This window comes from Crinia signifera, chromosome 1 (genome assembly GCF_055691185.1).
Source record: "Crinia signifera chromosome 1, ASM5569118v1, whole genome shotgun sequence".
Lineage (NCBI taxonomy): Eukaryota > Metazoa > Chordata > Amphibia > Anura > Myobatrachidae > Crinia > Crinia signifera.
Window position 1 is genome coordinate 342,260,260 of NC_139217.1, and position 576,716 is coordinate 342,836,975.

General features: G+C 43.2%; 2 protein-coding genes across 4 annotated transcripts; one reads left to right on the top strand and one right to left on the bottom strand.

Moving 5' to 3' along the window:
* Positions 1–24,042: 24,042 nt before the first annotated feature.
* Positions 24,043–475,589, top strand: MYO18B (myosin XVIIIB). 2 transcript variants are annotated; one of them, XM_083146506.1, is made up of 40 exons: positions 24,043–24,540; positions 28,553–28,619; positions 30,871–30,983; positions 33,023–33,199; positions 41,497–41,695; positions 41,953–42,095; positions 44,070–44,170; positions 55,459–55,522; positions 93,121–93,265; positions 131,623–131,793; positions 136,797–136,887; positions 139,639–139,831; positions 141,145–141,225; positions 150,928–151,072; positions 158,462–158,621; positions 165,755–165,938; positions 167,996–168,206; positions 183,585–183,694; positions 199,647–199,712; positions 206,867–206,995; positions 207,627–207,770; positions 207,860–207,949; positions 231,741–231,860; positions 234,683–234,791; positions 236,023–236,147; positions 249,208–249,362; positions 258,653–258,776; positions 261,788–261,988; positions 263,069–263,179; positions 271,199–271,303; positions 292,217–292,369; positions 356,758–356,871; positions 364,969–365,085; positions 366,500–366,583; positions 372,632–372,769; positions 378,949–379,134; positions 432,372–432,505; positions 443,503–443,655; positions 455,684–456,885; positions 475,401–475,589. In XM_083146506.1, the coding sequence occupies exons 1-40, from the start codon at positions 24,109–24,111 to the stop codon at positions 475,412–475,414; spliced, it is 6,561 nt and encodes a 2,186-aa protein (XP_083002632.1). In that variant the 5' UTR covers positions 24,043–24,108; the 3' UTR covers positions 475,415–475,589. The 2 variants fall into 2 exon arrangements, with proteins under 2 accessions (XP_083002632.1, XP_083002641.1); XM_083146515.1 differs by lacking the exons at positions 24,043–24,540; positions 28,553–28,619; positions 30,871–30,983; ... (2 more) ...; positions 41,953–42,095; positions 44,070–44,170 and adding an exon at positions 54,994–55,347.
* LOC146030025 (uncharacterized) lies at positions 312,747–314,535 on the bottom strand. Of its 2 annotated transcripts, XM_083158388.1 has the most exons (3): positions 314,423–314,535; positions 314,175–314,213; positions 312,747–313,957 (listed from the first exon to the last, which is right to left on the bottom strand). In XM_083158388.1, exons 1-3 carry the CDS (start codon positions 314,451–314,453, stop codon positions 312,903–312,905), a joined length of 1,125 nt encoding a protein of 374 aa, XP_083014514.1. In that variant the 5' UTR covers positions 314,454–314,535; the 3' UTR covers positions 312,747–312,902. The 2 variants fall into 2 exon arrangements, with proteins under 2 accessions (XP_083014514.1, XP_083014515.1); XM_083158389.1 differs by lacking the exon at positions 314,175–314,213.
* Positions 475,590–576,716: the final 101,127 nt, after the last annotated feature.

Here is a 576,716-nt window from a genome sequence, read left to right on the forward strand (position 1 = left end):
CCTAGCTGTTCTTGCAGGTGAAGCTGAGGAGCATGAAGAAGCGTGTGACATGCCTGAGCTAGAGATGTCCTGTGATAATTTTGGGACTGCTCAACTTAGAGATCCCACCTTATTAAGAGCTAGGGAAAACCCTAAAGTCATAAATGGTGAGCCCCAATACCCCAATGCTGACAAAGAGTTCCCATATATGGCCATTAACCAGGATCTACTGTATCGGGTAGATAAAATCCGTGGGGAGATAGTTGAGCAGCTGGCGGTGCCCCGGCCATACCGTAGAATGGTCTTAGACCTTGCTCACAAACACGCAATGGGAGGACACTTAGGTACTGAAAAGACCACACAACGCGTGTTGCAACGGTTTTACTGGCCCGGGGTTCACCGCGCAGTAGAAGTCCCCTGGTTCCGTTACCTATTATTGAGGTGCCCTTTGACAGGATTGCAATGGACCTGGTCAGCCCTTTGGTAAAATCCTCAAGGGGATTTCAGTATATTCTCGTGGTGTTGGATTACGCCACTCGTTACCCTGAGGCTATTCCTTTGTGGAATACCTCTTCAAAGTCCATAGCAAAAGAGCTCTTCAACATGTTTACCCGTACCGGCATACCCAAAGAGATCTTTACCGATCAAGGAACCCCCTTCATGTCTAAAGTCACGAAAGAGTTGTGTAAACTATTGAAAATTAAGCATCTAGGTACATCGGTGTATCACCCACAAACTGACAGTCTTGTTGAAAGGTTTAATAAAACATTAAAGGGGATGTTGAAGAGGGTAGTGAGCAAAGATGGGAAGGACTGGGACTGTCTTCTGCCTTATTTGATGTTTGCGGTCCGTGAGGTGCCCCAGTCATCCACAGGTTTTTCCCTTTTTGAGCTAGTGTATGGCAGACATCCTCGTGGACTGCTTGATATAGCAAAGGAAACTTGGGAACAGGAGACTTCACCCTACAAGAGTGTCATTGAGCATATTTCTCTTATGCAAGACAGAATTGCTGCGGTCATGCCTATAGTCAGGGAACACTTAGAGCAGTCCCAAGAAGCAAAACGTCGAGTGTATAACAGGTCAGCCAGGGTAAGAAGCTTTAACCCAGGTGACCGCGTGTTGGTATTAGTACCCACCGTAGAAAGCAAATTTCTTGCTAAGTGGCAAGGGCCTTATGAGATCATCGAAAAAGTGGGAAGTGCAAATTATAAAGTGTATCAACCAGGTAAACGGAAGCCAGAACAGTTGTACCATGTAAACTTAATTAAACCCTGGAAAGACAGAGAGACTCTGACAGCTGTAAGTGCCCCCCCTAGTGATAGCCCAGAGGGGCAGGTGTCAGAGACCCTGTCCAAATCCCCAGAAGCAGGAAACTAAAGAGTTAGTACAAAGGAATTATGATGTGTTCTCAGAACTTCCAGGGCGCACCACAGCCATAAAACATGACATTGTCACCGAACCTGGAATTCGGGTACGCTTAAAACCCTGTAGAGTACCAGAAGAGCTTAGACAGGCCATATCTGGGGAGGTCAAGAAATTGTTAGACCTCGGGGTTATCGAGGAGTCTAAAAGTGAGTGGTCAAGCCCCATTGTGTTAATTCCAAAACCAGATGGCTCATTGCGCTTCTGTAATGACTTCCGGAAGCTGAACGAGGTATCAAAATTCCTACCCAAATTCCTACATCAAAGATGCCTACCCAATGCCAAGAGTTGACGAGTTAATTGAAAGACTTGGTCATGCTAGGTATTTCTCTACCCTCGACTTAACTAAAGGTTACTGGCAAGTACCTCTTACCAATAGTGCCAAAGAGAAAACAGCGTTTGTCACCCCCGATGGTCTGTTTCAATATCTCTGTTTGCCTTTTGGGTTGCATGGGGCTCCAGCAACTTTTCAAAGGTTAATGGACATTGTTTTTAAACCCCATCGTCAGTATGCCTCGGCATATCTAGACGACATCATCATTTTTAGTGATGACTGGAAGAGTCATTTACCCAAAGTCCAGGCGGTGTTGAATTCCCTCAGAGAGGCGGGGTTGAAAGCGAACCCAAAAAAGTGTACTTTAGGCCTCGAGGAGGCACGTTACCTGGGGTATGTTATCGGGAGAGGTATAATAAAGCCGCAAATAAATAAAGTGGAGGCTATCCAAGACTGGCCTCGTCCTTCGACAAAAAAACAAGTCAGGGCTATTTGGGGAATTCTGGGGTATTACCGTAGGTTCATTCCCCAGTTTGCAACCATAGCAGTGCCCCTAACCGATCTTACCAAAGGAGGTAAGGCAGTTATGGTCAGCTGGAACCCAGAGGCTGATCAACCAGTCCTGATCACTCCGGATTTTAAAAAAAGAGTTTGTCGTACAGACTGATGCTTCTGATGTGGGACTAGGTGCTGTCCTCTCCCAAGAAGTTGGTGGAGAGGAACACCCGGTAACATATTTGAGCAGGAAGCTCACACCTGCGGAGAGAAACTACAGTATAGTCGAGAGGGAGTGCTTAGCAATCAAGTGGACCCTTGACTCCCTAAAGTACTATCTCTTAGTACGCTCCTTTAGATTAATCACGGACCACTCCCCACTTACATGGATGTACCAAGCCAAAGAGAGAAACGCAAGGGTCACGCGATGGTTTCTCAATTTGCGAAATTTCAAATTTACAGTGGAACACAGAGCAGGAAGGCTTCAGGGTAATGCCGATGCCCTATCCCGAACTTACTGCCGGTTGGCAGACATAGGCCCTTATTCTGGTTGGTGCGTTAATATCCGTGTGCGTTCGTGCCGCCGATGTTTTGTGTCTGTGCATGTGCAGAGGAGTCTCTGCGCATGTGCGAGAGGGGCGTACGGCCAAATCCCGCATGAAATGTGAACACTCCGAACAGGGGGTGGAGAGGGGCGTGAAGGGCTATTTGGGCTCATTACCATATGCATACGCCCCGCGTTTCATGGGCGTTCCCATGCAAACGCTGGGCGTACGTATGGTAATGCGGCTGTGACGCACGTGTAGGGGGCGGACATATGACATCGCCGGATGTCAGCTGCCCGCCCAGATCTCTGCCTTTGCACGGAAAAATGTCCGTGTGGTCTGAGGTTGCGGGAGCTGGTGGACCACTCAGTCCTGCATTCGATGGTCTGCAACCATCGAATGATGGGGGAGGTTCCCTGAGATGGAGGAGGCGTATTCCATGAGAAATACACATGCGGTCCGTTCGGCCAGCTTCTTACCGCGTACGGACGGAGTTGACGATCCGTATGGAAGGCGGGGTTTCGCACCAACGGTCCTGGCCGCATATTCGGATCCGACCACACCGATCAGAATAAGGGCCAGTGTCCGACCCCACAGGTTCGAACAGAGGGGGAGGGTATGTAAGACAGTGGCAGGGAAAGTCATAGTCGGCAGGTACCTTTCCCCTAGAATCCTGTCTTATGGCATATAGACTGCAGGCTGTTTCAATCTGTGTGGTAAGCTCTGGCTTACAAAGGGTGTTCTGTCCTGGGCTGGTAATCAGGAGAGCACCTGATTCTTTAAAAAGGAACCAGCCCTTCAGTACGGGATTATACTTTTTACTCCCATGTGCATGGCACTTACTCAAGAATTGATCTAGCCTTGTCTGATAGATGGTCCCTGGATTCCTTTAAGAAAATCAGTATTCTTCCCAGATCCTGGTCCGATCACTCCCCTATATATATTGAGTGGGAAATAATGCGTAGGACAACTGCCCCGGGCCCGTGGCGCCTGGGTCGTCAGTGTCTCGTTCAGCCGGAGGCTCGACAGGCTATATGCTCGACAATAGACAACTATTTACAGGAGAACTCCCCCGAGGACACCACAACCTTCACCCACTGGTGTGCCCTTAAAGCGGTGGCTAGAGGCTCTGCCATACAAATAGCAGCTAAGCTAAAAAGAGAGTATGCAAAATCCTTAGCACAAGCCGAATCTGAGCTTTCCACTCTAGAGGCCGCGCACAAGTCCAACCCAGCAGATAAAGCCTTGTGTAAGCTATTGAATGCAGCAAGAGATAAGGTGAACAGCTTTTATTTGGCAGAAGTCCAGCGCAATGTAAACAATCTAAACCAGAAATTTTACCAACTTGGAAATAGGGCAGGTAGGCTATTGGCGAGGAAACTGAGGGGAAAGAGAGCTAAGGAAAAAATCCACATGATCCATTCGGATCGGGGTTTAAAAATATATGACCCTAACGAGATAGCCAACGCCTTTTCTGAATACTATTCTAAACTCTATAACTTGAAAGATGATCCGTCCACCTGCCAGCCCCAACATGAGAAGATAGTTAATTTTCTGGATAAAATCAACCTTCCTAGCCTATCCCCAGAGTCCTATCTATCCCTTAATGCCCCTTGGACGCTGAAAGAGGTCCAAACCAGTATCGATTCCCTTCCATCTGATAAAGCCCCTGGGCCAGATGGGTTCCCCTCAAACTTCTATAAGACCTTCAAAGCCCAATTATCCCCGGTGCTACTCCAAGTCTTTAACGAGGCCTCTTTGGCCAAAAGCTTCCCCCCTGAAATGTTAGAATCCCGTATCATTACTATCCCTAAACCGGGAAAACCCCCAACTTCAGTTCAGAATTACAGACCTATTGCACTTCTTAACTCTGACCTGAAACTATACGCCAAATTAGTAGCTAACCGCATTAGTCCTCTTCTCCCCTCCCTCATTAAAAATGACCAGGTTGCCTTCGTTATGGATAGACAAGCCCCAGATAATACCCGCAGAGAACTGGGGGTGATTGAATACTGTTCTTCAAAGAACATTCCCCTCTTAGTCCTATCGTTGGATGCCGAAAAGGCTTTCGATAGGCTCCACTGGGGGTACATGAAGGCAACCTTGGAAAAATTTGGCTTTCATGGCCGGATACTTGACTCCATCCTGGCCCTCTACTCGTCCCCATCAGCCAGGGTGTTTGCAAATGGTTGTTCCTCTGCGGGGTTCAAGATATCTAACGGTACCTGACAAGGATGCCCGCTTTCTCCTCTAATCTTTGCACTGGCGGTCGAGCCTCTGGCTGAACATATTAGGCGCAATGAAGGAATCGGGGGCCCGATAATAGGCAACGCATCTCATAAAATCAGCCTCTTCGCTGATGATATTCTTGTGAATATTTTAGATCCTGACGGCTCCCTGCCAGCCCTTCATGGAGTTCTACATGAATATTCTGAAATTTCATTTTATAAGTTAAATACCAGTAAGACAGAAGCCCTCCCTCTGGGTTTTTCCTCTGAGGCCGTTGACAGATTAAAAGCAGAATACAACTACTCGTGGCAAACGCGGTCACTTAAGTATCTGGGAATAAACCTGGCAACAGAACGACACCTGTTTGACTGTAACTACGGCCCCCTGTTGAGGGCATTCGCAGGGCTGACTGGAGATTGGATGATGCAGGACGTGTCATGGCTGGGGAGAGTTGCTGCGGCCAAGATGGTCCTCTTGCCGAAAATAATGTATTTATTTCGCTCCATTCCGAGAGCCCCCCCAAAACAGTGGTTTAATAAATTCAATCAACTCTTGTCTAAATATATCTGGAGAGGGACTAAACCTAGAATAGCAAAGAAAATATTAGCTCGGCCTAAAACAGAAGGGGGTGTGGCATATCCAGACATTGAACTTTATTACGCCTCATGCGTGTTAAACCAGGCTAGGGATTGGTTCAATCTTAAAGAGCCCAAACCCTGGGTTCTACTGGAGAGCACACTCGCCCACCCTACCCCTGTTGCGGACCTAATATGGCTCCCACCAAGTGAGTCTAGGAAACCCTCAGCCTTATGCAAATCCATCAAAGCGACCTTAGATGTTTGGTATAAAATGACAGCCTCCATAGCTAATATAACCCTTCCTGCTCCTTTTTTATCCTTTAAAGCTCTAAAATCCCTAATTCCCAATCTACCGCTACAGAGATGGATTAACCAGGGAGTTGAATCAGTGGGAGACCTGTATGTCGAGGATAATCTTGTCCCCTTTAGCTACCTACAACAGAAATTTAATATCCCTAAACAGGATTTTTTTATTTATCTCCAAATCAGAAGCTGGCTACACTCACACCTTGGTACACCCCCCAAAAAGCCATGCTTTCCAGCCTTTCTTAAAACAAAGACCTGTGACTACTCACTTAAAGGTGGCATATCATGGTGGTACTCATACTTATTATCCTTGGATAGTAAGACCAAATTGAAATCTCAAAGCCTATGGGAGAGAGATTTGAACAAATCTTTTAATGATGAGGACTGGGAGAATATTTTTAAATCCTGTTTTAAGATCTCCCGCTGCATTAACCACTCCGAAATGTTCTTTAAACTCATTCATAGGGCTTACTTTACCCCAGCCAGATTACACAAGATCTGGCCTACGTCCTCCAACCTATGCTGGAGAAAATGCGGTAATATTGGGGACATATTCCACATATTTTGGGCATGCCCACTGTTGAGGTCTCTCTGGGGGGAGGTATTTCATCTTATGAGCTCAATCTCGAATCGTCCCATTCCTCCTGACCCATCCATAGCGCTTCTTCATGTTTTCCCAGTACAACTCTCTGTTGCAGACAGGTATGTCCTGGGACACGTCCTAATAGCCACCAAGGCCTGTATAGCTAAAGGGTGGAAATCAGAGGCTGTACCAACTATAGAAAGTATACAAAACAAGGTGCACAAACATTTTATTTATGAAACCACCAACGTCAAATACTCCTCCTCTACAAACTCATTATGCATGAAGTGGTTCGGATGGTCTGTCTTACTAGAAAGGACGGATCACCCGAACATACACAGCAGCACCCCAGACCTATCAGTACTAAACTCCCAGTAGCTCCCTGCTATCTTGTCTAGTGATGTTTCCCGATCATAATAGATGCAGACTATAACATTGGTGTATTATTCTGATTTGCTGATCTAAGTGAGACAATGATATTTATTATGTACTACCTCTTATGTGCCCCCACCCCTCCCTTTCTTTTGTTTTGTTTCCTTATATACCCCCCCCCCCCGCTTCATTGTTTATGTTTCTGAAAAATTTACAATAAAAACTTAATATTAAAAAAAAAAAAAAAAAAAAAAGGAACCAGCCCTCTCCATAGGTGTCTCTCTCTCTCCCTGGGTGTTAGAGGCAGTAAGCTGCTGCTAGAGAGAGACAAGGCTGTAAGTACTGCGTTACTTGATCTATATCTGCTGTGTGTGTCCAGTGTCACATAGTGTGGCCCTGGTATAGAGAGGGATGTTTATTCTGTTTAGTTAGAGCTCAGACGAGCAGGTTTTATTTTTCTGTTTTGCCTGAAGTGTAAAGGCTGATTTTTTTTAGTTTCTTGCTCTGGGTGCTGCAATAAACTCAGGCAAGCCCTGTTTTGGACCCAAGCCGTGATGTCACTGTCTAAGTCTGTGCCAAAACCTCACCTGTGCCTACCCGTTTGACGCTAAAACCCCACAATATATATATGTATGTGTGTGTGTGTATCTATCTGATCTGCACTTACCCCACCACAAAATGGATACAGTAAAGAATTAGCACTCAGATTCAATGCAACAGGAACTTGTATTGAAAATAGTTACGTTATACAATGGTGTATACAAACAGCAGTCCCAACAGATGTTTGTACTGGCCATTTTCAGTTTTCCTCAGGGGTTTCAATGGCCAGTTGAAACAGCTCTTTGTGTGCTGGTTCATTACTATATACATTTCGTGGTGAAGTAAATGCAGGTGCATTATAAGTTGTTTATGGACCCTGCACCTTTATTAATATTAACATTAATATATATATATATATATATATTTTGTGTGTGTTTATTACTAGGCAAAGCACTCTTCTGAATGCATCTAATTAATTTCTTGTAGTAATTAAACTCAAACTCTGACCTTACATTTTATTAATATTTTCCCTGTGTAGTGCTAGCAATTACCAGAGTTGCAAGTCTGTTAAATTAGTTGACAATATTTATAACTTACATTGCAACACAAAAATAGTATTACAAAACTCATTAGAGCCCCGGGGAGGAGGGCTGTGCAGATGTGACATGTGCAGAGAGATTTAGATTTGGGTGAGTTATTTTGTTTCTGTGCAGGGTAAATACTGGCTGCTTTATTTCTACACTGCAATATAGATCTCACTTTGAAGTAAAATCCCACCCAACTCTAATTCTCTCTCTACAAGTTACATCTGCCAGTGCACATGGTTTGTCCATGTGAGAAGGCATTTGCCTTTGTGAGTGAACCAGAATAAGGGCCACTGTGTATGGGGCTTTAATGCAAAAAGTTTTGAGTTAACGGGAAACCAAAAATTTGCTGTAGCATACACTTGCCTACTTTTGACAATTAGTTTCAGGAAGATTATAGTTGGTTGTAGAATTTTGCACAGCACCCCATTGAGGGGGCATGTCATGCTCCACCCAAAGTGTGTGTCTAGTTCCATATATGGAGAGATTGTGAACATGGCACCTAGAAGCGTGGGTGTGTACTGCTACATCTGAGAGGAATCTTTTAAAATGAGTTATATCCAAATGTAGATGAGCCCCAAAGTAGTTATTAAGAGCCACTATACAAACTGTACTTGCTAAAGAAAAGTAATAGCTGCATAATGTGGCCTAGGTGAAATGAGGGAGATCGCTAGACTAATCATGGAGAGACGGAGATTGCTGCTATTTCAGGGAGTCTCCTGCAAAATGCATGCGGGTAGTTAACTATGATATAGCATCACCTTTTTTAGACAATAAGATTGGTTTGCTCATTATTCTTAATAGTTTAATGTTCTCTGTCAAGGTCTCTAAGACTGGGTCTGTATTGAAAATTGGTGAGAGGATGAGAAACTGCATGGTGCCACCGCCCCTTTTTACCAACAACCAGCCAGGCCCTGGAGCCATGAAAGTTTAGGTGAGGTCCAGGAGCTCAGCTCTGCAGTGAAAAAGAAAAATTGGTAAAAAACAATGTTTACAGTCCTTTGGAGTGGTGGATTCCCCCCGTTGGAAAACCTAACTGTCCCTACCTTCCGGGAGCCTGTTTGCGGCGCAGCTTGGCTGCTGTTGTTTGTATTTCACCTGCGGCTTCTGGTCTGAAGTCCTGCTACTACAAGCAGCCTGAGGAGGAGGCCAGATGCCTGGACACCGGACGAACATACCTACGGCTGCACCTAGGTGGCTGCTGTACACAGGCCTACAGACAGGATGCTGTGGCTGAAGTACAAAGAACAGCCACCGAGCTGCCAGTTTGGTGGCTGTTGTTTTGAAGTAGGCATCCAGGCACATAAGAAAACAAACTGAAACACGCGTAGCCATTACCGGACAGCAGCCGAGAATGTTCTGTTTACATTCTCAGCTCCTCCCCCCAACTGGGGGTTAGTCCCACCGGCAGCCAATCAGGAGCAGCCCCCAGTTCAGGGGAGGAGCTGACAATGTAAACAATACATCTGATCTGACTGATCTGTGCAGTCTTCTGCTAAATATGGCTGGAGAATGAGGAGTATTTTCCAGCCATATTTTTCGGGTCAAATACTAGTCATATGTAAAATACTTTAGTAAATTTGTAATCACCATTCGTATTTCAGTAAATTTCCCCCATTGTGTCTAAGAACTATAATTAAATCTATTACTTATTAGCCCTGTCTGACAGAAACATTGATTATCTTAGTGCGGTATAAAATATAGGAAGCAATATACAATAATCGCCTCACAGCCACTTCACCCCTCTTTGCAATGCAACTGAGAAGCAACTGCAATGTCGCTTCATTGATACAGAAATGAAACAGAAAATATTTTCTTGAAAATTATTTAAATTCAGCCTCATCTGATTATACTAGGACAGTCTGTACTTGTCATATAGGGGAAAATCAATGCGATGCACCCATAAAGGTTGGTGAGGTACAGTACCTATGTGCATATTCATATTATGCCACACAGTAGAGCCCCTTATACTCATCACGCCACATAGCAGAGACCCTTATATGTTACACCACACAGTAGTACCCCTTAAACATGTTCTGGCACATAGCAGAGCCCCATATACATGTTATGCTCCACAATAAATAGTAAAGCTCCTTATACACATTATGCAACAGTAGAGTCCCTTCTCCACCTCATTCTTATAATGATCATTCCTCTTCTTCCTTCTCCTCATTCTTTCTCCTCCACATTCCTTCTCATCATCATTATTCCTCTTACACATTCCTTCTAATCATAATCATCATCATCATCATTCCTACTCATTGTAATTCCTCTCCATCCTATCCTGCTTTCCTTGTTCGTTTTGCCCAGCCACTGAACAGCTATCCTGTTTGTACCCAGCAGTAGTCACTCTACACATGGTCTTCAACCATCTGAGTATTCACCAAATGCCACCAACAATCACTGGTCATCTTACATCTGAGACCCAAGAGTGAGTAAGGAACCCACCCGCTCACTACTTGTTTCACTTGGGAGGACTAATTATTCATCACTATCCCCCATATTGTGTTTTGGGAATTTATCCCTCATCGTGTGACTGGAATATCTGTCCAGTCTGCGCAATCCAATTGTCCAATCAGGACTTGGTAACTATAGGTTACATTTACACAAATACGCAATTGCATTGATGTGGTTTTTTTAACTTAATTTAATTGTGTTATTGCATGCATGCAATTTATTGTTTTATGTTACAGTATTTATTAATTCAATTGTTTTTTAGTGTACAGAAGGCGCCTACTGGTTTTTTTTCTCTTGTATACTCTACATATTGACACCATGACATCTCTCCATTCAGACTATGGGAGTTGGGGAGGGAGAGAACATTTAGCATCAGCCAGGACTGCACATTGCACACTAAAGGTGTGGGGTGGTGGCCGTGGCTGAGATGTATATTAGTAATATACATCACGGCAGGTGCTTGATAGACTGCAACAGTTCTGCCCACAGGGCATATGCACTTTGGCTACATGTGTGATGACGGGACATGTAGAGGGGCATTTCCTATAAGGAGACAACCCTATTAAGCACAACAACATATGCTGTTTTAACATAAAATGTATATCTTTATAGGGTAATCATAGTTTCTTGTCTTGCAATTCAGGGTCATGTAAGGTTAATTACTCTGTCTATGATTCTGTTATGATGAGGGATAAGATTTCTATGTTTCATTGGAAATGTTTTAGGAGGGCAACAGCTGTACACCATATCATAAAACTGTGCACCATGCTTATCTTACAGTGTGGGTGTAGTTCTTTTACTGTGGACATGACTTGCTAGCCGTCAACTTAGATTCTGGGTCTCAAGATGCCAAAGGAGAATTTTATCCCTATATATAGAACCTACATTATGTGTAAAACTGGAAGCCCTGAGGTAATGATTAAGTGATGGTGAGTATTTGGCAGACCTTATTGTAAGTACTACAGGATTCTGTCAGGTAGGATTACAGCAGGTCACACCAAGTCCATAGCGTTTCATGTCTGACCACTGTGTCCTCTGATTGTTTGGACTTTGTGTATACCAGCTTTCCTGCCAATTGGAAACCGTTTTTTGAAGGGCACGCTTTAGTCTAGTACCAAAATAAATTGTTAATGTAAAGTCTGTGTTACCTGTATTTTGCCATCATGTGCTCAAGCATTTTATTTTATTGTAGTTGGCACTGGCTTCCTCCTCAATGTTTAGTGTTTTTTAATGATTTTTTTTTCTACTGAAAAATCTTTACCCATACATAATGCTAAACACTACATACTGTAACATTGTTTAATACTGGGACAACAGCACTCCGCTGTGTCATGTAAAAATCCGGCCTCCAATAAGAAGTATGAAGCCCCTGATACATTTTTATCCTTGTCCGTCCTCTCCTTGATATATGGTCTATGCAAGTATATAATCAGCCGGCAGGTGTATAAAATTGTATTTTATATACTGTAATAAGAACATAAATTACAAGTAATATTATAGTTAATAGTTATCTGTAATTTGATTAGGATAACTGGTAATGAATACAACAATAATAGAATACCATATGGTGAAGAGCCAGCTTTCACTTCCCCATCCTCATCTCTCACTGACCCCTCCAGGCCATAGATCTCTATAGTGCTTCTCAATTGCTGTGAGATCGCATCATTGCTTACACCAAAAAACCTGGCAGTTATATTGAAATCAATTAATTATCCAAGGGGACTGGGACCCTAGATGTGTCTGCCATTCAGAGGCAGATTTAGACTTCATGGGTCCATAGGCTAGTTACCGGTTTGGGGCTCCCCTTCCTCAAACACTCCATTGCACTATATTTTTGTTCCTGATACAGTACATGCCTCTTATGTTTGTCATTTTATCACCTTATAGAAATGGCCCTTACACATAATGCCACATACCATAATGCCTCTTCCACATTACTCCACACACCGTAATGGCTAGAGAGGATTATATGCATTTGCATATTTGCATATGTATTTGCATATTTTGGCCATTCTCACTAGATATTGCATAATTTACCTAAAATCTAGTGACGGTGCATGTTTTAGGCCCCGTCTCCTTTCCACCCGTGAATCATGGCACTGCTTTGCCCTGATGCTTCTGGCTAGGTAGCGAGTATAATTTTTGTTTCATGTATTTGTATGTCACTGTATATGTGTTGTAAGTTAATTTTATTCTTTATCTAAGATATAATTAAAAGTTAAATTTGAAAGAAATTCTGAATAAGTTGTGCCCCCAAAACCAGAGAGTACTGTTCTGTCTGTCCTTGTACTAATGGCAGAGCCCCCGTTAAGCCAGGCAAAGCCCCCATAATCTGTTATGCCAGGCAGAGTTTGCGTTACGCATTATGCCAGGTAGAGCCTCATTATACCAAGTAAAGCCCCTGTTACACCATGTAGAGCCTGTTAGGATCCGGGGTTGGTTGTGTTCCTGGCTGTGACCGTGGTGGTCCAGTGGAGGGTGCTGGAAGGAGGAACTTGGATTTTCTTGGTAGCTGGGATACATACACAGGACTGCACGATGAACTGGACACAAGGGCACAGCTGGGACAGGGTATTGACTAATACCAGGAACAGAGGCACGAGGTCTAACCTGCCGATGGTCTTCGCCAGGGAACCCTGTAAGGGGCTTTGGTCTTCACTGCACCCGGCAAGCAGGTGGCGACCCTCTGTCCTGGTCTTCTGATCCCAACTGTGTGTGTGTGTGACTGAAAGTCTTGACTCACTGGGAATGAGTATAGACAGTCTTGGGTATCACTGTCGGTCTGGAAACTGGGGGCGCTGTCTGGGAGCCGGTAGTAGTCGTCTGGGTACTATAAAACAGGGGACTTGAGGTGTTGGCAGTTCATATGACACTGGGCAGGAGTTAACGTGACTCTGATCAGAGGCGCGGAGCCTAACCCCACCGATGGTGTTCACCAGGGACCCCCGCAAGGGAGTATGGACTTCGCTGCATGACTGGGCAGGTCACAGCCCTCAGTCAGAGTACCTCACCTGCTGTGCCACTACTGAGGAGTGCATACTGAGAGATCATTGATGTTCGGGAACTGATGGTGTGCATTATCGGACTGGGAACGGATGGTGTGCAGTATCGGACTGGGAACTGCCTGGGAGAGGAGGATCCGAGTCAGCCTGGAAGCTGATAGTTTGTATCAGACTGGGAGCTGAGGGTATCGGTCAGCCTGGAATCCGATGGTTTGTAGAAGCTTGAAAGCTGATGGAGCCGAGGACTGTGTCGACTTGGGAGCCCAAGACTGAGTCGACCTGGGAGACGGCGTCGACCTGGGAGTCAATGGATTCATTTGAAACATGCGGTTCATTTGACTATATATCCAAATTGACCAGCATGTACTGTAGACCTCAATCATCATTAACGATATTGAGTGTGCTCCCTAGACGATGTCACTCAGAAGCCCCTTTCTGAGTGATAATATCCTTTTTATCAACACAATACATGCATAGCCGATTTAGACCTGTTCGTACCAGTCTGAGTTCGGCCCTGTCTCCGATGGTGGGGGTGTGCGCATGCACATAGTCGCTCATGCGCAGAGCGAAAGAAAGCCTATGGCAGCGAATATACGCAGCCTAGTGAGCAGGTCTGAATCAAAACCTAAGTGAGTTGAAATGTACCCCACAAAGTTCTTTCTCACCCTCTAGTCTCTGCTTCACTTGTCCTCTGTCCACAGGAGTTACTGTGTGAAGAAGTTTAATGTAAAAGAAGGTACAGGGCCAGCAGTAATCACTCCCATTGTCCCTGCAGGTTAACTTTAGTAGATAATGGAGATATTTTCATACAGAATAAAAATATCCATTGCCCCCAAGTATCACACCAGTGTTTCTTAAGGGCATACTGTATTTATCACAGTATATATCTTGGTCTGTGGAAGGGGTGTGATACATTTGCCTAAATTCACAATGCGATATTTGAATATATCACAAGAATACAGTATATCAAATATTGCATTCAGAGATTGTGCTCTTCACCTGTCATGACATTTTTCATAAAACAATGTATTTGCACATTTGCTGGTGGGGTTATTGGTGGGGTTATTATCTCAAGGCTCCCACTCCTCACTATTTTTAACAATTTATTTTAATAAATGTGAAAGTTTGAAGTTCCCAGTACAAGTATGCAGTGGCGTAACGGTGCGTGATGACTGCCCAACAACCAGGATTCCGACGGTCAGTACCCCAAGCAAGGGGCTTCTTTGCACTTATCCCCCTGTCAGGACACCGGCAGTCTGAATTCTGATGTCGGGATACTGACTGTCGGAATCCCCACTGTCGGTCAGTTTTACCACAACCCTCTGAGTAGACATTGAGCAGACATTCATGTAATTTAGAGCAGAGGTAAGCAACCTTTGTGTCTGAGCACCAAGTGTGGCCACGCAATTTGTTTTTGGTTTCCGTTGAGTGTAAACTGTGCAATAATTTATACTGGAACCCAAGAAATGTGGCATCCCAGAACCAGGCTACAGACGGACTTTGGTTCCCAGAAAAATAGCCCAGTGACACATCGGATAACAGCATTATACGGAGGTTCAGAATCACTTGTTTAGTGGTTGCCTGCTAATGAGGCATAATAGGAACGGACTCACCAGGGCACAACTTCCCTACCAATCCAGCTGGTTACTTTAAATACGGTAACGTATGGACTCTCTCAGTCACTGATGTTTTTAAATTTTGTCTCCGTTTTTTTTATACAATATCTCCTTTATGACACACATTTTTATTTCATGCTATAAATGTATTTTATCTTAAGTATAAGTATCTTTAATAATTTTGTCTGAATAAACCCTATTACAATATATGAAGGTTACTTGCATAGTTCTTTTTAATTTTTAAAGAAATTTGCTATAGTAATTTTGTTAGCGCAGTCACACCATATCTTTCTGCCTATTTAATGTCTAGCATGATTGCAAGATGGTGAAAGCTTATCCAGTACCTTTGTACAGTGTGATCCTGACTAGACACAGTACACATGGTTGGCACTACATAATAAAAATAGGAAAGAACAAATAAACAGCAGAGCTATTACCGTGGATGCTATGTGATAGCACTGAGAATGTTTTTTACTTCAATATGTCACGTTAATTTCTAGCCTATCTAACCAGTGATGTGCGGTGAGATAAGTGGTTGGTGAGGCACTGGCTTGGTGGAGCTAGCACAAACGGGGTCTGTGGGGAGCTCTGGGTCCGCATTGCTTCTGCGCTGACAGGCAGGTGTGGGACCTGCCGTCTGCATAAGCAGCATAAACCAGCAGAGCAGCTCCTGCCTGTCAGCGCAGAAGCAACCTGGACCCATCGCTCCCCGCAGACCCATCAGCGCTGGCTCCACCAAGCCACCACCAGATTGCACTTAATATGTGATATTTAATAATTAGGCCCCATCTTCTCACAGATATGCTATCCTTTAGGGTATCCCTGTACATACTATAGGGTCTCACAGCACATACCCTGAGCCAGCCCCGCCAAGTCTACTGCAGCCCACAGATGGCACATGAGCGATGCCCGGGCACAGAGCGGCTGCTACAAGTGTGAATTATAGAATAGCAGAGCCTGGTGGCCACTATGACAGGTAGCAAGAAGGCGGCATGTCTGGATGGAATTGCTGGCAAAGTGTGACTGTCAGCAGGGCTTCTAGTTAGCAATCTGAGTGCAAGCTGACTGTGCTGCACTCAAAAATTGCTAGTGACAATGAGCAAAAGACTGTCTGTCACTGTCTGCTATGGAAGGGGTACATTGAGGCAGTCTATTAAGGCTGGTAATATCTTAATGACAGTTTGTCAGTTTTCCAGCATTTCCAAGTAAATGGTCAACTGTCATTTGCTCACATTCATAACCATGTTTTGTTCCAACCAGCCAGATCTGAAGATAAATCTGTAGGTGTATGGGCAGCTTAACTCTTCTGGTGGGATGGATTCGGGCCTGCGCTCCCATCCCACCTTCTCCCACACGACTGACGTCTGCGTCCTCTCCCCTCCAATCTCTCTGGTCTGTCCCAGCAGCGCTCCTCTCCGTCCACACCAAAATAAGGCTGTGGCTAGCAGGGAGGAGGGCACCGGCAGCGAAGAGGGCTCCAGCGGGCGATCGCAGTGAGGGGAGAGCAGGCAGCGAGGAGCCAGCAGGCAGGACTATCGCCCAGTAGCATGGAACAGAATCAGCAGACCTTCATCTGTAGAAACGGCAGCTGTAGAAGTGCCTAAGTGACGTGCTTACTGCCTATATGACAGCACGAATGAGCAATCACATCTGCCTCAGTGACAGGGGTGTGCTGTCATATAGGCAGAAAGCATGTCCATGTCACTGAGGCACTTCTACACAGGGCCGCCACTAAGAATCTTGGGGCCCGGGACTGACCTTCAGTCTGGGCCCCCCCCGAGTACCATTACTTCCTAAACCAACCCCCCCAATACCAATACTTCCTAACCCCCCCCCCCGAGTACCATTACTTCCTATTGCCCCCCCCAGTACCATTACTTACCTTCCTGCACGCCTCCACTCTCTCCTTCCTGCACGCATGTCCTCGGGACGGAGCGCACACTCCACAGTGCAGCCTGCAGAGCGCCGAGCCCCTCTGTGTCCTAGGCTTGGCGCTTTGCAGGTTGCACTGTGTATTGTGCGTGCGTGGCTGGGGGCCCACCGGGTGGGGGAGGCAGTGTGCGGCCACGGGAGTGACACCATGCCACTGTTGCCGTGGGCAGCTGCCAGGGCCCCTCCAGAGGCCGGGGCCCAGGACAGCTGTACCCACAGCACCCCCCTGTTGGCAGCCCTGCTTCTACAGGTGCCGTTTCTACAGCTTTCTTGAATGGGCTTTTAAAGCCCGGTGCTTTGCCTTGCCCGCTGCCCGCCCCCTGTTTCTGGCTCTTAACATTGTCGGTGGGAGGCACCGCTCTTGGTGCCTCCTAAACCAATAAAAAATTAAAAACAGGGGGTAAAAATTATAATAATAATATAAAGCATATATTTATGACACATAATAAGTATTTGCTTTGTATTATTTTATTACGTTGCTCAATAATGACAGGGGAGGCACTGCCTCCCCTGCCTCCACATCCCTGTATCTAACAAGGGAAAAGTCCTACACAATGCTACCATGTCCACTAAGGATCACATGCGTAGCAATATTGGATGAGGTCTGTGGCTAAGGGACTTGGTCACTGGGATTGTTAGGGTAGTAGAAACTAATATTCCTCATTTTAGACTGAACAGTGCCCTGCTTGCCTTCGCTGTCTAGCCTACACCTCCTATGTCATCCTTGCTGGTACTTGCTCTGTTGTTACATGCAGCGTATATTTTATATGATTGGTGACTGAAAAACAGAAAGAAAGATGGCTGTATGCATCATATGTTTTCAACATGAGAATGGGTTTGTACCGCGCGCTGATTGAAGCTGCTTCAATAAATTATTAGTAATGGGTTTGTATGCAAGGAGTGCTAATAAATAAATAAAAAATATGAAAATAAAAATAAGTGATTCAAATGAGTTTGACCTGTAAATTAAAATTGGTTAGATTTAAATGTTTACACTCTTTTGGAGTGGTGGAGTGCCTGTTGCCAACCTATCTCACCCTGCTAAAAGGCTATGATCTTCAATCAGCTCTCCAGGCAATGTGCCTGGAGATTGACAGCGGGAGGTGGCGGGATCTTCTGCTGGAGGTTGTTCGTTGAGGTGGTGTTGCTTTTCCGTGGCTCCTTTTGATTCGGTGGGGTTGTTTGTGGAGTGGCTGTGCCGGCAGCCCGGCGTGCAGTCTCTCTTGGTGGTCGGTGATGGTTGCAGGGGGCTTCTCCAGTCTGCTCCAACGCGTTTCGTGCCTTTAAGGCACTTTTTCAAGTGTCTTTTACAGGTCACACTCATTTATATCACTTATTTTTATTTTCATATTTTTTATTTATTTATTAGCGCTCCTCCCATACATACCCATATGTTTTCAACATGCCTGATAACTAGCCTGTCTTTTTGTTTTGTTTTGTTAATAAGGTCATTATCAGCTGTATTAGAGAGATCTGCGTTTTCTGCTTTTGTCATCCTGTGAAATAAATGACTTTAATGTATACACTATTAATATATACACCTACATTCTTCTGTTTACTAATTACGCATTTCTCTTTTCTTGTTTCTCTCCATATCACCTCATCCTATCTACCCAGTACTGATTGAAAGCCAATGTTTCACTCTTCCTGCGTGTGTCACTCCTGAAGCAACAAGCCACCTCCAGACCCTGTAACAGCATGGCTATCTCCTCACGCCTAGCACTATGGGAACAAAAGGAAAGTCTCACTTCTCCCGCACCGTCGGCTAGTCACACCTGCATGTGTTCTAGTGTAGACATAGCCAGATGTCGCCATATTCATCCATCACCGTAATATATCCATCCTTTACATCACTATGTAACTGACACGTACAAAGACCTTACATCCTTGGCTACTGTATCTTTTTCTAACCCCCACCCAAGGGCGTAACTACCATAGGTGCAGGGGGTGCAGCTGCTATAGGGCCCAGAGCAGAGAGGGGCCCACTTTGCCTGTCCAAGTATCATGTGTTGTATACATTTTTCAGCATTAGGTGATAAATAGGGGCCCTTACAAACTTTTGCTATTTATCTAATTACACCACTGCCCCCACCCCTGACGTGTTCCCAGTTTCTGAATGTTGGTTTTGGCTGCATACAGTGGGCAGCGCACCCGCCATCACTCTCTTACTAATTTGGAGCAGTGTCAAATATATAAAAAGAAATGCAAAAGACATTACATGCAACCAGAGAAAGAAAAACGGAAAATAGATATTATTACATTAATAGCCTCAGCTTGGGAAACATCTATCTATCTATCTATCTATCTATCTATCTATCTATCTATCTATCTATCTATCTATCTATCTATCTGACTCTATCTATCTATCTATCTATCTATCTATCTATCTATATGCAGTCATTGGATCTACAGTGCCTAGGTTGAAAGTCAAAAGGTCAACAACTATTGGTTGACATTTAAAAGGGCGACAATCAAGCGGCCGACAGGGTCAAAAGGCCGACCACCAAAATGGAAAAGGTCAACATATGCTTTAAAATATTTTTTAGAGCTTACATGTGTAGACAGGCAGTATTTCATACCTTGCCATCCGCTACGGTGTTGTGGGAGAATATAACAGTGTGCCGAGCACAGCGGGGCACTGTGCCCGAAGCATAGGGAGCACTCCAAGCCGTGCGAGGGGACGTGGTACACTTAGACGGCGTCCATGCCGAACTATGTGGGCATAGACACCGAAAAAAACATAAAAAACTCATGTTGACATTTTCCACGTCGACCTTTTCAATGTTGACCTTTTGACCATTTCGACCTTATGACTCTCGAACTTTGATCCTGTCGACCTTTTGACTTACGACCTTTTGACCATGTCAACCTTTTAACTGTCGACCTTTTGACCCTGTCGACCAATAGCGGTCGACCTTTTGACTGTTAACCTAGACATTGTAGATCTAATATACCGTAACCCTATCTATCTATCTATCTATCTATCTATCTATCTATCTATCTATCTATCTATCTATCTGTTCTTGTTACCAAGGTGGAAAATATGTACAGGGCAACTATACAGTATATGAAGTAGGATTTCTTCTAACCATATTACTGGTCATATTATCTAATCATGTAACTGCTGAGAAATGTAAGAGAACCTCTATTACCAGTGTTGAGCCCCACTATGTACTGCATGCTGCAAGCTAGCATCAAGGTCAGAACAGAGCTCTTGTACACATAAGCATCTAATGTGTTATGTTTTATGCACAAATAGATCAGGGAAGAAGACAAGGGGCCAACAGCTACTTCCCCTCCACCGATATTATCAGTAATTCCTGGTGGCTTCATCAAACAGCTTGTTCGAGAAACTGAAAAAGAAGCAAAGCAGAAAGAAAAAGAAGTGAAGGAAAAGATAGTAAGTGCACCCTTTACTAACAGGCTGGAAACTTTTCAAGCTTAAAGAGGACCTCAGCCTTCTGTACATTGCTTCTAAAGGCCACAATCCACCAGTCCGACTTGTCTGAGCTGTATGTCGTCAGATTTCTCTTGATGCTTCCAGGGAAATGGATTGGATCCTGGCCTTTAATTTCACTAGATTCACTTCAGTTATATCTGATGTGATCTATCATGTGCCGACAGATCGCAGGCCAGATGCACTAAGCTTCAAAAGTGATAAAATAGAGAGTAATAAACAACCAACCAATTAGCTCCTGTCTAACATTTTTCAAACACAGTCTATGACATGGCAGGTAGGAGGTGATTGGCTGGCTACATTCTACACTCTCCATTTTATCAGTTTTGAAGCTTAGTGCATCTGGCCCCCAATCAGATATATCTGATGCACACATAACACATGTGATTCATCTGATGCGATATTTAAATATAATAAGCTGGCATGTGGACTCACGCTTCAGCATACCCTCCAACTGTACCGATTAAGCCGGTACAAACGGTCTGTACCGGCTAAAATAAAGCACACCGGTTTGTGGGGCTCAGGTGGCTCCTCCTCGGCTTGACAAGTGTTGATGATCGATTTGGCCTGGTGGTACTTAGAGAATGTAATCTGACCCTTGCAAACAGTCCTGGATCCTTTCCCAGGGGTGCATTGCTGCTCCTGGCCAGCGTGCGTCGCTTCATAGTGTCACACAGTAGCCAAGTACCCAGGGGTTGTCAGCATAAATGTTAAGCCTCCTTGAGATGCCGGCTCATGCGCTTGGAGCAGCATCAGCCTCTGGGAGGTGAGGGAAGCACGCCACTCAGCGGCTGGGCAGTCAGAACGCAGAGCCCAGAATTCTATGCACAATCTGGCAGCTTGGAGAAGCAGATGACATGGGCCGGAAGCATGGCGTGCAACCTTCTGTCTTCTGGCCGGGTAATAGCAGGTGGCGGCTGGTGGGTGAATGTCACCATACACATATGGTGAGAGGGTCACATAGATACACAGTCAGTTTCTATTTGATGCCTGGGAACTGCTGCTGCTGGGGAGAAGGCACCACGTGGCCCCACATGTACACCGAGGGGTGACGCAACAGCTGCCAACAGTGACTAGGGCCTGTCGCACCCCCTGTCAAAGGCCTGCCACCAGCATTGATGTGGCCCACACATCACAGCATTCAACTGGTTATTTTATTTTAAATGCCCTGTACACATATTGAAAGGGGGATGACAATGCCCCCTTTACCAGTGGTCACACCCACTTTACCCATGGCCACCCTCCCCTTTCTGGGTGGGTACCGATTTCTACCCTTCAGATGTTGGAGGGTATGCTTCAGATGAATCTGATGCAATACATATGTGGTAAAAAAACACTCCGATCTGATTTCTTCAGATTCAGATAAATCCTTGGTGCAGCATCAATGATCTGTAGTTCAGACATATCTAACACAGGACTGTGCATCAGATCAGAGGAGACATCTATATGTGACACTTTCCATCAGATTTTTCAGTCAGATGCATCAAAATCTGATGAAAAGTGTCCAAATTGTACTAGTTAATGAGGCCTTTACAGTTTCACGCCTCTAATCAAATATACTGTATTTCATAAGCAATAGGTGAATGTGGCACACTTATACTACCCATAATGGACTACAGCTTATTTTCTATTTTACTGATCTTATCACTCTCCACTTTATCACCTTTGAAGCTTAGTGCAGTTGGCCCTTTATAATAGTGCTACAGATTTGAATATGAATTAGATTTATTCATTTATTGAAGAATTGAAATGTTACAAGTGATAGCCTTGTGATAATGTAAATCATGATTTTGCATTAGTTAGCAATGCGTTTAACACCGGCAGCTTTCAAGCATGCAGAAGCAATGGCATGTAATGGACAGTTAAAACTGAGTAAGTAAACACAAAATGATAGGGATCAGTTGCTATCAGATGTAATCCCCTGTAGCTTAGTATACAATACATTATCTGCTTCCCATATTGCCACCTAGTGGAAAATGGAAGGCTTTGTATTGTTTTAGTAATCACTTACTTACTTTTTATAAAGAATGTTGTTTTCTTCTAGGTGAAACAAGAACAACCACCAGATTGTTTAAAGGTAAATGAGCAATGAAGGTCATGTAGATTTCTTCATGTACTGTATATGTTTGATATGAATGAAGGATTTAAAATAACACATAGTATGAAAAAATAACACAAGATAAACACATCAGTACGGTAGTCCATGTATGTCTATGTGTCTCATACCAGCTCTCAGAGCTGTCATAGTGCTCCAAGTATACTCAAATTACATTACCACTGACATGGCTAATTGGCTCGTAAGGTTCCCATCCCATTCTCGGACATACAGCTCTTGGCTTTAAATACTGTACATCTAAATACATATAAATATGAGAGAGAATATATACACGGATAGTCATAGTCACCTGGTTCCAGGGATTTTGAATTGACCATTTTATTTAGAATAGTCAGTTTTCGTTGATGATGATGATGAGATGAAGATACATTTCCTATTGAATGATTATTGTACCTGAGTACACCCAGTCACCAAAAGGTAACTTTCTTTTACATCAATATTAAAATATTTATTTAAAACACATCTAAAGTATACTTTACCTCACTATCCGCTAAAAATGTATGTAACACTCATGTACATGTAAATGTATGAAACACTCTAGTTATTGCCGGCAAAATGATCTGAAGTCAGTTAAATGAAGTCTAGTTAAATATTGCGCTCCCCCTCCCCCCCCAAAAAAAAACCCAGTCGCTGTGAGCGAGGCTGGCACTCAAAGGGTTAAGCTTGCAGTCACCCTTAATGTAAATTATTTGTGGAAAAACTGTATTCCCCATTATAAGTTTCATAATTTGATTAAGTACTTTGCCATCCAGAAAAAGTCTACAAGCTCTATTTAAATGACCGTACTGCTGGTCTGGTGAAAGGGCCCAGAGAGATACCAGCACAAAGAGAAGTGATGTATTGTTCCTGACACAACAGCTGTCACTTAGCAGCAGCAGGTCGCCAGATAGCAGCTGCACTTTCACATACCCAAGCTGATTTCCGCAAGATCAAATAACAAACACCTATTTATCAACAATAAAGAGTCAAATGTTGAGACACCATTGAACAGGATTAACCATTTAACTCATTCTACAGTATAAATAGAAAGGCCACAACACAGACTACTGTAAACATCTGACTGTCCCTATAGATCAGTAGTCAGCAAACAGGGGTAAATGACCCCAAATAAGGTAAAAATTTGTAGGGTCAATGGACGATTGCGCTGCGGTGACACAGCCGGGCATGCATATGAATCTATATGCATGCCTGGCTGTGTCTAGGCAGAGCGACCATACATTATCCCCAGAATTACATTTCATTGCATATAGAATCTATATATAGATTCTATATGCATGCCTGGCTGTCTGTTCCCATGCATTTTGGATAAGGGATCCTCAACCTGTACTACATTGTATACAGGATGAACTTCTTCTAAAGGTGCCCATACATCTCATCGCACATAACAATTGTACCGTGTATGGGCACCTTATGATTTATATAACATACTGTTATACTCAAAAATGATTAATATCAGATTACCTTATGTTTAACATAACTGAACACCTTTTTAGCTTTAGCTACTAGACTGTTTGTTTTATTAGCTTGTTTCTTTTTATCTTAGTCTCCAGGTAAATTGGATAACACAGTTGTTCAACAGTTTGTGTATAAGGACGAGAATATTCTCACTGTGGAGGAAAATATGGCAGGTAAAAACAATGTCTATATGAATGGACTTAATGGGGACAAGCACCTAGGACCAGCAAAAGTGTCAGAAAAAGCAGGCAGGCGAAGCATCAATTTGAAGCCTGTTAGGATCCCTACAAAGAGACCGACCTCCCCAGAACCCAAAAAAGCTACAGAAATTAAGTCTCCTCCAGTAAATAAGCCCGATGAACCGACAGAGTGCAGGTCTCCAAAACCTGTAGAAGAGGCCAAACAGTGGACACCTGAAGAGGAAAAAATGCCAACAGGCAATACAGAGAGCTCTGTCCCAGACAATAGAGCCGAACAAGTTCAGGAAAATACCGAAGACAAGAATGAAAATACTGAAGAAGAAAATAAGGAACAAAAAAACAACCAAGATAATGTGTTAGCCCAAAGCATTGAGGAACAGCAAACAGTATCAAAAAAGGTAAGCTATGTTTGTTTTTTGTTTGTGGATATATGCAAGGAAGTGTAAAAGGTTCCAAATATGCTGGAGGTGCAGATGCTGGATGACCTCAAACTTTTTGGAAAACTGCAATTATTTACAAAGCAAATCTAAGTCTGGTAAACGCTTAAAAAAAAGTCCCCAAAGATTTTTATTAAAGGTTGATCTCAATCATAAATGATGAATATCTCATATTTAAAATGTAAGCTCTCATGAGCAGGGCCCTCTTCCCTCATGTGCTTTTCCTATTACTGAAACCTTCTTTGATGGCACCAAATGCTGAGTTTTTCCGGTCCAATGATACTTATTCCATTGTCCTCTACTGATGCAGCTATGGGTTATATACTGTACCCTGCACTTGTCCTGTATTGTATTCAAATGTAAGTCACTATTTTGCTTATTCGTTTATGTACTAGGGCGCTGTGAATCCCTTGTGGCGCCATAAAAATAAAGGATCGGTAATAAAATTAGTGTCTAGAAATTGGAAATTACCTATATATTGTGTAAGCTTTGGTTTTAATTGTAACTTGTGCAAATTCAGTAAGCATGTCACTAAAAAGTGACTGTTCAGCCTTTCAATAAGTCGCCTTGGCAAATTTGAGGCCTACAGTATACTGTAACTACTGTTATTTTTCAATAATCCATTCAGATGCGATATCTGAAGAATGGTATTATTTATTAATCACGAATATATGCGATAATTGATGAGATGATGTAATAAGCAAAGCAGGGAGAAATTTACTAAGATTTAAATTCTAATTCACATGTGATGTTGCTATGGGCAACCAATCAGATCCTGTCTACTATCTTCTAGAGCAGGGGTGGCCAACCCGCGGCTCTCGAGCCGCATGCGTCTCTTCCCTCTCTCATGTGTGGCTCCCTCCCTTTCATGTGCCTCTCAGCGGCGCCGGCTAGACAGCTGTCCCTCCCTTTGATGTGAGCCACCTGCGTGTACAGCGCAAGGGGCTGCGGTGACCCAGCGCATGCGCAGTTGCGCTAGGAATCAGCATCCCAGCCGGCATCATTTTAGACACTGCAGAGTGCATAGCCGTATGCCGTTTTGAGCTCTCCTGCTCTTTCCCCGCCTCAGCCTCCTGCTCCGCCTGCCATCCTGAGCCCTCCTGGGCTAAATTAAACACGTATGTACTGTTATCTTTATAATGCCAATATATAGATATTTATACAGTTTGAGTGTCGCACCCTGGGTTACTTTTTAGATATCACATTTGCTGTGAGGGCACGAAGTGCAGATTTCTGCAGTTACCTGCAGTGGTTGGGGGTTCCAGAGCCTTGCCATATATAAATATTATACATCAAGTGTGTCTGCATTATAAGCATCACATATGTTTCATTTAGCCCAGGGGGGCTCAGGATGGCAGCATATGAAGTTATCTGCAGTGCAAAGTGTGTGTGTGTGTGTGTGTGTGTGTGTGTGTGTGTGGGTTTGTGTATGTATGTATACATGTATAATATATATATATATATATATATATATATATTACACACACACACACTTGATGTACAATATTTATATGCACTGCAGATAACTTCATTTGGTGCCATCCTGAGCCCCCCTGGGCTAAATTAACAGTATGTGATATCTCTATCTCGCCACAACCCATTTAAAAATGGGGTGTTGCCTTCTGGGAGCTAGGCCACGCCCATTTTTAAATGGTATCGGCTCTTTGTCTTGCCAGAACATTTTTTTGGCTCTTTGGCTCTGATTAGTTGGCCACCCCTGTTCTAGAGGTTGCTAAAGAAATAAGAAGTAGATTCTGATTGGTTGCCCATAGCAACATCACATGTGAAGTAGAATTCACATCTTAGTAAATTCCCCCCCGCAATGTTGCCATATGTTGTGATGTGATATTGTGATGTTGGTAAAACTACAAATAGAACAATTTTTTTTATAACAATATGCATATGAAAAGACACGGCAAACGTGCAGTACATATAACATAGAGTATGCAAACATTAACAACTGGTATCTAGAATACAAACATGACATTACATGTAAAGGAATTGGGAATACGTGGGGAGCTTAATTATATGACAAGAATCGTAAATTATAAAAAAATCAATTTATTGTCACAGGCTAGCTAAACACATTGGTAATAAATTAAAATACAAAACATACGTCCAATAAACAGATTGGATTAATGGCACAAACAGCAAAAAACAAATAAATACAACTGTACCTCTCAGGGGTCATAAAAACTGTAAAAAGGTCATGTAAATTAACTGCAAGCTTGCTGCTAATACTTAAGCATTTGATCTCTCAGTGGCATCTAATCATCAATGTGCTGGAGGGGAAAGCACTGAGGTTTAAATGTGGGGGTAATAATCTTCCCGTGGCTAATGGCACATCCAATTCCCAATATGTTGTCACAGGGGTCTATCACTTGTTATAGTGTAATGTAATAGATATTACCTCCAAGTGTAGGGGTGAGAAAGTGCCAGTGATGGCTGCAGAGAGCGTCCTCAATGTCTGTAGCAAACTGGATCTTCTGGCAAGATGTGAGGGCTCACACGGCCCGGCGGGGTAAATCTTAGGCGTTTGAACTGGGCGCTGTGAGTAGAAGCTGCAGACGTCACATGCATAGACCCTTATGGCAGCACTCTTAAGGGGTTGTTTAAACCCATCTTCAAACTTAGATTGTCCATTAAGATGATAAGGTAGTGTGCAAAGTTTGAAGACAATTAGTTAAAGCATTCGAGCGTCATCATGGAACATCCATACACACACATCATTCCATTATACTTATGTAGAAAATACATTGCTTGTACAGCACCCTGGTAAAAAATACACTAAGGGGGGTATTCAATGTCAGGGGCACGGCTGCCGAGCAAGCTCGACAGCCGTGTCCCTCTCCCGTTATCGCTTTGCTCGACTTGAGCTCGGCGGTCGGGATTCAATGTCCCGGCCGCCGAACGGCGAGAAAGGGGCGTGGCCGCGAGTTGAGGGCAGAAATAGACGAGCTCCGGCCGGGAGCTCGCCTATTTACGGCTTTTTCTCGGCAGAACGGGCCCGACAGCTTGTGATGTCAGACTCGTTCTGTCGAGAACCCCTGTTTAATGCTGTCGGGGATGACAGCATTGAATAGGGCCCCGCAGCCATCTCCCCTGTCGGGAGATGGCTGCGGGAGCATGCCAAACATTGAATTCCCCCCTAAATCTGGGTACACACTAGATGATAAAATAAACGATTTTGCTAATTCCGGCAGATTAAATGACAAAATCTTCAAATCCACCATTATGTACACACTATGTTGCTGACTATGCGTGCTCCTGTCGGTTGTCCGTGACATGTTCCGTAATCTGTACATGCAAGACATCATAGTGTGGGCCATACTGCAGAATGCAGCAAGGCCTCCACCTGAGATACACCTCTGCCATCATCGGCTAGTGTGTATGCACTTGCCAATGCCAGGTCCCCCGGCTGCGATGTCTTGCTGGGTACACATTATGTAGTATGTACCCAGCATAAGAGAAGCACCATTCTGTTGATAGCTGCAATGCATTATCGAAGCTGCACTACTTCTGCATGAAGAACACATTCATATATTATATTTTCTAGTAGATTTATATTATAATTCACGTGTGTTCTGTATCTGGAGTATAGCTGAAAATGAAAGGTGACTCCGAAGTTCCTCCTGGTAAAATGCTTTATAAATAATCACATATTTAACTCAGCAATGCATAATTTACATTAAAATAGAGACAAATGGGAGGAAATGTGTTAATGTTCTACTTTTCATCATTTTAACATTTTTACGATCTTCATAAGAATGCTCTTAATGTTCTCTTTGTCCTCTCAAATATCTTTAGAAAAACAAAGTGATAAAATAACTCCGACTGAGTAGTGCAGACTGAAAATGTTCCATTGCAGCCACTTAATAATGCATGACTGTAGCGGAATTATTTGTTTTGCAGTCTTTCCTGGTCTTGGTTCAGCATCTGCTAGATTAAACCTTAATTAAGGCTCTTTTCACAGGTGCCTGAAGATGTGTGGTATGAGACGGAGCAAGTCTGGTTCGTTCACAAAGATGGCTTCACAATGGGTATGTGACATATGGGGGTTCTCAAGAGATTGGTTATTGTCATGGCAATTTATTGACGTGTGTAGCCTGATTGTGGCATGACAAAACAATAGTGTAACACTACATACTGTAGTTATCTCCTATTATAGTGGCCACTGCTACTTTTAGGCAAACCTAGGCAACTGCTTAAGATGCCAACTTTTAAAAGGTACCAATCATCCAAGTGCTGAATCATACACCGCAGTGTCGGTAGGTGCGTCTTTTGCTGTTGTTGCTTTGCAGTAGGGCACTTTCTTAATGGACATACTGAATGTTACAAATTATGTAATTCTTTAACTATTGTAATTCCCCACACTTGCCACCACTCCTTGACCCTTTATCTCACCCACTGCAAGGGTTGATAAAGGCCAAATAGGTCTGAGGATAATTAAGACTCCTAGGTTTTTTCTGATTGGCTGAGTATGACAGCCTTGTTACCGGGCATAATAGCCTAATGGGGTAAATTTTGAGTGTGAGCCAATGGTCAAGTCTAGACATTGAAATGAATTAATAGGTGTTTCACACTGTAATCAGCCTCTTTGATGTTTTGGAGTAGCGTACAACCACCCAAAAACTATTTTTGTTTATTTTCTTTCTTGCTCTTTGATTGTCACTGCTTGTTATGTTATGCCATCTGTTGAGGCTTACAAACTTACGCCACTGCTATCATTCTTGATAGCAGTGGTGTAAGTTTGTCCCAGTTGCCCAGAGGCAAGATAAATATTGGTGCCCCCCTCTTCTCACGCATCCCACCCGGGGCCAGGAGTTGGGACTTCCCCTGCCTGCTGCTGCTCTGCCTAGCAGAGCAGCAGGGAAAAGACATGCATAGGAGGAAGGGGGACGGGGGCATGGCCAGCTGCACACAGAGTGCTTGCCACACCTACAGCTTTTAAATAGGGTCATGGCTTTGCAGGGCAGGCTTTCCTGTGAAGCCATGCCCCATTTGTCAAGACCTTGCCCCTTTTCAGGAGCTCGTCCAGAGGGGCCACCAGTGAGTCCCACCTTCAGCCAGGACCGTGTTGGGAGGTATGCATTGTAGAAGCGGGAAATTAGCTCTGTCACTGGCTGGTTGTCACAAAGGATGGGACATGTATGAATTGTTGAGATAGGGGAAAAGCGGTATCAGCACACGCTATGCGCCCCTGTCTATATCACCAATGCTATCAAAAATATAGGTCATGGTTATGCAGGGCAATGTATGATTTCAACAGCTGCAGGTGTCCTTGCCCTTTCTCCGCAGCTGTAACAGCACTGCCTCTTTCTGTGGCGGGTGTTGGCTCTGTGGTGCACAGGAGATCTTACACATGGCGGTACAGCACATTGCACATGTTTTCACTCCCCTGCACTGGCAAACAAGATGTTTATACATCCTGTTGATATAGTTTCCTTTTCCGACCTTGGTAATGATGCAAAGCGGGATGTAATATAGAAACATACATCTCCCCCAGGGTGAGACCAGTATCTGTGTTGTCTGCTACCACTGCTGACAGGGTGACTTACTGTTCATTGTCCTCAGTGGGAATAGTTTCTTTGGTACTTATGTATTATCTGGGGTCCCATGTTAAATGCACCCCATTTTTTCATACCCCTACTATCCAACTACGCATGGAATTGATTTTATATAGTGTGGCGAGCGCAGCGAGCCACCGTGCCCGAAGCGTGGCGAGCGGACGCGGTCTCATAAGAAAAACGGGAGCCCAGATATTACATAAGTACCGTTTCTTTATCAACACTTGCAGGAGCTGGCTTCTGCTTCATAGCAATAAAAGGCAAGGCATGATCTGCTTATTCTCCTTGATAATTGTTACATTTTCATGTGACACAATAGGGGTTTCCCCCCCCCCAAAAAAACATCTAAAAAAAACCAAATGAAAACGGGAAAGTTGGGAGGTATGTAACTGTGGCTGATTGAATATGCCCTATGTGTTCATGAAAATATGGGTAATACCTGCAGCAGAATCATGCATATAAGCCTGTTGGAATACATTTTGCTCTTGCTACAGAGCTGGTGTGAATGCATTTGATGGGGATGCTGATGAGGTGTACAGTTGATACCTATGCTGATGATGTAGAGCTGGATGCATCTTGAGATGTATATGGGTAGAAATCTATTATTTTTCACATGCATTATTTTTTAGTAGTTTTTGCCCAACTGTACATTAACCAAATGTACTACTACTAGCTACTGAACTTACTGTAATCCACTGATTTTTTTTGTCTTGTGTGATTATAGCCACAGAACTAAAGCCTGATGTGGGAACACCAGAGATAGCAGATGGTAAAGTCAGGATTCGTATAGATGCAGAAAACAAAACACTAGAAGTGGATGAAGAGAATATTCATAGAGTGAGTATGTGACGTTAGTACAATGACTGTGAACAGTGATTGGTCAGTGTCTTCATAAGGCCTGCTGCTGTAGCTATGATACACAGGCAAGACTTTACACTATAAATTCCCAATGCATTTATTGGTCATCAAGATCAATTATTTGCAAGGGGGGTGTAATGATTAGCATTACTGCCTCACAGCACTGAAGTCATGGGTTCAATTTGCATATTCTCCCTGTACTTGCGTGGCTTTCCTCTGGGTACTCCGGTTTCCTCCTACAATCCAAAAATATACTGGTAGGTTACTTGGCTTGCAACAAAAATGAACCCTAGAATGACTGTATGTGCATGTCCATGTGGTAGGGAATATGGATTGTAAGCTCCACTGGGGCAGGGACTGATGTGAATGTTCAGATATTCTCTGTAAAGCGCTGCGGAATATGTGTGCGCTATATAAGAAACTGGAAATAAATCAATTATTTATTTTATGGTATTTCATGGTACATGTACCATAGTCATGAGTATCTAATGGTTTTTGTATGCGGAGGCAGGAGAGACCTTAAATGATAAAAATTAATAAAATAGCTTTTCCTGTCTCAGAGGAACAATTAGTGGCTTTTATTAGGTATAAAGGGCAGGCTAGATGGGCCAAGTGGTTCTTATCTGCTGTCAAATTATATGTTTCTATGTTTTGTTCCTGTGCGACATCCTGCGGCCTGTTAAGTGTGATCATTCAGAGCCAACCTTCTGAACTCCGGCAGACTTTGTATTGTGATACTACAGCAGAAAGCTCCCAGTACAGGGGATCAGTGGTGTATCTATACTGGGTGCAGTGTGCGTCCCACACTGCACTCATCTTACTTACTGTACCCTTTGGAGTCACACAGGCAATCTGCCCATGTACAGTGGAGTCTGAGTGCTCCGACTCCAAAGTGCAGCGGAGGTTCGCCACAGAGCAAATACGCAGCCACAGCGCAAATACGCAGCCATGCAATCAGGTCTGAATTCGGCCCTCAATCTGGCTCTGCATATTAGGACATGTAGTTCTACATCAGCTGGGGTGACACTTGTTGCCTACCCATGCTCTTGTCCAGTGTTCCCAAGTGCAGTCCTCAAGGCACTCCAGCGGTCCTAGTTTTAGGGATATCCATGCATGCGCACAGATTGCACTGAGGACTCCCTGAGGACCGTGTTTGCGAACCACTGCTTTTGCCTATTGTGCTGCTAACTTCAGACTGTATTGAGCTGGAAGTGGATACTTTGGAGATGTACAAGATTGTGATATAGCACTCAGTAAACTGTACACTCTCTGCACATGTTACATCTGCCCCCCCCCCCCACAGTGCTCAAGATGTTGTCCATTAAAGAGAGAATTTGCTTTTGCAATTGACAAAGCAGTGGTCACCACTTTGTGTCCAATCCATAAAAAGCATAAAATTGTTTTTGGCAATTTTCCCAAAGTCTTTACAGTTGCTTGAATCAAATCACAGTTTGTATAAGTACCCAACGCGATTAATCTCATAGAGAATTCATCAGGGGCATACAACTGTGTACAACTATGATTTGATTCAAGCTTATGTGAAAACTCTGTAAAAACTGACACAAACAATTTTATGCTTTTTATGGATTTTTTTTAATAAACTGAATTGAGAGTTATTTGGGTGCATTATTACGTAGACCTTGTTTGGGTCACAGAGTGGTGGCCATTGCTTTGGCGCCGGTCCTCCAGTGTTGTATGTATTTGGAGGTCATTGGGCAACCTACTAAACTGATTTCTTAAAAATTTGTGTGAAATTAGGATATTGTTACTATCTATAATTGGTAGGGCTGGTTGGTGTTCTTTGAAAGTGTGATATGTACAGTAGAGGTCAAATGCACCAGATTAAGGTGATCTTGATATGCTACAAAAAACTGTTTCTTTCAAATTAGCCATACAGTATGCTTTTATGTAATTCAGATTTGTATCTCCAACAATACAACTTCAATTGTGAAGAGCATTTTTGTGTAGAATAAAACCTTGTAGACTAATTGGGTGTTTTGTTTATTTCCTTCCAATAGACAAATCCATCCAAATTTGACTATGCAGAAGATTTGACAGCACTTATTAGTCTGAATGAATCCAGTGTGATTAACACTCTGTGGCACCGTTACCAGTCCCAGCTTATTCACACCAATGCCGGACCAAACCTGATTGTTCTAAAACCAAGTGTGCCCATCCCCAGTTTGTCTAACAAGGTTGGTACCATGTTCTTTTTGGTCTTTTAAATGATAACCGGGACATGAAGTTTCATACATACCAGATTTGGCTCTGGTAAGTGAAATGATGAAGGCCTGTGTTTTATTTTGCACAAGGGGATAGACAAAATATTTCTAGAAGGTACTGTACAATGTAATTCATGTTTTTGTTTTATATTAGCCTTACCAGCTGTGCGGTTAACACATTTGTTGTAGATGTTTGAGGTCACTTTTGTGAGCTTTTCTCTTCAGTGGTTGAAGAGCTCCTAGGAATAAGCTTTCCTTTACTTACTGTGAGTCAGAAAAATAATAACATTTTAAGTGATAGTATGAAACATTATAGCTTCCACTTCACAGTGCTGGAGAATGAGGGGGTAAATGTATGAAGCTTAGAGAAGTGTTATGTATCCCCATAAAGAACGTTTTGTGCAAGGTGATAATGTTCCAGCCAATAAGCTCCTAACTGTCAATTTACATATTGGAACTGATTGGTTGGTTATTATCACCTTGCATGTTTTCTTTATGGGGGTAGATACCACTTCTCTAAAGGTGCCCATACACGGTGCGATGCGATGTGTGCTCCCGCGGGAATCATGCGATTAAGTACAAAACACACAGGAAAAATCTCACCGTGTATGGGCACCTTAAGCTTCATACATTTACCCCTGAGTCAATGGTTGTGACTAGTTACCCTTCACCTTAAGGACCCGGACAGGGGGCTGGGAGAGGGAGCAAGGTCGGAACAAAGGACGCAAACGGACCCTCGCGGGTTTTCTTTGCTCACCACGCTTCGGGCATGGTGGCTCGCTCCGCTTCGTTCGCCACCTGGCTACTAAAGGCAACCAGTGGTGGTGTGGATAGTGAAGGAACAGTACAAGCCCTGCATGCCTGAAGCTATCTAACAGTCAACAGATTCAATAGGGCAACACACAAATGGTTGACAAAACTTCTTTTTGTTCCAACTTTACCATCCATGTGAAATACAATTGTGAATAGTAACCTGTACAGATCACATTTCTCCTGAAGCAAGCGTGCGATTACATTAACGACAGCACTAAACCAGAATTTCAGTAAAAAACAGTGATTTTTTTAGGGTTTCTGCCACATTTCCAAATATACTAAAGCCCCGATGCCAGGGCTTCAATGTGGAGGGTAGTGCCAGCTATACAGTAGCTGGTGTTACCCTATAGCAGGGGTGGCCAAACCTGTCCTCAAGATCTACCAACGGTACATGTTTTCCAGGTGACCTGTGGATCTATAGTAGGAATGAATGCAGCAGGTTTTAAAATGTGACAGTTAGTAATGACTACAGCTGTGCACCAGCTAGGTAACCTGGAAAACGTGGACCGTGGGTAGATCTTGAGGACCGGTTTGGCCACCCCTGCCCTATAGGAAGCCTATGGGCTTTTTTTCCACATCGCTCTGTGAGGGATTCGATTTAAGCTTTCCCAGCATGCCTTGCAGCCACCCTCATCACTCTGCACATGCACAAAGGGACTCCAGGGTCACAAACCTGGAAGTCCAGATACCAGAACGCATCAAAAAAGGGCAGCTCGTCTCGGGAAAGCTGCCCTTTGCGGTACTAATTGCATATGTTAGTACATATACCATTAGTATTGGCACGATGAGTGGCAGGATGTAACACAAGTGGATAGTACATAGTGGTCACAGGTGATGAATGATAGAAATGACCTCCCAATAAAAGAAAATATTCTTATGTCAACCATTTTTTGTCGATCAATTTCCATGACAACCTTTTCATCCTGTCAACCTTTTGTACCTGTAGACCTATTACATGCTTCCCTTTTGGGGTTCTCGTATTAATTATCTACTACCTGTAATACAGTATACTGTATATAGAGATGCATCCAATTGCCAGCTTAATGAATTTCTTGTGATAATACATTTGATTTCCATCTGTACTTTTCACTGAATACACTGGGTGGCGCCATATATCTATCAAATACTATTGTTTAATAAAGTACAGCAAAGGACACGTGAGGTACAAACATGTTTATCTTTTTTGCTAATTGGCTGCAAAAGGATTAGGAGTACGGCTGGATAACCTTAGCACTAATATTATCTTTGCAAATAACAGCTACTATATTTAAACTTGGCATTTCACTTTAACCTTTTTATTATAACATTTTCAGGACTTCTCATTGAATTTTTTTTAGGCTACTTGCTTTGTTATTTGCAAAACGCATGCAACTATTTATGATAAAATATTTTAACATTATTCACAACTCATTAAATCAAGAGGGAAAAAAAAACACTTTGCATACAGATTACTCAAGGGGCACATATATATCTATATGGGAAGGATACACTTATTATTTTTGAATCTCAATTTTTTTCCCATTTTATTGTGCTCCCTAGTAATGCCATGAATACCAGGGCTAACGTGGGGATGGCCCTGACCGCAGAGTGGAGTAGCACCATAATATGGTCCCTTGATATAATGCAAATGCGCTTGCTAGCTTCTAATTGTTCACTTGTACAAACTAATTAGGAACAGCCATAGGGGATGCACCAAACATCGCTTTGAAATTGTCACTAGGCTTTCACACAATGTGTGGTATGTAAAAGAAAGTGAAAGTGAAAAGGTTCACGGCAGCCATTGGGGGGATGGGGGGACGGGGGACGGGGGGGGGGGACTGCGGGATCTCCTGTCTCAGGCCCAGACAGAAAGGGGGCCCAGGACTGGCATTTATAAAGTGTAATTTTTCATAAACAAAGTTTACATTTCCCTTGAAGCAATGTAGAGGTTGAGTATTGCGGCCAGTGTTGTAGACACTGGAGATCTCACCTGGCATTCCCTGGCCACACAATTTCTGATGCCAGCCTTGTCTGGGTTGCCAACCTGCTGATGATGCACGTTGGGATACAAACCTACCCATCGCAGGCAATCTGGTATACTTTTACACAGCAAATAAAATACAAGAACTTGTAGAAACCCACCATGAAACCAGCACTTTTCTTAGGTTGGCATTGGAAACATGTGGGGGACACATTTAATTCACAACATAAGGTACTATAGCAGGGGTGGCAGTCACTGGGGGACAATCAGTGTATTTACTACTTTTCTACTGTAATGCACATGAGTGACCTGCCGTTAGCATCCAGACTCCTACAGTTGGATTCCCACTTTGAAACAGATGGCTTCTGCTTTCTTATCTGCCAGAGGAATCTCTTTTATCCTGAAAGTATTTATATGGCATTTTCATTGACTTTACAACTCACTGCCTTTTACATCTGGTAACTTATACCTTTAAAACTAAAAATAATTACAACTTGCATTGCTTCAATATTGATTCTGTCAGGTTTTACAGAAACTATTCTCATTCTGTTGCATATGTCATATAGGCAGCACGGATGGTGTAATGGTTAGCATTACTGCCTCACAGCGCTGAGCCCTAACTGTGCGGAGTTTGTATATTCTCCCCGTGTTTGCGTGGGTTTACTCCGGGTACTCCGGTTTCCTCCTACAATCCAAAAATATACTGGTAGGTCATTTGGCTTCCAACAAAAAAAAAAATTAACCCTCGAATGTCTGTGTGTGCGTGTACATGTGGTAGGGAATATAGATTGTAAGCTCCTTTGGGGCAGGGGCTGATGTGAATGTTCAACTATTCTCTGTAAAGCACTGCGGAATATGTGTGCGCTATATAAGAACTGTTAATAAATAAATAATAATAAATAAATAATATGTTAACTTAAAAGTAAAACTTGCCAGAAAATCACCAGAATAACACAAGTTATTCAAAAGGGAAGGCTTTTACATTCCACCTACGATCATCATACTGTATATGACTGTACATGTTGCTGAGTAGCACTCCCATTAGCAGACAGTAGCTGGACACCCATAGATGGGAATGTAGCTGAAGAGGCACTCTATGCCTCTACTCCACTCTATGGTACATTTCCTCAACCGTATTGATTATTGTACTGGGCACTACCATTACTTCAAGGGTGTAGTAGCTAAAATAGGTGCAGGGTAGCTGGCTGCAATGGGGCCTGGCCCTCCCCCTGCACCTAATTGCTGCGACCTCCTGAGCCCCATAATTAGCTGGTGTTTATTTCTCAGCAGTGTGGGTACATACAGATGACCGGCGTGTGGGAAGCTGGCATTCAGAATATCGTCAATGGTATCCCAAAGCAGGGAATACTCCCCCTGCCACTATAACCCTCCCCACAACCTAACCCTCCTCCCTGTAGCCTGATCATAACACTCCCGCTAGTGCCCAACACCAATACCCCCATGTCTAACCCTAATTCCCCTTTTAAGTGCCTATTCCATATCCCCCGCAGCCTAACCCTAACCTCTTCCCTGCACCGCACCCTAACCCTAAGTCCCTCCCTAGTGCCTAAACCTAACAACCCCCTTCCCTGTCCAAACCCTTACTGGCCCAGCCAGAACCTAATTGTGAGAGCTCTGAGTAGTCTGTGTGTGTGGTGGGGGTTGTGGGTACCGTATGGGCACCTTATAGATATATCTACAACTCTTCCATCATTGTATGAGTCTTTGCTGCTACTATTTATCATCATACTGGATTATACTCCTACATTCTGTCATCTTTCTGGACATTACCACTACTGCTTTAAACTGGCGTCTTTCTGGATATTCGTTGCACTGATTGAGAGCTTTCTGGATATTACTTTTATCTGACATTTTTCTGGATAGTTGCAGGTTTATGGATATGGTTACTAAAGGTAATGGCTGAGCAGTATTACTGATGAATGCCTTATTGAAAATCATCACTGGCATATTAAATTTGCCTGCGTTATGGGTATTATATGTGATCTTGCTAGACATTCTCACTCATATATTATGTCTTTAGGCATTATAGTTGGCCTATTACGTGTCGATGGGCATTAAAAATGCAAATTAGATCTTGATGGCTATTATCATTGATACAGTAAATTTTGCAGGCTGAGGGTGCCACTGGCATATTAGAAGCATGTTGGGCATTCACAATGGCATAACAAATCTAACAGAATTTTATTACTATCATATTTCACATTGAGTGATAAGATCTTGCTCATAACCACAATATCCATATTAATGGCACGTTGCAGGCATAATAAGTTGGGCACTGCTCTATCATATATGGCAGGCATGTCCAAACTATGGCCCTCCAGCTGTTGTGAAACTGCAAGTCCCATCATGCCTTGCCACAGTTTTGCTATTAGTGAATACTAAAACTATGGCAAGGCATGCTGGGATGTGTAGTTTCACAACAGCTGGAGGGCCTTAGTTTGGACATGCCTGATATATGGTCACTGCTGGCATCATTTTCTGTCCCTTCAATAAATGCACTGAGGTAAAAACAAACTCATATAAACAGTACATTATTTATGTAGGACTGGTAAACTGGGCAGTCCAGTTATAATGTCTGTACTGGGCTCTCAGCTGTCTTCTTCGGACACTCAAATGTTGTTTTATTAATTTACCTGTATATTTTTTTGCAAACATTTGTATACAATTCACTTATAAATATACTGTTTGTTATTCTTAGTATGAGTGGAAGCACAGTAATGATAGTAAACTTTGCAGTAAGTAATTTATTCCTATGTAGTCTTTTCTACCTCAGAGACTGTAATAACCCTTTACTATGTTCCGATACAGTTTCATTTATTTGTAAAGCTGTATAAGGTAAACTATTTTATACATACAGACAGTACTATATGGAATACAAGCAATAATGTAATAATGTACACACGGGGTGATTGTAGCTCTATTTCTAAGCATTCTGACTAGATTTATACTGCGTCGCTATCGCCTGACTAGGTTATACTCAGTGGCCAGTGGCAAACGCAGGATTTTCAGAAGGGGGTTTCCAGAGGGGTGGAGCAAAGCACGGAGATGGACACTTAGGTGACCCAGTATATGCCAGGTCAGTTAAAGTATTATAGATAGACCAAATGTATATAAATAATAATATACACACACACACACACACACACACATACATAACAGCAGTGTAGACCCCTGGGCATAGCAATGTATTGGGGCCCCTACCGATCCTCCAGCAGTAGGGGTTGGGGAAGTTTTCATGTCCCACGGGTGGTAGGGGGTATTATATCAACCGCTCAGCATGTAGGGCCTGGATCAGTAATTTCCACTAATTACCCCTTTACTGTACAGATGTGGGAGAAGGGGGCATTGGGCAGAATGAAGGGGCCCTGATACATAACTTCCAGGGTGGTAGAGGATGTTTAATATGCAGAGGAGGGGTGTATAGTGGAGTGGGCTTATTATTCATAATTTTCTGGTGGGAGGACAGCTTGCTTGACTGCAGTTATCTCCAGTTCCCAGAAATAGATTTCTTAGATTTTAATGGAATTAAAAAATAGAGAATCCCACCTACCAAATGGTACTGGGGACTAGGGGATCAGAGTTCAGGAGGCAAAACAATCTGCCAACAAGAATATAAAACTACATACCAGGTGTGTGGAGCTGGAGCAGTAACCAGCTGCTGGAAGGCTGATATTTCTGGTTTTGTGAATAGTAGAGACAAGCTACTAGTGTTCCTCAAAGGGGGAGAGTCTCAGCTTTTGGAATATATCCTCAGAAAAACTCTAAGTCAGACAGAACCTGAAATATCTGACTGGGCAGAGCAATTAACAGGCTTGGATGGGGACCACTGCTTTGAAGTCAGATATCTCCGGTTCCCAAGGGCCGATTTTTAAAATTCTTGTACCCATGGAAAGAGGAGACCCTCAGCTTTCAGCCTAGGGCCCTTAGACTCCTGGGGGGGTTTCTGGGTACTCAGAAACCCCCCCTGCGTGCGCTACTGCTGGCGTAACTATAGCACCGCAGCCCCCGCGGTCGCGGGGGGGTGCTGTGCATATGGGGGCGCCGGGGGGGCTGCGGTGCTATAGTAATCCCCCCGCCCCCCATCCCTTGCATGCTTACCTGTCCGCTCGTCCCGGCTCCCCTCCTGGCTTCAATCAATGCTATGGAGACGGACCACGATAAAATGGCCGCCCCATAAAGCAGACTGTTCTCTGAAACTGTCTGCGGTATGGGAGCGGCCATTTTATCGTGGTCCGTGTGCATAGAATTTATTGAAGCCAGGAGGGGAGCTGGGACGCGCGGACAGGTAAGCATGCGGCAATGGGGGGAGGGGGCACAGGTGGCACGGGGGGCAGGCACAGGGGGAAGGCACGGGGGGCCGGCCGGACGGGGAGGGGGGGCGCCCCCCCATTAACGGCGCGGGGGGGCCCCCAAACAAAGCTACGCACCTGGTTATACTGCATGCAGTATAAATCTAGTCATCGCCAGTATTCCCTCACTCAGGGCAGCCATCAGGGGGGGGACTGCGGGGACTCCAGTCTCGGGCCCAGAACTGGAGTTTGTAAAGTATAATTTGTCATAAACAAAGTTCACATTTCCCTCGAAGCAAGCTAGAGGTTGAGTAGAGGGGCCAGTGCTGCAGACACTGGAGGTCTCCACAGACATTCCAGGCGTTCGAGAAAAGGAAGGGGGGCCCTACCTATTTTGTCAGTCCCGGGCCGCACAATTTCTGATGGCAGCCCTGCTCTCACCAGAGAACACTGACCATGACAGATCGCTCAGCACACATTGCTGGTGCATTGATGTGCGCTGAGCGATCTGTGCTAAGCAGTATCGCTCAGCACGTGGCACCCGTCACTGTGTGTGTGTGCGAGGCTTAAGTCTGTAAAACACTTGGATGATGCAGTTACAGTATTTCAGCTCTTCAGCATATCTATTGATCTGTTTTTCTTTTTGTTTTGATGTTTTGATTTTTTTTTTGTATTTATTACCAGTAGATTCAGATAAGGAAAACATGTTAAATGAATAATAATGCACAAATACATGAATTTACATTTAAATATACAGTAAAGGAAATCTTTATATTTAGCCAGCAGTTGTAGCATCATTTGTTAGAAAATGCAAACTATAACCTTATACAGTGGATGGCGTCACATGACTCATGAAAATGTTCTGTAATGGATTGTCTCAAATTGAAACTTGTGCATTATGAATAAAGGTGGAAAATTCAAAGGATATTAGGAGTGACTGGGAAGTTTCATGACCTGTATAAAAGCACTTGTCCCCTGGCCTTGTCTTTTTATATTTACTGAAGGCTATAAATGTTAGCAAAGATTGATGCCTATTGTATCACCAGGAGAGCTTCTAATATCATGAGTTCAGATTTCTTTAACACAGGACAAAGGATTATTCAAGGTATAGGAATCGTGGTGTGTGAATGTCGGCCTACTGCAGAGCTTATCACAGAGATGCTAACTCCCATTACGCTTCACACTAGGTGTTCAAAGGGAAGAAGGACGGAATGTCCCCTCACATCTGCTCGGTGGCTCAGAAAGCCTATTGGAACATGCTCACCCAGTGCCAGGATCAGACAATTGTGCCGTTGGGCAGAAGTAGTGCAGGAAAATCAACATGCTGCCAGACTGCGTTGGAATACCTGGTAGATGCTGCTGGGAGCGTGGGCAACAGAGTAACAGGTAGCAAGCTGCTTAAGCTATCCCACTACATTGTTTGCCTTGTATTTAGTTACTATTATGCTACTATTAATAATCGAGCAATGTTTCTACTATTTGCAGTGTTACAACTTGTAGTACTTGGTTACAATTGATCAATTAGTAACTCTAAAATGTCATTTCATTACTGTGTACTGTATATTTAATCCGAGTTTGCATTAAGACACAGATGGGTAAAGCTAAGCTGCTCAGTCTCAGATAACATCTCTGTGTTTTCCCAGTGGAGAAGATTCAAGCAATGTTCACTATTCTGAAGTCGTTTGGTTGTGTGTCGTCAAGTGACTGCAATAACTCTACTCGCTTCTCTATGGTTATGTCTCTGGATTTCAATGCTGCTGGACGCGTAACAGCGGGACACCTGCAGGTAATCAGCCACAGTTATTACATCACCACATCTGATGGAGAAGTATGGGCCCCACTCAGACCTGCTCGCTAGGCTGCGAATGTTGGAAGCCCAGAGATTAGGTAAACGCTGCCCCGCCAAACTCACTCCCTGCCCCTGTGAACACAGGGGGATAAATCATTCACCAGGAAATGATTTCCAACTGCTTAGAAGCGTCGAAAAAGTCTAGACTTACTTAGTGCTACGGAGGTCGTGGGGAGAAGGAAACCGCTGATGACGACAGCGGTCCTTGCTTCCTGGCCTGCATTTTCTGGAACACTCCCAGAAAATGCTAAGTTATCACCCTAAAAGGGTGCAGGGTGTCAATCGCACTGCGAGCAGCCTGCAATTGCTAACATTCGCTGGCTGCCTTTGTACAAACGGCTCCCATATATAGGCACAGTCCAATAATCGCTTGTGGTGGAGTGCATACATGGGGAGGAGCTGTGCAGTGCAGTGGAGTGCATACATGGGCAGGAGCCTTAGGTGCCGATTTTATGTTTTTGCTGATGGGTGCTCAAGCCAAAAATATAAGGGAGTGGCTTCATGGGGAAGGGGCATGGCTACAAAATAATACCAACTTATATTACACAGCACAGTTGTCTCCAATTTTCAAATTACGGCAGCAGAGTTCCCCTTTTTACACATTACAGCACAATGTAACTATACACACCAAGAAACAGAGGCAGAACTCTGGGAGGCAATGGAGTCATCTGTTGCCGGACTCCTGCTCCCAAGGTGGCACCTCTGTTCCCCTGCATATTTCAATCACTTAATAGAAAGTCGTTGATAACGGTTAAGTGGCCCCCTCCTAGCAAGACCATAAATGTCACACTCTCTTAATTTAAAACATAATATAGAAAACATGTATTTATATAAGGTGGTGTATATGTGTATGGGGAGCACCAATATTTATCTTGCCTCCGGGCAACTGGGACGAACTTACGCCACTGCCATGAAATGCATTGAAAGTAATCGATGCCACCAAAATGATTTAGTATTAATACTCACATGACTATACTGTACATCACAGAGCAAATGCACAATCCTAAATCAGCACGTCTGTGAGACACTGCTGATATAGTGAACACATATAGTGATATATCTCCCGCTGCACTCTGCCCTGTACTGCCTGCAGTATGAGGTCAGCTCCCTCCCTCCCGGTGTCCCGCCACACTCTGCCCTGTACAGGCTGTCGTTCTGCACGGTTGGACATCAGCACACACTCCCTTCTGCCCACTCGCCACGCTCCCTCCGGCCCTGCGCTGTACAATTGTCTGCAGTCTGACGTGCTGACAAGCCTGGTGGGTGCTTAACATTTACCATGTGTGCTCAGGCCCAGGAGCACCCACGGAATCGGTGCCTATGGCAGGAGCTGTGCATTGTGATGGCACAGAACTTGCACTACATATACTGCGCTAACATGATGCAAATCACATGAAGTGGACAGCTGCATAGATATAAACTTGTTATTTGTATTTTGTTGAACTAATCTCTACCCATTTGCTGACTTTGAGCTGAAAGCCGCTCAAAACAGCAAGTTTGAGCAGCTTTCGGCTCAAAGCCGGCCAGTGTGTATGCCCCAGCAATGATTGGTGAGCGGTGATGCGTGCTTCCACATCATCGCCGGGAAAGCCGTTCCTCTGCTGGTGATACCAGCAGGTGAGCGGCTTTGAGGACGGCTTTGCATAGCGCTGACCCCCCCCCCCCGCTGATGGTGCCGGGCAGGGGAAAAGTAGCTCAGTGTGCATGCACTGAGCGGCTTTCCCCCCAACGATGATACCGATCATCGCTGTCCATACACGCTGGCCAAAGTGGCCCAGTGTGTATGGACCTTAAGTTACTTTTGGTTTCATGTTACAAAGTAGAAATCTCTGCATTGTCTGTCTTGTGTGGACAGAACTGATCATGTTGTACAGGGTGGAGAAGCTGTAACATTTCTGTATTTATTTCCAGACCATGCTCTTGGAGAGGATTCGTGTTGCTCAACAGCCAGAAGGAGAAAGTAATTTTAATGTCTTCTCACAATTGCTGACTGGAGTAGAGTTAGATCTCAGGTAATGAAATTGGAATGCTTGTCTAAGTTTTACATACGTGTAGTCTATAGCTCTTTTTCTATACTCCACAAGTCCCTAAAGTATTTGCTAATGTTTTGTCTTTCTTTCATTCCTTAGTCACCGTTTCTTTTTAGATCTGTTTATCTTCATGCATTCTCATTTCCCTTCACCAAATCCCTTTGATCACTCTTTGTTCTCCCATATGTTCATCACTTCCTTTTATCCATTCTGATAATCCCATCCCTTAATTATACAATTAAACCTCTAGATCAGTGTTTCCCAATTTCGGTCCCCAATGCTGGGTACACCCTATTCTGATGATTGGTAAGTACATACACACTTACTGATTGTCGGCCCATGTGTTGTTCCTGGCATCACCCCTGGGTGGGCATTGACATTTGCCAGCCCAGTTGTGCTTTCAGTCACTGTCAGTCCCTGCAGCAAGTGTATGGACCTTCCGTAGACACGGACGATATATTTGCAGATATATCGCTAACCGTTGTGCTGCAAGGCTGACACAATTTGTCTGTGAACAGGCTTGTTGGGGTTATACACCCTCTGACGTGCTCACAAGTGTGTACTTAGCATAACTGGCCAGGTTTGAAGGATATCCTTGCTAGCACAGATCGTTACATCACAATAACTGAGTCACTAATTAAATCACCTGTGCGGAAGCATTACTGTCCATAAAACCTGGACTGCTGAGGAGAGAGGCTGAATATGGCCGTGTACACATCAGAATTATGTATATCCAAGCCAACCTGACACCAATGGCAGGATAGTTCAATTGGCCGTACATGCTGCATGATCCAATGTATAGTCGTGCGAGGTTATGTATCCTGCAACTAATAGCCTATACAACTGCATTTTTTTTTTAAATTTTGCAACAACATTCTGCTGTCTTCAGATTATGCTATTAGAGAATTTCCCTTTAATGGTGTTACAGCTTTTCAGTGATTATTTTCATGTGACATTTCTGTAGTTCACGATTTTCAGCACTAGGTGGCGTAGCATACATGCAGAATGCACATCATAAATCAGATTTTCATCTATTGAATTCCAAAGTATTGCTGTAGAATTGTGCAATTATTGGGAGCATAGGGGAGGGGGGGGGGGTGGTCTATAGATGCACTTTTCACATATAACAGAGAGCACTGTGTATGTCATATGTATTGTTGCTTATTAAATATGGGTTATTATCATAACAATAATTTATCTATTTTCATTAGATTGACCCTATTACCAGCTTCAATAGACACAATCTCCCTATTGCATAGTGCTGCAGAATGTGTTGGTTCTTTATAAATAAGTAATGAATTTCTATGGCAGGCACGAGAATTGTGTTTACATTGCTCCTTCACCAACTGTATGTTCACAGTAGAAGAGTCCTCCTGGGACCTCTTAGGGTTCTTGTGTTGGAATGTAAATAATGCTTCATTAACCATGCATTAGCATCCACCACTTCAAATTGCACTTGATAAAACCTAGACTGCTCTTGTGTGTGTTTTTTTTATTATTAGCCAGCAGCAGCACTTTAGCTGGCAGTGATAGAGCCCAGGAGGTTTTTAGAAAAAGCTTCCAGCCATCGGTTATCGGCTTCATGTTATATTGACATTGTCTGTAAAGGATTTGATACATGGTTCAGGCGATGGGCTTTTTACAGCCTGGGAATAGCCTGATTAATGTCCCATGTCAAGACAACGTCTAATGGTAATCAAAAGGAGGCCGATGCATAGGAAATGGGTAAACAGCGAGTCTCCTTGTCCTTAGCTGTGACATTGCTCATCTGACACTGGAGCGGCTTCTGCCAGCTTAGTCGTGGTGGGATGTGTAACAGACAAGACTCTGTCTTACTGTCTGAATAAGGGACTCTAGTGAATTCAGGCGGCGGAGAGGAACCTGGGAGATATGTAAATATGTATTTGTCCCTTGGATTTGAAAAAGCTTAAAAGAAATCATTCACTTCTCTTGTTGAATATATTCATAAAATATAGACACTAGAATGGAATGAAACACTATTGTGATTAATATTTACTTGTATATTCTTATCCTTTATACTGTTCCAAAGTGTAGCACAGCTCCTTAAAATTAGGGAGACAATACAACCGCACAACCTTACTCTCATTTTGTTGTTTTTCTGAATTTATATTTGCAATGCACTCACAAAATAGTTGTTTTCCTTTCTGTGTGTCCAGTGGCTTCCTGCTCACAGTTCACTGCTAATTCTCTTATTAGCATTCCATACTGAATAAGGCCCATAATTACGAAATTGAATTGTATAAGCACAAATGGGGCAAACTTTGTTGTTGCACTTACACCGTGGTATAACCCACTGTTATACAGCTCACATTACACTGAATTGGCAAATACCAGAGCCATGTGCCCCAGGAATACCGTACTGCTCACACAAACATGTATGCAGTTTTTCCATAATCCAGTTTGGCCTTGCCGACAGAAATATAGATAACAATGTTTGTGTTGCTAACTCGTGGAATATCTTTAACTATACAGATACAACATCGATTTTCTGGCACCTGCTTTAATCTGGACACATCAGGTGGCAGGGGTAGTTAGGATTTATGAGGGTTTAGAGGGGCAGCAGGAGAGAGGGATTTACTCAGTGGGTGGGAGAAGTGGCGCTGCTGACAGAGAAAGAGTTGTACTGCATGGGGGGTGGCGCTGCTTGCGGACAGAGGGAGTCGCGATGCGTGGCAAAGGGGAGGGGGTGAACTGTGGGAGGGAGTCGCACTGAGGGTGGGAGAAGTGGTGCTGCTGTTAGAGAGGAAGTAGCGCTGCATGGTAGGGGTGGAATAAAACACACTGCTGGCAGATAGAGGAAGTCAAGATGCTTGGGGGGGGGGGGGGGTGGACTGTGGGAGGCAGTCGCACTGAGGGTGGGAGAAGTGATGCTGCTCTCAGAGAGGGAGTTGCTCTGCATGGTAGGGGTGGGAGAAAAGGCACTGCTGGCAGAGAGAGGACAGATGTTTGGGAGGGTGGACTGTGGGAGGGAGGCATGTGGGGGCATTAGAAGTGTGCGGGTGTGAGACAGGTGTGTGTGTGTGTGGGGGGGGGGGGGGAGGAGGCACTGTGGTGATACCACTCTTAATCTGGCAAAATGGCCAATCCAGCATAGTAATTATACTCAGGGTGCCGGATTATCGGTGGTGTATCTGTAACAGGGATAATAGATGCATTTTATTTCTCAGCAGATTGCTGACTTGTACTGGGGGTCCCATGCTACACTGTTATTATGAAGAGGATGGTAGAGATCAGTGCCGAAGCTGCCCCTTATCAGCCTTGGTTTTTGCCCTTTGCCTTGATTATTAGGCCTTTTATATTCTTTCTTTTTACTGCAGGGCCGGTTGTAAACAATTCTGATCATTTTTACTATGCGAACTTCCTTATTTAAGTCATGAAAGCTGCACTGCAGACATGGCTGCTAATTAGTATGACTTGGTGAAGTAGAATAGCATCTGCTAATATAATTTTACTATCTAAACTTTTATACTACTTTTTCCCTATTCCTATTCCCTTATAGGCCATATGGCCATATGCTGGATATATCTGGGAGAATAAAGTGAAGAGAATTAGGAAGATTGAGCTATTTATTTAGAAACAACTGATATTATGGTACCCCTTTAGCTTAGACGTACGCTATGACTTCACTTCCAAAAGCCGCTATGGGTTGACTTCCAATCTTAAATTTTTCTGCCTTTTTTTACTTAACCCAGTGGTTCCCAAACTGTGTGCCGTGGCTCCCTGGGGTGCCTCGGAGCACATGCAGGGGTGCCTCAGGTTGGTGGTCAAGAACCAATTCAAATTGTTTATGGTCAATGTAATGGGCAAAATCAGTGCTTGTGGCTTTCAGTTATAAAATATGTGGATAAACAGAAGTGAATCATGTTTCTCACCACACAACTGGACCTAAGGATAACATTTAAGCACAACTTATTTAATTATTATTTTTTATTCTTGGTAACTGTCACGGACCCACCAGTCGCCTGCTCCGATACGTCAATCTGAGCAGCTCCGGCCGTGACTGGGGTTCACTTTGGACTCTCGGGTCCTTTACTTGAGGTACACTGCCACCAGCCAAAACCTGATTTTAGCGCTTGAAACTGCGCAAGGGGCGGCTTGGCTCGCACCTGACCGCACAATACAATATACAAATGGTAACACGCTGGAGCGTTCTCTTCTGAGAGCTAATGAGTCTTAAGAACACAGAACCAGGACTGAGAATATGTATTATTTATTCCTAGAAATACTACAGAGCTTTAGAAAATAGTTACAAGATATTACAATGATTTTAAAAGTACACACAAGATTAAATGCAATTTCAGAAATAAAATAAAAGGGAAAAATGACAGAACCGTATCTTACACTTAAGTACCAATCCTGACGTGGGGGGGTTCTCCACAAGAAATCTCTGGTCGCTTACAGCCTGTTTGCTACACCCCCAGGTAGTGACACTGACTATAGGGAGAAGGGTCTTAGTTATACCTTGAAGACTCCGTCATCCCTCCCACCCTTGGGATTTTTAACCATTCCCTTGCTGAGCCTAGTGAAGGTCCCTAGATATAGGATCTTTCCCATAAAGAATTTGTCCCTGCTTTGAAGTAGATTTTATACATTCCTCAAGTGATAAGAGGTAATTTAGTGGAGGGCCAGAGCAACTTTGGCCTGTTGGCTGGACACTATTGCTCTCCCCCCCAATCTGGTTTATGAACGGTCTCAGATCTTTATCTTACATCCTAACTCCAGAGGAGTCCACAGATGTCAAACAGAGGGAATACAGGCCTCAAACTCAAACCAGGGTCACCTACAGTTTACCCACATAATAAAAGACATGTCCTGATTCCAATACTCACAGGAGACATAATTTTACAACAATACCAGACATACATTGATCGAACAGATAATCATAACAGGAGGCATACGTTAATTTGATCGATCACCTGATCTGATCGTTACAGTAACAAATTTTTGGCCTAGGGGTGCCCTGAAAAATACTCTGATACTCTAGGGTGCCGTGATTCAAAAAAGTTTGGGAACCACTGACTTAACCACATTCTGCTTCAAGTGATTACAAAACGATTGATATTTCTGCTAACGTATGATGGAAAATACTCTACATATAGGGTATTTTTCAATTATTTACTTGCAACCTGGTGATTTGGATCTTTCCTCCTCCTCCTCCTTCTTTACCTATTCATTGAAGTGGAGCAGGAAGGCTGCTACTAGGGCATGTAGATTTGTCGACAGTCAATTTTGGGTACATATGTTTTTGGGGTTTTTAACAGCAGTTCCGAATGTACCAAACCTCTGTCGCTGAAGCAGACAGTCAATCATACCTCCCAACATGACCCACCCCAGGAGGGAAGCAATGCTCTGTTCCTGGACTTCCTCTTAATGTATGATTACCAGCACCTGTGGTAAAACACCTTTCTTTTTCAATTAACCAGTCTCACACAGGTGCTGGTAATCCTAAATTAAGAGGGAAGCACAGGAACAGAGCATTGTGTCCCTCCTGGAGAGGGTCGTGTTGGGAGGTATGGTCCATGGACTTCACTCAGCAGCGATGTGTGAGGGATCTGACATGGCTACTTACAAGCATACCCTCTGGCCGCTTGTGTCGCGAGTGTGAAATGATAAGGGTTGTGCTACTATATTTCAGATGTGCCCACCAGTATCTGAACGGTCAGTAGTACTGACTGTTCCGACACCTGCAGCTATTGATTTTGATAGTTGCACCTGTCATTAGACCCATTGTCAGTTACTGTCTATGGTTGTGGCGCCTGCTAAGCTCTGGGTTGCAAAAGCAATTTTGCAGTGCTTGCGAGATCTTGCGCATGCTCAGTGCAGCCGACCTGGCAGTGAGACACAGCGCATCAGCACTGGCAGGGATCGCTGGAGGGGTGAGTTTTTTTACTCCTCCAATACAGCAAACAAGATGTTAATACAGCTCATCAGCATTACTTCCTAATGAGGTGAAGCAAGAAGCACTATAGGGGCACAATATGTGCTGCAATAATATATCTCCCTCACAATTACTTCATTCAAAAAAACACATTTCACCAGGTGTTTTCCCTAACACTGAGTTAACCAATCAAAGCTCATTCCATCTGCCTCAGCTGAAAAGCAGAGGCAAACTGCATGTTTTCTATGTTATATTGTTCGAATGTGCAACAAAAAATATATATAGTATATCTATGCTTGAGTACAGGTGACTTAATTAGTGCTTAAACTAAATTAATCAGTCAATTTAATTTAACCATCTGCACCAGAGGAGCTTCTAGGGAGGAGAAGGCCCCTGTCAAGACTCAGACGGGATGCTCTAATATCTGCGCCCCCCGTCCGCCCCACATTGCCGGCTACCGCAGATATAATTATCACATATGCACTAACATATGTGATAATTATGGCAAAGGACAGCTCTTGCGTTAAGAGCTGTCTTTTGCGGTGAGCCAGCGATGCACAGCGGGTCCTGGCGGCTCCCCCCTCCCTCCCTTACCCAGCTTATGTGCTGCTGCTACGAGCGGGCGGCCTCTCCTCCTCCTCCTCCTCCCTGCACCTGGAAGAGGATTTACAGTGAAACGAGGAGGAGGTCACAGGTCCGGGCAGCACAGCGCTGTGCTGCCTGGACACAGGTGAGGGCAGTTGGCGTGAGGTGGCGGGGGTCGTTGCGGGGTGGAATGGGTCACGTTAAGAAGCCCATGTGCCGTGCGGGTTTTCCTGCATATCAAAATGCAGTAAAATCCCAGATAACAGTGTTTTTACCGCATATTTTGATAAGAGAATCCCGCCCTAAGTCAGGGACCCTTCCTCTCTAGCCAGCAGCTCTGTAGACACTGGAATCATGGAAAGTAAATATTGAAAAATATGGGTGCAATGTGTGTGGTGTGTGGGCTGTCTGGTGGCACTGATCAAGACTCAAGCATATATAACCTTAAAACCTGGATTGTAATGACAGAGTATTGGAAACTACATCATCAAGTTTCCACGAGATTTCATATGAGACTGTCCCAGGGCGAGATTCTCTATTACAGAAATGCGGTAAAAACCCCGTTATCGGGGTTTTTACTGCATTTCTGTATTCTCTAATGTCCCTCCGCAGTGTCACCGCTGCGGAGGGAATCGCCAGCAAAAGCTGGCGGTTCCCTGCAGAAGCCTATGGGCTTCTTACCGCAGCGGTGTGTGAGGGATCCGTCACGGATCCCTCCCAGCATGCCCTGCGGCCGGCGTGTCAGTCTGCGCATGCGCAGATGGACTCCCGGGTCATAGACCCGGAAGTCCAGCAACGGCGCTGCATCGCAAGGGACAGCTCTTACCGCAAGAGCTGTCCCTTGCGTTAATGACTGCATATTTTAGAGAATATGCGGTCATTAGAAATGCGGTGGCCGGCGATACTGGGCTGCGGATTTTAGAGAATCCCGCCCCTAGTCTCCCAAAAGTGTGCAAAGATTACCTCAAGGAATGTGTAAATGTATGAATAAAAGTGTTGTGCATGTGCGCAGATTCCACATACTGCACATGTGCTGACAACATTAAGGGGTGCTCTGCATTTCTGAGTGAGTGCATACTGCCTCACCGCAATATTAGGCGAAGAAGGAGCAGCGTGTACTCCAGTGCAAGTGCTGACACTTTATGTTGCCATGATGCTTTAGTATCATGTTTAAAGTGATAATTCTTATTTGGGTAAGTGCTTTACCTATCATTACAACCGTGGCAGCATACTGCTCTCGGCTTTGTCTTGTTGAACATATAGTTGGTACAGTAGTCATAGGGGGAGATTCTCTAAAAATCTCTGCCGCCCATCGCAATTATAATTATCGCATATGTTCTAACATATGCGATAATTATAGCAAAGGACAGCTCTTGCGTTAAGAGCTGTCCTTTGCGGTGAGAGTCGCCGGGTCCCAGCAGGTCCTGACGGCTTCTCCTTCCCTCCCACACCCAGCGCTGCTGCTGCTGCACCGGGCTCTCCTCCTCCCTGCACCCGGAAGAGGATCAGTGCAGGGAGGAGGAGGTCACAGGGAGGAGGAGGTCACAGGTCCGGGCAGCACAGCTCTGTGCTGCCCGGACACAGGTGAGGGGGCGATGCGGGGCAGCGGTGGGATGCGGTAGAAGTCCATAGGCTTCTATGGGGCATCGCCATAAAAATCTGGCGGGGGATGCTTACAGCATTTTTAGCTTAGAGAATCTCCCCCATAGTGACTGTTGGCAAACCACATGTATTCCCCCTAGTATTGTTAATTGCTCATTTTGTTGCATCAGTATTGCAGCACCAATCATTTTAAATGTTATTTTTCAACCATATTAGGTGTGGCACTTACTAGTGACAACTTTTTTTTATGTGTTTACGTTGCTTCAGCTAATACAGTATCACATATAAGCAGGCAGTGGGGGAAAGTTACTAAGATGGGGAGTTTTTTCATGATGTTTTGTCAGATAAAAATACCTCATCTTCTATTCTGTTTAATATTCAATATTAATATTCGAGTTCACACTTGCACAATGCACCCCTGGGACCGGAGATGCCGCTGAAGAGGATCCCGAAACTCACCGTGGACGACTTAAGTATGAAAAAAAAAACATACTCATGTATGGCCATACATTGCTGCTAAATGAGTTGGCCTCCCAAACGAATATTCCATCATTAAGGCCTTTGTGATCACTCTTTTGATTTCATGTTTAGATTTTCCTACATGCGGCATTCAGACTGATTAAGGGCGGTATTCAATGTGAATACCCTGCGAGGTGCAGCGAATCCTTTTTAGGATTCGCTGCACATTCGCCACGTTCCGGAGCCAGCGGGCTCCGGTATTCAACGTGTCAGGGGCTCGCTGCCCCTGACAGGCGAATATGAGCTCCTGCGGCGATTGCCGCAGGGAGCCTGAGGAGGGTGCCAGGCAGAGAGATGGAAGTCTCTCTGCCTGCCCCTGAACGTTTGTGGGAGGCAGGTGGGCTCCCCGGGTGCCAGGCAGCACAGGCTGCCCCCCGGGGGTGCCAGCAGGGGGCCACGTATATTCACTATACCCGATTGTAACATCGGGTGCAGTGAATATATGAATATGTAATGAGCGGCTCGGCTCCGGCGCCCCCTGCTGGCTGCTGTGTTAAAAATATTTTTTTTTAAATTAAATATATATTCATGTGCTTACAGCACATGAATAAAAGTAGCATGCCCCTCCTCAGAATAAAATTCCTGATTTTTAGACACCAAATGTAAAAAACAAAACACTTTATTTTAGAAGTTCACATTCCACTTCACCATAAAAAGATAGCGATTGCTACTCGGTGAATCATGGCGAAAAAAAACCTGAACTGTATTCGCCATGTGGTCATTGAATAGGGTGATTCACCGTTTTTGTCAAAAATTCGCCAAACAGCACAAATTCGCCATAAAAACATGGCGAATCAGGCTCATTGAATACCGCCCTAATAGTGAATTCTAGAAAATATATCATCTCATTTGATGACCCAAGAAAATTTTAACCCTTTGAGAGCCAAAATCTCTGTGAGCGATATGCAAAATACCAGCAAAAATGCCAGTGTCGCTCACATTTGTTATATAAATTTAAATACAAAATGTTGTCTAAAAAGGTATTTTTTTTCCTAAAGAAGGTAAACATTTCAGGTCATTATGATGAAAAAAAAAAATATTTGGCAATTTTCACACCTATTTTGACAAATTCACTTGACACTCAAAGGTTTAAAATATAACTTGTTATTATTATTATTATTATTATTATTATTATTATAATAACAAAATTGCTGTTAAGCCACAAAATATTAAAAATGTAAGAAAGAAGTGAATGGTTAATATTACATTAATAAATTAATAGTATTTTAATATTCACCATTTACTTCTTTCACATGATTTTTATTTTGTGGCTTAACAATCATTTTATTGATTATAATAAAAGTTATGTTTTAAAAAAAACATTGTTGTGGGTCACTAAATGAGATGATATATTTTCTAGAATACACAATTAATTAGTCTATGAGTGCCCCATGTGGGAATACTTTGTCTATATTCTTTTTCAGAGTATATATAACTACTGTATTGCCTGGGTTCACCTCCCCATCTAACAAATTCAATGTAATTGTAAAAGAATACAGGGGAAGGATTATGTGATAGAGTAGTCTGTGTGTACTTAATTATTGTACAATTGCTTCTGATATACTGTAATGGTACAAGCCTTAAGGTGCATACAGATTCACTCCAGGAGTGATATTGGGCCAGATGCAAGAAGCTTCAATAGTGATAAAATGGAGAGTGATAAACAGCTAGCCAATCAGCTCCTACCTGCCATGTCACAGACTATGTTTGAAAAATGTCAGGCAGGAGCTGATTGGTTAGTTGTTTATCACTCTTAACAAGAGCAGGGGGAGAGGCGGGTGTTATTAAGGTAGGTAGTGAAAACGTCCAATCAGGTGTAAAGTCAATCTAAACACATACCTCCCAACATGACCCTCTGCAGGAGGGACACAATGCTCTGCTCCTGCACTTTCCTCTTAATTTATGATTTCCAACACCTGTGGCTAAGTACACACCACAAAGGTGTGTACCTAGCCTTAATCATGGAATATCAGTTTGGGAGGCCAACTCATTTAGCAGCAATGTATGGCCAAACATGAGTATGTTTTTTTTTTTTTATGCTCACCTCGCCCCCTGATGTCCGCGGTGGCCTTCAGAATCCTCTTCAGCACCATCTCTGGTCCCAGGGGTGCATTGCGCGAGTGCCCGGGCATGCCAGTGATTTCACCGTGCAATGCACCCCTGAGACCGGAGATGCTGCCAAAGGTCACCGTGGACGTCGGGGGATCATCAGGGCACCACCAGGGGACCAGGTAAGTACTGTATGGAATTTTTTTTTTTTCCGAGAAATCCCTTATACAAAATGTGTACACCCAGTGTGTATGAACCTTAATAATCATGTTTGGAAAAATGAAGGGATAACCACTAAAAGCGCTTTTGAGCGATATCCCCACCGTCGTAAAGTGCGGCAATGTCACGCAGATTTTCCAATGAATCTGCACCCTGTTGCTTTTAAGATGCATTATAAAGTAAATTTTCCATACAAAGTATTTTGACGTTGCATATAAGCAGCACTATGAAATTAAATGCAATCTCTATTTCTTTCTTTCTTTACATGCTGTTTGCTGGCTGGCTTGTATCCTTTTTGTATTAAAGTAAAAAGCATTTTGGAATAGCTTAATACATGAACTGGGTTTATGTGTATTCTAGGCACAGTGTAATTGTAATATTTCTTAACTGTTCCCAGGTCGGAGCTGCACCTGCACCAGATGGCAGACAGCCACTCCTTTGGAATCTCGCCATGTGTGAAGGTAGGGAGATGGCTCATTATGCAAATAAGCACGCTTTCTGGATTAACTGCTGCCCCGTTCCTCTTTTGTTCTTGAGTGCTCGCACGCATGATATGTGGCCGATCTGACAGGGAATATGTATAAGCGAGAAAAGAAATGTTATCTAGAGGACATATTCATAATATCGCTACATTCTGTGACAGGCTTTGCTGATCACTGTAGGGTGTGAGAACAGTATGGTGTTATTGTTGCAGCATTGTCAGAACACTACACCATCTTGTTGCTGAACTGCCAGCATTATATTAGAAGTTACAATGCTCTTGTTTTTTAGTGTATGCGTTAATATGAAATATCTCTTGTGCTGACCTTGCTAGCTTCTCACTCTGTCTGTGATTACTTGTGTTGTTTGTTTCCCCTCAGAAGTTACATAATAGCTATATTCCTTACGTGATGCACCTTTTTCCACTCCATTGTAAGTGGGGATCGCTAGGGAAATTACAAGTACAATAAACAAGTCTTACTAGTTAAAGGAAAACAATCTGTACAATACTGAGGATAATGGATAAAATGTCATTTTCCTTGTTGTAGCAAGATGTCTGGTGGCTGATGAGGATCTGGAAGTAGAATGGGCATACACTACTCAAAAACTAATGTTCAGTGAAATAGCTAATTTACGTACATATGCAGAGCGGTATTTATTTCAAGATGCATAAGCAGCACATGCACCTAATTTGCTACAAATCATCACCTTTATTGTATGCTTGAACCTGCACTATACTAGGGACAACAGATATTAGGGGTTATTCGGACCTGATCATAAAGCTGATTTTTTTCCTCTCAAATTGATGAAGCTATCTGCACTGCAGGTGGGGCAAATGTAACGTGCTGAGAGATTTACATTAGGGTGGTGTGTGTTGAAACTGAAATCTAATTTACAGTGTAAAAATAAAGCAGCCAATATTTGCCCTGTACAGAACCAAAGACCTCACCCAAATCCTGCACAAGCTCCAGGAGCCAAAAACTGTAGAGGGTGCTGTAGACCTGGCGCTAGCTGCTCAGCAGAGGATGAAGTGCAGAGAGGTGCTCTCCCTGCTCTGCATCCCGGCTGCTGTACAGGCGACCTCTCGGCTCCCAACTACCAAAAGGGGCAGAGCTACATGGATCAAAGGTGGTGGAGCTACATGGATCAAAGGGGGAGGAGCTACATGGGACTGAGGGGGGTGGAGCTACAGGGGAGTATGTTGATGAAAGTAAGGAGGAGAGGATGACAGCCAGAATGAGGTAAATAGTGTGAGAGAGTACTGCTGTTGGCAGCTGTGGGTGTTAGGTATAAGCAGTGCTTCTTATGTCAGCATCGCTTCTAGTGCCAGCAACTGTGGGCATTATGTATAAGCAGCGCTTCTAGTGTCAACAACTGTATATGTATAATTATGTATAAGCAACATTACTACTGTCGGGATACGTGGGCATTATGTACAAGCAGTGTTACAACTACTATGGCAACTGTGGCTATTATATATAAGCAGTGCTGTTGCTGTAGGCAGCAGGGGTGGGCGGTACGGGGTGGTACGGCGTACAGCTAAAGCATATGGTGCCGGTACCCCGTACCGCCATAACAAATACCCCCTCAAGTTTTTACTGCACATGCGTGCATATGTGAGTGGCGGGGGGCTTGGCCTTTCCCAGGTCTGCCACACCGCCACAACTGATTCCCTTCAGAGGGGAAGGGAGTTGAGCACATTGCGCATCTCTCCTTCCCGTCCCTGTGTCACTGTGACTGGGCTGTCAACCAATAAGAGCTCGCGGGCTGGCAGCCAATCAGGAGCCAGTCCGCGAGGTATGATTGGCTCATGGCCCAGTCAGGGACACAGTGAATGGAAAGGAGAGATGCGCAGTGCGCTTCCCTCCCCTGTGAAGGGAACAAGCAGTGGCGGAGGACTGGAGGCCGGAGGGGGGACAACCAAGACGAGACCCAGAGACAGCCTGAGCCAGCAGCACTGCAGGACAGTAAGTTGTTCGGCTGGCTTATTCTGGCACTGTGGGGGCATTTCTGTGCGGCACTGTGGGGGCATACCTAGCACTGTGGGGCATATATGTGTGGCACTGGGGGGGCATGCCTAGAACTGTGGCGGCATAAGTGTGTCACTGTGGTGGTATATCTGGAATATATTTGTGGCACTGTGGGGGCCCCAAGGGAACCTACAAAACCAGTCCTACCCTGTACCTTTGCCACTATTACCATTGGGCTCCGGACCAGTCTCTAAAAATCTTTCTGTGCTGAACGATTAACACTCAGCTTCCACTTGGATTACAAACATACCACTTGGTTCCACATACCCGAACGGAGGTTTCTTGCAAATCTGGAAAAGCCATCCCTTAACAAACACATACCGCTGGCCAGTTGGACCGACTACAGTACTACTTTGCAAAGTGCTGGGAATACCAAAAGTGAGCTCCAAGGAGCTCCCAGAGACACTATAGGAACGGACAGGCCTTCGACAATACGGTACCGTATGGACTAACAATAATTGGTTCCCTTTTGTCATCTTCAGATTTTTTATCCATTTATAAAAAAATTTACAACATAATTTGTTTTTTTTCATCACACCTATCTATCTATGCATTCATTTATTGGCTCTATGATATATCATGTTTTAACGTCTGCATGTTTTTCTTATTAAATGTCATTGATTTAAAAAAAAAAAACCTGAATTGGCACTATGAGAATTGATTTGAAACTTAATTGCATATAACAATATATATTCCTTAAATTATATAATTATCCACCTAATACACAGCACAATGTGCCCACTGTGGGGGCATATATGTGTGGCATTGTGGGTGCATATCTGGCACTGTGGGGGCATATATGTGTGGCACTGGGGGCATACCTAGCACTGTGGGGGCATATATTTGTGGCACTGTGGGGGCATATCTGGACTGTGGGAGCATATGTGTTTAAGTCTATGGGGGCATATCTGTCACTGCGGGTATATATGTGTGGCACTGTGGGGGCATACCTAGCACTATGGGGGCATATGTGTGGCACATCTGGCACAGTGGGGGCACATTAGAAATGGGCATCAGTTGTGTGGCAGAGGCGCAATGGCCATTATGGTGTGGGGCATAATGTGTAATGGGTATTATGGCATGGGTAATATGTATTGGGTGTTTGACGCGTAACAGGCCTTACTGTGAACATTTTGGCCACACGCCTTCGGTGTGCAATATCCCTGTTTGTAGTTTATCTGGCTCCTATATTTTGTGTGCAGGATGCAATGCACAAGCCCAAACAGAAATGTCATCATGTTCTAAAGTTTTGTCATGCAGCCACTCCCCCTCGTGTCATATGGCCACACCCCTTGCCACACCCTAACCACACCCATTTTTTGCTGCGCGCCTTCGGTGCTTTCACCACTGGTAGGCAGCCGTGGACATTGTGTGTAATCAGTGCTACTATTGTCAGTATCATGTGTTTAAGCGGCTCTAATTCTATGGGCATTATGTGTGTAATCAGCATTACTACTGTGGGCATTATGTATACAGTATAAGCAGCACAACTACTGTAGGCATTTTGGGCCTTATTCTAGTTCACTCTTTCTGACAAAATCCTTCTTAGATGGATAAAACCATGTGCACTGCAGGGGGGCAGATGTAAAATGTGCAGAAAGAATTAGATTTGGGTGAGCTATTTTGTTTCTGTGCAGGGTAAATACTGGCTGCTTTATTTTTACACTGCAATATAGATCTCACTTTCAAGTAAAACCCCACCCAAATCTAATTCTCTCTGCACAAGTAACATCTGCCCCATCTGCAGTGCATATGGTTTTGTCCATCTAAGAAGCATTTTGTCAGAAAGAGTGAACTAGAATAAGGCCCTTTGTGTGTAAGTGGCACTACTACTGTGCCCATAATGTGTAACTGGCGCTACTGCTGTGGGAAATATGTGTTTAAGGGGCACTACTACTGTGTGTGTAAGCGGCTTTGCTACTGTGGGCATTTTTTTGTATAAGCGATGCTGTTAATGTGGGCATTATGTGTGTGAGGGGTGCTGCTACTTTGGGCATTATGTGCATTAGGGACATTAATACTGTGGGCATTACATGTATAAGCTACACTACTAGTTTGGGCATTATGTGTAGTGTTATTTGAATAAAGGCAACTATGTGCTGTGTAATGTGAATATGATCTTCTGTGTGGCATTATTTGAAATGGGGGTACTGTTGTGTGGCTATGGCCATTCCTTGTGTGGGGCGCCATGACATGAGCTTGCTACAGGTACCGCGGCTTCATACTACATCTCTGCCCAAATCTACATTTGACCCACCTGCATTGCAACATGGTTTTGTTCTTTTGAGAAAAAGCAGCTTTGCGATCAGGTCTGAATAACCCCCACTGTGTTCTAACAGAAAGGTATGCACTTTACAGTATATGGTATTCTGGAAGGGCCAGGTTCTGGTAACATTGCACCATAGAAAACAATACAGTTACACCTTTTTGGTCTAAGGGTCAATGCCTTGTATTTGTACATTCTCGCATTTGTGCGCACTACTATCTTATACCTCCACACTTTGGAGTGGAGCATAAAGTAGGGAGACATTGGGGGCATGGCCTCATGACCAGGGTCATGGGTTCAATTGCTGCACTTCTGCAAGGCCACAACCCTTTTTCAACACTTGGGGGGCATGGTCAGCACTCTATGAGCCAAGATATTGGGCTTGATTCAGCAAGTCCCACAGAAGTGTGAAAATCACTATTGGGTCACATGTGCGTGGGCTAAGAGTCAAACTGAGATTGCATCCCAGAAGGATGCAATCCCAATTTGTTGGTCAGCAGGGGAGAGGAACAGGGGGATATGGTCATTGGGTCACCAGCTAGTTGTTAGACAGTCATTAGGTCGACACCATTAGGTCGACATGTGTCTAGGTCGACATGCAGGAAGGTCAACATGAGTCTAGGTCGACAGGGTCATTAGGTTGACATGGGTAAGGTTGACAGTCCAAAGGTCGACATGAGGTTTTTCACTGTTTTTCCTGAGCCAACATGTGCCGACAGGCGGTATTTCATGCCCTACCATCCACTACGGCGTGGTGGGAGAATAAAAAAGTGTGCAGAGCGCAGCGAGCCATGCGAGGGAATGCTGTGCACTTTAACCTGTGTCAATGTCGACTGCGTCGACATTCGGACCAAAAAGCAGTGAAAAATCCCATGTCATCCTTTTGACTGTTGACCGAACCCATGTCGACCTAATGACCCTGTCGACCTAACCCATGTCAGCCTAGACTTATGTCAACCTTCCTGCATGTTGACCTAGACACATGTCGACCTAAATACATGTCGACCTAATGGTGTTGACCTAATGACTGTCTAACCACTTGCTGGTGACCAACTGATATATCGGATATCGCCCCCAATTGGAGGTGTTTAATATCAGATCAATCCGATGCGCATTGCTGTGCACATTAGATCGGAGCCTTATTTATTTATGTATTTATTAACCGTTTCTTATATAGCGCAGCAAATTCCGTTGCGCTTTACAAAGGGGACAGTGATACAACAAAACAGGGTATTTACAGACAGTCAAAATGTAGGAGGGCCCTGCTCACAAGCTTACAATCTATAGGGAAATAGGCATTGATACATAAGGATAGATACTGTATTCTTTATTGCATCGATTCCATCAGAATGCAAGGTTCTATGACTGGTTCTGGAATTTGATAAGCTTGCCTGAAGAGATGAGTTTTTAGGGAACGCTTATAGGTTTGGAGACTGGAGGAGAGTCTTATTGTGCTTGGGAGAGCATTCCACAGAGTGGGTGCAGTCCGTAGAAAGTCCTGCAGTCGGGAATGGGAGCGAGTAATGAGTGTGGATGAGAGACGCAGATCTTGGGAGGAGCGATGAGGTCGTGTTGGATGATATTTTGAGATAAGAGAAGATATGTATGTTGGTGTAGTTTAGTTTATGGCTTTGTGTGTAAGTAAAATAATTTTGTATTAAATACGGTAGAATACAGGTAACCAATGAAGTGACTAACAGAGTAGCTTTGCAGACGATGAACGTCTGGCTAGGAAGATTAGCCTTGCAGTTGCATTCATAATGGACTGTAGTGGTAAGAGTCTGTATTGGGGAAGGCCAATAAGGAGACTATTGCAATAATCAATGCGTGAGATGATGAGAGCATGGTTTAGAGATTTTGCAGTGTCTTGTGTAAGGTAAGGGCGAATTTTAAATATGTTTTTTAGGTGCATGTGGCATGATTTTTGAGACAGATTGAATGTGGGGTACAAAGGAAAGTTCTGAGTCAAGGATAACACCTAGGCAGCGAGCTTGAGAGGTAGGAGTGATTGTCATCTTATCAACAGCGATAGAGATATCAGGTTGGTAACTACTATTTATTGGCGGAAATATAATTAATTCTGTTTTTGAGATATTAAGTTTGAGGTGGCGAGATGACATCCAGGATGAAACAGCAGAAAGGCATTCAGAGACACGGCTCAATACAGATGGGGACAGGTCCGGGGAGGATAGGTAGAGCTGAGTATCATCCGCATACAGATGATACTGAAATCCAAAGGAGCTGATTAGTTTGCCAAGAGATGAGGTATAGATTGAGAAAAGCAGGGGACCTAAAACTGAACCCTGAGGTACTCCAACTGAAAGAAGTAGCGAAGAGGAGGTAGAATCAGAGAAACAAACACTAAAGGAGCGGTTAGATAGGTAGGATGAGAACCAAGAGAGGGCTGTGTCTTTAAGACCTATGGATTGTAGTGTTTGTATGAGAAGTGTGTGGTCAACAGTGTCAAAAGCAGCAGAGAGATCTAGAAGAATTAGTAGTGAGTAGTGGCCTTTAGACTTAGCAGTGACCAGATCATTCACAACTTTAGTCAGTGCTGTCTCTGTGGAGTGTTGGGCACGAAAGCCTGACTGATGCTGGTCCATTAAGTTGTGCGAGTTAAGAAAGTGTGTGAGGCGAGTATAGGCAAGTCTTTCAAGTAGTTTGGAGGTGCATGGAAGTTGAGAAATGGGACGGTAGTTTGAGAGAGAGCTTGGATCAGAATTCTGTTTTTTCAGAATCGGAGTAATAACTGCTTGTTTGAACAATGAAGGAAAGACACCAGTAGAGAAAGAGAGGTTACAGATTTTAGTTAAGATTAGGATGAGCACAGGAGACAGAGATTTACTTATTTGCGAGGGTATAGGGTCAAGAGGAGAGGTAGTAGAGTGGGAGGCAGAGAAAAGTGCAGATACTTCAACTTCATTTGTGTGATCAAATGAAGCAAATGCTTCAGAGGGCTCAGGTATGGAATTGAGCATATCACAAACTGAGTTGGAGCATACCAATTCATATCTGATCTTGTCAATCTTATCCCTGAAGTAGGAAGCAAGATCTTGTGCATGGATAGTGGTTGGTGGCTTGGGTGAGGGAGGGTTGAGAAGGGATTTAAATGTATTAAAAAGACATTTTGGGTTAGAAGCTTGAGCAGAAATGAGAGTTTGGAAATATGTTTGTTTGGCAGTTTCCAGGGCATAACTGTAGTACTGGTAGATATTCTTATATGTAAAGAAATCCATTGGACTGTGAGATTTACGCCATTTACGCTCAGCTTTGCGTGAGATATTTTGTAGGTGTCTCGTTAATTTAGAGTGCCACGGTTCCGTCTAGGCCTACTTGAGATCTTATGTGCAGCACATAAGATGAATTGGAATCGGACCATTAGCGGCACATTGCGTGTGCTAAAAAGCATGGATGTATCTTTTCCAATTTCCTTTAAACTCCCCTGGCAGATCACGGGAGCCGTTTTGCATGCAATTTATCGTATGTAAAAAATGGCACATCATGTGCCAGTGAGGGAGCTGCCGGGGTGGTTCAGGGGAAGACAAGTCGGACCTGCGTATGTCCACCATAAGGCTGTTGCGATAACCTATCCACCATTTTTCCGGGTTGGGATAATTTGGTCTACAGCATGATGGTCGGCAGTCATTAGGTCAACACCATTAGGTCGACATGGGAAAAGGTCAACATGGGGAAAGGTTGAAAGTTCATTAGTTCGACAGGTCGTCAGCTTGACAATGTCTAGGTTGACAGTCAAAAGGTCGACATGGGATTTTTCACAGTTTTTTTACCTGAATGTAAACACAGTTGACACGGTGCCTCGCTATGCTCGGCACACTAATTTATTCTCCCACCACGCCCTAGTGGATGGTAGGACATGAAATACCGCCTGTCGGCACATGTCGGCTCAAAAAACAGTGAAAAACCCTATGTCGACCTTTTGACTGTCGACCTAGACCTTGTCAAACTTATGACCTTTCAAACGAATGACCTTTCGACCTAGAACCATGTCGACCGTTTCCCATGTCAACCTAGACCCACGTCAACATTTTCCCATGTCGACCTAATGGTGTCGACCTAATGACCGTCAACCATCATGCTGTAGACCAAATGACCGCATCCCCATTTTTCCATCCTGACCAGTAGAAATGATGTCTATGCTGCATTATGTTTCTAGAACAGGCAGTATTCTTACCTACATTGTTTTTCACATTTCTTTCTTGAGCTAAATCTGTCACATTCGCGATTTATTGTCCTCATTTTCTTTTTTTTTACTTATTTAGTATTTTAAATAATACACTTCTGATCATTGTATTAAGGAACCAACATGTTACAGCAAAAAAACTGTTTTATGATAATATTTTAATATAATGGTTGAAAGTCATAAAATTCCAAAACAAGGGAAGTGTGTGAATAAAACTACTAATATACATGTGTAACACTGGTGAGAACATGCTATTAAGTGAATCTATCTCAATGTGTGGCTGCCTTAAACCTTTCAGATCAGAAGTTTATAGTGGCTATAGGCATGGGATAAGCAATAAAACCTGTTAATGTGTGAAACGATTCATGTGAAAGGTTTTTAGTAAATGTAGCATGAAAGACAGCCCGACTGCCTAGAGCAGCTCCTACGAAATTTCCTCCTTGACTCCGCCAGTCACTTAGAATTATTCCTCTGCGTGATCCTCTCACATGACAAAGCACTAAATAGCTGGAACGGATCTTCAAATACCTGTCAGAAAGAAATGTTGCAGCTGAATCCAGTATTTTAGAGCAGGTTCAGTTTTAGTTTTAGCTACTAGTTCCAGCTACTGTATATATCACTGGCCCCTATGTGACAGGCGTGGTTTGTGTACAGTTAATAGATCTACAGTACATAGCTGCCTACCCTCCTGCATTCTGCAGGAGACTCCCTGAAATAACAGCAATCTCTCTCTCTCCCTTATTAGTCTAACAATCTCCCTCATTTCACCAAGACCACATTACACTGTTACATCATAGTTACCTCCCCTCCTGTATTCTGCAGGAGACTCCCTAAAATAGCAGCCATCTCCCTCTTTAGTCTAGCAATCTCCCTCATTTCACCTAGCCCACATTACACTGCCACATTTTTTTGGGAAAAAGGAATGAGAGATAGATACATTTACATTGAATCCTCAGCGCCATTTAGCTGATAGTACATCTTACTAACTGCTTTGGGGCTATGGAACTAGACATGCCATTTGGGTGGAACATGACATGCCCCCTCAATGGGGCCCTGTGAAAAATTATACTACCAACTATAATCTCCGTGAACTAGTTTCCAAAAGTAGGCAAGTATGCTACAGTATCTAGATAGAGAGTCAATAGTTCTACCCCCAAAGGTTGACACGAAAAAGGTAGACACATGGCAAGGTTACTAAACATGCATGTTCACCATTAATGTTGGCATAGAGGGAGAATATAAAAGTGTGCTGAGTGTAGCAAGGCACCAAGCCCGAAGTATGGCGAGTGAAGCGTTACACTGATTGGGGTCCATGTTGATAGTTATCAACATTGACGCCAAAAAAATAGAGAAAAACTCAGTCAGTCTTTTCATGTGTCTACCTTTTTCATGAGGACCTTTTGACCTTGTTAACCTTTCTTTTGTTGAACTTTTGACCCTTTGGGGGTCGACCTATTGACTGTTTATCTAGACCAGGGATCGCCAACCCGTCGCTCGCGAGCAACGGGTAGCTTGCCGGGTAGTAACAGGTAGCTCGGCTGCTCCTCTGCCATAATCGCACTCCTCGCTCGGTGGCAGGAGGTCAACTAACGCAGAAAAGCGACCTCCTGCTGCTCCGCCGACGTGGTGCGGTCCTCACTTGTCGGCAGGAGGTCATCTGCTGCTACGGCGACATGGGTCTCACTTTACAGCCTGAGGTCACTGGGCGCGCTTTCTGCTACAGCAGCTGCACTTCGTCCGGAGTCACACTCCTGAACTCCGTTGACGCCGCGGTCATCTCCCTGGGCCTCCGACTTCTATACCCAGCTGTGAACGCCTCCGAACGCCTTCATGGATCTGGTACATTTCCTCTGTGTGTGTGTGTGTGAGATCCCCGCTGGCTACATTTGCTGTGTGTGTGTGTTCCCAATGTTTTTTTTTTATCTTTAATGCTGGCTATTACAGGGCACAGGGTGTGTGGGCATGTACCCTGCCAGGTCTGTTAATTAAAATCTGCTGGCTCACAGGGTTTTTTTCCTGGTAAAATATGCTGAATATTTGAGGGCAGAGGGTGTGTTTGTGCATGTGTGTGTGTGTGTACCTGACACTTTGGGGGCATACCTGACACTATTGGGGGCATATGTGTATCTGGCACTATTGGGGGCATATGTGTATCTGGCACTATTGGGGGCATATGTGTATCTGGCACTATTGGGGGCATATGTGTATCTGGCACTATTGGGGGCATATGTGTATCTGGCACTATTGGGGGCATATGTGTATCTGGCACTATTAAGGGCATATGTGTATCTGGCACTATTGGGGGCCTATGTGTATCTGGCACTATTGGGGGCATATATGTGTATCACACCCCCATATTCATTGGCCGCATCCCATGTGGCTACAGCTCTTAGAGTGCTGACCTTACCCCCATAGCGGAAAAAATGGGGGATGTAGCCTCGCAGGAGTTCCACGGTAGTAGGTGAACCCCCTAATTTCGGCACGCGCACATGTCCCTTCTCCTCTGCCTCCAATGTTGGGAGGTATGTATGCGACATATTGGACATTGCAGTTTGTGGCATATTGCGTCTGGGGCATTGCGGTGTGTGGCATAATGTGCCAGGGGCATCACAGTGTGGGGCATTTTTTGGTTAGTATGCAGATTTTTTACATTTTATTATTTTTGGTAGCTCTTCGGGCGGTTTATTTTTTCGCGAGTAGCTCCCGCCGCGAAAAAGGTTGGAGACCACTGATCTAGACACTGTCTATCTAATAATCCACACACAGCGTGGTTAAAGTCTGTGTTACTGTCTGTATTCATTTAGCGCATTCATCAATGTATTTGTGTTAAATATAGGCAGGTTGTATTGGAACCTTGACATAACTCAATTATCAAAATTCAGCATTTTATGAATTGGAAGTGCTGTTTTTTTTTCTTTTGGAAAAATATGTACTTTTGCGAGTAAAACTGTGTTTAGTAGATAACATAAGAAAGTGATAGTGAGGAATAAAATTCAAGCAACATTGACATTTTGACAACGTGAATTGGACACTTGTCAGAAAGTGCATGTACACGTCCATTCCTTCTAACATTATGCTATACACTGAGTGGCCAAATTGACACTTATACGCAGATCGGCCATAACTTCAGGTTGTTGCCGCTAGAGGGTGAGATAGCTATAAAAAGGAAATGCAGGACAAGTGAAGCATCAATTGCACTGTGTTGCTTGCAAAGAAATGGGCCAAAAACGTGACATAACTGAGTTTAGTTTGAATGCAGGATGATTGTAGGCACTCGAACCGTCGGAACCAGTATCAGCAAAATGGCTGCACTTATGAAGTGTTCGAGAGCAGCAGTTATTAATGTTTACAGAGAGTGGACTACCAAGCAGAAAACCGGGTCTCAACGTCAGGCTTGTGATCATCACAGGCTACTGAATGCTTGATCTGATCTTGCCAGAGTCGTCCAGTCCAACAGAAGAGCAACAGTACGTCAAATTGCGGGGAATCTTAATCAACGAGCAACTGTGAAAGTCTCTGAATGAACTGTTCTCCGCACATACACTTTATAGGCTATGGAAGCCAACGACATATTTGAAAGCCTTTACTGTCTACCTTGAACAAGAGCAGACCTCTCCAGTTCGCAAAGGAACACAATGATTGGACAGTAGATGACTGGAAAAGGGTCATGTGGTCCAATGAATCGCATTTTCAATTACACCATGCAGGGTGCGAATATGGAGAAAACAGCATGAAAGCATGGACCCCAACAGAATTGCCACAACACTTCGAGCTGGTGGAGGCAATATTATGGTTTGGGGGATGTTTTCTTGGCATTGTAGGGGTCCTTTGATTCCTGAGGAACATCTGAATGGCCAAGGGAGTGTTATTGCAGATCAAGTACATCCTGTTATGTTAATGTGTACCCTGCCAGGGATGGATACTTCCAGCAGGACAATGCTCCCTGTCATAAATCTGGCATTGTCCGCAGATGGTTTGAAGTGCATGACAGACACTTTACCTTGCTTAGTTGGCCTGCACAATCCCCAGATCTCAATCCAATTGAGAATCTTTGGGATGAGATCAAACGGGCCATCAGGCAGCTGGATCCAGTACCATCAAATCTTAAGAAATTGGAAAGTGCAGTTCATTGGATATGGTCTCAAATTCCTTATACCTCTACAAACATCTCATAGAGTCCATGCCAAGAAGAATCCATGCAGTATAAAGGGCAAAATGTGGTCCAACATTGTATTGAGGCGGTGGTCATTATAATTTGGCCACTCAGTGTATACTATCAACAATACAGTATAGCATATTTTTCAGGTATTAAGGTGACTTTAAACAATGTTCAATGTGTATCTCCCTCTCTCTCTATCTATAATATATATATATATATATATATATATATATATATCCAGGTTTGTCAAGTAGCACTCGCAAAATTCATCAATCACATCTGCTGGGGTGCATGCAAAAGCTCAGGTCACCACAAAGTCCTCCTAAGTGTGCCATAAATATCCACATAAGTTGTTGGTACAACAGAGCGCACTCACCAGACTTCTTCAGCAGTTAAAAGTATTTCTTTATTTCATCTCAATTAAAATCCTCAATCATGGTCGACGTTTCGAGTCTGGAATGACCCTTTGTCAAGACAGCTTATGTTGTCATAACTCCACTCTAATGGAGTTATGACAACATAAGCTGTCTTGACAAAGGGTCATTCCAGACTCGAAACGTCGACCATGCTTGAGGATTTTAATTGAGATGAAATAAAGAAATACTTTTAACTGCTGAAGAAGTCTGGTGAGTGCGCTCTGTTGTACCAACAACTTATGTGGATATATATATATATTATATATATATATATATATATATATATATATATAGTCTCATAGGAAGGAACAGACAGCGGCACTCCAAGGGTTTTCAAAAGCGTGTATTAAAGCAAACCAACGTTTCGGGGTATCATTCACCCCTTTGTCAACATTATTGCACTTAAACCTTGACAAAGGGGTGAATGATACCCCGAAACGTTGGTTTGCTTTAATACACGCTTTTGAAAACCCTTGGAGTGCCGCTGTCTGTTCCTTCCTATGAGACTACCTGTTTGTTCCAGAAGGCACCCAGGTACTGAATCCCAGCTGAGGGAGTGCCAGGCCGTCTACCTCTCTCTCTATATATATATATATATATATATAGTTATCACACACACATGCCTCTTATCCACAAGCACTCACACCTCTTTTACACAGACACACACCCTTTTCACACAGATGCGCACACAAGTCTCTTTCACACACACATATGTCACTTTCACACAGACCCACGCATGCTTCATTCACACAGATGCACACACCTTTAACAAAAAAAAACACAAACACACCTCACTTGAAAACATGCATACACACAAATTATTGCTGCCAACATTAAAGACATCTCCGACCCCCCCCCCCCCCACACACACACACACCCAAACCAGCTGCTTGCTCTCTATGGGGTAAAATCACTAAGATGGGAGTTCTATAAAAAATGGGATGTTGCTCATTGCAACCAATCAAATTCTATCTATTATCTTCCAGAAGTTGCTATAAAAAAAAAAGTTGAATTGGTTTCTATCCGCAACATCCCATCGTCAATTTAGCTCCCATCTTAGTAAGTTTTCCCTTGTGTGAATAAGAGGAGGCAGCTGCCATGACACACAGCTACTCTGTCTAATAAAAAAAAGCAACTGTGGTGATGCATCAGTGGGGAGTGGGAGACAATGGAGGAGAGGTGGCCCTTTCGTGCCAGGAGCCAGACGACAGCCAACTCCATTGTCTTCCACTGTTCTGCCCCTAACAGGTAGTATTTACCATGCTACATTCTTAGTTTATCCTGTACTATCATTGATATTTGTCATTGATAGTACCCCTGCACAATTATTTTAATAAGACAGCAAGGAAAATGTAAGAGAAGAAATTACACTGCCGAGAAGGTGAACTTGGAAGTGGTAGAGAGTTACCAAATGACACATCAAGACAAATTAGTTGCTACAGGCAAGTGATTATTTGAGAACTAAATGGGAGGAGTTTACATCTCTGAAGAGGAACACATTAGCAAAAGATGTAATTGCATTCTACACTAATCAGCTTCAGTATTTCCGTAGAGTGTAACTGGGCTTTCTGACCATGAAACCAGGAGTTAATGAGAGAATCCCATTACAGTTTAGTCACTCTTCATTGCAGTTGTCTTATATGATTACTTTTTTTTTTTTTTTACAGCTCTTGACCGATATTTTAGAGTTAATAGTGTGCACGTGATACACATAAAGCCTACACAGGGATATCATCCTATATAATAAAAGGCTAACACTGCTCCTCACCTCTATGGGGAGAATTATATTCGGCACCCAACAGAGCAATTCAAATATTGCTTTGTTTGGACATGCACTGTCATGTGCTGTGACCACAGCCGTCACTGTTATTCATGTGCTGTGTGGGTTTCGTACTCAATGGATCAGCACTCCGGGTTTTGGTTGTTCCACTTTGCCATGTTTCCATGCATGCCTTAGTCTGTGTTGGGCATGGCTGCTTCTAAGCCACTTGGTATATAGTTATGCTGTAAGCACTCAACCCTGTCGTTTATACTCCTGTGATATTCTTGTTATACTCCTTGTTCCTGGCCATTTATACTGTCCCAGAGATTCCTAGTAAACTCCTGTCTAAGATAATCCCAGGGTCCAGTGTATTCCAGCCTGTGGATCTAGTACCTCAGTGCAGCAGCTGTGTCCTAGATTCCTCCAACCTGTGTCAGAGAACCATTGCATCAGGTCTTTGAGATCTTGTCTGTGTCCAGCTTCTGTGAGTACCAGTGGCTTGAGAACCATTGTGGAGGAAGTCCACACCTTTCATTACTATGTGCCATTGTCCAGCTGGAGCCATAGGTCTTGTCCCGCAACAGAGTCACAGAGGCGGTTAGGGCGCAGACCTAACCACATGTTATTTGTCTTGTTTGTTTGACTCATGGCAGATGCCGGATACATTGGTCTAGCCTTGTGACGGTGTTGCATAGGCGGTTAGGTTGCAGACCTATCCACAATATCATGGTTTATTGTGATGGATTCAGCGGTAAAAGATGTAAATCCTATGTTCAGTCCTTGTCTGCAAGGTTTCATGCTCTAGTCTATGTTCATGTGCAGAGCCTAGTTTATCTTTGTGTTGTCTAGTCAGTGTATCCTCTTACTAGTACCCTGACTCATATAGTTACATAGTTACATAGTAGGTAAGGCTGAAAAAAGACTTGCGTCCATCATTGGCGAATCTAAGGGGTGGTCCGGGGGTGCACCGGACCACCCATTAGACCACCAGCCGCATACATTTTTAAAAATGACACGCTCCCTCCCTCCATCCGCCGGCGCCTACCCGTCCCTCCATATCCCACCGGCGGCTGCCCGTCCCTCCGTCTCCCGCTGCCGCCCGCCTGTCCATCAGTCTTCCGCCGCCTCTGCTGCAGCAGCAGCCTTCCCCTGAGAGACAGACACTAGAGGTCATATTTCACCTCTAGCGTCTGACAGGGAGCACAGCGCTAAGCGCTGCAGCGCTGTGCTTCCTGTCAGACGCTAGAGGTGAAATATGACCTCTAGTGTCTGTCTCCTCAGAGGAGGAGGAATCATGTGCCCCCTGTCATTCTAAGGCCACATTGAGAACCACGGCCACAGCCTCCTCCTCCATGGGACCCGCCTCAGCCTCCTCCATGGGACCACTGCTGACTGACACTGACCATCGAGCTGCTGCCATAGGTACAACTCTTGTAACCCCCATTCACTATCTCTCTTTCACTCCCTCTCCCAGAGAGTGTGTGTGTGTGTGTGTGTGTGTGTGGGGGGGGGGGGGTGGGCACTCTCTCTCTTTGCACTCTCCTGTCTCTCTCTGTTTCTCCCCTCTCTCCCTCCTCCATCTCCCCCTCTCTCTCTCCCTCTCCCCTCTCTCTCTCTCTCTCTCCCCTCTCTCTGTCTCTCCTCTCTCCCCTCTCTCTCTCTCTCTCTCTCTCTCTCTGTCTCTCTGTCTGTCCACCCTCTCTCTCCCCCTCTCTCTCTCTCTCTCTCCCCCCTCTCTCTCTTTCTCTCTCTCTCTGTCTCTCCCCTCTCTCTCTCTCTGTCCACCCTCTCTCTCCCCTCTCTCTCTCTCTGTCCCCTCTCTCTCTGTCTCTCCCCTCTCTCTCTGTCTCTCCTCTCTCTCTCTCTCTATGTCTGTCCACCCTCTCTCTTCTCTTTCTCTTCTCTCTCTCCCCTCTCTCTCTCTGTCTCTCCCCCTCTCTCTCTCTCTGTCTTTCCCCCTCTCTCTCTCTGTCTGTCCACCCTGTCTTTCCCCCTCTCTCTCTCTCTGTCCCCTCTCTCTCTGTCTCTCCCCTCTCTCTCTGTCCCCTCTCTCTTTCTCCATCTCCCCTCTCTCTCTCTGTACTGTCACTGTCCCTGTACTTCTGCTTTTCTAGGAGGGGCGGTACCAGAAACTGTTTTGGTTTGGGGGGAGCAAATTTCGCCACTGCCTGGCGTAATTTGCCCACGTGGGGTGTGCTGGGTCTCCTACTGCTGCTGCCGCCAGGCACACAAGCGGGAAGAGCCCAGGTCGCTGTTCCTGCTGCCGACGGGCACCCTGGTGTGTTGAACCCGGGTCTCTTCCCTGCTGCTGATGGGAGCCCACATGGGGTTTGAATTTTGGCTCCGTCCGTGTAACAGAATTTGAATTATGGCTCAGTCTAGGGGCATGATGTGAATTTTGGCTCAGTCTAGGGGCATGATGTGAATTTTGGCACTTTCATTTTGGCAAGGTGCCCACACACAGAGCGATCCTGTTTTGTGAGGCGAAGGGTGGTCCCCCAAAAAAGTATGTGCTGCATGTACTTTTTAAACTAGATCGCTTTGCATGTAGTTCAAAATGCATGGAGCACATCCCTCCATGTATGGGCACCTTAAAATTAAGTTTTGCTCCATCCGGGTGGTATAATGTGATTTTTTTTGAGCATTCCATTTGAATTTTGGCTCATTGTGTGTCGATTAAGGTGAATTTTGGCTCGTTCCATGTGGCAACTACTATTGAGTTGCAAAATGTATATAAGAGGTATATGGCGTGGCACACTACACTCAAAGACACGCTCCCTTTTAAGTGGCCACGCCCCCTCTTCCCTGGAGCGCGCGCGCCTTAGGCGCGCACATAGCATGGACCCTCACTTTTCCATACCCCCACTTTAAAATTTCCACTTCGACCACGGAGTATATGTGTATCTTGTTTTATGTGAGTGGACCAAATGATACTCCCAGCCCTCGGCCCAGGGTATATGCCGTATGGGGAGAGGAGGAGGTTTCTGTATGTGCCATGTTGGTGTTGCGGAGTTTGCTAAAGGGTGTGGTATGGGGCTCCGACAGTCGGGATCCCGACAGTCACTATCCCGACGTTGGGATCCCGACTGCCCGGAGTCAGACAGCATGGCGAGTGCAAAAAAGCCCCTTGCGGGCTCGCTGCGCTCGCCACGCTGCGGGCACGGTGGCTCGCTACGCGAGCCACCTATTCTATTCTCCCTGTATGGGGGTCGTGGACCCCCACGAGGGAAAAAAGCGGGTGGCCGTCGGTCACCCGGCTGCCGGCGTTTTGACAGTTGGGATGCCGACGTCGGGTAAATGACTGTCGGCATCCCAACTGTCGGGAACCCATCCGGCACCCTTTGCTAAAATGTGTAATGGGCATTACGGTGTGTTGTCTAAAGTGTAATACCACGCCCTTTTTTGTGATGCCCCACCTCCTTCCCATGAGGCCACGCCCCCTTTTTGCGGCGCGGCTTCGCCACGCAAAGGTCCACCCTGCTTTTGTGTTTGGATTTGGGACCACCCATTACCATAATTCTAGATTCGCCTATGGCGTCCATCTAGTTCAACCTGGTATAGATATCCATTGCTGATTTGGTAGGTTCTGATATTTTACAGACAGATTATATTTCTTATTTTTACCCATGGATGTTTTTCTCCAGTAAATGTTTGTCCAACTTTGCCTTGAACGCATTTAATGAGCCAGCCGTTACCACCTCTCTGGGAAGAGAGTTTCAGAGTTTGACTGTTCTGACCGTAAAGAAATTCTTTCTACTAGCTGAATGAAATCTTTTTTCTTCTAATCTATACTCAAGCCCTCGTGTCCTAGATTCCTTTCTAGTAGAAAAGAGGGTGTGTGACAGTTCCTTATATTGGCCCTTGATATACTTGTACATGTTGAGCATGTCCCCCCTTAAACGTCTCTGTTCCAATGTAAATAGTCCCAAATTGCTTAATCTCTCCCTGTAGCTTAAATTCTCCATTCCCCTAATAAGCTTTGTTGCTCGCCTTTGGACTTTTTCTAATTCTATGATGTCCTTTTTATAGTGTGGGGCCCAGAACTGCACTCCGTACTCGAGGTGAGGTCTCACCAATGCTTTATACAGTGGCATAATTACCACTCGGTTCAGACTCTGTGTCACCGCAAAAGACCAGGTGGCATCCGAGTACGGGGTGGAGCTAGTTGGGTGTGGTATGCTGTTCTGACAGTCGGGATCCCGACAGTCATTAGCCCGACGTCGGGACCCCTACTGGCCGGACTCAGACAGCGTGGCCAGCGCAAAAAAGCCCCTTGCAGCCCGGGCTCGCTGTGCTCGCCGCGCTGCGGGCACGGTGGCGAGTTCAGTCCTTGGCTGCAAGGTTGCATGCTCTAGTCTATGTTCATGTGCAGAGCCTAGTTTATCTTTATGTTGTCTAGTCAGTGTATCCTCTTACTAGTACCCTGACTCGGTTGGGACTTTGTGTCACTGTAAAAGACCAGGTGGCATCCGAATATGGGGTGGAGCTAGTCTGCCCTGGAAAGGCGGCTATTAGTGGCGAAGTCTAAGACCTGACATGTGCACATGCTTTGGAAAGGAAAGAGTAGCATTACCCCACCCAAAAAAATAGCTGTGTGATCCAGAATTTGCTGCTTCCATTCCTGGTTGCTAAACTACATCTGTAACTTTGTCAGCATTTGGAAAACAAACACAAATCTTTTCACTGTAGCGTTATCTCCGGCTGTGCAGCGTGCACACACATGATGTTGTAGACCTGCAATAGTTAGGCAGGTTATGGACGGGCAAATGATGCCCTTTGATAGCGAATACAAATATGCCAAATTGTGGCTGACCGCCAAACAACTTTACATTGTGTTGTAGCCTAGGTGAAAATAATGGCCTTTTTTATTCAATCTAGTGAAATTAAGTTTTCAGTATTACAAATAATAGTACAATTAGCTATTTAACCATCAACCAGCAGCCTGCGCAATCTTCACTGATATCCTAATATGTGTTCTTTTACACAGCAGCCTACCTGTATGCTCTATTGGAGTGAAAAATTACAAGAAAAATGAAATTAGCGATCTAGCTGTACGATGAAATAAAACTAAAAATGACCCAACAAAATCTCATTAAAACACAAATAAATTGTACACAGTTAATGTAATTTTCTTCTGTGAGCTTATCTTAACAAATCCTGTTATCAGCGGTGGCTTCTGCTGCCTAAGCAAGTTATAAACATTAAACATTTAAGGTGGTGATTCATTTGAAACAGCATAAGAATGCCAATAGCTGAAAAGAAATGCTTCACCAGCATTCACTTTAATATTACCCAGACTGCTACAGTATGTCCGTTTAATAGGGATTGGACTTCCACATCCATTGACAAATAAACACTGGTTGAGAAGCTCTTTTCAGTACCGCTTCCCTATGTTCGGACACTGTTCCCTGGCATGCAACTAGCTCTTAAACACACAGCTTCCATGTGACAACCTGGTACGGCTTGGCCTTATTAGAAAGGCATGCACTGTTTTGAAGTGACCGGTTTGTAGGCCTGATTCAGACCTGTAAACTCTGCTCGACCGAATGCACCCCCCCCCCCCCCACCACCACACTAATCCCCACATTTGAATTCGAGGAGATGTGTACTCTTACACATCCCTTTGCATGTGTCCGAACAGAAAGATAGAGAATAGGGATGCCAATCCTGGGATCAGGATCAGTGGGATCCTGCGATTTTTGCTGAGATTTATGCATTTAAATCTTTACAGAGCCGAGCACCTGTTCCCATCAACCAGGGTGTGCAGCTGTGCAGTGTGATGTTAGAGGTCACCTCCCCGCTCACAGCGCCACCCCTGCCCACTTAAGGACTGCTACAAAGTAGTTCCTGGCATCCAGAGGCCAATCTTGGGGATCCCGAGATTGAGAGTTTTCAATTCCGATTCCTGGGATTGAAAAATTGGCCCAAGATTGGACTCCTTAATAGAGAACTAGACTGTAAGGTCCACAGAGGTAGGGACTGATGTGAGTGGACAAATATATTCTATAAAGTGCTGTGGAATATATGTATGCTGTATAAGTAACTGGTAGTAAATAAATAAAGCATATTGCTTTATTTTGAAACCGAATGCACGGTGGTATATTTTGTATGATTTTACTACTGATGAACAAGGACCTCAACAATTTTGCCAGGCCCCAGTGAAAAAAGGGGAGTTGCCAATGGGAGGTTCGTGGCCACTGGTAGGGACATTGCCAGAATTTTTTGTAACGGTTTTAAAAACAACCCTTTTGTGCAGGCATGGAGCCAGACGTGCTGGCAGATGGCAGGATGCTGGTGTGACCCCCACATCTGTGCAGGGAGAGAGAGGACAGGCTGCAGCAGGGTGCTGGTGTGACCCCACATCTGTGCAGGGAGAGAGAGGACAGGCTGCAGCAGGGTGCTGGTGTGACCCCACATCTGTGCAGGGAGAGAGAGGACAGGCTGCAGCAGCTGCCTCTCCCCTGCTCAGCACATACTGTAGCACTGAGCATTATGTGCTGGGCTGGGGGGAGAGGCTGCTAGGGGGAGTCGTGGGACCCAGGATTCCCCATCAGACCCAGGCCCTGGGTAAAGAGTACCCCCCCCCCCTCGCCTTGGTGCCACTGCTCCTGGACCCCGTTTAGGCATTCCAGACCATGTTTCGCTTTTTTAAATATATATATATTTACTTTATACTAATTCTCGTATTAATGTACACAGAAGTCAGTTTATAAAACATTTACTGTCTCTATTAAAAATAATTTTAAAAAAGAAAAAAATTATTCTTAAAAGAAAATAAATTCTTAATGCATTTTGGCAAATACCCCATTAATAAATTATGCCTAGCTAATGTTTACATCATGAGCAAAGGAAGGATTTTCTAGAGGGGATTTTCCAAATGATTGACTTTACAACTTAGAGAGAAAAATCTTGGTGCAATAATAGTAGAATTAAAAAAGTTCAAAGTATATAAATGTAATTAACACTTTGAGTGCCAACATCTGTGCGATGCAAAAAAAAATGCCGCAATCCTCGGGTCTCAGAGGAGGGGGCGGAGCTAAAATTACACAATCACGACATTTTAGCCCCGCCCCCTCCATGGAGATCCGTGAATTCTGCAGTTTTTCCCATCATGGGGGCAGGGCTTAGTGACGGCACACTTAAGCCCCGCCCCCTGAGCGGCTGCTAGAGCTCTTCTCTCCGGGCTTCTCCCGGAGAGGAGAATTATAAAGTCGGCAACCCTGCTTTACAGCAGTGGTCTGGGAACAGGGTAGTTTCATATCATTGCATATCTAATCTATATATAGATTCTGTATGCATGCACAGCTGTGTGTGTTACAGTACTGTAGTGCAGTGTAGTGCAGTGCATCAGGCCCTTGCAGTGCACAAATCCCTGCATGATGCCCCAGGCTCCGCCTCCAAGTCCGCCCACTTCTTCAGTAGAGTCGACTAGTTGCTGCGCCATCTCGGCGGTACGCAGTCTGTACTGCTGTGGCACCAATTTTCTTTGCCTGGTTATAGGCTCCTGTCAAGGTATACCCATCTCTAGTCTAGGGAAAAAATTTGCACAGACTGTCACTAATGTAATATTTACATTGACACTAATAGTTGCCAGGCATCACATTATTAATGGCTATAATACACACAGCCTGGCAGCCATGGATGATGATTATTACCATGTATGGCTGTGTGTGGTACAAATCAAGGGGGTAATGTCGGCTTATCTAAATATATTTTGGGCATAGGGGCTGACACAGCCAAAGCAGGATCAGGATTACTAGCAGCCCTCCTAGTGCACTGGTCATCGGTCCCTGGGTCTATCACTAGTTTGTCATGGCGTGTGGGGGCAAATGGTAATGGCGATAACGGAGCATGTGCAGCACATACATGGAAATTGTTCACAAAGAATACCCCAATAAGGCTGCAGAGTGCATTTGTAGGGACAGAGCTTTCTCTCAAGCTGTCTCTGCATGTTATAATTGATTTAAGCAATGAAATGAACTATCTCCATGTGGCCTGGGGCAATGTAATTACATCACATCTGCATCCCCAGATATGAATTCAATATAATCTTCCCACTTTCTGTGATTCTCCCCTAATGTAATACTAGTAGCGACCTCAGGAAGAAAGGAAAAGATCATGGATTTAATATTTTTCCAACTTACTGCAATAGGGATATAATAGAGTCATCTCTAATCACAGGCGCTGTAGAGGCAAATTTCTACAGTTGGAGCTACCAAAAGAAAAGCAATTTTGGACCCTGAAATTGTTCAAAGGATCTCAGGATACCATCTCAGAATAGTTCTCAAAGGGAGAAAACACCTAAATGAATTCAAAGAGAGACAGCTTCCATAAATGGTAATTCACCAAATTACTGAGGATGACAAAAATCCTAGTTTCGGCCCTGGCTAAATACAAGACCCAGAAAATCCACACTACTATCTAGCCACATCTGCATAGTGGTTCAACTTAATTAGAAGCAAGTGTTCCACATTAGGGTAATACAGTACCATAACAGAAACTGACTGTCACACTTGCAAGTAGCTACTTGCAGTTCTTGCCGAATTGTCAGGGATGGACCTGAAGTGTCTGCCAGATTCTCCCGTGAATGACTGACACGGATATGATAGAAGTTCATGTCCACAAACACTGAAGCTGTAAAATAAATTGGATGAGAGGACAGGTCTACTTATAAAAGTTTTTCAAGAGCATAATCATGCATATAAAATAAAAACTATAATCAGGACCATATTAACAGCATGGTAGATAAAGAATAATAAATAAATAAGTCTCTCTGCAAATGTTACATCTGCCCCACCTGCAGTACAGCATGGTTTTATCCATCTGCAAAAAGTCTGAATCAGGCCCTTAATCATGGTTGCCTATCTGACCCTTTCCTTCAGGGAGAAAATGCTCTGCTCCTGGACTTCCCTGGTAATGTATGATTGCCATCACCTGTGGTGAAACAAGGGGTGACATTCTATGGGATGAGATTTGTGTTTTTTGGCGATAAATAGTAAACAAAATGGCGCTATCGCATTTTTCCGTAAAATCGCCAATTTAATAGGATGCGCTAAGGGACTGAAATCGCATATTATGTGCGTTAAGGCATGCGGACCAAAAGTGCGAGATTAATTCACATTTATATCGCATCCAGATGTTTTCGAACAGAAAAGTATACAAATCGCTTATTTAATGCACTGCGTTTTCTCAAATCGCACTTTTTAGGTGTCTAATAATCGCACTTATTTCAGACCAGGTTCTGTTTGGCGATTTCGCCCAGAACTCATTTTGGTCAAGTGCACACATGGTTAATTTCAGCACAGGTGCCCTCATTTTCACTCACAAACACCCCTACATAAACCCCAACATCAGTAAGGACACCTGTGAGGGTTTCAGACATGGAGATTTTGCAGAGTGGTTTGGAGTTGCTTATCTGTGATGTGGCCCATTTGGAGGAGCGGCGCAGGAGGGAGGAAGCTGCGCGCCAGATCCAGGTAGCCCCCCGACTACTGCGTACCCCACGTATGTATCGTGCTCGGCTGTACCTGGACTCCCTCTCGGATCAACAGGTTGTGGGGATGTTTAGGCTGAACCGCATTAACCTGTTGGACTTATATGAGCAGGTGAGAGATGATTTGGACCCTTTTGGGGGAGGCAACTATGCAGTGTCTGGCCTGCACAAATTAATGTAATGTGTGCCCTCTACTATTTGGCCACAGGCTCCACTCAGTCTGTGACCTCATGGTCCTTGGGGGTATCACAGGCCACTTTCTCTAAGCATTTTACTCAAGTGTTACTTGCTTGAAAGAAGTTGTGGTGCACATACATCAGATTCCCCAGTTCTGAGTTGGAGTGGCAGGACCACAAGTTGCCTTTCTATAGACTCTCAGCATTCCCGCACGTGAGCCCAACGGATGCAGCTGGTGGTGCTGACCTATCCCTTGCTGGTATCAAGCTTGTAAGTACATTTGATACATGTATGAATTACGTTTGCTGTCAAACATGGCTCACTGGTGTTGTGGAACTACACGTGCCAGCATGCCCTGACACACTATAACCATTACAGTCCAAACCATGAGTGTCAGAGCTTGCTGGAATATGTAGTTCCACAACCTTTGACGGGCCAGGAGTTACCCCACACTACTTTAGAGCAATCCCATTGTCATATACCATTACAATATGTCATAATTCACACAATAATTGTTTTAAAAATAAGACACAGACACAATGGTATGCGGTTAGACTTTTTTACTGCAGTCTACTATGTGAGAACCAATCTGCATTTTTGCAAGTGAAACATCAAAACTGTCGGGGGATGTAACAAGATGTATTGCATATGACAAAACTATCAAACATATGAGCTATCTTCTCCTAGCATCAGGCAACCCTACACCACTTCTAGAACCTGTACCCAGCCCACCACGGGTCCTAATACTCCGACGGGGTGGGGAAGTGGGGGAGCCACTTATTGGGGTGCTGGATACACTGCTGAGGGTTGATGCTGCGCCACCTCCGACATTGGCTTCCAGTTGCTGTAGTTGGGCCTGCATACCTATTAAGGCATTGGTCTGCGCTGTGCATGATTGGCTTAGTGCAGCTATACTTTGCGCAAGGCTGCCAATATGGCTATTCTGTTCCCTCACAGCAGAAGTTAGATCTGCAAAACGGGTGTCAATGCTGTTAGCAATGCACACATGAGTGCCTACACCTACCCGTACACTACGTGCAATTTTTCGTAATTGAAGAAACGTGTCACGCATGTACCCCTGGATGTTACCTATTTGCAGGCTTTGGGAGGCCATGAATTCTATTTGTTTGTCCTTCAAATTGACCAAGGAGTTAGCTACTTGGGAAGCCACTTGGGGGGGAAGATCACTCTGTGATGAGGTCTGTATTTCTTCCTCTGCCGCAAAGGTCTCCACCGGTTCAAGAATGATGTCCATTTCGTCCAACACCATCATTGAAGAATCAGTTTGGTCTGTCCCTAGTTGTATAGTACCTGTGGATACAGATGAAGAGGTAAGTACTGATGCATATATAGGGCAGACTCTCTTCTGTACTGTTTTCAAAAGGGCTTTAGATGCTGGACACACATACCTAGGGGTGTTATGTACTTACACATGTACCCCGACAGAGCATGTAACATTGACATTAATAATAAGTCACATGCCTAGCTCAGATTACATTAATTTCCGTTGCAATGTAGCAGCAGGAGATGAATGTAGTGTGAGATATTGTTGATGTGACATGGGTGTGTGTACTGTATGTGTAATGGCGTGTTTTTTGTTCATTTACCTGCTTCCACAGATTCTGCAGCAACGGGCCTTCTTTTCTTGGATGCCGCAGCACTTCGGGATGGACAATCTGTGCAAGGAAAGATGGGCAGGCATTATGGACCTTGCAATGGCTAAGCATTTTCAGCAAACATGCATTGAAGTGACAATAATGGACAATACCCTTTGGATATGGACTGCATTATTTCTTCACCACCTTTTTTTTTTTTTTTTAACCAAAAGATTTTTTAGATAGATTATTATTAAACTATTGTAAACATGACAACTATTGGATAATCTGTGGTATGTAGGCATGGCAGCTAAACCACCAGTACACCTATGTGTTTTTGGCCACATACATGTTAGGCTGCTAGAAAGAATGTTACAGTGTTAATCAATATGAGCAGTTGGGGAACTACAAGGGCCAGCATTATGAGCAATTTTAAAGTAGGAGCAAGCAATTTCTTGTGCATGACCTTGCTGGGCTATGTAGTTCCACAGCAGCACTTCACTTAGCATAACAATTCAAGTGAATAATACAGTTAGAAAGCATTGGCATGTTTATTTTAGATTGCATGTGGTCACACTTACCAGCTCTGGATGGCGTTTGCGGCCTATCGATATCCGCCACGTGCATGCCAGGCAGGACCTCAGGGGGTATGATGCGCTTCAACTTCACCTCGTAGCACACAGTGGTGGGGCTTCCTCCGACAGTCTTGGTGGCCTCCTCCAACTCCATGGCCATTTTACTTTTCAGCTGCCTTTTGATGTCGTTGAATCTCTTCTTGACATTTCTGACCAGGCGCTTGTGCTGACTTACAGCGTTCACCGCCTGGGTGATGTCCTTCCACATAGCCCTTTTGCGCTGTGCAGTGGTCTTGTGGTGACGTTTCCCGAGTAACCGGTCAAACACTGGCATGATAGCCCGGACAAGTGCAGCATTTTCGTCATAGGAGAATCTGACCTTTCGGCCACTTTTTGTGCGGCCAGCTTCTACCTCCTCCTCCTCCTCATTTTCGACTCCAGCCATGTACCCCTCCTCCTCCATGCCAGTGTCTTCCTCCTCCTCACCTCCATCTTCCTCCACCTCTGACATGTGGCCTTCCTGCAGCTGCTGTGGGGTATGGTCAAGGGCTTGGCTATAGGATGGGGATGCCAGCGGATCCTCCACCTCCTCCTGCTGGGGCTGGACGGCCAGGGCATGGACTGGGGCTGGCCTTGCTGTGGCCATGCTGCCTGCCACACTGCTGGCTCTCCCACTTGGCTGGCTGCTGCCACTTCTCCCTCTGCCACTGCTCCCTCTGCCACTCCTCAATCTGCCACTGCTCCCTCTGCCACTCCTCACTCTGCCGCCAACACCTCTTCCTCTACTCACACTGCCACTGCTCCTCTCCATGCTCCTTACTTCCTATCAAAGAGTGAAATGGCGCCAGTGCCCCTTTATATAGGGGTGTGTGATGCATAATGGAGGGGACAGAGGTGGGCCAATAGGTTGGGGGGTTCTTAGTCATGCGGAGACAGTTTTGTAAATCGCACTCCGGTTGGTCCAAAACTCGCACATGACCGGCGGAATAAATCACACTTTTTTGTGTCTTAAATTCGCACCACTTCGCCGCAAATCGCACCACTTTGCACTTTTCAGCCTCCAAAGCGCATCCCATTAAATATGCGAATTATTACCAAAAATTGCGATTTGAAAAAGGGCGAATAGCGGCGATGTGGTGCGCTAAAAAAACATGCGCATTTATCTCATCCCATAGAATGTCACCCAAGGTGTTACATTACCAGGGAAGTCCAGGAACAGAGCATATTCTCCCTGAATGAGAGGGTCAGGTAGACAACCATGCCCTAAGTGCAGTAATTGACAAGCAACTATACTTTTATGTTTAGAGGCTCCATCCTAACTGGGTCACTGCCACAAGTTAGTGGACGTTAGATGTGATGCCAATCTTTAAAGAAGCAACAAAACTGTAACCAGGAAATTACAGGTCCATGTGTGTGACTTGCATACCTCCCAACATGATCCTCTCCAGGAGTGACACAGTGTTCCTGAACTTCCCTGTTAATGTATGAAAACCATCACCTGTGTAAAACCCTTTTCTTATCAATTTACCTGGAACAGAGCATTGTGTCCCTCTTGGAGTGGGACATGTTGGGAGCTATGGACCTACAGTATGTTGTAAGTGAATTAATTATCTGAGTATATTCCAAGGGAAGAAATTCTTAAATGTATTGTATATTTCATCATACTGCATGGTTTCAGTATAAGCTGGTCACATGATGTAACAAATATACTTTTTATGAGGAGATAACTTTCAAAATGGATACTGGTTGTGCAGTTGATGCGTTATATTTGAAGTTTGCAAAAGCATTTGATACTGTCACACATAACAATCTAGTACATAAAATGATATAATGCCTAGTTGACAAAGTATTTAATGCATAGGGAAATGACAGAAGTACAGTAAAAGGTGTTTATTCAGGAATAAGTGAAGAATTGAGAAATTGCCCATGGCAAACAATCAGCTTTGAAGTAACATTTATCAAGTGCAGTCTCTAAAATCATTGTTAGCAGCTGATTGGTTGCCATGGACAATGTCGCCACTTGCACGCTTTTTCCGCTTTTTTTTTTAACTGCCTTATGAATAGAACCCAAATGCAGTAATAATTGTAATAAATTCAGGCTGGGCTAAAAACATTTCTAGTTAATATGGTTTGGAAAATAGTTTTTGTTTCCTTTAGAAAGTACTTATTTGTGAACTATTTTGTATGTACATAAATACAATAAATCACTAGATGACAAGGTTCAACTAGAAAAAAATGTGTTTCTCCATAGATAAAAGGAAATGGTAATTTAATGTAAAGGGAGGTTAAGATCTAACAAATTATCAGCTGATTTTTACAGTCAGGAACTTTTGTTTTGCCCTGGGAGACTTACTAGCCAACACTGAGGGCAAGTGGTTGTATTGCCTATAGCAACCAATCAAATTCTAGCTACAGTATTACTGTATATCTCTATTGCATTCTAGAAATGAATAGACATAACCTGATTGGTTAACACCACCTCTCCTCTGTTTTAGAAGCATTAGTAAATCAACCCCTTTGAATGTGTTAAAAGTTGAACTTCAAAGATTTAAGACAGGTTCAGCTTAGGCTGCCATTAGATCTGCTTGGAGTGTGCTGCACGTCAGGCTAGTTTATTACCATGCAGCCAGCAAGCATTTATTTATAGCCTAGATAAAACACATGCATGAACTATTTGTTTGCACATTACTTCAGGCCATAAAACTCATGTAGTGTTCCATGTCAAAATCCTTTGTCTAGCTAGGTGAAGTAGTTCTATAAGAAATGTCCTATTTCCCACCAGTGAGCAAATATAAAACACTCCTTATTTAACAGTACTAGCATTATTACTGTGTTATGCATGTTGCACCTCTTTTACGCCGCACAAATAACCCGGGTCTGACCAGGGTCACTGCGGTGTGGAAGTGCCTTTTGAAAAATACTGGGTCCAGCAAGCTGGCAATCAAACCCGGGTAAAAAGAAGGGTTTTACCCGGGTTGCTGGGCAGTGTGAACAGATCGAGTGACCCGGGTCCCGTTCACTGCTTTGGAGGAGGCAACAGCAGTACCTTAGTGCTGCCTCCTTCCCCACCCCCTCCTGATGCAAAGCCACTCTTTTCTGCCCCATGGATGACATCAGTGACCTGGCCATAATTATTATTCATAAGGTCATCTCTGTCTTTGACAGTCTATTTGCACTTTAGAACAGTATTCCTTGTTATTTGTTCCTCTGGATTCCCCAGAAATGACTGCAGTTTTGCATATTGTCTTTTGTCCGTACTATTTGGGCCATGTGCCCTAACCGGTGTTGCTCAGTGATTTTGTGAGGTATTCTTCAAGAGTGGCATTATTCTATGTTTGGGACTAGGTCGCCTCAGGTTGTTGCAAGACTTGGTGGCACCGGAGTTGGGGCGGACCTAATTTGCCCCTCCAAATGTGGCTATTCGGTGAATTTAGTTCCGCAAGTGCCAGGCACCTTTTTGAGAAGACAACAGAGGCGATGTAGGGTTAGCCGTGGCCATCCTAAACAGTGGTCATGGCTGCGGGTTCACACTCAAAACCATAAACAAAACTGTAATAAAATTATGTTTATGTGCATGAAGGCACTTGTTTTGGGGCAGCACTTAAATGTTTGTTTTAGTAGTCAGGCCAAAATTTACCAGTAACTGCTAAATATTTCCATTCTACTGTATCATACAGCATCTTGAATGGAGTGTAAATAGACAGGACTTCCCCTGTAAGCTGTTCTACTTAGTAAGGAAGAGTGGTGACAGTTGATCCCCTGAGAGACACAATCCCTTGATACAATCTTGCATTAGAGAAAGTGATTATTTAAATTAGTGATACCACAAAAAGGAAAGAACAGAGACAACAACTCAACCACATTTAAACTTACTAGTGTACGCTGTACACATGTTTTGCACAATATTATAAGTTGTTGACTGGAGATGACAAATATTTGTGGAAAATAGACGTGACTGGTGTTAGTGTGTTAGTGTATTTGTGTTTGAAAGTGTGTTCGCATGTTTAAGTTGAGTTTTCTACATCTAATAAGGTATTTGCTCTCAGGAGTGCACTAAACTACACTTAAGGGAGACCTAATCACACAGGCTGCTATTATTATTATTATAATTATTATTATTATTATAGTTTATTTATATGGCGCCACAAGGGTTCCACTGCGCCTGACAATACATAGATGAGAAAAAGAACACAACAAGAAAAATTGTGATTTACAGTTCAAATGCAAATATGACAAGTACATGGTAAATAAAAAAAAAGACAGTTGCAACAGTGGGCACTGATTCATTTATAACAGTGGCAGAGATATATTCTAAGAAAAGCACATGAGGAGAGAGGGCCCTGCTTGTTAGAGCTTACATTCTAAAGGTAAGGGCTAGACAAACTGGGGTGACACAGCAGGGATAGAAGCGAGCATAAACATAGGGTTAGGATGAGAAATGGTTTGATTTAATGAAGAAGTGGGTCTTGAGAGCCTGTTTAAAGTTTTGTAGGGAGATGGTGAGTCTGATAGGGAGAGGTAGAGAATTCCACAGATACGGAGCACAACGGCAAAAGTCCTGGAGGTGGAAATAGGAGGACCTAACCAGTTTGCAGGAGAGGCGACGTGCATTTGAGGAGTTGAGAGGGCGGGTGGGAGTGTGAAGAGTGACAAGGTCAGATATGTAGGTGGGAGAGGAATGGGTGATGGCTTTGTATGTGAGTGTAAGGAGCTGGAATTTTGTTCTGAAGGGAAAGGGAAGCCAGTTCAGGGCTTGTAAGAGAGGGGGGGGGGGGGGGTCGGACATAGTACATTTGGAGAGGAAGATAAGCCAGGCTGCAGCATTGAGGATAGATTGGAGGGGATAGGGGTGCTTCACAGGGAGGCCAGAAAGTAGGAGGTTACAGTAATCCAATCAGGATATGACTAGTGAGTGGATGAGGGCCTTTGTAGCATCCTGGGTGACATAGGGTCTGATCCTGGAAATATTTTTGAGGTGGAAACGACAGGACTGTGATGCTGAATTTTTTGTTAAAGGAAAGAGAGGAATCAACAGTAACGCCAAGGCAGCATACTTGGTGACTGGAGGAGATCATTGTTCCATCAATAGAAAGTGAAATTCTGGAAGGTGAGGTTATGTGGGAGGGCAGGAAGATGATCAGCTCAGTCTTAGACATGTTACGTTTAGGAAACTGCTGCGACATCCAAGAAGAGATAGCAGACAGACAGTTAGACTTACGAGTGAGTAGATCAGGAGAGAGGCCAGGTCGTGTTCCGGGATCATCGCTCACAACATGAAGGCCGGATAGCCACGTGGTAACGTGCCGGGCTGTGAATTGTGAGGACTGTGGATCGAAACTCACTATAGTTAAAAGATTTTTACTTCAACCTATATTGATTTCTACAACACTGCAGAACATATTTGCATGTTTCTGGTGTACAAAAGACAAGTTTATTGACATTTTTCTACGTCACAATTCAGAATAGTATCACTTTCTGGGACAGGGATATATATGGTAGGTGGATGACAGCCATAAGTCAGTCGTAGTTTAGAAATTGTCAAGTAAGACAAGGATGGGAAAAAACTACAAGGCTAAGGATGGAGCAAAGAAGTGGACTCTCCTCGATCTGGCAACCATAAAGAAGACTGTTGTTGCTGTCAAAACTAGAGTTTTTTTTAAGAGGAACGGCAAAATATTTTGTGCTGAGCGTCATGACCTTGAAACATGTAGTAAGAAAATAAATACTAATTATTATTATTATACCCCCCCCCCCCCCCCAAAGCTTGGTATTGCATTTTTAGTTTATATTTTACCACATTTTTTTATCTTCTACAATTATTAACCCTTTACAGAGCAGCTGCCATTACATATACCAGACGCAGAAATACCATTCTGTATCGCACATACATTCTAATAAACATTAAGTCGAAATTGCGTTATTTGTGTCCATTTCAAACTGACACAACCACACAAAATGCACAATTTTTTTATGGGATCATGTCTCCTTTACAGAGGGATCACATCCCCGACGGAGTGGGAAATTTGATCTGTTTTTCCAACAAATAGCAAATATTGATTTTAAATGGAACTATTCATTGTTGTCAACTGACAGGTTTTGCTGTTGTTCACACCATACAAGACCTACCCTTTGATTTTCAATTGCCACAGCTTAAATTAACCGTTTGGCTGGTTGGCTGTCACAAGCAAAGTGGGGATCAACTGTCACCACTCTCCCCTAAATATGCACACATAAATAAATGTCATAGTTGATGGCTATTTTTTATCATTTTAAAATTGCCAATCATCAAATGTGGACTTATAACCAATCAACAAGAATAATACAATTAGGCATTACTGTTGTGCCTAGAGGTGCTATGACCTCTAAATCCACTTCTGCATGTTTTATAGTATATGTAATATATGCATATTGTATATAGAAAATGACCAAATGTACAAAATATATTATTTTACCCTTATCTTGTGTAGTGGCATACTGCAAAATGTTAATACTGCAAAGGCCGGCATATATTAAATGCATTTCCTCTAATAAAAACCAGGTAACACGCTGTGTTGATGGGTAGCAGTTCAAGCATGCATTATTTACTTTGTAATTTGGCTTACACAGAAATGTTAAACATAAACCAAAATCGGCAGAGCCATAAACTCAGTGGCCTAGTTTACAATGCTACATACAACAGAGAGATGGGTTTTATGGACTGGAAAAAGCACTATATTTTATGCAATCCCTAAAACATTAAACAAATTTTCCCTCTTGACTGCTTAAAAAAATATCAATATCATACCAGAAAAATGGGATTTTATTGTTCAGATTTTGTTTGTTATTAAATATACAATAATTGTAATTTTTAATGGTATAATTGTATTCTTCATAATATTAAGCTTTTCTGTTCATCAGTCATTAGTTATTGTATTATTCGATGTATCTCTTGTTTTTGCTACATTTTGTAATAGTGTAGTATACTGTCATTTTATAAGGGTTTATATTTTCTGTTTGTCCCTTGTAAACCTCAGAGCAAATGGTATTAAATGTTGTGTTTATGAAAAGAAATATTTATGCTAACAGAACATGTAGTAAATGTAGTGGACACAAAATGGAAAATGATGACGCAGTTATTGCTTTTTTCCCCCCAAATTCCCTTTTTCCCCCAAAAAATACTTTTTAATGCTGTTTCTTGTGCAGACACCTGCCTACATGGCTTGCAGCAAAGCAAAGCCAGCAACCGCTGTATTGACCACAAAACATAGCACTCTCCCGCCAAAAAAGTGGGATGGTTGGAAGATTTACTTTGTGGTCAAAGTGATCTAAAAATATTAATGGACTGTTGCCGATAATTGTGACTAGCCTGGGTGCCAGGAGAATTCTCTGTGACTGAAAGGTTGGTAGTGTTGGGACACATATGACATGACCTCCAGTGGCTAAGACAGTTCAACCTGCTAATATTTTGCAAGGCACTGTAGTATTCTGCCAGTTCTGTGCATTGTGGGATGAATTTTGCTGGCATGGTTTGGGTCATTTCCTTACAAGCAAAATGAAATGCTAATCATTACCTAGTATTGAGTGATCATATTTACCCAATATTGTAGCATTTCTTTTCTGGCAATCGGTTAATTCCATGGTGACAGAGCACATGATGTGCTTGGACAATATTTTGCTGAGCATGACACTGTTAATATATCATTGGACTTTTCAGTCACCAGATCTTGCATTTAAAGCTGTGTACACACGCAGCAATATATTGCTTAGTGTCTGCTGTCCATCAGCAACCAGAGATGGTCACTGATGAACAGGACTCTGCTGGGAGAAGAGGCAGGGAAACAGCTGGACCAGCGACCATTAGGCGCTGCACACGGGAGTGCGCACCTGGCGATTTATCACTGACAGCACAAACAAATCACTTGCAATATGGTCGCTCAGCGACCTTATTGCCAGCGATATTGGCTGAAATCGCCCCTGTGTGACATTGCTTAATGGATACCTGGGTACATCCCTGACAGATATGTTGGTGGACCCGCTGTCACACTGATCAAAGTAAGTGTACACAGAGCAGTGCCAGATTAAGCCTTCGGGTGGCCCAGGGCACTTCAGACAGGGGGGCCCTTTGCACTTGTCATTACTGGCCGCAAACTGCATGGGAGAATATTACACTGTCAAAACACAGAGTAAAGGCAGTATAAACTTGGTCAATGGGTAACTGCAGGTACATGCATACCACATGAAAAGCCTGTGTTTGTCCCTCTGCGCCTCACAGGCTCAGTGCTGCCTCTGATTAAAAACCCTCCTACTGTATGCTTAGGCTGCTGCTGTTGCTGTCCTCCATGGGCCTGAGAAGCATGTACTGAGCTCCACCAATCAGAGCTCAGCACAAACCTCTCAGCCTCTGCCCTCTTGTAAGTGTCATAGGACTAGTCAACTCCCAGTAATGCACTGCACACTTGTGTGGTCAGTGTACCTTGGCTCCCAATGCTCAGCACCATTAATCATTGTCACATTGGCAGATAGGTGAAGCTGCAGCACTACCCCACTGCCATGCACAAAACCTTTAGCTAAAAAAACAATACATGCCAACCACAGGGGGCCCCTAGCTAGAGGGGGGGGCAGGGGTACTGACCCCCTTTGCCCCCCCCCCCTTTAATCCGGCCTTGACACAGAGGCACTTTAAGAGAGGATGGGGCCCGGAGGTGCAATAGTCTCTGGGAACATGACAACTGTGCCATGTTCCCAGGGCCGGCAACAGAAATCTTGGGGCCCGATACTAAGATATGTCTGAGGCCCTATATATACACAAATTAGGGCCTGATTCAGAATAAGTTATACACAGGGTGTCGAGCAGGAACATAAGGATTTGAAATGGTGAAGACGGTAAGAGAAGATTCAGGCAGTAGGGTGTTCAGCACCGTCTGCATCAGTGGGTGTGGGGTGACATTCTAGAAGCTGCGGCTAGCGGGTGTGAGGTTACAGGATGAGTAGGGATAATGGTTGTGAGGTGACAGGCTGTGAGTGGGATGGTGGGGTAGTGGGTATGGGGTGGCAAAATGAGTGTGCCAAGGTCAATTTTAGCTCTGTGCCAGGGAGAGATGACAGGGGTGAGTAGAAGAAAGGAAGAAAAAAACATTAGAAAAGCCAGATGCAAATAATGCTTATAGGAAATGAATAGATATGTAGCCGGCAGATGCCAGAAGTCACTTACTGTATGGAGCGCTCCTCCGGTGTAAGTCTGGAAACATCTCCACCAAGGCAGCAGGCTTCTTCTTCCCTGACAGATAGTGACGTCATCAAGTTGCGTCTGTCCCGGGCTCCTATTTGCAATAAAAGCCTGGGGAGGCAGATCGGCTGGGAGGAGACGCTGCGCCTTGTCCTGGATGTCGCTCCGTGGGGCGCAACACAGTGCGGCGGCGAGTAAACCATGAATGATCATAGACATCATCATCTCTGTCTCAGTCAGTGAGTGCAGGGGAGGGCCTTGGAAGCGGCAAGCCAAGTGTTGCAGGCAGTCAGAGCAGAGCAGCTAGAAGCCGCACCCCCTGCTCTGGCCGGAAGGCGAAAGCGCCTCTCTCCCTCACCACCTTACCTATAATTCAGACCCCGTATTAGGGCAATTGCAGCAGAGCTCCCGACATTGCCCCAGTCTCCCTTCTGCGCACTCGCAACTCAGCTGGCCGGGCCCTGCAGCTACTTGTTTGGTTTCATTATTAATTACAGTGCGGCCAAGAGCGCACAGTTTAAAAAGTCCCAATGTATGTGCCTTTGATCCCTGGGGCCCCTCCGACCCTCGGGGCCCGGGTCAAGTGTCCCCTTTGACCCCCCCTGTCGCCGGGCCTGCATGTTCCCGAAGGACACCTCTATTGCACATACACGACTTACTGGATAATGGCCCTGGTGACCATTTTCCTAGTGATTTTTGAGCTGTGCAGTTGGGGCCAGTCCAACAAAGTTGTCAATATCGTTAATTGCGTGCAGAGTGTACTGTTTGTGGGTCCCCCTGTGCACCATACACCTCGCACCCATGATGCACCAGTGAGTGTACATACCAATCGGCTGCTACTGTAAATATGTTGGTTCCTGTCATGCAGCAGGGTGTGCATTTGAATTTGCCTATCCATTTGTGATGTTGGCTCCAGTATTAAGTGTGTACACACAGCATGATGCACCAATATATCAGTACTACAGGGCTGACACAATATGTCTGTGAAATACTTTGTTCACAGACATTTCGCTGGTACACAGCCACCAACGTGCCCATGATATATTGACTGTTCAATTGAATTGCCAATTTATCGCTCTCTGTATACACAGCATAAGACTTAATTTTCCAACACCATCAATTGTGCATCTGTTGAGTGACTGCTGTATTTTGTAATAGAACGGTGCTGGATTCCTCAAGGACAGTTCCAGACATTGGTAATACCTGTGCTCTTATAGGCCAAACAGGCCAAACATAGAAGCCTTGTTAAGGGCACTACTTATACTGTACATACTGTAACACACTGTGAATGTGCGGCCCCTAGAGAGAATTAATGGAAGCCATTATTTAGGAAAATGTGTATATTCCTCCTGTGGCCTCTCAGGCTGGAGCCAGTTCTATTAGGTGGGACTAGACTTTTTTTGCAATAATGTTATAGCCAGACAGTTCAAGTACACAAACAAAATAGTTTTATTTTATTTTAATTATAACAAGAGTTTGAGAATGAATGTTCAGCTCGTAAATACCACTATTTAATCAGTTTTGTTAATCTGTTGGTTTGTTATCATTTTGTCTTTTTACAGTTATTTACAGGTATGTTATGTTATTTGTTACCTGACTTGTTATCATTACTTATAATTCATGTGCAAGAAGTAATAATAAAGCACATTTTTGCTTTGTCTAGTTATTTTATAATGTCTGTTGCCTGTTGTCTTTCACAGCCTGAGGAGAAGCAGAAGGCTACTGTGGCATTTGTACAGCTTCAATCTGCCATGGAGGCTTTGGGATTCACGGTGAATGAGCAAAAGGCTATTTGGCATGTCCTAGCCGGCATCTATCACCTTGGAGCAGCAGGTGCTTGTAGAGGTAAGGGTTAGAACTTATAGCCCGTATTCTTTTTCCTTGCCAGTTGAATGCCCATAAACAAACACATAAAAAGCAATGACAAGTTTGAGCAAAAGATGGAGCTAGTGCATATACTGTAAGTCTTGGCTGGAAAAGCATTTAATCCACATCCGGTTTTTACAAATGTTAGGTTATTTATTAGTTACTTAGCCATTGGTGTGATGCTAAATATTTTTTTTATATTATGATTTTAACCTATAATAAGTGCCTTTTTTTTGTACGGATTTATCAATCGAAAGTCATGAACTGTTAATTTAAATGTCATAGTCTGCCATTACAGGCTAAAGGTGCACTGGCCGACATATCACTGGACCATCGCCGATATATCGGTGCATTGTGCTTTGTGTACAGGAAATCCGCTGGCCACCCGTTCACCCACTCCAGGTTATTGACAGCTGAATGGGCAGGAGCATGCAGATACGTCTGCCTAGTTGTGACTTCAGTACCGCTGAATCAGGCAGCGTGTATGGAGAACACACTGCCCAATCCGTGTACTAGTACTAGTGTGTACCCAGCCTGATGCAAAGGTAAGCTGAGTACACACTAGACGATATTTTGGCTGTTCAATCGAACAGACGATTTACAGATGTAGCTGTTTTCATCGTTACAGCGATCTAGCCGCTTGTGCCCTTTTTAAGCCATATTAGAGAGAGGGAGTGAATAAGATGCACATGCATGGTGACTGGATCATGCCAATCACCACAGGAATCACAGGTGGTAATTGGCGCAACAACGATGAGCATGGTCACATCTGTATCGCTGGGCCATCGACCAGTGTGTACAAGCGATATGTCTGTGAACGGTGTCAGATATATTGTGTCGGTAGTGCAACGTAAAGATATAGATAAAAATATATCAGTGCATCATGCTGTTTGTATATGGGTGATCCACGGTCACCCGTACAGGCGCTGGAGGAGAGTGCAAGAAGAGAGAGAGAACATTTTAAGACTACACTTTGATAGAAAGAAGATCAATGTGTGAAGTGGATAATCCAGGATATTAATCTATTAGCTACAGCAGTGGTACTATAATATGGTGATCAGCAAAGAAGCGACACCTGGATATCACTAAGTTCTTTGAATTAAACTTTATGGCAAAAATAAACCATTTAAAATGCTCTGTAATCAGAAAAGCAATTCAAGTGTGACACTACAAAATCAATACAGCATCAAAAGATAAACCAATCAGAAAATGATATTGATGTGTTAACATATTAACATTTGTGCACCATAAAAAGCATCTATTGCTGCAGCCCATCAAAATCTAGATATATTATTTATCATCATCATCAGCAGCAATACGACGATACAAGATCTGTTCTGCCTGTGGTGTACTGGTTAGCATTACTGCCTCACATCACTGAGGTCATGAACCATCACCTGATAAAGTTGCTATTTTTGGGGCGTTATCCCCTGTTTTATTGTATTTCCTCCCACACTCCAAAACCAGATTGGTACTGTAGGTCAATTGTACTTCTGACCAAATGTAGCCCTGTATATTCCAATAGGTATGTGAGCCAGAGTGGGATAAAGGGCTAAAGAATAAGTCCTGTATGCCTTACATACATAATAGTTTATTCTTCTTATGTCACACATTAAGGAGTCTGAATTACTTCTGCCCCACTATACTGTGGAGATGATGTAATTATGTGACTTTATAGCATTAGTAACTGACATAATTAACTGACAGAATTAATTGGAATAGGACACCGGTTTCTAAACATAGTCCTCAAGGCAATTTCATGGTCCAGGTTTTAAGTATGTCCATGGCTCTGTACAGATGGTCAAATCAAATTGACTTAGGTACCTTTTGAGTGACAACATTTCTCAGCTTCCATGCACCTCCAAACTACTTGAAAGACTTGCCTACTCTCTCCTCACACACTTTCTTAACTCGCACTACTTGTTGGACCTGCTTCAGTCAGGCTTTCGTTCCCAACACTCCACAGAGACAGCACTGACTAATGTGAATGATCTGGTCATTGCAATGTCTAAAGGCCATTACTCACTACTAATTCTTCTAGATCGCTCTGCTGTTTTTGACACTGTTTGACACTGTTTATCATATACTTCTCATACAAACAGTACAATCCCTAGGTCTTAAGGACACAGCCTTTTCTTGGGTCTCATCCTACCTATCTAACGCTCCTTTAGTGTTCGTTTCTTTGATTCCACCTCCTCTTCGCTACCTCTATCAGTTGGAGTACATCAGGGTTCAGTACTAGGTCCTCTGCTTTTCTCAATCTACACCTCATCTCTTGGCAAACTAATCAGCTCTTTTGGATTTCAGTATCATCTTTATACGGAAGATACTCAGCTGTACCTATGCTCCCCGGATCTGTCCCCATCTGTATTGGGCCGTGTCTCTGAATGCATTTCTGCTGTTTCATCCTGGAGGTCATCTCTGAATCTCAAACTGAATATTTCTAAAACAGAATTAATTATATTTCCACCAATAAATAATAGGTACCAATCAGATATCACATTAGCTGTTGAGAATATGACAAACACTCCTACCACTCAAGCTCGCTGCCTAGGGGTCATTCTTGACTCTGAACATTCCTTTGTTCTCCACATTTAATCCGTCTCAAAATCATGCCACATGCACCTAAAAAACATATTCAAAATTTGCCCTTACCTAACACAAGACACCGCACAAAACTCTAATTCATGCTCTCATCATCTCACGCATTGATTATTGCAATAGTCTCCTTATTATCCTTTCCCAATACAGAGACTCACCACTGCAATCCATCATGAATGCAGCTGCAAGGCTAATCTTCCCAGCCAGACGGTCATCATCTGCAAAGCTACTCTTTCAGTCATTTCATTGGTTACCTGTATTCTACCGTATTCAATACAAAATTATTTTACTCACACTCAAATCTATAAACCAAACTACAGTACACCAACATACATCTCTTCTCTTTTCTTAAAATATCTTCCAACACGACCTCTTCGCTCCTTACAAGATCTACGTCTTTCAGCCACACTCATTACTCGCTACCATTGCCGATTGCAGGATTTTCTTTGGGCTGCTCTGTGGAATGCTCTCCCATGCACAATAAGACTCTCCTCCAGTCTCCAAAACTACAAGCGTTCCCAGAAAACTCACCTCTTCAGGCAAGCTTCTCAAATTCCAGAACCAGCCACTTAACCTCCATATACTGTTCCTATCTATTCACATCCCCACTGTACAGTCCACACATATCCACTCTTTCTTTTTCACATTTTCCATCCTCCTGACCCCTGGCCAAACTGTTGGGTCACTACATACATACAGCACACCAGGAACCTTTGCATTCTGGTAGAATCAATGCCTAATTCCCTATAGATTGTAAGCTTGTGAGCAGGGCCGTCATACATTTGACTGTCTGTAAATACCCAGTTTGTTGTATCACTATCTCCTATTGTAAAGTTCAACGGAATATGACACACTATATAAGAAACTGTTAATAATTAAATAATAATCTCTGTGAGAGATGTGCAAAATATTCGCTAAAAATGCCAGCATCGCTCAGATTTCTTAAAAATATGATTTCATAAAAAAATGTGTAAAAAAAAAAAAAAAAAAAAAAAAAGATTATATTTCCTATATTGTTACCCTATATAGGAAATGGTCATTATGATGAATAAAAATTTTTGCTTGACAAATTTTACACCTATTGACAAATTCACTTGGCACTCAAAGGGTTAAGTCACCTGTTGTGGGGCACTTTGAGGTCCACGTTTTGGAACCACAGGAATAGTACAGATGGAGGAGCAGCTCTCATTTGAGCTGCTCCTGGTGATTGTATCCGTCGCCAAGGACAGAAGGTGGAGCAGTGTGCGCCCCGTTCTGTCAGAAGGCTGTAGCAGCCCTTCCTCTGGCTTTGCCCCTCCACCTGCTCGGCCCCCCTCTCCCCTCGCTCCCCTGTCCATCTCCCTGAAGCGTGTGAGACGCTCACACTTCCCTGTCAGATGGAGCAGCTGTCCACCAGCCTGCGCAAGCACAAGAGATATGGCGATGGAGCAGGTTGCCTGATGGCTGCTCCATCTGTATATTACTGTCAGATTCTGGGACGGCGATGCATTGCACAGGAAAGCACTTATTGCACTGTCCTTTGCGTTACTAATCACGTGTGTGATTAGTGAATATGCGATTAGTATAAATGCGGTAGCAAGCGATGTGGGGCAGAAAGAGGTGGAGGATGTTAGAACATCCCTCTCAAAGAGTCCTAAGGACTTATTGTATTGGTAATGTACAGGTGGCCAGGCATATTTTAAAGAGGGAGCTCTAGCAGTGGATTGGATGTGTGAAATAAAGTGATGCTGTGTATGGCTGGAATTGCCTAGCTGACTTTTGGCAAGATGGAGACCGCTACCAGAGAGTCCTGACGTGACTGGCCAGCTGACATTCACAAGCCAGTGAATTAGCAGTAACAGGGAGGATAAGAAGGTTTATGTACTTGTATTGTGACAATTATTACATAACTATATTATTGCAGGGTTGCCTACCTCTGAAAATTCATTTCAGGGAGAAAAGTAAAATGCATGGGGCGGGCCTTGCGTTGTCAGGGGGCGGACCTTGCTTCGCCAGGGGGGCGGTCCTTGCATCACCAGGGGGTCGGCTCGGAGTAATCAGGGGACGGGTCCTGCATCACAAGGGGGTGGGCCATGCATTGCCAGCTTCTCATTTTAGTGTGTGTGTGTGTGTGAGTGCAATACAAAATTTACTGATCAGAAGTTTGGATGCATGTTATACTGTATGTCATCAGCACTGTCCAGTGTCTCACACTAGGGACAAGAGTGCAGCAGCCAGTGGTAGCAGGGTGGCTGGGAGACACCTCCTCTCCTCCTCCTCCTACTCCCCCCTCCTCCTTCCCTGCTCTGGATGGAGCAGCCAGCCAGGCACTAGTGAATGAGTGTGCTGGCTGAGTGAGTGACGTTCCTGGACATACTGTATCTGTGGGAGTGTGCCCTGCACCTGGCTCCCATCTCACAGGGAGAGATGCAGGGACGGAACAAATTCCTTGCCCTGGCTCCTGTGTGTGACGGCGGGTGAGAGAAGTACATCTTACCCTGGTCCCCGGTAAATACACAAAGTTCTTCTTGCCCTGTCCAGTGTCTCACACTAGGGACAAGAGTGCAGCAGCCAGTGGTAGCAGGGTGGCTGGGAGACACCTCCCCCCTCCTTCCCTGCGCTGGACGGAGCAGCCAGCCAGGCACTAGTGAATGAGGGGTAGATTTATTATAGAGGCGCTAAGAGCGCTACTATAACACTCCCTGCTTCACCTCATTCCCGAGGCGAAGCAGAAGGGGACACCGACAAGATCTACTAAGATCTTGCCGCCGAAGCGGGGGAGCGCTAACTCCCCCCTCTGGCGATGTCCCCTCCAGCTGACAGCGCGTCAGTTAACATTGACACGCTGTCTCCTTCTCCCAAGCCGGCTGGACTGTGCATGCGCGGGATCTCGCTACTCACGCGAGATCCCAGCGCAGCTCAGTGCCAGCAGCAGGGACAGCGCTGTCCCTGATGTAGGTATAGGGCATCGCCGCCTGCAGCTGTTGAAGTCGATAGCTGCAGGCGGTGGAACAGTCAGCGATGCTGACCGTTCATAAATCAGGCAGGAGGCAGGGGCGCAGCACGAAATATCGTAGCTGCGCTATGCCTCCTGCCCCACACCCCCGCCAATAAAGTACCCGGCCAGCAGGTGTGATAGATCAGGGGAAGCGCTATCCAGGGGATAGCGCATATTCCCCTGATCGCCATATAATAAATCTCCCCCTGAGTGTGCTGGCTGAGTGAGTGACGTTCCTGGACATACTGCATCTGTGGGAGTGTGCCCTGCACCTGACTCCCATCTCACAGGGAGAGATGCAGGGACAGAACAAATTCCTTGCCCTGGCTCCTATGTGTGACGGCGGGTGAGAGAAGTACATCTTACCCTGGTCCCAGCCGGTAAATACATGAAGTTCTTCTTGCCCTGCAGTCCCGTCTGCGGCGTCACCGCGCCCTCAGCGTGATCTAGCGCATGCGCAGTATGCATCGCGGAAGATCACGCTGCGGCTGCGGGAGAAAAGGGTCCTCTTCCGGGAGTCCGTGAGATGTCCCAGGATTTCGTGAGTCTCACGGACATTCCGAGAGAGTCGGCAACCCTGCATTATTGTATATAGCACCCAAACCAAAATAGCGGGGCAATACAGAAAAAGGGAACATCAAGTCCCATTGTCATGCTTCAAAAGTATAATATTTATATTATTCAGAAATCACTAATGTATCTTCAATGTTTTCCTAATGAATGTCCGGATGACTGGAATGACTACATCAGGCATGTCCAAACTATGGCCCTCCAGCTGTTGTGAAACTACAGGTCCCATCATGCCTTGCCACAGTTTTGCTATTAGGGAAAGCTAAAATGATTGCAAGGCATGCTGGGATGTGTAGTTTCACAAGAGCAGGAGGGCCGTAGTTTGGACATGCCTCGACTACATACAGGATATGATGTTCACCATATTCTGCACTGTTAAGAGCAGGGCTGGGCAACACCGGCCCTCCAGATGTTGATGAACTACTCATCCCAGCATGCCTTGCATCAGTTTCAGCATGGCCACATAGCAAAACTAATGCAAAGCATCCTGGGATGTGTAGTTCACTAACATCTGGAGGGCCGGTGTTGCCCAGCCCTGGTTAAGAGTGTTCAAAGCATTTGCAACTGCCATCTGTGATGGGCAACACACTGATGTGCATCGCTTTGTAATCAAATGCTGGAAACCTCATATGTACAAACATACAAAATATTCTGTGCTGTGCTTTCTAAATGTACACAAATATATGTACATTTTGTTACGTGCAGTTTAAATTGGCGCAGATACATTTTTTCCCGACCCAAAATTAAATAATGTTTTGATTTTATATAGACATATTATTGATTTTAATTAGTTATGCTAATATAATACTGAAAAATAACAACATTAAGGCAGATTAGATAGAAGAGAAATCATTCAGACTCCATACTAGATAGAATTGTAATGCAGCTGCTGAGAAAAAAATTGCTACCAAATGAATTTAGAGTAATGGGATTAGCATTTATCTAAGGGAAGTTCAATTATTCTAGCAGTAGGGTCAGTGGGGGAACTGAACAATTCCATAAACCTGTGAGCGTATATATCTATTCTAATTTTATTTATTACTCACAATCATCACATCTGTCTTATTTTTATCTTTTCAATATAATTATTTATGGCTGAAACCACAGATTTCCAGTAGGGGAGTTGATAAATCTATAAATATCATGTGCTAAGCAGCACAGTTGCCAGTCAAATTACTTAAGAGTTCCTGCAGCCTTCAACCAACATGCTAAGTATACAGTACATGACTAGAATGCAATATAAAATGGCTGGTAGTGTCCCTGTAAACCAGAACTTCATAGCTTGAGGTTTTTTTTTTTTTATAAAAATTGTTAATAACCTATTTTGACTAACTGACCACTGAATAAGCCTTCTAAGGGGGGTATTCAATCCCCCGCCGCTATTCCCGACGGGGGAAATAGTTGCGGGGCCCTATTTAATGCTGTCTTTCCCAACGGCATTGAACAGGGATCTTGGCAGAATGGACACGACTTTAGAAGCAGCCGGGCCCGTTCTGCCAGGAACGGTCGTGGTTTGTCGAGCTCCCTGCCATAGCTCGCAGATTCACAGCCGTATTTGCCGGCCACGCCCCTTTTTGGCATTTGGCAGGTGGGACATTGAATCCCGCCTGCCGATTCTTAGTTGAGCCGCCCGAGAATGGGATAGGGTCACGGCTGTTGGGCCAGCGCGAAAGATGTGACCCGGGATTGAATATCACCTAATGTCTCTTATTCCATTTTTGCTGCATCGACCAATTTTCGCTCAGTATACAGTATATCGCATTAAGCATCTATGATTTTTCATGGTTATATGATGCACATTATGGCCACTCCAGGGTGATTGCAGATGCACTCACACATGTGTACTCTTTGCTTATGGTATATGATAATTTCCCCCTTTACCACTCACATAAAACGCCTGGGTTTTTGCACCTGAACAAGCCGCATCAATCCTGGATATCACATGGGACTAACTTTAAATCCACTCTGTCAGATTTGACACTAGTGATACCATATAGGGGGCATACTCTTGAGACGCATATATATATACAGGTGAAGGCTTGGTCCATTATATGGGGACACAGTGATACACAGGGTTATAATATGGTAAGCGTCCATAAAGCACAGCATATTTTATTTATTTATTTATTAACAGTTTCTTATATAGCGCATACATATTCCGCAGCGCTTCACAGAGAATAATTGAACATTCACATCAGTCCCTGCCCCAGTGGAGCTTACAATCTATATTCCCTACCACATGTACACGCACACACACAGACATTCTAGGGTTAATTTTGATGGGAGCCAATTATATTATATTATACCAGTATATTTTGAGATTATGGGAGGAAACCGGAGTACCCGGAGGAAACCCAATCATGTACGGGGAGAATATACATACTCTGCCCAGTTAGAGTCATGGTGGGAATCGAACCCATGACCTCAGAGCTGTGAGGCAGAAATGCTAACCATTACACCACGCGTACTCCCCAGCATATGGAGTTTAATCAATATAGGACTGTCATATGATAGAAGATTGTAGGAGGAAACCAGAGTACCCACAGAAAACCCACTCAAGAATATACAAACTAATCACAGTTAGAGCCATGGTGGCAAACCATGGGTCGAACCCATGACCTCCACGCTGTGAGGCCGTAATTTTAGCCAGTACACAATCCATGCTGCCCCACTCAATAATAATAACCCCCCATGTTATCTAATGGTGAAATGCAATAATAAGCACTTCCTAGAGTCAACTATTATCACACTAAAGATAATCCTAGGGAGTGCCAATTACACAACCAATGTGTCTACAACACCTGTTGGTATGATACACTTACAATATTTTGCCACATTAGGCCACCTACTCTGACATGCTCCACAGTTTGTTGGTATATACAATTGAATGCACATTGTCCTCACTTAATACTTATGTGGCTAGACATAAAGGTGTACTAACCTTTCCTACATATATGGTAGAGACAGTAGATCTCATCCTGCCTACATGCTGCCTCTTTTAAAATGTTATCCAGGGCCTCTTTCAGTTTGCAGTTTTCTGTTCTGTGTCAGCTCAATAAACAAGCTGCTTTTATTAATGGTTTGAAAGTTATTCAACAGAATATTAAACAAAATCAATTACTGCAAGAGCCATTTAATATGAGGAAATCAAGAATTACATCTCTTCATCTGATCTTGGTATTTCCCATCGACTGTCACATAATACTGTGGTGTTGAGCAGCATAATAATTGGGCAGGTGTGAGTGCTGGAGTTGGCTTTACTCTGAAATTAGACATTTGAGCCCCTGTTCTAACTGGAGAGCAAATGCCAAATGAAGTGTCCCGAGAAGCTTCTGAGGGAGCAGAAAGAGAGGAGTCAGAAGGAGGCACTTCAAAGGGAGTCAAAAGGAAAAGCAGGGAGAGATGTCTAGATGTCTATCAAATCCTAAAAGGTTCTGTGCTTTCAAAGGGTCTCCTCTGAGACTTGTTTCCTACATTGCTTTGATTCATTTTTTATTCACATTTTCTTTCATTTCATTTCTCTCTCTGGCACAAGGCTGGGGGATCGATAGCGGAGCAGGGGATGCCGAGTTCCATGCTAATACACACTCGTTTCAAGCTCCTGCTGTTACAGGGGACGGCAATACATTATTTGCAGTAATTGCTCTAACTATCCTACGGATGGAAGCATCTTCAAGAGCCAAATATTATTGAATAATAGATTTTTTAAAGCTTTTTTTTTTTTAAGTGATTTTCTCTGCATTTACAGTATAGTATTTCTCAGTATTTATGGTATAAATATAACTAATTATAGGCCTGCAATCTCCAACAAAGGTGTATACAAAGACTTTTAAATAACTAATTCACATTTTATTATTACAAACTAATTTTACCAAAATTTAAATGTATTTTTTTTAACTGAAAGATTTGCACCACATATTTTAAATTTAATTTATATATATATATATGTATATGTAGCTGGCGTCTGGCGGTCGAATCGCCAACTGCCAGCCCCCACCAGCCACCGGAAGGGGACGCATGTGCATGAGACGCACACACGTCCTCTTCCAACGGAGCCCAGCGGTCCCCCGCCGGTGCCTGCAGCCCCCCGCATCCCCCTCTAACCCTGCTCATCTTACTGAAACGGAGACGAAGCAGGGATTCTTTCCCCTGCTGCCAAAAAACTGGTGTGTCAGACACTCGCGCATCCTAGTCAGATGGAGTGCGATCGCCAGCGGTGACATTCTGGCGATCTTCTGCGCTTGAATGAGAGGCACTCTATTTGTATACACACACACACACACACACACACACACACATACATATGCACACACATACATACTGTACAAGCGCACACACATACATACATACACACATACACACACACACACACATATATAAAGTTGCTTATGTGTGTGCGTGTGACAGTTCCATCACTATCCATTCACAAATTTTAGAAACGCTAGACCAAGTTAATCTACCTACCTCCTTTCTACCACAATTAAAAGAAAATTTGGTACTTGTGTATTATCATGGCGCCCACTAATTGCATGCGTTTTTTGTGTGCAATGCGATGCGATTTTCCTATGTAATTTATTCACTGCTCTCTGCCCGTGAGCGGTGCGATGCGATCGCACCGCACGCTAAAAAAAATGCATGCAATTTTATAGGGTGTGATGCCATTTACTTTGCTATACAGTTCTATGCGATGCAATGAGATTTTGGCACCCCCCCCCCCCCCCCACTATCCACACCACCCTGAAGAGTGGCGAGCAGCGGCAGAACGCGTCCTCCCGACCTTTTCATACCCCCACTATCCACGTCGGCGTGGAGTTGATGTTATATTGTGTGGCGAGCGCAGCGAGCCATTACGTGTCCCAAAGCGGCTCGCCACGCTTCGGGCTCACTATAAAAAATCAACTCCACAACGACTAGTGGATAGTGGGGGTATGAAAAGGCCGGGAGGATGCGTTCAGCCACCCCTCGCGGGGGTGGCGTGAATAGTGGGGGGTGCCTAGAATCTCATTGCATCTCATAGAAGTGTATAGTAAAGTAAATGGCATTGCACCCTATAAAATCGCATGCGATTCAGCATGCGGTGCAATCGCATGCGATGCAATGTCATCGCACCGCCCGTGGGCAGAGAGCAGTGAATAAATTACATATCGTATCGCACCAAAAAAACGCATGCGATGCGATTTCCCTACGGTACTGTACGTATGCAAATAGGGCGCCATGATAATACACAAGTATCGACATTTTTTATTTTTATTTTAATTCCCAAGCAGCACCCTAACCCCTAAATTGCCACAATTTTTTTCTCTATTTCTATATATTGTAAGCTAGCAAACAGAGCTAGATCAGGTTAGTTTAGAATTTAGCATTTAGCTTTCACAACCGACTCCTTAAATATTCTATATTGTTTTAGTACTGTGTTCTGTAAAATAATATGTTGGCACTATATAAATATAAGTACATTATTATTGATAATAATGGTACTCTTTACCTAGAAGGGCGCCCACGATTTTGATCATGGGCATCGCAGGTAAAAAAATCGCGTCGATCGCATCGCATGCGGCCAAAAATCGCATGCGATGCGATCGACACGATTACCGCGATTTCCCATAGGGAACAATGTTAAATGGGTCAATTGACCCGATTTAACATTGGGAACAATGTTAAATGCCCCACAGACCCCAAATAGCCACCCTGGGCCCCCCCAATTGTTAACGCCACCCCACGATCAACGTGAACCCGAAGCGTGGCGAGCGCAGCGGTACGCGTCCTCCGACCTTTTCATACCCCCACTATCCACGTCGGCGTGGAGTTGAGAATACATAGTGTGGCAAGCGCAGCGAGCCACCGAGCCCGAAGCGTGGCGAGCGGACGCGGATACCTTCACAGGTAAACGCGTCCCTTTGCGGGCTTCACAGGTATCCGCGTCCCCTCGCGGGGCTCGCTGCGCTTGCCACGCTTCGGGCTCGGTGGCTCGCTGCGCTCGCCACACTATCTATTCTCAACTCCACACCAACGTGGATAGTGGGGGTATGAAAAGGTCGGAGGACGCGTACCGCCGCGGCTCGCTGCGCTCGCCACGCTTCGGGTTCACGTTGATCGTGGGGTGGGGTTAACAATTGGGGGGGCCCAGGGTGGCTATTTGGGGTCTGTGGGGCATTTAACATTGTTCCCAATGTTAAATTGGGTCAATTGACCCATTTAACATTGTTCCCTATGGGAAATCGCGGTATTTGGCCGCATGCGATGTGACCAACACGATTTACATTTTAACATGGTTTTCAATGTAAATCGCGGGCATCGCATCGGTCGCATCGCAAATGGCATGCGATGTACATGCGATGCCCGCGATGGGCGCCCTTCTAGGTAAAGAGTACTGTACCATAATAATAATATTAATGTGGCTTTAAACAAATGTTCTTGTTATTACATAGAGTATGCACGATTAGTCAGTTATAATTTTTTTCCATTTAGTTTCCTAGATGTTTTTTTTACACTAACAATGGAAAATACTTCCAGTTTCTGTATTGTTTGGACAATGCTAGTAATGATTAAGTAGAGAGTACATTTTCCATGTCTCAGATATGTCACTAATATTCAGTTTCGCTATTGAAGTAGAACAGCACAGGGTCAAACTGTCCTGAGTGTGCTCTGCTTGCAAATAGCCATGCAGCAGCCAGTGAAATCAATCATCCTTGGTTCAACTGGTACCAACCCCAAACTCGCAGGAAGATAGTTGGTGATATAAAGTAGACATTTTTCTCCATGTTAGAAAAGTCTTCCCAGAGCCAACTATTTGCATTATGAACTCTAAGAAAAATCTTATTATTATTAGTTGCTGCACTTGTAACAGAAAGCAACAAATAAACTCATTATCTTGGTGCTACTGTAAAAATTAATGTACAATAAGTAGAAAGTATAAGTTCACCCAGTGCTTAAAGTGGTCCTGAAGAGGTGTTGGAACTACTTTCCCCTTACACGGAATCCCCCCCCCCCAATTAGGCAGAGCATAGACCAGTGCCAGGGTATATACCTCATATAAAGGGATAATGGTCCCACAAGGAAGGAGTGTGGTCACACAATTGTAACTCCAATTAAAATGACAACACACAGTAGCACTATCATATACATATTACACCGCATGTAGTGCCCTTGATCCATATTAAATCACACAGTACTGCACCTTATACACATAATGTACAGCTATAATACTTGGTAAAGTGCAGGGAAATGTTGCTGATGATTCAATGTAAATTGATCTCTCTCTCATTCCTTCCAACCCTAAACGCTGGCTTCCTGTCAATCAAACTGCAACTACTCTGTGACTTCTATGCGTACGGATATTTATATATTAATTGACTCTGTCCATGCAGTGCTTACATTCAACACGCGCAGTTGTTCGATAATCAAACGGATAGTGAATTCTCTGATTGCTGAATTAGGCCCAATGTCTACAACCCCCAAATTGTTTGTGTTTACATTTCGATGATGCCATTGATTATGCTCTTCATGCCTAATTCATCATTTTGATCAGTTCATTTTCTGACTCATTGCATGTTGCTTGCTATGCATTCGGTACCCGTTTTCCTAAGTATGAAATACTATACGATGACAAAGTCAGAGTTCCATAAAACATTTACTGGAGGAAATAGTTAAATATATCAGTTTTTGCAGTGAAACTGATTAAATATTGGCGGCTGTTTAGAGATGACAGTAGGTATTACTTGTGGTTTTAAATGAACACAGTGTTTGAGCTCATTGATACTGGCAGCTAATCTCCAATGGGCAGATGCTGGTGAATGTCACAAAGGACATTCACTTTATCCTCTATACAAGTCACTGTATGAATCCTCTTTGCAGCCATTTTATGTTGCCTCTCAGATGTACTGACCTTTGAATAATTTATATGGAAAAATACATTTTATTTTCATTATTACTAAAAGTTGGCAGCCCAGAAATATAGTAAGCTCCAGCATTACATGAACTGATGAGATTGGCTGCATTAATAATTGCAACTACAGAGGAACGGGTTTTGCAGCTGTGATATCACAGTAGTGTGACTGACCGTCAATGGGGAGTAGGGGCAAAAACGTCGGCATGTCATGACTATCTCCGTAGCATGTTTCCGCTTACATCTGTGATAGCCCATGCAGGAAACATAGAGAATAATTCACACCTGCTCACTAAGCTGCGTATATTCACTGCCTTAAGAGCAGGTAAATGCCGCCCCACCAACGAATCCCCACACTACGATGCATGCGAATGTATACGAATAGACGAGAAATCATTACTCACTGTCGAATGATTTCATAGATAAAAGAAAGCCTGTGACGTCATCCATCCGCCCGCCCCAAGCAGTCTGGGGCACGCCTGTGTTCGCAGGTGTCCACCCAACATTTCCATGGGCATTCCCACCATTTTGGTGGACCCCAGCAACCGCCCCCTGCCTGCCACTCATTTCGTAAAAGCCCTGGCGAGTGTAAAACTCGCTGAAGGTGATCACTTCGGAGGTTTGCACAAGCGCATGAGCACACCCCCATCATCGGAGATCAATTCAGACCTGTACGAACAATTCCGTCAGCCCACTCTGCAATACCATAGACTCACCCGAGGGTGAGTCTAAGGTATTGCATTATTGCTGATGGCTCCGGTGGGCATCTCTGGTCATCTTTGGACAGATGCTTCACTTGCATAGTTTCTTAAGTCCATAGCATGAAAAATCCCAGCTGTGTAGTCTTGTGTGTACAAATTGGTATCAAGTCCAGTATGTACAGATGTGCCCTCTTCTGTTTTTGTCAGCAACGCATAGTCAGTGCCGAAATTCACATTAGGCATGTGAGGTGCGGCAGATGTTTGGGGGCGGCACTTGGATGCATGTGATAGTGCTGTCTGCCTGAAATGTACCAGTAACTGCAAAATATCCACTGTATTGTACCATATTCCATCTTGAATAGAGTGTAAATGGATAGGACATTTTAGTTGTTCTACTGTGTACACAATGGAGTTATTTTATAGTGCATAGTAAGTTTTCATAGCATATTGCTCATGTGTTTTTAAAATAATTTATTTCTTAATCAGAAACATACAAACTAAATATCTATGAGCCTGATTCAGAGTTAATCGCAAAAGCAAAATCTTTCTCAAATGGGCAAAACCATGTCCACTGCCGGTGGGGCAGATGTAACATGTGCTGAGAGTTATATTTGGATGAGTTATTTTGTTTCTGTGCAGGGTAAATACTGGATGCTTTATTTTTATACTGCAATTTAGATTTCAGTTTGAACACACCTTACCCAAATCTAAAGCTGGGTACACACTGGGCGATATATCGTCAATGATATGGACGATATCGATATTGTTGACAATATCACATCACATGCTACATTTGCCCCACCTGTAGTACACCATGGTTTTGTCCATTTGAGAAAGATTTGTTTTTTTGCGATCATCTCTGTATGTATAGTAAGTTTATACCATAACAGCAAATAACAATGTAAGGCAGTGGAACTAGGGTGGCCAATCCCGGGATCGGGATCGTCAGGATCCCGGGATTTGGCCCCAAAATGTCCGGGATTTCAATCCCGGGATTGGAGTATACAATCCCAGGATTTCGGGATTAGACTGTGAACGCGCAGTCTAATGCCGGGCAGCGTCTGAGCACTCGCTCAGACGCTGCCCGGCTGTCCCCGTCCCGGCGCGTGGCCTGCGCAGCGTGATTAGGTCACGCTGCTCAGGCCGTAGCACTACACCCTCACCGTCGAATCCGCTAGCCGCCGAGCCTCCCCCAGCCGCCTGCCTCTTCACCGAAGCCACCTGCCGCAGTGCTGCCTGCTTCCCCCGCTCACCAAAAGTGTGTGTCCCCGGCACCTGCTTGCAGCCGGGCCACCCACGTCACGCACCGCTGCCACCTGCCCCCCTCCCCAAAACTCAGTTAGTGTAGCGGGCACAGGGGCAATCTTCTTTTAGGCATGCCAATCCCAGGATCCCGGGAATCCCGGGATTGAGCATTTTTCAATCCCGATTCCCTGGATTGAAAAAATGCCCCGGCATTGGCATCCCTAAATCGAACACTGGAAAATTTTATTTTGTTAAAGGCCCAGTTACACTGGAAGAATGAAAGTGCCTTTGTAACCAATTTACAGTACAAAAAGCTGGTAAATATTTCATAGTTTGCTTCATCCATACTACATTATTTTCTTCTATGTTTATCTTAAACATTAGTATTTAATGTTGATTTTTTTTCATGAATCCTACAAAGTGCTCTTGGAGACTTTACACTGAAGTGGGTAGGTAAGCAGCACACTTTTAATTAACTCTAATAAAATATTTAGGGAGAGAATAAGTTTATAATTAAATGTGCATTAGAGACCTACAGTATATCCCTAGGGTTGTCAAGTGCACAAATTATGGCACAACACGTTCTTAGCAGGTAACCACAGTCTTGAATCTGCAATGACATACTGTATATGTTTCTTTTAGACATTTTAGTGATCTTAGAATTTATATTTTTGCTTCAAATAAATCAGTGCATTTTATTACATTTCTACTTATAATCGTCTATACTACTATCATTGATTCCAAACATTGCCTTGATTTTAAAGTGGCCCTAGAAGAAAAAGGTGGCCCCCCATCACCAGCCTGCGACCTTCTACTCCCTTACACCCCCATGCCACTACTGCCTAACACACCAACACTACCATCTATCCATATCTACCCTCTCCTTGCCAAAAGCGGCTCCACGAGCATGCCATCCCACCGGGAATCATATCTGTAGACAACGCAAATTTGCCCTGAAGCCACTCCAACAGTCCATGTTTTAAGGATATACATGCATATACACAGCCAATTTTAATTAGTATATCAATATGTTTATTACACTGTACCATCTGTGCACAAGCAGGGATATACTTAAAACCTGGACTGTTGCAGTACCTTGGGACCCACTTTTGGGAACCACTGCATTAGGGTTAGCCTAGGGTGCAAATTGTTAAATGGTTCCTTAAACATAAGAACCACCAACTACTGGCATTTAGGTGATAAAGCCTTGGTTTGGTCTATATAGACAGTCAATAGGTCTACCCCAATAGGACAAAAGGTCAACGTGATTAAAATGTCGACATGCAAATAGGCTCAAAATGTCGACATGAAAAATGTTGATGTGGATTTTTCATGATTTTTATTAAACTGGCTTGTTTTTACTTCACCATCCATGTTGGCATAGATGGATAATATAATAGTGTTCCAAGTGAAGCAAGCCATCTGAGGGTACGCGCTACACTGATTGGGGGTACATTTCGACAGTTGTCGACATGACACAAAAATGCAAAAACCTTTTTTCAATTTCAATATTTTTACCCTGTCAACCTTTACCACGTTGATCTTTTGACCCTGTCGACCTATTGCATGTCTAGCTTATAATCCACACCCAAAAAGCCAGTGGCTTCTTACATACAGTATGATGTTTTGAGCAGTTTTTTCCCTCAATAATTAAAGGATCAGTGACTGACATTATGCAACTCTTCCTACCTTCCATTTTCTCTTCACGCAAAAGAAAACCTGACAATGAGTTGCTGATTATTAACATAATTAACCCTTTGTGTGCCAAGGGAATTGTCAAAATAGGTGTGAAAATTGCCAGGCTAACATTTTTATTCATCATAATGACCTGTAATGTTTACATTATATAGGAAATATAATCTTTTTTTACACAACATTTATAATTTGAATTTATATAACAAATGTGAGTGACATTGGCATTTCTAGCGGATATTTTGCACATCTCTCACAGAGATTTTGGCACTCAAAGGGATAATGTACAGTGCCCTATCATAAGGAAATACCTGCACCAGTACTTTATAAATAACACCTGTCATACATATTGAAAATAGTAGAACAGTAACTGAAATGTGTGGACTGTAACAGACATAAGAGTTATAGATTCCTACACAATACTGACATCTGAATCAAATGATTGTGATTGCATAAACAGTGATGATATGAGTACACATCTGCAAACTAAATCTAAAGGTTCATACACACTGGGTGATTTTGGACAGCAATGATGGGGGAAAACCACGGAAGTGCATACACCCTGAGCAATTTGTCACTGCCCAGCGATTTTTCCAAGGGTGAACGACATTCAACAACATGGGGAAGGTTCACAGTCAAAAGGTCGACATGGGGTTTTTCACTTTTTTTTTTGCGTCAACTGTGATTGATCTAATGCTTGTAGACCTAATGTCTGTCTATCCAATTATTCATTCCCATTATAATACTTAGAAAAGGGCACTTTAGGAAAGAAAAGCTTTCACGGTGCTAAAAAAGAAGTATAGCTGTCACATGAAAAAGGACAAGTCAGAACTCTTCAAATAGAACACTAAGGCCAGTATTCAATGCTCTTGATTCACTGCTTTTTTCTCCGAAAATGATATTCGCCGTATTCAATGATCACTGTTCGCTGAAAGTGAACAGTGAATGCTGGCCAATTCTTCGTTTCATAGCACAGTTCGCTGAAAGTGAATTCAATGGCAAAATGGAAAACTGTTCACTGTTTTTCTGCGTTCGACATCTTTTTTTAGGTGAAGTGAAATGTGTACTTAGAAAATAAATGCTTTCTATTCATTTTTTTGGTGTTTTAAAATCAGTTTATTTATTATTTGAAGGATCTTGCTATTTTTATTTCTTAACAAGCAACAGACAGGGCCGGCGCCACCACTAGGCAAATCTAGGCATTTGCCTAGGGCGCCGGCCACTGGAGGGTGGCATTTTGTGCCGCCCGGGTACCTGTCCTACGGCGCTGTGTATTTAAATCTGGCGACGGAGGCAGCGGGGGTCCCTGCAGTCCATTAGAAATCACGAGCGCTATCCGCCGGGCTATGCGGAAGCGCTTCTAGTGTGAAAACTCTGGCAGCACGGCGCACGCTGATCTCAGCCAATCAGCGTGCTGCCAGTGTTTTCACACTAGAAGCGCCGCAGGACAGGTACCCCCCCCCCCCCCGGCACCGGGGCGCCCCCACCCCGACTCGCCTGGGGCGCTCCGGTGCAAGGCAACAGATAAATATATTTTCCCATGAAATATTGACTGCATTGGGTCCCCCTCATACATATGCATGGAGCGGGACCAGCTCAGTGCTCCCAGCACCTCCCCATCAGCCCTGTCTCCTCCCCGGCTGCAGCTTCATTGAGGTGCTCTCTCCTAATTTGCTGTAAAATAAATGCTACTATAGTCCACATTGCAATTTTTTAAAATAATCTATTGGATAAATCTATAATTCTTTCTAAATTGACTGAATTTTTTTTTTTTTATTGAAGTTGGTGATACTGTAGGAACAAAACAGGCCCAAATTACATTTATAGATTTTTTTTTTTTATTAAAAAACAAAACCGAAGTAAATCCAAATGACATGATGGTGGATTTGCCAATTTAGAACCATTACACGAAATTAATACAAATCCAAAACCAAACCAATGTGGCTCATTGCACTTCTCTAACCACAACAACTATACATCTAGATATACCCCCTTTTGTAGGTGGCCTTATTAAACCTCTCGAGAATATATTTAGGCATCACTAAATTAGATAACAAATGCTGCAATTGAACAGGCTTTTAAAAATCTGTAGAAGGGATAGAGTATTTATATCGGACCTATGTAAAGATTACCTTTTATAAGGATAGCGCTCCTTTAACCCTTTGAGTGCCAGCATCTCTGTGAGAGATGTTCAAAATATCTGCTAGCAATGCCAGCCTCGCACACATTTGTTATATAAATTCAAATACAAAATGTTGTGTTAAAAAAAATTATATTTCCTATATAACGTAAACATTACCGGTCATTATAATGAATACAGATGTTTGCTTAGAAATTTTCACATCTATTTTGATAAATTCACTTGGCAATCAAAGGATTAACTATTAAGAATTGACTGTTCAATTTTAAATAAAAAGTGCTAGACCCACTGACAAAATAACTTCAAATCTGACATAGTTTACAGACATAACATTTAGCTGAATTCTAGCTTTGGAGAAGCGAACGTACACTTTCTAGGCAAAGACTTTCTAGCCAATCAGGGTTTTCCATATTTCCATACATATCTAGTAAAGACAATATTAACTGAGATAATTCTATAGGAATAGTTCTAAACAAATAAAGTAATTTCGGCAAAAGAACCATTTGTAACAAAGCTATCCGCCCCAGCCATGAAACCTCCTGTAACATCTTATCAGATAATTTACCAAACAAAGAAAGGGAATTACAGGCAACTAAATCAGACACCTTTGGTGTAATTTGTATCTTGACAAACCTAGAAGAAAGAACAGTATATTTATTCACACATTTTAAAAACAAACTTAAACTAAAACTGGGCATGCATTTAAATTACAATATTGTTTTATATGCTTAACACACTCTAAACATCTATCTCCTATGTTTTGGAAAGCATTGTAACAAGACTGCTTGTCAATTAATTCCATTAAAAGGCCTTTTACTTTCTTAAAATACCAGCACTGTCTTGAGTTTACTGAAAAGATCCATTTCATTAAAATATATTGATTGTTGTTACACATTTGTCTTTGTTGTATAAATCCTTCCTCCTGCAGCGTCTGTAAATGTGAGAGCCTTTTGACAAATCCCACTTTAGGCAAAGAGAACATTACCATATTAGGGTTATAGATCAACAGTAAAAGGATGTAAAACTCAATGGGCTTCAAACACAGTTTTTATATGGCAACACTTCCAGCCTTTGAAACTGTCATACGAATTTCCCTGATGCAACCACTTGGTGAGTCATTACCCTCTTTTGTGGAAATTACATTTAGTGACTAAGCATGTTGGGGCAGATGTATTAAGCCTGGCGAAGAGATAAACTGGAGATAAAGTAGAAGGAGATAATGTACCAGCCAATCAGCTGTGTTTGAAATATGACAGTTGGGAGGTGATTGGCTGGTGAGTTATCTCCTTCCACTTTATCTCCAGTTTATCTCTTCGCCAGGCTCAATACATCTGCCCCGTTGTAACATACTGTAGTAGTTCTTTTATTAAATATACCGATGTGTCCACATACATCTATCTGATAGGCAATACAAGTCATGTTATACATGCTGCATACTACTTATTCTGGTGCATTCGCTCCCCTGCGTGTTTGCGCAGGGGAGCGATGGTGTGCGACTGTGCATCGCATAAACTGTTATGCGCATGTGCATCCGCTTGGTGCAAGCGACCACGGGCAACTTGACTATTCGCTGGCCGCTCGCACACAGCACTGCGGATGGGGGTGTAAGGGGGGGTGGCGGCGAGCAGTCGCGCCCATGGGAATTTATGCAAAACATCCATTTGCATACCTGCGGGGATTTCGGTGTGCGAGGGGGGGACTGGCGACCGTGTGAGCGGCGTTTGGTGGACTCGCAAGGCTGCGAACTTTGCAGCCTTGCGAGTCAACCAGGATACGGTCCACTGTGTGAGTTCCTTGTGACTCTGTATCATCAGGCATCTTTTTTGTTTCTTTTTTCATTGAAATGCATCTTATTTGCAAAACGCACAAGCATTCTGCTGGCTAAAATGATATGCAGCATGCCTGTATTCAGTAAGTGACTGCCCCTATATCTTTGACATAGCAATACATATGTACTGTAGATAGAGCTGGAGCTGCTTGTGCATCCCATTCAGTCCATTTTGCATTCTGAAGTAAAAAGTTGCAAAAAAGACGCACTGTGCAGCTAGAATTGCTGTTTAGCCGGAAAGAAGGCTATATGTACAGGGGCACATCTGTATATGCTGATGCTGACAGATTTCTGCAACAATAAAGCTTTATACAATATACTAAGGGTTAATGCAGAGCATACTTACTGGCTTTCCGGTTGCCCCATGTGTGAGGGGTAGCCAGGTCAGTACCACATGGGATGTGGCCTCACCATGGGTGGGTGGCGTGGGGATGTGGGCATCATGGTGGACCCAACCCCTGCTATGCCCAGATTACTGGCATTGTAAAGTGGACTTTCCAGGTGGCTGGGAGTTTCCAGGAGCCTACTGGCTGTTCCGGGGAAGAAGGAAAGTAAGATGCAAAGCTGAAGACAAACATGTAAATAAATAATGCTTATATTTTACCTATATTAAGCATTGTGTGCATTTTGTTGTGCACTTTCTCCCTGTCCCTATGCTTGGTTTAATACCTTGATACCTATGCATCTGATAACATGGATAATTACACTTCCTCAAGCTCTGCACAGCCCACGTTGTACTTTAATCATGTGGTCAGGCTCTGTGAAAGCCTCATACTCAGATAAATACCTCCTGTGGCTCCTTTACCATTCTCCTCGCATGATAATCTTTTTTTTATAATATTTAATGCATTTTGCTTTTCATGCCAGGTAAGATAGGCATCCTTTCTTTTGTAAGAATAAATCTGATTTTTTTGTTGTTGCTGCTAAGCATTTAGGACTTTATTCTGGTTGCCACGCAGCACTGGGAAGTTCGCATCGCTACGTTTCTTTTTTAGCCTGCCCGCCACTCGCACTGCCACCCGCCTCCCTTCGCAGGGTGAATTCGCAGACATGGCTGCAAATGGATGCTTTGCATAAACATCCTTTCTTAGCCTATGGGGCGACCCCCACATCTTTCGATGGTTGCTGATCATTGAATGATGTGGTGGGTACACGCAAAACTAAGACACTCTCTAATGTCTTTAGTTTTGTGTGTGTCCTTTGCGAGGACAGGGCGGGCAGCTGACATCCAGTAATGTCAGCTGCCCATCTCCAGCACCCACGTCATCAGGGCATTAGCATGAGAACGCCCAATGTTTTCACCCATGAAACACTGGACGTTCCTATGGGCATATCCCCTAGCCCGCCACCCCATGCCCCCACTGTTTTGTGCATGCACCTGGTGAACACTCGGTTGCCCTCACACAGCACATGCACATGCGCAGAACAAAAACATCCCTTTCCTGTGCGAATTCGCATGGGAGCGCATTGACGAGAATAACGTACACAATCTAAAGCCTAGTGATGGCTAAACTTGACACTCCAGCTGTTGTTGAACTACACATCCCAGCATGCCCTGCATCAGTTTTAGCATGGCCAAAAAGCAAAACTGTAGCAGGGCATGCTGGGATGTGTAGTTCAACAACATCAAGATTAGCCATCACTGCTCTAGCCTAAGTGTTTTCTGCATTCCACAGATGATAAGTTGTTTGTGCTGTCTTACTACATGGCTTTGTTATAAGTTGAGCACCCACTATATATACCACTAATATTTATATATCAATATTAAGCGATTGATATCCTATCCCTAGTGTTGGCACAGTGATGCCTCTACCATGCCAAAGCAGTGAATACTCATCATTGGTATATCGCTCCCTAATAGCGATAGCCACCGATAAGTCTGCCATCAGTGTTAAATTGAAGGCAGCATATCATGGATGTGAGTTCATCAACAGTTTTATCCATTGATGGGCATCACTGCTGGCAGCCACAGGAAAGTGGTGTGCCAATAAGAATGCTGTCATCATGGGATGTGCCTTTCTGAACCTGGCCCCTTGTCCATACTGTAGTCCTTGTTTGATCTGTTAAAAACTACATACAGTAAATCTTTCTGAGCTACAATGGGCGGAATGTATTAAGCTAGTTATGTACTTAAACCTGGCCACACCGTTACCTCCGGGCAGGGTATCGCCACCTTTGGGTGGCAATACCCTATAGAAGCCTATGGGCTTCTTTTCGCCCGTCCGCCGCCTCCGCCGCCTCACCAACCCCCCTCTCCCCCTCCCTCCAGCTTACCTTCCTGCAGGTCCTCCACGACCCCAGAAGGTAAACTCCTCCTCCCCCTAGCAAGGCAGCCGGACATCCTTCCGGCTGCAGGAGGTGGCGTCGGGGACAGCCACGCTGAGCTGTCCCGGCGTGAGGGGAGCAGTAGGTGGCTGGGAGGTGACAGAGACCCCCTGCACACCACAGTACAGGTATGGGCTTCTTTTCGCCCGTCCGCCGCCTCCGCCGCCTCACCAACCCCCCTCTCCCCCTCCCTCCAGCTTACCTTCCTGCAGGTCCTCCACGACCCCAGAAGGTAAACTCCTCCTCCCCCTAGCAAGGCAGCCGGACATCCTTCCGGCTGCAGGAGGTGGCGTCGGGGACAGCCACGCTGAGCTGTCCCGGCGTGAGGGGAGCAGTAGGTGGCTGGGAGGTGACAGAGACCCCCTGCACACCACAGTACAGGTATCGCGGGGGGCCTCCGTCACCCCAACGTGATGCCAGCCGCATATGTTAGTACATATGCACTGGCATCGCGGCGGCGATGTATATTAATCCATTCTGCCAAATGTCTTACATGTACAGTGCATGTTCTTTATCTAGACCAGTGAATGACAATGGAACATACTCTCAGATAGGATTCTGCATTGCAGCAAATATATTATTCTCTTTTATTGACTTTTTCCTATCTATCTATCTATCTATCTATCTATCTATCTATCTATCTATCTATCTATCTCTCCTACACAAAAATCTTTTATATTACAGTCATCATTTACCAGTAGACAACGAGGATGTAAAGGACATTTTCTGACCTCTGAGTCACTGCCCGTATATTATATTTCCAATTGATTTTCTTTAATATTGCTGAACGTCTTACAGGCTTTCAGCATCAAGTAGACAAACAGGTGGTTAGTGAACATATTTTTGAAACCCTCTTGTCTGAATCACATATTCCCCCTGCCATGCATTATTATCCAAGATAAGCTGCTCTCTGATTGACAAGATAAACAATGGTACAAGGCATCATGTTGCCATGGTAACAGTATTTGACTCCTAGTGACATGAGTAGAAAGGAGTACAACAGACAAGAGAGAACTAACCTGAATGATACCTCGTCACTAACCTATACACTGAAAGATTTATCAATCCAATCTGTCTGGAGGGAACAAAAATTTGTATACCAGCATATGACAATCAACCATTTGCTCCCAAATGCTGGAAACATGGACAAATATAAATAACCATTGTCTACCAGTATTTGGGAACAAATGATTAATTGCCAAATGCTCCCATACATTATCAGATTTTTGTTCCCACCAGACAGATTGGACATCTTTAGGTGTGTACCCAGCTTAATACGCATACAATTTTTTTTTTATATGCTGCTCTATATAAGAAACTTGCAGTTGCACCTGCATCCCATAGGTAATTCATGATGGCAGTGCGTGAGTGACACATCACCCTCTGCACCAAAGATGAAGCTTGACGTATCTGTATTTGTCCTTTGAAATGTTCCTAAATGTTTTTTTTTTTTAAATTAAAAACAGGGGCAAGGGGGTAGGAGTGGTCAGTTGCACAGGATTATGGAAGTCAATTTTCTGAATGAACCCTCAATGGAATTTACTTGGGTATTCTGTATATAGTGTTTGGAGGGTGTGCTACCACTGGACATGCAGAAATTGAAATACCAGGGAAAAGAGAAGAATGTCTCTATGTGGTGCACCAAAGAGAACAAAAAAATATAAAAAATAACCTTTATTTGATACATTTAAAATGAGTAGCGAAATATTGACACAGAGTGAAAAACATGAAACACGGACAGTGTAATAAAAAAGATAAAATATCCTCCCTCAGTGTGGCCCGACCCATTATGATCCCCTATTATATATGATATATTTTGCAGTATTAGCCAGAAGTAAGCAAATTGGTATTTTGTTGCATGGTCACAGTGATTTATAATTGACACAATTGCTCTCAATAAAGTCATCTGTGTGCATGTAATATGAGAGCCAGATTCAGGGATTCAAGGTGATAGACCCCGATCCTGCTTGCAGGAAAGCCTTTGAACAGTAATGAAGCCCCAGTGCAGGTGGATCACAGTGAACTGATTACCTCCCGCAGAGTATGTGAGTGGAGAGAACTGCCACTTCTACACCAAACTCACTTTACCACTGCCAGGAGGAAGAGAATAATATATGAGGCACAATAGACTGATTGCCTGTATTTTTATTAATATAATGCAAGAATCAGGGATTCAGGATTAATAAACCCTGACCTTGCAGTAGGTTACAATGACAATGGTGATATACCAGGTGTAAGCGGGTCACTGTGGGGCCTGTTATCTCCTGCCTGGTCAGTGACTGGCGTGGACTGCCACTTTCTCACCAGTACACCGCACCGCTGCCGGGAGGAGAATGAGTAACGTGTGGCTACTGGCACAGAGCAGGGAGGATTGCGGCGTGTGTGATACAGCGCCGCCCGTCCTTCCGTCTGCCTGAGATCAGAGAGTAGCGAGGTGGACGTCACACGCCACATCTCTGATCGAGCGCACCCAGTGGAAACTGGCAACCGCTCCGACTAAACTTTAAACTGGTGAGGAAGTGGCAGTCCTTGCCAGTCACTGACCAGGCGGGAGATAACAAGCCCCACAGTGACCCGCTTATACCCAGGTTATCACTATCATCATTTTAACCTACTGCAAGGTCAGGGTTTATTAATCCTGAATCCCTGATTCTTGCATTATATTAGTAAACATACAGGCAATCATTCTATTGTGCCTCATATATTATACTCTTCCTCCTGGCAGTGGTAAAGTGAGTTTGGTGTAGAAGTGGCAGTTCTCTCCACTCACATACTCTGCGGGAGGTAATCAGTTCACTGTGATCCACCTGCACTGGGGCTTCATTACTGTTCCAAGGCTTTCCTGCAAGCAAGATCGGGGTCCATCACCTTGAATCCCTGAAGCTGGCTCTCATATTACATGCACACAGATGACTTTATTGAGAGCAATTGTGTCAATTATAAATTACTGTGACCACGCAACAAAATACCAATTTGCTTACTTCTGGCTAATACTGCAAAATATATAATATATAATAGGGGATCATACAGGGTTGGGCCACACTGAACAAGGATATTTTATCCTTTTTATTACACCGCCTCCTCTAGCATCCTTAATAATTGTCTGCTGTGAAGAGGGTGGTCATTTTACAAAAGACCTTCTAACAGGAGGAGCAGCAGCGCCGGGGCTTCAGACAGCAGGAAGCACTGCTGGTCCCAACGTTAGGAATGGATTCGGCGGTGGCCCAAACATAACAATAGCTTCCGCAGACCCCACGGCGCCCACCCCTGCGGAGCTATTGTTATACCACTAAGATGGGGGCAAGCTGTGCAGAGCAGGTCTTTAGGGTAGATGGTGGCACGCCTGCACCCTTCCTTGGCTTGACTGTTTTGAATAATATTTCTACCTCACCTTGGTCCAACTGACGGGCCCGAGCAGTACGGCCAGGGTGTTGAAGAGATGGTGCAGCATTGACATGGTTTGTGGAAGGGCTAATGCATGGGGATTCCTTCTCGAATCTGCAGTAGAACTTGTCCAGTTCTTGGTGCACTGCGGTCGGGCTTTGTGCTTTCTTACAGCAGGTAATGGCTTGCATGCCTCTCCACACTGATGCTAGGTCGTTGGCTGAGAGGTTGTCTGTCAGCTTGTTAGCATATTGCTTTTTTGCTAGTCTTATCTCTCGCGATAAGGTGTTCCTGGCCTTCTTGTACTGTGCCCAGTCCTGCTGCTTGTACTTTGGTAACTCCTGGCACAGGCTGGCACTATTGAAGTCTCCTAGCACAATAAGCAGAAAGCCTTTGGTTTTGCCAGAGAGCACATTATTGCAGTCAGCCCTGAAAAGGCCCAACAGAGTCTCCATGTAGTTAGTGACGAGGTCATCTAACCACTTTTCCGTAAAGCATACAGTAGGATGGAGGACTCAGCAGTGCCCGGCCTTGCATCGCTTATTAGCAGAGACAGCTCATCCATCTTGTTTGCCAGCGATTGGGTGTTTGAGAATAGGATTGCTGTTAGAGCTGATCTGTGGCCTCTGTGCCTCCACCTTACTAGGACCCTAGCACGGCAGCCCCTCTTACGCACCCCACGCCAGTGTACCCTCTCATGCACCCTGGTGGTTGTTTCACTATCATTGTAGGTGATGCGGTTTTGGCTGTAACATTGGGGTCACATCCTCGTTTTTCATGCAGGGTGCTGCATCCTCACTGTTGCCTTGGCATTGTGCCTCTGTTTAGTGGTGTGTGCTTGTCTACTGGGTCTCCTGTTTTGGCTGCTGAGGGCATCTGCCACACTCTGGCTGCTAGGGCATTTACAGTGGGTGGGACCAGCAGGGCCAAGTGGCTTGGCTGGGGCAACTGTGTCCAGGGGGAGGACTTGCCTAAGGGGGTAGCCTGCATGGCTGGGGGCCTGCATGAGGGGAGTGCAAGCAGTGGTGGACGGGGGACCATCATTGGTGTCTCCAGGGATGTGGGCCTCCTCACCCTTCCTTTGTTGGGGCCCTTCTGGGAACCGCTGCCAGAACCTGTGTGGGTTAGATCGCCAGGTAGTGGGATGGTCCTTCACTACCATCTCCCTGACTAAGCTCCATTTGGGGGCCACTTTGGGGGGGCTTGAATGCTTGGGTAAGTCAGTTTGGGGGGTCACATTTTTTGGGGGGCCTGCCTGCTGGGGTCACCCGTGAGGCTGGGGGTAATCATGGGGCTGGGGGCCTGCATGAGTGCCTCCTCACCTTTCCTTTCCACTAATTTCGGTGCCTACTCCACTGGGGCCACCACTGGGACAACCGCCCGATTGCTGGAGCCGTCGGGTGCCAGGTTGTCTGGGGGCACCAGGAGGCAGGTCATCGGGATACTTCTCCCCCAAAGCCAGGTTGTCTGGGGGATGCTGGGAGCCTGATCGACCCTGGTGGGCTTGTCTTGGGCTGTAGAGGCCACAGTTGGGTCCTTGCCATGCCACCCATTGGGGATCACTCCTCCGCTTCTCCTCTTGCCTTGCCAGGGCCGACAATCTTCTCCCCAGTCTCTGCTGCACAACTATCCTCCAGGGGCCTCTTCTCCGCTGCATAGATCGCTGAGGGCTGTGTGGGCAGCGATGGCCACTGCCCTACCTGCCGTCCACTCTGGTGTATGTGGTCACAGATGGAGGTACACACAGGGGAGGTGGGTGATAACAGGGGGACAAGGGATAGTGGGTATCTTTGTTGAGCTGCACAGCTCTGAGGCAGCCTTCAGCGGCACCATCTTGGTAACAAGGTGGTCGAGGGTCCCCAGCTGCCGCTCTCACCTCGCTCCACCGAGAATCCAACCACCTTACCCAGCCTTTGTTACTAATGCATTCACATTTTCTACTTTCTACTGGCTTCTCAATTTTTGTGAATGCAATTCCCACGAAAGCACCCATTATATGCCCAGCATCACAGAAATCCTATCCCAATGACACGCCTCAGCACTCCTTTCCCTCGTTATGAAATGTGATCGCTCTTGCTTGGAAATCTTGGTAAGGTGATCCATTCTTAAACTTCTGAGGCTATTAGCAGTAATAAATACAAAAATGATTTGCAGACATTCTGTTTAAGCAAAAAGGAGAAAAATAGCATAAAATTTAGCTTTTATTAACTTATATTAAAAGACAAAGAGGCGAAATATAGACAAAACAGTGAAACATAAAACACGGACAGTGTATTAAAAAGGATAAGCGAATTTATCCTCACTCAGTGTGGCCCAATTCCCCTGTGGTCCCCTTTAAGAGTTGCAAACGGTGTTTCTTTTTTAATTAGAACCGTGCTGACAGGCAGTGAGTACTAGTATTGTGGGAGTACAACATGCTTTACTATAAGTGCCCTGTCAGATTGGAGTTGTGTCCAGAAATCTGGAAATGCCTATCACCTTAAGCACTATGGCTTGGAAACTGTGTAACCAATATAACAATTAATCCCAGATAGTGTGGTATTAATTAGGGAGTTACAGAGGCCCCTCCAAAAAGCACACCAGTGTCTGAGCAATCACCATACAATTGGGACTGCAGATCTCCCCAGCCTGCGGTAGCCAATGAGGACTGCCACTCCTCTGGCACCCCGTGTTAGCCGGGGGTATAGAGATGATACACTGGTGGTTAACCCTTCAAGAGCTAAGGCATGCGGTGGCGTGTCAATTACAGCGCCGTCCGAGTTATTGCCCGCTCTAGAAGGTAAGGAGGGAGCTCATACAAAGCGAGCAAGGCAGGCGGCAGCGTGTCAAGTACAACGCTGTCCGTCTTATAGCCTGCTCCTAATAAATACAAGGTAGCAGGAAAAGTAAACAGAGACTATGGTGAGCGGCGGCGTGCCAAATACAATGCCGTCCGACTTAACACCAGCTCTGTAAAACAGCAAGCTGCAGCGCAGACGTCTCACGCTGAAGCCTGAGACAATTAGTGAGCCCAGTGGAGACTGGCGTTCACTCGGTCTAAAAATAAAACTGGACACAATCAAAATGCAGTATAAGTGGGGAGGGGAAGAGGGAATAACACACTGAGGGTTTGGTCAGTGTACACTTCGCAAACGGAGCTTCATCAGGACCAACCTGGCAGGTCCCCGGGTTGGTCCTGTTTAGTTTCCCATTTGTGTCTGGGGAGGAAACCCATGCCTCTCTACTGGGTCGTTGCATGCCAGGCACCACTAGGGGAGTGGGTTAACTACAGGTGACACCTGCATCATACCATCTGTATCCCCCCCCCATTGGTGGCTATTACATACATCTATAAATATGTACCTTTCAAAGTATAATTACTATGACTACATGGCACAGGTCCAGTTTTTTTAAGATGATGACTAATATGTATTTACTTTGGATGCATTTCTGTTTTATATTTAAGGATTTTTTTTTTAAGGATGCCTGCATTTTGACTTAAAATAGGAAAAGCATAGGTGCATATACACAAACATGCAACATTTCTGTTTAATTCTAAAATGCTTGAGAGTCTCCTTATACTGGAGCAGCCGATGAGTCTTTCTCCATTTGTAGTGTGTGATTTTTTTTCTCCACCCCCTTACAGTACACCATTGTACATTGTGAGACATCTCTTTGAATGTAGTAATGAGATACTGTAGTTACCGCAAATGTCAATTATTCTTAAAATGTGTCTGCAACTATACTCAGAGCCAGGCAAAAAAATAAAATAAATTAAGGTCAGTAGCACAATGATAATTGCAGTTATCATAGTTTGGACCACCTGTATCACTTTTATCTGGGGTGGATGAATATGTTAACATTAGAATGTTGGCATGTTTTGAATGTTCACATTCATATTATCCACATGTACAGAAGGTCAGTGTGTCACTTGTCAACATTCATAATGTTGACACTGGCAGAATGTTGAACATGCGGATTTGTGCCAAATTGTGTGTACCTAATCGCAGCAAAACCCTAATACTAAAATAGTAGAAAAATTGGCTGTTGGGCCGCCATAACTGGGGCAAGAACATCGCACACAATTTAACCATAATTGCCTACTTGTGATTGTGCCTCTCCATAAAAAGCCCTGTTAGGAGACCAGACACCACATGTTGGGGGTGGAGGGTGGTAGGGGGTGGCGACAAGGATGATGTCACCCAGCCCCGCCCCCACCCCAAATTTCGTGATTTGCAGGTCTGCAGACAGGGGATGGGGCTTAAATAACACTATTCTCTCCCCTCCCTGAAGAGTTGCAAATTCCAGCATTTGAATTAGCGGCTCCAGGGGGTGTGGGGGCTCCACCTTCTCTGGGGGGGAAGGGGGGGGGGGGCGGAGTATGAATTAGACTGAACCCATTATCAAAGATGCTGCCCTAGCAACAGTTGTTTATTAAATAAGTATGAGAAACATTTTGTTATTGCTGAAATTTGAAATTATTAGTTCTTGGGGACCCACTGGCAGCAATTATAAATAGACCCATATTATTCAAAGGTCCATCTACATGGAGCAAGAAGTGCTATAAAAGTTTGTGTGTGTGTGTGTGTGTGTGTGTGTGGGGGGGGCTTACTCTGTGCCGCTACTGTTTGCATTTGCTTATATGGAGGAAGCTGAGGCCCATGTGTAACAGGTGCATACATACGTATATGAGTAATGTTTAGGTAGTCTATCCTGTTTTATACGCCTACAGTCTCTTCTAGTAGGGGAGCTGTACTATATCAAACCTCTGAGAGAGAAGCTGCCCATAGTGGCCACCAGTTTCTAGCTAGCATTGATTTGTCTAGCTAGACAGAAGGTTGGTTGCTTTGGGCTTTTTCTACATCTATCTTGAAGGTTTGATACACTCCCCCCTGTGTCTACGGAAAGGATCAATTAACTCTAATTGTAGTACGGGCAGTTGACCTTACATTAGCATTGGGGCAATTGCCCTCTATAAATAGTGATGTGCTTTATACAACTTTCTACATTACATTGCTACTGATGTTGTTGCTGCTGTGATACATAGTGTTTTTTTGCTATTTTGCACCAATATGTCCATCAGATTACATCGAATACTTAGAATCATTGAGACAGTTGAAAAGCAACACTCCATGAAATATGTATATTTACTTGTGAAATTGTAATTTTTGCGCTGCGCCAGGTAATTTGTTGTCATTTTTTTCTTAAAAGTGTATGCTTGAATGCAGTCATAGCATTCCCTTAAGGGCATTAATCATTTGCTCATTAACCTCTCACCTAAATTGTCTTCCGTCTTCCATTCATAGCAATAGACTAACAGTTTAGCGCTATGTTCTGAAATCACATTATAATTTCCCTTAATTATCTCCCTTTTTGTACTAACTGGGGTGGAAGTGTAAAACCTCCATGTTTGTGACAGCCTAGTGATTTCTCAAGGTTATTAATTAATGTGTATGAATTTAACACATCTTGCTGCCATGAGGTTCAGCACTGTCTGTGATTAGCTTTGTTTTATGGTTACAGTTACAGTATATCATCAGCGAGCAGTCTTGATTATGTGTTCCTGTCGAGTTGCAAGAATGTACATGTGTCTATGTTTAAAAAAAAAAAAAAAATTCTGGTAAGCTCCCATGTTTGGTGAATTTGCGTTTTCCGATGGTAAAGTAATTTGTGTTTGGGTGCGGAGTTTAGCCCAAACACTGCCAAACATGTGGCATGCATGGATAAGGGTAATCTGTGTAATGCTTCTGTGTGTAAGCATAACCAGTCCTGGCTTCTTTGAGCCGGTGATGGTCCTAAAAATATAGGTAAAAAAATTGCTTAGAGACCTCCAGTATTTAAAGATACAGCACTAGGCTCTCTGGCCAGTCCTGGTTCAAAAAATGCAGGGTAAAAAGATAAGGAGGTCCCCCATATTTAAACTAGCACCAGGCTCCACTAGTCCGTAAGATAATGCCATAGTTGAGGGACACATTGATAGTGGTTCCTGTGAACGAGTCAGCCCTGTCCAGGGTTCCTGAGGGAGTGGGGACCCCCAATAAATGCCACCCAATCCTTCAGGGCACCCAAGGGCCATGGCTGATGCTTGGTGCTATGTAGGCACCCCTGGGCAATGGGTGCCAAATTCGTAGTCATTAACTGTTAAATTAAGATTTACTATTGTGTTTTTTTGTGTGGAACTACAGGTCCCAGCAAGCCTCACTCGCATTCTTGTACTTGAAGAATTACAAGTATCAGCAAGCAGGGCATTAATGGTCCCACTGTTACCCTTAGTTCCACCTGTAAAACAAAAATGACAATAAACACAGGACACTCTCTCCGTGACAGCCATACTCTACCATACAGTAGCATATAGTAACAGCAGAGATGAAAGCATGAGCGAATGAGTTATCCAGTACTGTCAATACTCTAAGATCGTATAAGGAAATCGGCAGCCCTGCATTCATGTGGAACACAGACAGTACAGTACTGTATATTTACATTTCAAATGACTGTGCATGATCTGCATTCAGCGATCCTGTAGCCCAGCGCTCATAACTGCGTGTCTGCTGCCACATCTGTATACTGCATTTAACATACAGTAAATTAGTTTTTGCCCTTTATTACTGTACTGCATTTCATTGACCTCACACATGCACAATGGTGATTTTCAAAAGTGACATCTGGTGGTTGAACATAAGTATTACATTCACCGGAAACTCCATCTGCCACATTAAACCATGTTGCGTTATAGGGCGACATAATATGACACCCTGTGAAAAGGTGCAGTGCACATCCTGTATTAATCTATGTGCCAATAGGAGGAGAGGTGATTGTGACTACATCTGTAAGCAAGTATGATACACAGTCATACCATTCAGATCTGGGCAGTGGGTATAGTGGTGAACCTCCTACAAGCAACCTGCTATCTAGTTTAAATACAGCTATATTATTGGGGTGATTTATTGAATTATAGCCTCAGATGCCACTTTATATCATACGCTATTAGGATTAGGTATACATATACATATATACATATATATATATATATATATATATATATATATATATATATATATATATATATACTTGGAATTTGTTTTCGGTTTGCTGAGCAGCCAGCAGCATACAGTATAAACAATAAACAATATAAACAGGTGGGTGAACATGTACAGTCATACAGAAAGTTATTCCGAGGGGACACCGTGTTAGATTATGTGCAAAGGGTTATTTTGCAACTGGACAGTGAGGTGTTCATGAGTTCACGTGTCAACAGGTGAACCGCTTGAGGGAAGAAACTTTTTAGGCTTTGTCAGCAACTCGGGGGTTTGTTGTGTTCCCGGCTGTGACCGTGGTGGACCAGTGGAGGGCGCTGTGTAGCGGAATACAGGGGGTTTGACGATTGACATGCACCAAGGGACAGGAGCACAGCGAACCAGAGTGTTGGCGGAGACCAGGAACAGGGGCGCGGAGTCTAACCTGCCAGCGGTGTTCACCAGGGAGTCCCGCAAGGAACTTTGGGCTTAGCTGCGTCTGACAGGCAGGTCGCGGCCCCCTGTCCTGGTCCTCTGGACGCAGGCTGGGAGTGAGGACACAGGAGGTATGAGAGAATGTCTTTTGAGACGGCTTGAGAGCCGGTGATGACGGTTGGCAGCCTGGGAGCTGCAGGATGGCCTGGAAGCCAGAGGTGACGACCTGGGAGTCGTTGGTATACGATGTCGATGACCAGGAGAGAATAACAAAGTCTCTGGGGGCACCTGTGGTAAACAGTTGACACGGGATGTTGACAACAGATGATCCTGCGACAATACTTAGAAGCAGCAACTGATGGATGTCCGGGATGACACGGATGTTGTTAGTCAATGGAGGACGACAGAAGCTGAGTGTCGACTGTGGTGTAGACAGTATCTGTCGACAGATCAGGACAAGATGGTGTAAGTCTCTGATGGTGATAGCTGGCTTAAGAGCCAGAGAGGTGCTCGGCAAAACACCTGATACTCGACTGCAGGAATGGTATCGCAGGAGTCTTCTGGAGATGGAATGAACCAGGTAAAACAATAACAATAGCTGGAGAAACGCTGGAGACAAGGACACAGGTAAACCTGGATATCCTAGAGCCTTGGGAACTTCCTCTGAACACAGGAGAACTCTCTGGAACAGGTAAAACAGTTGTTCAAGGCAAGGAGGACTCTGGGAAGCTGGCTTATATTCCTCCAGGTGATTGCTTGATTGTCTGCAGCTTGCAGCAGCAGACAGAACCAGGAAGTATGCCTTGAGTTACCTGGGATCATGTGACTGGTGCTGAACTCAGGAAGCTTCACTGGAGTTCTAATCACTGAAAATGCAGAGCAGCTGCAACAGCAGCAGCTAGGAAACAAACAGGCATGGAAACCTCAGGAAATAACTGTGAACCAAGTCAGGTTCGTGACAGGCTTCTGGTGGACCTGGTGGGAATAGGCCTGTAGCGTTTGCCTGATGGCAGCAGGTTAAACAAGCCATGGCCAGGATGTAGTTAGTCCTTGACTATCTTCGCTGCCCGTTTTTTTGCTCTGGACAGGTACAGGTCCTGGACAGAGGGAAGGTCCGTCCCGATTACCTAATACACAGTTCTGACTCCCTTTTGGAGTCAGCATTTGTCTCTCTCACTGGCGGAACCGTACCAGATCAGTATTGAGGAGTACAGTACAGACTCCACAATAGCGGAGTAGAAGAGGAGCAAAAGCTTCTGTGGGATGTTGAACTTCCTCAGTTGCCTCAGAAAGAATAGCCTCTGCTGCGCTTTTCTAACAATAGTATCAGTGTTGGCCCCCATTTAAGGTCCCGAGAGATTGTGGTTCCTAGGAACTTGAAGGAGTCCACTAGCAACAGCACACTGACAGCAATTGTTAGCGGAGGAACACCAACATTCTTCTTCCTAAAGTCCACTACCATCTCAGCAGTTTTGAGGGTTGAGCTCTAGATGGTTGCTGCTGCACCATTGGGCCAATCAGTCCACTTCTTGTCTGTAGGCCAATTCATCCCCGTCCTTGATAAGGCCAATGACGGTAGTATAATCTATGAATTATATTATCTTTACTGATTGTGCCTCTGAGTTGCAGTCGTTGGTGTACATGGAGAAGAGCAGGGGTCAGAGTACACAGTCCTGGGGAGCTCCTGTGCTGATGGACCGCACTTGGGAGGTGAATTTTCCCGCCTTTCACAACTTGTTTTCTATCAGAATGTCCACAATCCAAGAACACGTAGCTTCAGGGATTCCTAGGCGGAGTAGTTTGGGGTGGATGATGTTGGGAATAATTGTGTTGAAAGCCAAGTTGAAGTCAACAAACAGGACCCTTGCATTTGTACCAGGCATATCCAGGTGCTGCAGAATGTAGTGCAGGCCCAGGTTGACTGCATCTTCTACGCATCAATTCGATCAGTAGGGGGTCTAGCTGGTGGCCAGTCACAGCTTTCAGGTGGTTCAGTACCAGGCGCTCAAATGTTTTCATGATCTCAGACGTCATAGCTATTGGCCGGTAGTCGTTCAGATTTGAAATAGTGGATTTCTTAGGGACTGGAACAATAATAGAGCTTTTGAGGCAGGATGGAACCTTGCGTAGCTCCAGGGATTTGTGGAAGATCCTGGTGAATATGGGGGCAAGCTGACCCGTGCATATTCTCAGGGCAGATTATGCCTGTGCGACTCACGAAGCTGCGGCCGGTGTCTTCACAGAGGGGAGAGATATGGACGTGGTGGTGCGGCATTCATAGCCAAGGTAAAAGACTGTAGACTGTTATAGAGGCTTTGTCTACAGTCTTTTACCTTGGCTATGAGTGCCGCACCACCGCGTCCACATATATATATATATATATATATATTAGCAGAAGCAAGGTTGTGTAATCAGCAGCACCATTGATCTCCTGATATAAGTGTTTCCACGGCAAAGGGCAAATGCTCTTGATGGTATATTAGCTGCCCAAGCAATAGGCCGGGGTGTGGGCTATGGTAGGGACCACTGGAGCATTTGCAAGAGCTTCGAAAGCTAGTCTGCTACATTCTGTCTTTGTGCATGTGTGAGAAAGAGATGTAGTTTCAACTCTCTGCCAGCAGATGGCAGTGTTTTGGAGACTCACGGACACTAGACAATATATAGATGAAATATATATATATATATATATATTGACCCGAATGTTGACTCAGTTTCCAGTGCACTGCATCCCCTCGCTGCGCTTGGCACACTATTTTATTCTCCCATCACTCCCTAGTGGTTGGTAGGGCATGAAATACCACCTGTCGGTACATGTCTGCTCAAAAAACAGTGAAAAACCCCATGTCGACCTTTTGACTGTCAACCTAGACACTGTCAACCTAGTGCTTGTTTCGACCTAATGACCTGTCGACCTATCCCCATGTCGACCCAATGCTTGTTGACAAAAATGCTGTAGACCAAATTACCGAGCCTGAGGAAAATACAGTTTTGTATTGAAACGTTGCTAAATAAATAATTAGTTTTTTCACATCATTGAAGGCTGGAGTGCTGCAGCTTCTGTCACGTATATTGCTGTTTGGAGCCGTCTGCGGGCACCTGCCGAAGTTTCTTATTCCAGTGGCTGTGCCGGACCAACCCGTTGTCTATATATAAAGACCGAAACGTTGCTTAAGACAGTCTCTGCCTTATTCATTTCTCTCAAGTCCTCTGAGTGCTGCCGTCATCGATCTATACATATTCAGTGTGGAAACACTGTGGAAGGCACCGGGGCACGTACATTGCTGTATGGCTGGAGTGACGATCATTGCCTCCTTATAAATATATATATATATATATATATAGATATATATATACTTTTTTTTTTATTCTAATCACCATGCATTTAGTCATAAGCAGGCAGATAATGCAGATAGATAACAAAGATCATTAATAATCATAATGTCTTAACTGCAAATTAATGTCATTTTTCCTGTGGCTGTATGTTAATAGTGTATATGATATAAAATGGTATCTATTAAAGACTTAAACATGATTCACTTAAACGATTTTTCACCTTTTCAGTGGGCAGGAAACAGTTCATGAGATTCGAGTGGGCAAACAGCGCAGCCAACGTGCTCGGGTGTGATTGTGAGGAACTTTCTACAGCAGTCTTCAAACATCACCTTAAGCAGATACTTGACCAGGTCACACTGGGAAACAGAGGTGGCAATCAAGAAGAAGAAACAAAGTCAGGTATAGCGACCGTTTGTTGTACCTGATGTTCATACACTGATGTTATTATGTTCTTACTGTCATTTGCTCAGGCAACTTTGGGTTGCCATTCCCTAGCTAATTCCAACTTTTGCAAACACCTGATCCTAAGTCGTCAGATCAATGGAACAAAGTTGTAGCACACTCATGTCTTAAAAAAGCAAGTAATACAGCTTTACACAATGCAATATTAATTGTTCACGAAGGTAGACAAACATTTCCAGAAATGTAATATACATAAGGTTTATTTGTACAAACTCAGCAATATCGAGCAACCTATTGGTAATGTGTGCAATAAATAAAATGCCTAAAAATGTCAAATAAAAAAGGAACAGATACAGTATTCATGCATTGATGTACCTACCCTCAGAAATATGGTATAATGTAGCATCAGGGGAGTGTGAAACAATATTATGACTGCACACATATGGCATTTAAAGTTTTCTTATTTACGGTTTTAAGAAGTTAGTGTACCATATATATAGGCTCAAAAGTAGTGCTACAGATGGAGCGGGAGACGTCTTTGCAGGGGATGGCGGAAGAGTTGCCATCCGCCATCCCCCGCCAGCCGCCGTAAGGGGAAGCCCTTTACAATGGGCCCCCCCCCGGGTCCCCGCCGCCTCGCTGACGGTCTCCCCGGGTCCCCGCCACCTTGCCGCACCCCCCTAACCCTGTCCGTCTCCCTGAAGGGGAGACGGACAGGGTTCCCGTCCCCCCCCCTCGACGGGAAACTGGGACGCACGTGCGTGTGAGACGCATGCGCGTCTCAGTCTCTATCGCCGGCACTCGCCAGTGCAAGGGATCTGGCGAGCACCGGCCAAAGATGTCTCCCCCTCCATCTGTATACAAGGTTTTATTATAAATAAAATAGATTGCAGCAAAGCTGTCTTATATCAGTATGTAATACTGTACAGCGAGACGATAATGCCTAATTTCTTCTTTGTTTGAGACTTAAATCAAACATTAACCCAAAACATGACATTTCAAAGCAAATACAAATGATGGATTCAAGAAAGTTAAGGTGCATGTAATTTAATAGGATGAGAGACTCAGAAAGTGAGAGATTTGGTAAGTTGGTACTTATGTAGTAACTGGGCTGCCGATTTTGAAATCGGGTCCATCGCATCGCATCGCACCCGACCAAATCGCATGCGATGCGATGCGATGCGATGCGATGCGATGGACCCGATTTTTCCATAGGATTCAATGTTAAAATGGACTGAGTCCATTTCAACATGGAATTCAATGGGAAATGGGGTCCTTTTCATACCCCTACTATCCAAGTGGGCATGGAGTTGGATATAAACCTGTGGCGAGCGTAGCGAGCCACCGAGCCCGAAGCGTGGCGAGCGTAGCGAGCCCCGCGAGGGGACACAGAATACCGTCCCCTCGCGGGGCTCGCTTCGCTCGCCACGCTTCGGGCTCGGTGGCTCGCTACGCTCGCCACAGGTTTATATCCAACTCCATGCCCACTTGGATAGTAGGGGTATGAAAAGGACCCCTTTTCCCATTGAATTCCATGTTGAAATGGACTCAGTCCATTTTAACATTGAATCCTATGGAAAAATCGGGTCATCGCATCGCATCGTATCGCATCGTATGCGATGCGATGCGATATCGCATCGCATCGCATCTGATTGTATGCCTTAACTTAAGGCATACAACCAAAAAATCGGCAGCCCAGATACTACATAAGTACCGGTAAGTTTTTTAAAGCGGCAATCATTTACACTTCAAAAATCAAAATCAAAATGGTTTTGCAGTGTAAATGATTGCTGCTTTACAAAAACTTACCAAATCACTCACTTTGAGTCTCTCATCCTATAAAATTTCACCCAATGAGTGTTTTTGCGATGATGATGTGAAAATCACTGGCCGGTAAATCATTCATACACACGGAACAATTTTTACACGACACAGGGATTTCCACTGTGGCTTAACCCCTTACAACAGTAGGAGACTGTGGAAAGTGGGTCACTCAACCTGCAAAACAGGCCGACAGTCAGTGGTGGCCGGCAATGATGCGGGAGCGCACATCAGCACTCACCGCTCATCGCCCTCCAAGGGCGATGAGTGGTGCCAAAAATGCCAAAAGTGAGCTACTTTGAGCTCAAAATTGCCCAGTGTGTATTGTTAGTTCCTATATAGATATGTGGCAAAATCATAGTAATGATAAATATGTTTCAAACACCTACATTTAAAAAGCAGTGTAATGAAATCAGTTGGATTTATGAACTTTGAAGACGCATTTGGTACCGTCATCTCTGCAACAGTTTGTTAGGAGCCAGACATCACAAGCATAAAAATCTGATTCTTCCATTACTCTCAGTCAATGGCTTACTGCTTAATGACATCATGGCTATGTTCCTGCCACATGCAGCTCTTTGCTGTCTTAGACCATTTGGGGGAGATAACTGGATGATCGGCAAAAATTCAGTTATGTTTGCGGCCATTTTCAGGTTGTGTTTATAGCTGCAACTGTGTTCCTGTAGTCAGAAAGCATGGAGCCAGAATCTCCGTTCCTGTGGTCATTCTGCGTGACCATAGGTTTACTAAGATGGCCGATTATAGAATGCTCTGTGGCAGCTGCTTGGATTTGTAGTGCTATCTGTGTGCGTCTCAATACAATTCTAGCTGGCTATTTGAGTATATTTTCATAAAGTTTCCGCATTCAGATTGCAAATGCACCTCAGAATCAGGACTTTAAAGCGCCAAAAATGTATTGTAGACTTTGATGCACAAAAAAGTGTGGTTGAGCGCATGAATGCATTTGACCATGTATGTCATCACTGTTCAGTGCAATCTGCAAGTTTTCTATTAGTAATAAAGTCTTGCCTCTTGATGCATTGTTTGCAGAATTTTGCAGCAAAATTGGTAACGTTTGGCAAAATTGGACACGAGCTAAAGCAACAATTATGTGTATTGGGTATAGGATACTTTTGACATCATGTCCTTGTTATAGACCTTTGCTTGGAGCTATATCTGGTTCCCAGATGAGTTTAACTCTGTGCATCGGATGTCTGGCCTGGGACCTTTTGGTATTTGCGCTGTAATGATCAGCGGCCTTATTATTCAGATATCTGCCAAGCAGAGAACCCAGAATAGTCTCCAGGCTGATCTAAGGTGAATGGTATCCTAGCAACCAGCCCAGGTGTGCAGATAGTCTTCTGCCAGGATTTCAAATGTTTCAACATAGAAATTGGCATCGCATAAAGACCATTTGGCTGGATTATACTCTATCTTCTGCTGTTTTTCTTTTCTCTGTTAGAACTAATTTTGGCCCACAGATATGATTACTAAGTTTAGCGTATTAGCTGTAAAGATCCTTTGCAGTGCATCTAGTTCTACATCCTGTTAAAAATGACACAATATCCTCAGCCTTCACAGTTAATTTACATAAACCAATTTAAATCCTAAAATAATAGTTATCTACAAATATGTATGTTTTATTGTGCAAATGTTTCCTTTTATGTTGTCTTTCTATAACCTGCTAAAAATATATTTAAAGTTACATTTTTAAAGCCATTTTACAGATGAAATACATTTCTATAAGAACAAAAGCTCAATTGAGCACTTTCTGCACAGTAAAAAAAACAAAAACTAATGCGCTTAGAAAAATTAAGGTAATGGTATCCCAGAATATATAAAATAGGTATTTATTTAGGTATTGAAATGTCCACAATTTTCTAGCTCGCTGCCACAGTCTGTGGGAATCTCTGTATGGGTTCCCCTGGACTAGGAGGGAAGCTATATTATGAAAAAAGACTGTTCACCTTTGTAATGTATGTAAGTTGTCCAGCAATACAGGATAATTAAATCCTTTACATTACAAACCGTGAAAACCATGTCCCAAATTTCTATCCCAATCTGTGATCAAAGTGTTAGGCCACCTACTGTATTTGTAGACATTTGCAGAAATCCAGCCTCTCCTACTCTATTTCAATGCATGCAGCATTATTTGCCGCTGGGCACTCTGCTGTCAGGTATGTAAACATCTTCCAATGTTACCTATCTGCCTATGTACACAGTTATCTGTTCCCATTCTTACATGTTATCTTCCAGTTACAGAAACCAGGGATAAATTAAGTGATGAAACAAAAACCCTCTCCTTCGGCTTAGACTAATTAATTCAGGCCATGGCCCGGCTAGTGGATATTAAAGACGAAGAACAGGATCAGATCCTTGTGTAGTGAATAAAATAGAATGTGACAGCTCACATTGTGCTTAAACAGAATATTCAGGTTGTAGTAGAGTCTGGGGATTTAGGAAGCGACAGCATGAGAAGAGACAAGAATGGACAATAAGGTAGAGTAGAGGGATGAATGGAAGATAAGGGGAGAGAGAAAGACATCATTATACAACAGGTAGTACAAAGAAAAGACCAGCTTGCTATTATTAGAATGTGTTTTACTTCATCTTTATCTTTACTCTTATTGTCACTAACATATACCTGTATCTCCAGGATTCAGTACTTCAATGAAAATGATTAATTTTGGGGATCATTTTACACAAAAATAAAAATACTGATCAACTATAAGTCACTCAAGTAAGAACTGGGAAAGGTCAACCAGTGCTAATGATCTGCAAGGAGAGATGATGATGGATAATGGGCACATCAGTTTGTTTAATGACTATTGTTCAGAAATACAGTAAACTGGGGCATCCTTTCTCTAGTACAGTAGTTCTCAAACTCTGCCATTGAGACCACACACAGTTCACGTTTTCCAGGTCACCCAACAGGTGCACTCATTACTGACTGACACATTTTTAAAGATCCACAGGTGGCACTAATTATTTCACTTGATTCTGTGAGACCTTCAAAACATTAACTATGTGGGGTCCTAAGGACCGACTTTGAGAACCTGTGCTCTAGTATATTGCCTGAATTTGCCAATTTCTTTGAATGCACACATTCCATTGCCCTATAGTATGCTACAGTGATTTAGTTCCCTGGAAAACCATAATTCTGTGTTTATTTGCCCCAGGGCCCAAAATGAGCGGAGTGGAATGTGTTGAAGGCATGGCCGCCGGACTATATGAAGAGCTTTTTGCAGCTATTGTCTCCCTTATTAACAGGTACAGTATATTGTTTCCTACATATTAATATCATTTCATGCATATTATTTCTTTTAAATACATTTCATAATTATAGATATCATCACTATGTATTAATTTTGTGTTTCCAAATAATAAATATGCAACATTTCCACTTCAAGGGAAGTACTGTAAATTGGTCTGTGTGCAAATCACCACCGGAGGCTGCAGAGGCACTTCCTGTGTAAATAACACTTCCTGTATAACAAACACTTCTCATATTACAAGTTGATGGAATGATCTACAAGCACCATCAATAACATCTATAAAATATATATAATACAATTCTACTGAAATGTGGTAAACGACATAAAATAGAAATAATTAATTTTGTTGCTAAACAAACCCTCTGCAATTTTTACAATATTTATATAATTTACTTAAAAAACACTGAATATACAGTAACTGTGACTGTAGTAAAATGTTGGAATTTACAAATTATGTAAAGGAAAGTGTTTTATCTTCCAAAACTGATTTCACAATTATATATATTGCTAAATATACAACTCAATTTCTGCCATTGTAGGGTTCATCGTACACATTGGTGTGGCCTAAGAAAGCTTTATCAGTCACATAAAGTTTTTACCTTTAAGTTCCCCTCTTACGGCAGAGGTGTGCAGTATTGTGACAAAATCAGTGCTATAATATAAACAAGCTACTATTGTGATTTTAGCCCAATGGTGTTTATTGGGCTATAGAATTTTAGCCATTTTCAAGTGATAACACATGTGATCTGGGAAAACCTCCTGGGCCTATCTGCTATTGCGGCTCTGAGAATTGGTTACTGAGGATTATAATTTTTGTACATCAGGTGATAACGTGATAAGTGCCGGCTAATAGGCCTAGTTGGAAAGCATGCTCGGAATCCATTGGCCATAGTAATTTACTGAGAGCAATGGAATATCCCTCATAGTACTAATAGACTTTCAGATTATTTTGAACCAGCACTACTATGTGAATTGAAGTTTACTCTGCTCAAAGAAGTGCATTTATTTTACTAATCATTTGCCAAACATGATAATTCCTTCGAGTGACTATTCCAAACAATCATGGTATCTCAATTCCTTTGGATGATATTTAAATCTTGATTTAAAAATCATAAAATCAACAATTTAGTCTGGTGAATTATATTCTGCCTTGAAAAGCCATGTCATCCTTGCCAAAAATAAAATTTTAGGTTGCTATCTGTTGGTATTGTTTATTTTAACTTTAAATCCCATAAAGTTTAAGGCAATGGTCTATTTTTTTCGGGTAAACTCTTCCCAGCCAGAGTTAAATTCTGTCCTGTGCAATTCTTCAAATTAGTTTGAATTGAGATTAGCTGTAACTCCATTTGTAAACTGCTCATCAGATGATTTTTTCAGTGTGTGCAGTCTGTGCATTTTTCCGCGACTGCTATAGAAATAGTAAGCATAGGCGTGCACACATTGAGTGTTAAGGGGGCACAGGCACCCCCAAATGCTGTGACCACCCTTATAAAAACCTCCCTGCCGCTAGCAATACCTTTTACCAAAGACTTTTGCTTTTTAGAACTGTATGCCATTAAAAGAAGCACCCATCAATCAATTATGTGTGTTTTGCATTGTTACTTGTACTAGACCATTGTCATATCTCTACATACCTGTGTCATCCATATATGTATTTTTGACTTTATTTGCATGTACTGTTACACAGAGTAATTAAAAGATTAAAACTGAAGTAGGCAGGAGATTATGGTGTGGCTGAGAGATGCTTTATATTGTAGCGCATGCCAACAGATGGTTGACAAGCCTGATTGGCAGTATTAGACACATCCAATGGGCATGCCAGACACACCCAATAGGTGGTGCTAAGCACACCCCTTTAACGGTGCACCCCCGTCATTTAGTAAAATATTGCAGGACTCCTGATTGGGCCACAATTTAGCAAATTATGAAAATAAAAAGGTAGTTTCCTAAATTTTACACACAATGACCTTTTTGCATTTTTCTCTGCTGTTTGTTACACTTACTGTGCAGTGAACAAAGAAATACTCAAGGGTAAATCAGGGCTCATTGATTACAATGGTCCCAAACTAGTCTGAGCTACAGTACTGTGAACTCAATGATTGGTGATAGCACACAGGGACCAAGGATTGCACTGTGATAAATACAGGTTATACAGACCATGGATGAAATTTCAATGCATACCTCCCAACGGGATGCGGTCAATTTAACTACAATAAAAATCCTGACAGTCAAAATATCGACAACCATTGACCGACAAGGTCAAAATACCGACTTGTACATACTTTACCATCCCAGTGGACATGGAGGGGGAATATAATAGTGTGCCGAGCATAGCGAGGCACTGTGCCTGAAGAACGGGGTTCATGTCGACCTATGTCAACATACAGACCCAATAAAATATGAAAAACGTGTCTAATTTTTGACCTGTCTATATTCTAAATGTAGGTATTTTGACCATGTCGGTATTTTGACCGTTGGTCAATTGCTGTTGGTATTTTGACAGTTGGGATTTTGATTGTAGGTAAATCATACCGAACCCCTCCCAACATGACAGGAGGGACAAAATGCTGTGTTCTTGGAATTCTCTCAATTTATAATTGTTTGTTCCTGGACCTCCCTCCTAAATTATCATGGTTTGTTCCTGGACCGCCCTCCTAATTTATAATTGTTGATACCTGACGTGTATGCAGCATAGAACTTGAAAGAGTGATTTAGTGAAATTTATTCCAGATTTTCTTCCTCTAAGGTCTTTGTCCTCCAGTATTTTAACACTGGCTTCAATTATGGTAGTGGATGTTCCTGGGTTTCAGAATCCTCGTCACCAGAAGAAAGAGAGAGCTGCAACATTTGAGGAGCTTTGTCATAATTACATACAGGAGCGCCTGCAGTGCTTGTCCTACAAAAGAACCTTCAGCACTCCTCTAGAGCGGTTTAGAGAGGTAAGATTAGCTATCACTAAAACTTTCAGGACTAAGGCCCTAATTCAGTATGGATCGCTAAGTTGAGTAAAAGAAGTTGCTGCAATCAAATATTTGCCGCCCAGAATGAAAGAGAAAACGCCCATTGTAAAAATTATGGATGCATTGCAAAACACGATGCATGCGCAAATCCATTGAAGAAAATTGGAACATCAAAGAGTACTTTCCATCTATGTCAGTCATAAGCTTCCAAAATTCAGCTAAAGCAACAGGCTGGAAGTGGTCATCACTGATGTCAGAGACCCACTCCCTAAAACGACTTGGCATGCCTGCGTTTGGGCAAACGCTCCCACAAAACTCTGTGTTTCCTTTCCTTAAACTCTGACTTCCTGTTAATCATAATGCGATTTTATCTAGCAGAATGTGCATGCAAAATTGTTTGCAGATGTTCGATAATTGACCGGACTGTGTTTTCTCAAGTTACCGATCCATGATGAATTAGGCCCTAAGATGTAAAATTTGCAAAGAAATTTTAAATTTATTTAAAATAATCAGTTGTAGTAGAAAGTGTCTGCACCAAATTATTTAGGTTTTGTTGTATAAATATCTATTTAATTGAGAATAAAGATTTTTGGAAAGTTATCAATTCTCCTTTTAATAGCTATTATTATAGAAAAACGTCTAGGGTGACTTACATACTGGGGGATATTTACTAAGATGTGTATTCGACTTCACATGTGATGTTGCTATGGGCAACCAATCAGAATCTATTTCTTATTTATTTAGCACCCTCTAGAAGATACAGTAGTAGACAGGATCTGATTGGTTGCCCATAGCAACATCACATGTGAAGTATAATACACATCTTAGTAAATTTCCCCCACTGACTCTGGGGTCATTGAGGTGCGGTTGGAGTTGCTATCACTGCTGCTTCTTTGGAAGCACCAGTGATAGCAATGTACAGTATGTTGATGCAAAAGGAGGTGTCTATTACAAGCAGATGCCTCCAGCTGCAGTAGTGATCTGATCCGCATCCTAGGATGCAACATCAGATCACTCAGCCACCATTGGGCTGACATCAGACTTTGCAATGATGGACGCAGGTGCAACTGCACTTAAATGACCTCCCTATGACCTTTTTTTATACAGTAATCTATAACTTGAGCAGTAACTTCCATAGACAGAAGAATTGTAGCCCGTGTAGCCAGCTTCCTTTTTTTTATGGACATAATGTTGGAAGATTGGGATGTATTAAGATTGGACTTGGTTTATTTGAGGTTTATTTGAGTTTCGCTGAGTCTGGACTAATTGCAATGACATTTTATAATCCATAGGAAAACATTGAAGTGTCTTTTGAAATTCCTGAAGATTCTCCATTCGCCACTGTATCTGTCATAGATCAGACATCATTGCAGGTACGGAGCATATTGCAATCATTTTTACATATTTATAAAAAGTGCTTATTAAATATTGAATAGTTTAAAAGATAGAAAACATGTTTAAAAATCCTCTTCACTAAATTGTTAAAAAGTGCAATTGCCACTAGGTACTCAACAGAAATGGGGATTTTGAAACCGCTGAACAGATGACATTTTTCATATACAAACCTAATTTCTTCCTAATCTGCGGTTTGCATAAACTCAGTACTGTGCAAGCAGTCTGTTGATATAATGACTGTCATACATGTGTTCTGGATGCATTTGTAATATAAAATGTGCCTAAATTTATTTTTGTGATTTAATTTTAACGATCAACTTAGTCAACTGAAAATCAAGCTCCTTTTCATCATATTCATTACACATTGTATACACATTGTATACACATTATACCCGACATTATAACCTGACAGCCAGGATTCAATGTTCCGACTGTCGAGTGACAGAAAGTCAGAGATTGTCTAAAACGTCCGCGGATTGTCAAAAAGTGACTACCCCATTATCTCCATCCTTGTCTTTGTAATAGACCCCATTATCTATATATTTGCCTGTTGGTCAGTACTTCATCTCTCTCCAGGTCAGTGGCGTAGCTACATATGTGGCAGACCCCGTGGTGGCTTGGGGGAGCAGCACCAGCGGGGTCTGTGGTGGGCGCCGCTGGCTGAACTGACAAGCGATCCAGAAAGCAGTGAGCGCTGAGCTGGTCCCACTCTGTACATATCTAATGAGCGGGGACACAGTGCAGTGCATATTGAATGAGCGGGTCCCCACTTTGTGCATATGTAATGAGCAGGTTCCGCTCATTACATATGCACGGAGCGGGACCAGCTCAGTGCTTACTGCTGCCTGGGTCGCCTGTCAGCTCAGCCAGCGGCACCCGTAGTCCATCGCCTCTCCCCTTCTTCAGGGGGAAGGGGGGCAGAATTTTTTGGGCAGGTGGGAGAAAAATGTCTAGCTACATCACTGCTCCAGGTTGTTTGTTTTAAGTTTAGATAGGCAAGTAAACATCTCCTAGCAAGAACCATCTTTGCTCTTTATAATTATTGTGACATTTTTGTTCTGCAAACCTTTTCACTTCTGTGCAAAAATAGGAACATCATGTCACCAAAGATAATAGTGCACTATGACTAAGTGATAAACAGCTACAGTAGAATTTTCAGTACTGTAAATCAGTTTAAGCAGGTAGCAGATTTTTTTTTGCAGAGGTTCAAATTCTGGGGAAACAAACCCGAACCCATAATGCCAACCTGTTAATATTACAATTTACAGCATCTTAAATTGTTAATATGCTTTAAATTGCATTATTAACAAGTCAGGATTACAGGCTTATAGTGTGCCTATTCTGAGTCAAACTCCTTTAATGCCGTGAGTAGAATTGGCACAACATTTATAAATTCTGCATTGTGTAAAATGTATAATATATTAATAGAAGTGGGATGACGATGGTGTCAGTTTATTCCTTTGAATGTCATTGTGTAACAAAAATGATAACATTAAATGTTGAAAACAATATAGGAAATTCTGTACTTTCCTTATAGTGTAGCTATGGTATGTGCCTTACAAAGCTGGAATATAGAAATATGTTGGCTAATTAACAAGGGCCATGTGCATAAGAGAACATGGATAATTCAGCGCTGATGTCCCTATATTTCACTGCCAGTTATTTCATCAAGAAAAAAACAAGCATATATTCTTCATGTTCTTGATTTGTAATGTGGCGAAATTCAGGCAGAAATAATTCCTAGTGAAAATAGCTCACAATACCAATATGTATACCGTGAAATGGTTGTGTATCACATGTTCTTCTGCAGGTGCACTAAGGACTTTATTCTGCACCATGTGCACCGTGCAAATTTGCATGGGTGCGCAATGTTTTTGAACTGCACATGCACATTTCTGCACATGCGTTGTGTGCGAGCGACCACGGTGAACATGCGCTGGGCACTCGCACACAAGACTGTGGGCGGGGAGCATGGGGAGGCGGGCCTGGGTATGCGGCCATGGGAACACCCAATATTTTGTGGGTGTTCCCATGAAAACACTAGACGTTCCCATGGAAATTACTCAGTGACGCAGGTGCCAGGGGCGGGCAGCTGTCATCACTGAATATCAGCTTCCTGCCACGTTCTCCTCGAGAACACACGCAAAACTAATACACCTCAGAGTATCTTAGTTTTGCGTGTGCCTTGTGGTGATGATGGATGTGGGTGTTTTTCCCTAGGCTGCAAATGGATGTTTATGCTAAACATCCATTTGCAAACGTGCGGGGGAATTCGCCCTGCAAATGGTGGGCGGCGGCATAGGTGAACGGCGGCCGGGCAGAAAATGACACGCAGTGCTGCAAACCTCGCAACGCTGAGTGTCAATCAGAATAATCCCCAAAGTTCCTTAGTTGTAGTGATTTAAAAATGAAATACCTCTATTATTAGCATCAAAGCGTGGCAGTGGTGTCTAGCTTCCAAGGTTTTATGCTTCATACTCAAAAGGGTCATATGCAGTGATATTTTTCTGAAGAAACCAGCAGGAATTCCGTTCCCGAAACTGTCATTAATTATGATCATGACCTGCCCTTGCCAAAAATGTACTTTCCACAAAATCTTTTTTCTTTATTTTTGTTGAGTACACTTTTGTAAATAATAAGTGTGTGTGTAGGTATGTGTATGTATATATATATATATAAATGTATTTTTAAAAACTTATATAGTGATATTATGTTTATGAAAATAAAGTATAAGAGAAAATTATATTAAAAAATTACGCAAGCATTATTATATACATTGTTATAATAGATGGAAGGTTTTGATAAATGAGATGGTTCTGAAATTTTTTTTAAAGAACCAATTTAGATCAAAGTCCTGATTTAGACCAGATGCATATAGTGTTTTTAAATTAAAAATGGTTTTCATCTCTGTTTTTGCTAATTGGTTTCCTGTATTTTTTTCCTTCCATGAATTCTTAATGTGCTCAATGCCAAGGAATTTTGTAATATGATTTGAAAAGCAATTATGGTGTGTCTTAAAGTGTTGTGACAAATGGTGCAATTCTAGGCCTTTGCGGATGTTTATCAGATGTTCTGCTATCCTAACCTTTAGTGGTCTAGTGGTTCTTCCAATGTAGGTGAGACCACAGGAACATTCCACCATATACTGTACACTACATTGGCTGTGTTGCATGTAATAAAATTGTTGATCTTGATCTTTTTGCTGTTTATTGTCACTTCTGTGTATTTTGAGGTGGAGTCTCTTATGCTCCTGCAGCCTAGGCACAGTCTGCACGGATGGATCCTTTTGTTCTTATTGAAGATTTGGTTGGCATTGGTAGTGTACTTCTTACTAAAGAGTTTTTTTAATGTTTTGCTTTACGGCAGGGGTGTCAAACTCAAATTCATCGGGGGCCGCATTAGCAGTTTGGTCACCCTCAAAGGGCCGGTTGTATCTGTAGGTCCCCCTGTATAATTATAATGCCATGACACCACAGGCTGCTCCCCCTGTATAATATAAAATGAATGCCATGACACCACAGGCTGCTCCCCCTGTATAATAATAATGCCATGACACCACAGACTGCTCCCCCTGTATAATATAATAAAAGTAATGCCATGACACATAAATGATTATACAGGAGGAGCAGCCTGTGGTGTCATGGCATTATTATTATTATTATTATTATTATACACGGGGACACCTCAGGAAACAGCAGATATATATTTTTTTTTATTGTGAGTGTGATCCTCATCCTCACTTACTGTTTCTCCGTCTGTCCTGCAGCTGCTGCGGCTTCCAGCTTTTCTTCACTGCTTGCTGCGGCCACACTGTCCCCGACTCCCGGTCCAGCTTCCCTGCCTGCTCCTACTTCTCTACAGACGCATGGGCGGGAGGCATCATCGTCATGACGTCCACACCCAGTGTCTGTCACTGCCGGGCATCAGAGGGAACAGGCGGCCGGGCCCTCCTCCACGTAGCCGTGGAGGCCGGCGGCCATGTTTCTGTAGCAGCATACATATGTGCCTACAGGAACATGGCCGCCCACAGTGGAGGAACAGGTAAGGCAGCCGCGGTGGGGTGGGTGAGAGGAGGTGGCCTAGGCAGGAGCTGGGACACACTGCCCTGTGTGCTATCTCTTCGCGTGGGCCACATGACGAGGTTTGGCGGGCCGGATTTGGCCCGCGAGCCTTGTGTTTGACACCCGTGCTTTACGGTATATGAAAGATGGTTTAGAAGGGATGATGGATTTCAAGATAGGGTCTCTAGTTAGTAAATGCCAGTGTTTTTTGACAATCCTTTCGACTTGTTTAAGTTGAGTGTCATGTGTTATTAGAGACCATTGTTGTTTATTGGTGATGGTTTTTGTTTCTTCCTTTCTGTAAGTACTGTTGAGGGTATCTTCGTAACCTTTCTCTAGGAAGTTTTGTTTCATTGCTTTCATTTGTTGTTCACATATGTCTTCCTTCCTGCAATTTCTCTTGTTTCTTAAAAATTGACTTTTTGGTACACCTTTCAGCCATAGGTTTTGGTACTGGCTGTCCATAGAAATATAAGTGTTGGAGTCCATGGGTTTATGATATGTTTTTGTGCTTATTTGATTATCCTAAATGTACAGGGTAAGATCTAGATATTCCTATCTGGCTTTGGGTGGTGGTGAAATGTATGTTGTAACCATTTTGATTCAAATGAATAAAGAAATCCAGAAATTCTTGTTTGGACCCCAGAGTATGAGGACATAGTCTATGTATCGATGCCACTTCAATAGGGATTTTCCCCAAACTATGCCTCCGTATATGAAATCTTCTTCCCAGTAGCTCATAAACAGATTGGCATAGCTTGGGGAAAATTTAGTTCCCATTGCTGTTCCGGTACGTTGAATAAAGAAGTCCCCATTCAAAAAAAAGAAGTTGTTTTCTAAAATAAATTTTATTGCATCTATGATGAAGTTCTTCCTTTCCGTTGAATATTCGGATTAATCCAGAAATTTCTTAACTGCTCTTATGCCCTTATCATGATGAATGCTGTTGGGTTTCCATTCAAAATCTTTGATTTTTAGAGTATCGCCGGTGTCTTTCAGATAAGATTGGTTTGTGATTACGAGGGGTTGTAAAGTACTGTCTATTAAAGATGAAAGATTTGATGTGAGGCTGTTTGTCCCTGCGATTATTGGTCTTCCTGGTGGGTTATTTACATCCTTATGTATTTTTGGTAATACATAGATTGTTGGGGTTATTGGATCCTGTATGTTGATGAAATTATATTCATCTGATGTGATTCCTCCTGCGGTTGGATGTTTGTCCAAAAGTTCTTGAAATTTCTTTTGTATCTTGTTGGATGGATCTCCTTTTAATGTGGTATAGGTGGTTTCATCAGTAGATTCGGTAGATTTCTTTCACATAATCCTCTCTTCGTAGTATAGCGATGCCTCCTCTTTTATCGCAGGGTTTAATTACGATATTCTCATCCTTGCCGAGATCCTTTATCATGTTTCTTTTATTCTTAGTCTAATTGAATTTAACTTTGGGTTTCTTTAGATGTTCTATTTCTTCTAGAATAGTTTTTTTAATGATTCTATGAAATTCCCTTTTACATGGGTAGGGTAAAAGATAGATTTTTTCTTCTTTTTCCTTTTCTCCGGTGATGTTGCTTCATCTTCTTTTCTTATTGGTGTTCTGTGCTGGCCTCTTTCATGGCAAAGAATCTTCTAAGGGTAATTTTCCTAATTAATTTTTGAATGTCCACAAATATGTTAAAGTGATCCATATGTGATGTGAGTGCATACTTTAGGCTTTTTTTTTAGAATTTTTTCTTCCATTGGGGTGAGTATTCTGTCACTCAGATTGAAAATGATTTGTCTTTCTTTGGTGGTGTCGATGGTAATAGTTTCTTCCTTTTCTTAGTGGTTGGGCTTTTTGGTTTCTTTTTTCCAGCTCTGCATCTTCTTTTGGTTTTAATGATATTTTTTGTGTTTTTTTCTATTCTTTTTAGGTTTTTAGTGGTTATAGTTAAAGGGGGCATTGTTTCATCTTGTGCCACAACTATACCCTTGACGGTCTTTCTCTTGTCCACCTTTCTTCTAGAAAAGGGGTTCCTCAGGATGTACAGTAGTTGATTGGTCTCCCTCTCTGTTGTTTTCTTCCCTCGATTTTCTTCGATCTGATGGTCTAATGTTCCACCTTCTATGGTGATTTTCTGTGAATTCATTTCTTCTATGGTTTCATCTGGTTGATCTTGATCTGTGGTCTCTTTCTTTATGTAAATCTGGTTCTCTGGGTGTTTTATCTCTCCTCCAGTTAGCATACTTTTTATTTAAATGGTATGGTTGTCTTAAATGTTCCTCCCTTCTCCAATGGTCGTGTTGTTCTAGAGGTCTTCTCGAATATGTTATGGGGTATTTCTCTCGTGATTTATGCCAGTTGTTTTCTCATCTTCTTCTGTCGGGTAAGTTTCCGTATCTTTCCTGTCTATATATCTGTTCTCTTTGTTGGTATCCTTCTTCTCTTCTTGTTTTCCTTTCCTGATTTCTTCTTTTTGTTTGGCCCCTGTGTTGTTCTCTTTTTTTATGATGCCAAATTTATAATAGTCGTAATCTCTTTGTAGTTTCCTTGTTTCTTCTTTATCAGAAAATCTGTGTTCCAATTTTTTCTACGATGTCCTTCTCTAGAGCTTCAAATGTCGGTAATTTGCTATAAGGGTTGATCAGGGTCCTTAGGACTTCAATTCTTTTGTTGATGTCTTTCACTTTTTTTTTCTTTCTTTGAGGATTATTTTCATTAGCGAGAAGGTACATATGTCTAAGGTTTCGTTCCACTGTGTAAGAGTGAGTCAGGTGCATTTTAAAAAGTTGGGGGTTTATTTTTCGTAAATCTTTGGGAATAATTTTTTCTCTCGTGTCTTTTTCTAGTGTGGTGATTTCCCACCATAATTTATTTTCTTTGAGTAGCCATTCGCCTAATCGGTCCATAGCAGTCTCCAGATTGTCATCGGTCATTTCAATGTTCTCTTCATTAAAATTTATTTTGAAAACTTCTGTTCTTTGATTTCTTGTTTCTCGATGGTTGAACATGAAGCTGCGTAGTGTTTCCCGTTTGATAATTTTGAAGTAACTGTGAAAAAATGGTAGTGGGGATCACTTTGGCGCTTCACTTGGGGGTAGATGCCTCACTATACTGTGGGTAGAATCCCTTACACCCACAGAGATGAATCAAAAAGACAAAAAAGGGTACAAATATAAATTGGGATGAGAGAACCAGTGAGGAGGAATACCGCCAGGGAACACCAGGACCTCAGAGATCCCCCAGAGCTAATTATTCACCACAGTACTCTTTCACATTTTTTATTTTGTTGACAAAGATGTAGCGCCATTCCACTATACGTACCCTTTTTTGTCTTTTTGATTCAACTTTGTGGGTGTAAGGGATTCTACCCACAGTATAGTGATGCAGCTACCCCAAGTGAAGCGCCAAAGTGATCCCCACTACCGTTTTTGCGGCTCTAAGTGACAGCAGAAAGGATGCAGCCTCATAGAGCTGCACTAGTCTTGCAAAGAGGTTTCTGACCTTGAGCACTGTTTATACATGTGTGTAAACAGTGCCCCACGGAAGTAGTGTAGCCTTTGATACCACGATTTCCTTCTCTTGTTGTATAGTACCGTAATTTTACTTACACAGAGTTGGATAGAGGCATGGACATAAGTTCATCCAGGCATACTGAGATTAAAGTTTGTCCCCTCCCCCCCCCACATAAAAGGAAAAACAAATATACATGGATTACAGAACTTTACAGATCGCACTTGTAAGCTGGTCTACATAGCCCATATTCAATTGGCCTGGCTCCAACTATGTGTGTGACTTCTTCAGCCTTCAGCAGGCAGAACCAGCACTCACCAATGGGTTCTATCTCACAGTCCAGCAGCTGCACCATCACTTACTGCAGCACATGCTGAGCGGTACCATGCTGGAGTCATCCTGTCCCCTATTGCAGTTGTCAGTCGGTCTCCTGGGAGTGGGCCAAGTAACTGAGCAGCAGCAGCTGGTGCATTTCAGAGCTCCATTGGTGGAGGAGCAGTCACACTTTCATTACACTAAGAACAACAAAGGTGCTGCTGTACATGCAGGTTCCCCTTTATACGATCGTCCCCTTTAGATGATTGTCAAATAAGATTTAATGATCTGATGGATATCGCATGTTCACATACAAGTAAAGAGTTACTTGTTGAAAACATCCATTATTTACAGCATGGAAAAAAAAACAAAAATACAAAATTGGAGCTTCATAAAGTTTATGAATAGATATTTTATCTGAGTGATGAATCTCATGAGACAGAGACATTATGCAGAATAACATTAAGTAAATGTGTCTTGAGCTATAAAGATGGCACTATGTCTTCCAAACTATATAAAGGCAACTGGAAAAAAATAGATTTAAGTGGTGCCAGGAAGCAGAGACTGAAGTCATTATGGAGCTTTCCCTTATTTATGACTTTGCTTGACAGATCAGCGAGGACACATAAATATGCAAACTGCTTGGAAGTCTCCCTGGGTGACTCACACATTTCAGGATAGATGTTGGTATATCGGTTATTAGGTTAACTAATACAAAAAAAAATGGGAATAAATTACATTATACTGTATGCAAGTCTTAGAAATGGCAGGAGATTCTTTGACATATACATATGAGTATAAGTAAGATATACAGCAAGCTGGCAGACAACATACTGTAATCCAAATGAATAAAAGTAGAGTGCCAATATGGGGCTGTGAATGCTAAACACATAAGAACAGACTATTAATAAGTATTCATAAACATAAAGTTTGATGTTCTGGCATGGTTAGTTCGATTTCATCCACAAGCTAGTAACTTTTTAAAAACTTTGGTAAGACAGGGTCACATAAAAAACTATGGCCTAAAGTCAATTTCCAACGTTTACCTTTCGCAGTCCTAGCAGCTAGTACAAACTACAGACTACAGAACAAATACATGACCTATGACCATGGGTGCCTGGTGGCTGACAGACAGTCGGGATTCTGACAGCCATTGCACCGACGTCGGAATCCCGACTGTTAAAACCTCAACAATCGGTATCCTGATGGCCACCAGCTATTCACCTTCGTGGGGGTCCACGACCCCTATAAAGGGAGAATAGAACAGGTGGGGAGGATAGCGAACCACTGCCCGCAGAGTGGCGAGCGCAGCGAGCCAGCAAGGGGCTTTGTTGCGCTCCCCCCGCTGTCTGAGTCCAGGCAGTCGGGATCCCGACGTTGGGCTTATTGACTGTTGGGATCCCAATTGTCGGGGTCCTATACCACACCCATGACCATGCTCCCTAGCAATTATAGTGGATCCAGTAAAACTTGAACTCCACATATTTTCAACAGAACTTAATATTACACATCAAAAAGTACCCCACCTTGGTGAGCAGCTAATAGGGGAGTAAATAGTCACCTGTTTCACACTGCTTTTAGAATGTAGACTTTACAATTAGAATACATGGATATGTTTGAATTTATACAGTATATCGCTGTATGTGTCTCTCCCAATGTACAGTGCTCCACAGATTTTACAGGAGTCATTTTGGTTTTTGTTAAATGTTGGTTATATCATATGTAATGTTTCATTTGACTGTTTCTGGGCCAATTGCAAAAACACTGTTATATCATACAGTGTATATGTATTTATTTTTTGTCATTATTCACAGTTAAATGTTCAAGCCAGCAATCAAATGGAAGAGAAGAAAGGTCTTCTATGGATTCTTGATGAAGAAGTTTTAATCCAAGGTTCCACGGATAGTAACATTATTGATCGCCTGTGTTCTTACTATGACACTAAAGATGATAAGCAAGGTGAGGAATAAAGGGCAGAAAGGAAAGACTGCTATGTATTATTAGTTTTCCTACTTTGAGACCAAGAACTTCAACATCTAAACTTGGAAAGCTGTAAGGGGACCCATTCCTTACCCATGTGAGATAATCGATTGACACCTGGACCTTTAATGCTGCAGAGCTTCCAACTTAGAGTTTCACTGTAAACTCATATAGTATATATATATATATATATATATATATATATATATATTAGAGATGTGCACCGGCCACTTTTCGGGTTTTGGGTTCTGATTACCTTGAGGTTTTGGGTTCTAATGGGTTTTGCCAAAACACCTCCTAAGTGTTTTGTGTTTGGATTTCTTGGGTTTTGGTTTCTGATTTTTTTGTTAAAAAAAGCATAAAAACTGCTAAAATCGCAGAATTTTTTTTTTTTTTGCTCCTACGCTATATTAACCTCAATAACATTCATTTCCACTTATTTACAGACTATTCTGAACAGCTCACACCTTACAATATTGTTTTTAGGGCAAAAGGTTGCACCAAGGTAGCTGGAAAACTATGATAAGCCACACAAGTGTGCGGCACAAAGACTAGACTGATATGGCACACTTAGTATACCCTCTAGGCTGATACTGCACACCTAGAATTACCCCTGGACTGATATGGCACAGGTAGCATCACCCCTGGACTGATACGGCACATTTAGCATCACCTCTGGACTGATATGGCACACTTAATAGCACCCCTGGACTGATACGGCACATTTAGCATCACCCCTGGACTGATATGGCACACTTAGCATCCCCCCTAGTCTGATACGGCACACCTAGCATCACCCCTGGACTGATATGGCACAGGTAGCATCACCCCTGGACTGATACGGCACATTTAGCATCACCCCTGGACTGATATGGCACACTTAGCATCCCCCCTAGTCTGATACGGCACACCTAGCATCACCCCTGGTCTGATATGGCACAGGTAGCATCACCCCTGGACTGATACGGCACATTTAGCATCACCCCTGGACTGATATGGCACGCTTAGCATCACCCCTGGACTAATACAGCACACTTGGCAGCACCCCATGAATTATACGGCAGACTTGGCTTACCCCAGGAATTATACGGCACAGATGGTGGCACCCCTGACCTGATACAGCACACATGGAATTATACGGCACAGATGGCGGCACCCCTGGACTGTTACGGCACACATGGCGACTGGCATGGAATTATACGGCAGACAAATTCCTGCAGTAAAAATAAAAATGTGTATTCTTTTAATTATAAAAAAGAGCAGCACACCTTACTTAGCAACACCCCATGAATTATACAGCACTCTTGGCTCACCCCTGGACTACAGCGCATTTAACAGCCCTTGCAGTAAAAAAAAAAAAAACACCTTCATTTTATTTTCATTAAAAAAAGGGCAGCTCCCCTGGTCTGATATGGGACACATGGGGCACCCCTGGAATTATACGGCACACATGCGGGCACCCCAGGACTGATACAGGACACATGGGGGCACCCCTGGACAAATACAGCACACATGTGGGCACCCCTGGATGGATACAGCACACATGTGGGCACCCCTGGACTGATAGTACTGGTAGCCAGTGGAAACAGCAGATTGGAATTATATACTGCAATAAATACTGGTAGCCAGTGGCAACAGACTGGAATTATATACTGCGATAAATACTGGTAGCCAGTGGAAACAGCAGACTGGATTTTTATATACTGTGATAAATAATACTGGTAGCCAGCGGCAACAGCAGACTGGAATTATATACTGCGATAAATACTGTTAGCCAGTGGAAACAGCAGACTGGATTTATATACTGTGATAAATAATACTGGAAGCCAGCGGCAACAGCAGACTGGAATTATATACTGCGATAAATACTGGTAGCCAGTGGCAACAGCAGACTAGAATTATATACTGCAATAAATAAAATACTGGTAGCCACTGCCAGTGGCAACAGCATACTGGAATTATATACTGTGATAGGTACTGGTAGCCAGGGGCAACAGCACACTGGAATTATATACTGCAATAGGTACTGGTAGGCACTAGCCAGTGGCAACAGCAGAGAGCAGACTGCAGCAGACACTAGGCAGTGCAGGACAGGCAGTGGCACTAGCAGCACCAGTGGACTATCACACTGTGACTGACCAGGGCCGAAACTAGGGTTTCCGGCGCCCGGGGCAAGGCAGTCTTTTGGTGCCCCCCCCCCCACCCTAGTGATGCTGCGCGCCGGAGGCGCGCCGAAATTTTCGGGGGGCGTGGCCTAATTTGGGGGCGTGGCCTATAATCGCTGCTCCCCCGCGAGGCCACGCCCCCATTTTGCCGCTATGGGGGCATGACCCAGAGGCTCTGTGAGCCTCTAGCCATGCCCCCAGCCCCCATGCCCCCAGCCACACCGTAATGCCCATTACATACTATACAACACTGCAATGCCCATTACATACTATATAACACTACGCAATGCCCATGACATACTATATAACACCGCAATGCCCATTACAAATAAATACTCCGTAATGCCCATGTCATACTTTATAACACTAAGCAATGCCCATGTCATACTATATAACACGACGCAATGCCCATGACATACTGTATAACACACCATACACATTTGACACATAAGTGCCACTTACCTATATGCTCAATGCCAGGGGCTTCATGCCGATGCCAAGGTGGACTGAATTTGCTTGTTGCCGAGGGGGATAGATCTGTGCCTCTGTGCTCGTTGCCGAGGGGGATAGATCTGTGCCTCTGTGCTCGTTGCCGAGGGGGATTGATCTGTGCCAGTGTGCTCGTTGCCGAGGGGGATTGATCTGTGCCAGTGTGCTCGTTGCCAAGGGGGATAGAATGCCAGTGTGCTCGTTGCCAAGGGGGATAGAACCCCCCCCTCCCCCGCCTGCGGGAGGCAGACAGGCAGGCAGGCTTGTCAGTGTGCCTGTGCCTGCCTGCCCGTCCCCTCACGTCTCCCCCGCTGTATTCGCGGGAGAGACGTGCTGCTGCTGTGCTGTATGATTTTAACATTTCTAACTCCCGCTGCTGGACCGCTAGCCAATGGCCGTTCGCGGTCCAGCAGCCAATCAACTGGTGGCTGCTGGACCGCGAGCGGCCATTGGCTAGCGGTCCAGCAGCATATGCAGCACCGCAGCAGCACGTCTCTCCCGCATACACAGCGGGGGAGACGTGAGGGGACGGGAGCAGGGCAGCCAGCGGGGGAGCGGGGAGACGAGGGGGCGGCGGCGGGCGGCCATCTTTGATGTGGCAGCGGCTGCGGCGCTAGCTCCCCGCTGCTGCCGCTGGTCACACCAGCGTCCCCCTGCCTCCAGCGCCCCCTGCCTCCAGCGCCCGGTGCGCGTGCCCCCCCAGCCCCCCCCTAGTTACGGCCCTGGACTGACTATACAGGAGCAGACTCAGCAGAGGCAGGCCCCAGCACAAAGGAGAGACAGAACACAGCACCAGTCATCCTTGCAATGGTGATGTCTTGATCACTGAGCAGAGACACAGTACACAGCAGCATGGGCCCCAGCAGAGACCACACACAGCAGCAGCACACCCTTCCCTACCCTTCTCCGAGACTGGAGTGAAGATGGCGGCGCGAGGTTGCGGAATTTAAGGGTTCCGTGATCTCGCGAGAATCAAACGCCGGGCGATGACGTTTTGCCCGTGCGCCTGGATTCGAGTCAGGCGGGAAGCGCCGAGCGCTGCTCGTATCCGGGCCCGGATTGATGACGTCTGTGCGGGCTCGGATCTGGGGAATCCGAGCCCGCACATCTCTAATATATATATATATATATATATATATATATATATATATATATATATGTATGTATATATGTATGTATATATATATATATTGTATAGCACTCTACAGTGAATGTTTACCAGTCCACATTCAAGTGGAGCTGGCAGTCTAAATTCAGTGATACACACATATTTATTTATTTACAGTTTCTTATATAGCGCAGCAGATTCTGTTGCGCTTTACAATAGTAGACAGTGATAAAGCAAACTGGGTAACAGACAGACAGACTTGGGGGTTAGAGGGCCCTGCTGCAAGCTTACAATCTATAGGGACATAGGAGGGAAACACAAGGACAGGCACCAGTAATAGCATAGCAGTCCCACCAAGTTACAAGTCCAGAAGGGAAGTTGTATAATACATAAGTGCAGGGCCGGTGCTAGGGTGTCCGGCGCCCTCCTGCAAACCATACATTTTGCGCCCTTTCACATTGCCACTGCAACAAGCTGCAGCCCGATTGTGAGAGTGTATGCAACATGCGATCCTATGGAGGATCTCGGGTGCATGTACATGTATGCATGCACCATCTCAGTGCTGTGTCCGCAAAATGTTGTAGGCACTAAAGATGCCCATACACACTAAGAGAATCGCATACGTTATGGGCTAGATCGCATCGCATGGCATGCAAGAGGGGAGGAGATAGAGGTGGCGGAGTGTTGAGGACTGGCAGTGCACTGGCACAGCACACTGAGAAGAGGGAAGGAAGGGGAGGCGGCACTGCTGCCTGTTCATCATTTGATTGACAGCTGACAGGCGCAGGTAGCAATGGGTAGGGGGCGGATCCAGACATGACATGTCATCCAGGCATTCACAGACAGAGCTACATGCCTCAGCACAAGTGTCCGTGAGGAAGAGGGGGCAGGTCACAGGAGGAGGACAGTGTGTTCGCGGTGCAGGGAGCTGCTCAGCCTTTCCATACTGCCGCCCGCTGTCAGACAGGCGCTGCGGGTGGTGTGCAGGAGTGCAGGAGGCAGTGACAGTGAGGGATGAGGCATCTTTAGCAGAGCAGGGAGGGAGACAGCGCCTTTTCAGCATGGCGCCTCCCTGCTTTGCAGGAGCTGCTGAGTGGGTAGCGCCGGCCCTGCATAAGTGCCTCAGAGGGTTATGCGTGTAGAACTTAAATATGATAGGCTTGCCTAATGTTAATTGACGGATATGTTATGTAGAAAACCGGATATGTTATGTAGAAAACCATGCACTCATAGGAAACCCATACAAGCACAGGGATAACATACAAACTCCACACCGATAGTACAGTGGTAGGAGTAGGACTCAAGACCCTTATGCAGTGATGCTGCAGTACTGCCTGCTGTGTCACTGTGCTTTAGTAATGCAATATTTTACATTAATATTCCCCTGTACACTTTTAGTTTTAGTTTTAGGATTAATTGTCCAAACTAAAATTTCAGGTGAAGTTTTCTTTTTGATCAGTTAGCTAATGATTAGGGCTTCATTATAAATAAGAAAATAATGTAGTCATAAATGTCATAATTGCTTCCATAGATACAGTGTGTCATCCTGTGATATCCCTGTATGTACAGTAATATCTTGGTGTGTTGTGTCACCATGCAAGAAATGTATTTGTATAGTTGCCTGAATGTCACTGGCTATATTTATTTCTTTTTACTGGATATGACTAGTGATGCCATTCTGAGGGCATTACACAGTATAGTCATAATAATACTGACCTCACTCTCATAGATGTATGTCACACCTTACATGTGTGATCTGCACAATGTCGGGACAGACCAGTCAGAAAAGAGGATCAAAAAGAGCAGGCAAGATGGCTCAGGTGACCTGATGTATAGCAGGTCCATTTACTAGTGTAGCCATATGGTGAACATAATACATCAAAGCAATACCTTTTACAAACCATGTTTCAGAAGACATCTGTGAAACTAGCCACATGAAATGCATTATCAGTATACGCCATCACCATGATGAAGCATGGAACATCTAAACTTGGAAAGCTGTAAGGGGACCCATTCCTTACCCATGTGACAGAATAATGTAAGGGGACCCATTCCTTACCCATGTGAGAGAATAATTTCCATATTACATATTGCATAATGCTGTTTTCCAATCATGTCTGTGTAGAATCACATGTAGATGATATCATATCTATATCATGTCTCAAAAAGAGAGGATGTAGACCACTTCTCATTGGTCAGAATAATGATGTTTGTAAACCAGAAGTGGGATCCACACAGGACAAAATGTAGACAAGCTCAAATGGTGAGCATTAGTGTTAGGGCTGGGCTGCAGGTGGGGGAGGTGTTAGGGTTAGGTTTTCAAATTGAACAGTTAGGGTTGGGCTGTAGGAAAGAAGAGGCGGCTAGAATTAGGTTGCAGCACAGTTGGTTAGGGTTAGCCTAAGAATACTTACGAAATTGCTGGCATTATCAACGTACTGTATGGATCTCACTGCTTGCTTATGCTGTATCAATACAATAAAAATATCCTAGATATAGAATTTCTTATTTATATGGGTTTGGACATAAACAGACCTAAAAAAACGGATTATCATACCAATACATGTCTCTAAGTAACCTCACAAGACAGGGATATAGAGGAGAAAAAAATGGTTTCACACAGTGATAAACATAATCTTTGAAATGATCAGGGCTGTGGTTCAACCTTACTACTGGTGAATTAGCCTTTTAATGATTTCAATATTTTTTAGGATTACATTAGTTCTAAAATTGATGTTATCTGCCAACAACTAATGCAGGCAGCAAAATCATTACACGTTTTGTAGCTGTGTATATATTGCTCATAATTGTCTCTAACCTCTAGAACACAGACATGGGGCCTTATTCTGATCGCCGTGACGCGTGTGTAGGGGGCGGGCATCTGACATCGCCGGATGTCAGCTGCCCGCCCCCATACATGATTTCACACGGACAAGTGTCCGTGTGGTCTTGGGTGGCGGGACATGGTGGAGCGTGCGGCCCTGCATTCGATGTTCGGCGACCATCGAATGCAGGGGCTGCTCCCAACATGGAGGAGGCGTATCCCCGTCCACTTTCATGCGGACCGCCACATATCCGCATACGGACGGAGGTGGCGATCCGTATGGAAGGCGGGGATTCGCCTGCACGGACATGACCGCATATTTCTGATCGGGCCGCACCGATCAGAATAAGGCCCATGGTCACAAACCGAAATGATCCTGTGCAAACATGTAGCAATTGTAGACTATGTAGACTATTGTCTGTATACTGTATTAGCCACATTACAGGTTGCAGTAATGAAATAGTTGCACTATAAAATGTTGTGGATGTTTTGTAATCACTGTGTAAATAAAAATACAAACAATATAGAAATAGAAAGTCTTTGGCTTGGCTATGCTAATCTCACATACAGTATAGTGGTTGATCAATATGACCAAAATGATCCCCCAGAATCATGACCAGCATAATTATTTTACATCTAGAGGACACTATATACATATAGAGGACAACGTTTTTCTATGAATATAATGACAATAATGCATTCTTGGAATGTCAGAAGAATTAATAAATAAATGTAGTTTCTTAAATCCGCATTCTACTCATTAATACTAATATGATTTTCAGATAATGGTCCCCTCCGTAAGTGTGAACAACCCCTCCAGTTTGAAATCTTCCACCAGTTGGGCAAAGACCCTGTCCGATATGATGCCACTAATTGGATCCATAAAGCCAAATTAAATTTGTCTGCAGAAAATGCTGTACAGATTTTGCAACAGTCCAAAATGTAAGTAGCATGATTTAAAACGTACAGTAAAACACTAGTTCCATAAAACTGATCACTGAAATATGAGGATATGGGCATGGCTAATCTTCTCATTCTTCTGTGACTATGACTTTGCTAAATATGTGCTTTATTTGCCGTTGCAGCAGTTTCTGTAGGCACTGAAGTGGATCTCCATTTTTGATTATGAAAGTTGTTAAATTCCCTCAATTTAGAATATCATGTGGGCATTTAATGCCAGACCTTATGTAGAGTTCTATGTATGGCATTATATTACCACTTTGAGGTCCTAATAATAGAGATAATTCTTTATGAACAAGACGAGAAATGTACTATTTAATACAAAATGTATGGCTAGCATTGAATCCAGCATTCTGTTGCATTGGCCATTAAATGATCTGCTCTTTGCTGTGCTAAAAATGCTCCTACGAAACCGATTGCATTTGTTTATGTGTGTAGGAATCTGATAAAAAGTTATCAGAAATAGGGGCGCGGATTTAGAGGTGCTTCGTCAAGCTGCGGTGCACCTAATGGGGTTGTCACACCCGTACACAGATATACACAAAAAAGGTTTGTGCTCCGCGCTACAGTAAATAGATATTAGTTTTGTATATTAAATAAGTTATAATACAGTATGTATACTCAATTTAATAGCGTTTAATAAAAAAATATTTGTGACATTAAAAACATATAATAGGTGCATTCAATAACAATATAAAATAATTGATATAAAAAAAAATAATTAAATTCAAGTATAGGGGGAGTAACTGAAGCTCCGGCTCTTTGAGCCTGGTGCTGGTTACGGCCGTGGGGGGACCCCATGTCGTTTTTTAAATTTATTTATTTATATATATATATATATATATATATATATATATATATATATATATATAGTCCAAAAAGAGGCCGGCACTCAGGTCTTAGAGGTAGATGCCCGTGGGTACTTGCTCCGGTGCCCTCTTAGCCAGAGGGGAAGGGTCCTCAGGGTATGTATAGAATGAAAAAATCAGCGGCACTCGGAGACTGAAGAATCAGATGAATGAATCTGGAATATTTATTCCATGTGCAGAAGAAAACGTTTCGGAGCTCGAGGGCTCCGTCGTCAGTTCAAAGTGCTTACTTTGAACTGACGACGGAGCCCTCGAGCTCCGAAACGTTTTCTTCTGCACATGGAATAAATATTCCAGATTCATTCACCTGATTCTTCAGTCTCCGAGTGCCGCTGATTTTTTCATTATATATATATATATATATATATATATATTTTTTTTTTTTTTTTACACACTGCAGTCTGCACGGATCTGACTGATCGGTGTAGACTGCCCATACGAATTCGTATTAGCGGCCGCTAATACGAATGTATACACCAATGGGGGTTACAAAGCAGTCTTATTTTCTAAGCTTAGAGGTGCTGTACCATTAACGTTGTGGAGCTCACGGACCAACTTGGGAGTGCTATCCCATGGGTGTACCCCCCTCCTCTTACATCGGGACTTTCCAAGGAGAACTATTAATTTCTACCAAATAATGTTGGTTTACAATTCCAAGTGATGGACTTAACCTCTAGAGGCAACATAGGAACGGACCTGGACAAATTAGTGGATGCCAAAATACGGTACCATAGGACTTTTCTTCAGTCACTCCCCCTAGGCCAGGGGTGGCCAACCGGTCAGAGGTAAAGAGCCGAAAAATATCAGTCGTCAAGCCAAAGAGCCAACATCATGCGCGCGCCGAAGGCGCGCACGCCAAAAAGGGGCGTGATCGGGGGAGTGGTCAGGGGCATGGTCATATGACACAAGGAGAGTGGCCACATGACAAAACTTTATGCCCCCAGTGCCAGATATGCCCACCACAGTGCCAAACATCATATGCCCCCCACAGTGCCAAACATCACATGCCCCCCACAGTGCCAAACATCACATGCCCCCCACAGTGCCAAACATCACATGCCCCCCACAGTGCCAAACATCATATGCCCCCCACAGTGCCAAACATCATATGCCCCCCACAGTGCCAAACATCACATGCCCCTCAAAGTGCCAAACATCATATGCCCCTCAAAGTGCCAAACATCATATGCCCCTCAAAGTGCCAAACATATGCCCCCCACAGTGCCAAACGTCATATGACCCCACAGTTAGGAAGCTGGGCCCTCCAGCACAGGTGTTGCCCACAGTGCAACACCTATGCTGGAGGGCCCAGCTTCCTAACTAAAGGGCCCACCTAGAGGGCCAGGAGGGCCCAACAAACAAATGAGCCACGGGCCAAGAGGGCCTGACTAATGCGCACACAGGCCAGAAGGGCCTGAATTTGCCCACGGGCCTAGTGCCCGACACCCGGTGGTCTAGGGTGGATGGAGGGTAGGAGGCCAAAGGCCCCTACCTGGTGTTGGGAGAGGCCGCTGGGAGGAGCTTCGTCAGCTCTTTTGCTTCCCACCCCCGCTGGCCTCTCCGGGAGCCATCTTCTTTTTTCTTGCAGAAGGCGCCGGAGATCTTCTCTCTTGATCCCGGCGTCTTCTGCGGCGCCGGAACTCTTCTCCCCGCCGCCGTCTTCTGCGCCATCCTCCGGTGGCTTCTCGCGTCTTCAGGAGCGCTCCTGCGCTCCGCCGGCGTGGAGAAGACTTTTCGCCCTCCCGCTGCCGTCTGATGTCAGACGCCGGGGGCAGGGCGGAAACGGCGCGGCGAGCGCTGATTGGCTCGCCGCGGTCGTTTCCTAATGGCCGCCGATGCGGCGTTTTGAATTTGGCAGCCGAATTGGCGCCAAATTAAAAACCCCGCTTTGCAGACAGGAGGCTGGAGCCGCAATTTACAGCGCGGCGAGCCGCATGCGGCTCGCGAGCCGCGGGTTGGCCACCGCTGCCCTAGGCAATACTTGAATTTAATTATTTTTTTATATCAATTATTTTATATTGTTATTGAATGCACCTATTATGTTTTTAATGTCACAAATACTTTTTATTAAACGCTATTAAATTGAATATACATACTGTATTATAACTTATTTAATATACAAAACCAATATCTATTTACTGTAGCGCTGAGCACAAACCTATCTTTTTTTGTGGATTTGTTTATGAGTCTGTAGGCCTAGAGGATGTACCTGTGTTAGTTTCAAAGATATGATATCAAATTAATGATCGGGAAGTTATGAGACATATTGCTACTGGATATTTGTACTGTCTGTTCTATTCATAATTCTCTCATTCCATAGTAACTAATGAAATACTCTGTATGGTTGCTTTCAACATGTTTCATATTTTTAAAACATCAAAAGAGATAATGGCACTTTTGTACCTGCCTGTACCCTTAGCTGCATTGAGTTGCCCCTGTTAAGGTGCCCATACACTAGGCCAGTGGTAGCCAACCCTAGCCCTCGAGAGCTACCAACAGTGCACATTTTCCAGACAACCTAGCTGCTGCACAGCTGCAATCATTAATCACTGACACATTTTAAAAGATACACAGATGGAGCTAATTAGCTCACTTGTGATTCTGTGAGGAGACCTGCAAAACATGCACTGTTGGTAGCTCTCGAGGGCTAGGGTTGGCTACCCCAGCCCTAGGCGATATACATGCAATTTAGATACTTTTTATGCGACTGCGGCAATCAATCATATAAAAAGCAGCCAAATTGCATGTATTTGACAGCAGTCCGATGAGATGTGAGGTCCCGTGCGCATCGCACCAGAGCTTACGAGTTGGAGCGGCTGCAGAAGCAATCTGCAGGATCACAGCCAAGCCAGGAAGGCAAAAGGACTACATATGATATATCACATGCCATCCTGCCGCCCAGGAAGGTTCCGGGCAGCTCAAGAGAGGATTGTGGGCGACTTCTCTGAGGGGATAAGTCCTCCTAGTGTTGTCCAGCTTTACACTCTCATAGAACACCCAAGCATGGATGGAGCACAGGGGAGCAGCTGGTACAGATGCAATACAGCCACAGTCCTTGTCTTTGTTAGTGGCCCATTTTGTTTGCTTACTAGAAGAAATACATGTAGAAAATAAAAGCATGAAGATGTAAAAACATAATGTCGGGCTAACAGAGGAATAGAGTCTAATGAAAGCGGCAGGAGAAATATATTCCTGTTCTGTGTTCTGTCAGCCTTCAAATGATTATCTTCATTAAAACTCACTTTGAGTCAGCTGACATTTACAGCTTTATGAGGAGAGCGGGTACATGCATCTCCAATTGAATTGTAATCAGAACATTATGCTCTTTACACCTCCAATCAATATAACCTGCAATGAAATAAGTCAGGCTGATTTCACTTTGTTCATTTATTTTAGTAATGGTTTTAATTCTTGTAGTGGGAGAGAAAGGAGGGCGATTAGCAGACGCTCTGGAGTCAGCTTTATACAAGCTTTGCACAATATGTCAGACACATTAGCACAGATCTCCTTGCAATTGTTATTTTAGTTATTTGATCATGAGATTGCCACAGTACACAGAGATGTCTGGAACTCTGCTTTCTATTGATTCTTCCTGATTATACTACCTACTCTATAGGTCCATACACACTGGGCGATGACCGCTGTCATCGCTGATCGCTGAGGGGAAAGCCGCTCAGTGCAGACACACTGAGCGGCTTTCCCCCTGCCAGGCACTGTCAGCAGAGAGCACACGGCTTTGCATAGCGCAGCGCTATGCAAAGCCATCCTCAAAGCAGCTCATCTGCTGGTAATACCAGCAGATTAGCTTCTTTCCCGGTGATGATGCAGGAGCGCGCATCACCGCTCATCACCAGGGCATACACACTGGGCGACTTTGAGCTGAAAGTTGCTCAAACAGGCTTTTTTTTAGCAGCTTTCAGCTCAAAGTCGCCCAGTGTGTATGGGCCTTATAAGCCCTTTGAAACAGCCCCTTGATGGGTACATTATTAGCTATACAACTTTATGAGGTAAAAGAACCTAGAGCATATTTACCATGCCAACGTTATAATGTATGAATTGGGCACACTTTCTGATGCATGTCATGCACAACACACAGGAAACAACAAAGCTTTACTTACAGATTTACTTACAGATTGTCTTGCTCTGGGCCTCTGCTAGAAAGTTCTGTACACCCTAAATTATTTATCACGCATTCTGTATGTGCATGTTGAAAAATACCAATCAAAACAAAACAAGTAAAAAAGAAGAAGCTTACTCATAAACAGCCACAGGTGTGTGTGCTTCTGTTTCCTAAAAGCCATCTTACTACTTCTTTCGTAAACCTCACTGGCTTCCTTTTCCTTGTATTTTTCCTAACTCATTTAATAAAAAGTTCAGTGGCCTTGAGCATATGGCCTTACTTTTAGCATTGCATGAGGGGCACCGCCAGCGCTGTGAGAGATGTTGGCTATGCCCGGTGTCCATCTGCTTACCGAGAATAGATACACCGGGTACCAGGCGACCTTTATAGGACCTGTAAAGCTGCGAATTCGGGTCAACCAGAATCAGGCCCTTAGTACAACTACTAATACAAAACAAGAAATTGGTTATCAGCGCTTAATATTTTGTATACTGTGAGTAGTCCCTCCCAGCAACAGGCAGCTCATGAAAACCGCACCGGTCACAGGAGTTCTGGATAGGATCCTTCTTTGCAGCACAAGTCAGCTGGGATATTGTAGGATGTGCTTAAGCAATTTTAAGCGGTCAGCAATTCAGAGGTCCCTTAAGTGTCTAAAGTGTATCGTTCCTAACGGGATCTTTATCAAAGTGTGTCCATTTCCTTTTTGGAACCATATCTAAACCATCCAGTTAATTTCCATTGGCTTAGATTTAGTTATCCAATTTCGAGCACCTGTCCAGATCCACTTCTTACACTTTAAATTAGATAAACTGTGAGTTTCTTGACTGAATTAGATTTTTTTGTTGCATTTACATTCTTATCTTCAAATTTATAATAAATCAAAGACAGTCATCGCTATACCCAGGAGAGGCTAATATACAATAAAGCCAAAAAATCTATAATATATTTATTGCGCAATGTTACAAATAAATCTAAACATAAACGTATATAAATTTATGTAATAAACAATTTTAAAGATAATCCACCTTTTCTATATATGAAGGGCTAGAACAAATAAAATATATTTTATTATATACTGCTGTTCACACCTGACTCCTCATCTAATAAATGTCCCACCTAAAATGGCCATCTCTTCTGAGGTAGTGGCTATTTTTGGTGGGACATTTTCACAGTATTCCACACCAAATGGAAACTGACAGTGTCCTTGGCTGCAGGCACACTGTCCAATTGCGCAGGTCACCTGACCCTGGAAATGGCCCTGCTAAGGTCTTCTAGTGTTTCTAGAGTGCAGGTTGATATTGTTCGGTGACTACAGATTATAACTAGGCAATAACCAATATGGCACCTTTTCATAGTATGTATGATCCACTCATGCTAATCACTGAAGTGAGTAAATGTGGTTACTTGGCATTACTCTAGCGATCTGGCTGCTGGGGAATATCTTAATTGGATGCTGGCAACTACAGATGTGTCCCAAGAGACTCTTATAACAAATTGTTATTCGCAACACAGTGTGACAAAGATGCATGAGGAGAATTTTCTGGTTACTATACTACAGTATATGACATTTGTATATCTGTGTGCGACTGAGTCTCTGGGCAAAATTCACTAATATGGGAGTTCTATTTCACATGGGATGTTGCTATGGGCAACCCATCAGAATCTACTTCGTATTTACTTAGAATCCTCTAGAAGATAATATATAGTACCTGATTGGTTGCCCACCCCATGTGAAATAGAACTCTCATCTTAGTAAATTTCCCCCTCTGAGTCTTTATACAAAGTGCTATGATGCAGTGGCCTTTATCTATGCCAAGTTCCATTGTTTTTCAGATACACGCAGTCGCACACAGATATACAAGTGTGAGCATCCCGTATGCACATTACACCCTGCAACCATTATAGATACTGTATATCAAGTGTACATAAACAGACACATGTTCAAGTCAGCATTTGCCCCTAAATACTCCTATTTTCTAAAGCTTTCATTCAGTATTACATGTGATTTTAGTATGGTGAGGTTCCTGCGTTCTACATCTCACTCTCCATATTTTGATGAGCATTGTGTTATCTGATCTGGCATTTTTTTAAATCTCTAACTATATTCTTCTCAATCTGCATGCCAGGAACTACTTGAGGGACTTGTTTTCACCTCGAGCTAAATTTCCACTGATCTGTCGCTCTGTGGCTGGGATGGAGGGGAAATCTCAGCAAGCCATGCAGAGAGTAAGCTGTGTGAGGAAGACTTTTGCCAGCAGTTTTGCTGCTGTGAAGAGGAAGTCAGTGTGTGCCCAGATCAAGCTGCAAATGGTGAGTGCCCATTATTTATCTAATGTTTACACATTATGGTATGCTCAAGCCCCAGTACAGGAAGGAAGGTGTCTCGCTTCAAGTTATTGGGCCAGATGCACTAAGCTTTAAAAAGTGGAGAGTGATTAACAACCAGCCAATCAGCATCTCAGCTCATCTTTCAAACCCAGACTGTAAGATGGCAGCTAGGAGCTGATTGGCTGGTACGCTCACACATCCATATGCATGCAGCCGAGCAGAGGAGGAATCATTCGATGGTTACTTACCATCAAATAATTTCTCTTCATCTGCCTGGTGCTGGACCCAGGAGTCACTCGGCAGCTGCTCATATGGACGTGACTTTGGCAGGCAGGGGTAAGCCTGCATATGCTGGGGCCATCCCAGCGTTTGTCTGGGCATGCCCACTGTTTTTGTGTGCACGCCCATGAAACACTGGGGGCCACCCTGGGATGCCCCCTGCCTATCAACTACCTAATGTATGGCAGGTGAGGGCTACCCTTTGCATGGTATGTACATAAGGGGACCATGTGCACAGCATAACGTGCACATGTGCGATTTATCGGTGTTTAGATGGGCAGCAAATTCGCAGCCCTCTAAACGGGTCTGAATTGGGCCCATAGTCAGTCCCTTAAACAAAAGGACACAAGTAGCAATTTTATAGTAGTGCTAATACAAATAATGCTAAAACACTAAGATATATATCATATAAAAGGGATGGGAATAAAAAATGTATATTCAATAAGAAAAATGCATTAAAATTCATGAGCCAAAAGCTAAGAAAAAAATCACCCAGATTGTGCAGCATGACCAGTTTTTACATAAGTTGAAGTCTGATCTTCTGTATACCTCAGAAATATTCTGTTAAGGAAATAACTGAGAGTGAGCCTCCTTTCTAGATAGAGCTGTCCCATAATGGTACATGAACCATGTTCAATCACCTATACAGGGGTAAACCCTCGGGCATGTGATGCTTGTCACGCAGCATTGCAGGCTTCCATTGGTTCAGTAGTGGAGGTAAAAATGTCCCCAATATGCCATCTTTTAGGCAAAGTCCTGAGATTGGTCCAGGCAAATGGTTAGTAATGGTGCAATCCGAATAGGCGGGTGGGGATAGGAACACTTGCCTGAACCAACCTACGGGCATAGGAAATTTTATTTCTGTTTTTTGTTTCAAAATACATAAACAAATATGTATTTAAATACACAAATACATTAATATACTATTTGTTAGGTTTTGTTGAGCATCTGTCCCTTTTTAATGTAATTCAAACATATGTGGCCAAAAGTAATAGCTTCATAATTTGGCAGCCATGCAGGATGCCATCCAAACTCAGAGTTTTTTTTTTTTAAAAAGGCAATCATTTACAAGGTATGGTTTTGCCTTGTAAATGATTGCCCCTTTAAAAAGATCTCTGAGTTCAGCGGGATTCCTGCATGGCCCCCACACCCTGAGGCTATTACATTTGGCCATAGATGTTTGCATTTATAAGATACAAATATAACTGTGCAGTGCCAATATTCTATGTACATTAAAACCATTGCATGAAAATGGTAGGGTTGTAAGATGTCAACATATGATCTTAGTGTTCATTCTAGCACCTGCTATCTTTGAAAACCCAGGCAGTTCCTGTTGCCTGCCTGGGGTGTCGCTGTCTGCTGTAGTGCGTCTAGCAAATTGTGGTCTGTATATCAGCAATGATATGCAAACTAGACCTGTGCTAGAAACACCAGAGTAGACAGCGACACCCCCAGCAGGGAAGAGGAACTGCATGGGTTTTCAAAGATGGTGGGTGCTAGATTGAACACTATGATCTCATCATTCGTTTTCCATTATCTGCCTCCCTTCTGAGCATTTTGTTTGCTCTTTTTATAAAGTCTTACTCATTTACATAAAAGTTATATACCTGTATTGAAGTTCTCATTGTATAACATAGGGAAAGTGCAGACTATGTAAAATAAGAGACACAATTGTACAATGTGGTTAAGATGCAAGAAGAACATGTCATATCAAAAATGATCTTATACAATTTCCTTTCTGCTCTCCTTGTTTTCCCCAGGATGCTCTGATGAATTTGCTAAAACGGTCCCAGATACATTTTGTATACTGTCTGGTCCCCAGACTGGGAATGGATGGCACAGAATGCAAAACCTCACCGCTTTGCAGAGGAACAGCAGGAGATCCAATTAATGCTGCTATTGATGTCCCCACTGTAAGAATTCAGCTTGCAGGAGCTCAACTATTAGATGCTATGCGTCTCTGCAGGATAGGTAAGAGATTGGTGTATTTATTGGACAGTGAAAGCTGCTTTTAAATGGTGCATATATTATGTGTACACAGAGCATTTACAGAACATTTCAGGTTAGTCTTATTTTGTTTTGTAATGGTTTCTGTTAGAGGTTAAAATATTCAGCTGAATGTTTGAGCTGTAGTTTGTAAATGAACAGAGATAGATGTTTTAATGTAATCCAGGCTTCTCATTCTACTTACAATTTCATGGGAGTTAGATAAAGCTATATTTTTCTAATGCAGAATGGGCCTGATTCTTTCTCAAATGGGAAAAACCATGTGCACTGTAGCAGAGGTGCCGATCTCTGATTTGCTGGTGGGTGCTCAAGCCTGTTGAAAGGATGTGTGGCCTTGTGAAAGGTGTGTGTTTCTTTGGAAAGGGGTGTAGCCAGGGCCGGAACTAGGGTTTCTGGTGCCCGGAGCAAGGCAGTCATTTTGTAACCCGTGCCCCCCCCCCCCCCCCCCCCCAAAAAAAAAAACACCACCTTGATATGGACTGTCACTAGGGCCCATGAGTGTTGCTTGCCAGTGAAACATGTCATCTCCAACTGGACCTGTAGAACATTGTGCTGCCAAGCTGGAGAACACGAGCCAGATCGTTCAGTTTCTTGTGGATCCACTTTGGCACCATTATGCTCTAGCTTCTGTCGGTGCCTGGTGGGTGTTTGGGTGAGCGGGGCAGAGTGCAGAGCAGAGGAAGAGGTAGGGAAATAGCCCAGTGCTGACTTCGAATAGTAATCACCAGTGTAGAGTAGAGGCGCTCTCCCTGGTCTACATCAGTTGCTGTCCCCTGCGGCTGCTGGCTGCCACTGTGCCTGCACGGCAGGCAGCGACGCCGTCAGCACAAAGCTCCCTCCCAACTCCTACCCCTCTGGTCAGCGGCAGGGAGTTGACCGAAACAGATCGGGGCTATACGGATGGAGGTACAGGGCTACATGGGACAGAGGGGTGGAGCTACACAGAAGCAAGACTGATGGGAAAAAAGGAAGGAGGAAAGGATGAGCTGCCAGCCTGAACTAGGTACTGTAAATAAAGTGTGAGAGAACTACTGTCAGTAACTGGTGTGGACATATGTATAGGCAGCGCTACTACTGTTGGTATCTGGTGTGGGCGTTACATATAGGCAGAGCTATTACTGTGTGCAACTGGTGTGGGCATTATATAAAAACAGCACTGCTACTGTCAGCAACTGGTGTGGGCATTACGTATAGGCAGTGCTATTACTGTCTGGAACTGGTGTGGGTGTTATGTATACGCAACACTGCTACTGTCAGCAACTTGTGTGGGTGTTACATATAGGCAGCGCTACTACTGTCAGCAACTGGTGTGGGCATTTCATATAGGCAGCGCTACTGCTGTTGGCCACTGGTGTGGGTGTTATGTATAGGCATTGCTACTACTGTCGGCAACTAGTGTGGGCGTTACATATAGGCAATGCTAGTACTGTCGGCAATTGGTGTGGTCGTTATGTTTAGGCAGTGCTACTACTGTCGGCAACTGGTGTGGGCATTATGTATAGGCAGCGCCACTACTCAGTAATTGGTGTGTGCATTATGTATAGGTAGTGCTACTACTGTCGGCAACTGGTCTGGCCGTTACATATAAAAAGCACTACTACTGTCGGCAACTGGTGTGGGCCTTATGTATGAGCAGTGCTACTTCTGTCGGCAACTGGTATGGGCATTATGTATGAGCAGCGCTACTACTGTTGGCAACTATGTCGGCAACAGGTGTGGGTGTTATGTATAAGCAGCGCTACTACTGTGGGCATATGTAGCATAATGTGTGTCATAATGTCATACAGGCATTATGGTGTGTGGCATAATGTGTAATGCGCATAATGGTGTGCTGCATATTGGCCCTTATTCAGATCTGATCGCAGTACTAATTTGTTCTCAAAATGGGCAAAACCATGTGCACTGCAGGTGGAGCAGATGTAACATGTATAGAGAGAGAGTTACAGTATTTTATAAGGCCACGCACCTTCCCCATGAAGCCACGCTCCTTCACTTTGCTGCGCGCCAACTCCCGGTTTTTACTGTGGTGATGGGGCAGTCGCCAATTCCCTTTCTTGCACAGGACATCAAAATGGCTAGTTATTGCACTGGTGCTGTGTAAGGTGAATAAGATTTGTGCTACTGTGTGGTGTCATTTGAAATGGGATTTTTATTGTGTGGCCACACCCCTTCCTTGTGAGTCTTCAGTGTGCGCTGTCCCTTTTTTATTGGGGGGGGGGGGGGGGGGGAATGTACAGCATCAACTACTTTTGCTTTGCAGTACATATCTAATTATTATCTCAAGGGCTCTGCAAGAAAAAATATTTTTATAACCATGTAAACTCCGTGAAAGATCGTATACTCAATAAGTCACAGTGCATGGGTGAACCTTTAGCTTAACCCTGTGAGTGCCAACATCTCTGTGAGAGATATGTAAAATATCAGCTACAAATGCCAGCGTCGCTCACATTTGTTATAATAATTCAAATAAAGAATGTTGTGTAAACAATATTATATATCCTCTATAAGGTAAACATTACAGGTCATTATAATGAATAAAAAGGTTTGCTTGGCAATTTTCACACCTCTTTTGACAAATTCACTTGGCCCTCAAAGGGTAGAACAGCATCTTCAAAATGAATATGTCTAATGCCTAAAGACAGCTAAAGTAGCAATGTTCCTGAATTTGTCCTATGATGACATTGGCCATGGTGAATTCAAGTAGATAGTAATTAAAGATTATTGGTAATATTTTTCTTACATTAGTGTGAGACCCATCAGACTTCTGACAAGCTGTTAATAAATATCTGCATTCCCTGGAAGAAAATATATTGCTAATGTCTTAATGATTTTCTGAGAAAATTCCATGGACTGAAGATGTGGTTGCTGCATACAGTAGGACAAATAATTTACTGGCACATTACGATGAATAATAAGTTGACTTCTACTTAATTAATTATGTCAACAAATAGCTTCTAGAAACTTTGCAGTGAAACGGCTATATCCATTTATTTTTAAAAGTGAAACTGAAGTGCATTTGACACGGAATCTCAGAGTCTTATGTGCTGTAGCTTTCACCAAAACTGCAGAGAATATATGCTGTTCCATATGCAATTCTTTTTTTTTTTTATTAAACACTATTGTATTATAAACTGTATGTGCTAGACATTCTTTTGAGGTCATTTTTAATTAATGACATGTGAATAACCTGGCTTTTTCTATGTTTAACAGCCTACTGCAGTGGTTCCCAAACAGTATGCCTAGAAACTCTGGGGTGCTGCGAGACACTTGCGGGGGTGCTTTGGGTTGGTGGTCCACGACCAAAATTATTATAGTCAAAGTGATAGGCAAAGACAGGCCTGGAGGCTACCAATCATAACATTTGTGGACAATTAACCCCTTCAGTTGTAATTGCGGCAGTTTTCCGTGCTATGCTTCAGTGCTACAACACAGTGCATTCCCGGACATTTTCTGGCATTGCCACTGTCTCCCCCTCCTTGGCGCCGGGCATAGCCACTGAGCTGAGCAACAATCCGGCCCCGGTTCCTTCTTCCTGGCTGTGTGCGGCTTGACCTTGCTAACACAATGCGGGGTTACCGGCGGGTTTTTTTTTAGGGAGCGCTCTCCAATAAAACCCTCCCCTAAACCCGCTCCCTAAACAAAAACCCACCACTGAAGGGGTTAAAACCACAACAATGTCCACCACCACATAATTGAACCTAAGGGTGACAGGTAAGTATAATTTACTTAATTTAATATATATATATATATATATATATATATATATATATATATATATATATATGTATACACACATACAGAGTACCACAACACTCGCCATCCCTGCGAATGGGGTGCAAACAGCACTCGCCATTCCCAGGTTGGGGTGAAAGTGGCCTGTGACCACATGCTCTAATAAATACAAATACAGGGACTCAACACTCTCCATAATGAACTAACTCACCTTAGTATACAATCAATCAAATAAATAATGGGGTTTTAGTTCATGAATTGATCAATGCATTTAAGCTTGCAGCCCATCGCCAAGGGACCCCATTTCACTGCAAGTCCTACACTAGCATTTGTTTCTCAAGAGCCTGCCAACTGCCGACACATCATAGCTAAAGTGGACATGTGTATTTTCCTGGTTTAAAGCTCACCTGCCAAGTGCCTTATGGCTTTTAAAGATGAGGCAGTCACCTAACACAACACCTGACTTAGAATTAAAGGGGCAGCTGTAACAGGTTACAGATAAATTAGCTCATCTGGGGTGAAAGAGAAAGCTATGATCACAGTAACAAAGGTTAATAAAAATTAACCCACATATATACACACATACAGAGTACCACAACACTCGCCATCCCTGCGAATGGGGTGCAAACAGCACTCGCCATTCCCAGGTTGGGGTGAAAGTGGCCTGTGACCACATGCTCTAATAAATACAAATACAGGGACTCAACACTCTCCATAATGAACTAACTCACCTTAGTATACAATCAATCAAATAAATAATGGGGTTTTAGTTCATGAATTGATCAATGCATTTAAGCTTGCAGCCCATCGCCAAGGGACCCCATTTCACTGCAAGTCCTACACTAGCATTTGTTTCTCAAGAGCCTGCCAACTGCCGACACATCATAGCTAAAGTGGACATGTGTATTTTCCTGGTTTAAAGCTCACCTGCCAAGTGCCTTATGGCTTTTAAAGATGAGGCAGTCACCTAACACAACACCTGACTTAGAATTAAAGGGGCAGCTGTAACAGGTTACAGATAAATTAGCTCATCTGGGGTGAAAGAGAAAGCTATGATCACAGTAACAAAGGTTAATAAAAATTAACCCACATATATACACACATACAGAGTACCACAACACTCGCCATCCCTGCGAATGGGGTGCAAACAGCACTCGCCATTCCCAGGTTGGGGTGAAAGTGGCCTGTGACCACATGCTCTAATAAATACAAATACAGGGACTCAACACTCTCCATAATGAACTAACTCACCTTAGTATACAATCAATCAAATAAATAATGGGGTTTTAGTTCATGAATTGATCAATGCATTTAAGCTTGCAGCCCATCGCCAAGGGACCCCATTTCACTGCAAGTCCTACACTAGCATTTGTTTCTCAAGAGCCTGCCAACTGCCGACACATCATAGCTAAAGTGGACATGTGTATTTTCCTGGTTTAAAGCTCACCTGCCAAGTGCCTTATGGCTTTTAAAGATGAGGCAGTCACCTAACACAACACCTGACTTAGAATTAAAGGGGCAGCTGTAACAGGTTACAGATAAATTAGCTCATCTGGGGTGAAAGAGAAAGCTATGATCACAGTAACAAAGGTTAATAAAAATTAACCCACATATATACACACATACAGAGTACCACAACACTCGCCATCCCTGCGAATGGGGTGCAAACAGCACTCGCCATTCCCAGGTTGGGGTGAAAGTGGCCTGTGACCACATGCTCTAATAAATACAAATACAGGGACTCAACACTCTCCATAATGAACTAACTCACCTTAGTATACAATCAATCAAATAAATAATGGGGTTTTAGTTCATGAATTGATCAATGCATTTAAGCTTGCAGCCCATCGCCAAGGGACCCCATTTCACTGCAAGTCCTACACTAGCATTTGTTTCTCAAGAGCCTGCCAACTGCCGACACATCATAGCTAAAGTGGACATGTGTATTTTCCTGGTTTAAAGCTCACCTGCCAAGTGCCTTATGGCTTTTAAAGATGAGGCAGTCACCTAACACAACACCTGACTTAGAATTAAAGGGGCAGCTGTAACAGGTTACAGATAAATTAGCTCATCTGGGGTGAAAGAGAAAGCTATGATCACAGTAACAAAGGTTAATAAAAATTAACCCACATATATACACACATACAGAGTACCACAACACTCGCCATCCCTGCGAATGGGGTGCAAACAGCACTCGCCATTCCCAGGTTGGGGTGAAAGTGGCCTGTGACCACATGCTCTAATAAATACAAATACAGGGACTCAACACTCTCCATAATGAACTAACTCACCTTAGTATACAATCAATCAAATAAATAATGGGGTTTTAGTTCATGAATTGATCAATGCATTTAAGCTTGCAGCCCATCGCCAAGGGACCCCATTTCACTGCAAGTCCTACACTAGCATTTGTTTCTCAAGAGCCTGCCAACTGCCGACACATCATAGCTAAAGTGGACATGTGTATTTTCCTGGTTTAAAGCTCACCTGCCAAGTGCCTTATGGCTTTTAAAGATGAGGCAGTCACCTAACACAACACCTGACTTAGAATTAAAGGGGCAGCTGTAACAGGTTACAGATAAATTAGCTCATCTGGGGTGAAAGAGAAAGCTATGATCACAGTAACAAAGGTTAATAAAAATTAACCCACATATATACACACATACAGAGTACCACAACACTCGCCATCCCTGCGAATGGGGTGCAAACAGCACTCGCCATTCCCAGGTTGGGGTGAAAGTGGCCTGTGACCACATGCTCTAATAAATACAAATACAGGGACTCAACACTCTCCATAATGAACTAACTCACCTTAGTATACAATCAATCAAATAAATAATGGGGTTTTAGTTCATGAATTGATCAATGCATTTAAGCTTGCAGCCCATCGCCAAGGGACCCCATTTCACTGCAAGTCCTACACTAGCATTTGTTTCTCAAGAGCCTGCCAACTGCCGACACATCATAGCTAAAGTGGACATGTGTATTTTCCTGGTTTAAAGCTCACCTGCCAAGTGCCTTATGGCTTTTAAAGATGAGGCAGTCACCTAACACAACACCTGACTTAGAATTAAAGGGGCAGCTGTAACAGGTTACAGATAAATTAGCTCATCTGGGGTGAAAGAGAAAGCTATGATCACAGTAACAAAGGTTAATAAAAATTAACCCACATATATACACACATACAGAGTACCACAACACTCGCCATCCCTGCGAATGGGGTGCAAACAGCACTCGCCATTCCCAGGTTGGGGTGAAAGTGGCCTGTGACCACATGCTCTAATAAATACAAATACAGGGACTCAACACTCTCCATAATGAACTAACTCACCTTAGTATACAATCAATCAAATAAATAATGGGGTTTTAGTTCATGAATTGATCAATGCATTTAAGCTTGCAGCCCATCGCCAAGGGACCCCATTTCACTGCAAGTCCTACACTAGCATTTGTTTCTCAAGAGCCTGCCAACTGCCGACACATCATAGCTAAAGTGGACATGTGTATTTTCCTGGTTTAAAGCTCACCTGCCAAGTGCCTTATGGCTTTTAAAGATGAGGCAGTCACCTAACACAACACCTGACTTAGAATTAAAGGGGCAGCTGTAACAGGTTACAGATAAATTAGCTCATCTGGGGTGAAAGAGAAAGCTATGATCACAGTAACAAAGGTTAATAAAAATTAACCCACATATATACACACATACAGAGTACCACAACACTCGCCATCCCTGCGAATGGGGTGCAAACAGCACTCGCCATTCCCAGGTTGGGGTGAAAGTGGCCTGTGACCACATGCTCTAATAAATACAAATACAGGGACTCAACACTCTCCATAATGAACTAACTCACCTTAGTATACAATCAATCAAATAAATAATGGGGTTTTAGTTCATGAATTGATCAATGCATTTAAGCTTGCAGCCCATCGCCAAGGGACCCCATTTCACTGCAAGTCCTACACTAGCATTTGTTTCTCAAGAGCCTGCCAACTGCCGACACATCATAGCTAAAGTGGACATGTGTATTTTCCTGGTTTAAAGCTCACCTGCCAAGTGCCTTATGGCTTTTAAAGATGAGGCAGTCACCTAACACAACACCTGACTTAGAATTAAAGGGGCAGCTGTAACAGGTTACAGATAAATTAGCTCATCTGGGGTGAAAGAGAAAGCTATGATCACAGTAACAAAGGTTAATAAAAATTAACCCACATATATACACACATACAGAGTACCACAACACTCGCCATCCCTGCGAATGGGGTGCAAACAGCACTCGCCATTCCCAGGTTGGGGTGAAAGTGGCCTGTGACCACATGCTCTAATAAATACAAATACAGGGACTCAACACTCTCCATAATGAACTAACTCACCTTAGTATACAATCAATCAAATAAATAATGGGGTTTTAGTTCATGAATTGATCAATGCATTTAAGCTTGCAGCCCATCGCCAAGGGACCCCATTTCACTGCAAGTCCTACACTAGCATTTGTTTCTCAAGAGCCTGCCAACTGCCGACACATCATAGCTAAAGTGGACATGTGTATTTTCCTGGTTTAAAGCTCACCTGCCAAGTGCCTTATGGCTTTTAAAGATGAGGCAGTCACCTAACACAACACCTGACTTAGAATTAAAGGGGCAGCTGTAACAGGTTACAGATAAATTAGCTCATCTGGGGTGAAAGAGAAAGCTATGATCACAGTAACAAAGGTTAATAAAAATTAACCCACATATATACACACATACAGAGTACCACAACACTCGCCATCCCTGCGAATGGGGTGCAAACAGCACTCGCCATTCCCAGGTTGGGGTGAAAGTGGCCTGTGACCACATGCTCTAATAAATACAAATACAGGGACTCAACACTCTCCATAATGAACTAACTCACCTTAGTATACAATCAATCAAATAAATAATGGGGTTTTAGTTCATGAATTGATCAATGCATTTAAGCTTGCAGCCCATCGCCAAGGGACCCCATTTCACTGCAAGTCCTACACTAGCATTTGTTTCTCAAGAGCCTGCCAACTGCCGACACATCATAGCTAAAGTGGACATGTGTATTTTCCTGGTTTAAAGCTCACCTGCCAAGTGCCTTATGGCTTTTAAAGATGAGGCAGTCACCTAACACAACACCTGACTTAGAATTAAAGGGGCAGCTGTAACAGGTTACAGATAAATTAGCTCATCTGGGGTGAAAGAGAAAGCTATGATCACAGTAACAAAGGTTAATAAAAATTAACCCACATATATACACACATACAGAGTACCACAACACTCGCCATCCCTGCGAATGGGGTGCAAACAGCACTCGCCATTCCCAGGTTGGGGTGAAAGTGGCCTGTGACCACATGCTCTAATAAATACAAATACAGGGACTCAACACTCTCCATAATGAACTAACTCACCTTAGTATACAATCAATCAAATAAATAATGGGGTTTTAGTTCATGAATTGATCAATGCATTTAAGCTTGCAGCCCATCGCCAAGGGACCCCATTTCACTGCAAGTCCTACACTAGCATTTGTTTCTCAAGAGCCTGCCAACTGCCGACACATCATAGCTAAAGTGGACATGTGTATTTTCCTGGTTTAAAGCTCACCTGCCAAGTGCCTTATGGCTTTTAAAGATGAGGCAGTCACCTAACACAACACCTGACTTAGAATTAAAGGGGCAGCTGTAACAGGTTACAGATAAATTAGCTCATCTGGGGTGAAAGAGAAAGCTATGATCACAGTAACAAAGGTTAATAAAAATTAACCCACATATATACACACATACAGAGTACCACAACACTCGCCATCCCTGCGAATGGGGTGCAAACAGCACTCGCCATTCCCAGGTTGGGGTGAAAGTGGCCTGTGACCACATGCTCTAATAAATACAAATACAGGGACTCAACACTCTCCATAATGAACTAACTCACCTTAGTATACAATCAATCAAATAAATAATGGGGTTTTAGTTCATGAATTGATCAATGCATTTAAGCTTGCAGCCCATCGCCAAGGGACCCCATTTCACTGCAAGTCCTACACTAGCATTTGTTTCTCAAGAGCCTGCCAACTGCCGACACATCATAGCTAAAGTGGACATGTGTATTTTCCTGGTTTAAAGCTCACCTGCCAAGTGCCTTATGGCTTTTAAAGATGAGGCAGTCACCTAACACAACACCTGACTTAGAATTAAAGGGGCAGCTGTAACAGGTTACAGATAAATTAGCTCATCTGGGGTGAAAGAGAAAGCTATGATCACAGTAACAAAGGTTAATAAAAATTAACCCACATATATACACACATACAGAGTACCACAACACTCGCCATCCCTGCGAATGGGGTGCAAACAGCACTCGCCATTCCCAGGTTGGGGTGAAAGTGGCCTGTGACCACATGCTCTAATAAATACAAATACAGGGACTCAACACTCTCCATAATGAACTAACTCACCTTAGTATACAATCAATCAAATAAATAATGGGGTTTTAGTTCATGAATTGATCAATGCATTTAAGCTTGCAGCCCATCGCCAAGGGACCCCATTTCACTGCAAGTCCTACACTAGCATTTGTTTCTCAAGAGCCTGCCAACTGCCGACACATCATAGCTAAAGTGGACATGTGTATTTTCCTGGTTTAAAGCTCACCTGCCAAGTGCCTTATGGCTTTTAAAGATGAGGCAGTCACCTAACACAACACCTGACTTAGAATTAAAGGGGCAGCTGTAACAGGTTACAGATAAATTAGCTCATCTGGGGTGAAAGAGAAAGCTATGATCACAGTAACAAAGGTTAATAAAAATTAACCCACATATATACACACATACAGAGTACCACAACACTCGCCATCCCTGCGAATGGGGTGCAAACAGCACTCGCCATTCCCAGGTTGGGGTGAAAGTGGCCTGTGACCACATGCTCTAATAAATACAAATACAGGGACTCAACACTCTCCATAATGAACTAACTCACCTTAGTATACAATCAATCAAATAAATAATGGGGTTTTAGTTCATGAATTGATCAATGCATTTAAGCTTGCAGCCCATCGCCAAGGGACCCCATTTCACTGCAAGTCCTACACTAGCATTTGTTTCTCAAGAGCCTGCCAACTGCCGACACATCATAGCTAAAGTGGACATGTGTATTTTCCTGGTTTAAAGCTCACCTGCCAAGTGCCTTATGGCTTTTAAAGATGAGGCAGTCACCTAACACAACACCTGACTTAGAATTAAAGGGGCAGCTGTAACAGGTTACAGATAAATTAGCTCATCTGGGGTGAAAGAGAAAGCTATGATCACAGTAACAAAGGTTAATAAAAATTAACCCACATATATACACACATACAGAGTACCACAACACTCGCCATCCCTGCGAATGGGGTGCAAACAGCACTCGCCATTCCCAGGTTGGGGTGAAAGTGGCCTGTGACCACATGCTCTAATAAATACAAATACAGGGACTCAACACTCTCCATAATGAACTAACTCACCTTAGTATACAATCAATCAAATAAATAATGGGGTTTTAGTTCATGAATTGATCAATGCATTTAAGCTTGCAGCCCATCGCCAAGGGACCCCATTTCACTGCAAGTCCTACACTAGCATTTGTTTCTCAAGAGCCTGCCAACTGCCGACACATCATAGCTAAAGTGGACATGTGTATTTTCCTGGTTTAAAGCTCACCTGCCAAGTGCCTTATGGCTTTTAAAGATGAGGCAGTCACCTAACACAACACCTGACTTAGAATTAAAGGGGCAGCTGTAACAGGTTACAGATAAATTAGCTCATCTGGGGTGAAAGAGAAAGCTATGATCACAGTAACAAAGGTTAATAAAAATTAACCCACATATATACACACATACAGAGTACCACAACACTCGCCATCCCTGCGAATGGGGTGCAAACAGCACTCGCCATTCCCAGGTTGGGGTGAAAGTGGCCTGTGACCACATGCTCTAATAAATACAAATACAGGGACTCAACACTCTCCATAATGAACTAACTCACCTTAGTATACAATCAATCAAATAAATAATGGGGTTTTAGTTCATGAATTGATCAATGCATTTAAGCTTGCAGCCCATCGCCAAGGGACCCCATTTCACTGCAAGTCCTACACTAGCATTTGTTTCTCAAGAGCCTGCCAACTGCCGACACATCATAGCTAAAGTGGACATGTGTATTTTCCTGGTTTAAAGCTCACCTGCCAAGTGCCTTATGGCTTTTAAAGATGAGGCAGTCACCTAACACAACACCTGACTTAGAATTAAAGGGGCAGCTGTAACAGGTTACAGATAAATTAGCTCATCTGGGGTGAAAGAGAAAGCTATGATCACAGTAACAAAGGTTAATAAAAATTAACCCACATATATACACACATACAGAGTACCACAACACTCGCCATCCCTGCGAATGGGGTGCAAACAGCACTCGCCATTCCCAGGTTGGGGTGAAAGTGGCCTGTGACCACATGCTCTAATAAATACAAATACAGGGACTCAACACTCTCCATAATGAACTAACTCACCTTAGTATACAATCAATCAAATAAATAATGGGGTTTTAGTTCATGAATTGATCAATGCATTTAAGCTTGCAGCCCATCGCCAAGGGACCCCATTTCACTGCAAGTCCTACACTAGCATTTGTTTCTCAAGAGCCTGCCAACTGCCGACACATCATAGCTAAAGTGGACATGTGTATTTTCCTGGTTTAAAGCTCACCTGCCAAGTGCCTTATGGCTTTTAAAGATGAGGCAGTCACCTAACACAACACCTGACTTAGAATTAAAGGGGCAGCTGTAACAGGTTACAGATAAATTAGCTCATCTGGGGTGAAAGAGAAAGCTATGATCACAGTAACAAAGGTTAATAAAAATTAACCCACATATATACACACATACAGAGTACCACAACACTCGCCATCCCTGCGAATGGGGTGCAAACAGCACTCGCCATTCCCAGGTTGGGGTGAAAGTGGCCTGTGACCACATGCTCTAATAAATACAAATACAGGGACTCAACACTCTCCATAATGAACTAACTCACCTTAGTATACAATCAATCAAATAAATAATGGGGTTTTAGTTCATGAATTGATCAATGCATTTAAGCTTGCAGCCCATCGCCAAGGGACCCCATTTCACTGCAAGTCCTACACTAGCATTTGTTTCTCAAGAGCCTGCCAACTGCCGACACATCATAGCTAAAGTGGACATGTGTATTTTCCTGGTTTAAAGCTCACCTGCCAAGTGCCTTATGGCTTTTAAAGATGAGGCAGTCACTTAACACAACACCTGACTTAGAATTAAAGGGGCAGCTGTAACAGGTTACAGATAAATTAGCTCATCTGGGGTGAAAGAGAAAGCTATGATCACAGTAACAAAGGTTAATAAAAATTAACCCACATATATACACACACATACAGAGTACCACAACACTCGCCATCCCTGCGAATGGGGTGCAAACAGCACTCGCCATTCCCAGGTTGGGGTGAAAGTGGCCTGTGACCACATGCTCTAATAAATACAAATACAGGGACTCAACACTCTCCATAATGAACTAACTCACCTTAGTATACAATCAATCAAATAAATAATGGGGTTTTAGTTCATGAATTGATCAATGCATTTAAGCTTGCAGCCCATCGCCAAGGGACCCCATTTCACTGCAAGTCCTACACTAGCATTTGTTTCTCAAGAGCCTGCCAACTGCCGACACATCATAGCTAAAGTGGACATGTGTATTTTCCTGGTTTAAAGCTCACCTGCCAAGTGCCTTATGGCTTTTAAAGATGAGGCAGTCACCTAACACAACACCTGACTTAGAATTAAAGGGGCAGCTGTAACAGGTTACAGATAAATTAGCTCATCTGGGGTGAAAGAGAAAGCTATGATCACAGTAACAAAGGTTAATAAAAATTAACCCACATATATACACACATACAGAGTACCACAACACTCGCCATCCCTGCGAATGGGGTGCAAACAGCACTCGCCATTCCCAGGTTGGGGTGAAAGTGGCCTGTGACCACATGCTCTAATAAATACAAATACAGGGACTCAACACTCTCCATAATGAACTAACTCACCTTAGTATACAATCAATCAAATAAATAATGGGGTTTTAGTTCATGAATTGATCAATGCATTTAAGCTTGCAGCCCATCGCCAAGGGACCCCATTTCACTGCAAGTCCTACACTAGCATTTGTTTCTCAAGAGCCTGCCAACTGCCGACACATCATAGCTAAAGTGGACATGTGTATTTTCCTGGTTTAAAGCTCACCTGCCAAGTGCCTTATGGCTTTTAAAGATGAGGCAGTCACCTAACACAACACCTGACTTAGAATTAAAGGGGCAGCTGTAACAGGTTACAGATAAATTAGCTCATCTGGGGTGAAAGAGAAAGCTATGATCACAGTAACAAAGGTTAATAAAAATTAACCCACATATATACACACATACAGAGTACCACAACACTCGCCATCCCTGCGAATGGGGTGCAAACAGCACTCGCCATTCCCAGGTTGGGGTGAAAGTGGCCTGTGACCACATGCTCTAATAAATACAAATACAGGGACTCAACACTCTCCATAATGAACTAACTCACCTTAGTATACAATCAATCAAATAAATAATGGGGTTTTAGTTCATGAATTGATCAATGCATTTAAGCTTGCAGCCCATCGCCAAGGGACCCCATTTCACTGCAAGTCCTACACTAGCATTTGTTTCTCAAGAGCCTGCCAACTGCCGACACATCATAGCTAAAGTGGACATGTGTATTTTCCTGGTTTAAAGCTCACCTGCCAAGTGCCTTATGGCTTTTAAAGATGAGGCAGTCACCTAACACAACACCTGACTTAGAATTAAAGGGGCAGCTGTAACAGGTTACAGATAAATTAGCTCATCTGGGGTGAAAGAGAAAGCTATGATCACAGTAACAAAGGTTAATAAAAATTAACCCACATATATACACACATACAGAGTACCACAACACTCGCCATCCCTGCGAATGGGGTGCAAACAGCACTCGCCATTCCCAGGTTGGGGTGAAAGTGGCCTGTGACCACATGCTCTAATAAATACAAATACAGGGACTCAACACTCTCCATAATGAACTAACTCACCTTAGTATACAATCAATCAAATAAATAATGGGGTTTTAGTTCATGAATTGATCAATGCATTTAAGCTTGCAGCCCATCGCCAAGGGACCCCATTTCACTGCAAGTCCTACACTAGCATTTGTATATATATATTTTAATTTACAAAATTTAACTTTCGCACTAGGGGTGACCTGTTACTCTAGGGTGCTGTGATTCAAAAAAGTTTGAGAATGATTGGCCTACAGTATGTATGTATGTATGACTACTAGGTGTCCTGCTGTATGCATTGTAGAGATGATGTCATGTCGATGACTCATCTCTTTTACCAACATATGTCTCTTGAGTTTCTGTGCCTTTGTCTTTTCATGCACTATTTAAGGATCATATTTGTAGAAAGCTAAGATAAACTGAATATACAAAATGGAGTTGACATCCATACTAATGACCACAGTTTATAGACAATATGTATAATTATTTTTTTATTGTTCACATTGACAGGTTATGCGGACCGCATGGGGCTCACAGAGTTTAGACTTCGCTTTCAAATCCTGGCATCACAGGTTATGAAGAAGTATACTTCTACCTATGAACCCGTGGATCAGAGAAAGGTATAAAAAAAAGCAAGTTGTGCATCGTAATACAAGATTAATATCCTACTTTTCAGCATGGAAACATATTGGTATAATTAGAAGAAGTTTACCCAATACAAAAAGGCATCCTGAAACATTCACAAACCATTATACCGACATGTAGGCGAGCATTAAGTTGTTTGATATTGTATTTATTTTAAACTTCATGTCATTTTTTCTGCAAGGAACTATACTCTGCTGCCAGATATCTGCAGCATCAAAAATAACCTTTCATGATGTGTATAATAATGACACCTGAACTGGTTATAATGAAGACCTTATCTCTAATATCTTTTATTTTCATAGAATGTTTTACATTTTCCAGGTATCTTTGTGAATCTCTAAAGTGGCAATTTAGTGGCCGATTCAGACCTGCACGCACGGCTGCGAAATTGCAGCCCTGCTGATTACAGTACGTTGTGCGCATGTGTGATCCGTCTGTACGAATGAAACCAGCGAATGCTAGCAGGGAGATTGACGCTCTGTGACCATTTGGGGGGCGGTAACCCAGCATTTTCTGGGAATGCCCCAGAATATTCAGGCATTAGCCGGCCGCTGGGAGGAAGGGCCATTGCTGATGTTATCAGTGCCATCCATCTCCCTATAGCATTCACAGCGCTAAGTAAGTCTAGACTTATTCATCACTTGCGAATGGATTTCCCCCTGTGTGCCCAGCTGAGGTTCCTGGCTGTGGGGGAGGTCTGCTTGGCGCTTAAAAGGCATATATGGGGTTTTGTTTGCATCTGGGGAGGTGAGAGAATTCCAAAACTGAATTACTTATATTTGCACCTACCAATAGTACTGCAGTTACCAACCTGATATCTCTATCACTGTTAAGAACTCAATAACCAATCCTACTCCTCAGGCTTGTTGCCTCTGTGTCATCTTTGAATCTGAATGGTCCTTTGTTTCCCACATTCAATGTGTCTCAAAATGATGCTACATGCATCTAAAAAACATATCCAAAAACAACCATATCTTCAGGGACTAATTAAAGTTCCCAGGTGCCCAAGGTTTATACACAGTTAGCTTTCTTTGTAGTGCTGCTAGACACACATGTAGGGGCACTCAGGGACCCGCCATTCTTACTGTCCATGTGCATGTAACGAAGGTTATACAGCTGGCATGTATGATCTAATGCAGTGGTTCTCAAACTGTGGGTCCTGACCCCAAAGTGGGTCCCGACCTTCTCAGCATGGGGTCGCGACTCCATGTTGCTAACCATCAAGCTGGTGACTTCTCTAATCTCAGTCAAGGAGTCCGAAAAATCTGTTGAATTGTCTGTTATATTAGACTCCTCCCATTATTTTGTGCCTCTACAATGCTGCCATGTGTGTGCTGTCTGCTGCCTGCACATGTGATGTGATGACCATCTGCAGTAACTTACTCGGGTAATTATTTTTATTGTCTGATGAGGTCTCAGAGCAAAATAGTTTGAGGACCCCTGATCTAATGCTTGTGGTGTGTGAAGGAGCCTTTGGCTTTAGGCTGCCCAGCTGGCGCTGTAGCACAGTGTGCATAAATGGTTCAATCAGTAAGTTACATTGGCACAGCCATCTGTCAGTTACCATAAGAAAGTTACCCCCACAGTACATTGGAACGGGTGATAGCTAACCGGCATGAAATAAATTAGACCTTCATTTTATTCCTCAGCTGTCACCTGCAAGCCGCCCCACCCAGTCCTGGCGCCCTATTCTGCAGCCTAATCAGCCTATTGGTTAATCAGGCACTGCATAGCTTACACAAGACACTGCATAAACTCTAATCTCATCTCCCACATTGTTTAGAGACTCTCCCTACTACAATTCTGAATGCAGCTGTGAGGCTAATCTTTATAGCAAGACATTGATTGTCTTCTGATCCACTATGTCAGTCCCTCCACTGGTTACCTATATTCTACCATATTCAATATAATATACATTTACTCACACAAAAGGCCATTAACCAAACTACACTTACTGTATGTACATCTCTTCACTTATGTCAAAATATCTTCCAACCAGACCTCTTCACTCTTCACAAGAACTATAAGTCTCACCGACACTCAATATTTGTTTCCATTTAAGATTGTAGGACTGTCTTTTGGCTGCACCAACTTTATTGAATGCTATCCCACTCACAATAAGACTTTCCCCTAATCTCCAATCCTCCAATCCTTCAAACTTTCCCTGCAAACTCATCTCTTCAGGCAAGCTTAGCAAATTCTGGAACCGCCCACACAACCATCATAAACCTTTTCTATCCCATTACATCCCCACTGTAAGAACATCTCCTCACATATTTTCCCTTTCTTCTCATCCTAGTGACCCCAATGCAACATTGTTGTGTGACTCATACAGCACAACAAGAACCTTGGTAACCTGGTCGACCATTATGCCATAGATAACACCTATCCTTGGGTGTCAGTGCTTATTTCCCTATAGGAGAACCTTCGGTACTTATGTAGTAGCCGGGTGCCCACTAAGCCCCCCACTATCCACGCCACCCTGGAGCATGGCGAGCGGCGGCGGTATGTGTCCTCCGACCTTTTCATACCCCCACTATACACGTCAGAGTGGAGTTGATTTTATATGGTGTGGCGAGCGCAGCGAGCCACCGAGCCCGAAGCGTGGCGAGTGGATGCAGAATACATGTAAAGTAATCCGCGGGGCTCGCTGCGCTCGCCACGCTTTGGGCTCGGTGGCTTGCTGCGCTCGCCACACTATATAAAATCAACTCCACACCGACCTGGATAGTGGGGGTATGAAAAGGTTGGAGGACGCGTTCCACCGCCGCTCGCCACGCTTCGGCGTGGCATGGATAGCGGGGGGGTGCCTCAAACCTCATTGTATGTCATACAAGTGTATATGTAATGTAATGGCATCACACCCTATAAAATCGCATGCGATTTTGCGGGAGGTGCGATTCGACCCCACGGGGCCAAGAAAGCAGTGAATAAATTACATAGGAAAATCGCATTGCATCGCATCGAATGGCCCATAAAAAGGCACATGAGATGCGATTTCCCTAAGTAAGCGTACTTATGCAAATTGGATGCCTGGCTACTACATAAGTACCGAACCTTCCTACAGATATAGTCCGCAGCATCTATCCTCCAACTTGTCGCTAGCATAACTCATTGAAAATACATTAGCCGGCAGCCCAACGCAGGGTGGAACTGCGTGGTGTAGGTGCGACTTCCTTTTTGTCTGTAATATACTCAGGGTTGCCTACTTTTAAAATCTACTCTCTGGGAAAAGCCCGAAGAGGAGACTGTCAGCAGCACGTCCGGTGGTGGGGCCCCGCCCCCAGTACAGCAAACCCTGCAAATTGCGGGTCTTCGGGGGAGGGAACAGGGCTAAATGACATGATTAGCATCTTTAGCCCCGCCCCTCTTCCCGAAAACCCGCAAATCACAGGAGATAAAAGGCTGCCGTGGGTGAGATGCAGGGGGGCCGCCAGTATCCGGGAGGGTTGCCCACCTTTCCGGGGGGCATTAAGTGGACTCCATTTTCGGGAGCCTTCCGGCCATTCTGGGAGGGTAGGCAGCCCTGAATAGAACTCCTGATTACAATTTTTACTCTGCAGACATGAAGAAACAAAAACAAATCTGCAAATACAGTTTCTCTTTCATTATTGTATTTTACAACATGCATTCTTATAAGCAATTATCTTTATCTGTTCCAAATGAATCCTCTATGTCTGTTAATTTTTGTTACTTTTCATTGGAAATGTGAAAATTTGTAAGCAAACACCCAGTGAGAAACAGAGCAGATGAAAAGACTATTCATTGAGTTCCATGAATAATTTAGGTGTAGAATATAGGGGAAAGCAGTCATTGCATGAAATGAGAGATTTAACATGCAGGTTCCTGTAGCACTAAGTAGAATAAATTCTGGAGAATGGATTTAGTGTTCTGTCAGAGGAATGTCGCTGTTGCAACAGAGCAGCAATTCCTGCTGCTTGACATCAATATTGAAATATATGTGATTATTGAAGGTACCTTCTGCATATGTGTTCAGTAATATCGCCTCTTCTAATACCTCTAACTACACTCTGGATATATCAAGCTATGAAAATGTCTCTTCTTGGGAGTTTTAATGTACTGAATATAATTGTTTTAGCAGCTCCTCAGAATGATGGCTAAAACTGCCTCTGAAAAGTGAAAGTGATGGTACCACAGGAGACGCTGATCAGCATTAATGTATGATTTACAGGTCTACACGTGATCATTATGTTAGATGAAATTGGGTTTATGGAAAAAATGCCCTATATCTTATCCTCCTATAGGTTAAATGAAGCTGGCTCATTTTACACTTATTGAGCTCTTGAGATGACTTATTCAGATGTCTTGTCTCTGCATCCAGGCCCCAGTGTGGTTTAACAGTTATATAGCATGAGTGCCTGGTTAGCGGTTAATCTTTTCTGGAAGACTATAGAGACCCTGGGAAGGTTATTAGGGAAGAATGATGCAGAAGGCAAACAGCAGTTATGCATTCAAGGCATGTTGCTTAGTGAATAAGGTCAGAGTTTTTGTAATGCCTTCTACTTTTGAACATAGACACCTGTTTTTGTGCATAAATGCCCACTTAGGCATATAGGGTTATTTCCCTCCAGAGGACCAGGAAGTCTCTGTTCATCTACAGTTAGTAACAAAATATGCAACGGTGTAGTTTATAAATATCACACATATTATGAACAAAATATATACATATATATATATAGTCCAGGAATCTGCACACTGTGGAGCAGAACGGCGAGCACTCGCCAAACACAAAAATCAGATGGTTTGTGAAATCCAAGATAATAAATAATCAGTTTATTAAGGAGTCAACAGATTCCAGCAAAGACACAAAGGTATATTTGTGTGACAGCTCCGACGTTTCGGTCTAAATCATGGACCATTATCAAGGAGCCTAAGGCACACAAAAAGAAAATACACATGGCATAAATACACTTCAGTATAAAACAGACAGTGCATTAAGTACAATAGGATATAAGTAGGAGCTTACATAGTCATCATAGGAGCATGGTAGTCAGCGTTGAAGAAAAGGTCTGCCAGGTAAGTCAGATCCAGAGTCAGCTACCAACTAAGCGCTGTCCAGGTCCCGCTATTTATGTGTTTAAAAAATGGGTGGGAGGCATGCAGCGCGCGCGCCGAATTAGCCTGTGTGACAGGCTGCTGGTACGCGCGCTGATTTCCGGAAAAACCGGAAGCTGTCAGTGGAACGCATATGGAACGCACAGCTTCCGGGTAGTCCGGGGCTGTGTGGCCAGTGCGTGCATACATAGAGAAATGCGCTGTGGTATAATATTAATATTGCGAATGCCAGTATTGGACCGGTGGCTGTATAGTTGCCACTGTGACTGGCGGAGTATAGAGGATAAAACAGATAACGCGCAATATGTAGATAGCGGGGGCTGATTATGGGTAAAGGCAGTGGAGAGAGGTAAAGTAGGGAGTGCTAAACGGAAAGAGATATATACAAAAAAAACGGCAAATGAAAGCCGGTGTGCAGGACCAGGGGTGCAAAACCCAAGGGATATAAGGGTGAGACCAAGCAATGCGGGGTGATGGAGAATGCGGTCACCCAGTTAATAAAATGTCGCTGTGTGTCAGCGGTGATCTGTCTACTGAGGTCATATGTCGACAGCTGTGATGGTGACATAATATACACAAATGATATGCAACAATAATAATGACCAAGTAGGAGGACAGGAGCGTACCAATATTCAGATATAATGATAGTATATTAAACGATCGCACCGGGTCAATGGAAGGATATACATATATATGTATATATATATATACATATAAGTATATACATGCAAATATAAACATATATATACACCCACACATCCATCACGATGTGTGCATCAGTGTATACATCAGATCAAGCGAAGTAGCTCAGAGGAGTGGAGAGATACATGCATAAAGGAGTATACATATAAAGGTCCATAATAAAATGAAATAAATAGAATGTAAAAGGGGAACACAAAGGGGAACATATATACTTAGAGAATAGGAATAATCATGATTGTTTTAGAAAAATCGACAGTGGGTTGTTCTCGTTAAGTCCACGGGGTGCAATAGTGTCTAATCGATAGATCCAGCGGCTCTCAAGTTTGCGCAGTTGGAGTCCCCTGTCGCCACCTCGGGGTGAGGGTGGTACCCAGTCTATGAGTCGGCAGCGTAGGTTTGAGTTTTGGTGGCCTGCCGCGAGGAAGTGGCGTGGTATGGGCAAATCAGCTTTTTTAGTCTCGAGGGCAGAGCGAATAGAGTTCCTGTGGTTCGCCATCCTTTCTCGGAATTTCCTGGTAGTCATTCCTACGTAAGCCAAACCACAGGGGCAATTCAACAAATAAATGATGTGGTCCATCTGGCAGTGGAGGCGGTATTTGATTTTGATGGGCTTACCGGAATTGGGATGCGGAAAAGTGGGGCCGGGGGTCATGCTGCTGCAGGTTGTACATCCAGTGCAGCGGAAGCATCCAGGGCGTTTGGAGTGGAGCCAGGTCAGGTTGCTCTCGGGTGAGGGGCTCAACATTGGACGCATGAGAAGTTGTTTTAGATTGGGTCCTCGTTTGTGGGCAATCATTGGTGGACCGAATTGTTGAAGTTTCAGGGTTTTGTCAGACGAGATGATGGGCCAATGTTTCTTCAGACTTCGCTGAACATTGGAGGAGACATGGTCATATTGGTTCACAAATACCATCCTTGATGGGCTCTTATCTGTAGTGGGTGTGTTGGGTCGTGGAGAAAGCATATTCGTCCTGGCCTTACCAAGGCACCGACCCAGGGTGGTTGCTGAGTATCCTCGCTGGGTGAATCGATCGGTCATCTCTTGAAGTTGTACTTCCATGGTGTCATGGTTGGAGTTATTTCGGATAACCCGCATGTACTGGGAGATGGGTAGGTGCTCCTTCAGAGCTGGGGGGTGCTGGCTCGTGGTTGATAGCAGCGTGTTCCGGTCAGTGGGCTTTCTGAACAGGCTGGTTTGAAGGGTGCCTTCATTTATGCAGATGTTGATATCAAGAAAATTGATGGATTGGTTGTCGGCAAGATGAGTGAATTTGATGGGGCTGTTGAGTAAATTCAACGAGTTCACCATCTGGTGGAATGCTTCAGTGGTGTCAGACCATATCAGGAACACATCGTCGATGAAGCGTTTGTAGAAAAGGATCTGGTGGCCATAGTGTGGCATGATGTGGGTGTCCTCATAGTCAGACATATATAGACAGGCATATGACGGAGCCAGGTTAGAACCCATTGCGGTCCCGGATACCTGTATGTAATACTTTTTCTGGTAGAGGAAGTGGTTACACTTGAGTATTACTTCTGCCAAATCAACCAAGAAGTTGGTGGGGGGATCCAGTGTTGGTCTCGCCTCGAGTCTGTTTCTCAATACTCTCAGGCCATCAGTGTGTGGTATAACAGTGTAAAGCGAACACACATCCATAGTTGCTAGTAAGATCGGGCTGGTTGAGAAGTTGATGGATTTAAGTTTCTCGATAAAGTCGGAGGTGTCTCTCACATACGTAGTGCCAGCGGTGACCATCGGTTGCAGGAAGCTGTCTACAAAAATTGCTAGAGGCTGTAGAAGTGAGAGTCTGGCAGAGATAATTGGTCTGCCTGGTGGGTGAGAGTGAGACTTATGGATCTTTGGCAGGGTGTATATTATGGGACACACCGGGAAGTCTACCGTCAAGTAGTCGTGGGTTTCTTTGGTGATCCATTTATTATTTAGCGCATCGAGAAGGAGTTTGTCAATTCTCCTTTTAAACTCAGGGATGGGGTTCTGGGGTACCAGTTGGTAGGTCTCAGTGTCGGTCAGTTGGCGTTGTACCTCAGCATGGTAGTCAGACCAGTTTTGTACCACCACCGCCCCACCCTTGTCGGCTGGGCGAATCACCAAGTCAGGGTCATTTTTCAGGGCCTTTAGTGCTGCCCGTTCGGCTTGGGTCAAGTTGTCATATTTAGGCTTGAGAGGTGACCGTAAGATGTCGTTTTCAACAAGTCTGGTGAAGGTCTTAATGCTGGGGTTGAGGGAGGTGGGATCAAACACTGATGGTTTATGAAAGGTTGATCTGGGGGTAGTAGAGGTGGTGCCAGCGAATTGCTCATGGAGCCGTAATTTCCGGCTGAATTTGTACATATCAATGGTTGTTTCGAAATTGTCATGGGGACAAGTAGGGACGAATGACAAGCCCTTGGCTAGTAGCGAGGTCATGGCTGGGGTCAGGGGAGTGTCAGATAGATTGAATACTAGGTCAGTACTGGTTTCCTGACCCGTTTTCCCAATTCTGCCGCACCGGGGGTGAGGTCTATGCCCCTTCCTCGTCCTCTTGGTGGTTTGCGAGCTTTGGAGGTGTTGCCAGGGTCTGACCCTAAAAAATCAGACTGTGTGCCAGATTGCTCAGTGTCTGAGGCCGATGTGGAGGAGCCCGTATTAAAGCGATATGGGTTGGGTTGGCGCCTGGGTCTATAGGGTCTCTGCGTGCGACCACTACCGGAGTCTCCAGCTAGCCACCTGTATACGGTGTGGTTCTGGTAGTCGGAGGTTACCACAGTTAATTTATTGCGCTTAAATGAGATCAATTCTTGTTTGTAAGTGTCCACCTGGGTTCGTATTTTTTCTAACAGATTGCAAGATTTGTCGCTTTTGATGGCTGGTAAGTGTGCCACACCAAATTCATCAATTTCTTGTTTAACCTTTTTAAGCTCTGTGCCTACTTCTTCTATCACTAGTAGTAGGAGGTCAAAAGAACACTTATTAAGAACGCCGCACCAACGACTGCAGAAGGTCGGGTTGCGTCTACCGATAGTGGGGATGTTGGAAATACGAAAACCTCTTGGGATATATTTCTTTCTATGATATTCGGATAGAAAGTGGCCGTGCAGGGTTAGATCCGTCTCGCGTTTTTTAAGTTTGAGGAGTTTTTGGTATAAATCGGTAGGTGATTCAGTGAGAAGGGTTTCAAAATCAGAATGGTCAAATAGTACTTTTTCAGCATCATCATCAGTCAATGAGATGATGCCCTGTTCAGCTTGTGACAATAAGTTGTCATTCAGAAAACCAAGACCTCCAGAGGCCATGCTGTGATTCGTACTGGCGTGGGGGCAAGGGGTGACAATAGTTTAAAGAAAAGAGAGAAGGGGAGACAAACCAATAGGGGTGGTGGGGGTAGAGTGGAGCAGTATAAGGTGTGCTGCGTCACAGAGAGTGAACTGCCAGTATCCAATAAAGCGCTGGGGAGGTACCTGTCAAGGAAAGGACTCATATGTCAGGCAGATGCTAATGTGGGTGTCAGGTCAAGAGGTCGTCGTGAACAGGTCACTAAACCCCAATATACAAATACAGGTAAAGACCGCACTCTCACCCAGAAGGAAACAACAATGGGGTGCCCAACCAAAAGTGTAAACCCGGGAGGGTGTACACTCAAAAATAGTCCAGGAATCTGCACACTGTGGAGCAGAACGGCGAGCACTCGCCAAACACAAAAATCAGATGGTTTGTGAAATCCAAGATAATAAATAATCAGTTTATTAAGGAGTCAACAGATTCCAGCAAAGACACAAAGGTATATTTGTGTGACAGCTCCGACGTTTCGGTCCAAATCATGGACCATTATCAAGGAGCCTAAGGCACACAAAAAGAAAATACACATGGCATAAATACACTTCAGTATAAAACAGACAGTGCATTAAGTACAATAGGATATAAGTAGGAGCTTACATAGTCATCATAGGAGCATGGTAGTCAGCGTTGAAGAAAAGGTCTGCCAGGTAAGTCAGATCCAGAGTCAGCTACCAACTAAGCGCTGTCCAGGTCCCGCTATTTATGTGTTTAAAAAATGGGTGGGAGGCATGCAGCGCGCGCGCCGAATTAGCCTGTGTGACAGGCTGCTGGTACGCGCGCTGATTTCCGGAAAAACCGGAAGCTGTCAGTGGAACGCATATGGAACGCACAGCTTCCGGGTAGTCCGGGGCTGTGTGGCCAGTGCGTGCATACATAGAGAAATGCGCTGTGGTATAATATTAATATTGCGAATGCCAGTATTGGACCGGTGGCTGTATAGTTGCCACTGTGACTGGCGGAGTATAGAGGATAAAACAGATAACGCGCAATATGTAGATAGCGGGGGCTGATTATGGGTAAAGGCAGTGGAGAGAGGTAAAGTAGGGAGTGCTAAACGGAAAGAGATATATACAAAAAAAACGGCAAATGAAAGCCGGTGTGCAGGACCAGGGGTGCAAAACCCAAGGGATATAAGGGTGAGACCAAGCAATGCGGGGTGATGGAGAATGCGGTCACCCAGTTAATAAAATGTCGCTGTGTGTCAGCGGTGATCTGTCTACTGAGGTCATATGTCGACAGCTGTGATGGTGACATAATATACACAAATGATATGCAACAATAATAATGACCAAGTAGGAGGACAGGAGCGTACCAATATTCAGATATAATGATAGTATATTAAACGATCGCACCGGGTCAATGGAAGGATATACATATATATGTATATATATATATACATATAAGTATATACATGCAAATATAAACATATATATACACCCACACATCCATCACGATGTGTGCATCAGTGTATACATCAGATCAAGCGAAGTAGCTCAGAGGAGTGGAGAGATACATGCATAAAGGAGTATACATATAAAGGTCCATAATAAAATGAAATAAATAGAATGTAAAAGGGGAACACAAAGGGGAACATATATACTTAGAGAATAGGAATAATCATGATTGTTTTAGAAAAATCGACAGTGGGTTGTTCTCGTTAAGTCCACGGGGTGCAATAGTGTCTAATCGATAGATCCAGCGGCTCTCAAGTTTGCGCAGTTGGAGTCCCCTGTCGCCACCTCGGGGTGAGGGTGGTACCCAGTCTATGAGTCGGCAGCGTAGGTTTGAGTTTTGGTGGCCTGCCGCGAGGAAGTGGCGTGGTATGGGCAAATCAGCTTTTTTAGTCTCGAGGGCAGAGCGAATAGAGTTCCTGTGGTTCGCCATCCTTTCTCGGAATTTCCTGGTAGTCATTCCTACGTAAGCCAAACCACAGGGGCAATTCAACAAATAAATGATGTGGTCCATCTGGCAGTGGAGGCGGTATTTGATTTTGATGGGCTTACCGGAATGGGGATGCGGAAAAGTGGGGCCGGGGGTCATGCTGCTTGACATATATACAACCTGCAGCAGCATGACCCCCGGCCCCACTTTTCCGCATCCCCATTCCGGTAAGCCCATCAAAATCAAATACCGCCTCCACTGCCAGATGGACCACATCATTTATTTGTTGAATTGCCCCTGTGGTTTGGCTTACGTAGGAATGACTACCAGGAAATTCCGAGAAAGGATGGCGAACCACAGGAACTCTATTCGCTCTGCCCTCGAGACTAAAAAAGCTGATTTGCCCATACCACGCCACTTCCTCGCGGCAGGCCACCAAAACTCAAACCTACGCTGCCGACTCATAGACTGGGTACCACCCTCACCCCGAGGTGGCGACAGGGGACTCCAACTGCGCAAACTTGAGAGCCGCTGGATCTATCGATTAGACACTATTGCACCCCGTGGACTTAACGAGAACAACCCACTGTCGATTTTTCTAAAACAATCATGATTATTCCTATTCTCTAAGTATATATGTTCCCCTTTGTGTTCCCCTTTTACATTCTATTTATTTCATTTTATTATGGACCTTTATATGTATACTCCTTTATGCATGTATCTCTCCACTCCTCTGAGCTACTTCGCTTGATCTGATGTATACACTGATGCACACATCGTGATGGATGTGTGGGTGTATATATATGTTTATATTTGCATGTATATACTTATATGTATATATATATATACATATATATGTATATCCTTCCATTGACCCGGTGCGATCGTTTAATATACTATCATTATATCTGAATATTGGTACGCTCCTGTCCTCCTACTTGGTCATTATTATTGTTGCATATCATTTGTGTATATTATGTCACCATCACAGCTGTCGACATATGACCTCAGTAGACAGATCACCGCTGACACACAGCGACATTTTATTAACTGGGTGACCGCATTCTCCATCACCCCGCATTGCTTGGTCTCACCCTTATATCCCTTGGGTTTTGCACCCCTGGTCCTGCACACCGGCTTTCATTTGCCGTTTTTTTTGTATATATCTCTTTCCGTTTAGCACTCCCTACTTTACCTCTCTCCACTGCCTTTACCCATAATCAGCCCCCGCTATCTACATATTGCGCGTTATCTGTTTTATCCTCTATACTCCGCCAGTCACAGTGGCAACTATACAGCCACCGGTCCAATACTGGCATTCGCAATATTAATATTATACCACAGCGCATTTCTCTATGTATGCACGCACTGGCCACACAGCCCCGGACTACCCGGAAGCTGTGCGTTCCATATGCGTTCCACTGACAGCTTCCGGTTTTTCCGGAAATCAGCGCGCGTACCAGCAGCCTGTCACACAGGCTAATTCGGCGCGCGCGCTGCATGCCTCCCACCCATTTTTTAAACACATAAATAGCGGGACCTGGACAGCGCTTAGTTGGTAGCTGACTCTGGATCTGACTTACCTGGCAGACCTTTTCTTCAACGCTGACTACCATGCTCCTATGATGACTATGTAAGCTCCTACTTATATCCTATTGTACTTAATGCACTGTCTGTTTTATACTGAAGTGTATTTATGCCATGTGTATTTTCTTTTTGTGTGCCTTAGGCTCCTTGATAATGGTCCATGATTTGGACCGAAACGTCGGAGCTGTCACACAAATATACCTTTGTGTCTTTGCTGGAATCTGTTGACTCCTTAATAAACTGATTATTTATTATCTTGGATTTCACAAACCATCTGATTTTTGTGTTTGGCGAGTGCTCGCCGTTCTGCTCCACAGTGTGCAGATTCCTGGACTATTTTTGAGTGTACACCCTCCCGGGTTTACACTTTTGGTTGGGCACCCCATTGTTGTTTCCTTCTGGGTGAGAGTGCGGTCTTTACCTGTATTTATATATATATATATATATATATATATATATATATATTATATATATATATTATATATACACACACACACACACACACACACACACACACACACATACACATTATTTCTAAGCCCCGCCCCTCATTGCAAAATGATGCGATTTGTGGGCAGACTCAAAAATTTGGGCTAATTTCCAGGGACACAGTCAATACTTCTGTATCCTACCTACTTCTTCCATAAAATGGGTAGGGACATGATTCTCCATGAATCGTAGAATCATTGCCCCTCCCCCAGTTACTCAATGCTGCAAATAGTGCATTACAATGGCAGGGCTTCAAATTACACATTTGATAACCACCATGCCTCCACTCCTGCCATCTGGCCCTAACCTTCCTCTTGTATCCCTGAGGAAAAAGGAGGGAAAATATGGTAAATACAGATGCATGCTTATGTACTGTGGCTACAGTCACACCAAACTGTCCCACGGCGCCAAAGGTTTCAGACAACTCTGTTTATATTTCTCACTCAAAATGGTCTCCTCTGAAACTCACTGGCAGGTATTCAATGCTGTTTGCGAGTGGTGACAGCGAGCAGGTCTTCCTGCTCTCTGTCACCACTCACCCTGACAGCATTCAACACACCCTCCGCATACGCCAATTCCCCCTCGCTCCGTTTTTTGAGCGAGGGAGAATTGGCGGATGCGGCTCCAAAAGCACTGAGACTTGTGGCTAAAAACTGCAAGTTTTCTGCAGTAGCCGCGGGTCTCGCTGTTTTGGGGAATTCTCGCCGTCCTGTGACGGCGAGGATTTCCCCAGAACGTTGAATAGAGCGAGCGGCCGGCGCGGGGGTTAAACAGCGAGGATCGCTGGTTTTCTGCAATCCTCGCTGTTTAACCCCCTCGCCGGCCGCTCGCTGCAGCATTGAATACCCAATACAGTAATAATATACTCTACAAATTATCCAAAAATAAACACATTTCATGATGAATAAATATAGTATTGTGTAAAGCCATCTACAGTATTTATGTTTATTATGCACAGTGCTATTTTTGAACAGAAAAAGCCGGAACGCTGTTCCTGAAACTAATATTAACTACATGACTTAATCATGGAGCAGCATTCCTGATCCTACAGTATCTTAGTCCAAGATGGTCATAAGTTCAATAATGTTTTTTAAGTCCCTTTGGAGGAGCTGAAGCTGGAACAACGATACCTCTATACTTTCCCAGAATGACAGGGATACTACAGAGAGTGTAGGCCTGGCTAGCCACCCTCATACACACATTCTGAAGTGAGTGTCCTTGGGGCTTGATGATGCTCTTTGTGGGGAATTACATCCTCATGGTTCCGTCTCCTACTGCTTGATGTCATGAATCGTAAATACAGTGGCGGCTCCTGCCTTTAGACTTATTGGGGGCTGCAATTTCCTGGGTACTGCTCGTTGCAAACAGTCATTAATTATTTGCAGGTTATTAGTTTGATTTGTGCTGTACTAGTGTTTGTATGCATGTACTATAAATACATGATGTACTCATATGCACACAAACACAGGTGCAGAGCAAAATACACACTTTTAATAACTTTAATATTAATTAAAGCACACAAAATTATACTATTTATAAAGATCTACACACAAATATTATTAACATAAAATAAACTTCCATGCACCTCTCTGGTGCAATGCATACCTTCCTTCAGCTGCATCACACTGAGTGGCTCACTGAAGCCTGGGCATGCTCACTGCAGAGAATTGCTTCTGGGCTGCGCAGACAGCAGCCCATAGAAGCACTGTAGCTCTGGCGATTTGAACAGAATGGCTTCCTGTTGGAAGCTATTGCTGTCATCACTCCATGTACTGGCAGCCCAAGAGGGGGAGGAGTTTCCAGCTCTGTGTATGATGAGCAGTAGCAGCTTCCAATAGGAATCTACTATATGCTGAACTCCTCCCCACAGGGTTGGGCTGTTGCTGTGTCTGTCTTGCTGCTTTATGAAGCCTGGTGAGAAGAGGTTACCAGCATGTCAGAGACACCAACAGCCAGAAACAGAGCTCCGGAGGTAGGGGAGGGTGCCCGCAGGGGGAAGCACCGGAGCTCTGGTGCTGTCTGTCTCTGGTGTTGTGATTTTAACTGGAGGGGCTGCAGTCCTGCAGCTCTATAGCAGGAGCCACCTCTGCGTAAATATGAGTAGCAGTGTCACAATGATGCAAGACATGCCACCTGCTATTCTCATCTGTGCCTGCCCTCCTACTGTGTATCTCCTGGATAATATTACATTACTGTGCATGTTACTGTAATGCTGGGTACACACCAGGACGACTAGGGCCCGATCCCCTCAATCTAGATCCAATTCCGACCAATTGGATGTAGATTGGGCGGTGATTGGGCCTTTTTCTGTCCTGGTGTGGACCGATACCGATCCGATGCGCGGTCCCGCGGGTCGGTCGGTCGTTATTGAGATCCTACCTGCTGCAGGTAGGATCTCAATGACGACCATACAGCCGGGTGCGGGTCGCCATCGGATCGGACCCGCTCACGGTGCACATCGTGAGCGGGTCGTGCCCCCCCGCGTCACCGTGAGCGGGTCGGACGAGACACTGACTGTGCATCGTGAGCGGGTCGTCCTGGTGTGTACCCTACATAACTCTTATCTTTGCTTTAGGACTGTGTAACAAGGCCAATCTGAAGCTGCCCATACACGTACCAATTACCCGGTACTTTTTGTGCTAAAATAGCATCACATCCCATGCACAACATATGCACAACAATGCTATTTTAGCACAAAAAGTACCGGGTAATTGGTACGTGTGTGGGCAGCTTTAATGCTGGCCTGTCTAGCTAATTACAGGAAAGTAGTAATGATTCCACACAGCACACTTTACATCCTGCATTACAGAACCAGCAAACCTTGGACATACATTTAATGTGTTTCTTTTCTGCAGGCAGTGGAGGAACTGTTCCAGCTACTTGACCTGGAAAAGAGGAGTTTTATGATGGGCCGCAGCCAGGCAAGTTCCCAAATATTTCTTAATGGACACAAAAAAATCTTTAGCAAATCCTTATAGTTTGTGAAGGATTCTATATTTCTGTAATTTGTTGTGTGACAGAAACCCCAAAATATGGTTTGTGAAATGATTTGAATTGTATTGTGGGCCAGATAATTGGTTTACTCGCAAAAGCAAACTCCTTCTTTTATGGACAGAACCATGTGCATTGCAGGTGGGGCAGATGTAATATGTGCAGAGAGAGTTAGATTCGGGTGTTATTTTGTTTCTTTGCAGGGTAAATACTGACTGCTTTATTTTTACACTGCAATATATCAGTTTGAACACTTCCACGTAAATCTAACTCACTCTGCACATGTTACATCTGCCCCAACTGCAGTGCAGCATGGTTTTGTCCATTACAGAAGGAGCTTGCTTTTGGGAGTGAACCAGAATCAGGCCCTTTATGTGCTACACTATATACGCTTTACCCTACACTACACAGAATATCTACGTCCTCTATTTGTAAATGACTTTTCATTAATGTTGGGCCTAATTTAGACCTTATTGCGGCAGGCTGATTTAGCAGAGCCCTGCAATTTAGATAGCTGCTCTGTGGGTTTCAAAATTAATAGCTTGCGAAAATCACTCCGGACGGGGAATAGCTGCATATCCATTAACAACTCACTCACCATTTATTGGGTTTTACAGTGTGTGCTTAACCCAGAGCCTACTCTGCCTGTGCGATAAACAGGCTAATCAAGGCCCGAGTTGACGTCACAAACCCTCCATGAATGTGTGTGCATGTATATATGGCACGGAATATAGAGTGTAAGCTCCACTGGGGCAGGATCTGATGCGAATGTTCAATATTCTCTGTAACGCGCTGCGGAATATGTGTGCGCTATATAAGTAACTGGTAATAAATAAAAACAAATAACACAGGTAAGTTGATGAGATTCTGATATTTACCAATTTTATTTTTCACAGGGAAGTATAACTGGTATATCCACATGTGCTGGGGCATTGAGGTCAAATGTATTACTTTCCCTATTTAAGTTATTTAATTTATTCTGGATCAATGGCCTCAAGCTCCTATTTATTACATATGGAAAATAAATAAGTTGAATAGAAAAATACCAACCCAATGCTCCTACACTGGCACTATCGGTAACTCCAAATAGTTATTCTCATGAAATATAATCTCTAGGAGTATAATAAATATCTCCTTCAGACCACCGCTGTACATTTACTTTCCTGGTAAATACCTACAGTATATTAATAGAATCATTTTCAATGCACAGGGACTGAGGCACCAGCACACTGACTATTATCCTTTTAATAAGAAAGACATACTGTAAAATAAACCCTACAGCATATATACAATTCTGAATATAATAATAATAATAATAATAATAATAATAATAATGATATTTATATAGCACTTTTCTCCCAATAGGACTCAAAGTGCTTCACACATTGGGGGTTATTCTAGTTCATTCTTTCTGACAAAATCCTTCTTAGATGGACAAAACCATGTGCACTGCGGGTGGGGCAGATGTAACTTGTGCAGAGAGAATTAGATTTGGGTGGGGTTTTTCTTCAAAGTGAGATCTACATTGCAGTGTAAAATAAAGCAGTCAGTATTTTCCCTGCACAGAAACAAAATAACTCACCCAAATCTAATTCTATCTGCACATGTTACATCTGCCCCCCCTGCAGTGCACATGGTTTTGTCCATCTAAGAAGGATTTTGTCAGAAAGAATGAACTAGAATAAACCCCTTTGTCTTTACAGCTCGAAATACAAAACAAGCTTAACAGTAGATGTCAGTGAAATGCTTGAGTAAATAAGTATGTCTTTAGTCTATTTTTAAAGGATTCTATAGTGGGCGCTTCTCGCACTGTGCGAGGAAGAGAGTTCCACAGAGTTGGAGCAGCAAAGTTGAAAGCTCGACCCCCAGATGAATTCAGGGAGATTCTGGGTACTGTTAGTAGTCCTTCTTCAGTGGATCGTAGTAATCGAGTAGGACAGTAAGGGATCAGCAGCTGTTGCAGGTACCTTGGGTCCTGGTCATGTAGGGCCTTGAAAGTGAGTAAGCCAATCTTGAAAACGATTCGCCATTTTACAGGTAGCCAGTGAAGGGCGTAGAGAATGGGAGTTATGTGGCAGGAGCGGGGCTGGTTAGTTAATAGTCTGGCGGCTGCATTTTGTACCAGCTGCAAGCGGTGCAATTCTTTTGCTGGAAGACCCAGGTAGAGAGCATTGCAGAATAAACACTTTAGTTAGTGTGGAGGGACTGCTATGCTAGTACTGGTGCTTGTCCTTGTGTTTCCCTGCTATTTCCCTATAGACTGTAAGCCATACTTGCCTACTTTTGAAAACTAGTTTCAGGGAGATTATAGTTGGTAATAAAATTTTGCACAGCGTCCCATTGAGGGGTGTGTCATGCTCCACACAAAGGACATGTCTAGTTCCATATATGGAGAGATTGTGAAAAGAGATTGAAACATGGACCCTAGAAGCATGGATGTGTACTGCTACATCTGAGAGGAATCTTTTAAATGACTTGTATACAAATGTAGATGATCCCCAAAGCAGTTAGTAAGAGATATTATACTTGGTAAAGTGCTGAGAAATGGTGCTGATGATTCACTGTAAATGTATCTGTCTCTCATTTCTTTTTCCCCAAAAAAATGTAACAGAGTAATGTGGTCTTGGTGAAATGAGGGAGATTGCTAGACTAATGAGGTAGAGAGGGAGATTGCTGTTATTTCAGAGAGTCTCCTGCAGAATGCAGGAGGGTAGGCAGCTATGCTGTAATCTTGCTGTCACGTTCTTAGAAGCATCAGCTGTAGAATAACGGAGGCTAGGTGCTTTAACGTATGGGGGTTGCATCCACGACAGAAGGGAGTGAAACAAATAGGATAAAATGAATTTGGTTTAATAAAGATATTGCAAGACAATAATACTGATGGCACAAATGATATATGGCAGATTATGCAAATTTAAAGTCAATAGTTCAATATGTTATTATAGAATATGATGATGCTTGGTACTTAAAAGAATATTGTAATGTTGCTTGAAGAGTAGAAGAATGAATGAAAAGGATTTGATTGGATAATTGAAGATTGGATGATTGGTTAAAGATTGGATGATTGTATTGAAGGTTGGATGATTGTATTGAAGATTGGATTGAGGATTGGAGGATTGGATTGAAGATTGGATAATTGGATTGAAGATTGGATGATTGGGTTGAAGATTGGAATTCAGTCACAGGGCTAACCAGGCACAAACACACATGGTGGCACGCCACTCATACCCTGCATGGAACCAGAGCACACATCACCGGTGTCACCACGCGGTGACAGCACGGACAAATGTACCCCACCGGAACCAGGGACATCAGCAGAGATGAGAGCCATGGTATTATAAGTGCAGTTAGAGAGCCTAGGGCTGGGCACAGCACAGGGGATTTGAGTAAACGCCATGGTGGATATGACACTTGCAGCAGGGTCCTCTTACCTCCAAGTCTGTCTCTGTTGTTGTTACCCAGTTTGTGTTATCTCTGTTTACAATTGTTAAACAAAACATAATCTGCTGCTCTATATATGAAACTGTAAATAAATAAATAAATTAATAGTGTAGATCAGTGGTTCCCAAACTGTGCGCCTAGGCTCCCTGGGGTGCCTCGGAGCACTTGCAGGGGTGCCTCTGAATTGGTTCTAGACCACCAACCTAATTATTTATGGCCAATGAAATAGGCAAAATCAGTGCTTGTGGCTTCCAATTAGGAATATGTGGGTAAACAGAAGTGAATCATGTTTCTCACCACATAACTGGACCTAAGGAAAACATTTAAATCAAAACTTACTTAATATTTTTTCGTGAAATTAGTAGCCAACTTTTGGCCTAGGGGTGCCCTGAAAAATATTTTGATACTTAAGGGTGTCGTGATTCAAAAAGTTTGGGAACCACTGGTGTTTCTACGGTGCTGTGCAGTAATTGACACAAGTAACACTGCAACCATTATTATTATTATTATTATTATTATTATTATTATTATTTGAGTAAATAGTATACTAATGAAAGGGCACAAAGAGATGAAAAAATACTTTATTATCCAGATATTATACAGATAAAGGACTTTTACAGTGGTCAATATAGTAGTTTTAAAATATGTGTATTTTTTATATATATTTCAAAACTAATTTTTAATCTATGTTGTCCCCACATTAGTGGACCCCAAAGCCTATATCTTGGATATAAATTCTACTGCACATGCTCTCACTCATGCCTGCTGTTCTAGAAACTGGCCCAGGAAAGCAATAAAATATTTCTTACCTACTGTAGCCAGTAATGCCGGGCTGCACAATGTATACGTAATAAACGGTAGTGAAAGTATTTTATTGCAAGACTGCTGCATTGTATTATATCGCCCCTTGTGTCTGATCTAGAAGAGGACATTCTGGGCACCTATAATCCCCCTCTGCACATTCTTTTTAGTGTAATGTGAGACAGAAACAACAATGTCATAGACTTTATTCAATCATTAACTGTCTACTGTGCTAGCCTTCAAGAGAATTGAGAGTTGGTAAAGGCCATCAGGGTGTATCGCATACCTCCCAGCTGTTCCAATTTCAAGAAGACAGTCCCATTTTTCAGGCACTGTCCTGCTCTCTTACCCGCAGGCCACAGTGTCCCCCAGGTGGTAAGGAAGCTTGGGGGGCACAGCTACTCAGCATAATGAAAAATGGGTGACAGACATACTCTTAAAATGTCATACAAAAATGGACATGGCCTAGTTTGGCACAAGGCCACACCCCCTTATGCATAAAGTATGCATTCACTGCTGATCTGCTATGTGGTGACAGAGTGTCCCCCAACCTCCCGAGGGACCCTGAGGCCTGTGGGTTGGACAACTACCCAGTGCTTGAAAACATGAATGTCTCCCTGAAATCGAGATGGTTGGGAGGTATGTTTGTTTAGTTGGCTTTAAGATTTGTAGTGATTTTTATTTTCAGACATGCCTTGTTTCACACAATGTGCACTAGCTTGTTGATTTGTATATTTTTTATTGATATTTTTATTATTATTATTTTAAAAAATCTGCTTAAATACCTTTATTATTAAAGCCCATTTCACCTTACTGTGAAATTGCCTCGTGCTTTACGTGTTGATCCTGGCTTTTCATCGTTATGGCATTGTGCTACCCGGCCTGTATAATAAGGGAACTGGCACAAGTAGCCTGATCACTGAGAAGGAAAACCATTAGTATGAACATTGATTTTGCAGCAGCTTTGAAGAACTCATCGGGACTGTGCAGTTAATGCAGTCATTATTGAAGCAATCAAACTCTTAATGAGGCATTACTCCGTCTCTACTAATTCTCAATCTATTGTTGCTGGGTACATTTATGTCAATGCAATGGCAGACCAAATTGAATAAAAAGAGACAAATTTGCCTATTTAGCATTTTTCTTAGCAGCTGTTGATGTTTTTATTATAATGCTTTACATAGCTTGGGCAGGAAGAGAGAATGTGCTCTTTTTTTGAGCATTTTTTAAGGTAATTTGTAGTTTTTATTTTAATGCCAGATGGCTAGTGTGGTGTTTACATGACATAAACTCAATCTTAGACGCAACTCAGATATTATGTGTTGGATTGTGGAAAAAAGGATTTGTGTTATTACTTTGTTATATTGTATGCTTGCAAATGTCAGAACTTTATTTGACTACATTTAGAGACTTGGACAATGCCTTGGGTACGTTACATGAAGGGTAGGGCCATGGCACAATGAGCATCTAATTTAAGATGCATTTATCAGTGGGACATATCTCCCAAGTATTATGGGATTACAGAAAAAGTCCTGATTGTCAGTGGCAGGTCTCTTAATAAGGACTGTCCCTGCTAAATACTGTAATCTTAAGAGTAATGCTCTCTGTGAGTAGAGAAGCAGGCAAGTCTATAGGTCCATACACACTGGCCAATTTTGGCCAGTGAGTATGAACAGCGATGATGGGAAAAATTGCTGTGATAAAAGTCACTCAGTGCATACAAACTGAGCGATTATCACCCATTTTAGCAATTTTCCCAGGGGTGAATGGGTGCTGGATGACTGACTGACAGACAGGATTCCGACAGCCATTACACCAACGTTGGAATCCTGACTATTAAAACCCTGACAGACAGGCAGCAGCTATTCTCCCTTGTGGGGGTCCACGACCCCCATAGAGGGAGAATAGAATAGGTGGCGAGTGTAGCGAGCCACCGTGCCTGCAGTGTGGCGAGCGCAGCTAGCCCGCAAGGGGGTTCTTTGTGCTCTCCCCATTGCCTGAGTCCTGGCAGTCAGGATTCCGACATCGGCCTAATGACTGTCGGAATCCCAACTGTTGGTGTGTTATACCACACACGGATGGACGGCTTTCCATAGCAGGGTGCTATGGAAAGCCACCCACCCTGTCTCTCATCTGCTGGTAATACCAGAGGGAGGGCTAGAGTAACACATGGAGGAGCTGAAGTGTATATTGTGAATCTCGTTTTTTAAGTGAATTTTACAATAATTTGGCTTTTAAGATGTATTTTATATGAACATGGCTCTTAAAATGCCTTTTATATGAATATGGTTATTAAAATGTATTTTATGTGGATCTAGCTTTTTAGTATTTACTATATTGCTCAGCCTTTTTTGTTTACTTCATCAGTTTTTTTATTGGAAAGATTTTGTATCCAGTGTGACTAAAAGCAAGAGTGTTCATGCTCCTACAAAAATCATACCAGAAGTTGGCTAGGGTTAGGCTGAAGGGAGGGTTAGAGGGTTGCATGGGGAAGGTAATGCCTAGGTGCCAAAGTACTGTTATGTTGTTCTGTAATTTTGGTGACTATTGCTGAATAATACGATTTCTAGACATATAAAGAGCTTGTCTGTATGCAGATAGTTTTCTAATTACAAGCATTACAATGCAATACAGTAAATTTTATTTAATTTGCTATATATTACGTAACTTTCGTTGTTATTTCTGTTAGTCTTTTTGTGAATTTAGCTACCTTGATTTTTTTCCCCTCTGTGCTTTTCCTCAACATGTTAAACCTGCCATTTTCGTCAGCTTATTTTGTCACCTTGTGGTTTTGTATTGATTGTTTGTGTAGCATCTTCTGACCATGTATTATTCACTGTAGGTGTTCATGAAATCTGGTGTGCTATCCAGGCTAGAGAAGCAGCGGGAGAAGATGATTTCCCAAAACATGATTCTTTTTCAAGCAGCATGCAGAGGGCTCCTTTGTCGGCAAAAGTACAAGAAACTAAAGGCAAGCATATATCTAACACATATCATTTTATTCTCTACGGTACTATCATTGCACCTAGTCCAGAAAATCGACAAACATTTCATCCAGAAACACTGTGAGGTTATCTGCATTTGTACATACTGATATTATCTTCCCATACCAACCTACACAGTGGCGATCTTCCCATTGAAAGATACAAGTGTTATATACATTTTTCACCATTGGATGGTACACAAGGGGCCCTTACTAATTTTTTATATGGGGGTCTACAAATATCTTGTTAGCCCTGATTGATGCATGAGATTACATTTCTGAATACAATTGTACAAATGTGCTTTGGCATTGATTAGGGTACTACTGAGGCTCTCAGAAGTATGTTAATATAATTAAAAAATGAATGAGTTCTGATGTCATCTCAGTATTCAGGAGAAAAATGATAATAATGATGGCCATTAATACAACCATGAACCCACATTAACGTTTTCTTGGACATGAGAAAACTCTGAGACCTTTATAATTGGTATATACTGTTTGTTTACAGGAAAAAATGGTTTCTAATATGTGTGATAATTCAAATTACGAACCACATTATCCCATACTTGATTGTTCCATACAGACTCCACTTAAAATCATTTTTATTTACTCTGTTCAGATTCAAATGGTTGCCCTGAGATGTATCCAGAAGAATATAAGGGCATACTATTGTTTCAGAGACTGGCTGTGGTGGAAGATCGTTTGTCAGATTCGTCCCTCATTGACTGTCAATGTAGATGAGGCCAAGTTTCTAGCGAAGGAGGTAAGTAACAGAACGTTTCCTCTATTCAAACACATTAGACCAGTGTATACAGTATGGTGCCAAGTACTCTTATTCCGTGTATTCTGTAGGAAGAAATCATTGCTTTGACAGCAAAATTTGTGAAATCAGAAAAGTCAAGAAATGAACTGCGCCAGAATGTTGACCTCCTGGAAAGCAAGGTAAGAGCACATTTATTTATCTGAATTCTAATGACAGATCTAAAATAAGAATTATAGAGGTGTTATTTATCCCTCTGCTTACATTTACCCTTAGACACCGTGGTATTACTACTGTACATACTGTACAAGTAATGGTGTGTACACATGGTTAGATGTGGATATGCCGTTCGAAACGATCTAGCATTCGATTTGATGTCGATTTCGATTCGATTTTTACTATATAGTCTTACCTGGCAAGACTTTTTTCTTTTCGATTTCCACTAAACGGATCGAATGCTGCTAAATGCATTCAATGTACATTCAATTTTGATTCAATTTCCCCAGAGGTGGGGCCGCAGCACAGTTCAAACTTCATATAGGGGAGCCACCAACTTCAATTCCAAACTGACTCACTGGCAGTGGGTGTGGCTCCCCTATTACATTGACGGAAATTTCTCTCACAGTATAACTGCAGGTTGCCATTATGGTCTTTGGTTGATGACACAACCTGAACCCCAAGTTATTTAATTACACAGTTTGAACACTATGCCTTAATATGGAATACGATTATGAAATATGTCCAATAAAAAAAGTAGAAAGACGGAGGCACTACATCTTACGTCCATATCCAATTGGAATATGGTAAATAATGGTCAAAAAAATTACCTGCCAAAGGAGAGAAATGTTGGGCAATAAGGAATCAGGGCCAGATGCACTAAGCTTCAAAAGTAATAAAATGAGTGATAAACAGCCAGCCAATCAGCTCCTGCCTGACATTTTTCAAACACAGTCTGCGACATGGCAGGTAGGAGCTGATTGGCTGGCTGTTTATCACTCTCTATTTTATCACTTTTGAAGCTTAGTGCATCTGGCCCTCAGTCAGTTATTCAATGCATTTACACAGTATGTTGATCATGTCAGAATAAAATCTATGTTTAGTTGAATTACACATTTGTTAAGGCCTCATCTGGAACTTTCTTATTCGTGTTCTCTAACAACAAAAAAGCGAAGGTATGACAGACATATTTTCAATTGACTTATAGCCAGTGAGTGCTGCAGAGGTCTCTAGCAATACATAAGCACCAATACATGGATCAAATCCTCTGACAACGTCTATAACTCTGGACTTGGACAACTGTTCATCCTGTTATTATTATTGAGGCTACCAGGGTATTGTCTGTTTCAGGGGCTGACAAATCTCTCTAATTCCATGCCTCATGGCCGCTATGCTAAATGACACTGCAAGGAAACTGTTCTATTGTTCATTCCAAAGCCAGATACAGGCCAACGTGTTTATTACTAAGCCCTCTCTGCTTCTTTTGCTGTCAAAATTATTTATTTTAATCTGGCAGCCAGATAGATTTATCCAGATCACACTGGATGTGTTGAAAGCAAATGTGTCTGATAGAAGAGCAGTTAATCTAATTGATGGCACCAATATTATACTCTGTAAAAACAAAAGAGAACCAAACAATCACAGCCTTATATGCAGGAAAGCTTTTTCCTCTCTGTTTAGGCTAGGATACTAGCTATAATTGTACTTTAATGTGTATTATATTAAAGTAAACTATAATGAAAATGCCTTCGAAGGCTATTTGAATATGTTTGTACCCATTAATAGAACACACACTGTGTAGGACAGAGGTTCCCAATCTTTTTTGATTCACGGCACCCTAGAGAATCAGAATTTTTTTCACGGCACCCCTAGGTCCAAAAAAATTAATTATATTGGGTTTATATGCGATTCTTAGCGGCAGTTATGTGGTAAAGGGCAGGATTTGCTTCTGTTTGTACACATTCTATGATTGGCAGCCACCAGCACTGGTTTTGCTCCTAAATAATTAACCATTAATAATTTTAGTTGGTCCTGGACCACCAAGCCGCGGCACCCCTGCATGTGTCCCGAGGCACCCCAGGGAGCCACGGCACACAGTTTGGGAACCACTGGTGTAGGACCATTTTTTTTTCCCAAGGCAAATACAATTTCCGGCTCTTTGTCCTTTACAAAAAAACATTGGTTATAGTTTGCAGTAGAAGGTGATAAGGGCTCCCACACATTATCCCCAAAAACGGTCGTTGGTTTAACATTAGACTTCAATGTGAAAAATAATATGAAATAAAGCAAAACAATTACACAGCACTAACAAATATGATAAAAAAAGCTTTTACAACTTAAAATGTGCTGCATGTTACATGCTCATAGGGCCTTATTCTAGTTCACTCTTTCTGACAAAATCCTTCTTAGATGGACAAAACCATGTGCACTGCAGGGGGGAAGATGTTACTTGTGCAGATATAATTGAAGTAAAACCCCACCCAAATCTAAAGTGAGATCTATTTAGCAGTGTAAAAATAAAGCAGTCAGTTTTTACCCTGCATACTTCAATTATATCTGCACAAGTTATATCTGCCCCCCTGCAGTGCATATGGTTTTGTCCATCTAAGAAGGATTTTCTCAGAAAGAGTGAACTAGAATAAGGCCCATAGTTTGAATGTGTCAATATTAATTAACTTAGGACTTAAGCCCCATACGCACGGTTTGATTTTGTCTAACTTTCTATTAGATTTTGCTTTTATAGGCAAAATAGGATCAAAATCTAATCAAAATCGAACAGTTTTCAGCCACATTCAATCCAATTCAATCCCATTGAAATTGAATACTGCACTATATAATCTGAACCGAATGTGTACACAGTGCCGCGTGATTCGATTTTGATTCTATCCTGATCAAATTGGAATTGAATAGAAAATAAATTGCACCATATGTATGGGTCTTTACTAAGAATTAAAACGGCTTTGTTTAGGTTTTTAATGATAGTAAAATATCAACGGTATCAACAAATTAAACGGTTTTATACCCCCCTCAACTCCATTTATATTCCACCACCTATAATGGCAGGGGAAACTCCGTTCCACCTCCACCACAGTCACGCACACAAAGTCCAACAGAAAATCCTGACCCATTGGCTCCCTTTTCTCCAATGTCATATGTAATGTCATGCCATCCCCACTGCTGAAGTGAAGAAAAGAGGTGATGGAGGGACAGAGACAGATACAGTATGTGTAACTGGCACTACTGCTGTTTGGATTATGGACCTTATTCTGGTTTTTAAGACCACCCACCACTCGCATTGCCGCACAGAAAATTCACCCATGTGGCTGCCACTTGATGTTTTGCATAAACATCTATTCATAGTCTAGGGGGCGAGGCCCACATCATTCGATGGTCGGCGACCTTCGAATGATGTGGATCGTACATGTAAACCTAGGACACTCTCTGGTGTATTAGCTTTGCGTGTGTCCTGTACGAGGTGAGGGTGGGTAGCTGATACGATGATGTCAACTGCCCGCCCCCAGCACCCACATCATCGGGGCATTACCATGAGAACGCCCAGTGTTTTTATGGGAATACCCATGAAACGCTGGGCATTCCGATGGGCGCTCGTACACAGTGCATGCACATGCGCAGAATAAAAACATTTTGCTCCTGTGCAAATTTGCATGGGAGCATAGCAACCAGAATCAGGCCCTATGTGTATAAGCAATACTACTGTGGACATTATGTCTAAGCGACGCTACTGTGTGGCATACATTTTTAAGTAGTACTATGTAGCATAACTTAAATAAGGAGCACTAATGTGTGTCCTAATGTAAATAAGGTGTACTACTATGTAGTACAATATGAATTGGGTTCACTACATATGTGTGGCTAAGCCTATCAGCGCCTGTTTGACTCCGCCCACACACACTCACAGAGTGACAGAGAGGCACCATAAAGAGAGAGTCACCCCAACCAGCCCGCCGCGGTGCCAGAGAACGCAGTGCCTCCTCACCCTCCCTGTGCTGGTGGCTCCCCCATTACCCTTCGTTGGAGCACCGGGTCAGCATGGGGGAGCTCTGTTTCAGACACATCTGACAGCCGGAGGGATCTCTCCCTGCCTTCCGGCTTTTAGTACAGTATGAGGCTGCCGCTCATAGACGTGCGCACGGGGGAGAGGGGTAATGTGTAATGGCCATCAATGCGCATCACGGTGTAAGTGTAGTGCAGAGATGTGTGACCACTCCCACCCCCACAGAATTTACCCACCCGCCCCTCCTACACAAACCACATTTGACAGTTCACAGATTAAGAGGCGGAGCCCCTAACGCGAGTGTGAAGAGCGCCCGTAGGGCGCAATTAATCACCTAGTAATGAAATACAAAGCCAGCAGGAAAGCAATTCAATTTCAGAAATAAAAACTTTACATCAATAGGAAGATGACCCTGGTTTGATGTGCACGGGACCACGCATCGGACCCAATGGCATGTCATACATATCCAATTGGGCTGATTTCTTGACCAGATCCATCAGAAATGGCCAAAATCGCTGTAGGGTATGGGGCCTTAAGGACAAAGACAAGGCTGATACAAAATAACAATGTGCATGAAAATATATATTGTTATACTGTACCAAAATAAAAGGGACATTTATTTATTTCTCTGCAAGTTAAAATGTCTAGAATGAATTCTAGCTGTGACCATTCATAGTTGAAGAATACACTTTCAGTATGCATGGTCTTTTTTTTTACATATAAACCTAGTATATTCATTCTTGATTTTGCAGATGTCACAGTGAAGTTTTCAGTATGTTGAGTCAAGTGGCATTGTTCTGAATATCATTTGTCTGTTGCTGCCATGGTAACTGTACATATTGCTCTACGGCTTTGGACATACAGTTTAACCTTGCAGCACTTCATAATTCATCTCCCCATTGCTCTCAAATGAACTATAACATGAAAAATAGCATACAGAGGATGCATGAAGGTGTTTTTTCTTACAGATAGGTTACAAAATAGTACCAGGGCTTATTTAGCAATATTGCATTTTGCATATTGATTTCATATCAAAATTTGGGTTTAGCTGCTATCTATACGGCAAGTCAGAAAATGAACGCAATTGCCTGATTTGTTGCTATGGTTTTGCGCAAACTGTTGGGTTGGCAATCTCTTAGCGCGAAATGACCACAGCTGTCTATGGTTGAGATTCCTGTGGGGAGTTTCTCTACACAAAGAACAAAGAAGACATGATTTATATTTGTATGCAAAACTTCCAAAGGCAATGGAGTCACCTGCCTCTGGGCTCCAAGCCCTGAATGGGCACCTGCATGTATAGCAGCACCTGTGTGGTCCACAGTAGGATCCAAATGTGACCGCTGCTCTTCCCATGGAACTCTGTGGTACATCCACTGCTGCATACTTAGGTCATTGGCTTTATTCTAGGAGCATGTGACACATCAAGCGATAGTGCACCCTTCGCTGCTGGACTGTGAGATGGAACACACTATGAATCACAGCATAGCTGGAGCCCTGCCAATTAACCGTCCCTGTAGACTGGCCGAGAGCAGTATCTCAATAAATTGATGTTGTCTTGCGTGTTTATATGGGGGAGGGGGGGGGGGGGGGGGAATCTGTGTTGTCAGACTCAGGCATCCTGGCCCCCAGATTGGAGAGTAATCTTTGGTTTACACAGGCTGGCTGGTGACTGTAACCTTTGTGAATTGCTAATCCTAACCATTGTAGATCCTCACTAATGCAAACAGGAGATGTTATCTTCTACAGATGCCTCCTGCTACAATAGAATTTTAAGTAGATGAAAATAAGCAAAAGTGCATAAAAGCACTGATTAACAGAAATACAAATTAATCAATCTTAATCAGTCATGCCATCTCCTTTTTCTCAGTACATTCCAGTAGATTAGAGGTGATCCGCCAAAAAAATTATAATTTAATCCAGTGCTCCTTAATAGACTTCCTTCCTTCCCTAAATGCCTTCTATCCATCATTGGGAACATTCTACTGTGACTGAAACCACCGTCAAACACTGCTAATCGGGGCGGATATCCTGGTAATATGTTATACTATTACGTCTTAATGTTCTCCAACAGTCACTACCTGATAACAGGCTTACCATGAATAGCGGTGCGGTGCAATAAGAACTGTGTTCCAACTTCCTATGACAGTGATCACAGCATCCCAGTTTTTGGTGATTTCTGGAAGTGCTTCTGTTATGAAAATGAAAATAAATGACGCCACAACAGCACAGTGTGGTTTGAAAAGTCAAAATGAAGTCTGATTGCAGGATATGTTGCTTGGGGCGCAATGGGGATAAGGTTTCTATAAATAAAAAATAGGTACTTGTTTCCTAGCAGGGCGCCCAGTACGCTGTAAGCGTACAGGGCTATTCTCCGTAGTAAAATCGCATTGCATTGCATCTCATGGGCCATTATAGTGCCATGCGATGCAATGCGATTTTTTAATGTAATTTATTTACTGCTCTGTTGGCCCTAGGGTATTGCATTGCATTGCATCGCACCTCCCGCAAAATGACATGCGATTTTATAGGGTGCAATGCCATGCCATTAGCTATACACTTGTATGACATACAATGAGGTTTCACTGACCCCCCCACTATCCACGCCACCCAGTGAAACCTCATTGTATGTCATACAAGTGTATAGCTAATGGCATGGCATCGCACCATAAAATCGCATGTGATTACATAAAAAAATCACATTGCATCGCATCGCATGGCACTATAATGGCCCATGAGATGCAATGCAATGCGATTTTGCTACGGTAGCGTACGTAAGAAAACTGGCCGCCGTGCTAGGAAACCAGTACCAAAAAATATACTAAAACTATTTTGTAAAATAGTTTTTGTATCCCCTGGGGCCCCTGCAATTCCATAAATACATTGCATAACCAAGAGGAAGAAGATTCCATGCTGTCATAAAACTATGGTTTTTGGATTCAGCAATAAAGGGTACATTTACTAAGATGGGCGTTCTCGTGAAGATGGGATGTTGCCTATAGCAACCAATCAGATTCTACTTTTTATTCACTAAGTATCTTCTACAAGATAATATATAGCATCTAATTGGTTGCTATTGGCAACATCCCATCTTCAATAGAACTCCTACTCTGTTTTGTTGGGAGCACCCACCGAAAAAAAGGAAATCGGTGCCCCTGGGTATGTCCAAGCGTTTGAGGGTAAGTTCTGAGATTTTAATATTCGTCCCCAATTCGACCGCTTCTATCGCAGCCACCGAGTAAGTTCTGGGCTACGCACAGACTGCACACACTGGAAAAATGTTAGGATAGTGACCATCTTGAGAATGGATTTGGTTCTAATCACTGATCCACAAGCCATGCTAAGTAACTTGCAGGCTTGCATGGGGCGGGACTTCATTCTATCTAGGTGGTGATGAATTGATTAGCCATGTGCCCCCCAGGCCGCTGTAACCGGAGTGTTGAGGGCCGCGGCTGCCATACCTCCTCCTCCTCCACTATCGGCGGCCATGTTCCTGTAGGCTTTTAAATCATGGCGGCAGTTACAGGAACATGGCCACCAGCCACCAGGGCTACTTGGAGGAGGGCCCGGCCGCCTGTTCCTTCTGATGCCCGGCACCGGTGGTGACAGATGCTGCGGGTGGACGTCATGACGATGAAAATATGGGTGCCTTAGCAGCTGCACATACAACAGGGGAGGATCTAACTCACAAAACCAAAAATATTTCTGCTGTTTCCTGTGGTGTCCTCCTTTTAATGTGCAGGGGGAGCAGCCTGTTGTGTCCTCCTGTTATTATGCAGGGGGAGCAGCCTGTGGTGTCATGGCATTATTATTATTATACAGGGGGAGCAGTCTGTGGTGTCCTGTACTTTAAGCAAGGAAGCAGCCTGTGGTGTCCTGTTCTTTACGCAAGGGAGCAGCCTATGGTGTCCTGCTCTTTACGCAAGGGAGCAGCGTGTGGTGTACTGTTCTTTACGCAAGGGAGCAGCCTGTGGTGTCCTGTTCTTTACGCAAGGGAGCAGCCTGTGGTGTCCTGCTCTTTACGCAAGGGAGCAGCCTGTGGTGTCCTATTCTTTATTTATGCAGGAGAGCAGCCTGTGGTGTCCTGTTCTTTACGAAAGTTAGCAGCCTGTGGTGTCCTGTTCTTTACGCAAGGGAGCAGCCTGTGGTGTCCTGTTCTTTACGCAAGGGAGCAGCCTGTGGTGTCCTGTTCTTTACGCAAGGGAGCAGCCTGTGGTGTCCTGCTCTTTACGCAAGGGAGCAGCGTGCGGTGTTCTGTTCTTTACGCAAGGGAGCAGCCTGTAGTGTCCTGCTCTTTACGCAAGGGAGCAGCCTGTGGTGTCCTATTCTTTATTTATGCAGGAGAGCAGCCTGTGGTGTCCTGTTCTTTACGAAAGTTAGCAGCCTGTGGTGTCCTGTTCTTTACGCAAGGGAGCAGCCTGTGGTGTCCTGTTCTTTACGCAAGGGAGCAGCCTGTGGTGTCCTGTTCTTTACGCAAGGGAGCAGCCTGTGGTGTCCTGCTCTTTACGCAAGGGAGCAGCGTGCGGTGTTCTGTTCTTTACGCAAGGGAGCAGCCTGTGGTGTCCTGTTCTTTACGCAAGGGAGCAGCCTGTTGTGTCCTGCTCTTTACGCAAGGGAGCAGCCTGTGGTGTCCTGTTCTTTATTTACGCAGGAGAGCAGCCTGTGGTGTTCTGTTCTTTACGCAAGTTAGCAGCCTGTGGTGTCCTGTTCCTTACGCAAGGGAGCAGCCTGTGGTGTCTTGTTCTTTACCCAAGTGAGCAGCCTGTGGTGTCTTGTTTTTTACCCAAGGGAGCAGTCTGTGGTGTGTCTGTAGGTGATATAATCAACTCCAGGCCTAAATTTTTTTTTTTATTAGTACATATTTTTTAAATGAAAAACCTGCATTTAACAATGCGCTATTACTTATGGGCCAGTGCTCTGGTCTTGCCCCCCCAGGCTAAAATTTGCCAGCCAGCCCCTGATGCAGGGTTGACCAAACATTTTTGGGTCCCCTGACAAATTTTCATCCTGGCCCACTTGATTGAAAAAAATATTTAAAATTTGTGAATATTTTTAACAATAGTTGGTAACCCTAATGTCACACTGAGTGGCACCTTGTCAACACATTCACCAGCAAAATTACATTCTTCCAGGCCCAAATACTTACATTAATAACCGCTGGACTGTGCTATGGGCCTCCAGCATGTATCCCAACTATACCCCAAACGAGAGGCATGGTAGAATAAATATATTTCTAAAAAGAAGAATATTAATCCATAACAGATGCCCAAATCTATTAAACATGGAATAAGCCTGTGTTGAGATACTGTAGTTTGAGAATTTGTGTATCTCACAATAGACAGATAAAAGCGTTGTTGTGGGTTTTATTGTACTATAAAAACTGAACAAAAACAAAACATTCACACAAGAAATGTAAGAGCTTAGAATAAAAAGGAAAGCGATAATGTAATTACCTCAGTCGGGACAATTCACAGAAACACAGCAGAGATCCGTTCTTTAGTATACACCACCTGCTCAATGACAATACGTCCCTTGGAGGTGTACTTCTACTCATCAGGGGTTATCCTACTGTTAGCTTCACTTTACCTTTCCCATCTGCGATGTGAATAAACAGCACAGAGAGTTATGGAGATAAAGTTACTAGTATCTCTTTTAACATCTTGTTAAGAACACTGCTGCTGCTGGAATATGTGGTCTAGCACAGAACATTGCAATTTGCACAGAACAGTAACAGACTTTGATCCACCTGAGCCCCTGGTGTTACATACAACAAGAATACAAGAGACTCAGCAGAATAATCCAGTTACATTACAAGATGGACCATGCAATATTTATCTACAATCGCATTAATAATCATTTGAGTAAATATGCATAGCTATGCAAAGGGGAATGGATCATTAGATCTCCAGAATTATGGTCGACAAGCATTAGGTCGACACTATTAGGTCGACATGTATTTAGGTCGACATGAGTTAAGGATTACATGACTTTAGGTCAACAGGGTCATTGGGTCGACATGGGTAAGGTCGACAGAGTCATTAGGTTGACATGGGTAAGGTAGACAGGGTCATTAGGTCGACATGGGTAAGGTCGACATTGAAAAAGTTGATTTTTTTTTAAACCGGAACGTCAACACAAACACTAAAACGTAGCATAGCATCCCCTCTCATGGATCGTTGCGCTCGCCATGCTTCGGGCACGGTGTCTCTTTATGCCCGGCACACTATTTTATTCTCCCCCCATGCCCTAGTGGATGGTAGGGCATGAAATACTGCCTGTCAGCACATGTCGTGTCGATATGGAAACCGAAGCATAGCACCGCATCCCCTCGCATGGCTCGCTGCACTCGCCATGCTTCGGGCATGGTGCCTTGCTACGCTTGGCACACTATTTTATTCTCCCACCACACCCTAGTGGATGGTAGGGCATGAAATACTGCCATGAATATGTGCAATCGGCACATGTTGGCTCAAACAACAGTAAAAATAACCCATTTCGACCTAATGACCCTCTCGACCTAACTCATGTCAACCTTCCTGCATGTCGACCTTAAGTCATGTCAACCTAAATGCATGTCAACTTAATGCTTGTCGACCATCATGCTGGTAACCCAATGACCGTATCCCATGCAAAGAATGGTTAATTTTGCCTTCACCTTTTTGGGTATTCATATATTATAAAATTCTAATAGCAATATAATCAGCACCTACAGTATTTTATGAAGGCATAAATAATTGCAAATTCTGTAAGTCATGTTTAAAGCTTGCAGGGATATGTCAGAGACAGGTAGTGTGTTAACTGAAGCATTTATTTATTTATTTATTTATTTTAGAAAATGGGCAGAAACTAGCATACCTCCCAACTATCCTGATTTCCGCAGGGCCGTCCCATTTTTGGGAGCAATCCTGTGTCACACCCGGGGCCAACAGTGTCCCATAGCGGTGGTGGGGCAGTTGGGAGTCCCTCCTGCTACACAGCTACTACAGGCTGTATTTCCCTGTGGGCGCTAGCGATGCACGGGACTGCGCATTGCCATCAATGCAGGGCATACACACAAAGCAATCAGTGCTCCATATCTAAGCAATCTAGTCAGATCGCTTAGAAAAGGGGCTGAAATCTCACCATGTGCATGCCCCTTAACAGAATACATCTGGCTAATGACAGACAGGCATTGATAGAGGTGTGAAGGCCATGCATGCAAGAATAATTGTAAAGTGTGCATACATGCACTTTCTAGCATAGTAACACTAGAGGCCTGATTCAGACCTGATCGCAAGGCCGCAAATTTGCAATGACATCTACAGTGACATCCCACCTTGCAAATGAATCAGCTCGCTGCGCGAATGGATATGTATGGCTGCACATCTGTTCACACCTGAGCAAATGTGTCCAAGTCATGTCAGAAGCTGCTCACGATCTAATGATTTTTACACTGGGCACCAATCATCACAGCCTATCTATCTATCTATCTATCTATCTATCTATCTATCTATCTATCAGAGGGAGAGAGAGAGAATCTACAGCTAGATATATCACACATTTTTGCACAGGCTAAATTAAGAGAAGAGAGGCGTTTAGCCTCAGGTGGAAGCAATTCATAAAGGTTATTAGTCAAAGCACATGAATCAAAATTTGACCAATAACACAAAGGAGAGATGGCTTTTACAATCTGTGGATTCTGGCCAGGATATAATTCTATGATAATGTATTCTTTCATACACCAGCAGAGATTCAGTTCCAATATGTGATGAAATGCCTTTTCCCTAGTGTACAAAAAACCTACTGATAATTTCTAAAAAGCATAATTTATCTATCTTATCATGTCTTAAGCACCTTGTTAGCATAAGTGGTTTGTCTTAATATCCCATTCTTTTTCCAGCTACTTTTTAATTATTTTGGTTTTGTGGTTTATAAGCTCATTTGAAGCTAATTGTATCCCCTTGTTGGTCAAACTCAAAATATGTTCAGAATTACGTTCTTGGAGATCTAGACCATTCTCATGGTTTGGGAGGCTGGGTTTCTCTCCCTAAGAGTTTGTATCTTCTGCAAACCTTACCAATAAAGATACCCATGAGATGTTTTCTAGAAGTTAATATTTGTATTAATCCTTGCCTGCAGCTAGCGTTTATGTATAGGCAGATACATAGAGGGGGTCTTCAGCTTCCCAATATTCAAGGATACTACCATGTTTGTCTCATCACTGGAATCCTGGAATGATCTAGAGCTGACACACCACTGAAATCATGGGTACAGCAGGTTGAACAGCAGGCATTGACTCTCCATATTTCTTTAACTCCACGGCTGCCCACCCTTTCAAGTTCTTCCCATCCTACCAATATGCACACATTATCCTTTTGGTGGTCATAAGAATAATTTCATCACCTCAAAGGCCTACTCTTATTTGTTGTTTATATCAAACAATAATTTCCCTCTTGAGATGGACCTTAAAACTTTTCGATGCTGGCTGGAGTTGTGGGGGCCAACTGTGCCAAAATAGTTTGTTTGACTCATGCCTGCTCTTCTAGTTTAGGTTTTCGTGAGACCCAGTATATGTTAACATCCTGTAGGTGTAGGTGTAAATATGCTTTTATGATGGGAATTGCAGTACTCAACATGCAAATGTTTCTATTACAGCCTTGCTGCTATTAGCAGCATGACATAGTGGGATTGCAATGTGAATGGATTACGGCATGTTGCAGTGTTATATATGGGAATCTGGCACATTTGTTGTATTGGAAGTATATGGGAAGCTGGTGCATGCACACACCAGCTCCCATTCAAGTCTATAGTACAGTATATTATACATATGTATTCTGACATTGCTTAAACACTCCTGCCAACCAGTTTCCCATATGGTGGCAATCTCCTAGCCTTTAACCATTTTAAACAGAAGTGATTAACTTTCGCTATTATTATAGGGGAACTGGTTCCATCAGGTCAATGCTGGTTGTTTCTCCTACCCTCCACACCTATCTTGTGTTACTTCTCCCAACTGTTAGAGACTGGTTTAGTAAAATTGATTCTTTTATGGAAGTTGAAGACTTACTGTCTTCTGCAGATGGTGACACTGCAGACTTTAGGTATACATGGTTCTGATGGATGAACTTTATGGATTCAGTCACTTTTAGGGACCTTTTGCAACTTTGGACATCTGGTTTTGATGCTTATTTTACATTTTTAACTTTAGCTGGTCTTTAGAATTGATTGGGCAGTACACACTTTATTCTTTCTGTAAGGTTTCCTATCTGGACTAGGACTTCTCCAATATGACAGTAAGCAGCATTAATTACCAGATTACCATAGGAGTCCACAATAACAAATAGCATAAGATGTTGGTCCCCTTTGGGAACTCTTGGGGTCATCCAGATGGGTGATAATAATACTTAGAAGCTTATGCAAAGATCCATTTCCCAAAAGAGTTTACTTGGGTGGAGGATGTGCAGCATCATCAGCCTGTGCACCATCATGCAGCCTGTGCATCATCAGCCGTGCACCATCAGCCTGTCATGTAGGAACCCTGCTGACGCGCTACTGAGCGGTGCCTCCTCCTTTCACTCATGACACTGTCAGCGGAGATCAAACTGACCTTTTTCTGTTATATGCTGGCTCTTTCACCCCTGATGAAAACTGCCTGTGAGCAGTTGAAACAGCTGTCGGGTTAGCAGCTGCTACTGTCTTCAACACTTATGCATTAAATCTACTTTCTTGTTTCTTGTGTGCCGGTTCCGATCCTTCCCGTCGTGGGGGGGTAAGTGCTTATTATGTGCTTTATTTATGTACCTGGCACTGGGACCATTCTGATCATTTGGAGTACAAACCTGGGACCACATATCTATACACAGTATCTATCTATTTATCTATCTATCTATCTATCTATCTATCTATCTATCTATCTATCTATCTATCTATCTATCTATCTATCTATCATTACTGATTTACGCCTCTGTAAGCTTCCTAAATATGTATATGCCCCTCTGTTTATTGCCTAATGGAGAAAAAGCTCTAGAGACACATAAGGGGTTGACAAATTATTAGAAAACTACTGCAAAAAGATGATAAATGCATTTTACATAATAGCAACATTGTAACATGTAAGTAACCTTGAAGTAGAGGACTTTATAATGTAAATAATAAACATTAGAATATATTTAATGTTTATAAAAATAAGTAAATACAAATTACCAAGCACATTATGTGTATGTTGAGATATGCCACATTAAACTACCACTTTGCAAAATCATTTTACAGTGTATTCTTAACAAAAATATTTGCATAATTTGCAGTGTCGGTATTCTTAGGTGTCAGGAAGGAATTATTAATTACCACATTTAACTGAAGAACAGTTTTTTTCCCATTTGCACAATTCCCCAATGTCCATTAGAGACAGGCTTTGTTTTTAGCTCTTAGAAGCTATGATAATTTTTTGCAAGCCCTGGGACATTGCAACATAATTGGATTATTAATGACAGAATTGTTAAACAGTCTTTTATGTAATAAACAAAGATTGTGCCAAATACCATTTAGAATGTTATTGCAGGCTGAACATTTCCCTCTGTTGCGACTAAATCGGGTAACAGGCAGACTAGGCAATGTGCAATATCGAAAGGACTATTATTAACGCGAGGATTGTTAGTTAATTGCTCATGTTTAATTGCACTAAAGACATGAATAAAAATCTTTGAGATCTTGTAGGTTTCCAAAGTTCTCATCTCTTTATACTTTCATGATATATGTTGTGATGTAATAGGCACAGAGTTCAGATTTATCTAGTTCAGATTTATCTAGTTCAGTGATCCCAACATGCCCTGCTACAGTTTTACTCTTTGGCCATGCTTAAACTGATGCAGGGCAAGCTGGGATGTGTAGTTCAACAACAGCTGGAGTGTCAAGGTTAGCCATCACTGATCTAGTTATTCATTATATGTTGTCTACAATCTATATATTCTTCAGTTCAGTTCAGTGGCGGATTCAGGGGGGGGGCACCTGGGCACGTGCCCCCCTGTCATTTTGTAGCTGAGGACCAGGGCTTTCCAACGAGCCCAGCCCCGTGTCTCTAGCCCCCCGGGAACCGGAGATATCGCCTGGCAAAGCTGTAAAGTTTTTTCCCCATAGGATAATATGGGACCCGTCAATTCCGACCCCCACCCGGTTCCAACGGCTGCCAGTTCCCCCCCTGGCATCACAGAAGCTTATGGTTGATCTCATTCAATTCCAAATCGCTAGGCCTTCAATATGATACCAGGCTCGTCCATATCGATCAATCGGTTGCAGAGATATTACGTGTAAACCTTTTTTTTATTTTTGAAATGTAATTTCATGGCTGTTCATGTTCTTTGAGGGCAGATTACTCTGGAACCAAACGTTCCAGTTTCACTGGACCAAAATCATTCAAAGCCCACTAAAAAGCTCTTCAATATGATACTTGTCTCATGTAAATGGGTCAGTTGGTTCCGAATATATAGCCGGTTAAATGAGATAACTGGTTAAAGGAGGTGAGGGGTGGTTTTCTCTCCCCCTCACACCAGAAAATGCAAGGACTAGGCTGGTGTAAAAGGGGCCAACCTGGGAATGCATTTTCTGGTGTGAAAGGGGTATTATTTCAAATAGCCGGGACCTGCAGTGCTCTGAATACAGCCAGGCTCTGCCACTGTCAGTGGCTATCACTTCTGCTTGGTGGCGGCTGTCCCCCATTTACCACAAGCATGTATTACCCCTTGGCAATGAGCATGTAATCCCACATGGCAACGAGTATGGAACCTCTGGCAATGAGCATGGAACCCTAGGCAATGAGCATGTAGATAAGCAGCACTTACAGTATGTAGCATATTTTTTAATAGGCATTATGGTGTTTGGCATAATACATAATGGACATAATGGCGTGTAACTTAACGTGTAATGGACATTATGGTGTAAATGTTTAATGTGTGCCTTTGGTGGACAATGTCCCTGTTTATGAAGCATATTGTGAATTTTGGCTTAAACTGTGTGGCATTATGTGAATTCTGGCTCAATCCGTGTGGCATTATGTGAATTTTGGCTCAATCAATGTGGCATTATGTGAATTTTGGCTCATTCCATTTGGCATCATGTGTAAGGGGCAAGTATAATGTGGTCTAGTATTTTGTTGCATAATGTGTAGAATTTGTATATGGTGTACACTACACTATGGTGTACACTACACTCAAGGACACGCCCCCTGTTGAGTGGCCACACCCGCTTTTCCGGAGTGCACCTTCGGTGCGCGCACAACTACATACTTCATTTTTGTCGCCATGGTGGGCCTGCATACTTTAAATGCCAGGGCCTATTTTTAATCCCATTCCCAACATCTCTCTCTGCCGCTCTCTTAGCATGTACACTGGCACCACTAACACCGCCCCTCCCCCACCTAAACCGTCTTTTATCATGGTGCCCCCCCTGTCATTTTATCCTGGATCCGCCCCTGGTTCAGTTTGACTTACAGTGTGAAGCTATTTACAGAGCCTTTATTTAATTAAAATAGTTTCAATTTTTTACATCAATGACAAAATTACAGTTCTGTATTACCTTTGGTGATCTAAATTTTTGTTATAGACTGACAGCAGGTTACAGTATGTGTCACTGCTGTAAAACAATAAGAAGATGCTAGTGCATTATTGTGGGGAGAATGTGATGATAATTTTGGTACAATCCGGCACCACTGGTCCCAGCATTTTGGCCGGATTATTCATTTTGCCATATTATCAGTGGTACATCCCACCAGCCTTTCTCTCCAATCCCCAACTACCTTAAACTAATCTCCCACAATCTAACCAAGACCCCCTGCAGCCTAACTCCCCCTGCAACATCCAACCTCCCACAGCCTCACTACCTAGCCTAACTGTACCCCATGGACTAGCTTTGCAGTCCCATAGCATAAATGAGCCCTCCTGCAGTCTATCTGAGCTATCCTGCAGCCTAACCCCAGTTCAGCCTAACTTCCCTCTGGCACCTGGTATGTCCAGAGTAAATGAAGTGCTGGACCCTCAAATGTTGGATAATCGATAGTGTACCTGTATACAGTTGTGCTCATGAGTTAACATACCCAAGCAGAATTTTTTATTTTCTGGCCATTTATCAGAGAATATGAATGATACCTCACAAACTTTTCTTTCCTTCATGGTTAGTGATTGGGTGAGGCCATTTATTGTCCAACAACTGTGTTTACTCTTATTAAATCATAATGACAACAGAAACTACCCAAATGACCCTGATCAAAAGTTTCCATACCCCAGTTCTTAATGTATTGGCCCCTTTAACATCAATGACAGCTTGAAGTCTTATTTGGTAGTTGTGGATGAGGCTCTTTATTTGCTCAGATGGTAAAGCTGCCCATTCTTCTTGGCAAAAAGCATCCAGTTCCTGTAAATTCTTGAGCTGTCTTGCATGAACTGCAAGTTTGAGATCTCCCCAGAGTGGCTTAATGATATTGAGGTCAGGCGACTCAGATGGCCATTCCAGAACCTTCACTTTATTCTGCTGTAGCCAATGACAGTTCTACTTGGCCTTGTGTTTTGGATCATTGTCATGTTAGAACGTCCAAGTACGTCCCATGGGCAGCTTCCTGATGATGAGTGCAAATTTTCCTCCAGTATTTTCAGATAAAATGCATTCATCTTGCCATCAATTTTGACCAAGTTTCCAGTGCCTTTGTAGCGCACACATTTCCAAAACATCAGCGATCCACCTCCGTGTTCCAAAGTAGGAATGGTGTACCTTTCATCATAAGCCTTGTTGACTCCTCTTCAAATGTAACGTTTATGGTTGTGTCCAAAAAGTTACATTTTGGTCTCATCACTCCAAATGACTTTGTTCCAGAAGTTTTGAGGCTTGTCTCTGTGCTGTTTGGAGTATTGTAAGCTGGATGCTTTGTGGCATTTACGTAGTAATGGCTTTCTTCTGGCGACTTGACCATGCAGCCCATTTTTCTTCAAATGCCTCCTTATTGTGCATCTTGAAACATCCACACCACTTTTTTCAGAGAGTCTTTGTGGATTTTTCTTTGCATCCCGAACAATTTTTGTGGCAGTTGTGGCTGAATTTTTTTGGGTCTACCTGACCGTAATTTGGTTTCCATAGAATCCCTAATTTTCCACTTCTTAATTACAGTTTGAACACTGCTGGTTGGCATTCTCAATTGCTTGGATATCTTTTTAAATCCCTTTCCTGTTTGATACAGTTCAAAGTACCTTTTCCCGCAGATCCTTTGACAATTCTTTTGCTTCCCCATGAATCCAGACACGTCAGTACAGCACTGGATGAAAGATGCAAGGGTCTTTCAGGAGACCAGGAACTCACTGACCTTTTATGCACACAAACAAACAGATCACAGGTGAGGATGGTTACCTTTACAAGCAATTAAAACCCATTTGTGTCAACTTGTGTGCATGTTATCATGCCACAATCTCCAGGGTATGTAAACTTTTAATCAGGGTCATTTGGGTAGTTTCTGTTGTCATTATGGTTTAAAAAGAGTAAACACCGTTGTTTGACAATAAATGACTTCACCCAACCACATACCATGGGCGGTATTCAATGTGAATCGCGGTGAGGTGCAGCGAATCCTGTTTAGGATTCGCTGCACATTCGCCACGTTCCGGAGCCTCGCCGGATCCGGTATTCAACGAGTCAGGGGCTCGCTGCCCCTGACCGGCGAATATGAGCTCCTTCGGCGAACGCCGCAGGGAGCCTGAGGATGGTGGCAGGCAGAGAGATGGAAGTCTCTCTGCCTGCCCCAGAACGTTTGTGGGGGGGAGGTGGGCTCCCCGGGTGCCAGGCAGGGGCGGATCCAGGATAAAATGACAGGGGGGGCACCATGATAAAAGAGGGTTTAGGTGGGGGAGGGCCAGTGTTAGTGGTGCCAGTGCACATGCTAAGAGAGCGGCAGAGAGAGGGTGGCAATGGGATTAAAAATAGGCCCTGGCATTTAAAGTACGCAGGCCCACCATGGCAACAAAAGTGAAGGATGTAGTTGTGCGCGCGCCGAAGGCGCGCTCTGGAAAAGGGGGTGTGGCCACTCAACAGGGGGCGTGTCCTTGAGTGTAGTGTACAACACCATGTACAACTTCTACACATTATGCAGCAAAATACTAGACCCCATTATACTTGCCCCTTACACTTGATGCCAAATGGAATGAGCCAAAATTCACATAATGCCACATGGATTGAGCCAAAATTCACATAATGCCACAAGGATTGAGCCAAAATTCACATAATAACCCATGGATTGAGCCAAAATTCACATAATAACACACGGATTGAGCCAAAATTCACATAATAACACACGGATTGAGCCAAAATTCACATAATGCCACATGGATTGAGACAAAATTCACATAATGCCACACGGATTGAGCCAGAATTCACATAATGCCACACGGATTAAGACAAAATTCACAATACGCTTCATAAACAGGGACATTGTCCACCAAATGCGCGCATTAAACATTTACACCAGGCATGTTAAACGTTGGCCCTCCAGATGTTGTGAAACTACACATCCCAGCATGCTTTGCAATAGTTTTAGCATTCTCTAATAGCAAAACTGTGGCAAAGCATGCTGGGATGTGTAGTTTCACACCATCTGGAGGGCAACGTTGGACATGCCTGATTTACACCATAATGTCCATTGCACGTTAAGTTACACGGCATGATGTCCATTGTGTATTATGCCAAATACCATAATGCCTATTAAAAATTATGCTACATACAGTAAGTGCTGCTTATCTACATGCTCATTGCCAAGGGTTCCATGCTCATTGCCAGAGGTTCCATGCTTGTTGCCATGTCGGATTACATGCTCATTGCCAACGGGGAATACATGCTCGTGGCAAATGGGGGACAGCCGCCGCCAGGCAGAAGTGATAGCCACTGACAGTGGCAGAGCCTGGCTGTATTCTGAGCACTGCAGGTCCCAGCTATTTGAAATAATACCCATTTCACACCAGAAAATGCATTCCCAGGTTGGCCCCTTTTACACCAGCCTAGTCCCTGCATTTTCTGGTGTGAGGGGGAGAGAAAACCACCCCTCCCCCTCCTTTAACCAGTTATCTCATTTAACCGGCTATATCTTCGGAACCAACTGACCCATTTACATGAGACAAGTATCATATTGAAGAACTTTTGTGTGGGCTTTGAATGATTTTGGTCCAGTGAAACTGGAACGTTTGGTTCCAGAGTAATCTGCCCTCAAAGAACATGAACAGCCATGAAATTACATTTCAAAAAGAAAAAAAAAATCGATTTACATGCTATATCTCTGGAACCAATTGACCGATATGGACCATCCTGGTATCATATTGAAGGCCCAGCGATTTGGAATTGAATGACATCAACCACAAGCTCCTGTGATGCCAGGGGGGCAGCCGTCGGAACTGGGTGGGGGTCGGAATTGACGGGTCCCATATTATCCTATGGGGAAAAAATGTTACAGCTTTGCCAGGCGATATCTCCGGTTCCCGGGGGGCTAGAGACACGGGGCTGGGCTCGTTGGAAAGCTCTGGTCCTCATCTACAAATTGAATGACAGGGGGGGCACGTGCCCGGGTGCCGCCCCCCTGAATCCGCCACTGGTGCCAGGCAGCACAGGCTGGCCCCCGGGGGTGCCAGCAGGGGACCGGGTATATTCACTACACCCGATCGTGCATATGTAACGATCGGGTGCAGTGAATATATGAATATCTAATGAGCGGCTCGGCTCCGGCGCCCCCTGCTGGCTGCTGTGTAAAAAAATATATATATATATTTTTTTAAATTAAATATATATTCATGTGCTTACAGCACATGAATAAAAATAGCATGCCCCTCCTCAGAATAAAATTCCTGATTTTTTGACACCAAATGTAAAAAACAAAACACTTTATTTTAAAAGTTCACATTCCACTTCACCATAAAAAGATAGCGATTGCTACTCGGTGAATCATGGCGAAAAAAACCTTCAAATGTATTCGCCATCTGGTCATTGAATAGGGTGATTTACCGTTTTAGTCAAAAATTCGCCAAACAGCACAAATTCGCCATAAAAACCTGGCGAATCAGGCTCATTGAATACCGCCCCATGAGTGAAAGAATAGTTTGTGAGTTATAGATTGTAAGCTTGCGAGCAGGGCCCTCATACCTTTAACTGTCTGTAAATACCCAGTTTGTTGTATCACTGTCTCCTTTGTAAAGCACAACGGAATCTGCTGCGCGCTATGAGAAACTGTTAATAAATAATAAATAAATAAATCATTCATATTCTCTGACAAATGGCCAGAAAATCAAAAATTCTACTAGGGTATGTAAACTTATAAGCACAACTATAATTATATAAAACCAATGGGAAGCAGTCTAGAATTTAGATGTCTGCCTAAGTTTGCATGTGTCTTCTCATGTATGCTGGAAAAAAATGTAGTCTCCTAGTAGTGTTGGTTCAGTGTTACAATGGGTCCATGTCCATCCAAACTCTGCTCCCATTAGTTGCGTCGTACTGGGTTCCCATCATACGTAAGTTTTTGGCAGTGGCAGATCAAGTCAAGTGTTGCTCCATTCGGGCGCGCACAGCCCGCAGGCCCTGACATTACATGTTACCATGTTGTTCCATCATTTTGACAGGCTGGTAACTGGTAAATATATACTGCCATTGCATATATTCTGTCTGTTTCATCTGTGCAATAGTTCGGAGTTTTCTTCTTTTTCTTTCTCTTAAGAATTTACAGCATCTGCTACTTTTGAGTTTACTGCTACCAGCAGGAAGGTGATGCGTCACCTTATTTTCTAGACAGAGTTTTGTTGATGGTCTACAGAGACTGTGTATTATCAGACATCTGCACTCATTGCTGAATGTGAAATTATTCAATCAGTGCTGATTACTCTCAGTGTTACTGAGCATTAACACTTTTTTTTTAGTACAATTACACCAGCATGTTTTGTTTTGGTCAAATGTTCAGTTGTTATTGAACCCATAATTATATATATATATATATATATATATATATATATATATATATATATATATATAATTATGGGTTCAATAACATATACAGTATATCTATTGATATGTATTGATATATAGTGTGTGTGTGTGTGTATATATATATATATATATATATATATATATACTCCGACATAGAACTATCAATTCAGCACAGGTCTCCACACCCCAATTTGCATATATATAAAAGAATATAGATATACAGTATGTCCAGAGAACGGGTGGCACTCTGCTGCAACAATATCGTAGGGGACACAAGGTCTAAGGTCAACATTTCAGTGATCTGGTCACTTTTATCAAGACATGTCACATCGACTTCCGGATCCTCCTTTCAACATAATAAAATATATATATATATATATATATATATATATATATATATATATATATATGTCCAGAGAATGGGTGGCACTCTGCTGCAACAATAACGTAGGTGACACAAGGTCTAAGGTCAACCTTTCAGTGATCTGGTCACTTTTATCAAGACATGTCTTGATAAAAGTGACCAGATCACTGAAACGTTGACCTTAGACCTTGTGTCACCTACGTTATTGTTGCAGCAGAGTGCCACCCATTCTCTGGACATATATATATAATTATGTTGAAAGGAGGATCCGGAAGTCGATGTGCGTTTCAGCACTACTTCCTGCGTTCCACACCTACTACCTTGTTCTTGTTTAGCACAGGTGAGTCTTGTCTGGCTAATTATGGTTGGATTAGGAGTGCTATTTATATCTCAGCTATTTAGTTAGCCTCTAGCTCTTGACAAAGGTGGATGTTCCACCGAAACAGGCTGTGGGGCTCACTGGGCTGCATGATGTTCTACAGGTTTGGACCTCCCCGTGCATGAGTGGAACCTCTATAGATAAGTGTACCTGTATTATGCTACTTTTTTGTACCCAATATGCTGCCATGTGCTCTTAAATCCCTTTTTGCTTGATGCAATACAGATATACATTTTTTGAATATTCATTACAAAGTGTGTGGATCTCTTTCCTTCCCAGTGGAGGTTACCATATGCAATTGATTATGTGATTGGCACCCATACTTCTGGATGAACAGTGTGCGTTTTTTCTCTTTTTAAGTATATATATATATATATATATATATATATATATATATATATATATATACAAAGTCTGAGCAGGCCCGCCAACAAAATAAAGCCTAGGTATCTCCCTAAAAGAGAGTAATTGCTGAAGTGGTGCCCCCCGTGCTTGCAGCCTAGATGGACTACAATGAATGTAGAGGTATGTGTGGGCGGTGGCACTCGACGGAGAATAAAACACAGCAGCCAGGTGATCCCGACGTTTCGAGACCTCTAGGTCTCTTTATCAAAGGTGCAAATTTGCCCACACATACCTCTGTATGTATATATATATATATATATATATATATATATATATATATATATAGAATTTTGTAGGGGGGATCCGGCTCTCCCTGGATCTGTGTTGCTGCGCCGGGTGCCCGCTCCAATAGTAGAGGGGGGGAAATGCAGCACTCCAGGCGTCTTGGCAAAAAAACACACTTTAAGGCCATCCTTACGGACAACGTTTCATTGCTTTTTAATAAGCAATTTCTTCAGGTCATGGTCTCTGTCGAGTGCCACCGCCCACACATACCTCTGTATGTATATATATATATATATATATATATATATATATATATATATATAGTGTTCATTCTAGCACCCACCATATTTGAAAACCCATGCAGTTCCTCTCCCCTCCCTGGGGTGTTGCTGTCTGCTGTGGTGTTTCTAGCACAGGTCTGGTTTGAATATCAGTGCTGATATACAGACCACACTGTGCTAGAAGCACTACAGCAGACAGCGACACCCCAGTCAGGGAAGAGGAACTCCATGGGTTTTCAAAGATGGCGGGTGCTAGAATGAACACTAATATATGTACATACACAGTACTGTAAAGTGTATAATGTTTCAAACATTGTTAGTTAAAGAGATGTTTTTTCAGATCACAGATTTAACGACTGAGCTTTCTGATGAACGATTCAAAGGCGAAGTAACTTGTCAAGTTTTAGAAGGGGAGCGAGCAGAACGGTTGCGGGTAACGCGAGAGATTAAGGAGATGCAGGTAAGTCATTAAATGTGATATACTCTATACAGTATTTAATAGAGAACTGAAGCATAGAATATACAGATGTGGCCGATCCAAATCTGGCAGTACTTTAGTTTGTACTTGTAGTACATGCAAAAGATACACCTCCCAAATGGGATAACTACGCTTGTGTGCTGTCTGCATGGGCCTCGTTTTTGGGAAGTTGCTAAACTATTAGAATCCTCATTGTCCATATGATTTAAGTCAGACATTAATGAAAAAACAAAACTACATTCAATCTTGTAGCTTCATACTTCTATTAAATTTTGTGAAATAAAACTTGCCATCTTGATTTATTATTTATTTAGGGAAGCACTGGCCATAGTTATCTCTTAGACCTTAGGCCTTATCATTCAGTGATACACTAGGGACCATACAAACATTTGCCTGGGGCTTACAATATATCTAATAATGGTCCTGACCCTGCTTATTGTAATGTGTTGTTAAATGAACTGGAGGGTATTATAATGTTACATAATAGGAACTGGGACGCTGTACTGTGGCATAAAATTAACGGGGAGCATTGTAATCTGGCATAATATAAACTGGTGCCACTGTATATCACAATGTGAACTGTGGATACTGGGGCACTTTCAAAATGTTGCTATGGGACCCACAAAGTTCTGGTTACACCCTTGTTTAAGGTATGGTTGTTTTCAGCTGAAGTAGAACTTGCCTCTCAAATGTTTTCTTTCTTTTTTTGCTGACTGTACCAATGAAATATACATCACAGTCATCGCCAGAGCTTTAATGTAGCATATTACAATGATATTCTTTATATTATACACACCAGTCATGAAGCCATAAATTCATGATATATCATTCTTAAATGAGATCCAGTTCATATACTTGCCAAAATATGACCCCAAATCTCTCCTGCAGAAAGTAGTAAACTTAGCTGGAATTGCTAAATGTAGATTTACATCTGGTTAAATACTCTACAGCCTACTGTAATACTCTAAAACATTGTCATTTCCATCCATTACAGTACATTCCTTCTGTCAACAAATGCTGATACATTTTACCATGACCTGGATTGACCAATGACCAGTCCAACTTGTCCCTAGAAGCATTTGTGAGATTTTACCAGCGGGTGGACGACTTTCCATAGCAGGACGCTATGGAAAGCTTTCCACTCCATTGCTCATCTACTGGGCCGAGTGTCTCCGATCTGCGAGCACTGGAGAAATCATTCAATGGTTGCCGACCATCAAACCATCTGCAAATCTGTGAATGGATGATTATGCAAATCATCTATTCGCAGCCATGTGCGGGATCGCGGCGTGTGAGGGGGAGGGGGGGGCAGGCTTGCAGCCATGCAGGTGGCCTTTGTTGGACTCGCAGCCTTGCGAGTCAACCAGAATAAGGTCCATAATACATTTGGAAAGGAAGATAAAGCAGACAGTAGCAAGAAGACAAATTTGAGTGGAGTGAGGTGGTAGTCAAGAAGACCAGATGGGAATAGATTACACTAATCCAGGAGTTTCGAAACGTTTTTCGATTTATGGCACTCTAGAGTTTAAGAATATTTTTCACTGCTTATAGGTCTTCTTTAGGTCCAGTTAAGTGGCGAGGAAGATGATTCACTTCTGTTTATCCACATATTTTATTATTGAAAGTCAAAAGCACTGATTTTGCCTAATACTTTGACCATAAATCATTTTAATTGGTTCTGGATCACCAACCTGAGGCACTCCTGCACGTACTCCAAGGCAACCCAGGGTGCCACGGCACACAGTTTGGGAACCACTGTAGTAATCCAATCTGGAGATGACTGCCAATGTATGGATGTAGCATTCAGGGTAATCTTGGAAATATTTTTGAAATTAAAACAGCAGTACTACAAAAGGTACTGAATTTGTGGATTGATGGAGAGGGAAGAGATGAGGAAAACTCCAAGACAGTGCACTTGGGGGCTAGAGAAGATAGAAGTGCCATTGATAGATAATAAAATTGTGGGAGGTGATGTCATGATATATGGTGGGAAGATGATCATCACACATGATCTTAGACTTGTTAAATTTAAGAACAAGCTGGGATATCCAACAAGAAATAGAAGAGAGACAGCTGAAGAATAATCTAGGAACAGTGAGGATCAGGGATTTAAGGGGGTATGCAATCCAGGATTACGGCTGTCGATTCCTCCCGACAGCCGTGATCCTGGCTTATTTGCGGTTTGCCCGACAGCAAATCTGCAGGCGGGATTCAATGATCGGCGAAAAGGGGGCGACAATCCACAGCCGTTATCGGCAGAACAGGCCCAAAAGCTTTTAAAGTCGGGCTCATTCTGCCGTGATCCCTCTTCAATGCTGTCTGTAAATAGTGGCAGACGATTGCTATCCCCCTTAATGTCTCTTCTATAGGGAATACACCTTTTTGTTGCATGCCAATTCATTTCTGTTTTACATACACAGTGATTGGTCTGATTTTTTATTCAGGTATTTTTTTCTAGCCTGGTTAAGTTACGGGAAACCTCTCAAATTTTGACAAATTTCAGAAACGGTTAAATTTGTTACAACTTCAGTAGCTACTGACATCAGTCCAATAGCTACTAAAGACTGAAAATGTACCTGCATTGCTCTTATGTAATAGTACATACACAAGTTCATGCTGCCCATATACAATACTTAATGTACCATTACTATATAAATACTACTTTTAACATTAAATCAAAACAAGATTAATTAATTATAAATCTAAGTATGATTTTTTTACATTGTTTTTTGTAATGAACAATTTCCGTACTGTAGCTTTGTGTCTTATACCTTTGGTTTAGAATAGTTTTGTTATATACCTAGATGAAATATGAGCAAATGCAGAGAAACCTGGAGTCTATATCAAAACAGCTGGATGAAGCAAATCAGCAAATTCAACTTCGGGAACTTAGCACAGGCAGCCCAGGAGGAGGTAAGAAGTGAAAATGATTATCCTATGTTACTGTGAGTCACTCCTGTGTGATAACGGAAAATACTTTTGTATTAAGGAAACCAATGACTACGGTAATCATATAAAGTACTTTGTAGATGGCCTCAATCAAATGTGTTTTTGTTTGTAAAAGTAAGTGTGCTGTCATCCTAACATCCTTCTGTACTGTATGCTTATCCGATACGTTAGGCTAATTATGATGTGCCATAATTACTGTACTTTACAAAACAAGAGATAAAAAAAGAGAACAAGATTAGATAAAGATTGAGCAATCCTCTCGGGTATTTGTTTGCCATGGAAAGCGGTAAATTTATATAATCTGCCTAGCGTAATTAGTGTTTTTTTTTAATGACTCTGATCCATTATGTTTAATTTACTAAGCAGGACATTGATGTTACTTTGCATACACAGTGTACCTTGATGAAATCAATAATGCTTTAAATTACTGTACAATGGTTATAGCAGTTTTTTTCAAGTTTTCTAGTTCAGCCTTGTAATCATTCACAAGTCATCATTCACAGGCCAAAAAGATCGTTGTTATTACAGTGCATTTTTTTTTCTTTTTGGGAGTGGAGTAAAGGTGGTCAGAACTATACAGTATGAGATTGTAGCAACAATGTAAACTTTGGCACCCTAAGCCCCTACTCATACAATAGCTGCACTGCTTTTGCACAGAGCATTCTACAGACGTACTAGTTCTGTCACAGGACAAACGTGTGCAAATCTGGAAAGTTAGTTATATTTAAAGCTGCAATTAGTTTAAAGGCAAAACAAGGAGGATTTTGATTTTAAACCAATTTCGGCTTCAAATCTAGTGAATATTTTACCAAAAATCGCTCTGGTTCTTGTCATGGGCTATTCATTTGGCTCAAAGTTTGGTAGCACTACCCTACATAGTCCAACTTTAGATGCATATCTTTAGATATATTTAGTCCATCTTTAGATATTTCATGCTATTGGGTGCAGTGTTACTTCCCGACCATTCCCAAACGGAAGGGAATGTTTTTCCCATTCCGTACTTTATTTCTTTATGCAGAAGAAATGCATAATTTATTAAAGAGCTACTCCATACATGCAAAACCTCCGAACATCCGCTGCTCCTTGCACGTAAGGCCTTTTTGTTTAGTATGTTGCTATTATGTAAACATTTATGTTTTGAAACATGCTACCAAACTATGTTTTATTCAATGTGTGAATCTTTTGTATTAAGCAGCAGATGAGTGGCAGGTACGCTTTGACTGCGCCCAGACTGAAATAAACTTTTTGAGGAAAAGGATCTCACAATTTGAAGAAAGACTGGAATCTGAAAAAACATATAGGAAAGAACTGGAGCAGAAGGTATGTCATAAAAACAAATATGAATTGAATATCAAAGCCTAATATTCTGAATGCCCAATAAAACGTTTGCATTTGTTTATTTTTGTAAATCTCTGTCAGCCAGCCAAAAGAGTTGAATTAGAATTATCTCATAAACATCAGAGCAGGTTTTACCATCATACAGTATGAAATGTCCTTGTGTTTCCCCCTATATCCCTATAGATTGTAAGCTTGCAGCAGGGCCCTCCTACCTCCAAGTCTGTATGTTGTTACCCAGTTTGTTTTATCACTGTCTACTATTGTAAAGCGCAACGGAATCTGCTGCGCTATATAAGAACCTGTAAATAAATAAATAAATAAAGAAATAAGTAAGAAAATTATATATATGTACTGTATGTGATGGGAGCAACAATCAGCTGTGGTCACTGAGTAGTACCGTACATAATACAGGTTGAATATATGACCAGAATCCTCGGGACCAGAAGCATTTTACATAATATTATATTCTGTATTTTGGAATATTTTTATTCGGTGAGGTATCTTGAGGACGGGACCCATGTCTGAACAAAAAATGCATTTATGTTGTATAAACACATGAAAAACACACAAATATTTTATTTGTGCATGAAACAAGATTTAAAAACATAAAACAAATTTTGTGTACTGTTTCTGGCACTGAATCTGTTTTGAAACTGCAGCTTCCTGTAACTGTGGCTGCAGGTTACTCTGGTTACAGGAAGTTGCAGTTTTGAATCCCATAGGGACATGCACAATGCTCTGTTCGGAATTTAAAGGGCAAGTTGCACAAAACATGGCGTCACATGGCGTCATTGCTAGAGGATTCAGGGCTTATTTATTAAGAGGGGAGCTCTATTGAATATGGGATGTTGCTATGGGCAACCAATCAAAATCTACTTATTTATTTACCACCTTCTAGAAGATAATAGATAGATTCTGATTGGTTGCCTATAGCAACACCCCATCTTCAATAGAACTCCCATCTTAGTAAATAAACCCTTTAGACTCACTGCATGATATCCACCATCTGTTCCTGTTGGTCTCCTTGTGTAACTTAATGTACAGTACTCTGATGTGATCCTTCTAATGTTTTTGCTCATCTTTCCCATTGGTACTGACCACTATAGCAACTTCCTGGTTCCTACTTTGACTATTCTTTGTATTTGCTTTTGCATGGCCCTAGTACCACATTGCCCATATGAACCCAGAAGGCCACATCCTGTGTTTCATGCGTAGCAAAGGCCATACCCCCCTAGTGGAAGTTCCTGCTGTATACCACCAATTTGCTGTACCTCTGTTCTAGGTCCACACCAATCCTAATTGGGTATTTAGATTCCCAGCAACTTGCAAAAAGCTAAACAGTAGCATTAGAAAAAAATGTACATATGAAATTAATATATTCTTAAAATAATGACAATGGATAAGAACCTTGAGTCCATTTTTGAGAAAAGTGCTAAATAAATAAATTGAATATTATTATTGCTAATATGCAATATGCAGAAAATGTCCTCCATTACTGTAGTACCTAAGTACCTCTTAGTAAAGTGTTTGATTCTTGGCTTGGTATTCTCACATAAGTTATTCTTATAGCATAAAAATAGTATATAGAGTAGTGTCACATCGGGTTACATGTGGTGTGTACTCACTTGAATGTTGGTGAGAACTAGTAACTGCTTTAAGTTCATAGGTTATTTTCATTAGGAAAGGGGCAGCAGAGTGGGAAGCATATTGGTTAGAGAGGGGTTGGGGCCATGTAGAGATGGGCACGCAGAGCAGATGACCAAGCATATGCTGCCTTCCTTTCCTAATTATGTAGAAAATGTCAGTATAATAAACTGTATTGTAAATTTGCATGTGAGTTATTATATATATATAAACAAATGACACATAGTGACAGGAAATGAAAGGTAAAGAAAGTTAACTAGAAATGTTAAAATCTGAGAGATGTGTGTTACTTACTCTATAATACATAAAAATAGCGGAAAACAGTAGAGGTACATGTTTCTGTATATAGGCACTTTGCTAGTTACTGGCTCTAGTCAGTGTAGCATTGGAGCTACTCAGCAGCTGCTAGAATTTACCAAACCTTTCCATAATTTCGTGTTTCCAACTTCTAGTGGTAGATGCTGCCTACCCAAGATTGCCATACCTCGTGCTTTGGAATTGTAAGGGAAAAAAAAATCCTTCCATTGTATCATAGAAAGTTGTACAGTCTCTGCTGGTTTTATATGTATTTCCTGTAAAAAGGATAAATCAAGAGAGGTTTTTTTGAGATATAACAAAATTTAAATCCTTTTGGTGGGGGAGTTATTTCCTCCATGTCCCAGGAGCCAATTCTCAGTTCAGGCATGTGTCAGCAAAGACAGCAAAAACAGCAAAAACAACATACTATGTAAGTACCTGAACAGATGTACAGCAGTAAACCTTCTATGAAAAGAGTAAGCAAAAAAGGAAAGGCATAGTTAAGAAGGCGAAGGAGGACACAACATTCAGTATTGGGATGGACATAGGAGAACAACATACACATTTTACATTCACTGTAAAAGTACAAGGGAGAAAACACATATTAAAAAACCCCCACAAAATATGACAAGCAAAAAAATATATATAAGTAGTAGGAAATACTTCTGGGAATCACTAGTCAACTAACTGAGGCAGGCATTTGGTTTTGGGGAAAAAAAAATGTTGACTCCAGGAACATATAAACACTAATGTTATAAGAAAGCTAAAAAGAAGGGTTATAAGAAAGCTAAAAAGAAGGGTAATAACCTAATTATTAAAACTTCACCTGGTATTAAAGAGAAATACAGAAGTTATAAAAAGGCAATATCAGTTTAGACCAGGGGTGGCCAAACCGGTCCTCGATATCTAACAACGGTCCATGTTTTCCAGATCACCTAGCTGGTGCACAGCTGTAGTCAATACTAACGGTCACATTTTCAAACCTGCTGCATTTATTCCTACTATATATCCTCAAGTTGCCTGGAAAACATGCACCGTTGGTAGATCTTGAGGACAGGTTTGGCCACCCCTGGTTTAGAAAAAGCAGTGTAGACATAGTTGTACATAAACTCAAAGTCAGGGCAGCAGGTCTCATTAAATCGAGCTGTTCTCAATAAAGTAATATAGGAGTAAAAAAATAAACCTTGATTAATTAAAAATTAGCAGTTAGGGAATGGTTGTTATCTGGTATCATTTACTGTAGATTAGCAACACATTGTCATCATCCATTAGCAGGAGGCGGGTCACTAATATTGAATGTTTCTGCTTGTGACAAAACACAAAGGTATGCTGAGGCATCGGCAGGGTTGGAGAAATCCTTAAAACAGTTTTCCATCATAGATGTGTGGTCTTGCTGGACGCAAAAATCCAAATTTGCAGCCCTCTGAAATGTTTGTTTAAAAAGAGGAGTAAAAGATTTCGAGCTTTGGTAAATTTTTATAAAACATAGCCTATGTCATCCCACATAATAATTAAATTGTTGCGAAGCCTTCCACATTGTCATTTTGTGTAAATATTTGTAGTAGCAAAAAAGGGTGACCATGGGGTGAGGTTTATGCCGGGTGGGTGGTGAGCTTACCCTATGCACTCTTTCAATAACAATATCGCAACATTCCTCTGTTATATTCAATAAAACTTGTAAGGTACAAAGTGATCAAGTGATGCGCCTTTAATGGATTCCGGCAGTCCTACTAAGCCAATGCTATTTCTACCTGACTTATTTTCAAGGTCATCTATTTTATTGCACTGTTGACAATATTCAGAAGCCAAATCAGCAAAAGCAGTTTGCATTCCAGCAATATCATGGTTAACGGCTCCCAACTGTTAATGTGACCATTCATGAAGTTGGACACATATTTCTTGCACTGCCTGAGCTAGGAGAGGGCCCATGGTGTATTTAATTGCGTTCACAATATTCCCAAAGGTAGGTGCATGGCATACCTGAGGGTTGGCAGCAGAATCCAGCTCAAATGCTCAGCACCTGGAGCCATATAAGCGCACACACTGCGTTTTCCTACTGCTGGGGGAGAGAAGCAGGCAATGGAGGCCCTGTGTGAAACCTCTCCATAAAGACTCAGAATGAAGCGTGTGTGTGTGTGTGACTCAGTGGTGGTAGGTAGCGCCGTGTATTGGCTGTGTTTTGGCAGGTGAAATCGGAGCAGCAGGATGGAGCCTCCTCACTCTATCCAACCTGAACTGGAAGTCTTATTTGCTATTTTAATTACTTTTTAAAAATTACTAACAGCTTAACAATTATTTTATTTATTAACATTTACTTACATAGTACCAGTTGTGCTTTCTACTATATAATGATTTTAAGTCATGTTTTGTTTCAATATAATGTCACCATTGTAGCCACTAATGTTGTTATATTTCAACAATATTATATTGTAACAATAACATTAACTCAACTAATTTGACAATATTACTTAATAATATCAACTGAAACCCAAGAGACAAAGTGTATTTCTGGTGCACACAGAGCTTAGCCAGCTATTGATGTGAGACAGTGCTCTCAGAATTGGCCTAGACATGCACTATACTGTTATTAATGCATGAGCAAGATTGAAGCTGGTAAAATATGATGCCATTAACTGTATCTTTATGCAGAGCTCTCAGCATGTATTTTTGCATAATCATATTTCTTGTTTAAGATTTCATCTGACAGATAAATTACTCTTATTATATTCCAGTAGATTCTGGACTTCGCAGTGGGTACCAAATGTTCAGGAAGGTCATTACTGACACAGTTCCCTGCCATAGGGGACAGATGAGCTGTTATATTTATTTGGCATCATCAGGGTTATTATAGCATTATTTATGTCTCGGAATTATTGTGTCAATAACATTTTTTTATGCAGTGCCTAATAATGAATGTAATTATTGTCGCTGAACGTCTGATGTCTATAAAAGTTTAGGTACATGTACTTCTACATGGATAGGTACATTTAATAAAACTTGGCTTTACCTATTTAGCATCAATGTCAGATGTTTTCTTTTTAGGCTCTTGTTTTAACCTTTGTTGTGGATATTTATTTGTATTTCTAGAAAAATAAATTAGAGCGCTCCATAGTGCAGTATATCAAAGACATTTATTTTGTAAAAAGCCATTTTAGCCTTGCATAAAAACAAGCGGTTATAACGTACCGCAACAGGCGGTTCAACAACCGCTGGACAACAGCATATACAGTGATCTCACACACTGAGCAGTAGGAGCGGTTACACTCATCAGACGCTTGCTTGCATCAAGTAGGTAGGGACAAGGACTCCAACGCCAGGCCACGCCCCAACGCGTTTTGTAGTCACGTACTTCGTCAGAGGGCTGCCTCTGACGAAGTGCGTGACTACGAAACGCGTTGGGGCGTGGCCTGGCGTTGGAGTCCTTGTCCCTACCTACTTGATGCAAGCAAGCGTCTGATGAGTGTAACCGCTCCTACTGCTCAGTGTGTGAGATCACTGTATATGCTGTTGTCCAGCGGTTGTTGAACCGCCTGTTGCGGTACGTATTAACCGCTTGTTTTTATGCAAGGCTAAAATTGCTTTTTACAAAATAAATGTCTTTGATATACTGCACTATGGAGCGCTCTAATTTATTTTTCTAGAAATCCCACACCTGTGAATTCAGGTGATTTGGAGCTGCCGGGCTAAATTGAAAAGACCCAGAGTGCTTATTGAAATTGGCTGAGACGGATTATCTCCCGTTGTGTGTGCACAAGTCACACTATTTCTACCTGGTCTCTAAGGTTTTGTTTTTGGGCACTTATATTTTCTTTGTGTATTTATTTGTATTTATTAACAGTTTCTTATATAGCGCAGCATATCTGTATCTGTATCTGACAGTGATACAACAAACAGGGTATTTACAGACAGTCAAAAGTTATGAGGGCCCTGCTCGCAAGCTTACAATCTATAGGGAAATAGGCATTGATACATAAGGATAGATACTGTATTCGTTATTGCATTAATTCCATCAGAATGTAAGGTTCCTGGTGTGCTGTAAGATATGGTGACCCAGCAGTTTGGCCATGGGTCAAGAGCATGGAAAATATGAAAAAGAAAGAGTGGATATGTGTGGACTGTATTGTGGGGATGTGATTAGATAGGAACGGTATATTAAGTTTAAGTGACTGGTTCTGGAATTTGATAAGCTTGCCTGAAGAGGTGAGTTTTCAGGGAACTCTTATAGGTTTGGAGACTGGAGGAGAGTCTTATTGTGCTTGGGAGAGCATTCCACAGAGTGGGTGCAGACCGAAGAAAGTCCTGCAGTCGGGAATGGGAGCAAGTAATGAGTGTGGATGACAGACGCATATCTTGTGAGGAGCGTAGAGGTCGGGTTGGAAGATTTTTTGAGATAAGAGAAGATATGTATGTTGGTGTAGTTCGGTTTATGGCTTTGTGTGTAAGTAAAAGAATTTTGTATTGAATACGGTAGAATACAGGTAACCAATGAAGTGACTTACAAAGTAGCTTTGCAGATGATGAACGTCTGGCTAGGAAGATTAGCTTCGCAGCTGCATTCATGATGGACTGTAGTGGTGAGAGTCTGTATTGGGGAAGGCCAATAAGGAGACTATTGCAATAATCAATGCGTGAGATGATGAGAGCATGGATTAGAGTTTTTGCAGTGTCTTGTGTAAGGTAAGTGGATATGATGTACAATATTCTGTCTGGCCATCTCATGCTGAGTGGACTTTTCTTCCCCTGTGACATAGGGCCCAATTCGAGCCTGATCGCATGCCTGTAAATTCTCACAATGGCTGATTGTCAATGAACTGCGCACATGTACAAGCCGCAATGTGTGTGTGTGATGCCCAGCTGCAATGAACTCCTGCTATTCTTTCTGGTCAATGGCTGTACGCTAGATGATTGACAGGAAGTGGGGGTGGAAACCTGCCATTCATGGGAGTGCTTGGTAAAACACATGGGAGTGCTTTGGCGTGCCAAAAAATTGCTAGGAGTGACAGGGAAAACACAGGTGTGCCAAAGGCTTTTAGGGAAAAGTTTGTGATGTTAGCTCCAGGCCAGATATGCCTGTTTTTCATTACTCCATTGGGTACTTCTCTGGCTATTCTGATCCTGTGATGATGTGCCCAGTGTAAAATCATTCGATAATGAGCCTGTTACAATGGATTTTGAAAATATGGGCATGGCTGCAAATGGATGTGCAACCATACACATCATTCGCACAGCAAGCATATTAATTCACAAAGTGGGATTTCACTTTTGCAGGGCGACATCTTAACTGAGTGCTGTCCGTGGAAATTTGCGGCCGTGCGATCTGGTCTGAATCAGTCCCATTGATCCTACCCTGTTATGCCACACCTGAACTGTGCATTCTCCTTATAAATGGAAGAAGCTGTAGAGTTCTCCGGGCCTGCAGAGTTCTCCGGGACTCAATCCTCTCTGTGACTAAATCCATCACATAATTGCAAAGGTCTCTGATGTTACCAACTTATTGTATCTATCGATACATATCAATTACTATCAGAAAAGACACAAATAGTTACACTCAGGGTCGGATTAGGAACTAAAAGTGTTGATAGAATTTTTTTTAGAAGCGGCCTCACGTCGGCAGCCCCAAATTAAATGTAGGCAGAAACAACACCAAAATAGGCTGAATTAATACATCTCTAAACCTGTGTGGAAGCCATTGGTAGTCTAGAGGCCCCCAGACCTTTAAGATGCTTTGACAAACCACAAAACCTCCACATTTTCTAAATAATACCCCCCCCCCCCACATACCCTAAACCTCCATGAAGCAGAAAAACAACTAATTACGTAATCCCCCAAATATCACATATCCTCACACCTCTCCCAGTGGAGCCCAGAAACACATAAGTATTCACACATCAAGATAGCACCCACTCCTGTACCTTTAACAGATGTCACAATGGATGTAAATGGGTGCCCACCTTAGATAAGTATTTGCAACATTGGGTGCTCTCTGAATCAGCAAATGGTGTTTGTGTGGGAAACAGGAGGGGGACAAGGCCACTACTCTGGACAGGGCCATATCTTTAAAAAAAAAATTCATTGGTTGACAGGTGGTGTCACAAGTGCGTTGGACTACTGGGATTCTTCCCTGTAAGACCTATGGCCAATCGACCCCTGGTTACAATACAATTTGTGCCAAATGAACTGTAATTTGTGATCTTCTTGTTAATACTGATTTACCCTTAGCCATCTTTAAGGATCATCTTCTTTTAGTATACCGCTTCATTTGTGTGGGGTACAGTTTCCTAGGTGGGATGAGGCATTCACTTGCTTGCTTAAGTGATCTGAACACTGAGACTTTCCACCATGCTAAGTGGTGCCACTCTCCAGTTGTACACTGGCACTTGTTACACAGAACTAGTTCTGAGATTCTCAGGGGCTACTTTGGTAGTCACATCCTTGGCTTGGCAGAGACCTTAACATACAGGGAACTTTTGGGGATGGACCCTTATCTCTGCACTGTCCACCAATATGTAATTTACTCCCATGTCTCATCACTTAATTTAGGGTATTTTCCTATTTAGCGGACTGTCTTTATGGCCATTGTTTCTTCTAGCAACATTTGTGCTATTCCGCTAATGTACATGGGAGCTGATTTAATGGCTGTTGGGTAAACACAACTGGAAGTGATAGCCCAGCAGTTAATTATTTTGGCCTTGCAATATAGAAAACAAAAAAAACACAAAACAAAATAGATCCACTAACAAGTTAACAAGGTAGCAGATTTATAACAAAACACAGCGCACCTGGTATGTCATTTGTGCTGTGATGATTGCTATCTATTCACATTGAGGCCAGTCTCACCAATATAAAAAGAATAATCAATATACATAAAATTCTAATTAAAGTTTACTTTGTCTTTATAGATTTGGTGAAAGGAATTATCTGCTTTAGTATGAGATGTTTGTTGTTTAATTACAGGCTTCATTAGCTTAACATTGTGCTTATTTAATTCAACTTTTTAATGATTGCAGTTTTTTATTTCCATCATTATATCTTACATGACCCAGAGTAAGCCCAAGATCATTGTTTACTTTGCATTCTGTCTTGTGGAGTAAAATTGAAGGTTCTAGGTTGCTTAAATCAGTACTATCCTTGTTACTGTTTGCTTCATATTACACTCAATTCAATTGAGTAGATTAAAGTGTAGTTGTGACAAACAAGAACATAGGGGTTTATTCTAGTTCATTCTTTCTGACAAAATCCTTCTTAGATGGACAAAACCATGTGCACTGCAGGGGGGCAGATGTAACATGTGCAGAGAGAAAACATAAGTAATGTTTATAAAACAGAAGACATAATTCTGGATGGAGAGGAGCACAATGGAGAGGGAACTCAATTATTATATGGTGTTAATAATATACCCCAGTGGGTGACACCTTAGAAGAAAAATCACAGCTCTACAAAAAATTGAGCAAAATGGGAGTAATCAACCTTTATGTAAAGTGAAAATTAGAAGGAAGAAGAACACCAGCACCATTTGTAATTTATACAGATGTCTGTAGGACCAAGGGTGTACACAATGAAAAAACATATAATCGTACCATAGTGAGTCACTGAAAACAGTCTCCTTAAAATGTGGCAATCCTTAAAACAGGTTTCTGGACAAAATGGTGACAAATCTGAAACTAATGGTTTAAGAGAAAAAGTCTATTTTCCTTATCTAAAGACATAAGATAAAATTGACCAATAGGTTTAAGATGAATTACATACCACCAGATTGCAATTGAAAACCACTGATGACAGAGTTTAAAACTTCTTAATATCAGTGCGATCTGGGTCACGAAAAAAATGATTCAATAATCACCAACCAATCTATGAACAGAGGATCAATGGCCAAGTTTGCATCAAACATACAATTTCCAATAGTATTATGCAACAGTGATCAAAAATCAAGAGGGGTGTCATGGATACTTACAAATTGTCCACTGAAACGGGGTGTATGTAGCAGGAGTCCTAAAAATGGAATGAAACACTGCAGGCTGTGTGGGTTTATATAAGACACAGGGAGTGACATCACTTCCTGTGAACTCGTCCAGTGTAAAATAAAATACAATCCAAAATCCAAGGTAAAAAGGTGTACATCAAGCCCTAATATTGGATGGTGGGTGGCGTTAATATGCACACCCCATAAGTCATAATGCCTTACTGGTGCTGTGTCCTAGAGAGCCACAGGAATCTAATAAGTATGGTGGAACGCATGGGGCTCCCGCCATGCATTCCAAATGGCGGCCATATAATATATATATATATATATATATCTCCACATGATCCGGCACTGCCCACCAGTGTAATAAGTATAGCTTGCCCGGGTGCTCGTCCAATAGTCAGGGGAACCCTGACCACACACAGCAATCCCAAAAAGACACGTCACTCCGGGTCTGGCAAATTCAAAACGTAGTTTTACTGGTGTCTACGGCGTTTCGGGACAAGCCCGTCTTCAGGACATACTCAGTATGTCCTGAAGACGGGCTTGTCCCGAAACGCCGTAGACACCAGTAAAACTACGTTTTGAATTTACCAGACCCGGAGTGACGTGTCTTTTTGGGATTGCTATATATATATATATATATATATATATATATATATATACACATACATACTATTTATTTATTTTTTACAAGAGAAAATGGGAACAAGTAGTTTCTTTTTGTTGGGGGCACTTTAGTTTTAAAATGTAACCTTTTAATATTATGTAATAAAGGTTAAAGATCAAAATAGGGGTAAACGTCCCTTTTGAAACAAACAGAATACAAATAATAACGCAGGGTGCGGATGCTGAGAGAATGCGCTGGAAGCAGCAGTACTACCGATGGCTGTTTCATCCTGGCTTTGTCAGTGTGTCATACTGTATATGGTTGTCAGATTTTGGGGGGAAGGAGCTATCCATCTTTTATTCAGGAGGGTGAATATTTGATTTAGGATAGTCAACTTTGATTATAACTATATGTGTATACACCTTGTAGAATTATACCACTTAATAAAATAAATAATAGGTACTTGTTTCCTATCTGGGCGCCCACGATCAAAATCGCGGTGATCGGGGGTAAAAATCGCGGTGATCGCGGTCATCGCGGGCATCGCGGGTAAAATTGGATGGTCGCGATGCCCGCGATGACCGCGATCACCGCGATTTTCCCATAGGGAACAATGTTAAAAAGGCTGATTGACCGCGATTTCACTGTTAAATGGCTCAATTGACCCGATTTGGCCATATTAACCCTGAATTAGGCCCAATTAACCCTTAAATGTCCCCCCCAATTTTTGACGCCACCCCACGATCGACGCCAACCCGAAGCGTGGCGAGCGCAGCGAGCCCGCGAGGGGCGGCGGTACGCGTCCTCCGACCTTTTCATGCCCTACTATCCACTAGGGCGTGGTGTGAGAATATAATAGTGTGGCGAGCGTAGCGAGCCACCGAGCCCGAAGCGTGGCGAGCGCAGCGAGCCCCGCGAGGGGACGCGGATACCTTCACTGTGAAGGCCGCGAGGGGACGCGCATAATTGTGAAGGTATCCGCGTCCCCTCGCGGGGCTCGCTGCGCTCGCCACGCTTCGGGCTCGGTGGCTCGCTGCGCTCGCCACACTATTATATTCTCACACCACGCCCTAGTGGATAGTAGGGCATGAAAAGGTCGGAGGACGCGTACCGCCGCCCCTCGCGGGCTCGCTGCGCTCGCCACGCTTCGGGTTGGCGTCGATCGTGGGGTGGCGTCAAAAAATGGGGGGGACATTTAAGGGTTAATGGGCTCTGTGGCCCATTTAACATTGATTCCTATGGCCAAATCGGGTGGATTGAGGCATTTAACAGTAAAATCGGGTCCATCGCGGCTTTTAACATTGATTCCTATGGGAAATCGTGAGCATCGCGTCGCGGGCATCGCGGGTACATTTATGGCCGGCCGCGACGCGACCGACGCGATTTTTCAGGTTTAACATGGTTTTCAATGGGAAAATCGCGGGCATCGCGTCGGTCGCGTCGCGGGCAGGCATAAATGTACCCGCGATGCCCGCGACGGGCGCCCAGATAGGAAACAAGTACCAAATAATACAATGGATTCAATTCCCACCCTGGACCTAACTGTGCTAATTTTTTATATTCTCTATATTGTGTCAAGCTGGGGGGATGGGGGTGGGCAATAATTATCTGGGCCCTGGCTTTTTAGAGGGGACCCGTCCTGGTTATATTCTGAATTAACCATGGTCCTCCTGTGTGGTTGCCTATACAGATATGAGGATGGGGGACATTGTGCATGCAAGAGAAATCTCTTCCCCATAGGTGCTGGCACAAAAAGGTAACTTCCTTCCAGTGACTCCTGTATTTACACCTCTGTAACTTACTACTATTACTGTGAAGCGACATCGTCCTACTATGAGGAGTGTGTGTACACACTCTTGCAGCTGATATACAGTACTGTATTTAAGGTTTAACTGCTACCAATTTTGAGACTCATTAATTTGCGATAGAAAGAAATGTGCCCTATTTTGTGTGCTTCTTCATATAAATAAGCCTCTAAATGTTTTTTTAGTACATTTTTATTATTATTAGTACATTTTTTATTATTATTATGTAACTCTGCTATTAATCCATAATTGTAGTGTTAAATCAGTACAGAATATAAAACAAAAAAAACATTTATTTTATTATGTGTTAGTTTGGTATTTTGTCGTTTTTGTATTCCATTTTTCTTGTATAAAGTTTATTCTGTAATCATCATATGACTTTATGCAAAACCATAGGCGGGAAACAAAATGCTTGACCGCTTTCTAAGATTTATGGATTGCGATGACAATATTTTACTGGAACATACCAGTATTTTTCAAATGCATAAAATGCAGTTATTTCCATAATCATTTCTTTGGCTAGTGACTGATTTATAACGGAGGTTTTTCTTGAGCATGTTTCCAGCGCAGATGGCAATAAAACAAAAAACAAAAAATGAATAATACAGTTGCTCGGGGGTTATCTGTCCATTAAATGACAATTTCTTCTGTACAAATGTGTGCTGTAGAGCATAAATTGTGGACTAAAATTGCTGATATAATTCACCTTCTACCTTGGTTCCTCAGCTCAGTGATTTGCAAAGTGCGTATGAGAATACCAGACGGGCAGCTCAGCAAGTGAACAGGAAGTGCAAACACTTGACCTCTGATCTTGAGGACACTCGAGTGTTGATGGAAAATCAGCAGATCCGCAACCATGAGCTAGAGAAAAGACAGCGAAAGTAAGGGACACCTTTCATCAAGTTGCCAGTTTTGTACTCCATTTGTCTTATGCTAATAACACATGTAGCTGTTTTTGCAATATCTGAGCAGTTGATGTTTGACATGAGAAAGCAAATTGAAATCAGAAATGGTCCAAAATAGCTTACAATTCTGTTAATGCGGTATAGGCATAAAGAATGGGGGCGTTTTGGTTCACTACTTAAAAATGACTGCGGAATGGATGATGTGAATAGTAGGTGTGTGGATAACGGGTGTTAGAACCGTAGTTCGCTAAATTTGCCCCGATCTTTATGTCCAACAATCAAAGGTAAGAAGGAGAGAAATGTAGGAAAGCAACTTTATTGCACAAAAGGTACACACGAGTGCATACAATACTCTAAATAACCACTGCAAACTTTAAAACATTAATGTCAGGTAATTAACAGTCTCATTAATATCCCCCATAATGACTAAGAAGTCCAGAGGCAAGCAAGCAAGTACATCTAGCTATGGAGCAGATGCAGCAAGTACAGTATAATCCAGTAAACCGGCTCACTGCTGCCCCCCTTACACTGCCTCTGTTTCATTCATTCTTTTAAGGGTCCCACCTGCTTTGCTAAGTTTTGCATCAGTGTGTTTGGGCTCTCAACCAGCACCCCTCTTCCAGCACAGCACCCATCACCAAGCAGCACAGATTAAGGCAGCAACCCATCAACCATCACCAATAATAATCCTAATTTTGATTACATGAAAAATTATTGGTCCCCCCCCCCCTCCCCCAATATGTGAAATAAGGACAGTGCATGCTGTAGGTGTGTGGGACAAAAAAGGGAGTGTTTTTACAGGGAAGGCATGTGGCCACACAATAGTACCCTCAATTGAAATTACACACAGATTAGTGCAATGCTTTTTACAGTATATCACACGGTAGTATAATATATTCATGTTACATCACATAATTGTTTTCTCAATCCATGTTACCTCACACCAAATTGCTCCTTGTAGATGATACACCACACCATATAGTGCCTTGAATATGTCACACAACACCGTATGGTTGACATTATACCATACCATATTGTTCCTTGTTGATATTACACTACACTGTACTGCTCCTTGTTGACAACATCGCACTGTATTGTTCCTTGTTACGAATACACCCCACTGTATTGCTCCTTGTTAACATTACACTGCACCATATCAATCCCTGTTGACATTACACCACACCATGGGCCTTCATCAGACCTGTTAGCAAAGCTGCAGTTTTTTCTGATGGATACAACCATGTGCACTGCAGGTTTGGCAAATGTAAGATAGAGGTAGATTTGGATGGGGTGTGTTTAAACTGAAATCTAAATAACAGTGTAAAATAAAGCAGCCAGTATATGCCCTGTAAATGAACAAAATAAATCACTCAATCTCTCTGCACCTGTTATATTTTTCCCATCTGCAGTGCAACATGGTTTTGTCCATCTGCAAAAATTGCAGCGTTGCTGACAGATCAGAATCTGGCCCCATATTGCTCCTTGTTGACATTACACCACACCATATTGCTCCTTGTTAACATTACACTACACCATATCACTCATTATTGAAATTACACCACAATCACTCCCTATTCACATTACATTACTCAGTAGTGCCCTGTGTACACATTATGCAACACAGTACTAGCGCTCCTTATACACACATTTTCAAACATTAATACCCCTTACACATATGCCCCACATTAATAATGCCTTTATGCACATAATGCCATACCGTAGTGCACCTTACAGATATGCCCATAACATAAGTATTTTCTTATACCCATAATGCCACACATATGCCCCACATTAGTAATGCTAGTGCTTTTTTTCTAAATTTAACTTTTTTTTGCTGCCAGTCACAATGTCTGCCCCTGCATCTCCCTGAATCTTTGACTGTGCTTTCTGGGGTGGGAAGCTGGGCTGCATCATGGCTGCAGAGAGACAGCATCTCTGCAAAGGTCATCTTAACAGCAATGTATGCCCCTGGGCAAAGCCAGCCCAAAGCCGGACCTCCATCAGCCCTAGGCATTTGCCTAGCTTGCCTATGCCTAGAACCGGCTCTACCAGCAGGTTAATAACACATAACTAGCTACTATGGATGGAGTGATGCCTTGCACATGTCCTCTTTGGCAACACAGATTTTCCAGCAGTCCAGCAGAATGTCCGACATGTATATCCTAGGTGCTGGTAGAGGTCAATATCTCAACACCAGACCAGTACACAGTGAACACAGTTTACTAAAACAACTACAAACTGTATATCAAATATAACAGAAACAATATAACAACACACCTCTAACATACTGTATTAGTCTTTATGGGGACCATGAATAATAAGTAATAAGTAATAAGTCTTTGATCCTTGTTCAAAATGAGGTACAGCTTAGATGAGCAATAAGGAAGGTACCTCTCGTTCTGTCACAGTAGGATATATTAAAAGCTGCAATAAGCTTGATTTACGCCTCTGATTGGTCCTAGATTTAGAGATACACTTTATCTATCCTATGTACTGCTAAGGTGCACACACATGGATATATATCATGTACAATCCAATGTCTTTCCAATTCCCTTGAAATCCAGAACATTCCAGATTATGCCCACACACATAACTATTGAGTAAACGATCTGAGGATAAAGTTAGGTCGTTTAAGGACTCCAAACCATATACTACATCATTGCCACATTGTTCATCATGCCTACACACTGAATGAAATGGCAAATCATGCATGACAGATCATTCATCTTTCCACTTTCTGAAGGGATCAGTAGACTCGATGAACAACCAGTGTTCACCCGCATTGAATCGTGATCATGCCCACACACGGAAAGGTTTTAAATGATTGGTAATTAAGATCGGTCGGAATTGGCATTATCTTTTAATAAACCTTACCATTTGTGGGAAGCTTTACTCTGCAAATTAGTTTTCGTTTACAGCAATGAGACAGACTGTGGAACTGCAGGAAGAACAGCCGCATGGAACATCCCTCAGATCGATTGTAATGCTTTTATACTGCTGTTGTATCAATATTCTAAAAAATTTTTGGTACTTGTTTCCTAGCACGGTGCCCGTCGCAGGTGATCGCATACCTTAACTTAAGGTATGCGATGGACGCGACCAACGCTTTTAGCCTATTCCCCGACAATTAAAAAATCGCATCCATCGCATGCCTTAAGTTAAGGCATGCGATGCGACCGATGCGATGGACGCGATTTTACATAGGGAACAATGTTAAATGGGCCAATGGACCCGATTTTTCATAATATAACCACTCTTATGGGTATTTTACATGTGAAATGCCCCCCCCCCATTGTTAATGCCACCCCATGATGAACGCCAACCCGAAGCGTGGCAAGCGCAGCGGTACGCGTCCTCCGACCTTTTCATAACCACCACTATCCACGTCAGTGTGGAGTTGATTTTATATAGTGTGGCAAGCGCGAAGCGTGGCGAGTGCAGCGTGCCCCGCGAGGGGACACGTAATACCTGTGAAGTAATGCGCGCCCCCTCGCGGGGCTCGCCACGCTTCGGGCTCGGTGGCTCGCTGCGCTCGCCACACTATATAGAATCGACTCCACGCCGACGTGGGTAGTGGGGGAATGAAAAGGTTGTAGGACGCGTACCGCCGCCCCTAGCAATGCTTCGGGTTGGCGTTCATCGTGGGGTGGCGTTAACAATGGAGGGGGGGGGCATTTGACCCATCAGGGTGGGTAAACAATGAAAATTGGGGTCTGGGGGGCATTTAACATTGGGCCCAATGTAAAATCGGGTCTCAGGGACCATTTTACATTGGTTCCGATTTAAAAATCGCATCGATCGCATGCGATTTGGTTGCATGCGATGCGATCGACGCGATTTTTTAGGACCCGATGGATACAATCAAAATCGCAGGTGCCGTGCTAGGAAACAAGTACCCATTTTTTTCACAGATCTATTTGGTATATACAGTACCATCCTATAAATTGACTTCCTAGATCACAAATATTATCTTAACACATTACTTTGAAATATAACCTTATTAAGAGGTCAATTTTAGTCTGTGTTCCTTTTGGATGTATAAACAGTATAAATAAATGTTCCAGAACAAACATAGATTATTTTGTGGCAGTGCAAGTGTAATCAACTATACATATGCCATTCAATAGACTGACGCATTAGAGTTATGTCTCTGGCAAGTTGCTTATGACACCGTAAGAATATCCTAAACAATATTGTGGTAGAGAGCAGATATTTCTCTTCTTTACGGTATCGTAGTTTTAACGCCAGAAGTTTAAATAATAAATCACAAATGTATGTGATATGCAGTAAAAAAAAAATTTTTAATTACAAAAATAAATATATTGACATATCTAAAAATATATTTATTAAACCAATCAAAACTAACAAAATAACAAGATTGTTAATGTTGACAGATGATTTTATGGGTAGGGTTATACTGCAATTAGGGTTAGATGACAATGCAATGCAAAATTCATTGCTGGTATATACTGAAGTTGACATTCACAATATCGATATTTTTTCAACGACGACAAGACAAATGCCAACATTTCAACATTTTTGTGTCAACATTCTGAATGTCAAGTTAATATTGCAAACCCATATATAGATAAAAATAAATTTTCTACCATAGTCAGATACTTTCTAAAAAAATGCACGGCGTCAGACATGTATTATGGGTTTACTTGTTTGTAGTGGAGTTTACACCAGAGGCAGTAATTATTTGACAATAAATTAAGTAAAATGTACAGAAATAGACTCCGATAAAAAAATCTTGTTGCAGGCCTATTATTACATTTATAGGCATTAATATACATGAAAAAGGAAATAAATGTAAAAATGAAAAAAGCAGGTATCTACTACAGTATATACATTATGTGTGTACAGGGGAAGGGGTTTTTTAACTACCAGATAAAAGGTCCCACTTAGGCCGGTTTCACACACTCCGGCTCCTGCCGGACAGTGAAATCCCACATGGCCAGGGAGCCGTGCCGCACACAGTAGTTTATCATGGAGGGGATGGCCACAGCCCGGCAGCTGTCCCTTCCAGTGGCGGGATCCGGCTGCAGCCGTGCGGCCGGCCATGGCCGTCCCGTGTGAATGGACACGATAGTGTCCATTCACAACTAATGTGTGCGGCACGGCTCCCTGGCCGTGCAGGATTTCGCCATCCGGCAGGAGCCGGAGTGTGTGAAACCGGCCTATCTGTACCAGGAGTCAAGAATAATGGGGCCGGATGTAATGCTGTCCGAGTCCGGCGGCAGTGCAGTTTGCCGGGCGATACTCGTTATCGATATCGTTCAGTGTATACTCGCAGATCATTTTCATGGAATCATTATTATTGTTAAAGATATTGGTGGTGCCAGGTATTTTACAGTGTGTACAGACCATTAGAGTGACAGCTCCCTCAATATGCAGGTAACATGGATGGCAGCACTCAGAGATTTCATAATGTGAAAAACAGCAGTGCTTTATTTTGACGCTTCACCCCTATATTAAATAACATTTATATCTCACAAACACACACATATCAAAATAAAAATATATATACAAAAATAATTAGAAATGTGTAAATTAAACCAGAATGTTATATATGATAGTTTTCACAGCTGTAATTACTGTGTTAATTAAGCACAGGGCATCAATGAACGATGTTTTCCTTTTCTTAAGCAATTCTGGGGCCACTCAATCAAACAGTACAAAAAACTTTGTCAAATTTCAGAAATGAAGCATTTTTAGTAATTGTCTTTTCATTCTCTATGGATTAATCATTATATTGGTTTCATCTCAGTCAGTAATAATCCCTCCTGACATTTTTCAATGGGGATATAGTTGGTATTCCAACGCTTAGGATGTTAGTGCATGGATGATTGATGCCAGAATCTCAACACCTGTCATGATACTGACATTGGAATTCTGATAGCTGATATTCCGAATGTATGAGGGGTAGGTAAGAGTTAGGCTGCAGTGGGAGGGTTAATGTTAGGCTGTAAGGATGGACGATTAGGTTGCAGGAGGGGAGGTTGGGGTTAGACTGTGAGGAGGGAAGATTAGTGGTAAGGAGGGGAGAAGGTTAAAATACTTACCTTACAACTGTCGAGATCTTGGTACTCGGAATGCCAGGGTTAGGGTCTATGTAACGCCGACATTCTCAGTGCTGGGATCCCTTATCCAACCCATAGTTAATTATTACAATCAACTTTTTGTATAGGTTATTATAACATTATCAGTAATTTTAAGACCTTATACAGGACGTAGAAAAACAACAAAATGTGCCAGTGATTGTCCATGTATAAGAATTCATATTGAGTATTCAATTTTAACTGTGGTCTTCAGAATTCGGGTTATAGCACTAGTCTTATTTTGTGCTCTACATCTCTTTCCTGAATGCCTGGAATGCCTGGTGAGACCTGTATTGGCAACATTGGCCACACTACTCCACCTCTACATTGCTTCAAGAGAAATGGAAACTTTGTTTACGAAAAATTATACTTTATAAACTCCAGTCCTGGGTCCCCTTTCTGCCTTGGCCCGGGACCGGAGTCCCCACAGACCCCCACCCCTGAATGCTGCCCTGTATATATCTCTGCACAGGGCAGTAGTGCAGAAATTAATTGCTATCTGAGTAGAAACAACATTGATCCAGTCTAATTTATTCGGTACTTGTGCCAACTAAGCAAATTGATAAGTGGGCAATTCTGCGTAAAAAAATTGTGATGTGATTTTCCTATGTAATTTATTCAATGCTCTCTGAGATCGCATGGGATTTTATAGGGTGAGATGCCATTGACTTTACTATACACTTCAAAAAAATACAATGAGATTTAGGCACCCCCTCACTATCCACGCCACCCCGAAGTGTGGCGAGCGCAGCGGAACGCATCCTCCTGACCTTTTCATACCCCACTATCCACGTCGGCGTGGAGTTGATTTTGTATAGTGTGGCGAGCATACGTGGAATACATGTAACATAATCAGCATCCCCTCGCGGGGCTCCCTGCTCTCGCCACGCTTCGGGCTCAGTGTCTTGTTGCACTCGCCACACTATATAAAGTCTACTCCACGCCGATGTGGATAGTGGGGGTATGAAAAGGTCCGGAGGACGCGTTACGCTGCGCTCGCCAGGCTTCGGGGTGGCGTGGGTAGTGGGGGGGGGGGGGGGGGGGGGGTGGTGGTGCCTAAATCTTATTGCATTTCATAGAAGTGTATAGTAAAGTCAATGGCATCGCACCCTATGAAAACGCATGCGATCGCGGAGATCAGTGAATAAATTACATAGGAAAATCGCATTGCACGAAAAAAAAATCGCATGGGATGCGATGCGATTTACCTATGGTGCCGTGTGTATACAAATTGGGCGCCCTGCTAATACACAAATACCCTTTATTCACTGCAGGATTTGAATGATTTTTTGGTACTTATGTAATATCTGGGCTCCCGTTTTTCTTATGAGACCGTTTCCCCTCGCGGGGCTCGCTGCGCTCGCCACGCTTCGGGCACGGTGGCTCGCTGCGCTCGCCACACTATATAAAATCAACTCCATGCGTAGTTGGATAGTAGGGGTATGAAAAAATGGGGTGCATTTAACATGGGAGCCCAGATAATACATAAGTACCGATTTTGTAATTTATTCTAGCACATATGGAGAGACACCATTTCTTCTGCGCATGAATCTGTCTCTGCATAAGCTACAGTAAATGTAATATCATGGGATAAGACAACAGAAGTAAAGCAGTTCAGCGTCCACTAATCTCCACATGAAACATCAATTGCCCACTGACAGGAGACAGCACCTTTTTAACGTCTAAATTCCACCCCAGATTTATGCTAATGGGTTACATTAATTCCATGTTTTCTTAAAGCTAACCGTTCCATATTTCCCTATATTAAGCTGATTAGGCCAGGTGCTTTGTTTGTCTTCTACATATCCACCCTGCACTTTGCTAGTGTTGAGAGATTTGTTTGCTGCAAAGGCACATGGTAAGTCCCCAGCTTTGTCATTAATGCCCCCCGGCCTTTCCCCACAGGTTGGCAAGGGATCCTTTTTGAGCAAAAACACTCCTGACTTTGTACTTTTAATATAATTAACCCAATATCTATTTACTCCTAAATCGGTGCAGAAAGTTCTCATTGCTAATTACTATCAATGACAGACTGTATCTGCAAAAAAACAAACAAAAGATGATCTTTCAGATACAACAGTATCCCTTTATTTCAAATACCATATGTGTTTTTTAATGGAAATATCACAAAGGAGGACGAGTTGGGTGGTAAACATGAATTCGAATTTTTTTTTTAACGTAACTCCAATGAGAATTGTATATAGCAACACAATATACTGGTAGTAAGTTCATTGGCGTAACTACGTTTTGGGCGCCCCCCCGCCGTTAGGGGGGGGCGCCCCACCCGTCGCCGCCCCGCCAAGCACCCCTACCCCTCCGCCCATGCAAACCCCCCCTCAATCCCCCGCAGACTTAGCTATCGCGCTGGTCCCGGCGGCTCCGTTCTTCTGCTGAGGACCACCAGAAAATGGGAATTGCAACTACTGTATATAAGTTCTGCTCTGTATGCTTGGTGTCTGTCATTGTGCAATGTGAGGCGGCAATCCCTATAAACCTTGCTGTAGAAAGTGGTTACTTTGCAGCATCGTGCCGCCAAACTCTTTGAAGTTCCTTTCTTGGAGAAAATAGTATTTAAGATTTAATAGAATACAACAAAAACAGCTTCAAAGTGCTGTAAATAGGTATACACAGTATTACTTTCATCTACTCTACAGTTTGTGTTATACATTTTCTCTGATTGATGAATTGTGTTCATATTCTGTAAGTATGTTAACCAGAGATATAAGTGAACCTGGAAAAAAGAGCAGTTTAGGCAATTTTTGATGGTGTTTCAAAGCTGTATTTCTAAATAACAAGTTGTTTGAGATAAATGCAGAGCTGCTGGATACTGGTAACATTGCTTTAGGGAGGACTTTGTAGGATTAAATGTTAACACTCTTTCTTTGAATTGAAACGACTGATTTCAATAATTTTGTCACTTCCTTCTGCAACGTATGATTCATGATTCTAGTATTTTGCCATCCAGGGATATTTTATCAGACTTTATAGTGACAGAAGCGAAATGTCACCTGACAAACACATTAGAAAGTAACTCGTGGAGTTAATGATATTGCTTTAGCCTGCTATATTGCTGAACATTTAAACTCCCTGTAACACTCTCTGAAGCACTCAACCCATTTTGCAGCCGTGTAAGGAAACAATGTAATTGGATGGTTTTCTGTGCAGGTTTGATATGCAGTTAGCCCAGGCGATTGGAGAAGCAGTGTTCGAGAAGAGCTTGCGTGAGAAGGTGACACAAGAGAATGCATCCTGCCGGTGGGAAGTGGGAAAACTTCGTCAACAGTTAGAGGTGAGATTGGTGACAAAGGGCGAGATGTACTAAGCCTCAAAGTGATAAACTAGAGAGTGATAAATCGCCAACCAATTGGCTCATTGCTGTCATTTTTTATACCCAGCCTGTAACATGTCAGTTAGGAGCTGAATGGCTGGTGGTTTATCACTCTGCATTTTATTATTTTTCAAGGTTAGTACATCTGGCCCAAAATGTCTGGATGAAGGCTCATGCGTCAGTTCGTTAGATTGATGTTCAGCTTTCTTGACCTGTCGGGTATTGTAAGGTCACGTCAACACTATGTTGCGGCGAATTAGAAAACTGTCAAGTAATTTAATTTATAGTTTGTATACAGTATCTGGTTATTTTTATGGTGCCTGGGGGTATGCAAAGTTGTACAAATTATTTCAGGACTGCAAGAATCTTATACAATACAGGGGAAAAAAACTTCATGTGTTTTGACTTGCATTAAAGATGCATGATAAAGAGATCAATACCCTAAAACATTAAGACACAGACAGTGTGCTAACTTTAATGTGTTTTTCAATACAGACAAAATGCATTTAAATACAAACAACAATCATATGTTTACTTAATAAAGTGACTCTGCAAATAGCTATTGGATTATGTCAAGACATTACCAACTACATTAGTTGAGTGTTCTGCTGAGGTATGGAGCCGTGTAAGTAAATGGCTATTAATGAAAATTTTAGCCAGGTGAAAGCTTGAAAGTGAGAGATACAAAAAAAAAAGGTACTTGTTTCCAAGCACGGCGCCCTCGATTTCCATCGCAGAGCATCGCAAGCAATATAGCGGCATGCAATGCAATGCGATTTTTAATTGTACAAGCACCCTGATGGGTGCTTACAATGTTAAATGCACCCCCATTGTCAACGCCACCCCCACTATCAACGCCAACCTGAAGCGTGGCAAGCGCAGCGAGCCCGCGAGGGGTGGCGGTACGCGTCCTCTGACCTTTTCATACCCCCACTATCCACGTCGGCGTGGAGTTGATTGTAGATAGTGTGGTGAGCGCAGCGAGCCACCGAGCCCGAAGCGTTTCGAGCGGACGCGGATTACTTAACATGTATTCCGTGTCCCCTTGCGGGGCTCGCCAACTCCAACTAAAGTCAACTCCATGCCAACGTGGATAGTGGGTGTATGAAAAGGTTGGAGGACGCGTACCGCCGCCCCTCACAGGCTCGCTGCGCTCGGGGGTGCATTTAACATTGTAAGCACCCATCAGGGTTGTACAATTAAAAATTGCATCGCATCGCATTGCATGCCATTTGCTGGCATGCGATGCTATGCAATATTTAATTGTACATTCCGGGTCATTTACCTGAATATCGCATACCACGCGCATACCTTATGGCATGGTATGCGATGGGCGCCGTGCTAGGAATCAAGTTATTAATAACATTATTGTGCACATATAAAAAAAAACTATTTCTTAAATTGTAAAATAAAATACTAGAAGGCAGACCGCAAGGCTTGCTGTTGTTTCCATTAAGAAAGATCTACAGTATGATAAACATATTAGATTCTGAAATCAAAGTAAAAAGGGGACCCAAAAAATCCTCAATGACTACACTGCAAGTCCTCAAGCAAAAGCTCTCTAATAAAATACAGTATACTCAAACCTCACTGTATCATGCACCATGTAGAATTTAGTCCCCAGCTACCCCAGAGAAATGCACCACATGGTAATAATGAGTTGCTATGACAGTTGGTGATTTGGGGAATTAAGGAGCCTCACAATTATGCTGCTACCTAAAGCTTTCTGGGGATTTTGAAGCACTAGACCAAACATATTAAGTCTTTATTTTTGGTACCTTCATGTTTATGTAGTTTGTTGCTTCATTTGTGGTTTTCCATGGACTAGAGCCTGCCTTTTTGTCAAGCTCTGAGACTGTTCGTCATGAACTACTTATCTGCTCCAGAATAGCAAGGGAATCTCACAGTGTGTACACACCAGAGTTGTGTGTTCATATGGTAAATCAGAATCTGGACTTGTTTCTGGAAAATTATGAACTTTATAAGTTGTTCTTATTTATGGGCCGAAAAATAATATTCTCAAATGGTTGGATCAAAAAAGAAAATTATACATACCCTAGTTGATACAGGTCGGGTATCCCGTATCCGGGCATCCCGTATCCGAATTATTCCAAAAACCGTGTTTTTTTGGAATAATAAAAAAAAAAAAATTGTTTCCCCCCCCCCCCCAACCCTCTTTTAATACTTACCAAGTCCTCCGGCGTCCACGGCAGGCCTTCAGCATCCTCTCCGGCGTCTCCAGCGGTCCCAGGAGTGCTTTGCGCGAGTGCGCACGCGCGACGGTGACGTCACCGGCGCGCCTGGGAACTTGCGCAAAGCACTCCTAGGACCGCTGGAGACGCCGGAGACGGTGCTGGTGGCCTGTCGTGGACGCCGGAGGACTCCATGGACGCCGAGGGACCATCGGGGACCCACCAGGGGCAGGTAAGTATGGCTAAAAAAAAATTATTACAAAAACCGGAATATTCCCTTATCCGGAATGCTCGTGGTCCCGAGCATTTCGGATAAGGGATACTCAACCTGTACTGTAAAAATAGTACTCATGCAGTGGGAAAACTTACAGCATTGGTGGTTGACACAGCAACTAATACATAGATTTGTTTTTGACTGTCATTGTGTTGGACTTTCTACAGCAATCTGGAGCTAAAAGATAGGTATAGAGTAGAGAATGAGATGGGTATAAACTGGGATATTTAGTGTACACTTATAGCTATTTGGTGTGTTTTTCTCTGTATGTGTCACATATACTGTACTGCACCAATCAAACAGATAGAATGCACATTGAACGTTCATTTAATAACCATATATCTGTTGGTTCAATGGTCATGTTCCATGTTTTCTTGAGGTTTTCACGCTGTGAAGCTCCACTTACTCCAGGCCGCAGATTCTGTTGTTATTATTATTGGAAATGTTAATCTCTTTCATAGTATCCATACATTGGGAAGAATTATTAATTGCCATTTTACCTACAGCAAAAAGAACTGCAGACATCCAACTTAACCAAGCAACTGGAAGTGCTGGGGAAACAGATACAAGACCTATCATCTTGCACTGGGTTGGACAGCAATTCTGTGGTTCTGCTTAAGAAGAAAGTATGGGAGTTGGAATCCAGTGTTGCTGAACAGAACCAGCAACTGGCAGAACAAGCAAATTCCATACAGCACCTCGAGCAGGTAACTTTTTGAACATTTTTACATGCTTTGTACTCTTTAGTGGCTAATTATTAGATATATACTGTATTACTTATATAGTCCATTTAATGTAATATGATCCTGTACCTAAAAAATGTTTTACAGTTTTAATATCCCTTATCCAAAATGCTCAGGACCAGAAGAATTTTGGATAATGGATTATTCCGTATTTTGGAATATTTTTATATTTTAATGATGTATCTTGAGGTATCTTGCATTTATGTTGTATAAACACATCAAACCCATGAAATACTCACAAATATATTTTATTTGTGCATGAAATAAAGTTTCAAAACATGAAACAAAGTTTGTTACAATCTACAACACTGAATTTGAATGCCAAGCAATCATTGTCTTGCACATATTTAGTGACAGTTACATATCATGTCCCCAGTAGTGCCAGTTACAGATGTCGCCAGTAGTGCCAGTTACATATCATGTCCCTTAGTAGTGCCAGTTATAGATGTCCTCAGTAGTGCTTTTAGCAAGAATTTTTTTTTCTTCACTTTCTGGAAAAAAGAGGGATACTCAACCTGTATCATTAATATTATTATTGTTGTAGTTATTGTTCTAATTATTATTTGTATTAATATTATTCAACAAAAATTGAAGGGACAGAAAATCTTCACACACTGCAATTTGTCATTAATAATGGGTGCACACGGTGCGATTTTGCTTGCAGTTTGACCCCGATTCAATTAGGATTGAATCGGTATTGAATCGAATGGTACACAAAATGCATTTGATTTGACTATATAGTACAGATCTGTACTGTATAGTCTTGCCTAACAAGACTATTTTTCTATTCGATGTACACTAGCTCATACTCCATTTCATATATGCATGTCTATGTATTTTAGCTTAATGATAGCTGTAGTAAGGATGAAACTGACACAGTAATATTGCAGAAGAATACATATTTTACTTCTTGCTGCATTACTGAATAAAGCAGATTTTTTTTTTGGGCGGGGGGGGGCATAGTATTTTAATATGATAGTACTGCCAAAAGTACAGTTTTAATCACTGAACGACGTATAACTTGATTCCTATCTTGTGCAAAAGATGCGTGTCCGATTTGAAATGGAAATTGAACGGATGAAACAGATGCAATTGAAAGAACTAGAGGATAAAGAAGAGGAATTAGAAGATATTCGTCAATCATGCCAACGACGGGTATGTTAATGATCATTGAATGGTATAAGTAAGATCTTATCAGCAGGGCCGGTGCAAGGCACCGGAGCGCCCCAGGCGAGGGGGGGTGGGGCGCCCTGGTGCCTACGGGGGGTGGGGTACCTGTGGCACTGTGTGATCTGGCGGCGGGGTCCCTGCAGTGATGCGCACTATCCGGCAGCCAGGCGGCGGCGCGGAAATCGCTGATGGCTTTGAAAACTTGCTGCACGCTGATTGGCTGAATCTCAGCCAATCAGCATGCGGAATGTTTTCAAACCCAGCAGTGCTTCCCGCGCCGCCGCTTGGCTGCCGGATAGTGCGCATCACTGCAGGGACCCCGCCGCCAGATCACACAGTGCCGCAAGTACCCGGCACGGACACCCCTGCAGCCTCCATGCGAGAGGCGAGGGGCGAAGTGCCGCCCTCCAGTGGCTGGCGCCCTAGGCAAATGCCTAGATTTGCCTAGTGGTGGCGCCGGCCCTGCTTATCAGTTGCTACCAATATATCCATAGCGTAGGCGACTGCATAAGCTAAATATAGTATTAGGCTTCTACATAGCGTACCTTTCAACATCTGTGATCTTAAAATTAGTACCAATGGGAAAGGGTCATTACTACATGGCAGAGGTGCTGGGCTAACCCCCAGAGACTTTCGGTTGTACATGTACATACTCACAACATCTATTCACTCTCACAGTGACAGTGCTCTCCCCAATTCATCCACCTGGGAAGCATAGCCATCTGAAGATGGCATTGGTTCCCTCGGGTAAAATCCGAAAGCTCAAGTTTTGCAGAGTGACAGTGCTCTCCCCAATTCATCCACCTGGGAAGCATAGCCATCTGAAGATGGCATTGGTTCCCTCGGGTAAAATCCGAAAGCTCAAGTTTTGCAGAGTTTAATGTATACAAGACAGCTCCATATTATTAATATAAAAGTGATAAAATGGAAAGTGGTAAACTACCAGCCAATTGGTTTCTAACTGCTATGTCACAGACTGTGTTTGGAAAAGGACAGGTCAGAGCTGATTTGTTGGAGGTTTATCACTTTCCATTTTATCACTTTTCAAGTCTTAGTACCATTATCATTTTAATGCTTAAAGACAGATAGGAGCAGTCTCCACATCCAAATCATAGAGCAGCTATGGGTTTATGCAGTGATGAGTGGTTTTTCCTATGTCATGCTTAACAGTAATATCTATGGCCCAGTCTGAAACGGTGACTTTATGAAAATGCTGGCACAAAGCCATTCTCTGGTGACAGCAAATTGGTAAGGCCGGAGACACCCACTTTATGTAGATGCTGAAATACCCTTGGCGCATCTTTAGAAGCACCATCACAGCTTGAACAAGACCTATGGCAGGTGCAAATTTTTCAACGACTATACGATAGACCATCTCACGGCGCCTAAATAGCCACCTCTCTGTCACTGCCCACACTGGAATACATGGAATACATTTTAACCCTTTGAGTGCCAACATCTCTGTGAGAGATGTGCATAATATCGTCTAAAATTGCCAGCGTCGCTCACATCTGTTATATAAATTCAAATATAAAATGTTGTGTAAAAAAAGATTATATTTCCTATATAAGGAAACCAGGTCATTATGATGAATAAAAATACTTGCTTGGCAATTGTCACACCAATTTTGACAAATTCACTTGGACCAAATCCAGGCAATAAATTCCACACTGTGCAAACAAATGTGTATTGAACTATAGGGGTTTCAGCGCTGTAGGTCTGCTGGGGGAATATGGAACATTTGTGGTAACCCCGTACCACAAAAGCAGATACAAACAAAAATGGGGAGAGATGTGTCAAAAACACATCTATTTTGTTCCTATCCCTCCTGCGACCTAAAAGTGAAATGTAAACTAGCACGTTCCTGTATTACATAGAGCGTTCCTCTTCTCCGCCTCTGGTAATATGCACCGATCTCACTGAACGATAGATAAAGCAGTGGACCCTTCACCAAGGTTCAGTCTCCCTTAAAAGTGACACAAAACACCAAATACACCCCTTATCTGGGATAGGCGTCTCCTCTTCTCCGACCGGTGTAAGCTTTCAAATACAAAGATTCCACGGGATCCTTAATGAATTCCCACGAACAGGCTCCGTGCAGTGGTATATCATATGAAAATAAACAATGGAACCAATATAGTGTGACACTGTATTTAATTTATAAAAAGCATAGAAAATGAACACAGGTAAAAATCCATAAATCTTCTAAAAACAATTCATGATGCTGGAGGGGGGATAACACAATTACCGGAGTCGGTGGAGAACTCGTTGGAATGGAGCTCTCAAACAGGCGCTAGTGAAAAGACGTCCCGGGCACTCTCCGACTAGGCAAGCTACAAGCGATCCCGGCAAAGGTGTCCTCCCGGCTCAGCGGGTGTACGTAGGTCCGACGCGTTTCGACCGACACTTCGGTCTTTTTCATGGATGTAATGAGTCCGTGTACGTTGTCCCTATTTAAGGGATAGATATCCAATCACAAATGAGCAGTTCCGTTCACTCGTAAGCAGCGTTGCGCGTTGTCTTGGAGACTGTTGCGGCTAGTGATCACTGCCCCGCTTCCGTCTATCTCTTATGTAAGGTTTTGCCCCACTTCCGGATGAGCGGACTTTGTCTGTATAAGATTGTTTCTATTGCCGGCAAATGGATCTTTGCGGTAATACAGATCTTTGGTGCTGTACGGAAGTTCCATGCTTGAAAGTAATCACAGGATGCATGATAAAAAGCAGAAAATACAAATTAGTACGAATATCCATATAGCAAAGTCAAAAAGTCATTGATCCCTTAGCAGTTGGATATAATATATATATAACAGATGATTAAAAAGATTCTTCCTTAAACGGCAACATATTTGATAAAAAGACGATGATAAAAAATATGGGTATAAAAACTAAAGTGTAAAAATTACAGGAACCATTTTATCTCGAAGTCCTTGTTTAGACCGTGTGGATGAAGAGTGTTCAGGTTATAGATACATTTCATTTCTTCTCTGGCCAATTGTGATGCTTTGTTTTTCTTCCTAATGTCATCTTTAATTTCTTTGATACCCACAAATCTGACAATATGGTTTATATTAGAATTATGTGCGATTTTAAAATGATGGGACAGACTGTGAGTTTCAAGGCCTTTTTTGATATTATTTAGATGTTCAGTTATTCTGGTCTTGAAAGGTCTTGATGTGCGTCCAATATAAAAGAGATTACATGAACACTCTATGGCATAGATAACATTGGGTGTGTTACATGTAATAAAATTTTCTATATTAAAAGTGTTCTGGTTAATTGTTACTTCCGTAGTTTTTGAATGTCCGCCACTTTTCACCATCTTACAGCCTCTGCATAGGCCACACCTGTGGAAACCTTTAGTGCGAATTCTACCACCCTGGTTTGCTGTGGTAAAAGTGCTTCTGACTAATTTGTTTTTAATATTTGGGGCTTTCTTATAAATAAATTTCGGAGCTTTCTGCAGAAGTGTTCCTATAATAGGGTCCTTTAGTAGGATCTTCCAATTCTTCCTGAAGGAGGTTTCTACATTTTTGTGCTGGGCATTGAAGCTCGTAATAAAAGCCCAATTAAAGTTTTCATTGGTTTCTTCCTTAGATGGTCTAGGTTTTAAAAGAGTCTCTCTATCTATACCCTCAGTTTCCTTCACAGTTTCTGATATTTTTTCTATTTCATAGCCACTTTGGATAAATCTTTCCGCCATATTGCTCGCTTGTTGACTATATATTGTCGTGTTGGAACAGTTACGTCTAAGACGTTTAAACTGGCCGCCTGGGATAGCATTTAGCCAAGTATTATGGTGGCAGCTATTTCTTTGTATGTAAGAAAGACAGTCAGTTGGTTTTGTGAAAGTTTTTGTTTCCAGGTGGCCGTTGTTCTCAAAAATCGTGATGTCCAAAAAGTCTATACTTGAATGGCTAATGGTGAAAGTTAGCTCGATATTCTCGTTATTTGAGTTTAGATGGTCACAAAAAGCTTTAAGATTGAGATCATTACCTCGCCATATAAAGATGATATCATCTATGTATCTGGACCAGGATACCAGGTCCGCCCCAAACTCATGCCCATTCCACACATGCTCCTCTTCCCAGAGGCCCATGAAATTATTGGCATAGCTTGGGGCGAACCTGGTACCCATAGCGGTCCCCACCTTCTGAGTGTAAAAATTTCCATCGAACATAAAATAATTATTGTTCAGAATGATGTCCACACTTTCGATTAGAAGTTGTTGAAGGTGTGGGTCAAGATTGCTCCTTTTCAGATATTCAGATGTTGCTCGAAGGCCCTTCTCATGGTGAATAATTGAATACAAAGATTTTACGTCCGCAGTGACTAGATAGAAACCTGTCTCCCACTGAATCGTGGGCAGGAGGTTCAGAAGGCTACAGGTATCCTTTAGATGTGATCGATTTAGCTGGTCAGTGAATTCCGACAGATTTGCAGTGACTGAATTTATGCCCGAAACTATCGGACGATAGAATGCAACATGCCCACCGGGTCGTCCGATAGTTTCGGGCATAAATTCAGTCACTGCAAATCTGTCGGAATTCACTGACTTTTTTCTCCAACCTTTGGTCCAGCTAAATCGATCACATCTAAAGGATACCTGTAGCCTTCTGAACCTCCTGCCCACGATTCAGTGGGAGACAGGTTTCTATCTAGTCACTGCGGACGTAAAATCTTTGTATTCAATTATTCACCATGAGAAGGGCCTTCGAGCAACATCTGAATATCTGAAAAGGAGCAATCTTGACCCACACCTTCAACAACTTCTAATCGAAAGTGTGGACATCATTCTGAACAATAATTATTTTATGTTCGATGGAAATTTTTACACTCAGAAGGTGGGGACCGCTATGGGTACCAGGTTCGCCCCAAGCTATGCCAATATTTTCATGGGCCTCTGGGAAGAGGAGCATGTGTGGAATGGGCATGAGTTTGGGGCGGACCTGGTATCCTGGTCCAGATACATAGATGATATCATCTTTATATGGCGAGGTAATGATCTCAATCTTAAAGCTTTTTGTGACCATCTAAACTCAAATAACGAGAATATCGAGCTAACTTTCACCATTAGCCATTCAAGTATAGACTTTTTGGACATCACGATTTTTGAGAACAACGGCCACCTGGAAACAAAAACTTTCACAAAACCAACTGACTGTCTTTCTTACATACAAAGAAATAGCTGCCACCATAATACTTGGCTAAATGCTATCCCAGGCGGCCAGTTTAAACGTCTTAGACGTAACTGTTCCAACACGACAATATATAGTCAACAAGCGAGCAATATGGCGGAAAGATTTATCCAAAGTGGCTATGAAATAGAAAAAATATCAGAAACTGTGAAGGAAACTGAGGGTATAGATAGAGAGACTCTTTTAAAACCTAGACCATCTAAGGAAGAAACCAATGAAAACTTTAATTGGGCTTTTATTACGAGCTTCAATGCCCAGCACAAAAATGTAGAAACCTCCTTCAGGAAGAATTGGAAGATCCTACTAAAGGACCCTATTATAGGAACACTTCTGCAGAAAGCTCCGAAATTTATTTATAAGAAAGCCCCAAATATTAAAAACAAATTAGTCAGAAGCACTTTTACCACAGCAAACCAGGGTGGTAGAATTCGCACTAAAGGTTTCCACAGGTGTGGCCTATGCAGAGGCTGTAAGATGGTGAAAAGTGGCGGACATTCAAAAACTACGGAAGTAACAATTAACCAGAACACTTTTAATATAGAAAATTTTATTACATGTAACACACCCAATGTTATCTATGCCATAGAGTGTTCATGTAATCTCTTTTATATTGGACGCACATCAAGACCTTTCAAGACCAGAATAACTGAACATCTAAATAATATCAAAAAAGACCTTGAAACTCACAGTTTGTCCCATCATTTTAAAATCGCACATAATTCTAATATAAACCATATTGTCAGATTTGTGGGTATCAAAGAAATTAAAGATGACATTAGGAAGAAAAACAAAGCATCACAATTGGCCAGAGAAGAAATGAAATGTATCTATAACCTGAACACTCTTCATCCACACGGTCTAAACAAGGACTTCGAGATAAAATGGTTCCCGTAATTTTTACACTTTAGTTTTTATACATATTTTTTATCATCGTCTTTTTATCAAATATGTTGCCGTTTAAGGAAGAATCTTTTTAATCATCTGTTATATATATATTATATCCAACTGCTAAGGGATCAATGACTTTTTGACTTTGCTATATGGATATTCGTACTAATTTGTATTTTCTGCTTTTTATCATGCATCCTGTGATTACTTTCAAGCATGGAACTTCCGTACAGCACCAAAGATCTGTATTACCGCAAAGATCCATTTGCCGGCAATAGAAACAATCTTATACAGACAAAGTCCGCTCATCCGGAAGTGGGGCAAAACCTTACATAAGAGATAGACGGAAGCGGGGCAGTGATCACTAGCCGCAACAGTCTCCAAGACAACGCGCGACGCGGCTTACGAGTGAACGGAACTGCTCATTTGTGATTGGATATCTATCCCTTAAATAGGGACAACGTACACGGACTCATTACATCCTTGAAAAAGACTGAAGTGTCGGTCGAAACGCGTCGGACCTACGTACACCCGCTGAGCCGGGAGGACACCTTTGCCGGGATCGCTTGTAGCTTGCCTAGTCGGAGAGTGCCCGGGACGTCTTTTCACTAGCGCCTGTTTGAGAGCTCCATTCCAACGAGTTCTCCACCGACTCCGGTAATTGTGTTATCCCCCCTCCAGCATCATGAATTGTTTTTAGAAGATTTATGGATTTTTACCTGTGTTCATTTTCTATGCTTTTTATAAATTAAATACAGTGTCACACTATATTGGTTCCATTGTTTATTTTCATATGATATACCACTGCACGGAGCCTGTTCGTGGGAATTCATTAAGGATCCCGTGGAATCTTTGTATTTGAAAGCTTACACCGGTCGGAGAAGAGGAGACGCCTATCCCAGATAAGGGGTGTATTTGGTGTTTTGTGTCACTTTTAAGGGAGACTGAACCTTGGTGAAGGGTCCACTGCTTTATCTATCGTTCAGTGAGATCGGTGCATATTACCAGAGGCGGAGAAGAGGAACGTTCTATGTAATACAGGAACGTGCTAGTTTACATTTCACTTTTAGGTCGCAGGAGGGATAGGAACAAAATAGATGTGTTTTTGACACATCTCCCCCCATTTTAATTAATTCCACACTGTCACCTGCCCCCAAAAGTCTAATACAATTGTTCACACAATCAGTTACACTGGTGTTTAAGACTCAACAACACAAATGTGACATTTTTACTTTTCAGAAATGAAATAAGAAAGATGAAAACTTTTCACTGAAACTAAAATCTAAAGGCCCATACACACTGGGCGATTTTGAGCTCAAAGCAGCTCAGTTTTACAGTTTGAGCTGCTTTTAGCTCAAAAGCCACCCAGTGTGTATGGCTGGGTGATGAGCAGTGAGTACTGATACATCATCGCCGGCCGCCACCGCCCATCTGCTGGTATTACCAGCAGACTGAATGGCTTTCCATAGCATCCTGCTATGGAAAGCCATTCGCAGTGGCAAAAATCGCTGCGCAGAAGGGAAAATCGCGTTTCGAGCATCTAGTGCTCTTATTCCTGGGCGCCTGATATATCTTATCACACCAATTTCATTCCACTACCTACCAGGAGGTCTGAGGGAGACCTGCAGTGATAAGCTTAAGGCAGCCAAAGGCCAAATTAATGAAACGTCATGATGGCCAGTCTAATCTCCCCGTGTAAAAGTCACTTGACAGATGCACCTGCATGATGGGTTCTGTACATATTCAACCTTTTATGAACAAGCAAATTCAAGTTAAGGGTCACATGGGCCTGGGGCTGAAGGGACACAGAGAGATGGCTGGGGACCTCACTGTTATGCTAGATTCTGGGATAGAAATGAGAACAAAGTTAGTTACTGAGCATGCGTTAATAAATCATATATATCTCTTGCTTGTTCTAGCTTCGTCAGTTTGAGATGCAGTTGGAGCAGGAATATGAAGAAAAACAGATGGTGCTTCACGAAAAACAAGATCTGGAAGGGCTCATTGGAGTCCTGTGTGAACAGGTATGGAGTTGTGTGATTCCGCTTACAGAACCTCTGGAATATATACTTCACCTAAACAGCACATATTGGAATTTAACCTTTATTAGTGGCATGATCTCAGCTTGGTTTCTTCATGTCCATTACTTCATGCTTAATTTTATTCTGTGCCTATCATATATATATATATATATATATATATATATATATATATATATATATAATATGTCTAGTGCCCTTGAGTCTCCGAAACACTGCCATCTGCTGGTAGAGAGTGAAACTACATCTCTTTCCCACACATGCACAAAAACAGAAGGTAGCAGGCTAGCTTTTGTAGCTTTTGTTTCGAGTGGGTTTAGTAGTGTATTATATATATTGATAGTCCATATATACAGTATGCAGCTGTAAAATAATTTACAATGGGAGATAGTTTTTGGGGGTGTTAGAGGCACATAGCTGGTTAACTGGTACCTAACAGTCACATGCATATGTCACATCACCTCTACTCCTTTCACATATTTAAAATTACATTTATAGGTCTAAGGGCACTAGTAGGTAGTAACCAGCTAAATAACCCAATTAAGCAAGGGACAGTTATTGCCTTATGTAGAAATGATAATGTTTAGAAGATACATGTTTGGTGGTTAATGTAAAGCTGGGTGCACACAATGCGATATGTTCAGCCAATGTTATCGGTAATGATTTTCCTTGAACTCGCCGAAGCTTCAGAATCAACTACTGTATACAGTATAGTGCATGCACACTGAACAATTTAACAAACAATAGCGGTGAAGATAATGATATATTGTTTTCTTTACCAGTGACTCCCTTGTTTTATGAAAACAATGTTCTCACACTGCTTACACACTGAATGATATGAACCTAATTATCAACGACATAGGCAACATAACTGCATGTTCAGGAGACAAAGGGGGTCGTTACGATCTGTGGGAACGCACATTGTTATTGATATAATGGGTACACACTAAACCATATGCATGCTAATATTATTAATGATCTTATCGTGCGTGTAATTATCTTAAGATCATAAGATCATTACTGTAATCATCTTAAGACCACTGCAATAGTGTGTGCTACTAAGGTTGGATAAAGTCATTCAGTGCTATATGGCTACACATTTCACAAGCTACGGTATAGTGGCTAACGGTTTAACGTAACAATCACAGTTTGTGTGACTTTTATTTTTTAATATAGATGAATTAGTTTACAAAATAACATTTGAGTAAACTATTTGTTTTCAAAACAGTGTGCAAAATGTACATGCACAGATGTGTTTACATATCTATCTATCTATCTATCTATCTATCTATCTATCTATTTATCTATCTATCTATCTATCCAGTGGCGTAGCTATAAGGCCGCAGCCCCCGCGGTGGCGGGGAGGCGCCGGGGGTCTGCGGGCGCTATTTTTTCTCCGCCAGCTCCCCACTGCTTGTGGGTGCAGCGGGGAGCTGGCAGGGGGGTCTGTGCGGCGCGGAGGTACCTGTATTCAGGGAGAGCCTGGAGGTCCCTGCGCCTGTGGCGCTGAGTATGATGTTGGCCGCCGCCGGGGTCCCTGCAGTGAAGTGGAAATAACGCGCCATCTCCGCCGGAGATAGCGCGTTATTTCCACTTCACTGCAGGGACCCCGTCAACATCATACTTGGCGCCGCAGGCGCAGGGACCTCCAGGCTCTCCCTGAATACAGGTACCTCCGCGCCGCATGGACCCCCTGCCAGCTCCCCAGGGGGGGTTTTAACGGGGGGCAGCGGCAAAATTGTCCGGGGGGGGGGGGGCGAAATTGTCCCGGCGGGGTGGAGCAAAAGTTTTCGTTACGCCACTGTATCTATCTATCTAACTATCTATCTATCTCTCCTTAGTGCTACTGAGTCATGCCATGGCATGCATAGAAGGGCTGTTTATTGCTCAAGGAGGCTAGATATATGTAGATAAATCTGTAGATATACTGTCTGTTCAAGGTAGATGTAAACTAGAAGTGTGCGTAGTTGTGTGAGAAGGTGGAAAACATCTGAACAGGTGCGCTGTGCAAAATGAACAGCATGACATCAAAGGCTAGCCTACTGCCAGTTATAGAACCTTTCCTTAAATAAATGTAATATATTTCCCTTTAAATACTTCTTCGATTTAGCATTAGTTATGGTTTTAATTACTCAGGAAAATAGGAGAATATTAGAATAGTGTTTTCCACATTTTGAAATTTCTTTTTTTTTAAGCTTATCTTAACCTGCACATGTGCTACTCCATTCAAGCATAACTAGATGCAAGGTGCATGCCCTTAAAGGTATAGGATAGGGCCTAAACTCCATCAGATCGGGGCTGGTGTTTTTGATTTATGTGGAAATGACCATAGCCACTGAAAGAAATTACCTAAAATGAAGAATCTCTATGCATTTGCCTATTTTATTATTTTGCTACACATTTTAAAATCTCAGTTTAACCGTGCTCCAGAAAATCAAGCAAATTGGTGTGCCTAATTTATATTTTGCAAGGAACTTCCTTACTCTGATGTGCCCATTTATCTATAGAGGTCTTATTGGCTTTTATTTTCCATGTGTATAGATGCTATCCAATGTAATTTAAAAGTCAAACTAAAGCCAACACACCTATGTATATTTTAGGATTTAAATGCACATATTCAGAAATGCAAAATTGCATTCCTTTATTTATATAGTATGGTGTTTAATAACCTAGATTAATAAATAATTCATTAATATTGAATGAATAAATCATTAATCAGAACAACTTCTCATGTAAGAAAACTCCTACTACCATGGAGGTAACAACTTATTTGTTCTCTTACTGCCATCAAGGTACACTATCTACTTAATCTTATGTCCATTGATGAAAATGTTCTACATTAGTACTGTGGTTCTCAGTATTTGGGACCCCAAACAGATCACATTTTGAATTTAACCAATCATGTGCACAGGTGTATGCTTTACTTACTGACACATTTTAGTAGATCCATAGGTGAAACTAATTATTCCACTTGTGATTCTTTGAGGAGATCTGGAAAACAGGAATTAAGAGTGGAATTTGAATACCTGTGACCTAATGAAATGTCTTTGGTATTGGATTTTATTTACAAACAAAAAGGCCTAATAGCAGCCATACAAAACAAAAATGAAAGGCAAGCCTTCCTAAATCTGACAAATTGGCCAAAAAATTAAAATGGGGTCGCCATTATATTCCATAGTATACCATAGTAAAGTCATATATTTTCCCAGTTTCTGAAAATATTGGTATATCTGTACAAACTGAGGGTGCCCTTATAATTCTGGACATTTTCTCACAGATGTGTCCACATACATCTATCCTCGCAAGCACAGTGTGATTTTGTACCACTGAGCATCTTTTCTCCATTAAAATATGTCCTATTCGCAAAGTGATGTGAATAGGATGTACAGTTAGCTTGTCCGGCGCTACTGACAATCTGCGGTGTGGCATGATTGACTAGATGGGCTGTTTAACACATAGGGAGGTTAAATCTGTAGCCTACTTAATCCTTCAAATTTTATAAAACCAAATTATCCACTAATCCCGTTTATTATCTATCCCATCTTTCAAGTAAATAAATTTGATTCGCATGATGTCATGGGAGTATATCATTAGCTGACTGGAATTATATTGATTTTTTCCAAGCACACTGTTCATATTCCAAAACAGATTACAGTCTCACTGATAAATAGTTTCTATATTATTAAAAATGTCACATCATCACCTGGACTGATCCATTAAAAGGCCCTCATTTAAACCTTTTTCCCCCGACCAGTGGAAATTTCAGAATTATCTATTGAAATAGTTAAACACTATCCAAGAGCAATTCCTTAATGGATCTATTTAAAGAATAACATTTCCAATTATATAAAATGTATAATATGCTGCTACTAATGAACAACTATCCACATTTCTAAAAAAAAATACACGTTTCAATCTATAAATACAGAGGGATTACAATCTGAGCTCCATTTACTAGGATAATTTAATAATTCAACAGCCCCTAACGAAGTAAATTAGTCATATTTGTTCTGCATCAAGTTTAAAATGCAAAATCGTTGTATGTCATAGTATCTAAATGATAAAGTGACATACTTCTGTTGAATAAACAAAGAATTATTCCTAAAATTACCTTGTTCATTGCAAAAATAATCCATTTCATAACATAGTTGATTTGTATGAGTAATACTATTTCCACTGTGTTAACTGACCTTCAAATAAGCAATTTCTGAATTTTTTATATTTTCCATTAATTTCCAAAGCAGATTAGCATTTTTTTTTTACTTTTCATTGGACTAAGCCAGAAATGCTAAGCTTTATTGATATTCTAAAATAAATGGATTCAGAAATCTTTTGCATAAGTCCTTCAAACATATGCTAAGTACAGTAAATATTAAAATGAAGATTATTTAATCATCCCATTTATACACTTTTATTTTTTCAAAAGAAATGCTAAAAGCCAGAATTGAAAAAAAATAATACCTAAACCAATGGGAAAGAAAAATGTTATGCTACAACTTTTGACTTCTGCTATGCGAGGAATCAATAGACATACTTTCCAATTGGCTAAATGATTCAACTAATCAGCCAGGCAGAGTCAGAGATAATGTTAAGTATATTTAACTTATTATCCTATATCCAACACACCATGGCCAAACCTATGCATGCTCTCCATGTAGCATATATTTGTTACATGTGATTCTCTTTTTTAATTATTTAACATTTTTATTGAGCAAAAAAAAAAATACAAAATACACAATCCAAAACAGGCTTAGACATACAGAAAATAATAATAGACATGCATGATCTCCCATATAACAGAGAAACAGTGAAATTCCAATCATCAGGAGCAGAAAGACAAGAGGATTTTTTTTATTTCTATACCATTTAAAATCAATTTCAATAGACATCTATCTATCTATCTGTCTATCTATCTATCTATCTATCTATCTATCTATCTATCTATCTATCTATCTATCTATCTATCTAGAAGCTAAAGACACAGGTACAAGATATACGTAAAGAGCTGGCATTTAAAAGGCCTATTTCAGCTTGACGCAGATAAGAACCAGTTAGCTCATTTAGTGTACCCTTTTTTATTCTTCAGGCAATCTCAACCATTATTGAAGCATTAGCTCTTTGTAAGGATATTCATATGCCTTTCTCAAACTGTAAGGTGCAGTCAATGAACATTGTTATAACAGCTGGTAACTGTTCATCAACGGTTAGGTTTAGTTGGTGGGGGGGTTAGGTCACAGGAGGGAGGGTTAGGCACTAAGGAGGTATGGTTAGGCTGTGGGGGGAGGGGCAGTTAGGTTTTCGCACTAAGGATTATGGTTAGGCTGCAAGGGTGGAGAATTAGGGTTAAGGTGCAGGTGGGGAGGGTTAGAGGGGTATGGGTGGAGGGTTAGCATTTATACCTAAATGGTGTTGGGATCCTATAGATTAGGATTCTGCGCTCGGTGTTCTGACTGCCGGCACCCAATGGCTGATATCTGATGCCCTCCCTACCCTACTTAGACTATAGGGGAATATTTTGATTCACCTCAAGATTGGGTTAGGGAAGTTGGAATTACATTTGTGCCTTGTACCATATTCTTCTCATTATAAATTCTTTCCAATGCAGTTTAACCGACCCGTAGTGCTCTTTAATTTTTCATATGAAGCAATAAAGTATAAGGACACATATTCCTAAATTATTTTAGCAGGATTTATTTTGTAGCTGCAGATACCTCTGCATGGGGACCATCTATGATAATACATATATGAGATTTAGTTCAGTTGTTTTGCAATCCAAGTATTGGCCAAACAAACATTGCCAAAGTCCAACAAAAATAGTAGCATGTCATCTGTGAAAATGTATTTTACAGGCCAGGGCTCAAATGTCACACCTGATAAGTCCAAGTAGATTTAATATAAAACTATTTCTGTAGACATGACCATGAGGTTAGCAAGTAGTAGTCATACCAACTCTTTCCATGATCAGGCTTTGGAAATACAATTGTTAGTTTCACATGTACATCTTGAGGTGCCTGGGTACCAGCTAAACAGTTAAAACCAGCATCCCTACAATAAACAAGAACACCACAGCGATAGTTTATTGAGGAGGAATTAAAATACCATGGGATATTATTTTTTTTTAATTAAACTAATAGGATGTAAATAATTCAGAACATTATGTCAATCATAATATACATTGATAAAAATAATAAAAAAATCGTATAAAACCATAAATGAAATGAAAGTGTGAAGGGAAAAAGATTGATTGTTGTCCCGTTCCTATAAATGACCTCTAGGACATTATTAATATTATCCAATGCTTTAGTCTCAACACTGACTAGTGTGGGTTCTCACTTGCTTAATGGTAAAGCAAGAGCCGTTATAGTCCCTGGAGCAGAGACACGCAATTGTGTTGGGAGTTTGGTAGATTAGATTAATGCCAATGGTGGATGAGGTGCAAACTTTAAATCCTGGGGTCTGGTCCGGGTTTAAGTCAACTGGGCAGATTGCAGTAGATCCAGTGAATAGTTGGATTCCCCAATTCAAAGAAGAGGCTGGAGTGGGGCAACTCTGACACATGTCACCAGGCTTTTTCAAAGGTCATGTCCCTTTATATCCCATGGTATTTTAATTCCTCCTCAAATAACTAGCGCTGTGGTTTTCTTGTTTATTGTTTGTTTACTGTATATCAATGGGAGTAACTCCCCCACCCAGCACGGCAGCTTGGTACTGTAATTGGACCCCTCTCAGTGCCTGTACTTCCCCCTAGGGGAATTTAGCAAAACCAGTATCCCACTTATTGCTGTTTTGAAATGACTGCAACCAGAATGCCATGACTGTACAGCTGTTAATAACTGCAACCAGTATCACACCTATTGCTGTTTACAAATGATCTACAGTGAGCAGTATCTCACAATGACAGGTGTGTCTCAGTTGTCTGTGCACAAAATCCCACATACAGCCCTTGCAGGCAGTGCTGTTGAGAAGACCGCCGGACCACGATAAAATATTTGGAGCATGGTCTAATTGTGGGAGGCATGGCCATGCCCCCTTCAGGGAAAATAGAGTAGAATAATTCTGTGTACAGCTTCTGAGTAGGGGGGCAGAGGCTCAGCAGCAGCAGTTTCTGCAGCACAGCACACTACGGCGTGTGCTGTTCTGACAGCATGAGAGCTCATGCTGCTGCTGTTGCCTGGAAGGGGGTGTGCAGTGGACCAGGGGGCCCCTCCATTGCGCCTTGCATGGGTAATTAGTACCTGTGCCCCCACCATCTGCAGCCATGGGTGCATGTTTTGTAGTGCTTGCTTTTACATGCCTTTTATCTGAGTGACTTTATTTTTGGCTGCACTTAACCGGCCTTTTGCTTCTATGCTTATTCAATTGAATACATTACAGGTACTGTCAATTGCAGGAGTCAGCCGATATGTACTGTACATCCTGGAGTGCTTCACTTTCCATCTCTCATACTTCAAGAACCTTATATCCTCTCAATCTTCCAACTTCCGGTGTCTCTTTGCCACTATCAGCTCCTTCCTCTGCCCACCCCACCTTGAATCTCTTCCACATTTTCAGCCCTTGACTTTGCCACCTACTTCACAACCAAAATTGACTCCATACATCAGCACATCACATCCTAACAGAATCTTAACAACTTGCCACCTCATTGCCTGACAACCCTTCACCATCAATCTCATCAACTCTTACTTATTTTTTTAATTTACAGTACATGGAGATGAACAATTAGCCATTATCCAATCCCCCTTCACCACCACCTCCCTACTTGATCCTATCCCCTCCCGCCTCCTCCACTACCTCTGGTTAGTATAGTTCTGCATGTTCGTATCTTGCCCACTTCATCAATGTTATTCACATTGCTATGCATCTACTGTAAGACATGCAGGTAGACCTTGCTGATTAAAATAATATGTGGCATGCCTATATTCTTTGTGCAACTTCGGTTGTATTTGCATATGGATTGCCACGTTAAAGTGTTTTCCTGGAAATCATCATAATGTAGCATTTTCAGCCACACACAGAATACAGACATACCACATATCATTTAAATCAGCTCTGCCTCTTTTACACTTCCCGTAAAAGTAGGTGACCGCCAAGGTTTCTGTTCTTGGTCCTCTTCTTTTCTCTTTCTATATGTCCTTTTTAGGTAAACTTATTTGTCCATTTAACTTCCATTATAATCTAAGTGCTAATGATACTCAATTCTACCTTTCCTCCCCTGACCCAAGTTGATCATCTTCCCCTCATAACCACATCTCCTACAATTTCAATATCTATTGACAGCACATATTTCTCCTCTGGCATCTCCCTCTCCTTAAAACAACATCAAGTACCTCTCACAATCCTGCCATTTCCATCTCAAAAATATTTCTAGGATCAGACCCTTTCTCACCCACTCACAGGTTATATCCATATTAGGCTATTGTAATCCTCTCCTATCTGGCCTCCCTGACAAAGACATCTTTCCTCTCTAATCTATCCTCAATGCTTCTTCCTGGCTCATCTTTCTCTCTAAATATACATTCTTGCAGGGGCTGGTGGTAGATTCGCCAGCCCCCACCAGCTGCCGGAAGGGGATGCGCGCTTCTCATTACTATGGAGCTCCCCGCCGGTCCCCACCACCTTGCCGCCGGTCCCCGCCGCCAGATCCCCCCCCCCCCCAACCCTGCCCAATTCCCTGAAGCGGAGATTTGTAATTCCATCAATTTTGCAATGTGCGGTTACTCTTTCTGTCTGGGAGGTAGTTTACTCTTCTCAGTCTACTGCAAATTCTCTTTGTAGGGTGGTCTCTAGAGCAATTTTTTTGTAAGTTGAAAAACCCCTCTAGTCAGTTTTTCCTCAATTACACAGGCAGGTATATTGATTTCTTCAGACATCTTCAGTATAACAGATTATCCAGAGCCATTCTGATCTTTCCTAGAACCACTTTAAATACAAGGGTTTATTACAACACAATTTTCCTTTTCCTGACTGTTTCCCAATTGGTATAGGCATTTTTTGCAATTGTGTAGAGAATCCCTGCTTATTATGCCTGTAACATAGGCAGCAAACTTAAAAACATCACAGATTAAAGACACGGCCATGCTCTCACTCACGTATGAAGCTGCTTTCATGACATTATGTGCGAGTCATTCATTTTCTGCAATTAAATCTGGTAAGATAAAAAGGCTAGCAAATGCTGTAGACTAATTAGTATCACATCAAAGCATGATACACCAGCGAATGAACCAGAGACAATTAGCTGGAGAGCAGTGTATGTTCCTTCATGAAGCCCTAATGTGCTGTATCTCCTTGTTTGGTTATAATGATGCATATAAAGCCCAGAGAGACCAATTTTTATTCTAGATAAGTGTTCATAAGCACCTTATAGATATACAGAAATCAATTGGGTAGGACACTTGAAAGGATGTTTATCAGAAGCTAACATGGATGCAAACATGTAAACTAGGTGTTTGCATCTATCAATGTATGGAAATGTTCTCAGTACTCTGGTGATAACACATACACTATATATGTGTGAATAAAAGGTAACCCATTGAGAATGATACATCATTTCATGAATAAACAAGTATTCATTTATTATGATACAACAGTAAGAACATGTGAGCTAAAATGGTGTGACAGAAGGTGTTAGAGGGATAGTGTAGACTAGTAAAGGAATAAGATAGATGCAGTAGGGGGATTCAACGAGAGATAAATCAAAGAGATATAGAGGAATACAATAAGAAGCATAGGATAGAGGAATACGATACAGGCGTAGGGCAGAGGAATACAATAGAGGGCTAGTACAATACAGAGATTTGTTAGATGGATAGGATAGAATGCTGTGAGAATTTCAGCAATGAAATCTACAGTATGTACATATGGGTGGATTTGCATGAGGATGAAAGGCTGATGGTGTTATGGTAGTTCCATAGCTACAAATATGTTAGGGTGAAAGTTTCCATCTGTTTTTGTCCTGTTCAAGTCCTGAATATGTGCTGTTTTGTAATACTACATAAAAAAAACCCTTCTAATATAAAACCTCTGGCTAGAAAACGGCAGACCAGCCTAGTATCTCTCCTTAAGAATGACTACTCTGTAACAGGTACGGTCTGCATGGAGGACATAGCAATGGACCAGAATGAAAAGAGATGTGGCAGGAGGTTTTTACTGTGCATGCCTTTCTCTATGTTAGGGCTAGGCTAAAACACTGCTACAGTACTTCTTTTTCTTTTTTTATTTGAAGGGGGGGGGGGGATTGATATTGTCTACTATAAAAATATTGTAATCATTTCAGCAGCAAGCTAAGTATACAGGAGATGTTCAGCTGCTGGATTTTGGCTTTGGCAGAAGAAATACAGGAAATTAGCATTAAGAAAATTAGGCAAGTAGAAATAATTGTAATTTTTTAACGTGTTTTGATTATATAAAATATAGAGGCTGAGATTTAATGCCGCCCGAGTTCAGCGGCAGTGCGAGATGTCCGCCCAACTCAGACAGTTTTTAAAGGGGAATTAACTTAAAAGGCATGGTTTTGCCTTGTAAGTTAATTCCCTTTTAAAAAACGTCAGAGTTTGGTGGACATCTCGCACTGCCACAGAACTCGTGCAGCATTAAATCTCACCCAGAGTATCTTTGAGAAGTTTTAGAGCACACCCAAGTCACTGGGCCAGCCAACAAATGTCACACTGTGTACAATAAATCCATTCTAAGAGGTTTGTTTCCAATTGTAATCGATCTTTCAGTGTATCGTTAAACTGCTATATATAAGCACCATTTACATGTAGGTACAGTAGATGGGAACACACACATGTTATATATTAATCTTGAAACATCCTGACAAATGAATGTATCCTCCTGACTCCTGTACTAGTACAATCTGTCAGGATACTAGCAGATCTGTTTGCCTTAGAAGGCCTGTAATGGCGTATTGTAATCTTCGCTACATATACTGTACATAGCATATCAGGCCCGATAAGTTATTATAATTGAATCTCTTGTGTGCAGCCATCCTCCCCTAGCAGTAATACTGTAAAGTACCATCTGCAGTGGAACTGCAACTTTATATCAAAAACACCTCATTTATCTCTCTGTAAAGTGAAATAGATTGCCAGTATGATTTATCAAGCAGCTTTTAAGCAACAAGGGAAACATAAAGAAAAAAATTCAATTTCACACTAAGATTATAGTAGTCGAAACGCGAGTTCAATGGACACAGAAGATGCTGTTACAAAATGGTTTGCATTTGGTCCCTGGGTACTGCACAGAATGTAATCTTTATTGTAAACCTTAACAGGAAAACAAAATCTAGACAAGGTACTGTATGCTCCTGCTGCGACAACAATATATGACACAGTCTACAAGGGATATATACGGTAGCATCTATCACAGTTCATTAATAGTTTTGCAATCCATAAAATCATAGAATTACATTCATTAGTTTTATACATTATATTTGTCTGTAGTTACATACATGTCCATTTCTCTGTTCATCCACAGTGTAAATATAAATATGCAATATGTGTTAGGTCATTACCTTCCATACTTTGGTCTTTGTGCTGGGGTATTTCACAAGAATATGAGGTCCATGTGAATCAGCAGTTCCCCCTATCCCCCATACATGCCGGCAGTGCCATCTTTTTTTATTGATGACAGCGGAGTTCTTCCCGTCTCCTGAGCTAGCATAATTTTGCCAGAGAAATGCCAACAAGCATGGCGGTGCAAGCCGGGTAAGGAACAGTAATGGCTGATAGGTTTGTGGGGGAGGATTCCCCTTAATGCAGTAAAAGTAGTACACATCCTTAATAGAAGAATCAACAGCCATATAGATAAACAAAATATACAAACGAAAGTGGTAGTGTGTGTGTTTGTGTGTGTGTATATATGTAAATGTATATGTACGTACTTCACTTCCTGCAAATGAAAACAGGAGGCGGCACTCACCAAAGTATAACTGTGTTATTCAAATCATACGTGCAAAACAAAAATCATGGTGTCAGCAGTTTCGGGGTCACAGCCCCTTCATCAGGACAGCTGACATACTGGTCAAAACATGATAAGTATTGCACTTCTCACGTTTTGACCAGTATGTCACCGGCATGTCAGCTGTCCTGATACAGATGGAGCGCTTACCAGTCAGATCGCCAGATGTCCTGGGCTGGCACAGGCTGGTGGACAGGAGCTCCGTCTGACAGGGATGTGTGAGAGTCTCACGTTCATGCATCCCCCGTCAGCAAGGTGTGGGGAGCCGCTTCCCTGTCCGTCTCTGCTTCAGGGAGTGGGGGCAGCTGGTGGGAGGTGCGGGGGACCGGCGGCAGAGGGCCCCTTCCATCGGCTGGCATGGGGTGGCGAATATATATATATATATATATATATATACAAAAACAATACCACTGCGCAAAACCTCAGGAATGAATATAAGTGTCTCCCACGTAGTGTGCAGCTATTCTCCAGGACTCAACCAGGGTCCAGCGTAGAATTGTATGCAAAGAAAGGAGAAGCGCACCATGAGCAAGATAAAATACAGTTCTTTTACTGACAATATATGCTCACATACATGTGGGTTAAGGTATAACAGCTTGCCAAGCTTGTAATGCGATGCTGGAACGGACGAGTTCACAGGACACGGTCAGAGGAGATACTCAGTCTCAGACAGCCTCTCACGCTGAAGTTTCGCCGGTCTCCACGCTCCGTCTCGATCTCCGTCTCCAGTCAATCACACAGGATGACGTTGCTGCGTCTACCGTATAGGCCACGCCCAACGCGTTTCGACAGAGGTCTTTGTCAGGGGGTGACGAAGACCTCTGTCGAAACGCGTATATATATATATAAATATACAGATCCAATAACTGCCGGCACTCGCTGGATTAGAAGTGCAGCATGCTCCAGGTGCCAGAACGAAATAATACAGAGATTCCAATGTTCAGTGAAGAACAATAACGGCACTCAGGAGACTGGTTTCATGCAAAACAAACGATGTATTAACGTGTACACGTTAATACATCGTTTGTTTTGCATGAAACCAGTCTCCTGAGTGCCGTTATTGTTCTTCACTGAACATTGGAATCTCTATATATAAATATATATATACTGTCCACTTTATGTCGGCACACTGCTCAATGGGTCATCAGTTGCAGTGCGCATCTGTAGCAATCACATAACCTCCAAATTCAGAGGCACTCGGATATCAGCAGAATAAAAGAGGCTTTGAGGCGGATGTTAGAACATGGCTGTATTATGAAGCCAAGCGCTTTCGAGGCAGCACCTCGTCGTCAGGGTTGTTTGCTGTGCCCTGATGACGAGGTGCTGCCTCGAAAGCGCTTGGCTTCATAATACAGCCATGTTCTAACATCCGCCTCAAAGCCTCTTTTATTCTGCTGATATCCGAGTGCCTCTGAATTTGGAGGTTATATATATATATTAGGGATGTGCACCGGCCACTTTTCGGGTTTTGGGTTCTGATTACCTTGAGGTTTTGGGTTCTAATGGGTTTTGGCAAAGCACCTCCTAAGTGTTTTGTGTTTGGATTTTTTGGGTTTTTGGGTTCTGATTTTTTTGTTAAAAAAGCATAAAAACTACTAAAATCACAGAATTTTTTTTTTTTTTTTTTGCTCCTACGCTATATTAACCTCAATAACATAAATTTCCACTAATTTCCAGTCTATTCTGAACACCTCACAATATTGTTTTTAGGGCAAAAAGTTGCACCGAGGTAGCTGGATAACTATGCTAAGCCACACAAGTGTGCTGCACAAACACGTGGCTCATGTAAGAGTGGCACTGCAGCGGTAGATACGGCAGTACTAGGCACCAGACAGGTAGATACGGCAGTATTAGGCAGTGGGCCCCAGACCAGACAGGTAGATACGGCAGAACTAGGCACAAGACAGGTAGATACGTCAGCAATACTAGTATGTGCACCAGCAGAATTTATAATTAATTTTATTATTAGGTACTGCTTGGCAGTGGCACTCAGTGGCACACGTCAGTGCACCAGCAGCATGGAATTATGTTTTACAGTCCCACACAGCACAAGTATTATTTTTGGTACTTGTGTATTTTGGCGGCGCCCCCGATTTCCATTGCGCGATGTTTTAATCGCATTGCATGCCATGCACCCGATGGCATGTGATGCGACGCGATTTTTGCCCCCTATATGATGAAAGATTGTATAAGCACCCTAAAGGGTGCTTTTAAGCACCCTAATGGGTGCTTACAATGTTAAATGCACCCCCACACCACCCCCCCCACTATAAACGTGAACCCGAAGCGTGGCGAGCGCAGCGAGCCAGCGAGCCCGCGAGGGGCGGCGGTACGCGTCCTCCGACCTTTTCATACCCCCACTATCCACGTCGGCGTGGAGAATAGAAAGTGTGGCGAGCCCGAAGCGTGGCGAGCGCACGTGGATACCTTCACAGGTATCGGAGTCCCCTCGCGGCCTTCACAGGTATCCACGTCCCCTCGCGGGGCTCGCTGTGCTGGCCACGCTTCGGGCTTGGTTGCTCGCTGCGCTCGCCACACTTTGTATTCTCAACTCCACGCCGACGTGGGGGTATGAAAAGGTCGGAGGACGCGTACCGCCACCCCTCGAGGGCTCGCTGCGCTCGCCACGCTTCGGGTTCCCGTTTATAGTGGGGGGGTGGTGGGGGGTGCATTTAACATTGTAAGCACCCATTAGGGTGCTTATACAATGTTTAATCGCATCGCATTGTATGGCATTATATGCCATATACAATGTCATACAATTTTTAAATTGTATGGCATTGTACAATATCGCGCGATATCGCGTCGCATCGCATACCATCGTATGCCTTATGGTATGTGATGCGATGGGCGCCGCCAAACTACACAAGTACCTTATTTTTTTATTAAATTAGATATAGCAGCCTAGTATTTACTAGGTAGGTACACTAGGTAGGCAGTAGCACCAGTGGCGTAACTACTGTAAGGCAGCCCCAGCTGCCGCTTGGGGGAGCAAGCCACAGTGGAGTCTATGTGGGCGCCAGCACCCGGTGGACGCACTGACATGCTGCTGTCTGCCACTGCCCGCTGGCTGAGCACCGGAGCTGAGTCAGCCGCAGCGCGGGTGCGGCCATGCCAGAGAGTCGACAAATCCTGCCCACTGATTCAATTGACTACTGTACACAGAGCCGGCTATTGGCTACTGTGTACAGGATGGGCGTGCTGGGGCGGCCTGGGATGTGTCGGAGCCAAGGGAATCAGCAGTGTCTGCTGGTTTCTTTTCCTCTATCCTGCTTCAACTTCTCCGTTATGCGTGTGACGTCCTCACGTCACACGCTGGGGAAACACGCAGGAGAGGAGACTGGGGAGGGGGGGCGCCACAAACTTTTTGGCAGGGGGGAGCAAAATTTATAGTTACGCCACTGAGTAGCACTGCCAGTGGCAACAGTGGACCGAGTAACTAAATAATACTGGCAGATTCAGTGCAGGCAGCACCAGTGGACTATATATAATATAATTAATTATTCATATAATATATATTACAGCACAGCACCAGAGGTAGGCCCCAGCACAGAGGAGACAGTAGTACTACAGCTACACAGTTAGACTGTCCTCCTTGCTAGGGAGAGCCCACCCTAAGCAGAGAGGAGAACAGAGTACACAGCAGCACTGAGGGAGACAGCCCCAGCGAATAATAAAATAATTAAAGCACAGCACACCAGAGGTAGACTACAAGTACACAGTTAGACTACACAGCAGCACTGAGAGACAAATAAAAAATATTGACAAGGTCAAGCTCAAGCTCAAGTTTAAGCCCCAGCAGCAGCACCAACACACCCTCTCCCAACCCACTACTAGACTGGAGTGAAGATGGCGGGCGCAGCAGCCGCTATTTAAAGCCTCGCGAAATCCGGCGCCGTGAGATGACGTTCTGACCACGCGGACGGACCCAAGTCAGTCGGGAATCTCCGAGCGCTGCTCGGAACCGGGCTCGGAATGATGACGTCATTCAGGGAGGTGGAATGAGGCGGCACTCACAGGACTTGAATTGAGAAGATACTGTGTGATTTATTCAGAATGCATAATAGTTGTCCATAGGTCTGTCTACATTTCAAGGCATACGCCTTTTCATCAGGACGGACAATGAGGATAAAGTGCAGGTGCAAAAAACACCTGCACTTTATCCTCATTGTCGGTATATACCCTTGTATATATCAAATCTTCAGGAAGGCACCGGGCATTCCACCCTATCATCAGAGTGCCAGATGATACAGAGTGTGTATATATATATATTCCATGTGGCTGACACTTTGCCATGAGGGTCCACAATGCTGGAGTGTCTCCCCAAGTATGTTAGTGTTCCAGAGAAAATTCATAATATTCAAAGGAAGGTTGTACTCGCCAGTCTTTCAGCAAAAGAGTTCTTTCTTTTAATCAGGCAACATGGCAGTATAAAACACCAGCGTTTCAGTCCCTGTTTGGACCTTTTTCAAGATCTTTATATATATTCAGTATAACAGCACAGAGCCAGGTCCACAGCCCTTCCCAGGTATAGCATGGCACTGCGTGACTTGTAATAACTTACTTTATTGAGCCTGATGTTTTGGGGTATTGGACCCCATTTCCAAGAGTTTTACTGCTTTACACTTTTCACCGTGATGTGTAGCCCCAAAGCATTGGATAGCTACCTGTGTGGTAATACACTTCGGTACTCTTTACCTATCACGGCGCCCATCGCGGGCATCGCGGGTACATTTATGTCTGGCCGCGACGCGATGCCCGCGATTTCCCATTGAAACCCATGTTAAACATGGAAATCGCGTCGGTCGCGTCGCGGCCGGCCATAAATGTGCACACGATGACCGCGACGCGATGCCCACGATTTGCCATAGGAATCAATGTTAAAAGGCCCGATGGACACGATTTTCATGTTAAATGGCTGAATGGACCCGATTTTACCATAGCAAACAATGTTAAATGGGCCTTAGAGCCCAAATACTTACCCTGAACTCTGAAATGGCCCCCCCAATTGTTTACGCCACCCCACGATCAACGTCAACCCAAAGCGTGGCGAGCGCAGCGAGCCCGCGAGGGGCGGCGGTACGCGTCCTCCGACCTTTTCATACCCCCACTATCCACGTCGGCGTGGAGTTGAGAATAGAATAGTGTGGTGAGCGCAGCGAGCCACCGAGCCCGAAGCGTGGCGAGCGCAGTGAGCCCTGCGAGGGGACGCGGATACCTTCACAGGTAAACGCGTCCCCTCGCGGGCTTCCCAGGTGTCCGCGTCGCCACGGACACCTGTGAAGCCCGCGAGGGGACGCGGATACCTTCACAGTTATTCACTGCGCTCGCCACGCTTCGGGCTCGGTGGCTCGCTGCGCTCGCCACACTATTCTATTCTCAACTCCACGCCGACGTGGATAGTGGGGGTATGAAAAGGTCGGAGGACGCGTACCGCCGCCCCTCGCGGGCTCGCTGCGCTCGCCACGCTTCGGGTTGACGTTGATCGTGGGGTGGCGTAAACAATTGGGGTGGCCAATTTAGAGTTCAGGGTAAGTATTTGGGCTCTAAGGCCCATTTAACATTGTTTCCTATGCTAAAATCGGGTCCATTCAGCCATTTAACATGAAAATCGTGTCCATCGGGCCTTTTAACATTGATTCCTATGGCAAATCGTGGGCATCGCGTCGCGGCCATCGTGTGCACATTTATGGCCGGCCGCGACGCGACCGACACGATGTCCATGTTTAACATGGTTTTCAATGGGAAATCGTGGACATCGCGTCGCGTCCGGGCATCTTTAGCCCGCATACGACGCGACCGACGCGATTTTTTACCTCACGATGCCCATGATCAAGATCGTGGGCGCCGTGCTAGGTAAAGAGTACCTACACTTCTTTAAAAAGAATCCCCCGAGTGCCACCGGTTGTTACCTATACGCTTTATTTTATCACACCGGGAGGCATCGGGGATTGGTGCAGATTGATTAGAAAGTGCCGTACCACAGTTTTTTTTTTTATATACAGTGTATGTATATATAGATATATATCTATATCTAATACAATACAAAATCTCTAAAATTGCGCTATCATATTCAAACTCTATATTGGTCGCTGTTGATACTCAGTCCCCTATTAGCTGGGACTGTAAATACCTTCAATACACAAAAACAATAGTGCCTTCAGCGCCCTTTACATGTAATGTCCATAAAATATAGTAAACATTGATACAATAATAAAATCAGATACATTTCATGAGTAGTTCTTTTGAAGAAAATTTTATTTTTATTTTTTCAAAAACCGTGATCAATACCCAACGCGTTTTGCCTCGATAAGAAGCTTCATCAGGGGTTTGTGATATTTTATTTGGAATTTTAACACTTAATACCCTTCAATGTCAGGTCATATTTGATTGTGGACAGATAAGAATATCTGTGAAGGCCCAGCAGATTTTTGACCAAATTAGAACCTTATTTGAAAATGAATATGATATGAAATTGTAATTTTCTTAGAAGAATATCTATAAGAATATGGTGGGATTTCTCCTAGGATTTAGTTGGGGGCATATTCAGTGATAAATTCAACCATATTAGCTCCACAGATTAATTATCATAAACCGTAGGTTTCAGAGGTTAATCACCATATGTTTTGGAATAATTCCCTTAGTGTGGGGATGTGTGCTCTCCTAGGGATCCAAGCAGCAAGTGCAAGTTCTATATCTATATATATATATTTATTTATTTTACGGTAACAAACAATTTTGTGAATCTGTGAAAGCATGATGAATTATATATAGTTAGCAACCCACAACCACAGCTAAAGATTACACACATCTTGCTAATTACCTTGCTCTGTTGGTAATACCCATAGAATGTGTTGCCTGTTTTTTTTTTTGTTTTGTTTATTTACTGAGAAATTTTTCCCAATTCAAAAAGAAATAGTGCTGAGCTTCTGCCATCATTTGTCTTGCATATTACTGCATATTCCTAAAAAATAGATAAGCTGAATGGGTAGAAATATTCATACTTGGAACAGCTAGAATTCTTTCCCATGGTTTGAATATTGATTACTGAAAAGTCATAGAATCCCTTTGCTGTCATCTTTCAGTAATGTATTCCCTTACCTGTCATCAAGTGTCAGAAATATTATTGGAAATTGATACAATTTCTCATACTGCAGCCAGGCACATTACGTATATTTGTGTCACATACAAGAAAAATTCTGGGCACAATATTACAAAATAAATTGTTGTAAAAGTAAGCATTACTGCCACACAGTACTGATGTCATGGGTTTGATTCCTACTATGGCCCAGTAACCTCACTATGAGGGTGTGGACCACATCTGGGTGTCACCAGCAGGGGGGCAGGGGTTAAAGTGAGGGGGAACTGGGTGGAACTGAGTTCCACCACCTCTAATGGTGAGGTGGAACATTTTAACCTCCACATTGGCCCTGCACAGTAATTCTCACAGAAACGCGTACTACAGTAGTTTACAAGGGGATGCCAAAAACCCTACCACTGACCCTGTCTCTGCCTAATAGGGGGGAGGGGGTTTAAATAGGTTGCATAGAGAAATTAGTTCCCCCACCTCTGCATGACCATTTTATGCCCTGCAGAGGGGTGACATGAAAATGCCAGCTCCTGTTCAGTGACAAGAGTGCAGCAAATGGCTCCTGTCACTGTGTAGTAGCCAGCACTGCAGACAGCCCAGTGTGAGTGTGGAAAGCATAGGTTTTGGGTAGGAAGCCATGCTCCCTCCCATTAAGTCATGCCACTTCACAAAGTCGCATCCCCATGGTGTGCATAAAGATCACTCACAGCTGCACTGGGGGTCATAGGGGTGAGTGACACCCCTGCCACGGCCTTATATATGTGGAGTTCGTATATATTTTTTTCATGAATTTTGCATAAAGAAATTTGGGGTCATATTTAACCAGTTGGGATAGTCCAAATAGTTTTTTATGTGATTCTACCTTTGTGAGATGGTTTTTGTAAATGGGCATTGGTCAAAGCAATCCGTATGCATCGATATTTGCAGGGCGATTCTATTTTTTTTAGACTGTCTCACTGTCACACCTGCCGGCAGAAGTTGTTCTGCTGTCTCATCTGTGGTGGGGGCAGATGAGAGTCCCCTTGTGACTTGCTGCTCTGCTTAGCAAATAGACGCTATTCACAGCATCTATTCAACGAGAGAGAGGGACAGCAATCACAGACCCCCGGGCATGCCCCCTTAGTGATGGAAACAAGGACGTGGCTCACAATTTCAGTATTCACAATTAACTACGTCCGTTTCCATGAGTCCATGCCCTTTTTTTAAGACTCAATCTTTCTGGACAAAGGTATGCATATGTATATTTACATAAATAGAACATTGCACCAGGCACATTGGGAAGATTGCAAAACTGAGCTGTAGACATTGATTCTGACGCAATTGGTGTTTTCTATGTGCACATACTACTTAAAATAATGTACAGCTATGAAAGGCAAATAGACAGTTTTCTGCACTTTGGGCCTTATTCTGATCTGAGCTCAGTACACATTTATTTGAAAAATGGGAAAAACCATGTGCACTGCAGGTGGGGCAGATGTAACATGTATAGAGAGAGTTAGATTTGTGTGAGTTATTTTGTTTCTGTGCAGGGTAAATACTGGCTGCTTTATTTTACACTGCAATTAAGATTTCAGTTTGAGCACACCACACCCAAATTAAACTCTCTTTGCACAGGTTACATCTGCTCCACCTGCAGTGCATGGTTTTGCCCATTTTCCAAACAAATGTGTACTGAGCTCAGATCTGAATAAGGCCCTCTAAGGGAATTAACTCCAAGTTTGCACGGGGGGCTAATGTAGATGTTCGGTGAATGTGGCATTTCCTGTCCCAAATTATACCCTTAATTTGTCTTTATTATATGTAAAAAATCAGATTGGCCACATAGACTAATAAGAATGTTTATGCCCCAGATAGGACATCGAGACTTTGATGTTGAAAAACGGCTGCGAAGAGATCTGAGGAGGACCCATGCCTTGTTGGCTGACCTGCAGCTACTGCTAGCTACCATGGCTGATTCGGGACCACCCGTGGATTCTGGAGAACTAGAAAAAGTTCATATACAGGTGAAATTTGAAATGATTACATATCTCCAATTCAATAGTCTGTTATTCAAATACCTAGCTATTTGTTTACTAATACCCCATTCACACCAGAAATGCAGGGACAAACCCGGGAATTCAGTTCCCGGGACAAGCAGGGACATTCCAGGGTTTGGACCCATTTACACCAGAAATGTCCCTGCATTTTCTGGTGTGAGGAGGGGGCGGGAAGGAGGCCGGCAGGAGGCGGGCAGTTGGCGGGATTGTGGCGGAGGTGGGGAGAGTACTCACCCCGGTTGCTGGTCCTCCGTGCAGGCCAGGGATCCACACAGGCGGCGGCGCAAATGACGGGACAGGCTGCGGATGAAGATGACGCAGCTCTCCGACGTCCTCACTGCCGCCGGAGAGCTGCGTCATCATCATCCACCGGCTGTCCCGTCATTTGCGCCCGCCGCCTGCATTAATTCCCGTCGGACAGGACACGGAGGACACGGCAACCCGGGTAAGTATACCCTGTACCTTTCACACCAGCCAGGTCCCCGGGTTGAACCCGGGAACAACCCTGGTACCTAGCCGGGTTGAAATTTGCCCAGGATTTTGTCCCGGGAACCTTTCACACCAGCGCTAGTACCGGGTTGTTCCCGGACTCAACCCGGGAATTTAGGCTGGTGTGAATGGGGTATAATTCATCCCATTAAAGCCGGGAAAGAGCTTTATCCATTCTATATATATAATGTTTTCTGGACATGTGATTATTGTAGAAGACATGCTAAGTAATATAGAAGAAATAAAGATCTAGAAACTTTAGGAATTGCTGTACATATGTATTAAGAAAAAGATAAGAAAAATTTAACCTGAAAGTTTAGCACACTCTCCATTATGAATGACGCTTGGAACTTGTGGTGACCATTTTTAAAATAATAACCCCCCTATAGATTATACCTATAAATAATGATCTATCTTTTCAATCATGATGACAATTGCACAATTTCTTCTAGACACATGTATCATCCATAACAGTATAGAGAAAACTACAGTAATGCAATCTTGAAACTTATGAAATTAGCTATTTTCAATTCATTGTAATGGTATTTTGCCATAAATGTATGAAGATGCAGTACTGTCTATGAAAAATGAAGTATTATTCACGAGTCAGGATTTGTCTTTAAATGCCCATGTGCATGGAGCTTAAAATGATAAAGTTGGACTTGAAGAAAGCAGAGACATAAATAAGAAGTTGAAGAACAAACAGCAAAAAAGGTGTTTAAAAATTATATAAAGCTGGAGAAGGGTATGGATCGTTGGATAGACAGCAACTAGGTCGACAAGCATTAGGCCGGCACCACTAGGTTGACATACATGAAGGTCGGGTTAGGTCAACAGGGTCGACACAAGCATTAGGTCAACATGGGGAAGGTCGACATTCAAACGGTTGACATGGGTATTTTCACTTTTTTTGTCCCGAATGTTGACACGGTCGAAATGGCCACTTAAATGTAGCGCTGCATCCCCTCGCATGGCTTCCTTCACTCTCCATGCTTCGGGCACACTATTTTATTCTCCGACCATGCCCTAGTGCAGGGGTGGCCAACCGGTAAGAGGTAAAGAGCTGAAAAATATCGGTAGTCAAGCTAAAGAGCCGACATCATGCGCGCGCCGAAGGCGCATGCGCCAAAAAAAGGGGTGGTCTATTTTGACCCCTTGGGTGGGTGCGATACAAATATGCCTCCAATAGTGCAGTGCCATACAGTAGCGCACGCAGGGGGGGGTTTCTGAGTACCCAGAACCCCCCCCAGGAGTCTAAGGGCCCTGGCCTGAAAGCTGAGGGTCCCCTCTTTCCATGGGTACAAGAATTTTAAAAATCGGCCCTTGGGAACCGGAGATATCTGACTTCAAAACAGTGGTCCCCATCCAAGCCTGTTAATTGCTCTTCCCAGTCAGATATTTCAGGTTCTGTCTAACTTAGAGTTTTTCTGAGGGTATATTCCAAAAGCTGGAACTCTTCCCCTTTGATGGACACTAGCAGCTTGTCTCTACTGTTCCCAGAACCAGAGATATCAGCCTTCCAGCAGCAGGTTACTGATCCAGCTCCACACACCTGGTATGTAGTTTTATATACTAGTTGGCAGATTGCTCTGCCTCCTGAATTCTGATCCCCTAGTCCTGAATACCATTTGGTAGGTGGGATTCTCTAGTTTTTAATTCCATTAAAATCTAATAAATCTATTTCTGGGAACTGGAGATATCTGCAGTCAAGCAAGTTGTCCTCCCACCAGAAAATTATGAATAAAAAGCCCACTCCACTATACACCCCTCCTCTGCATATTAAACATCCTCTACCACCCTGGAAGTTATGTATCAGGGCCCCTTCATTCAGCCCAATGTCCCCTTCTCCCACCATCTGTGTAGTAAAGGGGCAATTAGTGGAAATTACTGATCCAGGCCCTACATGCTGAGCGGTTGATATAATACCCCCTACCACCCGGGGGACATCAAAGTTTCCCCACCCCTACCGCTGGAGGATAGGTAGGGTCCCCAATACATTGCTATGCCCAGGGGTCTACACTGCTGTTATGTATGTATATATGTGTGTGTGTATTATTATTATTTATATACATTTGGCCTATCTATAATACTTTAACTGACCCGGCATATACTGGGTCACCTAAGTGTCCATCTCCGTGCTTTGCTCCGCCCCTCTGGAAACCCCCTTCTGAAAATCCTGCGTTTGCCACTGCCATATATACATATGCCCCCATGGTGCCAGGTATGCACCACACGTTGCCGGGTATGCCCCTACGGTGCAAGAAAGCTGGTATGCCCCCACAGTGCCACAAACTGCTATGCACCCACAGTGCAAATATCCCAGCAGCAGCACTTACCGTTGTTGCAGCTGCTGCCGGGCAGGGAGAGGACAGTCTGGCGTCCCCCTGCAGTCTGACTCCTGTCATGTCACCGAGGGGAGGGGAGGAGAGCACACAAGCACAGCACAGTGCACGTCTCCTTCCCTCCTCACTTCCCTGTGACTGGTCCGTCCACCAATCAAAGCTCGCTGGCCGGCTACTGATTGGCTGCTGGCCACGGCCCAGTCACAAGGATGCACAGTAAGGGGTAGGAGAGATGCGCAATGCGCGCTCTCCTCCCCTCAGAAGGAGAAGGGATTCAGGGAACCGGGAGCAGTGGGGACTGGGACGGACGGTGGGCGGCGGGCAGCAGTGGGAGCAGGAGCCGCACTTTACAAGGGGGAGAGCCGCATGAGGCTCGAGAGCCTCGGGTTGGCCACCACTGCCCTAGTGGATGGTAGGGCATGAAATATCGTCGGTAAATTCGGCTCAAAAGAAAGTGAAAAACCCCATCTAAATCTTTTGACTGTTGACCTTCCCTATGTTGGCCTAATCCTTGTGTCGACCCAATAACCCTGTTGATCTAACCTACAGTCATGTCAACCTAATTATTGTCGACCTAGTGACCATATCCCCTGGAGAAGAAATGCCAAAGGACAGAAAAGGAATGCTACACCTTTTTTGGTAGCCAACTATAAGTTATAAATAACTAGAATGGCCTAGTACAGTAGATACTGTATGTAGTTCTACCAAGGCTCACAGATTTTATACATAGCAGCAAGTAAACTGTCAGGTTCTACAAATGAATGAAGCTACTTTACATATAGGATGAGGCACCTGGTTTTGTTTTAAATAGGCTAAAGGGGAACTTTCAAATTTGTCTTGTGCTACAGAATATTATGTAACCGATATGGGTCTAAAACATTACTAAAATTATTGGAACATATCTAGTACATAAGGTGAATTGGGCACTTGTGGCTACATTCCATAGAACATAATGGGGAGGTCTCCACAATAAATGGTTCCTAGTTATAGGACACCTTTTGTCATCTCATTAACACTTTTACATTTCTCATCTCTTAACTGTACACAAGTCCCAAAATCATCCATGGAATCTGTGACATACACAGCAGCTTGTTACCGGAGAGTTTTACATATGTATTAAGGCAATATCTTAACTTCAACACAATCTAGCAGCGATTTGAGAGAAGGCAATACATCATTTCCAGAGTAAATGGAGCAGTTCTAAAAACTGAGATTTAGAAATTGCTTTAATTATGTTCTCTTCAATCATTTTCAGAACATTTCCATTTTTACTTCCCCCTGTTTCTAGGCTTGTGATTTGAATCTTTATTTTAGCCTAATAGTTGATTTTAAGATGAGCCTGAAATAAAAGGATATGTAACTGTTTTAAATTCACATTTAAATGTCACTCACTACATGAACCAAGCGGAATTAGCTTTTATCTGATGTGCCAAGAGAGAGTGGCCAAGAGGATCGAAAATGAATTTACCAATGGGCTCTTTGCCATGTCCTGTTGTGTTAACTGTAATAAATATGCTCAATCTGCTACAGCACAGCTTGCCTCACTGTTCATAGATTCTCATCCCACTTACAAACTGATCTGTACTTCAGTGTTCAGATGGCATGTGTTCAGCTAAAGGAGCTTACCATTGTGGCCAGTGCAAGGATCAGTATTGTCCAACACCAGCATAATCCTCACAACAGTTGGCTTTGTTCTGCTCTAAAAATAAACACTTTGCAAAATAAACCAGAACTGAGAATGACCACAGAGGGATATCTCATAAATTGCAACACAGCTGCCTTAGCTATTTTCCACCCAAATCTCCCGATGATTATAGTGAGAGATCTTGGCTGGAAAAGGCTTGAGTATGCATGCTTCCTATACCAGGTTCATTCCGTTATCCCACAGTGCCCTCTGTTCTGCTGCAGAAGTAAATCATAATACAGTACTGTACAAATTTAGGCTGTAACACATCGCTCTTTGTCCAATACATAAATGCAAATTCAGAAATGGTTTTCTGCAGCCCGTCAGCAATTACTTTTCATTTTCCCAACGCAGGTTTCTTATCAAATACTAGAGAAAAACAGTACACACTGAGAGACAGAGAGAGAGAGTTGATGCTCACCTCTAGGCTCGGCGCTCACTTGCTAGAGCGGGGGGGGGTTTGATGCTCCCGCAGCTGCATCGCTCCAAGGGGGGGGGGTTTAATACGCTCCAAGGAGGGATAGTGGGGGACGACGACTCCATCCAGGATGGGGGGGACTCCTACTTCTGACTTCCGCCCTCCAGTGGCCGGCTCCCTAGGCAAATGCCTAATGCTGCCTAGTGGTGGTGCCGGCCCTGGGTACACTGCCTCCAATGGTCACCCTGTTATTCTTGATCGCAGTTCAATCGGATAGCAAATGCAGGCTGTGGGTGGTATGCATCTCCTCCTGCATTTGCATTGCTTAAGGAACACATATGCTAAGCTGCTGTGAGCAGCATATCATTGGTGATCCAAGCTGAATCACTCCCTATATACAATATCTGTTAGCACAAATAGTGGCTTCTCTGTTTTTAATTAACATAACAGGTTATGAGCCATATATTTAAAGTGATTTGGTTACTGAGTGAGAATTCACTTGCCAAACTTACATTTAATATCCTGTCTCTTCTGCACATAGCTTGGATGAAACACCCACAGTAATGATGTCTTTCAAATAGCTTGGCTTAATGTAAGTTTTGTAACTGAGCACTTCTAGCACAACACAAAGCCTGCAGCTGCAGCTCACCTTAGGGGCATAATTCATACTTGCAAAACCATCTTTCAAAGTTGAAAGCATCTTGGAGATGTCCAAAAAGTTTGGTTGATGATCTTGGGCACTGGGTAGAAATGTACACCCACTTCCTCTTATCAAGCTGACAGCTTACAACAACCTGAAAGCAAAAGGCCAAGGTAATTTGAGGGAGAGAATGATTGAAAAGAAAATGGGATTTGGTTGTGTTCTATTTTAGAGAGAAAATAAGAGAAAAAATGCCTAAGAGATATCTAATAGTAGCACAAATGAGAGCTTCTCTAGGAGTCTCTAAATTGAAAACCTACAAGTAACAGAAGTGCACAAATAGGAACAGCAAAAGCTGAAATTGGACAAAGATTTACTATGTAGCTCTCTCTCTCTCTATGTATGTATGAATATATATATATATATATAAATGCGACAGGGTTTTAGCACTCACAGGACGATTATAGTAGTAAATAAAATGCACGGATACAATGGTCTCAGTTAGCCACGTTTCATGCTTTAATGCACGTCTTCAGGCTCTGAAGACGTGCATTAAAGCACGAAACATTGCTAACTGAGACCATTGTGTCCGTGCATTGTATTTACTACTATAATCGTCCTGTGAGTGCTAAAAACCCTGTCGCATTTGTTTCAAGTGGAGTTGCCTCCCTATTCAGCACCTGGGCAAGTTGTTGGATACAAGAGACTTTCCTGAGTGCCATTACCTGTATGCGTGTGTGTGTGTGTATATATATATATATATATATATATATATATATATATATATATATTAGAGATGTGCGGGCTCGGATTTCAGAGATCCGAGCCCCCACGGACGTCATCATTCCGAGCCCGATTCCGAGCAGCGCTCGGAGATTCCCGCCTGACTCGGTCCGTCCGCGTGATTAGAACGTCATCTCCCGGCGTCGGATTTCGCGAGGCTTTATAAGCAGCTGCCGCGCCCCGCCATCTTCACTCCAGTCAAGTAGTGGGTTGGGAGAGGGTGTGTTGGTGCTGCTGCTGGGGCTTAAACTTGAGCTTGACCTTGAGCTTTTGCAATCGCTGGTGCTGTCTCTCAGTGCTGCTGTGTAGTAGTCTAACTGTGTACTTGTAGTACTACTGTCTCCTCTGTGCGGTCTACCTCTGGTGTGCTGTGCTGCCTGTAATTGATTATTTTATTTGCTGGGGCTGTCTCCCTCAGTGCTGCTGTGTACTCTGTTCTCAGCTTAGGACAACAGTCTAACTGTGTACTGTACAGTACTACTGTCTCCTCTGTGCGGTCTACCTCTGGTGACCTGTGCTGTAATTAATTATTTTATTTGTTAGGGCTGTCTCCCTCAGTGCTGCTGTGTACTATACTATGTTCTCCTCTGCTTAGAAGAACAGTCTAACTGTGTACCTGCCTGTAGTAATACTGTCTCCTCTGTGCTGGGGCATACATCTGGTGCTGTGCTGTGCCATTTATTATATATATAATTATTAATTATATTAAATATAAATATATATAGTCCACTGGTGCTGCACTGCTGCCTGCACTGAATCTGCCAGTCTGGCGGTCTGTGGTCTGGGGCTCACTGGCTAAAATAAATAATAAAATACTGCCTGCCTAATAAATAATTAAATACTGCCGTATATCTCTACCTTTGTGGTCTGGGGCTCACTGGCTATACTGCCGTATGTACCGTCTGGTCTGGGGCTCTCTGCCTAATACTGCCGTACCTGTGTGGTGTGTGGCTCACTGCCCAATACTGCCGTATCTACCCTCTGGTCTGGGGCTCACTGCCTAAATACTGCCGTATATCATTATCTACCTGTCTGGTCTGGGGCTCTCTGCCTAATACTGCCGTACCTGTGTGGTGTGTGGCTCACTGCCCAATACTGCCGTATCTACCCTCTGGTCTGGGGCTCACTGCCTAAATACTGCCGTATATCATTATCTACCTGTCTGGTCTGGGGCTCTCTGCCTAATACTGCCGTACCTGTCTGGTGTGTGGCTCACTGCCCAATACTGCCGTATCTACCCTCTGGTCTGGGGCTCACTGCCTAAATACTGCCGTATATCATTATCTACCTGTCTGGTCTGGGGCTCTCTGCCTAATACTGCCGTACCTGTCTGGTGTGTGGCTCACTGCCCAATACTGCCGTATCTACCCTCTGGTCTGGGGCTCACTGCCTAAATACTGCCGTATATCATTATCTACCTGTCTGGTCTGGGGCTCTCTGCCTAATACTGCCGTACCTGTCTGGTGTGTGGCTCACTGCCCAATACTGCCGTATCTACCCTCTGGTCTGGGGCTCACTGCCTAAATACTGCCGTATATCATTATCTACCTGTCTGGTCTGGGGCTCTCTGCCTAATACTGCCGTACCTGTCTGGTGTGTGGCTCACTGCCCAATACTGCCGTATCTACCCTCTGGTCTGGGGCTCACTGCCTAAATACTGCCGTATACCATTATCTACCTGTCTGGTCTGGGGCTCTCTGCCTAATACTGCCGTACCTGTCTGGTGTGTGGCTCACTGCCCAATACTGCCATATCTACCCTCTGGTCTGGGGCTCACTGCCTAAATACTGCCGTATATCATTATCTACCTGTCTGGTCTGGGGCTCTCTGCCTAATACTGCCGTACCTGTGTGGTGTGTGGCTCACTGCCCAATACTGCCGTATCTACCCTCTGGTCTGGGGCTCACTGCCTAAATACTGCCGTATATCATTATCTACCTGTCTGGTCTGGGGCTCTCTGCCTAATACTGCCGTACCTGTGTGGTGTGTGGCTCACTGCCCAATACTGCCGTATCTACCCTCTGGTCTGGGGCTCACTGCCTAAATACTGCCGTATATCATTATCTACCTGTCTGGTCTGGGGCTCTCTGCCTAATACTGCCGTACCTGTCTGGTGTGTGGCTCACTGCCCAATACTGCCGTATCTACCCTCTGGTCTGGGGCTCACTGCCTAAATACTGCCGTATATCATTATCTACCTGTCTGGTCTGGGGCTCTCTGCCTAATACTGCCGTACCTGTCTGGTGTGTGGCTCACTGCCCAATACTGCCGTATCTACCCTCTGGTCTGGGGCTCACTGCCTAAATACTGCCGTATATCATTATCTACCTGTCTGGTCTGGGGATCTCTGCCTAATACTGCCGTACCTGTCTGGTGTGTGGCTCACTGCCCAATACTGCCGTATCTACCCTCTGGTCTGGGGCTCACTGCCTAAATACTGCCGTATACCATTATCTACCTGTCTGGTCAGGGGCTCACTGCCTAATTTTTTTTGGAGCCTTGAGACTTTTAGGGATGCTGTACTAGCTGACACCTTTAGGTGGACTCTGGTCTGTCTTGTATCAAGCACAGTGGTCTCATGTGCATGAGATTGTTCTCTGTCCTCTTTTAAAATTGTGTCACCATCTTCATGGGTGAGAATGTGATCTCCCTGACTTGGGGGAGTCAGGGCTGGGGCAGGAAGGGTACAGGCTGAGTGGGGGTAGGGCACCCTTGTACTCTGCTGCTTTTGCCGGCTCCGGCTGGTAGCGTCTCCCTGGTGTCACGGCTGGCACTCTGCAGGGCCTCCCTCTTGCCTTCCTCATGATGCTGGCTGCTGGCTCTCTCTGTGTGCGCTGCTGTCCATCACCGCTGGGTCTCCTGCACGGAAACGCTGCCCGGCTCTCTCCTCTCTAGCGGGTCTCACTTCTGCACGCTTCCAGGCTGCGCACTCTGCTGCTTTCCTCTCTGTGGATCTTTAGGGTGCCCAGCCTGTCTTCTCTCTCTAAGCACGTGTCATCCTCTCTCACGCTGCTGCAAACCCTCCTCCGTCACGCTGCACAGTTTCATTTCACCTCTGACCTCTCCTTTTGCGCTCCTGTGACAGTGCCCCTGTAACGGTGTGGCGCAAAATGGTACCTGAATCTGGAGCTGATTACGGCGGCAGCTTCTGGATTCCTCACGGCTTCTTCCGGAGAACCTGTGGCAGGGAATGGCACAACCCAAGGAGAACCCACAAAAGACAAGGCTACTACGGCTAGCAGCAACAAATATTTATTTAAAGGAGATATGTAAATGGGTTGCTGCAATACACTCACGTACTTATGCAAAACAGTCACTTTATAACATTCAGTAATTAAAGCTATAACTAATCAAAGTAGATAAGGCACACTTTTTCTTCAAACTAATTGGTTTTGACAGGTCCACGCCCCTTTTATACAGTTTGTCCACGCCCCATTTATACAGTTTGATATCAAACGTGATAAAGCTATCACGTTTGATATGGAAGTGGTATAAATAATATTAACCCCCGTATTAAAATATAATTGGTTTGATACTGTAACTTCATACACTGATATTGTCTATGTCAAATAAAACCACAGCTGTATAAATTAATTTATAAAGGTCACTTAATGATATCTTAACCAGCTGGAAGAATTTCTAAACATAATGCTAAAAAAGTTGTTAGAAAAATATGGTATACAACAGATATATAATTCGTAGAAATGTAGATCTTGTTTTATATCAAATTTGATTTGTGTAGGATGTCTCGCAACGCTGATCATCAAAACAGCCGGCTGAAAGCCTGTTATTATAACGTATTAAAGCCGGGGAGTTTTTGCGGCTTTGATAAATATTATAAAGCTTTGAAAAATAAATTTAAAAGAGCCGATGTGAGAAAATGGTTACAAGAGCAAGACGCGTACACATTGCACAAACCGGCTAGAAAAAACTATAAAAGGAATATGATATGCGTATCGGATATAAATCAACAGTGGCAATGTGATTTGGTATCGCTCATAGATCTGGCAAAGCACAACGAAGGAGTAAAATATATACTAACAGTCATCGATATATTCAGTAAGAGGGCCTGGGCTGAAAGTCTGACTGCTAAGAGCGCGACGACTGTCGCTAAGGCTTTTGAAAAATTATTCCAACAGGGGGACGTACCGCGGAAACTACAAACCGATAATGGTAAAGAGTTTCTAAACAAAGTCCTAAAAAAGTTGTTAGAAAAATACGGTATACAACATTTCACAACCAATAATGATGTGAAAGCAGCCGTTATAGAACGCTTCAATAGGACTTTAAAAACACGAATGTGGCGATATTTCACGGCGAATAATACATACCGATATATAGACGTTTTACAAGCGTTCATTACCAGTTATAATAACACATACCATAGAACGATTAAGCGGGCGCCGAATGATGTGGATGGCTCTAATGCGCTGGATGTCTTCAAGACGATATATGGCGATTACTTTAGAAGTAAGAAAACAAAGGCTTGTTTAGCGGTCGGGGACCACGTTCGTATCTCAAAATATAAGGATATATTTCAGAAAGGTTACGAACAGAGTTTTTCTGAGGAAATATTTGTAATACGCGGCGTGAACACTAAAGGACTTAAGCCGCTTTACACGTTGGAGGATCTCTACGGGGAGGCTATAACGGGTAGTTTTTACCCCGAAGAACTTCAAAGTATACCGAAAAACTATAATAGGATTTACAAAGTGGAGAAGATTTTAAAAAATAAGACGGTTAGAGGGAGGAAACACGTATTAGTCAAGTGGCGTGGATACCCCACAAAATTTAACAGTTGGGTCGCTGCATCGGAGATAAAAGATATATAAACAAAGAGGAAGATGGATGACAAACCCTTCTACATAACATTGCCGAGTAACGCCTCAGCCGATACATTTCCACAAAATAAGATTTCTGACTATACCACAAAGTTAGCAAGGCCGATAGACTTAAGTGGAGATTGGGAAGTAGCTCTTACAGAAATACAATACCCACACACCTGGAATACAATCGATGTGCGTGATTGTGTGTTGAAAATAACAAAGTGGGATGGGACGAGCGGTACAGCAACGAGGGTTTGCGTTAAACCGGGGTTTTATTAAACCATCGGGGCGTTACTGTTTTCTTTCAACGCTGAAATTGACCGACATAAACTGGATGGTTTAAAACTATTGTACGATCCGCTTGAACGAGAGATAATCATCGACAACAAGGCGATGTACAACATCACAGCCGGTCCTAAATTGTCGAGAATACTGGGGTTATACCCGAAAACTAAGTTTTTAAAACCGTGCGCCGACATCAGCGGAGGGCAATATACGCTCTTCGTGTACACAGATATTATCGAACATCAGAGGGTCGGTGATAGTTATGTCCCGTTGTTGCGCACCGTTGAAATAAAGGGCCGTAACAACGAGATGGTCACTATACGGTATGAGAAGCCCGATTATGTTCCGTTGTGCAAGACGCATTTTGACACTATAGCCATAGAGATAAAGAATGATCAGAACGAAAACATGTCATTCAAGTTTGGGAAAGCGAACGTGAAACTACATTTCAGACGCCGCAAATCCGAATTTTATTAAAGACAATGGTGGCTGTTAAAAATTATGGTGACCCGGGGCTCTACGCGCAATATTATAAAACACAGGCCGGTAATGGATTACCCGGTTTTCACGGCAGCGCGTATATGTACGGGTGCGGTTTAGGTGGAATTTTTCGAAGCCTGTTCAGAAAAGCGGTACCGCTTTTCCGAAGAGGGCTGGCGATAGCAAAGCCCCACGTGAAGAATGCAGCACGCAACATCGCGAAAGACGTCATCGGACAAGCCACAGCGGCGGTTGTGAGCAAAATACACGACGCAAATCAAGCGAAGCAAGATGGATCAGGTTTAATCTATGCCAGGAAAGGGGCGGCTAAAAATAAACGGAAGCGGGCAATACGACTTCCGACATGGTGCAGACCCCTTTTAAACAAAAAACGGAGCAGACGCGGCTTAATTAAAAAAAGGAAACCGAAGCGAAGGGTCGGTGATATTTTTTAAGCATGTCTTTCATACACAATGAATCCATGGAATGCACAAAATCTGAACTTGACCTTTTTGACGTACCACCGACGCAGACCAGCGTAGAGAAAAGCCTCTACGTCGAAGTTCAACCTTTGGCGGCATTATCCGAGACCGCGCCGCTTGAATTCTACATAGCGGCCAGCGGGGAACACTACTACGATCTGAACAACACGTTGCTGTACGTGACCTGCAAGATCGTACGGCCTGATAACACTGCTATACCTCAAGACGCCAAGGTCGCTCTTATTAATTACCCCATAGCAACTTTATTTAGCCAGGTTGATGTCACTTTGGGTGATAGGCTCATATCGCAGTCCAATAATCTTTACGCTTATAGGGCCTACATAGAGACCATACTGAATTATAGCTCAGATGCGTTATCCACAAAACACACAACTGGATTATTCTACAAAGATGTGGCTGGAGAACACAACACAAGAACCCTGGATGGCGTAAACACAGGGTTTATAAAAAGGGCAAGAACAACGGCACAAAGTCGAACGGTTGAATTATTGGGGCCGCTACACTGTGACCTTTTTCATCAACATAAACTAATATTGAACGCCGTGGACTTGAAGATAAAACTCATCAGAAACAAAGATGCTTTCTGCTTAATGTCTGCTGAAGCGGAGGCCTTTAAAATTCAGATTGTTGCAGCGTCCCTGTTTGTGAAAAGGGTTCAGGTCTCACCCGCAGTCCGGATTGGACACGCCCAGGCCTTACTGACCACCAACGCCAAATATGCGATCGATAGAGTGGGCATGAAGATCTATAGCATACCGACGGGGAGTCGCGTATTTAATTTAGAAAATCTGTTTTTAGGACAGGTGCCAAAAACCGTTATAGCCGCTTTTGTAGATAATGAAGCGTTTTCAGGAGCCTATGACAAAAACCCTCTACGGTTTGAACATAAAAATGTGAACTTCGCATCCCTATACCTGGATGGAACACCGCATCCGGCCAAACCATTTCAACCAGACTTTGAACACGGTAATGCGGTTCGCGAGTATATGTCGCTCATTCAGATCACAAATAAGCAGAAATCAGATTCGGGTATACTAATTGACCGTGAAGAGTACCTCAACGGCTACACACTATTTGCTTTTGATCTGTCGCCTGAACAGGAATGCGCGGAGCATCTGTCTCTAATCAGAACCGGTAATCTACGAGCTGAATTCCGGTTTGCAGGAGCACTAGACCGGACAGTCAACATAATAATATACGCATTATTTGATAATATCATCGAGATCAACCAGCGGCGCGATGTGCTGTATGATTATCTATAAATGAAATAAATAATTTTTATATTTATCGTATATTTACCAATATTCATCACCCCATCAGCGATATGAACACATTACAGATAAATTGTATACTGTACGCTAATCCGGTGACGCGCCTGTTTTTTAAAGGGACCTACCCGTGTGATATGCTTCCGAGCGGTAAACTATCGCAATACCCCTGCGCGTTTGTAATCAACACACACACCAGCGCCCAACCGGGGGAGCATTGGTTGGCCGTTTATTTTAACAACCAGCGCGAGTGTTACTTTTTGGACTCTTACGGTTTAGAACCTGACAACCCCCTATTCCCAAAGGCCATAATAAATTTTTTAAACTCAAATTCAAAAAGAATTTACCACCAAAATAAGCAGTTGCAAGGTTTTAACAGTACCGTTTGTGGACAATATTGTATATACTTTATATTTTTCATGTGTAAAAATTACAAATATACAGATGTGTTGGTCCGTTTTAGTTTTGATACAAAACGTAATGATCGCTATGTATCAAACTTTGTAAGACGTCTCCCTAGAAGTCATTGTTTGAGTCGATATACGGGTAACTGTATACAGTCCTGTGTCACCAGTAACCAACATGTGTTTGATAAAAATAATGTGTAATACAAAATTGTTTGTGTAACTTGTAACTAATGTTGTGATTGAAATGCTGTATGTACATTGCTTATGGTTACTTTCTATTAAAAAATCTTGCTTATTGAACTTTATATCGTGTGATTGCATATTTTTGCAGACAAACTGGTTAGAATCAAAGAACAAAACAGCATTTTATAAATCATAACCATATATTATTGGTACAGACAAAATGTATTTACAGCAAAATAATCACGAATAACACGATAAACTTTACAGTTAAAACAATACACTAAATACATGATACATTACAAATTAAACGTCATCGTACAAATTAAACACACAAAAATACATTGTATAAAACATTATAAATTAGTTATATGTTAAAGGTTCAACCACTGCGAATCCTGAAACAGATTTACGGATCTTTTCCTCGGTAGTAAGTATCCGTGTGGCGTTGTTAACCCGGGGTAATTTAAAACATTTATACGACTTTTTTTAATGTTGTGTATTGGGGAGGCTATATTTACATTGCCAATTTCATCATCGTAGATTTCAGCTTTTAAGCGATCTAACTGTAATCTGTTTGATGCATTACCAACTACAGTGGACGGGATATTCAACTCAGCCATAGCGCGCATAAATTCAATCCAGCCGTTAGGCATTTTATGACTCGTCACGCTGTGATTTTGCGTGATACCCCTTATCAAGTCTAACACATTGGATCCTGGCACTGTGACGCCTTTATACATAAACACACCCTTGCGGTCCCAATTCGCAATGTCTTTAGAGCGAACCATTTTACTCATTAGTATTTCACAGTTCTTTTTATACCGCGCATTAACACTGTTCAAGACATCGTGGTAAACAGCGTCGGTAGCATCGTCTTGTGTAGGGTTAGTTGTATCCTCAACAGCATTTGCACCGGGTGATAAAAGCGTTAAAGTTGACATTTCTCTATCAGTTTGTTTACTCAACACCAGGTATCTCTGTAACACAGCTGTGTAGCGTTTTGCCTTTTCATACTCTGATAAAGCATTATTATGTAGTATACTTATGATCTCAGCATCTAGGCTTTGCGTGGCTGTTTTGCGTATATCATCGCTGGTTGGTTTGTTGTTTAAACGGTCTATCTGTTGCTGGGGGACCAGATACATTTTCTCAGCGTATTCCATCACCGATTAGACAGTAGTCCGGTAATTAATGGAATGGCAAATCCTAGCAACGATCCGATAAACCCACCCGACTGTTTCACCAACCTCTTCTTTTTCCCAATGGCGCATTTCTTATTACAAAGCGATTTTATAAGGGACCTCTTCTTTTTAAGGTAGTTCAACTGGCGCTGTGACAGGGGTATTTTACCTTTAAGCGTATTGAGAGCAATCTCACATATGGCTGTCACCAAATCGTTTGAAGCGTTGGATAATATAGCGTTTCTTTGGGCCGGTTTGGCTTTAATGAGGGTTTTTAAAAGGGCCCAATTACGCCTTATCCTGGTCGACATGTTCACAGCTGTTAGAAGTGGTAATGAATGACTATAGGATGCGCGGTTATAGCTATTTAGAACCCCGCTTCTTAACAACATAAGCTACTGGTGTGTCGGGGGGAAATAAACCGCTTCGTAAACGATAATCATCAAGGGCATTGTTTCTTAAATCAACCAGTAAATAACCGTATGGTGGCTCCGTAGCGGACTCATAGGCTTCAAGAAAAAAACGATATTTTGATGGGTACATTTGTCTAGCCAGAATGCTAACCTGCATTTTATCCCTGGGGTTTTTAAACAGGACCATATATTTTGTGTTTAAATGTATAGTCCTGCTCTTTCTACCTTGACAAAATATGTTTTGCACAAGGTACATGACACTGAGATTACGATGGTGCACATACTTTGTGAACGCTTTCTCAACCTCAGAATTATTACTCGCTGCATCCATCAAGTCATCTATCACCGTTAAATTAATCTTATCAGGGGGAAAAAGCTGGTCGTCGCTAAATGACTCGGGCAACCCCTCTATAAAACGCATACCAGGGTGAGCACTCAGAAGTTGGTCATATATCGGTTGCCAACAGGTGTAAAACCAAACAATATTATCAGGTACATGCGACATATGTGTGGATGCGTGTTGTATTAGCGTTTTCACAAAATAACTTTTCCCCGAATTGGAGGGCCCGGCTAAAATACAGGAGAAGGGGTGTTGAAAACGGATATCCATCTTAATAACCAAATGGTAGGGTTGTAAAATTATCCGTGAGGTTACGTTTAGTGTAAACGCACTTTTGCGTTTTCTGCAGCATACGGGTTTCAATCTGCCAGTACTTTTTCACACGTACTATACCGGGCTGCCTGGTCACAATTTTTTTCTGATCCTCGCCTTTGGGGTTTAAAGGATAATCTAAGACCAGTTCTTTCAGACTGTCAAAGTTAACGTGCTGCTCATTACAAACATTCAACGTTATACCTTTGACCTTGAGGCTCGTCTTGCCGTTGCTTAGTCTATAGCCGTATGACTTGGGGCCGGCTGAAACAAACTCTGTTATATGCGTACCAGCTGGTAGTTCGCTGGTCAACTCCCCTAGATAATCGCCTAATAGCGGATTCCAGTCACCGGGCCTGCTGACAAAAATTACAGAATCTGTATCGTGATACAGACATCTATCTTGTAATCTATCCAATAGGTTGTACAACTCGACGCGGGCGTGCGCTGTGGTAAATGCAGCTATAAATATATTTGTTGTTGAAGACCTGGTATAATGGTCTTTGGCGTATTTCCAGTTGACCATAACAGTTTCTGAGTCTATGAAGTCTAAAGCAGACACCTCATAGTGTGGTTGAAAGGCATATTCAAAAAGCTTATCAGGATCTGTCACTAGACAAGTATTGGGCATGTTGCTACGTTGAACAAATTTACCCCATATCGAGTTTAAAAACAATTTAGAAATTTGTCTTTTGGCGGGGTTGACATTTATGTGTTCGTGTCTTAAAGCTATGCCCTCATTTTTTTGATACGCGTCTATGTACTCTTGTTGTTTCACAGAGTCTGTACACCAATCAGGGTAACCAGAAGCCTCCTGTTTATCTCTGAGGTGTGTTTTAATGTAACCTGAAAACAAATCATCAGATCTCTCATCAAAATGCCACACCTCATAGATTTTACACACTTTGTACCCCTTTTCTATAGCAAGATTTATCTCCACTGTGCACCATGTACCGGTTAGGGCGCGGTTTTCTGAGTCATGAACACACGGCTCACACTGTCCAGATTCGGCGCATGTGCGGCACAGCGGAAACATTAACTTGCCATTCATTTTAACCGGTAAAACTGGAAAGAAAAGGCCTCGCGGAGGATTAATTTTTAATTTAACAAAACCGAAATACTTTGTGACATCATCAAAGTCCTTATAAATGATGCGTGGGTGACGTATAGGATATGTTTTGGTCTTGTTGACAAATGGGTATAGGCTAGTAAAGTCAAAATAGTGTATTTTTTCATCGCACTCTGTCTTGTGATAAAGTTTTATGGCGTTAGTGCGGCCGCCATAAAGACCGTCACGAGGATCCAAGGGGTCAGGGATTTCCAAACCTTTCAGAAAAACCTGAAGCTCCTCATCAGTCTCCCTCATTTTCTTCCACTCACACCCCCACATCTCCCTTATCTGAAATCCACACCGTTTAAGGAAATGTATCCTTAACTGTGTCTTGTGCCGCAGTTGACCGTAGGTTGTTTTAGTCAGATTGTTTTCATCATCGGCTTTGTAACAGTTGTCACAACCGTGATAAAAACACCCCTGGAATTTATAAGCTGTTGGCACGCCGTTAATCACGGCGTAACCGTCCAGACTGTATCTGCCGACTTTCTTCTCACCACCTTGTAAAGCGTGTCTTATACTCACACCTTCTTTGTGTTCTATGTACATTAACCACTGTATGGCCGGTGTTGAGTAACGCTTCTGGGTCTTGTGATAGTTATCACCCGGTACAAGAGCCAATGTGTTTGCCTGTAAATATTTACAACGATACATAGCCATACAAACCGACGCTAAAGTCGTCAGTTGGAATGGATCAACGTGACGTTTAACGGCTACATCTTTTTTCTCTGCCGCTATTACAAACTCCTGTTCTGTCATGGCTATAACGGCTGATCTGAAAGCTGCGCACCCTTTTTGCAATATTCTGACATCCTCTTTACAATATCGTATTAATTCTTTTTGAAAATTAAACGCCTTGTGTTTGTTTTTTTCGTACCACTCTGTAACATCAGCGGCCTCCTCAGGCATCATGTGTTGTAGGCCAAAATATTCTATTGAGGGCATGCCCCCTATGTAATTTTGGTTATCGGCTGTGTTAAAAAAATGCGGGAAATGACCTTTAACGCCATCAAATCCCATGGCCTTTGGAAATCTGCTCAATTTCATGGGGAGAAAATTGAGAGAGTCTATAAACCTAATCTTCAGATCTTTTATTGTGATACACATTATGTTTCCGCCATTAGAGATGAGGGATACTGTATACCGTTCTTTGATGATCTTGTTCAATACAAAATACGCATCATACCGCCCAGCGTTATGGGCTATGAATGTGTAATGCGCAAATTTTGGTTTCATGAACGTCTTTACAAAATCATCGATACAACCTTTGCCCTTAAACTCCCAGGATTTCTCACCCATTAATGTGAGAGCGTAACAGTAGTTTGGTATATGTATACCTGTCTCCTGCATGCATTCGAAATCAAAAAAGATGTATTTGGTGGTGGGTTCTTCCGCTTTGATGGGCTGTATGTAACACAAATGATCCGCAAACCCATCAACATATGCCTTGCAAGTAGAACACTTTAGCCCCTGACACTCATGAGACCTGCGACGGTAGAGACAACACCTGTCGCAATAAACATGTTCAAGACAGGATATTTTGCGATCTAAAGCTAAGGATTTGTGCTCCTCTAAACATTCACGCGATCTGCAAAACACCCTACAAACCGAACATCTTAATGCGGAAGCCCCATCATCAGCGCACGCTTGTCTGTGACAAGCCTTACAAAAGAAAAGACAATCGTGGCTATTTTTGCGCTCATAAGTTCGATTACAGAAGGAACAGAAAAATCTCGATCCGAGAAATGCGCAGATATTAATCAGGCCATAATAGTGTGAATCGTGATATAATACATACAGGGTATCACCGTAGCGCGAATCTGAAGAATAGTAATGCCAAGAACGATTATTATGATATAATATTGTAATTTTTGTTTTTAAGTGTTTTTCAAAAACAACAACGTCGCTAAAGCTAACTGCTTTATCGATCGATAGTTTCAAATCCTTATGAATTTGAAGCGCCCGATCGTGTATTTCAGCGTCTGTGGCATTACCTTTATCCAGAAGTTTGCAGATCGATGCCGCAAAGCACAAATAATTGTGCGTATTGTTGAAATCATACAGGTGTCTTCTGCGCCTTTCTATAATTAAGCTGTATGGAATGCGTCTAAGGCCGCGACCAGTTAGGGCCCCACCCGCTCTATTTCTAAAAACAGTGATCACAAACCTTAAACCCGTGCCTAATAAGAATTCAGCGTTACTTTGAAGAGTGTTTGTAATTTGATTCAAGAAACTGACAGCGTCTAATGATTCTTGCGGCTTTCGGTGTGAGTAGATGGCGTTGTGTAAACCACCCCCCTCCAATCTTAACTGTACACGATCATTAGGGTCAACACCAACCATGAATTCATCAATCATAACCTGTATAGCGTTGTGTACGGCTTCAACACCCTCTGCAAATGATGTAACTCTTTCCAAATTAACAAATTGAAAATGATTATGATACTCAATAGCTCTGAAATTAGGATGGTGTCGCTCATACCTGTTAACCGCTTCTAAGTACACATCTCGCCGACCTTCACCATCACCGGGTGGCGCACTCCCATCTATGTCATTATGCCTGGGCGTTGCGGGGTGTTCAACATTGTCAGGTGACGCAGCGTCACCCGGTGATGGTTGGTCCGGCGATTTGTCAGCCTGTGCACACGGGGTGGGGGGTGTGCCTCGCACCCTGTGTTGTTTACGCTTTCTCAGCCTGTATATGCATTTTAAAGCCTGTTTTATTTTCGAACGGCGAAATAAGTGTGAGATTTTGCACGGTACATTTGCTTTAATTCTTGGGGCTTTTTTACACACATGTAAATTACGTTTCAACCCATAACCCACCATGCCTAGTCACGGATCCGTTTCAATTATCTCGGCAAAATGATACATGTTCGCTTTAATAAAATCCCTAGTCCTCACGGTCTCTGCTATATGATTTGATGTTACATTCATGTACATTTCTACAAGTTCTTTAATGATCTCTGGCTTCTTTTTTGAACCATAAAGCTCATCTTTTATACGGTTCAACAGGGTATTGACATTTCTACGCATGTACCCTATATGCTCACGCATCCTCCCCATGACCGCGTAGTATTGTATTTCCGCATCTTGTCCTAATTGTTCCACATTCTGACCCCCATCAACTATGTCTGTCGATACCACGGTCGGCGGGGCATCCGCACCGCCCGATGCGGTTGCCTCGCCGACCGTGGTAAAAACACTGGGTAGTTTTGTGTAATCATCACCCATTACTTTATCAGGGATTCCGGCTACAGATGTTACAGCCTCATCATCATTCTGTGGTGTATCTGAGACTGACTCTTCACTAGGGGTGATAAAAAAAGTTTGCCCATTTAAGTCCTCATCATTAGCGGATAATGTATCTGCAGGCGTGTTACTGACTACGCTTTGCGTTTCTGCAGTATGATGTTCCTGCGTGTCTGAAATCACGATGACATCATCATCCGTCAGCGGCGTGTATCTCTCTCTTGACAGTCGTAAAGTTTTACGAGTCTTCACAGTCTTTGTATTACCGGCAATGTCAATGTCGGATTCAGTAGGTGTTGCAGGTGTTGTAAATGCGTGCGGGTAATCCACATTACTCACGGTTGGCACTGTTTGTAATGCAATTCTTTTTCTCACGGGTCTACCTTCCGAATATTTCAATCTTCTTTTAAGGTCTGATAAATCGGCCTTGTTTTCTTGACCGGCTCGACTTTTTGTAATTCTCCGCTTGCTTGGCTTGAAATCGTCGCGCTCGGTGGCCATGATCTCGGCCCTTGATACATTTTCTTGACGTTGTGGGTCGATCACCGTTTTAGCTGATTCACCCCCATCCATTTCAGCATTGAGTGGTTGAGCAACCCCGGCCGCGGCTATCATTTTTGCGAATCGTCGCGGATCCGCTGTAAATAAAAAATAACAACGTTTTAGTTACACATTCGCGGACACTAAGACAACCGCTTTATAACACCTTCAGACCCGCCTCCCAAAACACCCACCCCATCCATGTCGGTTTGCATCTACACAGTCTGTTTAATACCTGTGGTATCCATTTGTAAAGAACAATGATGAACGCGGTCCTATATAAGAAACTAAATAAATAAACATTACATTACACACCTGAATATTTGCCAGATCTTTCCATCGGCGTGGTTCCTACTGTAATAAAAATCACACCGTTTTAGTTACACATACGCGGCCACAAAGACAGTCGCATTATAACAACTTCAGGATCACCTCCCAACCCCCCCCCCCCCACCTTCCTTGTCGGCTTACGTCTACACAGGCTGTTTAATACCTGTGGTTTCCATTTGTAAAGAACAATGGTAAATGTTGTGCTATATAAGAAACCAAATAAATAAACATACACGGGTATTTGTCAAAGGTTTGCGCCGGCATGGTTCCTTTAAACAATGACCAGAAAGCTTGATCGCTGATCTGGGCTCTTTTTGCTCCTTTAGCCAATGCGCTGTTGGGTTGTTTGGCGTTTGATCCAACACCCGCTGTCGGTTCTCTGTATCCGGATGGTCCCGCTTCACACGTATCGGCCCTAGGTACCGTAGGTTCATACCGGCTAGCTATGTCATCTGTAATACATATATTATCAATTAACGACACATTCGCTGACTTGCGGAAAAAAAAAAAAAAAACGTCATTTAAGTCATGATAACAACAACTCCTGTGGACACTATTCATGATTTTGCGACGATATGCAACATTTAACACAAAAACACATTATAAAAACATCACTAGCCAATCGTCAAAATTCACCTTGTATAGCCGGGGTCTGGTATAGCTGTTTATAGTGTTTTGCCGATGGTAAATTCCAGAGATCATCCATTATGTGTTCTGCATCAGATTTCGACATAATCGGCGATACTAACAGAGAACAAATAACACATTAATATCACAGGCGGTATAAAAATGAATATAACAGGATATATATATATATATATATATATATATATATATATATATATATATGAGTGAGAACGTGAGAGTTCGCGCGAGATAGCGTGAGAGAGAGAGAGAGACATATTTTTGGAAATAATAATATATCACATTTTTTAACATACATCACATTTTTTGACGGCTTATGAACACCTACATTTTTGCGATTCGGACAAATCAGAGTATGCTGCGTATGGGTTTTCGAATGTCGTCAGATCCGGACCGACTGTGAAATCCGAACCATATGATCCAACTTCAGATGCGTCATTTGTGACATCTGAAACTGATTTATGGGATTAACAATTTAATAAAAAATAATATATACATAAAAAAATAAAATAAAAATTAACACAACAATTTTGTAGAACGAAAAATACAATCAACACGTGTAACATTAATACCAATAGGGCGCTTGTCTTAACAGAACCTGTGACTAACACATCTGAGCCTGGTAATAATAATTAACACCAACAGAGTAACATTTATAACCACCGTCAATAGCCCCCTGTGCCTTAACAAATCATGCCCTAACAACAACACTGTGTCTTTGATCTGTAAACTTACATGTATTTGTCTGCTCATTTGACGGCTGTTGGAAGCTGGGTAACTCTTGAAAATCTCTGAGACTTATTTTATTTGCATTAATGGTTTTGTATTCCTTTCTCTGTAATAAATAATAATAAGTTGAAATAACAATACAATAAGATATTGTTAAACTATTGTAAATATCATATACACACCTGCATGTTGATGTTTTGTTGATAGCTTAAGTTCAAAGTCAATTTCTACAACAATCACTGTTGATAATAAAAGATAACTATAAGCAAACATAACGAAATTTGCGTGCACAAAATCACATAAAACTATTAACGCTCTCACAAAAAACCTCATCTATGTAAATTTATTACAGGGGATCCAACAAAGCTACAGCAGCACCCCCATCATATCACATGCGTAGTCAGCAGACAGCACATATAAATGTGATAACTAGCTCATTATTTAAAATCATTATGTATAATACAATGATACAATATTAAAATGAAGCTATTTATAAATATCAAAGCCGTAATACCAAAAAACCACATCTACTGACATTGTATTCTATAGATCATTCAATAAAAATTAATTACAGGTGATCCAACAAAGCTACTGCAGCAACCTCATCATATCACATGCGTAGTCAGCAGACAGCACATATAAATGTGATAACTAGCTCATTATTTAAAATCATTATGTATAATACAATGATACAATATTAAAATGAAGCTATTTATAAATATCAAAGCCGTAATACCAAAAAACCACATCTACTGACATTGTATTCTATAGATCATTCAATAAAAATTAATTACAGGTGATCCAACAAAGCTACAGCAGCACCCCCATCATATCACATGCGTAGTCAGCAGACAGCACATATAAATGTGATAACTAGCTCATTATTTAAAATCATTATGTATAATACAATGATGCAATATTAAAATGATGCTATTTATATATATCAAAGCCGTAATACCGTAATCTGCGATGACTAACATTAACGAACTGTAAATTGTAATAACACAATATACTGTATTTTTAAAAGCAATATGTATAATGTACAGACCACAATACACTAATCACTGCACATGCAAATGGACAGTTAAAGTACCATAGGCTCAATATTTTTCTTTCCTAAATAAATGATTAACTACAAGCAGCCAGTATGCCAGTATGTACTCCCAATACATTACAATACAATGCATGCAGCAACAAACTATATTTAAAAACCCCCACCCTACCACTAAATAAAACATTTTGCTATGTATATTATAAAATATTAAAACTATGCTATTTAGAAATATTGTATATATATATATATATATATATATATATATATATATATATATATATATATATATATATATATATATATATATATATATATTTATTTAGAAAATTAAAATAGACTCACCCCTTCTGGAACAAAATCTTCAAGTATTCTCTGAACAGTGTGTGGACAAAAGTTTCAAGTTCTCTGCCTTCAAAATGTGTGGACTGGTTCCTCATGGAGAACATATATATATACTCAGCAGTCAGTTAGCACATCTGTGTTGCATTTGTTTCATTTGAATATTCATGAGTTGTGTTCCAAAGTTATAGACAGGCATAACAAATATATATATATATATATATATTTGATTTAAATAATATAGCATATTACCCAAAACACAGCTGTTTTCAGAATATATTGCTTGATAAAATAAAACCAAAATGTGATGTATAAAATCCTTATCCTTATTATTAAATAAATGACAGATATGTTTCAACATCAACAGCATACATAAGACCTATATATACATGTGTATGCTTTTTAATTTAAAATATATACCTTATCCACCACACCTGTGTAATTTGATTGAGATATATATATATATATATATATATATATATATCTGATTTAAATAATATAGCATATTATCCATATTTTATTCATCACATAATATAATGATACCATCACATTACACACATATATATATATATACTGTATATATATATATATATATATATATATATATATATATATATACTTTATATAGATCCTTTATTTATCAGCATTGATAATGTTCAGTTAAATATAATATATATAAGTTAATTCTGTAGTCTCTAGCTCCTTGAGATATATATATATATATATATATATATATCTGATTTAAATAATATAGCATATTATCCATATTTTATTCATCACATAATATAATGATACCATCACATTACACACATATATATTTATATATACTGTATATATATATATATATATATACTGTATATAGCTATATATATATATATATAGATATATATACTTTATATAAATCCTTTATTTATCAGCATTGATAATGTTCAGTTAAATATAATATATATATAAGTTAATTCTGTAGTCTCTAGCTCCGTCTGGAACTTGCTTGCAACTGCAATACATGGCCACTAGATGCCACTCATGCCCTGTTGCAAAGATTTCATGGCCTTTCTTTGTACTGTCTAAACTAATTAAACTGCTAGTCGTGTGAAAATGTTTTTTTCAGAGGTATGAGCTTTCTAATAAATATAATTGTTACCAACCCTGCTGTGCTGTCTACGCTAATTGCGTCATACGTAAATATCAACGTCTTCAAAGACTATGGAATCCGGTGTTTAAAATTACTTTTGAAAATTACAATCATCCGTCATATCTGATGTCTTTCTAAAAGTAACACTATACTTCTCACGCTGTGTGTCTTTAAATTTAAATGCCTACAACATGTCAGGCCCAGACTGAATGGCTCCTGTATCTTTAAATGCATAACAGATGTATACCCAGACCTCTTTGTTATGTACTCTGATATTTCATTTTAAAAGCAAGATGGACCTTTGCTGGTGTGGAAGTTATCGTGTGGAGTATAACTTTTTATTTTTTATTTTTTGATACACGGTTGGTCAGGCACTTCGTTGTAGCGCTTTTGGATCGTTCTAAGGTAAGTGTTATTATAGTTGGTAATGATATGTCTGTATTATTCGCCGTGAAAGATCTATGAGCGATACCAATTACCCGGCTTTAATACGTTATAATAACAGGCTTTCAGCCGGCTGTTTTGATGATCAGCGTTGCGAGACATCCTACACAAATCAAATTTGATATAAAACAAGATCTACATTTCTACGAATTATATATCTGTTGTATACCATATTTTTCTAACAACTTTTTTAGCATTATGTTTAGAAATTCTTCCAGCTGGTTAAGATATCATTAAGTGACCTTTATAAATTAATTTATACAGCTGTGGTTTTATTTGACATAGACAATATCAGTGTATGAAGTTACAGTATCAAACCAATTATATTTTAATACGGGGGTTAATATTATTTATACCACTTCCATATCAAACGTGATAGCTTTATCACGTTTGATATCAAACTGTATAAATGGGGCGTGGACAAACTGTATAAAAGGGGCGTGGACCTGTCAAAACCAATTAGTTTGAAGAAAAAGTGTGCCTTATCTACTAATCAATGACCAGATTAACGAGAGAACGATTACGCAATAAATTACATCACAACAATAACAATATGACAGAATAATATTACGTCACAACATGTCCGCCAAGTGGCGCTATGCACCCTATATACACTGCGCGGTAGTCCCTGGTGCAAAACAACACAGTTCCTGAATTTGAATAACGGTCCCGCGAAGGAAATCCTCACAAGGTGATTAGGCCATAACTTATTGTGCACACTACTTTTATGTATAACAAAAGTGATCAAAAATCCTCTCTAAGAGGGGCAGGCAGATTCCCATCCCTTAGGGCAATCTCCTGTATCAGAGGCAAACAGGCAGTCCTGTTAGTGGGGGTATCCAACACCCCAGTACCTGAACAATCAGCTGCAGTTGCCAGCTCCTGCTGGTCACGACTCCTGGCTGGCCACTGCCTGTCTTGGGTGCTGTGTGGTCCTCTGGGTGACTCCCAGATGGGCGGCAATGTCCCTCTCTGCCTAGTTCCGTGCTGTAGGTCTCTGCAGTCACTCCTACTGGGCTCTATCTCCCTTCACATGCTGCTCACCCCTTCTTCTGGTCAGCAGTGCTGGCTGTCATTAACTGCTGGGTCCTTGCTCCCAGTGCCTGGTCTCAGATGTGTGCTTCTCTCTGCACAGCATCTCTGTCTGCATGCTTCCTGGCTCAGGATACAAGCTCTTCACCCCTCTGCACACTTTCTCTCTCACACTGCTGCTGGGATCACCTCTGACCTCCCAGCTTCCTGTCTCATGTGCAGGGGAGCTGGGACACTAGGACACTAGCTGAGTCTGTTAACCCCTCACAGACCTGCAGCTTCCACAAGCAAAGGAGGTTTTCCTCTGAGCAGCATTGGCTGCAATTAAAATCTCTTTGGGGGCACAAGAGTACACCAGGGGTGGACTGCCACACTCCCTGGGCAGCCAATCAGGGGGGTGTCAGGCTCCCTGCACGTGGACTGAGCTGGGGCTGTTTAACCCCTCACATCCCTGCAGTTTTCCTCTGAGCAGCATTGGCTGCAATTAAACTTCTTTGGGGGCACTCCAGGGGCACAGGGGATATCCTGTAGTGGGCTGCCACACAAGCCCATTCACATTTTTTGAAATATGGCTATCCACAGGTTGTTCAGTCTGCCATTTGAGATTGGGATCTTTCAGCACAGAGACAAACTGCACATCAGGGTCAGGATCAGCCAGGTTGTTAAACGGGGTTTCGACCATGAATCAATCACATCAAAAAATTAATTAATAATCAATCAATCATAATCACAATCAAGCCAGATAGGGGTCTTGTTAAATATTAAACTGACCAAAACAGATACACACACAACTAATACTGCCTCATCTACCTGTCTGGTCTAGTGCCCACTGCCTAGTACTACCGTATCTACCGTCTGGTGCCTAGTACTTCCTAGTACTGCCTTATCTACCGGTCTTGTGCCTAGTACTGACTTATCTACCGTGTGGTGTCTAGTACTGCTTCATCTACCTGTCTGGTCTGGTGCCCACTGCTGAGAGTCATTCGTATGAGGGACTTGTCTTTTAAATGCATACAACTGATTGCATTCCACTAATGAGAGTAATTGATTGCTGCACCAATCGCCCTCTGCTCCTCGGCTGCACTGTGTAAACAGTGCACAATCAAGCCAGATAGGGGTCTTGGTGCTTGTTTTGAGGTTGTAGCAGGGGAGTGCAGCTACGAGTCGTAACACCTTGAGAGAAGATCAGTACTTCTCTACCGGCAAAGGACATCCTCCTCGACAGAGCGCACAGCTTCACGAGGGACGCATGTGAAGCAGTGAGCAAAGGGAACACCCGCCTAGCGAGCCAGATCACCTGAATCCACCCTAGCGATCAATAGAGTTACAGAAGTCGCAGCCAGATAGAACTCTTCCAGCTGCCACCTAGTCATTGATTAGCCCCCTCCCCTCCACCCATTAGGCAATGATTGACGAGACGAATGGTAATAATAAATAATAAATGAATAATATTACTAATCAGTAATCACCAAATTAAAAATCAGATGAAATTAATTATAAATAATCATAATCACAATCAAGCCAGATAGGGGTCTTGTTGGATGTTAAAGTGATCGAAACAGTTACACACTTGCAGACAAACTCTGTGCTGCACAAAATGCCCACCGCTCCTTGGCTGCACATGGTAAACAGTGCATGATCAAGCCAGATAGGTATCTTTTATGGGCCTATTTTTTTAAACTGCCATCATGTCTGCCGCTGCAGTGCCACTCTTACATGAGCCACGTGTTTGTGCCGCACACTTGTGTGGCTTAGCATAGTTATCCAGCTACCTCAGTGCAAACTTTGGCAATAAAAACAATATTGTGAGGTGTGAGGTGTTCAGAATACACTGGAAATGAGTGTAAATTAATGTTATTGAGGTCAATATAGCGTAGGAGCAAAAAAAACCCACCAAATTCTGCCATTTTAGCTGTTTTTAGGCTTTTTTTTAACAAAAAAATCAGAACCCAAAACCCAAATAAATCCAAACACAAAACACTTAGGAGGTGTTTTGCCAAAACCCATTAGAACCCAAAACCTCAAGGTAATCAGAACCCAAAACCCAAAACAAAAAAGTGGCCGGTGCACATCTCTAATATATATATATATATATATATATATATATATATATATATATATATATATATATATATATATATATATATATATATATATATATATATATATATATATATTATAATATAATATATATAAACATGCTGTCACCCTTCCTTTCTTCTTTTAGAGAAGAAAGAGTAAATTAATTTCTTAATCTCTAGTAATAGGGGTCTGTAGTAGCATAGCGTATGGGTGCAGAGTGTCCTAGGCCACCCGGCGGATTGGCAGTGCTGTCCCCCCCCCCCCCCCCCCTGCTCCCCCTATTGACTTGTTTTGGTGCATTTCGGACCTGATGATAAATATTGGGACCCATAGTAAAATGGTGAGCAGGAAAGAACAATGGGTTGGAATAGAAGAGTAACATGGCAGGGATTGTTTTGGAAAGCTGCATGGGCCATGGGAGACATGTGGGGGAGTAGAGTTGGAGACATCAATGGTGGCAATTGCACCTCAAGCAAAGATGGCAATTTGTGCCTAAAGCAAAAGTGTTGTTCCCTCTGCACCCCCTTCCCTCCCCATCCCACTGGCTTGAAGGTAGTACATTTATTTTGTAGGAAATCTTTTATTTGTACTTCAGATGTAGTTGCAACTAAGTTAGTAGTGATCTGCACATCAGTATTGCAGAGAAAATGGCAACCTGGATGCGCAATAGGCACAGCACCAGATTCTACTTGCTTGTGCCGCTGGCTACAAAGGAGGAAGCCTGGACGGAACCTGTGCACATACATCCACAGTCGATATGTTCCTGACCCAATATCCCCACCCCCCATATAATCATTTCAACTATCAAGCCCACCAAATCATTTACTTCAATTAACTATGAGCATTTTACATTGCAAAGAGGAGGGCGCCACTGAATTTTTTTCTCTCTCTCTCTCTCTCTCTCTCTCTCTCTATATATATATGTATATATATATATATATATATATATATATATATATGAGTCATTGACTGACTGACACTATCATCTTATCAGAGTACCAGTGGCATAGATAAGGATGCTGCATGGGCACATGCTGGACCCTACAGTTTGTGACCACTCCTATGATTGCTGGCTGTGGAAGTTTTCCCTAAAGTGAACTGGAATTACCCTAAGATAATGAAATATTGAAGATCTTTTGTGGCTTATTGGTTAGTCAGTTATCAAGGGGAGTCACATTGTAGTCATAGAGTTTATGTATGGATATTCTGATCTCTAGTGCTGGTAGGCAAAATGTATTTTTATTTATTATGTATAATTTATGTATCAGTATAATTGAATCAAATGCTAACAAATTAGATCTGTTGTCACTGTAAGTAGTAAAATAGGGTGGTAGGTCTCCCGTATCAAGGAAAACTTAGTCAAGATTGTGACTTGGGATGGGAACAGATACTGTGCACTTCCTACATTACATGCAGGAATATGCACAAACAATTTGGCATCGCCATTTTCATTGCGTGTATCTACTCTCAACTGCAAACATGCCCGTAGAGAAACACAGCTCCTGTGTCACTACTGCCGCAGCAAGCCTGTGTAACCATAGGCCTACCCTAGGAGTTTATACTCCTCTTTCTTGTGCATAACCTGCATATGTATTGAAAGTATGGCCATTTATCATTTCTGGGTGGCAGTTTACTTGCTAAGAATAGCAGTTCCGAAGCTTAAAAAACACAATTGTGGATTCAATTCCCTGCAAACATGAATTAGGACCAACATTTGCAATTACATATAGGATAGAAGCATTGTTTTGCTCTCATGGGGGGAGATTCTCTAAAGCAGAAATGTGGTAAAAACCCAGTTATCAGGGTTTTTTCCGCATTTCTGTATCCTCTATGGCCCCATGGCGCTGCGGAGGGAATCGCCAGCAAAAGCTGGCGATTACCTGTTGAAGCCTATGGGCTTCTTACCACAGCGCTACTGTGATGGATCCTTTACGGATCCCTCCCGAAATGCCCCCCCGCCGTCGCCGTCACTCTGCGCATGCGCAGATGGACTCCCGGGTCACAGACCCGGAAGTCCAGTGCCAGTACCGCATCGCAAGGGACAGCTCTTATCGCAAGAGCTGTCCCTTGCGTTAATAACCGCATATGTTAGAGCATATGCCGTTATTAAGAATGCGGTGGCCGGCGAAGGGGGGCGATAATGGGAAGCGGATGTTACAACATCCCGCCCTTTATGAGTTCAAAATGTATTTCTATTGACCTCCTCAAGATATTATTATTTACATATCATTTTATTTAGTAACTGTGGCTGAGAAATCCTTTGAGTTGTTCTAATATCCAAAACTGATGGTTTCCATCTGATGTTTTGGATATTAGATGTTACAAGTTTCAAACCCTTTAAAAGTTTTTCAAAAGCAATGCTTTCTTTTTTTAATGTCACCTCAAAAGGTGCAGTACCAGTTATGAACAGCAGGTGTCTGTAGTTTGGCTTCACTTTTCAGATTTCTTTGCCTTGAGGGAAATTGTGCAATATTTCCAAGTAGGATGTAAAGGCATTTCACATTATGTTTTTTGATAAGACAAAAATATAAATGCAGGATAAATTGCACTATTTACTGCTGTAGATAAATGAGAGAAGTGTAAATTGATTTCCAGGCCAGCATTGGATTACCACCACGTACTGTATTTTTTGCACAATTTCTTTTGATGGAAACATTTTTAGGCAGACGTACTCTCCGCTTCTGTTTACACTGCATTCCATACTTTCTTATTATATCAGAATGTACAGGAGACTCAAAAGATTCAGGAGTTGAAAGTCCCTTTTGCACCCCTTCTACTTCTGTAGTAAAAGGTAAATATACACAAGATCAGGGGTGAGGAGAGGGGGGAAGTGGGTCATACTAAACTGCTGCACTTGTGCCAGCTGAGGATTCTACCGGGTGATCATGGCACTAGCTCACCGGCCAGGGCAGTGGCGTAGCTAAGTTTTGGGCGCCGCCCCGCACAGCGTGACTAATTTAGCTGTATAATGGTGTAATGCTAAAATAGTTAGATGTATGTGGACACATTGGTATGTACTGGGTTGTTTAGGGTCCAGCAGCAGTCTCCTCACTATCCCTGCAAGTATACCCGCGCAATTGTACTGATTGCCCCCTCCCCTTCCTGATCTGGCCCTAATCCAAGCGGGGACAAAGCCTCCCTCTTTCTTGTGGAGAGGGGGTGGTCTTATCTTCCATTTTGGACATGCCCCCAGTACCCGGGCCCATAAGTGCTCTCAATGGCCCTGAAAATAATATTACTGTTTATTTAGAGAAAGAGAAATAGTATTTTCCTTTTCATCTCTCCCTTAATTTTATTTACAGAAGTTAATGAAGTGTGCATCTTTACACTTTATTGCTGACTGTGGTGTAAAATACCGCGTCCAAATAATATGCCCATTCCCTGTTCTCACACTAATGATTACAATTCAAAAGCCTAAAGCAGCCTGGCTTCAACTGTATTAAGTGCCCAAAATGAGATGCCGCTGCTGTAATTAACTCAGCATTCTATTTTTTTTAACCACTTGCAAATGCAACCCTTGGAAACTGCAATTAGATCCTAATGTATGTATACAGCCAGGAACCTCATAATACCACGTAGGTCACATCTGTGTTAGGCAGATGTTTGCACCTGTCTCTTAGAAGAAGAGGCTTGAAAATAGCAACACTTGAATGTAATTGCGCATCCTTTCTTAATCCCTCAGCGAGAGAATGGCCTGCATTCCTGTTGAGAGGATTTTTATCATAACACACCGATTTTCTCTGCGTATTACTGAAGTCTGCTGACATAAAAAGGCTCATAAAAAGAAAACAAATACAATGATGTATAATAATATCCATTTTATTCTAACATTGCAAAGCCATACTAATAAAACAATAGCATATTTATATTAAAAAAAATCTTTCGTAACAACAGATGTAGAATGTATTTTTCATCTCACCTCAGAGGTTCAAAAACACTCAAAATACTTAGCAAATGTAGTTGCTGGAAGTACCTATTACCTGCTCTCCACCATGGTCACCAAGGGATCTAATTCTGCCTGTAAACAGGAAAAGTACACTGCACAGCAAAATGTATTACACTAAAATCATCTTTGTAAAAAAACAAAACACAAAAAGCCTTGAGAACATTTAGATCAATTCACAGCATGATGTACTAGGAGGATAGAGATGGAAAACATGAAGAGATTTTTTTTTTACATCTTTCACTCTTGATTTGACAAACAGGAGATCACCTTTGTTCACGGTAGTTGCAGTTTTATCACTACATCAATAGCTTTCAGAATTGCTATGAAAGTACCCATCAGTAGGATGAAATCGTCTATTTGTAAAGCAACATTAGCTGGTGGTAATTTTTAAAACATTTGTGGGGTAATTACTCAAAATTAGGGACAGGTGAAGTACAGTACTTGCAGCACCACGGTCCTGAGTCTGAGGCACAGATACAAATACTGGAACTCTACAGTTTCCTTTTCAACAAAACTCCCATTGAGACCCACCTCAATTGATAACATGATGCTGCCAAAGTGAATGCAGAGTTTGCATCATGCATAAAATAAAATTTTCTGCTTTTGTTAAACATATTAGAAAAGATGCATCAAGGCTAAGGGCAGTATTCAATGTAAAAAATTGCGGTGTGCAGCGAATCCTGTTTAGGATTCGCTGCACACTCGCTGTGTTCCGGAGGGCTGGCTGCCACTTGCTCTCCCAGTATTCAACATCACAGGGGCTCATTGCCCCTCGCAGCGAATCTTAACCCCTGCAGTGGACGAGCGTCCGCGGCAGGGAGCCATGGGGCGGTGGCAGGCAGGGAGATTGAAGTCTCCCAGCCTGCCCCAGAATGTATGTGGAGGGGAGGAGGGCTCCCTGGGACCCAGGCAGCACAAGCTGCCCCCCCCCCACCCCAGAGCCAGCAGGGGACCGGGTATATTCACTGCTCCCAATCGTGCATATGTAATGATCGGGTGCAGTGAATATATGAATATCTAATGAGCGGCTCTCGGCTCTGTGCTTATAGCACATGATTATATATTCATTTGCTATAAGCACATGAATAAAAATAGCATGCCCCTTCACAGAATAAAATTTCAGATTTTTTGACACGAAAATTTAAAAAAAAACTTTTATTTTAAAAGTTCGCATTCCAGTTCTCCATGAAAAGATGGAGAATTGCTACATGGAAAGACACGGCGAAAATCACTTAGAAAGACTGCGAAAATATCACATTGAATAGGGTGGTTCACTTTTTGAGACCAAAATTCTCCGTCCAACGCGAAAAAAGCACAAATTCGCCATAAAACACGCCAAATTTTTCTCATTGAATACTGCCCTAAGAAAGAAAGGGTACTTATGTATTATCTGGACTCCCATGTTAAATGCACCCCATTTTTTCATACCCCTACTATCCAACTACGCATGGAGTTGATTTTATATAGTGTGGCGAGCGCAGCGAGCCACCGTGCCCGAAGCGTGGCGAGCGCAGCGAGCCCCGCGAGGGGACACGATCTCATAAGAAAACCGGGAGCCCAGATATTACATAAGTACCAAAGAAAGAAACTGAGAATCTGTGTTAGATAAATGACAGAAGCTGATTGATTACTTTGGCAACTTCTTCCCTTTATCTACAGTATCTTCAATGGTTAATGCATCTCCCCAATACTGAAATATTATGTTCAGGAGCATTTATCAATATTTGTTAAATTCCCCTCCAAGCCACTAAATTCTATTTTTTTTTAGCAAGTAAATTGCATCTCTCATTACAAGTATGGGAAATACAATCTGCCTAAATGTACAAAACAGAGAATAAAAAAATATAACAGAGGGAGCCCTGTGATAATAACATAATTGTGATATACCTCTGAATTCCCTGTTCCTGCACAGCCTTCTATACCTGCTGACAGTAATGGCCCCCATACACTAGTCTGGCTTGTCCTAAGGACAAGTTGGACCCAATTTCTCTTGAAATCTTCCGGCTGATCCCTATCAGGGCTCATGAACAATTTGGCACTTGATGTGCCTTTTTATACATACTATAAATCGCATGCACTTAATTGCATGTAACTCTCGCGGAGCTGAGGGTGGGAGGCAGGAGAATAAAAAAAAACCCATTCAAAAGAATTGGAGGCCACAGATTGTATGAGCAGCGGCCTCTGACTACGATCCGATGAGCACGGGACCAGATGTCATACACACACGTTTTGGCTGAATTTCTCATCCGAACCTACCAGAATTGGGTGAAATTGGGCCCAAATCGCATATACTGTATGTACAGTATGGGGGGCCTTAAAAGCTAAGCTCAGATTTCTCCCTTGTCATCAGCCATGTGTGTCTGAAAGACCACAGAATACTTACTGTGTGCAAATATAATAACACAAATGAAAATAAAAAATCCTACACCCAGGGTGCAGCGAGCAGTGAGCTCCAGTCTTTTATTCCTGTGCTTTTACTATGACCCTGTTCACCTGATCAGCAAAGTGCCTTCATCTCTGCTGACTTCACTGATCACAGGGGGACACATCAGCAACACAGGATAACAGATTCCCAGTGGTCACTGATCACCTTTTCTGGATGCGGTTAAGTGTCCTCTCAGTGGAGGAATCAGAGCGAGAGGGAGGTCAAGGAGGGGCGGGGTTGCAGTTAGACTTGAAGTTTGCCAAGAAGATTTACAAGGATAGAGCTTTCTCTCAGATTCTGTCAGTGCATGCAATATAAAAAGCTGCAATGTATTTAACTATCACATTGCGGATTTGGGAGAATTTATCACATGCTAGCTTTCTGAAATCTAGTCATGTTAGCGAAACCCATTGTATACTTGTAAGATAATTCTACAGATTATTTTAGATAGTCTTAGCTGGGTCCAAACCAGCAATAAAGTGCCATACTGTAGGTTATTTTCATCTGAGCATATTAGATACACCGACTGAGATTTAATAAGGTTGAGAGGAATATAATATTAATATAATTCCAGAGATTTATTACATTACTGGGTTTCACTGTCCTTGAATTTAGCAAAGAGGAGAAATATCCTTATCACTACTGTGACTATTATATTAATTGATTTTCAGCGTAGCCAAAAGGCTTAAAACATTTCTGCATTTGTTGTTATCTTGTATGTGGTATGATTAGGGATTGCGTGCACAGTGGTTCATTTTTGTGTCTCTTTTTGACACCTTACTCTTAAAGGGGATTTCCAAAAATTCCCAAAGCTGTTTCGGCGGTAAAAAATGGTGGCAACTTTTCAGGGCTGCTCTTTTTTTTTAAATAATTTTAATCATTGTGCACCAGATAATAAAACTGTAAAAATTTCCATGTAAAAGGGCCAAAATACATGATTTTACATTTTTTTTTAAATAAATCAAGAAACACTGAGGATTTGTTCTAATAAATCTCCATAAAAAATGGTTCATGACCCAAATGTGGTTCACTGTGGCTGTTGTAATTATGGGTCACATTTTGAGATGGACACTGTGCTCATCACGCCTGCATCTTTGGATTCCCTTCCCCCAAACGATGACATGCTGAGGCTTAGAGGGCACTGCATGCGACAATTCAGGGCACTATTGGAGATGTAGGCAAACCCCAGCAGCTTCTTGTGTATGATATGTTTTGTCCAACAGAATTATATAAAGAAGGGTTTCATTTTTTTATTTAATTGCATAAGATTTTATAGGTCATTTTATGTTTTATTTTGAAATGGATATCCAAAAACACTAGTCAAAATCAACACACATCAAATGTGATTTTGAAACCATGCAAAAGAATGTTGATTACATTTGACTTGATTTCAGACAATTTAAATCAACCAGAAAATAAATGACAAGACCAAAAATTTGTAAATATATTTTTCATGTGATGTATCAAATAAAATAAAATAAACTTCTGTGCTTAGTTTTTGAGAAATTATCAAGATGGGTGTACTGTGGGGTGATCACTATACAATTATACAGAGGATAATTGTTGATAATCGGCCTGATATTTGTATAGTGCGTATGAAATCTGAATCAGTGCAAACTGTTGTGATAGTTGGTGAGATCATGGGGCAGATGTATTAAGCCTTAACAAGAGATAAATGCCAGGGTGATGAAGAGAGATAAACGTCCAGCCAATCACCTGCTAACTGCCATGTTACAGGCTGTGTTAAAAAAAAGTCAGTTAGCAGGTGATTGGCTGGAAGTTTATCTCTCCTTATCACCCTTGCATTTATTTCTTGTTCAGGCTTAATACATCTGCCCCAAAATCTGCTAAATCTATCTGCAGGTGTGTACCCCAGTATTTCTTTCATAAAGACACACTATTCAAAAACTGAAATAACTTTTTTCGGCAGTAAAGCATAGAATTTATTATGTATATTCAAGACGACATTCAGAATGAAGCAATATTTCTGTCTGAGGTACAGTATTGCATAACTATGTACATGACTAGTTGTATTTAGGACTAGGTTTTCCAGGATATTACTGCATATGTACAGTGGCGTATTTATAATGGATGCATTGTGCATGCACACTGCACTCACTTTTCTAATACCTACCCCCCGATGTCCAGCAGTGGCAGCTGGAGCGTTTCTAAAATTGCTGGGAAAATGGAGCAATCTGCGCAAGCGAAGTGGAGCTCTAGTGCTCAGACCCTGCTGCTCCCCGCAGAGAGCAGACTGCACACCGGCCTCCTCTTCTCTTAAAATGTACCTGCATATGTATGTAACTCTAAAATACATCTGCTTCTTATAAAAAAAAGTGAGTTTTTTTGTCCTTATTCATGGTTAATGCATTTACATGTATTTGTATGCAGCTAATGTTCAAAAATATGTTAATAATGTATGCTGAGACAAGTCCCAAAAATGGTTGCGACATTTATGATTTTTTAAGTTTCACAGTGGACTTGTAAAGCTTTTAAACTTTATATAGTGGCTGTGTAGCACAAATACAATTGCTAATGACTTTTTTTCTCCCAAGAGTTGTAAAATGTCAATTTCACTAGATGAAATCTCTCTAACATCAGTGTAACACTTATTAAGCTCTTCACATGTTTTTTTTTTTTTTTTTAAATAGGTTGTGTGAGTCAGGTTGCATTTGTCTTCTCAGACACATATATATACTGTAAATATATCATCACTTGGAAGACGCTTTTAATAATAAAAATAAAAAAAAAGTTTATTATTGTAAATTACAGTTATACTTTATTGTTGTGTATTGGACATAATGCTCTGCTCATTTGCACTGTGAAAAGGGCGCACTCTTGAGAACCCATTTTCTTCTCTCTATATATATCTATATCTATATATATAGATGTATATATCTATAGATATATATAGATATATATCTATAGATATATATACATGTCAATTATTTGTCTCATTAAACCAAGTTTCCTTTTATGTTAAAGTCAAACGCAGGTTATGAAAATCTATTCTTTCTGTATCTGGAACATTATAATCCTTTTGATGCTCCCTAAGCCAGCAATTAACATTAAGTAGCTGTGAATTTTATTAGTCTTTCTAGATTGATTTTATTAAAATGTCTAGGTAACTGCATATCATAAAATTTGCATAATCATTAATAAGTTGTAGAATATAAAAAGATAACACTAGAATGTAGTCTATATAGGTACTATAATATATGTACTATTATGTTACAAGCATAAGAATCAATGATATTTATTCACATAAGTACAGATGTTGCCACTTTATCAATGTAACATTGACTTAATTGAGCAAGTTCACATGCAAGAAGCTGATGGCATATTCTCCAGATGCCAGTGCTCCCTGTTGGGGTACCAAGAAGGCACTGAAATCATTGGATGAGTTTATGAGCCTACTCTAACCCGCAGAAATACTAATGCAATTAATTTTCCACAACTTACCACCTCCCTGCAACAACAGCTCTCACTAATTTCTACATTTACCTCTCCTGACTCTGCTGTTTCCCACCTCTACCAGACTCTTGAAACAGCCCTTTATAAAGTGGCTCCAGCTACCCATTACACCCCGCGTAGGCTTAGATGCCAACCGTGGCACACCAAAACTACAAGACAACTACGAAATCATTCACGTAAAGTAGAACGCCAATGGCGCAAATCTCGTAGTACGACTGATTTCCTCGCATATAAAACTAGCTACTACTCCTACAGCAATGCTTTGGACACTGCCAAACAAACATACTACCAATCTCTCATCTCTTCTCATGCCACCAACCCTAAGCGACTTTTTAACACCTTTAAGTCTCTTCTGTACCCTCCCCCTCCTCCCCCACCGGCTACCATCAGTGCACAAGAACTTGCCTCCTACTTTAAGGACAAGATTGATAACATCCGAGATGAAATGGTATGCTCTTCCACAACCTCTAACCCTCTTTCTTTCCCACCTGAACCCTCTGGCACTTTCTCTTCATTTGAGCCCACAAATGAAAAGGAAGTATCCACACTCTTCATATCCTCTTACTCTACTACCTCTCCTCTCGATCCTATACCTGCGCAAGTCATTAAAAATCTATCTCCTGTGATTATTCCAACCTTAACTAAAATCTGCAATCTCTCTCTTACTACTGGTACTTTTCCTTCTCTGCTCAAACATGCAATGATAACTCCTATTCTAAAAAAACAGAATTCTGACCCTAACTCTCTCTCTAACTATCGTCCTATATCTCAGCTCCCATGCCTCTCCAAGCTACTGGAGAGACTTGTCTACTCTCGCCTCACAAACTTTCTTAACTCTAACACCCTATTAGACCCACTTCAGTCAGGTTTTCGCTCTCAACACTCCACTGAGACAGCACTGACTAAAGTGGTGAATGATCTGGTAACGGCTAAGTCTAAAGGCCATTACTCACTACTTATTCTTCTTGATCTTTCTGCTGCATTTGACACTGTTGATCACTCTCTTCTCTTACAAACACTACACTCCCTAGGTCTTAATGATACAGCCCTTTCCTGGTTCACATCTTACCTATCTGATCGCTCTTTCAGTGTTCGCTTCTCTAACTCTACTTCCTCTTCATTACCTCTGTCAGTCGGAGTTCCGCAAGGTTCAGTCTTAGGTCCTCTGCTCTTCTCAATCTATACCTCCTCTCTTGGCAAACTAATCAGCTCTTTCGGATTTCAGTATCACTTGTATGCTGATTATACTCAAATCTATCTATCAACCCCAGAGTTGTCACCAGTGGTTTTGGGTCGAGTTTCTGATTGTCTCTCTGCCATCTCATCTTGGATGTCTTGTCGCCAACTCAAACTCAATATTTCCAAAACGGAATTACTTATATTGCCGCCAACTAAGAACAGTTACCATCCTGACATCTCCATCGCTGTTGACAACTCGATAATCTACCCTACCCCACAAGCTCGTTGCTTAGGGGTCATCCTCGACTCTGAACTGTCCTTTCTTCCCCACATTCAATCTGTCTCCAAATCATGTTACATGCATCTAAAAAACATATCCAAAATACGACCCTATCTCACACAAGACACTACCAAATCTCTTATCCATGCACTCATTATATCCCGCATTGATTATTGCAATAGTCTCCTAACTGGTCTTCCCAAGAACAGACTCTCACCACTGCAATCAATTTTAAATGCTGCTGCTAGGCTGATCTTCCTTGCAAGACGCTCATCGTCTGCTGATCCGCTCTGCCAGTCCCTCCATTGGTTGCCTGTATATTACCGTATTCAATATAAAACACTTCTACTTGCTTATAAAGCTATTAACCATACTGCACCAGCATATATCTCTGCACTTATCACAAAATATCTCCCATCTCGACCACTACACTCTACACAAGATCTGCGTCTCTCTTCTGCACGGATCACTAGCTCCCATTCATTATTACAGGACTTTTATCGGGCTGCTCCCATCCTATGGAATGCCCTTCCACGTACATTAAGACTCTCCACCAGTCTCCAAACTTTCAAGTGTTCCCTGAAAACTCACCTCTTCAGGCAAGCCTATCATATTTAAGTTCTACATGCATAACCCTCCGAGGCACTTATGTATTATATAGCTTCCCTTCTGGACTTGTAACTGCTATGCTATTACTGGTGCCTGTCCTTATGTTTCCCCCCTCTATCCCTATAGATTGTAAGCTTGCAGCAGGGCCCTCCTACCTCCAAGTCTGTCTGTTTTTACCCAGTTTGTCTTATCACTGTCTACTATTGTAAAGCGCAACGGAATCTGCTGCACTATATAAGAAACTGTAAATAAATAAATAAATAAATAAATAAATAAATGGGCCTTATTCTAGTTCACTCTTTCTGACAAAATCCTTCTTAGATGGACAAAGCCATGTGCACTGCAGGTGGGGCAGATGTAACTTGTGCAGAGAGAATTAGATTTGGGTGAGATGTTTTGTTTCTGTGCAGGGTAAATACTGGCTGCTTTATTTTTACACTGCAATATAGATCTCACTTTGAAGTAAAACCCCACCCAAATCTAATTCTCTCTGCACAAGTTACATCTGCCCCACCTGCAGTGCACATGGCTTTGTCCATCTAAGAATGATTTGATACTGATATCTACATTGCATTGTAAAATGAAAGAAGCCAGTATTTAAACTGCACAGAAACAAAATAACTCACCCAAATCTAACTCTCTGCACATGTTACATCGGGATATGGTCACTAAGGGCCTTAGTTGGTTGGTGCGGCCGGGCCGTACGCGTACGTTCCGGGGTTTTTTATGATCTGCGCATGCGTACATTCGCTAATGCGCAGGCGCGAACACTCCACAACGCTTACGGACGGGTCTCTACGTGCGAAAAAACCTGTACGCGAGTGTACGGGCATTGGGGGCGGCATAGGGGCGTGATGAGGGGAGCGGCCGAAATAATGAGGGAAAATGGGCGTAAATATGGGCGTACACGGGGGTGTGCACCAAAAATGAGCGGTGCTACTACCGCACGATCGCCTAAAGCACCGTTCTTTTCGGACACAAAACAGGCGGCCGCCAACCGCCAGCTCAGACCACCCCTACAGATACCGCATGCCAGCGTGCGCCTGGGTTTGCTAATTAACGCTGATTACTACTCAAACACATACACCTGAATGTAATAAGCAATGCTGCAGTCTATTAAGTCCAAACCATGATTTCACTACCTGCAAGCCACACACAGCACTCAAACACATTGGAAGCTTTTCTTTCTATACTTCTCGACATTTAAAGGTTTGTTTAATTTAAGGTAAGAATCTTTTTAAGACCTGCTTATATATGCTAAGGTAGCTATTTGCTAAACAGTTATACACATTCACTACGTGCTTTCATAGACTTTAAACAGTAGCACACTCAATCTACACAAGTCGACATGTGTCAACGTGTTCACTCTAATACAAACATAGGTTTTGTATTTATGATACAATAACATAAACCACATCTAACACCTACAAAGGATGTTTCAGCAATGTTTTAAGCCCATGCCCACTATTTTGCACATTAATTAATTCAATCAATTAATTAATTTTCATAATTATAGTTGAAAGGCAAGATTTGCAGGTCCATATATGTGAAGGGTATGCCAGCGTACACGGACGTACGCTCACTCTCACGAGCGGTGACATAAGCTGAGTTTTCCATTGAAAACAATAGCGACCCGTCCGTGCAAGCTGGCGTACGCTCAGATTTCCGCAAGAAGTCGGCGGGAAGACGGACGAGAGACGTCCGTAAACGGTGGCGTACGCTCAATTGTACGCCAGTTGTCGGAGTGTAAGGGCTGGCCCGTCCGTGTACGTTGGCGTACGCTCAATTGTACGCCACTCCCCTTTGACGTTGTTTCTGGCCATACGTATGCGGCTGAGTTGTGGGTGGACTTAACCCCAACGGCCGCGTATGGAGAGCGTACGTTAATAGCGAACGTACGCACGTTTGGCCGCTACGATCAGAATAACCTCCTAAGTCTTCAAGCATAAGGTCGACAAGCATTAGGTCGACACCACTAGGTCAACATGACTGAAGGTCGACATGCGGGAATGTTGACAAGACTGAAGGTTGACATGGGTTAGGTCAACTGGGTCATTAGGTTGACACAAGCATTAGGTTGACATGGGTAAGGTCAACAGTCAAAACGTCATTATGGGGTTTTTCTAATTATTTTGGAACCGGCATGTGACGACCGGTGGTATTTCATGCCCTACCATCCACTAGGTTGTAGTGGAGAACAAAATAGTGTGCTTAGCCCAAAGCATGGCGAGCGCACCCGGTGCTACGTTTCAGTGTCCATGTCGCCCTTTCGACATTCGGGACAAAAAAAGGGAAAAACCCCATATCGACCTTTTAACGGTCAACATTCCCCATGTCTACCTAATGCTTGTATCAACCTAATGATCTTGTCTACCTTCAGTCTCGTCGACCTTCCTGCATGTCGACCTTCAGTCATGTCGACCTAATGCTTGTTGAACTAGTTGCTTTCTATCCAATGATCCATACCCGTTACATCCTCCCCACCTGCAGTGCACATGGTTTTTCCCATTAGCAAACCAAATGTGCTTTGCGAATTAACCTGAATCCGGCCCCTTGCCCTACAGTATTCTAGAACAAAACTATTCCAACATGACAACTTGTTCTGTCATATAACTGTTTTGTTTTTTTGTGCGTGTGGCTCTGTTGAAACTAGTGGTTCCCACTTATTTTGAATCACGGCCTCTTAGAGTTTCAACTTTTTTCTTTCAGGGCCCCCAATGTGTATAAATTTCTTATTGAGAGAAGTGTTTTTACATCAAGTAAATTGTGCTTCCCTGTCATCCTTACTGTATGTACTTGTTATTTGGTGGACAAAGTTGTGCTTCTGGTTTTTTGGTACTGCTTTCCTAGCACGGCGCCCATCGCAGTAATCGTGTACATTTTTATATGGCATACAATCTGTGCGATGCCTGCGATTTTGGTTTTTAAATCGCAGGTATCGTATGAAAAACAGTACTATAGTTAGCTACGATGCGTGCGATGCAATGACTGTGATGTATGCGTTTAAATCGCATGCATCACACTCATCGAGTCAATTGTATGGATTGTATGTAGTTGTAGATGTACAATGAATGCGATGGGTGCGATATACTATGGTGTATGTATGACCCCTATACGTATAAATTGTATAATAACCCTAAAGGGTGCTTTTAAGCACCCAAATGGCTGCTTACGATGTTAAATGCAGCCCCACGCCAACCCCCCGGGTGCTGTTAAGCACCTAAATGGGTGCTTACGATGTTCAATGCAGCCCCACGCCAAACCCCCACTATAGACGTGAACCCGAAGCGTGGCGAGCGGCGGCGGTACACGTCCTCCGACCTTTTCATACCCCCACTATCCACGTCGGCGTGGAGTTGAGAACAGAAAGTGTGGCGAGCGCAGCGCGCCCCGCGAGGGGATGCAGATACCTTCACAGGTATCCGCGTCCCCTTGCAAGCTTCACAGGTATCCGCGTCCCCTCGCGAGCTTCACAGGTATCCGCGTCCCCTCGCAAGCTTCACAGGTATCCACGTCCCCTCGCGGGGCGCGCTGCGCTCGCCACGCTTCGGGCTCGGTGGCTCGCTGCGCTCGCCACACTTTCTATTCTCAACTCCACGCCGACGTGGATAGTGGGGGTATGAAAAGGTCGGAGGATGCGTACCGCTGCGCTCGCCACGCTTCGGGTTCACGTTTATAGTGGGGGGTTGGCGTGGGGCTGCATTTAACATCGTTGTTGCTATGTGCAATAGCGCATAACAACATATGTGACATATGTTGCTATCTGTTATTGCACATTGCAACCACAGTTAAACATTCAAAGTTTCATTACAATTATTAACATTTACAACACTCTAGCACTCTAAATTTCATTAAAACAGACGACACATTGAATATGATACAGCAAAATTTTTTTTTTGGCCGGGCATGGCTCTCAATTTTTGTGGGAACTTCATTGATATATTCAAAGACAATAGCTGCCTCATGGTAACAATAACTATCGCAACCAAAAAAATTGTAATGAGGCGTCCAAAAATTCAAAATGACAGTAGAACAGTGTGAACAGTGATGTAAACAATCGTTGGGTTCAGAAGAAAAGGCAAATATGCGTAACAGTAATAAGTCAAGGAGCATAACGGGTACGGAAATGACTAAGTTCAGGATTTGCGTACTGCGATCTTCACGAACCGAAATTATGGCATACGAGCAATAAAGTCCATCTTAGAGTAAAATCATCAAAGAGTGGAACAAGGGCATTGTTGCAAGAAATAAATTAGTAGAAATAGTGCCAAATTAAAGCCAAATTAAAATTTATTCAAATTCACGCTCTTCACCTGGGATTGGGGTTTGTGTACTAAGCATAGCTCTGTACGTAGTCCCAGGCAAAGACCAGGGGTCAGTGACAGATGGTGCAGGGGGCCTCGGCGCATAAACAAAAGGGGGTGGCGGATTATAATCCGGCGCACTGTATGAAGGGTAGTGATGTGGGTAGTTGGGTGGTGGGGGAAATTGCCTTTGGCTCGTGGCAGATGGCTGTACCTGGCACTCAGCAGACAAACTTCTCTCTGCTGCGCACAACATACAGCTATATACCATCCGCTTGAAATGGGGGAGCTGGTCTGGATGCATACCTCGCATTTCAAAGGCAACATGATTTCCAAAACTTTGGAATGCATCAGGGGGGTTTCTCATAGCTTCCTCCGCGTACCTGCAACAATGCCCTTGGACATTTGAAGCAGAGCCGGTCGCCGGTCTTCGACCCCTCCTCGGGAGAGCTGGTGGAATACTCAACACCGAAGAAGGTACCACATCCGACATAGACTCCCGACTGCTGGTCCGTCTGAGGGGGAACTCCCTATGGAAAAAACAAAGGGACACATTTTAATATCATTACAAATTACAGTTGATTATATGCAAGACATGTCACACCAAAAACTTACCACGTCCAGACTCTCCAATTCACCATCCGTGTGAGTACCCCCTGTTCCACTCCTTGATCTTTTCTCCAAGATGAACTTCATACGCTCATAATACCATAATTTCGGAACGTAAACGTCAGCAGTATCGGCTCCTGACCTTTGTGATTCCAGAACCCGATTATGCTCCTTAACCACCACTGTCCGCATATTCGATATCCTCTTCCGAACCCAATTCACGTCTACATCACTGTTCTACTGTAATTTATCAATTTTCGGAACGCCTCATTCCTCTTTGTCCGGTTGTTATGGTATTTGTTGGCTTTGTCCCACAGGCAGCTATTGTCTCTGTAAGTATCAAGGAATTTCCCCCAAAAGTGATGATCCATTTGCTTTGGCATGTCTGTAAAAGAGAAAATAAACAAAAACATTTAAGAACAATTGGAGGTTACACTTTCCAGAGATTTCAATGCAAAGTGAATGTGACAATTAATATGCAATATAAATCCACTAGCATTTACCTTCCAGATAAATGGATCTTGATAGATCTTATAAGTTGAAATAACAACTGATAACAGCAACTATAAAAGACAGAAAAAAGGAATAAATGTTACATTCTACAATTCTTTTGTAATTAATACATTTAATTACATATTAACACCACCCCCACTATCAACGCCAACCCGAAGCGTGGCGAGTGGCGGCGGTACGCGTCCTCCGACCTTTTCATACCCCCACTATCCACGTCGGTGTGGAGTTGAGATTAGAAAGTGTGGCGAGCGCAGCGAGGCGAGCGGACGCGGATACCTGTAAAGCCCGCGAGGGGACGCGGATACCTGTGAAGCCCGCAAGGGGACGCGGATACCTGTGAAGGTATCCGCGTGCCCTCGCTGCGCTCGCCACGCTTCGGGCTTGGTGGCTCGCTGCGCTCGCCACACTTTCTATTCTCAACTCCACGCCGACGTGGATAGTGGGGGTATGAAAAGGTCGGAGGACACGTACCACCGCCCCTCGCGGGGCTCGCTGCACTCGCCACGCTTCGGGTTGCCGTTGATAGTGGGGGTGGTGTTAAGAATTGCTTCACATGGAATCACTCTACATACAACCAAAAGGAAACACATTTGATTCTTTATCGTATAAGCACCACCACCATAGTAAAATAACATGAAAATCATATCACATTGCATGCCATGACATAACACTACTTATGATATGTGAAGGCATGTGATAGGAGCTGTGATAATACACAAGGATAAACATTATCATCACATCCACAATCCTACACATGATAATCATCTACACATAATCATTCCCTGTATCTGTACATAAACAACACCCCTGTACATTATAACCTCTAACACCACACTGCACATCCTAACATTACCCACATACTATATAAGCATTATCACCTCAAACACCAAACTGCACATCCTAATAGTACCCACATATTATGTACACAATATGAACTCAAACCTGCACAGAGTTATACATGTAAATAATCTGAATAGTCACATTTGACCCTGATTCCCCCCTAAACCTTTTCTCTCACCCCCTCCTCTCCCCTTTCTTCCCACCACCCCCACTGCACTGTTTATACAAAACCCACTTATGCTGAAAATGTACCAACAATAACTTACTTTTAGGCAGGGTGCCTGAGATGTGCTGCGCATTCTGTGGAGTGTAAAATGGCTGCTGCCTAACTTCCTCAGAGTCACTTTGGCGTTTTTCCATGCAGATTGACAGGAGGGAGTGAAATCGCGTTCATCGCATTGATCGCACGCATTGTACTGTACTCCCGACAGTACAATGCGTGCGATGGATGCGATGGATGCGATTTTTAGGGTAACTGCGGCTAAGTGTTTGATGGGCCTAATTTAGGTGTGGATAAAAACACATTCATACATGCAAAATCAGTGAACTGACACCATAAACACATGTGTGAACTATAACGAAAAATTTACTAAAATTATTAAAATTCAATAAAAACATTCCTTATATAGATAAACAGTATAATAAAAACAAAACAAACCCTCTCAATTTAACATAGTAATTTTCAAGTCTTTTGGCAGCAATGTCAGGAAAAGTCAAGAAAGTCAGAATTAATCATCCTTTTTCAATAATGTCAAGGCCTGAAAGATCCTTCCAAATGGATCGTCCATGCCTATGCTCTTCCTCCACATAAATTCCTCTAGATAACTTTTAAGCAAGTGTCTAGCAGTTCCACGCTGACGTTTGTTGCACCATTTACATAACCCCCACATGCGTTCAATGTTTTGTGTGTGAGTACCCCTGTTGTGGGGTCCACAAAATTGTATCTGTGGTTCACCTGCGAGTGGTGATATCCAGCCGCTTCCAGTTGTTCCGTCTGGGGCAATGAGAAAACGTTGAACTCTGATGCCATCTCAACACAGGAGAAATCAGCAAGATACAGCAAACAGCAAGAATTCAAGAAATCTGTAATCCACCAGGAAAACTGGGTACTTATGTAATATCTGGGCTCCCGTTTTTCTTACGAGACCGCGTCCCCTCGCCACGCTTCGGGCACGGTGGCTCGCAGCGCTCGCCACACTATATAAAATCAACTCCATGCGTAGTTGGATAGTAGGGGTATGAAAAAATGGAGTGCATTTAACATGGGAGCCCAGATAGTACATAAGTACCGAAAACTGTAATCCACCAAGAATCAGCAAGGAGTAATCAGCACCTCAGCAGATGGATTCAGGACACACAGCAGAAATCCAACCGAAATCAGCAACTCACTCTCCAAATCTCTGTAGTAATGAGCAACTCAGCAACTCCAAATTTCTGTAGAAATCAGCAACTCAGCAACTGGATTCAGGACACACAGCAGGAATCCAGACGAAATCAGAAACTCACTCTCCAAGGCCCTTATTCTGATCGGTGCGGTAATATCCGTGTGCGTTCGTGCCGCTGATGTTTTGTGTCTGCGCATGTGCAGAGGCGTCTCTGTGCATGTGCAAGCGGGGCGTACGGCCAAATCCCGCATGAAATGTGAACACTCCGAACAGGGGGTGGAGAGGGGCGTGAAGGGCTATTTGGGCTCATTACCATATGCATACGCCCCGCGTTTCATGGGCGTTCCCATGCAAACGCTGGGCGTACGTATGGTAATGCGGCCGTGACGCACGTGTAGGGGGCGGACATATGACATCGCCGGATGTCAGCTGCCCGCCCAGATCCATGCTTTTGCACGGAAAAATGTCTGTGTGGTCTGAGGTTGCGGGAGCTCGTGGACCACTCGGTCCTGCATTCGATGGTCTGCGACCATCGAATGATGGGGAGGTTCCCTGAGATGGAGGAGGCGTATTCCGTGAAAAATACACGTGCGGTCCGTTCGGCCAGCTTCTTACCGCGTACGGACGGAGTTGGCGATCCGTATGGAAGGCGGGGTTTCGCACGCACGGTCCTGGCCGCATATTCAGATCCGGCCGCACCGATCAGAATAAGGGCCCAAATCTCAATAAAAATGCTCCAGCTCTCCAAGACACCTCCACTTCTCACACAAATAAACTCACAAAGAAACTTCAGGGAAGGAGATGTCTCAGGGGGTCAGTCTCACACAGGGGGTTGGAATTACAGTGAAAAAATGTTTAGTGTTATGTAAACATATGTTACTATGCAGAATAATGGTTAATAAACCAATCAGAGATGTCACTATGCAGAAAAAGGGTAATTCGACCTATTAGTGATGGGCCTGTGAGTGCCAAATGTATGAAATCGCGTAAATCGCGTCCATCGCATACATTGTATGTATGTTTACAGTACGACTGATGCGATGCATGCGATAAAAATGGGTACGATGAAAAAATCACTGTAGTCCCATTAATCGCAAGCATCGCATGCATCTTGTGGTGCAGAAACACATAAGATGCATGCGATGCTTGCGATTAATGCGATGCTAATCGTGGGCTCCATGCTAGGAAAGCAGTACCGTTTTTTTTGTGTGTTTTATGTTTAGTAGTACTGATATGTCTATCACACTAAACATGAATGATTTCATTTGGGACTGGGCTACCAACCCATGGCACCTCTAAAAGTGCCCTGTGGAACCAAGTTTTTGGACCTCCATTATAACTGAGAATGAATCTGCACCATTTATCATGAGGGTGAAGCTGGTTGAATAGTAGAACTGCATCTTGGATTCTTCTTTCTCACATGGATCATGTAAAAACACCATATATTCTAGAAATAATACTGTTGTATGAGTGTGGTATATTAGGTCGACAATGTCTAGGTCAACTTGCACAAGGTCGACAGCAAGCAAACGGTCAACCCACGCAATGATCGACAAGCGTTTTTCAAATATTTTAGTATCATTGTTGACGCCTGAGCATTTGGACCATATCTTAGTGCACTTGGCTCACTTTACGGTTCCCAATCGGTACAAAGTACAGAGTACAAAAAAGGATTTTTTTTAATTGAATTTCCACATATTCACATGCCACCCATAGCCATGTAGACTGTTTGGGCATGTGGATCATATGGCTTTGACCTACCATTCAAATCCCACTGTGTGTAGGTCCTCTACTGTTTCTGTGTTAAACATCTGAAAGGAACACACTTATCTTTTTGTTTTGTTTTGTTTGACATGTAGCCTACATCTTAATATTTTTGTCATTAATGTAGTCATTGTTTCCCTCATAACCATTACTTTTTCTTAACATGAATTATTGGTGTGTTTCTCACTTGTTTTGTTTACATAATAACACCAAAGAATAATTTCTGAAAGAACGTAGAGCTGCGGAGACTGATGATGTCCATTCCAACTCCCCATCTATTTCACCGGGTTGTAATTGAGCAATTTGTCATAATTTGACAAATGCTTATACAATATGCACAGTTTAACAATAAAAATCTAGTATGTAATGATTGTTACAAAGTGGTATGCTAACAATTTTATTGTATACTTTGGGCCAGAGAAAGAGTAATACCAATGCAATTGTGCTGTGTAAGGAAAGATTAGTTGTATCCAACACTTTGTAAACAAAAACGCACAAGAAGGCAGCTTATGAATGAATGCACTATGAACCTTTGTCTTGTGAATATTTGGTTTCTATATGCCTCTAAGTGTTTCTGCGAGTCACTAGTGACTTACAGTAATAGGCTACAAGCAATGCTATTTGTCACCAGGAACTATGTCCCCGAACCTCTTATTAAATATGACATAATCAGTAACCAGATTCCTGAACCTGTCCTGGTCCAAAATGTACTTTCCAGGGTTTTTTAAAAATAATTCCCCTGATAAATTGTACTGGCTACAATACAATACATTTTGTGTTAAGATACAAACAGACTGTCCTTATTTCGGTGTGTTACAGTTCATCCATTAATTACTTTTTTACTGTTATATGTTACAGTTTTATGCACATTTTCATCTTCCTCCTCCCTTAACTATGTATGACCATGTTCTTACCTACATATGAGGCTTTTGTAGATTGTTTGTAACAAGAAGGCTTTCTTCACCAGTCTGCAACAGTCAGGATCCTGGCAATCACAATCCCATTGTTGAAATCCTAACTGCACACAATGTCTATTCTCCCTTTTTGGGGTCCATGACCCCCGTAGTGGGGGGATAGAACCTTGTGGTGAGCCACCTTGCCCACAGGTGGCCTCGTTGTGCTCCCCTACGGTCTGCATTCCAGTGGCCAAAATACTGCTGTTGGGATTGAGAATGCTGGGATTTAATGTAACCACCCCAGCTTGAACACACATGAGCATGTACCCTTTACACCTTCTGTACTTGATGGTGGTGTTTCAAACGGGCTGTGGTTGTAAGAGTGTGAGAAAGCATTACTATACCAATTTGTTTATGAATTTATTTATAGCTGTCTTTTACATCCCTTTACGAAATTGGGCTAGTACAGTGGTTCCCAAACTGTAAGTTTCATTTATATAGCGCACTTTCTCCAACAGGACTCAAGCTGTGTGCCGTGGCACCCTGGGGTGCCTTGGGGGACTTGCAGGGGTGCCCTTGGTTGATGGTCCAGGACCAATTCAAGTTATTTATATCCAATATAATAGTCAAATTATGGACAAACAAAAGTAAATGTTGTTCAACACCACATAACTGAGCCTAAGGATGAGATATAAAAACAATTAACTTAACTGTTTCTGACTTTCTCAATGAGAAACCTTTAGCCTAGGGGTGCTGCAAAAACATTTCTGATGCTCTGGGGTGCCGCCATTCAAAAAGTTTGGGAACCTCTGGGCCAGTATGCCTTTTTTTATTTTCTTGTGCAGTGAATGTTTAATGTTGGATTAAAAAGATTTTATGGGTTTTATTATAGCTGTATTAAAAATAGAGATATGCATAATTAAAACCTTCCTATCTATATCGGAGCTCACAAAACAAAACACACAATGGTCATTTATTGTAGTGGAGAGATTGTTACTGACAAAGATACAACAGTAAGTTCAGCAGATGCTTGAGAATTCAGTGTAGAACCACATACAATCTTGTATCTGTAGTCTAATAGCTGGTAATAGTTGTTTTGGAAAGGTCAATTTTACTGTAGTGAAATTTATTACTAGAATCTGAGTTTGTCATTTATTTTTGCTTTACCTTTATTGACCCAATCCATTTTATATAGTAAAATACACAAGCTGCTTACTTGCAGCAACTTGAAGCAAGTAAGCAGCTTGGAGCGAACCACTAACAAAGCTACAACGTGACGCCTGCCTTGCCCTATGGTAGGTCAGCAAGGGGTATAAAAGGGGGCTGAGCAAAGTAGCTACCTGCCGAGTAAGGTTTCTTGCTGCGAGTATACTGTTCCTGCAAACCATTCTAGTATATTTCCAGCTTCCCTCCAGCAGGATCCATTATTCTTACACTGGTTCCTTGTTTAGTCCATAGCACTCAGTTCAGCTAACCACTTGTCAGTGAGTCCTCAGTCACCACTCACCATTAGACTATCTTCAGAGTCACCAGCAATATCCAGTCCCAGCCTGGAAAGACGTATTTATCCACCCCATTCCTGTTCTCTACCAAGTACCATTTTCCCATAAGGCCAGATATGACAGGTGCCACAGACGGAGCAACAGGGGCTACAGGAGAAATTCTTCTGAGCAACTGACCACCCAGAGATGACCCGTAGCTAGAATAGAACAGAATAGAATCAACTTTATTGGCCATGTATGCTTGCACACACTAGGAATTTTTTGTGGATTTACAGTGCAGCATCAAGCAGGGATGAAGGGGGGGTGAAGGCATTACATACATTACATTAAGACCTTACATGTGGGGAACACATGCCCTCCGAGCTGCACAGCGCCTAGGCAGCCATCAGTGGCGCCACTGGTCGCTGCAACAGCCAGGAAGGTAACAATACAAGCAGAGGCAGTACAGTTATCACACATGGAACATATTTGGCCGAGCTGCACAGCTCCTAGGCAGCCATTAGCGGCGCCATCTTGATCATGCAGCTCAAAGGCAGCAGTAATAATATTATTTTTATTTAGCATAGCTAGACTGACCAACGAGTGGGAAATAATGCAGTTTACAGCTGCCGAAACATATTAACCACAGTACATCATGAAATACTAAAATGAAACAATTAAATAATACAAATGATGCATTAAAGAAGTAATTCACACACAAAACGACAATTTACAATTGGGAAAACCACACTGTGCTAGTGTCCTAAAACCATGGGGAAGGGGCATTATGAAAGGACAAGCCAGGGAGACCATGTGGAAAAAATTTGGAACGGCTCTATCATCATCAACAATGCTAGAAATGTGTTCCATCTGATAAGCAAGCCATATTGAGGCAGATGTATTAAGCCTTAACAAGAGATAAATGCAAGGGTGATAAAGAGAGATAATCATCCAGCCAATCAGCTCCATACTGACTTTTTTCAAACACAGCCTGTAACATGGCAGTTAGCAGGTGATTGGCTGGATGTTTATCTCTTTATCAGCCTTGCATTTATCTCTTGTTAAGGCTTAATACTGTACATCTGCCCCAATGCCTCTGTTATGAAAACTAAGGAAGGGGTAAATGTATAATTTCTGAACCTGCATGTAATACAATGGAATATTTGGGATTAATGCAATGTGATATGTTACATTTTTCATGGCTCAGGGGGTGCTTGATTGGACTTGAAGTCCCATACAGTATGTGCTCCTTTGGTAGTTGGTATACCGTATTTAGTAACTGGCCCCAGTTTATTAAAGGTTTAAAGGATAGTTACCAATATTCCTTTAGCTACTTTATAACGGCAGATGTAGCCATGTGATTGGCACTGCCCCATTGCCATGCAAGTGTGTCTAATTTGCTTGCGAGGCACATAGAAATGCATTGAGGGACGATATCGGAGCGTGGTGATTCCTTGCAGCCAGGGCCGGAGCTACCACTAGGCAGGCTTAGGCAGCTGCCTAGGGCGCTGGCCGCTAGAGGGCGCCCCTTGTTCAGTCCAACATTTAATTGGTGTACCACCAAAACAGCAGCCGGTCCCTTGACCACTGGTTTTATATTTTTTTTTATAAATTTTTGCGGGTTTTCTGTGGGGCGGCAAGAAGCCCATGCCTCACCTGGAGCAGCACTATACAGCTGACGGCAGCTACATGGAGCGGTACCTGAGTCCTTGCCAGCAGAAGTCTCTAAGCGGCAGGACCACGCAAGGCGGCTGGGGAACAGTAACCAGAAGATATAAATAGATGGTAGCAGCAGGGAGCAGTAAGTAACCCCCCACTACATACTGGTCATCGGTAAAATGCTATTTGTTTTTCTTGTGGTGTGGTGGGCTGGGCAGCAGCGCGGGGACAAGGTCCTGTATGCTGATCCTGACAGCCGGGTAAGCTCCTCTGCTGACTCCACGGCTGTCAGGCAAAATGCTGTGGCCATTGACTAAGCTTTAGAAACTTTCAGGGTAAAGAGGACACAGGGCACCCCCCTCTTCATTTTAGTGCTGATCCTCCTATTATTCACTATAGAAATACATACTGTATGTTCAGCATGCCCCAGTATAAGGCAGGCAGGAACAGGAGTCATCAGCGTGTCTCACTCCCCCTCATGCTGCAGTCGGTCAGACAGGTTACAATTAGATCTCACGCTGGGAGCCAGGGAAGGTATGTAAACTATATATCCCTTTCCAAGTGTATCCAAATAGTGTTGAATACACTTGAATAGTGGCATGTAGTTTGCAGACTACCCCTTACTCCCAGAGTTCGTGAGACATCTCAGACTGGGAGAAAGCAGAAGAGCTGCCCAGCCAGTGCCCAGTACTAGTATCAAAACAGCAAAATAAGAATGATGAATGTGCTCAGCTGTATGGGGAGTTGTGGATTTAGGTGGGTTCCTCTATCATCCTGTGTGAGTGTGCCTATGCTAAATCCAGATGATCTGTGTCCCCACTACTACTCCTATCCAGTACCTTCTACTACTCCCACCCTTACCTCACCAGCTCCCCCAGATACCCTGTGCCACTATAACTACCCTCCACCCAGTCCCTACTACTACCCTCACCCAGCTACCATGTGCCACTACAGTCCTTATTACCTCCCTCACCCCTGCCAAGTGCCATGTGCCACAATGTCTTTACTACTACCACCCTCACCCACCATCTCCCACAGATGCCATGGGGGGGGGGGGGGGGGGGGGGGGGGGGGCGTTAAGCAAAAGTTTTGCCTAGGGTACCAAGAAACCTTGCACCGGCCCTGCTTGCAGCGGGTACGAATTTGGTGTGACAAATGGGCATGAGCGACATAATCTAGCAAAAATGAGAGCGGCTACATATGTGTGTAACTATCACATTCATTTCATATCAATTCTCAACTCCTATCACTTGGTTAAAAGGCAAATACCACTTTAAAACACACAAAAAAAGCTTTTCCTATCTAAGAGGTAACCCGACAGGTGCACTCATTACTGACTAACACATACATTTAAAAGCTCCAAAGGTGGAGCTAATTGTATCACTTGATTCTGTGAGGGGACCTGCAAAACATGCACTGTTTGGGGTCCTGAGGACCGACTTTGAGAACCTGTGGTTTAGGGTGTTTAGAACAGGTTTGGTGGTCAGCGGATGTCTAATGTCCTTGTAATTTTTCCACAATGGTGGTAGCTGTACTGTACAGGAGAAATTAATATACTTTAATGCAGGCGTCCTCAAACTATTTTGCTCTGGGCCCCCATCAGACTATAAAAATAATTACAGGACCCCAGCAAGCAGTGATGGACTGGGCTGCCGAATTGGCCCAGGCATTTGTGCCACGCCGGGCATGCGCATGCGCGCGCACACGTGCACTGCGCATGCATGCACTGCCTCTCCTGGCTTGCATGAGAGGGGGGAATAGCGGCATGTGATGCCTCCTCTCTCCTGGACCTCAGCTGGACCCGTCGCGAGTCCAATGTCTCTCTCTATGCACCAATCGGGAGGTGTAGCCTCCACCTTACAAGAAGAAATCTGCCCAAATGGCCATTGGCCCCTCTGGCATTTGCCAGAAGTGCCAGATGGCCAGTCCGGCCCTGCCAGCAAGTTACTGCAGAAGGTCATCACTTCACATGTGTAGTCTGCAGACAGTACATGCATGGCAGCATTGTGGAGACACAAAATGATGGGAGATTTTTCTCACTCCTTTAATCGCTGACTGAGATTAGAAAAGTCATCAGCCTGATGGTCAGCAACATGGAGTCGCAACCCCATGCTGAGAAGGTCGGGAGCCACTTTGGGGTCAGGACCTACAGCTTGAGAACTGCTGTCTTAAGGCCCCCATACACTATGCGATTTTGGGACGATTTAATCAGATTTCGGCACTTTGTGCCGATAATCGGGTGTAATCGGCCCAAAATCGCAGGTGTGTGATATCTAATCCGATCCGATGCGCGGTCCCGTGCGCATCGGACCGGATCAGGGAGGTCGGACGGTCAGTACATACGATCACGTCCAACATCCCTGTATGCATATGCCTGCCCACCTGAAAGGCATATGCATGCAGACACCGGGGGAGCAGTGGGGCGGGCAGCGGGTCCCTGAGTGCTAAGCTGGCGGTGCCGGGGAGTGCTGACCTGGCTGGGCGGTGATGATCATAGATATCAGCACAGCAGCGCTGTGGGACGGGACGCGCAGTGGCGGGTATTCGATTTTAAAATTCCTGTCAAATGACTAGCCGTTCTCTGATTGGCTGAGCTCTCAGCCAGCCAATCAGAGAACGGCCAGTCATTTGACATATATTATAAAATCTAATACCCGCCACTGCGTGTCCCGTCCCGCAGCGCTGCTGTGCTGATATCTATGATCATCACCGCCCGGTCAGGTCAGCACTCCCCGGCGCCGCCTGCTTAGCACTCAGGGACCCGCTGCCCACCCCAGTGCTCCCCCTGATAAGAGCACCGCCGCCCCCTGACCTCACTGCCCGCCCCCTGCGCCCCGACGTGATAAATCACAAGCGATTTATCACATGTCAAATTTGGCTCATCAAGTGCCAAATTGTGTGTGAGCCTCCCGGGCGGCTCACAGGAGAATTGGGTCCGACTTGTCCTAAGGACAAGTCGGCCTAATGTATGGGGGCCTTTAATGTAAAAGATTTCCTCAGATATCTGAAAGCAATCACAGTTTACACCTCAGATTGAATTCAGAGGACACTGGCAGATGCAGTTGAAAGGAGAAGTCTCTGTCAGATGGGAGTGTTTAAGCTCTGACGATGCTGTGTGTAACATTAAAGAAGTGTTTTACCCTCATATCAACCTGTACATTTTCCTCTCACTACATGCTTGGTTATTCGCCTGATTTGATACAAAAATGTGACAACTTAATAATTCACTGAAAAAAAGCCTATCAGCCTAATATGTGTAAATGTAATTTTTCATTTAGGTATCGTACACAAATTAAAAGAAATCTTCCAGCACTCAAATGAGAACACTGACACATTTTATGATTTTTTTTAAAGACTTAAATTGATCATAATAAATAACTGCAAGTTTCATTAGGGCTTTTAACAACTGACTTTACCAAGGCATGTGTCATATTTATATGGAAGTAATTGAGCATGAAGCACTTCTCGCATCAACTTTAACAATGTGCGCTGATTGGGAGTGCACAGAAATCACATGCTAACTAACTTTTAGTGGAAGGAATGATTTTTTAGAACATTGAGCACATTCAATTTGTTCTTTAAACCTATTCTTATGTGTCACGATGAATGCTATTGCTTTAATGGATTGGTGCATTCTCAGAACTTTTATAAGCTATTTTTCATTTAATAAGGGACTGTACTGTGAGTTTTAATTTCCATAGCTGTGTCTATAACATGATGGCAATAGGAGCACTGTGCTGCAGAGGAACCAGGGGTGTTCAGCTGATACAGGGAAATCACATTTGTAGGACTGAACCTGTGTATCTTACCTGTGTTCACTCAGTATATGTCTCCCTTACAGCCAGGTGTAGCACTTGGCGAAGGGTTAGTTTGCAGAAAACGACTGTTAGGTGTTCAGCCCCATACAAACAGGTATGGATCGTTAGGTAAACAAGTTTTAGGTCATTAGGTAGACAAGCAGTAGGCCGACACACGAAAAAGGTAAAAAGGTTGACATGTATTCGGTCAACAAGGTCAAAACGTCAACATGCTTTTTTTAGGTTTTTTTGTGTCTATGTAGGTTAAAATGGACATATTTGAGTGTCCCCTGGCATGGCTCGCTGCACTTGCCATGCTTTGGGCAAGCACAGCGCACTTAGTACACTATTATAGTCCTCCTCCACCTCAAGTGAAAAAATCATGTCGACCATGTTGACCTTTCCATGTGTCGACCTACTGCTTAATGATTGTCAACTTAGACACTGTTGACCTAATGACCACTTACCTTACACACTAGATGTCTAAGGGCACTGGCTATATAGTCGACTATGGGCCTTATTCTGGTGCGGCCGGATCCGATTATGCGGCCAGGACCGTGCGTGCGAAACCCCGCCTTCCATACGGATCGCCAACTCCGTCCGTACGCGGTAAGAAGCTGGCCGAACGGACCGCACGTGTATTTTACACGGAATACGCCTCCTCCATCTAAGGGAACCTCCCCCATCATTCGATGGTCGCAGACCATCGAATGCAGGACCGAGTGCTCCACCAGCTCCCGCTACCTCAGACCACATGGACATTGCTCCGTGCAAAAGCAGGGATCTGGGCGGGCAGCTGACATCCGGCGATGTCATATGTCCGCCCCCTACACGTGCGTCACGGCCGCATTACCATACGTACGCCCAGCGTTTGCATGGGAACGCCCATGAAACGAGGGGCGTATGCATATGGTAATGAGCCCAAATAGCCCTTCATGCCCCTCTCCACCCCCTGTTCGGAGTGTTCACATATCATGCGGGATTTGGTTGTACGCCCCGCTCGCACATGCGCAGAGACGCCTCTGCACATGCGCAGACACAAAACATCGGAGGGCCGAACGCACGCGGATATATCCGCACCGATCAGAATAAGGGCCTATATCGGCGGGGCCCAGGGGCGGATCCAGGATAAAATGACAGGGGGGGCACCATGATAAAAGAGGGTTTAGGTGGGGGAGGGCCAGTGTTAGTGGTGCCAGTGTACATGCTAAGAGAGCGGCAGAGAGAGGGTGGCAATGGGATTAAAAATAGGCCCTGGCATTTAACGTACGCAGGCCCACCATGGCAACAAAAGTGAAGGATGTAGTTGTGCGCGCGCCGAAGGTGCGCTCTGGAAAAGGGGGTGTGGCCACTCAACAGGGGGCATGTCCTTGAGTGTAGTGTACAACACCATATACAACTTCTACACATTATGCAACAAAATACTAGACCCCATTATACTTGCCCCTTACACATGATGCCAAATGGAGTGAGCCAAAATTCAAACAATGCCACACGGATTGAGCCAAAATTTACATAATAACACACGGATTGAGCCAAAATTCACATAATGCCAAATGGATTTAGCCAAAATTCACATAATGCCACTAGGATTGAGACAAAATTCACATAATGCCACATGGATTGAGACAAAATTCACATAATGCCACACGGATTGAGACAGAATTCACATAATGTTACACAGATTAAGACAAAATTCATAATACGCTTCATAAACAGGGACATTGTCCACCAAAGGCGCGCATTAAACATTTACACCATAATGTCCATTACACGTTAAGTCACACGCCAATATGTCCATTATGTATTATGCCAAACACCATAATGTCCATTGCACGTTAAGTTACACGGCATGATGTCCATTATGTATTATGCCAAACACCATAATGCCTATTAAAAATGATGCTACATACAGTAAGTGCTGCTTATCTACATGCTCATTGCCAAGGGTTCCATGCTCATTGCCAGAGGTTCCATGCTCGTTGCCATGTGGGATTACATGGTCATTGCCAACGGGGAATACATGCTCGTGGTAAATGGGGGACAGCTGCCGCCAGGCAGAAGTGATAGCCACTGACAGTGGCAGGGCCTGGCTGTATTCCGAGCACTGCAGGTCCCAGCTATTTGAAATAATACCCATTTCACACCAGAAAATGCATTCCCAGGTTGGCCCCTTTTACACCAGCCTAGTCCCTGCATTTTCTGGTGTGAGGGGGAGAGAAAACCACCCCTCCCCCCCTTTAACAAGTTATCTCATTTAATCGGCTATATCTTCGGAACTAACTGACCCATTTACATGAGACAAGGATCATATTAAAGAACTTTTGAGTGGGCTTTGAATGATTTTGGTCCGGTGAAACTGGAACGTTTGGTTCCAGAGTAATCTGCCCTCAAAGAACATGAACAGCCATGAAATTACATTTCAAAAATAAAAAAAATCGATTTACACGCTATATCTCTGGAACCGATTGACCGATATGGACTATCCTGGTATCATATTGAAGGCCCAGCGAATTGGAATTGAATGACATCAACCAAAAGCTCCTGTGATGCCAGGGGGGGAACTGGCAGCCGTCGGAACCGGGTAGGGGTCGGAATTGACGGGTCCCATTTTATCCTATGGGGAAAAAATGTTACAGCTTTACCAGGCGATATCTCCGGTTCCCGGGGGGCTAGAGACATGGGGCTGAGCTCGTTGGAAAGCTCTGGTCCTCATCTACAAAATGAATGACAGGGGGGGCACGTGCCCGGGTGCCCCCCCCCTGAATCCGCCACTGGCGGGGCCACTATTCAAACAAAATTGAGTGTACACACTGAAAGATATCTGTAAACTATATTGTTCAGTGATGTCACCGGAACCCACTGAACGTGCTTGTCGTTGTCTACAGTATATAGCCAAAATTCAACCTGCATGTTTAGCAGATGGAGGGTGACCTTTTAACAGATTGAGCAATAATGCACAATATGCTTCATAAACAGGGGCATTAACATAATGCCCATTACTTGTTAAGCCACACACCATAATGACCATTACGTATTATGCCAAACACCATAATGCCTATTAAAAATTATCTACTACATAAGTGCTGCTTACCTACATGCTCATTGCCAGGGGTTCCTTGTTCATTGCCAGGGGTTCCATGCTAGTTGCCATGTGGGATTACATGCTCACTGCCAAGGGGGAATACATGTTCGCGGTAACTGAGGGACAGCCGCCGCCGGGCAGAAATGACAGCCGGGCAGAGAGCAGGGGGCTGCCGACTGTATTCAGAGCACTGCAGGTCCTGGCTATTTGAAATAATACCCCTTTCATACCAGAAAATGCAGGGATTATTATATTTAACTTGCAGCTCTATTTTTTTTTTTTTTTTTTGGAGTATTTAATAAATACTGCTGTTTATATTCTGTTTTACCTGTTTTGGATTACTTAACATTTTTCTTTTCATTAGCACCTGTGAATCTGTTTTCTGTTAGTAAACTAAAAAGGATGAACAGTAGCATTTACTTTAATGCCATGGCTTGGGATGTTTGATGCACATGCAATGGTTTTATTGAATTATCTGGCCTTACTATTAAATGGTACTGCATTTTCTCTGCTGCAACTCAAATACTGCAGAACCCCCCCCCAAAAAAAAAAAAAAAAAACTGTGTGCATTCTACTGAACAATTACTTGTACAATTACTACACCAGTCTACCACTAGACAAATAAGGTAATCTTGCACTGTGTGCATGACAAAAGGGAACAAACATCCACCACTGTCCCTGAAAAGATGCAATTTCCCCATCACTGTATATTATCTAAATAAAAAAAGTGTATGCATGTGACATTCATCGTGAGAGTTAATAGAAATGAAATACTGTGCTAACCTTCAGATTTTCCCATCAATTTCTGGTGCTGAGAAACAGAAGGGAATTAGCATTTGCTCAAACTGTCCATCTGTTTATAAAAATAATTCATGAAGTCTGTGAACGTGTATAAAATTAAGTTTAATTTCATTTATGATTGCACCGTATGCAAGTCACAGAAAAATTATTTCATTATGTAGAACGGTCTCACTATACAGAACTGATTTTGACAGAAAAACAGACCTATGGCAGGTTTGCGACAGGTATTGTTGAGGTGAATCCCTAGTGCAGTGCATGGTAAGTTCTATTCGTACACATATGGACATAATGCCCTTTAAGTTGCAGGAGCCATAGAAGGATAATGATGAATGTACTATTTTTATTGTTTTATCGCTGGTCAAACAGATACTTTCCTACGGGTCTCTCTAGGAGTCATTGCAGAGCAGGACAAATACACTGTATACTGTGGCAGCTTATAAAGCTTAGTGAGTGCAGCAAGTTTCAGGGCCTCATCGTCTGCAAATATGTTAAAAAAATGTATTGCATGAAAAGAGCAGCTCACGGGGAGATGTTTACACAAACTAGATCCATGTACGCATTCAGTTGTTTACTTTACATCTGAGAGAAGCCCTTAGAGGAGATGCAGCATGTCACTTTGGGGGTGGGACCAGAATGACAGGCCATGACGCTATGTTGGGTAAATACCTGAGAATTGCGGGTGTGCAGGTAGGGGTGGAGCAAAAGGATGTCATTCCAACCTTTAAGCCATGCCCCCTTTGCAATGTTGCCTGGTTTTAACTGCTTCTATGTATAATAAATGATGCATAAATCTGCATGCTTGAAAAGGAGCTCTTCAGGATGCAGGGGGGTGTGGGAGAGTCACCTACCCTTTCAGGGCTGCAAGAGACTACCCTAAATATCGGGAGCCCTACACAGCTTCCATGATTCGCTTGGACAAGGCTTTATCACCAGCTATGTGACGGGAACCCTGAAATTGATACATTTAGGTGATCATTAGTAATATCGCAATGCGATAATGCTCTTTATTATCGCATCATACTCACATGTCAAATGCGAATTGTGATAAATGGGGGCCTGGGGGAGAAGTACAGTATAGACCTGTGGAGACATTGCCCATGGCAACCAATCAGCATATACCTATCCTTTTATAGCTGGGGTAGCCAACCCTAGTCCTCGAGAGCTACCAACAGTGCATGTTTTGCAGGTCTCCTCACAGAATCACAAATGAGCTAATTAGCTCCATCTGTGGATCTTTTAAAATGTGTCAGTGAGTAATGAGTGCAGCTGTGCAGCAGCTAGGTTGTCTGGAATATGTGAACTGTTGGTAGCTCTCGAGGGCTAGGGTTGGCTACCACTGTTTTATAGTATAGAATGCATTTGATAAGCACTCCCTCAAAGCTGATTGGTTGCTACGGACTACTACTTTACTAGTTCATTTGTCCACTTTTTATCACTGATTCATAAATCTTCACCCCAGTAAGTTATGATTTATTCACAGCAAACTTTGAAGCTATTTTAAGTACTTTCATACACTTGAATACACATCTCTTTGGGGTAGATGTATGAAGCAGTGATAAGGGAGGAGAAGTGAGCCAAAGTAGAATGGCCCATGGCAACCAATCAGCACTGAAGTAACATCTATAATTTGCATAATATAAAATTATACAGAGCTGCTGATTGGTTGCCAATGGTTGCTTCTCCTCTGGCTCCCTTCTCCACCCTTATCACTGCTTCATACATCTACCCCTGTATTTCCAAAGCAGTAGTTCACTCGAAGATCATCTGAAACATTTATATAGTGGGACACAAAACTGCATACAATGAGTGGCCCTTTTTATGACACTGGAAGAACAGAGCCGCTATGATACCGAAGCTGCCTTTGTAACATTTCAAAAAGCATGAAAACCTCAAAATACTGTATGTAAAATAGAAAAATACCATTTGTTTTAAGAATTCTGAGAGATACTGCATTGTTCAGTTTTACCCTGACTTTCATTTCGATGTACAGAATTACCACAGACAATGAAATGTATTCACGCTTTCTGCTGCAGCTTCTGACATTATCTTTCTCTGTTTCAGCTTGAAGAGAGTGAAGCCAGGTACGCAGAGTCCCTGAAGTCCCAGAGATCACTGAGCTTAGAGCTGGAAAGTTTACACATGGAGATAGACAATATTTCCAGAAATAAAAACATGGTAATTTACACTTTCATCAGCTTCCTGTTCCTATTAACTGTTTCAGGTTATTGTTGCACCAAAGGTTCATGTGTGTGTGATAACCTTTATGTCAAATTGGTATTTGATTTGTCTATTTGCTGTTAGTTATTACTTTTGTTTATTGTTTGGAGAAGATTGAATGTCATATTGCAGGCAGCATTTATGTGACCGGATACATGGATGCCTACACTTGTATAGTGTTTGTTTTCAGTCAATATTACATTTCAGGTATTATCACGGTACTTATGTATTATCTGGGCTCCCATGTTAAATACACCCCATTTTTTCATATCCCTACTATCCAAATACGCATGGAGTTGATTTTATATAGTGTGGCGAGCGCAGCGAGCCACCGTGCCCGAAGCGTGGCGAGCGCTGCGAGCCCCGCGAGGGGACGCAGTCTCATAAGAAAAACGGGAGCCCAGATATTACATAAGTACCGTTATCACATTATAAAAAAGAACACTAGCATATAGTTTTAAGCGTACCCTTTACTGTCAGGCTGCGCAGGCTGAACGCTGGGTCGTGATCAGCTGAGCAGCGTCTGAGCACCCGCAGTCTAATCCCACATATTTTGGGGCCCAATCCCGGGATCCCGCCAATCCCAATCTTCATTACTCCCTGAAGAAGACCCACGAGGGTCGCAACGCGTTGGAGTTCATCTTTTCCACTATTACAGACACACCACTAAGTCTCCTCCCGGCTGGGAGTCGAGCGCGCAGCATTCATCACAGACGGACGGACCCCGGCGGCAAACTCCCGCGAGACGCAACCCCGGAAGTCCCGTCTGTGTGAGGCTGTGGATACCGGCGGATCGAGCGGTCAAGGCGCCGATCCAGCCGCGGTGCATCAGAGCGGACGTTTGGAAGGAAGATCAAGGACCAGCATCAACCGGCCGGTGAGAGCAGGTAAAAGTGCACTGCGGGCGGGACGGGACGCCAGCCCCCCGCACCACTTACACCTGCACGCTTGTGACTTTATCTCTCCCATTGACTGCCTCTTTCCACCACCAGTGTGTGCTTATTCCAGCAGCACCACTGAACCCCCCCACCTTGACCCCCACCAGCCACATGCAGCAGTATTGGTTACACTGTCAGTGAATAAAACTTTCAGTTAATCCAACACACTTTTGTCATCATCTTTTCATTACACACCCTGAGCGCAGGCCCTCACTCCCCCTGTTTCATGATTATTTCTAAAGGGTAGCCCCCCTTTTACTGAGGACCAGCGGCTCGAGTGTTTACAGTACTGCCCACACAGGAAGCAGCACCAACCATTCTCTCCTTTACAATATTAGCCACCCTAATGCCTAGCTAGGCAATGGAACCAAATTCGGGAGTGACGGAACTCATTGGACTGGCTTCGGTGGTGAGATGACTTCTGATTTCTGGGTAGTAGCTGGATTAGCATACAGCATTGTTTAGCTGCGGGAGACCGGCTGTGGCAAATGACTGCATAGGCTACTCACTGGCATACTTGCACTAGGCAACTGATAAGTGCTGGATAGATTCTTGCTACTAGATGATGACTGATTACTGGATAACTTGTACCGGATAACGGGTAGAAGCAGGATACACGTCTAGTTAGCTGCTGTAGACCGGGCAGCGGCTTGGAGTGTAGGCTGCGACATGGAGACTGGACACAGGCAGAAGTCTGGACTGTAACTAGGAAGCCGAGCAGTGGCAGAAGGTCATACCTCCCAATATAACCCATGCCAGGAGGGACAAACTACTCTACTCCTGGACTTTCCTCTTACTTTATCATTGCTCTCACCGGTTCTGAACAGGTTACCTAATAAGCAAGGGGTTTCACCACAGGTGAGGGTAATCGTACATTCAGGGGGAAGTCCAGAAATAGAGCATTGTGTCCCTCCTGGAGAGGGTCATGTTGGGAGGTATGGAAGATGGCTGTATACAGGGGTAGCTTGCAGTACCAACGGGAACCAGGCACAGGAGCAAAGTGGTGACAAGCATTTGGGAGCAGATGTCAGGTAGCACCGTTGCTCAAGTCAACTTCCTAGTTCAGGAGATGAACATTTAAACCCCTTGCCTTGCACTGATTGGATGACTGGCCAGGCAGCAACATCAGAAACAGATTCTGAATGGAATAATTAGTGCATAATAGTAAAACTTGCATGACTTCACTAAACAGGCAACTGAGGAGTTAATTGCTGAACAGAGTTCTCAGCAGCAGACACAGCTGAGCAATCAGTAGCAATCAGACTCTCACTGAAGGTATAGCAGCAGAAGTGCAGGCTGTAAATATTATGTGAATAAAACTACTAAAGTTAACCCGCTGAACCGGTATTTTGACAACATGGGGAAAATATACAAACTCGGCACAGTTAGGGTCATGGTGGGAAATAAACCCATGACCTAAGTGCTGTAAGGCAGTAATGCTAACCATTACACTGTCCATGCTGCCACAGCATATCCCTGGGATACCTATTGAAATAAGGCTCTTTTCTCTCTTCTTGTTTGGGGAATTAACCATTAGGGCACAAGTTCTGTGTTGGAAGTCTTGACTGTCACTCAACCTCAAAGTATGTGGGTGGCCGTGCAGTGGTCCACGTAGGGGGGGTTCTGATTATTTAGAAACCCCCCAGGAGTCTAAGGGTCCTAGGCTGAAAGCTGAGGGTCCCCTCTTTCCATGGGTACAAGAATTTAAAAAATCGGCCCTTGGGAACCGAAGATATCTGACTTCAAAGCAGTGGTCCCGACCCAAGCCTGTTAATTGCTTCCCAGTCAGATATTTCAGCTTCTGTCTGACAGTGTTTTTCTGAGGGTATATTCTAAACGCTGGGACTCTCCCCCTTTGATGGACACTAGAAGCTTGTCTCTACTGTTCCCAGAACCAGAGATATCAGCCTTCCAGCAGCTGGTTACTGCTCCAGCTCCACACACCTGGTATGTAGTATTATATACTCGTTGGCAGATTGCTCTGCCTCCTGAAATCTGATCCTCTTCTCCCTAATACCATTTGGTAGGTGAGATTCTCTAATTTTTAATTCCATTAAAATCTAAAAAAATATATTTCCGGGAACTGGAGAGATCTGCAGTCAAGCAAGCTGTCCTCCCACCAGAAAATTATGAATAATAAGCCCACTCCACTATTCACCCCTCCTCTGCATATTAAACTGGCCCTTTTTCAATTGGGGTCCTCCTAGATCCTTTGGGGAGACAGTTATCATCATTTTTATCCATTATAGGTATAGCCACCTCTAAAGGCTCTTTTCTTTGGAAAATTGTTGTTCAAAGGGAGAAATGAATCTATTATAGCAACATTGTTTGGAGTAAAATCTTCCCTCACCAGTCGGTCCACCTACATAGACATTGGAAATAGGATATTCATATATACAAGGACCTATTAACAAACCTGTTACGAATTGTCTCTACTTGTGAAAAATATCAAAAATCCGTCTTGAGACCTGTTAACCCCTGATGAAGTCCCGTTAAGGGATGAAACGCGTTGGCTTACCTTCTTCTGCTGTTTTCATGTACCAGAGATGTATCAATGAAATATACAAAGATCTGGAATAATTATTACGGTACTTGTTTCCTAGCACGGCCACAATCTTTGGGATTGTGTACCTTTAAGTTAAGATACACAGTCCCCGCGATGGACCCGATTTCCTTTGAAATCAGGTCCATTTTGCCGGCAAAGGAAAAATCGGGGGCATTGCGTCGGTCGGGACCATTAACCTTGGTCCCGACGCGATGCCCCCGATTTTGCCATAGGCTTCAATGTTAAAATATTTTTTAGCATTGAAATCGGGAGCATCGTGTCGGTCTTGTGCCATTATAATGGCACAAGATGAGATGGACTTGATTAAGTCCATCTCACATAGGAAAAAATGTGAAATGGGCCAATATGACCCATTTCACATTATATATGGCCCCCTCGTCACCCCACGATAGACGCCAACCCGAAGCGTGGCGAGCGCAGCGGTGCGCGTCCTCCGACCTTTTCATTCCCCTACTATCCACGTCGGCGTGGAGTTGAGAATGTATAGTGTGGCGAGCGCAGCGAGCCACCGAGCCTGAAGCGTGGCGAGTGCAGCGAGCCCCGCGAGGGGACGCGTATACCTGTGAAGTTATACGCATCCCCTCGCGGGGCTCGCTGCGCTCGCCACGCTTCGGGCTCGGTGGCTCTCTGCGCTCGCCACACTATATATTCTCAACTCCACGCCGACGTGGATAGTAGGGGAATGAAAAGGTCGGAGGACGCGCACCGCCGCCCCTCGTGGGCTCACTGCGCTCGCCACGCTTCGGGTTGGTGTCTATCGTGGGGTGGGGTTTACGTTGTAAAATTTGGGGGTCTAGGGATATATTTTACATTGAATCCAATGTAAAATCGGGTCCCAGGGACCCTATTCACATTTGATTCAATTAAAAAATCGCGTCGGTCGCGTCGATCGCATCGCATGCGACCAAATCGACGCGATTTTTCCGACACTAGGATGCTAGTGCTAGGAAACAAGTACCATTATTACCACTGTGTGGAAAGAAAATACTTTTTAATAAATATTTAGAGATTGAATGGACTTTTTCTATGTGCTAGATCTATATTTATCAAGGCTTAGTTGATCCAATTAGTGATCACCACTAGGGGCGCCATCTCTCTCTCTCTCTCTCTCTCTCTCTCTCTCTCTCTCATTATTATTATTATTATTAATATACATTTGGTCTATCTATAATTCTTTAACTGACCCGGCATATACTGGGTCACCTAAGTGTCTATCTCCGTGCTTTGCTCCGCCCCTCTGGAAACCCCCTTCTGAAAATCCTGCGTTTGCCCCTGCCGTGGTCTGTAGTAGTGTTCACTATGAGTGTACAAGGCAAAACATACAATGTCCTGGATCGAAAAGCATCTGATTGCTGGGCCATTTTACTGACTTTCTCTACAGCAGCGTTCCTCTGCATCCGCTGCTCTCCCTCTTCTCTGTGCTTCACACTCTGGGGTAGATGTATCATTCCTCGATCAGGGGAATGTGCGCTGGATTAAGACTGCATGTGACCCTAATACACACTGGGCCTAATTCTAGTCTGCTTGATCCCCCGCATGTTCGCACGGGGGACCAATGTTGAAGCTCTGCGCTTGTGCATATTTCCCAGAATTCCATGCAAATATTACCTGGCGCATGTGCAGTTTTAATTGGAAGCCGCCGGAGACCAGCAAGCGTCGCAGAGCGTTAGAAGGTTGGAGACCCAGCTCACATCCTTTATGGGAGGATGCGTATCTCCGACGGGGGAGGATAACGCACTCCTGTAATGGATGTCATAATAATACATACTGCCGATAACAGGACCCATTTCACCACGATAACATGGTGAAGCGGGTCCTGTCAATTAAGGAACAATAAAGACCTCATGATAAATCTACCCCTCTGTGCTGAAGGAGAGTGTGGTTGAGATCACTGTAGTGCACATGCTGGTTTCCAGGTATACTACCATTGTTGCTGGTTTGGAGCTGATCTGTGCTCCTAACGGTCTGCCCTGCCTAACTCTGCACACTGCTGCTCACGGCTGTAACAAGCCTGCTCTCCCTCACAGCACACTGCTGGCTCTGCCCGTAGAACTCTCTCAGCTCCTTTCTCTCAGCATTCTCCATGTGCAGACTGACTCTCTCCTCCCACTTCCTTTTCCAACAGGCTGCTCAAATGTGCTTTTTCACTGTAGCCAGCTCTGGGTCCTAAAGTCCTAACTTTTTTCAGAGCTCACTATACATGCTGTTAACAGTTATAGGGAGTTAACCCTTGTAGTCTCTGAGAAATATTGGCCACGCCTCTTAGGCATCAACCGGGAGAAGGGACCATAGTGCCCTGGGCTGCATGTTTTAGTAGCTTGCAGCCCAGAGACATGCTGGTATTTATAGTTCCACTCCACAGCATCTCAGGATACCATAGTAACAGTGGTGTGAATGTGGAAACAACAGCTGCAGCACCGATAGCATTCATACATTTACCCCTCTGTGTTTTAAATACAGGGACATGTGCACATATCTCCTGTATTGGTGCACGAGCCAATCAACTAATCCTGCCTGCCAACCCTGCCCAGAGTACATCAGTAGAAAATCTGCTATAATAGAGATGAATTTCTAGGGAAAAAATGGTGGTGGTGGTGGGGTGGGGATCACTGACCAAAACCCCCAAACTCTTATTTTTTTTTAGATACGTATATTGTAAAATTAAGAATTCATCAGATAACATTTTTCGGTACTCTTTACCTAGCACGGCGCCCATCGCGGTCATCGCGGGCATTGAATGCACTAAAAAATCGGGTGCGACGCGACCGACGCGATGCCCGCGATTTTCCATAGGGACCAATGTTAAATGTCTCAATTGACCCGATTTTTCTGTTCAATGCCTCAATTGACACGATTTTTCCATAGGAATCAATGTTAAATGGCACACAGAGGCCAAATAGCCACCCTGAAGTGTGAAATGGCCCCCACAATTGTTAACGCCACCCCACGATCAACGTGAACCCGAAGCGTGGCGAGCGCAGCGGTACGCGTCCTACGACCTTTTCATACCCCCACTATCCACGTCGGCGTGGAGTTGAGAATAGAATAGTGTGGCGAGCGCAGCGAGCCACCGAGCCCGAAGCGTGGCGAGCGGACGAGGATACCTGTGAAGCCCACGAAGGGACGTGTTTACCTGTAAAGGTATCCGCGGGGCTCGCCACGCTTCGGGCTCGCTGCGCTCGCCACACTATTCTATTCTCAACTCCACGCCAACGTGGATAGTGGGGGTATGAAAAGGTCGTAGGATGCGTACCGCCGCCCCTCGCGGGCTCGCTGCGCTCGCCACGCTTCGGGTTCACATTGATCGTGGGGTGGCGTTAACAATTGTGGGGGCCATTTCACACTTCAGAGTGCCTATTTGGCCTCTGTGGGCCATTTAACATTGTTTCCTATGGAAAAATCGTGTCAATTGAGGCATTGAACAGTAAAATCGGGTCAATTGAGAAATTTAACATTGTTCCCTATGGGAAATCGCGGGCATCGCGTCGGTCGCGTCGCACCCGATTTTTAGTGCATTCAATGGGCGCGATGCCCGCGATTTTTTTACCTACGATGCCCACGATCAAAATCGTGGGCGCCGTGCTAGGTAAAGAGTACCCATTTTTCTTTTGTTAGTTTTATTACACAATAATTCAATAGTTACATAAGAATAGTACCAGCTATTATTAATATAGTTATTACATTTGTATAACGGCAGATACTCAGCAGAGTTATATAAGTATACAAGCATACAATGGTTTAAGTGTGCCAACTATACAGTAGAAAGCCAAAATCTGGTGCATACTCCTTTGGTAACACAAATTACATGGGGGGTTATTCTACTCCATTTTTAGTGACAAAATCCTTCTTAGATGGACAAAACCATGTGCACTGCGGGTGGGGCAGATGTAACTTGTGCAGAGAGAATTAGATTTGGGTGGGGTTTTTCTTCAAAGTGAGATCTATATTGAAGTGTAAAATCATGCAGTCAGTATTTTCCCTGCACAGAAACAAAATAACTCACCCAAATCTAATTCTCTCTGCACATGTTACATCTGCCCCCCTGCAGTGCACATGGTTTTGTCCATCTAAGAAGGATTTTGCCAGAAAGAATGAACTAGAATAAACCCCATGGAGTGGTCATCAGATATGGGGTGAGATTTAATAGAATGAGAGATTCAGAAAGTGAGAGATTTGGTAAGAAATCTCCAGTTTTTTTAAAGCGGCAATCATTTACACTGCAAAACCAGTTTGTTTTTGAAGTGTAAATGATTGCCGCTTTAAAAAAACTGGAGATTTCTCACCAAATCTCTCACTTTCTGAATCTCTCATCCCATTAAATCTCACCCAAAGTTTCTGTATTGTTGAGAGATAAAGGAACTAGATATCCCTTGGACTTCCTGGGGAGAGTAGTTAGGAAACTGTCCATAGCAGGTTTATGATAATAGAAGGTTATTTTCTGCTTTTATAAACTTGTAGCACATTTCCAGTGTTTGCTGTGGATAGTTTGCTCTGTAAATAATAATGCAGAACCACATATCACACCCAGCATATTCGCTCTTTCTTTTTCAGGCTGATGAACAATTGTTCCAGCTGCAGCACGAGAAGGCAGATTTTCTGAAGAGGATCGATGAGGATCAGGAAGACCTGAATGAGCTTATGAAGAAACACAAAGCTCTCATTGCTCAGGTAGGAAGATTAGACCTGCAACTGAGATTTCCACGGCTCCCTGTAAATGCAAAATTCAACATGAAAAGAAATAGAGAGTGCAGTCCTTCTCAATAGGTTCATATTTCTTATCTCACAAGAATCAGAAATGAAGCCCGTGACATTAGGTTGACAAAAAGGGACATATTTGTCACACTGAAGAGTAAGGTGAAACAAAGTCATTCAAATCTATCTGCCTTGTATCCCCGAGCCTCCATTACAGTACTTGCTGCGGATTCTTAACCATGTCCATGTTTACTGGTCCTTTAAATGTCCTTTAATTGCATTTTAAGCAAAAAAACAACACCATTGTGTATTTGAGATTATATAAAGTAACATTTTTCATGTTAGCATTATTTAATTGAACATTGCTACATAAAGGGGTATTTTTTTAATTTGGAAGCCACCCGCAAGGTGATTGACAGGAAGTAGGTGTCTGTGGATGCAGGGGCGTAACTAACTATTCAGCGCCCCCGCCGCACGTAGGGGGGCGCGCCCCCCCCCGCCGCACCTAACCTGCCCCCCCTTCTTACCCGCGGTCTGCGTCTCGCCCGGCTCTCTGTCGGGACCTTCCTGACGTCACGGTCCCGGCCGGCTCCTGCTGCTACAATGAAAACGGACTCTTAGAAAATGTCTGCCCCCATACTGCAGACAGAAAACTGTCTGCAGTATGGGGGCAGCCATTTTCTAATTGTCAGTTTTCATTGCAGCAGGAGCCTGCCGGGACCGTGACGTCAGGAAGGTCCCGACAGAGAGCCGGGCGAGACGCAGACTGTGGGTAACTATAGCCCCGCAGCCCCCCTGGCGGCGCCCCCAATTTCTCTGCGCCCCCCGCCACCGCGGGGGCTACCGCGGGGGCTACGGAGCTATAGTTACGCCACTGTGTGGATGACAACTGTCTGTTTTATGGGAGTGCCAAGAAATAAGCTAGCCATGCTAAAACAAACGCTGGGGGTAACAAGGAAAGCACAGGCATGACCAAGCGTTTAGTGGGTGTGTGACATCATCAACAGGACGGATATGCCTGTATTCACTGCAGCCGCCGAGCTGAGCCTGTGATGAGTGTTGCCCAGTGGAAAATCATCATAATGATGATCAATCATAATCAAGTGATGAAGGGTTCTGAACATATTCGCATGGCTTCGACGTCTTCACACCCCATACACATCCATTCTTACAGTGTGCACATGAATTTGCAAAGCAGGATTTCACTATAGCAGGGCGGCATCTACCTGAACGTGCTTTCACAGCCCTGCGTTCTGGTCTGATTTGGCCCTTCCATCCTAATTGGTGACTTACAGTATGGATCTACTGGATCATATTAAACACACTTGTTTATATAGTATATAACTTCTATAATGTTATTCTTGTGACACTTTTTCTTCTCGCTTATTAGTCTGCAACAGATATTGCACAAATTCGGGATCTACAAACTAAGCTAGAAGACACTCAGAGAGAGAAGCAAAGTCTTCAGGAGAAGGTGAGATTGTATTCTTTGTCTCATACAGTCTATATAATATATATTTTATGATAATGCATAGGTACTTCATATAATGAATAGGCATTTTCATTCCAATGGGAAGTACTTTATTCCCATGGAACTGCTCTCCTTTTCTTACAAACTGTAAGCAAATCCTCCTTAAAATGTAGCTAACTTACTTTCTTACCCAGAAATGTCTGCATCACCTCCAAATGTGTGTCCCGAAGCCCTCATTCTTCTAATAGCATGTTCCCAATGTTTACTGCTCCCCATCTTTTGATCCTACAATGGCGTGTGATTTGCAATGAATTAAAGTATAGTAACTAGTTAGAGTTGAGCAGCAGTGTTAGTTTGTTATGGTTAGACTGAAAAATTTGCTTGAATAGATTAATGTTTTGTAGAAGGCTTTGGGAATGTAGTAGAGGTTATGGGTTAGACCAGTGGTTCTCAACCTCGGTCCGCAAGGACTCCCAACAGTGCTCATTATCCAGTTCTCCACACTGAATCACAGGTGAAGTAATTAGCTCCACCTGTGATTTTTTCAAATGTGTCAGTGAATAATGAGTGCACCTGCCAGGTGACCTGGAAAATGTGCACTGTTGGAGGTACTTGAGGACTGAGGTTGAGAACCATTGGGTTAGACAGCAGACTCTGGGGTTTGACTCTATTTGAAGTTATGTGCCAGTCACTGAGGTAGTGGGTGTGACCTAAATTATCAGGCACATGGTTTATGTGATCTCCCACATGATTATTATAGACTACACCCACATGAAAAGCCATGTCAATATAATTTCACAGCGATGGTGTCACATTGTTATTAGATTTATCAAGATGAGATCAGTTTTTGACATTACACTGTATAAAGAGCTACTTTATAAGGTTGTATGAAATCTTAATTCCTAATCATGACCCACAAATAAACATCTCTTAACTAAGCAAAATATTTGTTACTACTTGAGCAAAAATTCTATATCAAGTGGTTTTCCAATTCACTCTTTATATATTTTATACTAATTAAAAAGATGCTGATGTGTAAATGTGTATGCTGACATTTCTGGATGGCAGCAATAATGCAGGCACAGCATCTTCTGACAACAATAAATTAATGATCCACATGTTCTAGGTTAGACCCCTTTCTCGGGAGGAAAGGATGACATCTTTCTAAAACATTAACTAAATTACCTTTCAGATAGTATGTAAACCACACCACACTTTAGTTTAGCTAAATCTGTCAAAACCCAAAAGTCTGAGTTTTTTTAAGCAAAATGTCATCCTTGACTCTTTGTTCTCCACATTCATTCAATCTGTCTCGAAATCATGCCACATGCACCTAAAAAAACATATTAAAAATAATTATTATTATTATACAGGGGGACACCTCAGGACACCTCAGGTTTGATTCTCACTTACTGTATTTTTCTTGCTGCGGCCACAGATCAGTCCCCCGACTCCTCCAGACTCCAGTGTGCCTGCTTGCTTCCTTTTTCTGCAGACGCGTGGGAGGGAGGCGTCCGTCCACACCCAGCGTCTGCCACTGCCGGCTGATCAAAGCAGAGGGAACAGGCTGTGGAGGCCGGCGGCCATGTTCCTGTAGCCGCAGCCCGCAGACATGTTTTAAAGACTACAGGAACATGGCCGCCAGCAGTGCAACTTAGGTAAGGCGGCCGCGGATGCGTCCGCGGCCCGCAGCACTCGTGCCAGAGCGGCCTGCCCCCCGGCCCAGCCCACCCCTGCTGATGAGCAATCTAATATTAGGGCTGGGTTCTAAAACCTGGCGCTTCTGATTGGTTTTATGTCCTAAATTTAAAAGAGCAATGGTTTTATTTGCTAGACAAGTCTACTAAATCATTGCTTTTTGAAATTTTGTCCATAAACATAATCAGAAGCATTTTAGGTAAAGAGTGTGGATCCCTCCCTGCACTCCTTGTCTGGTGCTGCAGCCCCCTCTGATCGCAAACTCACTTTGGGGTCAGAACCCACAGTTTGAGAACCTCTGTGCTAAACAATTCTGATGTAACAGATGTACTGTAGTTGGACACTGAGAGTAATATATTGTAAAAAATAAAATAGACAATTTTTTTTAGAAATTTCATGGAGATCTCCCCAAATCTTAACCAGCACTTTCAGCCTTGTGTTGTGGTTATACTAAAATCACTGGAAAATCCAATGTGGTCCCCCCCTAAACTCAAGGTAACAAGCATTAGGCATTAAAAAATGAATGAATCCCAGATCTGAGCGCAAGACAAAGGGTTGTGCTGCTTTGGTTGTGACAATGTTGGTGTTTTTGTCATTTACCAACTACAGAAAGGCAATATTAGAGAAAATATTGTCCAACCATGAGCGCTACCCCTAGTTTTCTTAAGGTGCACACCACAATTTTACAAGAAAAATATATGGGGATACATGACCTAATTCATAGGTTCCCACACACACTTTACACTTCTGAGCAATTTTTAAGGGCCCCATATACAACAACGATATGTCTGACCCTGAAGTCGGATGTCATTTCCATTGGACTCCACTGGACCTTCCTGGGAGTGATTCCATTTAATTTTGTACTTTGGTGTAATTTTTGCATAAGATAAATCTCATGTGATCAAGCCAAGATAAATCGCATGAGATATATCTATACAATTGTACCATGAGATATATCTGATTGGCTATATATCGCACAAGAACCACTCCTTTTCCCATCCAATTTCATGCAATTCCAATAAATCAATGGTCCAGTAAGAGGGACCTAGGGTCTCCTATCCAACACTCATGGGATTGCTCGTCGGATTGGATGGAAGACACAAACTATTTGATAAATTACAAACGATATATACTGTAGGCCCGAAAGGTCGTAATCATCAGAAATCGTGCAAAATTGTTGTTGTGTATGGGGGCCTTTACATCTATCCTCTTCTCCACTCTTTATTATCTTTGAAACATCTTCCCCCAAATCTGGTATGTGCATGAGCTCTCGCTGTGATTCATTTTCCCCTGGATCATGGTTGATTTGATAGTCAATCAGTTGACAATTAAATTTTTATTTTGATACATGCATCCCAGAAATGCTGCTCCCTAGTCTTTGCTTCTGGTCGGAGGAGATGGTGTCAGAGCATGAATGTGTAGGTGGGGAAAAATGACATGCAGACTGCATGCCTGTCACACAAGTGCATCACTGCCTGAGTCATCCTTTATGCCAGGGCTGGTCTTTGGTAAGTGCAGATAGCCCAAGTTCATTCTTGTTCACTAAAATGTGCTTTCAATTGGTAATACACTGGAGTTATAGTCAAACTTCCTTTTTTTTTTTTTAAAGAAGAGCATCAATGGAAAGCTTGTCTACCAATGAAATAATAATTGTAATAGCAGTTGTTTTGTTCCCTTGCTGCAACTCAAGTGATTACTTCCAGAGTCTACGTTATTTCTGTGTAATCAGTGTAACCTGTAATTTTAAACATTGGTCACTGGAATAACAAGTTGGCTGTTGAAATAAAATGTATTTATTCAGTTTTTAGTTTGGGTTAACTATGTTTTGCAGTTTATAGTGAATTGTATTTATCACAGAAAATTCATCATGTTACATTTCCACCCTGGTTAGCACACTGTGTAATGCAATTCAGCTACTGACAAAACTTTGATATGACCTGTAAAGTGGTGTGTGTGCTAATTACCGAATAACACTGGAGAACTGCAGAAGTGTGTCTTTACTAACAGCAGTCATGCTGAACAAGGGCTGCAGTGGCAGTTTCTGTACAACACACAGTTATTATATAACAAACACTTTCTGTATAACAAGTAAATAGCAATGATGCAATCAACATAGCGCATACATCTACAGTTGGAGCCAGGCTCATTAGAGCAGCTCTCGGCTCACGATGCAGCACGCCACAGTGTGAATGAGGCACGCATGCCTGTGAGACGCTCACGTGTCCCATTCACTGCAATGGACATAAGAGTGTGTGAGATGCTCGCACAGCCATTTCGTCATTGATTGACCATGCAGGGGGTGTCAAAATATATATATATATATATATATGGTACTTATGTAGTATCTGGGCTGCCGATTTTGTGATTGTATGCCTTACCTTAAGGCATACAATCAGATGCGATGCGATGCGATTTTGCATAGGATTCAATGTTAAGAAGGTCCTGTTAATTTTCCCACTATCCAAGTGGGCATAGAGTTGATTTTATATAGCGTGGCGAGCGCAGCGAGCCACCGAGCCCGAAGCGTGGCGAGCGAAGTGAGCCCCGCGAGGGGACACATATTTCTTAAAAAGTATTCTGTGTCCCCTCGCGGGGCTCGCTACGCTCGCCACGCTTCGGGTTCGGTGGCTCGCTACGCTCGCCACAGGTTTATATCCAACTCCATGCCCACTTGGATAGTGGGGAAAGGAAAAGGACCCCTTTTTCCCATTGAATTCTATGTTAAAATGGACTCGGACCATTTTAACATTGAATCCTATGGAAAAATCTTGACCATCGCATCGCATACGATTTGGTCGCATGCGATGCGATGCGACGCGATCCGATCCGATTTCTAAATCGGACGCCCAGATACTACATAAGTACCATATATATATATATATATATATATATATATATATATATATATATATATATATATACACACACACATAATATGTACACTATATTTACACTGGACATATTGTGCAGCAGCAGAGTTGTAAATAAGGTAAATGGTGCCATAGATAAATTTAAAAATGGACCTCATGACAACTGTTTCTTGAATAGGTAGTCATATACAAATAAGGTGGAAACACAAAATTAGCATGTTAGCCAGATACAGTGAAACCTGAATATGACAGCAATGAGCATCGTGCACACATACAGAATGTGAATTTAAAGATTAAGTAAATTACTTTTTTTGTAGTGTTAAACTAATTTTAGGTCCATTTTTTTAACACTCTTATCAGCTAAGGCTCAAAGATTAGGCCCCTTAGAATACGTAATTTTACCTGGATGATCTTTTTCTGAGCAAAGCAAATATTAAGTTTACAGTACAGTTAAGTGGACTAAAAGAAACCAAGATGTCCTCCACTTTGAAGACTAACATACAATCAAGTCTCAGAGTTATGAGGCAAAACGCCCATTTTCCATTTATAATGCATCACCATTGAGCTCTGGAAAATTTGACAGTTGGTGAACTCTCCCTGTGCATCTGTTGGGTTATATGGAATTGACCTGCGGGGGTTGTCTGGAAACTGTGACAGTTATTTGTAGCAACCCACTAAGCAGGAAGTTTTTGAAATTCGACTAAAAAAGGGGTGAAAAGTGGTAAAATGTTCTGTTTGCCCAGTTGAAACTGGTCATATCAGCTACCCACATATATTACTGAAGCAAGCTAGAGTAATCAGTGCAGAGAGGAGCTTACATTTTATAGTGGAAGGGATAAAGTCTAAAAATCCAGAAAATTAGCAATTTTTATTTGCAGTTCTACTTCTGATTTGCCTATTTGTTGTACTTGTCTGAACTTTAGAGTTTAATTCTCAAAGTTGTACTTTAGTGTTTTGACTGTGATGGAAATGGATCTCTAAATTTATGGTCCTATAATTGTGAGTAATTGAATATGCATTATCTTCTCTGCTCTGCTAGTTCCCAAAATACCATCATAAATATGACTGATCAACGATGCTGCTTAATAATAAGTCTTAAACGAGTCTATGATTTTTATTGCTGAATGTTTTTTATTCTACTGTGACACAACAGCTACAAAGAACAAAATGCATCCCAAAGAACAACGCTGTGTAGAGTGTTCTTTTCGTTGTTGCTATTGATTTGAAGTTTACGTTGTATAGAGTGTAAGTCTTTTCTATTTATTTCAAGTTTTGTATGGTATCTCACTATGAAGTCATTAAGATGAGTCTAATGCTTACAGCTAGCATAATACTAAAACATCAAATAAAAAGATAATACTTGAGACTTGATAATAAACGAGACTGAGTTATAAATTCTATTACTATGCCTATGCTATTACTATGCTATTACCATGCCTGTATTTGCTTATTAACTTATTTATATTTTTGTTGATGGAAACAGTTACAGGTGGCACAGAGTCGCCTTGAATATTTGCAACAGTCTATGGTGGAGCGTTCCATTGTGAGCCGGCAAGAGGCAGTGATTTGTGATATGGAGAACAAGCTAGAGTTTCAGAGAGCTCAGATTAAAAGATTTGAGGTGAGTAGAGTTGACATCTTAAGGCTTTGTTTCAATAACTTTCATGCCTACTACATTCCATATACAAAAACAATATGTTATTTAACTTTATCAGTCAATCATCAGCAATACAAATTAATCTTTTAAATATGTGGCAGAGAAAACATATAAATAAAAATTGTGCAGGTTAAGAATAATCAACCAGCCAACAAAGTAGACCAGGAAGGGAAGAAAAGAACAAAAGAGAGGAAGAAAACATTATAGAGTAGTAAGTAATAAGTAGAAGCTGTTCGGTTTCAGTGTTTCAACCCATATCAGCTAGGAACACTAGACTTTTTTTTTTTAAATTGTCTCAAATTTCCTATACTGTATGCCAAATAATTAATTATTAACCATCAGACATTACTATTTGATGTTATAAAGGACAGCCTTACCATCAGTGAAGTTCATATATATATATTTCACATACTGTATAGTATATAGGTCCAATCATGTTTCTATAAGTAGTGCTTGCTACAACACAACTTCAAAATCAGAATAACATACAGTACCAACAAAGCAGCAACTACTTAGTGGAGCAGTAATGCGGTGTTATTAGACCATGTATTATAAACAGGAGCAGGGGTCAGTCTGACCCAGCCCTTTAAAGCCTTGATCCCCATATACTGTAGCTCTTAGAAGGGTCAGTTGGACTAAACACCAAAAAATATAAAATTTTCCTTATAAAATCTTCGAACAAAGGCTACTGTAGCATTACTTGTTGCCTGCTCTCACCTGTCGTTGATAAGATAACACAGAACTACTCCTATTCTTCTTATCCCACTTGGTGGCAGTGTAGTGTCTTGGCTGCGACCATGGATTTACTAGTTCTTCAACCTGATGACTTGACTTACAAAATTAAGGCATGGACATTTTACTCACGGCTTTCTCATACTCACACACTCAGTGTCCATCTTTAGCCACCAGCCCCTAGTAGTACGTTGATCAAGTCCTCACTACTTACATTTAAGCTGTAATGTGTATTGAACTGTGGCTTTCATTTTACCTGTAATCTATTTCTGTTATTTATTTACTGTAATTTTAAGTTTGGTCTCCCTGTGCTGTTTCTTTGTACGGCGCTGCAAAATAAAATAATAATAATGGACAACTAACTTGAACAGTATGAGGAACTACCTCCCTGTACTGAGCCCAGTAAAATTTCAGTGATAGAATTTTGAACCTACAGTATGTACATGCCTTTATAAAAAATGCACTTTACAATCAATGCAATTCAAAACAAGCCTGTGCAACACACTAGCTATGGCACAGACAAAGCACTTGGATGCACAAACCCAAGACTTTCTCACCAAAAGTCAATGCTGCAGTTGTTGAAATTGTTAACTGCAAAATTCTCATGTCCCTAACTAGAGTAAAGTAAAGCTGAAGAATGTTTCTTGAAAATTCCTTCTTAACATAGAGGGAAAGAGGGGAGCTTAGGCTGCACACCCTAATTCTAAAGAGGTGAGATGTGCTGCCATGCTGAGTATTGTATTTCCACATAGAAAAAGAAGAGAAAATACAATTGCACACTTTATGTTCTGAACACCAGAATACAAGAAAGGTAAATAACATAAATTAAGCAGCGCAAAACAATAAATAAATTGAGGTATATATATATATATATATATATATATATATATATATTTGTTTGAGGAAAGCAGAACTCTCAAATCTACTTCACACAGCTGCTGGGGTGTCCATAACTCAGACCACAATATCCATGTAAGCCATAAATATCCAGTATGTAAAGAGCGCACTCACCAGACTTAGTACTCAGTTAAAACTTCAGCAAACGCCCGGTTCCCTGAAGCAGGTAACCAGTTACCTGCTTCAGGGAACCGGGCGTTTGCTGTCTTGAAGAAGGGTCACATGTAGACCCGAAACGTCGACTATGCCGTGAAGTTTTTAATGGATTTAATAAAACCTTGAAGTTTTAACTGAGTACTAAGTCTGGTGAGTGCGCTCTTTACATACTGGATATATATATATATATATATATGTATGTGTATATATATATATATATATATATATATATATATATATATATATAGATAGATAGATAGAGAGAGAGAGAGAGAGACGGTGGGCCGCGGCACTCAGGTCTTGATACTGAACAAACGAATAGCCATTCAAAGATGATGTTTCAGCCTTTTTATAAGGCTTTTCTCAAAAACAGCTTTTATATATATATATATATACATAAAAATAATGGATAGATTGGATGGTATTTTACAATTTTTTTTTATGAAGTTTAATAAGAAACATTGAATAAAAAGCAATTTAACAAAATGGATAAAATATGCACCCACAAAATAGTTGGCTGTCCGGGAGAGTCCGTTCTTATAACCACCCCTAAACAATAAAGGGAATATGTGCATGTTACCACCCTGGAATGGGTAAATGCAATGTCCGCTTATGTCTGTGTGGTCAGCCCAAAGCACATCATCATACTTAAACCTGTCACTAGTGTGATGCCTTGGGGCAGTTGACTTGTGCTGGAAACAGAGATGAACATTTGTTCGTGTAAAAGCCATCATGCAAGTGAAATATTAACGAAGTAGTGGCAAAAGGCCAAAGACTGACTCAATATCAAAGTTAGACAACTGCAACCCCAGACCTGATACCCTGGATACACTTGAGCACATTGTCAAACAATATAAATTCCATACACATTTCCTAGGAATCAAATCATTAAATGAAGCACAGTGAGTGTAAGAAGGATGCTGGATAAGCCTGTAGTGGGCTCCTTTTTGGACATGGAAAGATTCCACAAGGGAAAGAGATCAGGCGCTATGACAGCAGCTGTGATTCTAAATACAGCAGCTGCTCAAAATGTGGAGATAGTCAGTCCCCACCTAGAGAAAAAAACGCAAAACACCAATCACGCACAAGGCATGTGAGCAGCGCTAATAAATTATGACAATAGTTTGAAACCAATGTTAATATTTACTATCAAGATATATTAAAAAAACAAAACATTTTATTGTGAGGCTATCAACACCGTTTCGGATTTCCCCGTCGTCAGGACCAAAAGTATATATATATATATATATATATATATATATATATATACACAGAATTACAGTATGGATGCACAATACAATACAATACAATAATAAATTAAATACATTTATAAAAATAACGCCACAGGATGAAAGGTAGGGTGTGGAAATGGCCCAAGAATCAGGGGAAAAGAAGGGGGGGAGGGGGGATACAGTTGGTCACAGATAAGTGCACTTTACCGATTTTTTGTAGGTGAATTTTGAGTCCACTTAGATCCACTTTATGAAGGTAATCCTCACTAGTTGTTACTGTGCTTATAGTTACAGTTGGAGGAAGAGATTCATAGGCTTCCGCAATAGCTGGTGAAATGCTTTCTGGTCTGTGTAGGACCTAATCCACCACTGGTGGTCCAGGATGTGGTGTCCGCCTGATGGGAAAAGTGGGATCTGGGGACAAAGGGCTTCTGCTCACAGGAAACAATGTCCTCCCACTGTGCTGGCTGTATGGTAATGTGCTGCTGGAGAGTTAAAGGAACAGTGTCCGCCACAATGTAATGGTTTGGATGGGGGGATACCTGTAAACGATGTGTCCACAATGGGCAAGGAGTCCACACTGGTAGATCCTGGGCATGATAGTTGGAGGTCCCACTAACGCGTTTCACTGCCAACTGCAGCTTTATTAAAGGACCTTTGATAAAGCTGCAGTTGGCAGTGAAACGCGTTAGGGGGCATCCAACTATCATGCCCAGGATCTACCATTGTGGCCTCCTTGCCCATTGTGGACACATCGTTTACAGGTATCCCCCCATCCAAACCATTACATTGTGGCGGACACTGCTCCTTTAAAAGTGCACCGCATCCTGTAACTGCTATAGAGGTACAGGGGGAGCAGCAGAAGCAAGCAGTACAGAACTATGCACCTAATGGCAAAGGAGAAAATTGTCCCTGCAGGAGCGATGCCAAAACCCCAGCAAAGGCAACCAGTGCACTAAGAGACTGCCTCAGAACAACTAGCAGAGTCAGCTTCAGTTAACACCCACTCTCTTGGAGTAAATAGTAACACAGCAGGAGAAAGAGCTACAGCTGACCAGCATGGTACTCTCTTGACTCTGTTCAAACTAATCATTTAGCCAGATGCAATTCAAATTTTAATGGAGTATGGACAATTTGCTATATAGTTTCAGACTTGAGAAAGGAGTAGGAAACTGCCAATAGGGCTGATATTGGAACATCATATAAACCCTATAGCATCTCCCCAGGAAGGGCAAACCATAATGGTGACTGTCAGTGAGCTTTATGCCCAACAAGTTACACTGTTCCCTATTCTCCAACTAGTTTTTGAGCCAATTACTTATTTTGAAGACCATCTCATGTGTGGCACAGTAATAAAGGTCTTTGCAAAATCTAAGTAGACCACATCTACTTCACTACTATGGTCTAAGTTCCCACTAACTTCCTCGAAGAAGCTAATTAGATTATTTTGACATGACCTATCCCTCACAAATCCATTGCTCACCAAGTAATCCTGAACACTATCCCTTTATATACCAGTAATTTCCCCACTATTGATGTCAGGCTTACAGGTCTATAATTCCCTGATTGTGATTACTTCCCTTTTTAAACAATGGCACTACATCTGCTATTCTCCAATCCCTTGGTACTTAGCCTGATTAAATTGAATGTACAATTCTTTTTTGTTTTGTAATGTCAATATGTGTGTTTGGGGACTTTAGCATCGCCCCACATCAGTTAATAGAGCTATAGAAATAAATCCTGTTGATTTTAGTTAGAATCTACATTTGCATACATTTCTGAGATGTAGGTATGTTTAGTTAATTTTATTAACATTACTTTAGTATTATTTTAGTATGTTTTAACCAAGAAAGCAACCTGTTGTTTTTCCTCACTTATTCTACAGTATATGTGCTATTACTATAGACAATTTTCTCACTAGTGTGACGACATGTACTGAAAATCCTTTTCACAGTTAGTGAGGCACCAAATGCGTTAAATGCCGCTGTGCATAAGCAAAGTATAGTGGTAGAGATAACAGCCAACAAAAGACATATGTTACATTAATTATTAAGGCTGTGGACATTACTTCTATTTACAACAAGCTGTAACTAAATTGCCATGGGTCCTGTAGGGCAGTCTGTTTCAGAAAATACCTTCAAAGGCCTGAATAATGTGAAAGAGTGAGTGTTCTTTATGTAAACATGGAGTTTTTTATGTATAAGATGGATGAGGAAATTGCAGTACACTATTTAATGTGTTTTCAAAATGTTTCTATATAAAATAATGAAGTAGGTTGGAGACACAGGTGTACAGGCATATTAGATATTGTTTTAGGTATACATTTGATGAGACCAGTGTGATCAATCTTTCAGACTAATAAATGCAGAGCAGCATGGTCAAGTGGCCAATTCTAAAAAGTGCTCAAGAACGATTCCTAGAAGTAGTAGGAGCCGAGAAAATTGGGACTGATGAAAAGCATATTTGAAATACACTATCATGTGAAGGGGAAGTGAGAGCATTAAATACGTGGGGAAAAGTAAAACAGAGAGACTGTCTTTATTCACAGTATTTAAAAACAAATAAAAATTATAATTTATTTTTGCGGAATGTCAAAAACACAAATGTTTCTGTATCTATAGTGGTGTTTTCATGAAATTACATATACATACACTACACATTATAACACTATGCACTAATACTATATACTGTAGGTCAGGGGTGGCCAAACCTGTCCTCAAGATCTACCAACGGTGCATGTTTTCCAGGCAACCTGTGGATCTATAGTAGGAATGAATGCTGTATGTTTTAAAATGTGACAGTTCGTAATGACTACAGCTACAGTATGCACCAGCTAGGTAACCTGGAAAACGTGGACCGTTGGTAGATCTCGAGTACCGATTTGGCCACCCCTGCTGTAGGTCATTCACTACACAGGTTACTTTGCATGTCTGGCTATGAGCTGATGGATTACAGGCTTTATATTTCCACGTGGTGCCATGATAATACAGCATTTACTGAACAAGGGCTCACTGTATTTCTTTTCTTTATCAGTTGAAGGAATTCTAATAAGATATTTCTTGAGAAATATATATTTGCCTTTCAGTCTTCACCATATCTGGTGCACTGACTTGTCTCTGTATCTAGATGTTAATTCTGCGTTTGAGAGACAGTGTAATAAAAATGGGTGAAGAGTTGGAGAATGCAGCAGATTCTGAGGCCCGTGAGAAGGAGAATGCTAAATACTATCAGCTCCGTATGGAGGAGATGAAAGCCGAGATGACTGAGTTGTTACAAAGAGAAATGGAGGCATGTCGGAGACGTGTGGAATTGGTAAGTTCAAAATATATAACCTTTAAGTAATGTATGCAAATTGGCATTTGTGGCAATTACTGTGGTTTCCTAGTGCTGAATTTACTAAGGAAAACCCTAGCTAAGGAAGAACTTGCTATAAAATAACAAATGAACTACAGACATACTTTTTCTGACAAATATGATGAAGATGTTTCTGACTATTCTATGGGCTTAAATGGTTTTTGCATTTGTCAACAATTAGGGCTTTCTAATCACTCTCTTTCTCTGTTATTCATGTCTCCCCGTGTTTCTACCATTTTCCTTCATCCCCTTACCCTCTGCTTCTCCCATACAGTATAACCCTGTTTTTCAATCATATAACCCTGTTTGTTCCCCTGGTCCTCCTATCACTTTCTGTATATCCTCATTTCCTATGCTCTTCACTTATTTTTCTCACTTTTCTCTGGTCTCATTCTGCTTTTTTTCCTATTCATCCCATTGCTCTCTGTTCTAACCCTTTTCCTGCCTTCACCCATGTTCTTCCCACTTCCCTCCTATCACCCCCTTTCCTTCCACCTATTCTTCCCCTAACCCCGTTGATCCCCCTTTCTTTGTCTCACCATTTGCCCCCTTTTCATTCCATCACTGTCTCTTCTTCCCTCTTTCCTCCCATCTTCCCATGTCCTTCCCTTGTCAGCTTATGCCCAACAGACCTATTCACTAAGTAAGTTGAAGTTTTGCCTAGGGTGCTAAGAAGCCTTACACCGGCCCTGATTCTACACAACAAAGAAAAAGATTAACATGTGCAACATAAATTATAGCAATAATATACTCAGGGATATAACTAAATATTTGTAGCCCCCATAGCAAAAGTTTGTTAGGGCCCCTATATACCAATCTATGTCGATAAATGTATATAACACATGTAACTTACACAAAGAAGACTGCCCCCCTCAGCTCTGGGCCCCATGGCAACTGTACCGCCTTCACCTATGGTGGTTACTCCCTTGAATATACAGAACTTTGTTTTAGATCACATTGGATATAGTTGTTTATTAGCTATATTAGTATAGTAATATTAGATAGACCAGAGAGATGCAACTAGTTCTTGTAGGAAAAATACATTTCTTACTGTATGTCCCAGTGGTCTGAAATCTAATAGACTCTAATTCTAGAAGCCTGGAGTACTGAGAACGCATATGTTCTGTGTACAGTTCAGCATTTGTGGTGTTAAATGTCAGGATGATTGGATCAAAGTTGTTGTTTGCATTTCCTCCAGTGAGAAGCTATGACCTTAACTCAATCTGACTTCTTTTTATTACCTCGATTTGGAACACTATTCCTTGTAATAACTGATTGCTGTCAGGCCAGCGTATTAAACACTGGATGCTGGTATTAGCTTGTAAACTAAATCTCCTGGGCTAGCGAGTACTTTGAAAAGTGGAAATTGTTCTTATTCGGTCCGTCAAATGCCCATGGCTGCGCAATGCCAAGAAGGAATGAAGTTTAAGAGCTAAGGGGTTTTACATTAAAACAGTCAATATATATCAAGTTATTTTCTGCATTGAATCTATCCATGAACGCATTATACAACAGACAACTGGGTACAGATCTTGATTCTATATATAGTAGGATGATATTTATTGCCTTGTGGGTGTTTGTATTTCCTTTGTGTGATGAAATTGCCTTCTCAAACTGTTTAATTTGTATCCTATGAAGCGACAAACGAAGTCAAATACATTTTTGCTGCTGCAGAGCAGTATGACAGCTATTTATTTAGTGACAAAGAGGCACAATGTATCCGCAGGTTTGCTAAGAACTCACTATGCGACAACTGACATTTTATATTTACAGCAATAAAACCTAATGTGAATCCTTAAAATATACACATCTTTTTTTCCAATTTGATACAACAGAACAAATCACCTATAGGGCCCCATTCAGCTTTTTAAGCACAGAAAAAAATACATACAAATGGACTAAGCCATGTTACACTGCTGGTCAGGGATGCCATCAGAAATTGTAGGGCCTGTCCTCCCGCCCTCCCAAATTATCTCACTCAAGAATAGTTGTGCCAAAACATAAAGGAGGATTAGCATCTCCCAATTTAGTCTTCTACCAAGAGACATGCCTATTAGCTCAAATCAAAGCCTATTTTACTGAAAGTTCAGGGTTTGGGTGGACAAATCTAGGGAAACTGGTTTCCCTACAATTTCCCTTGATAGATCTTCTCTGGACTCCTAAATCTCTATGTCCCCAATCCATAAACATCCTCCCTGCTACCCGTGCTACCCTACAAGTATGGGATAAATTACATTCCAGATTACCTAACATTTCCAGTACCTCTGCTCCCTATAGGTGCATTAACCAACCTTGTCCCCAATCTTAGTCTTTCTAAGTGGCAAGCCTGTGGCATAGGTTCTCTAAGTGACCTGTTAGAGGGTTCTGCAATACTCTTTTCCTGTCTTCAAGACCACTACTCATTGCCTGACTCCGAACGACTTCGATATTTTTAAATACAACACCGGCGGAATAGCCTATCACACAGGATATCGCCGCCCAGCTCTCTCCTCTCATCAATCACTACCCAATTATTTGGTAAGGGGACAAAGGGGGGGGGGGGGGTATCTTTTTGGTATAAAGCCCTAATAGATTTGATACCAACCCCGAGGTCTAATGCCCACAAATACTGGGAAGCAGATTTGGTTATTTAATTTCCAGACACACTATGGGATCAAATTTAAAGGTCTTCATATAGCATATCCAGGTGTCTGAATCACTCAGAGATGCACGTTAAATTACTCCATTGGCTTTACCTCACCCCTGATAGGCTTCACACAATGTGGCCCTCTCACTCTAAATTCTTTTGGCGACTCTGTGGTGAGGTGGGCCACCTATTCCATGTTTTCTGGTCCTGCCCACTCCTCCACAAATTTTGGTTAGAAGTGTTTGCTCTAATTAATAAAGTTTTGAAATTTTCATTGACCCCTTCACCCACTTCAGCCCTTTTAAACATCTACCCCAATGCCATAAGATCCCATCTGCGTTATTTTCTAGGCCATATCTGTATTGCACCTTGTGCTGCGCTAGCCCAGTGTCTGAAACAGACTTCTCTTCCCCCTCTTTGTACATACTGTCCATTTCCATTTTTTAATGGAAACAGAGTACATGCCATATGTGGACTCGGCCCATTCTCATAGTGTTCGATGGATGCCATGGCATAACTTTGTCACAGAAGGTGAGGGAGTTCATTAACCATCTCGCTGACCCACTGCAATTTAGTTTGAATGAAGAGGAGTCTCCTTAGTAATATTAGGTTTTCTATATTTGTTCTACATACATTTTTATTTTGTTTACTTCTTGTTGTTGCTGTGGGAAGTTCTAATTATGTGCTTCATAGATTGTAATATATTTTATTTTTTCTCATGTTATCGTTTTGAATTGTACTGTTTTACCATGATGTTAACGATTTCCCCCCTCCGTCCCTTTTTTTCCCTTTTTGTAACCTCCCATAAATTATTGATGTTAAGAAAAGGGGAATTGTGGGGGCCGAGACTGACAAAATAGGAAGGGACCCCTTTACTTTCTGGAATGCTTGGTGAGACTTCTTGAGTCCATTAGGTCGACATGCATTAAGGTCAACATGCATTTAGGTCGACATGTTGGAAGGTCGGCAGGGTCATTAGGTTGACATAAACATTAAGTCGACATTGGGAAGGTCGACATGCAAAAGGTTGACATGGGGTTTTTCACATTTTTTGGAGCCGACGTGCCGACAGGAGATATTTTATGCCCTACCATCCACTAGGACGTGTGGGAGAATAAAACCGTGCCCGAAGCATAGACCTAATGACCCTGTCGACCTTCCTGCATGTTGACCTTAATGCATATTGACTTAAATGCATGTCGACCTAATGGTGTCGACCTACTTGCTGTTGACCCAATGTCCCATACCCCTGGTGTCCGCAGCACTGGCTGCACTACTCAACCTCTGCATTGCTTCAAGGGAAATGTGAACTTTGTTTATGACAAATTTTACTTTATAAACTCCATCCTGGGCCCCCTTTCTGTCTGGGACCGGGACTGGAGTCCCTGAAATCCCCCCTTGATAGCTGCCCTGCTGCAGGTGGGGCAGATCTAACATGCAGAGAGAGTTAGATTTGCAGTGTAAAAAAAGCATTCGTAAATTTGTGCCAAAGCGAACAGTATTTACCCTGCAGAGAAACAATCTACATGTATTTGCTCCCTTGCATAGAACATGGGGCCTCATTCTGATTGGTTCAGACGGATGCGTATTTTCGGACAGAAACCGAGTGTTCTTAGAACCGCCTACCATATGGTTTGCTCACACCATCCGTATGCGGTAAGACGCCGATCGAACGGACCGCGAGTGGATTTTTCATGTGAAGACCTCCTCCATCTGTGGGAACCTCCCCCATCTTTCGATGGTCATCGACCATCGAATGCTGGACCGAGTGGTCAGGCAGCACCGAGTGCTCAGCCCACTCGGGCATTTCTCCGTGCAAACGCAGGGATATGGGTGGGCAGCTGGCATCCGGCTATGTCATATGTCCGCCGCCCATACGTGCGTCACGGCCGGATTACCATACCTACGCCCAGTGGTTTCATGGGAACACCCATGAAACGCGGGGTGTACGCATATGGTAATGAGTCCAAACAGCCATTCATGCCCCTCTCCACCCCCTGTTCGGATTGTTCCAACCGATCGTTTTCTGTGCGCAGCATTCACACATGCGCAGATACGCCTCTGCACATGCCGTCCGCATTCGGAGCCATCCGACTCAATCAGAATAAGGGCCCTGGTTTGGTCCAGACAAAATTACTGATGCCTGACCCATAGTTTATGATTTTCTATGTGGGTAGTACATATAATATGTATAATGCATGTTTAAATGTAAAATAGGTGGATATTAGGAGTAAAGGCACAATACTGTCACGTATAAAAGTAGAAGTCTTTATGCCTAAGATAAATTCAAAAATAAAAGCCACACTGACAGAATACTTCTACACTAAAAATGACTTAAGTGGCTATAACTGATTGGCCATTACAACAATAGAAAGCACGTGCAGTTTAAATACAGATGTTCCCGTTCCCTTTAGAATCATAGTGGTAAAGTTACTAAAGAGGGGAGGTCTATTAAAGTTGAGATAGTGCCCATTGCAACCAATCAAATTGTACTTCTTATTTTTCTTCTTTGTAGAAGATAATAGATTGGTTGCCATGGGCAACATCCCATCTTCAGTAGAACTACCCTATTAGTAAATGTACCCCATAGTGTTAAATGACAGCCTCAGAGGTAACACAATTAATTAGATGAGACTGTGAACCATTCCAGTGATGCTGCTTGTTGCATTATGGGGTTGTAGTTTCATCATTCATACTGCCCAGTGTCATAAAAGCTTTTAACTGGCAATCAGTAACAACATCAGTAGATCAGCCAGTTATTGGGAAGAATATACACTCGTAACTGTACAATTGTAACAGCTTTAGAGTTTGTATTGATTTCCCTTTAAATGAGCATTGCTTTATTTAGAGCTTAATTTGTGCTGGAAGACTCAGGAGTTCCCTGTAGTCTGTAAAGATTGAAAACCATTCCTTATATCCTGCTTTATTACAACTTTTTTTTTATCTATAAATTATCTATAAATTTAAGCAGTACCCTTTTTGCTTTTTTATAAAACAAACAAATATTTTATATTTAAAGGAATGGCAGATGATAGCTCAAAAGTATAATATTTATATAATCGCATAAGAGCAATGAAGTAAAAATTAAGTTTTGTGTCCATCTCATTTTGAATTCATCAGAAAAGAGAGAAAAGGCCCCATACACTTGTGCAATTTGGCCTCTTTTTATTCGATTCTGAAGGATTGGGCCGAGAAATCGGATGAAAAGTGTCCAAATTGCAGATATTGCACATCTAATCGGATCCAATGCGCGTTCCCATGGGCATCGAATCTGAGACAGAAGTCAGACCTATAGAACATAAGATGAGTCAGAATTGAACACATCAGCGGTACATGGTGGGTATATCACATTCCGATGTGATCTGCATCCAGTGAGGTCCGCTGGCACACACCAATAGTCTGCAGAGAGTGAAAGCGCTGAGATGCTTTCTCTGCTCTGCATCCTCCTAAGAAAAGGCTGCAGTAGCTGCGGGCATTTAGGAGATTTCAAAACGCTCATTCAAATGAATGAGCGGCCGCTAATGTCAGCGGTCGCCCACTCCTTTGAATGGGAGTTTTGAAAACTCCCATTCAAATGAACGGGAGGCCGCTGATTGGCTAGGAGAGCTCTCAGTGTGTGTTATCTAATTTCTCTCTGTGTTAGAAGTTAGACAATTATGCAGTATTGTTTCCACAGCTATAGTATCCATTTAGTGTGCACACAGTAGTGTATAGAAGACTGCCTACTACTATCACCAAATGACTGCCGCCCCGGGCACCGAAAGACCTAGTTTCGGCCCTGATCACAGTCATAAAGATCTATTGTACTGATCATTTTTCCCATAGCGCAAACCAGAAATAATGACTGTATGCAGGGTATATTCTTCTTTCATAATACTAAAAACATTTACAGTAACTGTGATTGGCTCGATTCTCTTGTATCTTAATTATTTGCGGAATCAGAATTTATTGATTGTGATTTTGAAGAAAATGGTCAGAATTTATTAATTTGCCAAATTTCTTTCCCATAGCCTAGTCTTCATGTACTGTAATTAGACAATTTGTGTGTGATTGTGTATGCAACTGTTCTTTACTTTGTAATACTCTACATTGCTTTCTCACTGTCTAGGAAAATGTATTTGTCAGTCTGAACTAATAATGGCAGGAGGTATGCAGATCTACTTAGCAATCCTTGTATTATTATATTTACCATTGTAGTATCATTCTGCCGTAACATACAGTATAGAGCACTGTGTATTATGTGAGCTCTTTCTAACTAAGTAAACCTACACACTGTCCTGTAACATTCCTCATTAGGTCGACACCATTGGGTCAACTCGCAACAAGGTCAACAGGGTTCTAGGTTGACATGGGCGAAGGTCAACAGGTCTCTAGGTCGACATGGTTTAGGTCAACAAATACGTTAGGTCGACAGGTTGCGAGGTTGACATGTTTTTTTTCACTGTTTTTTTACTCGAATGTCGACACAGTCAATATGGACACAGTTGGAAGTCAACCGCAGCACCTCGCTTCGGGCACGGAGCCTCACTGCACTCGGCACACTATTTTATTCTCCCACCACGCCGTAGTCGATTGTAGGGCATGAAATACCGCCTGTCGTCACATGTCGGCTCAAAAAACAGTGAAAAAACCCATGTCGACCTCACGACCTTGTCCCATGTCGACCTAGACACCTGTCGACCTTCATCCATGTCAACCTTGTTGCCTGTCGACCCAACGGTGTCGACCTAATGACTGTTGACCTAAGTCCGGTCGACAATACGACCATATCCCCTAGTGACATGGGTGGGATGGACAGCATAATGCTGCATCATATTGCCCCCCCCCCCCCCCCCCCCCCCCATAGCCTAATGATAATATGTTCCCTGCAACCCCGCTAATAGGTATCATAGTCTTTAGACAGTTTTAGACTGTTCTGGCAGCATTTCAGAGCAGTTTCGCCCATCCTTAATTTTAAATACATGAACTCCAAGTTATTAGGAAGTAGGAACTGATGCAATAGTCACACTTGTAGCACATACATTGCAATAGTTCAGGTGCTTGTTCAGCTACAGTTCAACACATTTCATCAGACGCTCCTCATCCTCAATGCATGGCAGCCTCTCATTCCTCTACCTGTTTTTCTCCACTGGCATGATCCTTTCCACATTGAGGGGTAAATGTATGAAGCTTGAAGTGGTGCCTATCCCTATAAAGATTGTTATATGCAAGGTGATAATGCACCAGCCGCCAATCAGTTGCTACAGTAACTGTCAATTTACATATTGGAGCTGATTGGCTGGTGCATTATCACCTTGCACTTTATGAGGATAGATTCCACTTATCCAAGATTCATACATTTACCCCTGAAACACAAACTCATCTCACCAGACTGAAAGAAACAATCGATACTTGTGTATTATCACGGCGCCCACATTTTCCATCGTAGGGCATTGTACAACCAAAAAATCGCATCGCATGCGATGCGACGCGAATTGGACCCGATTTTTAATCGTACAGGCACCCAGATGCCTGATTCCTAAGTTAAATGCCCCCCCCAAACCCAATTTTTGATTGTACACCCACCCTGATGGGTAATGACTATGTTAAATGCCCCCCCCCATTGTTAACGCCACCCGCTATCAACGCCAACCCGAAGCGTGGCGAGCGGCGGCAGTACGCGTCCTCTGACCTTTTCATACCCCTACTATCCAGGCCGGCGTGGAGTCGATTTTATATAGTGTGGCGAGCACAGCGAGGGGACGTGGATGACTTCACATATATTCCGCGTCCCCTCGCGGGGCTCGCTGCGCTCGCCACGCTTTGAGCTCATGGCTCGCTGCGCTCGCCACACTATATCAAATCAACTCCACGCAGACGTGGATAGTGGGGGTATGAAAAGGTCGGAGGACGCGTACCGTCGCCCCTCGGGGGCTCGCTGCACTCGCCACGCTTCGGGTTGGCGTTGATAGTGGGGTGGCGTTAACAATAGGTGGCATTTAACATAGTCATTACCCATCAGGGTGGGTATACAATTAAAAATCGGGTCTGGGGGGGCATTTAACATGGGGATAAGCCCAAATCGGGCATGATCGCGTCGCATTGCATGCCATTATAATGGCATGCGATGCGACGCGATATTAAAATTGTATACTCAAGCCTGGGGAAAGGCTGAAATCGGGTCCTATTGCATGACATCGCATGCCATCGCATACCTTAATTAGTGGCATGCGATGCGATGGGCGCCGTGATAATACACAAGTACCAAACAATCTCTTACCCCAGCCTCTCTCCTCCCCTTTATACCCAAATTAGTTACTGTAATAACATAATATTGCCAGATATCGATGATATGATATGTATGAAACTAAGACTACTGTATATGGAGGCATATGGAAATGTATATGGAAGCAGAGGAAATCATTGTTACATAGGCGATGGCTGCAGCATGGAATGTCTTTACTGATGTTTTTATTAGAAATATTATGCCTACAAGGTTTCATATTTTAAATTAACACTATAATTGTTATTATGTATGTAAATTATTAACAATGCTCCACGCACAACATCTGTTTTGCAAAACTCATTTATAGTGAGCATACTATTCTCCATATATTCCGAAGTGGATTTCAGGAGACTCTACATGTGGCCCCTTGAAGTGAGAATATACAGTTTGGGAGGTGCAGTGTTCTCTTAGGCACCATATTTTATCCAGCATTATATTTATAGGCTGCCTCTTGGATATTCTGTGCAGCTCATAATTTTGTCCTGTGCTGTATGTTTTATCATCTCTCTGCTGGAGACTGAAGCAACCAATCAACTTGAGTCTTGGCCCTGAAGCACACAAACAAGTTATGTTTCACAGTCCACTGGTTTCTGTTGCAGCTCTTGTCCTGCAGCCTGCTAATATAATCCAAAGATTTTATTTTACCCTTTCAGCAATTAGATTAGCAGTTTTCAAGGTGTCATATTTTGGTTCCCTACTAAAACTGTTGTTACTAACTAAATGTTACTGAGCTCATTATATACCAGTTATGGGGTTTTGGTTTTCTTGGTACTTGTGTAGTTTCACGGCGCCCACGCTGCGGGCTCGGTGGCTCGCTACGTTCGCCACGCTATTTAAAATCGACTCCATGCCAACATGGATAGTGGAGGTATGAACTATCCATGTTGGAATGGCGTTAAGTTACTTTTTTGGACATATTTCGTGGCGAGCGTACACCCGCTGTGAAACAACACAAGTACCGTTTTATTTTTACTTTGCCAATGTTATAGTATACAAATGGTTATTCTGTTTTACATAAACATCCATTCACAGTCTATGGGGAAACACCCGCATCATTTGATGGTCTCCGACCATCGAATGATGTGGAGGGTACCTGCAAAACTAAGACACTTTTTACGTGTCTTAGGCCCTTATTCAGTTCCATATGCTCACAAGCGAGCTCGATATTTTGCATATGCGAATGCACAGCCGCATTTCTGCTCATTTGCATACGCCGAGTGCATGCGGCCACGGAGAACAAACTGTTCGCCGGGTGCACGCACCCAACATTGCAGGTGGTGGGGCGTAGGGCGGCTGGACGGAGTACTCACACATGGGAACGCCCAGCATTTCATACCTGTAGGCGTTCCCATGAAAATGCTGGGCGTTCCCATGGAAATTGCCCCGTGATGTGGGCACCGAGGGCACGCAGCTGACATCACTGGATGTTAGCTGCCTGCCCATTTCGGTCCAAAAGTGCACACATTTATAAGTGACCTGAGAGTCACTTTATATACTGTATGCGTGCACGCACCACATATTTTGATGTTGAAAGATGGTGGTGTTCCCCTGCAGCCTGAGAATAGATGTTTATGTTAAACATCCATTTGCAGCCAGTGCATGCGAACACACGCTGTGAATGGGTGGCGGCCAGGCCACCATTCGCAAGGCAAGGTTTGGTGACCAGAATAACCCCCTTAGTTTTGCATGTATTTCTAAGGGGAAAATGGTGGCCAGCTGACATCCGTTGCTGTCAGCTGACCGCCCCCGGCACCCACGTCACAGTGATCTCCATGGCGTTCCCATGGGCACGATTACTCGCCTCATGCCCCCCCCCCGGCCACAATGGTGGGTCCGAGCTCTGTTTACCATTGCCGCTCTCACCCTGCGCATGCACATGTGCAGAAATGTGATGCGCAGTACAAAAGTATCGCACACCGTTGCAAATTCGCAACGGTGCGCATGGACCAGAATAAGATCCACAGTATGTTTTGATCAAAGATATCTTTGATCACTATGATATCTTTAGTATCATAGTGAAGTGGCAGAGAAGGTCCTGCTGTTTCTAGCCCGGTAGTTGCAGATTACCCTAAATCAGTGGTTCTCAAAAATTTTCGAATCACAGCGCCCTAGAGTATCAGAAATGTTTTGATGGCACCCCTAGGCCAGTTTTATTGTTGAGTACTTTAGAAAAAAATATTAAATTAAATAAATTGTGTTTATATGTTATTCTTAGGTTCAGTTATGTGGTGTGGGACAGGCATCGGTTCTTTTTGTCCACATATTTTATGATTGGAAGCCACAAGCACTGGTTTTGCCTATTACATTGACCATAAATAATTTGAATTGATCCTGAACCACCAACACAGGGCACTCCTGCAAGTGCTCCCTGGCACCCTAGGTACATGGTACACAGTTTGGTAACCACTGGTAGTCTAGGCCTTGCTGTCCACAGAGAGCTGACCAGACACAATGGAATGTAGTCATGTAAACACTACAATATCGATAGTTATGATGTAAACATTGTACATGTCAGCATCTGCAGAATGCTTACTCGGCTGTGGCAGTCACCAAGGTTGACATGAATATAGACATGATCAAGCATTTTGATCATATGACAATATCAACAGAATTAATGTTGACATTATGAATATCGACAAAATATAACACACCCTATCCCACTCCTGATTGGATGACGCTGTAGCAGCTGCAATAGAGGAGAGATAACATTTGATCAGAGCTCCTGGATGGAAGATTAGTATAAGGCAGAATATGGATAAATTGTCTTCACAGAATAAGTAAAGAGAACCTGATACAGGTTCTTTTATCTAGGAAAACTGTCATGAGTGGCGATTGAAGGGTATAATGACCTTTGCAATTTTTTGATAGTGATCTCTTTAGATTTAAATTTTACACAAATATAAGTAAGCAAACAGTTGTAGGGCAATAAAAGTTTCTGTACCAGTTTCTTGCACTGCATATCGGGATTTATAGTTCCACAATAATTGGAAAGAAACTTGTTGCCTAAAAACTCTTTCATACCAAGACAAGCAAATGGAAAAGACTCCGGTCATCTGTTGATGTGAATGGTCCATCCTGGATTATGTAACCTCGGTCCACGCAATGGTCATGATCAAATACTTTCCCTGGTTGATGCTCAAGGAAGGTTATTTATCAAATTCTTTACCCGTGATTTTATCAAATAACCAAATCAGTGAATCAGAAGAGATCAATGATGTACCAACACGATGAGCCTATTCTGGAACTAGTTCATTCTTGGAATCTGGAAGCAAAATTACTGTTGATGCCCACCCGAAAGGTGCATACACACTGTACAATTTTTTTGACCAATTTTGTTGAAAGACATTTCCATTGAACTCAGTGTCCTGGACGAAAGATGTTGACGACGACGGACGAACGATGAATAATGATGCGCATACCCGCCAGTTGTTCATCAAGATTGTTCGTCAACTGTGCATGCAGCTCAATTGGATATCGTTCAAAAAGAGCCTATAAACTGTAGCTAGATCTTTCGTCTGTCGTCAATATCTTTCGTCGATATCTTTCGTCCAGGACACTGGGTTCAACCAAAATTGGTCAAAAAAAATTGTACAGTGTGTATGGACCTTTACACTTCACTACCAGCACCGATATCTCTGCAGGTGCACAATCCCCCTATTCCACATTCAATTTTTAACAGCCCAGTATGCTCTCGATAATTTGATAGGGGTTACAAATGGAACAGACCATTGAGTTATATCCTGTAATAGCCCTTTACCGAATACCTGAATTATTTAAAAAAAAAAAATGCAGAAATACTTGTTTCTACATTTCAATTTTAAAAAACCATTGCTGAATATAGCTCAACTTACTCTAAGTGCATTTTTTTGGACATGCTAAAAATTATATTTTTCCAGACTGAATCTGTAGATCTGTAGATCTTTTTGGGCATAGCACAATTTCCCAGTTCACAGTGATAAACTAAGGGGAGTATTCAATCTCAGGTCACGACTGTCGATCCGTCCTGACAGCGTGACCCTGGCCCGTTTTCATTTTGCTCAACTGCATATTGCCAGACAGGGTTTCAATGTCCCGTCTGACGATTGGCGAAAAAGGGGATGTGTCCGGGTAAACGACCATGGATTGACGAGATCCGACCGTGATCGTGTCAATTCACAGGAACGTTCTCAGTAAAACATGCCTGACAGCTTTTAAAGTTGGGCCCGTTCTGTCAATCTGCCTCTTCAATGCTGTCAGGCAAGACAGCATTGAATAGGTGCCCACCTCTATTTCCCCCATCGAATGTAGTGGCAGGGATTGAATAACCCCCCCCCATAGCCTTCAAATTTGGTATTTGTGTCAGAAAAGCTCGCAACTAAAATTTGAATTGCGGATAGTGCATTCCAGGGGTACACAAATAATACCAAGTTTTGAGGTTACATTGGGTTATATTTCGTTTCTCGTTTGTGCTATAGCCATGGTGAAATATTCCAGGTTATGAAGGCAGAAGATGAGAGCAAATATCCGGTTCTGAGATGAGAGCGCATACTGTGTAAATTACACAATTTGCATCAGCTTTACCTTCAAAATTGTCTTCAGTCACAGATTCTGTTACAGTTATGAAATGAAAATAGCAGACATCGAGTAAATTGTCATTTCTCCATGCATAATGCATGTTACTAACCTACCCACTGGTATCATTTTATACCAGCATAAATACAGTAGTCCTTATCTGTAATCTAGGCAAACTAGATACTATTTTAAAGGCACGAATACTGATGAGGTGGAAAAAGACTATGCTAATACAAAATATGAAAAACATTGAATATTATAAAAGGTTCCATGAACTATTTTGTTTTGGTAACATCACTGCCGCTCCCTGATTAAGTCAGTTTATGCAACAGCAGAACTTGTTCTGGGAATTCTGATCACTCTAATTCTCTGTACAATTAAAGTAAATAGATTTTCTTTTTCATCAGCCACATACTGAAATCCTCCATAGACCTCACTGATTTATATACTGAAGTAGCAAGTGTTTGCATCCAGTACTTTTCAGTAATCAGCGTATGTAATGCATTCAATGCACAAAACCTTAACTGAAACAGTTCTGTTGCTAAAATGTATTCATTTCTGCTGAAACTGATTAAATGCAGCTTTATGTTTATACTATGTTCTGCAAAGTTTTGTTGTAGGCGGTAAGTTGTCTGTAGGGAAAACTCCTATTGCATCAGTGGCAAACGCAGGCTTTTTAAAGGTGGGGGGTCCAAATGTTTTTGTTTTTTTAAAGTATATGTATTTATGTATTATGTACGAAGTGTGGGCATGAAAAATGTAATAAAATAGCTAGAACATAGTGTAGAACATACAAAAACAAGAACTGCTTTATAATTATATCGATCATTGGAAGCATCAGGATAAACTCCTTCTGTAATACAAATACACAGCAACTGATCCTGATGTGCCATGTATGTTGCATACAGGGATAGACTCTATATTTTGGGGAACAGTGAATCAGACCTGCTTGGTGCGGTCCGAATTCGCTCCCCCCGACCGATGGTGGGTGTTTCACACTCGCCGAGGCATTTGCTCACTGATGGGCTTGAAGGGTGCGGAAGCAGTGGAACACCCAGCATTTTATAACTATGACAAAAACTATGGGCACGTCCATAGAATCGCTGGGCATACCCCGGTGAACACAGGCGTTTCCAGGCATCCTTGGGGCGGGTAGCTGACGTCACATGCAGTCAGCGCCTGCCCCCCATTCGGCGGAAAGCGGCCATCTGGAGAGCAAGTATAGACTTACATTTCAGACCTAAGGCTGGAAAAATCCTACGATGGTGAGCGACAATCGACAGATTTCTCCTCCATGCATCCACATGTGAGCGGATGTGTAAGCGTACACATCCATACACATGCTAGTGCGGGGATTCGCTCGGCTGGGGGCGTGCATTCAGCGTATATCTGCTCCCTAAGCAGCAAATATATGCAGCCTACCGAGTGGGTCTGAATCAGGCCCTTTGTGTGGTGGGGACAGATGGGGTATATAATATATGCTGCCTGTATGTGACATGAGCCATTCCCTGAGAGGGTATATATACGAATGACTACAGAATACCAACTCCAGCATCCAGAGGGAAGGAATCCCGGCAGGGGTCAAGTAAGTATACCTACCTCCCCCTGCCCTCCTAACCCTCTCTCTCCCGCAGCCTAACCCCCCTCAGTCTAACCCTAATCCACCCAGCTAGTGCCTAACTTTAAGCCCATACCTGCTGCCTAAACCTAACCCCATCCCCTCACTGCCATCCCCTCACTGGCATAGCCTATAGTTCCATGCATACTTATGCTCAGGATGCCGTCACTCAGGGTTCTGGAGCCGTCATCCTCACCACTGTCAGCATTCTAGTCCCGGTTTCCCGGGGGTAGTTGGGATGCCAGAGTCAGCAATGTGACTGCTGGCATCATGTCTGCTGGGATGCTGGAGCCTGGATGCATCCCCCTGAGAGAGTGCAGAAAAAAAATGTACATTTCACCACTCACCATGCCATAAAATTAGCAATGTCATCTCCTGAATGCAATGCAGGTGTGCTAGGGAGAGAGCTTATACACAGAGGTGGGAGCAGCAGAGAGCGTTTCATTAATAATTACAGAGCCAAACATGGAAGCAAACCGGGACTGGAGACTTTTTTCTCCTATGTGGTAGTTGTGCTGGAGCATATGTTGCGCGGCTTCTACACCTCACTGACACGATCAGCGAATCTTCTGCTGGCCCCTGCAAAACAGATGGAGGGTGCCATTCTACTGCAGGTGGCATGGATGAGCATGGGTACTCGGAACCCCCCTGTGTGTGCCACTGTGCATGTCTAGTATTAGGTTTACTAGAACAAAAGAAGGGATGTTTTCAATTGCGCAATTTTAAATAAGCAGCCTACCCACCTACAGGGGTTATCGTCCTGTCAATACAAGCAAATACAATACAAAATTATGGTGGGTCAGCGCTAATAATGAGGGTTTTTTTCTGATAATGGAAAAATCTCACATGAGATGATCTTCTGATCCCAAAACAAAGTCCAGTGTTCTTTCTTCCAAGTAGTTGTCCCGAGGGTATGCGAATAAGAGATGAAAAAAAGTACATATAGTGAAGTACGTCTGTATATTTGCAATCAGAAAAGGGGATGAGGTTTCTTAAAAAGTCCTGTCCTATGGCCCTTGTGCAGATGATTTCTTTTATGGGGATCACCACGTGTGTTGATTTCAAAAGCTGGTGCTTACACTAAAGCTTACATAAAGGAGTTGCTACCCCCACATATAACGGTTTCTTTACACAGGTATGGAATCATCAGACGGCAACCAATACGAACAAATGATGCTCACTTGTATGCTTACATAAAAGACATCGATCCACTCTCATCAAGGTTTCTTTTCTTTGTTCTTGAAAAAACGGCTTCTCAAACCCGTTCAATTAAAATCCAAAAGGTAATATTTATTGACATTTAATAAGACAAAAGAATATATATACACACCAATGGATAGCTGGTGCCAGATGTAAACACAACACACCCACCGAGGATGAGATGGAATACCCGGGAAATAATACCTCTGGGGGGTAGTTGTTTAAGGCTACCAGTGTCTCCAATGGATAGGTCAATATAAAAAATAGACACCGCACCAACGCGTTTCGACCTTTCCTAGGTCTTTATCAAGGTGGTGTCATTCCTTGCTCTGCTGGGGTATAAATACCCATTTCTCAGTGAGACCAAACAGATGGGCGTCTCCTCAATTAACATTAATTATCTCTTTAGTGCACCAAAATAATATCGAATATGACTGAACATTAACTGTAAAATAGATACATGAACCCACAATATATACATATAAAAAATGATCCTTTAAAATAAGTTTATACATTCAGCTAAACGTTGACCGGAAGTCCTAATATGGGCATAACCTCCTCGAGGTATCCATTGGTGTAACCTCACCAGATGAAGTATGGGGTACTAGAGTCCATACAATAGGTTCCCCCCTCTATGCGGCATGCATCACGTAGAACCTGGTGTGTAGCGTGAGTGCAACTACCACGTAAGTGCGTTCCAGCGCCGGTGGAACGCAGCGCCATCTTAGATCGCGTCACGTGGTCTATCAATGACACGCACGGCCATCTTTATTAATCAGCGCTGTTATGCGAATATGTTTCCTATTAGGTGGAACGCAAACAGCTACAGGCGGAGTCACGTGATGTATAGCTGACCCGCTAAGACGTGGGTACAAAATATCACAATGAATATGCACATCATTTGAAAAAATGGAACAATTCTAATATACATCCACTATTTATACCGACGGGCAATGTATGCACATAACAGTATCATAAAATTATACTAATCCACAAAATTACAATAAGATGCTGGGGGTTCTCTGACATCATAGTTGCAGTCCTAAGGGGAAACATTATAACTTGATTACTGTATATACGGGTCTGATAGTCACAAAACACTTATCACATTGTTGACATTATAAATTTAACAAAACCTCATCTGGATGGAAAATGATAGATATGGCAAAACCTATATGTACATTTTAAGGAGTCCTACAAGAATATCCCAGCAAATTTGTTACAGAAACCATTTAAGTTCGAAATCCCCATTTAAACCTCTTGGGGTAAGGGTGCTCATGTTATATATATATTTAATTTCAGTTTGGGCGAGTGCAGTATCACAGCCCTTCTGGCGCCAATCGCCCCAAACCTTTTTGATCCCTATAACTTTAATGATATCATCCGTGGAGCAATTGTGACTATTCTTAAAATGCTCAGACAGGTGGTGTTTCTCCATGCCTTTTTTAATGTTCCTGGCATGTTCTGCCCATCTTTCACGTAGGGTTCTTGAGGTTTTTCCTACATACTGCAGGCCGCATTTACATTCAATAATATATATGCAGTTTTTTCTCACTGAGAAATGGGTATTTATACCCCAGCAGAGCAAGGAATGACACCACCTTGATAAAGACCTAGGAAAGGTCGAAACGCGTTGGTGCGGTGTCTATTTTTTATATTGACCTATCCATTGGAGACACTGGTAGCCTTAAACAACTACCCCCCAGAGGTATTATTTCCCGGGTATTCCATCTCATCCTCGGTGGGTGTGTTGTGTTTACATCTGGCACCAGCTATCCATTGGTGTGTATATATATTCTTTTGTCTTATTAAATGTCAATAAATATTACCTTTTGGATTTTAATTGAACGGGTTTGAGAAGCCGTTTTTTCAAGAACAAAGAAAAGAAACCTTGATGAGAGTGGATCGATGTCTTTTATGTAAGCATACAAGTGAGCATCATTTGTTCGTATTGGTTGCCGTCTGATGATTCCATACCTGTGTAAAGAAACCGTTATATGTGGGGGTAGCAACTCCTTTATGTAGGCTTTAGTGTAAGCACCAGCTTTTGAAATCAACACACGTGGTGATCCCCATAAAAGAAATCATCTGCACAAGGGCCATAGGACAGGACTTTTTAAGAAACCTCATCCCCTTTTCTGATTGCAAATATACAGACGTACTTCACTATATGTACTTTTTTTCATCTCTTATTCGCATAACCTCGGGACAACTACTTGGAAGAAAGAACACTGGACTTTGTTTTGGGATCAGAAGATCATCTCATGTGAGATTTTTCCATTATCAGAAAAAAACCCTCATTATTAGCGCTGATCCACCATAATTTTGTATTGTATTTGCTAGTATTAGGTTTATTTATATAGAATCAATATATTAAGCAGCAGAAATCTGAAAAAGATGAATTCCTGAGCAATGAAGCTCAACATGGTACTTGTAAATATTACCCATATTCTTTGATTTGCAGTTTTGAATGATTTATCGGTTCCTTCTGTGCATATATGAGGTGAATTAGGAATGATGTATCATGTGGAATTTTTTTAGTTTGTTTAGTAAATAAACAGTTTTCTTCATATTTTCATGGTGGGTTTTTAAAGTTTATTAGCCCATTCTGTAAGAGATGTTCAAAATATCCACTAAAAATGTCAGTATTGCTCACATTTGTTATATAAATTCAAGTTAAAATTGTGTGAAAAAATATATATTTCCTATATGAGGTAAACATTGCAGGTTATTATGATGAATAAAAATGTTTTCTTAGCAATTTACACACGGATTTTGTCGAATTCACTTGGCACTCAAACATACTTGCCTACCTGACCCTCTCCATGAGGGAGAAAATGCTCTGTTCCTGGACTTACCCTGGTAATGTATGATTGCCATCATCTGTGGTGAAACACTATCTTATCAATAACTTAGCTCCTCACAGGCAGGGCCGGTGTAAGGCTTCTCAGCACCCTAGGCAAAACTTAACTCTACTGCCCCCCCCCCCCCCCATCCCCATACTGCGACCAATGCTCCATCTCCAACCCTTAAAGGCATACTTGCCCAACATTCCGGAATGGTAGGCTCCCAAAAATTGGGTGGTCCATCCAGCCCCCTGGGAAAGTCAGCAAGTGCCCTGGAGGCCCCACTTTTCCATCCACATTAGAGTACAAGGAGGAGGGGGCAGCAAATTAGGACAGTATGCCTCAAGGAAAAGTATGGAGGTGAGGTCTTAGAAGTTCCATAGCAGACACCTGCATTAACTACAATAAAGATCCTCATAGACATCCTCGATTTTTCGATAGGCAGACTCGGTGGCGCCCCCCCAGACCCTGGAGCCCTAGGCAGTTGCCTAAAGCTGCCTAATGGTAGAGCCGGCCCTGCTCACAGGTCATGGCAATCATACATAACCAGGGAAGTCCAGGAACAGAGCATTATCTCCCTCATGGAGAGGGTCAGGTAGGAAGTATGCACTAAAAGGGTTAAAGGCAAAACATACTGGCCAGTATTCAATGCTCCCGATTCACCGTTTATTTGGGCGAATCGGGCTGTTTTCACTCCTTGCAGAGAATCTTTTTCACTGAAAATCTGATTCCCCCCTATTCAATGTTCACTATGGGGTTTTTACTGAGATTCGCCAAGAGTGTATTCAATTCTAGGATGGAGAACTGCTTTCAGCATGATTTTTGCCATGATTCACCGTTTTGCATTTTACATCTTTTTAGGTGAACTGGAAAGTGATCTTTTAAAATAAAGGGTGTTTGGGGGTTTTTTTGGTGTAAAAAAATTTGAATTTTTTTTTTCTGTGAAGGGGCATGCTATTTTTATACAATTTTTTTTTGTTTTTTACACATTTGCCAGCTGGGAGCCAGGAGCCGCTCATTAATATTCATATATTCCCTGAACACTGGTCCCAATCATTATATATGCAGGAGCGGGACCAGTGCAGTGGCTCCCTATCCCAGTCCCCTGCCAGCTCTCCCGGGGCTCTCCCTGTGTCCAGCCCTCCTTCACCCCCACAGTGTCCAGCACAGGCAGGGAGGCTTCCGGATCCCTGTGGCATTCGCCAAGGGGTTAAAATTCGCAGCCAGGGAGCCCCTGAGGCGCTGAATAGGGGGTGAGGGAGGGCTGGCAGCGAATGCACCAGCCCTTTGGAACCTGGCAATTGTGCAGCGAATCCAAAACAGGATTCACTGCACAGGGTGAATTATGTTATTTAATACCTGCCACTGACTTGCTGTGTCAACTGACTTGATGGGAATTGTTTTCCATGATAAGATGTTTTTAGACATGATGTGATGTCTTTTTGAAATCAGTGATATATTAAAGATACAGAAGGTGCTACTACTCATGCATTTTATAACCGAGGGAAAAAGCGGGGGGCATGCAGGAAGCATTCGCATGCAAGGCATGAATGGGGGTGGCCTCCTGCCATCCGGGGGGTGGCCAGCTGACATTATCGGATGTCAGCTGCTCGCCCTGTTCTCGGAGCAGGGCGCGACTAATCTAATTCACCAGAGATTTATTTAGATTAGCGAGTGCTTCAGAAATCATTCGATGGTCGGTGACCATCAAATGATTTTGGGCACCCACACAAGGCTGTGAATGGATGTGTATGCAAAACATCCATTCTCAGTCCTGCAGGGACATTAGGCGGCCACCGGTGGAGGTCATTTGCACGCCCGGCGGGCGGTGTTAGTTGGCTTGCAAAGCAGCGAAATCACGCTGCTTTGCAAGCCAACCAGAATGAGGGCCATTGCTAGTGTTACCACCCGTCCAGGATTACTCCGAACAGTCCGGTAATTAAACCAGATGTCCAGAGTCCGACGGGTGGCGTTCCTGAACTATAAAATGTCCGGGAATGGGAACACACCAGAACCCGGCAGGTCACAGTGTCATTGTCCGCCAGCTGTGGCGCGAACAGAGGGTGAGAAGTGCTGCAGGATGGCTCGGCCTGTGTGTTCTGTGCCTATGCGCTCCGCATAGTGTAACTCATCCACAGCAGGCCCCAGTCAGTGGTGGGGGGGCTGGGGGATGAGATCCCAAACAGTGTCTGCTTGACAGTCTACTGAGTTGCCCTCCATGGCCCCCCTCAGCCCCACAACTGTAAACTGCAGTCCAGTGCTGCCTCCAGCCCTGTGGCTGTGTCTGCCCCCCTGCTCTAGCAGTCTCTGGGCTCCACTCCTGCCCTAAACAGGAGCCCTCTCTGCTACATTTGCTGCCATGGCAACCCCTTACATCAAGTATGCAACCTCTGGCATTGAGCATGCAACCCCCGGCATCGAGTAAGAAACCCCTGGCATCGAGCTAGAAACCCGCAGCAATGAGCACGGTAAGCGACACTTATGTGACATAATATGTAATTATGGCATGTGGTATTATATGTAATAGGCATTATGGTGTGTGTTATTATGTGTAATGGGCATTACGGTGTGTGGTATAGTGTGTAATGGGTATTACAACATGTGGTGAAATATGTCATAGGTAGTACGGTGTGTGGCGTAATGGGCATTACGGTGTGTGGCATAACGGTGCGCACTGTCCCTATTTTTAGTTTTTATGGCTCCTAGATTTAAAAAAAAGCCTTGGTATAATGTTTAATGGGCATCACGGTGCGTGGTGTAGCCTGTAAAGGGCATTGCGGTGTGTGGCATAACCTGTAATGGACATCGCGTTGTGTGGTATAACATATAATGGGTATCGCGGTGTGTAGTGTAATGTGTAATGGGCATCGCAGTGTGTGACCTAACTTGTCATTGGCATTGCTGTGTCAACCTGTCATTGGCATTGCAGTGTGTGACGTAACCTGTCATGGGCATCACGGTGTGTGGTATAACGTGTCATGGGCATCATGGTGTGTGGCGTAATGGGCATTGCAGTGTGTGGCATAACCTGTAATGGGTATCTTGGTGTGTGTGGCGTAACGTGTAATGAGTATCGTGGTGTGTGGTATAATGTAATGGGTATCGTGGTGTAACGTAATGGGTATCGTGGTATGCAAAATCAAGAATAAAAATGAAGCAAAGTATAAAAACAGCAACATGATAAGGCGGGTCAAGGGGCGGGGCTGTGGGCTAAACAATGGGTGGGTCAAGGGGGGGGGCCACTGTCTGGGAATCTCTCAACAAAAAGGTGGTATCCGTAGCCATTGTATAGAACTGTTTACCATACTATTAGACAGGCATGATAATCTCTCCAGCTAAATAGAAGTACTGCTGAATTTCTTGAAGACTTTGGTCTTCTTTTAGAATATATTTATCAAGAAGTGATAATAACAGAGAATTTCCACCTGGGATTATTGTGAGAAGCAGTTTCATAAAGTGCCCCCTTATAGGGGCTATGGGGGGGGGTGCTCTAACATTTGTGCCCCCTTACCGCCGCACATCTCCCCCCATCGCCTACAGAATTATCGCATATGCTCTAACATATGCGATAATTATGGAAAAGGACAGCACTTGCGTTAAGAGCTGTCCTTTGCGATGAGAGACAGTGGATCCCATCGGGACCCGGCAGCTCCCGGCGGCTCCCCCTCACTCCCTTACCCGGCGCTGCTGCTGCGCTGGGCTCTCCTCCTCCCTGCACCCGGAAGAGGTTCATACAGTAGTGCAGGAAGGAGGAGGTCACGGCACTATGCTGCCCGGACACAGGTGAGGGGGGGTTTGTGCGGGGCGGTGGGAGTCAGTGCAGGGCGGCGGTGGGTCCCGGTAGAATCCCATAGGCTTCTATGAGGCATCACCAGATTTTTGTGGCGATAACCCGGCGGGGGATGTTTAGAGCATCCCAAAATGCAGTAAAAACCCAGATAACTGGCTATAACTGCAACTCGAAGGAGAAATTTTGAAGCTTGTTAACTAAAAGCCCAGGTTCTGCAGTAAGGATATGTTACGAACAAGGATAAGCCTCTTGTAGCTTGAAAATTATCATAATACACATGCAGTTTTAAAGCAATTTAGGTATTTGTTTTGATTTTTGTTAGCACATAGGGATATGGATCATTGGGTAGACAGGGGTCTAGGTCGACATGGGTGAAGGACAACAGGTCATTATGTCGACACAATCATTAGGTTGACATGGTCTGGGTCGGCAGTCAAAAGGTTGACATCTGCTTTTGACATGGACACTGGATTAAGTGCACCGCGACCCCCCTAGTGTAGGGCATGAAATACCACCTGTCGGCACATGTTGGCTCAAAAAACTGTGAAAAATCGACCTTTTGACTGTTGACCTAGGCCATGTCGACCTAATGATTGTGTCAACCTTCACCCATGTCGACCTAGACCCCGACAACCTTGCAGTATGTCGACCCAGTGGTGTTGACCTAATGAATGTCGACCATCTTTAGGTCGACCAACCGACTGTATCCCCTTCTAGGTGCCAAGTTCACAATATCTTTTCCCAATCTCTCCATATATGGAATCTAGACACGCCCTTTGGGAGGAGCATGATAAGCCCTCTCGATGGGGAGCTGGGCAAAATTCTACTACCAACTATAATCTCCCTGAAACTAGTTTTCAAAAGTAGGCAAGTACGATGTGTAGTACTTTAAGTGTCTTTAAGGTTCTCTTTTTTTGCTGTGTGATAGTACCCTTCAGAAAGCTGTAGAAAGCTGAAAGCTTCTAGCAAATCTTTGAATGGATTAGCAAATTCTGGTCAAGCTTAAAGTGCCATTAATTGTACTGCACAAATTATATTTTTGGATTAATTTTGTAAAAGAAACATCAGCAAGGATTAATAGCTTGTTGATCATTAGTAAAGCCACAGCACTTATTTTCAAGGGAAATATCTAAAAAAAATACAGTACTCAACGTGTCTGTAACATCATTAAACAACATTCAAGGTTTAAGGTGTATGAGTCATTATTTCCTTCAAGGACACAGCTAAATCCTCTTACATGCCCAGGGTTAATGCTGCAATTCTTTTTCTATGAAGCCCTGATCCAGTCAAGCCTTTTACTTGTGTATGTAATGAGATTACCATTTAGCAGATGTATATCATGTTCTAAGGGAGGGTGTTCTGTGTATTTGATTAATTTAATTAAGACCAAAATACATCTCTGCTTATAGCAGCAATTCTCAGCTGGACTTATGAGTGGAATGTAATTTAACAGTATGACTCACACAGAACTGAAGTTTTCTTGTATAATGAAGTTATCTTGTATCCTCCAAATACAGTGACCTTTTTGTTCTTTGGGATTTGGTGCTCTGATCTCGTTATCACAGATCACTTAAATGCTGTAAAATCAATGCTAACACCAAGATGCGGAACAGAGTACACATAAATGTAACTTTCTAATAATGAGCAATAAAGCACAGCCTAACAAAAAACATGCAGTAATGGCTTCATATTTACAGTGTTATTACCAGTGTGTTTCTAGAAATAAAATGTGGTGAAAAATATATTGTATGTGAATTCCCATTGCTTATGTTACATTGGGCATTTTGGTGCTTTTCTTTCCCAAACATATATAAACAAATATAATAAATTCATTACAGACTGTAGAGCCCAAACTCATACCCTAAATTGTGTGCAGCTTACCAGACATATCTTTTTGGAAAATATTATTTCCATTTTCAAATTATGCTTCTATTTGTAAATTTGCATTTTGTTGATTTTCTATTTTTTTTTTTATTAATCTTTCACTAGAACTGGGAGATTTGTAGACTAATTAATTCTGCTGTGTGTGGGCGAGGGGCAGGGGGGCTGATAGGGCTGGCAATACTTACGTGAAATACTTGCAAAAATGTTGTATGCTGAAGAAGGTATATATATTGTAAAATAGTTTTGACAATTTTGCTTGTAAATTGTATTAATTGATTTCCATTTACATGTACAGTATGATAGGGGCAACTCAGGAAGCACAAGTGTTTCTAGCTGACCTTGAACTAGAAACATTTGTGATAAGTAGGTGCATGATATCAAATGGCAAATGCACTGCAAATGTGTGTACGATTTTGACTATACAATTTTGTGATGTTGACTATGTGCTATTTAGCCTATGGCCAAACACACTGTTTAGATATAGTCAAAATTGTCTTGTCTGCACAGTCTATTTTTCTATGGGATACTGACTTAGCAGGCCACGCTATCTCATGCAGGCTTAACACCGTGTGAATTGGGCTAGCTTGCTATCCAATTTTGACTAGTCAAAATCACAAGCCAAAATCGCACCATGTGTACACCCCTTTAGGGAGCATATCTGTATGTTTGAATGTATGTTTGTGTGCAGGAGTGACCCTGGAAAAAAATCTGAAATGGCCTCATGTAGACAAGGCCAAACTATATCGACAGTGCTGCTAATTGCCTAGTGTGTAGGGGGATTAAGGCATACAAAGACTGTCTGAGGGTATTAATGATGATGACTGACACTGGGAATGCTGGCTGGTGACTAGGGATGAAATATCTGTTAGTTATTGACAGGGCCATGAATATTTACTGTGTAATGGTTACTGACAAAATCCATAGTGGAGAAGTCCGGAGTGAGTGTGCGTTTCCACTACACAACTTTCTTATTAGTAGATCTATTTATCTAGCTTTCTAAAATAGCTACACACACACACACACAAAGCAGTACAGCAGCTAACATGAAGCTCAGAGAGGACTTCAATCACTCAATTCTGAGCAGGAAGTCGCTGAGATCATTGATCAGAAGAGAAGTTCAGTTGCCCTCCAATCATTCAGAACAACTCGTTTAGCTTAGTGGTGGCCTGATTTCCGAACAACTACACTAGAATGCAGATTGCTAGACATTATGGAGCACACAAAGAGCATATCATATTGTCAAGGCTGGCCCCTTCAGAGAGATGATCTACAGTATTTTTTTACAGGAGACATCAGGTAGGTAGAGAGCCTGCAGTCATATGGAATGGGTTCATGCAAGAAAAGCTCAAATGCCTGCTGTTGCATCTCATGCAATGACATGGGCAAGTGGTTAAAGCAAAGCATGGTCATATGACAAGCCAGGTCAGTACACAATAGTTCAGGCATGTCAATAAGCAATCCAGAAAGTAAGAAATCAATATCTTATTCAAAGTGATTAGGACATGCAAAAGTACAGATTCACAGAGCTATTACCTAGCATTGACTGGTAGGTAAGATCTCATAAGTGTTGGGGACCACAGATAGCATAGTTAGTATGCTCAAAAATGCTCAAACAACTGTGGGGCCTATAAACCTATTTAGGCCTATATCAATGTATCTAAAATGTGAGAACAATAACAAATGGCTTACTTACTGAAGTAACTGGCATGAAGCATAAATTAAACAGTAGATATCGCAACATAAGGCAAATTGTGACAATCCTAATGATCACTATACAGAGCACAACTCAGTACAGGCGAAATGGTCACACAATACACAATGTATGGCACTTTCCATCATACAATACAAGTAATCACCATACAATAGACAAAACATCCTAATGATCACCATATAATACAGGGAGCATACTAGTAATCACCATACCAAGCAAGTTAGCCCAGTGACCACTATACATAACAAAGTGTATACAAGTAACCTCCATACAGTACAGAGGGTATCCCAGCAACCACCATACAATGTAGAGACCATCCCAGTAACCACCATACAATACAAAGGCCATCCCAATGCACGCCATAAATAAAACAGGGTTTACCAGCAACTGCCATACAACTTAACCCTTATGAGGTCTATTTATCATACGTAAAAAATGCAAACAATCAACTGAAACTATCTGTTTTTGTAGAGTTACAGGCTCTTTTTATGTCCCGACTTCTGAAGCATGATAAATTGCTCTGAAAAGACACTCTAGATTTTACCTTTTGCCTACTTTATGTTGTAAACATTATTCACTTTTCACATATTGACTACAATTTTTTTTTATTCTTTATGTTACTCCCTCTAAGAGATAAGTAATGAAGACTTAGTACTCTTCGTCATTTATCTGTTATAGAAGGTAAAATAAATGTATACAATTTGTTGTAGTCAATGTGGGAAAGTGAATGATGTAGCTAGATTTTAATAAAATGGAAAATCATCATCATGGAAATTGTAAAATAATATAACAGAAAATATATTATAGATATGTCAGTGAATGTGGTGAAACTAGTGGTAGAAGCATATCGGTGAGATACTGATATAGGAAGTTGTTGGTTACTGACTTTGAAAATTAGTACAGTATGACCATTATGAGCTACAATTAAATAATTAAGAAAAACTACAGATGCATCCGCATAGATTTTTGCTATGATGCATATTCATCGCGGCATATTTGGAGCCGAATAGTGGGAGCATAATACAGCTGTACAAGAGAGATATTTCAGGAAATATAACATTTCTTCAAAGACGAATTTTGAGACATCAATAACCTCAAAAATGGGTTCATACCAAAAAAAACTGTTTGTCCCCTGTATTTTGAAACCAGCACCGGGCTCCAACAGTCAACGTTGTGTCATGCCACAGCCAGGGGACACTTTTTATATAAGGTGTCCCATCCATAGGCGTGCGCAGCCCGTTTTCTTAGGGGGTGCACCATTGGAGGGGCGTGGCAATCACTACCTACTGGGCGTGTCCATCATCGCCTATTATTACACATAATGCAACACACTAATGCCCATCAGACATAATGCCACGCACAATAATGCCCATCACAAATGCCATACACCGTAATGCCCATTACACATAATGTCAGGGCTTAAAAAAATATTAGTAAAACAGGGACAATAGGGACTGTGCGCGTCGAAGGCACGCGCCAAAAATTTACACCGTAATGCATATTACACATCACATAGCCACCACATTCCATAATGCCCATTACACGTTACGCCTCACACCGTGATGCCCATTACATGTTACGCCTCACACCGTGATGCCCATTACACGTTACCCCTCACACTGTGATGCCCATTACACGTTACGCCTCACACCGTGATGCCCATTACAGGTTACCCCTCACACCGTGATGCCCATTACACATTACGCCTCACACCGTGATGCCCATTACAGGTTACCCCTCACACCGTGATGCCCATTACACATTACGCCTCACACCGTGATGCCCATTACAGGTTGCGCCTTACATCGTGATGTGCACACACACACACATACATACAAAGAGCCCCCCAACACATATGCACAGCCCCTCTTTGCGCACCCATATACACACACAGCCTGCACACATACAGATGTAGTATACACATACCCAGCCCCCACACACATAGTATACATATATATATAGCCCCCCCTAGAGTATGCACACAAAATATATACTATATATACATACATATACATACACACAGCCCCTCAATACACACATACAGTATACATAGGCACAGATATACACAGCCCATACATATATATACACACATAGTATACATACAGGCACAGCATGCACACACACAATCATATACAGTGCCCCCTCCCACACACATAGTATACATATACACAGCCCCCCTATACACACACACACACCCAAACAGTATACTTACAAAAAGCTGATAAACACACACCTTTATGACATAAAAGCAGCCAGCATTATTACACCAATAAAAACACATTTTATACCATCCCCCTTCTTACTCTAAAACAAAGTCATAGCCTGCTCATATAACATAACCCCCCCCCCCCTATTCTAGCTCACCTGCTGCACATTTCATATACCAGGAAGTCCGGGCTCAGCCTCACTCTTCACCCGGCCAGCACTATTCAGTAAGGCCTGAGAGGAGCTGTCTGTGCACTTCAGCTCCCCCTACAGGCAGCCGGCTCCAGGAAAAAAAAATGCTTTTTCTGTGCTGTCGGACCTTACTGCAATCGTGCGTGCGGGGGTGCCTGTCATTAGGAGGTGCCTGTGCACCCCCGGCACCCCCTGTGCGCACGCCTATGGTCCCATCGTACCATGAGCACTGTGGCTGGTCAGCCCTGGAGTCAGAACCCCCCTCCCCCATTAAAGGGAAGTTCCTCATGCAGGGCTGAAGTCTGGTGCTATCCCCGGCATCCCAGTGCGGTGGATTCCAGGCTGATGTGTGTAAAAAATAGATAAAAACACATAAGGTGCCCATAACTTAATCTAGTTTAGCAAAAATAACTCACATTGACACAAATAAACCACATGGACTATAAATATTGACATGGACAACCATGTGCTAAGTTTAAAAGATCAACAATCATTTATTGTTTGTTGACCATGTTTAACTAATTTAACTAAATTTGTAGTTGAAATTTAAACTAGATTTCCCTAACTTAACTAACTTTGGAGGATAGCTGAGAGCCAGTCGCTACCAACACCAGCCCAGTCAACTTGATCGTAAATCTTTTTTTTTTAACTTCCATAAATTTTTATTGAAACAAGGTTTAAATGGGGTACAGAAAGAAAAGGGGGGGGGGGAGGGGTTGGTACAATGTGGTGGGGGGGGGGGGGGGAAGAGGTATTACATCACTTCAGATATAGTCCAACATTACACGATAACACGATAACAATGCATCTGGAAGGTCAATGAAAGCAACAATACAGGAGAAGGGAACATGCAATACAGTAACGCATCTTTAAACCCAGTCTACTACAGAGTACAGGTGGACCACACTATATGAATTGATGCGAATCTTGTCTGCTACTGCACAACCCAGGTTGGGAGACATGCTCGACAGGTTCGGGGCAGCCATCTAAGGGGAGCGGGGAGATGTGGAGCCCTCAGAAGCCCCCTCTTGAGATTCATTCAGACTAAATTGGAGGGGATCTGTTGGAGCCTGGGGGGGCTGGAGCTGGGCCCCTGGGCCATCTGTAATAAAGGAGTGCCAGGGGAGCCACTTAAGATGTGGGGAACTCGCTGAGGCGGAGTATGGAAGTGAGTTGGTTTCCATATGAAAGTGGTGGGTTATTTTCCCTATAACTTGAGCTACTGAAGGGGGAGCTGGGCATTTCCAGTTCTGGGCCAGCGTGGCCCTGGCGGCAATTAGTATGTGTCCCAGGACATACGACTTATCTCTTGGGATTTCTTTAGGGAACAGGTGTAGAAGTGCAACTGAGGGATCTGGTGGGAGGGAGACTTTAATGACTTTGGATATGAGAGTGAAAACTTCGACCCAGTATTGTTGAATAGCGGGGCATGTCCAGAAGATATGGAAGATGTTGCCTACTGACCCGCACGCTCGCCAGCAAAGGTTGGAACACTCGGGCCAGAAGGAGTGCAGACGGTCTGGTGTCAGGTATAGCCTGTTTACAAGTTTAAAATGCATTTCGGTATGGTTTAAGCATCGGGACATTCCGTAAGAGGCCAGGAATGTCTGGCGCCATTGAGAGGGGGAGAGAATTCTGCCCAGGTCCGATTCCCACTTTAGGTGGGCAGGGGATTTGGGAAATGTCCTAGGGGTGCCTAGGGATCTATACCAGAATGATATGTCACCTGACGTACTAAACAAAGAGGGCCTAGCGATGATCGCCTGTACCTTTTCGTCTGGGGGGGTGTAGGATGCGGGTATAGACCTCAACCAGTGGGACAACTGTAAATAGTGAAAATATTCCGACGCAGGTAGGGAGAACTGGCTTTGCAGAGTATGGAAAGGCAGTATTTTGTTGGCTAGTAAAACTTCCCCCAGAGTGGAAATCCCACATCTACCCCAGGACCCCAGATCACAATTGGGCAGGAGCTTGGCAACAGTAGAAAGGGCTAACCCCGGGAGGAGCGATGGAGGACCCGGGAGGGAGGTTAGGAGTTGGTCCCATGCCAGTAGGGTTGCTTTGGTGGCGGGTAGAAGGCAAAGGTGGGAGGGTCTAACTTGTCTTGGAATTTTGATTAACTCTGATATAGGTATGTGGGATGAGGCTGAATGTTCGAGGGTGACCCAGCTCGCTTGGGAGTGAGGTGCATAGTAATGTTTAAGGGATGCTAGGAGGCATGCCGCCTGGTATTGGGCCAAATCCGGGAGGTCCAAACCTCCAAATGTTCTAGGCAGTGAGAGTCTTGGGCGAGCTATTGTCGGGGGTTTGGAGGCCCAGATATACTTCATCATGACCCGTGTGGCGAGGTGAAGAAGTTTTTTAGGGAAGTTGTAGGGTATTGTTCGGAACAGGTACATCAATTTTGGAAGGAGAGACATTTTGAAAGCTGCCATTCGACCTAGCCAAGAAATGTCGTATGATAGCCAGGATTTAGTGGAAGATTCCAGGGAGGATATTAGGGGAATGAAGTTGTTTTCAAAGACCTGAGAGGTGACTGCCGGTATATGTTGATCGTAAATCTTAAAGACTCCAGGAGGGGGTCACTACCGCCTCCTACCTGCATAACCTGCATCGTGCGGGACTCACCACCCTTTAACCTGGCAGAGCAATGGGCGCTCCCGCACAGGGGAGGACACACCCACCGATGCTACGCAATGACCGCATATGTCATTCTTTGAACGCTGGCTGGTAGTGACTTTGCGACAATCTGGCTGTAAAAGCCAACAAAAATACACAGAGAACCTAAAAGAGAAAAAACATCCCAAATAGTGCAAAAACAACAAAAATCTAAAATCATAAAATCCAGGGAGGGCAGGAGGGCTTCCAAAAAGGCAAGAGGAAGAGGACCACCTGACCCAAACTAAATATACCCCACTAACTGTCAATGCCCCCTTGTACCCTGATAGGCCCACCTGGCCTGTCACCAGGCCATCACAGGGCCACCTGAAACTAGCTTTTCTCTGCTTGAACTTAAAATGACCCAATATATAGGGCTCTTATGTGGCCTCAGGCTTATGCAGTCCTCAGCCAGTTTTGTTTTATACAGGAGAACTACAAGTCCCAGCATGGGGGGCATTAATGTGCCCGTTGGGTCTCATAGTTTACCTGTAAATAGTATGTGTAATTAGGGAGACACATACCCAGAAATGTATAACTTTAATAAACACCACTTTTACACTTTAAATTCATTCGCACATACTCACCTGATCCATTGCTGTCATCTCTGCCACTGCTCACTCGAACCAGGATAGGTCCAAGAGCCCGGGGCTGGTTTCAGATATATATGGGACCCCTACACTTTTTGTCCTCCATAAATTTGGAACCAGACCGGTTCAACGAGTCGCGATGGTTTGGCTCAGGAGGGGGACCACATGCGTTTTTTTTTTATTATGACCAGAAACTATGTGTTACCATGTGTCAAAAATTGCACGTGTAGAAAATTGCACATTTCCATGACTAAAAATCGCCAGAAATTGCATGTGAATTCCATTTCTTTCCCTGAAAATGCGTCTTATTTCATTTTCGAATTTGGGCAAAAATTGCAATTTTCAAACATGCGATTTTGGAAACTTACCATAAATTGGATCCTACTTGAGTCAGACTAGGGTCAAGTCAGGACTCCAAAGCTTAGGTGTGTTCCTTTTTCAGCAAAACCAAACAGCTCCATCTCTATTTTGTATAACTCCTATTTATTGACTTATAACCACACAACCAGAAAAAAAAAAAGAACGATGAGAGGATTTTCAATGTCAATGTGTGCAAACCTTACATTTATTTAGAGTACTGTTTTTCCAGCAGAGAGACATGGTTGTTGGACAGTTTGAACATTCAGATAAATGCTTACATTTCAGCATTATCTGCCCACCAAACGCGTATTCCACCCTATATTTATGGTTTTGAACTACTGTAATTATTGCACAGACCACTTATTACATGCACCTGCTTTACAGTATGGTCACAGTATAGCTTTTATCGTCATAATTAACCCGACCATACTCTGAATAATGAGAACAGTCTAATGTAATCTTTATACCCAGAAGCTCCTTGGGAAATCAATATTTTTTTAAACTAAAAAATAAATAAAAGGGTTTTATGTAATCCAAGAGCAATTTAATTTGTGCCAGATAAGTGGCTGAGTCTGCATGTTGCACTGAAACAAAGCTAATCTAATATGCAGCAAATGACATACTGTAGTAATTAGAGGTCAGCGCTGCATACACATTTTGACAATATACAGGATGTATTATTTTCAGCTGCAGTGCCTGGGATATTAGAATGTCATTATTTATAATAAACCATCTTATCTTGCAGTGCTGAAATGAAATGCGGTGATTACATGAGTAATGCTTGCCCCTCCCCTTACACAAAACCCAAAAATGAACTGTTGGCCACTGCATGGGCAAGGTGTGGGAGACCTCTAGGGGGGAATTAACTAAGATGTGTATTCTACTTCACATGTGATGTTGCTATGGGCAACCAATGATATCCTGTTTACTATCTGCTAGAGGGTGCTAAATAAATAAGAAGTAGATTCTGATTGGTTGCCCATAGCAACATCACATGTGAAGTAGAATGCACATCTTAGTAAATTCCCCTCGTAGAGAGATCTTTAGGATCCCTCTCTGGGGATTTAGGATTTGTGTGTAAGAAGCTCAAAGACTATAATCTCACTCTTCATAGCTTAATATATATGGGGATTGGGACATACCTCCAAAAATGGCCTGTTTTTGTAGGATCGACTACATTTTAGTGTGCGGCTATCCTGCCTTGAGAATGAACAGAGCATTTATTGTTAGATAAATCACTGTCTTTGCCATTTAATTATCTTCTTTCTTTATCCCCTGGAGCACAGTTTCTTATGGGACTGTGAAGATGGTAGTGGAGACACCACCATTTTGATTAAGCCCTCTGCCCATAAATGACTGCTGTGCACTACATGTCAGTCTTCAATATATTTAGGCTACAGTGTAATTATTTTGGCTCATGTTTAGACTCATCTGACCAGACAGATATACAGTACTGTATAATACAGACCAGGGCTGGTACAGGAAGCATACCAGTCAGTGACGACATGCATATCATTTGAATCTAATCTCATTGTATCTGCAAGCTTCTATTGATTAGCTTCCTGTGGTAGTTCTACAAATAATGAAACATGGGATACGGTCGCTAGGTCTACAGCATGATGGTCGACCAGCATTAGGTTTGCATGCATTTAGGTCAACATTCATTAAGGTCGACATGACTGTAGGTTGACATGGGTTAGGTCGACAGGGTCATTAGGTTGACACAAGCATTAGATCGACATGTGGAAGATATACAGTCAAAAGGTCAACATGGTCAAACAAGGTCAAATTTTTTTTAACCGAGATGTGCCGACGGGCGGTATTTCATGCCCTACCATCCACTAGGACGTGGTGGTAGAACAAAATAGTTTGCTGAGCATATGCAGTACTACGGATCACTCTACATGTCGACAGTGAATGTGCACATATGCACTTTTGGCAGATTGTATGCCCGAGCCCTGAAACTTCAATCACAGGCAACAGGGGGCAGCGGTGGACCAACGCAATCCTACATATTGTGGGATCGCTCTGGACAGTGCAAGTGCATCCGGACTGCTGGGGGGGGGGGCATAGCAGCTGTGTGACATCACACGTAGTGTTTTTGACCCTGGACATAGCCAGCCTTTGCCTGGCTTTGCAGCTAGACTATGCAGCCAGGGGGAAGCCAGTAATGTGTTAGGGCTTCACTGCAGTGCGCCCACAACATTTTGAGGGCACATCGCAAGCAGGGACCCGGTGAGCAGGGCACACTCAGCCCCCCCACAGCCTACTACTGGGAGTTGCAGTTTAGCGATTCTTCACTAAACTACAACTAGGTCTGTATCATATGGGGTACAGAACCCTGAAAAAAAACCCATCGAAAGCCAGTCACCCCAGGGCAGCACACTAGTGAGAAGCTAAAAAGTGTGAGCTACAAAAAAAGCTACAGGTTTAAAGTGTTACACAGGAGAAAGGTGTTAATGAAATACTAAAAAGTGTAATATTAGTAGAAAATGGAAATTACTAGAAATGTGCTAAATAAATATTGTGCCACCCCAACGCAACCCAGCAACTTCAACCCAAGTGTAGCTGCCCCTTCAAAATATCTGATTGCAAAAATACTAATAAAAATAAGAGAACTTACAACATTTCAGGTAGGATATTTTTTTCTGTTTAGTGCTCAAAGGTTTATTCTGAACAGGTAGTCGTACAAATCGAATCCTCTCCATAAATTGCATTACAAGATGTTAAGTTGGCATATTCCCCATGCTGAAATAGAAGCATCCAATAATCCTGTACAAATTTTATTATATGATAAAATGTTTGCTTTCGCTTGTCTTCAACCTCAGGGAGTTTTTTACGAGTGATGAATTCCCAGGTATAAAATATGTAACTGAATTTGTTAAAGCAAATATTCATCAGCTGTTTATATCTAAAATAAGTTTAAGTAGGCTGCAATGGCCAGTGCCAAAGTATAAAAAAATGTACATATGTAGCTGAACTGGGACGCGCGTGCGTCTCACGCGCACACTCGTCCTAATCCTCCGTCGGCGGGTTAACGGCATCCTGCCCGTCTCCACTTCAGGGAGACGGGCAGGGTTAGGCGGGGGGGGGGGGAGGGTGTTCGGGGCAGCAAGGGGGACCGGCGGCGGGGGTGGAAGAGGCAGTGGGGACCCGGGACATGCTCCATTGCCACGGGGTGCGCGTATCGGCAGCCATTGCAAAGATGAAGCTAGCTTCATCTGTATGTAGAGATATAGCCACACTCATCTGACATGATAATTCACAGTTGTGGGTCGTTTGCTGCAGCCACTGTGACCGCGAATGTGCACTTGCACTGAGTAGGCACTTATGGTGCAAATGGAAAGTTGAGCATGGCCAGATCAGTATCAGTTGGCCCTACTAATTTGTTAAATTGCTGTGTATGTTAGCCATGTGATATAACAATTTTCCAGCAGTCATTACTGTATGAGCACTTTTACATATATACAGACGTACATTTACAGGAATTTTATCATTACTAACAAACCATTGTGTATTCTACTAGTACAAGTACTAAAGCTTACTGATTAGCTCAATCCACATGTTGTGTGTGAAATGGCTTTATTAGATAAACTGTTAAGAATAATACTCCTAATCCCAATAAGACTCTCCACTAGCCTCCAAACTTTCAAGCGTTCCCTGAAAACACACCTCTTCAGGCAAGCCTATCATATTTAAGTTCTACACGCATAACCCTCTGAGGCACTTATGCATTATATAGCTTCCCTTCTGGACCTGTAACTTGGTGGGACTGCTATGCTATTACTGGTGCCTGTCCTTGTGTTTCCCTCCTATATCCCTATAGATTGTAAGCTTGCAGCAGGGCCCTCCTATCTCCAAGTCTGTCTGTTGCTACCCAGTTTGTTTTATCACTGTCTACAATTGTATAGCGCAACGGAATCTGCTGCGCTATATAAGAAACTGTAAATAAATAAATAAATAATACTCAGTTTACAGGGTACCAACTCTTATCTAGAGATGGATGAGGTAGACATTTTGTAGGCTGTACTGATATTCATTCTAAAGGGGTGTACACTCGGGGTTCTCGGCAGAACGAGCCTGACATCACAAGCTGTCGGGCTCGTTCTCCCGAGAAAAGCCAGAAACAGGCGAGGTCCTGGCCGGAGCTTGTCTATTTCTGTCCTCAGCTCACGGCCACGACCCTTTCTTGCCGCTTGGTGGCCGGGACATTGAATCCCGACCGCCGAGCTCAAGTTGAGCAAAGCGACAACGGGACAGGGGCACAGCTGTCGACATTGAATACCCCCCTCTATCTTTTATCTTCTAGAAGGTGCTAAATAAATAAGTAGTAGAATCTGATTGGTTGCTATGGGCATCATCCCATCTTCAACAGAACTCCCATCTTGGTAAATTTACCCCCTTGAGTCCTATTGGAGAAATACAATTCTTCATTGTCTTCTTTTTTTGTTCTTCTTCTTCTTCTTCTTCTTCTTCTTCTTCTTCTTCTTCTTCTTCTTCTTCTTCTTCATAATAATAATAATAATAATAATGATGATAATTTTTGGCCAAAGTATGATCTAAAGAAGAAAAACTGTTTAAATAGGCATATGAATATAGTAAATGTTTCCACTGAATGCAAGCAGTCTATTAATAATAGTGAAAACCATGGAAATGATAAACGCAAATGTGGAGGCAGCGGCGCTTTTCATGTTCTACAATTATTGGATATTTCATAAGCCTTCAGGGTTTAATAAGACGTTGATACAAAGCCAGCTTGACATCTCATGAAGAAAAATATATGTAACTTAGCTAGGTACTGAGAATTGGAATAAACTATATCTTCAGTTAAACCAATGCCCTCAGATAATATTGCCTATTTTTATCTCATATTTGCTAAGGTATGCTATTAGCCACAGTCATTCATCATCTGAAAAAAGAGGAAATATCACAAAAATAGTACAGCTATCATGCAATAACACATGGGATCCGGCATAAGTTCCCAGACCCATGTGTTACCGCGGGTCTGGAGGGCTGCTTATCGGGGTATGTGCTTCACGCATTTGAGGTATGTGAAGCAGAATCCCTGATACATGTCGGCATATGGGGATTAGGATGCCCAATCAGGACTAAAAGAAAATTCCCATATTAGCAGCTGCAAAACTGAAGGGAACACCTGAGGGTGTTCAGCATTACATTAAACATATATTGAGACAAAATAAGCCCACACATTTCAAATGGGTAATGGCACACAATGCACTACACCTCACTCAGTTGTGTATTATCAGGGGAGTAGGCCCTTATTTTCTAGCCGGCAGTACAGTAGAGTAAAGCATTAAGGGACACAGACTTAATTGTGCATGCATATTTCTCTGGTGAAATGACATGCTGGACATTTTTCCAGAGATTTTCTTACCACACTGTGGCTATTTTCCCAACGATTTGTGGAGAGGTGCTGCCACCGATGTGGACCCCGGAGAGGTGAATCTGTCACCAGTGATAACATTTGTAAATTCAATCCAGCACATCACATAGATTTAATTATCTATGTCAAAGAACACCTGATTATTGAACAAATGTAAAATATTCTGGTCCTTTGAGTTTATCCTGACCATATTGGATGCCAAGAAGCAACGACTGTAATCCCTTCCCATGGGTGTATATCTTTAGTGATTCTCTTTAATAAAGATAATCCAGATGCATCATTTGTCTGAATTTGGGGGAAAGGACATTTCTGTCTGGTTGCAGAAAGAGGGACTCAGTTATTTTAGAATAATATTGGATATAGCCTCTTGACCAAGAAGACAGATAACAGAAACATTTATCATACTGTAATAATCCATTAAAAAATCTCCAAGATATTTTTGTTGTCATGTATCAGTGTTACTGCCAAGAGACCCTGATAAATGAATGCATTTTGGTAACTGATGTACATATATCTGTTTTGTAACTGTTGGCTGCAACACCCTACTCGGCAATAATCCACAGGCACAAGACAAATTACAAAACAGTTTAAGTAATGCTAACTATGTAGAATTCATATTTTAGATCCGATTAAAATAACATTTGTCATACTGTGATTGTAATTATACCTTTGACTTGCAGTCATGTCTGAAGGTTTTGTTGTATGCTTTTAGATGCAAAAACAGCTTATTTCTAATTATACATAAGATGGGTGTAATTAGAATGAATATACGGAATGTTGTTTTGCATTGTTTGATATTATTGGCTTAGACGGCCCACTGGGTTTCTGTCCTCTGCATTTTGTTTAATAGTGTTTAGTGTTACAATCCATATACAGCACATTGCCAACTTTTATATTTGTAGAATTTAAAACTGCAAACTATGTTTTCATATGCTTCTTCAATAGTTTTTTTTCTCTTTATTTGGGGTAGATGCTCTAAAGCAAAAATGCAGTAAAAAACCCAGTTATTTAGGTTTTTACCACATTTTTGCATGCTCTGAAACCAGCATGCTGGTGCAACGCTGAGGAGGATATCGCCATTTTTTTCAGGCGATACCCAATAGAAGCCTATGGGATTCTCTCAGTAGTGCTTGAGGAATCTACCCAGGGATGACACCGCATCACGTAAGACAGCTCGTATCGGGCTTTCCTTTCCCTTACTAAATCACATATGTTAGAGCATATGTGAGTAGTATTGATACAGTACCCTGCGGACTGCTTGATTTCATACGCTGGATCCATAGGTAATATAATAAAGGTGGTTTGAGTATTTCCAAAGGAAGTGACAAAATTGCTCTAATGCAGGCCTGGCCAACCTGTGGCTCTCCAGATGTTGTCAAACTATAAATCCCATAATGCCTTGCCACAGTTTTTCTATAAGGGAGTGTTAAAACTGTGGCAATGCATGCTGGGATTTGTAGTTTCACATCATCTGGAGAGCCACAGGTTGGCCTGTCCTGCTCTAATGCCACTGCTAGCCAATCACATGCACCTATCAACATGGAAAAGTGCAGCTTTACAGTTGTACTCATAAGTTTACATACCCTAGCAGAATTTGTGCTTTTCTGCCCATTTGTCACAGCATATAAATGATAACTCACAAACTTTTTAGTGGTTAGTGGTTGGGTGAAGCCATTTATTGTCAACCAACTGTGTTTACTCTTTTTAAATCATAATGACAACAGAAACTATCCAAATGACCCTGATCAAAAGTTTACATACCCCAGTTCTTAATACCGTGTATTGCCCCCTTTAACATCAATGACAGCTTGAAGACTTTTGTGGTAGTTGTGGATGAGGCTCTTTATTTGCTCAGATGGTAAAGCTGCCCATTCTTCTTGGCAAAAAGCCTCCAGCGCCTGTAAATTCTTGGGCTGTCTTGCATGAAGTGCACCTTTGAGATCTCCCCAGAGTGGCTCAATGATATTGAGGTCAGGAGACTGACATGGCCACTCCAGAACCTTCACTTTGTTCTGCTGTAGCCAATGACAGGCCACCTTGGCCTTGTGTTTGGATCATTGTCGTGTTGGAATGTCCAAGTACGTTCCATGCGCAGCATCCGGGCTGATGAGTGCAAATTTTCCTCCAGTATTTCTGATAACATGCTGCATTCATCTTGCCATCAATTTTGACCAAGTTTTCCAGAGCCTTTGTAGCTTACACATCCCCAAATGGCCAGTAAATCACAAATGCTGCTAGGGTATGTAAACTTATGAGCACAACTGTATATCAGATGTCATACTGTGATCACTATATAATATGTCAGAAGGATGAATAACACTTTGATATTATATTTATAGGCCGCTATTGAAAACAAATTTTCTGTACACAATCATTTCTTCCGATGACCCAGAAAAGCCCTAACACTACCATAGTTTTCCTATTCCTATCACATGATACAGGAGCACTCGCATTCTGTACACAGCCTGATCTTCCAATAACTCAGAAGGTTTCTACTATGGCTTTCTATGTACAACCCTGTTGTCTAATATCACAATGAGCTATACTATGTTCTTCATATAGTACAGACTTTCTTAGCACAATATGTTTTGGGGATTTAAAAAAAAAAAAAAAAAACAAGCACAGGCAGGGACAGAGGCAACGATCAGATCAGTCTTCCAAAAATAAAAATGGTGGCAATGTACACTGTAGCCCATAGGGTACTATGACTGAGGCTATCTAAACTTGGCAATAGCCATCTGTGCCAAGCTCTGGTAGGTCTTGCTTTTACATTTCACTATTTTTCAGCACCTACTGCAGGGGTTGCCAACCAACCAGAGGTGAAGAGTCGAAAAATCTGTTCTGGTAAGACAAAGAGCCTATAAGCCAGTTTCATCTATCCGGCCAGCGTGCCATATCTTTCAGTCTCACACACTGTTCACCGAGAATGGGATGCGCATACATGTGAGACAATTGCACATCCCTGCACGGAAGATATGGCATGCTGGCCAGATAGATGAAACTGGCTAAACCTGTAAAAAATAATAATATATACAATGAGTGACCGGACGGCCAGCACATGTGCTGTCATGCTAGGAGGATGCTGGCATCCACGTCTTCCAGCACCATTTACAGCAGTGAATTTCAACCTTTTTTAGCTTGCGGCACACTGGACAAAACTTTAAAATTGCCAAGGCACACCATCAGTCCCCCACGGGGATAAAAAAATAAAAATAAAACAACAAACGCACACATTAGCTCCAATGGAAAAAATACAACACATGCACTGTCCCCCACAGTAATAAAACATACAGGCCCCCAAAGTAATACAAACACATTGGCAACCCAAGTGATTTCACACATTGCCCCACAGTGATTTCACACACTGCCCCCCCCCCCCCCCATGCTGCGCTGAAAGCTGTCAGCAGCTGCAGTGATAAGAGCTGAGCACCCACCGTGATTATACTGGGCTGGCTCCCTGCGCTGGCTCTCCCTTCAGTGTTGGCGCCTTTCTCGCGTTTGGGGGGAATGAGCTGTCTCCTCCTTCCCATTCTGACACCCCTTCTTAAGGCTGCTGCGGCAGCTTCTTCCCCTCCTGTCCCAGCCTGCCCCCGCCCACCTATCCTGTGCAGAAAGCCAATAGGCTCTGTGTACAGTACTAGTCGCTGCCGGGCATTTCCTGACCTTGCTGCAGTGCAGCTGTCAGCTCAGCTGAATGTCAGTATGCTGGCGGCCGCCACAGACCCCCCGGCGGCGCTGGGGCGATCTGAACGGCGAGCCGCACATTGTGAAGGGGAGAGCCTCATTTGCGATCAGAAACACAGTGTCATCCCTTATGACATTCCAGGGATACTTAATTAATAGGAAAATCATATGTCTGTTTTCAGGTGATTTCCCACAAAAATGTGTTAGTAAATATGCCAGATGGAACAACTCCCTTTCATTGCATACTGTACATATGAAGGCGCAGGTTTCAGGAGCATGCTTTTTTTCATTTTGATGAACCTTTATAGAGCTGCCAGTGTTGGTATCTTTAAAGGATTTCTCTTAATCTTCCCTTTTTTAATTCCGTGATACACTACAGCAGGGGTTTGTCAAACTCTGTCCTCAGGACCCCACACAGTTCACATTTTCCAGGTCACCCGGCAGGTGCACCGCACTGACACATTTTAAAAGATCCACAGATGGAGATAATTATTTCACTTGTGATTCTGTGAGATCTACAAAACATGCACTGTGTTGGGTCCTGGGGACCCAGTTTGAGAACCTGTGCACTATTGTGACAATCCTAGCTCTGATTTCCCTGTTAAAGCCTTCAGTAGCTGCCACCTAGCCCACATTTTACCAGGGATATAAATTGACATAAATAATGGCAGTTACATCCGCTACAATAAATATACAGTATGTTAAAAGGATTTGTTTCCAGTTGTACAATAAATCCCTCCGGTGGATTGTGATTCTTGACCCGCTTTCCATTTTTGTAGCAAGTACACTGCCAGCTCTTGGGAAGTAAAATATGGTTCAGTAAATTGTTTAACACTCTTTGTTAGACAAGTTCTTAAGTGTTACTGCATGCTTTAGTTTTAGGTCAAACTATAAAACCATAAGCTTTCCTTAAAATGGATTGCCCAGGGACACAAATAAAGGGTTTGGTTTTATCAGTTTGCTATGACTGTCCCAAAGTAAAATCTTCATGTCCGTCACTTGTGACTGTCCCAAAGTAAAATCTTCCTCTCCAGGTAGTTTTGTTTACCAGCCATCAGCAATCTTGGAGTGGTACCAGTACAGACTGTACAGTACTTGGCTGTTTGTGCACTGGTATGATATCCACATGCTGTAGCACCTTATAGATGTATTCAATGCTCCCATTTTGCTTTTTTTTTCAGTGAGGTCCGCTTTTTTTTGGGGGGGGGGGGGGGCGAGAAGGTCAGTCCCCTCTTTAAAAATGTTCCTCACCCTGTTCAACGCTCCCGGTTCGCAGAAAAAACCCCCAGAGAGCTTTGCCTTGTTTGCCGCTTGGTCATTGCTGTTGTTCACCGTTGCTTTCTTATAGGAAATATTGTGTACCTCACCGTTTGTGTATTCAATGCAAAAATGGAGAACGCTGCTGACTGTTTTTTTGGCTTGCCTCTCCGTTTTGCTCTCTGCCTTTTTTTAGCTGAACTGAACTTACATACTTATAAAATAAATGTATTTTCTTTTCTTTGTACACCGCATTGGTCAATGCTCCCCGTCAGGGGCGGAGAGCAGCTGACAAGTTGAATAGGGTGAACAGGAGGCATGGCAAGGGGTAGAAAAAATGGAGAATGCACAGCAAACGAAAAATGGAGAATGCTGTGCTGTGCTCGCCGGAGCATTGAAGACTGCTCTTAGTCTTTATTAAACATACATTTATTTCTGTGAGCAATCTGAGCTCTATGAGAATTATCATTATTATTATTAGTATTAATAATAATATTAATAATAATAATAATAATAATAATAAAAAAAAAATGATGTTATAATTGTCTTTAGCCAGGAAATAATTATTTATATGCTTAAAAAATCTTATATACTGTACTGTAAGAAGTGCTTGGTGCACTGCTGATTTGTGCAAAGTGAGTAAATCATAGTGTATATCATAACTGAGTGTTCCAGCAAGAAGGTGGGTTTTTGAGATACATGTATTTTGGTAAACTCTGGGGAGAGGGTTAGATTTCTCCCAGGGCTTATAAAAGCTTTTATCCAAGATTATTTCCTTATGTCTCCATAATGCTACATAAATCTCTTTTCTATCTGCTCTGACGTGTCCGTAGCACTAGCAACCTTCTGCAGCCCTGATTATATCTTTAATTGTGACGCTTTGTTCCTAAACTTCTGCAGCCCATATCAAACACATAGCAGTATCCAGTTTGCAATCTGTATTATCTGTATTATTATCTTGAGTTATCTTGAAGTATATTAGTTTCTAAAGGCCCCCATACACTATGCGATTTTGGGACGATTTCATCCGATTTCGGCACTTTGTGCCGATAATGGGGTGAAATCGGCCCCAAATCGTAGGTGTGTGATATCTGATCCGATCCGATGCGCGGTCCCGTGCGCATCGGACCGGATCAGGGAGGTCGGACGGTCTGTACATACGATCACGTCCGACCTCCCTGTATGCATATGCCTGCCACCTGACAGGCATATGCATGCAGACACCGGGGCAGCGGGTCCCTGAGCACCGGCGAGTGCTGCTGACTGACCTGGCCGGGCGGTGGTGGGGGCGGGCGGCGGGTGCGGCGGGCGCTGCTGACCTGGCCGGGCAGTGTACTTACACATAGCAGCAGCGGGGACGGGCAGTGCAGTGGCGGCTATTATATTTTTAAAATACTTGTCAAATGACTGGCCGCTCTCTGATTGGCCGGAGAGCTCTCAGCCAATCAGAGAGCGGCCGGTCATTTGACAAGTATTTTAAAAATATAATAGCCGCCACTGCGCTGCCCGTCCCCGCTGCTGCTATGTGTAAGTACACTGCCCGGTCAGGTCAGCACTGCAGCGCTCACCGCACCCGCCCCTGCCCGCCCCCACCACCACCGCCGCCGCTGCCCGCACCCACTACTCCTCACCGCCCTGCAGCTCCCCGGGTTTTTTTTTACATGGGATAAATCGCATGCGATTTATCCCATGTAAAAAATGGCACATCAAGTGCCAAATTGTATGTGAGCCTCCCGGGGAGCTGCCGGGCGGCTCGCAGGTAAATTGGGTCCGACTTGTCCCTAGGACAAGTCGGCCTAATGTATGGGGGCCTTTAGTGTGAATGTTGCTTATTTTATATTAGCCTTCAGATAACCCCTTGATAAGAAATGGTGATGTCTGGTGCAAATCTCTTTATTAAAATAGTGCAAATCCAGCTTTCCACTTGGCATGCTAATAGCATACAATAGTGCCTCAACTCATAGCGTCTACTTTCTCAAGACACAATTTACGTCCCTGCTTGACTCTTGGGTGCACCACCAAAGCACCAGTATTGGACATGAGCTGCAAAATCAATTCATGTTGGTCTATCCATTATGTCTTGAATAATCTAATGCAACCCTGACAAAAACTGGGTGGCCGCAACAACTGGGTGTGATCAAAAAAATATGCAATGCCTTCCTAGTAGTAATTCAGGGGCAGATTTATTAAGCTTGATGAAGTGATAAATTGTCCCTTTTTAATCACCGGCCAATCAGCTCCTATCTGTGAAGCTACAGGCTTGGTTTGAAAAATGACAGGTAGGAGCTGATTGGCCGGTGATAAAAACCAGACCGTTTATCACTTCACTGAGCTAAATAAATCTACCCCTGTTTTTGAAGCAGATGTGCAGATGTCACAGTTGTCATGATCTGTTACTTAAGCTGTGTACACATGCTTAGATTTTTCCCTGTTTTCGATTCGGTTTTGCTTATAGAAGGAAAAATCGAATCCACATCGAATGGTTTTTAGGACACTTTCGATCTGCATTCGATTCAATGCGCGCTCCTGTTTTCTCAAAATCTAATAGAAAAATCTACTGTGCAGCCAAGGAAATCTCGAATTCGATCCAGGAATCGAATAAGTACATTGTGCCTACATTATGAAATCGAAATCGAATCGAATGCAAAAGTACAGATCTAATGCCAAATCGAATGGGATGATCTAATGCCAGATCTAATAGAAAATCGAATCTAACATCAAATCTAAAGCAAATCTAAGTGTGTGTACAAGGCTTAAGTCACCCACTGGAGGCATCTGACACTTGCAGCTTGTGTATGGAGAAGCATCTGTCGAACTCACATCAGTCAATAGCCCTGTACACACGCTTAGAATTGCTTTAGATTTGATGTTAGATTCGATTTTCTATTAGATCTGGCATTATATCATCCCATTCTATTTGGCATTAGATCTGTACTTTTGCATTCGATTCGAATTCGATTTCACAATGTAGGCACAATGTACTCATTCAATTTACTGGATTGAATTCCAGATTTCCTTGGCTGCACAGTAGATTTTTCTATTCGATTTTGAGAAAACGGCCGTGCGCATCGAATCGAATGCAGATCGAAAGTGTCCTAAAAACCATTCGATGTGGATTTGATTTTGCTTCTATAAGCAAAATCGAATCGAAAACAGGGAAAAATCTAAGCGTGTGTACACAGCTAATTATTGACCTTCTAAGGGCGGTATTCAATCCCTGCCACTATTTCTGATATGGGAAATAGCGCCGGGCGCCTATTGAATACTGTCATGTCGACAGCACTAAATTCGACAGAACGGGTCCAACTTTGAAAGTTGTCGGGCCCGTTTTGTCGATTGCGGCAATGAATTGTTGCAATCACAGCCGAATCTCGACAATCCACGGCTGTTTACGCAGACACGCCCTCTTTTCGCTGATCGTCAAGTGGGACATTGAATCCTCCCTGGTGATATGCTGTCGAGCAAAACAAAAACGGGCCAGGGTCACGGCTGTCAGGACGGATGGACCCGGATATCTATATGGACCACAACATAGCCATCGGTAGAAAGATATGGGAGCCATTGTATCTGCGTATGGAATTACAATTGCCATCTCTAATCAGCCCCTTATATATCTTGGCTTGATTTGCCCCCCCCCCCCCCCCACCTCCTACAAACACTCCCTGCTTAGGCCCTTATTCTGTTTCGAGCGGTACGGCCCGCGTGCGGCCGTACCGCCGATGTTTTCCGTCTGCACATGCGCAGAGGTCAATCTGCGCATGTGCAGGCGAATTCGCCGCACATAACGTTACTACGCCGCAAAGGGGGCGTATAGGGGAGTGAGGGGCTTCATGCCCTCATTTCCCTATGTATACGCCCCGCGTTTCATGGGCGTTCCCATGCAAACGCGGGGCGTACGCATGGTAATGAGGGCATGACGCAACTCATGGGGGCGGAAAGCTGACGTCGCCGGATGTCAGCTTTCAGCCCCCATACAAGCTACCACACGGACGATTGTCCGTGTGGTCTCAGCTTGCGGGAGCTGCCGGGGCGTGCGGACCTGCCTTCGATGGTCGACGACCATCGAATGCAGGGGGCAGCTCCCACCATGGTGGAGGCGTACGCCTCCACCATTTTTATGCGGATCGCCAGCCGTCCGTGTACGGACGGCCGTGGCGATCCGTAGGGTGGGCGGGGATTGGTTTGTGCGGCCGGAGCCCCGTGTGCGGCTCTGGCCGCACCAACCAGAATAAGGGCCTTAATGTGGGAGAAAATCCTCACTGCAACTGCTGCAACTGCTGTAGCAATACTATTGCAGTAACGGAGCAGTTCTGCTGAATCTGGCACATAATACAGCAGTACAGTAAGACAGGGTTGCCGACTTTTCAGCTTCCCTCTCCGGGAGAGGGAAGCCAGCTGCAGCGAGTAGGGGGCGGGGCCGGTGGGTATAGCACAAAAGGGGGCGGAGTCATGGGTGGGACTAAGCAAATGAAATTACTCACTGCTGCCGCGCCATCCACTCACGCTGTCGCTCCCGCTCTCCGTGCTGCCAGGCCAACAGAGCCCTGCAGTGGCTGCCACGCACCGCTCCCACCGCTGCCGCACATGCTGTACACACGATGCTGACAGCCTCCGCGGTAGCCGTCACACAGGAAAGCGACGCCATGACGCAAGGTATGTCATGACGTTGCCCTGGCAACTAGAACCCGCCCCCCGGCACTTTGGAACTTGCGCATGCGCAGTCCAATATTGTAGCATGAAGGCTGAAAAACCGGGAGGATGGCGGGGCTTTCCGGGGGACCGGGAGAAAGGTTCAAAACGCGGGAGACTCCCGCTAAAAGCGGGAGGGTAGGCAACTATGCAGTAAGACTATCAGTGGCATTCAGAAAAATGTTTCTAATACCAGCTTACATTGGCTTGTTAGGTATTTGTGTAGTTATCATGTTGATGAAATCCCCTCAAGCCATTGTCTATTCTATATTGTGCATGGAGAAGCTAAAGTGTTATGACAAATGGTTCTGTGCTAAAAGCCAGTAGGGAAATGGCTATATACTGTATATATTAGGAGAGATGCAGAAATATTAAGCGAAGAGACCATTCTACTGTACATCTTGTTATAGCAAGAATCTAGCATGATCCTAGCATTGGGCCTTATTTTGGTTCACTCTTAGAGGCAAATTCCTTCTTAGATGGGTAAAACCATGTGCGCTGCAGGGGGGCAAATGTAACATGTGCAGAGAGAATTAGATTTGGGTGAGTATTTTGTTTCTGTGCAGGGAAAATACTGGCTGCTTTATTTCTACACTGCAATATATATCTCACTTTGAAGAAAAACCCCACCCAAATCTAATTTTATCTGCACATGTTATATCTGCCCCACCTGCAGTGCATTTTGCCTCTAAGAGTGAACCAAAATAAGGCCGATTGTTATTACTAGAAAAAGACAATAATAATAAATGCTAAAGATTTTCTTTACAAGAGTATGCAGTATGGGATACAGTACCACTGGCATTTAAAATAAACATACATGTAACATTATCAATATACTACACATGAGGCTAATTTGATTTTACAATTGCAAAATTTAATAGCAGACATCATGTTGACATCATGCATTAGACATATTCTCATTTTGTTGCACCTAATCGCTCAATGTTGCCCTCTCCAGGTTGCACCATCTACTTGATAACCTCTATCTATCTATCTATCTATCTATCTATTTATCTATCTATCTATCTATCTATCTATCTATCTATCTATCTATCTATCTATCTATCTATCTATCTATCTATCCAGACACTAGTAAGCCCGCTTGAAGCAAAAGCTTTGAAAGCTAGTCTGCTACCTTCTGTGTTTGTGCATGTGTGAGAGAGATGTAGTTGCACTCTCAGCCAGCAGATGGCAGTGTTTTGGAGACTCATGGACACTAGAAATGTACTGTGTATAGATGATAAGCACACATTTATGTTTAAAAAAAGTATACTCTATATTCTAGGTCAGTGGTTCCCAATCTGGGGTACTACTACCCCTGGGGATACTTTGCAGACCAGTTGGGGGTATTTGATAATAATATTGGTAATGGCGGAAGAAGAAAAATAAGTCTCCCGATGGTGGAAGAATTCTCCCATTGCCATGGGAACAAACCATGTTGCATCACTTCCGGTTCCATCTGCAGTGTCATAAGCATCTCCCTTTTGCCTGACCAGCAATCCACTGGGAGCTACCTGCACTGCCCACAGACATCAGCGATCATCTGCTGTGTGTAGGAAACAGCGGCATTAATCCTACAGGCGTTATCGGGAACCCCGGAGACAGTACACAGAGAGAACCCATTCCTGACTGCACACTACTCCTCCGCTACTCCTTAACCCCTTGAGTGGTGGGTTTTGATGGGGCAGGACAAACCTGCCAGGGCAGGTTTGTCCTGCCCCAGCAAAACCCACCACAGGATGCAGAAAGGTCCCCCCCTCACCTCCGCTTCGGTATTTGTACACCGGAGCTTCCCTGCCGCCGCTGCCCCCACTGCCCCAGCCGCCATCACAGTCAGCAGTGACGTAGGCGGCAGGCTCGGGAATGTTCGTGGCGGCTCGGGAGGACTCGGGTACCTGAACTCCTGAGCGCTCCCGAGTCCCCCGAGCCGCGCCGGCCATAGCCGAGCCTGCCATGTACGTCACTGATGCAAATAGTGAATGGCGGCTGGCAGCAGGAGAGCTCCGGCACCAGAGTGAAGGGGGGTGAAGGGGGGACCCCTAAAGGCAGTGCGCCAGTGGTGCTCTGCTGGAGGCACCACTGGCATGCACCTACTGCAAAGTGGTAAGCCCGGAAATTTTTCGGGACAGCCTGCTGCGGCAGTGCAGCTGAGCCCAGGCATACCACTCAAGTGGTTAATATAAGGACATGCATACCACTCACTTCCACTCCACTCGTAAGTACTGTGGGTATTTCAAACTGAAAGGAGGGGTACTCATAAATGAAAAGTCTAATCAAGGGGTACGGGAGAGAAAAAAGTTTGGGACCCACTGTTCTAGGTAATGCAGATAATTTTGTATTTGAGAAAATACAACACAAAATGTATAAATTAGTGAGTTTTAGATATGATAAATAGAATTTTCTATTTAGACTATAAGAAATTAATTTCTGCTCAGATGTATTAATAATCACATCTAGGGACAGGCACTTCAATAGGAGCCCACCCCCGCTATGTATAGAGTAAAGTGATCAAATCAGAAAACGCTGTACTTTATACTGCGCATGTGCCATCATTAGACAGTACATGTGCCTTATGCGACATGCATTACTAGGCTCCAATGGCTAAAGTCCTCGCTATTGCTTGCTATTGGAAACTTTGAAGAAACCCTGTAATACTTTCAGGAGTTACTTACATTTTAAAGCTATCCACTGAAAATGTCAGTTTACAAGGCTTTTCCACAAAAGGTGTATGATAAAAATGCCCTTCAACATAGTTGTAACATGTAAGTAACTTACCTTCAAGAAGAAGAGACAGAATCAAACTCACTATGCAGGGTACAAATTCAGTGGGAAATGGGGAGTTGCAATGGTGTTTAGAGAATATACTGGCTTCATGTTGCTTGTGGTGTTTTCCCACTAGACAGATACGCACCTGTACAAATCTTGGACATAGCATGTACTCTGTGTCTACAACATGCAGATAACGTGGGTGTTTGACAGTGGAACACTGTAAAGGGGTATTGCTGTGCATGTATTTATAGACTTGATTTCTTTCCTTAGTGGCCTTTTCACCCCACAGTTGCACAGTTTACATTATTTACTCTGACAGGTCTGGCTGTGGCACCCAGGGCTGTCGCTCCACGCACCACAAATCATCTCTCACTCTGTCACCACCGCGATGCCAATTTTACAGCTGGCAGCTTTAATCATGTTAAATGTGCAGGTTACACTTTGTTTTGTGCATGCATTTTACAGGGAAACTGAAATGCAAAAAATATACAGGAACATCACACTCAAGTTCACATCACAAGGGATGTGCCAAAAAATCAGCTTTTCATAATTATTTTACACCTACTGTATGTAAAGAAGCTATGCTTCCACAAATATCAGAAATCGCTCAACATATAGGTTTTTTGTTTTGTTTTCTGTCAATATATGCTCATACAGTTTATGTATGATGGCCAGGGCAGCCGAGAGGTATGTCGGGCCCTGGTAAAATTTTGGGGCGTGGCCTAATTATGGAAGGTTTGTCACTTCCATGATTAGGCCAGGTCCCCAAAATGATTGGGAGGTGTGTGAAAAAAGCATTCTAAAGTGGAGGGGGGGTTTTATTGTCCCCCCTCCTTAAGCAGCAGCACACACCTATGGCTGTAGGTGTGTGCTGCTGCTGCTGCCCGGGAGGGATGGTGGGGAAGGGGGGTTGGCCAGGGCCCCTGCCAGGCCCCTCCAGCAAGCCTGGGCCTGGGTACTTAGTACCAGCTCCCCCCCTCTCGGCTGCCCTGATGATGGCTGTATACACATCTGACAGATATGTTGCTGGACCCGGCTTTGTAGAGGCCAAGAGGATGCTTGATATGCCTGCCCCTCTCCTGCAACTGAGTGGCCATTTGAATTTGCCCCCATACACACAGCCAGATGGTCTGATATATCTGCAGTTATAGAAGTCATCAGCTGTGCTGCACAGCCAAAAAGTTATGTCTGTGAACTATGTTGTTTACAGTCATATAAAGGTACACACCCGTAGACGGGCACACTATACAGTATATCAGCTAGTGTGTACTCAATATAAAGCAAAGGACGTGGCTTCCCAACTATTGTGGAACTACAGGCTAGGATTGAAAAATACATGTTTTTCCAGTTCAACTTTTTATTCTCAAAGGCCCAAGCCAACTGATTCAGCGACAAAAACAAAACATCCCTTGCTTCAAGATGATAATGGGATACTTCCACACACCAAGTGCAGTTGGATTTTCTATTTTTAAGTAAACAGCAGTGATTGCTCTGTATATCAATGCAGCAGAAGACATCTATTACATGCAGACACCTGATGCTGCAGTAGTGATTCGAGTTGCATCCTAGTACTCAGCATCGAAGTACTCAGTCCCCATCATGCAACTTACAGCACTTATGGAGTCGTACAAGCTTCTTGTCGCAGAGGCTAGGAAAAGTCATCTATACCGCAGAGATTCCTGGCCTCTTCCCATCACCTAGATGGCATTAACACGACTCCATTTTCACAAACATAGGCTGCCAATGCCTCCCCCTGAACTTACATCCAACTGTTCATCACTGACAATAAGATGCTGACCTGCTTCCTATGCTGCAGGTCCATTTGTGCAAAGAGCGGTACTTTGTGAAGATGGGCGCTGTTACAACCTGATCTGAATTATTTCCTATATACAGATGTGTTAGACTGCTTCATATTCACTTTCACTTCACACTAATGTCAAGTGTTACAGTAGTTACCAAAGGATAGTTCAGTCTAGCCAACAATTCTGTATTAATTGTTGAATTTAAAAATAAATGAATAATTTAATTTAACTTGAGGTATATAAAGGCAAAAGAGCACCAATGGGAAAATAGCATGTAACTATGGTTATGTATTTTATTATATTCACACGGCATGTTCACTATCATCACCTTAGCATGCCATGAGAGCAAATCCCCTGAATTGATCTTTCTACTTAAAATCTTCTTACTGATGCCAAGTATGCGGTTTCTAACAGGGTTCTGTGCTGCGCTGTGTTTTCAGCACTTGCCCTTACGCTCATGAAGATGCATTGTGGGAAGAGAGTGTTTTGGCACTACTAGTGCCAGGTTCTCTCCCTCTTAAAATGGATTCCGGTCATGATGTACCCAGCAATCTGAAATAATGGGGATGTGTACATGATCAATATAGCAATGTATATCAATAATATTCTGGAATATTGCAGTGACTTGTTAAATACCTTGGTTTCCATATTTTTTATCAGTCACATTGGGTATAGTCATGAAAATGGAATAAATAAAAATTGACGGTGCTAATTTGAATTGAGAATTTAAGTTTAATAGTAATAATTATGGAAATCTCAGATGACTCTTATTTCTAATTGTGTTTGGCTACGGTCAAACATTTATTTCCTTTCATTATTTAACACTGAATAAACATGAGCAACAGATGAAATTAGCAAGGCTACAGGACTATATGGTTATCTGACTTGTATAAATTTGCCTTTTCACATAAAAAATTAGAAATACCCCCAAAAATTAGTTAAAATGCAGTAACTCAATAACTCAATACAATTAATATATAGTGCGAAGAATTCTGCCATGAGGTGTGAGTAACTAAGCAAAAGCAAAGTTCAATCAAAGAATCAATGCTCTTACTTTATCCTGCTATAATAATACTTTGGCTTTTTCTCCACAGGAAACGCAGGTATATGAGCTCACAGCAGTGAGGCAGACATTGCAAGCTGATTTAGAGACATCAATTCGACGTATTGCGGACTTACAGGCAGCACTGGAAGAGGTTGAATCCAGTGATGACAGTGATACAGAAAGGTATTTCCTTTGTTTTAATGCTACTTATGATAAAGTTTATACTGAAGTAGCACCCTGAACAATGATTCTTAGTTTGATACTAAATAGCGGAGTACAATTACAAAGATGAAGTCATCATTATACCCTTCATGAGACATTATTAGTAATCACATACCTTATTATAAGCTTAACACTGAAGACAAATAAAGACATTATTGCTGAAAATAAACACCTCAACTCCCGCATCACATACAGTATGTGCACACTTCTCAAAATAGGTAAGTACTGTAAGCTTTAACTAATAATGTTCCCCATCTAGAGGTCTTTGTATAAAGCTTTAAATAGCGCTAGCTATTCTTACTGAATATAGGGCTCTTCTATTTATCAAAACCCACAGCGGTGGCTATTGATGAAATAAGGGTGTACTATTGGCCATGGCATTAGCAGAGTAAGTTGCATATACCGGTAGGTTCCTAAAAACAGCGCATACCAAGGTGGATGCACAGCCGTTCTCACAGTTTTGCACATAACAGACCCATAGCATGGGGCGGAGCATAAAGACCACCAGCTGGTGTAGGTAACAGTGCATAATGCAATAAGTGATTAGTGATGTGAAAGGCAACATGGTGGGACATGGAAGTGTTCCTTTTTGCTCAGTGAACTATCGCTGACTGTTGCCAGTGGTAGCCATTGTTGGAAGTATCTGACAGTGGCTTCCCTATGAAAAGCATCACATATTCAAATTATACCATGGCAGATGGCGATAGTGGAGGATCCATAGTGGAAAAATGCAGTACTGCACTTGGACGTAAGGCCCAATGGTAGGCTGTAAAATGGTAAGAGTCCTCCAACAGCTGCCAGTCCCTATCATCAGGGAACTGGGCATTGCTTGACTTTCCCTGCTAAGCTTTGTCAATAAGTTGTACTGTTCAGTATCCTATATTCCTGTGGTAAGTGGCATTAGATAATGTTTTTTTCCCCAATATTTGTTAATGGTTGGGTACGGTAGGTTTGCCGTGACAATGTCACCAGTTATTATATAGACATCAGTATGCCAGCACCGGGTTCCTGACATGGATGAAAGGCTGCTTAGAGCATTCTATGCAGTTAGTTGTTGAAACATGCCAGCAGTAAGCATGTAGTAAAATACAATCAATAATGTTGATATACTGTAAAATTGGCTATGTCAGTTAACATAGAGAAATTACCACTCACATTCCTGACAGCGTCCATTTAAAGGGTTCTACTAAAATTATCAAAATCTTTATTTAAACTTGAAATTACATTAAGAAGCTGTCACAGTAAAGAAATGATAATACATCATTTTAAAGTAAGAAACCAATCACATGATATTTATCACACCATTATAATATACTAATCACCACACACCACAATACAGAGCTCAGGAAGGTCAGGGTCTAATGTTACTCAAGGTGTTAATCAGATGACGAATCGACTCAGGGGCTTGTAGAGGATTTCAGTGACAGTCTGAAGGTCTCACAGGAGGTGTTAGACCAGGACATATGTGCATAAATATTGCTACAGGACCAAGTGGCTCATATGTGGATTCTCAATCTCAACCCTTTAAACTTTACTCTGTCACACATGTTGCAACCCATAATTGCCACTAACTGCATGGCATCATGAACAGGGCAAGACAACTATCCTTTCTTTGATTATTGATGTTAGTTGTTTTCCTTTCCTGGTTCTGTGGTGTATGTTCTGTAGGTAGGAATGACAGGGGAGAGGAAGTATGCCAGCCATAAAAGGAGGGCTGATTCATCACACATAGACCAGCCCGCAGAAATAGTGCATGGTCAATGCATGAGCAGCTTATCTTCCTTAATGGTGCAGCAAGGAAGTCCCTCATCTACAGTACATACAGTAAACCTGGGGAATGATATAACAGGATACAGAGACAGTAGCATAAGTTTATAACAGAGGCCTGGAGGCGAAAATGTGATGTTGCGCCCCCCCGCCCCAAATAAAAACCCTGCCTACTTAAGACTATTGGTTAGCCATCCTAATATGCAGACACACCCCCATAGGCACATACACACAGACACACATATACACACACATATATACACAGCCACATACGCACATGAAGCCACATGTATACACACTGCCACATACATCACATGTATACACATACAGTAGCTACAGTAAACATGCACATACACCCACAATTATACACTGCCACATACACACACAAACACATGTATACACACACAGCTACATATGCACATACATCCACATGTATACACACATCAACATACACATATGTATACACACAACCACACACACACATGTATACACACAGCCACACACACACACACACAGCAACATACACACATGTATACACACAGCCACATATGCACAAACAGCCCAAATATGCACACAAAGCAACACATGCATACTGTATAAACATAGACCTATATAGATACACAGACACAGTACACATAAATAGTTTAACAAGCACTGCAACTGCCCCCTCTCACCTATAAAAGAAGCATCTGTCCATAGTGTAGCATGAGTTAGAAGATTGTGTGGGAGCCTAAGGTGAAGAGCTGGACAGGAAGTCCCGCCTCCTCCTCCTCCTCCTCCTCTCACTGAGATGATGAGATCGTGGAGCAGTGCTGCTCGCCTGATAGAGTATTCTGGCTGGCGCGCAGGGGGTGGCGTTTATAGGAGGCTATGGATATCAGGCCGCTGAGTATCCCCTTCAAACGTGGCGCCCGGCGGCAAAAGACTCCATTGCCTCCGAGCCTTCCGCCACTGTACAGAGATATTAAGTTTCATTAAGGTTAGATTGAGAATGATACGCTTTAATATGGGCAATGGCAACTTAAGCCACCTCAGCAACACCAGAGATGGTGGTATAGTCAATGGCAGTGGAATCAGCATCTCTGACACTAGGGCTTGTTCACTGTCTATTTCTCTAGGTACAGTATACAAGCAAATATGGCAGAAAAATACTTATTACTGGGGGAGAAAAATCTTCTTATTCTATAGTGGTATTAAGTTCCTTTCCTACTCCACCAGTCTATGTGCCAGTAACAGAGACAATAGTGTCAAATTACATAATTGCATATGTTCACCTTGTTGCCTCCCCCAAAAACAGTGCTACATCCCGTTGCAGCAAATACTGCACATGATATTGAAGGAGCCAGAACGCCCCTAAATTCTTCTTTGGTACAGCCTGTTGCTCAATATCCGACCATTTGGAGTAGCAGCTGCCAACATGGTTAAAACAACTGGTGGAACGGCTGTCAAAGCTGGTCTATCTGGACCTCTGCTGATGACATATTTGCAGGTACATATGGGAAGGGCCCTAGACCACACAACCTAAGTAATGAGAGGCGCTACCTTGCTGAGGCTTACAGTGACACACATACAAAGAGAAAAAATATGCAGATGCACTATATTTGACTGTCTGTAAATACCCTGTTTTGTTGTATCACTGTCTGCTATTGTAAAGCGCAACGGAATATGCTGCGCTATATAAGAAACTGTTAATAAATAAATAAATATTCAAACAGTACTAATTGTTTAGGGGATGAGACATCTCCAAAATCAGCCCAGCCAAACCACTGTATGCGTTGCATTTTTGGAAAGAAATAATATTGAAGGCGCTTGACTCCGATGGTAATAGATGGGGAAAGAATATATAGGATAATAGGTCAGTGGATTCTTCTTCAGAATCAAACCTGTGTCAATCCATAGGTCAAGAAATAAGGATGCGTACTTTTTACTCACAATTGGAGTGATGTGCGTACTCCTATCTGGGTTTCTTTATGACAGGACATAAGATTGTAGTTTGTCTCTGTCACGTTGTCCCTCGTTGCGAGTATCATGCAAATTCAAACAAAGAAACACAAGGGAGGAAGAACCATCAGTAAACGGTCACTATTTAAAAATAAGCCAGATGGAGGATAGTAGGGACCAATATTGCGTACCCGACTTACACAAGAGCATATATTCACATGTGCATAAAGGTTTCTTTTAAGTGGGATCACCAAAGTTGTGAAGATCTGCCAATATTATGTGCGTACCGTACTTACGGTGCACAATACGGTGGTACTCCTATCAAGGTTTCTTTCATATAAAACGATCACCTCTGAACTTTCTTAGTAACAGCCTTTGTCTCTCAAATGGTGCATGCAAACAAAGGATGGACACCGTCTTATTGTAGAATAGTGCTTTTAATGCTCAATAGGGAAATCGCTGTGTATCCCAGGTCCTCAAAGAGCCACTGTATGCGTTGCAGCATGCCACGCCCTTGGCCAGGCTGTAACTAGTCGCAGCCCACATCCCTACATAGAAGTCTCTGCCGTGCATAGGCACTGGTGCATCATAGCATATCTACATCTGTAGTTGACAGGTGAGATTCAAACAAGTTATTTCTCTCTTTATCGCTGACTTTTACATTTGTCAGACTTCCCAGTTCTCCCGGCCCGGTATATGTTAATTAAACATTTCTGGTGTGTTCTGACTTGCATAGAATGAATGTGGTACATATAAGCAGTCGAGCGAGCAGGTCTGAATCAGGCTCTTTGTCCCCTATAGATGAATGCTCTATAGGAAGCCAATTATCTAGTATATAAGTCTCTGATGCTAGATGCAGCATGTTTTCTGCTTAGAAATGAAAAGCCTTGGAAATGGACTTATTTGAAAAAATACCTCCAATATGTTTGTAGATTAAAGTAATTCATTCATGTTTTTTTTTTCTGAGCACAATAGCCTCCAGGAGATGGATTAAAGATTTTCAATAAATTGCTCACTGGTTCAATGAAAGCCCTGTGTTTGCATGTCAAATTTCATTTATTGCACAATCTGCTTTGAGTTCTAGTTACCGTGAGCAATTTCAGGCGGTGATCGTGCTGCAGAACTTTGTCAATACCTCACACTGTTTAAACTCTTTTCCCATTTACTTTCCTGTCCAGTTTTTCTTTCACGTAGAAGAAAAATGTGCTACCAAAAATAATCCTGATACACTGTTACATCAACAATTCCAGTACAGAAACACAGTGGAGGTTATATAGCTTGCTTGAGGCACAGCCCTTAACAAATTGGTTTAACAAAACACACTAAGGTTCATTCCTACCCCCTGCTTTCCAAAGACTCCTCCTACCTTATTACCTCTCCTTAAAAATATTCCACTTTTACACCTAAACTATTTCACCTAAGGATCATTTGTGGCTTATTTGAATGTTGACATTGGAGCTAATCATTTGTTGCAATATTTTGTGTGGGAACCTTGTGTGACGGGGTATGTGCTTCTCCACCACAGTTCAAAATGGAAGCAACATGAACCCTTGAACTGGTGCATGATATAATTTGGTGATATGAAATGATATGAAGCATGATATGAAATTTCCAGGCAGCTTTTTAACCCCTACTCTTATTTCAATAATTTTTCTTCACATATTGAAACCATTTTTGCAATGTTCCTCATGAGTAAATGAATCTGTCTGTTTTCCTTAAACCTTTCTATAAAACTGTTCAGTTGGCTAATTTTTCACAAATGCCACCATCTTCCTCAGCAGATCCCATGACTTGTAGCACCATTTCAGATTTTTTTGCATTGTGCGCAGTGTGAGTTTGTTTACATAAATGACAAAGGCTCAAGTACAGAACATGGAACCCCTAACACCAGCATTAATATTATTACATTTTATTTATAAGGCGCCACAAAGGGTTCACAACGCCCTGCATATGGTCACACATTAGAACAATACCGGGTACACAGAACTAAACATTACGGTAACAGAAAAACTAAAACAGAACACAGGTAGCTCCACTGTTCTCGGTACCCAATTCAGCTGAGATGAAAGGAGGCAAAGTAGTTGTCCTCGTGGACACTTTCTGATATAATAAACTGCCTCAGAAATCTATCCACATGGACATCGATTAGGAATAGTAAATGTTAGTGAATACTTAAGCAAACCACCTTCCCCAAAGTGTGGTGACCGGAGCGTGTCCACAAGGGTACGCGTTGAATGTTCTGAACAAGATTAATGATGTTCTAAAGCAGTTCAGTTATGTTAACCTAGTGAATATGTTCTCGACATAAACCAATGACCTGCATAGCATGTATGTGCTTTGCTGTTAAATGGTAGAAAGCAACTCTGATAATACTGCTGTCACTGCTAAATTAAAATGCCAACAACTTCACTCTGCATATTTACTGGTGTGAGATGGACCTTTGTCATCATTTAGGCTGATTTACTTGTCTGTTATTTGTTCAGATTTTGTGACAGCCATGGGGCCACTGTACCTCACTGTACGAAGATGTAGAGCTTCGTCATGTTTGCAAATATATACTGTATAGCCAAAGGTAATAGCCTCCATGTTCAGCGGCTGTGGAGTTTTTTTTTTTAAAGGGGCAATCAATTACAAGACATGGTTTTGCCCTATAAATGATTTCTCCTTCGAAAAAAAAACCTCCCAATTCGGCCGGCATTCCACACAGATACTGAACTCTGAGGCTATTACAAAATTGGTAGATGTACTCTATCAGTAATGCTACTAGTGCAGTATGTCATTGTTTGGCTTGAAATGAGTAAACTGAACAGCAGTGCAAAAAAGTCTACATTGTAACACTGCTTCATTACCAGGTGCTTCAGTGAAATACAGGCTCTACTATAGTAATGTATATGATGATGCAAATCGCACAAGTTGAAATCTGATTCTGATAAAGTCTTTATGAGTTATTTAAAATGTTAATGCCAATCAAAGTAAGGAATTCTGTAGTTTGGGAGAGATCCATAAAAGAAAAAAATGATATGACTGGAGGCCGAAATATGTTGCTGGATCTTTATTTATTATCAGTTATTTATATAGCGCACACATATTCCACAGCGCTTTACAGAGAATATTTGTACATTCCTTGTCCCAGTCTAGCTTAAAATCTATATTCCCTACCACATGTACACGCACACACAGACATTCTAGGATTAATTTGTAGGAAGCCAAATAACCTGCCAGTATATTTCTTGATTATGGGAGGAAACTGAAGTACGCGGAGAAAACCTACCCAAGCAGGGGGAGAATATGCAATCTCCAGACAGTTACGGCCATTGGCCCTTATTCTATTTAGAAAGTTTTTTGTTTAATATCAATAGACCATGCACTTATGAGCAGCTCTGGGTTCCGTACTGACTATATGAAGAACCACTTCAAAAACATACAATACCAACTAAAAAGAATCAGACAGTTCCCTGGGCGCTGGATGTAATGGAGTTCTCCTTTTTCTTTCCGGGAAAGAGAAGAGGAGAAGAAACAATAGTGCAATATTGTATTGTTAAAATATTCGTAAAATTTTTTGGACAAAATCTATGACTCGTACCAATCAAATATGGCTACTGAATTAGCAGACACATGCTCTTAGTGGAGGGGCATATTCTGTCGCCCAATGGATCCTTCTTTCCTCCTTCACAGAAGTAAAATCACTCAAAAGGATGGGAAAAAAACGATATAGTGCAATACCACTTTTTATTTTTAAAATAGCATAAAAAACAGGCAGGGTTTAAATCAAAGGACTCTCACTATGGGGGATATTCAATCTCCGGCGAGCACCTCCCACCGGGGAGATGCCCGCCGGGCCCTATTCAATGCTGTCTTCCCCGACAGCATTGAGCAGGGTATCTCGGCAGAACGAGCCCGACATCACAAGCTGTCGGGCTCGTTCTGCCGAGAACAGCCGGGAAGTGACGAGCTGCCGGCTGCAGCTCGCCTCTTCCCGGCCGCAACTCGACACCACGCCCCCTTTTCGCTCCCAGACAGGCGGGACATTGAATCCCGCCTGCGTGTTCTCGATCGAGCTGACCGAGAACGGGACTGGGTCACGGCGGTCGAGCAAGCTCGACTGCCGTGACCCTGACATTGAATACCGCCCTATGTGGTTTTGTCCACAAACAAGTGCAGACAAAATGAGCAAGTGTGTATCCCAAACAGGCGTCCCTGGGTGCTGGTCCACAGTGGTAGTTTTGAGAAATGTCCTCTGCCCTTCCAAGCCAACCGGTTTCGATACAAGCAGTATCTTTTTTATTTAATTCAGAACAACACATGGTATATTATGTGCATGTGTAGCTCCCCTTTGCAAATGGCTTCGGCAACTTACATAGTCACCGAGCCGTTGGCAAGGAACTGGGCGGGCCATTTCCCACTGACTTCTATTAGCAAAGCCAGGAGAAATCATTAGATGGTCAGTGAATGATATACGATGGTTGGCGACCATCTAATGATTTCTCCTGCAGCGGAGGCCTGTGAGGGGGATGTGTTTTTGTTACACATCCCCTCGCATGGTAATGAGGGGAATCGGCAGTGTGGCGGTGTGTATTCGGTGGGGGCGGCGCAGCTTACTAAGCAAACTAGAATCAGGCCCATAGTGTTAATCAAAGCCATGACCTCAGTACAATGCTAACCATTACACCTTGTTGCACCATAGTACTTTGAAATTAAAAGGAATTCCCCAGGGTGGAATGTGTTTAGTTTGAAGATGAGATACAGTACCTACTGTAGTTATGAGTTGACCCCCAATTTTTGTATATATGCAATCATCACACTCATTTCAGTGCATCCTTTATAAGGGTGCATTATCTGGCTTGTGTATTAGGAAACTAGGACAAAATAATACATTATGGAGATGAATAATCAACTTGGGACCCATACAGTATATATGTAAGCATAGGTAGTAGTCACACATAGTAAGCGAGCTGCTATAGATAGCAGTACAGTTCTTGGTTGCCAGAAGAGCTGCCAAAAAAGGATGCATACTTTATTTGTTGTATTACTGTTTATTCCATTTTACCCATCTGTCCCCATTTTTCTTACTTATATTCCTATTGGAATATAACCATTTTAGTCTAGTTTGTGAAATTATTTCTCACATACTGCACCGTGGAGAATGAATTTGTTCTCTTTTATAAACTAATGGATAAATGCCACTGTGGCTTCTGTGTCAATTAGATGAACTGGATAATTCCTACCTTAATTGGCCTTCTTAGTGAAGGTTATCAGAGTTTTCACACCAGCGGGTATTTTTATCAGCATGCATTGACAACAGACTTTGGGCTGAATTTTATTTCGTATGTAAGCATAGCAAGGCTTTGCATGTTGCATGTTAGAAAAGTCTGATTATTTTAATTGTCTGCGGAGACGCAAGCAGAATCAGTCTATTTAACTGGCCTGGAATATGGCCAACATAAGCTGCCCACTTGATTCTGACACTGGCATATTTATTATTATTGTAGACAGCTTCTGATATAAAATAAATCCTAATTGTTGCAATGTATCTTTGATCTCCGGAACGCATCATGTCTGAGTCACCAGGATAAGGGCTCTTTTAGGACCCATCCTGTGATCATTAAGAAGTTAAGTGAATGCATATGCTTGGTGTGTACATGCCCCTTTCAGCAATGCAATGCCATGACTGGATACTCAATGTGGCGACTGTCATCTTCTTATCATGACCTGGCATTTCCCATTGTGGCTTTGGCTATCATGACCTGGCATTTCATAATGTGGCTTTGGCTATCATGGCCTGGCATTTCTCATTGTCTCTTTGGCTATCATGGCATGTAATTTCCCATTGTGGCTTTGTCTCTCTTGGACTGGCATTTTGTGGCTTAAGCTTTCACAGCATGTTATTTCCCATTGTGGCTTTAACTATCATGGCCTGATATTTCTTATTGTGGCTTTGGCTACTGGAGCCCTCGAGATGGTGCTAAAGGAAATAAGTATTTACATTACATGGTATCTCATATATCTTCCTAAGAATATATATATATATATATATATATATATATATATACATATACAAATGACCGCACTCTCACCCAATAAAGCAACAGTGGGGTGCCCATCCAAAAGCACTGGCCAGGAGGCTAGTACTCAAAAATAGTCCAGGAATCCACACACAAGGTGTAGAAAGGAGAGCACTCTCCAATCACAAATGTAATTTTGTGAAAAATCCAAATGTGTTAAATAATGAAATAAAGAGACATCACAATCCTTGAAGGTAAAGGTGATATATTAGTATGACAGCCCCGATTTGGACCGAAACGTCGGGGCTGTCATACTAATATATCACCTTTACCTTCAAGGATTGTGATGTCTCTTTATTTCATTATTTAACACATTTGGATTTTTCACAAAATTACATTTGTGATTGGAGAGTGCTCTCCTTTCTGCACCTTGTGTGTGGATTCCTGGACTATATATATATATATATATATATATATATATATATATATATATATATATATATATAGGAGCTCTTCTCCCCGCCGCAGTCTTTTGCACCGTCCTCCGGCGGCTTCCGGCGTCCTCTTGCTCCTCACCCGGGGGACTTCCTTCCTCGCCCTGCCGGCTGCCTATGATGTCAGACGCCGTGGACGAGGCTGAGTGCGGCAGCCGTCTGCCATTGGCTCCTGACTCGGGAGCCCTGATTGGCTCCCGAATAGCGGTACATTCAAACCGCCGTGAGCGGTGCTTTGGATTGGCGTATAAGGCGAATCCGGCGTATAAGACGACCCACCCACTTGGAGGCATTTTTTTCAGGTGTAAAAAGTCATCTTATACGCCGGCAAATATGGCATATATATTGTTTTACTGTGAACTTATTTTTTAAATAGGCCCATAATGGCTGTGCAAGGGGAAGCTTTCACTGGTAGAAACCGCTGGATAGATATGGAAAAGACCTATTTGTGATGAAAATGTGTTTTTGACTGAAATACAGATAGCCTCTTTCTTCTTGGCCTTTAATAGGATTAATTGAGAAAGACCAGTCATACTAATCCCCTGGTAATTCCTTTGCTCTATTGTATTGCAGCTGAGAACAATCCATGAAAGGAAGCATTTCCTGCGCCTAGGTTCAGAAACTTAGTCAAGATGAACTTGGCTCTATCTGTATGGGCTTACTCCCTTTAGCAAATAGATGAACTAACCATAAACTTTTTTTTTTGAAAATACACTTCAGAACTCAAGTTATAAAATCTTCTTTTTTCTTCTAGAGATGATCAGTCAACCTTAGGCTCAGTAATGAGTATGGGGAAAACAGAAAGTGTCCGATCCTGGACAGGATCATCAGCCAGTTGGGCATCACCTTCTGGAGGAAGTACGTGCGGACGCTTGTCCAGACAGTCATCATCTGAAATCGGTTCACGGTAAATACATTTATAAAACTATTGTTAAGTATTGCATCCTGATAAAGTTATTTTTAGATGGAAATAACAGGTGACATAATTGATTGATCTTCTCTGATTGTAAGATAAAGTTTATTGACATAAGTTTATTAAGCTATTTAGAATTTATTTGATAATTTTCTGTTGTAAATATAATGTAAGCTACTAATTTATATGAGAACTGAAATCTAAGTCCCACGTCTTAATAACACCATTACATACTGTCATCTGTGTTTTAAATATACTTAATTTGTAGATAACAGTAAAATAATGAAATTCTCAATGAAAAGCTTGACGGGTGGTTAAAGCTAAATTTAAGCTATAATCTTTTTCTCACTATTTTGTGCCAAATAGTGCAAGATGCCTGGGGCCAAATGTAATAGGGTGTGAGAATCAAAAAGTGAGATATTTTGGGAGAGTTTTCCAATTTATTTTAAAGCGGCAATCATTTACATGGCTAAATCAACCTGGTTTTTCAGTATAGATGATTGCTTGATTTTCACATTCTATTACATTTGGTCCCTGGTGTGATTTAGATGCTCTGTCAAAGTGATTCTCGTGCTTGAGTATTTTTTTTTCACAATTTTTTTAAACGTGCTAATAGTTTACTAAGTGCTTTACTGTACTTAGTATTTTTGTCTCAAAAATATTGGTATAAATTAGCAGGGGAAGACATACATTTAAGAAAAAGTTGAAAGGTGCAGCTAAATTGCAAAGTCCATGGCAGCTCAAACAGGGCTATTTTAAGTGTGTGTAGACACATCTGTATCTAGAGGGTTAAAGACAATGGTAAGACAAGGGAGGCTACCTTGATTTAAAGTGACACCTCTGCTTAGCCACTTTTTTTTATTCCTATTGCAAAGTTATTTCCATCAATCTGACAGCATCTGATGTTCTCGCTCATGCCACACAGAAAATTGCACAAACAGCTTCAAATTATCTAGAATGAATTCTCACCACTTGACCATTGCCTTTCACAACTACTTACCATTCTAACATCACTCTATGGAGGTTATTCTAATTGATTCGTTCCCCTGCGCGTTAGCACAGGAGAGCAACTTTTAGAGACTGCGTTTAAGCAACCATTGAATGATTTTGCACCAGCATGCAAGCTGCAAATGGGTGTTTATGCAAAACATCCCTTCACATGCATGCAGGGAGATTTGTGGTGCGGGAGGCGGTTAAATGACTCTCAAAGCCGCGAAATACCCTCTTTGGTTAAAGATTGAGATATAAACACAAACCTATTTTCCAGTATTTAATAGAAATGAGCGGGTTAGGTTGTACTTGGATTTACTCGGTTCAGTATCTCAATTTCTGATTTTTACAAATGGCTTTCGGATGCTGCATGATTTGGAAAGATCCTACTTTTGAGATCCGAGTAAAATCGAACCTGCTCATCTCTAGTATTTAAGGAGGGGGGTATATGAAGGCAAAGTAAAAAGTTGTAAAGCCAGCGGGAAATCTTATCTGGGAAAAGGGGCCAGGGGATACCAGATAACTTTAACACAAAGGCAAATTGGAACAAATGGGCATATGTAATGTACCTCAAATCAGAAAAAAAAGAGAAGAAGTCTTCAGGGGTGGACCTAGAAGGGGTAGCATGGGAGACAAGTACAGAACATCCACTCAACCAGCTTGTCAGATACCAGAATGAGGGGGTGTAGGAGAGTTAGTCCCACAACTGAGAAGAGAGCGGAGGGAGCAAAATAGTATTAGGCAGTGAGAGACACATTTCAGAAAGAAGAAGTAGTCAAGTAACTCAGAGATGTAGATATAGCCTTGATCCTCCGTATGGCACATAGATTGATGAATGAGCCTCACTGAGTTTTATCGCAGGTTAATAGGTTGAACTCGATGGACTAACGTCTTTTTTCATCATTAATTACTGTTGCTATGTTACTATATTATGCTGCAGTGCAAGTAATGCTCGTAAAGCATCTCTTCTGCAAAAGAGAGGTTTCTTTAACAATTTCCAATCATGCAGTTTGCATCTATCTACAGTGAGGTGCACTACAAGGTTAATAGAGTACTGTTCATTATATTCGTCACCCAGTGGCGAAGCAATGTAATTGCGTGCTCTGAATCCTCTTACGCCTGGATGGCGTGTCTGCAACAGTGATGAGCATCACTACATCTGTCAATCAGATGGCAGCAAAGAAGGGTACAGAGAGATGGATGGGGATAAATGGGTCGGTGAGAAGCAAACGGTGATGGGTGTTATGAAGTTTAAGTAATAAGAAGACACACTTATTTTGGTTCACTCGCAAAGGCAAATTTATTCTCAAATGGGCAAAACCATGTGCACTGCAAGTGTGGGAGATGTAACTTTTATTCTGGCTACAAAATTGACTATAACATACACATATGCGGTCAGGTGGCTGGATTTCCATCTAGCTGCTTAGTCCATTGTAATTGTTTAGTAAATATCCTTGTCTGGGAATACATTCTGCACTATAAATGCATGCACGTTTGAAGAGCAATGAAAGGTGAATAGCGATGGATGTATTCATTGAAGGCTTTCAATTTTATTACTAGGAAATCACCATAAATATCTATATTCCGTGAAGAAATCAAGAGTAACCATGTGCCTGTTCAGAGTTATGTCTCAGTGAAAATGATTTGTGAGGCTTGAAATCCAATTTCCCTGTTTAGACTTTAAGACTTTGTTGACAAATGCCTAATGATGCCATGAACAGAAAAGTATCTAAGTTGAAACTTAAAAGTTATTTCCACTTTACTATCAGTCAGAGCCAGCATGACAAATGCAGGATCTATCCTCTGTAAGCTCCCGAATAAGGCTTTAGCCCCACTCAGATACACAGGGATAATTGTTATGTGCTTGGAATAGTCACACTAAACTTAAGTGAACAGATCTCTTCTGTCATAGCACTTAACTGTTTCTGTTTCACCTTTGTTTCCAATTTTATGTAATATGCAAGTACTACATACTGTAGCATACCTCCCAATATTTTATCTTTTTAAACCAGGACACTTGCACAGTGGAGCCCAAAAAGGGCTAAGTCAAAGGGACATGACCTTGCAGGGGTGCCGCATCTGCAAGCCATGCCCCCATTACTTGTTACTATGGGGGCATGTTCAGCACTGTGTGAGCTGCTGGCTATGCCCACAACCCCTCTGTCTCTGAATAGATGCTGAGCAGGGCTGCCACTAGAATTTGTGGGGCCCAGGACTGATTGCTAGTCGCCCACCCATCATTTATCACCCAACTCTGCATATATATAAATATATATATATATATATATATATATATGTGTGTCAATAAGGTGGTGGTACTAGCGCCAAGTGGTTCTTTATTTTTGTAAAAGGGTCCGTGTGGACTTTATGTGTCCATTCTTTATGTGTAAAAGGCCCAGTTCCTCTTTCTTCTTTATAGAGTGGCTGCTCCTCTCCTGTTGGTTCCTGTTCCAGGGAACCTTATAAAGAAGATCTAGAAAAGAGAGTGAGAGGGCGCCTTCTGGTGCAGTATGTTATTAGTTATAAGCGGGTCCCTTCACCTTTAGTGAGAATCACCCCAATTTGTACATAAGTACCGTTTTTAGTGGTCTCCAAACCACTCTTAGTTAAGCTCAATTCGCAATATGTCCCCAGGTTACTGGAATGTCTGGTCCCTCTTAGGCCCACAGATTTTGTATTTCACTATTCACTTGATTGGTGAAGTCAAATTTACTATCAGGTCATACAGGTACAGTATGTTGCATACGGAAGGTAATTCAGCAGCAAATAAGCCTGGAAAATACTGGTCATTTTCCATCAGTCAGATCTGTGCAGGCATCTTGAACTGGGAGGCTTCCCATTTTGTGTTGCTGATATGTATAATGCTGTGTTGGGCTCTGGTGACTCAGCTGCTTCTAGCACACCTGATATATATATATAACACACACTCTGCATACATAAATACAGTATTCCCTCTCTCGCGCACAAATCAGATGCACGCAGAACATACATAGACACACACACTACATACATATCACATACATACACTGTGGATATATAAAAATATTGTGGGAAGTGGGCATATAAAAATATATATATTGGTGGATAAATCGAAGGCTATGCTCCTCTATAACTTCACCCCCAACCCTCTATGGGCGACCCAATATAAATTGCAATAGAAAACAACACACATATCATACCTCGGGATTTTAATACCCCGTAACCCTGCTACTCTTCATACCCTCAATGTCACTAAAGCTATAGCATCTTTGACCAACGATATCACCAAATGGGAACGTCTCTCATTATCTTATTTAGGGAGGGCTAACCTACTGAAAATGGTGGCAATTCCAAGACTACTATATTTATTAGAATTACTCCCAGTATTACTATCTAAAAAGGATGTCCAACAAATCACAAAGCTTTTTCGTAAATTTATTTGGAAAGGGGGACGCGCTAGGATCTCAATGAGGAAACTTATGCAGCCAATATTCAATGGAGGTATCAACTTCCCTGATGTAGTTACATATAACCATGCCGTTTTTTTTAGACACCTGCGAGACTGGCTACACAATAGTTCTATATACACTAATACCTTAATAGATCAAAACTCTCTAGGCAACATCAGTTTAGTTGGCTTTTTGCACCAGCAGGAAATACCAGAGAACATAAAAAGCAACCCTCTTTTATGGTCAACCAGAAAGATATGGCATATCTTACGGCACTCCAAAGGTCTAATCCAATATCACTCCCTCTTTCTACCCCTTCTCAAGAACCCAGCTTTCCTCGACGGCATGGCTGCTCACCCCTTCTCAGCTTGGAGCTCAGCGGGAGTCACTTCTATTGCCTCATTGGTATTGAAAGACGAGAGACGTATATTACGCTTCTCTGAACTATCCGCACAACACCCTATGATTAGCCCGTATCCCTTAGCTTTCGTGCAAGCCAGTTTTTATGTTTCTTTTGTACTGTCCCTTTTCTCTGAAAAAGACTGGAACAACACCTTAGACACTATGCTTTCATACCCGGTTCCAACTTCTAAAGCTATATCTGTGCACTACACATATTTGAGGCAAATTCGAGATTACACTAAAATCAAGGGAGGCATGATCACGTGGCTGGATCATTTTCCCTCATTAACTGAACCACAGCTGCAGAAAGGCCTCCTTTACTCAAGGCAGACACTCAAGGCTAGTATGTACACGGTACTCTTTTTCAATGTTTACCATAACTCTTACCTATCCCCAATCAGGCGTTTCCATATGGGAAAGTCTGATACACATGCCTGTCCAAAATGCCGCCTTGACAACGCGGATACATACAACTGTTTATGGGCATGCCCAATCATTCGCTACTTCTGGTTCCTCATAAAACGTTATGCGGAAGCCAAACTAGTTGCATTCGTCCCCTTTACCCCAGAATGGGCAATACTGGGCATCTTTGACCCCAAATTACGTATGACAAAAGACAGCAAAAAACTTTACTAGCCTTAAGTGCAGCAGGCAGAAAAACCATTTTGCAAAGCTGGATTGATCCTACACCACCTCAATGCATTTTTACCTAAACTTCACTTCCTATTTAGGATGGATTGGTTAGAGGCAATTGTAGACAGAGGGAAACCTGTGTGGACATTTTTCCAACTATGGGATTCCTATATACCCACTCTCCCACTCAATACAAGACAAATGATACATGATAGTTTACAGTCTACAACATGGTACCTTATTAGAACGGCTGCCCAGGACCCTCCTGTTCTCCTGAATTAATGTCTCAACAAATGAATCATTAAAACGTCTTTACTGTTCTTCTGATATGTACGCTGACTGGATATAAAATGTTAATGATACACGTTTTACTTGTAATATTTTTACAACCTATGTACAACTTGTAAATGTAACATGTGAATCACTTTGAAAAGCAATGTCTTAATAAAAAAGTTTATTAAAAAAAATATATAATTGGTGGGCAGTGGGTGTATAAATATATAAACATTGGTGTGCCGTGGGCATATAAATATATCATGTACTGATCCACCCCCCCAGCCCCCCCCTTCCTTGCTGGGGACTTTTAATGATTAATAAAAAATCATGATGAGTCCCGGCGGCCGGCTTGCTCCTGCAGTCACAATGGCCCTTATTCTGGTTGGTGCGGCCGGAGCCGCACACGGTGCTCCGGCCGCACAAACCAATCCCCGCCCACGAGACGGATCGCCATGGCCGTCCGTACACGGACGGCTGGCGATCCGCATAAAAATGGTGGGGCGTACGCCTCCACCATGGTGGGAGCTGCCCCCTGCATTCGATGGTCGTCGACCATCGAAGGCAGGGCCGCACGCCACAGCAGCTCCCGCAAGCTGAGACCACACGGACAATCGTCCGTGTGATAGCTTGTATGGGGGCTGAGAGCTGACATCCGGCGACGTCAGCTTTCCGCCCCCATCAGTGGCGTCATACCCTGATTAGCATGCATACGCCCCGCGTTTGCATGGGAACGCCCATGAAACGCGGGGCGTATACATAGGGAAATGAGGGTATGAAGCCCCTCACGCCCCTATACGCCCCCTTTGCGGCGGACGAAATACGTCTGCGGCGAATGGGGCTGCACATGCGCAGATTGACCTCTGCGCATGTGCAGACTAAAAACATCGGCGGTACGGCCGCACGCGGGCCGTACCGCACGATGCAGAATAAGGGCCATTGTGCCGCACTGATCTTGGAGCCGGGTGGGCTCACTGCCGGGCCCGGCTGCATAAATAATAACGGCAGATGAATGAGGGGGCGTGGGGTGGCTCAGTGCCAGGATAGAGCTTCCCGGGCCCTACCCTGACTGTCAGAGCTGCGGGGCTCAAGTACGCCACAGACCCCCCTGTCGACGGCCCTGATGCTGAGCCTATTATTATGACCTACAGTTTAGTTACCATATCCTTTTATAAGAACAAAATTCTCATCCAGGCTCTCAAGTTCTGTTTCCAGTCAGCCCCTATGCCTAAGGTTTCCTCCAGTCTAAGTCAAACCTCAGGCATGACAGTAGAGAGGTGGAGCACTGGAGGGAAATAGACTTGAACAATGTATAGTCCAGGGGTTAGGGCTGGTGGCAGAGACGCTTACACAATATACATTCCAAGTGTCACGTCTTGTCGTAGACAAGCAAGATCCAGATAGCAAGCCAATGTCAGAATGAGTTAGCAGCAATAACCTGCAACAATCCCAGTCATAAATAGAAACAGAACAGAACATTTCAGGTTCAGCTTCCAAGAGTTTAGAAACTATAACTAGCACAAAAAGAAAGGCATAAAGGTGATTTAGACTGTAAGGGACCAAATAGGTTGTGATCTGTAACTCAGACATCTTGAATTCAATACTCATGGAGCCTATAGAGATCAGAAAAGGCTGGGAATCAAGAGGATGCTGTTGGCCATTCCCATGGCAATTGGTCAGGCAGCCAGGAGAGCTGTAATGCCACCTCAGCAGGGTAAAGGCTTCCAGAGATGATCAAAGATTTTGATACTATTGATACATTTTGCTTCATGTCTTAACCCTTTGAAGTCCAATGTCTAGTTAGGCTCAACAGCCCTAGCTCTAGTAGCAGATCCATTAGTGAGCCACTTTAAAAGAAGAACATTAACTTATTTAAACATTCAATGTAAACATTTAAACCAGACTGTTTGAATTGCAAAAAAAAAGGTTACATTGCTCATGATAGGTAATGTGGGAACTGTATTTAAGTGTCGTGTTTGTGTTTGGAAGTTCAAATATGCTATACCAGATATAATTTATTCCACACCTCCCAACTGCCCTGATTTTTGTAGCACAGTCCCACGTCCCACACGCAGGTAGCAGTGTTCTGCAGTGGGGGGTGGGGCAGTTGGGAGAACACCTGTCACTCGCTCAAAGCGTGCTGGCCATGTCCCCAACAATGACACAAAATGGGGGCATGACTAGCCACTGTGGCTTCCACACAAGGCCATGCCTCTATCCATAGAGACCACGTCAGTTTCTGGGAGCACACACACCTTTTTGGGAGACCCGATTGCTTTGTTTTAAAAAGTTGTGAGGTATGGTTATTCACCCCTTAAATTAAAGAAACATATCCAAACACATTTATCCTGCATGGATATAACAAGACAATTTTAAATAAATACAAGAGTAGCCACAAATATAACATTGCCCCTATAAGTCTGATGGCATGCCGTGATAAGCTTGTGGCAGCTGTTTTTTTATACATTTGGGCCCATAAATTAGAATGCATTTAACATTTCGGTAGATTGGATGGTGGCAGTCTCAATTCCGATGCCGGAATACCAAATAGAAAATAAACAGCAGACATTCGATAAGGTATCAGTCTCTACTGGGCTGGGTAATGTACAGCACTGTAATGGGAATATGCAAACCCTTTTATAGAGCCAAGTAAACATCATGCACCCGCAGTCTAACCAGCCTGACTTTTAAGTCTGCTGACGCAGATGTGATATTGTTGTGGCTGATGAGTCATGCACAAAAATGGTCATTTAAAAGATAGCTTGTAGCATATAACCATTTCTCTACATGTCAACATAACCATATTCAGTTTTATAAGTGAGCATAATTTTTTACTGTGTTTCATTTTTTACATTTTCAAGATGCTCCTCTAATAGAGCTTGTGGATCATTGTAGTTCACTTTACCTGGAGTGCAGTTCTGTGCTGGACTTTATGGTTATTTTCTTAGCCTCAGCAATATTCCTGGTATGAGTCTTTAGGAGGATGATTTTAGGAAGATGAGCAGCAAAAGCCACAATCACAGCTAATGTGATATCTCATTACTTCTCCCTCTCTGACATACTTTTTGGAGCTGACTGAAAATGATGAACAAAAATGTCCTGTAGGCCAGCTCTAAAATGAGTAATTTTTCAGTATTATTGTAATTTAAAATAACTGCCATATTGAACATCTTTTTGTATGGCTATATATTACACAGTTGAGACTAAATGACATTTTTATAAAGCAGTGTGTGACTATTCATGTTCTGAGTATGTATCCATATAGTAGAATTCCTAAAGAGCCATCAATAAAATATTAAATGGAGTATGACAATTTAAAAAAACTGCTATCCTCATTCACACTAATACCTTCCTCAAGCATTAACAATTAAGTCATTCGGTCAATTGAACTAGAGAGTTCAACTGTATTGGAAGAATTATACACTTTACCCTCTCCTTTTTGCATTTTTTGTGCCTGGTTAAAGTAAGCCAGATTACATTTAGCTTTCTTGAAAATCCACATTGGAAGGGAACACAGCCTTTATATTTTTTGATCAGCTTATGTTGTATCTCTTCATTCTACAGAAAATCCAGCTGGTAAATTTGTTTTCTTTCTCATGAAAATGTGCGCATTTGGTTTCCAGTGTGCCGTTCCTGGCTGATTTTCATAAACCTACTTCATTCCGCTTGCAGATTGTAAATCATTTTTCATTTCAAATGCAGCTCTAACTGAAAATAGTTGGAAATAAATTATGATAAACAATCTTTCTCAGAACAGCATTTTCCCACTTTATACCAAAAAAAAGAAAACAAATCAGGGAAGATTAGAAACTCGATATTTCTTGCTTATAATTGGAAGTTGCAATGATAGAAGATCATATCCAAATTGCTTCTACTAGTCTCCCAAATCCAGGCCCATTAACATCTTTGCCATACTTACGTCTCCCATAAACTATGCGATTTGGGCGGGATTTCACCCAATTCCCATGGTTCGGGCTGTAAAATTGCGCAAAATCCGATGTGTGCTACATCCGAACCAAAGTGCGGTCCTGTGTGCTTCGGACTAGTCAGAGGTTAGACAGCCTGCACATAAAATAAGTCATGTGCAGCCATGAGCAGCACAGCGTTGCCAAACCGCTGGCACACACTTATCTGTAGAGCAGGGAAGTGCTGGGTAGGAGAGGCGCTATGCATCCCCGGCGGGCAGGAGATTAAAAATAAAAAACAATACACAAGAATGGGCAGCCACTGGTTGGCTGAGAGAGCTCTCTCAGCCAATAAGCAGCCGCCCATAAATTTTTAATTACATAGTTACATAGTGATTAAGGCCGAATAAAGACGTGCGTTCATCGAGTTCAACCTTGGTTAGTGAGTCTGATCCATTTGCTGCATCCCTTATTTATACAATGTGTATTCTGATTTATTTAAAGACATATTATGATTGTTGTTTATACCAATAGATGTTTGTCCAACCTTTTTTAAACATATATATTGTGTCTGCCGACACCACTTCTCCAGGAAGTGAGTTCCACAATTTGGCTGCCCTGACTTTTTTTTACCTTCTAAGGGAACAAAATCTTCTTTTCTCTAGTTTAAACTGATGCCCACATGTCCTAGAGTACTTCCTCAAAGTGGAAAGGTTTCCCGACAGTTCCTTATATTGGCCCCTGATAAACTGTATTTGGACATGTTTAGCATGTCTCCCCTTAAACATCTATTTTTTAGCATAAATAATCCCAATTTGTTCAATCTTTCTTCATATCTTAAACTCTACAACCCCTTTATTAGCTTTGGTGCTCTTCTTTGGACCTTTTCCAGTTCTAGGATGTCCTTTTTATAGTGTGGGGCCCAGAATTGAAGTCCGTATTCTAGATGCAGTCTAACCAGTGCTTTGTAGAGTGGCATAATTACATCTGAGTCCCCAGTCTCTATACCCCTTCTTATACGTATACTTATATAGTATCCTGTTAGCCTTATTTGCTGCTACATAACACTGAGCACTATACCCCAGTTTGTTATCAATTTGGACTCCTAGATCCTTTTCCAGTTCTGATATACCCAAAGCAACGTCTCCCGAGATGCATAACCTTGCATTTATCTACATTGAACCTCATTTTACAAATTTTCGTAAACTCTTCTAGTTTTTTAAGATCACTCTGAAGTGTGGAGACATCATTGATTTTTTTAATCTGCTCAGTTTTGTGTCATCAGCAAAGATGGAAACTTTGCTGAGTATACCCACCCCAATATCTTTAATAACTATGTTAAATAAAAGGGGCACTAACAATGACCCCTGTGGCACTCCACTTAGTACTGGTATCATACTTGATAATGCACTGTTTACAACCACTCTGTTCTCTATTCCGCAGCCAATTTCCTAGCCAACTACAAATCTTTACCCCTAGTCCCAAATCCTCCATTTTCTTTATCATCCTCTTATGTGGCACATTATCAAAAGCCTTTGCAAAATCCAGGAAAACCACACCTACAGCATTTCCATTGTCTCGGTAGTTACTGACTTCCTCATAAAAGCTTAATAAATTTGTTTGGTACAAGTGTTTTGTTTTTTTACAAACCCATGTTGGTTAATACTGATTACACTGTGCAGTTCTAAATGTTTTTGGTTCTTCAGTTCTTAGGCACCTTACCAGATGAAAATTAGTTCTCAAAAATGTACAGTAATATAGAGGGCTTTCTAATTCCTCCCTTGATTCCATTAGAACCCTAGGATGAATCCCATCCGAACCTGGGGATTTGTTTGTTCGGATTTTGCTGAGCCTCTTTTTTTATCTCATCTGTTTTAAATTCACAATTAAGTTCTAGCTAGATTGTTCCATTTATGGTACCTTTGGGTTCCACTGTCTGCTCCTCCCTAGTAAACACTTATGAGAAAAATGTAATTAACAGTTCTGCTTTTTCCTTATCCTCAGTAACGCTATTTCCGTTGATATTGGTTAATGGGCCTATGTTCTCTTTTATTATTCTTTTGCTATTTATGTATTTGTGAATATTCTTGGGATTAGGTTATTAGGTTTGTACAGTATGTCCTCACTTAGTTTCATATATCACAATATGGAGTTAAATCACCAATTCATATGTCCATCTGTATTAGCATATGTATAACATATTGTTTTATTATTCCAAATTGCCATTAGCTCTACCGTATACACAATCTTAATTCATGATACTGTGCAATAGAGTATGTAGGGTAGTCAAAAAATTGCTATACTCTTTTTTTTTTACATAGCTTGTATTGTAACAAACCATACTATGTTGTAATATGGATAAAATAAAAACAAAATGTTCATGTTTTTCAGACTCAACGACATTAAAGGTCAGGATGTCAGCCGTCCAAGTTCTTCATTAAGTTCTGGGGCAAAGGGTTATGGCAATAACACCTTACCTTCAGAAAATGAAATTACCAGAAGTACACCAGACCTTAACACAAGAGACCTTACACCAACACTTGGCAGAAGTCGATCATCACCACTAGAAGACAAGTTTTCACGTTCTTCATCTGCTCTCTCTGAGTTTCTAGATGAGGTGAGAAAGAAAAGGGCATCTGAAAAAGATCAAGCATCCCTAGTTATAGAGGATACATCTTCTTTGCCAATTTACCGCACTACTGGCGCTTCTTCTCTAAGACGACGCACACATCTTAATAATGATGATGAAGAAGACTTCTCACTGGCATTGGGGAAAATTACAGATGAAAAGCCTTTGGCAGGCCAAGTACTAACCCGTTCATCCAGCCTTCGATGTTTACCATCTGAAAAATTTGATCCTACACTGTCACCTGCTGTTAAGCACATGGCAAAATTTGGCTCCTGTGAATCTCTCCATCAGTCATCAGATAATGTGGGCCTCAAGTCGGCCTCTTCTGCATTAGGAGAAGATAGTGTTCTTTCAGTGAGGCTAAGGCCCCGGATACCATGTCTTGCAACACCAGTGGAAGAAGCTGCGGAAAATGATTTTGCAAAACAGCCTCTAGTGTTCCAAAACAAAAGGTTTTCCAATTTGGCTGATGATGGAAATGATGAAAGCTCATCAAACTGGAAGGTTTCCAGCCTCCGCTATGAAAGGAAGTTACCGGATGATACAGATGATATACTTCCTGCTCTTAGAAGGTCACAATCAACTCAAAGTTTATCAAAATTTTCCAGAGATAGAAGGGAAGGTCAACGACCACTTAGTGTCCATTTTGGTGATCTACCTTCACATGAAACAAGCCTTTCCAAAGGGGGTTTAAAAAGTGCTTTAAAGAAAACTTCAAGTATTAGTGAAGATTTGGGAAACCTATCAGATTCCTCATCATCTTCTGGTTCGGTTATTTCGTGCAAAAGTGCAGATAGCATTAAAAGCCGTCCCCGTGCTCAAAGACCAGATGGAGAAGGTTTTTCTGGGAAAATCTTTGTATCTGAAATTGAACAGGAAAATAAAAGACCTGAAGCAGAAGGGAAGGAAGATGATGTAAATAGCATAATGATGAAATATCTTCGGAAAATTGATGAAGAACAAGGTAAATAATAAAAAAATATATTTTATTTTAAATAGCACTCTTTCTCTGATTTGCTTTAAGGTGCTTAGCAGATAGTAAGAACATGATAGAGAGTTTTGGCTTTGCATGAAATGTAGAGATTATGGAGAAAATACAAAGTGTGTAGCAGACATTTTGGGTCATCAGGTGCAGGGATTATTCACCCACCAATGAAGGATACAGGGGAGATAGCCACAGAGTAACAAACAAGGCAGCCATGTGGGGTGTAATACATTGGACACAATGTGCACATCAGCAAAACATGGAACTAAGGCATACAAGGTTAGTGAACAGTGAACTAGCAGGATACTCACTGTGTAAAAAAATTTGATTATTTATCCTGCCCTTTGAGAGTACCAGCTGAGGCAACCATGTATGGTGCCCTACATACAAATGGAGTGCCTCTCAGCCAGCGCCGGGGCTCTCCAGAATGCGATCCGACCGCCAGACTCCTTCTGAATGACCGTGGCTCCATCTGTAAATTACATTGTGTAGGGAGACCAATTTATAGTAGTGTATCATGCAGTGGGAAATGACAGAGAAAAGAAAAGAGCAGTTGAGGACGAGTCCATGATACTACTACCCAGTAAGGAGAGACAGTAGGCGGCAGTATCAGCATAGGGTAAGCAACATCCAATATCATTTAAAACATATAGAAAGGATAGTTCTAGATTCATGTGTAGTAGAATGAGCAAATGGAATAAAGCAGAATACTTAACAATATGTTCTTAACAAAGTGGTCCAAATTAAAACAGTGGGAACCAAATCGATATGGGTAGGGTGGGGTTAAAAGCACTTAAAATTAAAATAAAATATCCTGGAGTAAGCTGATGGTGATAGTGTAACTGTTGGCACCATCTTAGATTTGCTAATAGTAGCTGTCCATCTTGTTTATTTAACTACATTGGTTGCATGTTAAGTTAAGTCTGGCCTCCGCCGCCCAGCCACAGCTGATTCCCTTTGGACATAGGGGAGGGGAGCGCATGGTGCGTCTCCCCTTCCCCTCCCTGTGTCATTGTGACTGGGCTGTCAGGCCCAGCCAGCAGTGGCAGGCTGGGCCGGGGGGCAGGGTTCCAACTGCCCCCCCCCCACCCCCAGGCCTGGTCAGTTTTTGTGTTCCAGGGCCACCCACAACAAGTACAGGGCTGGCTGCGGGAAGGCAGAAAGAATGCTCCCCAGTCACCACTATGGCTGCGCAGATTCCCGGGATTGCACATGCCTTCTGTAAACAGGCACACACTACTGCCGGGAGCCCCCACAAGCAAAGTCAGACAGGCCGCTGCGTGCAGGTTCCAAGCTGATTCAGCCGGCTTTCCCAGCTGGCCAATTATGCTCAGTGAGGCTTCCTCTCCTGGCCTACACACAGTGGAGTGCTGCCAGAGGTGAGGACGACACCCACCTCTGGGTCCGGAAGCATTTCTGAAGCAGCAGAGCGGCTCCTCCTGGTAAGAGAGCTGTGGAGTGCTGCTGACTGTGAGCTCCCTGACACACAATTCAACTCACGGCGAGCCCCCACTTTAGAGTCATAGCCACATACTGTGGACCCCCTTTAAACTAAGGCATCAGCTATTATAAGAAGCAGATGAAGCTGCTTGTTAGTGTACTCGGTAGTGAATCCTTTCATGGTCTTTGTACTGTGATTTTATCCTGTCACATTATTATTATTATTATTTTATTATATTGTTATGTAGCCACATTGTGATAGTGCTGTCTAATCCTAGCTCCTGCCATAACACCACCCGCAGCTCTACTGAGTGAGTTGAAAGAGAGGGGAACACTGTGAGGTTGATTTACACCTCCTTTCACACCGCACCTTAGACCCGTGTAGTTTCCAGGTCCACCCAAATCAAGTTGTGGTGTGACAGCAACACAGAGAATAACCCGGGACGACCAACCTGTCAATTCGACCCGGGTTATAATAAGGGTTAAACCCGGAACACCATCTGTATAATGGGTGTTCCGGGTTTAATGTGAAAACGCGAACCATGGTTGGTACTGGGTCCGACCCAGCATTAGTTCTGAAAGGGGTATTTGAAGGAGGAAGGTGATGCTGTGATTTGGACAGTGAATGAGGCAGGCAGTGTACAGTATAAGTGCTGTTAGAGGTCAGTGAGGTGATCAATGTGTACTGTGAATGACGGGGACAGTGAGTGAGTTGTCAGGGGGTCAGTGTTACAGTATGTGAAAGGAAATGACAGTGAGAAAGAGCTATCAATTGGGTAATGAGATATGGCTATGGAAGGGACAATCAGGGTTATATGCAGGGCTGGTAGAAAAGCCTGGGCCACTTGATTGCATATGCCATCCACGCTAAAAGTTGCCAGCCAGCCCCTGCCAGCCAGTCTCTGCAATGAACTGGTCCCGGGCCGCCCGCCTCTGCAATCAGCTCAATGGGGTCCCCTATCAGCTACAGCACGTTGTCTGACGAACCTCCTGAAGGTGAGGTGTCAGACGTTTTAGAATGCCTGCCTGCTGCTTACCCTAAGCACTGTGGGGCATATGTGTGGCACTGTGGGGTCATATCTGGCACTGGGGGCATACTTAGCACTGTGGGGTATGATATCTGGCACTGGGGGCATATCATGTCAGGCACCGGGGGCATACTTAGCACTGTGGGGGCATATGTGTGGCACTGTGGGGGCATATGATATCTGGCACTGTGGGGAGATATATGGCACTGTGGGGGCATATATGTGTGGCCCTGGGGGCATACCTAACACTGTGGGGGCATATGTGTGGCACTCTGGGGGCATATCTGGCACTATGGGGGGCATATGTGTGTGGCACTGGGGGCATACCTAGCACTATGGGGGCATATGCGTGGCACTGTGGGGGCATATCTGGCACTGTGGGGGCATATTAGTAATGGGCATCAGTTGTGTGGCAGCGGCGCAATGGGCATCACGTGTGTGGCATAATGTGTAATGGCCATTGGCGTAACATGTAATGGGCATCACAGTGTGGGCATTATGGCATGTGGTATACTATGTAATGGGTGTGTGACGCATAATCGGCATTACATTGAAATTTTTTGGCAAGCACTGTCCATATTGTCCCTGCTTTAGAAAAAAATAGTTGAGTCCTGGCATAACAAGTAATGGGCATAATGTGTAATGGTCATCATGGTGTGTGGCATAACATGTAATAGCCATTGCAGTATATGGTGTTGCATGTAATGGGCATCACGGTGTGTGATGTAACGTGTAACTGGCATTACGGTGTATAGTCTCCAGTATAATAGTATGATATAGGCTATGATTTACATATAAATCAATCTAGTAGTATGTTTGGTTAGTTTAGCTAAATGTATGTGGCCGGCTGGCTGCAGCTCACTCCCTGCCTGGAGCTGCAGAATGTTGCTGTGACTGTGGGCCTTAAGGGCCCCATACATCAGCAATTAATTGTGACAATTTTCAGATATGGAGATAATTGCCACAATTAATTTTAGATGTGTGGGCTCCCCCTTTTGGCAATCCCAATCAAAATCACCAATCGATTGCTTAATCAGGTTTTTAAACATGTTTAATAATCTGGTATTATCTGCAGATCTTTTTTATATGTGTGGGCATTCCCAATTTGTCTTCTTCATCTATTTACATTATGAACAGCAATCGATTGGGCAATTTCCAGATATGAAGATGCAATCTTTAGATGGAAAAATCTGCCGATCACTGAAATAAATCTGTAATGTGTGGGCAAAGTCAGATAGATTGTAAAATCCATTTATCTGGCCAAAAATGGATTTGGAAATCCATAAATTGTGATTGCTGATGTATGGGGCCCATTATTCTACTTCACTCTTTCTGACAAAATCCTTCTTAGATGGACAAAACCATGTGCACTGCAAAGGGGCAGATGTAAAATGTGCAGAGAGAATTAGATTTGTGTGAGTTATTTTGTTTCTGTGCAGGGTAAATACTGGCTGCTTTATTTTTACACTGCAATATAGATCTCACTTTGAAGCAAATTCCCAACCAAATCTAATTCTGTCTGCACAAGTTACATCTGCCCCACCTGCAGTGCACATGGTTTTGTCCATCTACGAAGGATTTTGTCAGAAAGAGTGAACTAGAATAAGGCCCTGTATGTTTGGGGGGCAATCGCCCTCATCCTCACCACTTGGGAGTGTCCGCCCCACACTAAACACCATGCAAATATTGCTATTGTGCACCCATATATATAGAGATGCCACTGCAGGAGCTTTATAAAATGGGAATAACTTATTGTAAAGGGTCTGATTTTGAGTTGGATGTTGTGGCAAACAGCTGCAGCCCTTGCTGCCATCACATCTGCATACTATGCTAAAGCCTGGCCTCACAAATGTGAGATGCCAACTTTCAGTCATTTCTCCCTGGTCCACAGTATCTTCCCCCTTCCGCCCTGGGTAACAGCAGCATGACCTCTCATTTTGTCAACACAGCACACAATGTGTGCTGTGCAACAGAGAGGCGGATGAGGCTGAGCCAGTGGCGTAACTATGAAAAATTCTCCCCCTGCCACAAATCTTTTGCACCACCCCCTCGACCCCGGCCCCCCCACTTCAACCCCAACCCCCTTTACCCCTCCACATAGTGCCGCTGTGTCTGCCCCGGGACCTTCTGGCGGCGAATCAGTCTGCGCTCCGGCTCTCCGTCTTCCTGTTCTCCCGGCTCCTGCTGCCATAAAAAATGTGACACACAGAAAATGGCTGCCCCTGTACAGCAGACCGTTTTTTATGTCAGAAGGAGCAGGGAGACGGAGAGCCGGACCGCAGACTGATTAGCTGGAGGAAGGTCTCGGGCAGACGCAGCGGGTAACAATAGTTCCGCAGCCCCCCCGTCGCCCTCACCTACCAAGCGCCTCCCTGCCACCGCGGGGGCTGCGGGGCGATAGTTACGCCACTGGGCTGAGCCCCTGCTCGGCAGCTGTACAGAATTTTTTTACTAAATTTTCCCCCAAAAGGGTGTAGCCGTATCTCCCCAAAAATTTGTGGGGCCTGGCATAACTCACGGCAGAATTCCTTGCAGTGTCTGAAGACATTGATTCCCGTCTCAGTGCCTCTTTAGATCCTTAATATGGCCTCCTGTTTGGATAAGCATCTTAGGAAGCAACAGATTTCAGTGACATGCTTATGACACATACAGATGGAGCATCTTTCATCTTTGGCCGGCGCTCGCCAGACCCCTTGCGCTGACGAGCGCCGACGGGAGAGACTGGGACGCGCGTGTGTCTCACACGCGTCCCAGTCTCTCAACGGTGGTGATGCGGGTCCCTGCCCGTCTCCGCTTTAGGGAGACGGGCAGGGTTAGGGGGTATGGCTGGGCGGCGAGGGGCACTGGGGGGAGTCGGCAAGGGAGGCGGCGGGGACCCGGGACAAGGTTCGTTGCCACAGGGCGCGCGTGCGCCCCTGGTGGGAGCCTTCTATACCTTCTCTGACTTAGCCCCTCCTGTTACATCCAAGGAAACATCACATACCCTGTGTCCAATTCTGTACTGCTTCTCTCAGGACTTGGGACGTATGCACTGTGCAACCTAGACTATATTTGTAAACTGGGTGCAGCATGAAAACTGTGTCCGAGACACAATCAGGTCCACAATGTTGTTCTACACACAATACAAACCCAGTGCTGTAGAGAGCTCTGCTGGGCCCAGGAAAATTTGGGGGTGTGGTCTAATTGCAGGAGGTATGGCCTTGTCATTTAAGAAAAATAGTGTGTGTGTGGGGAGGCCTTTAGTCCCTCAGCCATGGGGAATTCGAAGGGGGAGCTGCCTCACCACCTGCATAGCCACATTAGTGTGTCATTTTCTGAACATGCTAAGAGAATACATTAGCCACACTGTGCATTCACCTGTACATCATGTATATCAGTACAGTTCATGGAAACAATTTCTCTTACCAACAGCCTACTACAGGAACCTGCTTCAGCCAGATGCACTTATACTGGGACTAGTAACCGAGGCACACAGGGTGGCATCACAGAAGTAGGAGTCATTCATTTTGTCACACTTAGTTGATAGCATCCAATAAAGAGCACCTGCTGATACTGCCTGTATGCTACACGGTTTAATATGGCAAAGACTTCTGATTATTCATTTTTTTAAAAATGATATGCACAATGCTTTGACCTGTTAGGCTAGTTAAGGTGCCCATACATGGTACAATTGTTGGGTGCGATGAGATGCGCGCTCCCATCACACATCTCATCGCACAGCTCATCGCACAGCTCATAAAGTATGTGCTGCACACACTTTTTGTTCTAGATCTGATCTCATCTCATGTCATTGCATTGCAAAACCTATGCAATGCGATGAGATGCGATATTGTATACAATATCGCAATGATACAATAATTGTGTATGGACACCTTTAGAAATCGTGGAGATAGTCCTACTTCCCTATGCAGTCTCAAAAGTCCTAGATGTTATAGCAGACTGGGCAATTTTGATTACAATATATATATATTCTGGCTTCTCCAATCATTTGTCTTAAAATGCATAAAAATTGTCATCATTGATAACAACAGAACATCTTATTTCATTACCTCAATTATTTTATGGAACAATAGGAAACTACAGTGGCGTAACTTGAAATTTTTCTGGTACTTGTTTCCTAGAACGGCGCCCAATTTTACTACGTACGCAAAGGAAGTCAAATCGCATCGCATCGCATGCCATTATTGTATGGCATGCAATGCGATGCGATGCGATTTTCCTATGTCATTTATTCACTGCTCTCTGTCAGTGAATACATTACAGAATCGCATCCGATATCTAATCCGATTTTACCTGTTATAATGGTTTTTAATGGACCATACATTTCGCACCCCCCCCCCCCCCACTATCCACGTCATCCTAAAGCGTGGCGAGTGCCACGTGGGGTGACAGAACGCGTTTCATACCCCACTATCCACGTCCGCCGCCCCTCGCGGGGCTCGCGGCGCTCACCGCGCTTCGGGATGCCGTGGATAGTGGGGGGGGTGCATAAATAAATGACATTATATGTCATTTAATTGTATAGTACATTAAATACCATTATTAGATGTAAAATCGGATCCGATATCTGATCGCATCGCATGCCATACAATAATGGCATGCGATGCAATTTCACTACCCTGATTAGCCCACTACGCACTGTGGGCGCCGTGCTAGGAAACAAGTACCATTTTTCTCCCCCAAGCCAAAAATGTCTCCCCCAAGCCAAAAACATTAATTATACATTTTGTTTCCTACATGCTCATTGCCAGGGGTTTGTTGCTCATTGCCAAGGGTTGTAAAGGTTAGGTAGAGAAAAAGACGACTCTATTTGCTGGGGCACTTAACCTATTCACATGACTCTTGGGAGTACCGCCAATGGAGTTATTATATAATGATACAGGAATTCTGCAGACCGATTGGGGGTACTTGAAATTAATATTGATAATGGCGGAATAATAATAATAAGAAATCTCCTAATGGAGGAAGAAGTCTCCCATTGCCATGGAGACTAACCACTTTGCATCACTACTCCTCCACACGCATAGCGCTCAGTTCCACTCCACTTGAAAACTACTGTAGATATTTCCAAATGAGAGGAGGGGGTACTCATAAATGAAAAGCCTAATCAAGGGGTACGGGAGAGAAAAATGTTTGCTAACCACTGCTTTAGAATGTTACTAAGTAGGGGGCGTGGCCTGACCGGGATCGAGGAAGGCAGCACAGCGCTGGAGCTCTGATCCCCTGAGCCAGAAAACTGCCTATACAGCTAGTAGCCTCCTCTCCCCAACCCTCTCCAGCCTTGCAGACACCACCTAACCTTCGGGGAGCCCGCTGGGGAACAGCCGCGGAGTCCGGGGCCCCGATTTCGGGACCTTGCGGATTGCGGCCTAGTACCCCCTGGAGCCGGGACCTCGAGTTTAGAGCCAGGCCGCCGCTGAACACCCGTCCAGCCGACCGCCGTTTTACAGACCTGAAGTGGGCGCCCGGAGTCACTACACCACCCGGGCGACCCCCTGGTGCCTCCGGACCTCTGCCCGCGCCAGCGCTGAGTCCCCCAGCAAGGTAGGAGCCGCCGGAGCCCCGCTCCGTCCGAGCGGCGGCCATCTTGGATTTCGGGGCTGCCGCTGCTGCACGCCTGAGCCTCCCCGGGCGCAATATAGCAGCGTCTCTCTGCCAGGTGCCCCCTCAGAGAGCATACCCCAGCCCTATAAGGTGCCCTGCATTGGTGGACCAGACGCCCGCTCTCTGGGGCACCATTAACAGTGAAGCAGCGGCCATATTGGTTGGGGCAGCAGCACCATACAGCACATCAGGGAGCACTGGAGCAAGCTCTCCCTGAGTTACAGTTGCCCCACACAGGGCTTCCCCTATATTGTTGCCCTATATTGCTACACAGGGAGCTGGATGTGGTACACAGGTGCCTGCACCTCCCTGTGCTGCAGACTCCTTCTTTCTTTAGAACTGGCTGTAGAAATGGGTTTCTGGTGCTAGCTTCTTAATATGCACCACCCTGCAGTGTCTACATAGTATATGATGTGTGCTTAGCAGCTACAACTTGCCCTTCCTTAGAGTGCTCACTTGGATAAAGGTCCTTCTCCTGTATTTGTAAGCGCTGCCTTTGTGGGTATTTACTATACAACTACTCCTGTACACGTCAGCTATTCAGCTATGCCGTCCAAAAGAAATAAAGTGCCCAAAACGGTCCCACAGGTCCCTTTTTTTAAACCGTCACCACGACGTGCAGATGCTCAGGGGTCCGTATCCGCGGAAACTGCTACGGATGGCTCTCCATCTGTGAGGACTGGCGACCCCTCCCGTGCCTCTCTCACAGGGGCCCTGGCAACTCCCGGGATAGAGGATACTGCTGCTCTGACTGTTGGGACATTGAAACAGGTACTCCAGCAGTTTAAAGAAGACATGTCAGCTGAATTTCGTGCCTCCTTCCAGTCATGCCAGCGGTCAATTGAGGACCTTGGCGACCGCACAAATTCTCTAGAGAACAAAATGGGCGAAATGGTTGGATCGCACAATACCCTTATAAATTCCCATGCAGCCCTGGAGGGAGAGGTGGCGGCCTTACGTGATAAAATCAGCGACCTGGAGGATAGATCCAGGAGGAACAATCTGAAGCTGAGAGGGGTCCCCGAAAAATTTCCAACAGCAGCCTCCATGACTTCACTCTGAACGTCTTCCGGAAGCTTCTCCCCTCAGCGGCTAATTCAGACCTCATCCTCGATCGAATTCACAGAATCCCTAAACCCCGTGGCGCCCCAGAGGGTGCCCCCAGAGACGTCTTGATGCGTGTCCATTTTTTTCACATTAAAGAAGCCCTGTTGAAGGCTGCCAGACCTTCCTCGGACACAGCTGAAGCACTGGGTTCCTTACAACTTTTTGGAGATCTATCCAGGGACACACTAAACAAGAGACGGGCCTTTTACCCAATAACAAGTGTGCTCAGAAAGGCCAATATTATGTATAGGTGGGGATTCCCCACTAAACTGATAATACCCAGAGACGGCTCTACGATTGTTGTCTCTGAGATTGAAGAGGGGATGAAACTGCTCCGCAAATGGAACTTGGCGGACCCTCCGTCATCCTCCTCTCCTGAACACCGTCTTCAGCAGGACTGGTCGGTGGTGGAGAAGTGAGGGGTCCGGAGTCCTCTAGCTACTGCTCCCATTGTTTTGCTTTACTGACTCTGCTTAAAGCCCAAACTCTAGGTGAAGTTGCACTGTTGATACTTGCTATTTATCAAAGATGAGAAAGGGTCCTAAACTACAGAATGGGACCTATATGTAGCCCTTTGGGGGATTTATCCTCAGTAAGTTATAACATAATGTGCTTATCTGTCTCTACGTGTTCCCACATTTTTTTTTGAGGTACCTGATCCCCCCCCCCCCCCCTCCTCTCCGTATCACCATCTACAGCAGGACTGGCTGGTGGTGGAGAGACGAGGGGATTATAGTTAATTTACCTGATACCCGCTTTGCCATATAAGACCTGAACTATCGTATAATTTCTAGTTTAGGCTTAGACGCTAACGGTGGTACCCTCTGCCTATTTCTCTTTTGTTTAGGAGAATGCCCAGGATAAGCAGAAATTAGCTAGAATTGCCTCATTCGCCCCCTCAACTTCGAAAATTAGGATATGTTGGACTCGCTTGCATGTTGTTATCGCCTTTCTTATTTGGTTATATGATGTTTGTAATGTTGTTCTGTTGACACTGTGGGGTGGGTTGCCACTACCCCCCCCTTAAGTATGATTGGTGCGGCGCCCTGTTTCTGGCGTCTCACTCCGACTCTGTATAGAGCCGTTCTGTTATGTCTATTTGTCCCCTTCCTTCATGTTTGGTGTACCCCCTTGCAGCCCCTCTCCCCACACCCTCACTCCAGGTCAATCAATATATGTTGGGTCAAATCTGCCTTCCGGACTGCCCCATGGTGAATCTTATATCTTTAAATGTTAAGGGGCTAAATTCCCCGCAGAAGCGGAGGTTAGCCTTAAACTCCTTCTTTAAAATGAAAGCCGATATTGTTGCACTGCAGGAAACCCACTTCATTAACTCGGCCCCGCACAAATTCTTTGACAACAGGTTCCCCCAGTGCTACATGGCAAATGGACCACTAAAAAAAGCGGGAGTCGCTATTTTGGTTTCCTCTAAAAGCTCCCTTACTGTGGAGTCTCAGGTGGCAGACCCGGAGGGCAGATACTTAGTGTTGGTTGGAAAGCTAGAAGACTCCGAAGTAACATTGGTCTCATGTTATGCCCCTAACACCGGGCAACTCAAATTTTGCAGGAAATTATGTGCTATAGTTAAGCAGCACTCCAGAGGTGCTGTAATCGTAATGGGTGATTTTAATATGGTGCTTGACGTCACGGTTGATAAATCTAAGCCTATTGGAGGTCGCCCCCAAACCACATCCCCACATTCCCAATCCTTAGGATTTCGACAGCTATTAGGGGAATATGGATTATTTGATGCTTGGAGGGCCAAAAATCCATCGACAAGAGACTATACTTTTTTCTCTAACCCCCACCGCACGTATTCTAGAATAGATTTAGTCCTAACTGACAAATGGACCTTAAAGTCTGTTATCAAGGCCCGCATTTTACCAATGACGTGGTCAGACCATTCCCCTCTACTGATCAAATATGACCTGAACTCCCGTAAAGTTCCCCCGGGTCCCTGGCGGCTGGGTGCACATACATTGGCTAACCCAGAAGCTTGTAATGCCATCAAGTCCTCTCTGCTGAATTATATTGCATCCAATAGCCCGGACGATACCAGTGTCTTTAATCACTGGTGTGCACTAAAAGCTGTTTTAAGAGGATCGGCCATTCAAGCTGCTTCTAGGATTAAACGAGCGCAATCTGTTGAGGCTAGGCAATGTGAGGCTGAAGTGATTATATTGGAAGCAGAGCATAAAGCCCACCCGAGGGACTCGCAAATCCTCAACTCTCTGCATAGCGCGCGGGAGAAGCTAAATGCGTTATCCCTTAGAACAGTTACGAAGAACTTGTTTAAATTAAACCAAAGATTTTATGTACTGGGCAATAAGGCAGGGCGCCTTCTAGCTAGAAAGCTCAGGGGACGGCAGGCTAAAGCCAGGATACATAGTGTTCATAACGTAGCGGGGCTAAAAATATCTGACCCATTTGAAATAGCGAACACATTCGCTGAGTACTATGCTGGGCTCTATAATCTGAAATCTGACGCTGAGACCCCCCAGCCTACGACATCTGAGATTGAGAATTTCCTGGCAGATGTCTCCCTCCCGAGTTTGGAGCCTGAAGTGTCCAATACTCTCTGCTCTCCGTGGAGTTTAGAGGAGCTTGAAGCGGCCATTGACTCTCTGCCTAGAGATAAGGCCCCGGGCCCAGACGGGTACCCCTCTAATTTTTATAAACAGTTTAAATCAATCATAGCCCCAATTCTCCTTAAAGTGTTTAATAAAGCTTCCGAGGCAGGCAACTTCCCTAAAGAGATGCTAGAGGCAAGAATTGTTACTATCCCCAAACCGGGCAAGCCCCCTACGGCAGTACAAAATTATAGGCCAATAGCCCTCCTGAATACCGACCTCAAACTGTATGCTAAACTTATAGCAAATAGACTAGGCCCCCTTTTGCCATCACTTATCGCAGCTGATCAGGTCGGCTTTGTACCGGGCAGGCAGGCCCCGGACAACATCCGTAGAGTACTTAATATTGTTGAGAGTTGTGAATTCAAAAAAACCCCTCTGTTAATCCTGTCCCTAGACGCTGAAAAAGCGTTCGACAGATTACATTGGGGGTACCTAAAATCAGTTCTGCTTAAATATGGATTCTCTGGTAGATTTCTTGATGCCATTTTTGCACTTTATTCATTTCCCTCCGCGAGGGTGTTTAATAACGGTTGTTTATCCAATATGTTTAACATAACAAATGGCACCAGACAAGGCTGCCCCCTTTCTCCACTCATATTCGCCCTAGCTATGGAGCCTCTAGCGGAGAAAATTAGGAACTCTGCCCGCATAGAAGGACCCGAACTGGGAGGGATAAATCATAAAATTAGTTTATTCGCCGACGATGTCTTGCTGTGCTTACTTAACCCGGAGGTCTCGTTATGCGAGCTTCACAAAGTTCTGACCCTCTACTCTAGTGTATCCTACTACAAGTTGAACACCACCAAGACGGAAGCTCTCCCTATTAACATTCCCTTAGAGAGAGTTAAGCGGCTGAAAGATCAATATCGATATGCCTGGCAATTGACATCGATTAAATATCTAGGTGTCCAAATCGCTAGATCCAATGACATTTTTCGATGCAACTATAAGCCTCTAATAGGAGCGTTAGATAAACTGATAGGGGAATGGGGTTTTCATGAAATTTCATGGCTGGGCCGCATTGCAGCAGCCAAGATGGTACTCCTCCCGAAGATACTATATATGTTTAGAGCAATCCCAAGGATACCCCCTAAATCCTATTTTTTGGAATTTAATAAACTATTCACCAGATATATCTGGAAAGGATCTAGACCTCGCATAGCTAAGCAGGTCCTTATCCTCTCCAAGCAAATGGGTGGGGTGGCATACCCGGATCTGGGGAGTTACTTCTCAGCCTGTGTACTGAACCAGGCAAGGGACTGGTTCGCCACCGGGCAGGTGAAGCCGTGGGTATCTATAGAGCAGTCCTTTCTGCCTAAAATCTGCCTGTCAGAGTTGTTCTGGCTGCCCAGGGGGGAAATTCCCTCTTGGGGGGGTCCAGGAATATCTATTAGAGATACCCTACTAACTTGGCATGACGTAATAGCAAAAGAAGCGGAGGCCTCCCTGCCCGGTCCGGACCTGGCCATTATGACTATAGCTTCCCTCATCCCCAATTTAAAATTAGATAACTGGGTAACAAATGGTATAACCACGCTCAGGGATATTTGCCCAGTAGGTAATCTTATGTCCTTTACCGAAATATCAGAGAAATTTGGTATCCCACGACAAGATTTTTATAAATACCTGCAACTAAGACACTGGCTGAATGCAGCTGCTGGTAGACCTGTAGTGCCACTCTCTTTCCCAAAAAGACTGGTCCTAGTTCTGACCTCGCAGAACAATAAAGGGGGCATCTCTAGATGGTACAACGTACTAGTAAATAGATTACATTCGGACAAATTACTATCCCAGGTCAGATGGGAGACCGATTTGGGTAGGACCCTTACTAGGGAAGAATGGGATCTTATCGCACTCTCCTGCTTTAGGATCTCAAAATGTTTAAGTCACTCGGAAATGTACTACAAACTATGCCATAGAGCTTATTTCACCCCTCGGCGGATGCATACAATTTGGCCGACAGTCTCTAACCTCTGCTGGAGAGGGTGCGGATCTGTTGGGTCCCTCCTGCATATCTTCTGGGACTGCCCAAAGTTACGGCCGATATGGGGGGAAGTGTTTGCCCTGTTGAGTGAAATTGCAGGGGTTCATCTACCAATGGACCCAGTCACCGCACTGTTCCATCTATCCCCCTCCATCCCAGAACAAGATAGATATCTGACAGGTCAGATCCTAATTGCCACTAAAGCAGCGATTGGCCAGTACTGGAAGTCCCCGGAGACTCCTGATATCCACCTCATTTTGGGTAAAATTCATAAACATTATTTATTTGAAACGATCGACTACAAATTTTCCTCCTCCGCCAACTCTACCCAATCCAAGTGGTCTAAGTGGTGTAACTATAGAGAGAAAAGAAACCTCCCACTAGGAATCTCCCTCCAGATGGACCCTGCCTCGATACTAAATGTCTCTGTTGCTGTTTGATTGAGTGCCCTGGATCCCCTTCCCCTTACCTCCCACTTACCCACATGTATATTTCCCTGTGTGTCTGTCCTGTGCGAATTACTACCTATGTTTTCATGTCTCTATATTCTTGTTTCACGTCTAGTCCCCCTCCCCCCCTTTTTGTTTATATTGGCCAGAGTCTTCACCTTCTGGCCTGATAAATACGTCGGTACGTCACAGTTTTAGGTTACATGAACTCATTTGTACCTTACATCACTATCCTGCTATGGTTAATTTATGTTGTGGCCCTATGTGAGGTATCTCATGTTCTAAACTTGTACTGTTCAAAATTTGTACTGATTCAATAAAAACTATTTTGAAAAAAAAAGAATGTTACTAAGTAGCCCACAGAATTCTGGCTACATTCCTGCTAATTGGCTAGTTCTAAATTCAAATTAAAAATTTTAATATATTTAGGAAAAATGGAAAAACATTATAAGCACCAGAAAGAATTAACAACCTTTAAAAATGTAGCTGTACATTGTGCTGCCACCTCCTTTTGCAGAACTGTGTCCTTGCATTTAACTATGCACTTATCAGAACAAATGCAGTCTCACACTGTTGCCAGGACAATGAAAAACCTTCCACAGCTCAGAAACTTCTCTTGATTTTGATCTTAAAGTGTAGTCTCAGCTAGACAGCGAGAGTCTGCATATTGTTTAAGATCACCAAGCCTTGACACCCCATCATCCATTTTACATGCTAACCATTAAAATGTATTTCATTATGTGTCAATATGCTGTTTATCACTGAACGTTTCTAGCTCAGAGAACACGCTTTCCACAGCATACTGCAAAAGATACCAAGTCGCTGGAGTTAATAGCTGACAATATATCAGCTAAGAGCAGAGACTGTGTGTGTGTGTGTGAGAGAGAGAGAGAGAGAGAGAGAGAGAGAGAGAGAGAGAGAGAGAGAGCAGACAAATGAAATGTAGGTAGGTAGTGTGAAATCTGTACAAAACATACATTACCCATCGCTGAAAAGTTTGGGAGAAATAGTTGTTTCTATTATAAAACCATTCTGGGTCACACCTGGCTGGTATTTTCCATTCCTTGTCCATCTCATTAAATCTGTTCATTATCGGGAGCAGGCTGACAAAACCCATGCTACATGCCTCATTAGGCAACATTGAGTTCTCTTACTTGGCACAGGCTTGTCCAGGACCTGCATACACCCAAATACTAGAGAAGCAATAAAGAGTTCTATGATAAATAGTACATTAGTATGTTCTCTGAAGAAGATAGAAATCTTAGTGCTATGATGTATAAGTACTATATGCCAGGGTTTACCGTAGAATCCATTGTTATAAACACTTGGCTTTATCTTACTTTCTTTTTACTCTATATTGCTAATTAACTGCTCCTACTGTACTATAAAAATAAACGCTACTCTGTGGTATAATAAAACAATCCCTTTACTATGTCCAGCAGCAGGGCATGCACGGATCGGTATTTCAACATCAACTGGAAAACCACACTTTTAATGGGTCCCTAATTCCCCATTCCTTGTTCTACATAATCTAAACTGCTCCTACATTTATGTCCCTAGATCAGTCACAAGAGCACCAAGGTTAAGTTGACATTCCCTCTCTCACAAACTTTACTCTAGTGTACAGTATATGCTAACACTATTCTTCCGCATTGTCCATTTTGCTCCAGTCACAGAAAGGTACTTTCACCCCACTATCCTTTGTTATATTGATTTCATTACTGCTCAGGTATTATACTAATGGGGCCTACAAATTAGGTGTTTTCAGGGCATTTTCTAAGCAATCCCACTAGGTCGCATAGAAAATAGTGTGTAGGCCCCTTATATCCCATCACCTGAAGTGTGCTGCCTTCCCGCTCCCATGATGCGCTATTGCCGGTGGCCGTCAATTACATCATCGCGTCATGATGACATAAACACTTCTCCTGCACGACTCAACGTGACACCATCTCAGGGTGTCCTGGCTCCCATCACCATGGTTACTAATATATAAACAAACGGTGCACAATGTCAAAACAGCGTAACAATATACATGTAAACACACAGTTTCATAAGTCACACGGAATTATACATTAATAGTATTATAGAAGACCTCATATATCACAATAGCAGTGAATTATCATGGGCCTGTGACACAGCTACCAAAATGACTCAATCTAACAAAGATTATCACACAGAGACCCTGTCGTTAGAAACCGGGGAGCGGGAAGGCGGCACACTTCAGGTGATGGGATAAAAGGTTCATTGTTCTCAAAGTTCATTGTTCTCATTGTACTTCCTGCCGAAAGTCTTTGGATTGAAACGTTGAAGTTTTTACTCTGCTGTGGTTTGCGTGATTTATTTGTGCCTCGAGTGTCAATTCTATTATGTATGTATGTATGTATGTATGTATGTATGTATGTATGTATGTATGTATGTATGTATATATATATATATATATATATATATATATATATATATATATATATATATGATCATCAATAAAATCATACGAATATATTTCAACAGTGCTACTTTCAGAAACCTTTGCCAAATTGCCACTGAGTAAAACTACAGTATGCCCGCTTGGCATGAATGTATTCTAACAGTCAAGGCGTTAAGGCATCTAAATTTGCTGTGACCAAATTACATTGGTAATTAAAGGCGCACTAGTCTTATCTGCATCCTGCAGCAAATTCATGAAACGGCCTTTACAACTGCAAGTTTCCAAGATTAGCTGTGTTGCATGACTTCAATCCTTGAAAATGTACTGCCGCTCCGATATACGGATTTATCAAAATACAACTGTCGGCATTGTGGATAAAATGATCTTGCTTACATTACATCTTTTTAATATTAATTTTACAACAATTCCAAGATATATTTGTCAGGGTATGTACTATAAATCTTCATCCTCCTATATCATGCTCATTATTAGCAGCTTTCCCGGTCAGAGAATCCAGTTTGGCCAGCAGAAATGTGGGTTGTTGTAGGATATAAAGTATTAAAATACAAATAAGAAAAATACAAGCAAACAAAAAAAGCAGCTGATTTATAAACTACTAAAAAGAAACAAACATAAAAATGGAACGAAATTAAATAAATCAGATGGCTGTTGGGATAATTAAGCTACTCTAGGGAGAGGGTTGTATTAACATTCCATGGTATAGATTGTTTGCATCCTCCTCTGAACTCTTGATTGCTGAGTAAAACCACACTTGCCTCCGGATGGTGCATATTGCACAGAGCCAAGAAAGTAGAGTTATCACCTCATCCCTTTAATTTTGGACACATATTAATTACACAGGTTCTGTGGCTGATAAAAAAAAAACACAGGTGAAAGTCTTGAAGTCAGCCAGCCACAGAACCTGTGTAATTAATACGTGTCCAGAATTAAAGGGATGAGGTGGTGACCCTACAAGAAAGTATTTGGCTATGTATAATGCATACTTGCTTACTCTCCTGGAAAGGCTGCGAGGCTCTAGAAAATCGTGTGCCCCTCCTGTCCCCCAGAAAGTTGGTCAAGTCTCACAGTTCCTTCTTGGACCCCTGAACCCGCCCAGGCTGTGGAGACATATACCACAATTTGTGGCACTTCGGTGGCGGGGGAGGCTAAAATTATGCTATTTTTTTTGTTGGCCCCCGTCTGCTCTTTGTAGACATGGAAATTGTGGCATTTGGCTTAAATGGGGGTGGGGTTTGATGACTTCAGGTGATAAATCGGCTTCTTTTGCATATGACTTAAAATCGGTTATGGCTACAATGTCTAGATCTAGGTCGACAGTCAGAAGGTCAACAGGGTAAAAATGTCTACATTCACAATGTCTACCTTTTCACAGTCAACCTTTTGACCCTTTGACCTTTTGACCCTGTCAACATTTTAACTGTTGACCAATAGTGGTCGACCTTACGAATGTCGACCTATAGTCAATCCATCATGAGTCTGGATACCCTTATAATTAAGGAAACAGACAACCAATGTGATTACAGAGTTTTACGACATAAAACAGTAAGTACAGCTGCATTCAAAATATTTAAATAATGGATAGCGGATTCTGTATTTAGGTTGTTCAGGACTACAACCCCGCAGATACAGTATACTATAACAAAGATAAACTGCGGAATATCAGGCCTCAATAAAAAAGGCAGAATCAATTTATGTGCAGACCCAACTTTTTTCCTTAGGTTTACAATATTCCATGAAAAATAAAGTCTGCGTGTTACATGTTGTAAATCAATTTACAATAATTTCCTGTTTCTTATACTGTAGGTCCCACCAATTGATGAATCCTTGGTGATGCAGGTGAAGGACTCTTCATGGATGTCTGTATTCTTATGTCTGAGGTTTGCACTATGTATCTACTCACAAGATTGTAAAGATGAATTTATGGCTGGAAAATGAAGAATGTTGTTCATTAATTTGTTTGCTTTCGTCAAATAAAGCAGTACGTTTCTCACCTTTGCAGTGTATTTATTAAAAGCATATACAATACACAAAACGTATGCAACTTATGTATAAATAACCTTTGGTCATGTAATTTCAATTTATTATTATTATTATTAGTATGTAGCACCATTCAAGAAAAACATAAAACAATAACAGAGCACAAATACAATGCAAAATGGCAGACCATATCATTATTGTCATACCAGAATAGGTTATACAGATTCACAGGGTCAGGGGTAGGCAAACTTGCTGAATCTAGCAGGAGTAAACAGAGGTGAGGTGATTGACTACTCAGTGATCCTGTACCCTATGAATGAAAAGAGCAAACAAACAGAGTCATGGAAACGGAGGCGACAAGGGACCGAAGAACTGATGACCTGAATAGTCTAGAGAAGAACAAGAGGGCAGGGTGATCTAAGTAAGATATTTAGATGAGGGTTAGGGAACATTATCGAGTTATCAGGTGGACCGGTATGCATTATTTAAAAGGCATATTTAAAGACTAAATTTAAAAATATGAATCATTGTGGGATAGACTGTCCTCACACCATCTGTATGGTTGATTGGTGACCTTTGTTGTGGGAGGAATTAGTGTAGACACCTGGTTGTAGCCCTGGTTATAGTTAGTGCTATGCTGCTATAGCTGACGCTGCTCAGATTTGAAGTGCTTATTAGAAGTTTTACATTGAAGTTGGAGTTATACAGGAGATAACCAGGAAGGAGCAGAAGGAGAGCAATGAAGAACATTTCTTTATTGTACTCTACTTTTGTTATTTATTCAATGTAATGCCAAGTTTTGTCTCCCTGTATTGTTCCTTTGTACGGCGCTGCGAAACACTTGTGGCGCCTTATAAATAAAATAATAATAATAATAATAACATTATGATCCTATGGATTATTTTAATCTAACTACTTACTCTGGTGGTATTCTTCACCACACATCTGAACCACCTTGCTCCCTTACTGCTACAAATATCATCTACTACTCCCTGAAACTTCAATCTAATTCCATTACTTTTATAATGAACTTTTTTCTTAAGCAGTTTAACTAGATTAAGTGGGAACGAATGGAATGGCATTTTCAGTCTCACTGTCACAGCTCCATAAACGGGGTGAGAAAATCAGTGTCAGCCGATGCAGAGCCTGTAATCCACCCCCCCAGAACATCGGGGTGACATAAACCATTGCTTTTACATACTGTTCCGAATCAGGCCCAATATGCATATATCTATTGGAGTTTTTACATCTTAATGTTTTGACTATAATATTTACTGCTGTATGTTATTGTATCATACTGTATCATACATATATTATATACTATGCTGTAGTGTTCAGTACAAGTAATATAGTTTAGCTGTCTTAAGGTGCCCATACACGCTCCGTTCCCGGCGTGCGTTCTGGGCTAAAATAGCATCCATCACATCGCATTGCATGCCTTGTGCATGCAATGCGATGTGATGAAAAGCAAGTACAAAAAGTATGTGCAGCACACGTATCGCACCGCCGGGATCGGAGAGTGTATGGGCACCTTTAGTGCTTCAATAGCAGAAGTTTCATAGCATTCATTGCTGTTTGTTTATGGCACTAAAGCTGTGGAAGTTCTGTCATAACCTCTATAGGCTGTGTATTTCTTTTTATTATTGAACTCTTATTTCATCTTCTTTTGGGATGTAGTGTATTCTACTATCACTGTTTGGGGCTGTGTTCTAGGCATAAGGTCATACTTAACTTGACACAATAAATAAGCACATTAAAAGATCATGTCAAATCTCCGTTATAACAGGTATTCACTCTTAAAAACCTTACCAACTAACAAGTAAACGAATAAATAAACAAAACAATTCTGCATGAAATGTAAAAGTCTGATTAAGAAAAAAAACTAGGATCTTACAGTATTTACACCCTTACAGCTCACATATATTTATGGACAGAGCCTGTTCTGCCCACATTTCCTCTAAATGAATTCCCGAGAACAGCACTTATACAATTTATTACAAGAAAATTGTTGACATTGCAGAAAAAAATAACTTATGTGGTGTTTTCTTACAGACAAAACTGTAAAATATGGTTAGGTCGCCCACAGGAGATGGGACGTCATCCATCTGATATATAGCCTATATAATAAAGGGTACAGACTATCGCACAAGCACAATATTTCACCAAGATCTTTCCTCTTTGGGGAGTTGTTTATCAATAATAGCTAGGATTCACCTACAACCATACATCACGGACAAAGTGGCATATACTATTGTCTTTTAAGTAGAATAACATTAAACTGATTAGAGTTTGAATGAAATATACAATACTATAAGTTATACAAAGGAACATTATTTTTTAAAGTTCCCCTCTATATAGGGGAGAGTGGTGACAGTTGATCCCCTTGGAGAAATTATCCCTCATTCCAGTCTCTCGTTGTGAGGGTATGCGGTGCACTTTTTTAGTTTCCATGTTGACTGTGTCGACATTCAGGATACAAAAAGTGAAAGACCCCATGTCGACCTTTTGACCATTGATCAAGTCCACGCCGACATAATGCCTGTGTCGACCTAAGCCCATGTCGACATTCAGTGGTAGACTCAATGCATGTCATCATTTCTGCTGTTGACCCTATGACCCATACCCAAGATGAAACTGAATTGCAATGAGTGGAGATATGGCTTCTTGTATAGTACAATAAAGGGTCAAAATGCAGAACATAAAAAAAACCCACTGAATTTCATGTCTGGGCACTGCACCTAATAAGTTGCCTCGAGGCATGGAACGTTAGATACTAATATGTTTGTTTTGTACATGTATAGATGTATGTGTTTATTTGGGATAAATTAGGTTTCCTTGAAGTACATTTTACACTTTTTCCAAAAGAAAAAAGTTTGGTACCGTGTTAGCCAGTTGATAAGGAAAGTTTTATTGTTCCTCAGTGAGAAAAACAAAATAGCAATCTAGCAAATTGCATTTGAAAGCTTGCATTTTAACAACATTTATTTTTGTTAGCCATTAAAAGGTATCATATTTGCTAGATTGCTATTTTGTTTTTCTCACTGAGGAACAATAAAACACTTTTTCCAGTTTTATTACATTTGAAGAAAAGGTTGTGACTAACCAGATGAAGTCATTATTAGTATTTTCAAAGTCATCACTATTAACCTTTACACCACAGGTCAGAGCTGACACAGCTTCAGTGGTTTATCGATAATAAGAGCATTTCTTCAATACTCACCTTTCTGGAGTCCTATGTTGGCAGTGGCATCGCTACAAAATCACCAAGAAAATGTCACAGCGGCCATTTCTGCAGCATTTTTCAAATATGGAAATCACCAGGAAAATGCCCACTGTGCATGTGCAATTGACTCTGCAACTTGTTTGCATCACTGCCAGCTCCCATTCACTTCAGTGGTGCAGCGGGAGTGTGCAAACTTCTCAATACATCTGCCCCCGCTATGCCGCAACATCCTTGTGTGATCTGTATGCATCAAGTCAATGAAGTACAATGACACGTCTGTACCTGTCCAAAAAGGATGTAAAAGGACACATCTCTACCTGTCCACAAAGGATGTAAAAGGACATATCTGTACCTGTCCACAAAGAATGGAAAAGGACACATCTCTACTTGTCCACAAAGGATGTAGGAGGACACATCTGTACCTGTCCACAAAGGATGGAAAAGGACACATCTCTACCTGGTCACAAAGGATGTAGGAGGACACATCTCTACCTGTCCACAAAGGATGTAAAAGGACACATCTGTACCTATACACAAAGGATGTAAAAGGACACATCTCTACCTGTCCACAAAGGATGTAAAAGGACACATCTGTACCTGTCCACAAAGGATGGAAAAGGACACATCTCTACCTGTCCACAAAGGATGTAAAAGGACACATCTCTACTTGTCCACAAAGGATGTATAAGGACACATCTGTACCTATACACAAAGGATGGAAAAGGACACATCTCTACCTGTCCACAAAGGATGTAAAAGGACACATCTGTACTTGTCCACAAAGGATGGAAAAGGACACATCTGTACCTGTCCACAAAGGATGGAAAAGGACACATCTCTACCTGTCCACAAACGATGGAAAAGGACACATCTCTACCTGTCCACAAAGGATGGAAAAGGACACATCTGTACCTGTCCACAAAGGATGGAAAAGGACACATCTCTACCTGTCCACAAAGGATGTAAAAGGACACATCTGTACCTGTCCACAAAGGATGGAAAAGGACACATCTCTACCTGTCCACAAAGGATGGAAAAGGACACATCTCTACCTGTCCACAAAGGATGTAAAAGGACACACCTGTATTTGTCCACAAAGAATGTACAAATCAACATCTGTATCTGTCAAGAAATGATGTAAGAGGAGACATCTATATCTGCCCACAACATGACTGGATCCTATCTCAATATAATAGCACTGCACACGGTAAAATGTATATAAAAAACACACAAAGTATAAAACAACTCACCCAACCATCATTCACCAATTGATTAAATAAAACATTGACATTCTTTTTTTTTTTGTATCCAATGTAGTCCAAATAAGGAAATAAGGAAACAAATGCATGTAAACAATCACATAGTTTTGGTTAGTCTTTAATGCAATTAAATTGCATGTGGTATATTAGATAAATTCTTTTACTGAATTCAGGAGCGACAGGTTACCGGAGGGGGTGGGGGTGATCAGCTGACAGTGAGCAGAATGTGGCCCGGTGGCCCCTGACAGTGAGCAGATAGGAGGGGGAAGTGCCATCATTTTCTGCCGTAATTCTAGGTTAATGCAGGCAAAAGGTCAACATGGACATGGCTGACGCATGAAAAGGTTGACCTTTTTTGTAGTGTCTATTTAGATTTCAGCACATGGACCCCATATACAGATATACAGATGGAGCCCACATGTATGGTAAAGTATGAAAAAGTAAAAAGGAAGAAATTCTCAAAAGCTCATATCAACCTTTTCATGTTACCATGACAACCTTTTGACCATGATGATCATCTGGTGCCAACCTATTGACTGTATACCTATCATCCAAATACCAATTAAATTATGCCTGTCCCAACCCAGGAGGGCCTACAAGAGCAACAGAGTATTCGAGTGGTTAGCTGTAGCTTCTGTGAGGGTGACGCAATATTTGTGTAGCTGGTATAATAGTGGCTGTTCTATCTGTTATGGGAGAAACTATCCCAGGCTGTCTAGTATGCTGTGCTGCCCATATTCTAAATGATTTATTAGCATAAATACCCTCCCTAATTACAAATATTATTTTTCTTCTGTACCCTACTACAGTATGTGCTTCATTTATGTATTAATTTCAATAACGATCATAAGGAGCACAGAGCTTTGAATGGCTTGCATACAGATAGTTGATATTGCATACCCAATGAAGAATACCCGCTCACAAAGCCTTTATTCCACTCTATTAAAGCTATGTCAGGCTGCCAGGACAGTTATAGGAGAGCACATCTGCCCTTCCCCTGTGCTATGAGCAGTGTAGAGGAAGAGAGTCTGATCCTTAAACACATCTTGTCAGATTTGCAGATTCAGTGTGACTTGTTCAGCTTGTCAAACGATCATGTCACAATGATCGTTCTTGGTACATTCCATTACAAAGTAGCCTGACCTACTAAAAAGATTGGAGAAAGCTGCTTAGTGTGTCCTGCAGTCTTTCATTGTGGCAGTTCTCCAATCTATAGACCTGCTAGGGAATTGTACAGGCAGGACTGATGATGCTTTGTAAGTCCTATTCGCTTTCTCATCAGTTGCACTTGAAGCACCCCAGGCTAGGTTTCTCAAATAAAAAATCCATTGGTTTCAATGTCCACTGAAATAGCCCAACACACATTTCATTCACTGGGAAACCACAGGATCTCAGTGTGGTTTTTGACATTAATGACCCTGTGAAGTGAAAGATGTATCTGCAGCCAGAAAGTTGCCTTGGAGGATGATTTGAAAAATGCGACATTTAATCACTGGTCCTGCACAGGTTTCCTGACGAGGGCTGAGAAGCAACAGGGAAGGCTTTGTAAAGCACAAACAGTATGGAGCTTCAGTGCTGTATTCAATGCTAAAGCAAGGAAAGCACCGTAATTGGACATTGTCCATATGGCACTGTGACATTTCATTAAAGGTAATGTAGAACAATGTGAGCTGGAAGTTTCCAAGGTGTCAATATTACTTGTATAACTCTCAAAGGGTTAATGTGCAAAACTTTTATGTCATTTACAGACTGTTGTAACATATAAGTAATTGGATGGAGGTGGCCAATATTATCACAGGTGGTCATTCTGGTGGGCTGTGCAAAATATGTCTTACCAATAGTTTACTTTAATAAACAGCACAGTGCCACTGACTTTCAAGGTAGGAGGTTACAAATGACCATAGTACATTCTTTACACTATATTATATGTATTTTATTGGCTAAATCCTACTTAGTATCTTTTATCACTGCATTCAGTGAGAATTAGCATATTTCTAAAGGTTTTATCCAACACAGGACACAGTTTATAGTTTATACTCAAACTTACTTACTATGGAAAACTAGCTTCTGGGAGATTATAGTGGGCAGTAGATATTTGCACAGTGTTCCGTTGAGGGGCGTGTCATGCTCCAACACAAGGGCATGTCTAACTCCATATATGGGTGTATACAGTATATGCTTAAATGCATGTTGTGATACATTTCTAAATAACATTATTAAATATACAGTATTTTGGGAGATGTAGCAAGTATTGAGAACAAGTATTAATGCTGCTTGCATTACTGAATTTATTGCTTGGAACTATATGCTATTATATTTATTTTCTTCTAACTCAGCATAAAATATTGTAATAAATGTGGGATGAAATTTAATAGGATAAGATATTCAAAAAGTGAGAGATTTGGTAAGACATCTCCAGTTTTTTAAAGCGGCAATCATTTACACTTCAAAATCAAACTGGTTTTGCAGTATAAATAATTGCTGCTTAAAAAAACTGGAGATTTCTTACCAAATCTCTCACTTTCTGAATCTCTCATCCTATTAATTTCCCCCCTTGATGTCTAAGCAATACATTTGAAATTGCAATTTAACCATACTTTCCTAATCTTAAAAAAGCATTCAGCGAGATTGTGAATGTGACACCTAGAAGTGCAGACATGTACTGCTACATCTGAGAGGTATGTCAAAGAATGACGTACATCCAAATGTAGATGAGCCCCAAAGCAGTCAGTAAAACCTACTGTACTTGTTGAAGAAAAGACACCGGTATGTGTCGGGACTTGTTCATGTATTGTGTTTTACAAGTGGTTCGATATAAGTGGCCACGAGAAATGCATGTATCCATAAGGATAATTGGAGCAGATGTATTAAGCCTGGTAAAGTGATAAAATGGAAGGTGATTATATAGCAGCCATCTGTGATTTAAAAACGACAGGAGTTGATTGGCTGGTGCGTTATCACCTTCCACTTTATCACCACTTTATCTGCCCAATTGTGCTTTAAAGCCAATGCAGGTAAATGGTACAGATGATTCAATTTGAATGTATATATGGTTTAGGTGAAATCAGGAAAATGACTAGTCTTCAGGGAGATTGCTATTATTTCAGGAGTCTCCTGCTGAATGCAGGTGGGTAGGCAACTATGCTTATCATGGTATCACAGTACATACAGTCAGTGGCCATACCTTCCAACTGTCCTGACTTTGGCATGGCAGTCCTGCTGTCTGACCTATGGGCAGCAGCGTTCCATTGTGTGTGTGTGGGGGGGGGGAGGGGGGGTCATGGGCATCCTTCTCACATGCACACAGAATCTATACGCTGGGAGAGAGGGACATTATCTATCTATCTATCTATCTATCTATCTATCTATCTATCTATCTATCTATCTATCTATCTATCTATCTATCTATCTATCTGTGTCTGTCTGTCTATTGTGTTCCCAGCTTAAGGAAGACATTAAATCAGACAATATATGTAGCTACAGTAATCTGACTTGTCTGTAAAACCAATTTTCAGTATTTCTACCCATCCATTTGTCCTCTACACTTTGTCAGGAACTCAATAGATTGATGGATATAACATAATCCTAAAATTTAGAGTATGCTTTCTTACAAGCTTGCTGTATTAAAATTTTATTACAAAGCTAAGGTTTTATTTTTCCAGCTGTCTAATGATTCTTCTTAAATTGTGTTGAAGAGACTCCCAGAAGTGAATATATAAAAGCTGTAAGTTCTGTGCTATGGGAGGAACAGCAGAGCAGTGGAATAATCCTGATTGATTGGTTCTGCAATGCAGAGATCACACACAACTGCAACAAACAGGACATTTTTTTCATGCTCATTTTCTACAAAGACACAACCTCCCAAATTCCTACTGCTCCCTTACTACGGCATTGATCAGCGACTACTGAGCACCCTGCAGAATTAGGCTACATTTATTTTATGTTAATCTCTTGATTAAAAAGTGTACTATAAACTCTGATAATATTCTCATAAATGATCATTTCAGTTTTCAGTCTTTGATGTAGTATCCCAAGTACAACTTGCCCTTCGAGGTTACTTATTTTGGGTATGACTTTCGGGATATTTATTTAGAAATGAACATAGAAAAGTTTATTTATAAATAAAATATAATCATGTTATGTTCTGTTCATTTTAAAAATGTGTAGACTAGGAACATATTAATACCAATGTTGCACCGGGCTTACATGTGAACTATATTTGAACAAGTCATTAGGTCACATTTGGATTTACTGTACTAGCAAATCCAGCTAGAGTTTCTGGGCAACAGGATATCCCCTCTAAGGCACCACTGACTTTTGTAAAATGACTATAATGGTAAATGCAGAACTTGTAGAGGCGATTTCCAAATGTTGTATGGGGAAGCCTATCTACAGTAGGAGCAGAAATGGAATTGGCTGTAGCTTCATGGAGGTACTGTATGTGACCGGACTGGAACTGGAGGAGTGCTGGAAAACCCGAATGAGGAGTAGATTCTGGAATCAACTGGAGAATGCATAATGCAGTTAACTGGTCTGACCGATTTTTGGAGAGTTTCCCCATTTTTTAAAGCGGAAATCATTTACATGAAAATATCAACCTGGTTTTCCAGTGCAAATGATTGTCACTTAAAAAAATGGGAAAAATCTCCCCAAATCTCTCAATTTCTGATTCTCACACCCCATTATATTTGAAAATTATGAATTCTAAAGTTCTTAAATGATCCTCTCTGGTGCTAGTATACAAAGGATTTCATGACGATAATCCCTTAAAATGGTGTGTAGCTGGGAACCAGAAACCAACAGGGTGTGATTGTGCACAGGAAAAAAAGAATGTGTACAGAGGTGTAGGGGGGGCAGTTCCAATGCGAATACAGCCACTGCCAGGCACCTTACTTATAGTGCAGATCCTGGTTAGCCAATGCTGGGCTCTTTCCAGACTGAGGGCCTAATTCAGACCTGATTGCGAGGCATTTTTAGCAACTTTGAGCAAATTATCAAATGGACAAAACCATGTTACACTGCCAGTGGGGCAAATGTAACATGTGCAGAGAGAGTGTACAACCACATTCCGGGATGCATCAGCATGACATCATAGGTCACATAATTGCACATTGTCCCTGTCCACTGCTCTGAGGTAAATTGTGGTGAAGGTGATAGAGCTGATGGAATTGATGGCGCCGGAGGCTGAAACTGAAGGGGCCAGGGGCTGGAGAAGGGGTTGGAGTTGAAGAAGGTAAGGGGCTGCAGGCTGAGGAAGGTTATGAGGCTGGGGCTGAGGAAGGTGATGGGTCTGCAGGCTGAGCAAAGTAATGGGGCTGTGGACTGAGGAAGGTGATGGCGCTGCAGTTTTTTGGGCTATAGCTGAGAAAGGTGATAAGAGCTGTGGCTAAGGATCATTGTATTTAGGTGTCTCAGATTTTTGTGTAGGCCAGTGTGTGTGTGTGTGTGTGTGTGTGTGTGTGTGTGTGTGTGTGTGTGTGTGTGTGTGTGTGAGAGTGTGTTTTTCTCTGTGGGAGTCAATGTGTGTATTTATTTTCGTGTCGGGGGACATCGTGTTTTTTCCCCCCTGTGGGGGCTATTGTGCATTTTTTACCCATTGGGGTCAATATTTTTTTTCCTGCCAGGGACATTGTGTGTTTGTGTACACAGGGTATATGGAGGAGGGCGGCTGAGCGCCATGACATAGGTTTGCTCCGGGTACCATGGTTTCATGCTATGCCTCTACATATGTTGTGTATTATTGCCTTTAGAATACAATGTTGGTGGGACATGAGTTGAATAAGTAAAAATTTGGAGTGACATTTAATGGTATGAGATCTCGACTTAAAAGAATGCGAGTTACAGTAAAAATCACACCTTTTGCCATGAAAATCACACATTCTTACCTTTAAATTTTTCAACACAATTCGCATCCAGATGTTTTCCCATTAAAATGCATACAACTCACAAATTTAATAGAATGCGATTTTGGGAAAACTCAAACAGGACCATGCACAGACTAGTGCGAAGTGTACATGGTTCTGTCCATAAAAGTGTGTAAAAGTACAAATAAAAAAATAAAATGGTGTGGGGTCCCCCCTCCTGAGCATAACCAGCCCCGGGCTCAAAGAGCCAGCTCTGGTTTCAAAAAATCATGGGGCAAACCAAATGGGGTAACCTGGATTTTTTTAAACCAGCACCAGGCTCAAAGGCTAGTCCTGGTTCCCAAAATGCAGGTTCTTGCTGGGACTCATAGTTCCACAACAATACACAATAGTTTGTTCTATTTTTACACAAAAATCAGCCCGGTGCCCACCGCACAGGGGCACCGAGGACAGCCCAGGGCTTCATCCTGGGCAGGTAAATGCTGGGGGGGGTCCCCACTTCCCAAGGATCCCTGCCCAGGCTGACTGGTCAGGGATGCATGCTTTGTCTCCCCCCGGCTGTGGCATTCCCCTACTGGCTGGTTGGGCCTGGTGCTGGTTCTTGAAATACGGGGGACCCCTACTCGTTTTGTCCCCCATGTTTTGGGAACCAGGACCACACCTTGAGCCTGGTGCTGGTTTGAGCCCAGGGCTTGTTATGCTCAGGACCCCCTCCTGTTTTTTTTTTTTTTAACAAAAAATGCACATTACCATGTCTCTAAAATCGCATACTGAATGTCCACTAATTCGCACATTTTCATGACTAAAACTCACACATTTTCATGACTAAAAATCGCACCATATCGCAATTTTCACCCACAAATTTGCATTCCATTAAATAATTTCTTTTTATTTTTTTTATTTCCCGATTTTCGGAAAATGCGATAATGTGCGATTTTAGAACCTTACTAAAAAAATGGCATTCCATTAAATGTTACCCTTAGTCTATGAGATGTGAAGGTGATGTTCGCCAATAAAAAAGATCCATTGGGGGGCGTGGCCTAGCTGAGGAAGAGAGAGGCAGCACATCGACGGAGCTCCCTCACAATAGCCCTGAAAGTGCTCCTGATTTCCCCCTAAGTACGTGCCCCAGCCCCTCACTGCCTACTAGGGGTGCCTCAGATCAGTTGGGGACAGTGTGGGAACAGCTGCAGAGTCGGGGGACCTCCTAAAGAGGTCCCCGCGGATTGCGGCCTAGTACCCCCTCCGAAGCCGGGGCCTCGATTTAGCTACCTGCCCGCCGCTTGAGCTCCACGGCGGCGCGAGCCCGTTTTCGGCCCGCCCGCCGCCCGAGAACCAGACCCAAGGACTCGGGATCCCCCCCGACCTGCCTCACCCCCCCTGGAGCCTCTCCCCCTCACCTGAGCGGCGGGGAGAGCCACAGAAGCCGCGCCGGGTCCAGCATCACAGCCGCGGCGGCCATTTTGGATTTCGGGAGACGCAGCAGCAGCGTCTCCTGAACCTAAACAGACCAGCTCCTGGGGCTGCCACGCACTGCCAGGCTGAAGACACTGGGGCACTGCCCCCAGACACCACACAGGAGTCCCAGCACGTTGGAATTAAAGGTACTGGGCACGGGGGGCGTGGCCTGACGGCGCTGTGAACCAGACAGTAGCCCAACACCCAGTACTCTCACTGTGCCATTTCTTTGAAGGATAGTTGGCGCCTGCACCCACCTGCCAGATCTGCACAATACCAGGCTCCTCACCTAGTACAAAGTCTGGCACACTACCCATCCACAAATACAGTAAAGCCTGACCAAGGTAACAGGAGCCCCATCTGGTGATCATATGTTTCAGTGCAAGCCTATTAAACACAGGGGTAGCCCCTTTCCTGGGCTGCCCAGAAACCTAGGTCTACATATGCGTCCATAGACCCTCTGTTTTTTTTTTTTCTCCTGCCGTCCCGCTTCCACAAGAGATGTCGTAAACAACTCAGCCTCAGTGGAAACACCAGCATATACAATACATCAATTGTCATAATCCTATTCCCAGGAGAGGGAGCCCTACTATGCCTCCCAAACGCAGTAAGCAGCCTAAACCGATCTCACAGATACCTTTCTTTAAAGCCTCTCCTCACAACCCCCGTCCTAAGACTACAGACAATACTGCTGTTACTATGGACTCTTTGCCCCCTGAGCAGAGTACAGGGACGCCACTTGTGGCGGCTGCCAGCCCACCTGCAGACCCCATTGGAGATACGGACGCTCTCACTGTGGGCACCCTGAAACTCCTATTTACACGTTTCAAGGATGACGTTACAGCAGAAATCCGGGCAGCGGTGCAAAACTGCCAACGCTCTGTTGACGAGCTGGGTGGCCGCACCAACCATCTAGAGACCAAGATGGAGGAGGTGGTTAGCTCCCATAATGGCCTCATAGTCTCCCATGATGCGCTTGAAGCTGAGGTGAGAATGTTGCGAGATAAGGTGGCAGATATTGAGGACAGATCTCGTCGCAGTAACCTTAAGCTACGGGGTGTCCCGGAGAAGGTGTCAAATAGCAGCCTGCACGACTACGCTGTAGACCTGTTTAAAAAACTACTTCCTCATGCTTCGTCAGCGGACCTTATTATAGATCGAATACATAGGTTGCCCAAAGCCAGAGCGGCCCCCGAAGGTGCCCCCAGAGATGTGCTGATGAAGATGCACTACTACCACATCAAGGAGGCTATTCTGAAAGCTGCCAGACCGTCCGCAGAATCTTCAGCCATCCTCAGGGATCTACAGATCTTCGGTGATCTATCTACAGCTACTCTGATCCGACGACGCTCATTCCAACACGTCACCTCGGCCCTCAGGAGAGCAGGTATCCCATATCGCTGGGGGTTCCCCACCAAACTGCTGGTTTCGTATCAAGGCTCCACTGTTGCTATTTCCGACGCAGAGGAGGGCCTAAAACTCCTGTCTTCCTGGAACATACTTAATGCCCCGCCCGGTCCTTCGTCCACCCCTCGACTTCAGCAGGACTGGTCTGTGGTTGGGTGAGGACTGGTAAGATGAACTCTGACTGCTTTTACAAATGTTTGTCTTTGTTCGGTCTTCCAACGGCCCCATGCATGTCAAAGAACACCGTTAGATTGCTTTAAGTACATAACCTACCACATGCAGGCCGGAAGGAGGACAAAGATTGGTCAATGACTAGACCAGACGTTTTCACTAGTTAAATATTATATGGTTTACTACATAAGAAGTTGATGTTGCTGTTTTCTACTCTTATGTTTTTGGAGTTTAAATTGTACTGTTTTGAGGCATACGGAGAAATTCCCCTCGAGGTTTCCTAGATATATGACATCATCACATAGAGAGATGTAGTTCCCCTATTGCGCATTCTATAGCGACCTCCACTAACTACAATCCTTTTCTCAATACAATATTATACAAATTAGGAGTAACAAGATTTACCTCGGCTACTCGGGGAGATTTACACCCTAGCCCACCTGGGGGGACGGTAGGAGAATAGCCACTACCCCCCCACTACAATTGTACCCAACCGCCTAGGTAGGATGGTTGGTTTTGGTCCCAAGTGGGATCACTCCCCTTGTTACACCCCTATGTTGTTCCCAACTGTGTCTTTTTGTGTTTTTGGTTTATGCAACTCATACGCCTTACATGTGTCAGGTAGATACTGTATTAGTATTTCTAAACGTTGTGTTTATCTCCCTTCAGAGATAGACTATGGTTAAGGTACTTTCTATTAATGCTAAGGGGTTGAACTCCCCTCAAAAACGGAAGTTAGCCCTAAATTACTTCCATAAACAGGGGGCTCAGATAGTCGCCATTCAAGAAACGCACTTCCAGAATCGTAACCCTCCCTTATTCACAGACCATAGATACCCCTATTGCTATACGGCCAGCGGCCCAAGTAAGAAGGCGGGAGTAGCTCTTCTTATTGCTCAACAATGTCCCTTTATCCTGACCTCACAATACGCCGACCCTGAGGGAAGGTATCTAATATTGACGGGCCTGTTGGAGAATATTGAGATAACACTCGCCTCCTGTTATGCCCCCAATACCAAACAAGTACCCTTCTGTAAAAAGTTCCTTAGAATTCTGCATGAACGTACTAAAGGGGCCCTCCTACTGCTGGGTGATTTTAACATGGTCTTAGATCCCATTATCGATAGATCGAGACCACTTAGGACTACATGCCCGAATAGGCAACAGGACTTTTCTGCACGATTCAGACAATTATTGGCAGAGTATGAGCTGTTTGATGTGTGGCGGTCCAAACACCCTTCGGTGCGAGACTACACCTTTTATTCACACGTCCATAGCTCGTACTCAAGAATTGACATGGCTCTTGCTGATAGGTGGACACTTCCCTCCATTTGTAAAATTAATATACTGCCAATCAGCTGGTCAGACCACTCCCCCCTAGCCCTAGTGTGGAAAATAGGAAAACGTACAATCACGCCAGGTCAGTGGAGAATGAACACCCATATGTTAGTCAAAACAGATGTCCAACAGGCCATACAAAACTCCTTGGACCTATATATTGACACCAACAGGCCACAAGACACATCCATATTTGTACACTGGTGTGCATTAAAAGCAGTAGTGAGGGGAACATCCATACAAATAGCCGCTAAAATTAAAAGAGAGCTCAAACAGCGCTATGCTGCAGCTGAAATGGAAGCAGCCAAATTAGAAACGGCCCACAAGGCAGATCCTACAAATAAATCTTTATTCAGCAAACTCCTTGCAGCTAGGGAAAGGGTTAATACCTTCTCGCTGGCAGAGGTCCAGTATAATTTACAGCGTCTTAACCAAAGGTACTATACCCTTGGTAACAGAGCTGGGCGTCTGCTAGCTCGAAAACTTCGCGGCCGTAGAGCTAAAGAACGTATCCATGCGATACATACACCCAAAGGTGCAAAAGTTACAGACCCCACAGGGATTGCCAATGCGTTTGCTGAATATTATGCACGACTATACAATCTGAAAAATGATCCTGACACCCCACAACCGTCTCAGGCGGACATTAATGACTTTTTGGGTGGGCTTTCCCTCCCATCTCTAAACCATGCAACTTGTGAAGCACTTAATACCCCTTGGACAATTGGAGAAGTTGAAACCGCCATTGACGCTCTTCCATTAGATAAAGCACCCGGCCCTGATGGATTCCCTTCTAACTTTTATAGGAAATTTAAAAACACATTAGCCCCAACCTTGACATCAGTTTTTAACGAAGCGTCCAATTCCACCAACTTCCCCAAAGAAATGTTGGAGGCTCGTATTGTCACCATCCCCAAACCAGGTAAGGCTCCCACAGCCGTACAAAACTATAGACCCATTGCACTACTAAACGTAGATGTTAAATTATTTGCTAAGTTGATTGCCAACCGAATCTCCCCCCTTTTACCCGGCCTGGTCAATCCAGATCAGGTGGGATTCGTGCTAGGCAGGCAAGCGTCAGACAATACGCGCAGAGTTATAGATATTATGGAATTCTGCCAGATGCAAAAACAGGCGCTACTTGTCTTATCATTAGATGCGGAAAAAGCATTTGATAGACTACACTGGGACTATCTACAGACTACCCTGCGTCATTTTGGCTTTGCGGGTAGGATACTCCAATCCATATTTGCTTTATACTCCTCCCCGTCGGCGAGGGTGTTCTCCAACGGTTGTCAATCAACTCAATTTGACATAACGAACGGCACCCGACAGGGATGCCCCCTCTCTCCCTTGATCTTCGCCTTGGCCATTGAGCCACTGGCTGAATGTATTAGAACGCAGAATACAATTCTTGGACCTGTTATAGGAGGAACCCCCCATAAAATAAGTTTGTTCGCTGACAACGTACTGCTGTGCCTCCTCGACCCAGAGACATCTCTCCCCCACCTGCACAACATCCTTGACAATTACTCAAAGATATCATTTTACAAGCTTAATACCTCTAAGACTGAGGCCCTCCCTATTGGTATACATGAAACGGTAGTCAAACGTTTGAAAGACAAATATAAATACGCATGGAAAACCAACTCAATTAAATATTTGGGTATTAACCTGGCTAAAGATAATAACATTCTGGACCTTAACTATAACCCGCTACTGCGGGCTTTCGAAACACTCACGAAAGAATGGATGATGAATGAGGTGTCCTGGGTGGGACGCATAGCAGCTGCAAAAATGGTGCTTTTACCCAAGTTAATGTACCTCTTCCGAACTATCCCCCGATCCCTCCCCACAGTGCTCTGTAATAAACTTAATAGAATACTCTCAGCGTATATATGGAGGGGAGCGAAACCCAAAATAGCAAAAATGATTCTGTCCTTCGCTAAAAGTGAGGGGGGCCTTGCTTACCCTGATCTAGAGAAGTACCACTCGGCATGCATCCTAAATCAAATAAGGGACTGGCTCACAGGGGACACAGCGAAACCTTGGGTGTTGATCGAAAGAGCCATATTGACCCCACTTGACCTTGCTGACCTGCTTAGATTGCCACCATCTGCTATTACATCCAAGCTTGGAAAGTGTAAAGCCATCCACTCCACCTTAACAACATGGCATAGATTGGTCACCTCCAGGGATGATATTCTATTGCCCTCTCCACAACTGTCTCTACGCTCTATTGCAGCCCTAATCCCAGACCTAAATATAGACACTTGGTCTGAGTTGGGTCTGCTGACGTTACAAGATGTCCTGTCAGATGGAATCGTGGTCCCATTCTCACACCTCCAGATGCGATTCCACGTCCCAAAACAGGACTTCTACAAATACCTCCAAATCAGGCATTGGCTTCATGATTACATTCCCAAACCCCCTGCCCAACTTGCCATACCAAAAATAATACTCTCCCTTCTGGAGTCTCGGTCCACAAAAGGTGGTATATCCCGCTGGTACCAATGCCTGATCACGGAAAAGCTGGGAAATAAATTCCCTTCGAAAGTTAAATGGGAGTCAGACTTACCAAACACATTTTCAGATGAAATATGGAAATCCATCTTTCACTCATGTTTTAAGGTATCAAAGTGTGTAAACCACGCAGAAATGTACTATAAACTAGTGCATAGAGCATATCTCACCCCGGCCCGGCTAAACAAGTTCTGGCCTAGTGTCTCTTCACAATGCTGGAGGAAATGTGGAATGGTGGGCAATATCCTACACGTGTTTTGGTCCTGCCCAGCTCTCCGTCCACTATGGAAAGAGATCGCAAACCTCATTGCCTCGGTACTGGGTCGGGACATACAGTTAGACCCTCTTTCTGCCCTATTTCATTATCACCCGGGTGCTCTGTCGGTTAACGAGAGATACCTTATAGGCCACATTCTGATAGCCGCTAAAGCATCTATAGCCCAACTCTGGAAGTCACCCGACATTCCAAGCATACAAATGATGGAAAATAAGGTCCATAAACATTTTCTATTTGAGACAGCAGATGTGAAATACCAACATCTATACACATGAAATGGTTTAGCTGGAGCACCTACAGGGAGAGATCGGGCCGCCCTCACTTATCCTCCAGCACCAACCCTATCGATCTATCTGTACTACACTCCCCGACTCCCCCCTGAGGCCTGCAAATGTTAAAGATCATACCTAATGTCTAACCTTGACTCTGTAAATTTGAATGTATGTTTATACAACCCTTTACCTGACATATATATGTTCATTACCTGTATCAAAAATGTTTGCATAACCCTATACCTTTCCACCCTTGCTTTTTTCCTATGTTTGTTTTCCCCTTCATACCCATGTATTTCAAAAATTTGAATAAAAATCGAATATTAAAAAAAAAAAAAAAAAAAAAGATCCATTGGAGGCAGACCCTTTTGGAATGGAATACAGGTGAATATTTCCCTGGAAATTCTGCCGTCTGAGAGGAGACATGCTAGGGGTCTAGAAGGAACTATAGTAATTGGGAAATAGTACAGGAGTGCCGCAACCTTGCTCACTCGCCAGGGAGGAAGATGCTACATCCTGCATTGAATGCAGGCTGACCATGAGCACCCACCCCTGACAATGAGCAGTTAATTTAACTGTGTGTGCCCTAATTTGTAAGGGCATTACTGTAAATATTTATACAGTATATGTATCTTTATTTTAAATTTGTTAATTTTAGAAAAAAAATCACTAGGACTTGCTCTAGCACTCTGGAAGTATCCCCCACCCTTCCCCCAGGGACTAATTAGGTAAATGGAAGTTTCCAGTTGGCTTAATTAGTCAATAATGACTAATGATAATGGGTGTCTGTGTGTGCAAGTATGTTGTGTGATTTCGGAGTGTGACACACCTGTTTGTGTGTTACTGGCCTACCCTCCCCCCCCCCCCCGTCCCTACACTTAGACATCATAAGCGAGAACTACATCTCCCAGGATCTACTTCAGAGTAGACCCCAAGCCAGTATCAGCAGCAGAGGGTGCACCGTTGCTTGCTGCAGCACATGCTGCATGGTTCCAGGTGGGAGCCATCCTTTCACTATTTGGTGTTAGAAGGGCTCCTGGGATAGACCAATTAACTATGCAGCAGCAGGTGAACAGCAGAGCTCCGTTGGTAGAACAGAGGTCACACTTAGATCCCACTGGGAACCACACAGGTGCTGCTGTACATGTAGTTGCCTGCCTTCTTACTGTAACATATTTCCTATGTTCATCTTCCTAGTTCCACTTCCTACCCATACCCCTCTTATTCTCTGCTCCAGTCTTACAGTACTTAGTTACTCCCTATTTCATGACTTCTACCCCATTCTGATATACCTCCCTTCTTTTTCCTTATATGCAAATGCCTCTTGCATTTCCCCACACTCTCCTTGCATTTCCCCACACTCTCCCCCTCACTTATCCAAATCTCACTTCCTCCATTTCTGCTGTACCCTCCTCAGTTATTTTATCGCTAACTCATTAGGACAGTAATGGAAAAAAGGGGAAAAACTGAAGCCAAAAGTGCATAAAATTTGGGGTTTCTACATTTCCCACATGGCAGAAGTCTTCAGCTCTATCCATGTTGATTAGTAAAAATCACTACTTTTTTTGTTGTCACCATTTTGACCTATACATCATTTGTTAACTTGTAAATGAAAGATTAACCATTGACAAAGTCCTGTGTGGATATAGGGTAAATATAGGGTAAAGAAACTGTAATGCTGGGTACACACCAGCACAATTTGGGCTCAATTCCCCAATTTTGACCAATTGAATGTAAAAAGAGCAGAATTGGACATGCTTTCAATGCAATTCTGATCCGATGCGCGTCCCCACCGGTCGTTTGGTCTCTTTGGAGATTTTACCTGCTGCGCTAAAAACTTGTCATTTACATTGGCTTGGGTACATATCGTGAGCAGATAGTCTGCTCCACCAGATCGCGCGACCATCGTACTATTTCAAGGATCGTACGATGGCCGTGCGATCTGTTGGAGCACACTATCTCGTCATTCTGGTGTGTATCCTACATAAGATCCACAGCAGGGCCGTCTTAACATTAGGAAGGGCCCCTGGGCAACCTAGTTCACTGGACCTAGTCACCTCCCCAACCCTCACCTCTCTGGCTCCCTGTGCGGCAGCCAGTCAGCTTCCGGTGGCCGGGGATCCGATCATCTTCGCTGGGGGATCCGGGCAGCGGGATCAGGGCAGCGGCGGTAGCTAGGAGCCTGCCCTGAAGTGGCAAAGCGCTATTAACTGGCGGGGCGGGAAGCGCTGTTGCATTTGAAAAGACTGGCCAGACGCTGATTGGCTGAATTCAGCCAATCAGCGTTCGGCCAGTTTTTTCAAATGCAGCAGCGCTTCCCGCCCCACCGGCAAATAGCGCTAATGGGAAAGATGGTGGTCGGGTGGCGGGGATCCGACCATCCTCGCTGGGGAAGGGGATCAGGGCGGCGGTGGCGGTAGCTAGGAGCCCGAAGCGGCGAAGCACTATTTGTCGGCGGGGGCGGGAAGCGCTGTTGAATTTGAAAAGACTGGCCGGATGCTGATTGGCTGAATTCAGCCAATCAGCATTCAGCCAGTCATTTTAAATGCAGCAGCGCTTCTCGCCCCCCCTGCCGGCAAATAGCGCTTCGCCGCTTCGGGCTCCTAGCTACCGCCACCGATGCCCTGATCCCCCTGCTGGATCACCCAGTGAGGGTGATCAGAACCCCGGCACACGGACCCCCGAAATTATATTCACTGCTAGCTAGGAGGTGAAGCGCTATTTGCCGGCGGGGTGGGAAGCGCTGTTGCCTTTTCAAAGACTGGCCGGATGCTGATATTCTGAATTCAGCCAATCAGCTGTCGGCCAGTCTATTCAAATGCAACAGTGCTTCCCGCCCCGCCGGCAAATAGAGCTTCGCCGAATCAGGCTTCTAGCTACCGCCACCGCCCTGATCCCCCTGCCCGGATCCCCCAGCGAGGGTGAGCGGATTCCCGGACCCCGGCCACCATCTTTCCCATTGGGCTGGGCCGGGGGCCCCTAGGTCCTAGGGCCCCCGGGCAACTGCCCATCGTGCCCAATGGGAAAGACGGCACTGATCCACAGTGAGAATTTACAGTTGAATACTTGTACCTGCAGAATACGGGTGGAGAAAACTCTGACCTCAACAGTAAGATTCTTGCAGCTCTTATCGCCAATGTGGGATGTATAAACATGTATTATTGTGCGAATATTCATATTTTAATAACAATTGATACTTATAATAATGGATTTTATTGTATTAAAGGCTTAAAGCCAAATTTTATTGGGTGTTATTTTATGCTAAAGATAATTTTATAGGCATCCATATTGGTGAATGGCATTAATAGTACATTTGTATAGCCCCTTAATAGGAATATCTCCTTTGTATTATCTAGTAAAAGGTTGACCACTCCTTGTGTCAGGGCAAGTGCTGACAACCTGTATTTCACATATATTCCACACAGTACATCAATACAACACAACTCTTACCATGTTGAGAATAATCAGGTAGCAGAACTTAGTCTGGAGTAGCATTCATCATGGAATAGGCTGTAGCTGGAATTACAAGCAGCGTGAAACAGAATAAGTGGCCATTTATTCTCAGCTCACACTGTTTAAAAGGCCTAAATATATTCTGTCGTTTTGATTCCAATCAAGGACGGTCCAGCCATAGTAATTTGCCCACTTTCCAATAATGAAGAGAAGAACATCTTGAAGATGAAGCATGTGCAGATTGTGATAGTGTGAGTCATTTAGTCCAGAGTTGGCTCAAGGATATCGGCTGGCACTGTGTACGAGAACATTTCTAATGTACTGACTATGCTGGCATGCAGTACACTTAGTACAAATAGACTTCTAGCAACAGCACAAGTCTAACAGATACATCACGTTTAATAGAGCTAACATTATGGGCCTAATTCAGAGTTGCATAATAAAGTTGGTCACTTCTGCCATTTTTCCTACTTATTCCTCTAAGCCCCTTATTCAGATCTGATTGCAGTACAAATTTGTTTGGAAAATGGGCAAAACCATGTGCACTGCAGGTGGGGCAGATGTAACATGTGCAGAGAGAGTTAGATTTGTGTGAGTTATTTTGTTTTTGTGCAGGGTAAATACTGGCTGCATTATTTTTGCACTGCAATTTAGATTTCAGTTTCAACACACTCCATCCAAATTTAACTCTGCCTGCACATGTTACATCTGCCCCACCTGCAGTGCACATGGTTTTGCCCATTTTCCAAACAAATTTGTACTGCGAACAGATCTGAATAAGAGCCTAAGGGCCTTATTTTGGTTCATTCTTTCTGACAAAATCCTTCTTAGATGGACAAAACCAAGTGCACTGCAGGGGGGGCAGATGTAACATGTGCAGAGAGAATTAGATTTGGGTAAGTAATTTTGTTTCTGTGCAGGGAAAATACTGACTGCTTTATTTTTACACTGCAATATAGATCTCACTTTGAAGTAAAACCCAACCCAAATCTAATTCTCTCTGCACATTTTACATCTGCCCCACCTGCAGTGCACATGGTTTTGCCCATCTAAGAAGGATTTTGTCAGAAAGAATGAACCAAAATAAGGCCCTTAGAGGCTAGTCACAGTTGCATAGAAGACAACTGGATCTCTGCTTGCAACTTGATGAACATAACTGAGTGGCAATGTGGCATCTGTATATAAGTTTGCCATATTGAAGGCAAGATAATATGGGGCCTGATGCAGAGTTGCACGCTAATGCAATTACAGGTGCGATCCTGTATACAACTGATGTGCAAAATGATGCTGATACTACAGCTGGCTGGAAATGGATTGAGATACCCATCAGTGGCTGTGCTAATCTCAGCATCTTCATACACACATGCGGTTGCTGAGCCTTTGATAATCAACCATACGATTATGGTGGCGCCACATTGGCGTTTATGCTGCCAGTCCCCATATCGCCCCCAAATGGTCCCTGACTGTCAGCAATGCATGTGTAGTCAGCTGATAACCACTTATACCTTCATTGCATACACCTCTGAATATGGACCATTGTGGAGAGAATGCAAAGGATCAGGTAATGATATGAGAGAAGGAAGGAGTGTTATAGAGGGTACACACGGTGAGATATGGAATATTTGTCTATATTCGATTTCGCTTATACAGGTTGAGAATCCCTTATCCGAAATGCTCGGGACCACGAGCATTCCGGATAAGGGAATTTTAAATTTTTTGGAATATTTATTTTTAGACATACTTACCTGTCCCCTGGTGGTGCCCGGTGGTCCCTTGGCATCCACATTGTCCCCCGGAGTCCACAGCAGGCCTTCAGCACCGTCTCCGGCATCTCCAGCAGTCCTAGGAGAGCTTTGTGCGAGTTCCCAGGCACGACGGTGACGTCACCGGCCCGCGCACTCACGCAAAGCACTCCTGAGACCTCTGGAGACGCCGGAGAGGAAACTGAAGGCCTGCCATGGATGCCAGGGGACTTGGTAAGTATAAAAAAAGGGTTGGGGGGGGACCCCAAAAAATTCTAATTATTCCTAAAAACACTGTTTTTGGAATAATTCGGATACGGGATGCACGGATACAGGATACTCAACCTGTAAAAGCAAAATTGAATAGAAAATTTAATAGACAACAAATGGCTTTTCAACATTCGATCCAGATTTGATCCCAATGCACGCTCTCGTGTAGTGTAAATTTAAATAGAAAAATAGTCTAATCAGGCAAGACTATATCGTACAGATCTGTACGATATAGTCAAATCGAATGCATTTTGCGTACCATGCGATTCATTCCTGATTCGATCCCAATCGAATCGGGATCAAATCGCAAACAAATTGCACCGTGTGTACCCACTATTTTAGGGATCAGAATTTAAACAATGGTCTGATTTAGCAGTAGATGTATATACAAAGCCACACACAACCAGCTGTTCAAATCCATCCACTAAAAATGGTTGCAATGTTTCCCTGAGATGCGTGTGTGTATGTGTAAGGATATGGTGGAAGTGTGCGCTTGTGAAAGCTATAAGGGCAGAGTGTGTTTTAAGGCTAGGGGGCAGTAATCATGTGAGGTTATTATGGTCCACGTGTGTATGAGGCTATGGGGGAATATAGCTGTTACAAACTTACCTGATGTGGGTCTTCAGGAACCGCTCACACTCTCAGAGGCAGTGTTAAAATTGGACTAGTCAAAGTCCGATGTTACGATTATTTTCCTACATTTACTCTTAAAAAATGTCACTAACATTTTCAATTGGTCTTGCTGCCTTCTTCCTGCTGGCATGTACAGTATATTGAGTTATTTTTAAAAATCTTCCATAATACTAACTTTCTGCCTGTTCTAAATGCATCCCGTTAAATGCTACCCGGTACTTGTTTCCTAGCACGGCCACACCGATTCAGATCGGGGTGGTCGTGTCGGAAAAATCGGGTCGATCGCATCGCATGCGATTTGGTCGCATGCGATGCGATCGACGCGACCGACCGATTTTTGACCCGATTTTTTTCATTGAATCCAATGTAAATTGGGTCCCTGGGACCCAATTTTACATTGGATTCAATGAAAAAAATTCCCAACCCCCCCAAATTTAAGCGCGTTAACCCCAGCCCACGATAGACGCCAACCCGAAGCGTGGCGAGCGCAGCGAGCCCGCGAGGGGCGGCGGTACGCGTCCTCCGACCTTTTCATGCCCTACTATCCACGTCGGCGTGGAGTGAGAATAGAATAGTGTGGCGAGCCCGAAGCGTGGCGAGCGCAGCGAGCCCCGCGAGGGGACGCGGATACCTTCACAGGTAAACGCGTCCCTTCGCGGGCTTCACAGGTGTCCGCGTCGCCACGGACACCTGTGAAGCCCGCAAGGGGACGCGTATAACTGTGAAGGTATCCGCGTCACCTCGCGGGGCTCGCTGCGCTCGCCACGCTTCGGGCTCGGTGGCTCGCTGCGCTCGCCACACTATTCTATTCTCACTCCACGCCGACGTGGATAGTAGGGCATGAAAAGGTCGGAGGACGCGTACCGCTGCCCCTCGCGGGCTCGCTGAGCTCGCCACGCTTCGGGTTGGCGTCTATCGTGGGGTGACGACGGGGACATCTATAATGTGAAATGGGTCATATTGGCCCATTTCACATTTTTTCACATTTTTACAGCATTTCAATGTTAAAAAATATTTTAACATTGAAGCCTATGCAAAAATCGGGTGCATCGCGTCGCATCGCGTTGGGACCAATGTTAATGGTCCCGACCGACGCGATGCCCCCGATATTTTACCTTTCCCGACAAGATTTCAATGTTAAAATATTTTTTAACATTGAAGTCTACGGAAATATCGGGGGCATCGCGTCGGTCGCGTCGGGACCAATGTTAATGGTCCCGACCGACGCGATGCCCCCGATATTGTCTCCTAGCTGGCAAAATGGACCTGATTTCAAAAGAAATCGGGTCCATCGGGGGTAATCGTGTCCCTTAACTAAGGGACACGATTACTTAAGATTGTGGCCGTGCTAGGAAACAAGTACCTGCTACCCTTTTTCACTATTTCCATTAATCACAGAATGGCCCTTCTTTGTGGTAGCACCATCTTCTGTTGGGAAAAAAAGTGGCCAGTATACATTCAGAAAGGGGGCGTGGCCACAAGCATTTTCCCATGGCCATGCCCCTTTTCCGAATGTTTACCGGTTTCTGCCCTTCAAACGTTAAAGGTTATGAAACTTGTAGAAGTAAATGCAGAAAGATGTATTTCTATGTTCCGTAAAAATATTAATAAAAAACTGTTTAAAAAAAATATATAAAACATTAGTTGGAGAAAGTATTGATATGAGTTTCAGTCTCCCAAGATGCCATTTCCTTTTTATTAGTATGTGGCTTACTGTAAACCATTTGCATTTTGGGGGCAATATTACGCAAACAGTAAATTAATAAATAAGGTGGTTTTTAGTTTAAAACTACATCCAATTAAAGGTTTTAAATCTGTATAGAAAATGACACTTTGATATATATATTCCTTAAACTTTTATCTTTTCCCTCAATTGGAGATAGAAAATGTTTCACCTTTCATCCCATAAGCACTCTGTGCCCACATGAAAACATAAGCTCTGATTAGACTAATAGAGTAACCCTGGTAAGTCATAATGTACAGTATATTTTCAGTTTTATCCTGTAAGTAGAAAGAAACTAATTCATTTCTCAAACTTTGGGATTTCCTGTTGGCCACAAGAGACTGGAATCTCAAACGCTGTATAATGATGTTTGCCACGACTCAAACAGCTCAATTTATTTACAATGGTTCTCTTTTTGCCTGTGGGAATGTCTGTGATTATAATGGGTGTCCTGGGACTCCAGGCCTATATAAGAAGAATCTTCCTGTCTCAGTTCTGCAGCCCTTGCTGCTGCTTTACCAATCAATTCCTTTTCATATCTCCTACATAAATCTACAGTCATTTCTTCACTTTAACATCAAATAACTTGTCACTCTCTATAATACTCCTCCCCTTAACAGGTTTACAATATTTTGATATGTTCTGTGTAAGTTTAATATAAAAAAACGCATCTTACTAGATATCGGCTCGCATGTGCTTTGTATAGCCGATAAGATAAATCAGATAAATCGGAACCCACACATCTCTAATAAAAATCGATGAAATCTGACATTAATGCACAATTATCCAAGACATCTCCCTTTGGGCCGGATTCAAACTTCTCTAAGCAGTCACCCATCTATGAGTTTACGCAATACTGACGTGGTCCATCCTTATGTACCATCATAGGTCAGAACATCAGACATTACACCAGACCAATGCCTTCTATGCATGCGGCTGTGCATCTTCATTCATTGTTGTGTGATGTTGTGTGATTCATGTTGACTCGTTTAGTTGCAAAAACCACAAAGCTGTGTTGTGGTGCCAACACAGCATTGGTGGGAGAGCGGTCTGGACAATGGAGGCGTGTCTCGTTAGTTCGCAGGGTGGGTCACGGTGGCTGTGCAGGAGTGCGCGGGGGGTTGTGTAGCCTAAAGGTGTGAGCACTTTGCTTTCTAGCAAATCATCCGTATATCTGCAATGTGATTGCAATATTTTGCAATTGCAGGAAGGGATCTGGCATGCAGGGTGGCTGTCATGAATTAGGACCTAGATGCTTAGGTAGCCAGAAGTTTATTTAAAAAGAAAATAGAAAATGGTGGTTCACATCAGCTCCTTAGTACCAATGTTTAGGACTAAACAATGATTGTTTAATCACTGTTAAAAAGCACTGTTTAATCAATGTTTTCTTTTAATGCCCTATCCCTACTAGACCCTTGTTCCCTACCCTCCCAGAAGCTCCAGGAGGCTCGCAATTTTTTGGAATATTGCCGGCAGCCCGGAAGAGTAGGTGACTATTCCACATCTTGCCCGCTTCCTAGTGAAGTGGGAAGGATTGTATTTTAAACACTGCCAATTCTGGGTGTTTCCCTATGTTGGGGACAAGACCATTTATCCCCACCCCCTGAAATGCCCTGCAGTGTCTACTCTCTGGGCATCTCCCAAAGTAGGTAAGTATGGACTAGATTTTTCAGAATTTTCAGCTTTACAGACATCACCAGATAGAAAACAAATTTTAACCACACTGCAATTAGCTCAAGTGTATTATTTTCTAGTTCAGACTTGATTGACAGATTTTTTGCATTCTTTTTTTTCAGTTTGATAAGATAGTTTTGTTCTTATTTGGCTACTACATGACACGACAATGAGAAATTGTCTAATTCTATTACATTTCTGTGCCAACGGAATGCAGCCTTTCAAAGTAGATCGACACAATTGAAATAATTTTCTCTGCTCTGCTCAGATGACTGATTCTCTGCCATCTATGTCCCAAATAAATAGACATCACAGGTGGCAAAGTATGTCCTCATTTCAGATTTACCTCAGCTTACTCACCGGACTCAGTATGTAAATACCTTTATAGTTATATATTTGAACAAATCTGGCAAATGAGAGAACAGTTAAAGATTAATGTGGAATTATGGGACATATGTTTAAAACCTTTCCCATCCTTACACTGTCCCAGACACTGACAGCTTGCATTTAGTCTTTTACCAAAAGTTGAATACACTTGAAATGGGGATGGGTGGTATCAGAATACTGGCACCAGAATGCTGGTGGTTAACCCCTTCCCGACATTTGACGTATATATACGTCATGGCCGGGAAGTACTTCCCGACACATGACGTATATATACGTCATGACTTCTAACTGTCACTGCGTCTAGAGACGCAGTGACAGAGGGACGATGTCTGCTGTCCCTGACAGCAGACATGTCCCTGCATGCCCAGGGGGGGCTGCGATGCCGCCCCCCCGTCGGCGATCGCTGTGATTGGCTGTTCAGTGTGAACAGCCATTCACAGCGTTTTCTGTGTCACCGGCGAATAACGTTCGCCGGTGACACAGGGATCGGAGGTGATTGGTGCTGTAAAGTACAGCACCAATCACCGCGGGGTGTAAGGGTGACACTGGTGTCACCCCACCTCACCCCGCCCGCCCCCAAAGGCCGTGATTGGTTCGTCGGACCGACGAACCAATCACAGCCATGGAGGGGGGTTTAAACTAACGGTGACTGCACTGCAGACGCCATTCCGGTCTGGAATTGCGTGCAGTGCGGTCACCGTACCCAGCTGCCGCGATATACTGACCAGAACCCCTCTAAATACTTACCTGATCACTGCCTGGATCTTGCTTATTCTTGTGACATCCTGTGACATCCTGTGACATCCTGTGCTGTGTTGTGCTGCTGCGAGTTATTAGATAGAGAGATAGAGAGAGAGAGATAGAGAGAGATAGAGAGGCCTAGTGACAGAGAGTGCTATATTTTGTGCTGCTGCAGTGTGATAGAGCTATAGATAGAGAGATAGAGAGAGATAGAGAGAGAGATAGAGAGAGATAGAGAGATAGTGACAGATTGTGCTATATATTTTTTATATAACTGACTGCTCCCCCCCTTTTGTGCTGATCAGTATAAATTAACTTATCAGCAACTTTTTGGGGGCGCAGGTTTTTTTTTTAGATATATATATACCTGTCAGTGCTGCTGCTGCAGTGTCATAGAGTGAGAGATAGAGAGATAGAGAGATAGAGAGATAGAGAGAGATAGTGACAGAGAGTGATAGAGACTGCTATATTTTGTGTCTGCTGCCCCCCTTTTGTGCACCCCCAGCAACTTTTTGGGAGTGCAGGGGTTATTTTTCATATATATAACTGTCAGTGCTGCTGCTGCAGTGTCATAGAGTGATAGATAGTGAGAGATAGAGAGATAGAGAGAGATAGTGACAGAGAGTGATAGAGAGTGATATATTTTGTGTCTGCTGCCCCCGCCTTTTGTGCTGATCACTATATCTGAGGTGATCAGCAACTTTTTGGGGGTGCAGAGGTTTTTTTTTTTATATATACCTGTCAGTTGCTGCCAGTTGCACTGTCAGTTGCACCAAAGGTTGTGCACCTGCTGCCCCTCACTGGTAATCAGTGTCGCATCACTGATCACCTTTTTTTTTTTTGTGGGTGCTGTGGGGTCTTTTTTTAATTTTTTTTTACACACACTGTGATTTTGTGGGTGTCCTGTGGCCACTGTGCGCTGATCAGTGACGTACATCACTGATCAGCTTTTTCGGCACAGGGTTGATCTATTTTTTTTTTTGATCAAATTCCTGTTGCCTTTGAGCGCTGTTCAGTGACGGACATTACTGACCAACATCTGTGCTCAATTTTTGGCGCAGGACCTTTTTTTTTTTTTTAACCCCTTCAATTTTTTTTTTTAACCCCTTCAATTTTTTTTTTTTTTAACCCCTTCAATTTTTTTTTTTGTATAAAGTATTTTTTTTTTCTGCACTACATACACACTACACACTACATACCCCCCCGGGTTGAAATAAAGTTTGTACCCCCCCCTACACTATACACGTATTGAAACATTTCACTACCAGAAACACAAAAATAAAAATGGCATCCCAAATGTCATCCCAAATGTCATCCCAGTCATCCAGAAGAATGTATTCAGTGGAGGAGGCATATGCCATGCTTGCCTCTGACTCTGACACAGCCAGTGAGGCAAGCGGGGAATTTGAAGGATTCGTCTTAAGCTCCTCTTCCTCCTCTGGTGATGAGGGACCCCCTCAAAGACACCCCCGTAGAGCAGCTGAGACCCCCCCCCCAATAATTGATCTCGTATGGACCCCACCACCAGACAATTTTGAGCCCCAGGTTCCTGAGTTTTTGGCCATGCCAGGAATCCAATTTGATTCCACAGGTCTCAGAGAAATTGACTTTTTCAAATTATTTTTCTCTGATGATTTTATAAATTTAATGGTGGACCAAACTAATTTATATGCCCAGCAGTTTATTGCTCAAAACCCCACGTCATCATTTGCTAGGTGGACCCCTGTAGATGCAGTAGAGATGATGACGTTTTGGGGTCTGGTGTTTCATATGGGCATAGTAAAAAAGCCAGAAATTAGGCAATATTGGAGTACAGATGTTCTGTACAGCACCCCATTTTACCGTATGGCCATGCCCCGGGCTCGATTTGAGACGATCCTTAAATTTTTGCATTACAACGATAATGCACAGTGTCCACCCAGAGATGATCCCACCTTTGACCGGCTATTCAAAGTCAGGCCGGTCATTGATCATTTCAGTGCCAAATTTGAAGAGATGTACATCCCAGATAAATTCATTTGCATAGACGAGTCCCTTATACATTTTAAAGGAAGGGTTAAATTCCGCCAGTACCTTCCCAGTAAGAGGGCAAGGTATGGCATAAAAATGTATAAGCTGTGTGAAAGCACCTCAGGGTACACTCACAGGTTTAGGGTATATGAAGGGAAGGATTCAAGAATTGAACCGCCAGAATGCCCCCCCTCCCTCGTAGGTGTTAGTGGAAAAATTGTCTGGGATTTAGTGTACCCCTTCCTGGATAAAGGTTATCACCTCTATGTGGATAACTTTTACACTAGCATACCCCTGTTTAAGGCCCTTGGTTCAAGAGGTACAGCAGCTTGCGGTACTGTGCGCAAGAACCAAAGAGGCCTCCCAAAAACGCACATTGCCCAAGTAATGAGAAGGGGTGAAAGCAGGGGAATATGCACCGAAAATATGTTGTTGGTCAAATATAAGGACAAGAGGGATGTCCTTATACTGACAACAATTCATGGAGACAGTACCACCTCCGTCCCTGTACGAGGTACCAGTACCCACACCTCAAAACCTAATTGTATCCTGGATTACAATAGGTACATGGGCGGAGTGGATCTTTCAGATCAGGTACTGAAGCCGTACAGTGCCCTGCGGAAAACAAAAATCTGGTACAAGAAGCTGGCCGTGTATATCATCCAGATGGCACTGTATAACGCTTACGTGCTATTCCGTTCTACCGGCCAGAGGGGGACATTTATGCACTTTCAAGAGGAAGTCATAAAGGGCCTAGTATTTGGGAACCAGCAGGCAGAGGGCCCCAGTACTTCTAGTACTGGCCCCTGTATTGTACCAGGGCAGCATTTTCCGAACGAAATCCCCTCCACTGCAAGAAAGGGCAGGACACAAAAAAGGTGCAAAGTTTGCTATAAAAAGGGAATAAGAAAGCAAACTATTTTCCACTGTGAAACTTGCCCCGACAAACCCGGCCTATGTATAAAGGAGTGTTTTAAAATATACCACACATCTATGGATTATTAGGTTCATCATTTCACCGTGCTTCGGGGGTCTTGCTAATGCCACATAGCACCCACCAACATTCCACCAGAATCTGAGCTGCAAAATCCAAAAATCACTCCTTCCCTTCTGAGTCCTGCCATGCACCCAACTGGTATTTTTTGGTCACATATGAGGCATTGCCATACTCGGGAGAAATTGGGGCACAGATTTTGGGGTGCTTTTTCTCCTTCATACCTTATGAAAAGGAAAAATTTTGAGCCAGAACTGCATTTTTGTGTAAAAAAATGTAATTTTTCATTTTCACTGCCCAGTTGTATCAAAATTGGTGAAACCCCTGGGGGTTTGAAATGTACACTATACCCCTAGATGAATTCCCTGAGGGGTGTAGTTTGCAAAATGGGGTCACTTGTGGGGGGGTTCCACTGTATTGGTGCTTTGGGGGTCTTGCTAATGCGACATAGCACCCACCAACTTTCCACCAGAATTTGTGCTGCAAAATCCAAATATCACTCCTTCCCTTCTGAGTCCTGCCACTTTTTGGTCACACATGAGGCATTGCCGTACTCGGGAGAAATTGGGGCACAGATATTGGGGTGCTTTTTCTCCTTCATACCTTCTGAAAATGAAAAATTTTGAGCCAGAACTGCATTTTTGTGTAAAAAAATGTAATTTTTCATTTTCACTGCCCAGTTGTATCAAAATTGGTGAAACCCCTGGGGGTTTGAAATGTACACTATACCCCTAGATGAATTCCCTGAGGGGTGTAGTTTGCAAAATGGGGTCACTTGTGGGGGGGTTCCACTGTATTGGTGCTTGGGGGGTCTTGCTAATGCAACATAGCACCCACCAACATTCCACCACCAAAAATCACTCCTTCCCTTCTGAGTCCTGCCATGCACCCAACTGGTATTTTTTGGTCACATATGAGGCATTGCCATACTCGGGATAAATTGGGGCACAGATTTTGGGGTGCTTTTTGTCCTTCATACCTTATGAAAAGGAAAAATTTTGAGCCAGAACTGCATTTTTGTGTAAAAAAATTAAATTTTTCATTTTCACTGCCCAGTTGTATCAAAATTGGTGAAACCCCTGGGGGTTTGAAATGTACACTATACCCCTAGATGAATTCCCTGAGGGGTGTAGTTTGCAAAATGGGGTCACTTGTGGGGGGGTTCCACTGTATTGGTGCTTGGGGGGTCTTGCTAATGCAACATAGCACCCACCAACATTCCACCAGAATCTGAGCTGCAAAATCCAAAAATCACTCCTTCCCTTCTGAGTCCTGCCATGCACCCAAATGGTATTTTTTGGTCACATGTGAGGCATTGCCGTACTCGGGAGAAATTGGGGCACAGATTTTGGGGTGCTTTGTCTCCTTCATTCCTTGTGAAAATGAAAAATTTTGAGCCAGAACTGCATTTTTGTGTAAAAAATGTAATTTTTCATTTGCACAGCCCAGTTGTATCAAAATTGGTGAAAACCCCTGGGGGTTTGAAATGTACACTATACCCCTAGATGAATTCCCTGAGGGGTGTAGTTTGCAAAATGGGGTCACTTGTGGGGGGGTTCCACTGTATTGGTGCTTGGGGGGTCTTGCTAATGCAACATAGCACCCACCAACATTCCACCAGAATCTGAGCTGCAAAATCCAAAAATCACTCCTTCCTTTCTGAGTCCTGCCATGCACCCAAATGGTATTTTTTGGTCACATGTGAGGCATTGCCGTACTCGGGAGAAATTGGGGCACAGATTTTGGGGTGCTTTGTCTCCTTCATTCCTTGTGAAAATGAAAAATTTTGAGCCAGAACTGCATTTTTGTGTAAAAAAATGTAATTTTTCATTTTCACTGCCCAGTTGTATCAAAATTGGTGAAACCCCTGGGGGTTTGAAATGTACACTATACCCCTAGATGAATTCCCTGAGGGGTGTAGTTTGCAAAATGGGGTCACTTGTGGGGGGGTTCCACTGTATTGGTGCTTGGGGGGTCTTGCTAATGCAACATAGCACCCACCAACATTCCACCAGAATCTGAGCTGCAAAATCCAAAAATCACTCCTTCCTTTCTGAGTCCTGCCATGCACCCAAATGGTATTTTTTGGTCACATGTGAGGCATTGCCGTACTCGGGAGAAATTGGGGCACAGATTTTTTCTGGTGCTTTTTCTCCTTCATACCTTCTGAAAATGAAAAATTTTGAGCCAGAACTGCATTTTTGTGTAAAAAAATGTAATTTTTCATTTTCACTGCCCAGTTGTATCAAAATTGGTGAAACCCCTGGGGGTTTGAAATGTACACTATACCCCTAGATGAATTCCCTGAGGGGTGTAGTTTGCAAAATGGGGTCACTTGTGGGGGGGTTCCACTGTATTGGTGCTTGGGGGGTCTTGCTAATGCAACATAGCACCCACCAACATTCCACCAGAATCTGAGCTGCAAAATCCAAAAATCACTCCTTCCTTTCTGAGTCCTGCCATGCACCCAAATGGTATTTTTTGGTCACATGTGAGGCATTGCCGTACTCGGGAGAAATTGGGGCACAAATTTTGGGGTGCTTTGTCTCCTTCATTCCTTGTGAAAATGAAAAATTTTGAGCCAGAACTGCATTTTTGTGTAAAAAATGTAATTTTTCATTTGCACAGCCCAGTTGTATCAAAATTGGTGAAACCCCTGGGGGTTTGAAATGTACACTATACCCCTAGATGAATTCCCTGAGGGGTGTAGTTTGCAAAATGGGGTCACTTGTGGGGGGGTTCCACTGTATTGGTGCTTGGGGGGTCTTGCTAATGCGACATAGCACCCACCAAAATTCCACCAGAATCTGAGCTGCAAAATCCAAAAATCACTCCTTCCCTTCTGAGTCCTGCCATGCACCCAAATGGTATTTTTTGGTCACATGTGAGGCATTGCCGTACTCGGGAGAAATTGGGGCACAGATTTTGGGGTGCTTTTTCTCCTTCATACCTTCTGAAAATGAAAAATTTTGAGCCAGAACTGCATTTTTGTGTAAAAAAATGTAATTTTTCATTTTCACTGCCCAGTTGTATCAAAATTGGTGAAACCCCTGGGGGTTTGAAATGTACACTATACCCCTAGATGAATTCCCTGAGGGGTGTAGTTTGCAAAATGGGGTCAATTGTGGGGGGGTTCCACTGTATTGGTGCTTTGGGGGTCTTGCTAATGCGACATAGCACCCACCAACATTCCACCACCAAAAATCACTCCTTCCCTTCTGAGTCCTGCCATGCACCCAACTGGTATTTTTTGGTCACATATGAGGCATTTCCATACTCGGGAGAAATTGGGGCACAGATTTTGGGGTGCTTTTTCTCCTTCATACCTTATGAAAATGAAAAATTTTGAGCCAGAACTGCATTTTTGTGTAAAAAAATGTAATTTTTCATTTTCACTGCCCAGTTGTATCAAAATTGGTGAAACCCCTGGGGGTTTGAAATGTACACTATACCCCTAGATGAATTCCCTGAGGGGTGTAGTTTGCAAAATGGGGTCACTTGTGGGGGGGTTCCACTGTATTGGTGCTTGGGGGGTCTTGCTAATGCAACATAGCACCCACCAACATTCCACCAGAATCTGAGCTGCAAAATCCAAAAATCACTCCTTCCCTTCTGAGTCCTGCCATGCACCCAAATGGTATTTTTTGGTCACATGTGAGGCATTGCCGTACTCGGGAGAAATTGGGGCACAGATTTTGGGGTGCTTTTTCTCCTTCATTCCTTGTGAAAATGAAAAATTTGGAGCCAGAACTGCATTTTTGTGTAAAAAAAATAATTTTTCATTTTCACTGCCCAGTTGTACCACAATTGGTGAAACCCCTGGGGGTTTGAAATGTACACTATACCCCTAGATGAATTCCCTGAGGGGTGTAGTTTGCAAAATGGGGTCACTTGTGGGGGGGTTCCTAAATTTTAGCATCTTATGGTGCCTAGAAACCTACATGGTGCCTAAAAAATAATCTCATAAAAAGGAGGCTCCAAAATCAAGTAGGTGCTCCCTCTATTATGAAGCCTGTGATTAGGTCAACGTGCACACTAGGGCCACATATAGGATATTTATGAAAACAAAAGAATTGGGGGAATCAATTTTTAGTCACATTTCTCTAGTAAAATGTACTATGTTCCTTAGAAAAATGTATTAAAATTGCAAATCTGCAAAAAAAATGAAATTTTGAAATTTCACCTACACTTTGTTTTAATTCCTGTGAAACACCTAAAGGGTTAACAAACTTCCAAAATGCTGTTTTGAATACTGTGAGGGGTGCAGTTTTTGAAATGGTATCATTTATGGGGGTGTCTCACATACAAGTCCCTCAAAGTCACATCAGAACTGAACTGGTCCCTAAAAAAATCAGTGTTTGAAATTTTCTTGAAAATTTGAGAATTTGCTATTCATATTGTAAGCCTCCTAGTGTCCAAAAAAATTAAAAGGAAGTTGAAATAATGATGGAAACATAAAGTAGACATATGGTCTATGTTAGTTATTAACTATTTTGAGTGGTATGATTATTTGTCTCACAAGCAGAAAATTTAACATTTTGCAAATTTTCACAAAAAAACACAGACTGTATCGACCCAAATTTACCACTAATTTGAAGTACAATGTGTCACGAAAAAACAATCTCAAAATCACTGGGATAAGTAAAAGCAAAAAAAAGTTATCCCCACTTAAGTGATACATGTCAGATTTGAAAAAAAGGGCTCTGTCAGGAATGCAAAAACTGGCTCTGTCAGGAAGGGGTTAAAAAACCTATAGCATCATGCCAGGGATCAGGACCTCAACCTGTTTTAGGTACGTATGCTACCCCCAACCCTCCCTACCTGCAGCATAATCCTAACCATACGCTCCACCCGCAGCATAACCCTAATTATAGGGTTAGTGGCTAACCCTACCCTTCCCATTGGTTCCTTAACTTAACCCCTGCAACCTAAGGAGGGGAAGGAGCACGCACGCACAACACAACAAACAGACAACACAGATTATCCTTACCAGATATCTACCTGTCCCATGACTTCTCGAGGGTCCTGGTACCGGCACCTGGAAATAAGCACAAGTAACCTCCCGCCACCTAGGCCAGGGCAATACTCATAATCACCTGGGGCCTAATGCACGTGAACAACCAGGGCCTAACGCCCACGAAACCTGGGGCCTAGTGCGCACAAACCTGCAGCCTAGCATCCGCGAAACTTGGCGCCATAAACACCTGACCTGTAAGCAACACACTCTGCAAAGGGACATAATTGCATGGGTTAAAACACAGTGAAATGACCAGAAAGAAATCCACAGTAAAAATACCGTACAATGTACACAAAACAATACCTGCACAAAGCACTAGTGAGGGTTTACCTCCCTCTGGCTGCTACCAGCCACACCACGGTAGCCACCATGGCTGTACCTGCACCCATGGGCCTGCTGCCTGGTTCTCTGCTGCTATGCGCCAGTGATACGTTTGGCTAGGCCTCAAGCCTGGAGGCCCTGGACCTAAGGTTCATGGGTCAGGAAAACCCAACTGACAATGATCCCAAGCCTTACAGGCCTGACTACGGTCCCCACAGGCAGAGAGGGCCTTACCACGCTGCACGGGCCTAGTGCCCGAACCCTGGTGGTCTAGTTTTTGGACCAAAGGGCCCCTGTCTGTTGCCCATGGGCATGGAGGGCCCAACTGTAAGTGGCCCCTGACCGAGAGGGCTTGACTATTGTCTCCACAGGCTGAGATGGCCCGAACGAGCTTCACGGGTCTAATGCCCGAACCCTGGTCCACAGCTGCCTGTGGATTCGCCGGGCAGGGTATTGCCACTTTTGGTTTTCTATCACCGTCTGCCGCCCACCGCAGACCCACTAGTTCCATCCCTTCCCCTAACTCCCCCTCCCCCTAGTCACAGCGGGAGGTCCTTCCGGCTGCAGGGGGTGGAGGAGGCCCCGGGGGGCAGCCGCTGAGCTGGAGATGTAACGGAGACCCCCCGCACACCACATCACAGGTATAGCGGGGAGCCTTCGTCTCCGCTCTGTGATGCTAGGCGCATATGTTAATACATAGTCGCTAGCATCGCTGCAGCGGCGAGGGGCAACAATGTATTTTAATACATTTAAAGTTGTTGTTTTTTTCAAACAGTTTATTAACATTTTTTGTATAACAAAGTACAAAAATATTAAGAATGAATAAAGAAAAAGTTTTTACAAAGATGTTGTCAGCAATATACAGTAGGAATATATATTGTCAACAAAAAAACTGAAACATAACAAGATAAGTCATTTCATAGTTCTCAGACATATCAGATATTGTATATTTTTATACAATGAAAATAGAATATTTCCATACAATATCATATTGTGTTGTAAAAGCTAATTTCCCAAATCATCCATAAGATTAAGTACAATATAGAGAAGTGGAAGACCCTTCAGTTGGCACCTCAAACAAAATATACAATATTAAAATAAACACTAAAGTAATCAAGAGAAAATTTGGGGCAAGGAGAGAAGGAAGAGGGGGGAGGGAAGCAAGACATAAGAACTAGACAGTAAAAGGTTGATACATCAGAAAATATTTGAGTGATATTGAAATCTATCTCATTCAATAGTAGCGACACAAGGCTAAATCTGTAAAGAAATAGAACATCACAACTGCCAGGTAATTTCAAGTAGTAGGGGTCTCAGTGGACAAAGGGAACACTAACATAACACATCCTAGATCTTAATGAATGGAATATTCTTATTAAATACTTTGTTCTTTATATAGTTGAATGTGCTGACAACAAAAGCACACAAAAATTCTCAATGGAAATCAAATTTATTAACCCATGGAGGTCTGGATTTGGAGTCACCCTCAAAATTAAAGTGGAAAAACGGTACTCTTTACTTAGAAGGGCGCCCACGATTTTGATCGTGGGCATCGTTAGTAAAAAATCTCGGGCATCTCGGGGATTGAATGCACTAAAAAATCGGGTGCGATCAACCGACGAGATGCCCGAGATTTCCCATAGGGAACAATGTTAAATGTCTCAATTGACCCAATTTTCCTGTTCAATGCCTCAATTGACCCGATTTTTCCATAGGAAACAATGTTAAATGGGCCACAGAGGCCAAATAGGCACCCTGAAGTGTATAATGGCCACCCAAATTGTTAACGCCACCCCACGATCAACGCCAACCCGATGCGTGGCGAGCGCAGCGAGCCCGCGAGGGGCGGCGGTACGCGTCCTACGACCTTTTCATACCCCCACTATCCACGTCGGCGTGGAGTTGAGAATAGAAAGTGTGGCGAGCGCAGCGAGCCACCGAGCCCGAAGCGTGGCGAGCGCAGCGCGCCCCGCGAGGGTACGCGGACAGCTGTGAAGCCCGCGAGGGGACGCGGATACCTGTGAAGGTATCCGCGTCCCCTCGCGGGGCTCGCTGCGCTCGCCACGCTTCGGGCTCGGTGGCTCGCTGCGCTCGCCACACTTTCTATTCTCAACTCCACGCCGACGTGGATAGTGGGGGTATGAAAAGGTCGTAGGACGCGTACCGCCGCCCCTCGCGGGCTCGCTGTGCTCGCCACGCTTCGGGTTGACGTTGATCGTGGGGTGGCGTTAACAATTCGGGTGGCCATTATTCACTTCAGGGTGCCTATTTGGCCTCTGTGGCCCATTTAACATTGTTTCCTATGGAAAAATTGGGTCAATTGAGGCATTGAACAGGAAAATCGGGTCAATTGAGACATTTAACATTGTTCCCTATGGGAAATCTCGGGCATCTCGTCGGTTGATCGCACCCGATTTTTTAGTGCATTCAATCCCCGAGATGCCCGAGATGGGCGCCCTTCTAAGTAAAGAGTACCGGAAAAACACTCTACAGATGGATCCAACTTTGATGTAATGTCCTTAAAACAAGTCAAAATGAGGCTCAGTAGTGTGTGTGGCCTCCACGGTCATATAGGAATAATTCCCTCCATAACAAATAAACTTAAGGTGCCCATACACGTTACAATTATTGTATACAATATCGCATCTCATCGCATCTCAGTTTTGCGATGAGATGAGATGAGATGAGATCTAGTACAAAAAGTATGTTCTGCACATACTTTTTGTACTAGATCTCATCTCATCTTATCGCAAAACCGAGATGCGATGATATGTGATATTTTATACAATATTGTATACAATAATTGTAACTTATATGGGCACCTTAACAGTAACTGAAAACAGACACACTGGGGGGAATTTTCTGAGATGGGAGTCCTATTGCAATTGGGATGTTGCAATGTGCAACCAATCAGATACTATCTATTATCTATTTTACATGTGCTAAATAAGGAAGAAGCAGATTCTAATTGGTTGCTCATAGCAACATTCCTTGTGAAATAGAACTCCCATGTTAGTATATTTACCCCACTGAATGATATCATTAACCAGATTTAAAAATCACATTGTAGTAGAATTTAGACATAATATATTTTCAATTAGATGGGTAAGCCATTCGTCAAGGCTTTTCTGAGTATTAGGGGTAGTATTGCTATATCGGCACCCAGGGGCGGATCCAGGATAAAATAAAAGGGGGGGCACCATGATAAAAAAGGTTTAGGTGGTGCCAGTGTACATGCTAAGAGAGCGGCAGAGAGAAAGTGGGAATGGGATTAAAAATAGGCCCTGGCATTTAAAGTACGCAGGCCCACCATGGTGACAAAAGTGAAGGATGTAGTTGTGCATGCGCCGAAGGCGCGCTCCGGAAAAGGGGGTGTGTCTTTGAGTGTAGTGTAGTGTACAACACCATATACAACTTCTACACATTATGCATCAAAATACTAGACTCCATTATACTTGCCCCTTACACATGATGCCAAATGGAATGAGCCAAAATTCACATAATGCCACATGGATTGAGCCAAAATTTACATAATAACACACGGATTCACTTCCGGTTTCGGCTCCATGGTGTGAGGACGCGGGGTCCCGGAGCTCCCCCACGAACCGTTCTGCCGCATCTTATATAGGCTGTTTATACTATCTGTATGTATGTTGTTAGAGGCAGAAGGGAGCCCATACTAGGAGGAGATGTGGGTCCTGATATGCCACATGGAGTAGTCCGGGGTTGCTCCAAGGTAGGTAGCTCTTAGTTTGGATATATCAAGTAAGGAGCCATTATCATGTGGCTCCTTGCTGGTTAATCGTAGACCCAATTTAGGGTAACGGTGGTGTGGGGTGCGGTGCTCCTGGACTGGATGGGCTGGGTGGCATTAGTGCGGCATGCCCTTACATTCTATTAACACTTTTCCCTCACTAACACTATCTCTATCCTATTTTAATTACATTCATTTATCTCTCTCTTTTTATATAGCTTAGGCTTCCTATCACTAATTATTAACACTTAGTATATCACTGGCATGCCGCGCTGGGCTTCCCAGCTTATGATGGTTTTTTGGGGTGCCGCACCCTGCACCTAGATATAGCGCTAGGGACCCCCAATATACAGAGAAGCCTTGACGCGGCTTGGGGGCATAGCATACACCTGCGCAGGTATATGTAACCAATATCTCTGAATTCTATTATCATGTAGTGTTCTAGATTGGTTACTAGCATTGCTCAGTGTGTTGAGGGAAAAAATGTCTTGTTTTACTTACCCAGTATTTAACCCCTCCCTCATGCACCTGGGAAATGCTACTGAACTAATTGAGCATCTACCACTATCTGTATGTATGTTGTTAGAGGCAGAAGGGAGCCCATATTAGGAGGAGATGTGGGTCCTGATATGCCACATGGAGTAGTCCGGGGTTGCTCCAAGGTAGGTAGCTCTTAGTTTGGATATTTCAAGTAAGGAGCCATTATCATGTGGCTCCTTGCTGGTTAATCGTAGACCCAATTTAGGGTAACGGTGGTGTGGGGTGCGGTGCTCCTGGACTGGATGGGCTGGGTGGCTTTAGTGCGGCATGCCCTTACATTCTATTAACACTTTTCCCTCACTAACACTATCTCTATCCTATTTTAATTACATTCATTTATCTCTCTCTTTTTATATAGCTTAGGCTTCCTATCACTAATTATTAACACTTAGTATATCACTGGCATGCCGCGCTGAGCTTCCCAGCTTATGATGGTTTTTTGGGGTGCCGCACCCTGCACCTAGATATAGCGCTAGGGACCCCCAATATACAGAGAAGCCTTGACGTGGCTTGGGGGCATAGCATACACCTGCGCAGGTATATGTAGCCAATATCTCTGAATTCTATTATCATGTAGTGTTCTAGATTGGTTACTAGCATTGCTCAGTGTGTTGAGGGAAAAAAATGTCTTGTTTTACTTACCCAGTATTTAACCCCTCCCTCATGCACCTGGGAAATGCTACTGAACTAATTGAGCATCTACCACTATCTGTATGTATGTTGTTAGAGGCAGAAGGGAGCCCATACTAGGAGGAGATGTGGGTCCTGATATGCCACATGTAGTAGTCCGGGGTTGCTCCAAGGTAGGTAGCTCTTAGTTTGGATATATCAAGTAAGGAGCCATTATCATGTGGCTCCTTGCTGGTTAATCGTAGACCCAATTTAGGGTAACGGTGGTGTGGGGTGCGGTGCTCCTGGACTGGATGGGCTGGGTGGCTTTAGTGCGGCATGCCCTTACATTCTATTAACACTTTTCCCTCACTAACACTATCTCTATCCTATTTTAATTACATTCATTTATCTCTCTCTTTTTATATAGCTTAGGCTTCCTATCACTAATTATTAACACTTAGTATATCACTGGCATGCCGCGCTGGGCTTCCCAGCTTATGATGGTTTTTTGGGGTGCCGCACCCTGCACCTAGATATAGCGCTAGGGACCCCCAATATACAGAGAAGCCTTGACGCGGCTTGGGGGCATAGCATACACCTGTGCAGGTATATGTAACCAATATCTCTGAATTCTATTATCATGTAGTGTTCTAGATTGGTTACTAGCATTGCTCAGTGTGTTGAGGGAAAAAATGTCTTGTTTTACTTACCCAGTATTTAACCCCTTCCTCATGCACCTGGGAAATGCTACTGAACTAATTGAGCATCTACCACTATCTGTATGTATGTTTACAGCCTCCATTTACCCCGACACACGGCAACCACACTCAGCGATCCCCCTGGCAGACATGGATCGCTTAGTGACTCCCGCAGCCACAGCGAACACGTCCGCAGCACGACAAGACAAGAGGCGCACATTTGCAAACATGGCGCCCGGCTCGGACACGGAGCACGACAATGCCACCCCAGCTCCAAAGAAAGCTGCCTCAGAACTGGAACCAGCAATTAAGGTATGCAAAGACCCTGGAGCCCCGGCAACCTATGGAGACATCGTGGAGGCCATTAAATCCACAATGGCTCCGTTATTGCAGCAAGCATTCACAGACATCAAGCTGCAGATTAACTCCCTGACTCAGCGCATGGCTCATGCTGAAAATATGATAGGGGCCACTGCCCATGATGTGGATGGGCTTAAACAAACTGCAAGACATCTATCTTCTGACAACTCACAGATCTGGCAGAAGCTAGACGATATTGAAAACAGATTACGAAGGAATAACCTTCGTATTGTGGGTATTCCAGAGTCAATTAAGACTACAGCACTTGCACACTTTGTAAGAAACACGCTGCCTACTCTATTGGGGGTTACACAGGAATGCAATGACATGGTCGTGGAGAGGGTACACAGGGTGGGCCCTATTCCCTCACCTTCTAAACCCAGACCCAGGGTCACGGGTCATACGAGGCTCTATTATTGCCTATGTATCTAAGATGAGGCGGGAATACACAAAAAACTACCTAAGAATCCAAAATGAGCTGTTGGCTGCCTTCCAACAATACAAAATATCTCCCACGACGTCAAATAAAAACATATACTCCCTAGCAAAAAACAATTTTGATGACTACATGCAATCATTAGGTGACAGATTTTTAATTTCAGTCAACTATAAATTTCACAAATTTGGAAATAAAGTTGGCAAGCTTCTAACTAATCTCCTCATTGGCACACGAGCCCCTGCTGTAGTTCACCCACTTAAAACCCCTGTAGGTGGTCTGACAACCTCTAATACTGAAATAGCGGAAGTACTCTGCAATTTTTACTCCAAACTATATTCAGGTCCACCTCCAGAGGACACCCCTCCTACATCACTCCCTAGTCTCCCACCGGATTTCTGGACTAACTTATCATGCCCCCAGATATTTCAACAAGAAGCTACAGCTTTAATAGCTCCTATCAATTAAAGGAAGTAGAAGCTGCCATTCGTAATTTTAAGAAAGATAAGGCACCTGGCCCTGATGGCCTGAACGGTGACTTCTACAAATTACTTCTCCCATTAGGACCCACATTAGTCATGGTGCTTAACTACATCCTGGCACAGGACATTCCCCCTTTACACTTTAATACGGCCATCCTGAAAGTTCTCCCAAAACCTGGACGAGACCCCTCCCTCCCTGGCTCCTACAGGCCCATATCCCTCCTCAATCTAGACTACAAGCTTTTAACCAAGATCCTAGCTGAAAGGCTCAAAACACTTTTACCCAAAATAATTCACTCAGATCAGACCGGCTTTATAACTGGCAGACACTCTGAGATTAATGTTAGGAAAGTCCTTACAGCAGTTTATGCCTCAGTAACGGGTACACCCTTCTCCTCGTCCAATTTGATTTTATCATTGGACGCAGAGAATGCATTTGACCTGATCGAGTGGCCCCACCTTTTTAATACATTAAACAAATTTGGTTTCCCCGACAAATTTATCCAGACCCTAAAATGCCTATATCACTTACCTCAGACACAAATAGCCAGTAATGGCCATTTATCTGCCCCTTTCACCATCCAAAAAGGGACAAGACAGGGCTGCCCACTTTCCCCACTCCTATTCGCGATAGCATTAGAACCCTTAGCAATAGCTTTACGATCTTCTGACATATTTAACCCCTTCCTGACAGAGCCAGTTTTTGCGTTCCTGACAGAGCCCTTTTTTTCAAATCTGACATGTATCACTTAAGTGGGGATAACTTTTTTTTGCTTTTACTTATCCCAGTGATTTTGAGATTGTTTTTTCGTGACACATTGTACTTCAAGTTAGTGGTAAATTTTCGTCGATACAGTCTGTGTTTTTTTGTGAAAAATACCAAAATGTCGGAAAAAAATGGAAAATTTTGCGATTTGCAAAATGTTAAATTTTCTGCTTGTGAGACAAATAATCTTACCACTCAAAATAGTTAATAACTAACATAGACCATATGTATAATTTATGTTGCCATCATTATTTCAACCTCATTTTCATTTTTTTGGACACTAGGAGGCTTAAAATATGAATAGCAAATTCTCAAATTTTCAAGAAAATTTCAAACACTGATTTTTTTAGGGACCAGTTCAGTTCTGATGTGACTTTGAGGGACTTGTATGTGAGACACCCCCATAAATGATGCCATTTCAAAAACTGCACCCCTCACAGTATTCAAAACAGCATTTTGGAAGTTTGTTAACCCTTTAGGTGTTTCACAGGAATTAAAACAAAGTGTAGGTGAAATTTCAAAATTTCATTTTTTTTGCAGATTTTCAATTTTAATACATTTTTCTAAGGAACACAGCAGATTTTACTAGAGAAATGTGACTAAAAATTGATTCCCCCAATTCTTTTGTTTTCATAAATATCCTATATGTGGCCCTAGTGTGCACGTTGACCAAACCACAGGCTTCATAATAGAAGGAGCACCTACTTGATTTTGGAGCCTCCTTTTTATGAGATTATTTTTTAGGCACCATGTAGGTTTCTAGGCACCATAAGATGCTAAAAGTTAGGAACCCCCCCACAAGTGACCCCATTTTGCAAACTACACCCTTCAGGGAATTCATCTAGGGGTATAGTGTACATTTCAAACCCCCAGGGGTTTCACCAATTGTGGTACAACTGGGCTGTGAAAATGAAAAAAAATTATTTTTCATTTTCACAGCTCAGTTGTATCAAAATTGGTGAAACCCCTGGGGGTTTGAAATGTACACTATACCCCTAGATGAATTCCCTGAAGGGTGTAGTTTGCAAAATGGGGTCACTTGTGGGGGGGTTCCACTGTATGGGTGTTTCGGGGGTCATTCAACCAGAATCTGTGCTGCAAAATCCAAATATCACTCCTTCCCTTCTGAGTCCTGCCATGCACCCAACTGGTATTTTTTGGTCACATGTGAGGCATTGCCGTACTCGGGAGAAATTGGGGCACAGATTTTGGGGTGCTTTGTCTCCTTCATTCCTTGTGAAAATGAAAAATTTTGAGCCAGAACTGCATTTTTGTGTAAAAAAATGTAATATTTTACACAAAAATGCAGATCTGGCTCAAAATTTTTCAGCTGCTGCTCCTCTCACCATGGGTCTCCTGCTGCTTCGTTGATTGCTGTAATCCTTATACTACCAAGCTCCTTGATAAAGGTCCGCTATATGGACCGAAACGTCGGGGCATATATGGATTTACAAACAAAAATGACCATTGTCTAATTGAAAACTTTTTTGGATGAATAAAAATACCCAAATTGGATTTTATAATCAGTCTTCTGTCTGAATTATAAAGGCGAGTGCCCGACATCCCCTGCAAGAGATTGTAGAGGATACCCCCGGACTATATATATATATATATATATATATGTGTATATGTGTATATATATATATATATATATATATATATATATACATATATATACACACAGACATATATATATATGTGTGTGTGTATATATATATATATATATATATATATATATATATATATATTTATTCAGTACATATATTTTTAATTTTACTAATATTTAACTTTTTTTGCAGCTTGATGCTGCTGCTGCGGGGGGGAGGGGGGAGGGGGGAGGAGGGCAGCGCTGCGTGCGCTCCTGACACTGCCGGGGGAGCCGGGGGAGCTGCTGCTGCTGCCGGGTGAGTGCCCGGCGGGTGCGAGGGGGGGGCTGCACATCGGTGGTGATCGGTGCTGTACTTGACAGCACCGATCACCACCGATCCCTGTGTTACCGAGCGGCTTAGCTGCCGGTAACACAGGAAACGCTGTGAATGGCTGTTCAGATTTGAACAGCCAATCACAGCGATCGCCGACCGGGGGGGCACCCCTGCCCCCCCTGGGCGGCGAGGGGGGATGTCTGCTGTCAGGGACAGCAGACATCACCTAACTGCCACTGCGTCTATAGACGCAGTGACAGTTTAAAGCCATGACGTACATGTACGTCAAATGTCGGGAAGTACTTCCCGACCATGACGTACATGTACGTCAAATGTCGGGAAGGGGTTAATGGAACTGCAGTGGGAACCAAAGAATTACGCCTATCATTATTCGCAGATGATATGCTGCTCTTTATATCTGACCCCCCTACCATGATCCCCGAAATACTGCGTCTTATCTCCTCATTTGGATCTAGGGCTGGATACCGTATCAATATCACTAAATCAGAAATCCTATTCTTTTCATCAACAGACGCAAATACTAAATCTTACGTAACATCCCTCCCATTTACTTCTACTTCCCAAGACATAGAATATCTAGGAGTTAAAATAACAGCTGACTATGGGAATCTATATGCAAAAAACTACACCCCAGTCATCACAAGACTATCCGCTTTGATGGAAAGTTGGAAACTACTTCCTATTTACTTACTTGGGCGTGTCGCAGTCATTTAGAGTATAATATTTCCAAAGATCTTTTACTTAATACAAAAATTACCGATACGACTGACAAAAACAGACATTAAAAAACTAAACAAAATGTTCAATAGTTTCTTATGGCAGGGTAAAAAACCTAAAGTAGCTCTCAAAAAACTAACCACCCCTAGAAGATTAGGGGGACTTGGTATACCTGACTTTTCATTTTACAATGATTCAGTATTATTTAAATATGTTGTTGATTGGCTGCTGGGCTCTTGCTCATTCACAGACACCAAATTAGATGAAGCAATACTCCATCCATTGTCTCCGGGTGCCATCCTCCATTCTAAACCCACAGATATACCTCCAAAAATAAGCAAAACCCACTATTCCACGATATTTACCTTTCCTGGCGCTCAATAAATAAAGCACTAAAATGTAATCATCTTGCATCACAATTCATACCTAGTTGGGGTAACCCCTCATTTCCACCATCCCTTTCTAACTCCTATTTCCGAAATTGGCATGATAAAGGCATCACAGCTTCCTCAAAAGTCTTTGACCCAGAAGGCATAATTTTACCATTTAATAAACTACAAGATGAGTATGGGCTGAGCTCTAGTCAATTCTTTATGTATTTGCAGCTTTGTCATTACTTATACCCTCTGCTACATCCTGATACGCGATCTACCCCACTGGCTACTTCACAGCCAAATAGAATTCACACTTTACTGAGCTCCTGCAAGAGGCAAACATACCGCCTCTCGTCCCTCTATACACTATTATCTGACACACACACAGTTGCTAAATGGACAGGTCTATTTGAAAAATGGAAAATGCACTTCCCTACCCTCACCTCATATGAGATGATAAGCTCGCATTATGATGGTACCATGAAAATACTTAACTCTGCTTATTTGCAGGAGGTGCATTTCAGATAAATTCAAATGGCATACATATCACCAGCTAGATATGCACATTTTGCCGTATCTAATTCGAGTAAATGTCCTAAATGTCATGTTTCATCTGCATCCTATTTACACTGTTTCTGGGAATGTGGTTATATCAAACATTTCTGGAACAAAATCATCAATTATATCAACCGCATGTTCCAAAAACGTGTACAGATAGACCCACTAGCATGTTTGTTGGTGAACTTCTCAACATGGGACCTGGGGAAGAATAAATCTTTGCTTATACCTGTACTCACTATTCTTATGACGGTGGCTAAGAAAACTATTCTCAAACATTGGCTATCTCCCTCCAAACCATCTATCAAGGAGGTGCAGAGTATAATGTTACAGTTGTTATATTTCGACAGAAAGTCAGCTTCTGTACACCCAGAATCTGGCGTAATTTCCTTCTACAAGAAATGGGCTATGTTTATTGAAGGTCAAGAACCAGAGGTTCAGTCTCACATATTATATTATATTATATAAGGTCTTTCAAAACACTGAATGGTTCCTCATGAAAAAGATAACGACAGGGACGTTGATCGTTCCTGCAACAGATTGATGAATCCTAGAAATGTATACTCATGCCTTTAAATAAAGTCATCTAGGTCATGTCAGGTTGCAGACCCCCCCTTTTCTATCCCACCCCCATCTTCCGCGTTTCTACGTGTATATGTTTTGTCTTGTGTCTCTGGTTTGAGAATCTAGTATTAATATAGAAGATATGGTTCATACGTTTATATCTTTAATTATGTAGAGTTAAAGGTGGTCTCCATAGAGGGAAAACTTAAAGAAGGGAATATTAATATTTTTTCACAGATCTTACTCGCCTAAGTAAATTGTATCCCCTCTATTGGAGATGACTACGCGATGTGAAATCCTTCCCATTTGGTTATGTTTATGTTTATACACATAATGTACATCCCAAATCTATGCAATATGTTTATTGTATATCCATGTCTACACATTTGTATTATGGAAAAACCAATCGGATACACAATATGTATAATATTTGTTTATTACCATTATATATCAAAATTAAATAAAAAAGATATTTGAAACACACGGATTGAGCCAAAATTCACATAATGCCACACGGGTTGAGACAAAATTCACATAATGCCACACGGATTGAGCCAAAATTCATATAATGCCACATGGATTGAGCCAAAATTCACATAATGCCACACGGATTTTGCCAAAATTCACAATACGCTTCATAAAAAGGGACATTGTCCATCAAAGGCGCACATTAAACATTTACACCATAATGTCCATTACACGTTAAGTTACACGCCATTATGTCCATTAAGTATTATGCCAAACACCATAATGCCTATTAAAAATTATGCTACACAAGTGTTGCTTATCTACATGCTCATTGCCAAGCAGGGCCGGTGCTAGGGTGTCCGCCACCCTCCTGCAAACCATACATTTTGCGCCCTTTCACATTGCCATTGCAACAAGCTGCAGCCCGATTGTGTGAGTGTATGCATCCAATGGAGGATCTCGGGTGCATGTACATATATGCATACACCATCTCAGTGCTGTGTCCACAAAATGTTGCAGGCACTAAAGGTGCCCATATACCCTGCGAGAATCGCATATGTTATGGGCTAGATCGCACGGCATGCATGCAATGTGTTTGGGATGTGATCCAAAAGCAGTACAAAAAGTATGTGCAGCACTCGTGACTGAGGGTGAAAGGAGTGGAGAGAAGGAGGAGATGGAAGAAGAGGGGAGGAGATAGAGGGGGTGGAGTGTTGAGGACTGGCAGTGGCACTGGCACAGCACACTAAGAAGAGGGAAGGAATGGGAGGCGGCGCTGCTGTCTGTTCGTCATTTGATTGACAGCTGACAGGCGCAGGGAGCAATGGGTAGGGGGCGGATCCGAACATGACATGTCATCCAGGCATTCACAGACATTGCTACATGCCTCAGCGCAAGTGTCCGTGAGGAAGAGGGGGCAGGTCGCAGGAGGAGGACAGTGTGTGCACAGTGCAGGGAGCTGCTCAGCCTCTCCATACTGCCGCCCGCTGTCAGACAGGCACTGTGGGTGGCTAGCAGGAGGCAGTGACAGTGAGGGTTGAGGCAGCTTTAGCAGAGCAGGGAGGGAGACAGCGCCTTTTCAGCATGGCGCCTCCCTGCTTTGCAGGAGCTGCTGAGTGGGTAGCGCCGGCCCTGTTGTCAAGGGTTCCATGCTCAATGCCAGAGGTTCCATGCTCGTTGCCATGTGGGATTACATGCTCATTGCCATGGGGGAATACATGCTCGGGGTAAATGGGGGACAGCCGCAGCCGGGCAGAAGAGATAGCCACTGACAGTGGCAGAGCCTGGCTGTATTCAGAGCACTGCAGGTCCCGGCTATTTGAAATAATATGTCTTTCACACCAGAAAATGCATTCCCAGGTAGGCCCCTTTTACTCCAGCCTAGTCCCTGCATTTTCTGGTGTGAGAAAACCACTCCTCCCCCCCTTTAACCAGTTTTCTCATTTAACCGGCTATATCTTTGGAATCAACTGACCCATTTACATAACACAAGTATCATATTGAAGAACTTTTGAGTGGGCTTAGAATGATTTTGGCCCAGTGAAACATTTGGTTCCAGAGTAATCTGCCCTCAAAGAACATGAACAGCCATGAAATTACATTTCAAAAATAAAAAAATCGGTTTACACATAATATCTCTGGAACCGATTGACCGATATGGACCAGCCTTGTATAATATTGAAGACCCAGTGATTTGGAATTGAATGAGAACCTTAAGCTTCTGTGATGCTAGAGTGGGAACTGGCAGCCGTCGAAACCAGGTGGGGGTTGGAATTGACGGGTCCCAAATTATCCTATGGGGAAAAACGTTACAGCTTTGCCAGGCGATATCTCCGGGCTCGTTGGAAAGCCCTGGTCCTCAGCTACTAAATGAAATGACAGGGTGGCACGTGTCCGGGTGCTCCCCCCCCCCCCTGAATCCGCCACTGTCGGCATCCCAAAAAAATCAGCATAAGCCAGAAAGCTCAGAGCAGCACACCAGGGAGAATACTAAAGTGTTAATAAGTGTTAAAAAGTGTACAAAACCAGAGCTATATATATATATATATATATATATATATATATATATATATATATATATATATATATTAGTGCCAGGGTTGAGATTATTAGTAAAAGATAAGTGTTACATAGAATGTAAGTGTGCCACCGAGAGCCAACCAGCCACACCAATATATATAAATATGTTATTGTTATGAATGTACTGAATGTCTTCCATCTACAGTATTCCATTATTGTTCAATGGATTGCATGTGAACATGACACTTGATGCTTCAATAAAAAACATTTCCAAATAAAAAAAATAATAAAAATAAATGATTTGTCTGGATGTCAATATATTCTTCCTTATCAGAGGCAGAACTCTGGGAGGCAATGGAGTCATCTGCCGCCGGGCTCCTGCTCCCAAGGAGGCACCTCACCTCCCCTCCAAGTTTGAATTAGTTAATTGAAAGCAGTTGATATTGCAAATGTGGCTGTGTCACACCCTGTATTAGATAGATTCCATGACCTTACCGGAGACAGGCACCTTACTGATTGAGCTATTTGGGGGGGCACCAATACTTATCTTGCCTCCGGGCAACTGGGATGAACTTTCGCCACTGTTCCTTATACAGTATGTAGTACCCCAGGTGTTGGTGTGGCACAGATTAGTAAGGTTTTGATGGCAGCTCCAGTTGATCTTTCTTCTTCTAAAGCAACAATTTCACAAGCTTATCTTTCTCAGGCTGTAATAATAAAACTAGCCTCATACACACAGTAAAATGAAATAACACGACAGCCTTCCTTCATTGTGGACTGCAGCTTTGTTTGCAGTGAAGGAAGGAAAACTTTCAGGTTGGGTAGATAGAGCCTTATTCAGACACGCTTTCTAGGCTGCCTAGCGAGCAGATAAGCGCCGCCCGCTGCCCCGATGAACGCTCCACGACCAGCGATGTCTGCATTCCCTCAGTAACATGTCCAAGAACACATCTCCTTGCAAGCAGCCGAAGGGGAGAGAAATCATTCAATTGTCCCCGACCTTCAAATGGTATCACTCCCCTTCAGTAGAAAAGGCTGTCAGAAGCTCCTTCAGAGAATTCTGGTCCTATACAAAATTCTGCAGTGTTTACCTCTAATACGAATCATCCCGATCCTCCTAGAGGGAAAAAAAATTTGCGGGAAAAACTTTCTCAAGCGCTTCTAAGAACACTGCTGCCACTTTGTCTTTCTATACAACAGTCTTAACCACAACTGTTCAAAAATATAGCTAGAGGGAAACCTTTGTAAGTCCCATACAGACGAAACTTCTTCAATGGGCTCATGCATCTTTTTCCTGGGCATGTTGGTCTTCCAAAACCCTAGAGTTCTTTCAAAAATTATACTGGTGGCCCATTATTTGACACGATACTTAGGCCTTTGTCACTTCCTGTGTTAAATGTGCCCAACACAAGACTCCTCGATGGACTTTGTAACTGATCTCCCTGAGTCTCAAGGAAAGAACACAATCTGGATAATAGTGGTCCATTTCTCCAAAATGGCCCACCTTGTACCCTTTATTACCAAAATGTGTCATCCATATGGTCTCCCAAAAGATATTGCCTTGGACTGAGATGTATAATTTTTGGGAAAATCTGGAGGAAAATGTGTTCATCTCTTCAAATCAAGCTCAAGTTTTCCACAGCCTATGATCCCCAGAGCAATGGTCAACCAAGGGTGTGAATCAGGATTTAGGGACTTTCCTTCATTTCTTTTTGTCCTCTTCCCAAGATGACCGGGTAAGCCTTTTACCATGGGCTGAATTTTCTCATAATAACATCATTCTTCTTCAGGATCTACTCGGTTCCGTTTGTAAAGCCTGGCACATTATATAAAATGTGCCAGGCTCCTAAAAGGGAGGTGCAGGGCAATATGGAGGAAATACTAAAAAAGCTAACTGATATGTCTGCCGGTCAGCAGCACCTGGCAGAAAGTCAGCAGCATGTGGCTGAAAGACAGCAAGCCCAGATGCAAAGCCAGCAGACTCAAATCCAGATATTGTGTGATGAGTTAAAAGCACTAAAGAAAAGTAAACCAGAGCGGGAAAGGCTACTGAAGCTCCCCCAGCTGATTATAGAGAGGCATTCTTTTACACCTTTGAGCACACGGCTACGTGGTTGGATTGGCTTGCGGAGGAATGGTCTGACAGGCTGGATCCCTGTTTAACAGGGGAGGTACAGTGAGTGTATGTGGATATGACTGGGGCTTATGCACACTCTTATCCTAGCCTGAAAAAGGCTATACTTGACAGAATCGGAGTGACAAAGCCCAGGAGTTCCATGACTGGCTACTGGAGTGCTCTGAGCCTCCCAGAATTCAGTTGGCATGGACCTGCTTGCAGCCGGATAAAAACTCTGCAGTGAGGATTGTGGAGATAGTCGCACTGGACCAGGCTATGTGGGTGTTAGAGCGCTCAGTGCAGCAGTGGGCCCTTCAGGCTGACCCCCAGACATTTGAGGAGTTGGCTGTGGTGATTGAGTAGCACCTGATGCTGGGAAAGCTGAATAAAGCCAAGTTAGGATATGTGCCAATACCGAAGCCCAGAACTCAGGTCCCAGTGATTAAATGAATGGCTCGTCCCCCTTGGTGTACTTTAAGTGCGGCGAACCTGGCCATGGCAGGACTGAAACAAGAAGAGCAAATGGATTGTAGTGCAGGGAAAATGGTTTGGCCATTGGACAGCATGGCGGCTGCGAGTGTATCCTAAGCAGAGTCATCCCTGTTCTGGGTGCTGGTGCAGTTGAAAGGCCAAGAGATCTAGGCACTTGTGGATACCACCAGTGAGCTCACCATTGCTGCCCATTTGTCTACTTACCTCTGATTGTTCAAGTCATACCAGAAGCAAAGCGGGTAGCGGGAAAGCAGGAGGTGTAAGAGATGTTATGCCTAGGGGTTATAGAGGAATCCACCGGTGAATGTAATAATCCAATTGTCTTAGTACCTAAGCGTTCAGGTGCTTTAAGGTTCTGCAATGAATTCCATAAACTAAATCAAGTGTCCTGGTTTAATTCTTACCCTATGCCCTGGGTTGATGAGTTGGTAGAAAACTTAGTCAATAGTCAGTATCTCACTACACTTGATTTGACAAAAGGTTATTGGCAGCTGCTAAGGCAAAATAGTCTTCTCTACACCAGGTGTCTTATATCAGTATAGAAAACATTTTGTGTTACAGACGGATGCCTCTGGGATAGGGTTAGGAGCAGTCCTCTCCCAAGAGGTAGATGGAGAGGAGAAGCCCATCCTCTACCTTAGCCATAAATTATTGCCCAGAGAGCGCAAGTACTCAACTGTAGAGCAGGAGTGCTTGGTCATTAAGTGGGTAGTTTTATTATTTTATGGGTGAGAGTTTTTGTTGGTCACAGACCATGCACCCTTACAGTGAATGCATACAAATAAAGAGGTGAATGCTCGTGTGACCTTTTGGTTTTTGGAATTGCAGCCATTTAAGTTTGAGGCGAGGCATTGTCCGGGGAAACAGCAACTCAATGCCAATGCTCTTTTTAGGATGTTTGGTCCTGATCCTCCAAGCAACCCTATAATGAAGCTAGGAAAGGAGGAAGAAGGCGAGATGAGCGACCACTGGAAAGTGATGGAGGGCTGTGTACCCGGGCGCAGGGTTGTATTAAGGTCTGTGGGGGCCCTGGACAACAAAATTGTGGGGGCCCCCACAGACCCCCCCCCCCCCAGACACCAGGTACGTGAGGTGAGGTAAATAGCATGAGTGCCTGGCAAGTACCAGAGCCAGATATGCCCACAATTCTGTTTTCTTCCCTCCCCTTTCCCCTGTCTCACCCGCCACCCCTCTCTCTCTCTCTCTCACTTTCCCTATCCCTCTTTATCCCTCTTTATCCCCCTCAACCCCCCTTGTCTCCCCACTCACTCATCCTCCCCTTGTCTCATCTCTCTCATCTCTTTCACTCTCTTACCCCCTGCCCCACTCACTCTCCTCTTTCTTTCTCTCCACTGTTCTCTTTCCCCATTCACTGGTTTTCTCTCAATCCTCTTACTCCCCCTCCATCACTCTGCCCCTATTCTCTTTCTCCTCCCCGGCTATCTCTTCCCTCCATTTCCCCTCTCTCTTTCTCTCCCACATTCTGTCTCTCTACCTGGCACTGTCTCTACCAGACCCTCCCTCCCTGACATTCTCTCTCACTCCTGCTCATACTTCTCAATTTCTCTCTTGCACCTCTCCCTCTCTCTCCTCACGTTCCTTCTCTTTTCCTGACCACCCCTCTCTCACATCTTTCCCCACCATAATTTTTGTCTCTCAGCGGCACGAGGGGGGGAGGGGGGCCCATAGCAAAATTGTGCTATGGGGCCCAAAGAGTTCTAGTTACGCCTCTGCAGCCAGTATTTACCCTACACAGAAACAAAATAACTCATACAAATCTAACTCTCTCTATACATGTTACATCTGACCCACCTGAAGAGCACATGTTTTTGCCCATTTTGAGAACAAATTTTTACTTTGATCAGATCTGAATAAGGGCCTTAATTTCAAGTGGCTATCAATGCCCATGTAAATGCTGAAAGTGTATATGTATGTATAGTATATGTGTGTTATCCATATATTATAGAGAACTACTGTACCTAACATTTTTTGAGAGCACTAGTAACATCACAGTAGCCGTGGAAAAAGAATGAAAATCATTGTCCCTTTTCCAGATTTCATTGAATGTATAGTATATTGCAGTGGTTACCAATATGTGTGCAGTGGAACCCTGGGGTGCCTCAGGACCATTGAAGGGGTGACTCAGGTTGGTGGTCCAAGACCAATTCAAATTAATTATTGTTAATGTAATGGGCAAAATCAATGTTTGTGACTGATAATACAAACTTATGGACAAACAGAAGCAAATCTTGTACTTTACTACAAAAAATAAACGTAAATATGTTATATAAACACAATTTATTTAATTTCTCCATAACAAACTTTAGGCCTAGGGGTGCCATGGATAAGATTCTGATACTATCGGGTGCCGTGATTCTAAAAAGTTTGTGAACCCCTGGTATATTGCCTTTAAATTAAAATAGAGAATTATTCCAATAGGTCATCAAACTTTTTTTTTTTTTTATCAAACACTCAAAATAACAAAGAATAAGAAAAGCTCTTGCATACAATTATTCCAGGCTAAACTGGCCAATATGAAAATTGGTCTGGTCACAAAGGAAACCAATTCATCTCATCTTTTAGTAGAGATGCACTGAAATAAGATTTTAGGATGTAGCCAAATATAGATTTATTTGAAAAAAGATTCTGTTGAACTGAATCTGAACCCTAATTTGCAAATTACAGTTAGCTAAAATGTGCTTAAATGTTACTCTGTATAGTTTTATCTCATGGAAATAAAACAGCAGTTATAGGAAACACAGTATTAAGAATTGTTCTAGCTAACCAACTATTACATGTTTTGTTGATGTTCTACTGAACATTTCTGTCACTGAAATTCTCACCCTGCATCACCCACATATAATCACCCTAGACTATCACACAGAATTATCCATTTTATCATTATAAACATCAGGAAAAATATATGCAATACACTTCTTTCATCACCAACAGATGTATAAGGCCCAATACAGTAATATGACTAGGGGCACCATCCCTCACTGGCACTGGTACTCTCTCACCCTGATGTTTTCGCTCCTTCTCCCTGACGCTCTCTCTCTCTCCCTCTTTTTTCTTGATGCTGTCACTTCCTCTCCTTCTATTTTTAATGCTGTCATTATGTCTCTCTCCTTGATGCTGTCACTCTCTCCCTCTCTCTGCCTGTTGCTCTTTCTCCCTGATGCTGTCACTCTCTGTCCCTGATGTTCTCTCACCATGATGTTGTCACTCTCTCTCCCTGATGCTCTCTATCCCTCATTATACCTGATGATGTCACTCTCTCCCTGATGCTTTCTTAACCTGATGCTGTGACTCTCTCTTTAATGTGCTCTCTCCCTGATGCTGTCACTGTCTCTCCCTGATGATCTTTCATCCTAATGCTTTCTCTCACTGTCGCTGTCTCTCCTTCTCCCTGATGCTTTCACGCTCTACCTCACTCTCCATCCCTTCTGGGGATGCCAAGAAAACACAGCAGTACACCCCCAAACGCCTGCAGGGTGTCAACCACTCTGCTAGCAGCAAGCAAAGGCTAGCCTTCACTTGCTGCCTTTGGGCAGAGGGTTCACGCTTGTGCACAGCATACCATGTGCATACACAGTCATTCAATAATCACTCAGGCTGCGGACTCATGGCACAGCATGTTGGTCTTAATCGGTCCCTAGCTCTCCTTGATGCTCTCTCTCCCTGATGCTGTCACTATTACTACCTGATGCTCTCTCTCCCTGACACTGTCACTCTCTCCCTGATGCTCTCTCTCCCTCCCTGATGCTGTCAGTCTCTCTTCCCGAGGCTCTCACTCCCTCTCTCTCCATTACACTGTCAATAATTCTCCCTGACACTCTCTCTCCCTGATGCTCTCTCTCTTTCTTTCCCTCTCTCTCATTGATGCTGTCACTCACTCTCTCACTGAGGCTGTCAGTCTATTGTCGTGATGCTCTCTCTGTATGTCTCTCTGACGCTATCACTCTCCCTGATGCTGTCCTTTATTCTGTCACTCCCTCTTCCTGATGCTCACTCTCCTTCTCTTTCCCTGATGCTGTCACTCTCTCTTTCTGATGCTCTATCTTCCTGATGCTGTCACGGTTCAAGATTATGCTATGGGGCCAACATATTCTAGTTATACCCTAAATACTGCTCCTAATATTTATTGTTGTTCCCCTTCTATTTAACCCCACATAAACTCTTGGGATGGAGGAGGTTCCGTAGCAAACACGTGTTTTGCATAACCATATCCATTTACAGGGTAGTGTACGGGGCTGTCCACCTGCATTCACAGTGATTTCCTGGGAGCACACATCGCATTCGTGGGTACATTCAGGAAATGCTGGGAGTCCCCATGCGTCAGCCTCTTGCCCACCTCAATCCACCCCCCTCCCCCCTGTGTGAACACCTTGGCAAGTATGCAAGTCACCGACTGCACCCGCACAGCAGCCCTGCATAGAAGCCCTGCACAATGAACCACTATGTGCATAAGCAGTGCTAGTGAGGGCAATGTGGATGTAAGTGGCAATACGGAGGGGCAATATGTGCATAAGCATCACGTCTGTGTGGCGTAATGTGTATAATGGGTACTGTTGTGTGTTGTAAAAATTAATAATTGGGACTACATTGTGGTGTAATGTGAATTACATAGTGCTACTAATTTGAATTTTAGGTGGTGGACTATTGTGCAGTCACACACCTTTTTTGCTCCCTTATTTTGCAGTGCACGCTTTTGGGGGGTGGGCACCGAACAACCTATCAATGTCCTTGGCTCTGCCTGATGGGACAGGGGTAGGCAGTGTGGAAAATTAGTTCCACCACCTCTTCAGTACTACTTTAAGCATTGGGTTAGACAATGACAGTTTAGATGCAGAATCAAGAATAACAATGGATATAACACAAGGGCTATTAAAACAGTGTGGTAGAACAAATGGCAATTATAGAGGAAGAGATTAGAAGAAATATGACAATGACAGTTTAACATTGGCAATTAAATCAGTGTAGAAAATAAGACACATAAGGGAAAGTGAAGAAGTTAGCATGGAAGAGAAGGAACTGTTTGAATTACTATACGTGTACATGTGTTTTACTGAGAGGAAAATAAAATATCTACAGCTGCTTTCACTTGAAGTATGTTTCACCTAGACCATAATACACAGAATATATTTAGACTCCTTTTGCATCAGCGGGATAAAATGTTCACTTAAATTCAGCACAATGCAAATTGTCAGGTATACACCTGTTAAGTACAGTATACATTAGAGCAGAATAGGAAGTTAATGAGCCATTGACTTCAATTTAAAGGCTTCTACATACTTAAAAGCTTAATTACCCATCATGTCTCTTTTACTTTATAGAAGTGTGTAAGAACGTTATGTAGAGAAGTGGGTGTTACAACTGCATTAAAACCAGCTACGAGTCTGACTGGTAAAAGTAAAGCAAGGGGGGAAAAAAGTCCTTGTTTTTAGATGCTGATATACAATCTAGATGACTGAACCCGCTCCTGATTGGCTAAGGGTGGACCCGGTGAATTACCTCATCGGGGATTCCCTCACTTTTGGGGAGGAGCTGCATCAACACACTTGTGGCTCCTCAGTCCGGTTGATACAGGGTACTCTCAGGTTATTTTTTTCAATCAAGGCTGCTACATGGACCAAGGAGGATGCAATCTACACTTGAGGGGATGGTGAGTATGATTTCTTTTTACAGGTTCCCCTATAGATTCTACTGATGAGGGTGGACCCTATAGGTAAGTATGTATATGTGTATGTAGTATGTATTAACCTTATACTTTATTAATGTGTGTGGGTGTGTTGTTTTATTTTGGTATTGGTTGTTTTGTGGAACTTCAAGAACCAGCAGGCTCATTAATGCCCTGCATGCTGGGCCTTTTGGGTTTCCAAGTCTTTGCATGCGGGGAAGCTTGCTGGTTCTTGTAGTTCTACAACATAACCCAATACTTTATTTCTTATTTTTAAACTTTTATGCCATCAGCTTGCCATCGACAGCCCAGGGGAAGCTTCCGTCCAGGCTGGGGTTCCCCTGGAAGGGTGGGGGGGGGGGCTATATTGGGGGGGTCCCCACTCCTCCAGGGACCAGCCAGGGTGATCATGTTTTGGCCAGGGGATCTTATGTAAAAAGTGCCCCCAGCTATGGCATGACATCGCTGGCTGTTTGAGCCCGGTGCTGGTTGCTGAAATATGGGGTACCCCTGGTTGTTTTTGTCCCTTGTATTTTGGGAACCAGATACGAATTGCTTCCCCATAGGAAAATAAGAATCAGGAACATACAGCAGCTTAGCAAATCTGCTGTATTATCCTGTTGTACCTATAAGTACACGTGATGGGCCGAATTCGGCCGTCTTAGTACATTTCCCCCAACATGTGCTATTGCATTTGGTCTTTCTGGAGACACTCTGTGCATTATCCATGGACTCAACACCTTTCCTCTTTTCCAGTGTGATGCCTATGTTGAAAGCATTACATATATACAGGCTACACATGTATCTTTCCTCTTGAGATTACATATTTGAGGAAGACATCTTAATAAAAAGAGCACCAATTTCAAGAATTGCTTTGTTACTGGGGCAGACAAGGCACATACAGTTCTATTTACTAAGCCTTGGGGGAGAGATCAAGTAGAGATAAAATAACAGTCAATCTGCTCTTAACTGGCATGTTACAGACTGTTTGAAAAATGACTGTTAGGATCTGGTTTACTGGTACTTTATCTCTCTCCTTGTCATCATCATTTAAGACTCAGCACTTGGGACCTTATTCAGGTCTGTTTGCAGCTAGCCTGCATTCGCACGGGGACCAATGTTTTGTTAATTTGCATGCACATGGGCATTTCTGTACATGTGCATACGCAGGGTGCGTGCATCCACAGTGAGCATTCTGTTCGCCGGGAGCACGCACCCAATGTAATGAGCAGGGGGCAGAGAGGGGCGTGGGGCGCCGGGCAGTATATGGGAACGCCCAGCGTATCATGGGTGTTTCCATGAGAACGCTGGGTGTTCTCATGGTAATGAGGCCTTGATGAGAATACAGGGGGCGGGCAGCTGACATCGCTGAATGACAGCTGCCCGCCCACTTCCCCAAGAGCGTGCATGCATATGTAAGGCTCAGAGCAACCTTACATATACATGCACGCGCCACATCTTTCAGTGACAATCGAAAGATGTTGGCATTCCCCCCCTGGCCTGCAAATGGATGCCCTGCGTGCGAATTTCCCTTGCGATTGGGTGGCGCCAGCAAGGCAGGGTTTGGTGGACTTGTAAGACTGCGAATAAAATCAATGCCAAGGTGACAAATCAAATTGTTATTTCACCAGCTCTCACACTGACATTTTTAGGCTTAATACTATTCTATGTCAAGGTAAAAAATTGCATATATTCAACCCCTAAATTGAGCATAGTGACTAATATCCTATTCTGGTTTCATGCTTTGCTGACGGCATGCATTTGCGTGCCTTAAGTAGATTCCAAAAGCTTCCTGGATAGTTGAAAGTATTTCCAAATCACTACCTCGGGGAGGTAACAGATCTTGTTCCCTGCCCTGAAACACAAAGCTAGTAATAGGAACTGCATGTGCCTTATAAAACGCTTAGCTGCATTAGAATGATTCCTCGTTGTTACAGTCTCAGCAGATGCCAACTGTTCCAACATTCAATTTCCTAATCTACATGTGGTCCATCTGATATATAGCAACCTTTGCAGATTCAACACACACATTTAAAATAGCATGTATAATTTACCCATGTAGCGTTTCACTTATTGGACTTATCTATGACTTGGCTAAGTGCCAGCATGTATCCCAGACAGAGCTTTCTGCTGACATATCTCGTTTTTTTTTCCACCATACATCATAGCAGTTCTGCTGTAAAGCATAGAAAAGTAATTCAAAGGTTATTTAATTCATCCCGTATTCTCTTTTTTATTAACCTATGCTACACTCAGCACAAAGTAGTTCACTATCACGACCGCCATGATTTTGCAGAGCCCAGTGACCGGATTGCCGCCGCCCAGAGAGATTCAAATCCCACCCCCTGCAAGTCTGCGAATGGTTTGATAAATTCTCACCAATCAGCGGCCAGCTTCAAATCCATACGCAACCTTCCAAAGTAATTTTCCAGTCCGCACGTAACCCTGACCCTTCCGTAACTCTGCGATAGAAACATTCTGATCCATGAAAAGCTTGGGCACATCTGTGGTTTTTTTTTATTTCCCAAAAATGTCCTGTTACCACCCACAAATGTCTATTTCCTGTCAATCAAACTGTGTCGCACATAAAAAAGTAGGTTTTTTTGTCACTGTTTGGTGTGTGCGCATGTTTTCGGCAATCCATACGCATGTGCAGTGATTCAATAATCGATCACCGTGCGTGTTCGCACAACAGAGATCAGCTCCGAATAACCCCTAGATTTCTTTAGTTTTATGTCACTGTTTTGCATTACTCGTGTGTACCAGGGACGTGCGGTGAGGTAAATGGCTGAGGCGTCCCTGGCAAGCCACTGGTGTGTACTATTATCCGTATGTATGCACAGTTGTTTGATAATCGATCGCAACAGAGATCAGCTCTGAATAACCCCTAGGTTTTCTTTATGTCGCTGAAGAGGATCATTAACTCAGAGATTGAAAGAACCCAGGCGATATATAGCCATAAAAGTTTGGATGTCTTTTTAATATGAGCGTCAAAATCAGACAAACTAATTATAAATTGATACAGTAAGCACAGCTGCTTCCTCTTTGGATGCATCTGCTGTGCAGCAATATGCTAATGTTGCAGCAAACATCTTTGGATCACATCAAATCACTTCGAAGGAACAATGGGCATTACAGTAACCCTCACATTTCATCCACAGTCTCCCCTTTACATGGGATGCAGTTGAAATCCTGCGGTCAGAATCCCGCTGTTCAAAATCCCGATGCCGGAATCCCGACCGCCGAAATCAAGACAATTTCTCCCTCCGTGGGTGTCCACGACTCCCATAGAGGGAGAATAAATTAGTGTGCCGAGCTTAGCGAGACACAGGGCCTGCTGCGTGGTGAGCGCAGCGAGCCCGCAAGGGAAGCGATCCACGTCCCCCCCTTGTCAGGATTTCGTCGGTCGGGATTCCGTCGGTCGGGATTCTGGCGTCTGGATTTTGAACGCCGGGTTTCCAACCACCGGGATTTCATACCAATCCCCTTTACACTTTTTGTTACATACTGAAAGCCTGTTTTTCAGGAGTTTTTATTGATAAGAGGCCAGATGCACTAGGCTTCAAGAATGGAGTGGGATAAGCAGCCAACCAATCAGCTCCTGCCCGACATTTTTCAAACACAGTTTGTGACATGGCAGGTAGGAGCTGATTGGCTGGCTGTTTATCACTCTCCATTTCATCACATTTTGAAGTTTAGTGCACCTGGAGAAAGAGGCAGTCAGTGAGGCCGGGGGAGAGTCAGTGTGTGTGTGTGTGTGTGTGGGGGGGTGTGTGTGGCAGAGATACCTGGGGCTGATGCGTCCTGCTGGGGGGGATCCTACTGGCCTCTGGGTATAATGCTGGGGGTTCCCCTGGCTTGATGTGCCTCCTGTCCTCCTCCTGTCATGGCCGGTGGTAGGGGGGGTATGGGTCGACCAGTGAACTGGGTCCCTTCTCACCGAGTCTGCTGGTCCTGCCTGCGCCCGGCCATCCATGTCCATAGGGAAAGGAAGCGGAGGTGATCTGCCTTCCTGGGGTGTCCCCCAGGCCGATAGTGTTGTCGGGGGCTGCAGCGTACTCTTTTCTCTGGCAGGATGCCTCCCGGCATCCTCGGAGCTCTGCTTCCTCCTTGCTCCGGCGTCCTTGGCGCTCAGCCTCCTCAGCTTCCTCCTTGCTTTGTCCTCGGCTTTCGGCGCATGCTTCCTCCTCTGCCTCCACTGCCAGCCCGCCTCTCTGCTTTGTCTTTATCCCCCTCCGCCACACACTGCATGCTGCACCTGAGGCTGGTGGAGCTCTGTGGATGGAGAGATGGAGCTCCACGTGCATGGGACCATCCTTGGCCTCCTCCGGAAGTAGTAACTGCTTGCACCTTGACACACACATCCAGAAAATGCCGGTTTCCTGTCAATCAATCTGCTACTGTTATGCATACTGAAATGTATTTGCAATATGAGTATGCGCATGCGCAGTCATACAATAATTGGCCAGACTATGAATTCTCTAAATAGCAATCCATGCTGAATGTTTGCGGGATGACGCTCCGACAGTCGGGATTCCGATGTACAGTATGCCTGCATAGGAATCCCGACTACTAAATGCTGACAGTCAGGATTTCTACTGACGGGGCTATACTTGGAACCAGAGTAACGCACGCCAGATAGGATGCATTGTCACTCCTTATATGATTACCTTCCTAATAATACATTAACATATTCTACCCTATTCATGAACTGTAATACAATTGTACATACTGTATGTAGATGCACGTGGTAAATAAGTCACAGACACCTGTGTAGCATGAAGGCAATGTGCGTCTTTACTCAGCATGCAGTAATCAACAACTGGAAGTGAACCCCCGTGCTAACAGGAAGTGAGTCATTACTACAACTCCTACAATGCACCAATTTTTACACTGCTTAAAATCCATTGTTCATTATTGTGCTATACACCACTGCGCCCCCTGAAAGTACATGTCAGTGTAAACTGCATGTTATTTTCTTTCTCCTACAATGCACGGCATGCCTCTACATCCCCCCTTTTAACTAGAAGGACACAACATGCATGAATTACCACAGCAATGTGAACAAAGACAGAAAGAGAAAGATTAAACAACAAAGTCTTGAAACCTGGGATTGGGTTTGGCCACCCGGCCCGACCTGGTAACAGTATGTTGTGAACCCCTTGGAATGTCCTCAGTGTTCTGAGAGGGTTTTGCTACCTGTATGGTCTCTGGAGAGGGATTGTCCACGTGATGTGACTCATCACTGACATTGGTTGTAGCAATGGTAGAAACTGATGGACCCGGCTGTGCAGAGTCCTCTCCAGCCACACTCAGCAAGTGGCGACGGTTTCGTTCATAAAGCGCATTATCAGATTGCACTACAAAACTGTTTGGACGTTCTGCAGGGCGCTGTACTACTGCCATTCTGTCTAAACCTTGTTCAGTTTGCATGCGGACTGGCTGGCCTGGAGACAGTGGCGGGAGGCGGTGTGGTGATCTGTCATAAGAGGCCTTGGAGGTCAATCTACGCCTGTCAATGCTGTTCCACACCTGTGACTCCACTCTGGGTTGCAGGAGCTGTTTTGCCATTGGGATAGCTGTGCGAGTGTGTCGTGCTAGCAAGCACTGTGCAGGGGATGGCAATCCATCTCTGGGTGTGTTTCTCAATTCAGTAATGCCAGGTATATGTCTGAACCATCTCGTGCACACTTTTCCATTAAGTGTTTTGCAGAGCGGACAGCATGCTCCGCCAACCAATTGGACTGCGGGTAGTGCGGACTGCTAATGATGTGCTGGAAGTTCCATGTATTTGCAAAGTCTAAGAACCCTCTGCTCTTGAACTGCATGGCGTTGTCGGTAATCAACTGTTGTGGAGTACCGTGTGCTGCAAAGTGTCTTTTTAGTTTTGAGATAACCATGAGGCTTGAGGTGCTGGGCAGATAGTTAATCTCAAACCACCCTGAATAGGAGTCAACGAGCACCATGTAGTCCTTCCCCCTCCATTCAAAAAGGTCTGCTGCAAGGATCGACCATGGGAGGTCAGGAATGTCATGAAGCAGCATGGGCTTGTGTGGCTGATGAGGACATAAAGCATTGCAAGGAGCACAGAGTGAGACAGCGCGGTCAATGTCGCCATACATGGAAGGCCAGAATACAGTTTCACGGGACCTGTGCTTGGTGGCTTCCAGGCCGGCATGACTCTGGTGCATTTGCTGGGTGTAGGATGACTGGAGGGCAGCCGGGATCACAAAGCGGTGACCCCCGCATGATGATGTCATCCGACACGGTGAGCTCATCCCTCATGCCATAAAATGGGGCAGCTCCTTGGAAGAGGAATGCCAACCATTGAGGATGACTGCAGACAGACGCTGGGAGAGCTCATCCGCAAGCGTGGCTGCACGCAGCTCCTCCAGCCGCTTGGTGGGGAGTACCTCTATGGCCATGACCTCGTAGTCATCCTCTGTAGTGCCCGCATCAGTAGAGGATAAGAAGGCTCTTGATAAGGCATCAGCAACATACATTTCCTTGCCTGGCTTGTAGATGATGTCCAAGTTGTATCGCTGGAGCTTGAGCCTCATACTCTGGATACGGGAGGAGGCAGAATGTATGGGCTTTTTTAGAATTGTGATGAGTAGCTGATGATCAGTCTCAACTGTGACAGGACGGCCATAGATAAAATCATGAAAATGGTTGCAGGAAAAAACGAGGGCTAACAGTTCCTTTTCAATCTGTGCATACCTGGTTTCTGTGTTGGCGAGGGCCCTGGAAGGGAAGGCCACAGGTCTGCGGTGTTGGAGGCACACAGCCCACGTACGCAACTTCTGAGACTCTGAATTTGCATTCATCAGGGTTGAGCTTGAGGTTTAGGGCGCGAGCCCGTTGAAGTACCAGGATGTCGTCAACGATGATGTCACAGGGATAGCCCGCAAACAGCTGTTCCATGCAATGCTGGAAGACCTCACTGCCCGTGGTGATGCCGTAGGGCATGCGGAGGAACACATACCGCCCTATTGGGGTCATGAAGGCAGTGGGCCGGGAGGAGGCTCTGTCCAGAGGAATTTGCCAGAAGCCGCACTTTGCATCCAGAGTGCTGAAGACTGTGGCACCTGGCATATCAGCAATCACCTGTTTGATGGTGCGAAGAGGGTGATAAGGACGTAAAAGTGCTTTGTTCAGGTGCACTGAGTCAATGCAGAGATGTACAGTTCCATCTTTTTTTGATGCAACCACCATGGCAGACACCCATGTTGCTTCTTCTATGGGGGCAATGACACCCAGTTGAGTCATTCTGTGTATTTCCTGGATGATCTTATCCTTCATTGCGATGGGGACCCTCCGGGGGGCACAGACAGTAGGGACGATGGAGTCATCTAGCCTCATGTGGTATGTGACTGGAAGCTTGCCCAGTGTGCTGCAATCAAATAAGTCTTGAAAGTCTCGCATTTCGGGGATGCTCACCTGAATCGCATGCACATCAGGCCCCAATTTGAGCAGGCCTAATCTCATGCTGTCAGGGAGGCCAAGCAGTGATTTGACCTGTTGGTCTACAATGTGGAATAGTAGGTCAGCACGATTGAACTTTATCTGCGTGGTGCCCAGCGTGGTGATGACTTGGCCGCCATATGCTATTAGATTGATCTTGTCCTGTGGGTTTATCTGTGCAGCAGGATCTCTTTCACACAGTTGCTTGTATGACATGACATTGCATTTTGCTTCTGAGTCTATCTTGACCGTGGCCACTTTGTTAGAGTTCTTTGTCTTGAGCTTAATAAATATTTCACCCTTCTCATTTAAATAGTCCATACTGTCACAGACTGTTGCGCGGGTTATGTCGCACCCTGGGTCTGTCTCTACCTGGTTGACCTGCCGTCGGGGGACGGCAGTATGGTGACTCAATCTGCCGCTCCCTGCAGGCTCGATCTTTGGAACGGCAACACCTTACAAAATGATTCCATCTGCCACATGCATTACAGCGTTTTTCATAAGCGGGGCAGCTCTGTTTGCCTGGGGGGTGCTGTGCTGCGTAGTTCCCACATGTGGGTGATCGGGGTGAAATGGCCGCCATGACGCACACCTCAGCGTCCTTTTTTAACTCCCTTGTATCCCACACACAATCCTGTCACGAATAAGCTCATCTGTGAGGGTGCCAAAGTTGCATTTCTTTGCTAGCAGGTTTAACGTGGAGGCATATGACTGTACGGGTGTCATCAACCTTCTGGTTTGTGCTGTTAAAAGTGTGCCTGTCCATAATGACGTTTTTTACCGGCATGCAGATTTCTTCAAACATCAGGATCCTCTCTGTTCTCTGTGTCCACGTATGTGAAGGCTTCTGATTTGTCCACGGCGTCAGTGCCTGCGTGGTTCAGCAGCGTGTAGGCCTGGACCTTTTTCGACTTGTGCGAGAGACCGGCTATGCAGTACACGTGCCATTCCCTTTTGAATCTGAGCCAGTTGTCAGCGATGTTTTCATCGAACACAAGTGGATCTATTCTTCTCAATCCGTGTGCCATGTTCATCCCGCTTCTGACACCATGTAGATGCGCGTGGTAAATAAGTCTCAGACACCTGTGTAGCATGAAGGCAATGTGCGTCTTTACTCAGCATACAGTAATCAACAACTGAAAGTGAACCCCCGTGCTAACAGGCAGTTAGTCACCCGGCATGACTACAACTCCCACAATGCACATAATGCATCTACACTGTATGTACCCACCTCTGTTACACATCTTCAATATACATCTGCAGTGCATAGCCATGTATTTTTCCAGGCCCTTCGTTGAATCACATTAATTAGAAATCGCATGGTAAGGATGAGGTGGGTCATCAGCAATGTTAATTAAATTCAGTTTCATCAGATGACACTTTAATCAGGTATCATCAATGAAACCATGCATCACTTAGTTTGACAACTAATCACAGTGTGACTTATGCAGTAATAAAAAGGGCAGTGGGTTCTAAGTACCATGTTCTCTGTAGTTCTGGAAGTGCGAGGGTGTATCAGGGATCGGGGACTAGAAACATTACAGCAGAATTTCTATACCATACATACTGCTGGCCTCATATTTCAGGCCTTATAAAGGTCTAAGGACTGCCATCTATGACATAGAACGTCCCGATTTACAAACCAATGTCTGCTTTAGAGGGTTTTATGGCCTCATATTGCCTGATAAATTAATTATTCAGCATGCTGCTAAGACATGTTTCATGGATCTATTAAATCCCAATTAGTCATGCATTGCAATTATTAGAAAATAATTAAAAATGTGAAGAAGAAAATTAAAAAGTCAATCAAAACATGTTATTTCTGAGGGTTTCAAGCAAGGTTGCATCTTATTATGTGCCAGATGGACCAGGAAACATAGTACAATTACATAACTGAATCCTTCTGTACTTCTGTATACAGAGTATTCTTGCTTTAGGCAAGCGATATGTTGCGGATTGCATGCTAATTTCACAAGATACCTTAGTGGTTAATGCATGAGCTCTCATCGTCTGAAGCTGTGATCAGCCTACAGGATTAATCAGTATTAATAATATTCAGTCAGCTGAAAGTGAAGAACGGCATCAGATTTATACATGGAAATAAATCAAACTCCCAGTTTCTGTATACCGATTAATTATAATGGCAATGTCACTCTGTAGCGAAGTTTAGGGAATAGGACATTTAGTTTAGTAAATAATGAACTTTTAGATACTTAATAATGTAGCAGGTACAGTATTAAGAATTTTGTGACAGTTATTATATGATGTATATCTTTCATGTATTTGACTACACTCCTAATCATGGTGACTGTACTATGGACATGTCAGTGGCAGAAGTATAAATATTGATGGGTGCTGAGTTAGATATGGAATTAGCAGCGGTGTTATTGGCCCCAGCTAAAACCTTTCCATGGGCATCAAATTGGTTAGGGCCAGTTCTGATTGTGGCACTTGGCTATGATGTCACAGCCAAGAACCATATTCCTACTCGGAGATGCAAATAATACTGACCACATCTCTTACATTTGTGGTAAGAAGCAGCCAAGTGGGAATGCAACACGGGATATATGGGCAGTGATTGCCAGGAATAGCGCATACACGTTCATGTATTGAAGACAGAAAAAAGGGGTTTTAGACGGCTGACAGGGTGAAATTTACTAAGATGTGAAATACACTTCACAGGTCATGTTGCTATGGGCAACCAATCAGAAGCTACTTCTTATTTATTTACCACCCTCTAGAAGATATTAGACAGGATGTGATTGGTTGCCCATAGCAACAAGACCTGTGAAGTGTATTTCACATCTTAGTAAATTTCACCCACAATGTCTAGTTAGACAGTCAATAGGTCAATACCAAGACATGCATTAGTAAGACATTGACATAAGTTAGACATAAGCACTATCTCCATTATAAATAGCTTTTTGCTGTTTTGATAAATGATGGTACATACCTGTATATTTGAATTAGCTATAGCTTGAGTGTCCATTGAGAGCTGTGCATTCTTGTATGCATGAACAAGGTGACAAACAGTAGTTGAACAATGCTCTTGTCCATAATAATGATTGAATTATGTAAGATTTATTTTTTTCTGGTAAGTGGGGAATAGGGTATGTGGTCACTGGGTAGACAATGTTTAGATTAGATTAGACAGTCACTAGGTCAACCACTAATGGTCAACAGGGACAAGGTCGACACCTTGAAATGGTTGACATACTCAAGGTTGACATTGACAAAAGTTTGACACAATATTATGGTGGACATGAATGAGGTCGACATTGGTTTCTCACATTTTTAAAGGTGGTTTTTCATACTTCATACTTTACTATCCAAGTGGGCATAGAGTGGGAATATAATAGTGCTATAATACACTTATACAGAGTCCATGTTGACACCGACACAAAAACACACAAAAGACAGAGAAAACTCATGTTGACCATTGCAAGGGGTCGACCTGGTCACTGACAACCATTAGCAGTTTGAGGGTCACTCACCATTAAATGATTTTTCCTCCCGTGGCAGATAAAAGTAAGCCTATACTTTTATTTTGCATAAAGATTGGCAAATTGGGGGTGGGCGTTGATATCATGTGATGTCAGCTGTCTGCCCCAAGCAGGGGCTCGCCCATAAAATGCCGGACGGACCCATGCGTCCACCCCATGCTGTCCCATCATTATGCAAACACCCCGCGATATATAACATGAACGACTATGCGCATGTACACTCAGCCACCATTGGGGATGGGACAAATTTGTTCCAAATCGGCCTCAAGGTCTAATTCCAAAAGACCTAGGGTGAAATGTAATAGGATGAGAGAATCAGAAAGCGAGAGATTTGGTAAGAAATCTCCAGTTTGATTTTGAAATGTAAATGATTGTCTCTTTAAAAAAACTGGAGATTTCTCACCAAATCTCTCACTTTCTGATTCTCTCATCCTATTACATTTCAGCCCTAGGGGTGACATTCTATGGGATGAGATTTGTGTTTTTTGGCGAAATTTGCGCTAAAAATGTCCAAAATCCCGTTTTCGCATATTTAATGAGATGCGAAAAATGACAAAAATCGCTGATTTTGCCGCGAAATCGCAGTTTTACAAAGTGCGATTTTAACTCGCGCCGGAACTCGCATCCAGATGTTTTCCCATTGAAAAGTATACAAATCGCATATTTAATGAAATGGGAATTTGGGAAATGTGTCTTAAATTCGGCAAAAAAATCAGACCAGGTTCTGATATACGAGTTGGCCAGAACCCTGCACAGATCATTGAGATCTGTGCATGGTTCTGTGGTAAAAAATGTGTTTTTTTTTTTTTTAAGAAAAAAATTGCGTGGGGTCCCCCCTCCTAAACATAACTAGCCCCGGGCTCATTGAGCCGGACCTGGTTCCAAAAATACGGGGGGACAAAAAGCGTAGGGGTCCCCCGTATTTCTTAAACCAGCCCCGGACTCTTGGACCGGTCCTGGTTCCAAAAATACGGGGGACAAAAAATCTGGGGGTCCCCCGTATTTTGAAACCAGCACTGGGCTCCAACAGCCCGCAGTGTCATGCCACAGCCGGGGGACACTTTTTACATAAGGTCCCCTGGCCGTACCATGAGCACCGTGGCTGGTAAACCTTGGACGGGGTACTTGGAGGAGTGGGGACCCCCCCCAATAAAGGGGTCCCCCCCCTCAGGCTCCACCTGTCCAGGGCTGAAGCCCGGGGCTGTCACCGGCATCCCTGGCCAGTGGACGCCGGCCTGATGGGGTTAAATCTTTCAATCCTAACATTGCTTTATACAGGAGGACTACAAGTACCAGCAGACCTCCCCCGCAGGCTGGGACTTGGAGAACCAAAAGTCCCAGCATGCGGGGCATTTATGTGCCCGCTGGGACTTGTAGTCCACCTGTAAAAAGAATGTTAAAAGAAAACACACACACAGAAAAGTAAAACTTTATTACATACACACACACACACCTCACTTTTACAACAATATACTCACCGATCCAGGATCCAGCGCTGGTCTCCCTTCTGCAGAAGAGCCGGCTACCCCCGCACTGACAGTGGGGACAACCGGCTGTCTCCGATGGAGCTAACAGCTTCTGTCGCGTTGTCCCAGCGCAACAGAGGCTGAGAGCGTCTTCGGCTAATGCGTCTCCATGGAGATGCATAGCTCAGCCAATCAGGGCTGAGCTATGCATCTCCATGGAGACGCATCGCCCAATCACGCTCTCAGCCTGTGTCACGCTGGGACAACGTGACAGAAGCTGTTAGCTGCATCGGAGACAGATGGTTGTCCCCGCTGTCAGTGCGGGGGTAGCCGGCTCTGCCGGGAGGGACGGAGGAGGAAGGGACGGGTCGGACTAAGGCCCCTGCGGGCCCCTCCAGCAAGCCTAGGCCCGGGTAATTAGTACCCGCTCCCCCCCTTCTCGGCTGCCCTGGGGGAGCTCCAAACTGGTATCTTGCCTATGGTCTCATAAGGCCTAATGCTGGCTACACACCAGAACGATTTGGCCTCAATCCCATCAATTTTGATGCAATTTCGACCGATTGTATGTAAATTGGGCATGTTTTGGCATGTTTTAGATCCGATTCAGATCCGATGCGCATTCCCGATGGTCATTTGGTCGTTTTGGAGATCCTACCTGCTGCAGTCAGGATTTGTAAAAGATCCCTTCAACTGGGTACAGATCGTGATTGGATTGTGTGCAGATCGTGTGATCCAACAGATCATGTGACCATCGTACAATCCTCTAACGATCTGCTCATGATCATGATCGTTCTGGTGTGTACCCTACAAAAAACTGGCTCTGCAACCAACTGAAGCAATTTTATTTGTTTAACTCATTTAGTGGCGCCAAGAAGTAGCTGGTATAAAATAACAATGCGCTGAGTAATGGTGACTCAAAATACACATACTTTGTATCAGATGGGAAATTCACACTATATTAATATAAACCCACAAATCTCAGCTCACAGGCCTTGCTTTTGTTTCCATAAATATCTTACCAATTACTGGAACTAATGCTGAAAATGTTCTCCACAGAAAGCAATCTACAGTGAAAGCATTTTTTAATGTATTTTTCATTATGCGGCAACTTTTCTTTTTTTATCTTATTCATCTATCAACTTATTTCACCATGCAGCATATAAACATATGTACCATAATGTGTATTAGAGGAAGGGCATGGTACAGAGCAGTGAACAATGAAAATCATATTTAATGTCATCTGTACCAGTTGTGCAATGTATGTTAAATGCTAATGCCCACAGAAAATAATTATCTTGTATTTGAATGAAACACAATCTGTAGTTTAGCTTAGACTCAGGGGGATAAATGTACTAAGTATTCGTATTTATTTGATGTCATTCGTATGACATTGAATGGCTTTGCATGTATTTTTGTTGTAATGTGTACTACCATGTACCTGTAATTTACTAAGCCAGTGGTTCCCAAACTGTGTGCCATGGCACCCGCCACAGGACACTTACAGGGGTGCCCTGAGTTGGTGGCCTAGGCCCAATTAAAATTATTTATGATCAAAATCACAGGCAAAGCCACTGCTGTCAATGAGAACGTGGACAAACAGTAGCAAATCCTGTCTCTTACCATGTAACTGACCCTAAGGATGACATAAAAACACAATTTACTTAATTTAATACATTTTTCCGAATTTATAAATATTTAACATTCGGCATAGAGGTGCCGTGAAATTGTTTTGATGCTCATGGGCGCCGTGATTCAAAAAAGTTTGGGAACCACTGTACTAAGCTGTCATATTTGACTAATTTGTATTTTCCAATGTCGTATACGTTTGTAATAATTCGGACACTTTACGTACATATTTGAAGGTTCACATATATATTTCATATAATTAGGCGGGGGTCTGTGGGTCAAATTATGCGAATCACGTAATTTTAGCCCTGCCCACCGCAGTGCAATGCCTGAAACGCAACACCTGAAAAACAGCATGGCAGGTTCAGGGCGTGGCTTACATGGCGCAATCACTCTGACCATGCCCCCAAACAAGTAACAAACTCCTGTGGCTCTTTTTTCTCCCGGCACCCCCCCCCCCCCCCCCCCCCGAGCTGGCTGCCCAGCCACAAAGTAGGCAAGTATGGAATAGTATTGTGTTTGATAGTTGTCTTGTGTATTTCTATAGTTTTGGTACAGATGGAGCGCCTCTCATTGTCTCCCTGAAGCGGAGACGTGCAGGGATTCTGCCCCCTGTCGCCAAGAGACGGGGACACAGGTGCGTGTGAGACACTCACTCGTCCGTGTCAGAAGGAGTGCCTGTCCCCCGGCTCTCGCCATCGGAGGGGATCTGGCTAGAGCTGGCGCTGAATAACAGGTGCTCCATCTGTATAGCTATAAGTTTGTCATATTTTCTTAGTCACATTTTATTTCTGTTTATGTGTGCTTGTGGGGTGAGTGTGGTGTGTGTGAGGCATGGTGAGGAGGGTGTTATTTGTTTGTTAATCTTTTTTTTCCCTGTGTTAAGTTTTTTATTTGTCACTAGAGCATGTATGACTCAGAGGTTAGTCAGGTTGTGGAGGGTGAGATGCAAGTTTAGGAACCATATAGGTACTTGTGTACTAGTACGGCGCCCATCGCATCGCAGACCATAAGGAATGCGATGGTATGCGATGCGATGTTACGCGATGGCAGGCGATGTTATACAATTTTAAATTGTATACCATCGCATTGTATGGCATTGTATGCCATTGTATCGCATATACAATGGTAAGCGATTTAAAATTGTATAAGCATCCTGATGGGTTTTTCAATGTTAAAAGTGCCCCCTATAACATAATTAAACATGATGGGTGCTTATTATGTTAAAAGCACCCACACGCCACCCCCACTATCAACGCCAACCCGAAGCGTGGCAAGCGCAGCAAGCCCATGAGGGGCGGCGGTACGCGTCCTCCGACCTTTTCATACCCCCACTGTGGAGTTGATTTTATATAGTGAGGCGAGTGCAGCGAGCCACCGAGCCCTGCGAGGGGACGCGAAATACATGTAAAGTAATACGCGTTCCCTTGCGGGGCTCGCTGTACTCGCTACGCTTCGGGCTCGGTGGCTCGCTGCGCTCGCCACACTATATAAAGTCAACTCCACGCCGACGTGGATAGTGGGGGTATGAAAAGGTCAGAGGACGCGTAACTAGTAGTGGGGGTGGCGTGGGGGTGCATTTAACATTGTAATCCCCCATTAGGGTGCTTATACAATAAAAAATCGTATAGGGGGCTTGTACAATTTAAAATCGCAATGCTATATCGTACGACATAATATTGTGGGCGCCGTGATAATACACAAGTACTGGGGCAGAACGGATGGTGTAATGGTTAGCATTACTGCCTCACAGCACTGAGGTCATGGGTTCTGTTCCCACCATGGCCATAACTGTGCAGAGTTTGTATATTCTCCCTGTACTTGCGTGGGTTTACTCCGGGTACTCCGGTTTCCTCCCACATTCCAAAAATATACTGGTAGGTTAATTGGCTCCCAACAAATTAACCCTAGAATGTCTGTGTGTGCGTGTATATGTGGTAGGGAATATAGATTGTAAGCTCCACTGGGGCAGGGACTGATGTGAATGTTCAAATATTCTCTGTAAAGCGCTGCAGAATATGTGTGGGTTATATAAGAAACTGTTAATAAATAAATAAATAAATGAGTGTGGGAAGGAGGGTGCTCTGGCTCCTCACCCTGCATTTCAGCGCCAGTCAGCTTCTGGCACTACCAAATCTTAAAGGAATGTGAAATTCACATTCCCAGAGAAAGTGGCTCTATTGGCAGAGCTTATGTACCACCACTGTGAGCTGTTTGGGCGACATGCTACCAAGGTGAGCACCAGGAGGAAGTATCATTTCTGGAACCGAGCTGTGACCGCAGTGAAAACGGAAGGCACTGCGACAAGGTCCTTTGAAACCTGCTGCTTTTATTATATAAAGTGCTTGGTGAAAAACAAGATGGCCAAGGAGGCCAAGTCTGTCCGGTACTCTGGTGGCCACCCTATATATGTCGCTACATACGCCGAATATGAGGCCCCATTCAAAGTTCTCATCCCCCAAGATGTGGTGTCACCCAGTGGAGTGATTAATTTGGATGCTCCCAGGCCAGGTAGTAATTGTAATATTATAATGCAATGTGTTATGTATTTTTCATTATGTGTTGGCAGCATATGCTGATCTCATGATAGATAATTTATTTTGGCTTGTAGTTTGGTTTACAGATGATTTTTTTTTTGTAATATACAGCATTTGGCATTGGTTGGTGGTAGTTGTTTGAGTGTTGTTTCTGCCACTGATGGTTTACTTATGCTCAGGTTGAAAATGGTCTGTATAGTGTTTTCATGTTCAAAATTTGCCAGTTACGTTGGCCCTTTAAATGGTGACATAACTCTATCTGTTTTGCACACCACTTGCCATTTTCACATTGCATCTGTATTTAATGGTTTGATTTTCCCATATGTAAGGGACAAGGAAAATGAGTTCTTAACAACCTTCTACATCACTAAGAATAAAACAACGCTTTGTTGCCCATAGCAGTATCAAATTAATGTCACGTGTAAATATATGTGCAATGTACATGATTAAATCTACTAAGAACACATTATATATATAACAATACCAGGCAAGTGTGCAGACATTTTAAATGTAGACTTCTATATATTGTCCATTAAAATGTCATTATAATTGTTTGTTACCAGTGTTTAAGTACCACTTTCCTAATTCTCATTGATGCAATTGAATAAGTAGTGTGAAAAATCATACAATCAGTCTGAGGGGGGTATGCAATCTGCCGTCGCTATTTCCGATATGGGAAATAGCGTCAGCTCCCTATTCAATGTGGTCTTTAGCAACTTTAGAAGCTGTTGGGCCCATTCTACTGATCACGGCCATGGATTGTCGCGATCCCGGCTGCAGATCGCCAATCCAGGGCAGCTTTTGCGGCAACACCCCCTTTGCGCCGATCGGCAGGTGGGACATTAAATCCCACCTGCCATTCTGCAATCGATCAGACCGCAAATGAGCCAAGATCACGGCTGTCGGGAGGGATCGACAGCCGTGATCCTGGATTGCAAACCCCCCTATATCTCTTCATTGACACTGTAATAATGAGTCTCTTTCCAAAGTCATACATCTCTTAATAGAATCATCAACCTCATATTTGTTGTAACCTCTCTGTATAAAGTCTTTCCCCATTTTAGTTAAGGCTGTCTTGAGTTCTTCTTTATCTGAGGTAATCTGGACTATACTAAGATCAGTGGCATAGCTACGTTTTGGGCGCCCCCCCATCGCCGCCCCTCAAAGCACCCCTACCCCGCCGCCCATGCAAACCCCCCCTCAGTCCCCCACAGCCTTACCTATCGCGCTGGTCCCGGCGGCTCCGTTCTTCTGCTGAGGACCACCAGAAAATGGCCGCCCCCATACAGCAGACAGTTTCAGAGAACTGTGTGCTATAAGGGGGCGGCCATTTTCTGGTGGTCCTCAGCAGAATAACGGAGCCGCCGGGACCAGCGCGATAGGTAAGTCTGCGGGGGATTGAGGGGGCGGTTTAACTATAGCACCGCAGCCCCCGGCGCCCCCACATGCACAGCGCCCCCCCGCAGTGGCGGGGGCTGCGGTGCTATAGTTACACCGCTGACTAAGATTACAATAACCTCCTTTTGAGGGGTTCCAGATGGAAACTTTCTACAGCAAAATTTATTGTCTGTAGGTTTTTTTGTAGATAATCTGAAAAGAATTGTTGATAATTCCAACTGTGACATCTAGGAAGTTGATAAAGGAAAGACTGTTGGCATAGGTGACCCTGGTGGTGCTCATTTATTTATTTTATTTATTTATTTATTAACAGTTTCTTATATAGCGCACACAAATTCCGCAGCGCTTTACAGAGCATAGGCCCTTATTCTGATCTGTGCGGCCGGAGCCGCATACGTTGCTCCGGCCGCACAAACCAAACCCCGCCTACAAGACGGATCGCCACGGCCGTCCGTACGCGGACGGCTGGCGATCCGCATGAAAATGGTGGGGCGTACGCCTCCACCATGGTGGGAGCTGCCCCCTGCATTCGATGGTCGACGACCATCGAAGGCAGGGCCGCACGCTCCACCAGCTCACGCAAGCTTAGACCACACGGACAATCGTCCGTGTGAAAGCTTGTATTTGGGCGGAGAGCTGACATCCGGCGATGTCAGCTTTCCGCCCCCATCACTGGCGTCATAGCCTCATTACCATGCATACGCCCCGCGTTTGCATGGGAACGCCCATGAAACGCGGGGCGTATGCATAGGGAAATGAGGGTATTAAGCCCCTCACGCCCCTATACGCCCCCTTTGCGGCGTATAAAATTTGTGTGCAGCGATTTCGCCTGCACATGCGCAGAGTGACCTCTGCGCATGTGCAGAGTGAAAACATCGGCGGTACGGCCGCACGCGGGCCGTACCGCCGAGATCAGAATAAGGGCCATAGTTATTAGCAAAAACACATAACAAATTACAGCACTCATCAGGTTATTAAGATGTTCCATAAAGCATCTAAGATTCATCCCCTCCTGTCCAAATGAAAAAAAAATGTCATCAATAAAATGAACATATAAAGAAATGTAAAATGTCAAAATGAAAAGACCTGTTAAGAATGTGCAATAAATTACAAAATGTTATTAATACCCAATTTGGGTTACAATTTCTGGTGTGTAAAGACTGGGTATTCTGGAATGTATATCACAGGGAAGACAAATTGGTGATATCCAAAAACACAAGTCTCTTGTTTAATAAACTAGCAGCGGCAGGGAAGAAAACCATTCTTTCTCAGTGGGTTCACAAGATCCCTCTCTCATTGGTATATCCTAGACTTCAATATTTATTCCAAATGGACTGGACGGAAGTTGTAATGAACAAGGAAAAACTAGTTGGCAATTTGCAGACACTCGGTTGCCTTATATTAACACTTTAGCCCCCACCAAAGATGCATTAAGGAATAGTTTTCAATCAACGTCTTGGTACGACTTAGAAACTATAGCAAATGGTGTACCACCTTTCTGAGATCCGACACACTTCTATAAAATTCTATTGATGTTTAAGACTTAGATTTAATGACACACATGATTATAACAACAATAATGATTGGATGCTGAATGACTGCCTTGTAACCATATAACATGTTTCTCTAATATGTGCTGACAAAACTGTAATGTCTCTAAGGTCTATTATTTGTTATGCGTTGTACCAATAAAATTGTTTTAAAAGAATGTGCAATAAGGAGGGGGCTGCCATGATGTGGAGCCCCCCTCTGCTGCCGCCACTGCTGTACTGCATTCTGATCCTCTCCAGGTGTCGCCGGTTAGCCTAGGCCCTGGCCGCCGGTCCCTGTCATGCGGCCGGATCATGCACAGTAGCTTCTTCGGTAGTAGCCTCTATGGGCTGCTTTTGCAGCAGCCCCCAGAGGCATATTCAGGTTCCAGCGCATGTGCAGTATTGTCATGCTGCGCATGCGCGGGACCCAAGTTTATGGTCTGCCACTCAGCAGCCCATGTAGAGGCATCCCGGAGCGAGGGGACACCTCCCAATGGGCCATTATTAATAGGGCCATTACCAAATTTATTTGGAATGGGTAGCGCCCTAGGATATCCCTGTTTAAATTGCAATAGCCCCTACTATTGGGTGACATTAATCTACCAAACATTCTGGAATATGCTATTGCTTCTAATCTATGGTTTGCATTGGACTGGATAGGTGAGTCAACTAATTGTGCTCTTTTGAAATTAGATTGTGCTTTCTTGACTGGAACTTCTTTAGTGGCCCTACTACACACCCTTGTATACACAACCTCAGATGAGATCAGGGCCAATCCTCTATTGTTTACCCCATATTTGTGTTGGCGCTATGCTTGTAAAGGCTTCGGCTTACCATGTACCCACTCATTCTTTACACCATTGTTATATAATCACGATTTTCAGGATGGGAATGCTGGCAGGATTTTTGTGTTTTGGCACCTCTAGGGTCTTCTTTTGATCTACCAGTTTTTAGACAAGAAACATTCCTCGGTCCTTACCTTATCTCGGTTAAAAGACCTGTTCCCCAATGTGCCTTTCCCCTTGTTTGCTTACTTTCAGGCTTGAAGTTTTATCTCAAAACTGATTAATTAACTCCCAATGATCGAAAAAAACAATATTTTGAACACATTATTTATTACACAGAAAGGTTCCCCCTGTCCACTTGAGCTTTATCTGAAATTGTGAGGAAAAAGATAGATCTACCCAAGAGCCGTTCGGGACTCGCTAAGTGGCAGGATATTACACCGGATCTTTCTGTCTCAAACATAATTAAGCTCTCTGTACAGCTCAACAAACAATTAGATTCTACATCTTTTGCTGAGATGCAATACAAAATCCTGCACAGGGCTTACTATACCCCTAACTCAGATTCATAATGGGAATATCCTTCAACTCTGTTTTAAATGCTCTTCTCCCAATGCTGAAATAACGCACTGTTTATGGTCTTGTTCGATTTAACATATCTTCTGGGTAGCTGTTCAGTCCTATATTACTACCACTTTGAATATACCATATGTGATCCCAATGTCCTGGGCATTATGGAATCATTAACCTACTTTATTATCCTACTTCTCATTCCCCAAGCCCCCGATAGATGCCCGCCTTCTTTTGGCCAGAATAGCTGCTATAGGTTACATGTTCCACATTGGGTAGAATGTTTCTTAGATATAGAATACTGTACATCAATTTTATATAAATGGATATATATATTTATATATACGGATGCTAGAGGAGGCCACCTCCTGTAGCATCCTCAAAAACTGTCTGCTGTATGGGGGCGGACATTTTGTGATGGTCCGTATTTATTAGCAGCAGGAGCCAGTAGGGGAGCGAGGACCGCAGACAAGATCTGCGGGTCCCTACCCTAGTAGTGGCATGTGGAAGGGTAAGGCAGGGGGGGGGGGGGGTTAACTTTACTTGGGGGGGTGTAAATTTGGTACTTATGTAGTATCTGGGCTTCCGATTTAGAAATCGGATCGGATTGCATCGCATCGTATCGCATCGCATGCGACCAAATCGTATGCGATGCGATGGTCAAGATTTTTCCATAGGATTCAATGTTAAAATGGTCTGAGTCCATTTTAACATAGAATTCAATGGGAAAAAGGGTCCTTTTCCTTTCCCCACTATCCAAGTGGGCATGGAGTTGGATATAAACCTGTGGCGAGCGTAGCGAGCCACCGAGCCCGAAGCGTGGCGAGCGTAGCGAGCCCCGCGAGGGGAGACAGAATACTTTTTAAGAAATATGCGTCCCCTCGCGGGGCTCGCTTCGCTCGCCACGCTTCGGGCTCGGTGGCTCGCTGCGCTCGCCACGCTATATAAAATCAACTCTATGCCCACTTGGATAGTGGGGAAATGAACAGGACCTTCTTAACATTGAATCCTATGCAAAATCGCATCGAATCGCATCGCATCGCATCGCATCGCATCTGATTGTATGCCTTAAGGTAAGGCATACAATCACAAAATCGGCAGCCCAGATACTACATAAGTACCGTAAATTTTACTACACCACTGCACACTCCGCAATGTATTTCCAGACGTAGAACTTGGATATTGTCTGAGTGTCACAGTTTTTAATTCAGAATACTAAATATAAAATTCTATTCTCAGTCAAACATTACATGAAAAGGACATAATGGGCCTGTGGTACATAATTCAATGCCCTTCGTCTGTCAAAATGTCAGAGGCACTTTTCAATACAGTTTTTCTTGTAACTTATTTTTATTTAGTTAACCTAAATTTGAGGTTTATATTCATTATACTATATCTGTATTGTTTGTCTCTGTTGATCACCTTCATTAGATAATGTTGGCAGAATTCCATGTGTCTTTTCAAGTTCACTTTTATGATTTTGTGCCAAACAAATACTTTGTGTCCTGTATTACAGCACAGTGTGATTCTTACTTCTTTCTTCCTGTGGAGCATATACAGAGAAAAGATGAGTGTCATGAAAAGAAACAGAGACTGAAACTAGAACTTACTTTCATCAATATTTACAGACATATAATGAGAAGTTAAGATGCCTATTTTATTTGAAGTGGAATAGAGCTTATCAATGCAAGTATAATAATAATAAAAATAACAGTATGTAACTTAAACAATGTTTCAAGGTTGTATTTCCTATTACTAAAATGTAATGGAAAACATAAAAAAAATGTAATAATACAAATGCATTAAAGCATTTCATGCTTTTCTTCCTTACATACTGTATGAAGGTCTCAGTGCTGTATTTGTTAATATGCACATTATGTTCGTGCCTTCAGGCAATCTGTGATGGGTTGATGCCCGTACCCTGACCTGACTTTACCTTGAACTCCTGGGTGATTTGTGAAACAAAATTATTTTAAGTTTTTTCTTCCTTAACCAATCCAGTTTGGCAGCGACGGCTCCCACATCATCCTGTGAGGACTTCCTGCTATCAATCGACGGTAAGCCCTTACTCTATCATACAAAGCAACAATTAACCCTACTCCTCCAACTTTATATTTCTGTAGCTATTGTTTTTAGTACAGTACTTGATTCTGTCAACCAATATCAGAAGCAGATGTCTAACTTCAATAAAATTTGTAGTAAATTGAGTCAAGTCTGTTTTGTTTAGAATATAGAATGCTAATATTAAAATGAAAAAGTGCGTTCTCCGCTTAATTGAGCAGATTTATAATTGATTGGTTTATTAAAATGTAAAATGCAGCAGACCAGCGCCCCTACCCCTCCAGGTCCCTTCATCAGGACCGGGTAAATAGTACTCCCCCCCCCCATCGGTGGCCATAGGGGGCACATGGTGGGCATCAGTAAATGTTGTGCTGTGCAGTGCATTAAGGGAGCTAATACAATTGGCCATCACCTGAAAATCCCTTTCTGCAATGCAATGAACCCTTCTTGAAAATGGGAAGATCCGATTAACTGGGGAATATCATTCATTCTTCTTATTATAACGTCCCATTATACCTTTTACCTATTTTGTTCGGTTAACCTGGCATAAGCATGGGATGCCCATAAAACTCTGGGCGTTCCAATGGCCCAGTGCCGCCACTGCCCCTGTCCCTCCCTCCCTGCTTCAAATGGCTTGTTGAGTAACTGCACATGCGCAAACCCTGACCATTGGGGCAGGAACCAAATTTGGATCACTGCATGTGATCCAGAATTGGCCGCCATGTCCAATTTTATTTTTACCAGAACTCAGAACTGACTTATTTATACCAGGAAGCTTCTAATTTATTTGGACCAACATGGAATGAGTCTTTTGGTGTAACAGCTGCACAGTGTGAGAGCAAGTCACCCATTGATACTCAAATGTAGCATGACGTCTTGTTTTATGTATGGTTATTTTTAATATAATTTGTTTATATAAATTTTTAATTTTAAATAAGTGTGTCCAGTGTCATTGTGATCAACAACTGATACTCAAAGATTAACACCCACCTAGCAGCGCTTAGTGTTACAAACCTTATTATGAATTATGTGCCTGATAAATATCAATGTGATAACTCAGTTTATTGTGCTCCCTAGAGTCATATGTTCAATGTATTGAAGGGGTACTCTTGTTAAATAAATCAGGCTATATTTAAAACATATTCATATTTATTGATATGCATTAACAAGACATGTTCTTTGCCAAACACAATCTCAGTAAGCATGACATTTTGTACAACATAATGGTGCAAAAATGGTGCAAGAATACATACGGTATGTTTCAGCCAATAACACAGTGATATTACACCTATATAAAGCATTAATAAGGTCAGTGTTCATTCAGTGTCCAGTTCTGGTAACCACACCTTAAGAAATACATTTTGGAACTGGAGGTCCAGAGAAGGGCAACCAAATTGTTTTAGGATTTAGAGGTGTTGTACTATAAGTAATGATTAGCCAGGCTAGAAATGTTTACATTGGAAAAAAGGCACTTATTAATATCTATAAATCGAGGGCCAATACAGAGAACTGTCAGGCGCTCTGTTTACCAGTGCGATCTAAGGACATACGGGCCTACCCTAAGGCTGGAGGAAATGAGATTTCACACGCAGTGAAGGAAAGGGTTCTTCACAGTTAGGACATATAAGATATGGAGTTATGTGCCAGAAAAGATCTTGATGGCTAATTCAGTTAATATATTTAAGAAAGGGTTGGACCAATTTTAAGCGGAGAAAGATATCCAAGGATACAACCATTAATTACAATGCATAGTGGGAGGTCCAGTAGGGTAATATCAGCCAAGGGCTCATGTAATGCTGGAGAAAGGATACTATATATCATTTTATAAATAGATTAAACTTAACCACTTATGTTTTTTTCAACCTCACAAACTACTGTATATTATTATGTTGTTAGTAATTCTCAACGATGGATTGAATTAATCCTGTTAATCACTTTCATACCAAGGTTTTATTTTATTAAACAAATGTTAAACAATAACGAGTTATTAAAAATTTCATAGTAACGAAGCTATACTGTATGTAGCGATAGCAAGTGGTCATAATTGGGGTACCACAGCAATAGTTTCCATATGTCTGTAGTAGATTCTGTACAGGGTACCACAATGACATGTTGTATATCTGGTAATGATAAGTTCATGGTATATTCTGATATGAGGTATCAGGAGAGGAAACAATGCAGAGAAAAAGGAGACACTATTCCAAAGTTCTGTTTCTACTGCCCAATTGTTGTGTGCTCATTGAGCAGTGAACAAATGGGTAAGGGTAAAGAAGACAGGGTCCAAATTTTAGTGAAAGCATAGAGTAGTTTAAGGGATCTGCTGCTGTGTATTGGAACCAGTTGGAGATTGAGTGCAGGGGGTGTGCCTGGGTCAGCCCACAATAACAGTCCATACAAAAGATAAGAATGTAGATGCATACAAAGGAAATGTGCCAATATCTGGCTCAAGGTTATATTTGACCCATTTAATTGCAGATATTAGGTAACAATATGTGCAGTACTAATACTTGATACAATTTTCTTTCAAGGGTTTACAGGGACAAGGTTCCCTTAGCCAGTTGTATTGGAAAAAATGATTCAAGGGTTGTCAATCCAATAATAGAAAGATATGAATACTTATCAGAGATTGTGCATGCCATGTCCTGGTCCTGTGCATTTAGACCGTTGTCAGATCCTTCTAGCAAAGTGATCAAATCAGTAGTCAGGTCATCAAGTCAGATTGCAGCCTTGCACATAAAGCAGAGTGTCCGTACTGTGGGCATACAGTGTCGTGGGGTTGCAGTGCCTAAACCTTTGACATTTTTTCTTCTTTATACAGCTATGGGGTTTAATTGAGGACACAATGGAGTTTCTTTTAGGGAACACATGTAAAATAAGCTTTATCTTCGCTATGACAGGGACAGTTTATTTGAACAGAATATTCAATGCTACAGTACTTGTTCATATCACCTTTACAATTATGATGGACTTTCTGATACTATACAATTAAAGTTCTACTAAGTGCCAATTGCTCCACTCTAGCTTGTGGATGCCTCAAGATAATCATTAAATAAATGCTTCTGCTATGAAAATAAAATTCTGTTCCTTTTCAGTGACCATAAAATTTGAGTAAAAAAATCTGAGTGACATGAAATCAAGAGCAGCACTTCACCGTATGCATTTAAATTCCCATTAACATCATCCGAATAGAAGACGATGCTTGATAATGACTGCAAAATGGAAATAACAGGTTGCGTACTGTCAATAGAACACTTTGGAGTCAAGTGCAGAGATCCTTCCCAGATGTACGGAACTCTACATGATTATATAGTCTGTGATCTCAGCCATCTGAATAAAATATAGGTAGCAAAACATTGATTATACGTTCATGGGACAATCAACTTACAGTGCCAGAAGTGAACAAAATGCATAGGAAAAATTCAAAATCCATTCAAATATTTGTTAGAAAAGTAATAGATAAAAGTAATAGATATAGGAGCCGCATGTATGGGGATGTGTTTGCGAACACATCCAATTGCATGTTAGCGAAGGGATCTGGGTGCCGGTGGTGCGGCTGGTGGTGCGGTCATTCGGCAGGGAGGCGTTAAGGTTCTTGCTAGGCAGCGAATACGTGCTGCCTAGCGAGTCAACCTGATTCAGGCCCTTATTAACTTGTAAGTCAATTTACTAAGAAGGGTGTTTGACTTCTAAATCAATTCACTGGTTTTACTAAATATTGTTTTTGAGTGTCTATTGTCTTCTACTGTCTTTTTTTGTCTTGCTATCGACTGATGTGACAACTTAAAATAAAGACTCGGAGACTTGCGTTTGGCAGAAATTGCTAGCTGTAATTTATTTAACAAATCTAAAATTAAGTGCTTGAATGAGTGTAATTAAATAATGGTGGCCAAGAAAGAACGGCTATCAACTAAGCCCCTCTATCTTACCAAAGCAACAACTTCCTAACAACAAGCGGTATCCGCTTAACATTCTAACTTGACTCCCCACCCGTCCGGGTGGTGTCGCTGTGCTGTCTGGGTAATATAGTGGAGGCCTATAGTCAACGAAGGTGAGTGCAGCAAAAACAACTATAGTTAAACAATCAACCCCCTAAATATGACCTGAAACCAATTAACCTGCCATTCTCTCCATCCAACTAAAAAAGGGGAAGGGAGGGTGGGAAGATCAGGAAAAAGAGGGTGACTCCTCCTCTTATTGATTCATATATCTCAGCTTACCTTTGCCAAACCTGCATCCTTATTGGATGCCAAGTCACATGTTAACCACGGCCATCCCCGTACTCGAATGTTTAACCCATTGCTTTCCTATGTCAGTCATTCCGTTCTAAAAAACCTCATCGAATTGCCCTCTTTACTATAAATAGATTGAACATGATGAAAATCAATGAAAAACCGTTAAGTATGAAAATCACTTTAAATTATTTTCATAATTGGCTGAAAGCATCACATGCAGCTGGGTCACCAACAAGCCAAGACCAACTAAACAATTGTACTGTAGTGGCTGCACATCACTTTTAGACATGGCTAAATCAGCATCATTATTGCTGGTGATTTGGATTCAATAAATGTGCATGGTGACTTATGTCTTGACGAACTATAAACTTTTTCACATCTGAACACGCCGCTGATATGGTCATTTATTTCTTGTACTGTGATGCGATTGTGCTGTGGGCATACCTGCCAACATGACCCTCTCCAGGAGGGACACAATGCTCTGTTTTTGGACTTTCCTCTTAATTTATGATTACCATCACCTGTGGTTAAACCTCTTTCTTACCCATGAACCTGTTTAAAACAGGTGATGGCAGGCATAAATGAAGAGAGTAGTCAAGAAACAGAGCATTGTGTCCCTCCTGGAATGGATCATGTTGGGAGGTATGGAGTGGGTTCTGTAAGCTTTAACACAATTCTTAAGCTGGCTACACATTAGATGAGATGTTGAAACAATATGCAAGATAATGATGTTTCCATGCATATCGTCTAGTGTGTACACAGTATATCGTTGCACAATGCACGTGGGTGAAAGCAGTACTGCAAGTACAAAGATATAAAAGGTGAGGTAAACAGGTAATGATGAATCCGGAATCCTTGGCAATATGAAGCAGCATGTTTCCTGCATTACATGAGTGGCAGCATAGCACAGCAATTTTCAGTTTAACACTTGCGACATCTGTAGGTCATGCTCTGCTGTTATCATTCCATTTAGGTTGTTTGAGCCAATAAACCATGCAATTGAGTGCAGCATACACAGCTTTCAACAGCGTGTCTCTTATGTGGCTCTCCTTTATCAGCCCTGCTGACTAGGTAATACACTGGTGTACAACCAATTAAATCAATAATTATTCACTCCAAAAACTCTTTTTCCAGCTCAGAGAAGCAGAGCAAAAAACTCAAGAGAATTTGACAATACAGCAGATGAAATTTACCGGGAGACATAGCAACGGTGGAGTGACTTTGCTCTGCTATAGTGAAAAGAACTTCTAATTAGAGCTGTCAAAAAGTTTCAAAGAGCCAAGCAGCAGAAGGGAAGATTGAAATAGTTTATTTTCTCTTTTGCTGACACTATATTTTACATTTAGCATCTAATTTTGATAGATACATTCATCACTCTTATGGCATAGTTGTCTACATTGAATATTTCCTCTCTGGGAAATGCTCAGAGAAGAGTAACCAGTGGGTGGCGATAGGGATGGGGCCAGGATTTTTCATTATTAAGGCCAGATGTATTAAGCTTGAAAATTGTTAAAATGGAGAGTGATAACGCACCAGCCAATCAGCTCCTACCTGTCATATTTCAAACACAGGATGTGACATGGCAGTTAGCATCTGATTGGCTTGTGGTTTATCGCTCTCCATTTTATCATTTTATCTTTCTGAAGCTTAGTACATCTGGCCCTTAGTCCCTGCCCCCTCACAGGAAAAGCCATAATTGTACCTTGCTAGCATAGGGGATGGAACTACAAATAACATAGAGTCACGTTATTAGGCCACAATATCTTGACAGGGACTGCAGATTCATTCTATTTATCTCTAAATTCAGCTCACTTCAATAGGAAGTAGGCAGAATCCAATCCCCAAAAATCATGATAGTAGGTAAGTATGTCTTATGGACAGGGCCTGATTTCCCTGTAGGCCTGTGAGACACAGGCCTATGGGCGGCACCTGCTGGGAGTGGCAAGCAGTGTGTGATTTTTTTATTTTAAAAATACTGTTGCGCTGCACGGAAAGTGCCCCTTTCAGCTGCGACTGCAGCGTAGGCGAACCAGTGCCAGGGATTGAGTGCTGAACACCCGTTGCCGGAGAGAGGCAACCCTGTAATGCGTATCGCCGTTGGGGTTTGACTGCTGCCGTAGACCACGGATGGATACAGAGGGGTATTTCACTTTCTATTCAAATTTTAGCATTGACAGTTTAATGTGTTTATTAACAAAAACTGATACAGATACAGAATAATAAATAGAATGAGCGAAATTTTAAATGTATGATAAAAGATGTACTGTACAGTCTTATCTGATTAATATCTTAAAATAAACAAATCCATGCTCAATGCCTCATTTCTGTCCATTGGTACTTATATTATTTTGTATTGTCTAATATCACTGGTACATACAACTGGTATCAAAAACATGCCTGAAGATAAGATATGGGCAACCAATCAAAATCTACTTCTTATTTATGTATCACCTCCTAGAAGAAAATAGAATAGAATTTGATTGGTTGCCCATAGCAACATCTCATCTTAAAAATAACTCCCATATTAGTAAATAAACACTCAAAGTACCTCAAAGTTCCCGTCTGGACTGTTGTCTACAGTAATATTTTAAGATTTTATTTTTTTTGGAGCCTGACCATTTTATGATGGAACCAGGAAAGGACAGCCTCTTTCCCAAGCACGACAGATGATAGCAGTGGCGGAGCTACAGATGTGGCAGATCCCGCGCCGGTTTGGGGGAGCATTGCCAGCGGGGTCTGTGGTGGCGATACATGCAGCAGTGAGCGCTGAGCTGGTCCCGCCCTGTACATATCTAGTGAGCGGGGACCTAGTGCAGTGCATATGTAATGAGGGGGGAGAAAAATTTCTAGCTACGCCACTGGATGATAGCTTGTTTAGATAATAAATATTCTATTATTGCTGTGAATATTATTACTTAATGGGATAAAAATGTAGAGATTTTCATCTAGGCCCTTCAGTGTGATCCTTCAATCAGCGGGAAAAGGTGAGAAATCTCATGCTGGAAAAGTGCGTTGAAAGTAAATCTGTGATAAAGAGAAATTAATCTAGGCAGAAGGCATGGGTGTAGGTGTGTGTTAAGGAAGATAAATCAGAGCGAGGGCCGCATAGGCTGGAGGGAATATAAGAGCCTTTGAATTTGTTGTCCATAAGTAGATCAGATCAGCAGCAGTGTTAAGCCTATGGAAATAGCAGTGAGTGGCAGTTAGTTTTAGCCAATCAGGTGGCAGGAGGGGGCGGTAGCCAGTGAGGTTATATTAGTGGGCAAGAGACAGGAAATGAGCCTCTTTGAAGCTGGATCCAGTGGAAAGAAGTCGCGGTGCTGCCGAAGCTAAGTAGACCTGTTACTTACTGTTTGTGTCCAACTATGTCAGGCCGCCCCAAGCGCTCAGCTCCCCCTCCCCGCTGGTTAGCTGATGCTGCCCGTCCGCTGTCCAGTGCTGCGGCGCGCGGTGGCGGACGGACGCCACGCGGCCGCAGCTACCACACCGCCCCTTCTCCCTCTGGATCCCCTGCCCGCCCCAGCACATCATCGCTGGGAGCGGGTGTTGCCGCGACACGAAGCGCGGCCGGCGCGCAGCGTAGCGCTGCTGCCGGCGTGCCCGTGTCGTCACAGGCCGCGAGCCTTGCGGCGGGGAGGGACGGGGGAACACTGTTCCCTGATACACCTCCCAGCAGCGCGGCGGTGGTCGGTTCAGACCACGCTGCTGACGCGCTGGCAGGCTCTGGCCTGCGGGCGTCTGGCGCCCAGGTCAGGACCCTGTTTGACACGCCGGGGATGTCAGCCCCCGTTTCTCCCCAGGGCCGGCGGCCTCCCCGCTCATCCACGCCGGTGGGGAGCCCTATGCAACAGATCTCGGGGGGCCCCGCAGCGGGGGCTATCCCCATGGGGCAGGGCCCCGTTATCGCCATTGGTAAGGGTGGACTGGCGCCACCTAGGGGTGGGTTAGCAGCCGGTATTTTCCCCACTGCAGCTCTGGTAGTGCAGGTGACACGGGACCCTGGGGGACAATCCGGCGCCCCAGCACCTACACAGCCAGCAGCTCAGGGTTTTGCGCAGCAACAACACTGGTTCCAGGGTACTGGCGCAAGTGTTGGTTTTCAGAGTGGTTTTCAAGGGCAGGGTTTTCATCAGCAGGGCGCACAAGTCTATGGCGCCCCTGGCATGCCGGCAGGATACACCCCTTTCCAACAGGCTGCTCCCCAACCACAGGCTCCACAGCCCTGGGCTTTTAATACCCCTCCTGCTCCAGGTTTTCGCACATGGCCAGCAGTACTTTGGGCCTCAGGCCCCGTGGACTCCTGCACCGGGTTTCCCTTATTTTGCTGGGACAAGCGGGGTGCCTGGGGGGCCTCACGGCCACAGCGGCGTGGGTTGCCCACAGCACCCCGGGCAATACTGGCCGGCCAGCAGCAAGGTCACCCTGGGACACCTTATTTTCACCCTTACGCTCAGCCGCAGTCTGTGGCTACACAGCAACCCCACTATCCAGCAGGGGGCGGGGCAGGACGGCGAGTGCGCAGGGGTGATGCAGGCGATTCATCACTGTTCTTTTCAACAGTTAATGCAGTGCCTTTGTCTCCCGGGTCCAATACAGGTACCGGGCGTGACTCTAGAGCTGGGGGATCCTTCGGCAGCAATGAGCAGGTGATCGTACAGGATGGGACGCAGTCACCTAGACCACTGACGCCAAACACCAGACGTGGGAGCCCATCCAGTACTGCAGCTGGCGAGCTGCCCAACACACCGCCGAGGGCCCCGTTGTTGGCATCAACCATCAGGGTCACGGATCCTGTGCCTCTAGCCTCCACTCCGGCTGAACAGGGAGACACATCTGCCGGTGGTGAGCATACTGACTCTTCTGGTTGTGAATCATCATCTGGTCAATCATCTGCTAGCAGCGATGGTTCGGGGTCCCCTAAGCGCCCTCGTAAATTTGCGAAAATGGTGGCCCGCGCTGTAGCCAAGAAGGTGGCGGGTAAGAAACGCACTAGGAAGGAGGGTGCACAGGGCGAGGGTCCACCCGCCGGGGACATGGTTCATTGCTCAAACACCGCAATATCGCGGGGTTTGCGCAAGGGCATTAGGGATAAGATCAGGAAAGGCAAGTTTGTAGACCTTTTTTCCCTTACCACTGACATGAAGAAGGACTTAGACAAGGCCAAGAAAGCAGCCGGTAACGGCGAGCTGGCTTTTAAAAGTTTTCACAACTGGCTCAAAGGTTTCTTAGTCTTTGCCTCATGTTACATAAGCACCAGGCCAGAGGAACATGCTAATGTCCTTCGTTATCTTTACTTAGTTAATGAGACTTTCATTTCCTACAAGGGCACCGCCTGGCGTGACTACGACGAAAAGTTTCGTCTTAACCACGACGGGTCCAAGATTATGCCAATGGGGTGCAAACATGTACAGATTTGGTTGGAGGTTATTGGTAAGGGCCAGCCATCCTCTGATCCCGCCACTAAGAAGCCCTTTCCCGGGGTAAACCCGGGGCTAAGCCCGGCAGCAAAGGGAAGTGCTTTGCATTTAACGATGGCAAATGTGACCGAGGCGCTAAGTGCCGTTTCCGTCACGAGTGCCGTTATTGCGGGGCTGGCCACCCCGGTAAGTCCTGTCGGGCCCCGGGTCGCCAAGCCTACCAGGGTGAGCCCGGCCCTAGCAGTAAGTAAGGCTCCTTCCCCCATTGTTGTCCCGGAATTGATACGCAGGCTAGCCCGCTACCCAAATGGGGCAGACGCTAGTTTTTTAGGTCTCGGTTTCTCCGAGGGTTTTCGCCTCCCCATTCCCCAGGCAGTCTCGGTGTTATACTATAAGAACCTTAAGTCGGCAAGGGATTTCCCCGAGGTGGTAAGAACCAAGGTGCAAGCTGAAATCCGCCTTGGGCGTATGGCGGGGCCTTTTCCAGCTGACCCGCTACCTGGGATGTGTTTCTCCCCCCTGGGGGTAGTTCCAAAGAAAACCCCAGGCAAATATAGACTGATTCAGCACCTGTCTTACCCCCACGGGGCGTCCATTAATGACGCTATCCCCGAGCAGTTTTGTAGCGTCCAGTATCAATTATTTGATGAGGTTCTTGGCATGGTCCGGGGTTTTGGCAACGGGGCACTTATGGCCAAATTGGATATAGAATCAGCTTTTCGGCTCCTTCCCCTACACCCGAGTCTTTTAGGTTCATGGGTTTCCATCTAGACGGGGGTATATTTATTGACAAGTGTTTGCCCATGGGCTGCTCGGTCTCCTGCGCCTACTTTGAGAAATTCAGTTCCTTTTTACACTGGTGCATCCAAGACGCCACAGGCTGTAGTGGCGTGGCGCATTATTTGGACGATTTTCTCTTTGTGGGACCTGGGGGGCGCGACACATGTGCAAACATTCTGGCCGCCGCAATGCAAGTTATGGGGTCTTTAGGCGTACCCATTGCTGAGGATAAGACAGAGGGCCCTACCACGGTTCTGTCTTATCTCGGCATCGAGATAGACACGGCGGCAGGTTGCTGCCGGCTCCCTGAGGACAAGGTATGCAAGCTGCAGGCCCTCATCAGGGAGTGCGGGCAGAGGAAGAGGGTCAGGTTACGGCAATTACAGTCATTGCTAGGATCTTTTAATTTTGCTTGTCGCATCATCCCGATGGGTAGGGTGTTTTGCCGTAAGCTAGAGAGGTCTACGGCGGGGGTTAGGCACCCTCATCACACCGTCAGACTGTGCAGAGAGATTCGAGACGACCTTTTGGTCTGGTCGGTTTTTCTCGACCAGTTTAATAGGGAACTCATCTGGCCTTCCGACCCCGCCTCTAACCTCGAACTTCAGCTGTTCACGGATGCGGCGGGGTCCACGGGTTTCGGCGCGTATTTCCATGGGGAATGGTGCGCGTCGAGATGGCCTCAGTCGTGGGTTGATCGTGGGTTCACGGTCAACCTGCTGCTTCTGGAGCTTTTCCCGATTATCGTATCTACGGAGCTGTGGTGCTCTAGGCTGGCCAACCAGAACATAGTGTTCTGGTGTGATAACCTGGGGGTGGTGCATGCTATTAATAACCAGAGGGCAGCTTCTCCCGAGGCTCTGCGCCTTCTACGGCATTTGGTTCTGCTCTGCTTACGGCACAACATTCAGTTTAAAGCCAGGCATGTCCCGGGGGTGGAGAACAACATAGCGGATGCCCTCTTGAGGTTTCAATTCGCAAGGTTTCGCGAATTGGCCCCTGAGGCCTCCCCCATAGGGCTTACTTGTCCCCCTTTTGTGTGGCAGATCATAGAGCAGGCATGATGGACCTGGCTCTACTGTCTTTGGACCCCTCCACTCGTAGAACTTATGGTGCCGCATGGCGAGATTGGGTGGACTTTCAGGGCTCCCCCGAAGCTAGCGGTAAGGTCGGGGGAGGACAGGCTACTGGCGTTTGTATGGGGTCACCATAGGCGGGGCAGGTCAATGTCGGCTATGGCGGCGGCATTGGCGGGCATCGCTTTCTATTCGCGCTTGCGTGGCGAACCTGACCCCACAAAGTCATTTGTATTGTCTAAGGCCATGAGGGGTTGGGCACGGGTGCGTCCGGCTCCCCCCGGATTCCCGCAAACCCATAGATATAGGCATACTGAGGGGCCTAGTCGGTTGTTTGGCCACAGTGGCGGAGAGCATATACGAAATGTCATTGTTCAGAGTGGCTTTTACGTTTGCGTTTCACGGCGCTTTTCGCATTAGTGAGCTAGTAGCAGCCAGCAAAAGCTCCGCCTCCGGGTTGCTGGGGGACAATGTAGTATTCCGGGAGGGGCAGGTGCTATGCAGGATTAACAGGTCCAAAACGGATCAGAGGGGTAGGGGCCACTGGGTTACCCTTAACGCACAGGCTGAAGCGGCCGTGTGTCCAGTTCCCTGGGCTAATGAATATAACTCCCGCAGGCCAGAGGCTGCCTTGCAGTTTTTGTCGCATGTCGACGGGCTACCACTGACCCGATTCCAGTTTTCTGCTGTGTTTCGGAGATGTCTGGTTGAGTTGGGTCTGCGGGAGCAGGATTTCGGAACGCATTCCTTCCGAATTGGGGCTGCTACTTGCGCAGCAGCGGCAGGATCTTCACCTTCTGCCATTCAAGCAGTTGGTAGGTGGAAATCCTCCGCCTACAAGAGTTATGTCAGATTAGATAAGTTAGATAAGTAGTAGTTAAGCGCCTGTTGCGCCGGCTCAAAAACGATTGTTTACAATCGGTTCTGGAACGATAGCGTTCCGGAATCGACGGTGTGAAGGGAATTTTTTACTTTTTCCTTCATTGTGAACTAATTCAATTGGCTGTCCCCTAAAGTTCACAGGAGGTTTTTTAAGTTTTTCACCTTCACTTGGGCCATAGTTAATGCATTTCGTTGTGTGTAAAGTTGCATATGTTAACCGCTAGGTTTTCTCTTTTTCAGCTCCCCCCCCTTCCCTCACGGCTCTGGGCAGGGTTTGGTTGGTAGGGCATTCTTTAATTTTTTGGGCTGCTAGGCATCCACTAGCCTCCAGTTCTCCCGTCCTGGAGAGGGCACTTAGTGTACAATGGTTTGGAGTTAGGGGCCTACATTGGGACAGTTTATGGGAGCTTCTATCCGCTAAAGACAGTAAAGGGGGCCGCCCGGATGTTTTGGTTGTGCATTTAGGAGGCAATGACCTGGTCAAAAGGACAGGCATTGAGCTCACCATCAGAATCAAGACGGACTTGGTACGTCTGGCAGACCTCTGGCCCGGTGTGAGGATTGTGTGGTCCGACATAGTTCCCCGCATTAATTGGAGGGGCTGCCGGAATGTGAAGGCAGTTGAGAGGGCCAGGAGGAAGTTGAACCATGCGGTGTCTAGGCATGTGGTAACTATGGGCGGCACGGCGGTTAGACATCCCACCATCGTCACAGACACAGTAGATTTATACAGATCTGATGGTGTCCACCTTTCGGACGTAGGCATGGCTGTGTTCTTGCAGGACATTTTCCTTAAGTTAGTTTAGTACAGTTAGCGTAGGGGTATTTGTTTAGGATGACGGGGCCTGGGTACACGAGGTGACCCTACCGGGTTGGCGTGACCAGGCTGTGGCGAGAAGGCGCTCTCGACCAGCAAACAGGTGGGTTGTCAGGTGGTCTCTGTGCGGTATTGCCCCCCCCTTTGCCAAGAAGGCGGGCGAGTCCCCAGTTCCGGCTGGGGGCGTTGGTCCTTCCTGGAAGGCCACGTCATGCAATAGAAGGGGGCGGTATGTCCGTCACAGTGAAGGCTGTACCCACAAGAAGGGATGTGGTCATTGGGGGCGCTAAGGTCGCTACCATGGCACACCTGTGAGTGGGCTGGTCTCAAGCGCTTTCTTTGCCATCCCTTATTACAAATAGGGGTCATACCACTTAAATAAACATATATGACCTTTTAACCTTACGCAGTTGGTGTCAGTGTCTTTATTTATAGATAAGGTGTTTTGTGTCAGTTATTTCTAGGCATAAGTGTTAGAAGGGTATGAATAACAACAACATAATTCAATAGGCGCCTTAATCAGAGCGAGGGCCGCATAGGCTGGAGGGAATATAAGAGCCTTTGAATTTGTTGTCCATAAGTAGATCAGATCAGCAGCAGTGTTAAGCCTATGGAAATAGCAGTGAGTGGCAGTTAGTTCTAGCCAATCAGGTGGCAGGAGGGGGCGGTAGCCAGTGAGGTTATATTAGTGGGCAAGAGACAGGAAATGAGCCTCTTTGAAGCTGGATCCCCACCCTCCCTACCCTTTTTCTCTGTGCTACCTGGCATCAAGCCTTTTTCACCAAATTTGGTACTCTATTTCCATAGTTATAGTTTAATAATTGGCGAGAAGGCGCTCTCGACCAGCAAACAGGTGGGTTGTCAGGTGGTCTCTGTGCGGTATTGCCCCCCCTTTGCCAAGAAGGCGGGCGAGTCCCCAGTTCCGGCTGGGGGCGTTGGTCCTTCCTGGAAGGCCACGTCATGCAATAGAAGGGGGCGGTATGTCCGTCACAGTGCATGCTGTACCCACAAGAAGGGGTGTGGTCATTGGGGGCGCTAAGGTCGCTACCATGGCACACCCGTGAGTGGGCTGGTCTCAAGCGCTTTCTTTGCCATCCCTTATTACAAATAGGGGTCATACCACTTAAATAAACATATATGACCTTTTAACCTTACGCAGTTGGTGTCAGTGTCTTTATTTATAGATAAGGTGTTTTGTGTCAGTTATTTCTAGGCATAAGTGTTAGAAGGGTATGAATAACAACAACATAATTCAATAGGCGCCTTACTAGGAATTAGGAAATGTTTATGTCTACACTGGCTACACTGAGGAGCAGCAGGTGGCAGAATTTATTGGTGTATTGTGTGTATGATTCCTACATGTACAGATTCACAGCTTTGAGCCCTAGTCCAGCTTCATTCCCAAACTGTTCTTGATGCGTTATATCCATTTTCATATATGGACTGCAGTATGCCTCACCACTGTATGCAGGCAGGATGACAGCTAGAGATGAATCAGCTGGAAAAACCATTGAGTTTTTTTGCAATTACCAGAACAATACAAGTCACTGAAGGAAGATTTACTTTGCTTTCAGTGAGCACCTGAACAATTCCTTTTGATAAAGGTGAGTAAAGGCATGCAAACAGCAAAATAATGGGATAAAGCTACCAGTACAAACAATTTATAGCTGTAGAAATGTATATATTGTGTAATACATTGTGGTGTACACTTTCAGCATACATGTAATAAACACTTAAGTTCCCTTTGGGTCATAAATTCAGTACATGACAATTGCTATGCTTAAGGAGAATGCAAGTGATATTTAAACATACACAATGCTCTTAGTATTGTTTGCAACCTTTCTGATATGCTGTATATTTCCAACATGATGTAATTTGTGTCATTTTGCTTCTTGAGACCATGTATAAAAAGTAAAAGCTGCATTTTTCCAGTAGGTTGGATGTGTCATTCATTTTTGCAAACCACAGTTTAATTTATTGCACAGTTCGTGTGCTTGCATGCATAAAAATAAATAGGATTATGGATTCAGATCTGGTTATTTGAGATAATGCTCATTATAGTGTGTGGTTTAAAATAATGTGTGTTTTAGTAAATTGTACACTTAAAAACTGCAAAAATACATGCAGATTGCACAAAACTGCACTTTCATAAACTTTAATGTAATTCAGTTCGACACTCAACCAGGGTTGCCTACTTTTAAAGTCTCCTATCTGGGAGAAGCCAGGAGAGGAGACTGTCAGCAGCACCTGGGGGTGAGGCCTGATGTAGATATAATCAAGTCCCGCCCCCAGTAGGGCAAATCCTGTAAATCATGGGTCTTCGATGGGGAGGGGGCTAAATGACACAAATTGCATCTTAATCCCCGCCGGGGGGGGGGGGGGGGGGGGCTGGGAGTCGGCCCGCCAGTATCCGGGAGGTTTGCCTACCTTTCTGGGGGGCTAGGAGGGGGACCTGATTTTCAAGAGCCTCCCGGACATTTTGGGACGGTAGGTAACCCTGCACTTAACAGATAAAGGAAATGTTTAAATACTTCTTAACCCTTTCAGTTCCATCATCTCTATGAGAGATGTGCAAAATATCCGCTAAAAATACCAGCGTCGCTCACATTTGTTATATAAATTCAAATAAAAAATGTGCAAAAAAAAATATTATATTCCCTAAATAAGGTAAACATTACTGGTCATTATGATAAATAAAAGATTTTGGTACTCTTTACTTATCACGGCGGCCATCGCGGCCATCGCGGCCATCGCGGGCATTGAATGCACTAAAAAATGTTAAATGTCTCAATTGACCCGATTTTCCTGTTCAATGCCTCAATTGACCCGATTTTTCCATAGGAAACAATGTTAAATGGCCCACAGAGGCCAAATAGGCACCCTGAAGTGTGAAATGGCCCCCACAATTGTTAACGCCACCCCACGATCAATGTCAACCCGAAGCGTGGCGAGCGCAGCGGTACGCGTCCTACGACCTTTTCATACCCCTACTATCCATGTCGGCGTGGAGTTGAGAATAGAATAGTGCGGCAAGCGCAGCGAGCCACCGAGCCCGAAGCGTGGCGAGCGCACGCGGATACCTTCACAGGTAAACGCGTCCCTTCGCGGGCTTCACAGGTATCCGCGTCCCCTCGCGTGTTTAAAATTAAATTTTAATTGCAGTGTAAAAATGAAGCTATCTTATGCTGTGTACACACAGGGGCGATAGGGGCTGAATTCGCCGGGTGCACGCTCCCGTTTTCAGCCCCATTCTAATCGCTGTGCAGTGGCGTAACTACAGAGGGTGCAGCTGCTATGGGGCCCGAGCTGTCCCTAGGGCCCGCTGCTTCCCCTGCACCCTGTCACGCTGCTGAAGTGGGTTCCGTTTACTGGGACCCTCTAAAATACTAAAGCGTGGCACAAGCACTTACATGACAGAGCCAGCAACTCTACGATGCTGCCGGGATGCAGTTTAAATCCCGGCGGTCGGGATCCCGGCATTCAGAATCCCGACGCCCCCCCTCCCCACCCGTCCGTCCGGCCCCCTGTACCCCCTCCCCCCATTGCTGCATGCTTACCTGTCCGCGCGTCCCGGCTCCCCTCCTGGCTTCAATAAATTCTATGCAGACGGACCATGATAAAATGGCCGCCCCCATACCGCTGACAGTTTCAGAGAACAGTCTGCTTTATGGGGCGGCCATTTTATCGTGGTCCGTCTCCATAGTATTGATTGAAGCCAGGAGGGGAGCAGGGACGAGCAGACAGGTAAGCCTGCGGGGGATGGGGGGCGGGGGCTTTACTATAGCACCGAAGCCCCCCGGCGCCCCCATATGCACAGTGCCCCCTCGCGACCGCGGGGGCTTCGGTGCTATAGTTACACCACTGCTTTGTAGTATAAATTTAATTGGTGACCTGCTGTATGGTACACACATATAGCTGTTCTCCTCATGCCTAATTCCGTGGACTGTCTGCTCAGCAAGATTTCCCTGTCATCTGACACTTCAAAGTGGCCTTTTGTCACTATGGTGGAGAACTGAGTTGGGGGGCCCCTTAAAAAATGTTGCTATTGGGCCCACAAAGTACTAGTTACGCCTCTTCCTCTGCGGCTCCCCCGGCAGAGGTTCCCTTTCATCAGCGACCATCTCTGGTCGCTGACATAGGCGTGCACAGCCCATTTTATTAGTAGGTGCACAATTGGAGGGGCATTTCTATCACCGCCCACTGGGCGTGTCTATCACCGCCTACTGGGTGTGTCTATTGCTTCGGCATACCAACCCCGGAGGGGGGGTGAGGGGGGGGTCGTGCGGAGGTGATGGGGGGGAGCGGAGGCTTCCTAATATCTGTGGTGGGTTTTGCTGGAACAGGAAAAACCTGCCCTAGTAGGTTTGTCCTGCCCCAGCAAAACCAACAACTCAAGGGGTTAATTGCTAATTTTTCACCTGTGAACAAAAACCTAACCTAGCTTGCTTCCTCCTAGGAGGAACACTGCAGGCAGACAGGTCACTCACGCTGGCTCCTGCTCAGCGTGGATCATTCACTGCCTCTGCCAGCCCAGGGTGCGTGCTGCTGCTGGGCTTGCTCTCTCAGGCCGCAGGAGGACGGGACTCGGGAGCGCGGGCAGGAGGACGGGTGTGCGGTGAGATGTCACCATGTCACGCTAGCGTGTGTGACGTTTATAGAGGCGGGGCCGGGGGCTAATGTGAATGGAGCCCATGTCCCGGCCAGCACTTCCAGGTTGGAGATCGGCAGCGGGCGGCGGCGGCAGGCAAGTAAGACTGTCCTGACCGCCGCCGGCTAACTGTGCTGCATTTTGAGCATTTTGCATGCAATTGTGTGGGGGGTGCCGGTGGGCATTAGGAGGTGCCTGTGCACCCCCGGCACCCCCCGTGCGCACGCCTATGGTCGCTGATGAAAAGGAGACACTGAGCAATATATTGCTCAGCAATGTATTGCTAGCAATATATTGCTAAGCAATATATCTCCCCCAGTGTGTACGCACCTTTACATTTGTGGGATACTGTACATGCAAAAGCAGCTAGTAGCTACACTGCACATAAAACATATAAATGTATTGCTCCCCATGCATGGCAGCATGGTTTGTTCCAGAAAGTTACTTACTTTTTTTGCTTTAGTTACAAAAATGAATAGGCCCATTGATGAGGGTGGGCATACCTCCCAACGTGACTCATTCCATGAGGAACAAAATGCTCTATTACTGAACTTCCCTCTTATTTTATGGTTGCCTTCACCTTTATTATCAATTAGCTAGTTCCTCACAGGTGACAGCAATCATAAATTAAAAGGGTAATAGAGCATTTTGTCTCTCCGGGAAAGGAGTTATGGGGGTGATGTGCAGGATAATATTTAGCTCTTTAGTGGTAATAAGATGGATGAGAATAAAAGTGATAATGACTTGGGTATGGGGGTTATTATATACACATTATATACACATATATACACATAAAGTGACACAAGTCTGGATTGTACTAATATCTTGGGGGTCTATGGATACCTAAGGGTACTAATAGGGTTGGATCACCTCTAGAGTGGTAAGTAGTATTGTTCCTAGAGTTCTGAGGCTGCTGCAGGATCTATGCACTAAGTTGGGTGGAGTCATTGGTCATGGAGAGGGATGGGGGTGCAAGACACATTCCCTGCATTTTTGTTCTTAAGTTAAATGG

Bases quoted from the DNA above. Each gene is read 5' to 3' on its own strand.
- MYO18B (XM_083146506.1), top strand. From the start codon at position 24,109: ATGGCAGGTAAAAACAATGTCTATATGAATGGACTTAATGGGGACAAG. The intron at 33,200-41,496 runs GTTGGTACCATG...GCTTCACACTAG, and splicing joins TCCCCAGTTTGTCTAACAAG to GTGTTCAAAGGGAAGAAGGA. The intron at 199,713-206,866 runs GCAAGTTCCCAA...TATTCACTGTAG, and splicing joins TTATGATGGGCCGCAGCCAG to GTGTTCATGAAATCTGGTGT.
- LOC146030025 (XM_083158388.1), bottom strand. From the start codon at position 314,453: ATGCCGGCGCAAACCTTTGACAAATACCCGT. The intron at 314,214-314,422 runs GTATGTTTATTT...TTTTTATTACAG, and splicing joins AACCTTTGACAAATACCCGT to TAGGAACCACGCCGATGGAA. The intron at 313,958-314,174 runs GTGTGTAATGTA...TTTTATTTACAG, and splicing joins AAGATCTGGCAAATATTCAG to CGGATCCGCGACGATTCGCA.